Source organism: Triturus cristatus, chromosome 4_2 (genome assembly GCF_964204655.1).
Source record: "Triturus cristatus chromosome 4_2, aTriCri1.1, whole genome shotgun sequence".
In the NCBI taxonomy this organism is placed as follows: Eukaryota; Metazoa; Chordata; class Amphibia; order Caudata; family Salamandridae; genus Triturus; species Triturus cristatus.
In genome coordinates this window covers 192408435-192928674 of record NC_140586.1, presented here as the reverse complement: position 1 = coordinate 192928674, position 520240 = coordinate 192408435, and the positions used below count along the sequence as shown (strand labels likewise).

The 520240-nt window shown below is 47.1% G+C and overlaps 2 protein-coding genes across 2 annotated transcripts in view; both read right to left on the bottom strand.

The window, feature by feature from the left end:
- Positions 1 to 36742: 36742 nt before the first annotated feature.
- Positions 36743 to 305548, bottom strand: SLC25A38 (solute carrier family 25 member 38). Its single transcript, XM_085601115.1, has 7 exons — positions 305384 to 305548; positions 264512 to 264633; positions 196275 to 196356; positions 187830 to 188009; positions 187504 to 187672; positions 132161 to 132324; positions 36743 to 37604 (listed from the first exon to the last, which is right to left on the bottom strand). The coding sequence occupies exons 1-7, from the start codon at positions 305453 to 305455 to the stop codon at positions 37482 to 37484; spliced, it is 912 nt and encodes a 303-aa protein (XP_085457241.1). The 5' UTR covers positions 305456 to 305548; the 3' UTR covers positions 36743 to 37481.
- Positions 305549 to 431917: 126369 nt separating this feature from the next.
- MYH9 (myosin heavy chain 9) overlaps positions 431918 to 520240 on the bottom strand; it is a 318178-nt gene continuing 229855 nt past the window's right edge. Inside the window, exons 33-41 of the mRNA XM_085601113.1 lie at positions 514438 to 514650; positions 513935 to 514096; positions 499318 to 499446; positions 498247 to 498335; positions 486707 to 486830; positions 464153 to 464361; positions 463593 to 463701; positions 462803 to 462975; positions 431918 to 433262 (exon numbers count right to left, since the gene is read on the bottom strand). Of these exons, the coding sequence (XP_085457239.1) occupies positions 433151 to 433262; positions 462803 to 462975; positions 463593 to 463701; positions 464153 to 464361; positions 486707 to 486830; positions 498247 to 498335; positions 499318 to 499446; positions 513935 to 514096; positions 514438 to 514650 (1320 nt within the window). The 3' untranslated portion in view covers positions 431918 to 433150. The remainder of the gene's footprint in view (positions 433263 to 462802; positions 462976 to 463592; positions 463702 to 464152; positions 464362 to 486706; positions 486831 to 498246; positions 498336 to 499317; positions 499447 to 513934; positions 514097 to 514437; positions 514651 to 520240) is intronic.

Here is a 520240-nt window from a genome sequence, read left to right as displayed (position 1 = left end):
ATCCCCAGATAACCTACGGGTAGGTGATTTATAGCACCCTCTCCTGGTTAGTGCTACTTGTAACTCGTTTATAGACCAGCGTTGGGGTTCATCTTTATTTGTTGCCCTTGTAATTTTTCAGATATTTTATCGCTCAAGGCCTCCATCTGTCACTTGAAACCTGCTATCTCCTTGAAGAAATACCGTATTTGTCGGTTGGCGCTAAATCCCTTGACCGTTAGGTATTGGCTGGCTTCCTTATTCAGAGAGCACCTAATTTTCTTTTCTTTCATTCACTGGCTACATTAATCCCCCCAGACCTGAAGGGACACAAGGCCATATCATCGATGGCCTACCTCTTGCGGTTGTTGTCCTAGCACTGATCAGTCCCCTACCAGGGTTTCTCTTTCTTTTTCTGCACTTTACATATTTGTTAATGTTTGGATTTAGGGAGAAGCTCCTTCTATTTTTCATTTATTTATTGCATGTTGATTTATATGTACTTAGTGTTTTTTTCATTTAAAAAAAAAAAAAAAACTCCTGGATATTTGTTTGGTCCTCTTTCTGCACCCTATTCCAATTTTTAGACTTAATCCTCCTAACCTATATTCAATCCCTCTGACCTTTGGCAAACCTTTTATGACACCTGATTTATTTAATTCAGACTCTACCTATCGTGTTTTGTCTGACCCCTGATAGACTTTGAATTGGAGTTTCAGACTGTATCATCTATCTATTGTTGGATTTTCGATAATATCCTCACCTGTACTCTCATATATGTGTGTATGTAAATTGTTTTCCTAATTTTGTTTTCCAATTCTTGTTCATTTTTTTGTATGTCTACAGGTGCGCCTGTCCCACCATCCTTGCCCTCCTTCGCCCTGATGAAGGTGCAGCCCCTGCTGGGGCTTGTACACCGAAACGCGCGTTGGCATACTGTAACCTAAATTTTGGCTATTCTAAACGTGCTCATTGGCGCTTTTTAGCCCTACGGGCTGTTCAAAGTCCATTCATTTGAATATGAATTGTGGAACGACCATTCTAATTTGTACATGTTTTTATTAGTATGTATTAATGTTATGTGTTGTTTGATGTTGCTGTCGGATGCGAGATAGTATGATTGTATGTTTTTTGAAGGAGTATTTGTGGGACTGTTAGTAATCTGATGTATAGGAACTGTATTATTTTGATATTCTCCTTTATTGTTTTTGTTAATCTACTCTGTTAAATTTCAAAAAAAGATTCTAACATCTATACAAACAAAAATGATGAAATAAAAAGACATCTTAAAAATATTTAAATTTACTTATATTTTTCCTTGTGTTTTTCCTTGTCTTGGTTTGCCTATTGGTTGTGGTCTCTAATCACTTGGACCCTTTTTAGAGCCTTATCCATTATCAATTTGTGGCAGGTACTCTTTTTTCCTTTGGTGCGGTTTAAGAGTTGTAAGACGGAGCCAAGAATGTCTTCGTAAGACTATGCCATGACAATATTCGTGCGCCGCCAACAAGGAGGAATCAACTGCGGCACCCATGAACTGACTGGAAACCATGAGGCCTCATTGACTATTTGTAGGAAGTCTTCCCGTTGGTCCCTGGTAAGATCATCCGCAAACTTCTGAATAGAGTCCCAGATCGCTCTATATCTGTCTAAAGGGCAGTTGCACTGGCCGCTTTCATGGTGGTTGCAGTCGTGCTACAGACTTTATGGCCTACAGAGTCCAGCTTCTTGCTCTCCTTATCAGGTGGTACAGAGAAAGGAGGAATAGCTGCACAGTGCTTTTTGGCCACCAATATGACCACTGAGTCCACTGAGCGGAGGAAAAGAGGATCTTGCTTGGGGAGTCTATTTTTTCTGTAGCCTCGATGGAGCAGATTTAGCTGTGGGTGGAGACAAAAACAATTCCATTACTGGCTCTGAGACCTGGCACTAAAGGAAGTAGTGGTCTTGACGCGGACCAGTGGTATATTGTCTCGAATATTACTGAAATAAAAGGCTTAGGAACCAACATCTGTATGTTGAGCTTTGCAGCTCCTCTTACCAGGACCTCCTGGAAGGTGGTGATGTCATCCACCAGAGAAATGTGAGCTGGTGGACAATCTGACAGAGTCGGCGAATATCTTCCTGTAGAAGTAGTATATCGGGACTGATGTCTAGATCTTGTGCGTGATCTGGATCTTGCTCAAGCTACATGACTTCAGTGGCGAGAGCACCTGGAAGATGGGTGTGAAGACGAACGACTGGATCTGTGGAGTCTGTGATGGCGCGAACAATGGCGCGTTCTTAAGAGTGATCTAGGACTTGGGAGAGGAGCTTCCACAGGAGGAGTAATTGCAGCTGGCGAAAGTGGTGCTGAAGGGGGTGGTGGTGGAGGAGGCATAGGAGGTAGAGGAGAATCCGGCAATACTACTTGTGAAGAGGGGGAGTATACCCTCAAGTATTCAGAGTCTAGAGATGAATAGATGCAACTACTTTTCTCCTGTTGTGTCCTCAAAGTTGAGATGCTTTCCGACGCAAACTCAGTCGACGCCGATATGCGTCATGACACCAAACTGCAATTACGCCTCAACGCCGATATGCTCCACAACATCAATAGGTTTGCACACCTTGACGTCGACACTCCTCAACGTCAATCTGACACTTGATGTCGATCTCCGCTTCTTCCTCGACGTCGAACCAGCCCTGGATGGCGAACAAGTCGGTGCAATACCCTGTGTAGGAAGCTTTTTTTCTGCTGCAGTAACCACCCCCCACACTTTTTGCCAGACTAATGATGCACTTTAATTTTATTGTACCACCCTTAGAGGTCCTGTATCTTTACACACACACACATGCATGTTTTAGTGCAGAACAAAGTTAAGAGTCGACATGGCACACATTCCTGTGTGCCATGCCTGCAACCCACTGCCTATGGTATAGGTAAGACACCCCTCTAGCTGGGTGCACTATACCACTGGTACAGGGCTGTGCTTATCACTCCACTTAATGAGCCAGTTCGGAGTGATTATGCCTATCATGATGGCCATACTTTTACCTCCTTGGTAATCATTAGCATACTTACATTTCAGTCACTGTTCCATTTAGTGCCATTCTCTTCTCACTTCTCTAGCCGACGGGGATGTTCCGCTTGAGTCACTAGAGGGTTCAGCCCCATCCATGTTCCATCCGGTACACATTGTCTACACTATGTGACACACAGTTTAGCGCTTACTGACCACCAAACATCACACGGTGCAGTGTGAAACCACCCGTTTGGGTCAGTTTTGCACATGTGTCTTTTTACAAACTCAGGCTCATTATTGCTCAAGCTCTCTTGGGCTCGTCTACACCACTTTGAACCATCTCTCTTCTCCCACTTCTTTACCTTAACGCCACCACCTTTTCCCATTAGGTTGGGTTGGCGTATGTATCTTTGGCTCAGAGCCCAGGACAGATGTGGTTAATTTCCTAACTTTTGTAGATGAGTCTCACATCTTTAAATCACTTATGTGTAAATAATGGTTTGACTACATCTAGCGATTTAACTGTAGTGGTTGTCTGTTGTGCTGTGGCACAACCATGCGATCTTTCTTGTCATAATACAAACAGCAAAACATTATCTCTTTGTTTCACCACATGTTATTATTATACACCGTTGCTTTTTTTACTTTCACACTTATTTATTGTTGCATTCATTCACCGATTGCAGTAGCTATTTGTTGATCCTGATGAAGGCCTTGATACTTTGATAGGTCCCCAGACCGAAACATGTTGGTCGTACCCTAATGCAGCTGTCTCTAATGTCGGCAGTTACATTACTAGCTATCTGTTTTTAATCCTGTCACAAGGTAGCAGAATAAAGCTTGCCATAGCTAACCTTGTAGCCAGTTTTAACCACATTCACTCTAGCACTGCACCTCACTCACAACACACCACGCTCACATAGGCTTAATGAATAACCCTCCTTTCCAATATAAAACATCCCTGAGCTCCTCCCTCGCAGCGCGGGGGTTGTAGCCCGCGTTAAGACTAGGCTCTTGACGCAAGGAGGCACCCTTATGATAAAACATGACACCTATGGTGTGTGAGGCGAACCGTCCTTAAAAGGTATGCCCCTACCGAGCATGGTTGTCATAGTCCACATGCCCCACAGACCTTTGTTTTGGACCCGTGGGCTCTTTTTGTGATAGTGTGCCATGCCTACAACCCACTGCCCTGGCATAGGTCAGCCACCCCTCTAGCTGGGTGTACTATAACAGTGGTGAGGGTACAGGTGCATGAGCCCTGTACCCCTAGAGTGTCTAGAGCAATTCTAAGACATTGTAAGTTCAGTAATGCCATAAGAGTATATGGTGCTTGGAGTTTGTCATTACGAACTTCACAGCACCATAATGGCTTTACTGAAAACTGGGAAGTTTGGTATTAAACTTCACAGCATATTAAACCCACAATGATGCCAGTGTGGAATTTAATGAAAAATGCACTCAGAGGGCATCTTAGAGATGCCCCCTGATAAACGACCAGCCCATGGTTGGTTCCCTGACTGGTACACACCAACCTGCCACCACGAGACATATTTCTGGAACCCTGGGGTGGGAGCCTTCGCTCCCCGAGCCCAGAAACAAAGCCTTTTCTAGGTGGAGGTGGTCGCACCTCCCCCAGGCAAGGAAGAGCCATCAGTGGCTGGGGAGCTTCAAAGGTCTTGCTGCCTTTTTAACACGCCCCCCGGCCTTTCTTGCTATTAGGAGCAGGCCCTCTTCCTGTCTCTCCTCCTTTTTGGTGGGAAGACAGGAGGGAAAAATTAGCACAGCCCAGAAGCTTTGCCCACCTCTGCCAACAACATCGCTCAGGTGGGGGAGGCGAGGGGAAGCCCACTCTTCAGTACCCACCATCTTGCAGATGGGCGGCACTCTCCAATCATAATCAGGGATTGTGCCCACTCCCCCACGTGGAGTCAGCACACCAAGGGTGTAGTCACCCTAACGTAAGTAGCCCATTCGCTACTGACCTCGAGACCTCTAAAACACCCCCTAAGTACAGTATTTAGAGGACAGCCCTAAACCAAGAAGACAGATTTCCGCACCCTACGAAGAAGGAGCACGAAAGAAGACGCCCACCAGAGGAGACTGCAGAGAACTGACTTGGCCCCAGCCCTACCGGCCCGCCTGCAGTTTTCAGAGATGTTGTGCCAAAATGTACCTTGTCCTGCAGCCAGCGACCTCCAGAACTCCTGGGAGGACTGACTGCCTTCAACAAAAACCGGATCTCCTGTGAACAGCAGCTCTGTTCAAAAGAAACTCCCAAGACAGACTCTGAGGACAAAGAAACCCGACGCCTGGAACCACCACTGCACCAGACGCCTACGGCCCGAATCCAGGTGGCCCACCGGTCGCAGCGAGGTCCCCCAGCACTCCAGAGTCCGAGTCCACCATGGGTTGACCCCTTTAGGATTCCCAGACGTTGCCTGCAGCCTCTGCACTGAGAACCCCCCCTCACCCCCCCAACCGCAGGCCTGGTAAGGTGAAATCTGACCTCAACAGACACCCCTGCATTCAGCCGCCCCTGCGCCCTGGAGAAGAGAACCCGAGGTGCACCTACATCCCAGAGCATTCCAAGTTACGTGCCCAGCTGTTGGTTCCTCCCGGAAGTCTTCATGGACCAAGTCTGAAGCCAAAATCTAAAACCGGCAACTCCCATTGAAAACAAGAGGGCATCCGATGCCAAAACAGCACACTGAACCCAGCCGTCCCTGCGCCGGGTGCACCTTGTGTGCTAACGTGGACCCCCTTTGACCTGAGCCTAACACCAGGAGCTTTGCTCCCACAACCTTGTGGCCTGCTCATGAGAAGCCACCAACCGGAGGCCCCCTATCCCACATTGGATAACATTGGGCCTCAGCACTCTACACCTGGCTGCCCTAGTGCCGCTTAGGGTGTTCTGAGATACATCCTCGACCCTGGGGGAAACCTGGTTCTAACCCCAGGATACCAACTCTCACAAACTAGTACTTACCTGCAAACCGATAACTTCATTTCCTCTCATAGAATTGCACTGACTGTTTGGTTTGTATGAAACACTGAAAAACTGCAAATGTACAAAAACTGATTTACTTACCTTTCCCTAGGATATGTCTTGGTGTGATATCTAGGCATATCACACTGAGTAGAATAAGTAACTTAAAAAGTAATCTAAAAAGTAACAAAGTAATCTGTAAAGTAACTGAAAAGTAATTTCGAAACATTGACTTACCTGTACTTCAATCAACTGCATTTGAACCTGCATTCAACTGTAAAACATTGCATAAGATTTTGCAAAGCATTTATGTCACTAACCTGCACCAGGCTTGGCTTGGTTCTAGAAATAAAACAACTTGATAATATTATTGATACAAACAAATTGTTCAGTCTATGAGAGTGTGACATCATTTCTTGCCTGAGTGTGTACAATAAATGCTTAACACTACCCTCTGATACAGCCTTACTGCTCGACCACATTACCACAAATAGAGAGTACGGTATTATCTACTTTTACCTCTGCCTACCTTGGGGGTTTCACTGGACTCTGTGCACACTATACCGCATGTTGGTATAGTATTTACAGAGTCCGCTTCCTACACCCTGTCTCAAAGTTGATCCTCTCAATGTCCAGGAAAAATGCCGTTCTTGGGCTGGAACCCTCTTTTTGGACCGTCGACATCCTTCAGAGGTAGATGGCAGAGCCCAGGTAGAGGACTGACCCTCTCTTCGCTTTGAAGTCCCGCCTACATACTGTGCTTGCTGGCTACGTCTTTTCTCAGTGCCATGGATCCAAATCTTCTCCCTTTCTCTCAGGGTGCGCCTTGAAAACGTCTAGCAGAGCTGACAATTTTCAGGAATATAGCTAATTGGAAGGCAGAAAATGTAGACATTGTGAGGGTCTGATTTGACCTTCTTTCTCCCAGAGGTAGGACACTTTCATATCGATCGAAGAAGTCAGGACAATTAGGAAGATTCAGGCAACTCATGACTTATACGAGAGTTGCGAATTTTGCAGCAACTTCTCTCTCAACTAAATGGGAATATCAATCAGCACAACCAGAGACAAATTGAATTTTGTGCTGAGCGTTTGCCCCATTACGGCAACTACCATTTGAATCTTGAGTTTTGGAGCGCCATTAATTTTCATGGCTGTTTTGTATGGTTCTGGAATATATGCCTATGTTCCTAATTTTTCAGGGTCATTAGTACACATAAGAACTTACGTCCTGAAGATGGTCTTATAGATGCCTTCGCAAAAAAGACCGAAATGTCTACAAACCGGCCAATTTTCTTTGTCGCCATTCTTTCAGCAATGGTTCATTGTATAGCCAATGATGTTTTTCCTGTCATTTAATATGTGAAATGGGTTAGGGCAAAAGTGTTCAAGACAAAAGATCTGTAGGAAAGAATGTCCATCTCAGTCGCTTTTGCTTTTATTGTAATCTGTACCCTTTTATACAACACAGTTTTTTACATAAATTTGAACTTCACTAAGTATATACCCGTGTAGAACAGTTTTTTCAAGCTGAGCTTTGTCCGGTTTTACGTTTGATTCATTGTATAATTAAATAATTCACTTTGACATTTGAGTGCAATAACCCACTACTTGGGGCTTAATGATAATCTACGTTTTGAAATTATTGAAGATTTAGATATTAAAACGAATCCCTTTAAGGCACTATGACCTGACCTTGTCAAAGAAGTCATTTTATTTCACAAAATACCACAATGTTTGGTCAGAAAAAGACAGAAAATGCAAGGGAGAGATGAAAAACGTTGAATGAAGTTGTTGTAAGTAAATTCCACTGGTGAATTTTGAAGAGAAAGAGCCTAAAAAGCTGATCTCAGTGCTCCAAGATCCGGTCACCTGGAGCCATAAAAAAGAATTGAGGCAACTGCCACCTGCTAGGCATAATGGGATCACTGGGTCCTAAAAAGCACAACGCAGTTTAAAATTCACATAATAGCAGGCTATAGGGTTACACTGTTCTGCTAGACTTTATCTTCTACTTTTACAAAAAGGGTTTGCGAAAGAGATTTAAGCGGTTAATACAATATTTGCTGCAAAATTATAAATATATCTGGGTATTTTTGACCCTTTTGTAAGTACAAACTGAAGAATGTCACCATTGTAGCCTGTGTGTATAGGCTGCATAATTTGTTCTTTCGTCTTTCGTAAGTGTTTCTTTTTTTTTATTTTTTTTTTTAGATTTTATTAGTTTTATTGCAAGCAAATCAGAGACAAAATACAGTTAATATGAATATAAAAACATAATCAGGGCATATATCAATGTAATGCATTATCCAGAGGAACATGGAAAAAAATCATATCAATCACCAAGAAAAAGAAACAAAAAAAAGGGAAAAAAAAACACAAAAAAATTCTCTCTTTTCTCCCCTTTCCTTCCTTTCTTCCTCCCCCCTTTTCTCCCTCCCTCCCCCTTAGACAGCCAATTCTGCCTGAATCCAATGCAGTACCGGGGCCAATATTTTTTCACCCTGCAATCTTTTTTTACAACTTGTTGCAGCATAAATAGTATGTTCCAAATTGTACTTCGCCAGAAGACGTGCCCTCCATGTATAAAATAACGGAGGGTCTGGGTTTATCCAATCCTGAGTAATACAGGCACGAAAAAGAGACATGCAAATAAAGATCAACTTTTTCCTGTCAACATCCATATTGTCAGATGAGATCCCTATAAGTACCAATTCTGCAGTTAATATAATATTACTATCAAAGATTTTAGACATAAATGTTTGTATTTCAGTAATTATTAACGAAAGACATGGACAATGAAAAAACATATGACATGCGTCAGCTGCTTCAAATGAGCATCTCTTACAGGCCGTCCCAGATGTAGCACCCCATTTAAAAAGTTTTACCGGAGTATGATATAGATCAAATATAACCATATAGTGCTGGGTGCGTGATCTGCCTGTCAATAGGATAGCATTGGCCATATGAATGGAGTCTTCCACCAACACATTTGTCATACCCAATTTATGTGCCCAGCGGTCCAGTATTAAAGGGATATCATCCTTACAGAATTCAATTAATTGATTATAGAAGAAGCCAATCCTTCTTTTAGTATATAGAGATTCAATCAAAGATATTTTCTTTAGCCCTGAGCACTCATCAGGTGATAGAGTTTTAAAATAACTATGTAACTGAAAATATTTAAAATAATCAGATTTTGGAACATTAAATTTAATTTGAAGATCTTGAAAAGAAATCATATCATGATTATCCCAAAGATCACCTAAATAGTTAATTCCTAAGTTACTCCATTTTTTCATGACATGATCCCTAAAAATAAATGGAAAAATATGCTTAGATATGAGCGGAGTATATATCATAATTTTTGGGATCTCCACATATCTTTTTATAATTCTCCATGCCCGATATGCAGCAGTTATAGTCTTAAATTTAATTTTCTTAAAGTAACTAGGTTCAATATTCTTCAAAAGACAGCCACGAGCTTCGACCCCCCCAAAAAAATCATATATAGAAGGGGAGTGTGCATCATTAAGTGGAGCTTTAGAGCCAATAATTAGAGGATTAATAAATTGAAGTATAGAAGCTAGATAATAAAATAAAAAATGTGGAGTATTCCAGCCTCCTCTGGCCTTTGGGAGAATCAGTTTTTTAAAGGCTCTTCGATGACGTCTATATCCCCATAAAAATCTCCCAGCCATGCTTTCCATTTGTTTGAAAAATTCTATAGGAAACTCCAAAGGTATTGTTCGAAAAAGATATAAAAACCGAGGAAGAATCAACATTTTTAAGACATTGTTTCTGCCATGCAAAGAAAGATGTAAATGATCAATGCGTTCCAGTGTTGTATTTGCTTTTTTAAGGATAGGGGTAAAGTTAAGTTTAGGAATATCAGAAATCGGGGTAGTGATTTTAATTCCAAGATAGGTTGCAATGGGGACTATATTGAGATGTGTAGGTGGGTTCTGACCAACAAATAAGATCTGAGTCTTTGAAGAATTTAGCCTATAACCCGAAAAAGTTCCAAACTCAACTGCTATCTCTTCAACTTTAGGCATTGCGCTTGTAATATCTGTAGTAAGGACCACTACATCGTCAGCATAAGCCAATGCCCTATATGAAATACCTGCTACATCCACTGGTTTTATTGCCCTCTCTTGATTTAACTTATTGAGATAAATATCAATATATATAGAAAACAGTAATGGAGATGATGGGCAACCTTGACGGGTGCCCCGAAAAATACCGAACGGCCTAGAGATGTTAGATCCAAGTTTTACGGATGATGTTGGTGATTGATATAGAGATTTTAATGCATCTATCATTTTTGGCCCAAAGCCTTTCAAAGCCAAAATATCCCAATGATACGGCCAGGCCACCCTGTCGAATGCCTTTTCGGCATCCAACAGGGTGACTCCCAATGGCGTGTTAGTTGCTTGTGCCCAGTCCATCATAGCGATGACTCTTCGGACATGGTCCGCCGTATCCCTATTAGGGATAAACCCATGTTGCCATTGTGACACAATAGATGTTATCACTGTTGACATGCGGGTGGCCAATATTTTAGAGAAAACTTTACTGTCGGCATTTATCAGGGATATTGGTCTGAATGACGCTGGGTTCAGGGGTGGTTTATCCTTTTTAAGAAATGCCATCAAAATAGATTGGTTCCAAGAAGATGGTGGATGCCCCCTCTGAGCTTCCTGAAATGTGGTCAACAAATCTTCCTGTAGGATATTTCTAAAAATCCTAAAAAACTCGAGAGGCAGGCCATCAGGTCCCATAGCTTTTCCCATAGCCAGAGAAAGCAGTGCTGCTTCTATTTCCTCCCATGTAATATCTGCTTCCAAAAACGAGATTTGTTGTTCAGACAACTTTGAGAAATTATTTTCTCCAAGAAAATTTATTAATAAATCTGAAGAATATATCAAGCCATCATCCTTATAAAGATGAGAGTAAAATTGCCGGAATACCTCTAAAATTTTATCCGGATGGCTATGAATCTTACCGGCTTCATCTTGTATAGCACTAATATTATTAGAAATATCCTTCTCTCTGGTTCTCTTAGCTAGAATTTTACCAGCATTCTCTCCCATTTCATAAACTCGAGATCTAAATGTTGCTACCTGTTCCGCAAGTTTATCTGCAAATATTTCCTAGACCTTGGCCTTATATATATCAAGGGTAGTCTTAATTTGTTCAGTATCTTGCTGACTAAGAATGGCTGTCATTAATTTGTTTTCCCATTCTCTTACTAAGTTGATATTTTCATCTATTTTCTCTTTTATATGCCGTTGTTTCTTAATTGAATAGGAGAGTGTTTGACCACGCACACCAGCTTTAAAAGCATCCCACACAATCTGGGGGGATGTACTCCCTCTATTGAAGAGAAAAAACTCTTTAATCCATTTCTTCATTGTGTCGATATAGAGTGGGTCTGCTAGCAGTTTGCGGTCGAATGACCAGGATCTTATTGTTAGATTAGGACTATCCTCCGGAGTTATTTCTATTAATATCGGATTATGATCCGATATTATTCGAGGAAAAATTTCAACTGTAGTATTGCTAATAAGTCTAGAATCTAAAAAGAAATAATCTATTCGTACACATTTCTGATGAGGATTAGAAAAGAAAGTAAATCCAGGTGATAAAGGATTTTTTGCATATCCGACATCCCTTAACCCATACTCCGAGATTAGGCCTTTTAATGCTTTAAATACCCTCTTTTTTGATCCAAAGTATAATGAATTGCCAGATATGTCCATCCCCCCATCAAGATGCATGTTTAGGTCCCCACAAAATATAAGTGACGGGGGCCAATCAGCCAATTCTACACTCAGGTAATTCAGAATCTCAGGATCATCTGAATTTGGAGCATAAACTGAACATATTGTCCACAATTTAGCATCAATTTGTATTTCTATTATCGCCCATCTCCCATACTGATCGACCTTTCTGCGTTTCAAGCAACCTCTCCCATGCTTCATAAGAATTGCCACCCCTTTTGTAGTAGTTCCTTGCTTAGTACAAGCAAGTAATTGCAGCCCCAGATCTTTAAATAGATGTCTGTTACTCCACATAAAATGAGTCTCTTGAAGGCAGATTATGTCTGCCTTCATAGTCTGTATAATCTGATTACATACGCCCCTTTTCTTTCTATTATTAATTCCACAAATATTCCATGAACAAACCCGAAGCTTAGACATCTTTAATAACTATATAGTGTTCCACACTGTTCATCCTAATAAGCCTCTGACAATATACCATTTGATTATCTATGTTCAATATTGAAGGCCTTTTTACATCATCCTCAAACCAAAAAAAACGAAAATCATCACTAAAACAAAAATCAAACCATCACTCATTTTTTCTTTTTTCAGATTTTGCTTGCACCCCCCTGCCCACCTTAGTGACCTCCCCCCTCCGCCCCCCCTTCCCCTACCCCACCCCCTTGAACCCAACCCACTAGAGGCATAGGGACTAACAGTCCCTAAAAACGATGGAGTGAGAAAAAGCATCTAAAGTCTCCCTGCCATCATCTTTCTTAATAAACCTTCTTAATGACTATTATCACCCATTCGATATGGCTCCAAAAATTAGTAATATTAATATTGCCATATTAGTCCATCATTATGGAGCCAATTTTTTTTTTTTTTAACTATGAGCCTATTTTTTATTCTAAGGTTTCAAGAAGAGAAAAAAAAAAGTGTATCAGGTTGTGCCCTTTTCCCCTTTTTTTTCCTTTTCTTCTCTCCTCCTTCCCTCCCCCCTTCTTTCTTCCTCCCTCTCCTTCCCCCTCCTCTCCTTCTTCCCCTTGCTATTCTTTCCTTTTCCAGCTCTCTCCTTTCCCTTTCTCTCTCTTACTCCCCCGTTTTTCATTTTTTTACCCAACTTGATCTTGGGAAAGGATACCAATTATACAACAAATATTCAAATATTCAGTCAATTAAAAAAGAAGCCAGAAGATCTTTGGCGGCAGTTACTGAGGTCAGATAGTAAGATCTCTCCTTAAATATCACCTTAAGCTTAAAGGGATTCAACAAGAAAGCCTGAGCACCTTTATCTTGAAAAGCAGGGATTAGTTGTCGAAACTGCCAACGTTGCTCAACAGTGACATGGCAATAGTCTGGTCGAACGAAAAAATCCACACCCTTTCCCCTTCTTTTCCGGTCAGGCCTGGCCAAGTCATAAAGAGCCTCTCTTGCAAGAAAGTTATTAAGGCAGATCAGAATTGCCCTAGGTTTTGCATTAGAGTCAGACCTGGAGTTTCTCTGAAATGGAAACCTGTGTACCCGTTGAAGTTCAATATTCCATTTCCATTGTACTAACTCAGGGAAAGCTTCAGAAAACATATCAATGACAAATTGCCTTATATTCCCTGCTTCGCTTCCCTCAGGAACCCCTAGGATTCGGAGATTGTTCCGGCGTGATCTATTTTCCAAATCAACCAGTTTCCAGTTTATTTCATCTCTCAATCCAGCCATTGAAGCAATTTGCTTTTGCTGATTTGTCACAGTGTCTTCAATTGCTGATATTCTACCTTCAGCTTCAATCACTCTAGCAGTCATCTCACCACAAGATTTTGCGACCTTCCTAAGATTGTTCTGGAGACGCCGGACAGCACCCTGTGTACGTAGGTTTTCTGCCCTTGTCTCCTCCCGGTGCTGGATCATATGTTGCCAAAGTGTTTCTAGTGTGGTAGCTGGAGTCGTAGAATATTTATCTGCCATCATATTCAAAGAGCTGGTTCCGTCTACCCCATCCACTGCAACTACTGTGGTTTCAACAGTACCATTATCTACTCTGTGTTGGGGAGCGTCATCATCCCCATCCTGAGACTCCTCCTCATCGCTCCCACTCTCATGATCATCCAGACTCAGTGACTCCGGCAATGAGCCCGCACTCCTGCCGCTTAGATCGTCTCTCCATTCCGCTTGAGCCACCTGGGCCATCTGACTTTCTGAATCCAAAGCCACCGACAGGTCGGTCATAGAATAGAAATTACCAGCAGAGTCGACTGATTCAGTATCCTCAACTAGGAATGGGGTCTCAGCAACTTCGGGTACGGGTTCGAGCAACTCAGCACTCTGGTGTGGGAGTACTAGAGAGTGAATGTCGTTATCTCCGGGTACGGCCTTGTCAGTATTATTACCCACTTTCTTATCCAGAACTGTCTCATTTTGTAAAACAGTGTCAACCTTAGAACATGAGCCTTTACTGGTCTTGGTAGTTTTTATGTTTTTTTTTAGAGCAAACATATCAGGGATTTTGGGGGTAGTCTCAGAACTACATCCCCCAGAATCCCCTATTACTTCGTGAGTATTATCATGAATGGATTTGTGCCTGGGTTCTGTCAAATTGAGCTGAGCAACGTTTAAGGCGCTATTAGAGTCAATAGAGTCATTAATTACCTGTACTGGGTTCTGGCTGATTTCAGATGGCAGATTAGTTCCAAGATTTCCGGGGTTTCCAATATCTTCAATACCTCTAACCCTTTCCTGAGGTGCAGTGTCCTGCATTGCTGCGGTCGTCCTCGCATTTCTTCTGCTCCGGAATTTAGAAACAGCCAGATTTTTGGAGGGCATAATATTCTCAATGTTTGTGCTTTGTTTCAAATACTGCACTTTCCCCTGTGCTTTCGGCTGCCGCTGTCGCTGCGGTTGAAAACAGGGAAAGCAAACAACTGCCTGGCCCTCAAGATCGCTGAACTCCACAGCGTTCCTTCCCAGAGAGACACAGTCCAGCTCAGACCGAAGGCCCAACGCTAAACCGCAACACGAAACAGCTGAGTGCCGCCAAGCGTATAGGAGTGACCGGCGGAATAGACACCGAAGATCTGGCCGCATTACAGGTAATAGAACTTTCCCCTCAGCCTCTCTTCAGTCGAAACATCAGACTCCCTCACTCCATCTCAGCCCAGAGTTCTTTCACTGGTAGCGCCCGGGTTAATCACGGGGTTGTCATTCCGCACATCAACCGCTTAGACTGAAGGAGACGCAGATCCCATTGAAATAACTATGCAGTAACTAGGCAGGGAGACCGCGAACGATGCCGTTTCACTCGGACGCCGAGGCGTCCGCCTTCTTGCCTCTGACACTGTTCTGTCAGTGTTTCTACGGACCTTTCTGAAGAAAGGTGAACGTCTCCAGTTAAGAAGATATTCTATAGAAAAGTGCTCCCGTATTCCGGCATGTGGGCAGAACTATTCAAATGCAAACATTCACTTCAATAACTTATCAACATCATTTATTCACAACCAAACTTCGCCAATCAGGCGACAGCACCCTCTAGAACCCTCACCACAGAGGCTTCCTCCCTCAGATTTTCAAGCACTAGTGGGAAAAGAGAATCTTAGAAAATAAGGGGAGCCTCTGTGGGGAGGAGGGTGGGTTGCATGCAAATCTTTTAAAGAGACCAATAGTGGAGAATTACAGTTACAGGTAAGTGACTTATTTTCTTCTCCAGTATTGGTGCTTTAATAGATTCACATGCTTGAATCAGAATAGCTAGCAGTTAAAACACATGCACAACCAATAGTACAATAACTCAATAGTAGATGGTGGGCAATAGAATAAGACCAGGCTCACCTTATTGGAACAGATAGCGCAATACTGCTTGTCCTGTCCCACAGCTGCATCACTCTGTTCAGTGGACTCTAGGCAGTAGTGTTTTGTGAAAGTGTGCCTGTTCCTCCAAGTTGCCATTCAATATGTTTCCTCAACATGTATAACAGCGAAGATAGCAGTGGTAGTAGAGCTCTTACTTTATCAATGGCCTTCCAGCATTACTATGAAAAGGTTGTATAGCTGCTGCGATCCATCGGGCTACACTGGGTTTGGAAATTGGAAAACCCTTACGTTGTTTTCCATATGCGACAAGCAGCTGATCAGGTTTTCAAATTGTTTTGTCCTCTGTAGATAAAACTTGAGGCAAAGTTTAACATCTAAAGTTCATTTAAATGAAAATCCGATGGAACTTTAGGTATAAACTTGGGATTTATTCTAAGAATCACACTGTTATGTTTGAATTGCATGAATGATTCTTTAATAGTATACGTCTGAATGTCACTAAATCTTCTTGCCGGTGTAAGAGCTAGTAAAAGTGCCATTTTCAATTTTAAACAAATTGTGATACTCTTTGTGAATGGGCTCTAAAGGAGCCTTCATCAGGTGTGCAAGTACTGCACTGAGTTGCCAAGATGGACGAGGTTTCTTCATAGGAGGAAAGACTCTGAAAAGGCTTTTAAGGAATTGTTTGATCACTCTACTAGATCACAGAGAAGGTGTTCAAGTTGATCTTCTAAATCTTGAGATTGAGAATTAAAGTGTACTTTAATTGAAGTGTGTACCAAACCCAAATTTGCTAAAAGCAACAGATGGGGTAGAATTTGCTCTAGTGAGGAGAAATGAGGTGAACTCCTGATTTTTGTTTACACCACAAACAGAAATGCTTCTATTTGAACTTGTATGTCCAAATTGTAGTACTAGCGCAGCTTTCGCAAGGATTTTCTCTGCAAACTTGAGGGATATTCAAGTTTGCGAATTCATTGTATTCAGGAGCCAGGCCAACAAGTGCAAGGATGTCGGGTTCGGATGAAGTACTTGGTTGTGGTTCATTGTTAGTAGTGTCGACGTAGGCTTCAAGTGAATGTGATTCTGCTCCGATATGAACAGTAGTTCTGTGAACCAATGTTGTCTGGGCCATTTCGGGGCAATCAAAATAATTCGGCATGGTCCCCTTTTCATTTTGCTTAGAAGGCTTGAGATCAACAGGGTTGGGGGGAAAGCATAAGCAAAGATCACAGACAATCGGATTGAAAATGCATTCGCCCACAACCCCAGTTGTGGATGCCAACTTGCGTAGAGTCAGCATTTTTAGTTTTCCTGCATCGCAAATAGATCTAAGTTTAACCTACCTCAATGATCGAAAATGCGGACAGAACTTCCTGGTTGCGCTCCCATTTGTGACAACTGTTTTTGGTTCTGCTCAATGTATCCGCCAGAACATTGATTGTTCCTGGAACATGTTCTGCTTTGATTTTTTATGGAGTCATAGTGCCCAGTTCCAAATCGCCTGTGCTTCTTGCAACAGAGCTGGTAATTTTGTAACATCTTATTTGTTTATATAATGCATGCTGGTGGTGTTGTCTGTATGAATCAATACTGATGAATCTCATATCCTGTTGGTAATAATGGGGTAACCCTGTGTCCCTCAGAACCTGGGTGTTTATGATATAAACAGCAAGTGGTTCTGTCGGTAATTTATCAATTGTTTGCTTAATGTACATAATACAGTGCCTTTTGAACTTTTCAAAGGTGTGGAACCAATTTTCACGGGTAGAAAGAATTTATTAATCTCTTTGCTTAATGTACAGTGGCCTTTGAACTTTTCAAAGGTTTGGAAACAATGTTCAACTGGTAGAAAGACAATATTTAAATAGTAAGAACATTTTTTAAAGATTTGGCAGGGAACACACCGTAAACGCAAAGAATTTTGTCAAAAATGAAATATTTACTTAAACATTAAATGGCTGCCAAACAAGCCATACAGATACGGCGGAATAACAGTCACCATAGTGCAGAATATGTGACTTATGGTGATAGGTGAAGTACAAAGTGCTATACATATATAACCAACATAAATGTCACAAAGAATAAAGGAACCAACAAATGATTACTTTGCCTGTCCATGTATTGGCGCATGAATTCACAACCCTAATGTTGTATTGTATTTAGGTCAGAGAGACTGCATGGACTAGGGTGATGATCACGTCGACATTTCGACCCTTGTATACGCATAGCTTATTATACGTCAAAGGCGGGTCTTCTTCAGGACTGGGGGGGAAGGGGGTGTTGACAGCCTGTTGAATAATTAGAAATGAAATTAAGGTGTCCCCCTATCATTAAGTGTGTTATATTAGGCAGAAGCAACATGAATGCTTACTGCAATGAATGGGTATCCGGGATCCTATATACGTTATTGATAGAGATCCATTGGTTATGATTAACCTGGTAGCCTACATCCAAGGATTGTGGTCCGGGGAATTAAAATATTCACAATAAGGTCTATTATCCTATTTTAAACAGACACGCAATGCTCATTGATTCAGCCGGAAGTGCAAAATAGTGTTTGAAAGGGACTCACGACTGTGCGGTGACGTCTATGTTGAAAAACGATCGTAGACGTGATCCTGACAATGCCGGTCATTACAATGTGTGCGCAGCAATTCTGTGCGGTAGTTACATGCTATACGAACAATGTAAAGGATTATCTACAATTCTTGTGTCTAACACTGAATAACAATGTAGTACAGGCGGTGTGGTAGTAGGTGCGTATCCATTATGGGCAGCAGATATTTGTTGTACGAACGAGCGATATCTACAATTCTTGTGTCTGACACTGAATAGCATAGTAGTACAAGCGGTGTGGTAGTACGCACATGCATGGTGATCCGGACAATGTAGGTCATTACAGTCTGTGCATGGTAATTATGTGTGACAGTTATTCGTTGTAAGAACGAAGTAGCGATAATCTTGTGTCACATACCTAAAGACATTGCCGTAAAAGCGGTGTTGCAGTGGGCACATGCACGCCTAAAGCCGTGGGCAGTGCTGCACTAGTTGAACTGGGTGTAGCAGCATGTTTAAGCAAAGTAAGATCAACATATACCTGAAATAGTTTAATTTCTTCCACGGGTACTCCACCAGCCGGTTGGAGATGTGGCAGATAATTTCAAACAACGCAGCCGCTGGCGATCGTTGAGCTGTAAATCATAAGGATTGGGTATTAATCTACTTTCCGATATGTGAGGCTTTCCGTTAATTTAGCCAAAGGGGTGTATCGCTACTTACACTGAGGAGGTGCTTCCTCCTGTGTCCGTTTCCTCTTGACAAGTGTCTTCCGTGCTGCAGACTGTCAGTATTTGACAGATCGCAGACATCGGTATGCACGTCAACCCACGTTGCAGCAGCATATTTAGAACAGTGAGTTATAAAACCGTGGAACTTGGTACAGAAATTAAAACACACATGAACTCAGGGCGTGACAGGGACATACATTTGTAGGTTTGTACATAGGTAAAATAACAGCTCTCTTGGTATACCTGGAATATACAATTGTAAATTCAATCCTGTTTTTACATTCTATGGATGCACCAGCCTTTGGGTATATTTGAAATATACAATTGTGAATTCAATCATGTCTTTACAGTCTATGGATGCACATATGTATTCCTGAGCAGTATACCTCTATATGTCGTCATGGCATTAATTCAAACGTGTGGAGTGTCTCACATTTGATTGGGTACATATGTCCTAATCATGAATTGATGTCAGTTGCCTAGTCCACCTCTGAGGTCTTTAGTGTGTGTAGGTCTAATGTTACATAGATGGAATAGATATTTACAGTGAAGCCATCTGTCGGTAAGTTTCCTCTTGTTCGTTGAGGCCCTGGTTCACAGTCAAGTGTATGAATCCATCTACATTCTTTGAAGTTTAAGGCTGAAGGAATGTTGCCTCCCCTTGGGTGCTGAGTAATCTTTTCCAAGACCCTCCATTCTAAGTTATCCTCCAAATAGCTTGCGGTGGAATAGTGCTCCCCCAGTGGAGCTCCCTGCACTCCGCATCTGATTCTGCTGCAATGTTGCAGGATCCTAGTTTTAACTATTTGTGCGGTTTGCCCCACATACACTTTCAAGCATGGGCATCTGATAGCGTAGATAACGTTTTGGCTGTTACAGTTGGTAAATTGTGGTAGTTGGTACGTACAAGTAATCAATGGGGAGGGAAAAAGAAGCTGTGGTCCAGTCGGCTTCCTTATCACTTATGCAAAAAAATAATGCAAAAAAATCAATGGGGAGTGGACCACTTGTCCTGTATATCCAGGGTCTTTTACGTTCTTGGTTCCTTCATAAAAGAACCCTCATAACTATACACAGGTATGGCAGCGGCATGAACTGGGTTACCGCTTATGTGTAATAGTACAGCATCATCATTGGGTCTTTTTTTGTGTGTATGCTGACCTCCACCCGGAGGAAGACCATCTGGTTAGACAGTAGCGTCCAGACATGAAGGTTCAAGAAGTGTGAGAAGGTCCATGTCAAGTGAGTTAAAATCTCTGGATCATTGTATCAAAAGCAATTTTATTCTGGAGATCTTGATCAGAGAAAAGTAAAAGAAAATTCAAGTGCGGAGGAAGACCGAGTTACTGGTCTACCGTACTAAAAAGATAAAAGGTCAAAGGTCGACATGTTTCAGCCTACTGTCGTATTCTATAGGCTTTCATCAGGACCAATGCAAGGAGGGCGCATTGTGGCTCCTTATCTAGTGGGAGTCACCCACTAATGTGATTAGAGAGGTCAGTTCGTTTATCTGTACCTAATTAGAAGAGAGAAAACAGTGGTTTTTCTAGATAGTTCGAGGGAGCAAATAATCATGAAATTCTGTCCCATGAATTAATTTGGAGCTACTACCTTAATTTGAAAAGAAGTGAAGGTTAAAAAGAATTGGACTATTTTGGTGAATATCAAGCGAAAAATTGGGGCGGCTAGGTGAAGAGGAAAGGATTGTGATTGTGGTAGGTCTTGGCGCGTGTGCTTTTAAGTGCAAACGGCTGGTTGTTCGAATAATATTGGTGAAGAAATATATCATTGATTGTTAGTTAAATTTGTGGTTGATTCGTAATGGCGAGTATATCTCAAAAAATCATAATGCTGAACGCACTTTAATTGTTATACCCAATTACTCAAAAATCCTATGCTTCCTGCAATTTTTTCAGATCCAACCATGGCAGAATGGGCTGAGAAAGGGATCCGGAAGGCTGGGGATCTTATACAGAACAATGGCTTCCGTCAGTTTAGGGATATTCAGGCGGAGTTTGGATTAGATCGAAATATTTTTTTTAACTTTTACAGATACGTAGTTTTCTCAGTAAGAAGGCGGGGGGGCTCAAGGGGTTCGCTAAAATTAAAGTTATAGATATTATTAGGAGTAACACGAAGGGGGTTATTGGATTACTGTATGCCGAACTAACGGAACTAAAACTAGACTATCTGGATAAGCATGCAGGGAAATGGTTGGGGCTGAACCAGAGTGGTTCATGGAACCTCTTGAACCAGGCCAGGTGGCTCTTTGCTCAGCTGGGCTGCAAGCGCAGCATTATAAGACAATTTTTTCACTCTACCATACCCCGGCAAGAATATCACAGTTGGGGGGGCGGGGGGGGGGGGGGAATCAGCTGGGATTACATGTCCTCGGTGTGGCTTATTAGCTGCCGACCTGGTACCGATGTGTTTGCATCCTGCCCACACTTGGTAAAATTATTCGAGTCCATCACAAATTTTTTAGATGTATCGTTAGGTCTGACAGCTACACTTACCACTGCTCTGATACTTCTTGGAGTTAGTGAGCAGCAAAACCCGGCTTATCAGTTTCTTTTCGTGGCAATGGCAGTAGTGCGCATCAGTATCGCTTCGGCCTGGTTGGATCCATTACCCCCTTCATTTCAACAGTGGTTTTCACGGTTACTATCACTGTTTATTATAGAAAGAGCTATCTATGAGAGAAAGGGGAAAAGGGCGAGAGTGATGGGGCGGCGCATCTGGGCCCCCTTAGCAAGGTGGAAGGAAGCATAGGGCTTAATATGCTGAAAAGCCGAATGTAAATTTCTCAGTATATCCTCTGCTGATTACTGTCTAAATTTAATTTATGTTATGCTCTCTCAATAAATATTGGGGGATAGAGGGGCTTTGTCATGGTTGTTTTTGGCTTATTTCTTTGTCGTTTTTGATTATTAAGAGTGTTAAGACATCGGCTCTCGCCTCACTATTACTGTATGTTTATGTTTGTGTGCTGATCTTTTTTTAATGTTAAAAAACCGAATAAAAAGATTTTTTAAAAAACAAAAAAAACAATCTTTGCTGTAGGCCATAGTGAACTGTATGTCAGATGAACGGTCGTTTAACCATGTCTTGAATTGAGTCAAGTGTCTTCCGTGCCTGTCCAGATCATCAACACATCATCTATGTATCACTTCCATTGTGTGATGTCATCAAGAAAGGGATTCAATGGAGGGTCTTCAGCGCCAACTGTTTTGGGACGGGCGGCCGCGGATTGCTCTCGCCAAGTTGACGCTCCCTTGGTACGATGGGGGGGTCGCCCTCCCCGATATTAAACGATACTATTGGGCGTCTCAGTTGGCGGCGGTGAACCACGGGATATACGGTCCTGCCTTGAATCCGGCCTTCGAGATGGATACATTTCTGCTCCCGGGTGGGGATTATAATAGGGCGCTGTACTCGGTGACCCCGGACACGCGGTTGACAGGACCCACGCAGGTTGCGTGGGTTACGTGTGTGGCACGCGGCGACTGCTGCAATGGGGTGGAGGGATCGCTTGACTCGGGCGACGCCGTTGTATGCCTCCGGGCGGCTGAGCTGTTTGTGGAGACCGAAAGGCTTTGAGAAATGGGATATGATTGGTATATGTAAGGTGGGTGATCTTTGGGCGAAGGGGTCTTTCAAAACGTTTGAAATGCTTAAAACTGAATATAAATTAAACGATAGAGAGTACTTCCGGTATGCGCAAGTTTACCATGCGCTGTGTTTGGTTTTTCCGGACGTTGCTGCTATCCCCGAGTATTCCCCACTGGAGGATAGAGTGTTGGATGGCTACGTGCCCGACAGCACTATTTCTCTGATTTATAAGAAACTCATTAATGATCGCGCGGACTTGCTGCTCCGTCTGCGGGAGGCATGGACGGGCGATGGCTTGGAACTGGACGATGAGGACTGGGTTTCGGCGGTGGCCTCCCCGAAAGAGGTGGCGATCCCGGCCCGCTTACGATTCGTACAGCTGAAGATCCTTCATAGAGTGTATGTCACGGGGCCCGGTCTGCTGCGTATGGGTTATTCGATGGATGGACTGTGTAAGCGTGGATGTGGCCTGCCAGGTACCTTTCTTCATATCTTATGGGAGTGTTCGGAGGTTGTGCGATTCTGGAATGGTATCCACACCGTAATGGAGGAGGTCACGCACGTCGCTCTGTTGCCAGAGGCTAGGAGGTGTTTGTTGAATGTCTGGGAACCGAATGATTATAATGATTATAATGCGGCACAGACGCAGTGGGTGACTCTGGGGTACATGGTGGCTAAGCGTAACATTGCACAGCTATGGGGCTCCCCGAGGCCGCCCACGATCGAGGTATGGAAGGAGAATATGGACTAGTGTATGTTTAGGGAAAAAACGGTGTATGTGGCGAGAGGCAAGCCAGGGAAATGGACTAAGGTATGGGGTCCATGGAATTTATATCGTGGACGTATCTGCACCCCGCCTCTGCCATTAGAGGTCGATATTGCTTTGTCCCCCTAGCCACGCATTCTGCGGGATGGTGTGAGGTGTGTTCCATGCTTTGTCTTCCCGTTGCCCCCCATTACCGCTTCCAGACAAGAACTGCTTTGGACACTGTACGTTGCTCCCCGTCCTGGGAAGGGCACGCTGCTATTTCGGACTCTCATTGCCTTGAGTGTGTTTTATATTTAATAGAAAATGAAACTGTTTTTTTCCGATTGCTCCTGGCCTATGGCCACAGCCTGTTACATGTGCTCACGAACTGCCGGGAGCTTTGCCTCTGGTTCATTTGAATGTGTGGCGTTGCACTGCGGGCCCTCGGGCTCTATAGCGGCCGGCCCTGGTGGTTGTAGGCCCTTGTCTGTATTTTATCGTGTACCTACGGTTTCTAATAAAAAAAATTAAAAAAAAAAAAAAGAAAGGGATTCAAGTGGTTGTAGATGTTAAGGTCTTCTTAATGGTCCATAAACAATTTCGCTAGACTTGGAGCGAACCCTGCGCCCCTAGCAACGCCCTTGCATTGAAGGTAAAAAGTGTCCTGGAAAATAAAGTAATTCTTTGTCATTGCTAAACGTAGTAATTGCAAGAGGAAGTTTGTTGGGATCCAGGACGGTGCTGGTCATTTATCCAATACACTGCCAATCACCTTGATTGCTTCTTCTTGCGGTATACTAGTGTATAATGCAGAGACGTCAAGCGTAACCATGTACTGTGTCGTTTTATCAAATGGTTGGTTTTCCACCAGCTGGATGGTGTGCATGGTGTCTGAGGAAAAAAAAAATAATAATAATTTTTTACTGTCCAGAAGATCGATTATTTCTGTCATTACAATCTTCTCGTAGGCTATGATTTTCTCACTCATCAGGTATGTAGTCGGAGTGAAGGTAGATGCAGGTCGAAACTCTGTGGCTGCCGATTTTTTAGACCACTGGTTATGTTTTTCAAAGAAGTATTTTAAACGTATCTTACGGAAAAACTGTTGTAATTCCAGTTTGATATTGAATGTGTTTCGAGGGGTAGTAGAAATGAAAGATAGACCTTTCGACAGGATGTCATATTCAGCTGCAGTGAGGGTGTATTCTGAGATATTGATTATGGGGTCCCTTTGTGTCGGTAGTCTGTCCGTGGTAGTTGGTATTACCAACGGTAGGTCTGCCGCCGTGTATGTATCTCGCCGTGGTTCTCCTGTCCTTGAAATCTGACCCTCTAGTTCCCTCGTCGGGTGTTCCTCCCTCTGTTCCATCTCGCTGGTCGTTCCCAATTCGGATCCCTGTTGGTCCATGTAGGATCCCCTAAAAAAGAAGAAGTGGAAGAGGTGGCTCCGTGTAGGTTTTGATATATTGGTCCTTGTGGTAAAGGATGGTCGTAACTGCTCGTGCTCGGTCTTTCTGAGTCACTTTCTGAACCACTTCCGTAGGACGAGGTGGAGAAAGTAGCAAATCTCCGTGGTCCCTGTCTGCTCCGATTGGAGAAGAACCCTTGCGAGTCCTGCTTGTAATAGTCGTCACTGAGGTATGGGTAGGTTAGTTTTTTGTCGTATGCCTTTATGTCCTTTGCCAGTTTGTCGAGTTTTTTGTTTAGCGTTGTGGTGTTAAATTCCAGGATAGTCTTTTCTGCTCACTCAACAGCTTCCTTTGCGTTATGTAGGGCCTTGTCGTCCAAGATTTCTTTCTTTAGGTCGGCTATTTCTTGTGTCAGTTTCTTTACGTATTCAACAGCTGTTTCCACTCCCAACACCATCCAGTGTCGGGAGCAGTTGTTGGCCACGAATCTCATATCCTAGGCAGAAATGACTGTGGACTCAGTGCTATGGCTTCGAGCTCCAGTAAACTCATGTGCATTTTCATTTGGTGTTGATTCCATCTTCCACTGATTCTCAAATCCTGCAGATGAGCACCCCAACCTTCCAGGGACGTGTCAGTGGTGATAAGGATGAGACTATGAGGCAGGAATGTTAACCCTATGGACAGATTTGCAACCTTCATCCACCAGTGGAAAGACGTTTTCATGCTTGAAGTGATTTGCATTACATCGTCAAACGATGCTTGAATTTGAAGCCATTGCTTGTCTAACTCCTCTTGCAAAGGCCACATTTGTAGACAGCAATATGGTACTAGCACAATGAAAGATAACATCATCTCGAGGAGTGACTTTAATAAGCTAACTGAAATGGACTTTCTTTTTAGTAATGTCTGTGCTAAAAGCTGGAATCTTGTTCGCCTTTATTGCGACACAAATGTTTTGTCTTGAACCGCGTCGAAAACCTCTCCCAGGAATGTTATCCTTGTTGAAGGATTGAGAGATGATTTATAGGGGTTGACTGTCAGGTCCAGGTTGTTGAAGACAGGCTCCTGTCTTCTTTGTTGCCTGATGAGACGTCGATGCTTTTATCAACCAATAGTCAATGAATGGGAATACCTGAAAACCTTTTTGTCTCAAATGAGCCGCAACTGGAGCGAAGCATTTCGTGAAAATACTGGGAGAAGATTTCAGTGCAAAAGGGAGAACTGTGAATTGATAATGAGCCCTGACTACCTTTAATCTTAGGAACTTGTGTTGTTTTGGGTGAACAGTGATGTGGAAATAAACATCCTGGAGATCTAAAGTTGTCATACAATCTCTGTGACAGAGAAGAGGCAGGATATCTTGCAGAGTAACCAGGCAAAAGGATAATTTTTTTAGATTTTTTTTAGCTTTTGCAAATCCAAAATAGGTCACCACTCTTCTGTTTTTTTCTGATTAAAAAGAACTAGGAGTAAAACCCTATTCCTTTCTGGGTGCATGATACTCTTTCTATTGTGCCATTGCTGATCACGGTTACAATTTATTGCTGAAGCAGGCATAGATGAGAATGGGATGCTCCTTTTGGAGGGGTATTTGGAGGTTTCTGAATGAATTTCAAGGTGTAACCGTAGGTGATTAGATCCAAAACCCACCTGTCTGTTGTTATCAGTTTCCATTGATTCAGATGATTTGTGATTTGGCCCCAACGCGTTTCCGGGTTACAGAAGGGATAACCGGCACCATCAAGTCATCACTGTTTCCAACCAGGGTCTTTTCCTTAAGAAGGTTGTTTTTCTTCTGGAGTTTGTTTATAACCTGCTGTTGGTGGCTGTCTAAACTGTTGTTGGAGATAAAAGGGTCTATAGTGCTGCTGAAAAAGGCTAATATTGTTTGCTATCTATACGCTTGATATCCTTCCCTGTAGGAATATAGCCATCTTCCTCTTGCTCCTCGAAAAGGCAGCTTTCTCATTTGTAAGGCACCCAAATATTATGCAGTATCAGTGTCTGTTTTAATTGCCTGCAAAGCATTGTCAAAATGTTTGCCAAACAGGGCTTCTTCGTCGTATGGCATGTCTAAAATTTCACTTTGTATTTCTGGTCTGAATTATGTGGCTTTCAGCCACCCTTGCCTCCAAAGAACAGCAGCTTCTGCCAACTGGCGAAAGCCTGTTGATGCGAAGTCCATTTCACAGTGAATAATTTCCAAGGAAGTACTTTCCCCTTCTTGTAGTATTTTCTTCACTTCTCCTCTCACATCTTCAAGCAAGAGATCTATGTATGCGACCACATTTGCCTATTATAGCAGCATAGAATAGCCAAAGAATTGGCAACACGAACAGTCATTGCTGCCATGGAGGGAAAAACATTTTCCTATGTTGTCCAAGCCCCATCTTTCTCAATCCAGTGGAGTGGAAATAGGAGATGAGGGATTCTTGGATCGATGTTGAGCTGCTTGTGTTACTACGGATTTCGGTTTTGGATGGCAATTAAGCATGCCAGCAAACCTTCTGTTGCTTTATATTTTTTTATCTAGCCTAGGCAACACCGCAGAAACTGCAGCTTGGTTCTTCATGATCTTTACACCTTCTTCCCAAATAAAATCTACAAAAGGGATTGTGCATATTTATGTTTTAGCAGGTTACTTAAAGCCATCTTAAAAACAATCCAACTGTTCTATTGTTAGTGCCAGTTGAAACCTCTTCGCTGCTTTTTCCATCAAGTTAGGAAATAAGCCAATATCGTCCAGAGGAGAATCTACCTTCTGTAGAGCTGGCGGAGATGGTGCTGGGATTCGATAGTCATCCCTTTATTAGGTGTTGCTTGTCAGGAATTTCTTCTTTTCTATCCTCGTCCGAATACAGTGCATCATCGCAGGTGGCACTGCAATGTTTAAAGTTGGTATTCTTTTTGGAGTTATAGGCCATTTGTCAAAGTACGCGGAGTGCGCATAGTGGGGGTTTGTATTTGAGGAGACGGTGGTGGTCTTGTTGGCTGTGATGGAGATGCAGTCTTTACAGGTTCTGGAAACCTCTTGTAATAATCTTTAAACATACTTCTTTTCCCTCCGCACCTTACCTCACCCTCTCTTTTCGTCCTTTTCATTCGGGGATTATAATACCATATATAACAAGCAATGCATCATAGCAACATCTGAAATGTTGACATGTTTTATTCATCCAATTATATTATGTCCTACACATGATGTACCCATAGACCTCAAGCTTTACTTTCATTATGAATGGTCATTTCCCCTCTAAGTATCTCTTCCCTTTTTTTCTTTTGTACCACCAAAAACAAAAATCTTTTGAAATCAAAAACCTAGCATCATACTCTGAAGATCATTTGCTAGAGCGATTGGCATTTGAACCATACCCTATTGAAGCTCCTGATGGCCATAGTGTTGGTATTGGTCTACATAAGAAGCAGCTTATTCAATATATTGCTGTGGTCCTGTGGAATATTATTCTTCCTCGTTGTATTCTTCATCATCCTGATATTTAACATTTAATTCAGAAGGGCTATATGCCGCTCTGAAAGGTCCTTTGTGCTCCGACTCTTCCTCATCCAGTAAGTGCAATGGTGGGAGAGGAGACACTCTGCTTGGGGAGCTGTATTCAGGCTTTAGGATGTTTTTTTCTTTGGCAATGGTGTGGACGATGACATCCGTGCCTTAACTCCAATCTTAATGGTAAGCAATGGTTTCTTCGTCAACTGTATGGACGCCGACCATGCATTCGTTGACGGTGCCGTCGTCGACTATGCCTTCGTCGACCATGCCATAAACGGTGCCTTCAGCAACTATGCCATTGTCGACAGTGCTGTTGCAGACAGTGTCTTCACCGCCGATGCAGTCGTTGACAGTGTTCTAGTTGACGATGTCGTAGACTATGTGACCGGAGTCAACAATATCATTGACAGTGCTGTACATGGAAATGTCCACGTTGTCATCGTTGGAGTGGACGCTGTCTTCGGTGTTAATATCGACGACGATGTTGTTGACAACAATTTTATATGTGACCTGCTAGTCTTTTTGATTGATTTTTCCGTTGACGCACTGGGGATGGCTTTTTCAAATGTAATGTCACACTAGCAGGAGTGGCAGGCTCAGATTGTACATTCTCTGAGGAGACTTTCTCCTTTTCATATCAATGACGGTGTTCTCCTGATGCTTTAAGCTCTCCTGACTATTTATCATGGGCCTTTTTTACTGCCTTTTTTGGTGATCCTGACAGTACCGCTTCATGTTAACCCCTTGTATGCCCATGACGAGCTGGACTCGTCATGGCACACAGTTCTTGTGTGCCCATGACGAGTCCAGCTCGTCATGAGGCATTCCCTTGGAAATCCCTCTGGTGCGGGCACCAGAGGGATTCCCTTTCACTAAAAATAGCCTTGGGAGCTGGAGAAGAGCTTCCCCAGCTCCCGAGGCCCCCCCCCCTGCTTTCAGTGTAATGACGATCGGCACGCAAGTCGCGCCGACGTCATTACACTGAAAGTGAAACTGAAATGAGCCAAGAGCCTCATTTCAGTTTCATTTTCTACGTGCTCAGGGGGCTATCTCAGCCGCCTGAGCACGTAGAAAGACGGGAGAGGTATCGTTGGAAAGGGGAGAATCTCCCCTTTCCAATGGTACCCCTCCCCAGTGGATCCCTTCTTGGGGATCGCCACTGGAGGGCGATCCCCAAGCAGGGATCCACCCACTAGACACCAGCGAGGGGGGAGCGGCCCCTTGGGCCAGGGCCTTTGCTCCCCCTATATAAAATTGGCACCATTGAGTCTTTTTGCCCCCCCCCTGGGGGGCAGATGGGGGTAGTAGCCCCCATCTGCCCCCCCGGGGGGCAAAAAGCCCACTAGACACCAGGGAATAAAAAAAAAAAATAGGGGTGGGGGCTGACCAAAACGGGCAGGCCCATGCCCCCACCCGCCATCATTACAGCCTTTCTAACCCCTCTGGGGGGCAGATGGGGCACTGGCCCCTAATCTGCCCCTTCGGGGGGGGCGGAATGCCCACTTGACGCCAGGGATTTTTTTCGCGCAATTTTTTTTAGGGTGATGGATTTTATTTAGGGTGAAAGATGCCCGAAATGGTCACGCCAATATGCCCCCACCCCGCCACCATTACAACCTTTCTGCCTCTCCCCCCCCCCCCCCCCCAGAGGGGCAGATAGCCCACCATCCACCAGGGATTTTTTTTGCGCAATTGTTTTTAGGGTGTGGGCTGCCCGAAACGGGCACGCCAATGCCCCCACCCTCCCCCCCACAAAAATGGCAGTCGTTCTGCCCCCCAGGAGGCAGATGGGAGCTGTAGCCCCCAATCTGGCTTCCCCTGGGGGATGCAGAAAGCCCACTAGAAACCATGGATTTTTTTGTTTTATTAGTGTGGGGGCTCCCCAAAATGGGCATGACAATACCCCCACCCCACCCCCAGAGAAACTCCAGTCTTTCCGCCCCCCGGGAGGGCTGTTGGCAGCAGCGGCCCCTGATCTGCCCCCTAGGGGGGGGGGGGGGGCAGAAAGCCCACTACGCGCCAGCGAGTACGCAGGCTTTTTTTATGTGTGGGGTGGGGGCTGCCCAAAAGGGTCACACCAATGCCCCCAACCCCACAAAAAATAGTCACAGTCTTTCTACCCCTTTAGGGGCATATCGGTATGAAACCCCCTTCCCCGATTCCCCCCCAGGGTGGCAGAAAGCCCACTGGGCTCCGACTTTTTTTAGTCAATGTGCATACCTGTGGATTTTAGGCCCTAGCGCAGTTGACACGTAGGCAAACCTAGCAAACCTGTACATTTTTTAAAACTAGACACCGAGGGGAATCCAGGATGGGTTGACTTGACTGGCTCTCACCAGGTTCTGTTACCCAGAATCCATTGCAAACCTAAAACTGTCCAAAATAACACATTTTCCTCACATTTCTGTGGTGGAAAGTTCTTGAATCTGCATGGGTCCACAAAATTCCACCCACCCCGCATTCCCCAAAGTCTTCTGAGAAAAATGGTACCTCACTTGCGTGGGTAGGCCTAGTGCCCGCGTCAGGCAAGGGCCCAAAACCAGTTGAGGAGACATCGAAATTACCTATCACAAAACAACCTGGTTTTGCAAGGGGGGTCACTTGGGTTTTTGGCCCGGTGCTCGGCAGCCACCTAGGGAAACCTACCAAACCCACACAGTTCTGAAAACTAGACACCCGGGGGATTCCAGGGAGGTATGGCTTGCGTGGATCCCCCAACGTTTCCTTACCCAGAATGCCCTGCAAATCTCAAATTTAGCTGATAAAATCACCTTTTTCACACATTTTTGTGTGGGAAAGTTGTGGCATCACCGGGCTGACACAAATTTCCTACCACCCAGCGTTCCCCCGGGTCTCCCGATAAAAACGCTGCCTCACTCGTGTGGGAGGCCCAAGTACCCGCGACAGGCAAGGGCCCACAACGTAGTGAGGCGACATGAAAATTGCCTATCTCAAAATTATCTGGTTTTGCAAGGGGGTCACTTGGGTTTTTGGCCCGGTGCTCGGCGGCCACCTAGGGAAACCTACCAAACCCACACATTTCTGAAAACTAGACACCCGGGGGATTCCAGGGAGGTATGGCTTGCGTGAATCCCCCAACGTTTCCTTACCCAGAATGCACTGCAAACCTCAAATTTAGCTGACAAAAATCACCTTTTTGACACATTTTTGTGTGGTAAAGTTGTGGCATCACCGGGCTGACACAAATTTCCTACCACCCAGCGTTCCCCCGGGTCTCCCGATAAAAGCGGTGCCTCACTAGTGTGGGAGGCCCAAGACAGGCAAGGGTCCTAAACGTAGTGCGCCTCACTACGTTTTGGACCCTTGCCGGGTCCTTAGGCCTCCCACACGAGTGAGGCACCGTTTTTATTGGGAGACCCAGGGGAACGCTGGGTGGTAGGAAATTTATGTCAGCCCGGTGATGCCACAACTTTCCCACTCAAAAATGTGTGAAAAGGGTGATTTTTTCATTTCAGCTAAATTTGAGGTTTGCAGGGCATTCTGGGTAAGGAAACGTTGGGGGATCCACGCAAGCCATACCTCCCTGGAATCCCCCGGGTGTCTAGTTTTCAGAAATGTGTGGGTTTAGTAGGTTTCCCTAGGTGCCGGCAGAGCTAGGGTTAAAAAACTACAGCTAGGCACTTTGCCAAAAAAGGGTCATTTTTCACTGCGAAATTGAGGTGTGTCCACGTTGCGTTTTGCGCCGTTTCCTGTCGCGGGCACTAGGCCGACCCACACATGTGAGGTACCATTTTTCTCGGAAGACCTTGGGGAACACTGGGTGGGTGGAAATTTGTGGATCCATGCAGATTCCAGAACTTTCCACCACAGAAATATGGGGAAAATGTGTTTTTTTTTGGCAATTATTTAGGTTTGCAAGGGATTCTGGGTAACAGAACCTGGTGGGAGGCAGTCAAGTCACCCCATTCTGGATTCCCCTGGTTGTCTAGTTTTCAAAAATGTATAGGTTTGCTAGGTTTCCCTAGGTGCCGGCAGAGCTATGGTTAAAAAACTACAGCTAGGCACTTTGCCAAAAAAGGGTCATTTTTCGCTACGTAATTGAGGTGTGTCCACGTTAAGTTTTGCGCCGTTTCCTGTCGCGGGCACTAGGCTGACCCACACAAGTGAGGTACCATTTTTCTCGGAAGACTTTGCGGAACGCGGGGTGGGTGGAAATTTGTGGATCCACACAGATTCCAGAACTTTCCACCAGAGAAATGTGGGCAAAATGTGTTTTTTTTGGCAATTTTTTAGGTTTGCAAGGGATTCTGGGTAACAGAACCTGGTGGGAGGCAGTCAAGTCACCCCATCCTGGATTCCCCTGGGTGTCTAGTTTTCAAAAATGTATAGCTTTGCTAGGTTTCCCTAGGTGCCGGCAAAGCTAGGGTTAAAAAAACTACAGCTAGGCACTTTGCTAAAAAAGGGTAATTTTGCATTGGGAAAATGTGGTTTGTTCACGTTGGGGTTTGAGCCATTTCCTGTCGTGGGCACTATGCCTACCCATACAAGTGAGGTACCATTTTTATCGGGAGACTTGGGGTAATTCAGATTTGTAAAGGAACTGTTATTACCTATTGACTTTCGATGCATTTCTGCCTTCCAAATGAAAGACATTGTGTAAAAGAGAAGCCATTCTAAAAAATGACTGATAATTCTCATGCTAGTATGAGTATTCCCAATTTCGGAAATGTGCAAATATCTACTGTACTCTATATTTTGTTCCCATTTCAGAAATACATAGGTGTCTTTCATACCGATTTTTCCATGTACACATTTTTACAGAATAATTACTATATACCCGGTACATAATAAAAAACCATTGCAAGTTGCTGCTCAGTTTTTGGCTCTGGGTTCGTCGGGTTCTTGGTGAACCTACAAGTCCTATATATCCCCACAACCAGTAATGTCCAGCGGATTTAACGGTATATTGCTTTCAAAGAGATGTCATAATTAGAAGTTACAGGTGAAAACGTTGACACAAAAGGCTTTTTTTTCCAACACATTTTCAATTAATCCTATATTTAACTGTTAGTTTCTATAAAGAAACCTTGATGGATCCACACAAATGACCCCTTGCTGAATTCAGAATGTTGTCTACTTCTCCAAAATGTATAGCTTTCCAGGATCCATTATTGCTCCATTACCCATTAACTGGAAGGAGGACGAAAGCACAAAAAATAGCAAAAATAGGCTATGTCCCAGAAAAATGCCCAAACTGTGTAACAAATGTTGGGTTTCTGACAAAAGTCTGGTATTCCCTAAAAGCTGGGAAAATGGTAATTTCAGCCCCACAAACCCTTTTTTGATAACATTTGCAGGGAAAAACCCAGATGCTTTCATTTGCAGCCCGTTTTTCCCATTTTTCCCCCCAAAAACTAAATTTTGCTGTATTTTGGCTCATTTCTGTGACCCCTCCAGGGGAATCCACAAACCCTGAGTACCTTCAGAATATCCATGATGTTGGAAGAAAAGGACGCAAATTTGGCGTGGATACCTTATGTGGTCAAAAGGTTACAGGGGCCTCAGCGCGCACTACCCCAAATAGCCAAAAAATGGCGTGGCACAGGAGGGGGAAAAGGCCTGGCAGCGAAGGGGTTAACTGTCCCTTTTGCAGGACTTTTCTGTTGTTGAAGAATCTTCACTATCCTCTTCAAAAAGAGGTGTCTCTTCAGATCTTTGTTTTTTTAAGCCAAATGAGAAGCCTTGCTTCTCTATCTTTCAATGTCTTAGATGAAAAAGTAAGGCATATTTTGCAGTCCTTTACCTTACACGCAGGATGGAGAAAGTAAATACACTCCCTGTGAGGATCCTCTGAGTGTAGCCTATTCTTTCCAAATGTTGCACTATGACTATGTTCTTATTAAATGATGTGGATATGTTATTGAAGAGAATATTATCTAACCATTATAAGCTACGTGTATCTTTATATACTGCTTTCTAATTGTATCGTGGGACTCCCACTTCGGTCTTTATTGCTGTGTCTGGTAGTCTTCTTTCTAAAATGCTGTCTCGAGTATGATGAATAAGTGCTCATTTAAAGGGCTGTGGAAAGAAGGGATGAATGTAGAAGGGAATTTGCGAAGTCTGTCTCTGTGCAAAGTAGTGTGGCTGAAAATTGCTTCTACGCAGGATACACATCTGGACATTGCTCCAGGAAATAGCCATCTGTCACAGATACTGCAATTCCCAGAAGGAACAAGACGTGTCTGTTTGAGGCTCAATAGCCTGTATGGCTGCATCCACGTGACTGCCACAAAGGCTTTAATAGTTAAAAGGCTAACCCAAATTCAGGTGTTGTACCTTTGCACCAAATGAAATGGCTGGCTAAATTCACAGATTCATCTATAATGACAGCTGAGGCCTTTTCACATTGCTGGAGAATGGCAAAGACCTCTTCCTTCTCAAGATATGGGGCCATGTCTGCCCAAATTTGGAAGTCATGGTCGCCAATAATGGCCAGTGAGCTGTCAGCTTTGATGGATGTCGCTGCCAGTCTGGAGACTCTTTCCAATGCTGCTCATCATATGGCCTTCAATATCCGATGGAGTCAAGGAAGGGGAGGCAGAATCCCGGAGGCACTCTGTCAAACCTGCATAACAATAGAGTTGGCTTTAGGGTGATCATTCAAAAAGGCTGATGTGCTATCAAGCCCCCTGTTTTTTTTTTTCAATTGAGCCTGGGATCTAAAGATGGCATTAAAGCCAGCACTTACATAATGGTGAGTCATTCTTATCACTTGTGACAAATAATAGGAACTGATTTTATAAACTTCCTTAAATCCACCTTGAAATGAATCATAAAGAAACCAATCCATTTCTGTGATAGATACAAGCAGACGATATTTGTCACTATCAACCAATGAATCAAAGTGAGGCATATTGTTCAGTGTAGTCAGCATGACAAGTAGGCAAACTAGTGGCTGCATAATCATCAGATTCATCTGTTCTGTGGCTGTTTTAGAAGTTTTTCTTTTTCCTGTAAGTCATCCTCATCCAAAAAGTCAGTCTCCAACTGCGGAGGAAGGCATAGCTGTAGTTGAGGTTGTGTTGGAGCCAGTATTGCTGGAGCTGGCCAAGACTGAGATGGAACTATAGCAGCTGTCACAATTGGAGGAACCTGTTGCAATAATCCTGCATCATCTAGTGCAGGGCATTAACAAAGCCTTCTAAGACACCAAGCCTTGGTCGCTCTAGGTAGCTATACTCTTCATAGCACTCATCATAATGTCTGCTACAATTTGTTCATGCTGTTCATCATCATCATCATCATCATCTTGACAGTTAACATTAAGTTGTGCAGGTCCAGTGGACTCTAAAATATCCTTCATCCTGGAATTCACCTTCTACACACAGGTCCTTTTTTGTAGACCGTGGTGCTGTCAATAATAGAGGAAGCATTGTCGACGACTAGGCAGATGCATGCTAGGGATCGGAGACAATGGGCAACAACAGTGCTTTGACTGTACAAAAATCCTCAAATTAACAAAAAGTACCCCAGCGAATTTGATTAAAGACAAGTAGCTGACAAACAAAGATAAACATTCATTTGATCCAAGTAGGTTTCAATATATCATTTCATTGGGTATTTTCATATAAAATATTTTAAGGTTTGATTATTGTTATCATACACGACAGCCAACACTTGATTATCATTATTATTAGTGATCCAAATTCACAGATATAATGGACCCAACCCATCCCCAGTGTGGATTAATTATGGTTGATCGATTGCACAAGAGCTGCATCCGTCATCCTGGTGACCGTCAGCAGTTTTTGTTTTGAGGTCACCTTGTTTTTATGATTTGCCTCAAGAGAGGACATAGATGGTCTATATGGTTTTCTGTCAGACTTCTTGAAGTCTTTTGAGGGGGTGTGCATAAAGTAGACAGTGGATTGTCCTCAAATTTAGCAGCTTATCGCCCTATAGCCAACGTTTAAGAGGCTTTCTGCTTTCAGGAATAGTGCTATAAAAATATTCATAATCTGAGGAGCCTAGGTGACTGGTTTTCTTCAACAGTCAATAAAGTAAACAACCTTCCCAGTCTTTCTAAGTCTTTGCAGAAAACATCCAGCAAATCTTGCAATCTTTGAGCTTAGAATGAGGCTAAACGCAATTTATGCAGCCAATGTGTGGGTCATCCACAAACAGCTGTTTCCTCCCACATGAGCCGTATCCCCTGAATAAGGCTTTCTGTGACATGTCAGACACTCACTGAAGAGAAGATCAATTTTCCAATTTCTTACTGGGCAAAGCTCCAGAGGCACAGTTGGAGAATGCCAAAAGAGCTGCAATTCAAGGAATTCTGAAGCAGAAAAAGAGCAGATTGATCTCAGAGCAGAACTCAGAGGGTCTCTCTAGCACACGAAGTATGGTGGACTTTAGGGTGACTGGAGTTTAGTGCACTGTCTCTTCACTGGCTGTTTTTGTTTTTTTTAATAAGGTAATTGTGACACTAAAAAAAGTAGATTTATGCTTTTTTCTTTACAAAATCTTTAGTAAGGCACTTCCAGATCGACTATGGAGAATGATTAATGCATATTATTTATGAAAGATCCAATGCTTAAAAACAAAGAAAACCTTGCATTCAAAGACTTGAAACTCCCATCACCTCATAAATGCACAATAAACATAGCTTTTACTGGGTCACCTGAGATTTAATTTGATGGAGAATACTTTAAAATAACTTATTCAACAAGTTATACCACTTGTTTGCTAGCAGCTGGACCTTTGTTCTGGCAACACCCCATCCTGCTGGGTATCCAAACTCTGATAAAATGAACCAGCGTGCAGCAAGCATCCAAGCTGTGCCAGGGTGGTTGCAGAGGTCTCTCAGAGAACTGATCCATTCCTAATCACACCATTATCTCCTCAAGGTGTGGTGTGAGCATTGAAATGTCTGAATGCAGCACAGTCGATAGGCTACTTTATTACACCCCATATTCCCATGTGTGTCCATCAGCTGCGGTGCCTTCTGCTCTATGCCCTATTTCAGCTGTGGTGCTCTACACCTCATTCATTTTGTGTTTGATTAGCTGTAGGGCTCACTCGTCCTTCATTATTTTTCTGAACCTTCAAGTCCTACTGATATTACCAGCATGGTTTCTAGCAAAGTGCCTGATTCAGTTCCAACCTTCATAAATCCTAAAATGCATCTTTTCTGGAATAGTCCAGACACAATAATAGCATGCCATGTAAACGGTTTCCATTTGGCATGCCGCCGGTTCTTTTTGGATGGCATCAAGCCCTCGGCTCCCCATCACATGCCATTGCATGGGCCCTTACGGCCATGGCAGAAGCAGAACTGAAAAGGGGACAACTAAGGCACTCCCATAGAGCTTCCATTAAGTCCTTGTCATCCATGGGTCAACGATCTCATGACTTCAGCCCCATCTTGAACATCATCTGCTCATACACAGTCCATGCCATAGCTGCCATCAGAGTCCGGCGCAGTGCACGGGGGACACCACCCCGGAAGAAGCCAAGTATCCCAGAATCCTGCCGGAGAGGAAAAATAAGAGAATAATTATGAGAAAAATAACTCCCAGCACTCTACAAAACATTTTACTAAGCGCCTAAGTGTAAAGTTGCCTTCCTCACCAACACAGTGACCGTAGGCATTTTTCAACCATATGACAAAGGAAGCAGCATCCGATAACTCTTCAATAAGGTGATATAAGTGGGAGTGACAACACTTACTCTTTGGTCTGGTTAAAGCACAAGGAGAAACAACACAGAACTCATAACCGAATAATACAGGAAGCAATGACAATCCCTTTTATTTCCAACAAAGTTGTCCTCTCTGGAGTTTCCAACTCCCCCTTTCCTCCAGGTGCAATTCCAACACTTTGTCTGCAGACTTCAGGATGGGAAAAGAAACAGATGTGAGGTCTAACACCAATATTCAGTCTCTGTGAAACTAATAACCTTCACACCAAATGTATCTAATAAACAGAACGGAAATTAATTTTCCTAAAACTGTTAGAAAGGAAAAGTTAGTTAATGTAGTAACTTCTGTACTCATAGGGTCTAAAGCCCGTTACATTTGCGAGAGGTTTTCCTGTTTATGTACAGTAAAGGTGCATAAGCCATAAAGGCTTGATGGAGGAGAATATTTTTCACCTCCCTTTAGAATTTCTCATGGTTCTGTTGGTCTCTCGGCACCACACTAGGTTTGATCTATGCTCACTACTCAAGCAAGTCTAGAGTTTTGCTTCCATTAAACAGGTGACTTGGTCTTCCAAAGGGTATCTCAGGCTGCATGTTGATGTGTGCTGCCTAGGCTGGGATGTTGGGACCTTTTTTGTGAGCGTATGCACATTCCTGCAAATAACCCAGTGCTTCTCAGGGAGGGAACAAGCATTGTAATTGGAATGGCAGTGTTATTCCATCAGTCCCTTTCAGGTCCTAGGCAGAGAGAGGTGCTCTGTTTCGAAAAAATCTATGTACATACATATATGTATTTCCTGAACAGCTGTGGTAACAAGTGCATTGCCGGAGAGCTAGGTGGAGGAATATAGCAGATGTTAACAGTGAATTTACCTATACTAACATTTAAGTCTGGGTTCCTTCATAATTACTTTTGTGTAAACTCCCAGGAAATAAATTTGAGGTGGAAGAGGCCTATTGAAAGTATTTTGACAATCCTTATTGACTACCACCTGACTTGGACAGTGGTAAGACAAATGGCAAGTTGGATCCGAAAAGACTCACAATGCATAAGCCATAATCCTTCCTGAACCCACTGAGGAAGTCACCAGTGTTGAGTACAATAACATATGGATAGCATGGAATAGTAAGCTCCAGAAAAAGAGCCTTAAACTTGAGGCTTAACCACTAGCAGTCTAAGCTGGATGCTTGGACTGCTCAAGCAAAGCAGGCAGTCAAGGGGCAATGGACTAGAGTAGTGAAATCACTACTGAACAACACCCATCTGACAGAACAGCTAACTAGTGAATGCTGTACGAAAATGCTACTAGGAAAATATTTGCACTGTACTCCCTTCGTCCGCATTACCTACTCCTATTTCCCTGCCCCCTCTTCAAGTATTCTTCAGCTTCCTTTGTTCCATATTGGAACCTTTAAACCAATACATTGATTACTTTCTACAGCCATTTGTGATTGCCACCAAATCCTATGTTCGGGATTCAACCCAAATGATCCAGTTCATAGAGGACCATCCATTTGATAAGGAGAAACAACTCTTAGTAACCTTAGACGTGTCCTCCTTGTACACGAGCATTCCACAACAAGAGGCACTGGCTGTAGTACAAGAGGTACTTAACACAAGACCTACTCCCCATAGAATCCCCACGGATTTTTTAATAGCAATGTTGGACATCGCAATGACAAAAAACTACTTTGTGTTTCAAAATCAATACTTTTTCCAATGCAAGGGCGTTGCTATGGGCGCGAGCTATGCGCCGTCCCTGGCAAATCTTTACATGAACCATTTTGAGTGGACCTTTCTGTATGATGAGAATAATCCATATAGAGACAGCATCAATATATGGAAAAGATATATTGATGATGTCTTTATGATCTGGACCGGTTCAATTACGACCCTCAAGTCGTTTTTTGAATGGTTAAATGGAAGATCCAACGATATAAAATTTACAATGAGCGAAAACAGTGAAACTATAAGCTTCCTAGACCTCAATGTGAAAACGACGGAGGGGGTACTCTATACTGGACTGTACAGAAAACCGATTGAGAGAAACGCTCTCCTTAGCTATAACTCCAACCATCCCCGTAGTCTCCGTGATAATCTGCCCTACGGGCAGTTTCTTAGACTGCGCCGTAACTGTACACAGAGAACAGATTACTTTGCTGAAGCAACAGTTTTAACTAAAAGGCTAAGAGACAGAGGTTACCCTAGCACCCTCTTGAAACGGGCTAAAAAGAGAGCCTGGTACTGCCCACGAGAGACTCTATTAGAGACTAAAAAAAGTGAAAGGACGAGTGATAGAATGGTTTGTGTCACCACCTTTAACCCAGACAGCCAATCCATCAAAAAAACAATTGTTAAGTATTGGAATCTGGTAGCTACAGAAATTGGGACTACGGAATTACCACTATTTGCTTTTAAACGTGGCAAGAGTGTAAAAGATACAGTGGTCAGTGCCTACCTTCATGGTCCCCCTAAACCAGACTTACGCTCGCAACTATCATTGCCACCGATCTTGGGCCATAAAAAATGCGGCAACTGTAAAGCTTGTGTTTCATCGATAGAGGGTATGGTATTTGTTTATGGTACAAAGAACTACACGCGACCTACATTTACTAATTGCAACAGTAACAACGTTATCTATGCAATTTATTGCCCATGCGATAAAGTATATGTAGGGCAAACTACACAAAAAATCAAGTGTAGAATCTTGCAACACATGAGCAGGATTAAATGCAGAACACAAGGGGCACCTCTAGTGTACCATTTCCTAAGCCTCAACCATCCACCAGACAGTATGAGATGGACAGTAATTGAGAGGGTGCGGCTGCATCCGAGAGGTGGTAACGTTCATTCCATGCTCAATTATAAGGAGTGTAGATGGATCCACGCTCTGGATTCTGTAAAGACAGGGCTCAACGAAAATGAGGAGACTAACAAACAACTGGGAATGTTATGCTTTAGGTAATTATAAATTGCCACTTTGCCTGTCTGCGATAAGCTTGTTGGATCTTTGACAACAATCCATAGTTTCATGTCATGATCATTGTAATAATTTTCTGTCTTGTTCCCAAGATTCGATGAACATTTTTTAAAATGCACATGTAATGACATCATCTTTATATTATGGTTATTCTATATGAAACACACTGTACACAGCAAGGTCTAAACCATCTTAATGACATGCTGTCTGCGATAAACATGTTAGATCATTGACAATACTCCATAGTTGCATGCCATGACTACTATCTGTTGTCCTGTCACTAAGGTGCGACGAAAAGTTGTGAAAAATGCATATATAATGACATCCTTTTTATATCACGTGTATTCTACATGAAACACACTGTACATAGCAATCATCTTAATGACACCTAATGCTATTATATGTATATACACTATGCTCAAACTGGTCCATACGAATTGTCTGAGGGGAAACCTATGTCTACTACTTTTCGCACTATCTAGAACAACTGCCTTTGATCACATAGCAATGCAAGCTTTTTCCAAAAATTCTAAAAAAATCTGTAATTGTATTGTTGTTTCGATCGATTTATTGTGTTCAAGCATTTAAAATAAGATGTTATTTTGGCTTTTACTGTGATGAACTTACTTACATTGTAATGAAATGCTCGTAAATTATTGTCTGTTAAGATTGGCAAGTTCGAGCATTTGTTTCATTTGCTTAAACACGTCATGTCTTTGCCCGACTTTGTACTGATTAGAATTGCGAGATTGAGCAATTGTATCACCCGCCGAAATACGTCATGCCCGACTTAATTCCTATACATACAAACATCGTAACAAATTCGGCATTTCCTGATCTGATAAACCGGAATAATGGTTTTTTAGAGAGATCATTCGCTAAAAACCCACATTAGTCCTGTTTCTATATCCATGAGCAGCTACTATTTAGCTGCTGCTGCACGCTCTGCACTCGGGCTGGTGGCGTGCTTCAGACGGACTCCCCGAGATTAAGAAAATATACTGAAAACATCAGGTAGGAGAAATCTCCAAGGTGTCTTGCGTGACGCTTGTGGAGCGCGAAGTAGTTATCGTTAAAATGACGACTGATTAGTTTATGTGGCATATAGTAGCTAGAACCTGTAGAAATGTTTTTAGGGTCGATTATACACTGCCTGGTGCTCGTATGCACCGATTGTGTTGATTCATCGCCAGCATAGGAATCTCTCTTCAATAGGATCGCATTGTGTAGTGCTAATGAAGGGAATCAGGGCATACTATGACCTAATAGTTTAGGATTCTTTGAAATATCTACAGACTACACGAGCTTAGTGGTATTTAATGAGGGTTGATTTATGATTCATCGCCAGCATAGGAATCTCTCTCCTTTGTTCCATCAACACACCATCCAGGATACACTTTTGCAGAAACTGTGTCTACGACTGCTGGCAGCTAGTGGATGAATTACACTGGAGTTGCCGTAGACTTTTCATAATTGACTCAGAGACCCAGTTAATGAAATACAGACCGTGTCATGATGTAGCAAAGCTGGGCTTCTTGGGGTGTTGGAACCCTTATAAGCCAGTTGTTCCAATTAGGGATGGAAATAGATTTCCATCTTCCTGAGATGTGACTCCACCACTTCCATGCACTTACCAAAGGCTTCTAGTGCTGACTTGAAGCCAATGAGCAGGACTTTGCATTGGTAAAGAACACGGACCAACAGATACTTCAAAAACTTGCTTTTGAAAGGAAGTAAGCATCTTCGAGATCCATGGCATACATTCAGTATCCCTGATGGAGCATCAACATTCAAAATGTCTTTCTCTTTATATACTTGTTTGTTGTACTGAGGTCTAGAATTGGAAGGTATTCTTGTTATGGTTGTTTTTTTCAAACCAGAAAGTAACACGAGTAAACTCCCTTTCATTTCTGGAATAGGGGTTACTAATTCCACTGCTATTTTGATCATACAGGTGGCAGCTTCTTAACAAAGGAACTCTAGATGGTACAGAGATGTTCTTGTGGGTAGAATAGATTGAGGAGATGACCTGGAAGAGAATAGCCATTCTGTATAACATTTAGTACCCATATGTATGTTATTTCCCTCCATTCTACCAGATGATTGCTAATGCTTCCCCCTACCAGAGTGGTGAATGGAAAAGGGGGAAGAGGAAAGTCACTGCTTGGAGGGTTTCCTATGGTAGCCATGTTTGCTGGTTTTTTCCCCTTTCAACACAAAGGACTTTTGACACTTTTGTTGCTGGCGGCAATGCCATGGCTTGTACCCTATGCTGCTGGTAACGTCTGTGGTAACAACTTCCTTCTGTACTCCTCATGCTTTTCTAGGCCAACACCCTTAAGAGTCCCCAATTTGACTCTCTTGCGCTGCAATTCACCATCCACATGAGCTCCAAATAGTGTGGTTTCAGATAATGGAAGGTTCAAAATGCTTTGCGGAGCCTTTGGCTTTAAACTTATGAAGCGAGCCACGAAGAGTGATGAAAAGAAAGGCCATGATAGAAGCATTGGGTGGTTGGGCCAACAGAATCAGCAGAAGCACTAATAATTTGATTGGACACCATCACCCACTCAAGAAATACATCGGGGAGTCTTGTTCGTCTTCTCAAGGAAGTTTACCTTAAAAATGTTGAACTGTCACCAATGTAGACCTTCTGTATCACCTGAGTGGAGCAGTGACACTAGCTGTTTTCATGACAGTTGCTTACGTTCCACACAATTTCCTGCTAACTGCATACATTTTCTTAACTTCCTTTTCAGAAGGCACTGTAAAAGACGGCAACGTTGGATGGTATTTTATCACTGCCGCCTCTACAATGGAGTCAGGAAGAGAGGGTCCTTTTCGGGAGGTTTGTGCTTGTGCAATTGTGCTGCAGCAAACTTTCCTGATAAAGGAGATAGAAATAGCTCCATTGCAGGCTCTAGAAGCCATGGAAGCAAGGGCAACAATGGTAGTGCAGAAAATCGATGATGCAGGGTTTCAATGATAACCAAAGTCTTTTGGTGATGTAGGAATGTTATGTTTATTAGCTCATCTCACCAAGAATTTGTTGGTTGAAAGTGGTAAAGTAATCTATAAGGGAAACCCTAGCAGGTGAAGAATCTGAAAGAGCTGGAAAGTAACAATGGACTAAAGAAGAAGATGAGGAATGAGAATAGGTGTAATGCAGAGATCTTGATTGCCTTGAAGGTGTAGAGCATCACACAGATCTTTAGAAGGGTGTGGATCTGGAGTGGTGTCTTGATTTGTGACATGCTGATGACGGTATATGCAACTGAGAACTTCTAGGGTGCCCTCTATGATATCTGGACCGGTTTCTTGAAGATCGCAACCCTTTGATTCGTGTTACAGAGGAGTCAATTGAAGGCTGAGGCAAAACAGGTTGCAGGGTCAGTGGAGGTGCCATAGATATGACGGGCAATATAGGTCAAAGAGCCAGCAGTGGCACTTGAAACAGCTGAGCTGCATGAGGAAGGACTGGATATGATACATATTGAAGAGTATGACCTGAGGTAGAGAATAGGGTTACCGCTGAGACTTACGTGAACAGTAAGTAAGCCTTGGAGTAGCCAGAGTCCAACATATGCAGAACCTTTTCTATAAACTGCGTACCCTTTCAGCAGACTGAAGGAATGATCTGCTTGCACAGAATTTGATCAATGTTGAGTGTCTGCTCGACGTCAATGGACTCTTTGATTTCGCCCGCTTGACCACATTGTCAACCTACCCCCTTCTCAAAGTTGAGGCAGCACACCATGGTGAGCAAATTGCGGCTGATACTCCCTACAACATCATGGCTCTCAACATAGATCAGGTGCATCTTTGTATCTTCTTCTTCTGAGACTTTTCCCTGGGTATCCACTGCAGGGTTGCTTGAAAATGACGGAAGGAGCTGAGGTTAAAGGATCACCTCTCTACATTCCGTCAAATCTGTCAGGTGCTGTCTCTTCATGCCTGATTTGATTGTTTTGAAGTTCATGTAGCTTTAACTTCTCTCAGCCCTTCAGAGGCCTCCTAGGCGTCATCTTACAGACTTTACAGGAGTCTGGAAGATGGGAAGGCAAACTATACAGAAAGCATGAGGGTTTGTTTGGCCATTCTTTTTCCCAGATGTGGGACACTTCACGAAAAGGGATGACATTTTGTTAAGGAGAATAAATCCTGAGAAAACGTCCTGGATATTGCGCAAGGATGGCTTTTTAAAGGTTTGGAAAGCTTTCCAATGGGAAAAAGCATGAAACCGGTTGCGCTCAGTGCTCCAGCTGTCAGCAGAATCCAGAAAAATGAATTGTCTCTACTGCAAACTAGAGGTTTTGATGATTATACTGGTGGTATACTATTTCTTTAAAGAGCTGGGCCAGTTTTCTCCCCAGCCTCTCAGGCTTCTGTGCATTATACATTGTTGCTATTGTTTTTCACCCTTGCTTTAACAACAGTTTTTCAAGTCACTAAATTTCGTCTAGTAACAATGTTCCTATGCAAATTGGCTACTTCTTTTTTCCGTCCACCGGGACAGTTATGCAATACATCAACAAACCTACTAGTCCATGCACACAGATAAGGCATAGTTTCCTAATTACAGTACATAACAATATATACAGTTCAAGTATGATTCAGGACAAACCTTCCAGCACTTCCCGAACCTTCCCATGATTACTTATCTAGACCTCACAAGTGGAGTCAAATTTTTATAGCTTTATAGCGATCCACACTCCACCCTTTTGTCCTAGATTGAGTCATTCATTATCCGATATAGGGTTACCCACTGGCTGCTTTATCATATCTGGACATATTCTTGGGTCCTCATTCGCCCTTTCATCCATCTTAACCATTATAACCCGAAACGCTTTGGCCAGGGTCCATTACAACTTATCTTTGGTCCGTTTTGACATATTGGGTCCCCTGTTTTCTAACCAGTGTACTGCTATACAAAGTTTTGCAAAGAGTATGCCTAATGTTGCAAATTTTTATTTCATTCTCCCCGCTTGAGTTTGGGGGGGCACAATACCCAATCGGCAGTAATGTATTGATGTTTGGAGGCGGCATGAATGACTTGTTTAAGTCATGCCCCCTCCTCATCCCAGTATCCTGGTCAGTGTTCTATATGCCCAGCTCATATGAAGGAATGAGGTCTCTTCCTCAGCACATTTTGGACAAGTTGAGGATCTATTAGGATATATTCTAGTGGGCGCCAGATAAATACGATGAAAGAAATTAAAATGTGTCCGCTTAAATGTAGTGTTACTAGCCACATATTGAACCGGAGCATAACTTTTTATCCATTCTGCATCCTTCAAGATAGTCTGTAGTTTTCTGTTGCATGCCTGTCTTGCCTTCAACATCACTGGCAGGCTATCCGCATTCAGTTCCAAAATTAGGGAGGTCTTTAGTACATCCAGGAAATAGCAAAAATGGGCCAGCAGTAAACCCAAATGTCTCTCCAGCCTCCTCAAATGATAAGAACACGTCTCCTGGGTGGAGGTCTCCCATAGTAAGACAACTTCCCTCCCTCCAGGCCAACAGTGACGTTATCTCCCATATATGTTAAATCAGTTGTAGTCATTCAATTGGCAGGTCCCTGCTGAAGGGTGGGCGCTTCAGCGCTCACCTAATCGCTCACTCCTACATCATCGCCACATGTTTTATCACCGTGGGGTATCTGCCAACTGTTTTGTTCCTCACTTCAAGCAAATAGGTAGAATACCCTCTCTAAGGTACCTTAGAAAAGTTGTAGTTCCCACTATGATTAGGCATCACACCACTTAGCTGCATGTGCAGCTGTGAGGCAATGTAGTGGAGCTCTTGGTCTGGTAGACTCAGTCCACAATGCTCCCTATCCATTTTCAGCACCTCCAACTAGACCCTACTCATTTTGCCTGCCCACACCAATGAAACAAAGAGGCTACTGATTTCCCGAAAAGTCTCCCTCTGCACTGCATACATAGCTTTTTGTAGTATATATAGGCAGCGGGGTAGCAGCACCATCTTTGCAACTGCTACTCTATCCATTATCGACAGTGGGAGTGATTTCCCTAATGAAGACCCTAATTTCCTCCAAGACCCTACCAATATTATGTTGGTAGTGCGAAGCATCAGTACCAGTCACCTAGACTACCAAATGTCGGAACGTACTCTAGTCTCAGCACCTGGCAGATCTGTCTGTGTTTTGCCATTGTGCAACATTCCGTCCATCATCTTGTGTGTTTTGTAGATCTGTCTGGAAGCCATCTCCTGAGTACGTACATGGGTATAGCACAGTTTTCTGCTTATTTACATGGAAGCCTGAGATCAGTACAAATGTATCCAATTCCTGTAAAAGGACAGAAAGACTCCCGAGGTTGAGTCAGATACACCAGGGTATCTTCTGCAAACACAAACTATATACTGGGTGTTTCCTACCCTCACTCCCCAGGGTTGCATCCTCAAGCGCAGACATATGGCCAGAAGCTCTATTGCCAAGGCAAACAGCAGTGGAGACAGAGAGAGATACGAGGCAGGGACGCCTCCTATGATCTGACAGCAGTGGTCTTTTAGGCTAAAAGAAGAGCCTCACATGCAGAGCGCCGCTACCAGAGCGCCAAATGCACCTTCATACACTGTGTGGCATACATGCCACACTGTGCAGGAAATGGGGGGCACTACATGTGCCCCCTGCATGCACCCCACAGGCCCAAATCCGGCAGGGGCCCTGCTATGGCCCCCTTTGTTGCCATTCTGCCACCCTGTTCATGGCGGAATCACTGCCATGAAAAAGGCTGTGGAATGACAACTCGGAATATGCTTGGCGGTGCCTGCTTAGTTACTGCCAACATATTCCAGACGGTAAAAGACCGCCGGCCCAGTGGGATCCTTTTATTTCGTCAGTCCGACCCCCACAGTCGTAATACTGTGGGCGCCCTCGCAGTGTGGCAGTGGTCAGACCGCCACCACAGGTTCAGCAGTCCCGTAATAAGGCCCTATATCCAGAAGATTTTTCTTGAGCAGTACCCTTATGCGCTTGTAGGTGGAGTCAGTTGGCGTCTGCGCCAGTAGAGACGTTTGCTTCACCTATATAGGCACCACCTTGGCACGCTGACGTCAGTTACTTTTCAAAACTTTCCATGCCAGAAGCAAGGAGCCATGAAAAGCACTGACACTGGTGTGTCCAAACTAGGGCCCTAAAAGGGATTAGCCCTGACCCTAGAGACTGTCTGCAGAGCGGGGAGGATGGGCGAGTCGGTAGTAAACAATCGGAAGCTAGATAGTCTCTACCAGATAAGGATTTACCGAAGGTAAGAAACTTGTTCATCTGATAGAGATTTCTAGCAGTAGATTCCTTACCTTTGAATAGATACCCAAATAATATCATCCCCGGTGGAGGGTCTGCTGATAAATTTAAACTAGTTAGTCCTGCAGGACCGAATAGGTGAAATGCCCATCCCTGCTGACCTGACTGCCCAGGCAGTATGGCTTGGTAAACGTTGCTGCCTGGCGGTTGTCCAGGACTGGGACTCGGTCTGCTAATGCAGTGATCGCAGCTTTAGTTCTGCTGGAATGAGTCCGTAAGCCTTCAGGAGGCTGCTTCTTGGCCAGTGCGTATTAGATGCTGATGCAGAGAAAACCCATCGACAGGTAAGCTGTTTCTGCACCGCCCAACTTTTCAGCCCAGCAACATACCCCACAAAGAGTTTGTCGTCCACCAGGAATTCACATTTGCTGTCAAGATAGAACTACAGTGCTTTTTTGTAGTCCAGACAGTGAAGTCGCTCCTCTTCCTTAGAGGGATGTGGAGGAACATAGAAAGTGGGCAATTGGCCGACATGAAATGGGGTTACCACTTTCAGCAGGAAAGAGGCCCTACTGTGAAGCACCATTTTGTCTAGATAAACTGAGAAGAATGGAGGCTTGGAAGATCAAGCCTGCAGCTTACTCACCCTCTGGTCTGTTGTAATTGCCACAAGAAAGGCTGTTTTGATGGTGAGCAGTCTGAGGGGACAAATGTGCAAAGGCTCGAAAGGAACGCTCATCAATGAATGTGAGAACCAAGTTAAGGTCCCACTGAGGCATAATAAAAGCGGAAACAAATTTACAAGACCCATTAAAAACCTATTATTAACAATAGGGGACTTGAAAAGAGAGGATTGGTTTGTCAGCCGCAGAAAGATAGCCCTTGATAGTGCCCAGAGCAGCACCCTGCTGGGCAAGTGAAAGTGTATATCAGTACCTCAGAAAGAGGGACTGAAAGGGGATCAGTTTGGATGAACACCATACCATAAACTGTTTCCAATGGCAGGCGTATAACGTCTTGGTGGAGGAATGCCTGGCTGCAAGAACAACTTCACAGACTTCAGGAGGAAGGTCTAAAGCTGTCAAATGTTGCTGATCAATCTCCACATAAGAAGGCAGAGAGCAGACAGGCTCGGGTGGAAGACCCTCCCCTGCTGCTACAATAGAAGATCTTCCTGAAGGGCAGCATGATCGAAGGATTAACACTCCTGTTCAGAAGCTTGGAAAAACAGATTCTCCATGCCCAGGCCGGAGCCACCAGGATGACTTGGGCCCAGTCATTCCTGATCTTTTTAGGAACTCTGGGCAGGACTGGTATGGGCAGAAATGTGTACAGGAGGCCTAAGCTCTACTCAAGACCAAAAGCGTCTCCAAGCGTGAGCCGCCTTGGATACTCCAGCGTGCAAAACTGCTGACATTGCACGTTCTTGGCATGTGCAAACAAATCTAATCAAGGCCCTCCCCACTGCTAAAAGAGATCTTGTTTTCCTCGGGGTGGAGATGCTATCCGTGATCCGTTAGCCATCGACAGCTGAGTTTGTCTGCACTGCCATTCAGGAAACCTACCAGGTGTTGAACCACCAGGGATATGCCCTGTTTTTCCAGCCATGTCCATAGACGTAGGGCCTTTTGACAAAGGGTCCACGACCTCACCCCGCCCTGTTTGTTGCAGTACCACATGGGGGTGGTGTTGTCAATGAACAATTGCATTAGCCTTCCCTTGATGGAGGATAGAAAGGCTTTCAATGCCAGTCAGATCACACGAAGTTCCAGCATGTCGATGTAGAGTCTGGATTCCACCGGAGAGCAGAGTCCTCTGATCTCCACCTCTCCCACATAGCCGCCCCATCCCAGGTGTGATACATTAGTCACTACTGTGAGATCTGGATGAGGAAGGGAAAGGGGTCTGCCTCAAACCCAATTGTGGTTCGTTAGCCACCACTGCAGGTCCTTTGCAGATCTCTCTGGGATCTGGATCATGTCAGAAAGATTCCCCTCAGGCTGCGCCCACTGGAACTTCAGGTCCTACTGCAGAGCTCATATATGCCATCTCGCATGTGTCATCAGCAGAACGCAGAAAGTCATGAGGCCCAGCAGCCACAGAGTAGGCTCACCGAAACGTAGGATAGAGGCTGAAACATTGGTATCATAGCCTGAATATCCTGGACTCACCACTTGGGAGAATAAGCCCGAAACTGCACTGTGTCCAGAACAGCTCTGATGAAAGGGAGTGTCTGAGAGGGTGTAAGGTGTGACTGGCATGTTGATAGTGAATCTCAGTGAATGCAGGATGTTCCCTGTAGCCTGGCGGTGGAAGATAACAGCCTGGCATGAGCCCGCCTTCAGCAGCCAGTTGTCGACATAGGGGAAAGACTGGCACCCCTGACCTGCGCAGATGAGGTGCTACCACCGTTATCACCTAGGTAATCAACTGAGGGGCACTGGTAAGGCCAAAAGGGAGCACGGTGAACTGAAAATGCTTGTGGCCTACCGCAGGTAGCGCCGATGTGCAGGAAGGACGGGGATGTCAACACAGGCATCCTGCAAGTTCAATGTTACCATCCAGTTTCCTGGGACCAGGGCAGACAAGACCTGAGGCAGTATAAGCATCTTGAAAATCTCTTCTTTGAGGAAGTAGTTGATAGCTTTGAGATCTATGATAGGATGAAGACCCTTTTCCTTTTTGGAAACCAGAAAGAAGCGGGAATAGGAACCACAGCCTACTTCTGGCAGCTGAACCCTCTCTATGGCTTCCTTGGCCAAGAGAGTCATGACTTCCTCGCAGAGTAGAGAAAAGTAATGCTCCATCAGCCAGTCGCAAGATGGTGGCAAAGAGGGAGGGGTAGTCTCGAAGGGCAGGGAGTAGCCCCTTCGGACTATCTACAAAACCCACGTGTCCGATGTAACGGACTGCCAGTGGTGGAGGTGCTGGCGGATACTGCCACCAACTGGTCGCCCATGATCTAAAAGGGCAAGATTAGGAAGGTTTGGAGGCTGCAGCTGCAGGGTGGTGGTGGTGGTGGTGGTTTGATAAGAACGCTGGCTACCCGACCCACGAGGCCGGTAGGAACCATTCCCTCATCCACGCAGAGGCTGGGAAGCTTGCGCGGCTCGGTGGCTGGGATAGGGTTCGCGCGGTTGAAAGATCCTTCCATTGCCACAAAAGAGCGAAAGGCAGACTGGGAATGATGTGGAGCAGCCGGGAGGCCCAAGGACTTGGCCGTAGCCCGTGAGTCCATAAATCTCACTAGCGCAGTGTGCCTCGTCTCCGCAGAGATGGGTGCCATAGAAGGGTATGTCCATGAGGGAAGCCTGGACATCCCCAAAAAGCTACACGTTCTCAGCTAGGCGTGGCGTCTGAGGGCCATGGTCGACGAAACCACTCTGTCCAGCAAATCAGTTGTGTTCAATCCACAGCGTATAGTGAACTTCGCTGCGTCCCTCCTGTCTGACTGCTTGGGACAGAATGGTTCCGGCCTCCTCAGGGACCTGTGGCATCATTTGTGCAACCATTTCCTACTGTTTGAGGGAGTAACAATAAGCATGCGGTCTTCACTGACCGCAATGTAAGGCTGGCAGAAGAGAACATTTTCCTCCTAAAGCTGTCCAGCCTCTTGGATTCCCTATCCGGTGGAGCGACTGGGAACGTGCCATGGGAAGTGGAAGCTTAGACCACCAAGCTCTCTGGGGTAGGTTGTTGGGTGAGGAAATTTGGGTCCCCTGGAGCAATCGCCCTATTCACAGGAGCCCCTGTGCTGGGTTTGGACCAGGTCCACAGAAGGACATCGGTGAGGGCTTCGTTTAACAGGAGTAGGGATTCAGAGGAGAAGACTCCCTGTTGCAGCACCTCCGTCAAGATGTTGGTCTTGACTGCCAGAGGGCAACTGAAGGTCGAGGACCTCAGCCGCCCTCCACACTACCACTGCAAATGTAGCTCCCTCCTCTGTAGCCATGGTAGGGGGAAAAGGCATGATGGTAACTGGAGAAATACTGAGTTCACTTGCATCACCCAGTTCCTCATACCAGTCCGTATCCTGATCATAAGGCTGGTAGTCTAAAGGGTCCAGCAACCCCTCCAATTGCACCCCGAGGCACAACCCTTTGGACTATGGTCTCAGGCTCAGGACAAGGCGGTCCTGTCGGCGTGGAAATCTGTGTCGGTCAATGCAACTCTGGCTCAATGTCGGATTGGGGGATCACACTGGGGCTGGTAAACCGAGCATCTGCATCAGGGCTGGTGAAGGTCTGAGTGGCACGACCGGCACCGTTCCGGACCCATGACCGGGTCCATGGGGCCAATTGGAACCGGGGATAGAGCCGCCGCATGGAACCAGATGGAGTCCCCTCCGTTCCCATCAGGCCTGAAGTCAAGCCACTAAAATATGAGGCGCTTGGCCTCATAAAACTCTTAATTTGAGGGGAGGTCGCTCCAACTCCTGGAAAACTAGGGATGCGTTAAGAGTCGGACCAGTCGCATGTTCCGAGCCACTAGGGCGTAAACGACGATGCTCCTTCATCGCATCACCGGCGGACAAGGAATAGTCTAAGCACATTTCGACTTCTGGTGTTTTTTTGTGCTCCTTACCTAAATGCCCTGACGGTTTCGAGTGGGACGAAGAGGACTTTGTAATCCTGGAACGGTCCCAGCACCTTCTTCTCGACAGACTTCTGCAGTCGCATTCTAGGCCGCCAGCAGCTTCAGGGATCTCTCCCTCAAAGCCTTCGGTGCCATGGCCCAGCAATCGGAGCACGACTTGGAGTCATGGTTGTGCTCCAGACACCACAAACAAATGGGGTATGGGTCGGTCACCACAAAGGTGCAGTGACAGGCACCACAGGGTTTGGAACCTGTTTTCCTCGATGACTTCCTCAACACACCAGGAGAAACAAAAACTCTAAAAATGTTTTAAAAAATCCTGTCAAACTGTCAAAGGGGTAGCTATTCTCTCGGATCAGCACTGGCTGGGAGGGAAAGAAAAGAAATTTGGACAGTGAGCTGAGGTGGCGCCTATATAGGTGACGCGGACGTCATTTCTGGAGCGGATGCCACAGAGTGGAGCCGACCAATGCCACCTACTGGCACACAGGGGTACTGCTCACAGAAAATCTTCCAGATACAGTCTGACGCCTGCGGAAATTCAAAGGTAAGGAATCTTCAGCTAGAAGTCTCTATCAGATATGTATTTTAATACCTGTTTTAAATATTTGCTTTCAATTTATATTGCATTCTTTGCATAAATATATATATATTTTTTTAATATTGAAGATTGGTATTTTCTTATCAATTTTGTTTACCTAGGAGACACATTTTCAGTGCACTTTGTAGTATATCATTTACATGTCAGGGCAGTACCTTAGTGCAGCAATTTTTTTTCCTGCTGAGCCAGCATGGCATAGAAGGAGATGAGAATGCACTCAAGTAGTCATGCACTGTTTTTGTTGTTTAATCCGGTTTTGATAATGGTGGAGTTTACTTTCCAAGTGCGGGACATTGATCTGTACTATGAAAGCATGGGAGATCAAATGAGAAACTTAAGATTCTTTTTAAGTACATATATTGTACACGCAGCTGAAAGCGAAAAAATAATGTGTTAATGAAAACTTCAAATGCTCCATGTAGTTCTGTGATTTGAAAGTTTTCCTAAACGCATTCCTTGTTTCCCTTTCTCCAAAGTAATATAAGCCTAAACAGAAATATCAATCATCCTCCTACCTCTCACCTAGCCGCAGATTCCTTACTTTAGAATATTCCCCAAGTGTAAGACTGGATCTGGAAAATCTTGAGCAGTGTGTTCGCCGGTTGGTGGCGTCGATTTACTCCACGTCCGCTTTGTCTGTGCCAGAAGTAACGTGTGCGGTGCCTACATAGGTGCCACCCCAACACCAGTTTCTTTTCATTACATTTTGTGCTGCAGAAGTACAGCCACGTAGGAAGGTCGATGGACCAGATACTAAGGATCTACAGGGACCTTTTAGGCAGAAAAAAGAATGGTTCACCAAAGCAGGGAGGTTAGGAGGGTCGTATGAAATCTACTGCTAGACAAAGTCTGTAGCAGATAAGGTGTTATCGAAGGTAAGTAACCTGTTCATCTGATAGAGACTAGCAACAGATTCTTTACCTTTGAATGGATACTAAAGTAATATCTCCCTAGAGGTGGGAGTGCAAATTGGTTCAGACCATAAAGTCTTTGAGGACCAAATTGGCACAATGCCAGTCACAAAAAACCTGTCAAGGCTGTAGTGTTTTGTAAACGTGTGCAGAGAAGCCAACACAGCAACCTGGCAGATATGCAGGACAGGGACTCTGCAAGCTAAAGTAGTTGTTGTAGCCATGGCTGTGGTGGAATGAACCTGCAAGCCCAAAGGAGGTTGCTTCTTAGCCAGTGTGTAGCAGGTTTTAATGCAGAGCACAATCCATTGGGGAGAGGATGTAGCCTTGTGGCTAGAGCGGTCAACCTCGAAGCTGGGGAACCGGGGTTTAGTCTCGGCAACGACGCTAAAACATCCTGTCATTCTGGGCAAATCACTTAATCTCCCCGTGCCCAACAAAAATTAATGTGTTGTTCTGTAACAAAACTGGTGCTCATGTAAAGCGCTCTGACACCAGATTTCTCGGGTCTAGTTTGCGCTATATAAAACAAAAAAAACAAAAAAAATCTGAAGATGGTCCATTTCTGCACTGTTTTCCATTTTTCGTTCCGGTCAACCCAACAAAGAGTTTTGATAATCCACCCTGTGTTTTCTGGTGTTTCCGATGTAGAACGACTACATTCTTTTTGAGTCCAGGCGGTGGAGTCTCTCCTCCTCCTTAGAAGGGTGAAGCGAAACGAAGAAAGGTGGCAGCATGATGGTTTGGCCAACATGGAAAGATGTCACCACCGTTAGAGGCACGGGTGCGGAGAACCCCGATTGTCTGGGAAGAAGCTGGTGTATGGAGGGTGAATAAAGAGCGTCTGTAGCACACTAACCCTTCTGGGCTGAAGTAACGGCCATCAAGACGACTGTTTTGATTGTCAAAAGACACAGACGGCAGTTATGCATTGACTCGAAAGGCTAATAACACATCATAAATATTAAAACCAAATTAAGGACCCATTAGGGCAAACGAAGGGTTTAAGTGGAAACATGTGATGAAGTCCTTTTAGGAAACGAGTGACTTGAAGAGGGAGGGCTGATCCGGCAACTGCAAAAAAGTCAAAATGGCCAAAGATACCCTTTAACTGTGCCCAAAGCAAAGCCTTGCTGGTCTAACGATTAAAAAAACACAATAATACCTTGCACAAAATTACATAAAGAGGATTAACATGTTTTTTAGTGCAACAAGTCACAAACCTGTTCCAACAGCAGGCTTTGCTGATGAACGCTTGGCTGCCAATATAACTTCACAGACTTACGAGGGGCGAGCAAAACCTCAACTGCCACTGCTCAATTGCCACGCATGAAGGTAAAGCATGCGCACGGTCTAATGTAGAACCCTGGCCCTTCTGCTGCTACTACAGGAGATCCTCCCGAAGGGACAGCCTGCCCTGAGGACCAATACTCATGCTCAGAAGTTTGTGATACCATACTCTCCGTGCTTATTCCGGAGCCAAAAGGATGACTTCGGCCCAGTCTGTCCTTATAGGAATGGTACTGGCGTTAAGACATACAGGAGTCTCGAGCCCCACTCTAAACTCCAACAAGCAGAACTGATAATGTTGCGCATTCTCCCTGTACAAATAGATCTAACCAAGGTTCTCCCCAGTCCCGAAAAAGATCCTGTACCACCTCCGGATGGAGATGACATTCGTGGCCTGTTGGGCACTGACAGCAGACTTGGTCTGCCCTGGAGTTACAGCCATGTCCAGAGACAAAGAGCTTCTTTTTTTTTTAATTTCTTTTTATTTGCAAACCAGTGGCATTTGTTGCATAGTAATCTACAGCTTGGTCCGTTATCTTAACAGTAAAAAGGAATAAACAGCAGCGATCCGGACACAGTCACGAGCATTTCCGCATGAAGGTGACCATGCTTGACTTAGTTTGGAAGTGTCAAACAGTACAGTAATACTTTAAGCATTGGGTTTTGTAGCGTATCCAGGCAAATAGGACAGGGGATAATCATCTTATGGGACCGCCACCCGTTTGTCACGCCCAACAGACTGTCTCTGGTAGGCCAGACCTCTTCTCACAGCTTCACCCCTGAGCTCCTGGGCCTCATCTATATTTCCGCTATATCCACAGTTCCCAGCCACCGCACAAATGGCTCCTCTATGTCTCTGGGACGAGAGCGTGTCGGCATTAGCTCACAGTATTCCGCTAACTGGGTCTTAGAATAAGTCACTTCTCTGACCCATTCCTTAGGTGTCGGAGGGTGTGTGCCCCCCCCCAATGTATTGCCACCTGTCTCCTTGCCATCAGCAATAGGATGGCCGGCAGTTTCCTTACCTTTGGCGGTATGTGGGGGACTATCCCTAGGAGTGCCACTTGAGGCCTGCATGTCAAAGTTAACCCGGTTATGCTTCCTATATATTGTATGACTTGAGCCCAAAAACTTGCTATTGGCCTGCATTGCCACGCTATGTGTATAAATGTTGCTTGTGGTGCTCCGCATTTCCAACAGTGGTCGTCCGGGCGTAGCGTCATACGTCGTAGTTGTATTGGGATCCTGTAGAATCTATGTAGGTATTCAAAATGTATTAGCCAAAGCCGATAGTTTGGGGTTAACTGCTCTAGCTGTCCGCAGCTGAAGGCCCACTGCTCATCCGTGAGGCTACCACTCAAGTCCTCTTCCCATACGGCACAGGCTATCGGTGCTAAGATCGGGTGTTCCCTTTGTGTGATAGTGTATAGTCGTGTGATCAGTCTGCGGCTTGATTAGACAGTGAGAATATTTTCCAATGCCGCAAGTGATGGAGGAGGCACTGGAAACATGTCAAATCTCTGCCTGCAAGTTGCCCGCAGCTGATAGTAGAATAGCATGTCAGCCGCTGAGGGGGCTGTGAGCCCACACATTTGCTGCAATATTAAAAAGGTATCTCCCGGGTACAGGTCTTGACTCGTCTGAATCTTGTGCATCCGAGCTCGCGTCTGCGTGTGTCTCTCTATCAGTGGTGGTAGTAACGGATTATCCACCAGGGTCATAGATGGCGCGTATAGAGCCTCAATGTGGGCTCTTCGGCGTAGTCCCCCCCCCACGCCCACCGCAGCGCCTCCACCGAGTCTACTTCCTTGCATGGATGCTTAAAGGGTTGGTAGATAGCCGTCTTGAGTGGCAAGGGAGCTGCACGGTCCAGCTCAACAGCCACATGGGGCTGGAACGGGGTGGGATGTACCCAGTAGTGGAGATACTGCGCCTGCGCGCAATATGCATATAGGGCAAAGTCCGGTGCCGCCAGTCCGCCCTGTGCCTGTGGGAGTGTAAGTGTTTCCCAAGATACCCTTGGTTGTCTTCCCGCTCAGACCAGTTCGATAATCAAGGATCGAAGTTAGCTGAAAAAATGTGTTGTGAGGGGTATAGGGACATTTACAAATAGATATAGTAATTTGGGCAAGATGACCATTTTGGCCACTGCGATGCGGCCTATCAGGGACAGAGGTAGAGTCTTCCACCGTCGCACTCTGTCTGTTATCCAGTCCATCACTCTGCCATAGTTGTATGTCCAGAGCTCCTGGACGTCATTGCTAATCCACACACCCAGGTATCGTGTCAGTTCAGTCGCCCATTTTATAGGGTAATCTATATCAAATGCCTTAGTGCCAGGCACCAGCGGGAATATTATCGACTTGCTCCAGTTTATGTCTACCCCCCGAAAGCCCCCCCATATCGCACCAGCTCTCTCGTCATGGGAGCGAAATTGTCCTCCGGGTTTACCATATACAAAGCAATAACATCAGCATACATGGACATGTTGAGCCCCCGAGTCGTGAAGCCGATGCTCCGGTCTGTGTGGTGTTGCCTAATCCGAGCCACCAGCGGCTCCGTGGCTATAGCAAGCAATAATGGTGACAAGGGTCAGCCTTGTCATGTGCCTCTTGTGATAGTTATTGGGCGGGAGAGCAGTCCATTAACTCATAAGCGTGCCGTAGGACTGGTATAAAGGAGTCTAATTTGATTTATAAATAAAGGGCTCATGCCTAGTCTGTGCAAGAGCGGGAACAGGAATCCCCACTCTAGAGAATCAAAGGCCTTGGTGGCATCCAGCAATGCTGCCACCTCGGGTACATGGGGAGCGAGGTAATGCATGAGAGCAAATAGTGTTCTCAGATTGTGTGAGGTGGATCTCCTGGGTATAAAGCCCGACTGGTCCGGTTGGACTATCAGGGGCAGTAATGGTTGTAATCGAGTGGCCAATAATGTTGCAAAAATCTTGGCGTCAAGATGGATTAGTGAGAGTGGCCGATAATCACATTGGGTCGGTTCTTTGTCAGGTTTCAGTAGGGTTATTACGATGGCCTCTCGCATGGATTTTTGGTTTTTAACCATATTTTATTTGCATTTAGTTCTCAGTATTACAGACATTGTTTAATGTTGGATAAGTCCATGACATACACAGCGAATGATACGTTAACTTTCATGAATTTGTAAAACAGTCTTCCCAATAAGTAAAACAGGTCCCCCCTCCCCCTCAGGTAGCAATTGAGCAAACAATATATAAAAGGGCAATTTGTTAGTAGCTGTCCATCCGTGTGAAACTCATCGGCCGTGCGAGGTGGTGACCTAGCTCGAGTGTGTTAAGTTTGGTTTCCTCTCAGCTCATTGCCTAAGGCCACGTCATCTGCTCTAGGGGAGCCCATCTCCTCAGCGTCCTCCTGTCCAGAGGCTATTAGTTCATTCACCAAGGTTTCCCATGCTTTGGCCTTTTCCATCTTACCAATCCCCCGGCTAGCTTCCCTAAATAGTAGCCTACTTTCTGCGCTCGCCCACTTTTCTAGTTCTTTTCTCCAGGTGGCGACCTGCGGGCCTCCCGGGGCCTTCCAGTTTCTAGCTATCTCCCTCTTGGCTAGGATGTAAGTGAGGTCCTGAAACTTCCCCGTTACTTTGTTCCTGGCCGTGTGTGGAAACCATCCTAAAAGGAAGTGCTCTGGTGTCTGTGGCAGCTCTTTTTCTATCACGTCGCCTATCTGCCGTACGTCTCCCCAGAAGGTCTGCAGCAGGGATCATCCCCAGAACATGTGGAGTATGTGTGCGTCCCTCTCCCCGCATCTCGGGCAGGCCACTGATTTCTCTCCGAAGTACCTCCTAATGCGGGCCAGCGTGAGATCTGCTCTGTGCAGTACATAATAGTTAATTAATTTGAAGCGTGCGTTCCTGGATGCCTTTGATATACGTTCTAGAATTTTTTCCCAGTACCTCTCTGGTATTTCCTTACCAAGGTCTACTTCCCATTGTAATTTCAGTCGTTCTAATGGCTGCCGTGCACCGTTTTAATTCTGCCTGTGGAGAGCGCTACATATCTACACCCCGCCAGCGCTCACGGCTCCATCCCCCGCCCCTCCAATGTGCCCTTATCTTGCGAGTCAAGGCCCTATGTTTCAGGAAGTGACCCCCAGAGATGTCATATGTTGCCTGCAAGTCTTCGAAGGGTAATAGTGCAGAGTCTCCGTAGAGGTCTCCCATTTTTCGCAGTCCCGCTTCTACTCAGTCCTCCAGCCCTGCCCAGTGCTCCCCCTGTGGAAGATACCACAACATTGTCAGTGGTATGGCAGGAGAATAGGGAACCGCAGCGCCCACTTTCCTCAGGTATCTGGACCAACAGCGCAGTACCAACTTGGTAGCAACTGTGTCTGCTGGCGCGGTGCGGCGGACTCGGAAAAGGATTTTTGCTAGGTTGGCAGTGTCTGGTGCGTCTGGGCAGCGTTCTCTGTCAGGATTGCAGTCTGCCACTAGCCATTGGATCAGCCAGTGTAGTTGGGCAGCTAGATAGCAGCTTTGGCCTCTCGCATGAATGCCGGAAGGGCACCTGTTTTAGCAGCCTCTTGCTAAACCGCCAAAAGTCATGACGCCAGAATGTCAGAGTATCCTTTGTAGAATTTGGCCGTCAGTCCGTCGGCTCCGGGCGCTTTGTCAGCCTTTAGGCCGCCTATTGCCTGCCGGACATCCTCCACTGTGAGGGGGGGAATCCATGTACTCCCGGTGGGCTCTGCCGAACCAGAGCAGTTCTATTGCGTCAAAGTATTCTTGAAGGGCTTCTGCGGGTGAGTCATGTCTTGTGGTGTATAGTTTTTCGAAATAGTCTGTCATAGTGTCAAGTATGTCGGGGGATGTTCGCACTATAGTGTCCACGGGGGTCCGGAGTTCAGTAATGAGTGTGGAACCGAGAGGGTTACGAAGTATATTTGCAAGTGTTCTTCCGGGTCTGTCCCCTTACCCATAATGTTGCGCTTTTGCGTGTTTATGTAAAAATGTGGTTTCTCGTTCGGCTTCGTCTTGATACTCTGTCAACTTGGCTCTTAGGTCCAACATGATCTTCGAGGTGGGCTCTAGGTAATTGAATATGCTACTTACCAGTATGCATCGGTTCTTGGCATGTAGGGCTGCTGACATTCATATCTGTGCATAGATCGCCGCCTAGTTTTGGGTCCGGATGATTGCACATTCTTGTCCTGGAAGAGTCTTCGAAGTATCACGAGATAGGTGGCTCCTCCCCTGGACTACAGTGCGCATGGGCATCCTCTCCATCCTTAGATTGTTTTTCGCCATTGTGGCAGTGACGGAGTAGATACAGTAAGTGATGACCATGCTATACAGTAATTCTGAGTGCTGCAGCCGCTACAGGCGCCGGGGAGGAGGGTGGGCGATATGAATGTCAGCAGCCCTACATGCCAAGAACAGATGCATACTGGTAAGTAGCATATTCAGTTCGAGGCATGTGGGCTGCTGAATTCATATCTGTGCATAGATTATATAGCAGTCCCTCCATTAGCGGCGGCTGCCCGTGCCAGCTGCAGCAGTCTGAAAAAGAGTTTTGAGAACAGCCTGTCCTACAGCTGCCTGCTGTTTTGAGTGTACATCTACACAGTAGTGTTTGGTAAATGTATGTATAGTGGACCATGTGGCTGCTCTACATATTTTATGCAAAGGAATGTTTCCCAGGAAAGCCATGGACGCCCCTAACTTTCGTGTTGAGTGGGCTCGTGGGGGAATCGTTAATGTGCATTTAGCCTTTTGATAGCAAATTTGAATACATTTAACGATCCATCTGGCTATCCCTGCTTTGGAAATGGTGTTGCCCTTATGTTGTGGAGAAAAGGCAATGAAAAGCTGTTTTGTTTTCCTAAAATCCTTTGTCCTGTCTATATAGTACATGAGGGCCCTCTTTACATCTAGTGTATGGAGCATTCTCTCCGCAACATTTTGTGGACTTGGAAAGAAAACAGGCAGTTCAATAGTCTGATTCATGTGGAACTGCGATATCACTTTAGGCATGAATTTGGGGTTGGTACGTAGTACAACTCTTTTTGCGTGAACCTGTATGAATGGCTCTTGAATGGTTAGTGCCTGGAGTTCACTAACTCTTCTTAACGAAGTGATTGCCACTAGGAAAGCTACTTTCCAGGTGAGGAATTGAATCTCACATGAATGGAGAGGTTCAAAAGGGGGACCCATTAATCTGGTGAGGACCACATTGAGGTTCCACACTGGTGCCGGTGGGTGTCTTGGGGGAATTACTCGTTTGAGTCCCTCTAAGAACGCTTTGATGGCAGGCACTCTGAATAAAGAGAGATGCTGCCTGTTTTGAAGATAGGCTGCTATCGCGGTTAAATGGATACGTATGGAGTTGTATGCCAGATTGCATCGGTATAAGTGTAAGAGATAACAGATGATGTTTTGAATGGATGCGTCCAGCGGGTTAATGTCATTGTTGTTGCAGTAAATGACAAACCTTTTCCATTTAGCTGCATAGCAAGCTCTGGTAGTGGGTCTTCTGTCCTCCTTGATGATATCCATACATTCAGGTGGCAGGTTTAGGTAGCCAAACTCTAAGACTTCAGGAGCCAGATTGCCAGGTTCAGCTGTTGCGGATCTGGGTGCTGAATTTCGCCATGGTTCTGCGTTAAAAGTGCGGGTTTGATCCGCAGCCTTTGATGCGGCACCACGGAAAGTTCTAGAAAGGTGGTGTACCATGGTTGGCGTGCCCATTTGGGAGCAACTAGGATGAGTGTCAGTGAGTGCTGTCGCAGTTTGTGTGCCACTAGCGGTATTTTTTTTTTTTTTTTTTTTTTGAAACCGTTTATTACAAATCTCAAGAATATACAAATATGGGCCCACAACCTTCCGGCCGGCCGCTAGGAATGGCAGAAACATATGGCATACGTTCATAGAACACTTGGCGTTACAAAGGAGCATAAGCAGGAGTTATCAACATCATGGGCCACAGCCATAATACCCCACAGTACGGTTTCATTTTATACAAACAACAAGAAAACAACACCCACAAGGCTACCCACAGTCGAAAGTAGCAGCACGTGCTCCCCAATGGGGAACCCCAACTATCAGAGGAGTCCAAGGAGGGGAAGGGAAACAAAGCGAGGACTGGGGGAACCCTGTGCCCGGGGCTAGGGGAAGGAGTCAGCTAAGGGGACGGGGCTGGTGAGGCAGCAGGCAGCAACGGTGGCGCGCAAATACTCCCACAGTAGGCGTTCCAGGGGCCCCACACTTTCACCCATGTCCCAGGCTTACCCCTCGCCACATACACCACCTTTTCTCGAAACATGCACCAGTCCATGTGCTCTTTCCAGGCCGACACCGCCGGGGGGTTTTGGGATCCCCACAGTTGCGCAATATCACGCTTAGCAATCATATATCCCAGAGTCACCCACCACGTTTGCGGAGCCGAGTAGTCAGTTGGTTCCCACACATTCAACAGGCATCTCCTCGCTTCCGGCAGCAGCGCAACACGCGTAACCACTCGCAGGACCTCGTGCACACCGCGCCAGAATCGCTCCACCTTCGGGCATTCCCATAAAATATGCAGGAAGGTCGCCACGGCACCACAACCACGCTTACACAATCCATCCTCAGTATAGCCCATACGCTGAAGCCTTGGCCCCGTCATGTAGACCCGGTGGAGTATCTTGAGCTGGACGAAGCGAAGGCGAGCCGGTATAGCCACCTCCTTCGGAGAGGCCACCGCGGAGATCCAGTCCTCATCGTCCAATTCCAAACCGTCGGCAACCCAAGCCTCGCGAAGGCCAGTCAGCAAGCCCGATCGATCATTAATCAGTTTTTTATAAATAAGGGAGATCGTACTGTCTGGGACGTGGCCATCTAGCACTCTATCCTCCAGGGGGGAAGACTCCGGGATGGAGGCGACGTCTGGGAAGACGGAGCCCAGTGCATGACGGATCTGCAGGTATCGAAAGTATTCACTGCCCTGCAACTGAAACTCCGTCTGCAGCATCTCAAATGTTTTAAATCCTCCCCTCGACCAGAGATCCCCCACTTTACTGATGCCTATCATGTCCCATTTCTCGAAGCCCTTCGAGGTCCAGAGAGAGCCCAACTTCTCAGACGCATACAGCGGTGACGCCCGGGTCAAACGGTCCTTCCACCCCATAGCTGCATTAGCCGCATGCCATACTCTGACCATGACACGCGTAGGTCCCGTCAAGCGAGCGTCGGGCGCGCCAGAGTAGAGAGCTCGATTGTAGTCGCCACTGGGCAGTAGCATCTTGTCCATCTCAAATGCCAGGTTCAAGGCTGGCCCATAGAGGCCATGGTTAATTGCAGCTAGCTGGGAGGCCCAGTAATACCGTTTAATATCCGGGAGGGCAATCCCCCCGTCATACCATGGGAGCGTCAACTTCGCCAGGGCAATGCGCGGCCTCCCGTCCCAGAACAGGCGGCGCTGTAAACTCTCCACCTCACGGAAGTAGCGCGCCGGGACTGGGTCCATAGTGTTCTGGAGAGCGTATAAGAAACGTGGCAACGACATCATCTTAAACAACGCCGCCCGGCCGAGCGGCGAAAGCGGCAGGCGCCGCCAGCGCACGACGTCCTCCTTCAAGCGCTGGAGAGGGGGAATCAAGTTCCGCTCGTAGCGGGCCTCTGGGTCCAGAGTAATGTAGACACCCAGGTATCGAAACCCCTGAGAGGCAATCTGAATCGGACAACCCCGCGGAAGGACAGGAGCCTCCCCAGAGAGCACATACACGCATGATTTAGCCCAGTTGATGACAAGGCCTGAGTTCCGGCCGAATGAACGTAAAACATCAACCAGGACTATGAGTGACTTACGTGGGGAGGCTAGGTACAAAAGGATGTCGTCAGCGTATAGGGACACACGGTCCTCATACTCGGGGGTCCAACGGAGACCACGGATGGAGGGGTGCCACCGCTGCCACTCCGCCAGGGGCTCCAAGGCCAGCGCAAACAGGAGCGGCGACAAGGGGCAGCCCTGTCGCGTGCCCCGGCCCAGCTCGAATGGGGCCGAAACTCTTCCATTCACCACCACCTGCGCCAATGGGCCCGAATACAACAATTTGACCCAACTGATGAAGCCCGGGCCGAATCCAAACTTCGCCAGCATCGCCCAAATGTATGGCCACTCAAGCGTGTCAAACGCCATAGTGGCGTCTAAGGACGCCAAAATGGCCGGCTCCCGCACGAATGGAACACGTGCGAGCACCCCGTGCAAGCGCCGCAGATTAAGGGCCGTGTTGCGATGGGGGATAAAGCCGGACTGGTCTTGGTGGACCAAGTCGCCCACCACGCCGACCAGCCGATTGGCCAGCACCTTGGCGAGAATTTTGGGCTCCGCATTCAAGAGCGAGATAGGCCGATAGGATGTGACCCGGTCCCGAGGCCTCCCCTCCTTGTGGATCACCACGATAGTAGCCAGACGCTGGTCCGGCGGGAGGGAGCCCAGCGAGTGGGCCGCCAGGAACATCGCGCGGAGGTGGGGTGCCAGTACATCTGGTCGCAACTTATATAACTCGATAGGGATCCCATTCGGGCCCATGGCCTTGCCAGAGGCAACCGAACGTATGGCGAGGGCAATTTCGTCGGATGTAGGAGCGGCATCCAGCGACACCCTGTCCTCCTCCGGGAGGGAGGGCAGCGCGATATCCCTAAGCAGGGAATGGGAGTCCTCCTCCACGCAAGGAGAGACCGGAGAATACACCTCGCGGAAATAATCCGCGAAACAGGAGACAATTTCTTCTGGCTCGGTGACACTCACACCATCCGTTCTCTCAATCAGCGGGACCACACGATTCACTCTCTCCTTTTTATCCAACCACGCTATCAGTTTGCCCGCCTTATCACCCACATCATACAGTCGCCCCTGTTGCTCCCTACTGAGGCCCCTGGCCGCCTCCGTAATGAGGGCCCTGTAGGCCGCCTGCTTAAGTTGTAGGACATGCAGTGCAGCATCCGTCACTCCGCCCTCTAAATCACCCTCCGATTCAGCAATTTCGGCCTCCACCCGGGTAACCTCCTCCCGCTCGCGCCTCCGGGCATGGGAAATAAGGGACAGGGCCTCTCCTCTGAGAACTGTCTTGAAGGCTTCCCACAAGGAGATAGCCGAAGGGACGGACCCCACATTCTCATCAAAGTATCGCTGCAAGGATTTAATCACCGCAGCGCGAATGGTGGGGTCGCGCAGGTACCAGGCATTGATGGGAACCACCCTGCCCTCACCCCTCGGAAGGACATCAAAATGGAACAGGAGCGGGGAATGATCTGAGATACCCCGCGCCAGATGGCGCACCTCCCCCACACTCCCAGCATAGGCCGCCGGGACAAGGACATGATCAAGCCGTGAGAGGCTACCATGGGCCCCCGAGTTGAAAGTGTACTGCTGCTGCGTGGGATGTTTTAAGCGCCAGCAGTCCACCAATCCCAGTGTATCCAAGAGGCCAGATAACCACGCCTGGGCCCGGGGGAGGTCCCTAGGGGGGTGACGATCCAGAGTCCCAGAAACCACCGCATTGAAGTCCCCCCCAACCACTAGGAGTCCCCCCGGAAGGCCCAGGAGGAGGCGCCCCAGGTCTGCAAAAGTGGTCGCCTGTAGCCCCGGTGGGACGTATACCGATACAAAGACCACTACTTTGCCTTCCATTCTCCCCACTAAAACAGCATAGCGTCCCCTATCATCATGGCGCACCTCATCAATTTCCAACGGGAGCGAGTTCTTCACCATAATGCCCACACCCCGTGAGCCCGACGTGAAGCCCGAGTGGGCCACCAAACGATAGCCACGCCGATTCATGGCACAAAAAGAGTTTCCAATAAGGTGTGTCTCCTGCAGGAAGACTACATCGGGTGAGATTCGTTTCAAATACTGCAGGACCACACCTCGTTTGATCCTATCCCCCAGTCCATTAACGTTCCAAGACAACAAAGTCAAATCCCTACCCCCCATCACACACAGAAGCCATCAGTCGTCCCCCGGAGAGCACCGTAAAAACAATACAGAAAAGGGTTTGCCTTGTGGTAAAAACGAACAACACCCCACCCCAACTCCCCCACCCCAACAGAACTCCCCCCTCCCTGCACCCCTGCATGAGCCCAAACAGCCCCCCCAAAGTGCAGTGTGCCTGTGGCCCCATAGATGGTGAAACTAACTAGACCCCCAGAGGAGGAGGGAGAACCCCCAAGAGACCCCACACGACCTCCACAGGAGGAGACTTACTCGAACAGGCGAACAGTCAAAAGTGACATCAATTTTGTCCAGAGCGAGGCATAATATTAGTCCCTCAGTCCTGATCCGGCGGGCCCTCTCCCCCCACCGCTCCCCCCCCCACCCCCCCGATCCCCAGGCAAGGTATCGAGCCAGTCCCCGGCTGCTTCGGGACGATCAAAAAAGTGCGTGCGGCCATCCAACTCCACCCGCAGCTTAGCCGGGAAAAGCATAGCGTACTTGAGATTTAGGTCCCGTAGACGACGTTTGACTCCGAGAAAGCTTAGTCTCTGCTTTTGGACCGCTGGGGTGAAGTCAGGATAAAAATTTATATCCATATTGTCGAGTCTGACCGGCCCCTGTAGTCTGGAGGATTGCAGGATAGCGTCTCTGTCCCGAAAGTTGAAAATCCGGGCGATGAGAGGCCTCGGGGGGGGCTCCGGCCTTGGGCCTTCCCCCGGGAACCCTGTGGGCCCGCTCCACCGCGAAGAATTTACTCAGTCCCCGGGGCTGGAGGTGGGTGAGAATCAAGTCCTCCACGAATAGATCCGCCGCCGCCTCCTCACGTCCCTCAGGCACCCCGAGAATACGGACATTGTTCCTCCGGGCCCGACCCTCAGAATCCTCCAGGCGACGATCCATCAGCGCGCTCGCATGGCCAAGCCGGCGCACCTCCTTTTGGAGGGCTGCCACATCCGTCGAGAGGCCCGATGTGGTGTGGGCCAAAGAATCGACCCGGTCATTAGTCTTGGATAGATCGGCCCTTACCAGGCCAACATCCACGAGGACAGAGTCAATTTTCTGCGCCAGTGTATCAAAACGCTGGTCCACCGAGGCCTTCATCTCAGCGATAGCGCCCATCACGTCCCGCAGGGTCAGATCCGCGGGCAGAGCAGGAGTATCAGTCGGGCCCTCAGGGGACCTACGCGGCACCTCGGGAGATCCCTTCTGGAGGGTATAGCGGTCCATGCTGTTAGACTGGTGGACTGCGCCACGTCGGGTCGATTTCACCTTTGCCCGATCTCCATCTTGCTTGGTGGACATGGTTCCAGTCCCACGGCCGTGCCAGGCACGTCGTAAAGGGCGGGCAGGCCGGTTCACGGGATCCGGGGGGGGCTCACCACAGGGCCGCGGGGCAAGTCACAGCCGGCAGGGCACCCCAACGGGGCCACACCACCTCACAGTGCCCCGCGACCCAACCTCGCGAGACAGCAAGGAGGGTGCAAAAGCGAAAGTGAAAGTGCGGGGTACGCGAGCCGCCGCGCCCAGCCCGCCGCTGTTGTTGACTTTGCCTCCGGATCACCCCACAACTCCAATCCGGGGTCCGGCGTGGAGAAGGCCGCAAATCTCAATCGGTGCTACCGCCGGAGTCCGAGGTCCAATTTGGAAGCGGAAAGCGGGTGCCACCTCAGCTCGGACTCACCAACACAGTCCCCTCATCTAGGACAGGATATTGTCAGGATATATGTAGGAGGTCGCGGAGGTCCTCGGGAGCCTCGCACCTACGCGGCCATCTTGGTTGCGCGCTAGGCTCCTCCTCGCCACTAGCGGTATTAATGGCGCTGGGGGAAAAGCGTACGCAAATCTGCTGGACCAGTTCATCCATATCGCATTGCCCTGTGACTGCGGATGTGGGAACCTGGCGGCAAAGCTTTGGCATTTTGCGTTTTCGTTTGTGGCGAATAGGTCTATCTCTGGATAACCCCACTGTTGGAAGTACGGTTGGAGTACTGACGGATGTAGCTCCCACTCGTGCATCTGGTGGCTGTGTCTGCGGAGCAGATCCGCCATCTGGTTGTCCTTGCCCGGGAGGTGTTCCGCCATGAGGAATATGTTCCTCTGAATGGCCCACTTCCACATGCTCTGAGCCAGATGAGACAACTGTGGAGAGTGTGTTCCTCCCTGCTTCGGTATGTAGTACATGGCAGTCATGTTGTCCGTCCTGATCAACACGACTTTGTTGCACAAGTGTACTTTGAATGCCTTCATGGCTAGGAAGATTGCCATCAGTTCCAGAATGTTGATGTGCATCTTCTTTTGCTGTGTTGTCCATAGCCCCTGCACTGTATAATTGAGTACATGAGCTCCCCATCCCTGGAGAGAGGCGTCCGCTGTCAGTATTATTTGCGGAACAGGCTCTTGGAACGGTCGGCCCTTGCAAAGGTTTTGTGGATTCCACCAATGCAGAGAGTTGTATGCCCGACCGCTCACCAACACTAGGTCTTTCAACTGTCCGTGAGCCTGATTCCATTGACGTGCTAAGCACTCCTGAAGCGGGCGCATATGTAGTCTCGCGTGCGGGACTATGAAAATGCAGGAGGCCATCATGCCTATCAACTGCATGAACACTCGCGCAGGAAGGGAGTGTTGAGGTTTGAACTTGGTGATCAGCAGTTGCATGCTGTTGATCCTCACTAAATTTGGCTGAGCTGTGGCTGCCAGAGTGTTTATGGTCGAGCCCAGGTACTGTCGTACGTGGGCGGGTTGAAGATGTGATTTTGGGTAATTTGGTGAGAATCCCAGACTGTGAAGAAGGTGAATGGTGAGGGACATGTGGCTGGCACATTGCTGGGCTGACTTTGCCTGAACAAGCCAGTCGTCCAGGTAAGGGAAGACGTGAATGTGCTGTCTTCGTAGATGTGCAGCCACTGTTGCTAGGCACTTGGTAAAGACCCTGGGTGCCGTCGTTACACCGAAGGGGAGGACTTTGAACTGATAGTGATGCCCTTGAATAGTGATGGGTGTATGGGTATGTGGAAATACGCATCTTTCAAGTCCAGTGTGGCTAGGAAGTCTCCCTGACTGAGTAGCGGTAGAACCTGCTGTAGGGTGAGCATATGGAAATGCTCTGATAGAATGTAGTGGTTGAGGGGTCTCAGGTCTAGTATAGGTCTGAGCGAACCGTCCTTTTTTGGGATTAAGAAGTACAGAGAGTACACCCCTGTCCCCTGTTGGTCGACGGGCACGACCTCTATTGCACCTTTTTGCAGCATACTTAGTACTTCCTGCTGCAATAATGCCAAGTGCTCTACGGACATAGGACGGTGCTTTGGCGGTATGTTTGGTGGAGTGGACGTTAATTCTAGACAGTAACCGTACTGGATAATGTCCCTGACCCACCTGTCTGTGGTGATGGTTTTCCAGACTGACAGGAACTGCTGGAGTCTCCCCCCGACAGGTGTTATGTGGTCGGGGGGCAGGGAGAAGGCGTCACTGTTTGTTTTTGGGGGAGGACCTGGTGTTGCCGTACCCACGTCCTCTGCCTTTGGTGCTGGATCCACGATATCCACCTCTGGTGGTTTTATTATAGTTACTTTGTGTGCCCCCTTTATTGTACTGCTGCTGGGACCCCGGACCTCTAGCTGCTCCTCTATTCCCGGGGCGACGAAAGGAGCCACTACGAAACTGCTGCGACTGCAGAGCCCCCATTGATTTTGCAGTTTGTGTCTTTCTTAATTTTTTCGAGGGTAGTGTCAACTTCAGGGCCAAATAAATAGTCTGGGTTGACCGGTTGATTTAAGATATTGTTCTGAATCTCAGGCTTGAAGCCTGAGATTCTCAACCATGCGTGCCTCCTCAACATGACGCTCGTGTTGATCGCCCTTGCCGCAGTGTCGGCTGCATCCAGTGCGCATTTGATGGACGCATTGGTTAGGAGTTGTCCCTCTCTGATAAGGAGCTCCGCTGCCTCTTTGTATTCATCTGGCAAATGTTGTAGCAGTGATTCTAGTGTGTCGTAGTGGGACCTATCATAACGTGCCAGGAGTGCCTGTGTGTTGGCAATGCGCCAGATGTTTGCTGCTTGCGCTGCTATTCTTTTGCCTGATGTCTCCAGCACTTTGGACTCCTTGTCGGGGGAGGAGCATCACCCGTTGTTTGTGAATGGGCTCGTATGCGAGCATTAGCAACAACCATGGAGTGTAAAGGTAACTGACCCCTAATGTACATAGGGTCTCCGGGTGCAGGCTTGTAATTCTTTTCGATTCTGGGGTTTAGCACCCGTGCCCTGGTTGTTTCTTTAAAAATGTCTTTTGCAGGTTTTAGAACTCCCTTCAACAATGGCAGAGTTTTGACGGTTTTCTCAGAGGAGGCGAAAGTGTCCACTAAGAAGTCTTCTTCTACAGTGTCAGAATGGCGTTCCACTCCATGATTGGCAGCAGCCCGTTCTATGAGGGCATTAAAGGCAGCAGTGTCCTCTGTGGGAGATGTCTTTATATTGTAAAGCTGCGTGTCAGGAGTATCTGGTGCGTTACCCTGGTCGGTGGGGTCATCCCATGCCTGATCTGGGTCTTGCAAGTGATCATCAGGATTGATATCCCCAGGGTAGGTGGTATCATCCCCTATATAGTCCTCTCCTGCGTCTGCCTCTGAATGCGTAGGAGAAAAGGAGTGCGGATCCTGATGGAAGGGTTGAAAGTGTTCATGAAGTACTGGTTCTGAACCTGCTGGCAATTTGTGTTTCAGAGGAATCTTGTAGGAGTCCAAGCCCTTCTCTGGCGTGATTTTCCGCTTGCGGAGCATCAACCTACCAGTGCCGGCGTCGATAAAGTGTGCCTGCGAAGGCTCGATATCGGTTTGTCCAGTGGAGAGGGACTGTGTTTGGCGGACACGTGTCCGGATTTCGAACATTTTCGGCGCCGTGGGTGGCGGCAGTCCAAATGTGATGTGCGCCGGCGCCGAGTGTGATTTTGCGGCCTTGTGCGTTTCGGGACCCGACGTGGAGTGGAGGGTTGCCCGCTCTCTGATGCGTTGCAACGATGCTGAGACCTGTTGCACAGTGAACGCAGATGGCGCCTTGGAACCGATCGGCACCTTGGAGGTAGGCGTCGAAGCGGCATCCGACTTATTTCCAGTCTTTGGGTCGTCGATCCGAAGGGAGGTATCGACGCTCGTCGGAGTCGATGATTTTGCAGGCGCCGCCGTCTTCGACGTCGACGCAGACGGGTCGGCCACCTTGACCTTGGTGGGTTGGGCCGTAATCTTTGGTGCCATAGGCCGAGGCGCCTTGTGGGGACCTAGGGCCTTCTTCTTTGGCTCGACGCCCGGACCCGTTGCGGTGAGCTTGGCACCGAAATCTCTTGTGGCGCGGTCGGTGCCGATGACCTTTGCCGGCGTCCAAGGAGTGGAGGGCTTCGATGCCTTCGAGCCGATCGCGACCAGTTTCACTTTCGGTTTCGATGGAACCGGTGCGACGAACGGTTTCGGTTTCACTGAAGGGAATCCAGTTGTCTTCGATAATAATGGCTCCTGTGAAACGTGCGAGGCCGGGCCTTGAGGCGGGGCCGAAGAACCGTGTGATTGATCTTGGGTAAGGCCCGCAGGCGATCCCTCGACCTGAGCCTTATGGCGACTTAGTCTCTCGGCCTCCGTATCGACGGGTTGGCCTAGCTCTTCGCTGGAGCTATCTTCCTCGGCCCCAAGGGCCTCATTGTAGTCTCCTACCTCTTCGACGACGTCTTCGCCCTCAAAGATCACCTCATCGTCGTCTTCCGATCGGGAGTCGTGTTCGGAAGCGTGGCTGGAGTCTACGTCTTCTACGCTCTCGGCGTCTTCGTCTTCGGTGCTAAAGATGTTGGCCGGGGCAGGCGCCGATTGCTGTGCCTCCAATCTCGCTGCCCGTCGATACCGGAGAGTCTTCTTCGAGCGGAACCGGGCACAGGCCATACATTTCGGTGAGAGACATTTGTTGCATAGCGGATGGACGTCGATGTGTGGGTATTTCGCGTGGCATAAAGGACATCTCCTGAAGGGAGTCCTCGATTCCATCGTCGAGAGAAGTTCGATGTTCGGACCAAAGCGGATCCGAAAACCGTGAAGAAGGTGCTAAAACACTACAGGAACTGGTCGATACCGAACGGGAACAGTACCGACGAGATCTAAAGGCCTTTTGGCCTTAAACTAAAGTTTACGAACTTGAGCTAAGATAAGCACATCCGAACCCAATGGCGGAAAAAAACAATCTAAGGATGGAGAGGATGCCCATGTGCACTGTAGTCCAGGGGAGGGGCCACCTATCTCGTGATACTTCGAAGACTCTTCCAGGAGGACAATGTGCAATCATCCGGACCCAACACTAGGCGGCGATCTATGCACAGATATGAATTCAGCAGCCCACATGCCTCGAACACCGGGATTCCAGCGTCCGTAACTCAGCCTCCAGTCTGCTCAACTATCCCCTAATGTTTCGCAACACTCCTGATTGTCCCGCTATGCAGTGGCCGCGGATCACCACTTTAAATGCATCCCACAGGGTCGCCATTGTGTCCACTGAGCCCGTGTTATGTTCGAAATAGTCAGTGATGTGTATTCTGAGCGTTTCCTTAAATGCCGGGTCCAGGAGGGTGTGTGTAGGAGTTGGCATGTTAATGGCTGTATGTAGGGCAGCGGGACTGTCAGTGTCAACGAAACGGGAGAGTGATCTGACAGCGTGCGGGCCATGTGTTGTGTGTCTTCCACCCATGTGTGCATGTCCCTCGATATTAACCAGAAGTCTAGTCTGGACCACACTTTTTGGTGGTGAGGTACCCAGGTGCCCTCTCGGGCCAAGGGTTGTAGCATACGCCATGAATCTACCAGACCATGGTCTTGTATAATCCCCTTTAGCACTGCAGGACGTCCCCTCTCTGTCCGCCTCAAATGATAAAACAATTTTAAAATCTCCACCCCATATCAGTGCATTTCCCAGTGTCTGTATCTTGTACCATACTAGTTGGAAAAAAGCAGGATCGTCTACATTAGCCCCATAGGTATTCGCAATGATCACTGGCTGATTGTATAATGAACCTTTAAGTATCAAATATCTGCCTTCTGTGTTGCGGAGTGTCGTGTGTGTCTGCCAAGGCACCCTCTTCCTTATCAATATGGCCACCCCTCGTGAGTAGCTTGAGTAGTTAGAGGTATAGACTCCCCCACCCTCCCCATCTATTGTTTGATAGTCTCTTCTTCGCGTTATCGTTCAGATGGGTCTCTTGTAAGAGACATACATCCGTGTTGTGTCTGGCAAGGTATGTCTGGACCAGCCGCACCTTGCGGTGGTCATTAAAGCCGCGAATGTTCCATGTAATGCAATTTAGCTTAGACAGGTATTATCCGTGCACTTGCGTGTTGCTCTTGGCTTGTGCCCTCGCTATAGAGTACTCGCTCACCAGACCTCTCACTATTCCTGGTCTCGTGTGCCTGTTTCGGAAATGCTGCCTTGTGATCCCTCGTTCGCATTGTGCTGCTCCTCTCCTAGTCTAATCGACCTAGCTGCTGTGTGGTGGATTTGCCAACTAAAAACTTGAACTTCCCCGACTCGACCCCCACCCACACCAACCTCCCAATCAGGTTGTGCATCACTCGTAACCCCCCCACAATAGAAGTCAACCTACATAACATGTGCGTAGTGGGAATTATCCCGTGGGGCACGGCTTTGCCGGCATAACTCCCAGGCATCATTTTGACAGGGTGGCCGAGCAGTGTGTTTGCTTAACTAAACAGTTTAGAACAACAATAAACAACCGTGTCAAGGTTTGCAATTTCTCTGCATGCACATCTAATTTCTGCCAGTGCAAACCCCGCTAGATCTCAGTCATTGTCACTCAGTAGATTATTCTGGGAGTCTGCTGTTTCCGTGTTCCTGCGTTGTTGCTGTCAGACCTGTTGTATTGCGTGCTTCAGCGTTGCTGCAGCTTCCGTGAAGATCAGTGGTTTACCCCCCGTTTGTATACGCAGCTTCGCAGGGTATAGCATCGCATACTTTGTGCCAACTTTTTGTCATAGTTTCTTGGCAGGAAGGAATTCACGCTGCGCTGCCTATACCATTTGAGTGAAGTCGGTGTAAAAAGCAACATTGTTCCCTTGATGTTGTAGGTTCCCTTTCTCTCTGGCCAGCCGGAGGATTGTGTCTCTGTCTCTATAATTTAGCAGGCATGCCAGGATTGTTCTTGGTTGGGCGCCAGGAGGTGGCCTCGGCCCCAGCGTACGATACGCTCTCTCCACGAGGAACATCGGCGACACATCCTGCCCAAAGAGATCTCTCAGCAGGTCTTCCACAAATTTTTCCACATTCGTAATATTGGTGGATTCTGGTATTCCCGTCAGGCGGATGTTGTTTCTCCGGGATCTCGCTTCTAAATCTTCATTGCGAGCTTTTATGACTTCTAGTACTTTGTCCATCCGGAGAAGGTGTTCCTGTGTGTCTACCTGCCTGTCGTTCGAATCTGAGATCCTGGTTTCCAGGGTGTCAAGTCTGTCCTCATGATCATTTACATTTTGCGTTACGTTATCCAGTCTCTGTACTAGGGAATCCAATTTTGCGTCTATGGCTCTAAGGCTGAATTTCGCTTCACGGAGCATGCTTTTGATGTCGTCTTCCTGTTCCGGCTCCATCTGTGTTTCTGGCACCACTGTAATCAGCGTTGAGTTGATTCCCTGTAGCCTGGATGAGCGTTTCTCAAAGTTGATTTTCGCTTGTTTATTGTCCGGTTTCTCCATCACCCCTCTCCTGCTGAAGCGTCTGTTCGTGGTCTGGATCTTCACGCATTCGGGCCCCTCCAGTGCTGCTGGCCTCGCTCGTCTCTGCGGTGATCGCGATTATACACGGCTGTTATGGTCTGTGTGTGCAGGGTGCTTTTTTCGCCCACAAGGATAGTCGTCGTCTACACTTGATGGGGCTCCTTTCCACTTTTGTGCCTCTTTGGTGGGAATGAGTTGTCAATATCTGTGTAGCTATTCAGCACCAGGAGCTCCCCTGGCCATGTGGGAGGGTGTGCTTTTGCTGTAGGGCTTGCGTGTGTGGCCTTTTCCCTTCCAGCTGATGTGGGGGTGCTTGGCCAAGCATTTCTCTGCTTTGTCTTGCTTTGCACGTGTGCTAAGGGCTGCGGCTCCGGTAAGGCGTGCGGAGCTCTGACAATCCATGGATGCGTGTGTGGTTGTTTGTGGCGGATCCCCAATTGCTGATTCCCTGTGCGCGGCTTGGTTTCCAGCTACCGGTCTCCCACTTTAAAGTGCACACCCGTCAGTCCGTGCGCTGTCCGCCCCCTCGGTATTACTCAGGCTTCGGTCGTGCCCCGTAAGGTTTCGGGGGGAGGGGTCGGATGGCTATGCAGTCTATGCGCCCGGTGTGTTTTGCTGTGCGGACCGGTTTAGACTGTTTTGACCACTGGGTTTGCCGTTATCAACACCCTGCAGCACGCGCCAAGTCCAGCAGTTATCGGCACATTGTGTTAGGCCCCCTCAGTAGCCTGAAGTGTGGTCACTGCCGCTGTGTGCCGCTTACCGCCCCCAGCTCCCAGAGCGGCCGGGGGCGCGGGCCTCTCCTTTTGAGCCACCGCACTCACTGCCGCCCTCTCTGTGCAGTTTGGAATCGCCCTGGCACGTCTCCCCTCGGGCGGATCTCTTACCGGCTCGTCGCGTTTTTTGCTGCCGCGGGCAGCTCTCCCTGTTCCACCTCCTAGTGTTGTTTGGTGGTGCCCGGGCTTCCCTCACGTCTCGTTTGGTGCCCGGGTGCGGCCAGCTTTTTCCCTCAGGCTTGACTCGCTGGTGCGGCCGTCCTATGCGTTGTCGGCGCCATTTTGTCTTTCGCGGCTCGGAGTCAGCCCGGCTTTATAATGTCTGAATTCTCTCACTAATGGGTCCCGACCAGCAGTCAAGTTATATGCATCGGGGCACCACAACTTCCGCCACCGATAATCTTTTTGGGTGTGTTTGGTTCAGTTAAGCTCCGGATTCCTGTCGGATAATGCGCTCGGCCAGCAGAGCCACTCTAGCAAGCGGCCATCTCGCAGCTCAGCTCGGCCACGCCCCTGCCAGACGAAGAGCTTCTTGACACCTGGTCCACAACCCCATCCCGCTTTGCTTGTTGCAGTACCACATTGCGGCGATGTATTCTGAGCGTTTCCTTAAATGCCGGGTCCAGGAGGGTGTCCAGGAGGGTGTGTGTAGGAGTTGGCATGTTAATGGCTGTATGTAGGGCAGCGGGACTGTCAGTGTCAACGAAACGGGAGAGTGATCTGACAGCGTGCGGGCCATGTGTTGTGTGTCTTCCACCCATGTGTGCATGTCCCTCGATATTAACCAGAAGTCTAGTCTGGACCACACTTTTTGGTGGTGAGGTACCCAGGTGCCCTCTCGGGCCAAGGGTTGTAGCATACGCCATGAATCTACCAGACCATGGTCTTGTATAATCCCCTTTAGCACTGCAGGACGTCCCCTCTCTGTCCGCCTCAAATGATAAAACAATTTTAAAATCTCCACCCCATATCAGTGCATTTCCCAGTGTCTGTATCTTGTACCATACTAGTTGGAAAAAAGCAGGATCGTCTACATTAGCCCCATAGGTATTCGCAATGATCACTGGCTGATTGTATAATGAACCTTTAAGTATCAAATATCTGCCTTCTGTGTTGCGGAGTGTCGTGTGTGTCTGCCAAGGCACCCTCTTCCTTATCAATATGGCCACCCCTCGTGAGTAGCTTGAGTAGTTAGAGGTATAGACTCCCCCACCCTCCCCATCTATTGTTTGATAGTCTCTTCTTCGCGTTATCGTTCAGATGGGTCTCTTGTAAGAGACATACATCCGTGTTGTGTCTGGCAAGGTATGTCTGGACCAGCCGCACCTTGCGGTGGTCATTAAAGCCGCGAATGTTCCATGTAATGCAATTTAGCTTAGACAGGTATTATCCGTGCACTTGCGTGTTGCTCTTGGCTTGTGCCCTCGCTATAGAGTACTCGCTCACCAGACCTCTCACTATTCCTGGTCTCGTGTGCCTGTTTCGGAAATGCTGCCTTGTGATCCCTCGTTCGCATTGTGCTGCTCCTCTCCTAGTCTAATCGACCTAGCTGCTGTGTGGTGGATTTGCCAACTAAAAACTTGAACTTCCCCGACTCGACCCCCACCCACACCAACCTCCCAATCAGGTTGTGCATCACTCGTAACCCCCCCACAATAGAAGTCAACCTACATAACATGTGCGTAGTGGGAATTATCCCGTGGGGCACGGCTTTGCCGGCATAACTCCCAGGCATCATTTTGACAGGGTGGCCGAGCAGTGTGTTTGCTTAACTAAACAGTTTAGAACAACAATAAACAACCGTGTCAAGGTTTGCAATTTCTCTGCATGCACATCTAATTTCTGCCAGTGCAAACCCCGCTAGATCTCAGTCATTGTCACTCAGTAGATTATTCTGGGAGTCTGCTGTTTCCGTGTTCCTGCGTTGTTGCTGTCAGACCTGTTGTATTGCGTGCTTCAGCGTTGCTGCAGCTTCCGTGAAGATCAGTGGTTTACCCCCCGTTTGTATACGCAGCTTCGCAGGGTATAGCATCGCATACTTTGTGCCAACTTTTTGTCATAGTTTCTTGGCAGGAAGGAATTCACGCTGCGCTGCCTATACCATTTGAGTGAAGTCGGTGTAAAAAGCAACATTGTTCCCTTGATGTTGTAGGTTCCCTTTCTCTCTGGCCAGCCGGAGGATTGTGTCTCTGTCTCTATAATTTAGCAGGCATGCCAGGATTGTTCTTGGTTGGGCGCCAGGAGGTGGCCTCGGCCCCAGCGTACGATACGCTCTCTCCACGAGGAACATCGGCGACACATCCTGCCCAAAGAGATCTCTCAGCAGGTCTTCCACAAATTTTTCCACATTCGTAATATTGGTGGATTCTGGTATTCCCGTCAGGCGGATGTTGTTTCTCCGGGATCTCGCTTCTAAATCTTCATTGCGAGCTTTTATGACTTCTAGTACTTTGTCCATCCGGAGAAGGTGTTCCTGTGTGTCTACCTGCCTGTCGTTCGAATCTGAGATCCTGGTTTCCAGGGTGTCAAGTCTGTCCTCATGATCATTTACATTTTGCGTTACGTTATCCAGTCTCTGTACTAGGGAATCCAATTTTGCGTCTATGGCTCTAAGGCTGAATTTCGCTTCACGGAGCATGCTTTTGATGTCGTCTTCCTGTTCCGGCTCCATCTGTGTTTCTGGCACCACTGTAATCAGCGTTGAGTTGATTCCCTGTAGCCTGGATGAGCGTTTCTCAAAGTTGATTTTCGCTTGTTTATTGTCCGGTTTCTCCATCACCCCTCTCCTGCTGAAGCGTCTGTTCGTGGTCTGGATCTTCACGCATTCGGGCCCCTCCAGTGCTGCTGGCCTCGCTCGTCTCTGCGGTGATCGCGATTATACACGGCTGTTATGGTCTGTGTGTGCAGGGTGCTTTTTTCGCCCACAAGGATAGTCGTCGTCTACACTTGATGGGGCTCCTTTCCACTTTTGTGCCTCTTTGGTGGGAATGAGTTGTCAATATCTGTGTAGCTATTCAGCACCAGGAGCTCCCCTGGCCATGTGGGAGGGTGTGCTTTTGCTGTAGGGCTTGCGTGTGTGGCCTTTTCCCTTCCAGCTGATGTGGGGGTGCTTGGCCAAGCATTTCTCTGCTTTGTCTTGCTTTGCACGTGTGCTAAGGGCTGCGGCTCCGGTAAGGCGTGCGGAGCTCTGACAATCCATGGATGCGTGTGTGGTTGTTTGTGGCGGATCCCCAATTGCTGATTCCCTGTGCGCGGCTTGGTTTCCAGCTACCGGTCTCCCACTTTAAAGTGCACACCCGTCAGTCCGTGCGCTGTCCGCCCCCTCGGTATTACTCAGGCTTCGGTCGTGCCCCGTAAGGTTTCGGGGGGAGGGGTCGGATGGCTATGCAGTCTATGCGCCCGGTGTGTTTTGCTGTGCGGACCGGTTTAGACTGTTTTGACCACTGGGTTTGCCGTTATCAACACCCTGCAGCACGCGCCAAGTCCAGCAGTTATCGGCACATTGTGTTAGGCCCCCTCAGTAGCCTGAAGTGTGGTCACTGCCGCTGTGTGCCGCTTACCGCCCCCAGCTCCCAGAGCGGCCGGGGGCGCGGGCCTCTCCTTTTGAGCCACCGCACTCACTGCCGCCCTCTCTGTGCAGTTTGGAATCGCCCTGGCACGTCTCCCCTCGGGCGGATCTCTTACCGGCTCGTCGCGTTTTTTGCTGCCGCGGGCAGCTCTCCCTGTTCCACCTCCTAGTGTTGTTTGGTGGTGCCCGGGCTTCCCTCACGTCTCGTTTGGTGCCCGGGTGCGGCCAGCTTTTTCCCTCAGGCTTGACTCGCTGGTGCGGCCGTCCTATGCGTTGTCGGCGCCATTTTGTCTTTCGCGGCTCGGAGTCAGCCCGGCTTTATAATGTCTGAATTCTCTCACTAATGGGTCCCGACCAGCAGTCAAGTTATATGCATCGGGGCACCACAACTTCCGCCACCGATAATCTTTTTGGGTGTGTTTGGTTCAGTTAAGCTCCGGATTCCTGTCGGATAATGCGCTCGGCCAGCAGAGCCACTCTAGCAAGCGGCCATCTCGCAGCTCAGCTCGGCCACGCCCCTGCCAGACGAAGAGCTTCTTGACACCTGGTCCACAACCCCATCCCGCTTTGCTTGTTGCAGTACCACATTGCGGCGATGTTGTTCATGAACACTTAAACAAGACTCCACTTGATGGAAGCTAGGAAGGCTTTCAATTCAATACCAGGAGTATCGCTCAACTCCAAAAAGTTGATGTGGAGCTGGTACTCTGCAGGAGACTAGAATCTTCTGATCTCCATCTCTCCTAGATGGCCCCCAACCCAGAAGGGATGCATCTGTCACCTATGTTAGGTCTGGGTGGGAAAGGGAGAGGGATCTGCTGCTGACCCAATCGCGGTTCATCAGCCATCACCACAGGTCTTTTTCAGTTCCCTCAGATATCAAGACCAGGTCGAACCGATTCCTCCTATTCTGTGCCCACTGGAATTTGAGGCCCCAAAGCAAAGCCTGCATATGCTAATAGGCATGCTTTACCAGCAGGAGGCCATGGGACCCAGCAGCTTCAGAGTCAGTCTCACCAAAATCCAAAATAGAGGCTGCAATATCGGAATCATAGCCTGAATATCCTGGACTCACCGCTCCGGAGTGTAGGCTAAGAACTGCACTGTGTCCAGAATGGCTCTGATGAAAGGGAGCACCTGAGAGGGAGTCAGGTATGACGCGGCACCTTTATAGTGAAACCCAGTAAATGCAGGCAGTCCGCTGTAGTCTGGAGGTGGGCGACGACTGCCTGGGATGAACCCAATTTGAACAGCCAGTCTTCAAGGTAGGGGAAAACTTGGCAGATAGGCTGCAACCACCGCCATCACCTTCATGAACACTCAAGGTATCTATTTAACCCAAAGCATTGAAGACTTCCTCCCGAAGAACACTTATAACATACTAAATCAATTTGGAGAGGACATAAAATGTTGGTGTACCTTGCCTCTATCTCTTCTTGGATGAGCGGCAATGTTCAAAATGATAATCTTGCTGAAATCCACTTTTGTCCTCCAAAACACGCCATACTGGGTCCTAGCATCTATATTTACAAAAACTGAAGCGAATGGGCAGAGAGGTGAGATTGCTCCTAAGAGGGAGAGGATGTGGTCCGTCGGCTTAAACTGCCGACTTTTGTGCAGGAAACCAGGGTTCGAGCCTTGAGGTCGCGTCCACATCCTGTGATTCTGGGCAAATCACTTAATCTCCCCGTGCCTGAATGTGTAATGTAAATACGGTGCTCATGTAAAGCGCTCCAATACCTTCGGGTCGAGTTCGTGCTATATAAATATGCAAAAAAAAAAAAAAAAAAAGAGGTGGATATCCACTGCAAGTTCAGCTTGCAAAGTTAATCAGGGGAGTCTAAGCTAGGGGAATTGCCTTATCCGAGATTCAGAAATATTATTGGGCCTTTTGATGGTGGCAATAAATGAATGGGCATTCCTATGATTGAATGCACCCTACCTTAGAATAGATAGGCATGCAATGGAGCCGAGAGACTACCTGGCAACTCCTTATACTCTAAAAAGAAAACAAGCACTCTCAAAGGCAATAGGTCTCGCTGATATAAGAGCTATTGGCTTTGCTAACATGTTTTAGCCATGTTGTACAGCAGAGTGTTCCACTGTTCAGCATAGCTAAAAGCTAGTGGCATAGAGGAGTGTGGGATGGAGTTGAGTGGAGTCTCGCAGAGTGGAGAAAATTGGCAAAGTGGAGTGTTATAGAGTGGAGTGACATACAGTGTTGTGGAGTGGCGTACAGTGAAATGGAGGGTTATGGAGTGGTGCAGAGTGGGGAAGAGTGTTGTGCAGTAGGGTAAAGTGTCACAGAGTAGGGTGGAGTGTCATACTGAGGAGTGAGTAAAGTGTTGTGAAGCAGAATTTTGTGTCGTAGAGTGGAGTGTCATGAAGTAGAGTGGAGTGTCATGAAGTAGAGTGGTGTAGAGCAGAGTGGAGACGGGAGGAGCAGAGTGGTGTACAATGGCATACAGTGCTGTAGAATGGAGTAGAGTTGTAGACTGGAATGGTATTGTGTCATACATTGGGATTGCATAGAGTAGAGTGGAGTACAGTTGAGTAGTGTGTCAGAGTAGAGTGGAGTGGTGTAGAGTCACTGCTTAACTTGAGCAAGTGGTTTATAGTGCTCGGCACCGGCACTTACTTGTCAAAACCGGTGCTTGTGATAGTCTGCCACAAGGTGGCGATGTCTGGCTAGTTTAGAGACTACCACAACAACAGAGATTTATTAATTCAATATACATTAAAATGACTATTACTTGCCACCCAAGCCATTCCTATAGCTTTGGGAGCCTGGAATAGTCCAAATTGTCACACTTGTAGGAGTGTGACGGTTAGTAGTTGTGTTGTTACTTTCATTAGCAGCATGGCAGGGGCATTGTGTGGTACAAGCTGCAGTGGCCTCCTGACGAACAAGTTACTTACCTTCTGTAACAATATATCTGTAAGAAACATAGGTTAGTTATAGATTCCTTACCTTAGAATTACAGCGGTACCCCTGCGTGTCGGAAGATGGCGTTGGTCGACTCCGCGTCCGTCATGGGCACCGGGATGACGTCACGGTAGCTACATAGACGCCACCCTTGCGCGCGGACGTCAGTTCTGTACACAACTTTCCACACCAGAAGCACAGAGCCATGCAAGACACTGACCACTGGTGCACAAAACTAGGGCCCTGAAAGGATGTTCTTAACCCTAGAAGTCAGTTCACGTAACAGGGAGGATGGGTGGGGCGGTAAGGAATCTATAACTAACCTATGTTTCTAACAGATATATCGTTACCTAAGGTAATTAACTTTTTCATCTGAAAGAAACAGTTAGTTATAGATTCCTTACCTTAGAATAGATACCCCAGCAATGCCAACCCCGGAGGTGGGTCTGCGAACCAAGTTCACATCAGAAAGTCCTGGAGAACAGAATGGTCAAAGAAACCGTCTCTCTGGAATTGGCTGTCCAGGCAGTAGTGTTTCGTAAACATGTGCAGCGATGCCCACGTAGCTGCCCGTCATTTAGGGTGACTCCTCGTCCCAAAGCAGTAGTAGCTGCTGTCGCCATGGTGGAATGGCCGCGCAGGCCCACTGGAAGCTCCTTCTTAGCCACAAAATAGCAGGCTTTAATGCACAGAACGACCCATCTGGAGATGGTCCGTTTGTGCACAGCCCGACCTTTCTTAGCGCCCACATAACCAACAAAGAGCTGGTCGTCCACCCGGAATTGTTTGGGGCGATCAAAGTAGAAAGAAAGTGCACGTTTTGGATCCAGACGGTGGAGCCTCTCTTCCTCTTTCGAAGGATGCAGAGGTGGAAAGAAGGTGGGCAAAGTGGTGGTTTGGCCAATGTGGAAAGAAGTAACCACCTTGGGAAGAGAGGAAGGTCTAGTTCTTAGGACGACCTTGTCCGGATGGACAGGCAGAAAGGGAGGTTTAGAAGACAGGGCTTGAAGCTCACTCACGTGCGTGCAGAGGTGATGGCCACCAGAAAGGCAGTTTTCAAAGTGAGAAGTCTGAGAGGACAGTTATGCAGAGGCTCAAATGGAGTGCACATAAGGTATGTCAGAACCAAGTTCAAGTCCCACTGGGGCATTACGGAGGGAACAGGAGGAAAAAGATGAGTAATGCCCTTAAGAAATCTATTTACAACAGGGGACTTGAAAAGAGAAGGCTGATCAGATTGCCTGAGAAAGGCTAAAATGGCCAAGAGGTAGCCCTTAAGAGTGCCCAGAGCAGAGTCCTGCTGGTCCAAAGAAAAGAGGATCAGGAGAACCTCAGAAAGAGGGGCAGAAAGGGGATCCGCAGCCTTTGCTGTGCATCATGCCACAGATTTATTCCATCGGCAGGCGTATACCATCTTAGTGGAGGGACACCTGGCTGCCAAGATTACATCACAGACTTCGGGAGGCAGGTTAAATGACGTCAACTGCCGCCGCTCAATCTCCACACAAGGAGGTGGAGGCTGGACTGGTTCGGGTGGAGGACCGTCCCCTGCTGCTGTGACAGAAGATCCTCCCAAAGAGGCAGTCAGATCGGAGGATCGATGGCCATGTTGAGCAGCTCGGGATACCAGACTCTTCATGCCCAATCCGGAGCCACAAGAATGACCTGGGGCTAGCCGCGCTTGATCTTCTTCAGCACTCTGGGCAGAAGTGGTATAGGCGGAAAGGCAGAAAGAAGACCGCAACTCCACTCGCGACGAAAAGCGTCACCTAGCGAGTGCCACCTTGGAAATTCCAATGCACAGAATTGCTGATATTGCGCGTTCTCATCGACGGCGAATAGATCTAACCAAGGCTCTCCCCACTGCTGAAAGAGACCTTGCACCACCTCCTTGTGAAGACACCATTCGTGATCCTTCATGCACCTGCGGCTGAGTTCGTCCACCCGGGCGTTCATTGAACCTGCCAGGTGTTGAACCACCAGAGATATGCCCTGATGTTCCAGCCATGTCCAGAGGCGGAGGGCCTCTTGACATAGGGTCCACAACCCCATCCCGCCCTGTTTGTTGCAGTACTACATGGCGGTGGTGTTGTCCGTGAACACCTGCACTACTCTTCCCCGGGCAGAGGGAAGGAATGCTTTGAGTGCAAGACGGATCGCCCGGGGCTCCAGAAGTTTGATGTGGAGCTCGGACTCCGCCGGAGGCCAGAGGCCTCTGATCTCTTCCATGTGGCCGCACCATTCCAGAAGGGATGAGTGTCACCACTGTGTTCTGGTTGGGGAAGGAAAAGGGATCTGCCGTTGACCCAATCCTGGTTTGTGAGCCACCACGGCAATTGTCGTGCAGTGCCCTCCGAGATCTGGACGCAATCGGACAGATTCCCCTGATGCTGCGCCCACTGGCACTTCAGGTCCCACTGCAGAGCCCGCATATGCCACCTGGCATGATCGACCAGCAGGATGCAGGAGGCCATGAGGCCCAGCTGCCTCAGGGTCATAATGACTGAAACCCTGGATAGGGGCTGAAAGATCGGAATCATAGCCCGAATATCCCGGACTCGCTATTCGGGACGATAAACCCAAAACTGCGTCGAGTCCAGAACCGCCCCGATGAAGAGGAGCTTTTGAGAGGGGGTAAGGTGTGACTGCGGCACGTTGATGGAGAACCCCAGCGAATGCAGGAGGTTGGCCGTAGTTTGGAGGTGGGAGACGACAGCCTGGGGCGAGCCACCTTCAACAGCCAGTCATCGAGACAGGAGAAGACTGGAACCCCTGATCTGCGCAGATGAGCTGCGACCACCGCCATCACTTTCATGAACACCCGAGGGGCGCTGGTAAGGCCAAAGGGGAGCACGGTAAACTTGAACCGCAGGTAACACTGGTGGGCCAGCAGGACAGGGATGTGAAAATAAGCGTCCTGCAAGTCCAACGCTACCATCCAGTCTCCAGGGTCGAGGGCAGACAAGACCTGAGCGAGCATCAACATCTTGAACTTATACTTCCAGAGGAAGCGGTTGACGTTCCTGAGATCCAAGATAGGACACAGGCCTTTGTCCTTCTTGGGTACCAGAAAGTAGTGGGAATAGCAACCACAACCTACTTCTGGGGCAGGAACACACTCGATGGCACCCTTGGCCAAGAGTTGCAAAACTTCCTGTTGGAGTAGGGCCAGGTGACCCTCCGACATGCGATGGTACTGAGGGGACATGGAGGGAGGGGTAGTCTCGAAGGGGAGGGAGTAGCCCCTTCAGACTATTTGCAAAACCCTCCTGTCCAACGTGATGGTGCGCCAGTAGGGGAAGTGATGGCGGAGCCTGCCGCCCACTGGCGTTTGGTGGCCCTGAAAGGTCGGACTAGGAAGGTTTGGAGGCTGTTGCAAAGGGCGCTGTGGTGGACTGGCCCGCCGGCTGGCCCCAAGAACCACACAGGTGGTTCCCGCGTTACCGGCCGCGCTGGGGCTTAACAGCTTGCGCCGGCCTGTGGCTCTGGGCGGGACATAGTGGAGCACCCCTTCCGTAGCCACGGGGCGAAAGGCAGACTGCGCAGGGCAGGTGGTGGAGAGGCCCAAGGACATGGCCGTAGCCCGAGAGTCCTTAAAGCGCTCTAGTGCGCTGTCTACCTTGTCACCGAAAAGGCGACGGCCATCAAAGGGCATGTCCATAAGGATGGATTCCCCTGAAACACCAGACAAACGCAACCAGGCGTAGTGTTGAAGGGCTACTGACGTTGAAATCGTCCTGCCAAGTGAGTGTCGGTATCCAGCCCACAGCGGATGGTAAACTTCGCTGCTTCGCTCCCCTCGGCAACTGCACGGGAGAGTATGGTCCGGGCCTCCTTCAGGCACTGAGGCAGCACTTGCACCACCGTATCCCACACAGAGTGGGAGTAACGGCCCAACAGACATGTGGTGTTTACCGACCGCAGCCCCAAGCTGGCGGAAGAAAATATTTTCTTCCGAAGGTGGTCCAGCTTTTTGGATTCCCTTTCCGGTGGGAAGGCGCCTTTAGAGGTGGAAGCTTGAACCGCCAAGCTCTCAGGGGTGGGGTGTTGTGAGAGGAAAGTGGGGTCGCCTGGGGCCGGGCGGTGGCGTCGGGCAATCATCCTGTCCACAGGAGCCCATAGTGTTAGTCCTGGAGCAGGTGCCCAAAAGGATGTCCGTGAGTGCGTCATTAAATGGAAGCAGGGGCTCCGAAGAGCACATTGCCGGCTGAAGCACCTCTGTTAGGAGGTTAGTCTTGACTGCCACCATAGGTAGCTCGAGAGGGAAAGAGCCTCGGCTGCCCTAAGCAACACCAATGCGTATGACACTCCCTCCTCCGTAGCCACAGTTGCAGACAACATGCTTAGGTCTAGGGAGGTATCCAGACCACTGGCATCCCCCAGGTCCTCTCTCCAGTCCGGATCGTGCTCCATCTGGTCTGTCAAAAGGTCACCAGACCCCTCCCAGTCTTCCTCACCCTCCTCTGGCTGCCAATCTGGCTGAAAATGGCAAGGGTGGAACACAGGGTCAAAAGTACCCATGGGCACCGGATCCAGCATTGGCTGACGCCGGTCTGGCTCCGTGTCCACGTCGGTGCGGAAGCCGGGGTCGACGCCAGCTGGGGGCCCAGCCAGCGTTGGCTGCAGACGTGGTGCCAGTGGAGTAGGCGCCGGTGGAGGTGTAACGAGGTTGACTGGCGCCGAGCTGGATCCAAGGTGGCCCTGTGGTGCCGAAGCCACCGGCATCGAAGGCCCAGGGCCCCCAGCTGAGTCCGCAGGGTCGGAAGGCACGCCGGCAGAGTCGGGCTGCCCAAAGATGGCGTGCATTGCTTCGTAGAATTGACGAAGCTGGGCAGGGGTAGCTCCCGGTCCTGGGAAGGGAGGGAAGGCCGGAGTCGACCCTGAAGGCTGCACACACGGACCACCACCCGCACCCTGCGCTGTGTCAGCCAACGGACGAGGGGAAGTCGAAGAGCAACGATGCTTCTTTGACTTTTTCTTGTGCTTCGACCTACCTGACCCAGAGGGCGAAGACTTGGAAGAGGAGAGATGACTCCATGATCAGTCCCTCGACCTTCCACGCGACTGGGACCTTGTGCGATGCAGAGCCGACTGCCGGGCCTCTAGGAGCTTTCGGGTCCGCTCCCCCAAATACTTCGGGCCATAGTTCGACAGTCGGAGCACGACTTGGGGACATGGTCGCGCTCCAGGCAGAAGAGGCACACACGGTGCAGATCCGTCACCGACATCAGTCAGGTACAGGAACCGCAGGCCTTGAAACCGGGCATCCCTCGTGCACCAGGAGTCGGTTGAAGACTCAAAAACGAAGTCGACAAAAGTTGCAAAAAACTCAGTCAAAAAGTGACTTGGGGTACCGCTCTCTCCGGATCTGCGCTTGCTGGTGCAGAAAAAGAAAGAACGGACGTAAGTGCGCGAGGGTGGCATCTATGTAGCTACCGCGACGTCATCCCGGCGACCACGACGCCGGACGCAGAGTTGCAGACGCCACCTTCCGACGCGCAAGGGTACTGCTGACGAAAAACTTTACAGATCCAGTCTGACGCCTGGGGGAAATTCTAAGGTAAGGAAAAAATAACTAACTGTTTCTTTCAGATACTTATTGTTTTTACAAACTAGCACTGCGTACAATGGAGTAAAGTGGCATGGAGCGGCGAAGAGGTTGTTGAGAAGAGGGGAGTAGAGTATTGTAGAATAGAAATCGTAGAGTGGCGCAGAGTGGAGAGGAGTGTTATGCAATGTTGTAGAGCGGAGTGGCGTAAATTGGGGTGTCATGGAGTGTTGTGAAATAGAGTGGAGTATTGTGGAGTAAAGTGGAGTGTTGTAGAGTAAAATGGAGAAGAGTGGATTGTGTGTAGAGAAGTTGGCTGGTGTGAAGCAGTGAAGAGTGGGGGGGCATACAGTGGAGTGGAGTGTTGTAGAGTGGAATGGCAAAGAGTGGTACACTGGGGTCGCACAGAGTAGAATGAGTGGTGTGTAGCGGAGTATAGTGGAATAGTGTGTCAGAGTAGAGGGGAGTAGTGTGTCATGGAGTGGTGTAGAGTGGAGTAAAGTGACATGGAGAGGCGTACAGTGTCATGGAGTGGTATAGGGTGGAGTATAGTGTAGTGGGGCGGTAAAGAGTACAGTGGCGTGGAGTGTCGTAGAGTGAGGTGGAGTGGTGGGTAGCAGAGTGTCATGGAGCAGAGCAGGGAGGCGTGGAGTAGAGTGGCGTAGAGGGAAGTGCCATGGAGTGTCATAAAGTGGACTGTCGAAGAGTGCTGTGGCATTGAGAAGAGTAGATTGTCGTAGAGTGGAGTGGAGTGGTGTGAATCAGGATAGAGTAGAATGTTGTAGAGTGGAGTGTCGTAGAGTAGAACAGGATGGAGTAGAGTGGAGTACAGTAGGGCAGAGTGGCATAGAGTGGCACAGAGTGGCGTAGAATGTAGTGGAGCGGCATAGAATGTTGTGGAGTGTTGCAGAATTGTACAGTGGAGGGTAGTACACTGGAGAGGAATAAGGTGTCAGAGGGGAACAGAGTGTCAGAGTGCTGGGCGTAGAGTGTCGTATTGTGGAGTTAAGTGTTGTGTCATAAGAGGGGTGTAGCGAGGGGTAAAGTGTTGTAGAGTGGTGTAGCACAGAGTGAAGTAAACTGGAGTGGAGTGTAGTAGAGTGGAGTGTGGTGGAGTGGCAGAGTGTTGTAGAGTGGATTGCAATACAGTGGAGTGTCACAGAAGGAGTGCCATTGAGTGGAGTACAGTGGCCTAAAGTTGAGTGGCAAAGAGGGGCAGAGTAGTGTAGAGTGTCGCAGAGTGGCGTTGAGTACAGTGTCAGAGTGGAGAGAGGTGGAATGGAGGGGTGTGGAGGGGCATACAGTAGAGAGGTGTAGAGTGGAGGGGTTTAGAGTGGAGTAAAGTGTATTAGAGAGAAGCAGACTGGAGTGACGTAGAGTGCAGTAAAGTGGATAGAGTGGATGGCGCAGTGTGGAGTGTAGTAGAGTGGAGTGGTGCAGAGTGGAATGTCACAGAGAAGTAGAGTGGCCTAGAATGAACTAGCATAGAGTGTCGTAAAGTAGTGTCATAGAGAAGGGTAGAGTGTCAGTGTCGTAGAGTGGAAGGGGATGGAGTGGAGTGTCGGAGAGTGGAGTGTCACACAGTCGAGTAGAGTAGCCTAGGGCAGCGTGGAGTGGGAAAGAGTGGAGTAGTGTTGTAAAGTGAAATGGCATAGAGTAGCGGTGTAGAATGGAGTGGTATAGAATGGCAAAGAGTAGAATGGCGTAGGGTAAAGTAGGGTGGGGTAAAGTAGAGTAGCATAGGGTAAAGTACAGTGGCGTGGAGTAGACTGTCAGAGTTGCATAAAGTGGAGGAGGAGTAAAGTGGCATGGTGTGGTAGTGGAATGCCATTACAGAGAACACATTTTCAATTGAAATGACCATCACATTTGCACAGACATACAGTTTTAATGATAAAACGATACAGTGCACAAATGATAATGTATGGAAATGGCATCACCTAATGTATTGATTTGTTTTGATCGTATTCAAATATTTGTTTTCAGCACAATTCAGAATCACAAAAAATGTGCTTCATTTGTGCTTTTCCATTTCTTTCATATTCTGAAATACTTGCACAGTTCATTTACAGACAAATTTTGTTGTGTGGTAGAGAAAAGCCTTTAATAATAAATTAAAATAAATTTGTGGTGCGCACAGTACCCAAAGGTGTCACAGCGTTCGCAAAACTCAGAAACTGCGACAGAGACAGGTGAGCAAATGAAAAAGACCAGAAAATCCTACACAGAATCAAAGTGAAAAAGCCACCCCTTTCACACGCCCAGATTGTCAGATAAAGCCTCTCACTTTGAAGTCAGAGAAAGAAAAGTAAACACCAAGTTCCTTAGGAAGGCACAGCTTGACATTTGTCCTCTGTCTTTGACTGCACAGCAAATGTGATAAGATAAGAACAAAATGTAAAGGACTGTTTACAGCAAGCGAGGATTCGTGGAAGAATACAGTAAATAGGTCATGCACCGTGGGAAGAACAAAGTCATGGTGGACAGTATAAAACATTTAAAGCCAGCAAACAGAAAGCAAGCAAACTTGCATTACAAACCACAAAGCCAATAGTAAGCAATGGGCAGAATGTATTCTTGGGTCAGCTTCAACCTAAAAAGGAGCTACCTGAAAACACAGCATCATAGTTTAGAACATGGATAATAGCCACTAGACACTTAGGATGGGCAGGGGTGCCAACAAAAGGCGCACCTTTAAGGGATACTGACATACTGAGGGAGATGAGCACTTAGAAAATGTTTAAAAATGGGATGCGTTAGGAATAAGTAAACTAGGAGAGGTTTGAAGGGGCGATGGATCACCCTGAAGAGCTGAGTAAAGAATATGAACTGAGACACAGAAAGAAATTACTCACCTTTAACTCAAGTTCTCCAACACGGATTTATTTAATATATTCACATGTTTGAATCATTCCCGGTCATCAGGCTGGAAATCCCCAGGATATTAATACAGCAGTAAACAGTGTAAAAATATATAGTATGCAATGCAAAAGCGCTCTAGGTCTGAAACATAGTATCTTTAGTAGCACATCCACCTCATTTGAAAGAACCCAAACTTCAGCTAATGGTGTGGAAGCTTAAGCTCTCCCACTCCCCCTAGATGGCACCACAGTCCAAATTTCAAAGCACAAGTGTGAGAATAAAATACGAAGAACCTCTGACAGGGGAGGAGGGAGGGTTGAATGTAAATATATAAAATATGTCAATGTTGGAGAACTGGAGTTACAGGTAAGTAACTAACTTCTTTTCCAATATAGGATCTTTCATATAGTCACATGCGTGAATCAGAATAGCAAGGAGTACACATTTTAAAATACAACAAAGCGGGAAGCAGGCTCACCTTTAATGAAACTGATTACTCAGAACTGCTTGTCCCACTGCTAAGTCAGCTTCTGCATCCATATCTAGGCAGTAGTGCTTCGTGAACATATGCCTGCCACTTCAGGTGGCTCATGGAAGATGTCCTTCAAGGAGATCCAAGCACAAAGTACTGTAGTTGAAGCCATGCTCCTGGTGGAATGTGCCCTCACTTTTCCATGGAGAGGACGCTTGGCTTTTGCATGACAGAAAGAGATGCAGGCTGAGAGACAACAAGCTAGTCCCTGTTTGGACAGGGCTCAAATATTTTGTGATTGATACAAACAGCTGATCTGATGTACGCATGTCCTTTTTCTTGTCTATATAGAATCTGAGACATCTATGTAAGTCCAAATAATGGCTTTTATTACAATGGCCATGGGTCAGACAGCATACCGCCATCATTTCGGGCGGGTGACCGCACAACAATGAGTCAGCAGTCCCACCTTCCCAATTAGGATAGGACAGTGGAGCAGGTGGTCATAAAATGCTTTTTAGGTCTCAGCCTGACGTAAGCAGCGCATGCGCTGCTTTCGTCATACGAGGCTTCTTGGAATCGATACGATTCCAGAAGCCTCATCCCAGCTCTGCTTTCAGTTGTGATTCGTGCGCGTTGTTTGGCATCACAAATTATGCCAAAGGCAGTGCAAGGATTACACTGAAGGCATGTGACTCGCTGCTTGTTGCCACCCTGTCTCCTTTTATCCACGGGATTGGATCACTTTACTGGCGGCGGGAGACAGTGTCTCTTAATTAGCCGCTACGCACTTTTTTGTTAGCATTCGCCTTTGGCAAAGGCAGCTGCTTGTTTATTTTTGCATCGCGCTTTCATTTAAAGTGAAAGCGCGATGCTATTATAAACACGCGTCTGCCTTTGCCAAAGGCAAGAGCTTGTTTATTCTGGCATTGCATCGCGGCTTAACTTATTTCAAATATGGCATTGCATCGCATTTCAATCAGCAGCAGTCTTTTTCCTCGTTTAATTGTGCCCTGATTCTGAGCATGCTTTTTGAGATGAGCACAATTACGCTTTATTTTACCAAAAACTAGTCAGCTTTTTTTTTCTGATGGCTTTCATTGTCTTCAGTCTGCCAGATCCGCCCTTGTTTTTTGTCGTGTTTATAAGATGACGCGCCTTAAGGCATGCAGGCAGGAGTACGGTAAATGAATACGGCGTGTTATTTCTTGTTTATTAGGCTTACAGCTGCTTTGTCCTGGACAAGTCAGCAGACCGGCCCGGGACTACAGTACAGAGAATTCCATAGCATTAAAAAAAGAGAACGGCTAATTTGTAACCCTAAGAGTACCCGCGTTTGGGATAATGTATACATGAATGCATTCACAAATATGTTTGTGAGGCACATAACGCTTCTACACGAAACGGGGGGTGTGGGTGTGCGCGTGTGCGTTCGTTTCAATTAGCCGGAAATGCAAATGAGTGCAGTGCATATATGGCTATCGCGTTAAACTGCAGCCTTCTCTTCATTAGGTTGCAGCCTGTACATATATTATATTTTTCTAAAAAGAACGATAAAGAACAAAGTAAAGAAAATCTTGAATCAACCTGTGATTTCCGACTGATTCGTGACAAATGATGAAAGCCAACTTCACTGGCTTGGATTAACATTGAGTGTGCCTCGGCAAGTGTGATATACATTTGTGGACTCCAGAGGGGACTTTGTCTCCTGTGGCGGTTGTTTTGTCTTCCAAAGGCAGAGGAGGACGTTTTGCCTGAAGAGCACCTAAATACATGAAGTGATTGTAAATTATTCTTTCAGACACACAAAATAGTGGATGTGCATGTCAAATCTGGCAGCTTCTGCCTGGGTTTCTTTGTGCAATAGTTAATTTAAATAGGGTAGTAGGCCGCACAGATCATTCCCCAAAACGCTGAGGAGTAACTACAAGTTTCATGTGACTTTACTCTTTCCATGAATTAAAATTGCTCCAGTACTGTGCAGTTATGAGTAGAACCCAACGGAATTAGAAATTATAGTGTGGGGCTAATTTTTTTCACCATAAAACCAGACAGAATCTCCTATTCTGTGCTTTTTGACCCCATACACTTACCACCTGCTTTGAGCAGATGGTAAATTAATGCAGGGGGTGGATGAGGGGTGAAGAGGAGGCATGGGGGAGCGAGGGAAGGGTACATTTTTTTAGCAGGGTGATGCATGCATTCATTTCGTTCCGCCTGGCTTGTAATCAAGCCCTATGTAGTATTTCTATAATAAGGACGGACGAGAAGCCATATGGACCCCAGGTACCCGTGAGCGGAAGCTAAAACCAGAACTGCTGCCCACTTCCTGTTAAACCTTTCTTATGAATGCGCGTGTTTTATCTGAGTACAACCACAGCTTTGGGCACTGCTCCGGTATTTGATACAAAAGCAGTGCACACGAAGAATCGGCATTTATTTTGCTCATCTATAACGAGGAGTATCCAGAATTGAATGCATTGCTCATTTCGGGTCCTAGATGTGAGCATTAGCTCAGAATCTATTTCCAGTCCTGGTGAAAAATGTGAGTGGTTTGCATGGGAATTACGCTATATGAACTCCTAGGACACTTGAGGGGCGGGAGATAAGGCTGAAATTGCAGGGCCATTGAAGAGGGCTCAATAAAAAGTAGATAAATCTTTATTTTCAGCGTGCCCTCTGACCTCGCAGTAGATGACATTTCCAAAGGTGCAAGCCTGTGTCTGTCTCCGTCCCAGATTCATTATCAGTTGCTGAGGCAACTGTCATCGCTCTGACAAACGACATTCCTCTACAGCTGCCACCCAAACAAGCACTGAAAATGCAATAGGTCTCGCCTTTAAGTTAAAGCCATTTACTTCGCTAATGGTATTGTAGAGCTAAGCAAATGGCTTTAACTTAATAAAAGGCAAGACTTATTGCATTTTCAATGCTTGTTTTCATCTGCAGCTTGTGCTGCGGCCCAGGAAAATGGCAGCAGTAGAAAAAGGCACTTTGTGCACATCCATAGACTGCGTGCCAGGCACCATGTCGTGCCTGGCACACAGTGCATGGATGTGTGAGGTGCACTACATGTGTCACCAGGCAACTTAGCAGTGGTCCACATGGAACGGGGGCCCTGCTTAAGTCCCCCAAAGTCAGTTAACGTCTTCCTGCTCATGGCGGTGGAACTGCCATGAACAGGCAGTCGATAAGGAATGTTCTAATCCCTATGGCGGTTTAGGAACCCGAGCGCCGGCCTGACGAGATCTTTGATCTTGTCACAGGTGGCGGTCCTACCCCCCCCCCCCCCCACCAACCGCTGTGGTCTGACCGGATGCATTGTAATGCAGCGGTCTCACCGGAAGGCAAGCAGACCACCATCATAATAAGGGCTGCTGCTGAAGATTGGTTTGGAAACAAAGATCTAAGAACTACAGGTTGATTTAGGTGAACTCCAGTTGAAACCTTTGGAATTTAGGGTTGGTACTAAGAATTATCCTGTAATTCACGAACCAGATAAGACTCCCTGATGGTGAATGCTTGAATATATCCTACTCTTCTGACAGATGCTAGAGCTAGGAAAAGTGCTGCTTTCCAAGAAACACATTTTATGTCTTCCTTATGTAGAGGCTTAAAAGGAAGTAACTTCAGCTGAATGAGGATTGTATTAAGTTTCCATGGAGCCGCAGGATGTATTAGAGGTGGAAATGCTCTGAAGAGCCCTTTTGTAACTGTTTAATGATCCTTTGGGATGAGATAGTAGATATTGATGAATCAATTCTTCTAAATCTCATGATTGCAGCAAGATGGGTACTGACTGAAGAATATATGAGTCCACTCTTAGCAAAATTTAACACACATGGGAGGATCTGAATATGTTTTATTTGAAGTGGATGATGACAATTCTTCCTGCACCAGACATAGAAATTGTTCCATTTAGTGCTGTAAGTCTTCTTAGCTGCTGGACCTCGAGCCTGCGCCAGAATATGTTTACATTCTCGCGGCAGATCTTAAATGGCCAAATTATAGGTAGGCAGGCACCATGATGTCAAATTAAGCGACTTGGTATTGTGGTGGACAATCCTTCCATGATGTCTGTAAAGTATCCTGGGATGCACCTTCAGAGGAACAGCTGGACGTGTTGATAACTGCAGTAGCTCGCTGTACTAATACTGGCAAGGCCACAACAGCGCAATAAGGATCAGAGTGCAATGGTCTAGTTTCACCTTCTTCAACAGCCTCGGGAACAAGGGAAAAGGAGGAAAGGCATAGGCAAATATCTTAGATCGACTGATCGAAAGAGCATTGCCCATCATACCTGAGTGCCAGAACCTGCTTGTGAAGAAAAAGCATTTCCTGTTTGTTCGGAGTGGCAAACAGATCAATTGTGTGGTGACCCTATTGTTTGAAAATGTAATCTACCTGCTTCTATTTTAGTTCCCATTCATGCCAATCCTAAATTTGCTGACTGGGTACATCTGCTTGAAATGACTGTTTATTTAGAAACTTGTTCAGAGGTCTCAGATTCAGTATTGGTCTCCATTGACCTTTTTGATTTGAAACTTGGAATAAAATTATTTGCAATTTGGGGACAATTTCTAAGGTTCCTTGGAAAAGAAGCATTAGAATTTTCATTTGAAGCTCCTTCAAATGAAGATGATGTTCCTTTCTTAGTGGACAAACTGGCGGTTTCTGAACAACGTATGGCCTGATTGGACAATTTGTATCACCCATTTGTCTGATGTTTTGTTCTTCCATGCAGAAGCAAAAAGAGCAATTCTCCCCCCACCCCGCCCATGTCTGAGAACCAGATGGAAAAGGAGGTGCAAGCTAGGAATGAAGCTCTTTTCTGACTGCCATTGTTTTGTGCTTATGAAGAACCTCTCTTCCTTCCTGAAGACCTCCCGTCAGACTGTCTTTGGTTTTGATTGAAGGAGTATCCAGACTGTCTAGGAGGATAAAATTAATGTCCCTGACCACCATATTGATTGAATCCTTCTGTGATCTTCTTGAACCACGAAAATTAAACATCCCAAATCTACGATACTGCAAAATTCCTAATGCCTTTTAAGTGTCAGTGTTAGTTTTAAGACCTTGCAAAACTTTATCTACATTCTTGCCAAAAGAGTGAGGCCATCCACAGGCATATCCAGAATCTTGGATTGGACGTCTGTAGGGAAGGGAAGGGTGTAGACTTTAACCAGCCTGGTCTTCTTAGTACAGTACATCCTGCCAGGTGACGAAAACCTGCGTTCGAGACATCCATTGCTGTGTCAATATTGAAGGAAGAGCTTCCTTTAGGATCGTTCTTGTCGCTTCCCTCTTATCTTCAGGAATGAGATTCAGTAAAGGAGTGATTTCATGTCACATCTAGGAATTATAACCACCTAGAATTGCCAGGGCATGCTATCTTTTTTGATAAACAATTTTATTGTTTTTACAAAGAACAAAACACCAGCAATGTGACACTGGATAGCACCAATAGTGACACGAAACACTCAACAGAGCAAAAACATCGCGTTTAGGCCCCACCCTGCAACATTGAAGACAAACATGTATAGAGGCTACACCACGGCACCCAGCCATTTTCCCCACACCCTCCGGTATTTCTTAGGACACCCCCGTGCCTCGTACATGGGTTTTTCTTGTGCCGCGCACCAATCCACCCCCTTACGCCATTTCTCAGCACCTGGTGGCGTGGGAAGCTTCCAGGAGGCGGCTATGTCCCGCTTGGCCACAACCATGGCTGTGTTGCAAACATTTTTCTCATTTCTGGACCCGTCTAGTCCATCTGTGATCCCGAGAAGGGAGTGACGTGGGTCGTGAGGAACCTCCCACCCCAGGACCTCGGTCAGTTCACTTTCAATCTCACCCCAGAACTGAGCTAGTTGGGGACACGCCCACACCATGTGGAAGAACTCGGCAGGATCTTGACACACGAGGCGGATAGGGAGAAGCCAGCTCGATGTAGGCGCTTCGGGGTTAAGTAGGCTGTATATAAATAGTATAATTGGATCAAGTGGACTTTAGCGGAAGTGGTGAATATCTTGGGTGACATGAGGGCATCACGCCAGTCCTCCTCTTCCAACGGGCCTACCCACTCCTCCCATTGGTCCCTGAGTCGGTCTAGTGAGGTCGGGTGTTATTGACCAGTGCCCGGTAAATGTGGGAAATACCCCCCTTCCCTAAGTCGCCTAGCATTATCTGTGCTTCGGGGGGACTGTATGCAGGGATCCTGGTATTGTCCGGTATGTGTATGTGGAGGGCGTGTCTCAGTTGTAGATATTTATAAAACTGTGATGGGTGCAGGGAATACCTGGACCGAAGGTCTTTAAAGGAGCGCATGTGGCCGCTTGCCCACACATCACCGAGCTGAGAGATCCCTATAAGATCCCAGGGTCTAAACCCCTGTAACCCACTGACCTCCCTAAGCCATGTACCATGCCATAAAGGCGTGTGTTGGGTGAGTCTGTGTGTCCACTGAGTTTGTCTTAGAGCAGCACACCAGGCTAAGAGGGCAGAGCGCGTGACTAGAGGCTAGGTGGATGGGATGGATTCCCCGTACATTAGGGCTTGGATTTTGGACAGGCCGAGCCCACTTAGTTCAAGCCTATAGGCCGGGTCGGACCAGCCCCCGTTGAACCAGTCATGTAGAATCAATAGACGAGTCACCAAGTAGTATAGGTATAAATGTGTCATCCCCATGCCCCCATCGAATGATGGAATCCGACAAGTGTTTAACGCCAGCCAGGCTCTCCCTCCCCCCCAGAGGAATTTAGTAGCCATAGTGTCTAGCTCCCGAAACCATGCCCATGGGAAGCAGAAGGGGGTGTTTTGGAGGGTGTACAGAAACCTAGGCAGAATCATCATTTTAAACAATGCGACCCTCCCCAAGGGGTTCAAGGGTAGTGTCTGCCATCTGTGGAGATCCGCCTTAGCTTTTTTCATGAGCGGGGTGACATTAGGGAACCAACCCAGTTCTGGGAGGAGAGCAACCCAGATCCCAAGATATTTAAAAGACTGGCGCCGAAGCGGTATCGTGGATTGCCAGTCATAGCATTCTCTGGAGAGATGGAGTGGGACCAGGACTGACTTAGCAGAATTCAACCGGAGGCTTGCCCGAACTAACGCAGGATCTGGAGACAACGGGGACCTGATTGGGCGGGATCGGTTATAAAGAGCAGGACATCGTCCGCATATAATAAATCTTGTCCACTTCAGAGTTGGGCCATTCCCATCCTCGAACGAGATACTCCAACAGAATCAAGCTCGCTAGGGGCTCCATCGCCAAGGCGAAGAGAAGGAGCGAGAGGGGGCATCCCTGTCTCGTACCCCTTTGAATGGGGAAGGCGCCAGAGAGAACCCCATTGACCAAGATGTGCACTTGAGGCCGGGCGTACAGAACCCCAACCAGCTGACGGAAGCGAGGGCCGAAACCCATCGCTGCTAACACATCATCCAGGTACGTCCAGTCCACGGAGACGAACGCCTTCTCAAAATCGATGAGAAGGAGCGACAAGTAAGGAGAAAGCACCTGGCGGTGAGCCAGGGCCAGGTGCAGCCGCCGGAGGCAGTGTCTGGTGCCTCGCTGGGGCATGAACCCACACTGGACCTGATGAACCAACATGGTAAGGTAGGGCTTCAACCGCTGGGCAAGGATTGCGGCATACAATTTAACGTCGTCCAGCTGGAACATCGATTTCTCTTTCCCTGACCCGTGTGAGGTGTTCTGAATGCCTGGAACCCACGGGGCCCTCTACCGCGTATTCCGTGAAGACTGCAGCTGTGACCTGGATCTCAGTAGCCTGGGGCATGTAACGGCACTAAGATCAGCCTGGCTAGGCTGGAGAATGCTTATTTAGAGGGAGTCAGCAGTGTTCTATTCTGCACCAGAGCCCAGTTTGACTGTAATTGCGGCACTGGGAGTGACACTACTTCATAAACCGGCATAGTCTACGGCTGTCGCCACGGCCGACGACTGCCTCAATAATCGAAGGCCCGAGTAGCTGGAAGAGGGCACGCAAAGCAAACAAGCAGTATATCCCTGACGCCGCAGTGCTCCATTATTGACCAATTCTTCGCGACTCAAGGCCCCACCTACTCCAAATCAGCAGCGCGGCGGGAAAACCGACAGGCCGCGCGTGGAGTGTGATCCCGCGGCAGGCGGCGGCGATTACCGGCAGGAGCAGCATTCATCGGGCAGAGATGGGGGGCAGGGGCCCATGCACGAACTCACACGTCAAACTGGACAAATACGCCTATAATAAAGACCCTCCTGCGCTACCTGAGCGCAAGGACATCTCTCGTAAAGACTCTGACCAGGAGGGGGCGACGAAAGTGACGCTGGAAGATATCATGTCGGCCCTCACTAGTGTACAATCGACGGTGGGCACCATTTCCACTGATGTCTCCTTGAGGGCGATTTCCAGAAGAGGACTGCCAGGGTCACTGAGGTGGAACAAATGACAAAATCTCTATCGCAAGACACCGCCGCACTGCTCAGTAGGGTCAACCATCTAGAATCAGAAAATAGACTTATGGCAGAGAAGCTGGATGACCAGGAGGGGCGCTCTTGACGAAACGACTTACGAATCACAGGTATTCCCGAAAGCGAAGGGAGTCCGGCCATGGATCTCTATGTTGAGGAGCTCATAAAAACTAGACTTCAACCCAGAGAGCTTTCAAAAATTTTCTCTGTGGAGAGAGCACATAGAGTGCCAGAGGGTAGGCCCAAGCCTGGAGCTCCCTCCAGACCGGTCTTGGCCCGTATTTTCAATTAGCGCGATAGAGAAGTTATACTACAAACAGCGAGGGTGGCCCCACCACAGCGTGTCCAGAACTCGGTGGTATCCTTCTTTCCAGACTATACGGCGGCAGTGTCGAAGCGTCGCAGGAGCTTCCTTGAAGTGAAGAAAGAACTCAGGCGCAGAGAGCTACCATACTCCATGCTGTTTCCGGCAAAGCTGCGCGTGGTGGCGGATGGAAAAACCTGGTTCTTCGAATCACCAGAGGAAGCCCACGACTGGCTTGAGGGATGGCGACAAATGGAAGGATCCCGGTGGACGGAGAAACGACAGCGACAGCGCAGAGAAACCGACGACTCTGCGGAACACAGACCGGGACAAGAGGAGGACGGTGCACAACAGACTGACAATGAAGACCGAAGAACGGCGACATCTTACGATCAACATATGCCAGGCTAAAGAGATGTATACACGGCTTGGCTGAAAGTGAGAGGGGAATCGCGTTTGTGGCCGAAGTACACATAATGGGATCCTCCCGCTCGGAGGTGGTAGGCCAAGAACCGGAGTAGCAGGCCTGACCAATGAAACGCAGCACACCCTGGCTACCAGACTGTTTCTGAGGAGGGGATAGACTGCGGTTCTCCACGGACTTCTCTCCCCCCCCACACGCAAGTACTGTTGATGGGGTTGAAGCACTCTGCTATGTTGGGGTGGCGGATAGTTGGGGATCCGTCTGGCAGGGAGGCAGGGAGGGGGGTGGTTGAGGGGGGTAGTTTTACGTTCTTGGTTTTTTATGGTTTCTATTACATTTTATGGGTTACCCAAACCGTGATGACTGAACAGACACGGGTACATTGAATAGGAAATTGTCTCCGCCCTATATTGGGGGTACTGTTTGAGCCATACATGACTCCTGTGGACTGTTTACCTTGGGGGTCACCGAAAACAACACCATGACGACCGTACATTTGCAACTCACTCTTTAACATGGGATGGTTGGGGGTTAGGGAGGAGGGTGGGAGGGAGGAGCTGGTGGAGTCGGTATTCTCCGTGTGGTAGGGAGGTAGGGTTTGGGAAGGAGGGGGTGGATTTGTTCTTTCGGTTATGTTTGTATTTTGCAATAGTTCCTAGTGAGGCTTTCAGGCATGAAGCATTCTTCCACATTACCCAGCAGAGACAGTGCATATGTGACTCCTTAACTTCTCGTACGCCTAGCATCAGGTATGGCAGCACAAAATCGAACTATCCCTGATCCCGAAACGTACCCCACAACCCAGGTGACACCCCTGTCCATGATTACCTGGAATGTACATGGTCTGGGCGACAAAATAAAGAGGGGCTTGGTTCTACAGTATTTAAAGCGGTGCGCTCCAGCGGTGGCCCTGCTGCAGGAAACGCACCTTACTGGCACCACATGCAAGGCAATGGACAGATGGGGGTTATTCTCCTCTGGCTCCAGGGGCGTGGGTATCTTAGTAAAAAAAACATTCCCCACTGATAGTGCATCACACAAAAACGGACGATCACGGCCGCTTTGCGGCCATAATAGGTCAATGGGAGGGGTGGTCTATAAATATAGTATCCGTTTACATTCCCCCTGCACTGCATGCGGTAACACTCCCAGCTCTCAGTGAGTTCTTAATTGATCTTCCAGAAGGGGAACTATTGATTGGAGGGGACCTTAATGCAACTATAGATGGCACCTTGGACCGCGTCCCTGGCGTATCCCGCCTTGGGGGTTTTCTGGAGGCACTTGGACTTACTGATGTGTGGAGGTGGCACCACCCCACGACACAGCAATTTACCTTTCATTCGGGGGTACACAACAGCTTATCCAGGATAGACTACTTCCTAGCTTCAGCGGATTGCTTGACAAACATTGACAGCATAGAGATAAGACCTAGAGGTATCTCTGACCACTCCCCGGTGCTATTGACGTACACATACCATCATAGGATTAGGCGACGTACTTACCCCATTTATCCTGGCTACTTACAGGTCCCAAAGATCAAGAAGGCCGTCATCACGGCGACGAAACACTACTTTCAGGAGAATGTTATGTCAGTTGACTCTCCGACTACCCTGTGGGAGGCATACAAGACTGTCCTCAGAGGACAGGCCATTGTCGCTATTGCAGGGCACAAATGGGAGAAGCAGCAGGAATTGCATGACATAGAGCTAGAATTACAGGACGCTGAGGCTCAACACTAACACCCCAACGCCGGCTACATCCCAGAAATTGCGTCTTAAGCAGCAACAGCACAGGAAATATCTTGAAGACATGACCAGGTCGCGTCTAACGGCCACACAACACAAGATATATGAAACCGGTGATAAAGCCGGAAAACTTCTGGCATGGCTAGACAAAAGGGAACAGGGTAATAAATGGATAGCGAGGATTCGGACGAGGGAGGGGCGAGCCACAACGTATCCACACACAATAGTACACACACTGGCGCACCATTTTCAGCAGGTATATGCGTCGTCCTCCGAGATGACATCGGAGGTGGCGCTGTCTCACATAAAAGATATCGACATGCCTAGGCTCACCCCGGAAGCAGCTCTCACACTTGAGGCGGACCTCACAGTAGAGCAGTTGCAAGTGGCGATTGGGTCATTACAATCAGGCAAAGCGGTGGGACCTAACGGCATACCTGTTGAACTTTATAAAAAGGCGGTGGGGACTATTGCCCCGCACCTGCTACACAAGTATACCGACTGCTTACAGATAGGCGAGTTACCACTAGATCAGCGAACGGCCACTATAGTGGCGATACCCAACCTGGGGAAACCTGCTGAAGAATGCACCTTGTATCGCCCGATATCGTTGATCAATGCGGAGGCTAAAATCCTTGCAAAGCTATTGTCAATTAGACTGACACCGCACCTGGTGACCCTGATACACCCGGATCAGTCCGGATTTATGCCAGGCAGAAATACGGCGCTAAACTTGAGACGCCTGCACGGAGTGATGGCCCGTATCCCATATCTCCAGGAACCGGCAGTCATTCTCTCCCTGGACGCCAGAATGGCGTTTGATATGGTTGAATGGCCATTCTTATTCGCGGTCCTTAATCACTTGGGCTTCGGCCCTAAATTCTGTGCATGGGTTTGTCTTTTATACACTAAACCAGTGGAGCATGTTACGGCTAATGGGCACATCACCTAACGACTTTCCTCTAGCACGGGGCACACGCCAAGGCTGTCCCCTGTCTCCGCTTCTTTTTGCCCTGGTGCTGAAGCCATTGGCGGCATGGATCAGGTGGGAGCCAATGATGGGCGGAAGGGTGGGAGGACCGTATCTCCCTGTATGCGGAAGACATTTTATTATATATGGCCTCTCCCAGGCGCTCCTTACTGGTCCTCCTAAATATATGCGATGTTTTCGGACGGGCGTCGGGATACACCATTAACTGGTCCAAATCTATCTTATATGTACTACACGGCCCCCCACCGCAGCTTTCCAAAGATTGTCCGCTCCAGATCACGGTCGACACATTTAAATATTTAGGTATCTATATCACAGCCGACTCGGATGACTTCTTCAAAACAAACCTATTGCCCCCGCTAGAGCATCTAAGAAGGGATACAACACATTGGGGGATGTTGCCGCTGACTCTCTTAGGAAAGGCAGCGCTTTTTAAAATTATGGCTCTTCCTCGATTTCTATATGTGCTGGAGAATGCCCCGCTTCCGGTACCTTCAAGCTACTTTAAAGCAATTGCAGCCCAGGTTTCCAACCTACTGTGGGGAAGCAAACCGGCACGCATAGCGCAGGCCAAGTTGGTTCGAGGATGGTACGATGGGGGGATAGCGCTCCCGAATATACAATTATATTATTGGGCGGTGTAATTAAAGGTGGTTAACCAGTGGATACATGCCCCTCAAGCAGACCCTGCATTTAAGGCAGACAGATTTGTATTGGGAACAGGAAGCATGCTGTCTGCCCTTTATAATAAGAAGCAAACCCGTACATTAATAGGGCCCACAAAACATACAGTTACCATATGGCATGCGGCACAGGTGAAACTGGGCTGGCAAGGGATTATAACCCAACTCACTCCTCTTTGGGACACGAAACAGCTGGGACGACTCAGGAATAGTAAGGGCTTTGATCAATGGGATGCCATTGGCATATCCACGGTAGGGGACATGTGGCGTAAGGGGGAAGTAATTATATTTGAGCGCCTCCGGCAACAGTATGAGTTAGCACCCTCTGAAATCTTTCGGTACACGCAGATAAAATATGCACTGACAGCGGCCTACCGCCAGATACTGAGGTTCCGGAAGCTTCACCTCTTGAGGACAGGTTACTGACAGACTGCATGCATAAGCGGGCTACGTCATTCACTTATCGGAAGTTAGTTAACAACCTGCCAGACCCCACGACGCCACTTAGGGAACAATGGTCTCGCGATGTAGGTGACCTTGATGATACAGCATGGCAGGAGGTATTGGCCTCACCGAGGGAGGTGGGTATACCCTCGAGACTTAAATTGGTACAGCTCAAAATTTTGCACCGAGCCTACTACACCAGACTCACCATGTATAAGATAGGTAAAACATCGCACCCGTACTGCCTTAGGCGCTGTGGGGAGGAGGGTACTTTTTACCATACCATGTGGCAATGCCCGAAGATTATGGACTATTGGGCAAAAGTGATGATTACGATTTCGCAAACAGAGGAAGTGTTGTTGATACCAGAACCCAAGAGATGTTTGTTAAATGTATGGGAATCAAATGACCTTACACATTCGGCACAAGACTGGGTTAAACTGGGGATAATGGTGGCTAAACGCAACATAGCGCAAAAATGGGGGGCAGCGGAAGTACCATCACTCGCCACATGGTGTAAGGACATGGACGCGGCCATGGTAGCAGAGAGAACAGTGTTTACTAATCGCGGCTGTCCCCGAAAATGGAGCAAGATCTGGGGAGCATGGAATAAATTCAGGGGAACTATCTTTGAACCACTGCGAGAACAGGCAGATGAGAGTCTGGATGGGGAACACTAGGGTGGGAGGAGTATATGCATGAGGAATTCTGGGTATGAATATGACGTATTGTTTCTCAGCGTTGTAATGTATAGGGGATGTGTTTTGCTGATTTTCAATGTGTGTGTATACCATCTGGAAGATCTATGCCTTGTTGATAGTAAGTATAATAAAAAGATTTAAAAAAAAAAAAAAATTGCATCTATGCGTGCCTGGGTGTGGTGTGCGGCAGAGGTGTGCGTGAACTGTCTAACATGTGGGTGCCAGATTCGCCATGCCTCGCAAAGGCCCAGGGATTCAGCACACTTTGTTAGCTGTTGCGCTTGCGCCAGTCTGGAAGTGGCAGGAGGACCTGTCGTGTCGAGAAGCAGGGTGGAGACCGCGTTAAAGTCGCCCCCAATAACAGTGGACCCCAGGGGGAGGGTGGGCAGCAGAGCAGTGAATTGTTTCAGAGTCGTGGCGAGCATCGAACTGGGTGAGTACAAGGACAGAAGGTTAAGGGGAGTACCCCCCAGTATACCGCAGATAATCCCGAACGTGCCCTGCGGGTCATGAACAACTTGTGTAAGTACAAAGGGCAGGGTGTGCTTCAATATTATGGCCACGCAACAAGAACCTTGAGCGAAGCCCGAGTGCCAAACCACATCATAACCGTAATGCGCTAGGAAGGGTCAGTGATGGACGGCTGTCGGAGATGGTGTGTCTGTCATGGGGGCTGGAAATCGTTTCGGTGGCTCGTCGGGCCCTGGAGAGCAGACGGTAAGTGCGGGCCTGGAGCAGGTGCAAAGGCGTGTCAGTGGGACGGACCATGGATAGTGGACCCATATAGGGGTAGGTCCGACTGTCGTGTGGGTGCTGGTGCGGCAAACAGATAATAAACGCTAACAAAACATGGGACAACGGTCCCATCTCCCCAACCTCTCTCCCACCCTACACTTCGAGAACGGAAGCATCTGTGGCCCTAACACCACCAATGGGTGAACAACCAAACTAGAATGCTTGGGAATGGGGAAGCGTGGAGGACCCCTCCTCATGTCTGGATGGCAGAGCGGATGACGGAGGGGTCCGGAGCACACCAAATGTGCGACCGCCATCTTGACGCTCGTAGCCACGCCCCCCAGGGCATGCTGTCTTAATTGAGGTTGCTGCCATAGACAAAATTCTTCGGCTCAGATTTCTATCCTTATCTGAAGGACCGGAGGATGGCATTAATATTTTCTTGGTTCAATTCTGAGTTGCTGAATAAATGACTGAAACCAGTTTTGTATGACCATTGAGACAATCCGAAGCCTTATACGTTTTCTCTAGATGCGGCATCACCGCTGGAACTGTAGTCGGTGTGTTCATTAATAGTATTCCTCCTGATGAGACAATCAAGAATGGGTATGGTTTTAACACATTTGCGGAGTTGCTCTTTAAAGTTCTAAAGAAAAGATGGTTGATCTACAAACATCATAGGTAGGTTGAATTTCTTGGCAGCTCCTTCTATTAATCAATTAAATTTAAAGATATGGTGTGTAGAATCCTGTGGATTCAGTCACTTACCATTTGCACTAGGAACAATGAATTCCCCTCTGCTATCATCTTGTCCTCCATCTTCATGTGGACGTTCACGCTCCTCCCCATCCATATCGGAATATACCAAACCATTAGAGTTAACATCATTCATGTCTGCTCTGTGAACAGATCTGGAAGATGGTTCCCTTGGCGGTGGAGGAGGAGGTAGTAGCAACGGTTACCAAGGTGGTGAAACCAGCAAAGGAGCAGATGGAGGGTGTGGCAGAATGGGTGTAGCAAGTAATACCATTTTAGGATTATCGGCTGATTGCTGTGCTAATAACTTAGTGAAAGTACCCATCATCTGCTGCAACTATGATTAACAAAAAGGCCGTTAACAGTTGAACTATAGCTGGTTCCCCATAATATCTTGGCGGTTTCTCTCTTATCAGTTTGAGACTTATAATCTTGCTGATGATCACATTTGTTGTAGGACTCAACATCCTTCATTTCTTCTTCAAAATCTGGGACATACCTTACATACAATTTAGTTTGGCTGTAAGCAGTCATTGAAGCATAATCACTAGGCTCCCCTTCTTGGTCTGATTGCATTATTGGAGCTGGAGGTAAGCTTGACACCTTTAATGGTGAAAAAACATCTCTCAAATTCACTGCTGACAGAGTAGTCGTCGACAGTATCCCCATCAATGGTGATTTCACCAGACACAGTATGACAGATGTCGTTGCCGGAATAGTTGTCGTCGTCAGACAAAAGGGTCGCTGTCAGCAGTATGTCATCGTCGACAGTCTCGTAATCGACGATGGTGGAGAAGTCGTCGTCAATGATGTCTTTGAAGCTAAGTCTTTTGAAGATTTCTTCTTCTTCACTACTGGTTGATCACCTCAATAGTGTCCAGAGGTATGCTTATCCTGTGAATTTCCAGAAGAGGTGGCTGCAAGCGCTGTACCAAATAGATCATACTCAGGAAACTGTTCAAGTCTCCTCTTGTGCGCTGTTTTCATGGAAGTTCTTGGAGAGAGACTTTTCAGGTAATCCTGCCCTTAAGAGGGGGCCTCTCCTTTAGAAGGAGGAAAATTCTCTTTGACCATAAGGAATAATGCCAACTTTCTTTCTCTGTCCTTAAGAGTTTCAGTTGAAAAAGTCTCACAAATATCGCACTCTGAAACTTTATGAGGTGGATAAAGGCAATAAATACACTGAGGCTGCGGATTATCTATGCACATCTCCTTGTTATCACATGATGTACAAGGTTTAAATAGACACTTCTTTTCTCTGTGATCCATGGTGATAGTTGGTGACAGTTTGCTGTCAGGACAAAGGGTCTCCCTGGTCCAGAAAATAGTAATCTTCTCTAAAAACAACACAGAATACCTCAGTGCTGAAAATAGTGCTAGTTCAAACCCAGGGCAGATCAAAATAGTAAAAATTTCATCTTCACTAAAAGGTCAGAGCAGAGGTCTGCCAGGGGACTCCTTCACACACGTGCAGTAGAAATCTGAGCTATGGTGGCCTCTAGGGGGAGTAGGAGAGTTTAAGCTTCTACCTCATTGGCTGAAGTTGGGGTTCTTTCAAATGAGGTGGATGTGCTACTAAATATACTATGTTGTTTCAGGCCAATGCCCCTTTTGGATTGTATACTGTATACTGAATAATTTAGCACTGTTTCCTTCTATATTAATGTACTGGGAATTCCTACCCTGAGAACAGGAAATTATTTAAGCATGTGAATATATAAAAGATCCTATGTTGGAGAACATATGGATACACACAACTTCGACACACTCAGGCGTTCACGTTACAGGTGGGACTCACCTGGAGATAGGAACATTAGAAGACAGGATGCTGCTGGAACCACTGTCCCAAAAAGGGATATCATATATATATAAATCATAAATAACTCCCCACACAAACTTAAAAAGACTGAACCAAAACTGGCAGAGGGATGTAAGAATAGTACACAATAAAGAATGGGAAAAGACAATCAGCTCATCAAGTGAGGTATCCATAATATTGGGATTCAGATTAGTGCAGCTGAGAATATTTAATTGAGCACATCCATAAGAAACGTGGTTACTGGTTGAGGGAGTTTGAACCTTTTTCAAGTAGCAACTACAACCCTTGTCAGAGTAAAGCACAAGCAAACCCCAGATTAACCTGTGCTCAACCATCTGTTAGCTTGGCACAGAGCAGGCAGGTTTAACTTTGACGCAATATATAAAGTATTTAATGCAGCACTTCACACAGTTATAAAGTGAAAACACAACACAAGAAAAATCCCACATCAATTTAGGAAAATAGAGCAAAATGTAATAAATAAATAAAGACCAAAGCAAGAAAAATTCAATCAGTAGAACTGGAGATATGCAATTTTAAAGATCTAAGTGAAAACAGCACCAAAAAGCGAAGCGTGACACTTGAGGCTATCTGGTGGCACGAGAACGGAATAAAGGCACAAGTTCAGGGTGACCCCGATGGAGCCTGTGTCGGGTACAGGGACCAGGTTAGTCCCGCTAAAAAGTTACCTCCTCAGACCTGAGCAAACAGTCCCATTCAAGACGAAAGGGGGGGGGGGGAGGGGGGAGTAAGGAGCAGGGAAGCGTTGCTGACCGTCATCATAGTAGCTCAAAGAGCAAGCCATTTTTCGCAGATGGTCGTCACTGCAGCGTGAAGATCCTGTTGTCGGCGAGGGCGGTCGGGCCAAAACTTGACATTGGCGCTCCCCACGAGCGGTCGAGGCTGTAGCATGAATGGTCGGGTTGACTGAACTTCTAATTGCCGGGCAGTGTGAGTAACAAGGTTTTGGTGTCAAGCTTCAATTTAGCTCCACTGAAGCCACAACAAGGCTCCTGGACTAGAGGGGCACCACTTAGGGGTCATGGTCCAGCTACAGATGGATCTGGGTGCTGGTTCAGGTGGTTTGGAGCCTGTTATGTCTCTAAGGCTCTGAACAGGAGGCCAGCAGACTAGCCCTTGGGGGTCACTCTGGGAGTTCTGGGTTCAAGTGTAGGTCCAATCCCTCCGATTCAGGCCTGTGGGCAGCAGGGTAGCAAGTCTAGCAAGGTAGTAGTTCAGCAGGGCAGCAGTCCAGCAGAGTGGCAGTCCTTTCAACAGCACAGCAGTCCTTCTTCGTGGCAGTCTCTCCACAGCTTAATAAGTGTACTGAAGAGTTGAAGTCTAAGGCCCACCATTTATACCTGGTACCGCCTTAGAACAAGCATTGGCAATAGGTCTCGCTTTTGGGACCTTTTAAGTATTTAGTTATGCAGTACAATATCCTAGGTGCAACATCTACTGTTAGTTTACATGCCACTGATAAACAGCACTGAAGGGGGAGACAGAGGAGATGGCTAGGGGAGGGGGTGAGACAGTAGGAGATGAGTGAGGCAGGAGTAGATGGCTGGGGGAGTGAGACAGGAGGAGATTGCTGGATGGTGAGACAGGAGGAGATGGCTGGAAGGTGAGACAGGAGGAGATGGCTGGAGGGTGAGACAGGAGGAGATGGCTGGGGGTGAGACAGGAGTAGATGTCTTTGGGGTGCGACAGGAGGCAATACTTTGGGAGTGGGTGTGACAGGCGGAGATGGCTTGGGTTAGTGAGACAGGAGAAATGGCTTGGGAGGGAGAGGAGGAGATGGCTTGGGAGCGGGTAGGAGGAGATGGCTTGGGAGCGGGTAGGAGGAGATGACTGGGGGAGAGGAGGCAACTTGGGGGAGCAGGGCACTATGTCTAGAAATGTGCGAGGCAACATATATCTAGAGTGTTAAGAAAAGTAGGCACCAGGTAGTTTGATAAAGGGAAGGACAGCGATAAAGGGATAGCTTGAGGTTGGGCATACCCGAGCAACCTGGGAAGAGGACATATTTAGGCCAAGAAATGATGTCTTATGGGACACAAGAGGAATAGATTTTGGAACGGGACTGATAGGGGAAAAAATAGGGAGATGTTGGAATACAAAGTAAAGTGATAAATTGGCTGAGGGGATGGGCTTCTGGGGACTGAAAGATTGGGACAGATTGTGAAGAGGATGGTAACAAGTGCAGGGAAAGTAGAGGTTTTGAGTGTTTGTGGGAGCACAGGATGTATTGCTCCTTTTGAGGGGGTAGATTTCAGTAAAGGGACATAAGGAGGTCTCCGATACAATGACATGAGAGCCATTTGAAAGGTCAATGTTCAAAACTGAATCGACACGATGATTCAATGAATGCATCCCTCTTTCCCCATCAACCCTTCATGCCTCTGACTGCTCGGCACCTCGTCAGCCACTGCTTCTGTACCCCAGTTGGCTCCTTCTGTACCCCAGCTGGCTTGACCTCAGTGCTGCAGCGTTACCCATGCATTGCGGAATTTCCAGGCTCGGTGCATTTCCCTCACAGTGTGATGAGATGCAACCACCATTTTTAATGTGGGCAGGACTAGGCACTGACAATAATCAAGTGCCAGGGGAAGCATCACCCTACTCATTTCCTTTTCCTGGATCAGGTTCTTTTCACGCCATTTAATGGAGCGACCTACAGTGTAAATGGTTGCAATAAGTGATTAATTGCAAACATTCTTGGGTTTGCTTTAGACATAGACGTAGCATAACCAATGAAAAGAGACAAACACCCTGGCATGAAAAAGACATGTCTCAAATAAGAGACAGAATAGAAATACTATAGTTTTATCCTTTGGTTAGAAGAAAGACGAGTCAAAAACACACAGCAAACTTGAGGGAGGGCGCACATTTAACCAAGATGTGGTTGCAAAAGCGTGTTTTGCCCATTAAGCAAAAGTGCACACGATATAAGTGGAGCATAAAAAATAGTATACATAGAGCAAAGCTCAGTTTAACAATTAACTATTGATTACAAAAACATGTGATCACAGTAAAAATACAAATAATACACAGTTAATACAATGGGATACTATAATTCAGCACATTTTGTTAATAACTAAAAAAAACAAGCTGCAGGAGGTGTTGTTAGGGGAAAGCACGGAAAGATTACGTGAACTGGAAGGAAGCGGCGCCTTGTTGAGAGCGTGCCTGCACCAGAGAGACCAGGCCATAGCAGTCATATCTTCCGTGTCGATTCCTGAGAGCAGGGCTAGCTGATGTACTGCCATGTGTTTTGCTGAAACAATGCCTTGCCACCCGATGGAAAGCAAGGACACCATGGCGGTGACATGTCTGATTAAGGTGCTTAACTGTTCCATTTGAATGTGCAGTTAAGAAACAAGCATTGTTCACGCGACCCAGCCGGGAGTTGTGTCGCGCGTAAAAAAAAAAAAAAAAACACAACGCGAGTGGTGACGCCAGTGGTGCGGGCATGCACACGTGACGTGAAAAAGTGCTGTGCACGTCACTCGCGCCTGTGCGCATTCTAGCAAGCTGGTGGCCACTTTGAGAGCACTTCTAAAAGCCTCTACTAAATGTCTCTCCGAGCAGCGCATGCACGCTGACTCAGTGAGACCTAAAAATGCTACAGCCGGCCACAGCTTGCAGTGCATGTGCGCGAGTGGTGCGCACGCAGCAGTAATCACGCCATATGGCGCCTCTGCTCAAGCGTGCACATGCACTGCAAGCTGTAGCATTTTTTGAAGCCCTCACTTAAAGTCTCGGCCAGAGCAGCGCAAGCACTGGGGTATGTAGCCCTTTGTCTGGAGGAAGGACACAGCCTATTTAAGTGTAAGTAGGGCTGTACCGGACTCCGCCTTCCCATTGTGCCAGTGATGGCCCATCCAGGCACACCTAAGCGCTCTATTGTGCATGGCTGTCTAGGAGGAATACACAAAGCTCAACTGTCAGCTATACCTAGTCACGTGACCCAGAGACATGCGCTAAAGGGTTATGGCAGGATAATACCAACTTTCTAAAAGTAGCATTTTCAAAATTGTAACCAAAAATCTGACTTCACCATAAAAGAGGATTTTTTCATTACAGTTCCAAAGACACCAACCATGAACTGTTTACCTGTTCTCGATTTGAAGTTACAGCTTATTAAGTGTAACAAGGTAAATCTGGTATTATTCTATGGGAGAAGAGAGGCCTTGTAGTAATGAAAAATGAAGTTTAGAGTTTTTCACTACTATGACATGTCAAACTTAAAAGTACATGTCCAACTTTTTAAATATATGTCACCCTACCCTGTGGGCTGTTTAGGGTCTACCCCAGGGCTGACATATGTATTAAAAAGGAAGGTTTTGGCCTGGGAAGAGGTTTATCTTGCCAGGTCGAAATGGCAGTGTTATAACCATCATTCTTGGCGTGGGTTACCGCCTCACTTTTTGCCTTCAACCCTCCTGTTTGCTGACTTAATTTTTTGCTGGCTTTAGGACGCTGCACACTTTACCACTGCTAGCAAGAGATAAAGTTATTGCGCGCTCTCCTTTGAGCCTGGTACAATTTGCTTATACCCAATTGGCAATGTACTCTAAATCCTCGGTAAAGTGACACTAACTGTGCTCAGGGCCTGTAAATTAATTGCTACTAGCCAACCTGCAACATGGTCACAAACTCCCGGACGCCAGTGTTAAAACAAGTATTAAAAGTCCATCTCATCTGCATGTTTGTACTAATAATGTTTCAATGCTTAAACAACTAGTTATGTTATGCTACTGTACTGTCTTTATTGTTACTGCTTAGTGTGCTTTAAGACTCATGTCCATAAGGAGCTTCACTATGTGACTCATTTGTTTGTGCTGACTCTGATGTTGTTTCCCTTTGGCAGCAGGTGTCAGTTCTGGAACATGCTTGCATTATCTGTTCGTACTGACTGATGACTTCATTATTGTTTCCCTTTGGCAGCAGGTGTAAGTTCTGGAACATGCTTGAGGGAACTACCTTCTGAGATAGCATCTCTATTTAAAGAGGTTGTGTCCTTTCAGCTGCGCTTGCTATTCATGTTTGGTTTTGAAAGGAGCTACTACATCGAGAAGCTGCCACATTCAAGAGTTTTTTTCGATTTCATAGAGCGGTTCTGTCATCCTACAGTTCAAGGCTGCAAGTTTTTCATAACACCACACTCTCTAACAACGTGCTTTCAGTCCCCACTCACTTTCTTCAGACGTTCGGATGAGGTACCACCTTCTGGCGCTCAAGCACAAATTCTTACTGTGAATTAAGAAAGAACAGCACTCAGGTAAGGTGGCACGTTCAGGTCTGCACAAGTGGTTGTTGAAAGGAGATCAACCAACCATAGCACGAGAGACATTAGGAACTAACTGCTAGATCGCCCTTCGTAGTAAATTGTCTTTTAATACATAGACTTGTTCTGGGAACTCGCAATAAACCCTGAAAAGCTTTTGATTCAGGAATATCAAGAAGTTTGTGTTATTTAACATAAGGAACTGTAATTCTGGACTTTGCTCTCTTAGTGGAAACAACTAGCATTTTCTTGTGTGACATGTAATAACAATTCTCTATTAAAGAAGAGTTAGTGCTGCCAGAAGGAGGGCATCTTGAAAGTAATGCTTCCAAGGAACTGGGCCTGACAAGCACGGATTGTGCCACACACTTAAGTAGCACATTAAACATGTGTCAATCCTACCATTACAGCCTGTGTGAGCAGTTATTATCTGCCATTCCAACCTGGCAAAATAAACTGTTTGCCAGGCGTAAAGCTTCCTTTTTAATACATATACGACACTCCTAGGGTAGGCTCTGGACAGCCCAGAGGGCAGTGTGATGTGTATATTAAAACGTTGGCCATGTACTCTTAAGTTGTATATGTCCTGATAGTGAAAAACTGCATGCCTACCTCTCCCACAGGATAATATTGGAGTTACTTTATTACATGTAATAAGCTGAAATTTCCAAACAGGAACAAGTGACCAGTTCATGTTTTGTGCCTTTGGAACAGCAATGAACAATTTTAACTTCTGCTGAAGTCGGATTTTAAATTATACAATTCTGAAAAATCCCACTTTTAGTGAGTTGGCATTTTCCTGCCTTAGCCATTTGGTGCCTGCAGCATGTCTCCCGGTCACATGCCTGGGTGTAGATGATGGTTGGGCTTTGTACATTTCTCCTACACAGCTGCACACAATGGGGAGCTTATATGTACCTGGATAGGCTATCACTAGCAGGGTGGGAGGGAGGTGCTGGGTCCATCCCTACTTTTACTTGACTAGATTGTCTCCTGTCTTCACACAATGAGCTGCATACTGTAGTTAGTCTGAAGGCAGGGCAACTGTGCACGTCAAAGGCATGCCTCTAGAAGATTCTATCCACTTCAAAGGCACAACTGTATATATATATATATATATATATATATATTCACTGAAAAAACCATAGGTTTCACACACGTTATAGTTAGGAATTAGCATTTAAAAAACCTTGCAAATTCACTGAAAAAACCATAGGTTTCACACATGTTATAGTTAGCTGTACATTTTACTGATAAAAAACCAATGAAATTCCCCCGTTATAGTTACTGTAGGCAACTATAACTCACGCGACCGTAATCCTCTGCTGATGCTAATACTGTATTTAGACACTTATTTGCCCATGTCTTCTTCCATTAAATTTTAGCTATACATATATTACAAATATTTTTTTTTCATAAAGACACATGTCATCAGCAGAGGATTACGGTCGCGTGAGTTATAGTTGCCTACAGTAACTATAACGGGGGAATTTCATTGGTTTTTTATCAGTAAAATGTACAGCTAACTATAACATGTGTGAAACCTATGGTTTTTTCAGTGAATTTGCAAGGTTTTTTAAATGCTAATTCCTAACTATAACGTGTGTGAAACCTATGGTTTTTTCAGTGAATTTGTACGTTTTTTTAAATGCTAACTTACTTTACGCCATTCGTGGCGTGCGCGCCCAGTTAACGCAGTTCGTTCCGTGCGCGCAGGGTGCGCTTCGCGCACCGTGCGCGCACAGTTAGCACGCGGTGCGCCTCGCGCACCGCGCGGCCACTTTACACAGTTAGTGCCATGCACGCACGGTGGTCACGCGGTGCACTGTGCGCACCGCGTGCCCACATTATGCGGGATGGGTCATGTACGCACGACGCGCTTCGCGCACTGTGCGCACATGGGGGACATATTATGCGCATCGTTGTGAAATGTTTTGTTTATTATTTTCATTTGTTTGATATGCCATGCACAAATGGTGCCCTTAGGGCACCATTTGCACTTGGGGTGGGGAGAGTGTGGATAATTTTTTTTTTTTAAACCAATTTTTACCGTACGCGTACGGTAAGCGTAATCGGCGATTTTTCGAAAAAAAAGAAATAAATTTTTTGGCCTTGGGGGTTGTTTGGGGGCCCGTATATCACTGCTGGGTGAATATTATCTCAATAAACTGCCCCTTTACACATTTTTGGGCTTCATTTATGCTGCCCCACTCAGAGTGCGAGAGAGAAAATGGCAGCCGCCGCTTCCTGGTTTCGGCCGAATCGAATGTTTACTAAGATCTAAGAGCCAATCAGAATCGCGCTCGCGCACGTCACCGTACGCGTACGGTAAGCGCACTGTAAGCGCACCGTAAGCTGGCTCAGATATATATATTGATTTAAAGGCTATTTTCTCAGAATCTACTGAACAGATTTACACCAAACCTACAAAAGGCACTTCCTTGACCTGAGGACTACCTCTCTGCCAAATTTCAAGTAATTCTGTTCAGCCGTTCGGGCTGTAGCTGTGTCTAAAGGTCCTATGGAAAAATGCATGGGAAAAACACGTTTTGGGACCCCCCTTTTATCTCAGCCCCCGCTTGACGAATCCCCCCGAGACTTTCAGGGTAGGAGCGGAGCGTAGCGCCCCACCTATTTTGAAAAATTCGCGAGGATTCGTCGACCGGCGCAAAAGTTATTCAAAATAGAATGTTGCGGATTTCCTATGGAAACGTGGTCCTAACTATTACTACCTACTGGCGACCGCCAGTAGGTAATATATATATATATATATTCACTGAAAAAACCATAGGTTTCACACACGTTATAGTTAGGAATTAGCATTTAAAAAACCTTGCAAATTCACTGAAAAAACCATAGGTTTCAGACATGTTATAGTTAGCGGAAATTTTACTGATAAAAAACCAATGAAATTCCCCCGTTATAGTTAGTGCAGGCAACTATAACTCACGCGACCGCAATCCTCTGCTGATGCTAATACTGTATTTAGACACTTATTTGCCCATGTCTTCTTCCATACATTTTTAGCTATACATATACTACAAATATTTTTTTTTCATAAAGACACATATGTCATCAGCAGAAGATTGCGGTCGCGTGAGTTATAGTTGCCTGCACTAACTATAACGGGGGAATTTCATTGGTTTTTTATCAGTAAAATTTCCGCTAACTATAACATGTCTGAAACCTATGGTTTTTTCAGTGAATTTGCAAGGTTTTTTAAATGCTAATTCCTAACTATAACGTGTGTGAAACCTATGGTTTTTTCAGTGAATTTGTACGGTTTTTTAAATGCTAAGTTACTTTACGCCATTCGTGGCGTGCACGCCCACTTAACGCAGTTCGTTCCGTGCGCGCACGGTGCGCTTCGCGCACCGCGCGCCCACTTTACGCAGTTAGTGCCGTACACGCAAGGTGGGCACGCAGTGCGCTACGCGCACCGCGTGCCCACGTTACGCACTGTGCGCACATGGAGGACATATTATGCGCTTCCTTGTGATAGGTAATCTGTTAAATTTAATTTGTAAGTGATGACAATAATATGCCATGCACAGAGAGTGTTTTTTTTTTTTTTATTAAAATTTTTAGCGTAAGCGCACCGTACGCGTACGGTAAGCGTAATCGGCGAAATTTTCAAAAAATAAAAATTTACCGTTTTTGGCCTTGGGGGATCTTTGAGGACTCAACTAACATGGCTATGTGCATGGGCGCTGTCTAAACAGCCCCTTTATATGTTTTTTGCCTTTGTTTACAGCCCCCCCCTCAGAGTGCGAGAGAGAAAATGGCGGCCGCCGCTTCCTGGTTTCGACCGATTCGAATGTTTACTTAGATGTAACAGCCAATCAGAATCGCGCTCGCGCACGCCACCGTACGCGTACGGTAAGCTTACGGTAAGCGTACCGTAAGCTGGCTCAGATATATATATTGATTTAAAGGCTATTTTCTCAGAATCTACTGAACAGATTTACACCAAACCTACAAAAGGCACTTCCTTGACCTGAGGACTACCTCTCTGCCAAATTTCTAGTAATTCTGTTCAGCCGTTCGGGCTGTAGCCCTGTCTAAAGGTCCTATGGAAAAATGCATGGGAAAAACGCGTTTTGGGACCCCCCTTTTATCTCAGCCCCCGCTTGACGAATCCCCCCGAGACTTTCAGGGTAGGAGCGGAGCGTAGCGCCCCACCTATTTTGAGAAGTTCGCGAGGATTCGTCGACCGGCGCCAAAGTTATTCAAAATAGAATGTTGCGGATTTCCTATGGAAACAGGGTCCTAACTATAACTACCTACTGGCGACCGCCAGTAGGTAATATATTCACTGAAAACACCACAGGTTTCAAGAACGTTATAGTTAGTTGGACATTTCACTCGTACGAAACCCCGCAATGCACTGCTGATGACGTCACATATTACATCATTCATGACATGGTCAGTGACATCACTGATGACATCTCAAATCACATCCCCGATGACATCATCCACGTGATAATCTGATACACCTCCTCACACCCTAATATAACCTTTGATACGCCCACTGATACAGACTACTATTTTTGAAACCATAGACACACCAATACCAGTTACTACATTCCCACTCACTGAATCCTAGGTCTACACACACATCCACTCATTCACTCATACATGCAATCACTCTTCAACACAGCACTATCATTTGCACTCATACACCTATACAGACACTCACACACTGTCACACATCCATAGACTTACACACTAGGCCTCGGCGAAAATTTCGTTCCGTTCGCGGAAATTGCGATAATTTGACATTTTCGCATTCCGCGGAGAGCGCGAAAATGTCAAAATTTCCCCATTCTGCAGCTTGGCGATAATTTGTTTCTTGCTCGCGCTGTAAAATAATACATTCTCGCGCGCGCGATTGCCTTACCTGAATCCCTGCGTTCGCCGACAGGTTTTCTTGATCCGGTCGCGTTCTCCATGAGATGTTGTATTGTTTTTAGACATTTGCGCTGTCTCGCGACAGTTCGCGCCCGCAGTGATGTCATGAGTCGCACGATCACGTCTTCATTCTTGCGATCATGCACCTCGAGACAACTGATAACAAGATGGCCGCGCCTGCGAGCAACCACATGGGTAAGTTGGCGAGCCGCAACCATGCAGAAAATCTCGCGAACATGCAGGAAAAAACCTTCCGCATCTTCGAGAAATTTTCGCGTGTTTGCGATAATTTTTAACATTTTCGCGATAATTTGCGAAAGTGGATTTCGCAAATTCCGCCCACCCCTATTACACACACACCTAGTCAGTCATGCAAAGAATCAATCACACTCCCATTTACTCACCTATACAGTTATACACACCTCACTTATTCATACAGATACTAACACATACTTACTCTCTTATACAATCACTGATACAAGCATACACTCATGCATACAGCCACTCTCACAATCACTCGCTCTCACATATAGTCGTTTATATATTCCAACACTCACATATACTGCCTTCTACATATGTAGCTACTCACACATGTACCACTGAGACATCCATTCACTCACCAACACACCCCCGTACACACACTCACCCATCCATACAGTTCATCACAGATGTACTCTTGGACCCATACACCCAGTGAATCACTCATGCACACATCTATGCAGAGAGTCACACACACCCCACCCACCAACACAGACACTCAGGCACCCATACAGATACTCAGACAACCAAACAATAACCCATATAGACACTCATCTAGCTACTCACCAACCCATGCAGCCACTTACACACCAACTGACAGACTGGTACAGACATTCACACAGTTTAGTCACTAACTCATGCATTCAGTAAGACATGTTTAAACACTGACTTATAAAGACAGTCACACACCTACTAAATCATCCATTCACACACTCATACACCCACTCATTCTTCAATACACCATGGCAAATATATATATATAAAACATATTTAAACTTCACAGAAACACACAGTCACTGGATGATGACATCAGTGATGTCATTTGAGATGTCATCAGTGATGTCAAGATTGATGTCACTGACCATGTCATGAATGATGTAATATGTGACGTCATCAGCAGTGCATTGCACGGGCACACGTTATAGTTAGCTGAACTAACAAAAACGGCTGAATTTCTCTGGTTTTCTTTGAGTGAAATGTCCAACTAGCCTACATATGTGTATATATATATATTCACTGAAAAAACCATAGGTTTCACACATGTTATAGTTAGCGGAAATTTTACTGATAAAAAACCAATGAAATTCCCCCGTTATAGTTAGTGCAGGAAACTATAACTCACGCGACCGCAATCCTCTGCTGATGCTAATACTGTATTTAGACACTTATTTGCCCATGTTTTCTTCCATAAATTTCTAGCTATACATATATTACAAATATTTTGTTTTCATAAAGACACATATGTCATCAGCAGAAGATTGCGGTCGCGTGAGTTATAGTTTCCTGCACTAACTATAACGGGGGAATTTCATTGGTTTTTTATCAGTAAAATTTCCGCTAACTATAACATGTGTGAAACCTATGGTTTTTTCAGTGAATTTGCAAGGTTTTTTAAATGCTAATTCCTAACTATAACGTGTGTGAAACCTATGGTTTTTTCAGTGAATTTGTACGTTTTTTTAAATGCTAAGTTACTTTACGCCATTTGTGGCGTGCGCGCCCACTTAACGCAGTTCGTTCCGTGGGCGCACGGTGCGCTTCACGCACCGTGCGCGCACAGTGAGCAGATGGGCCATGTACGCATGATGCGCTTCGCGCACCGTGCGCACATGGAGGACATATTATGCGCTTCCTTGTGATAGGTAATCTGTTGAAATTTTTTGGGGAAATGCTGTGCTCTTATATGCCATGCACAAATGGTGGCCTTCGGCCACCATTTGCACACGGGGTGGAGAGAGTGGGGTTTTTTTTTTATCATTTTTTACCGTATCGTACGGTAAGCGTACGGTAAGCGTAATCGGCGAAATTTTCGAAAAATAAAAAATTACCGTTTTTTGCCTTGGGGGATCTTTGAAGACTCAACTAACATGGTTATGTGCATGGGCGCTGTCTAAACAGCCCCTTTATATGTTTTTGGCATTTGTTTATTAGCTCCCCCTCAGAGTGCGAGAGAGAAAATGGCGGCCGCCGCTTCCTGGTTTCGACCGATTCGAATGTTTACTAAGATCTAAGGGCCAATCAGAATCGCGCTCGCGCACGCCACCGTACGCGTACGGTAAGCGCACCGTAAGCGCACCGTAAGCTGGCTCAGATATATATATTGATTTAAAGGCTATTTTCTCAGAATCTACTGAACAGATTTACACCAAACCTACAAAAGGCACTTCCTTGACCTGAGGACTACCTCTCTGCCAAATTTCAAGTAATTCTGTTCAGCCGTTCGGGCTGTAGCTGTGTCTAAAGGTCCTATGGAAAAATGCATGGGAAAAACGCGTTTTGGGACCCCCCTTTTATCTCAGCCCCCGCTTGACGAATCCCCCCCGAGACTTTCAGGGTAGGAGCGGAGCGTAGCGCCCCACCTATTTTGAAAAATTCGCAAGGATTCGTCGACCGGCGCCAAAGTTATTCAAAATAGAATGTTGCGGATTTCCTATGGAAACGTGGTCCTAACTATAACTACCTACTGGCGACCGCCAGTAGGTAATATATATATATATATATATTCACTGAAAAAACCATAGGTTTCACACATGTTATAGTGAGCTGGACATTTTACTGATAAAAAACCTATGAAATTCCCCCGTTATAGTTAGTGCAGGCAACTATAACTCACGCGACCGCAATCCTCTGCTGATGCTAATACTGTATTTAGACACTTATTTGCCCATGTCTTCTTCCATTAAATTTTAGCTATACATATATTACAAATATTTTTTTTTCATAAAGACACATATGTCATCAGCAGAGGATTGCGGTCGCGTGAGTTATAGTTGCCTGCACTAACTATAACGGGGGAATTTCATAGGTTTTTTATCAGTAAAATGTCCAGCTAACTATAACATGTGTGAAACCTATGGTTTTTTCAGTGAATTTGCAAGGTTTTTTAAATGCTAATTCCTAACTATAACGTGTGTGAAACCTATGGTTTTTTTCAGTGAATTTGTACGGTTTTTTAAATGCTAAGTTACTTTACGCCATTCGTGGCGTGCGCGCCCACTTAACGCAGTTCGTTCCGTGCGCGCACGGTGCGCTTCGTGCACCGCGCGCGCCCACTTTACGCAGTTCGTGCCGTGCACGCACGGTGGGCACGCGGTTCACTACGCGCACCGCGTGCCCACGTTACGCTGGATGGGCCATGTACACACGATGCGCTTCGCGCACCGTGCGCACATGGAGGGCATATTACGCGCTTCGTTGTGCAAGGTAAACTTTTACATTTTAATTGCTTACATATGCCATGCACAAATGGTAACTTCGGCCACCATTTGCACACGGGGTGGGGAGAGTATTGTTAATTTTTTTTTTTTAAATATTTTTTACCGTACGCGTACGGTAAGCGTAATCGCCAATTTTTTGAAAAAATAAATATTGACTTTTTGGCCTTGGGGGTTCTTTGGGGACACCTTCATCAAGGCTAGGTGGTTAGGAGCAGTCTAAACAGCTCGTTTATATGTTTTTTCCCTTTGTTTTTCCTCCCCCCCTCAGAGTGCGAGAGAGAAAATGGCGGCCGCCGCTTCCTGGTTTCGACCGATTCGAATGTTTACTAAGATCTAACAGCCAATCAGAATCGCGCTAGCGCACGTCACCGTACGCATACGGTAAGCTTACCGTAAGCGCACGGTAAGCGCACCGTAAGCTGCCACAGATATATATATTGATTTAAATGCTATTTTCTCAGGAACTACTGAACAGATTTACACCAGACCTACAAAAGGCACTTCCTTGACCTGAGGACTACCTCTCTGCCAAATTTCAAGTAACTCTGTTCAGCTGTTCGGGCTGTAGCTGTGTCTAAAGGTCCTATGGAAAAATGCATGGGAAAAACGCGTTTTGGGACCCCCCTTTTTTCTCAGCCCCCGCTTGACGAATCCCCCCGAGACTTTTAGGGTAGGAGCGGAGCATAGCGCCCCACCTATTTTGAAAATTTCGCGAGGATTCGTCGACCGGCGCCAAAGTTATTCCAAATAGAATGTTGCAGATTTCCTATGGAAACAGGGTCCTAACTATAACTACCTACTGGCGACCGCCAGTAGGTAATATATATATATATATATATATATCCGAAGACACCACCATTTCAGTACACTTCTTGACCTGTGGAAACTCTACCAGGAAGAAGGACTGCCTCTGCTGATGAAAGGACTGCCACTCTGCTGGACTGCTGCTCTGAAGGAACTACTACCCTGCTGTGCTGACCTTCTGTCCTCTTGCCTGGATAAGGAGGACAGGAACTGCATCTCTTGAACCAAGAACCCAGAGGGACTCCAAGGGCTAGTTGGTTGGCCTTCTGATCTGAAGACTCGGGGAAATAACAGGCTTTCCACAACTTTGCACCTAGACTCTGTCATTCGTGAGTGTACCCTGCCAAGTGGTGCCACCCCAGTCCTGGCCCTTGAAAATTGGTATAAAGTGCTTGCCAGACTCAGTGAATCCAGCAGAACCAACTTATCTCCTCTCCTGTGCGGCGCATCCCTGATCAAAACTGATGTAACGCTTCTGCTGTGTGGACTGGACCCATCGTAAAGACCCGTATCACAACCGCAACCCTCACTCTCCTTCAGAACCGCCGCAGTGCAATGGATCCTTGGAACAGGCCTTTTCATCTCTCTACAGCAGCCTCGACAACAGACTCTGCATCGCAGCTCCTTGGAACAGATGCATCAATTCACCTGCGCAGCGCATCTTCGACACGTATCCTCGCAACACTCTGAAAACCAGGATTTACGGTACTCTGTTCAGTGGGCCTAACTGGGTCCCTGTAACCATCCCACACTCCATCGGGGTTTGTCTGAGCTTGTGACTTTGTCCTTGTCCAGCACGAACAGATATCCACAGTTGGCACTTGGGCTTTTGGGTGCTATTCTCACTGAAAATTGCTTATCTCTCGTACTAGTGATTGGATTTTGTCATTTTGGTCTTGTTTTATTTATTAATGAAAGTTCTATTTTTCATACTGGTGTGGGATCCTTTTTGTGTGGTGTTTTCACTTTATTACTGTTTTAAGTGTTGCACAAATACTTAATACATTGCCTCCAAGTTAAACCTGACTGCTCTGTGCCAAGCAACCAGAGGGTTGAGCACGGGTTGATTTAGGGTTGGCTTGTCCCTTACCCTGACCAGGATTGTGGCTGCTTCTTGACCAGGGCTCACACCCTAGTCAACCAACAACCCAATTTCTTACATGGGTGTACACCACCATCCCATATCTGAAACCAATTTGAATTTTAAATTCTCCTTTATTGGCCTTTTTGCTTTTTCCTTTTCTCCCTGACTGTGGTGTTTGACACACCTACAAGAATGGAGTTCGAGATGGCCAATATGGATACCTATACTGTGGCCTAGGTCAGTAGTTCTGCAAGGAGAGCACCACCAAGCCAAGAGCACCAACCTGAAAGGTGAAGTTCCAAAAGGCAATGAGGACCTGTATGGAAGCTCACCAGTCAATGGTTGAAGCCATAGGAAAGGATGATGGGATAGAAGGTCCTGGAAAAGACCTTCCTGTGGTGCCAACTGCAGTTGAGGGGAATTACTTGACCCCTGAAGTGGAGTCCCCTGCCAGAGAAGGAAGCAGTATGCCTTCCACAGCCGGCCCCCACAGAAGCTAGCAGAAAGGAGACAGGAGAGAGACATCAAGCTGCAGACGGCCCACTTGAGAATGGAAGAGAAGAAACCGGCCATGGAGGAAAGGAAACTGGCCATGGGGGAGAGAATCACTCTGGAGCAGTTGGCTCATGAGAGGAGCATTAAAGAGCTGGATATCAAGGCTAGACCAACAGAGTCCAGCAGTGATGGTGGCAGCACGTCTACAGTGCCCTTTGGAGACAGGAGGGCCCACATCCCCAGGGGTCTGGTGCCTGACTTTGTTGTGAGGGACCACATGGATAAATGGTTTGAAGCACGAGGAAATTCTGCAAATTAGCCTGCCTTACAGCCCCTACCAAATGTTTTTAATATAGCAGACCGTTCTGCGGTCTCTCACCGGCAAACTACTTTTAAAATATGTCATCTGAATGTGAGATCGTTGGTCTGCCATTATTTAGATGTCTTTACTCTACTTACAAATGAAAGACCAGATATATTTTTCTTAACGGAAACTTGGCTACATGACAACGCCGCGGCGGCGATAAATCTTGCCTTACCTACGGATTATACTATGTACACCTTACATCGTAATTCGAGAGGTGGCGGGATTGCGGCCGTGGTTAAGACATGTTATCCTTGCTCATGGAATGCCATAGGTATAGCGGGTTGCGAAAGCGCCCACTTCGCAATCTCGATGACCCCTCAATTTACCTTTTCTGGTCTGGTTATCTACAGACCCCCCCGGTCCTGATGATGCCTTTCGAACTGCTCTTCCAGAGGTGGTCTCCTCTCTAGCCCTTAGATCAGCAAATTTTAGTATAATAGGTGATCTTAATCTCCACATGGATGTTCCTCAATCCTCTGTGGTGAGTAGTTTTCTTGCAGATCTTGAGGCGCTACGATTATATCAGCAAATTAATTGTCAGACCCACGTAGGGGGTCACATGCTGGACCCCTTTCTGACGAATCTGGATAATGTGAAAGTACTGCCGCCTAAACCTATGGTTTGGACAGACCACTACCTGGTCGAAATTCGGATCACTCCGAATATCTCCCCTTTTAAAAGTACTACACCCGCCGTTTTTAAACGTCCTTGGAGGAATATGAATCTGGAAGATTTCCACCAGCTTCTGTTACAACATCCTCCGGAACACCCTACAGATGTCGCCTCTGGGTATGACCACTTTTGCGAGTGGTTGACCCAAGCATTAGACACCTTAATACCAGCGGGTTGGAGTAAGATCCGGCCGGGCCATTCAAGCCCATGGTATGATGACTCCCTTAGGCTCCTTAAGGTCGCCTGTAAAAGGGCAGAAAGAGCTTGGCGCAAGGCATACGATCCTATCCTTAAACAGGAATATCAGGCCAGCATTAAACTGTATCACCGAGCTATCTGTAAAGCACGAGCCTCTTTTTATTCCCTAGAATTTAAGAACAGTGCTAACCCAACTAAACTAATCTTTAAGGTTTTTAAAGATTTGACCAATATGAAAACCGCAGTGATGGGGAATGGCTCTCTGGCCCACTGTGAAGAGTTAGCATCTTTTTTTGTGGAGAAAGTGGACGCGATCTACAGATCTTTTCCCTCTCCTATCACATCTAATAACAATGTAGGATTTATGCATGTCATTCCCAGTCCATTGTTAGTGCTTCCCGGGCCATCTCAGGAAGAGTTTGAATCCTTAGTTGTGAAAGTTAAATCGGGTTCTCCGGCGGACCCTATGAGACCTGCACAATTTAGGGAATCTGCCGAGATCTGTTTCCCGCTTCTTCATAATCTCATCAGGTTATCTTTTACATCTGGGACGGTACCCATAAAATGGAAGCAAGCCATGGTTATGCCGATGTTAAAAAAGTCTACTTTAGATCCAACAAAACCAGAACATTATCGGCCCATTTCTCTGCTTCCATGGATTTCTAAGATTGCTGAGGCTCATGCCAATAATATTTTATCTGGTCACCTTCTAAATACAGGCATTCTTCATCCCTCCCGGATGGCTTTCGAGCAGGCCATAGCACGGAGACAGCTCTGTTGGCTATGGTTGAGCACCTGCGGAGGATGCTAGACTCTGGACAGACGGCGGCACTGATCCTTTTGGATCTTAGTGCCGCCTTCGATACTGTCTCCCACCCGATTTTGCTTCAACGGTTAAGAGAAGCCGGAGTGGAGGGTACAGCTCTAGAATGGTTTCGCTCATTTTTGGCTGAGCGCACTTTTAAAGTGTTCACACCTCCCTATGCGTCTACTCCCCGCCACATCTCCCAAGGAGTTCCGCAGGGTTTGGCACTTAGCCCGACCCTATTCAACTTGTATGTGCAACCACTGACGGTGGTCGCCAATAAATGGGGCCTAACTATGGTGTCCTACGCTGATGACACCCAGTTAGCGGTTGCACTAAACGGGAATACTGCGTTGGATGCCTCCAATTTTCAGAGGGCCCTTAAGGAGGTGGCAAGCTGGATGACGGACAACCGTCTCCAACTTAATGCTACTAAAACTGAAGTTTTAGTCTTGGGCAAAGAGGCTCATCTTTGGGGAGACGGATGGTGGCCATCAGAGCTTGGCCAAGCCCCTATCCCGGTGACACAGGTAAAGAACCTCGGGGTCTGGCTTGATGCCAATCTATCATTTACCCCTCATACAAAAAAGGTCGCTGGTACCTGTTTTGGTGCCCTTCAAAGTCTTAGGCCCATCTTCAAATTTTTCGATGCCTCCACTAGGCAACTTATAGTCCAAGCAATGATTCTTTCCAGATTGGATTACGCAAGTGCACTTCTATTGGGCACCAACCAAGCAGAGCTTACACGCCTTCAGCGTGTGCAAAATGCGGCTGCCAGAATGTTGGTCGGTTTGCCCAAGTTCTGTTCAGTTAGGCGTTCCATTTTGGACCTTCATTGGCTGCCCGTTCGGCAGAGGATAAAGTTCAAAGCATTGTGCCTGGTTTTTAAAATTTTGAAGTTTGCTTCTCCTCCTATTTTAGCTCAGACCATCTCTTATTACACCCCTGCTAGAGCATTACGATCAACGGGTCAATTTCTGGCTAATGTCCCTCGTTTCAAAAAAGCTAGAGTGGGCAGCCGCTCATTTGGTGTTCTGGCAGTAAGCCTCTGGAACACACTGCCTGTTAGTATTCGCTCTATTCCTGAGTTGTTGCCTTTCAGAAAGGCTGTGAAAACATTTTTGTTTCCTTCGGCTTAATGGTCGCGGCTGGTTACCACGTGTCTGCTGTTATGTTACCCGATCTTCTATAGCGCCGGGACGCCACTTGGCTGTGGCATCTGTGCGCTTTATAAATACAAATAACATAACATAACAAATGCATAGGATCCCTGAGGTCAAATCAGGCGCTAGTCTTTGGGAACATATACCTAGCGAGAGGAGGGATGTCCTGTTGGCCCTAGAGAAGGGGGACAGGATGAGGCATACCCCAATGCAAGAAACCTTTGTCAAACAATATGGCCTCACCCCAGAGAAGAACAGGTAGAAGTTTAGGGACAGTCAGAAACTGCCCAACAGTCATGAGTGGATTGTGAGGACTCCTTATTACAAGGCACTGGATGGTTGGGTGAAGGGAAGTGAAGTAAAGGAGTATCAAAGGCTGTACAATTTGATTGCAAGAGAGCATATGTCCAGTCTTTGTTTCCCAGATCAGCCAGCGCCTTACTGAAAGTAAGGTCACCGACCCCAGGGAGCTTGTTAAAGAGGCAGGCCGTTGGATCAGCACCAGGGTCCACAAGAAGGTATCTGTGGGGATCACCACAGGGGTGGGCAGGGTCCCCACCAGAAGATGGAGGGGGAGACAAACATAAAAACAGGGAGTGTTCTAAAGCACCCTAACCTAGCTCTAAGGTTCAGGACTCCCAATCCCACATGAGCAGCAGAAGAAGAAATGGTTCTCTGACAGCAAGTCATCAGAGAAAGCACTCCCTAAGTGTTGTGATTGTCAACAGTTTGGGCACTACAACAGGGGATGCCAAGGGTCCCACGCAAGCACAGCCCCCCACTGGTAGGCAGTTACCGGGGTTGGTTAGGGTAGCGCTTGGAGAAGAGATTGCCCCAGATAATGTTGAGAAGAATGCAGATGTTATCCTAGATTTCCTGGGTGACAGAGAGATGGTGCAGAGAACTGACATGCCTAGTAATACTAAGAAATACAGGCCATGGGTCACCATCAATTGGCAGAGGATGGAGGCTCTGAGAGTCACTAGAACCAGCATGACAACTGTCAGATATCATCTGGTGACCTCAGAGCAGGAAGTCCCTAATGCATTTCCGCCAAATTGTTGCAGCCAACAACTACGAGTCACTAACCAGTGGCTCTGGTTCCTTTGGGGGAGGGGGGGGTTCCTTGAGGGTAGCTGTGAGCCCATCCATGCCTCTGGATTGTCTGCTTGGCAGTGACCTAGAGCAAACCATCTGGAAGGAGGTGGAGCTCAAGTCGCATTTGGAGATGATAGAGGTTCCTGTGTGGGACTGCCTGACCACATGGTTCATGGCCACCCGAGAGGGTAGTCATCAAGAGGACATGAAGCCTGGAAGAGGCCCAAGTAGCAGGCAACACCTGTGGTGATCCCATAATATACTAGGAGAATGGTTTCCTGTATAGTGAGCCTAAGGCTCCTGAACCTGGTGCAACACGTGTGCTGGAGGTCCCCCAGTGTTACATGGTCTTCCTACTTGAGCTGGCTCATGACATACCAGTGGCAGGTCATCTAGGGGAGACAAGACCTCTGAAAGGCTTGTCACCCACTTTCACTGATCTCGGATGAGAAAGGCCTCGGATGCGTTTTGCAGGTCATGCCCTACCTGCCATGCCAGTGGCAAGTTAAGAGGGAAGCACAAGGCTCCTCTGCAGCCAGTCTTGGCGTTGGCACATCCTTTGAACTTGCACATTGACACTGTTGGGTCTCTGGACTTCAAGACAGTCCTTGGCAACAGATTAACCCTGGTCTTGGCGGACAATGCCAGCCGGTACCCAGAGGCTATACCAGAGATCAGTGACAACACCCACTGTGGCCAACCAAACCATCCATCAATCAGGGGTTTATAAAGTGCACTGCTCACCCATTAGGGTCTCAAGGTAATAGGGAGGGGGGTGGAGATTGTGCAGCTCCGATGGGGTCATCTGAAGAGCCAGGTCTTGAGGTCTTTCCTAAACTGGAGCAGAGTGGGGCTTTGCGTTCCCCAAGGAGGTGGTATCTGACCGTAGTACCAACTTCATGTCGGCATACATGAAATCCACTGGAAGGAGTGCCGGGTTACCTACAAGTTCTCCTTACCACCCACAAACAAACAGGCTTGTTGAAAGGTTCAATAAAACCATAAAAGGTATGATCATGACCTGGTCACAGCCCCTGAGGCAGAAGTGGAACATCCTCCTGCCATGCCTTTTGCTGGCATACAGGGAGGTACCACAGAAGGGGGTTGGCTTCAGCACCTTTGAGCTTCTGTATGGGTGCCCTGTGAGAGAACCTTTCAGTCTGGAAGAGGAGAGCTGGAAGCAAGCTCCCAGGAAGGCCCTTCAGGATGTGGTCAGCTACATGCTGGCATCTGTACCCAAATGAAGCGCTTCTGTAAGAAACACAAAGACACTCTAGAAGCCAGCCAGGAGGTCCTGAAATGGTGGTATGACCAGAAGGCCACTCTGATCAAGTTTCAGCCTTGCCAAAAAGTGTGGGTGATGGAGCCTGTGGAACTGAGGACTCTGCAAGACTGATGGTCGGCGCCCCATGAGGTGAAAGAGTGCAAGAGTGAGGTCACCTACTTGGTGGACCTCAAGACTCTCAGGAACCCTCTAAGGGTTGGGAACGTCAGTTGCCTCAAACCCCACTACTAGAGGTCTGAAGTAACTGTTTCTGTTTACAGATGATGGGTTGGAAGAGGAGAGTGGATGTCTCCCCAACCTCCTTTCTTCCAAGGAAAAGGATGGGTCAATTGAGGGTGTCAGCCTCACCCCTACTCTGACACTAAAACAACACAGACTGTCACCAATTGTTGGGGCAGCTCACCTACTCTTCTCCCTTACTCCAGGACTGACTACATGGTGCACCCATGATATTGACACTGGGGAATGCATGCCTGTGAAGACTAAAATCTGCAGTTTGTCTGATAAGGGGAAAGCAAGCATTGAGGAGGAGGGGGTCTTCAAGATGCTGCAGTTAAGGGTTATTGAGCCCTCAAACAGCTCTTAGTCCAGCCCAGTGGTATTGGTCCCCAAAGCTGCTCCTCCAGGTAATACTGCAGAATTTAAATTCTGTGTGGAGTACCAATGGCTCAATACTGTCACCAAGTCTGACACACACACCATCACCCTCATAGATCGGTTAGGAGCTGCCAAGTTCCTCAGCACGATTAAATTCTGGGTACTGGCAAATTACCTTAACCAAGGGTTGTGAAGAGAGATATGGGTTCTCTACCCCCCCCAAGGGGCACTTCCAGTTCCAGGTGATGCCCCTTGGGTTTAAGAATGCCCCTGCCACCATCCAAATGTTGGTCATCCAGGTCCTAGCAGGGCTGGAGAACTTCAGTGCCACCCATGTGGTTGACATTGCGGTCACTAGTTCTAGCTGGGAGGACCACCAGTGCCACCTCAGAGAAGTGCTGCAGACATGAATATCAAGGCAAGTAAGTGCCAGCTGAGTGAAGAGAACTCCCAAGGGGATGGGCAGTTCTCCCCACTTTCAGAGGAGGGGGGGGGGCGTGTTGGACCTGGCATCCTTGGTGTGGTTTACCCCCAAACTTTTGCATTCAACCATCCTGTTTGCTTACTTTGCTTTTTGCTGCCTTTAGGATTCTGTGCACTTTCCCACTGTTGATCAGTACTAATGTGATTGTGCGCTCTTCTTACAACATGGTAGAATTGGCTTATATCCAGTTGGCATATTTAATTTAATTATAAGTCTCTAGCAACCTTGTACCTCCTGTGCCCAGAGCCTGTAAATTAAATGCTACTAGTGGCCCTACAGCACTGATCGAGACACCCACTTAAGTAGCCCTTCAAACAGGTCTCCGGCCTGCCACTGCAGCCTGTGAGTGCAGTGTTTAACCTGGCTGTAAGAAATTGGGTTGTTGGTTGATTGGGGTGTGAAGCCCTGGTCAAACAGCAACCATAAACCTGGTCAGGGTGAGGCACAAGCCAACCCTAAATTAACCTGTGCACAATTATTTCAGTAACATGTTTTTCAGGTGGTTGTGAGTTTTCTACTTCTGACTCTGGAAGCAACCCCATGTGAATAATGTGCCACAGCTGAAGGTTGTTGCTTAAATTCATTAACTTACTGGACTGGTTTTCCCTTTAACTTCAGTAGGTAGGAGAAACACAGAGAACACAAGCTAAAAAAGCTTTTAAAAATGGCTGAGAGGGTGATTTACTGTTCAGCAAAATAGGATGTTATGGTTATCTCACCTCGTTTAAGTGTGGGGGCCAAGAGGTGCCTAACAGCAAAACCCCACAAGGTTTTATTTTTGGGCTTTGGACAGCGAGGTGGCAACTTCACCACAGTAAGAATGATAACCTGGAAGAAGGATGATGCAGTGGCAAGCTATTGTTTAAAAAAGATAATTTGTCAGCACTTCCAAAATTAATTCATTATTTATCATGCCTGTGTCGGGTAGGTAATCCAGAATGCTAGATTTCTAAGTAAGTTAAAGGAATTCGGGAGCAGGTGCATGTTTGCCCTTCTTGTCAGAAGCCAAGATACAAAGAACTGAACGGAACAACAAAAGAGCAATACAAACAAGAACAAAGGAAATACAAATTCTAAACAAAATTACCTTAAATATCAATGCAATGGCTTGGCCTGACCAGCGGTAGTGTTCAGGAGATAGCTGCATATGTGTCTTGATGACATCAGCAGGCTGTGTCACCACAGATGCCAGTACACCTGCCAGGATTCCGCATCCAAAATTCACAAGGGGTGCAAATGCTGGATCTTGCTCTGCAGCACAGAAAAACACCAAGATCACTTCACAAACCACATAGTGCATTTCATAATTACCATGGAACCACTTACAATGTGACTCTGCAGCCAGATGAAAAAATCCCACTTTTCACATCAATCACCACCATACTACTAAAAATGTCCACATCACACCTCAGAATTAATTCAGAACACAATTCACCACCATGATGCTAACAATGCTAACAATGCCAACACCTCATTATTGAATTAATTCAGAAAGCTATTAATTGCCATACTGCCGTGCAACACAAAACCTTGCAGACAAAATCCAGACGACGATTCACCACCCAACAGCCATAAATTGTTAAGACATCAATGAGACAACTTTTCACCGCCACAATTCCTAAAGATACCAGAATCTCATTACTGTCAACAGACAACTATTCACCACAAATTATTACAATGGTAATAAATGGGATATGGTTGCACATAGGCCCTAAACTAAACCCTAAACATATATAGGAACACTGTATACTAGTAATACCAATTAGTTAAATGGTGCTCTACCATCAGTGCATCTTGGTACCCAAAGATGTAGCTGGAACGGCTATACAGTCATTCCTTATGCATGGACAGTTTAATGGGAACACTGATACAATGTTTGTGTTATGTAGTCCAAGGCACGTTTTAACAAGAAATATATCAACATGTGGTTTGTCCTCCCAACTTTGTTAAGGCTGTAAAAAACATATGTATTTATTTAACAATCATAGCCATACATTATTTAAGCATGTGAGACTGACAAAGATCACTGCAGTTAGAACAAGCATTTGCAATGCAATAGGTCTCGCATTTGCGCGAATTTCAGCTATTGACATTGTAAATGACGTCTTTTATTTATGTGTTGAGAAAACCTGCATGCGGAGCACCGCTTGCAGGTTTTCTAAACAAAAATAAAAGGCATTATCATTTACAATTCCAATACTTTAAACTCTCACAAATGCAAGACTTATGTGGCACTCGCGCTTCAGCTATACAGATCGGAAGTTAAAGAGCGACTACCACGATTGTCAGGTGCAAGTATTGTGGAAAGTGGCATCTTTAAAGTTTTGTTTTCTTTTTATGTTCCGTATGTGTTATTTCAGCACATCGCAAGAAAACTACAATAGTAAAACCTGATATCAGTTGTACTGGACTTTTGGCAGCAGTCTCCTTTAACTATCGACATTTCTCCTGTAACTTCCGCGCTTTTGACAGCTGGATGGATAGGCTGTATGCAGGGAGAGCACGTGTGCTGTAGGAGAGGGTGCCCATGGAAATAATCAGAGACTGGAAATGGAATTGCCTACCAGAACAGTCAGTCACTGAGTAATAGTCATCATCTCTGGACTTGTACCGGTGGAGCACGCCCAACTACAGAATGCGGCGGGAACGTTTAGCAGCTAAACACAGTGCAACACGTGCTCTCGCACAGAAGCGATTTCTCCCAATCCCAAGTCTCGGTCCTGACCCGACCGCCAATAAAATGTTAACCATGCTTCCCAGCCAATCCTCAACATGGTGAGCTTTCTTTATCCAATAAACAGCTGATAAAAAATCCTATAGCAAATTGTATGAGAAGTGTTCCCTCCCTCCACACACGGAAAACCTTAGGTTAGTGCATATTTATGATCGCTAGTTGAATGTTATATTTTCCGAGTGATTGAGTGGGATTTTCACTTGGGACACAGCTCTAGTACTGTGAGATTTCAAGAGTACAGAAATAGAATTTGTATTTTCTACTTCTTTACTTTGACATCACGGACAACGGGAGTGAGGGTGGGGGGATGGGGGGATGGGTAAACAAGGCAGGACAACAGGAGGGAGGGGGGTAAAGAAGGCACCAAAGCACATCGTGCCTGCAGTAAGCGGAACTGAATAAAGAAAATAGTGCTCACAGTCTAACTAAAACGTACTGTGTAACAACCGAAGTAAAGGGGCCAGTCGCCATGGGAGGTAAAGAGGAGGCGGTACTAAGGAGGGACTAACAAGCCTATTTACGAATCAGCACCCAGCATTTAGCACAGACAATGATAAGTCAATGGCAAATATGGCGGGGCTTCTTTTCGCTTCTCCACCACAAGTCTCGCAGCGCATGAGCGCTAGCTTTAGGCTCGACCTAAAAATATATAGTAGAATACCACAATTTGAAGTGATGTATATAACTCTCAAGAACCTTAAGTCTCACAAAAAAAGAGTTGCATGAACAAACACAGGAAACATAGGGAGTGCTATCCAGAAACGTTGTGAACAGGACAGTGTGATAATGAGCAGAATCTCAAACAGCAAAACTTTTATCTATTTGTTTGGTATGGCCTCAGTAACTGTATGAAAGAAATAAAGATCTATAGTAAGATTTTATCCTAAGTTATAGTTACGGAAACCTTATTTATTCTTTCTATAGAAACTAAACTTAAATAATAAAAACATTAGAAAATCGAAAGTTATACCTTTAATTTATTATTACGCACAACCTTTAAAATACGATAACTTTGTTTATTTTTTGTATACAAACCAGACAAACTACACAAAGATTAGGAATTCTTAAGTTTTATGTACACCGTAAATTTAAAATTTACGCAACATCTTTAAATAAATATAACACACACCTCCCTACACAGAGCACTGAACTCGGTAGGCACTGTACATTAACTATAACTCGTACCTTCTATATGCACTGCTTATACCTTTTGATAATACATCACTTATACCACGGGTACTATAGTACGGCCTGCGGGACGCCAGCGGCCCGGAAAGCCTTTCTTGGCGGCCCGCGAACCTTGCAGACATCATACCGGTGTTTTTTTGTTGTTTTTTTACAGTGTCAGCAAACACAGACGCTGCTCTGTGGGGGCCGGGCGATTCAAGTGATAGTCCGAGTGGAGCTGCAGGGGCGCTGAGAAGAGGTGAAATACAACAAAGCCTCGTTATCATGCAAATGGTCTCCTAAACACCTGTGAAGTACTCGGGTGGGGCTGTGAGTGCGCCCGCGAAGGGAAGCTGCCTCAGCTGCCACACATGGGTGGGTGGGGGGGGGGGGGGGGGGGGGAAGTGACAAAGAATGACAGAGGACAGCAGGGTGTGAGAGTCAGGTGAGGTGACAGAGAGCAGTAGGGAGAGACAGAAACAGACTAACTGATAGAGACAGAAACAGATAGAGGCAGAGACAGATAGAGACAGAGTCAGATAGAGGCAGAGTCAGGGGCAGACAGAGCTAGATAGAGACAGGGACAGACTGACAGAGGCAGAGACGGATAGAGGTAGAGAGAGACAAAGAAAGAGGCAGGGACATATAGAGGCAGAGACAGAAAGAGGCAGAAACACAGATAGAAACAGACAGATAGAGGCAGAGACAGGGACGGGGCAGACAGAGACAGAAAGGGAGACAGAGGGAGGGAGACAGACAGAGACGGGGCACACAGAGCTAGATAGGGACAGGGACAGACAGACAGACAGAGACGGAAAGGGAGACAGAGGCAGAGAGACAGATGGAAAGGGAGACAGAGAAGGAGACAGAGATGGAAAGGGAGACCGAGAGGGAGAGAGGGAGGGAGACGGAGTGGGAGGGAGACAGGGAGTGGGAGGGACACAGAGAGAAAGGGAGACAGAGAGAAGGAGACAGAGAGAGGGAGACAGAGGAAGGGAGGCAGGCAGAGGGAGGGAGGGAGGCAGGCAGAGGGAGGGAGTCAGGGGGAGAGGGAGGGAGAGGGAGACAGATGGAGGGAGAGGGAGAGAGGGAGAGGGAGAGAGAGGGAGAGGGAGAGGGAGAGACAGGGAGAGACAGGGAGAGAGACAGGGAGAGAGAGGGAGAGGGAGAGAGAGGGAGAGAGAGGGAGAGAGAGGGAGAGGGAGAGAGAGGGAGAGGGAGAGAGAGGGAGAGACAGAGAGGGAGAGGGGGAGAGAGGGAGAGACAGAGAGAGGGAGGGAGAGACAGAGACAGAGAGACAGAGAGGGAGAGACAGAGACAGAGACAGAGACAGAGACAGAGACAGAGACAGAGACAGAGACAGAGACAGAGACAGAGACAGAGACAGAGACAGAGACAGAGAGAGAGAGAGAGAGAGAGAGAGAGAGAGAGAGAGAGGTATAGATGTATGCCGGGTCAGGTGGCTCAGTGGACGGAGGCGTCCGCTGCAGGGGCATGTGTTCCACCTCATTGTTACTGTTTTTTTTGTTGCTCTAGCCCCACCCCCTCACCCAATGACCCCAGGGTGCGGCCCTCAGCCACAAACCACACTGTAAATTTGGCCCCCGAGAGAAAGTTTGAGAGTACCCATGACTTAGACCATCTGATATCATAGCATTTACAACAACACTTATGAATTCGCAAATCGCATAATTTGTGAGAACACAGTGCATGGAAGAGTGGTGAGGTATAGTTAATATAGTGTGGCTAATGAGTTTTGCTCAGACGTCTGCAGCCAGTGCAATCACCTCATGCCTCTTTAATTCACCACTAGACATGCCCAGCTTCTTTATCTTACTCTTGTAGGTGTTTTCCATCCTGGCATTTTCCTTATCGTCTTGTTTTCCCCGCTTTCTCATCTTCCTTCTTTCCCTCTTTTGACTATTTAATTTCTTGTTCTGGATCAGTCTTGTGTGGAAAAATAGTTGATGGCACCCAAAAGTGAGTACCTGTGGGCCCCACCTGCAACCACAGGCTGAGATTAAGCACTGATTGAGTTAACAAATGTATACCAAAACTTTTTAAAAAAAAGGACAACTGCTTCGGAGACTTTATATAAGCAGCTATACCCGCTAAATCCACCTTTATCGATGAAACGACCAAGTTTTCAACTGTTTTCTAAAAAGGATTTAATTGAACCGCCGTTTTTTATTATTGACTCATTACCTACCTTCACAGCTAGCCGCCACAAAACCCTAAAACTCACTGTATCACTACCCATATCTAGAGCTTACATTTAATAGAATTATCTTCTATTTGGGGAGGGGATCTCCTCCTTTTACATTTAATCCTATCTTTCCCTTACCTCTATTTATCCGTAAGCCCTAAAATAACCCATATCTCCCTTTACTGCTACTCACCACTAAATCTTAAATTTAATAAACGTATTTTCTTTTGGGGGAATCTTCCCCAAATTCCTCCTTTTTTACGTTACTCCTAACCTTCCTTTGTCACCATCAACCCCTAAATCCTAAACTTACCCTTGCCCTCCTTTACCACTACCCACCCCTAAAATTACTCCTACATTCCTTTACCACTACCCACCCCTAAGCCCCTAAAAATTACCCTTGCCTCCTAATACTACCCTGATCCATAAGATTACCTTCTATATATATATATATATATATTCACTTTAAAAACCATAGGTTTCACACATGTTGTAGTTAGCTGGACATTTCCCTCGTAAAAAACCAATGAAATTCCCCCGTTATAGTTAGTGCAGGCAACTATAACTCACGCGACCGCAATCCTCTGCTGATGACGTCAGATATTACATCACTGTATTTAGACACCTATTTACCCATGTCTTCTTCCATTAATCTTTAGTTATACATATATTACAAATATTTATTTTTCAGAAAGACAAATGTAATCAGTGATGTAATATCTGACGTCATCAGCAGAGGATTGCGGTCGTGTGAGTTATAGTTGCCTGCACTAACTATAACGGGGGAATTTCATTGGTTTTTTACGAGGGAAATGTCCAGCTAACTATAACATGTGTGAAACCAATGGTTTTTTAAGTGAATTTGCGAGGTTTTTTATATGCTAATTCCTAACTATAACGTGTGTGAAACCTATGGTTTTTTAAGTGAATTTGTACGGTTTTTTAAATGCTAAGTTATGTATTTATAATTTTTTTTTTTTTCAGGTTTTTCACCGTGCACGCGCGGTGCACTTCGCGCACCGTGCGTGCGCTGTAGGCACTCGGTGCGCTTTGCGCACCGAGCGCCCACGAAGCGTTGTGCGTGCACCCCCGCGCTTTTTCATCAAACAAATAAATGTTTTTTTCACCCTTGGGGGTCCTTCAGTGACCCCCTGACATAGGCTAGGGGGTCAGGACCTGTCCACACTGCCCCCTTTTCACGTTCTCCACCTTTGTTTTTCACTGCCTCAGACTGTGAGAGACAAAATGGCGGCCGCCACTTCCTGATTTCGACCGATTCGAATGTTTACTGACATCTAACAACCAATCAGAATTGCGCTCGCGCACGGCAGGGTGCGCGCACAGTGTGCGCACGGTGCACGCGTATAGATATTGATATGGTTTTAAATGCTATTTTCTCAGGAAATACTGAACAGATTTACACGAGACCTTCAAAAGGCACTTCCTTGACCTTATGGCCAGGGCCGGACTGGGAACTGAAAGCAGCCCTGGCAAATTTTTCCAGAGCAGCCCCCATCCGGCGCGCAGCGAGCGAGCACGGCCACTACTAGGAGGGTTTGGGGGGTTCTCCCCCCAAGAAAATTTTGGAAAAAGACAGACCACAATGGTGCATTTTACAGCACATTTTTCATTACAAATTTAAGTGTATTAACTTTTAAAGCACAGTAAATAGTATATGATGACCTTAAAGAGCACCTGGTTATCCAGTCATTATGACTACAATTAAGGCAGGTCAGGTGCCTCAGTGCCTGCCTGGTGACGAGGGGGGTGGTGGTAGACAGTGGGTGTGGCGCCGAAAGTGTACGCGGGCCGCAGCCTGCACGCACAGTGCAGTAGCTGGGTGGACTGGTATGGTAACTTGGGTTGAATTTAGTAGTGCGTGTGTGAGGCACATGCACTACTACATTCAATCCAACTACTGCACCGCAGCACCTCTGTCTGTCTGTGTGGGTAAAAAGCACCACTGCCGTTCGTGAGTGAGAGGTCACCTCACCAATGGCAGTGGTGCTTTTTCTCCACAGAGCAGAGGCAGGAGTGTACATTGCACTGTGCATAGTTGCCAAGGTTTCAGATTGCCATGTGTGACATTTTCAGAAATTCAGTGTAATTATGTGTGATATTCAATGACTATGAGTGACACTTTCTCGTGAGCATAAATCAAGCAATGAAGACAAGGGAAACATATAAATATCTGAAATTGCACCTATTTGAGCAACCAGAAACTCCAAGATCTTAAACTGTTGAACTAGTGCTGCTGGGAAATTCCATCTGTAACTGGCTCTGCGCGAGACTGCGATTGCACAAAACAACCCACCCACTGCTCTAGTGGTCTCAAAAGGAAAGAATATAAAAAAAATGGTAATGGTCTGAAAATACAGACAATTAGAGCTTGTATTATAGCGGCTATAGTTAGTGGAGCGCTGTAAAGCTATGCAGGCCAATGGTTTGTCAAGTTTCCAGGATTTCACTTCTGAAATGGACTGAAAAGCGCCCAGATGCATTTTAACTTCCAGTACAGTGCTATAAAAAGTTCGCAAATAACTACAGTCAATAAAAGTGTATCATAATCGTTAGGTGAAATATTCATTCTAAATAAACCATTAATGTGAGGCAGGGCAGTACAAGAAGTTCAGACAAAAAGCTAAAAGCAACTGGTGGCGCTGTGGTTTGAGTTTACGCGCTTACGCCAGACCCCTTTCTCATAGCTGCCAAGGTTTCATATTGCTTATGTGTGAAATTTTCTTAAAATCAGTGTAATTATGAGTGACATTTCAATGACTATGAGTGACACTTTATCGCGAGCGAAATCAAGCAATGAAGATGAGGGAAACATATAAATATCAGATATTACACCCATTTGAGCAACAAGAAACTCTAAGAAGATGTTAAAACTGCTGCATAGCACCAGAAATGGAAGAGCACTAACCAGAGGCAGACTGCATGACTGCGGTTCGCAATAACAGAGGGCAGACAGGCACTGCAGCAGCTCAGAAGATGATCTCATTGATCTGATCATTCATAGCCACACACTAACCTAAAAGATGAATTTATCGCATAGTAGCCACATTTTCAGATTGCTTATGTGTGAGATTTCCCTGGTTTAGTGTACTTGTGAGTGACATTCTACTGCCTAATGTGTGGCAAAATCAGTGGCACTTTCTCCCCAGTAGAAATAAGCAACGAAGTCCATATTGAGAGTTAAATATCACAAATTACTCACCTTTTGGGCAATGAGGAGCACTTACCAGACAATATTGTCCATTTTAACACCTTTGACAGCCAATCAGAAGTAGCCTGACCCGCTCAGTGCATCCTAACTCCATTGACAGGATCAGAAACAGCCATGGCCAGCCCAGTGTGTTGGAACCCTGAACACTTCCTGCAGAATTACCACTGCTCAATGCACTCTAACCCCCTTACCTCCATCAGAGCCATCCCAGCCAGCTGAATTTCATTCTAGCTCATTCATATCCACCAGAACTAGTGTGACCCTGCCCAGTGCATTCTAAACCGTTTAACCCTCAACACAACCATCCTGGCCCTGCCCAGTCCCATCTAGTAGCCTTTTCCCAGTATGATTTAGTCAGCCCTGCCCGGTGCATGCAAACACCAAATCTATGCAACCCAGTCAGTTTAAGCAAATCTGGCCCCAGATACAGCAACCAGAACCAGACTATAGAGTTGGTACCTGGCTGTTTTTAAATCTGGCGGATTACACTTTTAATGTCTCAGCACACAAATCACCAAAAGTTGGCATGTTTGCCCTCTTATCAGTGCACATTTAAAACAGCAAACATACAAGTAAAAGCACTTTAAAATGTGTGGAGGACCTGCTTTGATGGTCTGTGACTAATAAAGTAATAAAAGGCAGATAGTCAGTGTTACAAAGGAATACGGACTATTTGTATAGAGTCCTGTTTATCATGTCTAGGCTTTTGGAGAATCTTCCAACATTAGAAAGTGCCGTTATTATTCCCTGGGTAAGGTGGCAGCCGTACTGGTCTGTCCCTCGTTACCATATCCCATTCACAGCACAACTCACCAGTGACAAGTGCCCCTCATTGCCTAACTGCCAGGATGAGCGTCAGCGTTTCCTCATTGGGCCGGGCTAGGGGCGACCGGACGGTGTTCTTCTGTGCTGAATATTTTTTATTTTTTTTTCAGGCTTAATGCATTTTTATTTTGAAGTTATTGCTGTGTTTGTATTTTGCTCCCACTGTCTGATTCTCACCACCCTCCACCCGCTGTGTGTTTTTGCTCAGTGCACGGGAGTTTGTGAATGCAGTGATCAGAGAACAGGCTTAATGCATTTTTATTTTTGAAGTTATTTCTTTGAGACCCAATCTTACCTGCCTTCAGCTGCTTGAATGGATCCCTCAGAGCATAGCACTTATCCTCTCTCATCCCGATAACTACTGTCCTCAAGAAGAGCCCTGCCCCTCGAGCCTCTGGCAGGATGTGGGACTTTGGGTTCGTGCTGCTGAAAACTAGTCAGTTGACCTGTCCGATTTTGGAAAATTCAGTGCTTTACCATGATTCACATGAGTGCCAAAGCACTAGTTAGCCTCTTCCAGCACGTTGAGATCACTGTGCGAGTGAGTCCAGGCTGCCTTACTTTAGAGCCTACAGGGATCGGTCCGTTGCTGCTAAAACAAGGCTGCCCTGCCACCCACCCCCTCAGACCTCACACTGTGTGTGAGACCTGGAAGTGACCCGAATGTCGGTAGAGAGCACGCGCAGTACTCCAACAGCGACGCTCTAATGCACCTCCTCGAATGTATGATTTCTGGCTGAGTTTTTGTCATATGGATCAGTAAAATACTAATTCCCCAGGACGCAAACACCTAAGCAGGCGGGGTATAGTGCTGCCGCCTGCAAATGTCTTTTATTTGTTTTATTGAAATGTTTTCGTCTTACATTAGGAACATTTCAGTGTGACTATTTTGAGGCGCCCCAGACATGTCAGAAGGTCGCTGCTGTCTATAACTTTTGTTTAATCCCGGCCCTGCCCGGCCCACAGTGCCAATGCCATGATGAATCTGATGATTGCAAATGCAATTTTCAAAAATACAAACAACATTAGTGACTCACCTACGGGCGGCGGGCAGCAGACAGTCGGCAGCATGGAGGGGCAGGCAGGTGCTAGAAATAATTTAAATTATGGGGTGCCTGTGCCTCCTCACTCAGTCTCTGGCTTAGTTGTTCTGGAATGCTCCTGCTCCTCTCGGCCTGGCCTCACGTCACGGGTCACGCGCACTTTTTAGTGCGCGAACTCCAATGCGTACGTCACCACCACCGGCCGCCCCTCCCTAAGGTGGGTGAACTGAGACCCTGCAGACAGACGCGGCGGCAGAGACATGTGCGCGCTGCGCGCGACTCACCCCCTATTAAATGGTGCACAGACATGATCCCAATGCATTATTATACAGATGGTAATGGTTGAGAAAGATTCAGAGATTGTGCTTTTTTTTTGCCTATGCGCGGAGCGAGTGAACTTCTCAGATGTATTTTATCTGACTAACGCCTGACCAAAAATCGCCCCCAGCAACAAAACCGGCCCCCTGCCAAAAAAACGGCCCCCACCCCTGGCAGCCTACCGGGGGATTGCCCGGTGCCCGGCCTTGCCAGTCCGGGCCTGCTTATGGCTACCTCTCTGCCAAATTTCACGTAATTCTGTTCAGCCGTTCGGGCTGTACCTTCGACTAAAGGTCCTATGGAAAAATGCATGGGGAAAACGCGTTTTGGGACCCACCTTTTTTCTCGGCCCCCGCTTGACTAATCACCCAGCGACTTTCAGGGTAGGAGCGGAGCGGAGCGCCCCACCTATTTTGAAAAATTCGAGAGGATTCGTCAACCGGCGCCAAAGTTATTCAAAATAGAATTTTCAGATTTCCTATGGAAACACGGTCCTAACTATAACTATCTACTGGCGACTGCCAGTAGATTATATATATATATATATATATATATATATATATACACACAAAAGTCATGGAACAAACTGGAGCACTCCTCTGTATTTATTTATATTTTACAACTTGTAGACACGTTTTGGCATTCCTTGCCTTTTTCCATGCACATGATTCATTTTGCCCATATTTAAAACATTTTCATGGTGAGGGACAACGGACTTGTACATTAATAATTTCATGAATCTTTCATATCCGCCATAACTGAATGATCAGTATTGCATTGTCTTAGTATGTTGGCTTCATATTAATGATATCCTCAAATTATCACTTTAGTAGTGAGCATACAAGTCACCATTCTTTGTCGTACCAGTTAACTCACCCCATGTGTGTGATAAAATGAAGGCAATTCCTCGCCCTGCCGTACTCCTTCCTCCACAATGTGTAGCCACAGGTAATGGTTTCATAACCAAAGTCCTTACATTCTTGTAATACCGAACTAGTTTCGATGGATACCATATTCCAGGGGGTAGGAGGCGGTTCTGGCAGTGCACATCACTTTACCACCAATTTGCCACACTGCTGCGAGTGCTTCCAGCGTGACTGTGGCAGTCACAAATATATTCTCACTAAAGTACCCACATGGACAAGTTGGAGCACTCCACGGTAATTCATGCTTTTCATTTATTTATATTTTAAAATTTGCAGGCGCATTTTGGCATTACTTGCCTTTTTCAATGCACATGATTCATTTCGCCCGTATTTAAAAATTTTCATGGTGAGGGACGACGGACTTACATATCATTAAACTTATGAATCTTTCATGTCCACCATTACTGAATGATTAGTATTGCATTGTCTCTTAGTATGTTGGCTTCATATTAATGATATCCTCAAACTATTACTATAGTAGTGAGCATACAAGCTACCGTTCTTTGTCGTACCAGTTCAATATCCTCATGTGGGCGATAAAATGAAGACAATTCCTCGCCCCGTCGTACTCCAGCCTCCACGATGTGTAGCCACAGGTAACGGTTTTGTAACCAAATTCCCCTGGAATGCGATATCCATCGATACTAGTTAAGCGTTACAAGAATGTAAGGCCTTCAGTAACAGGTGCAAGATATACCTTAATAGAGGAATTCAGGAGCCATGCTGTCAAGCTCAGTGAGGAAAGGTTGGGGTGAAAAATCTGCCCTCCAAGCTTGTAGAGGAGATCCTGTCAGCATGGCAACTTATTGTGTGGTCTTTCTGATAAGTGGAGGAGATCTGGGTAGCACCACTGGAGAGGCCATTCCGGTGCGGAGGATCATTCTGGTCCTAGCTCGGTACAGTTTGCTGATGACTGCCGGAATCATCAGGTTTGGGGGGGAAACACGTAAAGATATCTCCCGGACCAGTTTATCAAAAGGGCATTCCCCATTGTTCCTGGTCAGTAGAACCTGGATACGAAGTCTGGGCATTTTTTGTTGTTTTTGTCTGCAAACAGGTCGATTTGCAAATGACGCCCCCCTTGAAAAACATCATGCACAACGTTGTCATGCAGAATCCAGTTGTGTGTTTTGGTGAAATTGCAACCGAGAGAGTCCGTCTGAGTATTCTGGACTCCTGGCAGATGAATGACTGAAATTGTCAAATTCCTTGTTATTAGCCACTTTCAGATGGCCTGCGCATCCAGAGAGACAGGGGGCAAGAACAAGTGCCCCTTTGCTTGATTAGATAGTGCATTCTGGTCGTGTTGTCCGTTTAGATCAGTAGAGAGCTGGTCTGAAGGATGGACAGAAGGACTTGAGGGCTAGATGGACCACCCGCAGCTCGAGCATGTTGATGTGATACTGCTGCTCCTTGTCCAACCACAGGCCCTTTGTTTCTAGAGAGCCCTTGTGAGCACCCCAACCCTGGAAGGAAGTATCTGTGATAAGAATTTATGTAAGAGGGTCCTGGTGAAAGGGGACCCCCACCAGTAGATTTTGATGCAGAGACCACCATGGAAGTGATTGTCTCGCCACTTGTGAGAGAGTCAGTTTGTCCTCCCAATTGGCTGAGAACTGACTCCAATGGTCCTCCAAATTCTGTTGCAAAGGTCTCATGTGACGCCTGGCATGGTGGACAGTGAAAATACATGAGGCCATTGATTCCAGAAGAGACGCCATCTGTCTGGCAGATGGATGTGGAGGAGATTGGAACACTTCTGAGTGACTGAGGATAGTCTCTCCTTTGAAGCACAGACTCTTTGTGTCCAGAGTTGCACCCGGGTAGTGTAGCTTTTGGGTTGGTGTTTGCATCGATTTCTAGAAATTTATCTGGATACCTAGATATTGAAGGGTCTCAATGCAGGTCTGATAATGTTTTTCAGTTTATCTGGGGAGGAGCTTTTTACACGCCATTCATCTAAGTATGGGTAGACTAACATCCTCCTCCTTCTTAAGGATGCTGCTACTACGGCTATGCATTTGGATAATGTGCGGGACGCTGATTTCATGCCGAACTGTAGTACCTTGTACAGGTAGTGTTTAGATAACACTTGGATTCACAGAAATTTCCAGTGTTTTGTGGTAATTGGGATGTGGAAGTATGCATCCTCATGATCAATGGAACACATCCAGTTCCACTGTTTGAGTTGGGGGTAGATCTGGCGAAGGGCAAGCATCCTGAATGTTCCTTTGCGTATGAACTTGTTTAGCAGTCGTAAGTCCAGAATTGGTCTGAATTCTCTGTTTGAGCTTTTTTCCTTACCAGGAAATAGCGTATATTTTTAGCCCCCCTTTGGGAGCGTGGGCCCTCCTCTATAGCATCCTTTTGAAGCAGACTGGTGACTTCGCTCTGTAAGAGGGCTCGCTGGTGACATGAGGTTTCTGAAGGTGGGACAGCAGGAGGAGGAGAATTGAACCATAGTGAGTAACCATTTTGGCACAATATTCAAGACCCAGTTGTCGCTAGTGATGGCTCACCACTCATCCAGGTGACTGGTGATATTCCCCCCCCCCCCCCCCACCCCACCGGAGTGGGTAACCGAGACGGGGAAGCAAATGCTCATTGTTTGGCTAGCGTTTTTGAGGGTGCCAGTTGACAAATAGCTCCTCTTCCCCAAGCTGGTCTGCGGGGATAATAATGAGACTGGGCTTGTTGGTGGAGTTGCTGCTGTGGGGCCCAGTGAGGGGCTTGAACCCTCTTGTTCATAGGGTCGTCTACCATAGGGCCTGTATCTAGAACGGAAGTCCTTCTACTTTTTGAGACCCACAGCTTTGAGCGTATCAAGCTCTGTATTCATTTTGGCCATTTTGTTGTCTATGTGAGAGCCAAAGAGAGAATTTCCAGTGAACGTAAAGTTAAGAATCTGCTGCTTTGCCTCTGGATTAGGCCTGTAAGGCAAAGCCATGATGATCGTCTGGTGCAGATTCCATGAGAATACCCATGTGCAGCCAAGTTGGATGCGTTCGCAGCTGCACTAATGACTTGGGTGGAGACAAGGCCCCCTACCTGTAGGATCTCGTTGAAGTTCTGACTGTCTTCCTTAGGTAATTTGTCTGTAAACCTAGACAGAGTTCCAGAGAGACCTGTCATATCTCCCAGGCAAGGCAGATGCGCAAGCTACCTTCATAAAAGAAGTGTATGTACCACACATTTTTTCCCAATCTGTCTTTATTCGGGGTACCGATGAGGAGGCAGCGACAGAGTGCGTCTTTCTGGTGGCGGCTATAATTACATATTCTGGTGGTGGGTCAGTTCTCAAGAATAACTGGTCCTGCTCTGGAGCCTTATATTTCTTAAGGATCAGCGTTGGAGGGAGGCTGGAGTGAGATACAGGGCCTTCGCTGGCTCGAGCAGTCCTGGGGCCAGAGGGATCAGTGGTCTTGATGCTGCCCTTTGGTGTAAACTCTCAAAAATTATGGATGACAATGTTGTGGGTGCCAGGATATCAATGTACAACTTATCAGCACCCCTAACCAAACACGAGATTGGATGTTGTTGGGTCATCCATCAAGGAGACTCTTGTCGGTGGAGTGGCCGTTAATGTGGGCAAGTAGTCCCTCACTGAGGACCTAGATGTGGTAGACCAGGTGAGGGAACTTTGTCTACGATGTCGTGCTAGGGAGTGGAGCGAACCCGAGATCTTGAGGGGGATCTGGTCCCTGTTGTCCTTGACTTACTCCCAAGGGGCATCCTGGATCTCCTTGGGGATCTAGTCGCAGGGATACGAAGTCCCATAGGAGACATTAAACGAGATAGAAGGAAGGTGGTGTAGCTGGCCTTGGTGATGGGGACCGCGGTGTAGCCATAGATGGAGTGCATGTTCTTGAATATTCCCGGTTCTGTTGCATAGGCTTTTTTTTTTGGAGGCTTTCCAGCCATCGTGGAGAGAAGTTGAGTGGGGTCTCCGGTTGGGTTGGTAAAACCTGGATTTTCGAAGGAAATGATCCGTCCTGGTGTCAAAGGTACAGCCTTTACTGGCGAGTGTGACCTTCAGCGTTTGCCAGAAGTCTCAATCTCGACGGAGTGTGCCGCGTCAATATCGAAGGTGTAGTGCACATCAGAGAATGCCTTAATACGGTCCCTCCCTTTTGAATGCGGCTTCGCTGTCGAGCGGTGTGCTGACGCAGAAGGAGGCCGGAGTGGCGATGTATGCCTCGACGTAGAGTGGCTATTTTAATTTGAAGTCGACAAGGACCTGGGTAGTGATGACACTAAGTGCTGCTTTGGATTCGATGAAGGCTTTGCCTGTGACACATGCTTCGCCGTCAGGTGACTATGTTTAGACGTAAAAGGAGGTCTTGTAGGAGATGTGTGCCTCGACGTCCAGTGACGCTTCAACGTCCACAGAGGTTTTACCGGCGATGAGTGCCTTGATGTCGAGCGACAGCACTGGGAAGGCACTTTCGACATCAATCCAGATGCCGGCAGTGAACAGACAGGGATCTGGCCCGATTTTGACATCCTACCACTGAACATGGATCTGAATTACCATTTGTTCACCTTTCTGGAGATCTTCCCCTAGGAGCTGTCATAGGGTGAGAGGAGGGCTCTTTTGAGGTAGATGGGGACCCTCCAAGGCCTCTTGAAGACCATGTGTTTCCTCTCTCCAGCAGCCCATGCAGGCATGTCTTTTCTCTGTCCCTCAGAGTTCTTCTGGACAGCTTCTGGCAAGGATGACACTTTTCAAGAAGATGTGTCTAAGGGAGACAGACTATACAGGCTGAATGAGGGTCAGTCTGCGCCTCCTATTTGCCACAAGAAGGGCACTTCACAAACAGTGAGGGCATAGTTTGACAGGAAAAAATACATTTTCCTGTCAGAAAGTAAGTATTTTACCCTCTGTAATGGAAAAACATAGAATTAGATCAAAAACAGGAGTTTTTTAAGAGAATTTTTTGACAAAAGCCAAAAAATAGGAGAGCTCAGTGTCCCAGGATTCTAGCAGTAAAACCGGAAAAAATAACTAACCTGTCACCTTTAGGGCATGATGGCTTACAGGAGGTCCCGACGACCTCAAAGGCACAATGCCATTAACTACTGGTTATGCTTTAAATGCAGCCTATTGGCGAACAGTGCCTGTTTTCCCTTGCAGTTTTCTTTTCAATAAAGGCTGTGTTTGCACTTTATGCTCCCTTTTTCCGATTTACAGAAATACTTTAAACTGGTGAGAGGTTTACTAAATGAAAACAATCCAAGTGGGGCATTTTTAGCCCTTACTATAGGCTGCATACATATATGTACATTTATTAATGATGTTATACATACATATCCACACACAAACACACACATATATATATATATGCACACACATATACATACACACATATATACATACACATCCACACATATACATACATATATATGCATACACACACACATATATATATACATATTACCTACTGGCGGTCGCTAGTAGGTAGTTATAGTTAGGACCTATTATCCATAGGAAATCCGCAACATTCTATTTGGAATAACTTTGGCGCCGGTTGACGAATCTTCGTGAAAGTTTCAAAACTGGTGGGGTGCTCCGGTCCGCTCCTATCCTGAAAGTCTTGTGGTGATTCGTCAAGCATAGGAACCTTTAATCGCAGCTACAGCCCGTATATATATATATATGGCCGTCAAATATCAAAAATGAAGAGATGTGCCCCTTGCTTGGAGATGCACACAATGAAGCAAGTCGGATGCCGTCATTTATGATGGCAATCCGCTTCATTAGCCCGTGAACAAGAGGCAATGGTGCTTCGAAACGCGAAGGGCTCCTGTTAAAGACTTTTGGAATTCCGGTTGCTGAGTAATAAAGGACTCTGTCATAAATGACGGCATCCGACTTGCTTCATTGTGTGCGTCTCCAAGCAAGGGGCACATCTCTTCATTTTTGATATTTGACGGCCAGTCCTGGTCGTGGAGACTGCACCGCTGTACAATGATTACAGGCCGCAGCGAGGTACTGGAACCTCGAATGTGCGGAATGACAAGTTAAAACAGCCTTACCTGAAACGGATTCCTTTACCAAACCCACTGGAGGGTAGAAAGCATGTATTAATTATAGCGGACACCGGGACCCACCAAAGGGAAAAACATACGAGGAACATCAAGTTCCAGCATGCCTTGCCCATAGCACTGGAGCAGCCCATGAAGGGGCGGGAACTTGGATATAAATCAGCTGGCTTGGCGTCCCCGTAATCCTGATGGCAATCCGCTTCATTAGCCCGTGAACAAGAGGCAATGGTGCTTCGAAACGCGTAGGGCTCCTGTTAAAGACTTTTGGAATTCCGGTTGCTAAATAATAAAGGACTCTGTCATAAATGACAGCATCCGACTTGCTTCATTGTGTGCGTCTCCAAGCAAGGGGCACATCTCTTCATTTTTGAGAGAGATATATATATATATATATATATATTTTTTTTTTCACTGAAAAAAATAGGTTTCAGGTACGTTATAGTTAGAAATTAGCATTTAAAAAACCTTTGAAATTCACCGAAAAAACAATAGGTTTCAGGGACTTTATAGTTCGAAATTAGCATTTAAAAAACCTTTGAATTCACTGAAAAAAACATAGGTTTCAGGGACGTTCTAGTTCGAAATTAGCATTTAAAAAACCTTAGAAATATACAGAGACAGGGACGTTTAAGGGACATTACAGTTAGTTGGACATTTACTCATAAAACCAGAGAAATTCAGCCGTTATAGTTATTTGAGCTAACTAGCTCGCGCCCCCGCAATGCATGCTGATGACGTCACATATTACATCACTCATGACATGGTCAGTGACATCAATGATGAAATCTCAAATGTCATCACTGATGACATCATTCAGTGCCTGTGTGTTTCTGTAAATATGTTTTATATATATAATGCCAAGGTATATTAAAGAATGAGTGGGTGTATGAGTGTCTGTATGGATGATTTAGTAGGTGCGTGACTGACTGTATAAGTGAGTGATTAAACGTGTCTTACTGAATGCATGGGTTAGTAACTAAATTGTGTGAATGTCTATCAGTCTGTCAGTTGGTGTGTAAGCGGCTGCATGGGTTAGTGAGTAGCTACATGACTGTCTATATGGGTTATTAATGGTTTTCTGTGTATCTGTATGGGAGCCTGAGTGTCTGCGTGGGTAGGGGGTGTGCGACTCCGTGCATAGATTTGTGAGTGGGATATTCACTGGGTGTATGGGTTCAACAGTGCCTCTGTGAAGGGCTGTATGGGTGGGCAAGTGTGTGTACAGGTGTGTTGGTGAATGAATGGATATCTCAGTGGTACATGTGTGAGTAACTACATATGTGAAAGGCAGTATATGTGAGTGTTGGACTAAATAAATGACTATGTGAGAGTGAGTGATTGCGAGAGTGTCTGTATGGATGAGTGTGTGCTTGTGTTAGTGATTGTATAAGAGAGTAAGTATGTGTTAGTATCTGTATGAATAAATCAGGTGGTGTTTGTATAACTGTGTCGGCGGGTAAATCAGCGTGTGATTGATTCTTTGCATGACTGACTGTGTGAGAGTAACTATGGGTGAGTGGCGGTGTGTAAGTGTCTGTATAGGTGTATTAGTACATATGATAGTGCTGTATTGATGAGTGACTGCATGTATGAGTGACGGTATGGCTGAATAAGTTTGTGTGTGTAGTCCTATGAATCAGTGAGTGGGTATGTAGTAACGGGTATTGGTGTATCTATGGTTTCGAGAATGGCAGTCTGTATTTTAGAATGAATGTATCAAAGGTTATATTAGGGTGTGAGGAGGTGCATCAGATTATCACGTAGATGATGTCATCAGTGATATCACTGACCATGTCATGAGTGATGTAATATGTGACATCATCAGCACTGCATTGCAGGGGCACGAGTTATAGTTAGCTCAACTAACTAGAACGGCTGAATTTCTCTGATTTTGTACGAGTAAATGTCCAACTAACTATAAAGTCCCTGAAACCTGTGGGGTTTTTCAGCGAATTTCTAGGGTTTTTAAAATGCTATTTTCTAACTATAACGTCCTTGAAACCTATCCTTTTGTCAGGAAATTTCAAAGGTTTTTTTAAATGCTAATTTCTAACTATAAAGTCCCTGGAACCTATGTTTATTTCAGTGACGTTCAAAGGCTTTGTTAAATGTTAATTTCTAACTATAACATCCCTGAAACCTATGTTTTTTTCAGTGAATTTTAAAGGTTTTTTAAATGCTAAACCCCAACTATAACGTCCCTGAAACCAGTGTTTTTTTCAGTGAATTTCTAAGTTTTTTTTTTCTGTTTTTCTTTAAATTTCTTTATTGGGAATTTTATTTTTCATGGTACATAGTTGCACATCATTAGCAATACATGAGGACAGTTGTATACAGGCAGTTGAGTGGCAGCATTAATTCATGGAACAACCATCCCATCATATATGTAACGTCACGTTTAAGAAACAACAAAACGACATAGAAAGTACACTTCAGATGGACTAGTACGGGTAATGATAGGTTGCCTGGTGCCTGCATATGTGGGTTTCCACGAGGTGTGGGGTTGTTCTTCAGTCCCCCGCTCTATCCCCGTAACCCCTCCTTTTATATTGCCCATGAGTGTGTTCCCAATACGGATACGCCAACTACGTGGGTGTTGGGGGGAAAACGTGGAACAGAGAACTGAGGGGGGAAGTGGGAGGAAGGGGCGGTCGGGGGAACCTACGGACTGTATCATAGTGGTTGCTTATTTTGTGGTGGATTCTGGTTTGCCCGTGGAGGAGCTGTGGTGTCGGGGGAGAGGAGCTGTGGGGGGGGGGTTGCGTCTTCCCTCGTGGGGCCCTAGCACACAGTCCGCCCTTCACATCACTTGGCCGTTACGTGTTTGTGTTTGTTTGTGCCAAGGGGGGCAGAGGTGGAGTCTGGGATTGGGATTGTGCGGCCGTGGGTAAGTCCTCTGGTGCTGTCTCTTGAGCCAATCGGAACAGGAGGTGTGCCCATTCCATGGAGATGGGATGTTTACGTATCCCTTTCACCTCCTCATCTCTTAGTGTTTCTTCCTCTGCTGCCCCCCACTTACGGCGCCTATCCAGGCTGCTTCCAGGGGTCCTGCCGGGGCCCTCCAATGCATGGCTATTCCACGCTTCGCTAAAAGCATAGCCAGGGATGCAAACCTGCACTGCACCTTTTCCGCCTGCGGAAGACACCTAGGGCGCTCGCCTCCCACGTAGAAATGTTCATTAGGTTAACTGTCGCCCTTAGGGTCTGATATGCCCTATCCCAATACTGTTGGATTGTGGGACAGTCCCAGAACATGTGTTTAAAATTCGCCTCTGGTGCTTGGCATCTGGGGCATGCAAAATGTGTTTCAGGGTAAAATCGGTGGAGCCGGTGAGGTGTTAAGTATGCACGATGTAAAATATTGAATTGGAGGTTTTTGAAGCGTGCGTTCCTAGACACCTTTTTTGGGTATTCAAGTGCCTTTTCCCAGTCTTTGTCATGGAGCACCTGTCTTATCTTGTCCTCCCATTTCTGGTGCAGGGCTTGTAGAGGGGTCGTGATCAATTACCGGATTGCTTTGTAGTGCCAAGTGACTAAGTGCATCCCCGCTCCCATACAGAGAATTGTGTGCAGCACCAGGTGTTTCATTGGTTCGCCCTCAGTGAGATCCCAGCAGTGTCTGGCGCTATCTACTAAACGTCCATGTACCAGGAATTGTCCCAGGGGGAGATCATAGCCTTCCCTCATTTGGGCATATGTTTTCAGCTGCCCATCCTCAAACAGGGACTCGACCTCTGTCACCTCATGCTCAGTCCATATCCTGAGGGCGTTGGAGGTGAAATATTTTTCCCATTGTGGGAATCCTACCAATGGAAGCAGTGGGGAATAGAGGGGCTTGCCCCTTGACATACGGTGTATGCGCATCATGCATTTGCGGGCTATCGATATCTGCAGGGGGTGTGTACGCGTAGGCTTGGTACCCGGCATCAGTAGTCTCCTGAGGGCCAGGAGAGGTATCCGGCCAATGTTGGAGAATGTCTCTTCTATGTGGCGCTCTGCCGTCCAATGGGACAGCCACTGATGCTGGGCTGCTAGGAAATAAGCTTCAAAGGAGGGGGCTCCCAGACCCCCTTGCGTTATGGGTAAGTAAAGGGTTTGTAAGGCTACCCTGTTTCTACCCTCCCCCATATCAATGCTGTAAGTAGTGTGTCTTGTTCTTGAAAGAAGGAGCGAGGCAGTATCACTGGGAGATTAGTAAAAGAGTAGAGCAGTCTGGGTACCATAACCATCTTCGCTAGGGCTACACGCCCTATGGGGGGCCAAGGGCAGGGTCTTCCAGAAGGCGACCACCTAACGTAGCCCGACCAATGTCTTGCAGTGATTTCCCTCATAGAGGCGCTCTGAGTAATTATAGTCGTACTCCTAGGTATCGGGGTGCCGCAACATTCCAACCGAGTGTCTGGGGCCCAATCGTTATCTCCAAGGAAGCTAGGTGGGGGCTCAGCGGAAAGATCGTCGATTTTTTCCAATTGACTTTGAGTCCATAGACCTCTGCGAAGTCTCGTAATATTGTCCATATCGGTGTAAGGTCGCTCATTATGTCCCGCACGTAAATCAGGAGATCGGCGTACAGCGATACGCTATGTGTCGTGTCTGTGATTGAAATGCCCCAGGTCTCGCCCCCCTGATGCCGACGAATAGCCAGGGGCTCCACTGCCAAGGCGAAGAGGAGGGGAGACAAGGGGCATCCCTACCTAGTCCCCCGCTACACCGGGAACGGAGTTGAAATGTACTTCCCCCATCCTCACCCTAGTCGTGAGGCCCTTATAGAGGAGTTGTGTGTATGCCATCAGGGTCGGGCCGACGTGCACTTTACGTAGGACAGCGAATAGGTACGGCCATAGTAGTGTATCGAAGGCCTTTTCGAGGTCTAGAATTAGGCATGCAGCTCAAGGGAAGTGATCTTACACTCTATGCTGGATATGGAAGTGTCTACGTATATTCTGTGAGACGCTACGCCTGGGTAGAAAGCCTCTCTGGTTAGGGTGAATCAATTGTGGGAGGACTTGGATGTACCGATCCGCTAACATTTCCCCCAAGATTTTACAATCTGCATTGAGTAGGGTTACAGGCCTTTATGAGGATGGGAGAGTGGGATCCCTATGTGGTTTGAGGAATGTTACCAGGGTAGATTCCCGGAGTGATCCAGGAAGTTCACCTCTTTGCAATGCGTCCTTGTACATGGACACGAGTCGCGGGGTCAGCTGGGCTGAGAAGGTGGCATAGTATTCGAGGGGAAAGCCATCCACACCCGGCGCCTTATGTCGTGCCAGTGCCCTGATTGCGTGGTTTACGTCCGGGGATTTATTCTTTGTCTCCAACGCCTTCCCATCTGCCGACGGGATGCCGGGTAGAGGCAATAAATGGAAGAACTGGGACAACGCTAGTCGTGATGACTGTGGCGGAGCCAGATAGATTCCCGTGTAATAGTCGCGGAAAATGTGCAGTATATCTACTCGTGACTCCTTGCGGGTACCCGTCGCGTCCATCAATTCTGTGAATGGTTGCATGTCCATGTTCTGTTTCGTGAGCCAGGTGAGGAGCGTTCCCACCCCGTTTCCCTCCCGATGTATCCGGGCGGCATACGCTCTGAATTTGTATTTGCGAAGGTCTCTCAGTCTCCGCATAGGATGTTTTAGCTATCGCCACTTACTCCGGGTTAGCTTCCCCTTTATCCCCACTTTTTGTTAGGTCCACCAATTTTGTTTCCTCAGTTTGCAGGGATTGCTCTAGTGTTTTTCGCACTCCTACTACTTGTTGGATACAGTGTCCCCTATCCTCGACCTTAAACGTGTCCCATTCTATTGACCTAGATGAGGCTGTGCCTGTATTTAGTGTGAAGTATTCATGGATGTGGTTGCCGTGTGTGTGGCAGAATACCTGATCAGTGAGGCACTCCCGGGGTAATTTCCACGTGGGTACCGGGGTGGGGCGGTCTCCATCTGAGGGTAACTGTATGTGCGTCATGGTCTGACAATACTCTGCCCAGGTAGTCAGTGTGCTGTATTTGAGGGAGCAGTGTTGTGGAGCAAAGAAATCTATCTAGTCTCACCCTGAGATTGTGCGGGGCGGAATAAAAGGAGTACACCTTAATGTGTGGTTTCTTTTCTCGCCAGGCATCCACTAGTGTCCAATGGGTAACCCAGTTTCTGAATAGCTCTGTCTGTTTCAATGCGGGGGACTGTGCCGGAGGGGGATGAGATCTATCCAAGTTGATGTCCAGGGTACAGTTATAGTCCCCTCCCAATAGCCACGGCATTGACGTGTATTGTGCTAACACTCCAGTAAGGCGGACCCAATATTGATCCTGCTCCACATTGGGGGCATAGATGCTTCCGACCAGTATTTCCTTACCCTCGAGGAGTCCCGCTAAAAGGGAGTACCAACCTTCTTTGTCAGTCACTCTGGACTGTTCCCTGAAGGGGACCCCAGGTCATATCCAAATCAGGGCACCCCTGGCGAATGCTGAGTAGGTTGTGGCGCAAATAATACTTGGCCATTTTTTACGTAGGCGATCCACCTCTGTCGCCGTCAGGTGCGTCTCCTGTAGGAGAGTTATCTGTGCTTGCTGCCTCTTAATGTAGGCGTATATTGTGTATCGTTTGCTCGCTGTGTGCATGCCCCCTAACATTTAATGTCATGATTTTCAGGTCCGTGTTAGGGATCTTGGCCGCCATAGTGCCTAGCGTCGGGGTGGTGTTTCTCTTGGCTTAGTGTCCTCTTCGTCTCTCGTGCCCCCCTGCCGCCAAAATGCCTGCCACTCTTATCTGAACCATGTTTCTCTGTGCCGTGTGTGAGCTCCCCTGGGGGTATTGGGGGGATGTGAAATGGGGGGTGGGGGGTAAGGTGAACCAACGAGAAAGTCAACTTATAGGACCTATCGCTCGAGGCGATGCGTTCAAACTGCACATTATGTGCAAACTTTAGTTTGTTTTGTGGGGGAGGTGGTCGTCCGCCTCCGCCAGCCGTTGTCACTACAGCTACCCGCTCGTTGACTGTGCTTTGGTGGTGCCCAACCGTGTCTATACTAGCCACCGCCGTCTATTGCAGTTCAATGCTGTATACAATCATCAGGCGCAGCAGGTTCGGGACCAGTTGCTGAAGCGCTCCTTCTGTGTCGAGCAGTACCTACTCGTTTAGGAGGTGCGAAGGTCCCGAAGGACACCTCCCATAATGTTAGTCATTCTGGGTCAGCACCATCAGATCAGAGTGTCTGCCATTTGGGGGGTCACTATCGGTGGTGTCACAGCCATCTCTGGGAGTTTTCGCGTCGCTGCCTTCCTTCTCTGAACTGGATATGTGCGGGCCTCGCTCACCATCTGAGTTGTCCTCCGGGAGCCCCATCGCTGCGGCCGCTTGTAGCGCTTTTCGGCGTTCCGCTATAATTTGTTCAAGGTCAGGAGAGTGCTTGTTAAAGGAGTTCAAATGTCAGCTGAGCTGTGTGAGCGTGACTTTTTTCTGCTGTCGTTGCTGATGGCTGGTAGGGCTGCGTCTTTCTGGGATTGTCCAAGTGTGACAGATGCTGCTCGACCCAGCTGCTGGCTTCTGCAGGGTCTGAGAAAAAGTGTCTTTCAGTCTTGAGACAGGCTGGGAAGCGCATACTGGACATTTTTTTGGCGCAGGATGCGTTTGACTGCTAAGAAGGTGGACCTTTGTTGTTGAACTGCCCGTGAGTAATCTGGGAATAACATGACCTGTTTGTCCTCCACTCTGAGTGTTCCCTGCCGTCGTGCGGCTCGAAGAATAACGTCCCTATCCTGGTAATGAAGCAATTTGAGGAGAAATGGACGAGGCGACGACCCCGGCGGTGGTTTGCGGGCTGGTACCCGGTGTGCCCTTTCTATGGAGAAGAATGGTGTCAGGTCCCCAGCTGGTGTTAACATCGCGATCCATGTTGTGATGTAGCTGAGAAGGTTAGTCCCTTCCACTCCCTCCCGCAGATTAAGGATGCAAATGTTGCTTCTGCGGGACCGTCCTTCTAAATCATCCGTTTTATTTTCTAGGAACTTCACACGCGATTGCAGATCTTTCAAGATGTCTTGGTGTTGTTGCATTTGCGGTTCCAGAGTGTGTAGCGTTTTCTCTCCTTGCTTAACTTTATCTGCCAGTTTCCAATGGTCGTCCCGGAGCAGGTTAAGGTCTGTGGCCAGTTCTCCAAACTTGTGCTCCATGGTGACTCTCGAGTGTTCAATTGCCGCTGGGACTTAGTCTAATTTATTCGACATGGACTCAGAGTTTGAGGATTCCTCTACCAGTTGTGTAGCAATAGGTGTCGGGGAGGTTGTTCCTGGGGGCCTCGGGGTCTGTGAAGCACCCGTTGCACGCGTGCGTCCCATGGAGGTCGTGTCCTTCGCCGACAATCACCGGTAGGTGCTCGTGCCGCTCTACTTACGTTGTGGAGGTCCAGTGGATTGCGGTCAGTTGAGGCCTAAGTGTCTCTGTGTGGTGTCCCCCGCTCTGGTTATCTCTCCTCGCAGTTGCCCGGTCGCCGGTGGGCGGTGCCCGCTGACCTTCCCAAGATGCACCTTGTGCAAGCTGGTGGGAACTATGCCGGGGGAGTAGCGCCTCGAGAGATGGTAGTTAGAAGTGTCTTCTGGGGTCAGTGGCAGCCACAGATCCCGCTGCCTGTTGGCGGGTGTGTAGGGACGCTCGGTGTGCGAAGTTCGTTGCACTTTAGTTTAGGTTCTGGGTCTGCAGCAGAGGTGGGGGCCCAATGTGGTGTTAGTGGTGCCTCGGGGTCCCATGCACGGCAGCGGTTGGCCTCATGCTCCCGCCGTCACCCAGCTCAAGATCGTGCCCCACTAGGCGTCAAAGGGGCCGCGGGCGACTCCTGGGGGCATCCCTGCGCTGTGCTCCTCCGGTCTTCTCCTTGGGTGGTCCGCGTGCTGTCTTCGCCCTGTGCCAGCCCCGGGTGGTTCCACTGCCGAGACCGGAGGACCCCCGTCCCCACTGTACAGGCCTCCGATGCGCCTCCAAGTTCCGCTTCACCCCGCAGGCCCCGGGTCCCGGCCCCCAGCAGAGTTGGAAGGCCACTGCGTCAAGGTGCTGTTGCCGGTGGTGCGGGCAATTAGCCGGTTGCCGCCACTATTGAGTGGACCCCTGGGGACTCGCCATGTACGCCTGCTCGCCCAGGCTGTATTTCAATTGCATCTCCCCCCGCGCACCTCAAGGCGCGGTGCCGTGCCGGCGGAGGGTATCTTGTGTGGGCACTTTTATGGGGGAGTCGCGGGTGATTCTCCGGTTCCCGCCACTATTGGGAGGGCCCCTGGGGCCTCTCCGTGTAGGCCTGCTCACCCAGGCTGTATCTCAATTGTGCCCCCCTACGCACCTCGAGGCCCGGTGCCGTGCCGGGGGAGGGTATCTTGCGTGGGCACTCTGTGGAAGTGTCGACGTGTGCCCCGGCCTGGTGTTCCCCTCGGTGGAGCCCCCTCGCATGGGATCGGTGGTGTGCGGGGGGAACAGCCATTACATTGCGGGTTTTACCACGCGTTGCTATTACATCGTATGCGTTACAACGCATGCGATGTTACAACGCGTGGTAAAACCACGCATACCATTACATCGCATGCGCTTTTACAACGCATGCGATGTAATGTGGCGGCGGCTATCCAAGTCGTTGTGAAGAAACTCAGGCTGTTTCCTCACAACCACGTGAAGCAAGAAGGAAGGAGGAAGCAGGATCCAACGGCGACGCTGGAGAGGAGAGAGGTAAGGGTGTTTGCGCTTGGGATGGGGGTTAATTTTGGGGGTTTAGGGTAGTGTAAAAGTAGTGTTCTGTGTGTTTTTAACGTTTTAGTGTTTTTTTGTAGTGTAATGTAGTGTATTAGGGTTTAGGGTAGTGATTTAGGGTTTAAGGTAGTGTAATGTTTGTGTAGTGTAGTGTTGTAGGGTTTAGGGTAGTGTAGTGTTTTAGGGTAGTGTAGTATATTAGGGTTTAGGGTAATGTTGTAGAGTTTGTGTAGTGTAGTGGTTTAGGATAGTGTGGTAAAGTTTGAGTAGTGAAGTGCGTTAGGGATTAGGGTAGTGCTGTGGTGTGCGTGTGTTGTGTTTTAGGGTAGTGTCAGGGGGTCGTGTAGGTTAGTGTAATGTACTTGTAGGGAGAGGACTGGGGGGCGGGGGAGGGTTGTGTAGGGGTAGGGTAGTCACTTACCTTGCAAACTAACCACGAATATAGCTTTACCACGCATGCCTTTGCGTTGTAATGGCATGCGTGGTAAAGGCATATTCGTGGTAATAGTTTGTGATGTCATTGACATCGTGTAGTAATACCCGCGTTGTAATGATATGCGTGGTATTACTATGCGATGTAATGACAAACATCCGGTGTGCGGGGGCCCCCAGCGGCCGCAGCAGCGCTCTCACCTGTTCCCTTCTCTTGTGTTGCACCACTCGGGCTGCTTAACCTCGACTGCCGATCACCATGGGGTCCAGAAGTCGGCAATCGGCGGGCTCTGCCTCCGGGTCCAGTCAGGACACGGGAGCGCTCAAAGTCAACAGGGGGCCGCCATTTTACAGTCGCAGCTGCGACCCCTCCGGAGCCCCCGGCGTCGTCAGGGGCATCACCTCGGCTGCCCCTCCAGGCTCATCGGGTGCTTCTCAAGGGCGCTGTGACTGCGGGGGCATTTGCGGTGGGTTGCGATCGGGTTAGGGCATATATTAAGTATTATGTTGCGTGCTGCTGAGCGAAGCGCTAGGGAAGTGCTGCCGCCATCTTGGTCGGCTTGGCCATGCCCCCCCCCCTTTCTAAGGTTTTTTTAAATGCTAATTTCTAACTATGCCTACATAGGCAGGACATGGGCAGAAAGAGGAAGAAAGGTGCAGAAAGAAGCAAGAGAAATTCAGAAAGAGGCAACAGAAGTCCAGAAAGAGGAAGAAAGGTGCATAAAGACGCAAGATATGTGCAAAAAGAACCAACAGAGGTGCAGAAAGAGGCCTACTTTGACTGTTCCTTACAACAGACTCATACAAAGTACCCTAATCACTAATCCTTCTCCGGAGAGGTCTTAAACCTCACTTTTCTCTTGAAGGTTCACTGTTATTCGACTGCTCAGAATGTTAGGCCTACCAAATAAAAAACAGCAATCCTAAGCATATCACTGTAATAAGTCTGACCAAGTTTGTGACGGTATGCATGCGTGTCTATGCTTTTACCTAGTGACATGTTAAATGAAAATAAACATACAAACACTTGAATACCTGTGTTTCTAACAGCATACTCTGTAAACTTGTGTAAAAAAAGATGTATGCATTTCTTTCTTCTCACAATACGGAGCACATGGGTATTCAGTAGTATATTTGAGGGGCTCTATAACACATATATACATAAGACATGTCTGCCTGTGCAACCGAATGATAAAGCAGAACTGAGAAAATGTGACCACCTAGTGGAGAAGTTACCCGCTTTATAAGCTACCATCTTCAGATGCATAACACATGTAAGAGAATACATACACATGAAGACATATACCTGTCACAAGAGCACGCAGACTTTTACACTTGACAGCTTGCACTACCCATTTGAGTACAGAAAGAGGTGAGAGAAGTTCCGAAAGAAGCAAGAGAGCTGCAGAAACAGGCAAAAGAGAAGAAGGAAGAGGGGTGTAGACAGAGGCAAGAGAGGTGCGGGAAGAGGGGTGCAGACAGAGGCAAGAGGGGTGCAGAGATTTACAAGAGAGGTGAGAAAGAAGCAAGAGCAGTGCAGAAAGAACCAACAGAGGTGCAGAAGGAGGCAAGAGAAGTGCAGAAAGAAGCAACAGAGGTGCAGAAAGAGGCAAGAGATGTACAGTAAGAGGGAACAGGGGTTCAGAAAGAGGCAACAGGTGCAGAAAGAGGGAAGAAGGGTGCAGAAAGAGGGAAGCAGGGTGCAGAAAAGGGCAACAGAGGGGCAGAAAGGGGCAACAGAGGTGCAGAAAGGCAAGAGGGGTGCAGAAAGAGGCAAGAGGGGTGCAGAAAGAGGCAAGAGGGGTGCAGAAAGAGGCAAGAGGGGTGCAGAAAGAAGAAACAGAGGTGCAGAAGGAGGCAAGAGTAGTGCAGAAAGAGGCAAGAGTTGCAGAAACAGGCAAAAGCGGTGCAGAAAGAAGCAAGAGCAGTGCAGAAAGAACCAACAGAGGTGCGGGAGGAAGCAAGAGGGGTACAGAAAGAGGCAAAAGAAGTGCAGAAACAAGCAAAAGATGTGCGGAAAGAGGCAAGAATGATGCAGAAAGAGGCAAGAGAGGTGCAGAAAGAGGCAAGAGGGGTGTAGAAATGTGCAAGAGAGTAGCAGACAGATGCAAGAGAAGTGCAGAAAGAACCAACAGAGGTGCAGGAGGAGGCAAGAGGGGTACAGAAAGAGGCAAAAGAAGTGCGGAAAGAGGCAAGAAAGGTGCGGAAAGAGGCAAGAAAGGTGCGGAAAGAGGCAAGAGAGGTGCAGAAAGAACCAACAGAGGTTCAGAAAGAGGCAAGAGGGGTGCAGAAATGTGCTAGAGAGTAGCAGACAGATGCAAGAGCAGTCCAGAAAGAACCAACATAGGTGCAGAAGGAGGCAAGAGTACTGCAGAAAGAGGCAAGAGAGTTGCAGAAACAGGCAAGAGAGGTGCAGAAAAGGGGAACAGGGTTGCAGAAAGAGGCAAGAGAGGTGCAGAAAGAAGAAGGGTGTAGAAAGAAGGAAGAAGGGTGCAGAGAGGGGCAAGAGGGTGCAGAAAGAAGCAACAGACGTGCAGAAAGAAGCAAGAGAAGTGCAGAAAGAACCAACAGATGTGCAGAAAGAGGCAAGAGGTGTGCAGAAAGAGGCAAGAGGGGTGCAGAAAGAGGCAAGAGGGGTGCAAGAGGGGTGCAGAAAGAGGCAAGAGGGGTGCTGAAAGGGAGAAGAGAACTGCATAAAGAGGTAAGAGTGTTGCAGAAACAGGCAAGAGAGGTGCAGAAAAATTGAACAGGGGTGCAGGAAGAGGCAAGAGATGCAGAAAGAGGGAAGAATGGTACAGAAAAAGGCAAGAGGGGTGCAGAAAGAAGCAACAGATGTTCAGAAAGAAGCAGGAAAGAGGCAAGAAAGGTGCACAAAGAAGAAAGAGGTGTAGAAAGAAGCAACAGCGGTGCAGAAAGAGGCAAGCGGGGTTCAGAAAGAGGCAAGAGAAGTGCAGAAGGAAGCAAAAGATGGGCAGAAAAAGGCAAGAAAAGTGCAGAAAGAGACAAGAAAAGTGCATAAAGAGGCAAGAGAGGTGCAGAAAGAACCAACACAGGTGCAGAACGAGGCAAGAGGGATGCAGAAAGAGGCAAGAGGGGTGCAGACATTTGCAAGAGAGGTGCAGAAAGAAGCAAGTGCAGTGCAGAAAGAACCAACAGAGGTGCAGAAGGAGGCAAGAGAAGTGCAGAAAGAAGCAACCAATGTGCAGAAAGAGGCAAGAGAACTCTAGAAAGATGCAAGAGGTGCAGAAAGAGGCAATAGAGGTTTAGAAAGAGAAGAAGGGTGCGGAAAGAGGCAAGAGGGGTGTAGAAAGAAGCAAGAGAAGTGCAGAAAGACGCAACAGAGGAGCAAAAAAGGCCAGACAAGTGCAGAAAATGGCAAGAGAGGTGCAGAAATGTGTAAGAGAGTAGCAGACAGATGCAAGAGCAATGCAGAAAGAACCAACAGAAGGGCAGAAAGAGGCAAGAGAAGTGCAGAGAAATCCAAATGAGGTGCAGAAAGAGGCAAGAGGGGTGCAGAAAGAGGCAAGAGGGGTGCAGAAAGAGGAAAGAGTGGTCCAGAAAGAGGCAAGAGAAGTGCATAAGGAAGCAAGAGATGTGCAGAAGCAGGAAAGAGAACTGCAGAAAGAGGCAAGAGAGTTGCAGAAACAAGCGAGAGAGGTGCAGAAAAGGGGAACAGGGGTGCAGAAAGAGGGAAGAAGGGTGCAGAAAAAAGCAACAGACATGCAGAAAAAAGCAAGAGAAGTGCACAAAGAAGCAACAGAGGTGCAGAAAGAGGCAAGAGGTGTGCAGAAAGAGGCAAGAGAAGTGAAGAAAAATGCAAATGAGGTGCTGAAAGGAGGCAAGAGAAGTGCAGAAAGAAGCAACAGAGGTGTAGAAAAAGGGAAGAAGGGTGCAGAGAGAAGCAAGAGGTGCAGAAAGAGGCAAGATGGATGCAGAAAGAAGCAACAGAAGTACAGAAAGAGGCAACAGAGGTGCAGAAAGAGGCAACAGGGGTGCCGAAAGAGGCAAGAGGGGTGCCGAAAGAAGAAACAGAGGTGCAGAAGGAGGCAAGAGTATTGCAGAAAGAGGCAAGAGTAGTGCAGAAAGAGGCACGAGTAGTGCAGAAAGAGGCAAAAGAGGTGCAGAAAGAAGCAAGAGCAGTGCAGAAAAGAACCAACAGAGGCGCAGAAGGGGGCAAGAGGGGTGCAGAATGGGGCAAGAGAAGTGCAGAAGGAAGCAACAGAGGGGCAGAAAAAGGCAAGAAAAGTGCAGAAAGAGGCAGGAGAGTTACAGAAACAGGCAAAAGAGGTGCAGAAAGAGGGAACAGGTGTGCAGGCAGAGGCAAGAGAGGTGCAGAAGGAACCAACAGAGGTGCAGAAAGAGGCAAGAGGGGTGTAGGAATGTGCAAGAGAGTAGCAGACAGATGCAAGATCAGTGCAGAAAGATCCAACAGAGGAGCAGAAAGAGGGAAGAGAAGTGCAGAAAAATGCAAACGAGGTGCAGAAAGAGGCAAGAGGGGTACAGAAAGAAGCAAGAGCAGTGCAGAAAGAACCAACAGAGGTGCAGAAACAGACAAGAGGGGTGCAGAAGGAGGGAAGAGAAGTGCATAAAGAAGCAACAGGGGTGCAGAAGGAGGCAAGAGAACTGCAGACAGAGGCACAATAGTTGCAGAAACAGGCAAGAGAGGTGCAGAAAAGGGGAACAGGGGTGCAGAAAGAGGCAAGAGAGGTGCAGAAAGAGGCAAGAGAAGTGTAGAAAAATGCAAACTAGGTGCAGAAAGAGGCTAGAGGGGTACAGAAAGAGGCAAGAGAGGTCCAGAAAGAAGCAAGAGTAGTGGAGAAAGAACCAGCAGAGGTGCAGAAACAGACAAGAGGGGTGCAGAAAGAAGGAAGTGAAGTGCATAAAGAAGCAACAGAGATGCAGAAGGAGGCAAGAGAACTGCAGATAGAGGCAAGAGAGTTGCAGTAACAGGCAAGAGAGGTGCAGACAAGGGGAACAGGGGTGCAGAAAGAGGGAAGAAGGGTGCAGAAAGAGGCAAGAGGGGTGCAGAAAGAAGCAACAGATGTGCAGAAAGAAGCAGGAGAAGTGCAGACAGAACCAACAGAGGTGCAGAAAGAGGCAACACGAGGTGTGCAGAAAGAGGCAAGACGTGAAGAAAAATGCAAAAGGGTGCAGAAAGAGGCAAGAGGGGTGCAGAAAGAAGCAACAGGCGTGCAGAAAGAAGCAAGAGAAGTGCAGAGAGAACCAACAGGGGTGCAGATAGAGGCAACAAGAGGTGTGCAGTAACAGGCAAGAGAGGTGCAGACAAGGGGAACAGGAGTGCAGAAAGAGGCAAGAGAGTTGCAGAAACAGGCAGGAGATGTGCAGAAAGAGGGAACAGGAGTGCACAACGAGGCAAGAGAGGTGCAGAAACAGGCAAGAGGGATGCAGAAACAGGCAAGGGACGTGCAGAAAGAGGCAAGAGAAGTGCAGAAAGAACCAACAGAGGTGCAGAAGGAGGCAAGAGAAGTGCAGAAAGAAGCAACCAATGTGCAGAAAGAGGCAACAGAACTCTAGAAAGATGCAAGAGGTGCAGAAAGAGGCAATAGAGGTGTAGAAAGAGAAGAAGGGTGCGGAAAGAGGCAAGAGGGGTGTAGAAAGAAGCAAGAGAAGTGCAGAAAGACGCAACAGAGGAGCAAAAAAGGCCAGACAAGTGCAGAAAATGGCAAGAGAGGTGCAGAAATGTGTAAGAGAGTAGCAGACAGATGCAAGAGCAATGCAGAAAGAACCAACAGAAGGGCAGAAAGAGGCAAGAGAAGTGCAGAGAAATCCAATTGAGGTGCAGAAAGAGGCAAGAGGGGTGCAGAAAGAGGCAAGAGGGGTGCAGAAAGAGGCAAGAGAGGTGCAGAAAGAGGAAAGAGTGGTCCAGAAAGAGGCAAGAGAAGTGCATAAGGAAGCAAGAGATGTGCAGAAGCAGGAAAGAGAACTGCAGAAAGAGGCAAGAGAGTTGCAGAAACAAGCGAGAGAGGTGCAGAAAAGGGGAACAGGGGTGCAGAAAGAGGGAAGAAGGGTGCAGAAAAAAGCAACAGACATGCAGAAAAAAGCAAGAGAAGTGCACAAAGAAGCAACAGAGGTGCAGAAAGAGGCAAGAGGTGTGCAGAAAGAGGCAAGAGAAGTGAAGAAAAATGCAAATGAGGTGCTGAAAGGAGGCAAGAGAAGTGCAGAAAGAAGCAACAGAGGTGTAGAAAAAGGGAAGAAGGGTGCAGAGAGAAGCAAGAGGTGCAGAAAGAGGCAAGATGGATGCAGAAAGAAGCAACAGAAGTACAGAAAGAGGCAACAGAGGTGCCGAAAGAGGCAAGAGGGGTGCCGAAAGAAGAAACAGAGGTGCAGAAGGAGGCAAGAGTATTGCAGAAAGAGGCAAGAGTAGTGCAGAAAGAGGCACGAGTAGTGCAGAAAGAGGCGCAGAAAGAAGCAAGAGCAGTGCAGAAAAGAACCAACAGAGGCGCATAAGGGGGCAAGAGGGGTGCAGAATGGGGCAAGAGAAGTGCAGAAGGAAGCAACAGAGGGGCAGAAAAAGGCAAGAAAAGTGCAGAAAGAGGCAGGAGAGTTACAGAAACAGGCAAAAGAGGTGCAGAAAGAGGGAACAGGTGTGCAGGCAGAGGCAAGAGAGGTGCAGAAGGAACCAACAGAGGTGCAGAAAGAGGCAAGAGGGGTGTAGGAATGTGCAAGAGAGTAGCAGACAGATGCAAGATCAGTGCAGAAAGATCCAACAGAGGAGCAGAAAGAGGGAAGAGAAGTGCAGAAAAATGCAAACGAGGTGCAGAAAGAGGCAAGAGGGGTACAGAAAGAAGCAAGAGCAGTGCAGAAAGAACCAACAGAGGTGCAGAAACAGACAAGAGGGGTGCAGAAGGAGGGAAGAGAAGTGCATAAAGAAGCAACAGGGGTGCAGAAGGAGGCAAGAGAACTGCAGACAGAGGCACAATAGTTGCAGAAACAGGCAAGAGAGGTGCAGAAAAGGGGAACAGGGGTGCAGAAAGAGGCAAGAGAGGTGCAGAAAGAGGCAAGAGAAGTGTAGAAAAATGCAAACTAGGCGCAGAAAGAGGCTAGAGGGGTCCAGAAAGAAGCAAGAGTAGTGGAGAAAGAACCAGCAGAGGTGCAGAAACAGACAAGAGGGGTGCAGAAAGAAGGAAGTGAAGTGCATAAAGAAGCAACAGAGATGCAGAAGGAGGCAAGAGAACTGCAGATAGAGGCAAGAGAGTTGCAGTAACAGGCAAGAGAGGTGCAGACAAGGGGAACAGGGGTGCAGAAAGAGGGAAGAAGGGTGCAGAAAGAGGCAAGAAGGGTGCAGAAAGAGGCAAGAGGGGTGCAGAAAGAAGCAACAGATGTGCAGAAAGAAGCAGGAGAAGTGCAGACAGAACCAACAGAGGTGCAGAAAGAGGCAACACGAGGTGTGCAGAAAGAGGCAAGACGTGAAGAAAAATGCAAAAGGGTGCAGAAAGAGGCAAGAGGGGTGCAGAAAGAAGCAACAGACGTGCAGAAAGAAGCAAGAGAAGTGCAGAGAGAACCAACAGGGGTGCAGATAGAGGCAACAAGAGGTGTGCAGTAACAGGCAAGAGAGGTGCAGACAAGGGGAACAGGAGTGCAGAAAGAGGCAAGAGAGTTGCAGAAACAGGCAGGAGATGTGCAGAAAGAGGGAACAGGAGTGCACAACGAGGCAAGAGAGGTGCAGAAACAGGCAAGAGGGATGCAGAAACAGGCAAGGGAGGTGCAGAAAGAGGCAAGAGAAGTGCAGAAAGAGGCAAGAGAAGTGCAGAAAGAGGCAAGAGAAGTGCAGAAAGAGGCAAGAGAAGTGCAGAAAGAGGCAAGAGAAGTGCAGAAAGAGGCAAGAGGTGCAGAAAGAGGCAAGAGGTGCAGAAAGAGGCAAGAGGTGCAGAAAGAGGCAAGAGGTGCAGAAAGAGGCAAGAGGTGCAGAAAGCGGGAAGGGTGCAGAAAGAGGGAAGGGTGCAGAAGGAGGCAACAGAAGTGCAGAAAGAAGCAACAGGGGTGCAGAAGGAGGCAAGAGAAGTGCATAAAGAGGCAACAGAGTTGCAGAAACAGGCAAGAGGGGTGCAGAAACAGAAAAGAGGTGCAGAAACAGAAAAGAGGTGCAGAAACAGAAAAGAGGTGCAGAAAGGGGGAAGAAGGGTGCAGAAAGCAAGTGAGGTCCAGAAAGAGGCAAGAGAGTTGCAAAGAGGCAAGAGAGGTGCAGAAACAGGCAAGAGAAGTGTAGAAAGTGGCAAGAAAGGTGCAGAAGGAATGCAAGAGAACTGAAGAAAGAGGCAAGAGAGTTGCAGAAAGAGGCAAGAGAGTTGCAGAAAGAGGCAAGAGAGTTGCAGAAAGAGGCAAGAGAGTTGCAGAAAGAGGCAAGTGAAGCGCAGAAGGAGGCAAGAGAACTGCAGAAAGAGGCAAGATAGTTGCAGAAACAGGCAAGAGGGGTGCAGAAAGAGATAAAAGGTGGGTAGACTGAGGCAAGAGAGGTGCAGAAAGAGGACATAGGGGTGCAGAAAGAGGCAAGAGGGGTGCAGAAAGAGGCAAGAGGGGTGCAGAAAGAAGCAACAGAGGTGCAGAAAGAAGCAAGAGAAGTGCAGAAAGAAGCAACAGAGGTCCAGAAAGAGGCAAGAGGGGTGCAGAAAGAGGCAATGAAGTGCAGAAAGAAACAACAGAGGTGCAGAAAGAGGCAAGAGAAGTGTAGAAAGAGGCAAGAGAAGTGTAGAAAGAGGCAAGAGAGGTACAGAAACAGGCAAAAGGGGTGCAGAAAGAGGCAAGAGGGGTGCAGAAAGAGGCAAGAGGGGTGCAGAAAGAGGCAAGAGGGGTGCAGAAAGAGGCAAGAGGGGTGCAGAAAGAAGCAAGAGGGGTGCAGAAAGAAGCAAGAGGGGTGCAGAAAGAAGCAAGAGGGGTACAGAAAGAAGGAAGTGAAGTGCATAAGAAGCAACAGAGGTGCAGAAGGAGGCAAGAGAACTGCAGATAGAGGCAAGAGAGTTGCAGTAACAGGCAAGAGAGGTGCAGACAAGGGGAACAGGAGTGCAGAAAGAGGCAAGAGAGTTGCAGAAACAGGCAGGAGATGTGCAGAAAGAGGGAACAGGAGTGCACAACGAGGCAAGAGAGGTGCAGAAACAGGCAAGAGGGATGCAGAAACAGGCAAGGGAGGTGCAGAAAGAGGCAAGAGAAGTGCAGAAAGAGGCAAGAGAAGTGCAGAAAGAGGCAAGAGAAGTGCAGAAAGAGGCAAGAGGTGCAGAAAGAGGCAAGAGGTGCAGAAAGAGGCAAGAGGTGCAGAAAGAGGCAAGAGGTGCAGAAAGAGGCAAGAGGTGCAGAAAGAGGCAAGAGGTGCAGAAAGCGGGAAGGGTGCAAAAAGAGGGAAGGGTGCAGAAGGAGGCAACAGAAGTGCAGAAAGAAGCAACAGGGGTGCAGAAGGAGGCAAGAGAAGTGCATAAAGAGGCAACAGAGTTGCAGAAACAGGCAAGAGGGGTGCAGAAAGAGGGAACAGGGGTGCACAAAGAGGCAAGAGAGGTGCAGAAACAGGCAAGAGAGGTGCAGAAACAGGCAAGAGAGGTGCAGAAACAGGCAAGAGAGGTGCAGAAACAGAAAAAAGAGGTGCAGAAACAGAAAAAAGAGGTGCAGAAACAGAAAAGAGGTGCAGAAACAGAAAAGAGGTGCAGAAACAGAAAAGAGGTGCAGAAAGGGGGAAGAAGGGTGCAGAAAGCAAGTGAGGTCCAGAAAGAGGCAAGAGAGTTGCAAAGAGGCAAGAGAGGTGCAGAAACAGGCAAGAGAAGTGTAGAAAGTGGCAAGAAAGGTGCAGAAGGAATGCAAGAGAACTGAAGAAAGAGGCAAGAGAGTTGCAGAAAGAGGCAAGAGAGTTGCAGAAAGAGGCAAGAGAGTTGCAGAAAGAGGCAAGTGAAGCGCAGAAGGAGGCAAGAGAACTGCAGAAAGAGGCAAGATAGTTGCAGAAACAGGCAAGAGGGGTGCAGAAAGAGATAAAAGGTGGGTAGACTGAGGCAAGAGAGGTGCAGAAAGAGGACATAGGGGTGCAGAAAGAGGCAAGAGGGGTGCAGAAAGAGGCAAGAGGGGTGCAGAAAGAAGCAACAGAGGTGCAGAAAGAAGCAAGAGAAGTGCAGAAAGAAGCAACAGAGGTCCAGAAAGAGGCAAGAGGGGTGCAGAAAGAGGCAATGAAGTGCAGAAAGAAACAACAGAGGTGCAGAAAGAGGCAAGAGAAGTGTAGAAAGAGGCAAGAGAAGTGTAGAAAGAGGCAAGAGAGGTACAGAAACAGGCAAAAGGGGTGCAGAAAGAGGCAAGAGGGGTGCAGAAAGAGGCAAGAGGGGTGCAGAAAGAGGCAAGAGGGGTGCAGAAAGAAGCAAGAGGGGTGCAGAAAGAAGCAAGAGGGGTGCAGAAAGAAGCAAGAGGGGTGCAGAAAGAAGCAAGAGGGGTACAGAAAGAAGGAAGTGAAGTGCATAAGAAGCAACAGAGGTGCAGAAGGAGGCAAGAGAACTGCAGATAGAGGCAAGAGAGTTGCAGTAACAGGCAAGAGAGGTGCAGACAAGGGGAACAGGAGTGCAGAAAGAGGCAAGAGAGTTGCAGAAACAGGCAGGAGATGTGCAGAAAGAGGGAACAGGAGTGCACAACGAGGCAAGAGAGGTGCAGAAACAGGCAAGAGGGATGCAGAAACAGGCAAGGGAGGTGCAGAAAGAGGCAAGAGAAGTGCAGAAAGAGGCAAGAGAAGTGCAGAAAGAGGCAAGAGAAGTGCAGAAAGAGGCAAGAGGTGCAGAAAGAGGCAAGAGGTGCAGAAAGAGGCAAGAGGTGCAGAAAGAGGCAAGAGGTGCAGAAAGAGGCAAGAGGTGCAGAAAGCGGGAAGGGTGCAGAAAGAGGGAAGGGTGCAGAAAGAGGGAAGGGTGCAGAAGGAGGCAACAGAAGTGCAGAAAGAAGCAACAGGGGTGCAGAAGGAGGCAAGAGAAGTGCATAAAGAGGCAACAGAGTTGCAGAAACAGGCAAGAGGGGTGCAGAAAGAGGGAACAGGGGTGCACAAAGAGGCAAGAGAGGTGCAGAAACAGGCAAGAGAGGTGCAGAAACAGGCAAGAGAGGTGCAGAAACAGGCAAGAGAGGTGCAGAAACAGAAAAAAGAGGTGCAGAAACAGAAAAAAGAGGTGCAGAAACAGAAAAGAGGTGCAGAAACAGAAAAGAGGTGCAGAAACAGAAAAGAGGTGCAGAAAGGGGGAAGAAGGGTGCAGAAAGCAAGTGAGGTCCAGAAAGAGGCAAGAGAGTTGCAAAGAGGCAAGAGAGGTGCAGAAACAGGCAAGAGAAGTGTAGAAAGTGGCAAGAAAGGTGCAGAAGGAATGCAAGAGAACTGAAGAAAGAGGCAAGAGAGTTGCAGAAAGAGGCAAGAGAGTTGCAGAAAGAGGCAAGAGAGTTGCAGAAAGAGGCAAGAGAGTTGCAGAAAGAGGCAAGTGAAGCGCAGAAGGAGGCAAGAGAACTGCAGAAAGAGGCAAGATAGTTGCAGAAACAGGCAAGAGGGGTGCAGAAAGAGATAAAAGGTGGGTAGACTGAGGCAAGAGAGGTGCAGAAAGAGGACATAGGGGTGCAGAAAGAGGCAAGAGGGGTGCAGAAAGAAGCAAGAGGGGTGCAGAAAGAAGCAACAGAGGTGCAGAAAGAAGCAAGAGAAGTGCAGAAAGAAGCAACAGAGGTCCAGAAAGAGGCAAGAGGGGTGCAGAAAGAGGCAATGAAGTGCAGAAAGAAACAACAGAGGTGCAGAAAGAGGCAAGAGAAGTGTAGAAAGAGGCAAGAGAAGTGTAGAAAGAGGCAAGAGAAGTGTAGAAAGAGGCAAGAGAGGTACAGAAACAGGCAAAAGGGGTGCAGAAAGAGGCAAGAGGGGTGCAGAAAGAGGGAAGAGGGGTGCAGAAAGAGGCAAGAGGGGTGCAGAAAGAAGCAAGAGGGGTGCAGAAAGAAGCAAGAGGGGTGCAGAAAGAAGCAAGAGGGGTGCAGAAAGAAGCAAGAGGGGTGCAGAAAGAAGCAAGAGGGGTACAGAAAGAAGGAAGTGAAGTGCATAAGAAGCAACAGAGGTGCAGAAGGAGGCAAGAGAACTGCAGATAGAGGCAAGAGAGTTGCAGTAACAGGCAAGAGAGGTGCAGAAAAGGGGAACAGTGGTGCAGAACGAGGCAAGAGAGGTGCAGAAAGAGGGAAGAAGGGTGCAGAAAGAGGCAAGAGGGGTGCAGAAAGAGGCAAGAGAAGTGCAGAAAGAAGCAAGAGAAGTGCAGAGCGAACCAACAGAGGTGCAGAAAGAGGCAACAAGAGGTGTGCAGAAAGAGGCAAGAGGGTTTCAGAAATTTGCAAGAGAGGTGCAGAAAAAAGCAAGAGCAGTGCAGAAAGATTTAAAGTTGCGGAAGGAGGCAAGAGAAGTGCAGAAAGAAGCAACAGAGGTGCAGAAAGAGGCAAGAGAACTCTAGAAAGATGCAAGAGTTGCAGAAACGGGCAGGAGATGTGCAGAAAGAAGGAACGGGGGTGCACAAAGAGGCAAGAGAGGTGCAGAAACAGAAAAGAAAGGTGCAGAAAAAGGCATGAGGGATACAGAAATGTGCATTAGAGGGGCAGAAAGAAGCAAGAGCAGTGTAGAAAGAAGCAAGAGAAGTGCAGAAAGAAGCAAGAGAAGTGCAGAAAGAGGCAAGAGGGGTACACAAAGAGGCAGGAGGGGGCAGAAAAAAGGAAGAGACGTGCAGAAAGAATCAACAGAGGCACAGAAAGAGGCAAGAGTGGTGCAGAAAGAGGGAAGAGAGGTGCAGAAAGAGGGAAGAGAGTTACACAAAGAGGGAAGAGGGGTGCAGAAAGCAAGTGAGGTCCAGAAAGAGGCAAGAGAGGTGCAAAGAGGCAACAGAGGTGCAGAAACAGGCAAGATGAGTGTAGAAAGCGGCAAGAAAGGTGCAGAAGGAATGCAAGAGAACTGAAGAAAGGCAAGAGAGTTGCAGAAAGAGGCAAGTGAAGTGCAGAAGGAGGCAAGTGAAGTGCAGAAGGAGGCAAGTGAAGTGCAGAAGGAGGCAAGAGAACTGCAGAAAGAGGCAAGAGAACTGCAGAAAGAGGCAAGATAGTTGCAGAAACAGGCAAGAGAGGTGCAGAAAGAGGACATGGGGTGCAGAAAGAAGCAACAAAGGTGCAGAAAGAAGCAAGAGAAGTGCAGAAAGAAGCAACAGAGGTCCAGAAAGAGGCAAGAGGGGTGCAGAAAGAGGCAATGAAGTGCAGAAAGAAACAACAGAGGTGCAGAAAGAGGCAAGAGAAGTGTACAAAGAGGCAAGAGGGGTGCAGAAAGAGGCAAGAGGGGTGTAGAAAGAAGCAAGAGAAGTGCAGAAAGAAGCAACAGAGGTGCAGAAAGAGGCAAGAGAACTCTACAAAGACGCAAGAGAGTTGCAGAAACAGGCAGGAGATGTGCAGAAAGAGAAAAGAGAGGTGCAGAAACCGAAAAGAGAGGTGTAGAAACAGAAAAGAGGCGCAGAAACAGAAAAGAGGTGCAGAAACAGAAAAGAGGTGCAGAAAGAGGCAATAGAAGTGCAGAAAGGGGAAAGAAGGGTGCAGAAAGAGGCAAGAAGGGTGCAGAAAGAGGCAAGAGGGGTGCAGAAAGAAGCAACAGAAGTGCAGAAAGAAGCAAGAGGGGTGCAGAAAGAGGCAAGAGAAGTGTAGAAAGGCAAGAGAGGTGCAGAAACAGGCAAAAGGGGTGCAGAAAGAGATAACAGGTGGGTTGACTGAGGCAAGAGGGGTGCAGAAAGAGGCAAGAGGGGTGCAGAAAGAGGCAAGAGGGGTGCAGAAAGAGGCAAGAGGGGTGCAGAAAGAGGCAAGAGGGGTGCAGAAAGAGGCAAGAGGGGTGCAGAAAGAGGCAAGAGGGGTGCAGAAAGAGGCAAGAGGGGTGCAGAAAGAAGCAACAGAGGTCCAGAAAGAGGCAAGAGGGGTGCAGAAAGAGGCAATGAAGTGCAGAAAGAAGCAACAGAGTTGCAGAAAGAGGCAAGAGAAGTGCGGAAAGAGGCAAGAGGTGCAGCAACAGGCAGGAGAGGTGCAGAAAGAGGGAACAGGGGTGCAGAAAGAGGCAAGAGGGGTACAGGAAGAAGTAAGTGAGGTGCAGAAAGAGGCAACAGAGGATTGCTAAGTTCTCATAGCAGGCCACGTTCCCTTTGCCCACCACTCTGCAAACGTGCCTCCTGGCGTGCTCTTGGATGGGGATTGAAGTCCCCTTCACTTGTGGGGGTCCTTAGGGGCCAACTAGCCTACCTGATACCTCCAGTGAGCTCCATACAGTGGGATTCCTGAGAGGTGGTCCATGGCCACGCCCCCTTTCTCCACCACTCTGCTAACACGCCTCCTGGCACGCTCTGGGGTGGGTGATGAAGTCTCCTTGCTTCTTGAGGGTCCCTGGGGACCAACTAGCCCTCCTGTTACCCCAATAAGCCCCACCCAAGTGGATTGCTGAGAGGTACTCAGAGGCCATGCCCCCTTTTTACACCACTCTGCAAACGCGCCTCCTGGCATGCTCTGGGTTGGGGATGAAGTCCCCTTGCCTCCTGAGGGTCCCCGGGGGCCAACTATCCCACCAGGTACCTCCAGTAAGCCCCACACTGCTGGATTGCTGAGAGTGGTCCGAGGCCACGCCTCCTTCTTACACCACTCTGCAAACGCGCCTCCTGGCGCACTGCTGCTCAGGGGATGAAGTCCACTTTACTCCCGAGGTCCTCAGCAGAACCAGCGCATCGACCAGGTTCCGGGAGTAAAATGGGTACATTGCATCAGAACCAGGTATTTGCTTCCAGAGATTGACGCATCAAACAGCGCATCGCCGCTGCTGCAGCTTGCGAAGATCAGAGCATCCCCTCTACTGTGTGGCGAAATCCGACGCATTGCTCATTGCCTCTTTACTCCAGTACCTGTCTTCGCTACTGACGCTTTGTCTTCACTGCGCTGAGAAGATCGAAGCATCTCCTTGTTTGCAACCAGGAAAGGTATTTTGTTCACCGTGGCCTGAATGGGTCCTGTAGCTTGCAGGCGCTCCATCGCGGTCGGCCTGAAGTTTGACTTTGCCCCGGTCCAGCGCGACCTGAAGTAACCTTTTTAGCACTACTTGCTTCTAAGCACTTTACTGCATTTATTCCTTTAAAATTGAATCTCTCAACTTCCATACATTTGGAGTTTTGTCATTTTGGTCTTGTTTTGTCTATAATATAATAAACTATTTTTATAAACCTCTGTGGAGTCTTTTTGTGGTATATTCATTGTGTTACTGTGTGTGTTGAACAAATACTTCACACATTGCCTCTTTAGATAAGCCTGACTGCTCAGTGCCAAGATAGCCGAGGGTGTGCACAAGTTATCTTTTAGTGTGTATCTAGCTTACCCTGAAAAAAGCGGTGGTTCCTTCTTCGCTTGGGTGCATACCACAGCCAACCAGGAATCTCATTTAGAACATCCCCGTTCAGCTTATGACAGCAGCCGCTCTTCCAGCTAGCAACAGATGAGACAGAGCTCCTCAGTGCCCAGAGGTATTGCCCTGGTCTGGCCCGAAGATAATGAGATGACCAGCTGAGTGTCATCAGCAAAAGGAGACTAGGGTAATGCAAAAAGATTGCACAAGGTAGGCTAGAGGGCAGACATGGATTTTGTGACTCTGATTTTGGAAGGTATAGCAAGTATAGAAATATTACGCCTTCCTGAACAGCAATGGACTCATGACCACTGTTATGACACCAGATGCAAAATCATTTCTATTTTAATGCATGCCAGGGTCTTGTGGAAGGCCATTTTGATTATTTCAGTACATTCATACAGTCACTAGAGGGTAGATGTCCATATTGTCTGATTTCAGGAGCCATGCAGCCAAATGCAATGACCAAGGACTCAGGTGCTGGATTTGGTCCTGAAGTCTGGTCAAAAGATCAAGTCTGCATGACAATTATTTGTGGTGCAACAGAGACGGTTGAAGATGGTCAGGATTAAGTGCCCCTGGATGAAGTGTCTCCAATATTTCAGGCACTAATGGTTGGGAAGTCTCCAATGCAATGTGTGATTTTGCTGATCCTCTTGTCCGAACATTCTGGAATGTTAAAATGACATCTGTTGGGATACTCTAGTAGGAGAAAGAGAAGTTGGAGTTTAAGAGGAGTCTGATGAACATTTATAAGGAAATTGAGACAGAGCAAAAGTGAGAGCTCTTTTTTAAGGTGAGAAGCTAATTCAAAGGAGATGTAGAAGTAGGAGAGGAGGGTGTCCACTTTCTCAAACGAGACATAGACATTGCCTTCGAGATCTTTTTCACTGAAGAAAGATACAGAGTCTCTAGAGGTATTTGAAATGGATCTTCAAATGGGTTTATTGGTCTTATTGTGCAATGGGGCCGGGGTTGGATCTGCTACCCTTCAAGAGAACTAGTGGTTTCTTCTCGCCTCCTCTTACTAGAAGAGGAGTGTGTCAGAGAAATGTGTCCAAATTGAATTGAAGGAGAACAAGACCATCCTGATGATGATGACAATTTAATGTTTGATCTTTTTTACATCAATGGAGAATGCAGCAGCATTGCTTCATGTCTCCCCGATGAGGACTATGTCTGCAGTGATCTAGGTCTCTTCAATGTCAACTGTGGTAGTGTTGCTGTTGATCTTTGCTCAGTGGTAGCAATCTCGTCAACGTCGATCTGACATGAGAAGTAGCTGTTGATGGTAAAGAAGAACACTTAGGGTCTGAATTATATCTTGGAAGACGGGTTATTCCGTCACAATGGTGGTGGATATCCCGTCCGCTGAATTATAAATCCCATTATATCGTATCGGATATATATTTTGGCAGATGGGATATCGGTCACTGTTGTTACGGAGTAACCCTTCCGCCAAGATCAGCCCTTTAGTCATTAATCTTGAATATATTTCAACATCTAGGATTTAGAATGTCTTGGGTGCCTGCGATAAGTCACCAGCGAGCCATCCTTTGACGGTAAACAGGTAGGGTTGAGCTGTTCAACAGCATAGGTCTCGACATCAATGCATCAATGTCCTGTATCTGCAATTTGATATTTTTTTTTTTTAGATATCCCTCCGTGGGAGTCTTTCTCAGTTGGAGGCAGGTTGAGAGGCCCATCTTCAAGCGTCTTCTTCTTTCTTCGTCCGCCTTCCTGTCTTGCATCAAGACTCGAAGTCTGGTGCTTTCCTGGTTTCAAGTGTTTTTAGACACTTGCATCCAATTGTCACACTGACAGAATGAGAGTGCACATAGACATTGTGGGCATCTGATGCCGCTTCTTCCTTCCACATGAAGGACACTTGGTATAGAGATCGACTTCTGACTAAAAATAATAGAGAGGGTCCGGTAAAAAAACTGTCCACCGAACAGCAGACGTAAAAAGACACTGAGGGAAACTGTTAAAAATAATTACCTGACAGAAAATGGATATAGATTTAGGAGGTATAATGTAAGTCTATCAGGCTGCATTGTCACCTTCATAACTACAATGTTTAAAGAGGTCTTACATGACAGATGAACAACTTAGTATAGCGTAGACATTCTGTGGCAACATTATGGAAATTAGGGAGAAAAATTACATCTCTGGAAGAGTTCCATTGTCTATGATTAAACAAACTAATGGATAAAACCATTCTACAATGTAAGCCATGGAAGAATGGCTATGCAGAAAGGTGTTTTGGGGTCCGCGCAGGCAAAGGGTAATTATTCAAGCATTTATGTCTCTCAATAAAGATCCTTCAATGGAGCATCAATTTGTGGCCAAGAGGAAGAAAGGCAGGAAGGGGAAAAGTTAGTGTACCCAATAAGTATCAGAGTGGTCCATATGGTGCAGGTGGGCCTGAACTCCTCTCAGTATCATCCAGTTGTAAGCATGCTCAGACCAATGAACTTGTGTAGGAGAGTGGCATCGACTGCATAGTTGCCCCCAAATTTTTCGCTGATGTTTTGACTGTTTTATGACTCTAGCCAGGCTGTGGCCCTGCTATACAGGACCCCAGCCTATCTGCTTCCTCTGTTAAACGATGTGAGTACCCTAGGTACAACCCAATTGGATGCTGAGGATGCCCTGACAGTCCCTTGTAGATGGTACCCTAGGTACCCAGGGCATGGGTCCCCCAGTAGGCCTAGCAGGGCTGCAGCACTTATTGTGCCACCCTGGGACAGCCATACAAACTGACACCACCAGACCACTACTGTAGTCTGGGTAAGGTGGTGCTAGCACCCCTTACAGGGATATAGGTACCCTATATCCCACCCCATTACAACACATATACTCTCATTGGTCACCCATATGGCAGGCCTTGGTAATCCTACAAGGCAGGGTGCTGAGGTATGTGTGAGGGGGGACCCCTACGTGAGTAGGGCCTCTCTGCAACCTTCGTAAAATCATTGCTGGGTTGTTTGTAGTGTAGCCATACCATATACTCTTAACCGCATTATAAGTCTATCGCGATAACGCGATAACTTGAGAATGGCTACACAGAACCATATCGTGTTTGGTGTCAAACATGTAGGAATCCTACCCCCAGTCCAGCCATGGGCATGAGGGTACGATTCCCCCCTGCTAGAGGGGCGATATGGGAAAAGCGGTAGAATTTAGACACCAATTTAAAAGTGCACAAGCAGTACAAAATGGCTACTACCCGCCACCTACACGACCCTGGCTGGCTGTTGCTGGGAAAAATCCCAGCCTCGCCAGCTGGACAATAGGGCTCCTGTGGCAGGGAGGTGCTAGCATCTCCCCAGACAGGATAATGTGGATTGGAACAGGGTGGGTGCACCAAATGTCCTTTCAGAGTTGCACGTAGGCAGCTAAAGCGCCTGCATTCTGCATACACCGCTTGGAACTGGTTCAGGGGCATCCTGCCCCTTGCCCAGGCGGGAAACACACAAAGGGGAGAGGGTGTAGCCACCCATTCCCGCCTCACCACTCATTGGTGGACACTACTCTGGATACTCCCCTAATCTGGGGGATAAAGGTGAATAACGTGGCCCCAGAGCCTCAGATTAATCTTGAACTTTACAGTCTTGACCTTCGACTTGCTGCTGCCCAGCTGACGGAGGAAATCTCCCTTGGGATAAAGGAGTTATCCCCCTGCTTGGCAGGCACCTGAAACACTGCAAGTGACCCGGTTGGAACCTCGCTGCTCCTACGGACTTCGACGACTTCCAGCACCCTTGAGGTGGGTTTCCTAAGCATCCCAGCGGCCAGTGAGTGTGCTCAGCGAACCTGAGTACCGTGGACCGCGTGGGTGCCGAGATTCCCAATACCCCAGGACACCGGCCACCTCTTGCGTAGCACACGACCCTGACCAGTGGGGAAGTTGTGCTTTGGCCCATTATTGAGCCAACCACCAAGCAGCATTTGTGCCAAAGACCAGCGCCCTAGCCCCCTCCGGTGGCCCGTGGGCTCCCTTTTACGCACTCCATTTTGCTGCCTTCCGCGGTCCCTTGTCTCTCGACTTGTGGGCCCTAGCGGAGGACAATCTCGACAACTAAGAGTTCCCCTGGTTGCTCCAGGCCTGCTCTACAGTCTCTCCAAAGGAGACCTCTCACAGACCTCGTGGGTCTGCACCAGTAGCTGATTTGTTCATCTTGCGTGGGTTGCGGTTGCCAAGGCTTAGTGGATCCAATCCGGACACTAACACCGCAGCGACCCTCATCCGACGTGGGACAGTCGCCCTCTAGAAGCTGGCCTTCCTTGAAGCCTCCCGGAGCCCGTGGCTGCAGATCCAAGCTACACCTCTTTCCACTTGAAGCACCCGACATTGAACGGCTCTTTGCTTTGAGCTCCCTGGTCACTGTGCCGTGACCCAGACTCTGTCCCCTCTGCTTTCAGGTTCTTCTCTACAACTTCAATCTTCACGGCATCAGACGCTTTTGGCTAGCAGCACTTTTGAAAATTTTCCCATTGAAAATCAGCCCGCGACCCGACATCGAAAACAACCTATGCACCCGGCTTCCCTGGGGCAGGTAACAGTGGTACCTCGGTACTCTCGTGGTAGTGGGCTCCTCAAAAGCTTAAGTCTAAAGTTTTAACTTTGTACTCCTGCTAGAAGTGACTTTAATCTGTGGAAATAAAACCGCGACATTCTCCATAGGCTTTAATAGAGATCCCGATAGCAGCTATTTCCACTGCACGTGCCTCCCGTGGGTCCCCTTCCTCATAACCTGGGGTGGATTCTTAAGGGGCCAGCGATCCTAAATGCCCTAGGCATGGTCTGTAGAATTGTCGTGGTTCTTATACCACTTTTTTGATATATGGTTTGGTCCCCCCCGGGGCCCTGTGATTCCTGTGCTATTTATTGTGTTTATAAATGCTTGTTTGAATTGTAACTTTGCCACTAGCCTCATAAAGAGACTGTGGGATTCTGTCTAGAATAAATACATATATTTTATATATATACCTGTGTGGGCTACTCTTTCATTTGGTTATTCAAGAGGTTTTCTATGGTAAAACAATAAGCTTAACACTCCTTCAAGACTTAGCCTGAAGGCTGCTCTCCACAGCTACCACTAGGATAGCTTTCTTTAAAGGTTGTCTTAAACCTATCATCAATAAAAGTCGAATTGGACTGGTGCAAGGTGTCCCCTATAACTGGGAGACAGCATATGCCAGGCCAACTTCTCACAACGTGCATATACTAAATTACGATTGTAGGTAGCTAGTCACCTAAGATGAGGTGCAATATAATAAATGTCAATGTCTCTTTAAAAACTATGGTAGCTTATATAAATGAACTACCAAAAAAGGAAGAATGATGACATTTTATTAGGGTTAATTCGGCGTTGTAATGTGCTGTAAGTGTTCTTAAAATTCAACACTAGACTGGTCTTAGAAAGTGACCTGTTGGGGATGGGAAGTGTCCTTCGAAGAACTTTGATACCAAAAATCTAATCTTCTGATTACTGACTATAGTTAGATGTATTATGAAAGATTGAAAGAGTTTTTAATTTATTTATTTTGTTTTTCATTTGTATTCAGTCCCAACAATAGGGGGGAAAGAACATGCACCTATAAACAAAAATACAGTAGCCGGAGTACACACAAGATCTACATGGAGTCAGTGAAACAGATGCAGCATGCATATGAAAAGTTACCATAGCCGAGTACATCATTCTCTTCCCAGTCAACAGTTTTAGAAGACCCTTGTCAGGATCTCATTGCTTACAAATAGTTGGGGAGAGTAAGGTCCTCAACACAGGTGTATTTACTCTTGTGGGTGGGAGCCTGTCTGCAAATCGTACTGAGTGTTGTCCTGGACAGCTGAGTGGCGGGTGCGCCCACCATCAGAGTCGTGATGTTCTAACCCGCTCCGTCAAGGGCAAATGCCTGTGTGTGGGAGCGACCAAACTATGTAACAGATCAGCTCACACTTTAGTCATCCTCCATCTTTTCATCTGTGTGCACTGCTCTCATTCCCTGTTCCTTCACCAACGTCATTTCCTGCACGTCTTTCAACCATGCGTGCAATGAGGGTCTCATGAAAGATTGTCAGGGTTAACCCCGTATTGCAGTGTACTGGTTGTTTGGACTGACTCTGGGTCAAACTGTGCCAAATCAATCACTATAGCCTATTATGGGGGAACAATTAACCTATTATCGATAGTACGTATAATGTAATTGCAAGGCAAAGTAACAGACTGAATAGGAATGTGTAGTTCCAGTCAAACCAAATGAATTGAATAAGGATGCCGCAAGTATTTATTATTTAAGTGGTTTGATAAAGAATGCAGGTATGTTGCCTCATGATTAAGTTGACAAGAGGGGCCTGGGTAGCATAGTACACAGATTCAGGTGTATTTTATATGTGATTAGTTTAAAGTTGCCTAGACTATAGACTAGTTTCCCTTTTGGGGTAGTTTAGGCATCCATGGTGGAGGGAAAGGAAAGGAAAACTGGAAGCGAGTACACATCTGAGCATCAACCACATATTGCGGCAGTGGAATTCGAATGAGTGAAGACGATGAAATAGCGTGGTTTCCCCAGAAATGGATGAATAGGAAGTACAGATCGAATCCTATGAGCAGGCACCAGCTTGGAATGGTGTTTGGCACAACTATGTGGATGGACAAGTGTGATGTTAACAATATTGACAGATGAATTAAGAGTAATGAAATGTTATCAATACTGTGATACTAATTGGTATGAAAAGTGCATGTAATAAAGTGTTACGCTGGACAAGATATGAGAGGTAAGATATAGTCCATATGTGATTATATCTCCTTACTTGGAGTAGGCAAAAGAGGACATGGAGCATACCATGTTTCAATTTGAATGAAGGCAGCCAATATACTGAGTCGTATTCTAAAAGACAAAATAAGAATGATAGGGAGTATAGTTTCTGCCATCTATTAGAATAAGAATGTGATCTGGTAGTGATATTTTTTTTTAATTCATGAAAATATTCTGAAGGAGGAATCGGTTAGGAGACTGTATTACAGGCATAAATAGACCAGCAAGTAGAAATTGTGGTAGACAGTTCTCAATATATTGCCTCCTGTACAAAATAATGACCAAAATAATTGTATTTCAGTAGTTTTTTCAATATCATTATCAATGCAAATTGTTAAATATGTAAATTAAGCACTGTTGTATCACTTAAAAACTTCTCTAAGACAAAACAATAAATGATGAAGATTATAAAAATGGCTAGTTATGTTTGATTCATTTATAAGGATCAAACAGTAACATTTAGTCCGTAAGAAAATGGTTGAGTTCTTTGTCCTGATTATTATCCATCTCCACTAACCTCAATTTAATATTCCATTTTGTTTCGCTCTTGTATATCTATAACAATCTATCACCACTTTGGAATGTGATTTACCCACAGTTACTCAATGAAAACCGATTTTGATCTGCTACACATTTCCATGTGTATCACTGTAGCGCTTAACTAAAGGGTAAGTTACATATAACCTTAATGTCTTCCTGTATACGTTCCTTAAGGGGGAAGTAGAATACTACCCACATAGATCTTTTTGCACTGACACACCAATATGTACATCACATACTTTTTGTTGCAATTAATCAAGTCACTGATCTTGTTTTGGTATTTTTTAGTGCATTTGAACTCATTAATTTTGTCTAGAGCAAATCTAAAGATATTGCAATTACTACATTTACAAAAGTAATATGGTGATTATTTAGCCAAGCATGGAATTGTAATTATTGTTATTGGGGTTTAGAAATCTGTATGACAGATTCGGCCGTGGATTGTTTTTCCTCTTTAGTGGATTAAACGTGGCTGGTCTGTCCAAAATTTGTTTATGGTAGGATCTATTCTTAGTACATACTAGTGTTTGTGTAAGGTTCGGAAAACATTCAAGCAGTATTTAATACATGGTGTGATAATGAGTATACGATTCTCCTGTTCCCTTCTGTATGTATGGTTGGAAAGAAGTGAAGTTTTTTCTGTCTTGATTTTAATTTGAGAACTTTCTAAAACTATTCTGGGGTAACTTCTTGCTAAGAAGAATTGCTTTGCTATTTTAAATTCTTGTGGGTATATTCGATCCTCACTATAATTCCTTCTGATTCGTGTTATTTCCACTAATGGGATGGATACAATTTGTGATTTGGGAAGTGAGCTCTGTCTGCATGAAGGATAGCTTTGCATGGAAAATAGCGTATAGTCAAGAAATTCAATAGAGCGATCGCTGTAGCCTGTGGTAAAAGTAATACAATGTATTCATTCTTATTACACCTCTGATAGACTTCTATTGTCTATAATATGCCGAAAGGTGCTCCAGGGTCCGTTCAGGCAGCGATGAATTATTCAAGCATTTATAACTTCAATGAAAATTCCTAAAATACAGAACCAGGACGACAGATACATAACCTGTGTTGGAAACCGGGCAACCGGGTTAGCAGTCACCAGGTTCCCAGCACAGTGGTAGCTTGGCTCGAGCGGTTGGGGGTCAGGCACCGTGTTAAGCGTACGTCGCACCCTCACAATAACCTTGCGTTCATCCGTTCCAAAAACGACACTACACCGTAAAAATTATGGAAGTCAAGTTGAAAATGTATATGTCTTTATCTTATTTTCTCTTAGTTGCAGGCTTCACATCATAAATACAATACAATAGGATTTTCCTTCAAAAGAGCAGGTCAAATAAACAATGCTACTTCGGAATTTCAACAAATAGGTTCAGGTCATCATTAAGCAAAGAATAAATAGATGGGCAATAAATACAGACGGCAAATAAATACTGTCAGACAATAAATACAGTGCAAGAATAAATTAGTGGAAGACAATAAATAAAGCACCCTCAATAAATAAGGTAAAACAATCAATGACAATTACAGATCAGATCATTTTCATGAGGTCACTTGGTCTTACTTTGCCCATACACAGCTTATGGTCATTTGGATGGCATGGGGGTGTCCCACCTAGATTGGTCAAGGCTGGGGCCTTTACTGAGATCAGCCCGAAAGGTGCTACCTCTGCTTCCTGATCCAGCAAGGAAGCTGTTGATACGTGGCCTGATTCTATCGAGGCTCGATTATGGGAATGCGCTGTTTCTCGGTGCTCCTGAAGCGACCTTCAAAACCCTCCAACAGGTGCAAAACGCAGCTGCGAGAGTCCTTATGGATGTTCCCAGAAGGCAGTCTGCTGCTCCGGCCCTCAAAGCGCTTCACTGGCTCCCCGTGAAGGAGCGGGTGAAATTTAAAGCGCTATGTACAGCCCACAAAATTTTACATGGCAAAGGCCCCCCCATCCTTGCTAACATGGCCCGTCCTTACAAACCCCCACGTCTGCTGCGCTCGGACCAAAAACACCTTTTGCAGTTAGCGAGAGTAAGAAGAGCTCGTTCTGGGGGCAGGCGTTTCTCTGTGCAAGTGGCCTCTCTTTGGAACTCTCTGCCCCTCAAGATTCGCTCAGAGCCCAAGATCCTACCATTCAGGAAACTTCTTAAGACCCACTTGTTTCCATAGTAGTGATTAGCTGAGTCTCTCCTTCGGGTCTGTTGCGCCGGGATGCCCCCGGGTAAGCTGAGCGCATTATAAATTTCATATTAAGCTGAGGCAGAACAAGGTTAACCTAAAGATCTGGCCCTCCAAACTACACAGCCCTTTATGGAGGTCACTGTACCAGTCTCAGTTCACCCCTGGCACTCCCAGGCTGGTCCTAACACCCCTCTAACCCCTACGATGGTCTTTAGGGCTCCACGGGGCCTCAGACGCCCCCTCTACCACTTACTGTCCCTTCTTCGACGATCGGCTCCGCTCGGCGCCGTGTCGACGTCGTGAGGCGGCTCTGGCTCGATGTCGCTGGGCGGCCTCGACTCGATGTCGCTGGGCGGTCTCGACTCGATGTCGCTGGGCGGTCTCGACTCGATGTCGCTGGGCGGTCTCGACTCGATGTCGCTGGGCGGTCTCGACTCGATGTCGCTGGGCGGTCTCAACGTCGCCCTCCGGCGTCGCAGGGACACGGCCTCCCCGCTTCCGGGTGTCTTCGGAGTGCGATCTCCACTCCCGACCTCCGGCGCGCTTCACCTCAGTTTCCGGCGACTCCGATGGGCGGACTTCACTCCCCCGTCGACGCCTCACCTCGACCTCAGGTGACTCCTTACTCGACCTCCGGCGCCTCTCCACGACCTCCGTCGGCGCCCTCACTCGACCTCCGGTGCCTCTCCACGACCTCCGTCGGCGCCCTCACTCGACCTCTGACGGCTCCGGGTACGACGTCTGCTTTCTGTCAGCGCCGCTTCTCTACCTCAGGCCCCAGGTCTCCAGGCTTCTCGACGTCGGGACTCCCGGAGGACACCACTGAACAGGTCAGGAACTTGCTGTTCTTCCTCTTTAAGGGCTGTTCCAAATGTTCAGATCCTTAAGATGGTTCTTCTGGTCTTGGTCCCACACAGGGCTGTAGGCTGGGCTTGGTCAGTAGGGACTAGCATCAAGGGTGGGTTTCTGGACCCCACTCCAAGCACTGGTTTCCACCCCTGCTGCCTTACTCCGACCTCCTATCTCTGTCCTCTCTCCTCTCCAGTCAGATGCCAACTGCCACTCTGAGATGGCCTCCCAACATTCTAAACTGTCTCCCACTATCACAGGATTCTAGAATGTTCCAGGAGGTTCTAGAAACCTCCAGTGAGTTCTGGTTATGTCACAGGTGACAATGTGTGGCCACCATTTTGTGTCTCAGGCCCTCAGACAGAAGTTCCAGGGGTAGGGAAAATGGCTCCCTGACCGTGCATCAACACTATAAAGTCTGGTGGTTCCCAAAAAGGAAAAAATTATAACAGGGTTTGAGGCAGAAGTGGGACAAAATAAATAATGATGAGGAGGGACCACCCAAAGGGCTGACAGGTCTAACAACCTGGTATTTTTAATTCTGATATCTAGCCAGTACAATCAACAAGAGTACAGGCTACCCCCTCCGACCTCCTTAGCTTCAGCATTTTGGAACATCAGAATTGCTGTCAAGTTTAACTCCTACCTTATTAGAGCTATACATATTTCTATTGGTGAGTAAATGTTTTTCCTGAATACAACACTAGGTCTTTATAACTTTTCATGTAGTTACCAAGCATTTACCAAACAAAACTACCAAAAATAATAGTTACTCATGCACCCAAATTATTGGTATACGCATAAAGGTGCTGGTGTTTTGGATTGTACTCATCACAACTATGTCCTGTTCATATTGCTTCTGGATTTTCACTTCCTATGTTCTGTCTTGCACTTCTTTTTTAAATGAAATTTAGGGTTCTTAGAGTTAAATACATCACTTCCTAAATTATTGGTGCCCCAATACATCTTTTTCAATCTGATACGATCTTTGTCAATCTCATATGCTTAATTAATGTAGGACTATGATGTGGATTATGGCATTGTAACATCAGTCATTTAAAACATAAGGCAATATAATTTCTGTTAAAACGCCTTTTGGACTACATAAAAACAAGCCAAATATTCACCAAGACACTGTCACAAAATTCCACTCTCACTACTGAAAGCAGACAATTATTCATCATTGAGGTTCGCCAGAATCCCCACATTGAGACCAATCAGAATTGTTGTTTTCCCCTCTGTTGCGAATGCCAGTATTCTACTACTCGCACCAGAGAATTGTTTTACCATTGTGCCCGTCTGTAATAGTCGGCCAAACTGACACACAACTGTGTTCTTATAAATACAATTATCCGTACCAGTGGTACGCACTCATAAATGTCAGCAGGTACAGCTCTGACTAGTGCCTGACCAAAGGCGCACTGTGACTTCTTTTCTATGCTATTATCAGATGACGGCCCAAAACATCTTATGAAAATTGACTTCTTAAAATGTTGAGTCCTGCTAAATTTTTCCTATAATTCTCCTTAATGTTTTGGCACTGTAAGCTTTTTCCTCATATTACCTTATAAATAGAGGACATTGTTCTGACACTTCACTGCTGCCTTATTTCTATGTCACCAACTTTATAAAAAAAATACTTAATTTGATATTTGTTTGCCATTCATGCTTCTTTTTTTCTCTGCCTTTCTTTATGGGACTTCTACTCCCCTCCGCCCACAAACAAGCAGTGTTGTGTAATTCTTTGGAAAAAGTTTCAGTGCCAGTAAATACCCTTTTTGTCACCAAACAGGCTGACAAAAATGTTGTTAGATTGTGTTGCTTTGTCTACTTTGCTCTCTACCGGTTACTGTCCATCACAACCAGCACCAAGTCAAATCTTCTCCTAAGCTCTAAATTGTGACAATGCAAGGATCCTCAAAAAGACGCCAGAACTGGCTGTGTGCAATTATGTGGGTCTTACTAGTACCATGTCAACCCTTATCTGCTTGCAACATTGCATTTTGCCCACCTTCTGGCAGAATTCGTTTGGTCTGAGTGTAGAACATCAAATAGATCCCTGAGAAAGGGGCGTCACGAAGAAGTGTGGCGGTTAGGCCACTGAAGAGCCCACGGGTTCCTTCAGTCCGATAGATGTTGTGCAGTGCCCCAAATACACTTCTGTAGCTGAACTTCCCACTCTAAAAACGGAAAACATAGAATAAGGAATATGATTCAAATGGTGACATTCCCATTTACAACTGAGATAGTCATCAAACGGCACAGTATATACCAGATATCTGAAACGAAACTAATAAAATGCGCTTCCAACAGGAAACTAACATTTTATCACCTCACCTCATAACGAGTCTTCACCACGGTAATGGGCAGTAAGCAGATGCCTGCAATGGCACGAGAGGTAGTACCAAGCAGAATGGATTCCATGGCTGTTGGGTCCTGGCCAAGCAGGAAGTGTTGCTTCATTGAGTACAAAGTGCTGAAGTAAAGTCCCACACCAGGGATGCACCGGATGAAGGACTTGAAAAAAGGGATGCGGGAGGTCAGGGGAGGAGGAGAGTTAGGGAAACAAACCCAGAACAACATGTTATAGTTCAGTGGACAACTGCAGGCCTTCATACAATCAGAAGAGTTCAACTGTGGCAGTCACGTTTCAGTGATAAATTCTGTGTGGCATTATGAGGCACAATTTTTGAAATCTGTATTAAGGCAATAATCAAGTGGGTTGTAAGCAAGAATACCTAGTACACAAATAACCACCTACTAGAACATGCATGTAGCTCTTCATCCAAATAATACATCTACAAATTCTCTGCAGAATATACCTATGGATTCTCTGAGCTGGTTCCTCTTGAAACGTGAAAGCCCATCTCTTGACATTATGGAGTTGGGGTGCCTGGTGGAATTCTCTGACATTTGGAAGTGTTTTCCCTTCTACCAAAGATGGAGACATGTACTTATAGATAAGTACATTTTCTTCATCAACACTCTATCTTTCATAAAATCACATGCTTGAATAACAATAACCATAAAAGCACAGGTATAATAAGCAAAAGCAAAAAGAGGTAACAAGGCTCTGCAGAACTACTATCAGGACCACAGGGCAGTAATGCGTTGTGAAAGTGCATGCCCATGAGCGGCTTGTTGCCTTGCATGTCAACAATTAGACAGTTAAGAGTGCAGGTATCTCCACCAGGCTAGAACAAGACTCTGAGGACTGTCTGAGGGATTGTTCTAAAGAAGAGTCCTTCTTTCATATCCCATGGGAATACCCCAATCAGCAGTATTGGGAAGGAAGCAGTAAATGCATGAATGACTAGAGTAACGCTGTCCCACATTGAATGTTCAGCAAAACAATGCATACTTAACATCTGGGTGGAAGAAAATATTTCAAAGTACAGGACGATATAGATGGTCCTTGGGTGGGGAGTGGCAACAAGAACTCGGGCTAGGGAGCAGCTGGTCCTAGCTGCCTGGATAGAAGTTATGGACTGGCGCATGTTGCCGGAATGTCTGATTTATGAAGGCAGAGGTTGCTCTCAGAAATGGAAGATCTGGAAGCATGGTAATCATACAGAGGGCTGCTTTAGACAAGTGAGTATTCAGTATATATCTGATAAACAAGGTGAAGGGAGGGGCAGTGTAGAAAGGTGAGGAACTGGATAAATGGAAATGTACAGCTCATTATAGGCTCTGATGGGTCTACTGTCCTTGTTTCGCTATGTCACTGATTATGTGGGGTCTTGTTACTTGTTAAAAACAATTAAAACAATTTTTTTTAAAGAATGAAAGGGCACATTCAGCCAAGATGTAGATGGTGATCATTTCTCTGTGGTGTCTCAGGTGACTTGGAAATTGATTAGTGTGACTGAGCTGGATGGTACCCAAAACCAAGCAGTCTGATGTAATTTGGCACAAGGCTTGAGAAAAATGTTCACAATTCCTACCACCCCTCTATTGGCGGGAAACAGCCTTTACAACAAAGGTTTTATCATGCAAAGACTTTACCAAGACACCTTGACCACGCAATACCAATGCAATGCCATTACCAGTCATGCTTTTACAAAACGTGATATATCAACTCCACACTCCCTTATTGTCCAAAGGAAGTTGAGCACACACAGGTTTCCCAGAGAAGCTGCTCTTTATTTTTGGCCATTGGCATGACGAGTTTCGTCTTTAATGACTTCCTCAGATGCCACCAAACAAACAATCCTTTCTCCAGCCCACATTTTAAAGCTAGATGCCCCTCTGCGATTGGCTGAGGCACCGCCGACAGATTTGCAAGGGGGATGTCCCGAACTCAGCAAACCAAGCCCGTAGGGAGCAGGCACCTAAACGTAAGTACTGTCCCAAGTGGGCGGTGTCTGCTCCTTCCCCATGCCTGCCTGGATCTTGCTGTGGGTGGCGAGCGGCTCTTCGGGACCCTCACCCGACCGCTTGAATCCCATTTTCAGCCCGCAGGCACCACTTAAGTAGAAGCCCCCAGATAAGTCACAGTCCAAAAGCAATGTTGACCAGGCAATTATACAGGGATGCGGTGGTACAAAGTTTCCCTAAACGTTTTTAGAGTTCCAAACATTGCCACACACACCGCCGAACTGCTTTAGGGATGGGTACTCAAAGATGCTCGTGGTCGCACCCAAACATCAACCTAACACTCCCTTATTGTCCAAAGGAAGTAGAGCACACAAGTTTCCCAAAGAAGCTGCTCATTATTTTTGGCCATTGGCATGACGTGTTTTGTCTTAATGACTTCCTCAGATGCCGCCAAACAAACAATAATATCTCCAGCCCACATTTTAAAGCTAGATGCCCCTCTGCGATTGGCTGAGGCACTGCCGACAGATTTGCAAGGTGGATGTCCGGAACTCGGCAAACCATATATATATGTGTGTCTCTGTGTGTGTGTGTTTAATTTACCTTCTATACACTTACCTTGTTACCTTGTGTTGTAAAGGCACGCATAGTAAAGGCATATTCTTGGTAAAGGCATGTGGTGGTAAAGGCATAATCAAAAAGGCATGCGTTCTTCATCGTACACCCCTATTGGCATGGGTGAGAGGTGGACAGGCAACCAGATAGGTTAGGGAAATAGATCATGGTTTGAGGACTAGCTGGAAAAATAGAAGGAGCCTCAACCTGTTCGCTAAGAACGCCCTTCTTTCTGTAGCTCTGTACAATACTAGTAAAATGTGAATGAAGTCTAGAAATTGGGTCAAAAATTGCCATTTGCGATGCACATATGATGGTTTCCTGTTGGGCGGGAATCTTTGCTTATGATGCATGATGACAAGTGACTGTCGCATTGTTACCTTTAATAGCTTATAGGGCTTCACCAACATGTTTGCCGAAGAGCTGCTGTCCATCAAAAGGCACACTAAGAAATTTATAGCAGCAGCCTCCAAATGGAAGGATGTGCTTCTCAGACGAAGACAATGGCATAAAATTGCTTCTGTTGACATATGCCTGAAACTGTTGTTGCAAACGTTTAATGAACCATCAATTGAAGCAGAGGAGCCTATTTCTCCCGTGTAGAGCAAAGCCCAAGCCTGTACTGCGTAATCAGAAGGCCATTTATCCAGAGAGTAGGAAATGTCATGGCTGTCATAGCATGCTATAATAATGCCACTCGCACTGGAAATCTTCATAGCCATTGATAAGAACTCTCCTATCCTCTTGCACTTAGTATCAAGGTGAGTACCAGTACTACCTTAGGGTAGCAACTCAAATTATCTATTCTGTTTTGACCTAATAAAGTAAAATGTGGATTGGGGAATGCATAGACTTGTTCTTCTTCTCAAGCCTGATGACTGAGGTATTTCTTGTTGCTGTTTCCTCATACAGACAAGACCTTCTTACTACAGATAATCAAGCACGTATAGCTTTGATGGGCCGTAGAGATTTGTCCTTAAATTAAAGAGGAATGAAGATATTGACTATGACGATCATCAGTTTTAATTTTGAGATGCCCCATTGATATGCAAAAACAGGTTAAGTCAGAAGGCAAGCCTCTTGGATCAGGATCTGGATGACCATCCATCACAGTTGTCATACTCAGGAGCTGCATCAGCATTATGGACACTATCATAATCACCATCACTCTTGTTTTTGTCAACATGATTTTGATATGTACTACCCCAATCAGTGTCTTAATTGATGGCGGTGCTTTCTCTTCTTCAGAGGTGAGGAATATATGTTTTGCTTGAGTCTCAGCTTATGGCAATTCCACATGTTTATGTTGTGGTGCACTGTAATGAGAAAGTGACTGTGGCACCAACGGCAAAGACTGCCGTGGTGCTGGACTGTTTGGCAGAGATCTAGTAGGTTGTGAAACCTGCTGGGGCAGCAAGGGGTATGGTGCTATGAGCTGCATATAGCAATCTGCTGCAGGCAGGCAGTTGCAGAAGATCTGCATGATATATTTCAGACAGTCTAAGTTGTCAGTTGGAATTTGGATATGAGAAACCAGCAGAAATCCAACTTGATCGTTGTGGTGTAATGACCACTCAGAGTATTAAATGAAGCAGGATTTAGAACAAGAACAAGCACACTTGACCAGGTCCTTGGGCTCCTGTATATAGCATGGACGTACACTAAACTGAGCGGAGTGAGGGGGGGTGGTCACCTACATTTAGCATTTATCCATCTAAAAGCTGCTTTTGACCTTGTCCCAAGGGGGTCAATCGAGGACCTCCTTGGGAAGCCAAGGTGTACCAGACGAGCTTTTGGTGCAGATAGTTAAACTGCATCAAGGTAATTACACCAGGATTCGATGGGGCCCGGAGGCGAACTTACAGATGCTTTACCTATTAAAAGGGGAGTATGACAGGGATGCATGTTGGCACCGACTATTTTCTTTATATGTTACCAATGTTGTGCAACATCTGCATCAGGGCAAACTTGACTCCCCAAAACTAGGCGTGCTATTTGCAGATGATACCATTCTGCTATCACAGACTGCAAATGAGCTGCAAAGTCTATTGGACAGCTTTAGCAATTACTGCAATATAAAGGGCCTTGAAATCAACTCTAGCAAATCAAAGAATAGTCCTTCAGAAAATGTATCACTATTGATAATAAATATCTGGAATGCGCAACCAACTTTAGTTATCTTGGCATCACAATAGACGCAAAATTGCCACAGAAACTGCAAATCCAGAAATCCAAAGTTATTTGGGGGCAGAATTCAATGGCCATTATAAAAAATTCAAGGCAGCAATGCCAGCACTGGAAGTTTATAAATATAGGACTCAATCAGAAGCTTTTTATGGGTGGAATTGGGAGAGGGGGCAACCTTGGTACACTTACCGTAGACAAAAATAAATTTGTAAGTACGTTGCTTCATTTGCAAAACAAAGTACACCAATGATACCCGTGTACTTCTAGCTTAGTGTTAGAAGAATAGAACATCAACTGTATTGAGACCACTACTACTTTGGGTTCATTTATGGGTCACGCAGGAACTTATTTACTATAAAGAAGGACTAAAAGAACGTTTGGATCTTAATGGCTATGTCACTTCCCTTGGTTTCGTCATTTCAAGCCCTGGTTGAACAAATTCGGGCTGAGCAGATTTAGGGATGCTCTTAATTTATTAACAGTTAATTCTAAGATGTTCTTGAAACAAACCTATTAGGAATATGTTCTAAACATGAACTTTCGGTTTGGTATCCTACAGATTAAATCGCATATGACTAGATGGACACCTGGAACTACCGCTGAGGGGAGGCTTATTGCCCATTATGCACTTTAAATGCTGAGGAAAATCTTGCACGTTATTCTCTTGTCGAGCTTACGTCTTCTCGATAAGGAAGTGGATTAAACCTATGTGTCATAACATGGGGACTAGAAAATACACGAAGCCCTAAGAATGTTACCTTCAGATACATCTCTGAACTGTTTCAGTATTTTAGAACATTTTTAAACTTGTTGTTTCACTTTTGGGTTACGCTTGGGAATTGGCATGAGATTGTCTGTCTGGCTCGCCATCTGATGCGCCAACTAAATTACATGTACCTTCACGAGGCATTATCCTCAGTAGGTAGATCGATTTGTACACTGCATGCCAACGAATATGCATTGACTCAAAGCTGCCGCTTGATGTTACCTTTTGTTTTTCCTCTTCTGTTCCCTCCAGGTCAGTTCATATACTGATTGTCTAAAGGTATACGATATACCATTTATAGCTGGGGTAAGGTACAGCATTACAGAACAACTGTACTTCTGCCTGGCCTACCCTTGAGTAGTCTAGCTTTCACATTTTCATGGTCCTGAAGAATTGCAATGATCACTTCTGACACTATTGGCAAAAAACATGTTGACCTACACTTGATTTTAGAGCCAGCGTGGACCATTATATCCACCTTTGGCCACCACCTATTTTTATCGTACCAGAGTGATCCACACAATAAAAATTAATCGTTTGGATTAACTCTAGTTATTTTTAGATTCAGCACTCACCAGTCTACTAACAGCACCTTCACAGCACCTCACACTTCACATCAGCATCATCAAAAGAACTCTGGCAAAGAGCCCTCCTGCGGGACCCATTGGGCATTGCAGCGTAGGCCCAACGAGGAGCTGCCTGATGATGAAGCATGACACCTCTTGGGATGTGAAGCATGACACCTCTTAGGACAGTGATACTCAAAGTACGGCCCGGGGGCCACATGCGGCCCTCCTGACCTTTGCATGCGGCCCCTGGGCGGCAGCAGCAGCACTGGGCTGCTGTTTTCTCAACTCAGCACTAACATGGAAAAAAATGTTAAAAATACAGCAAGAACTTATTTAAAGGTTAATAGCAGTTAGGGAAAGGAATTAGCTAGGCCCTTAACTTTAGGAAAACCTTCATTTTTAAAGATAGCTACCAGATATACATGCTTTGCTTCCCCTACACCTACTTTACACCCCTGGCTGGCCTCAGCGTGGCCTTCAGTCACACCATACACCAAACTTTGCAGCCCCCGGGAAAATGTTTGTGAGTACCAATGCCTTAAGATGTGTGAGGGCCCTTGCTACTGATGGATCAGATCCTCTGACTTGATATATCAGGCACTTCCGACCTCTCCTTTTCTTTAGGAACTGCATACCTCTGAATGTACCTGTACAACTGGGGGCAAGTAGGCAGTACCTCCTTTTGTATACTTAACTGTTTCAATACTATAACATGGCCAGAATCCCCAGTAGTAGTCTCGAAGTAGGTGGGTGACTTAGGCGGGCAGCATAGGAGGGAGATGATTGGCAGGTCTCATTGAAGAGGAGTGTGGTCTTGCTTGGTAAATGAGACATGGTACAGTACTAGGTGCACTCTAATTTGAGTGGGAGTGACTGCAACAATTGGGGTTGATGATAGTGGCCTGTGGTTTGCTTCTGTTCCAGTCCCCAGTGTCTGGATAAGCGTAGGGGGGTAGCAACCGTGATGAGTGGTGTAAGTAACTGGATCAGATGCATTTCTGAACGGTAGGTGTATTGGGCACTAGGCACGTACAATGGGCTTTATTCCTTAAATATGACTTTTATTAAGGGACAATTTGTTGCTTAAAAGTAGAGCTAAATATACAGAGCATTTGTCTCACACCAACAGTACATTTGTCATCCCTAAATCATGCTCTATTTATATTGACTTCTTTAGCTCTTCAAGCCAGGTAGTGTAAATGTTAAAATTGACATGCTGTGCTCTGTCTGCCTGCCTTGCTTACCTTACTTCAATGCCACAGAGCTGCCAACTCATTATTCATCACACAAATCTACCTTCAACCAGTCACTCATGATTCCAGTGAAAGATAACTGGCCCTTTGCAGCACATGGCAGAAACACTGGTAAAAAGAACACTGGGTACTGGGGGTACATCGCTAGATATAATACTGTTCAAAACCCAGAAAGGATTAGAGTATCCTTTTCAAAGCTAGATAATGAATCTACTCTCATATCTACAGCAAGAACCGCTCAATCCTTTCATATATTTGCTTTAGGCTCAGCTGAAGAACCACCACATAAGAGCTAGCAGCAGCTTATACAGCAGCTCATTCACAAGCACAATTCCCCACCAACACATAGGCAAGAAAGTCGGCAGCCGTGCAGCAAGTGGTTCGATGAGACCGCAAGCCACACATGGTTCAAGAGATGACATGGGCCAAGCGGATAGTCAGAAGATCACATCCTCACTGCAATATACCCCGTACACACAGCCCAAACACATATCAACCACATACAGGATTAGGAACAGGTCTAAAGAATAGCCCCCGCTCCCATCCACTTGTGAAATGCTACATTTACTCCCAACTAAGGTTACTCAATGGGCCGCGTCATGTCCACAGGAATCCTCCAGACAGCCCCGCCCAGTGATGAATACATAACTAGTGACAAGCTCAGCATGAAAGGGCTAAAACACCATGTAATTTGCGAATGCATCATATAGAAATTACATACTACATCACATAAGTCACAGATGCAGTTTAGCTCAAGAGGCAATACCAAAAAAAGAGGGGGAGAGCAACTAAAAGAAAATAAATCCTAAAAGGAGTAGCAAAGAATAAATATGGCACCAATTATATGGAGCACACAGGGGACTAGAAAGCAATGTGAAAGTGCAGGCAGAGCGATGTAGACAGTCTGGGGAGAGACGTTACAGGTAATGGATAAATAAACTGATAACAGTGGACACAAAAACAACCCAGTGCTGGCACCTGTCCTCTTGCAGGTTCATTTGTAAACTGATGTACAAACACATTTTCAAGCCACAGAAATTGTGAAGTAACAAGAAGCCAACACAGCTTTACTTACAGGTGAGGCTCCCTTCCAGAGTCCCAAAAAGCTCTCCGTACGAACCACTTTGAGAAACAAGGCCACCATCCCAAGCTTGCTGCTGTAGAGAAACAGGGAAAAGGCAGACAGTGACACAGTTACAATTACTAACTGGAGTAGTAGCATTACCAGTAAGCAGACAATAAGCAGAATGCAAAAAAAACACCCTACCCATGTCCAATCAGTGCACCACACATAGGAGCAGGCACCTTCTAATTGAGGAGAAACAAGGATGACTGCAATTCAAATGTAATTCTATGATGTCAACTGTTCTAATAAGAACAAACATTCCAAGGATCTCTGATGGGACAGAGCTCTCAGTGGCGGCGCCTGATGTCAGAGGTGATAACGTTAGGCACCTTCCACTGACCACTAGATCAGTTGTAATTCAGCATTAAGTATGATTTTATCATGTCAGTTGCTATTGACCTGCTATGAGGATGAAGGAATAAACTTTGCACGTTGAATATAATCTTGGTTTAAGAAATACTAGATTGCACAGGAAACCGAAGAAATCCTGAACCAGAAGGAGTACCAAAATCAGAGTTTAGTGCTGCTCAGTGGCTCAAAGCTGATTCTAACCGTGTGGATGCATCCACAAGAATGAATTGCCCTGAGGCAGCTTACCACAGCGTATAAAAGGAAGGCACATGCCTCACTTTTAAAGAGCAATGCAAGAGTACCTTTCAGTCCTTAGTAAAATAAGGGAGCTCTTGGTTTGCCATCGAGCGGTTATCTCAGATTTGCCACATTACGTGGGATATTATGACAATCACTTTAGTTCTTTACTTGGCTTGGTGCAAGCCTGCTTTTAGTGGAGCTCACATGCATTGCTTGAATGTTTGAGCCAGCGGAGTCACTTGTTTCAGGATTCACTTGGTTCAATTCCTGAAAAGATTTCCAAATGTGTTCTGCGGTTTGCAGCTTTGAATACTGCAGTTCCCTGTCTTTCGTGGATATTTTCAGAGAGGAGGAAACCAGCTAAATCAGCATGGAGCATATTAAGCCATATTATTCCAGCCTGCTAACCAGAAGCAGAGATGGCTTTCAAAATTAAAAGACTAAACGTAGAGTGCAAATGGTGCTTAGAGCACGCTTTGAACAAAGGTTGTACTTAGAAGGAAGGCCTATTTGGACTCTTTAAGGGTATGAGGTCACTTAGTTTCCCTCTAAATGAAAAGTTACTTACCTGTACACTTTTTCACAGTTTTGCTTTTTACAATACAAGCAATTTTTGGAAACATGAAAAATTCTGATAGGTTTTCTGCAGGTTATATAGTGTCAATATTGATAAATTATTTCTTTAAAAATGAACAAAATACACCACTTAAATAAAAAGCACTACACAAACGAGGATATGAAAATGGAAGCGAAAAACAGGGCAGGGTAGATTGATAGATCGAAGCTTTCCATGTTGCAAAACTGACACTGCTCCTCTAAGGAAGCTCACTCCAACAGTATCCCGCCAAATTCTGTCAGTGACAGTTAGGTTAGTTCTTTTTAAGGGAGTTAAGGATCCTGGGAAACTAGACTGTTAGAGCGATAACTGTTCTTTCTCATTCAGGGGTTCTTCATTAATAGTCATAAACACTTAATAGAATATAAAGCCTGTCCCTGATAATGGCTGAAAGGAACACAGGGGAAGTAATGGTTCATAAATGTATGGTGCACCCACTTTACAAAGTTTGGAACATTTCAAAGCAATGCTGTAGTAGTGAATAATTGGACTAAAGTGTAACAGGGAATGATAGAGTGTCAGTAACCCAAAATATAGCAAAAGACAATCAATCTAGACTGTTTTGGCATGGGTACAGGGTCAGTAATTAAATGAGCAGATTGCCTAATTTCCTTAGCTCTATTTATTTAAACCTTATGAAATCTGTGAACATCCAAAATATGGGACGATCTCTTTGCTGGAGAAGAAGGACTTAGGAAGGTGAAAGGTACCGAAATAGCTTTATCACCATGAATATCTCACATCACATTTAGAAAACAACTTTGGTGAGTTCTCATAACAATTTTGTTCTTATACAAACTTGTGTAATATTCATGGAAGCATAGAGCCTGCATATTGCTAACTAAGCACAGAACCAAGCAGAGGATGTAGGGGCGTACCACTTTTTCCTGACATTTGGTCCAGTTAATCTAAATGCACAAGTTGCTGAACCACTTCCATTTGAAGACAGAGGCAGATCCATCTAAAAAGCGCATAGCCTTTTTAAGATTGTCTATGCAGTGCCCTGGAAGGCTCAAGCGTCTAGATTGGATGACTTTAGGACCCATATGTAAGAAAGTGGCTCTGTATAAACTGCACCAATTTAGGGTTCAGAGTGCACAGAGTCCACAGTCCCCAGAGGTTTGGCAGAGGCTAAAGTTAGATATAACCTTACTCTCTAAAGTGGTAGCTTGGTCGAGCAGTAAGGCAGTTCCAGAGGACAAAGTGTAAAGCATTTGTGGTACACAGTCAGCAAATGGTCTCACACACTCAAGAACTGAACTCTAGGCCAATTGTTTTGAATATATAAAAATATATAGTTGTTTTTTTTAGAACCACAAGTAGGTATCAAAATACTTTCTCAGAATGAGATGCTTAAGTTAAATACTTTCAATAAGCAATAGACTTTTAAATGCAATAGTTACAGTTGTTGCAATAGGCAACACAAGTTAAACACAATTATAACATTGAGCTCAATGGGAAGTTTTAAGTAAATGCAATTTCAATTACTTTGCGTAGGAATTTCTTACTCAGGGTTGGATCGTGGATTCGACCCTGGTGCATTTCCTGTAAACAGTTGAAAGAAATCGTTTTTGTTATACAGGCGATTTTTACGGAATATTTGTAGGTTTCAAAAATTGACACTTAGAAGAATGTCTGGCAAAAACCATGCAATGTTATCCTATGGCGGAAAATGGAGTGATCGGTAAGTACAGTTGTAATTACTTTTCAGGGTCAGTGCTGGGCACCAAGATCCAGCACTGGGATCTCTCCTGATAACAGGTGAGTAATTTCGTTTTCGTTGTTCGGCTGATTTTTTGTGAATATTTTAAAGATTCAAAATTCGACACACAAGAATTTCCAAGTGAAACCAGTCAATGTTACCCTTGGGAGAAAATGTAGGTTATCGGCTTTCAGGTAAGTACTCGACTGGCAGAGTTATGGTTCGGGCATAGACTCAGGGGTCTCCCAGGGTCAGGTAGGTACAGTTGGTACACCCTCAGCGGCACAGGGGCAGCCAGGTGCAGACAGAGTTAGGCCCAATGTTAGCCTATGGCGGGCAGGGGGCCCTTGGTTGGAGGCTGCTAGCAGGCAGGCCACGCAGTTGTGGGAGCTGGGCTCCTGGTCAATCACACAGGGCAAGTGGGGAAGTAAGATAGGCTAGATGTTGCACTTCCAGGGGCACTCGGACGGCTGGGTGCAAGGTGCTTTTGAGCCGTCAGGCGCTCAATGTATTTCAATGGAGAAGCTGCAAGATGAACAAAGGCTGCAAGCTCGGGGACCGAGATTATTCAGGTGCGACCACTACTTCGAGAGGTAAGTTGGGAAGCTGTAGGTTAGGTAGGCACCCAGGAGCTGGGCACAGGGGGCCGCAGGGCACAGGGGGCCGCAGGGCACCGGGTGCAGGGGTGTCTTTTCGCGTCGGGAAATCTTACCCTCTGCTGGTCGCGGTTGGAGGGGTCCCTGGTTCTGAGGCTGCAGGCGTTGTCAGGAGCGTCGAGGAGGGTTCTTGGGTGCTGGATTCTTGGTCATAGTCGCTGGGGGGGACGTCCTTGGGGTCTTTGTTCACTCAGGCACAGGCCGGGCTCGGCGGGTGCAGAGTGTGCTGGATTCGCAGTTCCTGGCTGGCACCAGGGGTTGTTGCTTGTTTTTGAGCAGGACCACTGCTCGTGGGAGTCCCAGTCTTGGTAGATGAGCAAGGCAGTCAGGTCCTCCGGGGTTTTCGAAGTTGCTGACAACTGGGGACGCCGGGTTTTAGCAAGAGCAGGTTCGAGGGTCCACAGGCCTGTAGGGCTGGGGCCACGTCAGTTGGTGTCGTCCTCTTGTTAGCAGCTGCACGGCAGGTCTTCTTTCTTGTTTTGGATTCGGGATCTGAGAAAGGAAGGTTCAGGGTGCCCCTAAATACTAAATTTAGGGGTGCTACAGGTAGGGAAAGGTCAGGGACCAATGGGTCCCTTCCCTGGGGTGGGTACACCCCCTATCCTGCCACTGTCCAGTGGGAGGGGGGCAGGAGCCTAGTCCTGATTGGGTAGGGCTCCCCATCATCAAGATGGCGAAAGGACAGAGTTGTGCTTCACCTCGCCTCCTCCACCTGAGGGGTGGGGTTGGCAGAGGCTGGCACACCCCCTTTCCTCCCTTGGGTTTTCCCGCAAGTCTTCCCGCCAGAGTGGGGGGTCAGAACCGGTGGGGACCAGTTGCTGAGTACAGCAAGTGGTCTGGGGAGGCTCACAAAGGCGGCATGCCTTTGAAGCTTCCCCTGCCCTTCCTGGGGAGGAGGCTTGGCACCTCGCCCCAGGATGTGCATTGTTGCAGGCCCACGAGAGCAGATGGCTCTCTACCCAGGGGACCAGCAAACTGTCTGCTGGGTGTCAGCCTATGCAGCCTCTCAGTCAGGACACGGGTTGTTGGTTAGTTTCAAGGGGCAACTCTAAGTTGCCCTCTGTCGTGCACCTGTACCCTCACCACTGGCATAGGGCATCCAGCTAGAGGGGTGAATGATGTATGCCAGGGCAGTGGTTTGTGGGCATGGCACACAGGGATGTGTGCCATGTTGTCTCTGTTTTGTTCTGCAACCAGACACTCAGCCTGCAAAGGCAGTGTGTGTGTGCCAGGGTACAGGGCCTCTAAGGGTGGCACAATTGGTGCTGCAGCCCTTAGGAGCCTTCTCTGGTCACAGTGCCCTAGGTACATGGGGTACCATTTACCAGGGACCTACCTGTGGCCAGAGCGGTCAATTGGGTATTGTTTTGGGGAAAGGACACAGGCCCTGGGGTCCTGTTTGACAGGGCCCCAGAGCACATCAAGTCAAAGAGCATCAGTAGTCTGGCAACAACAAAAAACAGGCATTGGCACAGCCAATAGGTCTCTTCTTTGGGACCTTATAAGTGTTTAGCCATGCAACATTTGATGTTGTTGCACCAAGGATATTGTACTGGATAACTAAACACTTATAAGGTCCCAAAGGGGAGCCCTATTGGCTATGCCAATGCTTGTTTTTTTTCTAAAGGACAAGCAGTGCTATAGGGCTCCCGCTGCCACTTAGTCCACTGCATCCCACGTAGACGCTGCAGCGATCTTTGAATGGTTTTAAAGCCAATTCAAAAGCGGTCGCCAGTGTATGTGAATCCCTATCTCAACTGTGAGACTGTTCTCCTGCTTCCCAATTCTATTAAATACAAATTATGTAAAAAGAACATCCCTTTCTGAGCTGCACGGCTCCTCCTGCCCACATTTCACGCGCAGATTTGAAATACTGATGGTTTGGGCTTCCCGGAATTCAACTGGTGGAGAGGTGGAGAAGTGGAGAGAGAGGTAGAGAGAGGTATAGAGGTAGAGAGAGTGAGGTAGAGAGAGAGGTAGAGAGAGAGAGGTAGAGAGGTAGAGGTAGGTAGAGAGGTAGGTAGAGAGGGAGGGGGAGAGAGAGGGGGAGAGAGAGGGATGGGGAGAGAGAGGGATAGAGAGATAGAGGGACAGGTAGAAAGAGAGGTAGAGAGGGGAAGAGAGGGGGAAGAGAGGGGGAAGAGAGGGGGAAGAGAGGGGGAAGAGAGGGGGAAGAGAGGGGGAAGAGAGGGGGAAGAGAGGGGGAAGAGAGGGGAAGAGGGGGGAAGAGGGGGGAAGAGAGAGAGAGAGAGAGAGAGGTAGAGAGGGTGAGGTAGAGAGAGGGGTATACAGGTAAACAAGCAGTAGAATATCTCCAAAAATCCACTGCCCGCGTAATGTTACTGTCTTATAAATGCAACTGTAAAATCCTTACTATCGTTGTAATACGATGCCATGTTTATTTTTTCAAAGGCTGATTAAGAGATTTGTTTTACAAATGAAATACCATGTTCTGGTAGTAAAGAATTGTGAGATTAAATAATCAGGTTAAGCAACTCCACAATGTTTAATAAAGTTTGATAGCTTACTGCCTAAGACTACACTGGTTGTTAAAGGTCCTGAACCAGAGTGATGGGGGGGGTGGTAGCTAGAGGGTCTTTAACAACCGCTATAGCCCGAGGCTGAAGGTCTAGTCCATCCACTGTAGGTAAAATGTTATATATTAAAAAGGGAGAAAAAGAAAGGCAACCTTGGAATGTCTGAGCAGAAGGTCTATACCAGTCACTATTGGCCCCGAGTAACTCCACTGTCTTCAGCTCTTAGCATTCCAATATTCTGATGTTTATTTTCTAATATGTCACCATCTATCAGAACATGACTGTTGGCATCGCCTGCAGTCAAAGACCCACCTCGCTCTGTCATAATCCTTTAAAAAAAAATCTTGCTATCGAAGTGTTCTCAGTAAACAATATAAATTAGCAGGATGAAGGGAAAAAATATCAAAGCACGATTTAAATGTAGAAATTGAAAAATCGGACACAAGACGCCTAGTTCTTGAGTAAAACTGTGTTAATGCTATAGTTTTATATAATGGAGTGGTGTGTGCAGTAATCTTCCAATACACAGATTTTGCAGAATGAAAAAGAGAGCCGCGGTTTCCTGCTCTGAAGAGGCGGCAGGAAACTAGATTTTAAATCCGCCTGAAAATGCGTGTGGACAGTTCTGTCATTTTAAACCCAGCTCCTTTAGGTTTTCATTTTAGGACCTACAATGTGATGTGAAAACATTCCATATGACGCTGATTAACCCGGACATCAGAGTTTTTCCAGGGTATAATATTGGCTTTAATAACTGGCGTGCACGTCATTCTTTAGGTTGTATGACATCTAGAGCACATCATCACAGCCTCTGTTTCACAACAATTCGACGCTGCAGAGGATGCAAGAAAAACAAGCATTTACAATGCAATAGGTCTCGAATTTACGCAAGTTGGAGCTATTGACATTGCAAATGATGATGCCTTTTATTTTTGTTTTCGTTTTTTAAACATAAATAAAAGGCATTGTCATTTACAATGCCAATAGCTTAAACTCGCATAAATGCGCGACCTATTGCATTGCAAATGCTTGTATTAGGATACTTCAGTTGTATATAATGTTTTCTAGGTCATATATAAAGTGACAAATGGTTATAACACTTTTAATTATTACTTATAAATTTTAAACATGCTGCGCAACATTCACAATGCTCTGCAACACATATTAAAAACGTTAACAAAGCCAATAGCTCTCTCTAAACACGAGACCTATTGGCTGTGCCAGTGCTTGTTTATTATTATTTCCAGTGCACGGAGTGTCTTTTGTTTTATTTATTGGTTCTTCCATTTATATGCCGCTACTCCAGCTGGTGGTGTCAAATGTCACAAGTAAAAATACAGTGAGAGCTGCCATACAGCCTGCCCTGTGTGTGTATATTTAGTCGCCCAAAATGGCATGTGTTTGATCAGACACTGCACCAGTGGCTAGTGTGAGGCAGCTTGTGGCCTACTTTCCCGCGTAATTTGACATCTTATTTTCCCCTGAAAGGCCACGTTTCGTGTGCCGCTGTGGGAGAGGAAGGCCCGTTTGACAGCACAAAGGAAATCCGCCTTGGGTGAGTGTTTTGTGCGCGCGTGTGAGTTTGTGTCAAACTGTGCATGCGTGTTTGCATCTGTGCGTGTTTGTGCGCGTGACTGTGCGTGTGCCTCTGTGTTTGCGCTAAGGGTATATACATGTTTTTAGGTGTATGCGTGCATGTGTGTTTGTGTGCTGAGCGTATGTGTGTATGCCTGGCTGTGCTTGTGCCTGTGTCTTCATGTGCTTGGTTGTCATCAGTTCCTTCTTATGCACCTTTTCCTGTAACCTCTCTACGTTATTGATGTTCGAGACAGCGGGTCAGCTAATAACCTCATGCAAAGACATAGAACTACGAAGATAACCCGGGGGTGTGGCTGTGACGTCATGGGATTCTAACCACCGGGTTGAAAACGGGAGCTTGACCACCCGCAGCGCCACTCTGATGCAGTGCGAGTTCAGCTGCTTGCAGAATCCGTGCATTTTAAGAGGCTGCTGGGCGGTGCTGTACGAGGGCCACCATCCTTTCCCGAGGACCAAGCAGAGAGGGGATTCCGGCTCTGGAACAAAGGCTTGGTGCATCGAAGCCGCCTCCTCAGGGATAGGAAGCGCTAGATACAAATACAATTTCTTGCAAGCGCCTACTTAGATAAGATGTCTTCTAGCAGCTCTCTGGAGCAATATTCAAATGGGAAGGGGTGTTGGCATTATTAACTAAGCATATTTACTTGGGGGGTGTGGCGTAACAGTCAGAGTTGCTGACTTCGGCACGGCGTCTGCTCAACATCCTGCTAAATATCCAGTGTCACACACACTCACTACAGACACTTGAATATTCACTGTGAGCAGGCACTCACAACGGGCTCTTTGATGGTCTTTATGTGATTTCACATTCATTAAGTATTTGCAGATGTTCACCTTGTCAATAGACACTCACTGCATGCCCTTGTATGTTGAGTGTGAACAAACACTCGTATGTGCTCCTAGACGATCTGCGTGAACACAGTCACTACAGACTCGTGGGTGTGCAGGGTGTGAGTTCACGTTCCGGCTCAGGAGGCTCTCGGGTGATAGTGTGACCTCATGCTAGTGGAAACACAGATTTTTAATGTATGAGCGCAAACTCTGAGGACAATGGGATGTTAATGCGTGTAAACACACTCTTTACAACAGTAAATATATTAGTGTTTGTGCACCCAACAATGACTCCGGGGGGATGTATGTATGCAGTGCTCACCCACAGAGGATTTGGGGATGTTTTGTGTAAGAGCACGCACACATGACCGCCAAAGAGAAGTTCAGGTGTGAAAGCCATGATTCAGGGCAATGGGAGGACGCACACATGAAGGGCATTGGGCCGCTGACTGTGTTAGTACACACTCTCCGTGGTAGTTGTGAACTCTCGACTCCTAAATTACACCAGTGGTGGCAGGCGGGGAGGCTTCCGGTACCAGGAAGCGCGGAGACTCCGCAGTCGGGCTGCAGGGGCTGGAATTGGTGTCCGAGCTGTAGCCGTCGCTACACCCGCAGTACGCTTCCCAGAGCGGGGGCGTGGCCCTCCGCAGCACACGCTCAGCTGCAGCACGGCGCTCCTCTTCACTCCTCCAAGAAGGCAGCTGTTGTTCAACATAGCGGTGTCGGTTTGTGGCGGTTTGGTGGCGGGCGTCTACCGCGGGCACGGAGCAGATCGCCATGACGTATTTGCTCGTGCTTTTCTCTGCCGAGCCACTTGGACGGCCTCACCTCGCCTGTTAATGGGTTTCTTGTCTTTATGGGGCCATGTGTTTGGCCCCATAAAGATAAGAAACCTTTTGCGACGAACGCAAGCAGGCCAGGCCGTCCAAATGGGACGGCTCAGAAAGCCAAGCAAATACGTCACCAACACCTCTTTTCCAATGGCTGGCCACCGTTTAGCATAAACGGTGACGCCAGCCAATAGAAAAGAGGGGCGGGCTTAAAGCCCCTTACAGAAATACCCACACCTCATTAAATCTCGCCAGCGAGACTACGCATGCGCGCAGCCTACGCAGCCGAGACCTAAAAACCAAAAGGAAACCTCCAGAGAGAGAAAGGGAAAGCGTGAGAAAGAGAGAAGGGGGGGGGGGGGGGGAGAGCGAGAGAGAGAAAGAGAGCAGGAGAGACAGATAGAAAGCGAGAGGAGAGAGAGAGAGCGGGATTGGGGATTACCAAACAAAAAGAGGCATTTCCTCACAGAAATATAAAGGGCTGTAAACGTGCTACGGCACAATCATAATATTCTGGAGGCACCACTCACCTCTGGAACCTACTAACCATTCAGACTATTGGGAAATCCGCCATTACCGAAAGTAGCATGAACACACCTCATTAGAGCGAGCCTCTATGCACAAACTTCTCTCACTCTATTGCGATAAACACCGCCCACTGCATGCGAAGCAGAGTTAGCCTCGGCTGCACATTTGTTTACATACCTTCCTGCTGCAGACGCCCGCCAATCACGTCTGATGGGCCCGCAGAATGCTGCACAGACACACAACCACAGCAGACGTGAAACACCTGCAGCACTATTTGCATACACGACCGTGAGCAAGAAAAGGGCTATGACTAAGTGGCTCAATTTTGTGGAACAGAAATGTGTTAAAGTGGCACTGCTGTTGTATCATGCCATCTGAGTTTTTGCTTCAGATCACTGAAGCGAAAAAAAATCTAGTCCTCCCCAGTTAGAAAGTGCATGCCAAATCTGGAAAGAATCTGCGAGTTAAGCGTGTACTGCTGAAACGTTGCAGTGATCTTCAGATTGCCTCCTCCTTTCATCCTTTTCAACACAGATTATAACATGAGTACCACTTTCAGCAGAGTCCAGCTTGCGTTAATTTTCAAGTAGCACAATAATTCAGATTTTGTCTTTGTATTCTGGTTCTTACTGCCCGGAAAATATGATTGTGTAAACAGGACTACAAGTAGCTGAAAGCAAGGAGAGCTCTGAAACTGTATATTATTCTGCGTGTGCCTCAATTCGTGGGCGGACTTCGTCAATAACAGAACTCTTATGTGCCCCAAATCCATACATAAGTGCTTCACCCAACCAAGTTTTTTGCTTTGCATTCTGGTACATGTAGTTCTGATTGTAGAAATGGATAAAAGAGTCTGTAGATACTCAAACATGGACTTGGCAAACGTCCGTACTATGCAATAAAGGGTACAACAGTGCAGACTTGGCTGTGCTGTCAGGATGAGGAATGCAAAATTGAAAACGACAGGCTGCATATGCCCGACTTCTAATCAATTATAAGAAACTGAAGTGAAAAGGCTAGCAAGGCTGTGAGCTACAGCCATTCCAGGAGTCCACGCAAAACACTAGCTTTACAAATGGTTCCCTTTTAGATTGTCTGATTGTAAGCTTAATATATCCCTTGTGTACATGTAAAAAGCTGTCTTTAATTCAGTCTTTGGTGCCTTGGTGTTGGAGTTTCGTTATGATTCAAAGAACCAGTTTCCGGGAGGGAAGCTCAGGGAATTAAACGCTCGCGGTTGACACAAGTTCAAATCTAAACAAAACTGACTCAGTCCGTCATCTTTCCAAGGGCGGTGAAATAGTATCTTTGGTAAATTGACAGTGCCAAGGAATGGCAGAGATTAAACATGAAACCTCTTCATGGCAGGATTAAATAGGATAGTGATGAAAATACACATTTTGTTCCTTGGCTTGGCGAATCACCAGCCACATGTAACGAGCCTAAAACTAATCGACATCTTTGTCTGTTTGACTACAACGACCGGTGTATATTAAAGTAAACTACAGGTCCCACCATGACCCCACAGGGCAGGGGTACTCATAGTACGGCCAGCGGCCCGGCAAGCCCTTCTTGGCGGCCCGCGGACCTTTCAGACATCGTACCGGTGTTTGGTTTTATTCCTAACAGTGTCAGCAAACACAGACTCTGCTCTGTGGGGGCCCGGGGATTCAAGCGATACTCGGAGTGGAGCTGCTGGTGCACTAAGAGGTGAAATACAACAAAGCCTCCTTATCACGCAAATGGCCTCTTAAAGACCTGTGAAGTACTCGGGTGGGGCTGTGTGTGGGAAGCTGCCTCAGCTGCCACACAAGCGGAGGGGGGGAGAGCGGGGGGGGAGGGGGGGGGAAGAGGTGACAAAGAATGACAAGAGAACAGCAGGGTGTGAGAGTCGGGTAAGGGGACAGAGGGCGGTAGAGAGAGATAGAGACAGATAGGGATAGAGACTAACAGAGACAGGGACAGACAGAGACAGATAGGGATAGAGACTAACAGAGACAGGGACAGACAGATAGGCAGAGACAGGGACAGACAGATAGAGGCAGAGACAGACAGAGAGGCAAAGAGACAGACGGAGAGGGAGGGCGGCAGAGAGAGAGAGGGAGGGCGACGGAGAGAGAGGGAGGGCGACGGAGAGAGAGGGAGGGAGACGGAGGGAGGGAGACGGAGAGAGAGAGGGAGGGAGACGGAGAGAGAGAGGGAGACGAGAGAGAGAGGGAGACGAGAGAGAGAGGGAGACGGGGAGAGAGAGGGAGACGGGGAGAGAGAGGGAGACGGGGAGAGAGAGAGGGAGACGGGGAGAGAGAGGGAGACGGGGAGAGAGAGGGAGACGGGGAGAGAGAGGGAGACGGGGAGAGAGAGGGAGACGGGGAGAGAGAGGGAGGGAGACGGGGAGGGAGGGAGGGAGATGGGGAGGGAGGGAGAGAGACGGGGAGGGAGGGAGAGAGAGAGTGAGAGAGACAGAGAGGGAGAGAGACAGAGAGGGAGAGAGACAGAGAGGGAGAGAGAGAGAGGGAGAGAGAGAGAGGGAGAGAGAGAGAGAGGGAGAGAGAGAGAGAGAGAGAGAGAGGGAGACAGAGAGAGGGAGACAGAGAGAGGGAGACAGAGAGAGGGAGACAGAGAGAGGGAGACAGAGAGAGGGAGACAGAGAGAGGGAGACAGAGAGAGAGAGAGACGGATAGAGGGAGAGAGACGGATAGAGGGAGAGAGACGGATAGAGGGAGAGAGGGAGGGAGACGGAGGAGGGAGGGAGATGGAGGAGGGAGGGAGACTGAGGGAGACGGAGGGAGAGGGAGGGAGGGAGACGGAGGAGGGAGGGAGGGAGAGAGATGTGTATGCCGGGTCCGGTGGCTCAGTGGACGAAGGCGTCCGCTGCAGGGACCTGTGTTCCACCTCATGGTCACAGGTTTTTTTTGTTGCTCTAGCCACGCCTCCTCCCCCAATGACCCCGCCCCCAAGGTGCGGCCCTCGGCCAAAAACCACACTGTAAATTTGGCCCCAAAGAGAAAGTTTGTGAGTAACCCTGCCCCAGGGCGTCTTCCTCCTTTTCCTGATATTGTTTGTCCAGGCAACTGAACCGGACTGGGAATGGCCAGGCAAACTGCACGCGCTATTGTGGCAACACAGCTATTCGCACAATAAACACCTGTTAATATTGCACAGCAAACTGAGGGCCTGCAGATTTATTTTTATACAAACGTGGTGCACTTACAATCGTTCAGAGATATTTGCTTACCCGTGCCAGCCGGGGTTAGAGATTCCCAGTCGATGTTTATTAGCAAATACAGATTTAATTACTTCAAAACGTCTGGCTTTGTGAGATATCCCAAACGCTCTGTGTTGCTGTGTTTTACATGGAAATACAAAGTGCGGATAATCACTGAAAGAGAGCGGGGGGAGAGAGAGCGAGAGAGAGAAAACGAGAGCGGGAGAGACAAATTCAAAGCTAGGAGAGACAGACAGACAGATAGAAAGCGAGGAGAGAGCGAGAGAGAGAGAGCGGGAGAGAGAGAGCGAGAGAGAGAGAGCGAGAGAGAGAGAGCAAGAGAGAGAGAGCGCGCGCCCGGGAGTGGTGCGTGCGCGCTGGGGAGAGCTCTTTTTCAAAGCACATACTCGTGCTTGTGGCTGTAGGAGAGTAGGATCTGCTTCACATGGGTACCCCCACTTTTTGCTGGTGTTTCACTGTTTTTCGACCTTAGTCTGGCTGTGGCCCTGCTAATCTGGACCACAGCCTAGCTGCTTCCTCTCTAAAATGGTTCCAATGTACATTAGGTACATATCTAATTGGATTCTGGAGTGCCTTATAAGCCCCTAGTATATGGTATACTATGTACCTAGGGCATAGGTACCTCAGAGGCCTACCAGGGGCTGAGGCATGTATTATGCCACCCCTGGGAAGCACTCCAAAATGGCACCACAGGTCTGCTACTGCACCCCTTACTGTGGTATAGGCTACCTATATCACTACCATTACATACACATATAAAACCTATAAGTCACTCCTATGGCAGGCCTTAACAATCCTGAAGGCAGAGTGCTTGGTTTTTATGTGAGAGGGTGCCCCTGTATGAGCAGAGCCCCTCTGCAGTGTTCGGAATACCTCCTCTGATGCTGTTTGTTGTGCAGCCTGACCATATACTCTTAAGTGCATTATAACCTTGCGGTAAATGCTAACTTTGGGATGGCTGCACGGAAACATGTCGTGTTTGGTGTCAAACGCTTTGGAATAATACCCCCCCGCCAGTTCTGGTAGCGGGGGTAGCATTCCACCCTTCTAGAGGGAGAGACATGTTCACACTGGTCTAACCCGGTAGGACTTTCTAGAGCCTTGGCATCACAAAATTGATGCCTCTGCCACAGACACGGGTCTGGCCTCATAGGTTTCCTGTCCCAGGGAGGTGTAACCACCTCCCCAAACAGGCAAATGTGTATTGGGGCTGGGCGGGAGCGCCCTCTGGTGCTTTGAAGTCCTGCACTGGGGGCACACTTGGTGTCCCTGTGCATAGTCCAGTTCAAACCGGTTGCAGGGGCTACCTGCCCCTGCTCTGGCACGAAACTGGACAAAGGAAATGGGTGTAACCACCCCGCTTTCCAAACCCTCCCATAGGTTGGTCCCTAGAGGATGTCCAACCCCCAAACTTAGTATAAGTATGGGAACCCAGTCCTTGCGACTTTAGATTACCCTGGACGAAACTCTGCAACATATATCCTGGATCTTCGACATTCTACTTTGACTAGAAGACTGAAGAAATCTCCCTTGGGGTCAAGGAGTGACTCCCCTGCTTGGCAGGCACCAAAGAAGCAAATGACCGGTTTGCATCGCTGAAGCTCCCGCCAGATGCTGAAGTCTTTGCATCACCAGAGGTGGATTTCCAGACTTCCCCGAGGCTACCCTGAGTCCACAGCAAAGCTGCGGCCCGTGACTATCGTGGGTGACGTAGAACCGTGACCCCTGGACACCGTGAACTTTTGAAGCAATACTATCTTCTGGGACTTCATCGAAGTTGTGCTTTGGTCTCAGAGTAGCCCCAGCCTTGAGCACCTCCTGCACCGAAGATTGTTGGCCTCCACTCCACAAGTGACCCATGGGCCAGTTTCAAGGGCGACCGCTCGAGGCTCCTCCGCGATCGCTAGCCTGTTGGCTAGTAGGACCCCACGAAGACAACTCCTCTTCTATTTGGGCTTTCCTGGTTGCTCCAGACGTGCCCTGACCTACCCTCGCTGGGTGAGTCCCCCAGACCTTGCTGGTCTGCACCGCAGTCCTTTCCCTGATTTCCAGTGACTTGCCGTTGCCAAGGCTTGTTGGGTCCAATCTGGTCGCCGACACCGCTGCACTCGACAGACTTCGTGGGACAGCTCGAATCCAGCTCCTGGTCGTCATCGGCAGCTCCTGGTCCTCATGGCTGAAGAGTCAAGACACCCATCAACTCACCTGAAGCTCCCGACATCTGTGGGCATTGGTCCATCCTGCCCTCGGTCACTGGCTAGTGACCCAGACTCTGTCCCCTCTGCTTTCAGGTTTCTTCCATCCTAGGACACTTCGCCTCTTCACGGCAGCAGCAGTTCTTCGCCAGCTTCCATTGTAATCGAAGACGCCGCCCGACGACATAAGACACCTATGCACACGGCTCCGTGGGTGACGTAACTCGAGTACTCCAGTGCTCCCGTGGGTGCTAGCCCTAGAACTTCTTAAGTCCAAAAAGGTTTGGTCCTGACTCGATTCTAAGTGTCTCTAATCTTTAAATTTCCAACCGCGACATTGCCCATAGAAGCTAACGGGAACCCGCGGTTGTGTTTTGTTTACACACTGCACACAGTCCCGTGGGTCCCCTGTGTCACTACCCTGGGTGGCTCCTTGGGGTCCCAGCGATTCTACAGGCTCTAGGCCTTGTATCTAGTTCAGTCGTGGGTCTTATACCACTTTTTTGGTATATGGTTTGGTACGCCCCTAGGGCCCAAACGTGTATTTGTGCTATTACTGTTGATTGCTAACTTGCAAATTAAGTACTTCGAACTCCAGTCTCATATAGAGACTAGAGGGGTGTGTGTTATCTTAAATACATATATTTTAAATATATACCTGGTGTGGTTGCCCTTTCATTTGATCATTCAAGAGATTATAGACGGGTAAAACAAGCTGCTTTACATTCCTTCAAGACTTAGCCTGAAGGCTGCTCTCCATAGCTATCACTAGGATAGCTTTCAATAAAGGTTGTCTTTCACCAATCACCATAAGGGGTTGTTTGGACTGATACAAGGTGCCCACTAGAACTTGTGGACACAATATATCAGGCCACCTTCTCACAGTGGCGTGCCGCTGCGCACTCCCGCAAGGCATATGCCGCCACAAGCACGAGTATGTGCTTGGAAAAACAGCTGCACGACGGCTAAAGGTCTCCTATGCAATGCATGCGCAGTGCGTAGGCGAGACCTAAAAAGGAGGGGGGGGGGGAGAATTACTGCAACAGAAACCCACTTTCTCACACCATGCAGCCAAAGGCGGGGGTATAAAATCTACACTCCTTGTCACTAACCTAGCTAAGGAGATCTGAACTGCTCTCCTCCTAGGACTCACCATGCAGAGACAGGGAGGGCTCATGCTGGCCACGGTAGATCACAATGATAGCTTGATCCTGCCTTGGTGAGGAGAGGCAGGAAGGCACAAAGTGCGGCAGCGCAATATGCAGTTCAGAGGGACTGGCGATTTTGGATGCCTGGCAGGTGGAAGGTAGGAGTATAATTAGGACTTAAGGGTGGCGTACGATCAAATTCAAGATTCGGATCATTGCTATACTAACTTAAAAGGGATTTTCCAACTTAAAAGGGCTAACAGGAAGGGAAAGCGAGGGTCGTTTTTGATGAAAACTGGCAGACAGAGCATAAATCTGCACTTGAAACCTTTAGTCGGTGTCTTGCAACACGGAGTATTGGTGAGTTTATTGCTTGCCGAAGAGTTTGTCACCCGGCCTTTCACTTCACTTGCATCTTATTTTTTTCTCTTGCCCTCCCTTGTGCTCCCCTTCCCTGCTATTAATCCTAAGATACTTGGTGATATTATAGTTGTTTCCTTCTTCATTCTTTTACATTAGGAGAATCAAAGTGTGCTATAGCCCAAGCATACCTCTTCCAGTCTCCTCTTGGGCAGCTGTCTTTAACCTGGACAGGGGTTAATCTTTACTTGATATTTCTCTAACGCTTCCTGCCATTATGTTTTGTATATCTAGGAACAGTGTCCGAACAGGACAGAAAATAGGCCAGGGCACCAAAATAAATGTGGTCCCCATTAGTGAATTTAGAAAGCTAAAAAAAGTGGCCCATGCTGCATCCAAGGAACAATGAGAAACCATCGAAAGGCACAAGTGACTGTTCCATTCCAGGTTATCAAAAATACATCTCCCCTAGTCATGGGTTGCCAGTGTCTGCTAGCTAGCAAAGAACTGGCATTTCATGTTGATCCTCATCGCAAAAAGGTTGAGTCTGTGCTTTTTTTATCCTGGTGTTTTTTATAGTGAAAACTTGACCCGAAGGTATCCAGTAACAGAGCGCTTTACATGAGCACCAGTTGCGTTACATAAGGACACATTATTTTGTGTTAGGCATGAGGAGATTAAGTGATTTGACCAGAATCACAGAATGTGGAGTGTCGTTGCAGAGTCTGAAACCCGGTTCCCCACGTTTGAGGTCGAACGCCCTTCCTGTTAGGCCACATCCTCTCTCCTCTGTGCTTATTACATAGATGAAATATTCTGCATAAGGCTTGTTAGTTTAGCTGTCAATTATTTATTTATTTAGCTGCCAATTGTGACATTCTCCTTCAAAACTGCTGATTGTATGCACTCATTTGTTGACCTGGTAGACATTAATGCCATGTTGAAATGCTCAAGTCTTAAGTGATGCAGTTCTTCCGACTGAGCTAGTAAATATGTTCGCCCTGCTTGTTTAAATAAACTATGGATGTGGTGTTGTCTGTGCAAATGAGAACTGAGGACTGTTGAGTTCTGCGGAAGAACAAGGGAAGGCTACTGTGTATGATCTGAGCTCTAGCTCATTTATATGCACTGTGTGTCTACTTTTGCCCTTAGCCCCATTGTGCAAAGTTCCTGAAGCTGTGCTCGCCAGCCATCAACAGAGGTGTCCGTGGCTCTCATAAAATTAAAGGGCTGCAGCATGAAGGGAAGACCTGCAGCAATGTTCCGGTCAGTCCACAGCCAAAACGATGACTACACGCATGCCTTCATATTTACTTTGTCTATGGTGGATTCCTGAGAGTGTAACCATGGTAGGTCTAACGCTTATTTTCTAGGTCTTATTTGTACGTGGCACTTGGGAATGTAAGGGACACATGAGGGTATCATTGCCAGCAGAGACGTCTGGAGGGTGATCTATTGTTTTCCATGTGTACTGGAAGAAACCGGATGTGTTTTAAAAACGAAAGATTTACTCCCCTGAAGAGAAAGCCTTCCCTTCCTTGGTGTTTGAATGGTGCCTAGGAACTGCACCCAGTTTAGCCTGAGAGACTGAGTTGGGTAAAGGGTTAGTCTCAATTTAAGGAAAAACTGCAGGCACGTGTTGGTTGTAACTTATGCCTCAGAAGGTCATTTCCCTTTTAGCAGCTTATCAGCTAGGTATAGGAAAACTTTATGTGTCGGAGGAATAAAGATCTGAAGCCTAGAACTTGAAACTGGGATGGCACCTGAACACTTGGAAACGGAGGAACTTCAAAGCTTGAGGATATGTCAGGATATAGAAGTATGAGTCATGCCAATTTAGCAATGTATTTGTTCCACCACCTGTAGGAGCAACAGCATTGCTAGAAGGATGACTAACCGGAATGATGAACAAGTTACTTACTTTGGGTAATGCCTTTTCAGGTAGAGACAATATAACTGCAGACTCTTTACCGTGTGAATTTACCCCAGACTGGACCTGGAAATATTGATATCAATTCCATTGTTCGTCAACAGGTGGTGTTGTGTGACTCCACGTCGGGTCAGTCGGTTCCGGATGTGCTGTCGGGAACAGTACAATACTGTCACATCTGAACGCTGATCTCAGTTTTTTCTGATTTCAGCCTGCAATATCAGACGCAGAGCCAATGAAATCAGAAGTGCAGTGTGCAGATTTTTCGATCCTATTATTGGACTTATGAGTCTACTTCACAGAACGGGGAGGAGGGTGGGTCGGTGACGAATCTGCAATTAGATAGAGTCTCTACCGGAAAAGGTGTTACTGAAGGTAAGTAACTAGTTCTTCTGACAGACTTCGAAATGCAGATTCCTCACCTTTTCAACAGATACCAAAGCAGTACCTCCATAGGGTGTGGGTCTGTGGAATTATTCTGACCAGGAAATCTTGCAGGACAAATCCGACGAAGTGGCCATCCCACCAGACCTGGCTGTCTCGGCAGTTGTGCTTTGTGAATGTGTGGAGAGACGCACTGGTTTGTGGTCTGTCAAATGTCAAAGACTGGCACACACCACTCCAAAGCAGTGGTAGCAGCCTTTGCACTGGCGGAGAGATCACACAACCCTTCTGGGGGCTACTTCCTAGCTCGTCCTTAGTAGCTCTTTATGCTTAGGACAATCTATACTGAGATGGTCCTCTTCTGTACCGCTTTTCCCTTTTTTGCTCCCGAGAAGCCTATATTCTCTTGCTCGATTGAAGGAAAACTAAGAGCCCTATTAGGGTCATGTGGGCCAGCCCCTTTAAAAAAGGCATCACAATCCGATCCAGTAACTGTAAGAAGGCCGGAAGGACCGACAAATGACCGCTGTCGATGCCAAGTGGCAACAGCAAGGCCTTTGTGGCCAACTGAAAAACAAAATAGGAGGACTTCGGACAAGCTGGCCTGCAAGGGTTAAACATGACTGGGGAAATACCATGCAACACACTTCTCCCAGTGCCCTTAATAGACAGACTTAGTAGAAGGGGGCTAGGCTGCAAGAATGACACCAACTACTTCAAGAAGGAAGAACAAAAGCCTACAACTGTTGCCGCACAGTCTCCAATCATGGAGGTCTAGACTGTGCAGGTTCGGCACAGGACCCAGCTGTGCTGTTGCAACAGAAGGTTCTCCCGAAGCAGCAGCCAGGTTTGAAGACAAATGCTCATGGCCAGAAGTTCTGGGTACCACACTCTCCTTGCCCAATCCAGAGCTACTTGGATGACTTGCGCCCAAGTCTTTTCTAATCTTTTTCAGCACTCTGGGCAAGAAAGGGAATGGCGTAAAGGCACACAGGTGTTCCGATCCCAAATGCAGACAGGAGTCTCCCAGGGAGGACTGTCCTTGGAACTCCAAATCGCAAAATTTGGACACTGCGTGTTCTCTGTGGAGATGAACAGATCGAGCCAGGGTTCAACCCATTGCTGGAAGATATCCTGTGCCAGCTCCAAGTGTAACTACCATTCAAGATACACTAGACACTGGCAGCTGAGTTTGTTCGCCCTGTCATTATAAGATCCATCCTGCCAGGTGTTGGGCGGTCAGGGACATGTCTGATCATTAAGCCACTTCTAGAGTTGCAGAGCCTTCTGGCACAGGACCCATATGGGTCTACTCTGCCTTATTTGTTGTAGTACCACATGGTGGTCATGTGTCTGTGAGAACCTACCCTGTTCCTCTCTTTATGGTAGGGAGGAACGTCTTTAAGGCCAAATGAATCAGTCACACGTCTTTAAGGCCAAATGAATCAGTCACAACTCCAACAACTTGATGTTGAGCTGGGCTTCTGCCGGAGACTAGAGTCTATGATCCCCACCTCTCCCAGGTGACCCCCACCCCAACTCAGCAATAATGCATTTGTCACAACCGTTAGTTCAGAGTGGGGTAAGGAAAGGGGTCTGCCTCTGATCCGATTGTGGTTTAACAACCACCACTGTAGATCCTTCGACACCTGGATGAAGCCTGACAGGTTGCCTTGGTGCTGAGCCCACTTAAACTTCAAATCTCACTGCAGAGCTCAGTGCCATGTAGTGTGGTACACAAGCAGGATGCATGAGGCCAAGACACATGGAAGCCACAAAGCTGCTTTCACTGAGTCAAAGGTCAATGGTTGAAACATCTGAATTGTAGCCCAAATGTCCTGGATTAGTTGAGGCGTTTTATAGCTCTAAAAACACTGTATTAAGGATGCCTCCAATAAAAGGGAGCCGCTTTGTAGGAGTCAGGTGCAACTTCGACACATTGATGAAAAAAACCTAATGATAGTAACGGATTGACCGTCATCTTGGGGTGGTTGACGACTGAGGTGAGACCGCATTCAGTAGCCAGTTGTTGAGGTATTGGAAAACTGGTATTCCCAACCTTTGCAGATGGGTTGCGACCACTACCATCACCTCTGAAAACACCCATCGTGCACTGGTCATATCAAAGGGTAGCACGTAGAACTGCAAGTTCTTCAGACCTCTCCAGAACCACAGGTAACAAATGCAGGACAAGGATGTGAAATGATGCACCCTGCAAGTTGAAGGCCGTCACCCAGTCTCCTGATTCCAGGGCAGATAGGACTTGGGCCAGGGTGAACATTTTGAACTTGTCTTTCTGGAGCAATAACTTCATAGAGCAACGATCTAGGAAGGGGTAAAGGCCTCCGCCTTTTTTCAGTAACCTCTCTATTGCTACCTTGGCCTAAAGAACTTAAAATACTTTGTGAAGTATAGACAAGTGGTCCTCTGGGTGGTGTTGTAGTGTGGGTGGCATGTCTGGTGGAGAGGATAGCATAGGTATGAATTAGCTGTGCGCTACCACCTGGAGCACCCCTAGGTCTGACATGATGCTCCACCATCCGTGAAAGTGAAAGGTGACCCTACCAGGTGACCGTGTACCACCAAGGGTAAATTAAAGCAGGGATGCAGCAGCGGCTGTGGGGGAAGGGTTGTGGCCTGGGTCTTGTGGGCCTGAACATTGTAAGTCGACACCCTAGCCTCTCCCCCTGATTGCTGAGGCACAAATTCATGCTGCCTCTGCAGATATTTCCCGCCGAAGACTCACAAGAAGCGTTGTTGTTGGGGGTACTGCCAAATTGGCGGAGCTAAATCCAGAGGTGCGAAAGGGACTGTGCTCTACTTAAATTTCTCGATGGCCGTGTCATCCTTTGCCCCAATAATGTTAGAGTCATCGAACCGCATGTCCATTAGGTATTGCTGGACATGCGGACAGAAGCTTGTGGGGCTAATTCAGGCGTGGCGCATAAGCACTATGCTGGTTCCGACTGCCATATCCAGGCAGTAGGTTGTGTCAAGGCAAGAGCAAATTGTGTATTTCACAACACCTTAGCCATCCAGGATCAGACGTTGTAGGGTATGTCTGACGTCCTTAGGGACAGCTGGCAACCCATCCACCACTCTGTCCTACATGTGTGTGTCAATACCTTCCAAGAGACACAAGGTGTGCCAATACCTCCCAAGAGACACAAGTTGTCGATTGATTGCAAGGCAAGACTAGTACTGGAAAAAAGCAAAACAAATCCATCCGTTTGAATTCCCTGTTGGGTGAAGTAGTAGGAAAACAATTGGGGTTCAGGCAGCTGGATGATGCCTGTAAGGTAAAGCTCCCTGCGGTAGGATACTGAAACAAGAAACTGTGATCCCCAGAAGCTGGCATATTCAGTCTTGCCACTTGCCTGTTGATTGATGGGTAAGGTCCTGGTTTAGCTCAGGCATTCACAAGCATACCGGATAGGGCTTCATTAAAGGATTGAGGTTCTTGGATGGTCATGCAGGGTAAAGAAGCTCTGTCAAAACATTGGTTCTGACCTCCTGCATAGATGGGGATAGGTTCAATGCTCTTGCTGCCTCCTAATATCAGTTGCAAAGGAGGCAGATTCTTCCGTGGTAATAGGATTAGGTGATAAGAGGCCCGGGGAGGTGTCCAGCATACTCACATTCATCAAATCATTAAAAAATGACCCCCTTCTCATAAAAAACATTACCATAATCATTGTTATCTGGGTCAAACTCGTAGAACAGAGTTGGGATGGCATGGTGCTGCAGTGTCAGAATCCGATAGAAGCATCAGATTTGAAACGGATGTCTGAATCAACATCAGGGCTCACATCTGTGGAGTTGGTATTAGAGCCAAAGGCAGAGTCAGACCTTACGATTAAATGGTAGCTGGCGGTGCCATGCTCAGAGGTGAGGATGACCTCTTGTGGTTATCGAGTGGTGCGCTCAGCATCGGGGATGGATCCGCCAACAGACTTCAACGGGCTTCAGGCCTTGAATTCGTGGGGCTCAAACAAACTCCAGAGGGATTTGGGAAGGTACCTAAGCTGGAAGCTGTGGCCTCTTTCATGCACTGAATTTCATCCTCTGTGCCTGCCCACTGAGCAGGAAGGAAATCGAACAACAGTGGTTCAGGAGCAGCTATAAGGGCCTCTATGTTCCCAAGGTGTCGCACAACTCCAACTGGCAGAATGTTGGTGATCCGTGCTTCGACGTCTTGTGTGGTTTGTGTGAACATCTGTACTCACCTGAGCTCCTGCACCTTGAGGTAGAGTAGTCTTGAGATCAATCCCAGGAGCGAGTGCGCATCCAAGCCTTTGACAATGACAGACCGCTTTCTCGACTTATTTTAGGGCTCAGCAATGGCAAACTTGGCCTTAGGATCTCGGATTGCTTTTCAGTTAATCTTAGAGCAACATGAAAGCAACTTGGAGCCGTGATAGGGTCCAATACCCCATAGGCAGACGTTGTGGTTGTCTGTCACCGACACTGGTCGTTGATAGTCCCGACACAGCTTGAAACCTGTTTTTTAGGGCCCATATCTGCACACTGGGAGAGAATATGGTGTGTAAAAAAAAGATTCTTGAGGGAAAGGTCTGTCAAAAAGGCAGTACTGCTAGCTCTGGATTGGCATTGAAAGGTTCAGAAAGACGAACAGACATTAGCATGCGGAGGTGGTCTTATAGTGGCCCTGACATCATATCCAGAACCAATAGATCCGACACGGACCCATATGATGTCGCATGCCAATACCCAAGGGAAATGCTATTCAAGTTTTAGGATCCAGTCTGGCACCTGGGGTAAATTCAAAGGGCGAGGGATCTGCAGTTAGATGTCTCTATCAGAATGTTTGTTGATGTTCTTGTGTTAACAAAATAGAGTTAGGATTGGTGACTCATTCTATGGATTCATGGTGTAGATTAGTGCTCTTAGCACTATGCGAGCTTTAAAGAGTTGGAATAGCAAATATTGGGTTCTCTTATGTATCCCCTTGCGGAAGACAAATGAAGGTAAATGAAATTCAAGATGAATGCTGAAAACCAGAACAAGACCATTCATAATGCTCTGTAGTCGAACTTTGTCCACACTCAAAATTGAATCTGCCTTTTACCGATGCAAGGCATAAACAAGTCTGTAGCGAGCAAATGTATGTATGGGTGAGCTTCTTATGGGCTTCTCCTCCTTGGCCTCCAGTGTTGCAGCTGGAAAACAATGTCGTTCCAAGAAAGACGAGAAAACAAAACGTAGCGCTTCACTGTCAAACTCTGTAAAGTGGCGCTAATGTTTAAGGCAACGGCCGGGTCAGAATAGTGTGCCTTAAGGGGGTTGTCGGAAATGGTTGTAAAGGAGAAGCTGTGTTAAAGGACGCTCAAAGTACGTCAAGAAAAACAAGCATTGGCATAGCCAATAGGTCTCGCCTTTGGGACCTTATAAGTGTTTAGCCATGCAACAGTTGATGTTGTTGCACGAAGGCTATTGCGCTGGATATCTAAGCACTTATAAGGTCCCAAAGGCGAGACCTATTGGCTATGCCAATGCTTGTTGATATGGTAATCAGGACTGGCAACGCTGGCAGTCTGTGGGCTGCTGGCTAGTGGCTGGTTTCAGAGCAGGGGGGACTCTAATAACTGACATGCCCCCATGCCCACATTCCTCCCACTTTAGCTGTGGAATCATGAGCGGTGGGCTGACCATTTTTGCCGGGGCTAATTTCCAGGTCATCCCCTCATATTTGCCGAATTATCAGCTATAAAAAATGTGAAATGCTAAATCCAGGATTTTAAGCATAAGAAATAAAAGAATAAACTGCCATGTGATTTCATATGTGGGCAGTACCAGATTTTGGTCAAATACAGCAAGTTTGGCATCTGCAAGTCTTAGGCTCTTTATTTGCCTGACCCTCTTAGTATGAAGAGGAGCATAACAAAATCTAACACATTTTAGCCTCCACCTGCTAACAAGATATCAAGCTGCAGTCTCCAGAGTTGTGTGTCTGGTGAATTTATATCTGTAGTATTTTGTGAAATCGAATATTCATAAATGTGGTCGATGCCCAGATAATTCCTCATTACATCAGTCAGAATTTTTTTTATTTGTCACTGGTTTGTGATCCGAGTTAAATGTTTCACATACCCTAGGCAGCAATTATCCTAAGACATCGAAAGCTATCACTGAATTTACAAAAAGCAACAACAGTGTCTTGTTTGAGAAGTTGGGGAAGTAACTTTAGGAAGAAATAGACTTTTATCCATGGCCATCAGAAGAGTTATGTTCACTTATAAGAGCAGGCCATCCTACTCCTGGGCATTACTTTGTTGTAATTTTCTAACTGGTGCAGAAAGCATGCAGACATTTTAAATACGGGCAATGAAAAATAGATTTTTTAAAGCCATATCTATTTAGACAATGTTGGCCAAGTAGCTAACACTGTAGTGCAAATACACCTTGTGATCCGGACCAGGCGCATAGGTAGCATAATTAAAAATGGCTCTCCATAGGCATGTTCAGCCTTCAGGTATATATCCCGAGCATAGAAGGCCTTTTTAATCTACTTTCCATCATTCTCCGTCCCTTCTTCTCTCTGCCTCCTTCTAAATGAGGTGACTGACAATGTCCTTCCTTTTACTGTTCATATATTCATTTTAAAGATAGCTAGTTTTAGGACACCGTGTTTTGCGGTTGCACAATACATTATTCTTATATTTGATGAACCATAGACCAAATACGAGCACTACTTTTTCTGCTGCTTCCCAGCACTGATCATTGGAGATAAAAATAGAACAAAATAGCACACAGTTTCAAATATTTAATATATTGCTAAATATAAAAACTGCGCAATTCAGCTGAGACCAAACAAAAACAGCGCCACCTGGCTAGTGTGTGTAATCAGGCTCTGGACTCTACTGGGTGTTAACTGGCCAAAGTCACGGTTGCCAAAATGGCCTCTGAAAAGTAAATCAGATGTAAATACAGATCTTCAAGCAAATAGGTTGGTCCAGCTTTGGAATTTTGACAATCTACAGAGTGTGACTTACATGTCTCTTTTTAGGAGCCTGAATAGTGGCGCTATCTGCCTAGTCTCATCGATGTGTGTTTCTGTTTGCACGCGCCTGCCATCCTCCCAGTGCTGCCACGATAAGACAGGTGGCGAATGACGTTGTGTGTTTGTATTCAAGGTGTTGTCGTTAGAGTAACCAGTCTGTCCTTACTAATGATGTTTGGAATTACCAGTGGGTATGCTGTGACGCCTTTGCTAGTCAATATGCCACGCTCAGCGGCACGCTATACCAGTTAAACGATTTGCATAACACCACCTCTCTCAGAAGTTGTACGGGGCGGGCAAGTGGGGCGTTTGGGAGGGGGGGGGATGGGGGGGGAGGGGATCACAAATCATCTTCAGAAATTACCAGGGTGAAGAAAAGCCAGGTTGGGCCTTCCTATGACACATCTATGTGTTTGAATGCAACTGAGACTGTTTTTTGCAGTTTAAAAATGGCAGGATCTCGGCCCGCAGGTATTGGAGCACTTTGCATGAGCACCAGTTACATTACACAATAACAGATTCATATTTTGTAGGCACGGGGAGATTAAGTGATTTGCCCAGAATAACAGGACGCCGACTCGAGACCCTGTTCCCCAATTCCTAAAAGTCGGAGCTCTGGTTGTTACGCCACATCATCTTTCCATGATGCATGGTTGCTGGCTGGTGCTTCCACAGAATGGAATGGGACACACACAAGCTTCTCTCAAAATTAAACAATGTTCTTGCATAACAAGAAATGGGTACATCATTTTGTCACTTTTAAAAGTGAACTAACATTCTACAACATTGCTGTATTCGCTAACAAAAATAGCGCAAATACATTTTTCTCAATTTTTCGGACCAAAGATTGTTTTTGACATTGATGTATTTCTTAAACGAGCGATACATAGGCAGAAAACGTTTTGTTTTCCTATTCAACAATTAATTTATCAATTACCTCGAATTCGCCATTATGAAGAAACCTTTTCATAACGTGGACCGAAGAAAATTTGTTTCTGCGCGTGTTACCTGAAAATAATAGCCTTTTTATGTAGTGATTCTTACCACACTGCTGTAAATTCTCTGCGATGGAAAAACAGGTTTAGGTATTATCCAATTTAATGGTCCTCATTTTACCGATTTAGGAGGTAGGGAAGCCTGGATTGCCCTGACTGGATTCAAATTAATTACCAGCAAAGTACTAGCTGACAGCATTGAGCATTTAATTCACTGAGGCGTCATGGCGGGAAAAGTATTTCCCCTTTCACCACAGAGGGTACCAGAGGGCTTTAGGTCAGAGTCCTTAGGAAGTGCCATGCACTTCATGATTTCAAGGATGTAGTTATCAACAGTGATGGGTCTGTGGCCTGTGGTAATTGCTCATCATATTTTGAAAAGTCAGAAAACATGAGACTGCAGTGGGAATGGCCTGTTCCCTTCCTCTGGGAGGCAGCAACCTCCGGCAGACTTTAGATTTGCACGGTTTGCATTGTATAGTGGGAGACTGGGGACAGACGGCAGCCGTTTGCATTCACGCGAAGGAGGAGAGAACGGGCCTCTTGAGAAACAAGCATTGGCCGCGCGGCCGTGAAATTAACGCCGCGCGGCCATGAATGAGAAAGTGAGCCACACGGGTAACATGGAAGGGGGGGCGGTGAGTGCTAAAGCAACACAGGGAAAGGCTGGCATATGGTGAGCACTTTCGTGGCTGCTTTGATGTTCTCAGTGGCCCCGCAGCTCTCTGAGAACATCAAAGCGGCTGCAAAAGTGATCAGCAGGCTGACAAATGGTGTGCGCGCCCGGCGCACATGCACTGTATTTGGAGGCCTGAAAAACACTAGTTTTCACTTCCAAATCCCCAGTTTACTAAAGCTCTCGCCAGAGCAGCGCTAAAGCGCTGGCTCAGGCGAGACCTAAAAAGTACCAACATACTGGAAAAAGCAAACACTTGTAGGGAATGCTGCACTTCCCCGCCTGGGGGAAACAATGTAGCTCCAAGAAAGACGAGAAAATAAAAGTAGCGCTTCACTGGCAAACTGTAAAGTGGTGCTAATGTGTAACACAACTCCTAGTATTAGTGTGCCTTGAGGGGAGTGTCAGAAATGGTTTTCAAGTATATAAGAAGTGGAGTGAACGTATGCATGAAGTACTTCAAGTTTCACAGCGAACTTATTAAAATCTATACCAGCAAATCTGAGCACAGTGAAGTGGGATCACCGAACGCAGTGACAAATGCAGTGCAAAGAAAACCAAGAAGGACGGCAGCACTTATGGGAGGGGGTGCGTCTGTGCATAGCTGCCAAGCATTCAGACTGTTATGCGTGACATTTTCATAATTTCAGTGTAATTATGAGTGACATTTCAACCACTATGAGTGACACTTTCCCACAAGCAATATCAAGCAGTAAAGACGAGGGAAACATATAAATATCTGAAATTACACCTATTTGAGCAACAAGAAACTAAGAAAATCTTAAAACTGCTGCAAATCACCAGAAATGGAAGGGCACTAACCTATTTTTTTCGTAAACTGATTGCAGTTTTGGGAATAAGCAGTGCATCATTGGTACAGTCAAGTTCTTTCAATAGGCATATTTAACCCCTCCTCAGTGAAAAATAAGCATTTGCAATGCAATATGTCTCGCATTTAGGCGAGTTTGAGCCTATTGACATTGCAAATAACAATGCCTCTTATTTTTGTTTTCGTTTTTTAAACTTAAATAAAAAAGGCATTGTCATTTACAATGCCAATAGCTTAAACTCGCGTAAATGCGAGACCTATAGCATTGCAAATGCTGGTTTTTTGAGAGATTACAAAAAATGATTGGCTGGATTACGACTGAAGAATGTTTTGTTAGCACAATTGGAATCTCGTGAATACAGTTTTGTCCAGAGCCGTGAAGGCTCTACCAGAGATGGACGGCTACTCAGATGAGAACACGATTTCCAGTCGTGCTAAAAAAAACAACAACAAAAAGTCAGAAGCAGCTTCTTCTACAAACCCGGTGCACATTGAGCAAGCACCACCAGGCAGGACGCTGCTTAGTACCAGCGAGTTTTACCACTGAAAAATCACATGCCATCTTTGAATACCATTAGGAACTAAAAAAAGAACACACTCCGGCCTTGAAATTCTATCCTATGAAAACGGGCAGCCTGCGGAACAAGCGCGGCCGCTAAAGTGAGCGGACCGCGCTCCAAATTAATTAAATAAACAAGTGCAGTGGCAGACAATCACTCAGTGCAGAAAGACCACCACACACATCAGTGACCGGCAACAACCACCCAGTGAGCAGCAAGGCCTGTGTATGAAATATGAAACCCAAGTAGAGAAGCATTGAGGGCTTTGTGAACACAAGTTGTGTGTGTGAAGGAGAGATCGTGTAGCAGGGTATGGAGTGCGGGACCGAAGGAGTGAGTGCCTGGGAGGAATGCAAGTAAGCATAGGTCCTGCAGCCCCACTCACAAGAGGCCCTTACCTGACCGGAGGCGCCTTCTCGTGCACAGTGCCGGTGAACCAGCAGCAACCCCCCTTCCAACAGTCAAATGAGCAGAACAGCTCCTTCAGCCCCATTGATCCTTGTATTGATCCTCTTGGTGTCCCGTACCAGGGCAAGTTTAGTGGGCGTGCTTGTCCTCTCCTTGAGCAGTATGTAAGGTGGTCCGCACGGCCCATGTAAGTAAGTTAAGAAAGAGGCATCCTTCCGGACGTGACGGCAGTTCACGTACGGCCGAGGAAGCCAGCTAACCTGCACCTATGTCTGTCACTCATTAAACACGCGCGGCGTGCCCGAGCGCTGGTTGCGGCCCCAATTTGCTCCTTGTCGGACTTCGGATTGGAGTACGACATTACAACCCTGGGTCGAAGTTGGACTAATGTAGACACAAATAACAAGCACGGTGTCCCTGAAGCGGGCACCACGCTCGGTATTACATTTTTGAAAATAATAAAATAAATATTCGGTTCCATTACAGATAAGCTGGCGTATTTTAGGGAGCCAGACAGTTATTTTTTTACAGTTGTAGAGCTGAAGCGACGGGCATGCTGACCCCTCATTAAGAACAAAGCGACCGCGCTGCAAATTTAATCCCTGCGCGATCAATGACAACATCCGGCCGCTCGTGTTTAATGATTGCAGTAAAGAGACGCTGATACGGAATGAAAAGCACACAGGCTTTCTTCATAGAGAGCCCGCCCGAGGCGCATTCTAAACAAGCTGTCGGCATTGTGACAAAAATATAGTGCGTGCTGACTAATGAAGGAGACTGTGTAACGCTGCAAGTAAAACATCCAGTTCGGGTGGGACGTCCGAGAAGAAAACAGGGCGGTAACAAAAAAGCCTCATTCTGATTTACGAGCCAGCGTTTAGCATAAACAATGACGCCAGCCAATCAAAATGATGGGCGGGGCTTCAAGTCCACTTCTAAAATAACCCGATTACAAGAAGCCTCGCAGAGCGAGCAGTTCATGAGCTCTGCAACGTAGATCTGAGAGACCCAATTCCTGGAGTAGCTGTAATTTAATAATACCTTCTCTCTAATAAAGTCACAATACTACATTGCTTCACCTAGGTGGGATAAAATAAAAAAAAATGCAGCTGCTGATGTCCTTGAGAAGTGTCCCTGTGAATCTATCTGTCACACTCACTGGCTCAACCCACTGCATACACTCAATTGCTGTACAGTAGCAAAGACAGTCTGTACCCAGTCACAACCATGGTGAGGAACCCCAAGAGCTATCAATGCATAACTGGTTACAGTGGCACTGCTCGGCAAATGTGAGAGGAGTGTCTGCCTTAACCACCACCTGATCAGCCTCTCCCGAACTCATGGCACGTGTTCATGAAGCATTCTAGTGTTGCCAGGCCATAGCAACAATTACTGGGGGCCCAGGCTGAGGGAGGCAGATAGATATCCTGTGTATTTTCGTGATGGCCCAGAGTGCGTTTCAAGTTCAACAGCATGGTATGTCTGTTTATCTGTGAGCCGTGTGTAAACCAAAGTATGCAATATTATATATTGATTCAGTCGAGCACACATATTTTAAAGTTCTACCACTTATTTCATTGTAATTTGTACAACACTGTGTTCGACAATGAGCAGAATGGCTTAGAAACGTGAAGCTTTTTTAAACACATGCCCACGAACAGCAACGTCGTACATAGGGAAGTGAGAAAATATGAAATTGTAAAACATGCTATCTCACCGGGGAAGCGAACAGCTACTTCATAACAGCCGGAAAGCGCACCACAGTTAACACACCGACCTTTGCAAACGTGGCTCTACGTCAACGAATTCTTCTGTCATGATTTACAAACTGTTCGTTTTTAGGTCAAGCCTAGCAGCAGCACGCATGCCCTGCTCGCTCTGCGAGGCATGCAGTAGTCGAGTATGCTAAGTAAGCCTTGCCCACTCTCCGCCCATACTTTTCATTGGCTGGTATCATTGTCCTTGGTAAACTCTGGCTTCCGATTCATTATTAGGCTTGTTAGTCCCTCCTTGCTACCGCCTTGTCACCATTGGTTACCACCCATAAGGACTGGACCTTTTACTTGGCACATTACACGGACTTCTTTATCTAGTGAGTGAGCACTATTGTTGTTGTGATTGTCACTGATGGGGACAAAGGCGGCTGTTTTTGGGGGTATTTGCATAATGAGCACGGCACACGCTTTAGGGACACCGCAATAATTTTAAATATCAATTTTATATAAGTTTAATGTTGAGCGCGGCGTCCCCTTTTGGGACACAATGCTCTGTTTAATTAGATTTTTTTTTTTACTTTCAGATTGAGCGCGGTGCCCCCTTCAGGGACAACGCTCTGTTCCTTTTTTTCTTTTTTTTTTAAACTTTGGAACTGAGCGCGGCGTCTGCTTTAAGGACACCACGCTCTGTTTATTTATTTTTTAAACTGAGCGCGGTGCCACTTCAAGGACACCGCCCTAGGTTTCTTTAGTTTTTTTTTAACTTTAACACTGAGCGCGGCACCTGCTTCAAGGACACCGTGATCGGTGTTAAAGTTAAAAAAAATAAATAAAAAAAAAAAAATGAGCGTCGTGTCCTTGAAGCGGCGCCGCGCTCAGTTTTAAACCTAAAGAAGCATTTGCAATGCATTAGGTCTCGCATTTACGCAAGTTGAAGCTATAGGCATTGTCATTTACAATGCCCATAGCTTAAACTTGCGTGAATGCGAGACCTATTGCATTGAAAATGCTGGTTTCTTCTGCCTACAAGTTGAAACAGCGTGACTCCACCTATGACAACCGGCCCTCTCACTCCGGCCTCCTGATTGCAGTGCATGATGCAGCAGTGCAGTCTCCCTCACCCAGTGGCCTTGAGACGGCCGCCTGCTCAGAAATAATTCACGGCAGGCGGCGAGGCCAATAACTTAGCTCCTGGCCCACAGGTGTGTGCTGCCAGCCAGCGCCCGAGCACCATGATGCCCCAGCCGAGCCCGCAAACTGGAGTGAGGCTGAGCAAGCAGCTGGGCCAGCACACAGCAGAGTCCTCACAACATTTAATAACTCCAGTCCCCACCCAAGACGCAATATCACATCCTCCATTGGTGCTACGGCCAGTCAGACTTTGTAGCTCAGACCCGCAGCACCGCAGAAATCATAGATACATTATACGAGCAGAGGCTGCCACTGTGTGGCTGAGCCTGTTTAGCTACCGGGAGCGCCTCAAACCTGCGGGAGGAGCCCGCAGAAGCACTTGCGAGCGCTTTCAGCTGCTACACAAAGTTGTTTGCAGCACTTTTTGTGACAGCTGAGACTACTGCATTATGCGTGACAATGCATTTCAGCGCGGTGATGCGGAGCACCACACTGAAACGCGTTAGTCTAACACCTGATGCGTGGTACTTGGCGTGACTGTTTGTGAGCGAGAAGGCAGCAGACTATTAAAAGCTAGACCAGCTAATCTGAGCGCAGCATGTGGGAACACCTGAACCAACGTAATCAAAGAGAATGCAGTGACGAAAGCAGTGCAAAGAAATCCAGGAAGGACATCAGCAATAATGGGAGAGAGGGGATGCGTCTGTGAGCAAGGAGGCACAGGACTAGTAAAAGCTAGACCTGCTAATATGAGCGCAGTGAAGTGGGAACACCAGAACCAACGTAATCAGAGAATGCACGGACAAAAGCAGTGCAAAGAAAACCAGGAAGGACAGCAGCAATAGCGGGAAGGAGCGGGTGCATCTGAGAGCAAGAAGGCAACAGATGGCCAACCAAAAGAAACAATCGGTGATGTCCCGTGGGAAGGAACCAAGCACCCAAAGGCAGGATAGATAGACACTACTGATAAACGACAGTAAAGGAATTTCCAAAAGGCAGGCCAACCAACCAGCCAGAACTTCTGGGCAGAGCTTAAAGCCCATATTCTGAATACGTCTCAAAGAGACAGCGCAATCGCTGCCTAGGTGAGACCTAAAAATTGCTACAAAGAAAGCGAAAAGAGGACCCATTGATATGTATCAGAATCACAACAGTGACTGAAAATAAAGTTTGAGCACAATAGTGCGAACGACAGCGCCACGTGATGCTTAGGGCCAGTGGAATTATGCAACAGAGGGGGCAAATTATGCACTAGGGTTGAGTAAATTATGAGCAAGAAAAGGCAAATTATTCATCATAATTAAGTGTGGTCGGTAGACTCCGTTCCGCCAGTGGAATTTGCAGAGTTTTTTCGACTCTGCACTTTGCTTCGAGAGCGGATTTGGCAAAAAGAAACTCAGTCGACCTCCGTCGGAGCGGAGTTTACCGGTATGAAGCTCTGCTTGGGGCTGCCGCTCAATGCTTAATTAGCCTGCCCTTGATCTGGCCAGTATCCCTGTTAAACTGAGCCGTCTCAGCATACAGCGCAGGCAAGAAGGTGAAGGTGCGCGCTGAAGGGTAAACGGTCTTATCCGAGTCGATTTGGATTTAAAGGGCCAAGACGTGCCACTGCAGCCACTGCTGATGCAGCCACTGCTGAATCCGGTAGGAGCGCTCACAAGGAGTGTGTTGTGCGCTTGCGGTGGCCATACTGGCTGGAGGAAGTGGGGTCCTATAACTGTAGCAGCCATTCCTCTGTATGAACATGTTAGGTGCATTTTGTTTTACAGAGCGTGCACGGTGGGTACAACAATGGCAACTGATGTGTGCGTGCTCTCTATTAATAAAAGAATTCAAAATATTAAAAAGAAAAATGCAGCCTGAAAGTTGATGAGTGGTTGTGTGACAAAGAAAGCTCATTAAACGCGTTCCATATGTCTGCTCTGATCTGGTGCAGCATGACATTGAATCGATGTGAGACGAGGCGGCCAGGGGAATTAGCTGGGTTAGTCTTTCTTCTATTTCTTTCACAGTGACTGTTTTTTTTTGCTGCCTTTGTTCCTGACTGGTACTGTCCATCTGTGTTCAACTTTTGTCTGAAGTCCAACAACCCCCACAGTCAGTCTGTGCTAATGCCACCAACCACAGAGCCAAGCGCCACTGCTGCCGGTGGTGCTGAAAGGTGCCACCACACCAGAAGAGACAGACCTGCTATGCCAGAAGTCGCGGGCTGCAGCCAGAGCTTGGCAAAGAGCAGGACTTGGGAAACGTGGAAGTACTACTGTACTCTGTAGGCCATCGCCCGGAGCCTGCTTGACCTCAACAAGTATCCAACAGCACTCGAGTACTCTGCCTGTCGCCCCGAGCCAACTGCCACCAGAGAAAGAGGACCGAAGCAGCCCTGCTCCCAGCCCCTTGCCCTAGGCACCCGCCATAGCAGGGATAGTATACCTCCACTTCCCCTCCCATACCCGCAGGGCAGATTAGCACCAACAAAAGGCACTGCTGCGGAAAGGTCTATGGCAAGTTCTCGGCTCTCGCACATGAAGGTGTACTACTGACTGAGTGCACACAGGTAGAAAGGAGTACTTGGGCAGCCCGTGCGAGTCATGACCAAATGTCACTGTTTATGTGAGCCCGTTCTTAAATCATGCCTCATTAATTTTATTCTGAAGAAAAAAACACATCTTCGATTTTCGATCCTAGGGGACCTACGTTGCACCCTTAATGGTTAGGGCCAATGTTCTAAAGACAACCCCCTACCGGGGAAATACTGCTCACACGTATGTTCACTGTATTTGTAAGTGTGCAGTGCCCTCTAATGACGAAATGTATTAATGCGAGGTTCTTCTTTGTAGATGCATGTTGCATTCAATGTTATAGAGCAGCACATTCAAATTTCTTAACTCCACCCTCCCACGGAACTCTGCGGAATTGGCGGAGTTTTTGGTAACTCCGCGGAATTCCACAGAGTGAAACTCCACAAGCTCCACCCAGGCTTAATCATAACGCGGCACATTTTGTGATAGTGTTAATAAGGGTACAAATGACAAAACAACAAGATAATACTGTCTGAGCACTGGTTGCACCTCATTAGTACCAGTTTACACGCAAATGCAGCAATAAAAAACAGATAAGTGACCAGTCAAACTTGGCAAAGAGGCTTTCACAGCGCATCAACACATGTTGCTGTGTTTTTAGTAACTTTTGAACAGCTTGAGCTAAGAATTTTTTTTTTTTGGTAAAATCTGCAGATTATGCGGCATATGCTGAATTATGTGGCAAATGAAGCAAATCGATAATTATGCAAAAAACAGTTGCAGCACACTCGCATAATTCCAGTGACCCTGCTTATATGTACAATTAAAACATATTTAGCAAACAAAATAAGAACTTGTACCATTTCAACTCATATTTTACAACTATTAATGTATAGCATTGCCTTCTGGGTCAGACCACTGCAGGCCCAATGATGTAATGTTGAAGTTTTATCCATAGCGACATGAGTTGAAGAGCCCCATGAGGACAAGAAGGCCACCTCTGTCAGAGTACGTTTTGGAAGGTGTAGACAATAGCGATCCATACTAGTCTGAAAACCAGGACTGATTACACTCAAATTTGCTTTACTGCAACTGGAGATGTAGACAGGACAAACATCCGAGGACACAGTATGTCAATGTCAGGAGTGTATTATTTAAAAAAAAATGAATCTGATATCATTTCAGAATGTGTTCTGCTTGTGTAGAAATCCATGCAGGCTGCCATATGTAAGTGAACAGTCACACAGAGATAAAAAATACATTGGCTGGTATGCGGTCAGAGATGTCGGAGTAAAGACTTCCGAACAAGCATCACATATCCTGTGGCCAGACAATGATACTAGTGTAGATATCAAGATAGTCCTCTGAATGGACGCAACCTACTCATTAGTGAGTAATCTGTACATGCTAGCGAACCCGTCATGAATTACATACAGTGTGTCGAACAGGAAATAGGTTTTCCTCTACTCACAATTAGACATCACAAATCCAAGTGCTATTATAGTTGGCCTTACTGACTAACGGATTGCTGCCTATAAAGCCATTAGGAGGCCTGACCGACCAACTTAATGCCCTGGTTTTGTATGTACACTGTTCTATGCATTGGTACTCAGTTGCCCTGAGTAATATAGAACCGTTTTAAGGAGGAGCAGTCCCATTAAACAGTAGAGAGCTACCAGTTCACTCCCTCCTTCTCAAAAACACCAAAAGTGCCACTGACCACAAAAGTCAATCTACCCAATATTTTGTAACAGCCAGGCACCACCAGAGGTGAAGTGTTACTCCATTTATATATTCAATGCACCACGTAAATTTAGAGAGTCCAAAACGCAAAATTATAGCCCAACAAAATATGTTATACTCATTCTAAATTGAATAAATCAGGAATCGAGGGAAAAAGGTCTATTTGTCCCTCTACGTGCGTAAATATGGAAGCCAATCTTGCATTCAACAATGCGTCCAGAACTGCGTAAATATGGAATTAAACTCGCCATGGCACACGTTTAAGGCCCAAGATGTCTGACGTGTCCATCGACATTTCATTCATAGAAAATAAAAGACAAATTGTTTGATTCAAAAGTCAACATGTTGAATGCAGTATCAGTAGCCCGCCAGTTAAGTATGATAAATAGTGTAGTCTATCAGCCCTTGCTGTTATCATGATTTAATAATTACTGATTAAGATATGTGGTAAAAAGAGTATTGAAAAGTAAAAAAAAATTGGTGTTATTGCTGGCAGAGTTGTGATTGGCTTGAGGGAGCCTGGCTGCCTGCTTCTGCTTCCTATTCCTCAAGAGCAGGGAAGACGCGGGACCAGCCAGCAGGAAGGCAAGTTTAATAATATATATTTTTAAATTAAATAAACTCTCCCCCCTTGCGCAAACCCCTCCACCCATGAGATATATATATATATATATATATATATATATATATATATATATATATAAAAATATGGTGAAGCTTGTCAGCTCTAGTTACAGAGAGTAGGTAAATAATGCTCCGACTGAGAAAGATTATTCTCATAAAAGCAAAACAGGGCGTCTACCCATCGCACAGTTGACAATCAGAACCGATGCCAAGCTAGACAAATGTACATATAGAAAGAAGTGCTGACACAATTACACATGTGCAGAATTTAGTAATCTATAGCACCATGGCTTGAACAATATGCAGTTTGACTAAAAAATTACCACTTTTCTTAACCCCTTCAGTGCCACGCCCTTTCCCCCTCCTGTGCCGGGCGTTGCAATAGTGGGTGGGGTTCATGACGAGATAGTCTCATCATGGGCACAGCGCAACCGTGCTCCATGACGAGACTATCTCGTCATGGGCACTGAAGAGGTTAAGTCAGAAGTCAACTATCTTAGAATATATATATATATAGTCCATGTCCTGTCATTAATTACCATACTTTCTAAAGATATGGGCACGTTTCTTAATTCACACATCATTAAGTCCATCCACAGTTGGAAGAAATAATTCAATCTATCTATACTCTCGGTTAGACAGAAGTAGGTTAGTGCTGCCACCTTGGCTTTTTGTAGGTTCACAGCCCACTTTTTCCCCAAAGTTTTGACTATTAGGTACTGGTGTACTGACTAATACACTGGGCCCACCCGACCAGGCCTCAGTGCATGAGCGCGGACCCTTAAAAGTGTATGTTTAATTTGGCTTATACCCAATCGGCGTTGGTTAACGTACTTATAACTCCCTAGTATATGTACCAGGGGTACCCAGGGCCAGCAACTTATGGTGTCCCACATGGACTGCAGCACTTATTGTGTTATCACAATTGTGACAAAGTAAAGCATGCCTCCTAGCTTGCCACTGCAGACTGACAGAGCAAGTTTAAACTGCTAACTCGACTTTGACATTTAAAGTAATGGCAAAGCCCAAACCTACCTTTCAATATACATAAGCCAACACTAAGGCAGGCTTACTAAACCCCAAGGCAGGGTTCTGAATATTGATAACTAGGACATGTGATTTTTCATCTCTTCACAGTAAAAACCCTGCATTGTCTCTTTTACTTTTAGCAGCCCCATTGACAAGTTGCCTCAGGAATACCCAGTCACTAGATCAGCATCCAGCATCCCTTGCATCAGGACCACTCCATTATAGTATTATGGCGGTTCGCCCATAGGGCTTGAAACTTAACAGCAGAGTTATTTGGCTGTAAGGTAACTGTCCTACCAAGCCTCATTGGCCCCGGTGAACTGTTCCCTGCCAGAGTTAGTCACCCACAGCGGGCCGGAGTAGTAGTTTACAACTCTATAAACGTTTTCCAAAGTGAACCAACTGCAGTAGTTGCCAATTCTTGTTTGCACTTTCAATGAAAAGCAGTGATTTACTATTTGGCTAATAATATGAATCCCTGGAATTCTCTGGTGGATTTTTGTGGTTTTGAGGTGTCATTTTAAAGATAACGATACAACCTACTTTGGGGCGCCAAGCAAGATGGCCGCACTTGCGTGAGGCTCTTGCTGTTCGGGGTCAGATCCGGCTTTTATCCTACATGCTTAGGGGCAGTGATGTGCAAAAATCACACTAAGAGGCATCGGAACATACTGGCAACCGATATTTACTGAAATTGCGGCGGAGTCTGACCGGGTTCCAGTCGAGGACGCTGGAGATCCTGTCCGAGTCCGAGTACAAAATGGCGACGGCAGACTGAGGCTGGGAAGCGGCTTGGCGCGCTGCGTGAGAGCTGTGCACGGTCGCTGGCTGCCGATCGAATCCTTGGAGTGCGGGCAGAAAGGTGGTGCCTGGAGTTTGCCCGGAGATCCCCGTCGCTTTGAGGGCTGCAGCGCTGCTGCTGTGGTGTGGAGGCCGTACGGAGTAGTGGAGGAGTGAGAGGCTGTGACGGAGCCGTGTCCGCGGCCCAAGGGCTGACGCCGCGCTTGAGCCGGTGAGTGAGTGCCATCCCCTGCGGCCGGCCGCCGCTCCCAGTGACTGAAGCGGAAGGCGGCAGAGTCGCGGACTCCGTGCACCGCGGCTTTGGGACCCAGGGAGTGAGCTGCATCCCGAGCGGCCCGCTCTGCAGGTGGCCCTCGCGCTGAAGCGCTGAGTGTTTGAACTGTATCGGAGGAGAAGCGGGCGATTAGTGCTGCGGCGAGGTGTAGAGTGCCGCACGAAGCTCCTTATGCCCTGGATCCCATTGCCTGAAATTTGGGATTGGGGGTGCATGCGAAGCTGAATAGGAGTTGGCAGCATTGTTCCAGCTGGCTATCTCTACTGATCGCCGGCGCGACGGATGGCTTGGTGGGCTTTGCCCTGCTACTTACACCTGGGTGGCCGATTTTGTCTCTGGAGGTGTCATATTATATGGTGTTGTCCCACTGCGTGGACGGCTGGCGGATTCTGAGGCTATTTTGGCGTCTGTGAGGTTGAGGCGCTATACAGCTACCTGAAGGGCGAACCAGAGGGACCAGTAGTGGAGGAGAGGCATGGCGGACTACCTCCTCCTTTAACCTCCTGGGGAGAACCCCGCCTGCGATTGCAGCCACTGTTGGGGTGCGCTGCCCCCTCCCAGCCACCATGGGAAAGTCAGATGTGCGACAGTCGAAGCTGCCTTTTGAGGCAATTAAAGGCATCCGTTCTCAAACGGATCCTGCGGACGACTCCATGGACACGCCGGCGCCGCAGAGCTGAAGGAGCTACTACTGGCCTTGCAAACTAGCCTTGCTTCCATTGAATCTAAGATGGACTCCATGAATGCCCGTTTGGAGGGGGTTACGCACAGAGTTGATAAGCACGAGGATCGTCTGACGGAAGCAGAAAGACAGATCTCGGATGTGGAGGATACCTCCACCGCAACCTCATCGAAAATGCTTGAAATGAAGAAAGTCCTAAAAGTAATAGCGGCCAAGAATGAGGACTTGGAATCACGTTCGACGGAACAATCTCCGAATTGTGGGTGTGCCAGAGTCCACGGCTACGGGCAGGATGGAGGAATATGTGGAACACCTTCTCATAGCGTTGTTCGGTAGGGAAGCCTTCTCTCCGGTGTTGGTGGTGGAGCGGGCCCATCGCTCGCTGGCGCCCCGCCCGGTCCCTGGAGCACCGCCTCGTCCGATAATCGCGAGGGTGCTCAACTACCGGGATCGGGACACAGCTTTGAGTCTTTCGAGGGAGCGGGGCCAGCTCCGATATGAGGGCATGAGCATTTCGCTATATCCCGATTTCACCATGGCCGTGCAAGTACTGAGAAGGAAATTCCTCCCGGTCAAGAGGCGGCTGCAGCAACTCAATATTCCATATGCGATGCTCTTCCCTGCCCGACTCAAAGTGACATATCAGAATAAGCATAATTTTTTCAACTCTCCACAGCTGGCGCAGGATTTCCTCAAGACCTTGCCGAGGACTGGGACGGGACACTCCTCTCCGCCCCCCCGGGTGGCGGAAAGTGGAGGTACCTCTGATGTGGAGTGAACGGTGACTGTCGAACCCGACGATCGGCGTGGTCCCAGTCTTATGATACTTCAATAAGTCTCGCGCTCATAAGATCGGACTGTGGACACCGGTGGGAGTCGGAGGCGGGGTCGGGGTCATGACTAGGGAGCCCCCGCATTGGGGGGGGGGGGGGGGGTCGCTGGTGGCCCCATCCCCCCGTGGGGAATCGCTTATATTCTCAGTGATGAGGAATTCCGGGGGAAGTATGAGAGGGCGAAGTGCTTCGCGCTCCTGGCCCAGCTGATGGCATGGCTACTCTGTGTGACTATATCGCAGGGATGGAGGACTTTATTGATAGTTTCGGATGCAACTGACAGTGGACCAAGTAGAGTATTCGTCAGACCACCCGAACACCCTCGCCCGGGCGAGGTAGCTCCTGGTTGCCCTCTGGACTCCACCCCATAGGTGAACCCTTACCAGGACAGTTGATCATTGGTTGGGGCTGTTAATGGTTGAGCCATATTCCTACGTTAGGATCATGGCCTTACCGGGGATGAAGGGGTCGAAAATCACGGCAGGTTTGGGCTGCTGATGTGGGAGGGGGGAGGGAGGGGGATGTTAGTTCACTTGAGTTATAAAAGACCAAATGCTAAGCCACGGGCCCATGGTGCGCCGAGCACCTTTATGCACAGATACCGATACCGAGGGGTTTCTGTCCCTTTCTCACTAATGAGATACCTGGGGGATCACCATGACTGACAGCACTAGTCCCCTCGCTTACCGTTTCCTCACTTGGAATGTACGAGGACTAAGGGAGCCCCGTAAGCGCAGACACATACTCTCCTTTTTAGACCAGCATGGGGTACACTGCGTGATGTTGCAGGAAACGCATCTCAGTCCTACCGCTCCCCCCTCCTTTGCCGTGCGCTGGGCCAGTCATACCCGTTTCTCCTCCTATTCATCATATGCCAGAGGAACATGCATTCTCATAAGGAAGGCCCTCCCCTATACTCCAATTGGATCTATTACGGACAAACAGGGGCGTTGCGCTATTTTGTGGGGTAGGTTGGCAAATCATTCCTTTACTTTTGTTTCTTGTCACGGGCCGAATACTTATGACCGAGTTTTTCCGGGTACTCTGGGGCAAGATCTTAGAGATAGGATCCACACATCTACTCTGGGGGGGAGGGGGTGTGGGGGGGATTATAATGTTACAGTTAACCCTGAGATGGATAGATCACACCCGCATCATTACTCTCATGCGCAGTCCACCCTCAAGTCTATTATGCATGATTACGAATTGGTGGATGCCTGGCGACATATGCATCCATTGGGGAGGGAAGGCACCTGTTATACTACAGCCCGGGCCTCATGTTCCAGAATTGATGCATGGCTTATAACCAAGGGTCTTGCCTCTTGGGTCACACACATCTCACCCAGACATATTCGGACCATTCTCCGGTGCTTGTCACCCTCAGCCCTCCGCATGTGGAGTCTCCTTATTCGTCTTGGAGACTCAATCCGCTCTCCTTGCTGGACCCTGTATTTCAGCGAGAGCTCGAGCAGGAGATCAGAGTATTTTTCTCGTAATGTTGACTGTCTCGCAGTACTCCACAGTCTGGGATGCCTTTAAATCCACCATACAAGGCCTGTGCGTAGCAAAGAGTGGGGGCATCTTAAGGGACATACGCTCCACCCTGTGCAAGTTGGAGGCGGATCTCAAGAGTCTTGAGGCTGCTCTGCAATCTCATACTACACCGGAAATACAGGCTCAACTAAGGAGTGTCCTCAGCGACTATCAGGAGACGGTTGAGCGGGAGTGTAGATTTCGAGAAAAATATTTTAAGGCTCGCCAGTACGGTGAAGGGGATAGGCAAGGGAAAGTCCTAGCGGCTCTAATTCGTCCTCCGTTGTTTTCTAACATAGTCCTCGAGGTGGTGGATGAAGATGGGCAGACACACAAGTCCTCGCCAGAGATAGCGGAGACATTTCGCAGGTTCTATAAAGACTTGTACAGAACTCGCAGAGTGCCCAGTTGACTTCACTTCCTTCTTTGACGATACCGCGATTTCTTGGTTGGGGGATGGTCAGAGGGAGTTCCTCTTGCGTCATCACGAGGATAAAGAAATAATAGAGGCCATAATGCAACTGCGATCCGGAAAGGCGCCGAATTTTACAAAATGTTTAATCCATTACTCATCCCGATCCTGAGGCATGCATATGAGGAGACACGCGAGACCGGGATATTACCGCCTACTATGAGAGAGGCGCGTATCATTTCTCTTTTGAAACCGGGTAAATCACCTCAATACTGTGACTCGTATAGGCCTATGTCTCTCAAACATAGATGCCAAAATTTTAGCTAAGTTAATTGCTAATCGAATCAGTCCACTTATGTCGGCCCTGGTCCTTCCTGACCAGTCAGGATTTGTGCCCACAAGGGGGACGTCCCATAACCTAAGAACGTTGTTCGCCTTGCTACAGGACATTGACCCTGATGTCAATGCGGCTGCTATATTTGACGCCACTAAGGCGTTTGATTACCTGGAGAGGGATTATCTGGCCTTTGTGTTGCAGCGGATGGGGTTTGCCGCCCCGTTTCTGGCTTGGGTGAATTTATTATACTCGGGGGTGCGAGCGAGAGTTCTGGCGAACGGTATTCTGTCACTTCTCTTTACGATCACGCGGGGCACCTGTCAGGGGTGCCCACTACCACCTCTTCTGTTTGCCTTGGCCATCGAACCACTCGCGGCTAAGGTCCGGCAACACTTTCGGGAATATGCATTGATATACACAGAGAGACAGATTTTAATTTCTTTATATGCAGATGATCTTACCTTATATCTGCGAGACCCTGCCGTTAGCCTCAACCCCATTCTCCGTCTGCTGATTCGATTTGGACATCTTTCTGGTATAAATATGAATTGGGGAAAGTCACAGATCTTCCCCCTCACAGACTCCACCCCAGAGTTTAGACCCGATTACCCCTTGGGGTGGTGCGCGGACACCCTCACTTATCTTGGGATTCATATTTCCCGCTGTCGGGAGGAGTTGATGTGCGCTAATTATGGACGTACGCTGGACTCCATCACGGACAAGGTCACCAGACGGATAGCGATGCCTCTCTCCATGGCGGCTAGGATCTCCCTGACTAAAATGGTGGTGTTGCCTAAACTTCTGTATCTCTTCACTAACATTCCCCATGCCCCTAGTCGTTCTTTTTTTTAAAAGCATCAGGGCTCAGTTGATCGCTTAATTTGGGGTGGGAAGCAGCCCAGGCTCGCCTGGGATGTTCTCACTCGCCCTTATGACTCTGGGGGATTCGAGGTCCCAGATATACAGCTATACTTTATATGCGCTCAGGCTCACTTTGCAGCTTATTGGATGCACCCTCCTCCATACATGCCCCACCTCGCCATCGAAGATGGTTACATGCGGCCCACACCCTGCACTGCTTATCTAAGTACTCCTGCTGTCCCCCGGCATAGGGCTGTGACCACAGTTCAATGCACAACTAGTGCCTGGCGGGACTTGGCCGGTAAATTGCAATGTCCTGTACTCTACTCGCCTCTGGCACCGCTGCTGGGGAGGCACGACCTACCAGTGACGTTAGAAGGGGGTGTAGTCGAATGCTGCGCAAATGGTCTCTCCTCACTTGGGGCCAATTGTATAAAAATGGGAACTTCATCACCAATGAGGAGTTCTTTGGGGAGGTTTACCCCACGCCATTAGAACTATTCTATTATGTGTGACTCAGGCAGGACATGCGCTCTGCGACGCCGTGTTTCCCATTGGAGCCTACTGTTATGCTTCCTCTACATATTCTGTTACAACAACCTTCCCCGGACCGGGTGGTATCGCGATTGTACCGTACAACACAGGGGGAGTGGGAACGGGATCCGGCACCGGCTAAGGGTAAATGGGAGGCGGAATTAGGAGGGTCCATCACGAGTGAACAATAGGCTTTTTGTTGCCGGCAGATTGGTACCCTCACCGCCAACAGTAGGCTGCGACTTATACATTATAAGTATATCCATAGATTGTATTACACGCCGGCCCGGCTTCATCGCCTGCACTTGCGGGACACTGACTGCTGTGAGAGATGCAGAGCCGAGGGGGCGGACTTTGGACACTTGGCTTGGAGCTGTCAGCCGATCAGGGCATATTGGGGGGGAAGTTTTACATGCACTGGATGAAATGACGGGAATACATGTGCCTGATGACCCTCTTACGGCCCTTCTCGGTTATACTGAGAGAATCCCTGCTAAGGTTCGGAGGTACGTCTCCTTTGCTCTCCTTATGGCGAAGAGACGAATAGCTAGTAAATGGGGACGAGGTCGAGCTCCTAAATTCAAGGACTGGCTGTCCGATTTGATTTATTGCCAGGAGCAGTTACACACTTATGCTGACCTGATGTCACCTACCACTCGCCCATGTGATATTTGGGATCCTCTACATACATATTTGTTAGCTCACACCACACCAGCGGATACGACTCTCGATCAGACTTAATGGAGGGGATGTGGCCGGGGGCTGCGGAGGGGTAGGTGGGGACTGGGAATGTCCGGGAGACTGGGCCGTACTGACTACCTTCCCCGTGTTTGGGGGACTGTGCTAGGCACAGATGAGGATATAGGACTTGGGTTGGAATACGATCCTTGGATGGGGAAGATGTGCAATTTTGGTGTGCTCGGTACTGTTGGCTTTATTAACATGGCGTACGGTGTTTTGATGGAGTTGTATCTTGTTTGTGGCCTCTATTGCTAACTGCCACTAATGCCTACCCACTTGACGCGGCCGGCCCCCTGGGGTTGTAGGCGACTTGCTGTGATCACTTCCCCGCTGTCATTCGTTAAGACTAATGGTTGTCACAATGCAGGCCCGCTGGGATGTAGGCATACTGCTGTGTTAACTATTGTGCGATGTCAATAAAGGCCTAAAAAAAAAAAAACAATACAACCTACTGTTATAAATTGGTGTTGTATTTTTTAGACTCTTATTTTTATTTGCCTGTGTGGGCGCATCCTAATGCTTTACGCATGTTTCTTTGATAGAGCCTGACTACTCAGAGCCATAACTGGCCAGGATTGAGCTAGGGCTTTTCAAGCGAATCTGACTGGACTAGTACAGGTAGGGAGTTTATTACATGGTAAGGCTTCACAACCACATCATTTAATTAACTGCTTTTCTCACACTTCGTCCTTTTCGTGACTTCCCACCAGTGGCGGCACAGGGGGAGGGTCGCGCATGGTGCAAATATAAAAAAAAAAAAAAAGTACCTTGCCGTCGTCCCGGTTCGGCGGCTCTGCTTCCGCTCTACTCGGGCACATTAAGGAACAGGTAGCAGGCCCCACTGACCAATCACAATGCTGCAATGCAGCATTGGGATTGGTTTTGAGCATCCTGGTTTGACGCTCAACCAGGGAATGGGGGCCTGTGCATGTTCTCCATGCAGAATGTAATGCTTCTGTGCACATTTTGAGTTGTGAGCCAGAGTTTACCAATCAGTGTCCACCTGAGGCCTCCTGGTACAGAACCCATGTCCCCATGCCCTCCTGATTGTTGCAATGCCACAAAGTAGACGTGTTGTCCATAAGAATCCACATTCATCCCCCATGATGCTCAGGAGTAAAGGCCTTCATTGCCAAGCAAATCTCCCACAACTCAAATAAGTTGAGTCCTCTGATCTCCACCTCTCTGATGACCTCCCCAAGCCGGCAACTATGCAACCATCACAATTGTTAGCTAGGCCGACCATTGTCTATTCTATATTCTGTTTGATGCACTTGCACTGGTCCCACAAATCAATCTGAGGAAAACCACTTAATTTTAAGCCTCCAATTTCAAAAGCCTTCACATTCCTAAACTTATGTCAGAAACTCCTGAAATGTTTTAGCATACAAGGACTTCCACTTGACTACTTGTCAGTAGAGATTCTTCGCCAAGATTATTGCACAAGATTCTGCCACAGACTTTGTCACCTACTGTCAGCACACTATGCAGATGCTACATCTCACCTGAAGCCAATAAAGCAGAGCCCCGGAGGAAGACCACTACTGCAGCCTGTTTACTATTTGCAGGGAACATAGTCTTCACGCCTTTGCTTATAAAGACAGCCTTTGCTGTCAACAAGGTATGCAGTGCCTCTCTTCTGCCTAAGAAACTCTGGACTGCAAGTTGCTAAGACCTTCGGTGCTCTCTTAGTGCAGCACATAGAAGCAGTTTGTTATGTCCTAGATGACAGTTTGACTATGTTAGAAATTTTCATTTTATTCTCATTATTTACAACGTGCCTACTTGCTGTTTTTATACCAATCTGTGTAGTTGTTTAAGACGTACTGAAAAACAGGTTGTTTGTATTACTTAAGTGTTCATTCTTCTTAGTACAGTGTGCGTGCGTGTGTGATATTTTGAACAACAAAATTGGTTTGTTACTGTTACCACAGTGTCCCTGATCCCTTCTTAGGGTAGGTAGCAAACCAAAAGCAATAACTATTTCAATAACACATTGAGCAGTGTTCTGCGGGGCTACAATTACCCGTCTTTCACATTCAACGTTTGTGCACTGAACCAAGTTCACAAGTGTCACCCTTGGGTGGGAATGCAAACCATGTAGAATTACAACAAAGCCACAGTTTACACAACATGAGGACCTCACTAAAAGGTAGTAAAGGCTCTTGTTTAGTCTGAGCTGGGTTAGGGAGGACATTTGTTTGCACTTCATGCATGGCAAGATTTAGGTCTAGGACCCCCACTGCCTTCCTGATCACTGTGGCGAAGGAGGCAGAGTCTTCAGTAGCCATAGCCAGGTTTCGGAGAATAACAGTGTCTGGTGAGGTATCCATACCACTGAAAACCTGAAGGCATACAAATATGTCCTCTCCATCACCAAAATCTCCTTCATAGTCACTATTATCCTCATCATAGTGGTGACATGTTTCTGGGATGGACTGGGGCTTACGAGTCCTATAATACTATAGGATCCGTATCCGGCATCGGTGATGTTGGTACCGGACTCAAGGCTCGGAACACTGGCGTTGGCTGCAGCGCTGTGGTCGGCATTGGACATTGTGCCAGGGCAGCAGCTGGTAGCGCAGTGCTTGACGAAGGGGCGGACATCAGAGAGTGATCGAGTGTGTCACTGTCCGCACCAGGTAAAGATCTGCCAATGGGGTCCCGACTAGTAGCCACCTTGTAGCCCGAAGGCGATACAGGGGGATCAGCGGGCATCAAATCCTCCACAGCTTATCTCAGCTGAAGGAGCTCGTCCACAGTAGCAGTCCGCTGGAGGTGGCGGTGGAGCTGGAGCAGGAACAGTGATTGACTCCGCTTCGCTGCCTGAAGGTACCCAGGGCATTGTACAACTTCAAATGATGCGAGTGGCGGATCGATGGAAACCAATGCTTCAACTAGTTATGCTTTTTATGGGATTTGTTCAACTTAACTAAAGTCTGCCACTTCTATTCGGAACGTTCATGAGAGAGGCTTCAGGAACCTTGACGGGGACAAATTGTTCCCGTGGATGGCTAATTTGAATATGTGGTCACAGATGGCTTTGCGAGTCATCTTCACACAGCAAGGGAGCAAGTTGTGTGAGGTGCTGAGGCACCAGAGGCAGACATTGCGCATGACTGTCACCAACATCTGTTGGTGACAGTTATGGCATGGCTTATAAACTGTCATTGTAGGACCAATATCTGTACACTGTAACAAGAGAAGAAAAAAAAGTTCCTGAGGGGAAAAAAGTCAGTCAGAGACAGCACTGCCAGCTGCAGATCGGCATTGGAAGACATAGAAAAAAGCAACCGATGTCAGTGCATGGAGATGACACATGTATGCGGGCCCTGACCACATCCGGGCACGAAGGATCAGATTGAGAGTGGCACAGCGCCACCTTCCGACACACGAGGAAATTGAAAAAAAGTTTCAAGATCCAGTCTGGTGCCTGGGGGTTAAATTCCCAAGTTAGGGAATCTACAGTTAGTATTCTGTCAGAAATACTGTTGCAATGCATTTTGGGGTGTAGTTTTTGCAGCACGGGCAAATATTGGCCATGCCCATGCATGCTCATCTTTATTCAAATTTTACTCATAGACACGGAAAGTCTGACTGCCATGGTTTCTTTGATCCCTAATTTATTACATTTACAGAGAGTATCTGGAGTATCTTTAGTGAGGCTATAAGTACTGTTTTGGAAACAGTAGGTTGACATTGTGCACTGTATGTAAACTCGAGATGCGCATCTACCCTTGCAGTACCTGGCTTTGTATTTCTGTTATAAAATATTCCCTCTTTTAGTCAATGAACATTTTGGTGGTTTTGAGAAGGCAGGAGTAAACCTGCAACTCGCTACTTAAATGGGACTGCTCCTCCTTGAAAGACTCATTTGTATTGTTCAGTGCAACTAAGCAGTAATGTATAGAACAGTGTACACAAGGTAAAAGTAACCAAGGCATTTGCTGAGTCAGTGCCCTTGTAAGTTTTATACCTCAAACCGTCCCACAGAATAACATCTACATAAAATACTAGGACTCATTCATAAAGGGTTTGCTAGCATAAGAGGATTCCTCACTAAGTAAGAAGCATCCATTCAGAAGACCATCATGTTATCTATTCTGGTCTCTGTCTAGCTATAGGACGGATATATGTGCATAGGATATGTGATGCTTATTCTTAAGTCTTTACTCTAACATATCTCATCACATACCAGCCAATACCTTTAAATCACTGTGTGAGTATTGGCATAGGAACGTGAGCCTGTATTGATTGGAGACTAGCAGAACACAACATTAAAACTACAGTTAGATGTGTTTTTGAAAGGGTGCACTCCTGATCTTTTTATATTGTATTCAAACATTTTATCATGGCCACATGCCCAGTTGGTTGTAGAAAGGCATTAATTGTAATCCTGGGTCACTACAGCTGACACCTCTAACAAGTACTCAGAAAGATGGCTGTTTAGTCTGACATAGGTCCCTGGGGTCTAAAGGTCAACATTACAACATGGGGCCTGCAGTGGACTGTGAAATAAGAGCATTAAATAATTCAATATTTCCACAATATGAGTTTAAATCGTTACATGATCCTCTGTTCTTTCCTTAATCTATTTTAATAGTACATATTATAAGCACCACAGAGCACTGCGTGTTCTGCACTTTTTTGCACACACTTTAAATTCTGTAATAATTAAGACGGTAATACAAAGAGCTGAAATTACAATATCAATGGGTTATCTGTTCAAGTTTCGGAACAATTTTTGAAGGACTGACAGACAATTGTTCAGGATTGATTTAAGTGAAATCTAATAATACACAGCCTCTGGGAGAGTCTAGAGAACCACTGTTCCAGATTGTTTCCTTTAACCCATGTTTCTATTTAGGTACATGGGTTGGGTTTTACTAATGAAGCTGCTCTGAAGCAGCAATTCATGCTGTAACAAGACATGAACTAAAACGGTTACCTGTGGCCTTTAATTTTAAGCCACAGATCACCGGAAGCTAGAGGAGATCCCAATCATTGGTGGCAGTAAGAGGATTCAAGTTCAGCCTGCCACAATGCATCAACGCCACAATCTTGTGACCAATCCAAGCAGTCCCCTGTGATCGAGTGTGCCCATAGTTTACTATTTTAGTTCAATAAACGTCAGGTGCTGTCAAATTTTTTGACATATCAGGCGCTGAAAACATTCTAGTCTTGGCAGCGAGGCCCTAACACTATGCACTAAAATGTTATCATAGAGGACTCCTGGACTGTGGACATGACAGGGTTATTAGCAGAAACTCGCGCAGCATTTGTATCAGCCACACCCGAATCTCTTACCTTACAATCATTAGCTCCTGCTTATCTTTGCTAAGCTATTGGTGGAATCAGATTACGCCAACATTTCCTAGAGGCTTCTGGTGTGGTATGGCAGTTCACCCCAAAGACTGCATGTCTTCAATTTCCTTTTTTACAAGGCACCACCACTGTTGTCCCTTTAGTTCGCAGGTTGTAACTCCAGAGACACACTCAAAGAGGTCCCAAAGGTGCAATTATAGGATGCAGGTCCCAGTTTTTTCGTGTTTCTCTTTGGTTTGTCAACAATGTAGCCCTCAACGTTTCCCCCTAATTCTTCTAGACTCCCGTAGGGACGAATATGGCCGCTTCGCAGCACTTACCTGCCAATGGGAGGGGAAGGTGTACAATCTAGTGACCGTCTACATCCCCCCGACACTACACCAGGTCTCCTTTAGGGCACTGGGTGAATTCCTGTTGGCACTCCCGCAGGGGGAGCTCATTATGGGTGGGGACTTCAACGCAACCATGGATCCTACACTTGACAGGTCGTCACACAGGGCACACGGTGGGGACACCTCCATTCTTACAGAATTCACCGCCGCGCTGGGCCTGGTAGACACTTGGAGAGAGTATAGGCCCAGTGAGAGACAATACACCTTTCTTTCTGGCGCACACCATACCCTTTCACGCATAGACTACATCTTCACTTCACCTGCCGGGTTCACTGGGGTGACCGAGGTGTCGCTCCTCCCCAGGGGCATCTCGGATCACTCGCCGGTGGTCATCACGTTTGCGACCAACGACCCGTGTAAACGCACTATGTTTCCGGTCCATCCCGGATATCTCAAAATCCCTAAAATCAATAAGGCCCTTAAAACTGCGACCAAGCACTATTTCGCCGAAAATGCCGACTCCGTCAGGAGCTCAGCAACCCTCTGGGAAGCCTTTAAAACTGTCCTCCGTGGACAGGCCATCTCCGTCATCTCGGATCACAAGAAAACCCAGCGGCAGGCGGTGCTAGAGCTGGAGCGGTCGGTAAACGAGGCGGAAACGTCCCATACACTACAAGGGGACGAGGATTCGGCGCATACACTACGCATGGCGCAGCAGGAGTATAGGTCCCATCTGTGGGAGACAGCGCGTGCTCGGCAGGTAGCGACCCAACACACAATCTATGAACTTGGGGACAAGGCGGGCAAACTGCTTGCATGGCTTGAGAGGGGGGACCGGGCGTCGCGGTGGGTGGCTCGGATCCGGCTCGACGAGGGGGAATTTACTTCGGACCCTCAGCGCATAGCGGGGGCGTTCGCGGCCCACTACCAATCCGTCTATACACCTGAGGCTTCCTCTACCGTGGCAGACAATGAGCTATTCCTTCGGGACATCGCAATGCCACGACTGACTTCCTCGGAAACAGAGGCCCTTGAGACGGATCTGACGGATGATGAGATAACGCTGGCAATTCTGTCCCTTCGCACAGGGAAGGCGCTGGGGCCCAACGGACTCCCGATCGAATATTATAAGCAAAACTCCTCTCTAGTGGTCCCGCACCTGCGGGCCATGTATAGGGATTGTCTATCTAAGGGGTCCCTCCCCCTGGATCAGAGGATGGCTACAATAGTGGCGATCCCGAAACCCAACAAACCGGCGCACGAGTGCTCCTCTTATCGCCCGATCTCGCTGCTCAACGCCGAGGCTAAGATTCTGGCGAAATTACTGGCAACACGACTACAGCCCTACCTCTCAACCCTAATCCACCATGACCAGTCAGGCTTTATGCCACACCGGAACACCGCTCTAAACATACGGCGTCTCCAGGGCATTCTTGCTTGCCGCTCCTCGATAGAGGAAGATGCGGCCATACTCTCATTAGATGCCCGGATGGCGTTTGACAGGGTGGAGTGGCCTTTCCTGTTCGCCGTTCTCCGTCACATGGGGCTCGGCCCCAAGATCTGCGCGTGGATTCGGCTTCTGTACACCCAGCCGCTTGCACAGGTGGTGGTAAACGGCCGTGTCTCTGACCCCTTCCCTCTGGGCCGGGGGACAAGGCAGGGCTGCCCCCTTTCCCTGCTCCTCTTTGCCATGGCTCTCGAGCCCTTGGCGGCATGGGTGCGGCAGGATCCGGTGATCCGTGGCCTCAAATGGAGGCCGGACTGGGAGGATCGGATCTCCCTTTATGCAGACGATATTCTGCTTTATCTGGCCTCGCCGGCGCGCTCTATCGCCTGTCTCCTCGACATATGTGAGTCGTACGGGCGGCGGTCGGGATACGAAATCAACTGGGAGAAATCCATCCTATATATGCTCCGAGGCTCCCCGCCTCGGCCCCCGAGGGGATGCAATATTCTCGTGGCCCGGGAAGGATTCAAATATCTAGGGGTATATGTCACTGCAGATCGGGATAAATTTGTGGCCGAAAACCTAATGAGGCCCCTCCAACGGCTTCGTACCGATGTCAAACACTGGCGCGCCTTGCCCCTGACTTTGCTTGGAAGGGCCTCGCTCTTTAAGATGCTCGCCCTCCCTAGATTCCTCTATGCGCTACAGAATACCCCCTTCCCGGTGGCGCCCTCTTACTTCACGGCTGTTAATGCTGAGATCACCCGTCTCCTTTGGGAAGACAGGGCACCTCGGATTGCTCTCCACAAGCTTACCAGTGGGTGGTACGACGGGGGTATAGCCCTCCCAGATATCAAAACCTACTACTGGGCCTCGCACCTCATGATCATAAATCAGTGGCTCCATGTATCGAGAGACGACCCTGCTTACCGTATGGATAGACAACTGCTTGCCCCTGGGGGGGTGATGGGAGCCCTTTATAACCCTAAGGGAGGTCGTGTCCAGGCAGGGCCCGCTGCCCACACCCTCCAGATATGGTTTGCGGCACAGCGTGCGATGGGATGGGCGGGTAGGATTACCCAGGCAACGCCACTATGGGACGCTAAACAGCTTGGGATACTGCGTACCACCAAGGGATTCCATCAGTGGGATCTTATTGGCATTTCTAGAGTAGGGGACCTCTGGCGGCGGGGAGAGGTGATCAATTTTTCCCAACTGCAGGCAGAGTACGATTTGGCCAACACCGAACATTTCCGCTATTTGCAAATCCAGCATGCACTTCGAACGGCGATTTCACCCGGGACTCGGCTCCCTGAGTCATCGCCCTTGGAGGACCGGCTCCTCGCTGAACATCTGATTCAAAAAGCGACGTCCCTAACATACCGGAAAATAATAAATAATCGCCCTAACCCCTTTTTGGTCCTTAAGGGGAAATGGGAGGCAGAACTTGGGGACTTCGATGATACGGAGTGGCAGGCCGCGCTATCGTCCCCCAGGGAAGTGGGCATATCGTCCAAATTAAGGCTTGTCCAGCTTAAAATTCTGCACCGCACGTACTATACCCGTACACTTCTATTCAAATTACAACGGACGGAGTCCCCACTGTGCCTCAGGAACTGTGGCCACGAAGGAACCTTCCTCCACACCCTATGGGACTGCCCTATCATAGCGCTTTATTGGAAGGGGGTGTTCCGTACTCTTTCCCAAGTAACCAAAATCCCCACGCTGCCCGAACCTCGGCTCTGCCTCCTCAATGTCTGGGAGCAGACGGACCACGTAAGAGTGGCCCAGCTTTGGGTGACATTGGGGCTCATGCTCGCAAAACGTAACATAGCCCAGCGATGGGGACAGGCACCTACCCTGGCACAGTGGATCCGAGACATGGACCTTGTAATGGTGACGGAAAAAGCGGTATATGTACATAGAGGATGCCCAAAGAAATGGTCCCAGGTGTGGGGTGGCTGGAATGTATATAGAGGGAACATCTGTGAGCCCCCACCCGATACAGCAGAATCTGACCTCAGCGACCATGACTAGTTGCCCTGTCCCGCACAACGGTTGGGGATGGAGACTATTGTGTTGTACCCTTTGCTGGCCTATTTATCTTTGTAATACTTGTGCTGAACTGCTAAGATGCATTCTAATCTGCTTTGTCCTAAGCCCTACACTGAGAGAGTGGTTTTTACTTTCTGTTTTGTTGAATAACCTAATAAAAAGATTTTAAAAAAAACAAACAATGTAGCCCTCAAAGTGCAAGTTCCAAAACACTCCTAACAAAGGGACCAGTGGACAGAAACGTCCCTCTGTCAAAGTTCCCTGGATGGTGAGAATCCACTTGGTTTGGTTTTCAGGGCCCACTTTCACACTAGTTTCTCAATTCCTTTAAAATGGAACCTAGCAAGAATCCATGCAGATTTGGTCATCACAGCCTGCAAGATGGGCAGGGACCTACATCAGCATCCTTATAACTCACTGTCCCTTATCCATGTAAAAATATTCCTGCAAGTTGACTTCTGAAATGGGATCAAAATCCCCCACCACAGCATGCAATGACCCATGTTCTCTCTTACATTTATGCATGGTGCTGCTAGGGGCCTAGATAACGTGTTGCTTGTTTCAGAGCTGACTCAACGGTTCTTAAATGTGGAAGCGTTTCTGCAAGGGTCCTCTATTTGATGGTTGGGTGGTGTGAAAACCACTGAATTGTATTATTTAATTTATATAGTGCTTCAAATCCCTACGTGGGGCACATTTTTGAATCGGTAGCCATGTGCAATGTAAGGTGATCGTGGTTGGCATAGGGGTTTATTTCTAGCAAGCTTATGTGGGAAGCATTTTGGTGTTTTACATGAGTGAACAGAGGTGCTCTTATCTTCTTTTGGTGCGCAGAGCCAATCAGTATGATGGTGGAGGAGGTGTGAGAGACAGCTGTGCAAATAAGGTACTTACCTGTAATTCTAGTTTTCCTAGAAGGGAAGTTTGATTAAATTGATAAGCACAGAATTGTCCCATCCACATAAGGGATCCCGCAGCATGTTTTACAAAATACATAAAAACACTTATTTTTTGAAAAGCCAATTCTTAAAAGGAAATAAGGAATGATTGCCAGCCTATAACTGGCTATATTGGTCAATTTTCAGTTATTTTCTTCAAAAAGGACGTTTCTTTTAAAAAACCAAACACTCACTATTTTGAGAAAGTGGAAGTAAACTCTTTCACAAACCTCTTTTTGAAATAAGAAAAGAAAGGCAATGTGGCTAAACAGTCTGCAGCCTGAAAAGCTGTAAAACAGTCACCGTTTCTTTAACTAAAGGCACACAACCAATATCCCGCCCTACCATCACAGTGGTAATGAGGCGGTTATTCTTTACAGGAATAAAGGATAATGGAGAAATGTAAATAATTAGTTTGTCTCTTCTCCAGGAAAGGGGATGGTTGTTTAAGACTATAATGAAAATCCCCCAGGACGAGAACGTGGCTTACAAGTAACTAATCCAATGCCTCCAGAGGATCTTTAGTCATAGTCAAAAACACAGAGTACAGTAACAAGCCCAACCCAATAATATGGCAGATAAAGAGGTAAAGCGACGAAAAAACTCCACTAACCAAAAGGAGTCAGTAAAGAAGCTTGCTCTTCCTAGGCATTATTTGCTCTAGAATTACAATAAAGAGAATATTGTCTTGCGCAGGAAAGAACGGACCTCCAAGTGACTGCTTTACATTTCTCAGAAACTGACATGATTCTTAGTAATGCAGAGGTGGACTCAGAGCCTCGTCTGGTAGATTCAATTAGCATTTCTTTCACAACATAAAATACAGGAGACAACCCACCTAGAAATAGATTGCTTCAAAAGTAGCTAAATTCATATGAGCAGGGGCACAATTAAAGATGAAATGACGGTCTAATGTCCTTAGTTGTATAGAGATATACAACTTCACATTTTTTAACAACCAGAATGTAAAGCTTTCTGCTGGAGAGGAGGGTTCCGAAAATGCTGAAAGGGAAATAGTTTGAGTGACATGGAAGACAAGCGATTTTAGGGAAAAAACTAGGATGAGTTCTACTCGTAACTTAATCCTTGTGGAAAATCGTATGTGTTTTTTTACACCATAAAACCCAGATATCACGAACCATACGGGCATAAGAGATGGGTACTAAACACACTGCTTTGCAAGAAATATGCTCAATGGCAGCTTTTTGAGTTGTTTTAAAAGGAGGACACATACATTTTTAAAGCAGTGCATTAAGTGTCCAAGAAGAAGGCTTCTTTATTGAGGGAAGATTTTGATTTTTGTTTTTAAATCTGTTTTATTGTGATCATAAAACTGTACACACACACGATATATGCAGTGTTTTTAATCAACCATATGGACAGGTAACACTCTGGCGGATCCAGGAAGGATGCTTCTGGCGAGGCAAGGAAGGCCATGGTGCTATGGCCCAACACCACATACTTATGCATTTGAGATATATCACAGGATACAGTGCCTGCCATGGGTTGTTAGCTCCGGTAACAGAGGATGATTTGCCATACAAGTATATGTCCGCCAGTGTCCCTGAGAACATATTAACGAACGAGAACAAGGGGAAAGAGGGATGGAAAGGGGAGGGGAAAGAGGGATGGAAAGGGAATGGGGGGGGCTCTGGAGTGTCATTACTTAGGGCAAGGTTGTAACCAATAGACGTCAAGGGTGTGCAAGCAGGGACTAAGAGAGATACGACTAGTGTAATGGTGGGAAGGGCGGCTAGATAAAGGATCTCTCTCCGAAAGCCACATATGAAGCTTCTCTCTGGGGGTGCATCTCCTCGTGGTAGTAGAGCGTCTTTAAAGAGCTGCAATGCACGCAAGTGCGGGGGAGGGAACGGCAGTGCTTTATTTCGGATAAATGTTGTTTTAGGGGTTGTCATACTCGTGTGCAGTGAGCGTCAGTCTGTGTGATGCGACTAGCTAAGGATTCCATTGCCATAGTGTGTCATAGGAGAGTGAGCCACAACAACGCTGGCGGGGTGTAAGGCTTCTTCCAATGCAGAGCCATAACCTGTTTGGCTGCCCCGAACATGTGTAAGATTGGGCGCCAATCATGCCTTTGAGAACTTGGGGTTGAATCCCTAAAATGGTTACCTGCGATGTGTTCGGGATGGGGAAACCAACCGTGTCTTTGATGTGGCTCAGCACCTCCTTCCAGAAAAGGGAACACTAGGCAAGACCACCAGATTGAATGTAAGGCCTATATCAGTCACAGCGCCAACACATGGGTGAAGAGGTAGGGAACATCTTTTGAAGTCGGGCTGGTGTATAATACCAGCAAGTCATCACTTTATAAGCTGTCTCTCTTCTGTACGTCTTATGGATATCCCGCAATAGCTGCTCCTATTGCTCTGGGGGGGGGATATCATCCGAGGCATCATAAAGTCATTGCCGTTGATAAGGTGAAAGGGGTAAGCTTGTTGGAGTGGTGCAAGACTTGGTATGTACGTGAGATCAGCCCTCACGAGCCGTCCAAGTCACGTACCAATGTCTCGGAGGTGGTAAGCTGGTGGGTGGCCCCATGTAATCCAGTGGGTGTGTGCAGCCAATGTCGAAGCTGATAGTACTGCAATCTTGCTGTGGCAGGAAGGTGGACATTTTGCCTACACTGGTCAAAAGACTTAAAGGTGTCCCCCTTGAAAAGATTGCTAATCATGCAGCACTCCCCTGCCACCCAAGCTGGAAAAGAGTTGGGTTGCAAGGCCAGAGGAAAGCTGGGGTTTCGGCCAATGGAGCATTGGGGGAGGGGGAAGGAGGTGGACTCCTACTTTGAGCCAGTCTATCCCATATATCCAGGACAGTTCTCGTGGGGGTAGCGTAGGCACTACGTGGACGCGAGCGCCTTGGCAACCAGGCCAAGTTCCACAGAGGCCAGTATACCACCGCTTTATTAATGTGAAACTAATGTTTCTCGCGGACTACCCACTGCGGGATGTAGCGCAAATGGGCCGCCTAATAGTAGACAAGAAATTTAGGACAGGCGAGGCGCCCCCCCCCCCCAATCCTTTGGCAGCATTAGAAATTTATTAGAAAATCGTGGTTTGCCCTTGCCCCAAATGAAGGAATTTACTTCCCTCTGGAGGTTAACAATATCTGCTTGGGGGATAGGCGTGGGGAGGGTTTGGAAGAAGAGGAGCACCTTCGGCAGTATAGACATTTTTTTACAGCGTTGAGTCATGATATCAGGAGCGATTTCCAGCATCTAAGTCCTACCGAACTGAACGCCGGCATTCCGGCCAATTGGCTTGAGACCACGAGGACAGCGAGGGTGTCACTTCGAGGCCCAGATATCAGATCGAGGGGGCAGCCCATTTAAACGGGGTGAGGGAGGATAAGGAATATGCTAATTACCAGTATGCATCTGTTCTTGGCAGGTAGAGCTGCAGATCTATACACTGTGCATAGCTCGCCATCTGGTGTTGGACCCGGATGTTTGCAGTTTGTTTTTCCTCTTGGAAAGTCTTTGGAAGTCACGAGTTCGGTGACTCCTCCCTTGGTTCGTATTGCGCATGGGCTTCGGCTCCATCCTCAGATTGTTTTCGCCAGCAGGGAAAGATGGAGCGTAGTGGAAACAGTAAAGAAACCCATGTGTGTTGTATCTAAATAAGATAAGACTGGAACGGATACAGGTAGCCGGGGAGGCGGGTGGGCGTGTATAGATCTGCAGCTCTACATGCCAAGAACAGATGCATACTGGTAAGTAGCATATTCCGTTCGAGGCATATGAGCTGCAGATTATACACTGTGCATAGATTATATAGCAGTACCCAACCCTAGCGGCGACCACCGGCATCCGTTGCAGTTGTTTGGAACATTGTTTATAGTACAGCCTGGCCCACACTAGCTTGTTGCTTGGTTTGCACATCTACACAGTAATGTTTTGTGAAAGTGTGCGGTGTTGACCATGTGGCTGCTTTACATATGTCATCTAGTGGTATATTTCCTAGAAAAGCCATAGAAGCCCCTATCTTTCTTGTAGAGTGGGCTTTGGGGGGAACCGATAGCGTTCGCTTTGCTTTGTGGTAGCAAATCTGTATGCATTTTACAATCCACCTAGCTATCCCTGATTTAGAAATAGGGTTGCCTTTATGTGGTGGAGAGAAGGAGACAAATAGCTGTTTGGTTTTCCTGAAAGGTTGTGTACGTTGGATGTAGTAAAGTAGAGCTCTTTTAACATCCAGTGTGTGTAACGCGCTTTCTGCAACGGTTTGAGGTTGTGAGAAAAAGACTGGTAATTCTACCGACTGGTTTAAATGGAATGGAGAAATGACCTTGGGTAGAAATTTTGGGTTGGTGCGGAGTACAACCTTGTTCTGATGCATTTGGAGAAAAGGTTCCTGTATAGTGAGTGCTTGTATTTCACTAACCCGTCTAAGGGAAGTGATGGCCACTAGAAATGCTGTTTTCCATGTGAGAAATTGCAGCTCACATTTATGTAATGGTTCGAAAGGGGGTCCCATTAACCGTCTGAGAACGATATTCAAATTCCAGACAGGTGAGGGTGGTACTCTGGATGGAATTACTCTTTTGAGGCCTTCCATGAAGGCTTTGATGGCAGGCACTCTGAAAAGCGATAGGTGTTGCCTGTTCTGCAAGTAAGCAGCAATGGCAGCTAAGTGTAACCTGATGGAAGTATATGCTAGGTTACACCTTTGTAGGTGGAGTAAATAACTATGATGTGCTGTATGGACACATTTAAAGGATTGTGTTGTTGTGGCAGTAAACAACAAATCTTTTCCACATTGCCGCATAGCATGCCCTAGTAGTAGGGCGTCTAGCTTCCCTGATAATATTCATGCAATCAGGGGCGAGGTTAAGGTATCCGAATTCTAGGACCTCAGGAGCCAGATCGCAAGGTTGAGCTGAGCTGGGTCCGGGTGCCTGATCTCTCCATGGTTCTGGGTTAGGAGGCATGGTGAGAGGTGTAGCTTTTGGTGTGGTACTACTGAGAGTTCCAGCAGTGTGGTGTACCACGGTTGTCTGGCCCATGTTGGAGCTACTAAGATCAGTGTTAGGGAATGCTGTTGTAGCTTTCGCACTACTAATGGAATTAGTGGGAGAGGTGGAAAAGCGTATGCAAGTTTGACCAGTTCATCCATATCGCATTGCATTTGGACAATGGGTGTGGATATCTGGCGGCGAAGCTTGGGCATTTTTTGTTTTCGTGCTTGGCGAATAGGTCTATGTGTGGATGCCCCCACTTCTGAAAGAACGGGTGAAGAACTTGTGGGTGAAGTTCCCACTTGTGGATCTGCTGCGTTTGTCTGCTGAGCAGATCTGCCACGGTGTTTTGGACTCCTGGGACGTGTTGGGCCAGGAGAAAGATTTTTTGTGGAATTGCCCATCTCCATATGCTCTGAGCTAACAGAGAGCTGTGGAGAGTGTGTGCCCCCTTGCTTTTGAATGTAGTACATGGCAGTCATGCTGTCTGTGCGAATGAGGACTGCCTTGCCTGAAATCTGCGTCTGGAAGGATTTTAGGGCAAGGAAGATTGCAAGTAACTCCAGATGATTGATGTGGAGTAACTTCTGTTGTGGCGTCCATGTGCCCTGTGCTGTGAGATGTAACAGATGAGCTCCCCAGCCGGAGAGCGATGCGTCTGCTGTTAGGATTATTTGTGGGACCGGGTCCAGGAACGGTCGACCTCTGGAAAGGTTTGTGGTGTTCCACCACTGCAGAGAGCGATGAGTGCGACCGTCTACCAACACCAGATCTGCCAGTTGTCCCTGGGCCTGGTTCCACTGGCGCGCTAAGCACTCCTGGAGTGGACGCATTTGGAGTCTTGCATGGGGCACTATGAAGATGCAAGAGGCCATCATCCCTATCAGTTGCATAAACACTCTTGCTGGGAGAGAGTGTTGAGATATGAATTTTTGACGCAGAGCCTGTATCTTTGCTATCCTGGCAGGATTGGGATGGGCTATGGCTTTTGAGGTGTCTATGGTGGCACCGAGGTATTGTTTTGTGTGTGATGGTACGAGGTGGGATTTTTGATGGTTCACCGTGAAACCTAGCTGATGGAGTAGTTGGACTGTAGCGGCGGTGTGTTGCACACATTGATCGTAGGACGTGGCTTTTATTAGCCAGTCGTCCAGATAGGGGAAGACATGAATGCGTTGTCTTCTGAGGTGTGCGGTCACTACTGCTAGGCACTTGGTGAAAACCCTTGGTGCTGTAGTTACCCCGAACGGGAGCACCTTGAACTGGTAATGTTGCCCGTCCACCACAAATCTGAGGTACTTTCTGTGAGACTGGTGTACTGGGATATGAAAGTATGCGTCTTTCAAGTCCAGAGTGGTGAGAAAATCGTTCTGGGAAAGAAGTGGGAGAACTTGTTGAAGGGTTACCATGTGAAAATGGTCCGAATGTATGCAAGTGTTTAGAGGTCTGAGATCTAGGATAGGTCGTAGATGTCTCGTCTGTCTTTGGAATCAGAAAGTACAGGGAGTAGACCCCTAAATTTTGCTGATTTATGGGGACCTGCTCTATGGCTCCTTTTTGCAGGAGGGAGATCACCTCCTGTTTTAGTAGTGCAGTATGTTCTTGAGACATAGGGCGGTGCCTGGGTGGAATGTTTGGGGGGGCAATGTTAGTTCTAAGCAATACCCTGACTGAATATTTTGTGTCACCCATCTGTCTGAGGTGATTGTCTCCCAGACGTGAAGGAAATGTTGTATTCTGCCCCCGACCGGAGTGGAATGGTCTAGAGGGAGTGGGGGAAAGTCATTGGGTATTAGGTGTGGCAGAGCGGGCGGTATTTGTCTTGCCTCTGCCCTTGTTATTATTTTCTCTGTATCCGCCTTTTTGATAACCCTTTGTGAAGGTAGATTGAGGAGGGGATTTGTAGGACGTGGATGCAGTATCCGAGGAGTAGCCTCTGCCCGTGCCTCGAAAGGAAGAGCGGCGAAAGGAGCGCCTAGGAGTTTGTGACTGTAGGGTTCCCATGGATTTCGCCGTGTCAGTATCTTTTTTTCATCTTTGAGGGCTTCGTCAACTTTTGGGCCAAATAGATGATCTTGGTTGAATGGGTGATTTAATATAGAGGCTTGTACCTCAGGTTTAAAACCTGAAACTCTGAGCCAGGCATGGCGACGTAGAAGGACACCGGTGTTTATGGCCCTGGAGGCTGTATCTGCTGCATCTAGGGCACAGCGAATAGAGGTATTAGTTATTAGTTTTCCCTCTTGGATCAATTCATTGGCCCTGTTCTTATATTTTTCAGGGAGATGGTGCATGATGGTCTCTAACTCATCGTAATGTGCCCTGTCGTATCTGGCCAATAGCGCTTGCGTGTTGGCGATACGCCATATGTTGGCAGCTTGTGACGCAGTGCGCTTCTCTGACGCGTCTAGGAGCTTGGACTCTTTGTCAGGTGGTGGTGCTTCGCCTGACGCCTGAGAATTGGAGCGTTTCCTAGCTGTAGATACCACTAGGGAATCCAAAGGTGCAGGGCCTTTAATATATGAAGGGTCTGTGGGGGCGGCTTTGTATTTCTTCTCTATACGGGGGTTTAGAACCCTGGCCCTGACTGGGTCTTTAAAGACCTCCGGTGCATGGTTAACCACCCCTTTTAACATAGGTAGGATGGCAGTAGACCTATGTGCGTCGTCAAAGGTGTCTAGGAGAAAATCCTCCTCTACTGGGTCAGTGTGTAACTCCACCCCGTGGTAGTGTGCCGCCCTTTGTAATAAGTGGTGAAAACCCAAGGAATCTTCAGGTGGGGATGGCCTAGATGGGTAAAGGTCATCCTGTGGGACATCTGGGATGTCCGGATTATTATAGTCGTCCCATGGGTCTGGAGATCCAGTAGGGGTGGGATCCTGTGGCACATCTGCTGGATCGTAAAATGGGTCTCCCAAGTCGTCTGGGACAGGAGACAAGGTTGGGGAACGATGAGGCGGGGGTAGAGGTGGGGAGGGTGGAGGAGGTGGAGGAGGAGGGGAAGGCACTCTGAAAGGAGAGGTAGCAGTGTCTTTCCTCTTTGGAGGTGGAGGTGGAGCTGGTTTGTCCAAGTGTCTCTTTTTTGTAGACAATGTCAAATGTCCAGTTTTTGGATCCTTTGTGAGAGTCTTTTGGAGAGGATCCGGTGTAGAAAGTCCTTGGGACACTGGTTGCTCTGCCGGCGCCAAAGTTTTCGGGGCCGACGGCTTTTTAGGCTTGTCCAAGCCGTGCTTCTTTGGGACCTCCGATTTTTTGGTCGGCGCCGAAGAAGGCTTCGGCACGGGAGTGTCGGTGCCGAGGGCCTTGTGATGTTTGGTCGGCACCGGCAGGGCAGGTTTCGACACCGAAGGCTTTGGTACTGGGTACGGTGTGGAGATGGAGGCCGATCTTTTCTTCGGTGCCGAAGGGTGTTTTTCGGCACCGATAGTAGGCTGGCTCGAGCCCGAGCTGCCGGAAGGCTTAATAGGCTTCTTTACCGGGCCCAATGGAGGGGTGTGAGAAGCAGTATCCTTGGTCTTACCTAGGCCCGAAGGCGAAGGTGTGACCGAAGCCTTTGTGGGTATCGGCGTGGGTGTGGGAGGGGGGTATTGTACTCACGACCCTCTGCGCCGGGGTGATGTCCTCCACATCGGAGTCGTCGGCCTTGGAAGCACGACGAGGTCTTCGTCCTCTTCCTCGATGTTCTGCTGTCCCGGAGCTTCGACGTCGTCCCCGAAGATGTCGACTGGAGCGGAGGTCGAGGAGTGCGCCATGTTGCGTCTAGCCCGGCGATCTCGAATAGTCTTTTTAGAGCGAAAAGACTTGCAGGCGGGACAGTCTCGAGCCTCGTGTTGAGGGGAGAGGCAGAGGTTGCACACCTCGTGGAGATCGGTGTGGGGAAACTTGGACCCACATCGAGGGCACTTCTTGAAAGGAGTTCTTTCCATCAGCCGAGACCGGAGCCGGAATAGGCCCGAAGGCCGCCGACGACGACCGGAATCGAAGAAGTGCCGAAGAGAAGGTGATGAAGATGATTTATTATCTGAAGGATCTCGATGAGCGAGGATTTTGCGTCGATCGTTGAACTGGAAATTTCGGAACCGGAGCGCGAAGTATTACATCCGAGCCCGATGGCGGAAAAAAACAATCTGAGGATGGAGCCGAAGCCCATGCGCAATACGAACCAAGGGAGGAGTCACCGAACTCGTGACTTCCAAAGACTTTCCAAGAGGAAAAACAAACTGCAAACATCCGGGTCCAACACCAGATGGCGAGCTATGCACAGTGTATAATCTGCAGCTCATATGCCTCGAACCTAGAATTTCTTGCAGAGGAAGTGTTAGGTTAAACACCTGCAATTTTGCTATATTAATTTTGAGGCCCAAGACACGCTCAAACCTGTAAAGGAGGGAAATTAGTGCTGGGAGGGAGTCTCTGGGACTGGACAAAGTAAGCAGTAGGTTATCTGCAAATAAAGCGACCTTGTATTCCTCCCCACCAAAGGGAATACCTCGGATTGTGGTAGATTGACGGATGGCTATGGCAAGGGGTTCTAATGTAAGGGCAAACAGTAAAGAGGATAGCGGGCATCCCTGCCGGGTGCCCCCGCGAGTATGTACTGGGGGGGCAAAGAGTCAGTTGATCCTAATTTGCGCCAAGGGGAAAATGTAAGACGCCATAATCTAGGAGACCATGACCGGCCCAAGCCCAATCTTCTGCAGAACCTCTCTTAGAAAGGCCCAATCCACCCTGTTGAACGCTTTCTCATCGTCAAGAGAGAGGAGGCATGCTGGGATGTATCGCCGCTGAACCTTTTCCACCAGGTGGGCTAAACGTTGGATGTTGTCCTCCCTTTGGCGGTGGCATATGAATCCCACTTGGTCGGGCCCTATCAAGCTAGGAAGGTATGGCTCTAGTCGGTTTGCTAGGAGTTTACAATATTGCGACGACGTGAAGACAATGTGTGCACGCTTGGCGGCCGTGCAGCAAACTTTAACTTTGGAGCCACGACAGGCCCTGCAACACGCTTCTCCAGTGATGCGACTGCGACCCCTGCGGCGGCGACACGCTTCTCCGGCAATGCGACGGCGACATGCTTCTTCTCTTTGAGTCGCGCTTCCGGCTCCCAGCGACACGCAGGCTTCTGCTGACAGAATTCCCAACAAGGAAATTCAGAGGGGAGCTGGTGGTGAAGACTTTTGTCCCTGAGACTTCAGCAGGAGGCAAGTACAAGTTCAAGCCCTTGGAGTAATATTCTGCAAGATGATGAAAGTTCTTTGAAAGTTCCTTCTCCTCTCCTTGGCACTGAAGACACCACTGTAGGCTAACACAGCACACCGGCAGGGGGGCAGTCCAACTCCTATAGCTTCCTTGGTTCTTCTACTTGGCAGAGGTTAGTCTTATTGTTCCAGAAGTGATCTAAAGTCTTGGGGTCTGGGTCTCCATATTTATACTACTAAATCCTTTGTCCTCTGAAGGCAGAGGGGCCTGTACCTAGTCCAAACCAGTTCTGTGCAGTCCTGGAGCACTTTGTTTACAGGACTCCTTCTTTCCTTTGACAGTGTGGGCCAGGGTCATCAGACGCACCACAGGAGGTGGAGCCAGCATTGTGGAAGGCAGGCACAGCCCTATTCAGACCAAGGTACTACGCCTCGCACCACTCTACATGCAGATAGGTCTAGTCAGCCCTGTGCTGACTCACCCCGTCTCCTGGAATCCCCCAGCCCCTGTCACTCACAAAGCCAGACAAAAAATACACAAGCTAGCAGAGGCAGGCTAGAAGGTTAGGTAAGAAAATACCTACTTTCTAAAAGTGGTATTTTCAAACACAGAATGTTAAAACCAACTTTACTAAAAGATCTATTTTATCATTTTGAGTTCAGGCATACTAAACTCTAATTTCGACCATGTTCCCTGGGTCAGTTAGGATTATAAGGTGTTATAATCAAACTGCCCATTCTGGCCACACCAGGGCATGTCCTACCTTATACTTACAATGCACCCTGCACTTGGGCCTACCTTAGGGGTGTCTGATATGATGAAAAGGGAAGGTTTAGGGACTGGCAAGTGGGTGCACTTACCAAGTCGACATGGCAGTACTAGACTGCACACAGGCTCTGCAATGGCAGGCCTAAGACACACTTTACAGGCTGCTTCTGTGGGTGGCACAACCAGTGCTGCAAGCCCACCCGCAGGATTTGATTTACAGGCACCGGGCACACATGGTGCACTGTTCTAGGGTTTGACAAGTAAATCAAATAACCCAATCATGGAGTCACTAATCAATACATTTATTTACAATAGAGAGCATATGCACTTTAGCACTGATCAGCAGTGGTAAAGTGCCCAGAGTCCTAAAACAGCCAACAAAAGGTCAGAAAAAATAAGGAGGCAGGCAAAACGTTTCAGGGATGACCATGCAAAAAGGGCCAAGATATATATATATATATATATATATATATATATATATATATATATATATATCTAAATAAATATAAATCGCTTGAGCAATTGGGGCCACACTCCATTGGAAGATTTAATTGACGGCGTGCCTCAGGCCGTGGAGGGGCGACGCACCACCCGAAGGAAACATATTGGGACCGCTCAAGGAGGATTTCCTAAGTGAATTTGGGCACTGGAGGTGTCATGAAATTAAACAGACAGTCTCCTCCAGAGGCTCAATACGGACTGCATAAACGGTCCTGGATTAAACATGAGCAGGTAACCCACTGGAGGGCGCAATTGGTGCATAAATTAAAACAACACTGCCCAGCATGCAACAGAAATGGTTACAATCGGCGCACCGGAGGCCAACTAAAGATATTTAAATGAGCATGCAGGGGCGGCGGGTTACGCACGATAATCTACCTGCTCACGATGGCCTCTGAAGAAGATGGGAGAATCCATTGAAACGCGTCAGGCCAAAGGACACTAATACGGGAGGGGAAGCTGCCTGTTTTAGTAAATAAAGATGTCTCTTACCTCCAATGGAGTGCGGCCTCAATTGCTAGAGCGATTTTTGGAAGATATCTCTCCACACACACATGGGGGTGTAGTGGTATACACCCCTAAATAGATCCAACATATATATGCATATATGTGTATTTCTGCACATATATTGTGTAAAGTAACTACATATATCAACATGAATCTATATGTACATGTACAATTAAGTTTATGTAGATATATGTAAGATCTGTTACGTCAAATGTATTGTAACATACTACAATGAAATAAAAAAACACTGTAAAGGTCAACGAGTTTTATTGCATGTTTGGTAAAGGTAAGCATTGTAAAAATGGATATTCAAGTAGACCTTTTCCAAGGGGGATGTGTACAATGTGTTTTTAATGTACTTGTGGTAAGATTAAGACATCTACTTGTAAACACCTAGTGATGTATTTGTTTTAATTCAACAAATTCAATAAAATACATTGAAAGAAAATGAATCTGCTTGTAACAATCAGACATTTAACCATATGAGCAAGTGGCATGAGCATAGGACACTCATATCCCAAATGTGCCAAAAGGTGACGTAGCATGAAATATGTGTAAAAGAAATACATCAGTCACTAAGTCATTCGCTGACACTGGTGGACATTAGACACTTTCCCCCATCTGACGTTTATACTTTTCTCCCCACTGCCACCTCAAACCCAATTTCACTGCAAACTGTTCTTTCCCCACTTCCTCTGTTTCCATACTCCCAGATATCTCAACCATGTTCAAGCAAGCGCACCTACCCATTCACAGGAGGCCTTAGGGTCTGCAGGCGTGTCTTCACCAGGTCCAGCGGTTGAAAAAGAAGAGTGGAGCAGGTGCCGCTAAACGACCCACAGACAAAGGACTTTAGCACTGGATGCATCTAGTAAAAAAGAGAAGAACACAGGGTTATAATTAGATGTCATGGTGTAAGGAATAAGTTAATGACATAAGTACTGAAATTAACCATGTCTTGCTGGTTAATAGATTTTCAAGCAAGGCTCAAAAAATGTGGGAGACTGCTGGTCACTAAGTGGCTCTTATTTTAAATAGTCTAGTTTTTATTTTGTGTTTTGTATTCATGTTCTGACACTTTGAATCATGTCTGATTAGCCTTTTATTGTGTATGGTTTTAATAGAAAATCCAACATTAAATAACTACAAACCAAAATTAAATATGTTAAGGTAAAACAAATGTGACCCCTAATTGTTTTATATGATTGATAAACTTACATATGAATCTTATAAAGAAATTTTAAAATGTACAGTTAATAAGTGTCACGACCCCCTCTTACGCCCTCCGTAGCGGGCCTGGCGATCAGGGCTCATGTGACGCTACCCCCTGTGGTGCCTTATGGCATGCTAGAATTCCATTCCCAAGTTTGCCCAATCCCCCTGCTTTGACTACGACTAAGGACCCCAAAATTTTATATGCATAGACCAACAACTTTTCTTGTGGTTTTTCAGAGGACGCATTATTGGTCCTCGTCATGATAAAGTGTTCAAAACACATTATGGTGACGAGGACCAATAATGCATCCCGACACTCGTAAGGCTCTAGGAAAATATATATGCCGAAAAGAGCTCTGCATCTCATATGAGCAAATGTAAAGCCAAGGATGGGACTAATTGCCTGAGGGGAAGAAACCCAGGGGAATCGAACTACCCTATATTTTAAGAAGTGAATTGTGTCAACAAAGCCTAAGAAAAACCACAAGAAAAGTTGTATTATGCATATAACTGTTTGGTGACCAAAGTGTACTATAAAGAACATTGGAGTGTTAAAAACTGTAGGAAAGTAGGATCTGCTTCTTATGGGTACACCCACTTTTTGCTTGATGTAACACTGTTTTCGACTAGTCTGACTGGGATCCTGCTAATAGGACCACAATCTCTCTGCTTTCTCCCTTAGGTACACTCCAGATTGGATACTGGGGTACCCTTATCAGTCTCTAGTATATGGTACACATGTACCCAGGGCATAGGCACTCCAGAGGCCTCCCATGGGCTGAAGCATGTATTATGCCACCTTTGATAGGCCATGCAATTGCAGCCTGTGTAAGTTGGTGCATGCACCACTTACTTAAGGTATAGGTTTACTATATATTAGGGTCACTGCACTAAAAACCTATAAGTCACCCCTATAGCAGGCTTTGACAATCCTAAAGGCAGGGTGCTTGGTTCTAAGTGAGAGGATGCCACTGCATGAGCAGGACACCCCTGCAGCCTACGGTGTCCATTTTCCCGGGTTGTCAGTGAAGTAGCCATATACGTCATATAGAGGGGCAATACGTGGCCGCGTGATGACCAACCCTAAAACAGCTGAAACAAACCCTATCGTGTTTGGTGTCAAACATGTTGGAATCATATCCCATACCGGTAACCGGTGTGGAAGGTATGATTTTACCCCTCAGAAGCGAGCTTCGTGGGGTCCCCGGTGCCAGCCTTCTAACTCCATACAGTACAAAATTGTTACTGCCGACCAGAGACACATTTCTGCCCTCCTGCTGCTGAGCCAAGCTCGAGCAGGGGAAGGGGAAGGCAGAACAATAGGCATCCTGTCAAAGGGAGGTGTGACCACCTTCCAGACAGGTGTTGGTTTATTAGGGCTGGGTGGGTACACTTGCCAGCGACTGAAAGTCTGCATGAGGGGCACATTTGGTGTCCCTGTGCATAGTCCAGTTCAAACCAGTCCTGGGAGCCACTGGCTCCCGCTCTGACGTGAAACTGGACAAAGGAGTAACCTCCCCCCTGTCCAGACCTTCCCCTGGGAGGGTCCCCTGAATCTTTCCAACCCTCCCCCGTGGGTACTTAAGGGCTTACCTGGCTGTAGGACCTTAGATTTGTCGTGGACAAGATTCTAACCTGAAACCACTGCACTGCAACGTTGTGGGCACTATGGACTTTGATGGACTTTGTTTGGGCCTTACTCCGTCTCCCTCTCAGTCTGGTGCATCGTCTGTGCCTGTGCACCATACAGGATCCGTGCAGGTCCTGTGGAGAATCAAAGACAACTGAAGATAATCTCCATTGGAGTGAAGGAGTCACTCCCCTGTATTTCGCAGGCACCGCAACACTGCTGACCAGTCTGCTGATCCCGAGCTCCAATGTACTCCGAAAGGCTCAGCAACACAGGAGATGTGGGTTTCTATGTCCCTCGAGGCCCGAGCTGCCCTCTCACCAAGTGTGAGGTCAAAATACTTCGTGGGGGTGGCAATACCTGAACCCATGTGCACTGTGTACTTTTGCAAGTGCATGTGCTTGTTGGCAATTCCTTAACAAGTGCATTGGGCTCCAAGTAGCCCCAACCTCTGGCAACTTTCTGCACAAAGATCTTCACCCACCTCACACCAAGTGCTCCGTGGTTTGCTGTTTTGTGAAGCTGCTCGAGGTTTTCTTGCGAATCCTGTGCCTCCGACATGTGGGTCCATTTGACGGTTAACTTTGCTTTTCTTGGGCTCCCCTGGTTGCTCCAGGCTTGCCCTGACTCCCCTGTGTGTGGTGAGTCTCCTGGACTTTGCTGGTTCGACCCGTACACTTTTTTTACCTTTTGCGTGGGTTGCAGTCGTAAAGGCTTGTTGGTGCTTCCGCCGAACTCCGACCCATCAGCACTCGACATCCTTCGTGGGACAGCTAGCATCTGGCTACTGGTCATCCTCGACATCGCCTGGTCCCCGCAGCTGCAGAGTCAAGGTCACCATCAACTATTCTGAAGAACCAGACATCGGTGGGCATTCATCTACCGAGCCCCTAGTCACTCCCAAGTGACCCAGACTCTGTCCCCTCTGCTTTCAGGTACTCTTCGACAAGAATTCACATTTGGATTCCAACGGACATTCTTCTCCCTTCCAGGGGCGGCTCTTCTTCGAAGTCCTCCATTGGGTTTGACAGCAGTTTCAGACGCCACTTCACACCTATGCACCCCGCTTCCCTGGGTTAGGTAACTTGGGTACTTACGTATCCACGGGTGGGGTGGCTCTCCAACCTTCGGTCTTCCACTGGGTTTCTTTGTAGTCCATTGGGAAGGGTCCTTAATCTCTAAAACTCCAACCGTGACTTCCACATAGAGTTGTACGGAGCACGCGGTTGTGTTCCCACACTGTACCCGTCCTCCTTGGGGTCCCCATCTTCTCACCTTGGGTGGTTTCTTGGGGTCCAAGCGACTCTACATCCTCTCGACATAGCCCTGACTCAGTCGTGGTTCTAATACCACTTTCGTAGTATATGGTTTGGTCCCCCCCTCGGGCCCCCTGTGTATTAGTGCTATTTACTGTCATTTCTTTGCTGAAGTATTATGTGCTTTGTGTCAGTCTTCATGTAAGAGACACTAACATACTAGATAGTGTTATATAATAAATAATTTTTTTATAACTATGTGGTTCTCTTTTCATTTAACCTACACTATAATATTGCATTCTGGTAAAACAAGCTGATTTACACTCCTTCAAGACTTAGCCTGAAGGCTGCTCTCCACAGCTACCACTTGGATAGCTTTCTAAGGTTGTGTGAGACCTCTTAAATTACCATAAGGGTTGTCTGGACTGGTGAACAGTGCCCACTTTAATTAGTGGACAGCATATACCAGGCCAGCCTCTCACAACAACACTATTATGTATTATTGTGTTTATTAAAATTGTTGGAGAAATCTATCTATCCTGAAGGTGGCTCTAAATATGGGGATTCCACCATAACGCGTTGATGCAATTTTTAACACTGAATCTGATAGGCATTGAGGGATACAGCAGATAGCAACGATTTATAGATACTCTGTACTATAAACAATGACCAGAACAGATTAGTGGGTCAAAAACATACACAATTGTCTACTGTATTCTCCCTGTCCTTGTCTGTGTATGTATTCAAGCAATTAATTGTTTTTCTATTAACAACTGTTGGTTTTGATGAAAACTAGATCTTTCCACTACTGTGAAAGGGAATGATATGTTGAACTTTTATCTGTATTGTTATGATTTTGTTTTTTCAATATTTTTCAATATTCTATTATAATTCAACTATTGCTCAGTATACACATGGTATTTGGTTTTTTTTTTACAAATAAAGTATAGATCTTTTTTTATAAGTGTGGGTTTCTACCTTGATGTTTCCAGGAGAGTACAAGGAATGACAAGTGAGACTGTGAGAAGTCTGAACTGTGTGCAATACTTATTAAAAGATACACAAAGGCAGTTCTTACTTGACTGTTTCTGAAAGAGACTAAGTATATTACTGAAGTTATTGCAAAACCATCGTTTGAGAGGCCTGTAGTCTAGTGTTTGTAAATGCCTCTTCTAATTGTTTCCAGTGCATTGCATCTTCGTAATCTCAGAGGACCTAGTCCTGCGCACATCTTCCTAGCAGACTCAGAGGGTCTCCAGTTAATGCTGTGACCGGAACCAGTACCGCAAGTCTCTTTTCTTATTTTGTCCCAACTCCCCTTTCACCCAAGGGCCGCCCTTTGTTTAGGGAGAAGCTATTCTTTGAATGGGCCCGGCCCTGCAGTGATAGGAGGTCCAGCATCAGTTCCAATATAGTCTCTGCGGTTGGAACTGGGCGAGTGCATGTCAAGTTTAAAATAAGCACAATTCCATAAAAAAGTTTAAATAAAACAATTCAATATTTAAAAAATGTAGGCTGTCAGTATATTTGAAGATTTACTTTAATTGGAAGGGGAGTACGCCTTCTTCCGGCAAAAAATATCAATCTCGCAAACCATCTGAAGCAAATAGGGACAGGCAAGGACACCTCTCTAATGGATAGAGAGCACAGATTGGAAGAAGCTGTGTGGGAGTAAACTAGAAAGTACTTGGATCCACTTTGAATGCCCCTGGCTTCACATAACACAAGATGAAGGATGAGGACAGCTTCCCTAAACAATGAATGTTTATTGCCTGCATTTTTGTGGCTGGAGACAGACACTCAAGTGAGAATGATGGGACTATCTTTGACTGGGGCTACCTTTAAAAAATGTATGAGAACAATTGTTAGCAAGGGGCTGCTTAATTCTTCCTGAGCACTGACATTTGGTCGATGGTAGGGGTGAGGAATGAGGCTACAGTTTTTGTTGTGGCAGGTGAGGACATTTCTATGTGAGGCCTGCCCTTTTGTCTATACCGGATTACTGCTTAAGATATGCTGGTGACAGCCAGGCACAGAAGCATCATAATTCACTTTACCTATGATGTTGGTGCTCCATTCTGGATACATCCCTAGTGCTACATGTTGTGGAAACAAATCACCCCACACATCAGAGTCTGTACAGCAGCCTGAGAAGAACACTTGAACAAAGAACAATTCCTCCAACCGGTTATGAAGTTTGAGACAGTGGATTCATAGCCCTTGTGCTGGAAACAAAAGTCTTCCGCAAGACACTGGAGAGGGTGCTATCCTATCTAATATTGATCTCCTGGCAAGTTACTAGAAAGTTGCTGTAGATTTTTTAATTTTACCTCAGTGAACACGACAATCATTTGCACTCTAATGGTCTCCCTCATTACATGTATTGTAACCCGCACCCCTTGGCTCAGAGATCAAAACCCCTCTTTTACAGAGAATAGCTACTGCCTCTTCTACCCAGGTTGTGGTAGACTGAGTGGTGGGAGCATTATCTATGACCAAGGGTACCTATACCATTGAGAGGGGTTGCTTTGTAGCCCTTTCCTGGTAAAGGCGATGCGTTCTAACTTATGTGGATTATTTTGGCCTCTATCATGTCTCGGATATGTGTGTTTAGACTGTTTTCACTGGGTGAGGATGGATTGGAAAACTACTGAATTTAATGTAACCCAACCCGTTATCTGCTTTTCTGGACACTGCAAGGCGCTGCACCCCTCTTCAGACCTTGCTAAAGCTTTCTGGGTTAGGATGATACTCTCTCTAATGTATGTTTAGCTCAGATTTTCCCTCTGCTTGGTGATGGTCACTCTCCTGTAGCCAAGGCCTTCGCTCCTCGAAATAATTAAAATTCTGCCTTGGCCATAGCACACACTAGGACTAAGAGAAAGGGGCGGAGGGCAACAGGCGCTCCCCCTGCAGTGATAATGCAATGAATAATTCAGGGATGTGGAATTTCTATAGCCCGACGCCCGGGACATATTGTTGTGTGTATTTTGTCCTTGGGACAAGTAGGCCCAACCCCTTACAGCACAAACCCTTTGGCTGCCAGTTTACATTACCACATTATGGATCAGGGAAAGGAGTTGCTTGCAGTTAAGGTAATATTGGTATCCATGTGTTAATGCTGTTCAAACGTGTATTTATGGTTAATTAATGCAAAGACTTATTATTGTGAGGGCTCTAAGTAAATGTTGTAAGATCACTTGCACTTCCGACAGTGGTTCCAATATACAAATGTGTACACACTTTTTCAATGCTTAGCAATGTGAAGCTATGTATAATGCTCCCAGAATGCTCTCAAATTAGATGCAAATATTTGCAGAAGCTTCAAAGCAAGACTGATGATTCTTTGCTGTCAAAATAAAATGTTCACAAAATTTTTTTTAAACATTTTGCTAAACTACTGTAACATTTTAGGTACCATTTCTTTGCAGAATCATTTAGTAAAATATGTTGATGTATGCTAGTATTTCCCCCAAAAATATATAATGGTGAATCAGGGTAACCAATTTTAATAAGATTATGAGAAACAAAAATAAACAAGCATTGGTAAAGCCAGTAGGTCTGAAATTGTTGGTCAGCCATTTGGTTTTGTCAACGCATGCCTTGTTTTGGTATAGTTTTTGTAAAACCTTATTGGTGTGGGAGCTGCCAGCCCTCACAATTATAAAAACATTGGCAAAAGCAAAAACAAATTGGTCTCAAAAAGCACACATTGCCACAGTGGTTCCTGGAAGTGAACAAAATTAATGTGTGTCAATATGCTCCTTGTGAAAGAACAGAATGCTGTCACTTACAGTGAAGCTAGCCGATAGAGCGAGAGAGACAGAATTAAATAAAGTCTCAAATTTGCACCCATGTCCCTGCATTAAGTGCAGATATACTGCTTCCATGAATTCACAAGAAACAGTACTCCAAGAAAAATATTTGTGTACTACATTTTAGCATGAGTAAATATGTAGGTGTATATTTGCTCATGCAAAAATCTGAGTGTTTGCATGTTCACTTTCCCTCCAACCTCTTTTTTCCCAACCCTGGAAGACGTTTTCTGTCTGCCATTGTCAAGAGCACATTTTCAACCTTTCTCAGAGTGGGAAAAGATTAGAGAAGAGTTGGTGAAAACCCCTACATTACAGTGATACTCAAAGTACGGCCCGGGGGCCACATGCGGCCCTCGTGACCTTTGCATGCGGCCCCTGGGCAGGAGCAGCACTGACATGCTGTTTACTTAACTCAACACTAACCTGGAGAATTTTTTATAAAATATACAGCTAGCTCTTATTTAAAGGTTAATTGCAGTTAGGGAAAGGAAGTAGCTAGGCCCTTAACTTTAGGAAAACCTTTATTTTTAAAGATGCACTGGATATACATGCTTTGCTTCCCATACACCCACTTTACACCCTCCGCTGGCATCAGTGCGGCCCTTGGTCACACCATAGACCAAACATTGTGGCCCCCGGGAAAATGTTTGTGAGTACCCATGCCTTACAACATGCAAGTTAGTAGGTTTGTACGGACTCAAAAGGGCATTCTGAAACTGATGATTACCAGTATGTAGAGCTGCGGAAAAGTCGAAAGATAAGGAATTTCTAGTATTCAAACCCTACTATCGAAGGAACCCTGGCATAATCAGAGAGGCTATTTCAGAGTTCTTATATAATGAGATGGCTGCTATAATTTGCTGTTGTATTACATGGCACAACCAGGACAAGTGGATTTTGTTACAGGAAAAGGGACAAGTAGATATTTTATTAAAATTCCACACCCCTGTTGTCATGGTTCTGAAGAAAAGCCTTGGGGTAATGGCTTGGCACAGACATGTGTTTCTCCTTCCCCCACTTTTACTAATACCAGCTATAGGATTGAATAAATATTTAGTTCCCATTCAGCCAGGTATTTATTAACCCACTAATAGACCCTCCCACTCTTATACCATCATTTACATCTTACAAAGTGCTCTCACATATTTGTCATTTGCAGCATGCCCATCCCGCAGCGGGCGGGAAGAACCCGATGATGAAGCATGCCACCATGGGACATCTTGGTGTGTGAGGGTTATTTTAAGAAAACTTACTGTTTTCCTAACAACTATAAAGGTCACTGAGAAGATAGCCAATTCTAACGCAGTGGAAATCTTCTTGGTTGTTGGAAAAGGAGGCCGAGTCCTCTGTAACCTGACCACTTTCTACCAGTGTTTGCTTCGTAATAATTAAAGTAAACAAAGGCAGGGGAGCGCTAGCTGGCGCTCGAGCAAGATGGCTGCACTGCCGTGAAGCTCCAGCAGCTCGGCGTACTTATCTGTCAAAATCCTGCCCTAGAAACTCACAAGTTATATAAGAAGTTGAAATGAGAAGACCCTGAGCACTACCACCGGCTGCGATGATCTTTGGCAGCAAGAAACGGGGCAGGAAAGCTCCTGTGGCATCGATTGTTTACGGACGTGGCAGCGTGGTCTACGTGCAGCCAGTCGTGATTGCTGGAAAGAACGTCACGCAAGGCCAAGGCGTACGCGGCCAGAGAAGACCCGGTGACGCATGTTTTGGAGATCGGAAAGTAACTCCGCCGCAACAGGAAAACGCCCTTAGCTGAAGAAAGGAGAAATAGCGATCCCCGCGCCTCACACTCTTCACAGCTTCGAATCGGAGCAGAGGTCGTGCCGCATAATACAAGTAAGATGCGAGCGAGGCGGTTGGGGCATGGATATTGCATGAAGAGGTGCTGACACTGAGAACAGGACACCCCAAGTAAATAAGCAACAGGAACCGCAGCAAAGGAAGCAGTTCCAGTCACAGGGACAGAGCGTGGTGGTCATCAAGAGTGTTGCGGTGTGCTGCGGACCCGTGAGTGAGCGCTACCGCGTGAAGCTAGGCGGCACCAAAATTCATATATAAAATAGCGGCCAATATCGATAGGAGACATATGCACAGAGGACGGAGCTGCTAGGGCAAAATATAAGCAAGGGTATAGTCAAAAGAAATCGGGGGATCACTGTACGAATATACCAGAAAAAAACCCACAGGATAAATTGAAGAATACACAAAACAAACATATCGTGCAGAAAATCTTCTAAACTTGAAAACGGTTGCTGCAGGATACAGAAAGTGTGAACGATACACTTAAACTGGACTCTGAAGCACTTAAAGAGCAAGTGTCCTACGGAAATCCAGTGATAAACTAGAATAAAAAGGGAAACATAAAATAGGTCTCGCCATGGACGCTAAGTAAACAGTAAAAAGCACCAAACACAAATGCTCTAAATCAGGCTTTGTTTGCTCAGCAGCTGCAACAGAATTGAATACTAGGACACAAACTTAGTACACTGTGCAGAGAACAGACGTCCTGTTACGAGGCCATGGTAAAACAGATGGAAAGCAGGCGAAAAAAGCTTCGAACCCAAAAAGGGGACACGCTCACAACACGACGAAGGTAAGCGCACAGATATGGCTCATTCCCAGGAACCAGTGCAGACCCAGGAAGACGAGTTAAAAACGCTTCTGCTTTACATGAAATAGAGCCTCAAGTCTATAGAGACTAAGAAGGACTTAATAACAACCTGCATATATTCCATAGTACTTAAAAATTGAAAAACACGAGGCATGCATCACAGAGGCGGAGCGACGGATCTCGGATGCAGAAGATAACTCAGCTGGGGTCCAGAAACAAATGGCGCAGATGGATAAAGTGCTAAAGGTGATTGCTGCAAAGAATGAAGATTTGGAGTTACGATCTAGATGCAATATACGCGTCATAGGAATACCAGAAAGCGCGAACACAGGCCGGATGGAAGAATTCATCGAGCGCATGCTATGCACAGTGTTCGGAGCAGACTCATTCTCCCTAGATATGGTGGTAGGGCGGGCGCATCGCTCGTTGGGCCACAGACCACCCCCGGGAACGCCGCCATGCCCAATTATTGAAAGGTTACTTAATTACTGGGATAGAGACGCAGCATTGAGATTAGCCAGAGAGAAAAACAAATCACAGCTTCGATGGACATGATTTCACAATATACCCAGATTTTAATCTTCTATGCAAGGAGCCCGTAGGAAATTCATCCCGAAGAAACGGAAGCTAAGAGGCAAAACAGACTATGCTTTAGTGTAACCAGCGCGCCTCAGAGTCAAGGAAAGCAGTACTTCTTCGTTGATGTGCAACAAGTGGAGGATTTTTAAAAACGTAATGCACGCAAGAGCTCACACCAGCAGCAGGCAGACTCACCCACAAGAGCAACAAAACCTACATCAGAATGAAATGTACTGGTGGCGAAAGATTATACCGGCAGATACCATCATACAACGACTAAACGCTGACTACTGCTGAATCGTCTTCCTGATACAACATACTAGTCCGGGCTGATTACATGGTGGAAAATACGGGAACATGACACTGCTGGACAGAGACACTATAACCACGAAAGGATCCATTAAGCAGATATGTGACTTATTGGGACATGTCAACAAATCTGAACTGAACACCCCCTACCCCCCATATCCTGCTGCATAGATACTGTACCAGCCGGAGGGGAATGGAGAACTCGGTTATACCTTGGCGTCGGAATTCCCCCACGATTAGAGAAGGCTTTCGAGTTTAATGGTTTGGGGTGTTCGGGAGGGGGTGGGAATAGTGGTTCCGGCAATGTTGGGATGCCGTTGGGGGAGGAATGGGGAATGAACGTAGAAGTTGGTACACAACATTGCACACAACAGATATTCCCACATGCACCTACAATTACAGACAAAAATGGCGTTAGAACCTTCAGTTCAATATCCCTTATAAAATTCCTATGACAAAATAATAAGATGTGTTGCAGGGATTCTGCTCATGCACAGAACTATGCGCAGGAAACCAGGACCTCAGTGAATTGTGGTGTACCAAAAAACTCACCTCAGTACCCAGAACCCCTATCCAACTAGCATCAGTGTCTCATTCGTTCTCCGTATCATCTTGAAGCTACCAATGATTAGACAACCCAGAACAAGCGACTTAAGAGTACTCTCAGGAATGGTGGGAATTAGAAACACCTTTTTATCATTCTCATATCAGTCCACAACAAGAGTAATTAGAGACACAATATAGTTTAAAATGTTTATTTTTTAACTACGTGCCCCAAGATGCAGTACTTTGGCTAACATAAGCAGACAAATGATTAAAAATAAAACCATCAGCATTGTTACAATACCATATAAAATGTAGGCAGAAATCATGTTATAAATGATAGTGTATTATAGTCACCCTCTCTTCATAAGAAAGCTAGTATTATTAAACTAATAGAAGGTCTCTAGGTTTGAATGGGGAACCCCATACCGTAAAGATCAGCTTAAGTGAATCACATCACACGATCAGCTCTGCTCTCTGTCTGGAAAAGGTAGTCTCCAAAGTGTCTGAATCATGCATGCAAAATGCAATATTAAAGGCACTCGTGTTTCAGATATTTGCAGCTGTGTGCATGTTACGGCTAGAGCGTGGGCCGATCAACATGAATTCAAAAGCATACATTGTTATTTGGCCCCGACTGCTTCTGCACACAGTGTTCAGAACAAAGTCGCGGTGCACGTCTAGGGATGTGAACAGACCGTTCTCATGTGAAGAAAAGGCAAGCAAGTAGTTTTTCTTATAACAGCTACCTGCAGTGTCGTGTGCAAAAGCAGCAGAAGTGGCAAGATGGCGTCTTAATTCTAAGACGCTTATGCTAACATAGCAATGTGTGTACCCAGAGGTGTGGAATTTAATAAAATATCTACTTGTCCATGGGGCAGGTTGCTTCATAAATCTACTTGTCCTGTAACAAAATACACTTGTCCCTTTTGTGCCATGTAATGCAGCGATAAATTATGGCAGCAATCTCATTATATAAAAGCTCTGAAATAGCTTCTCAGATTATGCCAGGGATCCTACCATAGAGAGTTTGAATACTAACAATTGCCTTATGTTGTCACGTTTCCGCAGATCTACATACTGAGGCTGAAGGTAATGGTAAGCAATAGTTCTAGGGTTTGAATGCCCTTTTGAGTCTGTGCAAACCTACTAACTTGCATGTTTTAAGGGTTTTCACCAACTCTCCTCTAATCTTTTCCCATACTGAGAAAGGTTGGAAATTTACTCCTGACAATGGCACACATAAAACTTCTTGCAGGGTTGAGAAAAAAGTGGTTGAGTTAAAGTAAACTTGCAAACACTGAGATTTTCGCATGACCAAATCTACACCTCCATATTGCTCATGCTAGAATGCAGCTCACAAATATTTTCTAGGAGTACTATTTCTTGGCCTACTTCTGTAAAGTCTTGTGAATTCAGGAAAGCCGTATGTCTGCACTTAATGCAAGGACATGGAGGCACTTTTGAGACTTTATTTAATAATTGGTCCCATAATTAGGTCTGGTGTTAACCATGACATTTTGTGTTTATTAAATTCTGTCTATTTGCTAGCTTTACTGTGAGTGACAGCAGTCTGTTCTCTCACAAGGAGCATATCGATAAAGTCGTTTTGTTCAATGCCAGGAACAACTGTGGCAATGTGTGCTTTTTGAGATCAAAAACCATTTTTGCTTTTGCCAATGTTTATTATATTGGTGAGGGCCAGGCAGCTCCCACACAAATAAGGATTTACAAAAACCATGCCAAAACAAGTCACGCATTGACAAAAACCAAAAAGCTGACCAACAATTTCAGACCTACTGGCTTTACCAATGCTGGTTAATTTTGATATTTCCCATAATCTTATTAAAACTGGTTATATTGATTTTCCATTATGAATATTTTTGGGAAATACTAGCATACATCAACACATTTTAATAAATGTGCGGCAAAAAAATGGTATCTAAAGGTTTACAGTATTTCAGTGAAATGTTTTTGCATTTTTTTGTGAACATTTTATTCTAAAAGCAAAGAATCCTCAATCTTGCTTTCAAGCTTCTGCAAATATTTGCATCTAATCAGAGAGCATTCTGGGAGCATTATACATAGCCTCATATTGCTAAACATTGAAAACGTGTGTATACATTTTCATACTGGAATCACTGTCTGTGCAGTCTGAGCTTACAGCAGTTACGTAGAGAGCTCACCCAAATAATAAAGGCTTTGCATTAATGAACCATAAATACAAGTTTGAACAGCATTAATACATGGACACAAATATTACCTTAACTGCAAGCAATTTCTTTCCGTCATCCATAATGAGGTCATGTAAACTGGCAGCCAAAGGGTTTGTGCTGTAGGGGGTCGGGCCTACTTGTCACAAGGACAAAATACACATGAAAACTTGTTGCCCTTGACCCCAAACAATATGTCCCGGGCGTCAGGCTATAGGAATTCCACATCCCTGGTGTACCTGGAGCTCCATCTCCACTACACCCTCCCTTGATCGGACCACGACCAAAATAGGGATGCAAGTTAAGAATGCAGAGTTCAAGTTCAACAGAGACAGAACCAAGTTCATGTATTGTCCCAGCATATAATTGCTAGTGAAAGTTCGAAAAACACGTTAGAAAAAAGAAAAAAATATATAACATCTCGCAAAGATGTGGAGTTTAAAAAATGGAAAATAAACTCAAACGCATTGTGGCATGACTACTGGAAGATGGACAACCTCCAAATTAATCCAACGTGTTAACACAATAAGTAGCAACAGCTTCCAAAAGGAAGTCATTATAATGTTCTGTAAAAGATTCCGCCATTCAGTCTAACAAAGTAAATGAACATACATGTTCTTCGAAAACTGGAGCCTCTAGCACAATCAGAGGACAACTTGCGTGTTCTTCAAGATAACTTCCTGCCAAGAAGTCATACTCTGCCGTATAGATATCCCAATTCCCTAGGACTCCATGTGCCGCTCCACAGGCCATAATGCCGATACCAGAACAGTCCAACTCATGAGCCACTAAGGGACTCATCAGTCGATCATAATCCGGGGCAGGAGACACAGAGTTCGACAGGCACAAATCCAGAGCCCATTCGAAAAGACAATCTAGGCAGTGAAAAACAGGTTGCACGCAAGTAAAGTAGGAAAACCGGAAGGACAATCCCTAGGCCACGCTTAAAGTGGCCAGTGATAATGTTCCATAATATTCAAGCATCCGGTTACGAAGTTGGAGCAGCCGGGGCCGGCTGTCTTGAGATACAAATTGTGCAGCCATTGCGCAGCAAGCAGACCAACAGGGGCACACCAGCCGTGAGGGCGAGAATCAACGGGAGCCCGCCGAAGATGCTGGAAAAAATAGAATGAAAAAATGCCAGTATCACACCAAAGATTGTCTGGAAGGAGGTCACGAGGCCGGAGCCCACAACTTTGAAAAAATGCGCTAAGCCAGTTGTTGACGAGGCATTGAATATAGTATGAATCAGAGCACCGAAATGAAGGGGGAGATCAGTATTTAAAAGCGCATGCACCTCAGTGCGGGTGTTAGCGACATGAAGGACGAATGTTTCACAGGAGGAAGTCAGTGAGACTTCTTTTTGAGACAATAGATCCCTAATTCTGCTCATCTTGTTGAACTCTGCTTTCAAGGTTGGGATGGAAGGCCAGGTAGATACATCCAGTCTCCCTTGCGGGGGCGGGAAAAGGACATTTTTATAGCATACTACGCGTTGTGAGACAGTTACAATGTACGGGATTCCTATTAGCATCCCGCAGCATGCTTCATTATTTAAAAGCAAATAACTACCAGTAGCTAATAATGTAAAAGTGGGCGAAATCGCTGGCACAGGATTTCCCTTTAGAACGCAAGCTAAATTCGGTGCCTGAACGTTGCATGCGCCATGCAATTGGATATGCCTACAGACTACTGAGTGATCAGGTGTGGAAGTGCATTTCTCTCCTTTCAAATAAACTTCTTTACCCTCTCTCATGCAATCTGTATGTAAATGGGAGTGACCAAACGTCATGCAGGAAAGCAGTACCCAATGGTTCATATCTGCCTAGAGCATAATGTTTCATACATGAACTGAACTTAAACAATGGAAACGGCAAGGTGATCAAACCGTGGACAAGCCACACAGCTGAGTTCGATTCAGCCACAGAGAAAGGTAAAGGTTCCAACTTTTCAATATGCAGAAATGAGTATGTTGCATCTTTCATGGACATGAATTGTTGTTTCGCAGTCAGATTAAACGGCAGGAATAAAGATGATGTATTCATGTAGTCCCAGGGAACTTTCCCTGCTTTCAATGTTTGCAATGTCCATGCAAACTGCATTATAGAACGAAATTGATTTTGACCATGGTTTCAAACAGACATATCATCCTGTACAATATCCACAACAGATGAAACAATATTGTCTAATGTGTAAATTCTGGAAGACAGGGTGTTAATGCTATTATCGATCACAGCTAGCACTTTTTCCAAATTTGCTTGATCAATAGCCCTTAATCTGGAAGCAGCTTCAATTTGAGACAATTTGCAAACTTCGTTATAAATAGCATACACCCATCTTTTGGATCTGCCACCCACAGGACCCTTAACAAAATCATTCAACTCTATTCTGTCATTTAATTTCGATAAATGAAGTTTAACAGATGCTAAGGTGGAATGTTGCAGCCAATTCTGACATCATGTCCCGACAGAATAGATAGTAACAGAATGTGAAAATTCAAATCGGGGGTCCACCCTGACCTGTGTATATCCAGGGTATATACCCAGAAAACGATGTTGACAGGAATCTGACCTCTTCTGCTATATTAACCATCTTTCAGGATCTAATTCGGAAATGTTGATGGATGTATTAGTAATATATGACTAACGCATCAAGGGACAGATCTGTGTGATTATTCCATTGTGGATAAGCACCCAGCTCAGGAATAGAGGGGGAATTAATCTTTTTAGAGGTAGCCAATCCAAAGCAGGTGGTTTGAAAAATGGTAGAATTCAAAAACAACATGTGGTGTGAGATAAGGCAAGCACGATGCAGAGCCTCTGTTCCTTGTACCTGCCATGTTTTAGAACCCCAAAGTGATTTAAGATCAATGGTATGTTTCCACAGCTCATAGCCCCCTATAGCAAATTCGTCCATAAAGGATTTGGAATATAATAATTTAGTGTGGGTCAGTCTAACCTTAGAAGCTGGCTCCGCAGCCAATTTAAAATAAAATGCCCCTGGGGCAGATATACTGAAATCAGTAAAATATGTAAATTTTTTCACTAAAGTTTTAGAGCTGCCTTCAATGGGCGCAGGGCAATGCTCCCATTGTGTGTAATTGACAAAATTTTGAAATGTATTTGCTTTATGTAGGAAATGATTGCCATAGTGTTGATAGCAAAACAACTCCTCATAGTTAGCCGTGTCTAAATACAAATCTTCTGCATCAAAAGCAGCATAATATTTCAAATCAGAAAAACGTGCCTCTATGGCCTGGTCGTCTCAATTACCAGAGCGGATGTTTTGTTTCACAACATTCCCCATAGAAACACGAAGTACATTGGGGACATTAATCACCTCTGTAGGACCATGAATTTGAAATTTAACAGCATCCCACACAATCCCATCCAACACAGGCCAGGCAGTAATATTCACAAAAGTCTGGTCCCTTTTCATGATGTGCGATGAGGAGTGGGGGGCCAAAGTTCCATCAATTAATCTAATTGTCGACCTTTCGGTGAGATAGTGTCCATTCACAAGACAAAAAAATACCACAAATCCAATGGACATAAACAAAAAGATACTTATGAGCAGCAGCCAAATGTAAGTCCAGGGGGGGAATTAAAAAATGCCTTTTAAACCAAGCAGCAAAAATCGAAATTTTCGACCGGGGATTGGAAGTCAGAGTTAGTGCCAAATGAAAAACGTGGCTGGTCAACTGCAGTTGATTGTAAACCAGGCAACGACACATCTGTGGGATAAGTATACTCAGTATCTTCAGGTGGACCACCAGCCAGTGGTGGCAAGAAAGGATTAGTAACTGTATGCATCTCGATGGCAATGTCAGGCCTGGTGGTAGATGTCGGAGCCAAAACAGAATTTCTCAACATCGCTGGACAAGAGACCACTGGAGTCATACTAAGAAGAATCGGCCACTCACTGTAATTTGACATTGTCAATGGAGATGTACCTGTTATCCTTGCAACCAGGAAGTGGAGGTAAAATGACTGTTCTTGTACCCTGCACGCCAAGCACTGGTAATGGAGCACGATAAGAGGGGCCGAACTCCTTGGTCTCCACCTTCTCACGGACCAGATCACCAACTCGAGGTAGCCAGCCGACTACCGGAATCTGAAGCGCAGCATCAGTCGTGGAGGGCAAGTGTTCCTTTGCAAGACCATCTCTGGTCTCTTGTAGAGTCTGTAATACAGCACAGTGATCATCTACGTCAAAGGGTGCGGCCGTCGTCGCCATGTGTAGACCATCAAGGTCCGGAACAAACATCTTTATGCCAAAGAGCATTTAGTATGGGGTCCGCCCACCCAGAGACCTTCTAGGGAGATTATTAAGTGCACGTTGAACGTTATACACATGGGCTAACCAGTTCCTGCCAGTGCCTAAAACCCTAGCTGTCAGGGATTGCTTTAAGTCACGTTCATTCGCTCCACAACACTATTGCCCTCAGGCCGGTATGGAGACGAAAATTTCTCATGGCTTCTTTGTACGCCTTAGAGGCGAACGCAGGACCTTGGTCAGAGTGAAGGGTACCACATGTGAAAATTCCCACAAAGACACGCAAATCCCCGATGACAGTTCGAGCATCAGCAGTCCGTTGTGACCATACCCAAAGAAACCGTGTGCATGAATCCACTTCAACTAAGATTTACTTATACGCAGTATCAGAGTAAAAAGGACCGCAGTGATCTAAATAAACACACCCAAGTGGTTTATTAGATATGTACAATTGTGTTTGTGGTGGGCGTGCAGCAGTCGAAGGTTTAATCTGCTGGCAGATGTCACAATTAAGAACATAAGCACAAGTCTGTTTATACAATCCGCGCCACCAGTAACGTTGTTGTAAGAGAGTAACAGTCGCTGAAACGCCGGCATGCGCAGAAGCCATCCATGCCTTTGTGAGCCGCTGTTATCAAGGAAAGTCTGCAGTCCGCGTTGGGAAACAATCTGTCACCAACGTCGTTAATTCTCACATAAGGATCTTTATCAGAACTTAAATAATTAGTATTTAGAAGGGAAACCTCTCGGGTAATTACTTCCCTTCTCGGTTGCAGCAATAGCTGCCAAGATGTCATCATGAATCTTACTTTTGGATCTTGTAACTGCTGCTACTAAATATGTTGCCACTGCTGTTTTCGCTGCCTCGTCAGCTAAGCTGTCACCGACAGCAACTCGCTGGTGCCCAAGAGTATGAATTACACTCATGAGAGGCAGATTCTGTTTAAGTTCTGCTACTCGAACCCAAAGCATTTTATGCGTAATTGTGCTACCCTTGGAATCACGATATTCATTTTGAGACCAAAAGAATAAATTGTCGTTAAAAGACTGAACACAGTAAAAGGAGTCACTCACTATAAGAGTTGTAACTCGAGGATCAGCAAACTCCAGTGCGAGCACCAGAGCACGTAGATCTGCCAACTGGGCGGTACAATCACCCAATAACTGCGTATGCACGACATCAGACTTGAATTCACCATTCACGAAAGTACCAGCCACAATTGCGCAGGACGCTGAATATGCATGCTTTGATCCCATCGCCGGTTGCCGTCAGTATAAATGGCACAATGGTAATCCTCAAGCGGGCGCAAAGACAGAGGAGCTGGATGAACGAATTCATACTGCAAATACTCCCGAGTCTGTAATGAGGCATCAAAGATGTAAGAGACATCCGGCGATGTCAAGAAAGTGGCCCATTGGGGATGCAAAGCTTTAGAATTAGGTACACTGGCTTTCGTTACTGCCTCTAGAGCAGGATACGGTGTGACAACCAACATGCGTTTCCCTTGCGACAGCGCTCTTTCTTTCAGAATCACCATCTGCACTGCAGTCAAAACTTTCTCGACAGTGGAAAAACGCATTTCAGCCGAAGCGTACAAGTGTGATTTGTAAGCAATGGGGAATGTGTCGCCCTCATTGAACGTTAAGTACGTGAAACCCACTGCTCCAGGCACAATTCTTATTACCAAGTTAGTGTGGTTATCACGTGTAAGTAAATACTTTGAAGCAAGAAGATCAGCCTGCAAAGATTGCAAGATAGCTGAATGCTCTGGCAGCCAGCTCGATTTGGAAAAAGCAGGTTGTACCAAGGCATATAGCGGCTTGATACGATGGGCATAATCGGGAATGTAAGCACGCCCGAAATTTAGAAAACCCAGCAAAGATTGTAGTTTTTTCAGTGTTGTCGGAGCACGCAAACATGCGCACTTCTCCAGGAAGTGAGGGGCTAATCCTCGGCCTTCGTTGTAGAGTTCATAGCCCAAAAACAACACTGTATACTCTGCAATGTGTGACTTTGCAAAGTTGAATTTGTAACCGAAGTCCGCAAACATGACAATGATGCGGTCAACGCGACACAGATGCGGACATAATTAGTCTGTGAGATAGATATCATCAACATACGAGTACGCATCAGGGTCAATGCTCTCTAACAGAGAGACTACGCGTGCGGCAAAGACGCCTGGACTGTTTTTATAGCCCATGGCTAATCTTTTAAACTGTTTGTTTACCGCCTGAAGTAAAGGCTGTCCATTGACTACTAATAGAGGACAGGTTATGGCTATAAAAGTCATTGGATAGGTCAAGTGTGGTGTTAAACCTCTATCTCACAAAACTATCAACGAGGGCAGAACTGTGGGTATTCTGTACAGCACAAGCCAGACAATGAGAGTTCAAATGTCGGTAATCCAAAACCAGGCGGTACAACCCATCAGGTTTAGTTACAGTGAATAGAGGATTATTCATGGGTGACACATATGTCTCAATAACACCTTGATATTCCAATTGTTCAAGGATTTCTGCGACGTGAGATCTAGCTTCGCGGTGCATGGGATATTGGGGTAGTAGCTGGGGCATAGACCGTAAAGGAATCTCGTGGCTTGGTGACAATTTATCCCACCTAACCAGAGTACGGTACAACGCCGATGCAAGCACCTGAGCCCACTCTTCTGCAAAGTTCTGAGCCTGATCCTTTGGTACAGTGTGCGCAAAGGATGGGAGGATTACCTCCTCCCCTGTAGGAGCGGCCAAAACGAAAGCTGGGGGCCAGGCCACCTCTGCCAATAGATTGTCATATGTAGAGGTCAGATTCTCCCAAAAAATCCCTCTTATGGTACGTTTGATGTCACCTTCTATTAAAAGGACTATGTCATATAGTCTGTCAGGGGGAGCCACTCTAGTATCCGCAGTTTCTACAGTAATGAACGTGTCAGTTGCTGTCGCCTCCAGATATGGACGCAGTGCTTGCCACACTACTGTAACCTCCGCTGCCCTGTCGAGCAGCGTTAGTGCCCATGTCAGGTTCCGAAGCTGCATTCTCACTATCTGTGGCATACCTCGCTGTTAGTGCAGCAACTTTCTTCTTCTGAAACGGGGGACACTGACGTGCAAACTCGTCCTGTTTGCCTTTACCGTCAGGCTGACGGTTTGCTCACATCCTTGTTGGGCACCCCGACCTTTGCCACGTTCTCCTCCACCGGACTGTGAGACCGATGTTTCCTGTGAAGAACGAGGAGAACGTTGTTCAGTAACCTGAAATCTATCAGGAGACCTAATCCTAGTGCGATCGCGCAAGTCATATGTCGCTCACCAGTCGGCAGTACAGGCAACGCTGGACGACACCCCCGTTTCTGTTGCTGCTTACCTTGTGTTTTAGCTCTCCAATTTTGTTTAGGAAAAGCTTGACGATCGTCTTTGAAAGACGAACCCATCTTAGTTTGCTGTTGCACAACTGTGGTCTGATCAGAAGGCTTAACCCCTAAACTGCTCCGGTCTATTGTCCTATATGCTTCTGCAATAATTTTGGGCAACTCTCTGGGTTTATCGACGTCGTCTACGAGGGCTAGACCATTCGCCACTTGAAAGTGGACCGCATCACCCTTGAGGTTACCAAGGATGAGAGTGGCGACCACGAACACACCGACGAGGCTCATTCCCAACTCGACCGCCGTCTCCGGACCGTGTTGATCTTGAACACGTTTGATCACGGAGGGCAGTACGGCCATAGACGGGGTGCCGAAACACTTCGAGTAGACCGCTGCAGAAACCTTACCCCAGTTCTCACAATCAGCCACTTCTGGGACTAAGTCTTTCTGCAAACTGATGGTGAGTATCCTGTGCTTCTCCACAGGAGTAGAGTTCGGAAATACTGCTTCCAGCTGGTCAAATTTTTCAGGAAGCCAATAAGGCAAATCATCCTTATTCTGGGGGCGCTTGCCCATTACCGAATTAACCATGACGGAACTAATAACAATCCCGGCCGGGCCAGCAAGTTGCCCCGCAAAAACAGGTGCCCCAGCCTGCAAATTGCGTGAAACATATTGTACCAAAGCCCAATGAACAGTAATCAGGGCTGTATGGAGTTGACGTAACTCATCCACCGTGGCACGTAAATAACGAGGATGAGGCGTAAATCCGGCCAACACCGGCCAAGTGGCCCCTGGAATGGACAAAGGGTCCATTCGAACCAGTGTAACCTTGTGGGGAAGGGCACCATTAAACCAAATACGATGCTGCCAAGCTGAAACCGGAATCTCCTGCGTCCTATATGGAGTATAATCCACTGGGACTGCCGTAGGAGTGTAAGAGTTAAACGTATTATCGTCCGCACTCACCGCCAGCAAGGTAACCCAAGAGTAAAACAATTCATAGGGATATGATGCATCGGCACTCACTACAAATATAATAGACATCCCGTCGTCAGGTACCCCGCAGTGCGTCAAATGACGCCGGAGAGGTGCGCGGCTATGTGCTGCAATAGCGACATCAGCCATAAGGACACAGAGAAGAAAAACAATCTATATAAACAGTAGCACAAACAAGCATTTACAATGCAATGGTCTCGGCAATATTATAGGTAGAGCTATTGGTATTGCTCATTATTTTTTTATCATTTTTGTATCCCTAAATAAATGGCATTGCCATTTCTATTGGCATTAGCTTTTTTTTGCATATGTGATACCTATTGCATTAGCAGAGAGAGAGAGTGAGGTAGTGAGATAGAGAGAGAGAGTGAGGTATTGAAATAGAGAGTGAGGTAGTGAGAGAGAGTGAGGTAGATAGAGAGTGAGGTAGTGAGATAGAGAGAGTGAGGTAGATGGAGAGTGAGGTAGTGAGGGAGAGGGATGTTGTGAGGTAGTGATATATAAGCATAGAGTGATGTTGTGATGTAGTGAGATAGAGCGAGGTAGTGAAAGAGTTAAAGTGATAATACAATTTCTTACAGTAGACGATTACGGCTAAAGGGGCATAGACACGTCTGCCCACCATGAAGTAATGGTACACAAACTGTGGCGCATACTAAGAATGGATAAAAAATTAATATGCTTTAAAAAGAGAAGAAAATATTTAGAAACTATTGAACCCAGTACTGAAACACTACGCAAAAACCACAGGACCTAACATGTCCCAGATCCTTAAAAGCCCAGCAAAAAGTGCTTATTGGAGATACGAAAAAACAAAGTTGCATAGAAAAGTAGACAAGACATCTTCCACCGCTGCTAAATGTTTTACACTTTACCAGGTACTGACACTGCTCTCGTTCTGGTAAATCACTATGGTTTTGGTTTGCTTGCAGATTATCTGCCAGGGCGCCTTCTGCTCCCCTCAGGTTACCGGTGTGCTACTTTAAGATAAAATAGTATTCTGTCAGTTTTGCCCCTCCACAGCCTCTGTTGGTGCTGTCCTTTATTTTTTAGTGGCGACGCTACCTTCGCTATACCAGCCTCCTATTACTTTTTTTTTGTTGCAATTCCCTAACAGTTTTAGAAAGCATTACTTGCTCAGGCCACGTGTACATATTGGTTACCCAAAGTAGCTGGCACTGCTCTACAATTTACTTTTATTACTACTTCAAATAGTGTTTAAAGGCAACTTAATAGAGGAGTGTCTACTTTGGGTGGGCGGTCGAACGTCACAAACCCCATCTTTTGAGTGAGGGCACCTACTTGCCGGGGTCAACAAACAGAACAAGAGCATCTCCATGGCCCACACACGTGTGTGAACGGGGGAAGGTGGTGTCGGGGCCCTCCGGTTGAAGTTACATGTGCCGCCTCAGGGTACGCTGGGTCAGTGTGTTCTATTCTAATGCTGCATGATGTGCACTGGAGTGGTACGGGCCTGCAGCAACGCTGGGCGATACTGCAAAGCTGTACAACGTGCGGTGCGTTATGATGCTATTATTGCTGAGAGGGATGCTCTCACTGGCCATGCCATCCCCTCCGCCGTCGCCCCCGCCCCGCCGCACTTCTGCTCCTATCACTGCTGCTGTCAGTGCGGCGCAGCGGCCGCTTGCTGCTCCCATTCATCCTCCCCCACATACCTCCGACGCGGTACATGTTGGCCGCCATGTCTGCCGGGCTCCAGGAGTAGGAGGGGTCGCGGGAGGGACTGTGTGTGGGGAGGGGGTGAAGGGTGCCGCGTCCCGGTTGCCTCGGGTACAGACAGGCCCACCGCCTCTTTCTCTTTTCCTTTCTCTTTGTACTTTACCAAACCCTTTAGGGCTGTCACCGAACATGACGTCTTCGGTGCTTCGGCTATCTCCGGAAAAGTGCATCGAGAGACGGAAGGTACGGAGGCCTATTGCCGGCTGTCATCCAATGAGCATCAGCGTTCCGCCGGCTGTTGCAGTACCACCGAGCTAGCGACCGGGTCAACCAAAACAAAGGCACGCGGGGCTTCACACTAATGAAGTTACGTTCGCCAAAATGTTAGAAGTGGACGAGACAATAAATTAAGAGGGCTCAGCTCTGGTTCTATGATCCCGTACAGGAGCCGAGCTTGTGTAAATATTTGGCATGTAAATAGTGGAACAAACAAACATCAACATTGGAAAAAAAGCATATTTAACACTCAAGAGCGTTTCTCCTCAGTCCATCACATTGTATCTTTGTATTTAGTGTTATTTACTAAAAGTGATACTTTTAAAACGGAAACATGGTGCCCTTGCCGTGTTGACAATGGTGTTAGTGAACTGAGGATCAAGTAAGTCAGTTGTCATGTGTAACCTACGTGTGGTTCCGAGCGTGTTTGTAACAGCCAACACGGGAGCCAAGAGCAGGGGGGAGAGGACGCCATGAACACCGCCGCCTTTCTCCGAGGCGAAGCAGAAATGCCTCGGAGAAAGGCAGCGGCGGTTTCGGATTCGGGGGCGTGTTTTTCTTTTCTCTCCCCTCTTGCCATTGGCTGGAGGAGATAATTAGAAAAGTTGCAAAAAACACGCCCCCGAATCCGAAAAGGACGGGGCCTGTTCGGAGAGACAAACCTCTTCTCCAATGGCTGGCCAGGATTCAAGAGGCCGGCCAGGATTCAAGAGGCCAGCCAGGGGAGAAGAGGGGCGGGTTCAAGCCCCTCTTCTCCAAGTCATTAAATCTCGCGAGCGAGACTGCGCAAGCGCAGCCTTCGCTAGCCGAGACCTAAAAAGGGTAAAAAATAAAAACCCTTTTTAATTGACAAGCTTGTTTGAACCTATATAGTAACTATTAGGTAGTTTAAAACCATCACTCCCGTTATCCGGAAACAAGAGTGAGGGCGTTGTGGACTTAATATAGGCACCACTAAGGCGTCTCAAATAAGAAAAGCAAACGTTAGGAGCGCCATGTTGCAGGGATTCTGCTCATGCACAGAACTATGCGCAGGAAACCAGGACCTCAGTGAATTGTGGTGTACCAAAAAACTCCTCAGTACCCAGAACCCCTATCCGACTAGCATCAGTGTCTCATTCGTTCTCTGTATCATCTCGAAGCTACCAATGATTAGACAACCCAGAACAAGCGACTTAGAGTACTCTCAGGAATGGTGGGAATTAGAAACACCTTTTTATTATTATTCTCATATCAGTCCACAACAAGAGTAATCAGAGACACAATATAGTTTAAAATGTTTATTTTTAACTACGTGCCCTAAGATGCAGTACTTTGGCTAACATAAGCAGACAAATTATGAAAAATAAAACAACCAGCATTGTTTCAATACCATATAAAATGAAGGGAGAAATCATGTTATAAATGATAGTGTATTATAGTCACCCTCCTTTCATAAGAAAGCTAGTATTATTAAACCAATAGAAGGTCTCTAGGTTTGAATGGGGAACCCTATACCGTAAAGATCAGCTTAGGTGAATCACATCACAGGATCAGCTCTGCTCTGCGTCTTGAAAAGGTAGTCTCCAAAGCAGGCGCGCAACACCCATTGGACTCAAAGGGCTTCAGCCCCCCCCCCCCCCCCCCCGTCGTGTGTGGCAGCCCGGGATGAGCACACATACAGCCGCACCCGAGCACTTCACAGGTCTTTAAAAGACCATTTGCATGTTAATGCGGCCTTGCTGTTTCACCCCTTCTAAAAGCCCCTGCAGCCCCCCACAAAATATTTTCTTAGCCCCCCCCCCCCCCGAAATTTGGCTCTAGTTGCACCTCTGCTCCAAACTGTCTGAATCATGCATGCAAAATGCAATATTAAAGGCACTCGAGTTTCAGATATTTGCAGCTGTGTGCGTGTTATGGCTAGAGCGTGGGCCGATCAACATGAATTCAAAAGCATACATTGTTATTTGGCCCGGACTGCTTCTGCACACAGTGTTCAGGCCAAGGTCGCGGTGCACGTCTAGGGATGTGAACAACAGACCGTTCCCATGTGAAGAAAAAGCAAGCAAGTTGTTTGTCTTATAACAGCTACCTGCAGTGTTGTGTGCAAAAGCAGCAAAAGTGGCAAGATGGCGTTTTAATTCTTAGACGCTTATGCTAACATAGCAATGTGTGTACCTGGAGCTCCGTCTCCACTACAGATGCAGGAAATACAGCTGATAACATGAAATATCAAATGTCTGGGTGAGCCACATAAACGCAGGCAGATCGATATTAACCTATTTAGACCGCCATTAATATTCACATAGCAATGCTACAACAGACACATCTAGACCCCCGTGGGATAATATTCTAGGGGGACAGCAATTCTGATCAAAACGAATACCCCGTTTATCCCATTGGGAATGGCTCAGGACCAGCTAGGATGATACTCTCTGATGTGGGGAAAGCTGTGTTCTGAATCAGTTGCATTCGTAGGTTGCTACGGGCCAAATGTGGACAGCCCGGAGTTCTACGCTACACTTTGGGGAAAGATATGTAAAATGGGCTCTAAGCATTTGATCTGGGGGAGAGACTTTAACACAACATTGAATCCTCAATGCGACAGGTCACCCCACCTCACCATTATTCCAAAACACATAAAAGGCGGCAGAGCCTACTTACTGTAACGACCTTATTGATACATGGAGACACCTACATCCAGGAAGAAGGGAAGGGACACATTCGAAATTCCACTCTTCCTGGTCCAGGGATGTGGAATTCCTATAGCCCGACGCCCGGGACATATTGTTTGGGGTCAAAGGCAACAAGTTTTCATGTGTATTTTTGTCCTTGGGACAAGTAGGCCCGACCCCCTACAGCACAACCCCTTTGGCTGTTTACATTACCTCATTATGGATGAGGGAAAGAGATTGCTTGTAGTTAAGGTAATATTTGTGTCCATGTATTGATGCTGTTCAAACTTGTATTTATGCTGTTCAAACTTGTATTTATGGTTCATTAATGCAAAGCCTTTATTATTAGGGTGAGCGCTCTACGTAACTGCTGTAAGCTCAGACTGCACAGATAGTGGTTCCAGTATGAAAATGTATACACAGGTTTTCAATGTTTAGCAATATGAGGCTATGTATAATGCTCCCAGAATGCTCTCTGATTAGATGCAAATATTTGCAGAAGCTTGAAAGCAAGATTGAGAATTCTTTGCTTTTAAAATAAAATGTTCACAAAAAAATGCAAAAACATTTCACTGAACTACTGTTAAACCTTTAGATACCATTTCTTTGCCGCACATTTATTAAAATGTGTTGATGTATGCTAGTATTTCCCAAAAATATTCATAATGGAAAATCAATACAACCCGTTTTAATAAGATTATGGGAAATATCAAAATAAACTAGCATTGGTAAAGCCAGTAGGTCTGAAATTGTTGGTCAGCTTTTTGGTTTTTGTCAATGCGTGACTTGGTTTTGGCATGGTTTTTGTAAATCCTTATTTGTGTGGGAGCTGCCTGGCCCTCACCAATAGAATAAACATTGGTAAAAGCAAAAATGGTTTTTGATCTCAAAAAGCACACATTGCCACAGTTGTTCCTGGCACTGAACAAAACGACTTTGTCGATATGCTCCTTGTGAAAGAACAGACTGCTGTCACTCACAGTAAAGCTAGCAAATAGACAATTTAATAAACACAAAATGTCATGGTTAACACCAGACCTAATTATGGGACCAATTATAAAATAAAGTCTCAAAAGTGCCTCCATGTCCTTGCATTAAGTGCAGACATACGGCTTTCCTGAATTCACAAGACTTTACAGAAATAGGCCAAGAAATATTACTCCTGGAAAATATTTGTGAGCTGCATTCTAGCATGAGCAATATGGAGGTGTACATTTGCTCATGCGAAAATCTCAGTGTTTGCAAGTTTACTTTCACTCAACCACTTTTTTCTCAACCCTGCAAGAAGTTTTATGTATGCCATTGTCAGGAGTAAATTTCCAACCTTTCTCAGTATGGGAAAAGATTAGAGGAGAGTTGGTGAAAACCCTTAAAACATGCAAGTTAGTAGGTTTGCACAGACTCAAAAGGGCATTCAAACCCTAGAACTATTGCTTACCATTACCTTCAGCCTCAGTATGTAGATCTGCGGAAACGTGACAACATAAGGCAATTGCTAGTATTCAAACTCTCTATGGTAGGAGCCCTGGCATAATCAGAGAGGCTATTTCAGAGCTTTTATAGAATGAGATTGCTGCCATAATTTGTCGCCGCATTACATGGCACAAAAGGGACAAGTGAATTTTGTTACAGGACAAGTAGATTAATGAAGGAAGCAACCTGCACCATGGACCAGTAGATATTTTATTAAATTCCACACCCCTGCTGGTCCACGCTAGACTATTGGGTGGCCTCTAAAGGAGTAGGACCCTGGGTCACTAGGGTAGCTAATTTAGCAAGAGTCTACTCCAATTACTCACCGGTACAAGTGACACTTGCCCCACTGAACTTTACCGCACCATATAGGAATTGTAGACTCATGCTGCGTATACTACTAGATACAGTATTCCACACAGAGCTTGGTCAAGATATTTCTGACTTCTTCCAGCGAAACACAGACACAGTGCCAAACATAGCCACGGTATGGGAGGCCTTCAAGGTCACTGTCAGAGGATTTTGCATTGCTAAAGGGTTTGGAGTCCCTCGAGACATTAGTAAAACACTACATAAGCTCGAGACAGACCTGAAGAAAATGGAACAAGATTTGAATAGTAGGGTAAATGGCATCCTTCAAAAGGAACCTAGGGAAAAACAGAGTACAAGGAAACAGCAGATAGGGAGAGCCTTTTTAAGGGGAAGATACTTTAGGACCCGATAATATGGAGAGGGTGAACAGCCCGGAAAAGCGCTAGCAGAAGACATTCGGAGACCTCCCTTCTTCAACTACATATTTAACATTACAGATCATGAAGGCAACACCCATAGAGATAGTACTGTTACACTCCAAGTGTTTACGACAAACTGCTCCACATTATACACTAATAAAAGACAAGGGCAGATAGATTTAGCTGCATATCTAGATGACGTGGCCCTGGGTTGGTTGGGTACCGAACAATGAGAGTTCTTAGCAGCGCTGATGGAAGAAGATTAAATACGCACTGCAATAATGCAGATGAAATCTGGTAAGGCACCAGGACCAGATGGCTTCCTAATTGATTTCTATAAAACTTATATAGACTAACTTACACCTATATTAAAAAAACGTGTATGAAGAGGCATACGAAATTGGGGGTTCTGACTCAGACTATGAGAGAGGCGATAATAACTTTGCTGTTAAAAACGGGGAAACAAGCAGACCAATGTGATTCATATAAACCGCTATCCCTTATCAATAATGATGCAAAAATCCTAGCCAAAGTACTGGCTAACAGGCTAACTTTATTAATGGAGAAGTTGGTATTGCCAGATAAGGCAGGCTTTATGCATGGGAGGGCGACATCTCATAACCTTCGCACCCTGTTTTCTATTATGCAAGACATTGATCCAGAGTTAGCAGCGAGGCCATTTTACTCGACGCTACAAAAGCGATTGACTCGGTGGAGTGGGATTACATATTTGGGATACGGCAACGAATGGGAATGCCAATAGGTTTTCTTTCATGGATAAGGCCGCTATATAGCTCCCCAACAGCCAGAATATTGCTTAACGGGCAGAGCTCGCCATCATTTTCAATTACTAGGGGGCAAGACAGGGCTGCCCGCTGTCTCCCCTATTATTTGCCCTGGCTATTGAGCCTCTGGCATCCAAACTAAGACAACAACACTGTGATAGGGCTTTACGCTATCCAATGAGGCAAGTACTAATTTCCCTTTACGCAAACGATGTCACTCTAATCATCAGAGAGCCACAACAAAACCTGAATCCATTACTAAGAGTTCATTGTCATTGGGGAAATCTCAAGCATACATATCAACTGGGTAAAATCTCAAATGTATCCATTTACAGCTGCTACAGCACCATTCCCGATGGACTACCCGATAGCGTGGTTGACCGTACAGAGCTAATGAGGCTGAATTATGGTACGGCACTAACCTCAATAGCAACTTGGCTAACGCGTTGGATATCTGCCTTTATCACTAGCGGGGAGAACATCCCTTCTTAAAATGATAATTCTCCCTAAGTTATTATATTTATTTATGAATATACCATATTACCCTGGTAAACACTTCTTCGCAGCATTAAAGACGGAGCGGATACGCCTGACATGGGGAGGTAAGCAACCGAGATTAAAATGGGATACACTCACCAAAACGTACGCACAAGGAGGCTTTGCAGTCTCCAAATTGGAGCTTTATCATATATGTGCCCAGGCCCATTACGCGACATACTGGTTTAATCCACCTGCATAAATACCACATATAGCAGTGGAACAGGGATACACCGATCCGATCCCCCTTGCGGGGGCCATAATCCCCACTCCCAAGCATCGGGAAACAGACCCCACAACTGTGGCGTGCACTGTTGGTGCATGGATGCGCATTGCCAAGCGGTTTAAAGCCCCGATGATATATTCTCCTTTACTACTGCTCCTTTATCACCCACATATGCAAGAGTTACAGGAAACAGGCTTAAACAGATGCTAGGATAGATAACCATAAAAAATTGGGGTGATTTATACATAGAGAGAAATTTCCACACGATGGAACAATTTTTTAACACTGGGTACCCCAAGCCCATGGATGTATTCCTCTATGCAACACTGTGGCAGAGTATTAGAGCGAATACCCCATCCTTCCCCCTAGAACCACCGGTTTTATCCCAGTTACATATGCTACTGCAATTAGAGGCACCTAAGCATATGGTCTCCTTATTATATCATTATATTCCAACAACCCATGCGACAAATCAATGCACCGCGCAAGTACAATAGGAAAAAGAACTAGGATTTAAACTGACAGATAAACAGTGGGAATACTTATGTGCACAAACTGGGCAGATACCCGCAAATAGCCACCAACGCATCATTAATTTTACATTTCCGCATCGCATGTATTACACGCCAGCCAAAATGCAAAAATTCCAAATCAGAGATAATGACCGATGCGACAGATGTGGGATCGCAGGGGCAGACTTCTTGCACCTATCCTGGGAATGTAATAGTATAAACCAATACTGGAAACAAGTTTTCACAGCGCCAACACAGATGACAACACTAATACCTGCAGCCCCTATATTGGCTCTTCTGGGCTACACTGAACAGATAGCGGTGGGATACAGGAAATATGTAGCACTAGGGCTGCTGTTAGCTAAACACAAGATGGTCTGCAAATGGGGACGGGGAAGAGTCCCTAAATTTAAGGACTGGCTCCGAGATCTGATATTCTGGCAGGAGCAAACATTGACGTTCGCAGAACTGCTCCCACCAACATCACGCCCCAAAGATCTATGGGACCCATTGAAAACTTATTATCTCACCTGCTAGAGGTTAAGTAAAGTCTAACATGGGGATAGATGGATCTCATTATAAAAACAAGCATTACAAATGCAATAGGTCTCGCCTTTCATTAAGTTAAAGCCAATTGCTCTGCTATACAATACCATTAGCAAAGCAAATAGCTTTAACTTAATCAAAGACAAGACCTATTGCATTTTCAATGCTTTTTTAGGTCTCGCCTTGCTATCGCATAAGCGATCGCAAAGCGAGACTATTGTAAGCGGGTTTTAAAAGTGCTCCCAAAAAGCGAATTGCATAGCTAGCACGCGCACAATCACGCGCATCGTGCCGCCATGCAATCCGCTTTTTGGGAGCACTTCAAAGGGTCGGCTCCCCCGCCTGGAATGCGCTCCCCCGCCCCCAAGCACGCGCGAGCCACGCTCCGCCGGGCTTGTTTTGTATAATCTCGGCACTCTTATCTGGGTTCACGAGTGACGAGACATCAGAGTGTTCATTGTAGTTTTTCCTGCGTTCCCTGTTCAGGGATGTTCGGTTCGCAACGAGAGCATCATTTTAGCTTTTATGTGGGTGCTCAGTGGATGTAGATTTCTGAGGTCTCAGTCGAGCTGTGACATTCCCAATGGTTTCAGTTTAGTTATGACTGACATTCATTCTACTGTAAAATACATGACAGTTTATCATCTTAAAAAACACAACCAATTACGTCCATTGTCAGATTCCTGCTCTCCTAAGTGAGTACACTGAAGAACGGCTCAGAGTAGACAAATGCACGTGCGAAGATCCACATCCAATCAGCACCTTGGAATTCTGTGTGCGCAATATGATTGGCTGACGTACCGGGAGTGTTCCAATCCTATATCACCTTACACGTTAGTTGTTCCTCCCAGTGCCAGGCGAGTTTGAGAAAACGTTCAGCGGCTGTATTGGTTCCTTTGGAACTAGGAGTGCTACATTGCGGGAAATGACATCCGTTAAAAAATAATCTTAGACCGGATGACGGAATTCGGACATTTGCTTGGGTTCGTAGACTGTTCATGTAAGTATCGGACAGGTGGTCACCTTAACCACAATTTACATTTTCATTTACTGCGTTACGGCCACTACTGGATGAACAGGTTTCTTCAGGCACCCAGATAATTGATGTGTGAGAATTTCTGTGTAGCGTAAGAGAACTAGAGGTTTGTTGTACATAGGGTGAAGTGAAATAAAACATCATTACACTTAGATAGTGTGTATCATTTCTTCTAAAGCTATAATCGCGTTTTATACAGCACTTTTATCCACAGTCTTAACCATAGAATATTTTGCATGCAATGTTCATCTGACATTCACTAAAGCTAATTTCGTTGTCATTGGAAAGATGATTGGGTGAATTGACCATGTCGGCAGGGGGACGCTTGCACATCTGGAACAATTTCCAATAACGTTGGAAGGGCGTTTGAATTAGTTGTGACGTCAGTACATGTGATATTCGTTTGCATTGCCTTTTCTAATCCGCCCAGTTACTTTTTATAATGAATGTCATGGCCTGAGTCAAGTCACGATGTTTGAATACCACAAAGACATTGGTTGTGCTAGTTCTGTGTAGGGAGTAAGTTGGAAATGCTTTGAAACGAGGATTTTTTTATTGCAAGGAGAAAGTGTGGTTTGTTAAAAAGAAGAAGTTTTAATTGAGAAGAGAGCACAATTAATTCCATATATTGGGATATAGCATAATCTGGTGTCCATATTATTTTTCGGCCCACTACGCGGTAAGTTTGATCACCCCCAAAAATATTCTGATTTTGAATAGAGACGTTTTGGCGTCTCCCAGTGAAACCAATTTGAGGTTAATAATGGCGGGAGACAAAGCCCAGGTTTACATCAGTGTAACTGTCTAGTTGATAGTTTCAGGGAATAATTTATCCCTTTTATTGACTACTTTTTTTCAGTTGTTTGAAAACGAAATATTGTTACATTGAAATTGTTATTTAATTTTATAGTTTTGCCAAAAAGCTTCTGGGCTGTGGCTTTTACTGCAGTCATGTGTCATTGTTGATTGTTTTAGATGTGCCACTATCTCTCTTTTTTTGACTCTCTTTATTGATTTTTAAACCAAGTTGAAAGCGACCACTTTTCCGCACAAAAAGAGAAAAAAACAACTTGAAGCATGGAAAAAAACAACAAGATCAGTTGACTGGGGTACCGGCCCAGACCCTGCAGAAATCATATGCACAAACCTCCTTATGCGGGCCCTCACCCTGTGATATCACGGGTATTCCGTTGTGTCTTCTGTCTCTAGGCTGTGCTAGGCCTTAAACCTCTCCCTCCCCTCATGGAACATCTTCCTCACCGTGTTTACAAGCTCATTCTCTTACTTTTTGTGGCAGGCACGTGCCTCACATACATTTTTCATAGCACATGCTCCAATCTATGTTGGATTTCCATGGTCTTTGCGTGGGGACTTTCTAATCCGCCACAGCTGAATCACACCCCTTTTTGCCACCGTCAGGTTAGTGTTACAAAGGAGTAGGGAGTATCGATCGAGACTGCTCCCCTCGCGTCCCTCATATCCCTGGGACAATCAGCTGGGGTCAACTCCATTGCACAGCCTAAGGCCGTGGATATATTCCTACCCATTGTCCCCAAGTACCTCCTGCTTTTTGGGGCACTCCATATAGTATACAGTAGCATGGGTGCAACTAGAGCCAAATTTGAAGTGCTCCCAAAAAGCGGATTGCATGGCTAGCACGCGCATCGTGCCGCCAAGCAATCCGTTTGGCAGCGCACTTCAAAGGGTCCGCCCCCCCCCCCCCCCGCCTGGAATGCGCTCCCCCGCCCCGGGCGCGCGCGCCACGCTCCGCCGGGCTTGTGTTGTTGTACTTTCACTTTAGATCGTATTTTTCTTTTTTGGAGTGGAGGCAACACACTCTTTTTCTATCATAAACTTCAAACGAAAGAGTTGTATCGCCAGATGACCCCTCGTTGCCCCTACAGAGGCACGTGCCTACGGGTTGATACTGACCCGTGCTTTAGGGACTCTGCTTCGAGGCGCCACTTTGCACGACTCCAGCTGCTGTATAAACGGAAGCATATGTTAAACGCTGAGCACGCCCGCTCCATTCATAATTCAAAAAGTGTTTGTCCAGTAAAACACTTTTTCTGATTAAATCAATTCGCCCTTTCTCTGGCAGGCAATTTCATTACCAACTAAAGTTTATGGAGGCTATAATGTGTTTATCCATAATTGTGGCGTTATGAAAAGTTTAGATTAAAGCTTGAATTTAAGAGATGGGGAATCCTAATGGTGCCGTTCCATCTAATGCCCATTACTCAGTGTAAGCAGATTAACCTAACTATATATATATATATATACACAACCTAGCCGTATGTACACAACCTAGCCGTATACGTACACAAGCTAGCCGTATACATACACAAGCTAGCCGTATACATACACAAGCTAGCCGTATACATACACAAGCTAGCCGTATACATACACAAGCTAGCCGTATACATACACAAGCTAGCCGTATACATACACAAGCTAGCCGTATACATACACAAGCTAGCCGTATACATACACAAGCTAGCCGTATACATACACAAGCTAGCCGTATACATACACAAGCTAGCCGTATACATACACAAGCTAGCCGTATACATACACAAGCTAGCCGTATACATACACAAGCTAGCCGTATACATACACAAGCTAGCCGTATACATACACAAGCTAGCCGTATACATACACAAGCTAGCCGTATACATACACAAGCTAGCCGTATACATACACAAGCTAGCCGTATACATACACAAGCTAGCCGTATACATACACAAGCTAGCCGTATACATACACAAGCTAGCCATATGTACACAAGCTAGCCATATGTACACAAGCTAGCCGTATACATACGCAACCTAACCGCATGTACACAACCTCGCCGTATGTACATAACTTAACCGTATACGTACAAAACCTAACCGCATACATACAGCTACCCTTAAAGGTACATATACACTACCCATGCCCTACTGTGTATTTTACACCCCACATCTTAAGCAGGGGTGATGGGTAAACTCCAGATTATTGCAACGGGGCTGCTTCACGAATGTCTCTCTCCAAGACGTAAAGCGCTACAACACATCACGAACTGCATTGTGCGCTATACAAGTGAATACACAGGACCTCCGGGCACACACACGACACAAGGAGGCGTGGGTTGCAGAAGTGTTGTGAAAGCCCCGTGTGCAATAAATGACTGGTGATGCGGTTTGTGTTGTGGGCAGTGGACGCTGGAAGGCATTCAGAGCGCACGGCACAGCCCTGGCACAGTGGGCACAGGCGCAGGCAGCTGGCATGGGGCTACGCTGATGTCAGCACTACCATGCTCCTTACTGTCGGTAGTCCTATTTTCAGTAGAGTTTTCGGTCCCTGAAGTAGCAGATGGTGCTGAGGGGCTGTTGACACACTGCAATCACTCCTCGTGCCAGGATCACTTGTTCACCCTCATCAGAAAACGGTCAGAGATGGGCATCTGGCAACCCTCGCAAATGGCTGGATGCTGGCAGTCGGACCCTGGGAGACAGCAAACTGGACGAGATGAGAAGCAGGCACACATGGGCATCCTGCGCTGGCGGCTCAACCCATGCCCACCCGCCCCAGGCCCACCACTGACGCCCCTGCCCAGCCTACAGCCAGTGTGCCACACATAGAACCAGAATCACGGCTGCTCCGGCGATGTACATTGTGTGATCCTGGGCACATCACGCCTCAACTTACATTCCGTCCTCTCATCTATCAAACTAGGGAACCCTTGGAAACAGCAGGACACAGGCATTAACTCTGTGAAAATATCGAAGCTCTATTTGAGGAGCGTTATTCAAATGTGAAACGGTGGTAAATGCATGGAGAACAACAGTATTGTGAGCAAGAACCCCCCGCTAAATGAAATGAGGGGCGAGTCCAGTGACCGCATAGGCCACTATGGAACTCTAATCCCAGCATCCCGTTTTAGGTGCATAGCGTGATCCTTGGCAGACAGAACCTTAGCCCTATGATCTAGTTGTTTAAAATGCTAAAAGCAGAAGCAAAAGGCTTAGAAATGGGTCCAATCCCAAAATTAAGCACTTTATAAAAATACGCAATGCTCATATCTATTGTTGAATGAAAGTGTAAAAAGTCTTGGCCGCACTTTCTATTTAACTAACAGTTCCTAATACTCTAGTCTGTGGCACCTTAAAACGTTAAAATGCACGTTCTGCGCATAAGAGTTATGTTTTTTTTTTTTTTTTAAATTATATGGGTTCCTGTGGTAAAATTGCCGAATGCAGACCTTAACGATTCTGTTTGTAATCTCGGATTCACCGCTAGTTATAAATGTGTGATCCTAAGCAAGTTTACGTGTACCATTTCCCTCTATGAGACGATCACCCGGAAAGGTGCAGCCCTGAACACAAAACACACCCTAAACCAGCATTCATAACAGTTCACGGGTCATGGGAAGAGAAGGAATCCTGAAATTCCTCCCTTGAACGCGACCCCAGCAGGCTATGATGAGGAAAGACGCGAATACTGCAGAGGACGATATGTACAAGCGCGACCACCTGCCCTTCTCTCACAAGCACCGCTCACACCACCGAGGCAGCCGCGCCTGCAGGAAACCCCCAGAAAGTACCGACATTTTAATAACAAACATTGGCATAGCCAATAGGTCTCGCCTTTGGGACCTTATAAGTATTTAGTTATGCAGCACAATATCCTTGGTGCAACATCAACTGTTGCATGGGTAAACACTTATATCAAGTCCCAAAAGCGAGACCTATTGGCTATGCACTTATGTAGAATTACCATTACGAGTGTTTTTTTATTTATAATGCTGATAAATGCAGTAACTATGCACAGACTGCACAAAGGTTTAAACCCCAATCGAGTTGAAATCTTGCAAATACAGCAAGGCATAGACGAGTTGGCAGGTGTGAGATGTGAAACAGAACAGTACACTTTGCTCTGCGCTGGTATTTTTTTATTTATATAATTTGTACTACGTTCCCTTTGGTTACAGTGAGTTACCAAGGGTGGATTCTTTCTGAAACAGAGTAGGAACTACATGTCATATAATTCATTGCAATCTACACGGGGTTATTAATTAAAAATCGGACTGCAGGGTTGTTAAATACTTTGTTCAAAAATAGTATTTGTTTCCTTTTTGCCCTCAACTTCATATATGTTAGTATTCCTCTCCAAGCACACTTATAAAGAGTTTGCTCTTTTCTCCTTATAAACCTTCCGTTTTCCTTCTACCTGAATGGAATTCTCTTTTCACTGCTCCTATGGGACAGAACAGCAACCTCAAGGAGATAGCAATCTTAAGTGCCAGGCCACATGTCTTTTATTATGCTGCCACAGTCTAAACAATTGGAACTTTTGACACCACGCCAGACTTCTTGGGGCAGGGAGGAACTGATAACAGTCAACAGTTGTACACTGGCTCAGTTACTGCTCACACATTAAGCCACGGGTCACGACAAAGGAACATGCAGCTTTGTTATACCCTACATCCTTATATCCCAACTTATAAGTGTGCTGCCGCAGTCTCTAACAGAAGTACATTTAAGAAACAATTGCAACATTTCACACCACGCCACACTGCTTGGCACATATTCCTTTCTTTTTTGAAGCACAAGGTGTGAATACATTTAAAACAGACTGAACTGATAGAATAGCCTAAAGGCAGCATTACGTTTTTAGCCAATTACAACGCAGCTTTCTAAAACAAGCATTTGCAAAGCAATATGTATCGCATTTGCGAGAGTTTAAGCTTTTAGCGTTGTAAATGGCAATGCTTTTATTTATGTTTTAAATACCAAAACATAAATAAGAGGCATTGTCATTTACAATGCCAAGAGCTCAAACTTGCGTAAGTGCGAGACCTATTGCATTGCAAATGCTTGTTGTTTTTTTTTTGCAACTTCAGCAATCCAGGCGTTACTGTCTCTGAGGTGTCTGTCAAGATATCTTGCCAATCAATAAAATCTTTATTTTGGTTACAAAAACTATAATAGATGCAGTACAACAAACAAATCATCTAAAATATACTCAAATGAATATGAGCAAGCACTGGACACAAAAAACCAGTCATCAATTTTAAAATGTCATTCTTTCATTATTGCTTTGATCCGATACTTCTAGCCTAACACACAAAAGAAGCAGACTGCTAAACCAACTTCAGTTGAATGCAAATGGTGTAAAAAAATAAGAGCTGGTCTGCAGGGTCTCAAAAAGGCATTATTCAGCATGGGTCAAATTATTCATTGTGAAATGGCGTGGTCCTGCTGGGAGATTTCGCACCACCGCATTGAAACAAAGAGTGCCACACTACCAGAGTTTGGACCTCTCGGCGCTACAATTTATGTTTAGGGCATGGGCTGCCGCCGCTGACAGACCGGTCACATTCGGTTCGTTTTGGCTTTGAGAATTATGACGGGTAAAAGTGGATGGTTTGGGCGACGCTGAAAGACTGCAAATTCATACAAGTTCGTAAAGAACATAGCAAAGCCTACTGAAGGGTGAACAATATTGAAAATAAAAATCCACTGGAGGACGATAAAATGTAGCAAATGAAAATTATGCCATCAAAGTAAAATAAAATAGAAGTTGCCACCAGGACCATCATGCCCTATGTGAGCAAGGGCTGACTGGAAGAAGAACGGGATTTCAACAAGCATGGTTAGGAGCGGGGGGGGGGGGGGAGGGAGGGAAAGCAAAAACGCACCATGCACACGTTGTGATGAAACGCCGCGACCCGTACGCGTGCACATCTCCTGTCCATACGCATGCACATCTTTTGTCCGTCCATACACGTGCACATGGAATTCGTATTGATTCCAAAAGGCCCTTGCATGGCGAGAGCAGCGAATGCGCGCTGCTAAAGCCAGACGAGACCTAAAAAACAAGGCATAAACTGTGGAATTTGAAAGATAATGCCTACCTCGAAATGGAAGATATGTAAAGATATACAATAATGTAAGTGGACACCCAGATAGGTGGTTAAATATTGGTGAATAGTTGAGATGAGGGGAAAAACTGTTATATATCTGACGCCATATGATGTATAAACCTAAATATGTAACCACGCATGTGACATACAATGAAACCATAATGCGGTTTGTAAAAAAAGAGATATATGTGAGATATACGGGACATGCGTACCATTAATGTAATAATGTTGAATATATGCAAACTATCAACAAAAAGAGGTTTTAAAAAAAAGTAAACAAAGGCAGAAAAGTAACGTTAGAAATGAATACATACAATTTTGTTTAAAGCCCCATTTAGTATCATGGTTGTGCCTTTCCATGCTCCTGAAACGGCAACAAACGGCCGGTATTTTTCTCTTGGAAAGGTGGCAACCCTAGTATATAGTGAGGAAACTGGTGTGTTTTCATCATTAGTGGATGATAGAGGACACAGGTCAAACTCACATATAGCACGTAAAGAGTTAACATCGCAGTGGGCTAGTCTTTGACTATTATCCTTAAATTAAGTGTAAAATTCAAACAACAGGATGTCATTGATTCTAGGCCACACTTGAACAGTCAAGGAAAGCTCCAGGACACATGTTAAATTACGCGGGTAAAGAGTTACCAAAACATTTATACTGTACATACACAACCAATTCTAGAAAGCACCTAGAAGAGCGATGTGGGGAAGTACATGTGACGTACCCATTTCCACGCATTGAAGCCGAAAAAAATAGCATCAAACTACCATAGGAAGTTGTGAATCGTCCGTCTGTATCAGGAGAGTTAGTGCGTATGACTGCCCTAAGTCTACCAATGTTTTGAGATGGCGTACATTTTGATTAAAAAATGCAATGTTACCACCATTTTAACATATCGATCTGAAAACGGAATATATATCATACCAGTTAACAGCACCCAATTGATACATGTTTTATTTATAGCTGCCTAATTTTCTGAGGCAGCTGTTTTGAACGACGACGAAATACTTCGAACATCCCGCTGCAACAGAGAACACTAATAACACTCAAAGGTAGCGATAAAGTTGGAAACAAATCTTTCACATAAAAAATTCTGAAAGGTAGGTTTGCAGTAAACATTTAAAAACTCGCTCAGTGATGTAAACTAGTTTTACGAAAAATAGGTACTTTCAACTAAATTTTCCTGTACTACAAGTGAAACGAATGAATCTAAACAGTGTTTGGTGTAGCAAACGATCCACTTAAAAAAATAACAACTGTACAATAAACCCATTCAACTTAACCTTACCAAAGCAAGAATGCAAAAATGAAATAAAGGCATAATAAAGTTTTTTGTCAAACTAAAAAAATTTAAGGAGAAAAAAAAAAGAATAGTTCCGGTTGGGAAAATGTTAAAAAGGGAAGCGGGCTAGCGCCCTTCTCATGGTCACCTGCGCGGGGTCAATACTGGGACTCATCGAAGCTTCCGGGGCAGAGACGTCGTTGCTGCTCAGGCGCGTCATGGCGGGAAGAGGCTCGAGCACTGCGGGCCGCGTACGGGAAACAAGCTTAGGTTCCAGTCGCAAGAAGCCGAAGACCAGCCCACGAGCTGTCAGAAAAGGGCGGTTCATGAGCTCAAACCACACAACGACAGCGATGGGCTAAAAACGGGCTTCGCGCTGCTTCCGCTTGCTTACTGCTGAACCTCTATTTTGCAATTAGATCTGCCTGCAATACAGTACAGCGAATGCCTTGAAACTAGAAGTTAGATTGTAACATTTCATAGCTTTTCCACTGAAAGTTTTCACTTAGAGTCTTAGACGGAGGCGAGGATCATGCATGATTTCATTTTCCTGGCTTAGTATGCAAATACAATTAACGAAGCCATAATCCTTTAAATCTAAACGCTTTAAATAGTAAACGTAACTATTTTTGCCATTATTCATAGTGTCATTACAGCCCACCAATCACCACCTATATACAGCCCTGTCAAATGCCACGCATCAGGGGTTAATTTAACGCATTTCAGTCTTTGTCCACATCACTGTGCTGAAATGCAAAATCTCACAACTTAAGTTTCTCGGTCTTTGCCTTGTTGCTCGAGGCACTCTCTGTTCGCTGGTATTACAGCGAGCGCAACAAGACGGCCTGCAGTGAAGATCCTCAGCAGGGCCCGCTCTAGGCATGGGCAGTGTGGTCCCCTACCCTGGGCCTCACGCTCAGCTGAGAAACAGGGGGCCCGCTTGACTGTGAAAGGCCTCACTTTCACAGTTAAAGCAGAATACAGTTTACAGGCAACGGCAGATGCAGTGACCGCACTCCACTGCTGTGTTCCCTTTGTATTTGATTCAACAAATCCGGCTGGGTGTGCACAAGCTACTCCAGCACCTGCCGTTGTTGGGTATCAGCTGCGAAGCAGAGGATGGATGAGCTCAAGATATGGAGTGGTGCACCTCCCGTTAAGTAAAAATAGTTTTTCAATAAGTCATATAGTCTTGGTTAGGCAGTGGCGGCTGGTGACATTTGAAAGTGGTGTGGCGTAAAAGTTAGGGAGGAAAGTTTCACAGAAAGCGCGCAAGGTGCGAAAGCCCGACCATCATAAGGAGGGTTCGAGGGTGCTCCCCCTGGAGAATTTTGAAAAAATAGTGAGCAAATAGTGCATTTTAAAGCAAATTTGAGAAAGCAAGGTTTATGAAGCACAGTGATAGTGAGGACTTTAACTATTTAAACATGTTGCACTTAACTATGCCACTAGTATATATATATTATTTTACATTGGCTTTATAAGAACCCGTCTGACATTTTCTTCATGCAATTTGGTTAGGACATCAGTAAAGACATGTAATATGTTAATGATGACTTGGGGTGGGGGCGTCATGTTCATATTTTTAAAAGCACCTGATGCCCCCTACATAAGAAGCAGTTTTCCAGCATCAATAAAAATGACAACTCCGGTGATTAATGTTCTTCCTGGAGAGACCGGAGCTTTGTCTAGAGAGATTCGACTCATCATAGCACAGAGGGTTTATATGCCTGCTGCAAAGAACGTGTCCCATTCACATCACAAAGTGCATAAAATATAAATAAATCAATGGGTTACCGCTTTTGTCAGAGATCCTTTTGTTATTTTCAGTTTATAAGTTAAAATCCTAATAGTGAGGTATTAACTGCCACCAAAGAGCTTCATGCAAACAGCAAGGAAAATATTAGAGCTATTTATTTTTTGCCCACTCTTTCATTGTCCTAATATTGCAAAAGGGGTTCATTTGGGTAGAAATCAATTCTTATTATTAAAGAAAACCCCTAATAATGGTGTTACAGTTTAAATTCTGAATTTGTGCTTTTCCAATCCAATCACTCTTAAACCATACTGCCTACCACTACTGCTAAAGCCGGCTCATCTTTTTCATGGCCAGGATTGGCCGAATTAAGAATCCTTGAATGAATGGACCACTTGGGATAAAGTCATGAACTGGAAAGTATTACAGAGTATAAAGCCACCTCCTACAAGGCATCCGAACAGGTAATTTAGTAGAGTTAGATGGCCTTGGGCAGGGATCAACCAGAGATCTCCAACTCCAAGTCAATAGATTACATGTAAATGCTGTTTTTCTGGACAACCTGCTTGTGCGGCTGGTGCTTCCACGGGGCAAGGAAAGTCTCAGGCAAGGGAGCCACGTAGCCATAGCACCGAATTAGTGCAAAAGGCACAAAACATTGTCTGCGCATGGTCAGCGCTCCATTAAGTAAAATGCTAATTTGCCTGGAGTGCAGCGAACATTTGCGCCGCTCATATCTGCATCATAGTTTATCTTTTAAAATATGTGCTTCCCTTTTGCCCAAACACAGATCTTTTGTAGCAGATCTAAAACTGTTGCGTGTTTCAGAAATTACGATTAGTTTTTTCGGTGCACCCGAGTCTACGTTCTAGCTGCTCAGTATTCACTTTGAGCCCCATAAACCAGAAAGCCACCCCCATCCGTTTCTTATCAAAGTAAACAAGGTATTGCAGCCACATCCGGCCCGAAACCCTCATCCTCTTTAGAGGTGCTTGCTAAAATGAAATAAAACGGCATAAGACGTGAAATCATGGGAGATTATTATTATTTTTTTTTTTTGGGTGTTAGTTGCAAAGCATCCAAGGCATTGAAAGTGCAAAAAAAAGGTTGTTGATAAGAGCCTGACATATAGGCAAATCGTATGAAAGAAGCAGGTTTTGTGATATTATTGGAAAGGGGTGAGCCAACCTATTATCACTCATTAAATTTATTCAAATGGAATTAAAATTAAACCCATAATGCTACTCGGCTAATCAAACGAGAAGTACCTAAAATCCTACCTAATTGAGCAGGTCCGGGTCCGCGCCGCCTCGGGTCCGTTCTGGCGCCTACACTCACTGGAACAGCCCGCCATCACTGCTGGCCACACCCCTCTCAGCCAATCCTGGTGCTGGAGCAGCACCAGGATTGGCTTAGAGCAGGCTTACGCTCCGCCCGCCTACCCATTAGGAGACCGAGGGTTGAGCCTTGGCTCAACCCTCGCTCTCCTAATGGGCATGCGCCAGCCTTTGGAAACACTAGTGCGCATGACTGGGCACGGTGCAAAAATCGCCCTCCGTCCTCACTCATGCGCACTTGTGTGCTGCTGCCTGTTGCCCCAGACAATGCCTGCCTGTCAGTCAACATGACGCCAGACCGCCCACCCCCTTCAGACTCTGAAGGGGATGGGCAGTCCAACGTCATACTGACTGACAGTTCTCCCTCAGGCAGCGTGAGACGCCGAGGAAGCTGCGGGGCGCGGGGGCAACGCCCAAACGCCCCCAATGGACGCACCGCCACTGTGGTTAGGGTGTCTTAATGGATTTTTTATTTTCATGAGAATCCAAATACAGAAAATTGCCAGCCAACGAGTTTCTTTCATACGCAATGAACTTCTTCAGGGCATAAAGTGATGTCTGGTCCTAGGAAAGAATGAACATGTGCAGTATGGCTGCGTGGGCCTCCTTGATAAGGGCCAGCATATGGTGAATCCGGTGTGATGAAAAGTGCAGCTGTCAGCTCCGTCAAGTAGGGACTCCAGATCACTCTCCTGAGGGAGCACATTCCCCTGCTAGACCTTAGAAGGCCCAGTTATACCTTAAAAGCCCTTGCGTCTTTGCATCAGCAGGTGGACCCCCGCAAGTGTAGGTTAACCTTGAAAGCCTGTCCACCAAAATCCATACTGAAGTTCACCTCCAGGCTTGCGGGCAGGCCTATGAAGCAGCAAACCTTAGAGCAACAGTGACTGTCACTGAGGTCACAGGGCCCTTGAGCAGGTAGGCTCTAGGGCGGTGCGACTGATCCAGCGGTAATTACCTGGTAATTTCCCTATTCAAGACCACATCACCTATGGTTTACCGCTGTAAAGGGCGGAAAATTATGGATCTTTTGACGACCGTGTTTCACCAAACAGAAGATTTGACATATATATAAAAATTAAATGCAAACAATATTAGAGGCAATAGAGAGTGGTGAGTTATTTTAAAGGGTTTTATTTAAGTCAAAAGATAAGGTCCTCTGACTCTTTATTCATTAGTCAAATATCAATCAGGTTACAGAATTGAAAAATAGGAAAAATAGCATTAATACAGAACATATTACAGTCTGCATATTAGCATCACATATAAGAAGGGAAATGTGGCGCAAATTGTCAGTCAAAACTCTTAAAGAGTCTCTAAGAAAAAGAGTAAGTCTTACAAGATTAATCAATAATTAATAATGGCAAAAATATCCCATAAAGAGAAATAAATGCAGTTTTGCACCTAAAATCTAAATCTGCTCTGATCCTTTCAGCTCTTTCCCTCGGCCTCTGCTTCGCTGTGCTAGTCTGTGTCTCTGTCTCAAGCTGCACCATAGCCCCCACATAATGCAGACCCTCCCTGTCTGTGTCCAGCACAGAAACTGGCCCTGGCTCTCAGAAAAATGAAAAAAGAAGAGAGGCAAAAAGCAAGGCAAAAAAGGCACTCCTCCCACTTGTAAGCCATATTTCAAGTAAAAGTTCACGTGCTCAGTCCTCATATCTGGTCCAATCAGAACTTCAAGACCTATAATCTCCCCATGGGCTGACTGGATACGTCATTAATCAGGCTTGTTCCTGTTCAAATTTCAAGTCATGTGATTTATGAAAAAAAAGTGTGTTCTTCTCTCCACGTTTAAGCAAGCTACAAAAATATGCAACATTTTGAAGGTCGGAGGAAGCGGTAAGCAGGATTTTTTATCAGGGCCCTTTCATTGAAAGTTGCTAGGGAAAGAGGAGCACATTCCAAAGTAATGTTTCAGTTTAGTCCACTAAAGCAAACTAAAATCACGTGGTTTTCTACACTGTGAAACACAATTCAGCACATTACTACTCTTGCAAAAATACATGATGCCATTTTAAAAGTACAAATACATTTTCTAAATTAATGTGCATTCTATAGTGAGATTACATATGGATTAATCACATATACGCATGGCTGTTCAACTAATTGAGCATGTTTTCACATAAAAGCACCTCCAAACTGAAGCCCTATGTTTTCAACTTGCTTTTCCACAATCTGCGTGCCATTATAAAACTCATGTCTGCAGCTTTTTGTCATATAATAATGCATACATTTTATAGGTGAAATCTAAGCTCCATCACGACCAGTGAGATCACTCAGAGTGCTGACTTCGGGTGGGGGCGTCATGTTCGCAATTATATTATGTTTTTAAAAGCACTTACTAACAACCTTCCTGGACTCGATCAATTTTCGAAAACAATAAAAATGTCATGATAAATCAGGTGATTATTGTTCCTACTAGAGAGTGATGGAGTTTTGTCAACTACATGCTTTGAGGATTATTGTGCCTGCTGCAAAGAACATGTAGCATGCCGATCACAAAATGCACATAATGTAAATAGGTCCGTGGGTTACAGTGAGATCCTTTTGGTACTTGCAGTTTATAAGTCAAAATCCTAACATAGAACAGTGAGCTATTACCCATCCATCATCTTAGAGCTGCATGCAAACTGCAAGGTATAATGTATTATGATTTTCCCCAGTCTTTGTTTATCCTAATGTTGCACAAAAAAGGGTTAATTTGGATAGAAATCAATTATGGTTATTAAAGAGAACCCCCAACCATGGTATTACACTCTAAATTCAGAGTTTGTGTTTCTCCAGACCAATCACTATTAAACTATACTGCCTACTAGTAGGATTGTCACGTGACTCCTACACCTTGTAGTCCTTTGTCTTATGTGATATTTCCTATACAGTGATTTACACACGTATGGTTGATTGTCTGTGTAATGTGTGTGATATAAAGTGCTCTGCCACCCTCCACTGGTATCAGTGGCGCTCTAAATTAAATGCATCTGACCTAGAATGTGATTTTGGAGACTTGAGGGACACTGTTAAAGGGTGGTTGTGAGGGAATCCATGGCAGAGGGAGTCATTGGGGGGGTACTAATAAACATTGTCGCACAGGGATCCACCAGTACTAAAGCCGGCCACTACAATTTCTACAGTTCAAACACCAAATCAAAAACGTTGATTTGAAAACCCCCATGGATCTGCAGCATACTTTCAAGTCAATGTATGATTTAGTAGTGGTCTCGGTTGTTCCAAGTCTTTTTTTATGTACAATCTTTGTTTGCAATGGTGTCTTGTATTTTTGTATCATATGTGTTGTGTTTTTGCACTTAACATAATTCTGGTGAGTAAAGAGCCAACAGACAAAACGATTGCCCTACGAGTCTTAGCATGTGCGTGTGGGATACCGGTGGGAGGATTATATTAAAACAAATGACTAAGTATTAATGTCATCCTAATGTGGCACAATAATAGCACAGAAAGATAACTGAGCCTTTTAAAATTTGCTATTACATCCATAGTGTGAGGGGTTTTCTCTACTTTAATTTTATATTTTGAATGATCCCGCCCCCAGTTACCTCAATAGAATGTCTCCCCTTTGAGACAGAATTGGAATTTTTTATCATGCGCCTATCTGGAAACAATCAGTTAACATGGAGTAAAAAATATCCATCTTTGTGAGACCTGCACCTAGCTTTTCCGTCCAATGTGACACATGTAATCTATTTAATACAGTTTTATAATGTTTTGACTTATTTCATTTGTATATTTATCTTTTTGTCCATGTTACCGTTATCCACATAAGGTCTCTTCAGTGAGGCCAAATAAGATCAAAAGTCCTGCAATGTCACTTCTTATGATGTTACATGCAAATTAGAGGGGCCTCGCATCTTCCCTGTCGCCCAGGGCCCCAGAAGTTCTAGGACCGGCCGTGGCTGAGGTGTCAGCCTATAACTCTGTACTTGCCAATAGGGCTACTATCCTTTCCACAGTAAAAACCATTTAGGGTTTTTCCTGTTGGAACATGTAAAAGTACATGCTCCACTTTCTAAAATACAGCACCCTGCCTTAGGGCTTGTTAGGCTTACCTTAGGGGTGAGTTGCAAATATTAAAAAGGGAGGCTTGTGCTTTGCCATTACCTTAACAGGCAAAGTTAAGTTAGCAGTTAAAAACTGGCCTTGCAGCCTGCAATGGAAGACTGGGAGCAATATTTAACCTTGTCCCACTCAGAGTGGCACACCAAGTGCTGCAGTCCCTGAGGGATACTAACTTACAGCCCCTGGGCACCCCTGGTACTACATACTAGGGACTTACAGCTAAGTTAGGCTATGCCAATTGGTGACAAGCAAATTAAACTGGCACCATTTTAATGGTCAGAACATATGCATTGAGCTCTGTTTAGCAGGGTTAAGGGCATTTCAGAGCCATTACACCAGCATCTAATTGTCAAAATGGGGGCATAAAAAAGGGACAGAGGGGTAATCCTGCAAACAAGCCAGTTTCCTTACAGCCAGCAGTTGGGCCATACTTGATCTGAGATTTTCTATTTGATTGCTAGAAGCTGGTTCTCACCACAGATTGAACGATGTGCGAATGCTTTCAAGGTCACAGGTAACTAGTATATTCCACTTAAGGTCAGTGGCGTAACAAAAGTTTAAGGGCCCCCCCTGCAATATACACAGAGGGGCCCCTGCTCCGGATTTAATCCGGAGCACTCAGGTCTGAGTACTGTGCTGCTGGGGGGGGGGGCCCCCTGCAGAGCAGGGGCCCCCTCGCACCACGGGGGCCTGCGTTACGCCCCTGCTTAAGGTAGGGGCAAGATGATCCAGTCTGCCATAACTGCAGTACATGTTATTGCCTCTAGACTAGTCCTCACTTTAACAAATGAAGATGGGCAAATTCTAGGACTTAAAAAGCTAAGCAGTTTAGGTTGTCAGGTGCCAGATCTAACCCTTCAGTATTGTTAGGAAGTGCAGAAAAGAGAAGATGTTAAGATCCACATCCAATTTTGAAATATGTGAATTTAAGTGGGAGTCCCTGGCTGTTATGCCTATTGAGGCACTAGCAGAATGATTACCATGTGCAGGTTTCTGCATTTTTTGACTTAATGGTAGAAGAGTGTTTTCTTTTTTAAGGTTGGTTTGGCGTTAGTCTATGCAAATATTCCTGTACCAATCTAGAGGTTGCATTTCCCTTTGATCTTAGGTGTCTGTATCTGGACGTAAAGATGTGTCATTTTTCATATGTTGTCAACAGATCTATGAATGGAGTCAATCAAAGAGCAAAAAATTGCTGTTATGCACTCATAAATCCCATTCATGAGAAATACCTTGCGTGAGGAATGAAAATAAGTTACTTACCTGTAACTGTAGTTCTCCAGGATTGGAATCTTTCATAGATTCACATGCTTGAATCATTCCCAGTCGTTGTGATGGGAGCCCCCGATACAACATAATAGCAACGCAAAGTTAAACTAGGAAAGGCCCTACGCCCCATAGTATTGTAAGATATCAGCCATGTTTAAAAAGAGACCAAATATAGGTCACAACCAATCAGGTTGCCCTGCTCTCTAGAACACTCCTGAGAGACGCTCCAGCCCTTCAGATTTTCAAAGTACGAGTGTAGGAGATACACCCATGAAAGCAAAAAAGAAGGTGAGCTTCCCAGAGGTGGAGGGTGGGTCGCATGTGAATCTATGAAAGATTCCAATACTGGAGAACTACAGTTACAGGTAAGTAACTTACTTTTCTAACTCCAGTAGTGGAGCTTTCACAGATTCACATGCTTGAAACAGATTAAATAGCAGTTAAAATCACATTGTTTCGATTAACTTTTCATTTGCATCGCTGTTCTTAGATTGTCTTCTTTTTTGTGTTTTTTTTGTTTTGTTGCATGAACTCATAGATATAGCATGTTCAAACCAGATATAAAGGTACAGATCTATACATATGTAATATAAATTCCACCCAAACTGTGAGGGAAACAGACCAAGTGATGTCTGGGTGATGAAGTCTGTACCCCCACTGCCACCCGCGGCCTCTTCACATACTAACCACTCTAAATATCAGGAAGCATCAACCATAAGTGTTACTTTTGCTACACCCCGTATATCCCCCTTTGATTACAAGTTGTCAGCTTGATCCAATGTTCTTGTTCAGTCTCCGTTTCCGTATTTCATCCATAAATTCCTTCACCTTTATTTCTGATGTGAAGACTGTCACCTTGCTATAATATAGCATTTTCAGGCGGGGTGGGTTTAGTAAGTAGGCTTCGGTGCCTAGTGATTGACAAGGTTGAATCAGTTGCCTTAGACGCCATCGCCTTTCCATGGTTACATGGCAGAAATCGGGCTGTGTAAAGAAAGATTGTCACTTATAAGAATGCTTGGAGTTGGGCGGGCCTTAGAAAACACTGCTTCATGAAGTAGAAAATTCCTGAAGTAGACTATATTGGCATCATGGTTCCTCCGACCCACCAGAGAGAGGCTGACTGGGCTTTTTGATTGTAAATGGGTAGTGGTGCATCTGCTGAATTTCCGTGTCCCAGTTCCACTGTTGGAGCTCCAGAAAAGCCCCCTTCATCAGCTTCAGTACATAGGCTTTAATATCACCCCCTTCTTCAATGCCAAAAATTTTCAGATTATTGCGCCGTAGCCGATTTTTATACTCAAGTTTCCATTGTATATCCGTTATTTGTGATCCTTGAGCCTCTGTCTGGTTTTGGCTTCTAGCCATATCGTTCTCCAAGCCAGCCGTTCATTCTTCAACTGCGGTTAATCTTTTGATTTCTGCACAGGCTTTCGCCACCTTTCTGACAGACACTTGGAGTTTCTTTGTTGCCAGGCAGGTTTTTCTACCATCCTGCCGTGTCTCTTCTTGATGCTGTTTAATTGATTCGTATATCAATTTCAAAGTTGGTTCCTCGGGCCATGACCGCCTTGTCCACCTTTAGCCACCATGTTAGTCTACTCATATGATTTTTGCGTGGCCGAATAATCCCATTTAAGGGCAGCAGTTGCTTGTTTCTTCAGACCGTCCTTAGCCTGTCCTTGTGGGACGACACCTTAGTTCACCTGAGGTTTTTCCTCAACAAAGAATCATGCCGGGAGCGTCATACTGGCTACTGGGGTTAGAGCTGGAAGACCACAAGACGCTACCTCCCCCCCTCAGATTCGGCAGCACTTATGCCGGAGCCAACAGTCAAAGGAAAAAATCCAAAGAGTCCTCTAAGCTTCTGGGACCAAGAGCCACCTCTATTAGAGCCTTTATTTCCAGATTTACCCCTACAAAGGGTGAAGGAGCTAGTAACACCTACTTACTATTTCTATGATCGGTAGCCCACCCCACTTCCTCTTTTGGGGTAATACTCCGCTCCTGCCAAATCTGTGGGACTACATAATTCTGAGCATCCAAGAGTGTCTCCTCAGGGGAATCATGCCTCAAATACTAGGCCCCAGGGTCATCCTCTTCGAGATTAACAGGGACATTGAACATCAGATCCTCAGCCGTACTTGAAGGGTCTGCGGGCTGTTAGTCGCCTCCCTCCTCCTCCCAACTCATCAGTGGAGGTCGACTGAAGTCCACCAGCCACTGCAGCCATGGAGGGAAAAAATTATATTATCACCTGTTGGGGTGGATCCAGTTTTGGCCCCAGTGCCTCTTTCTCTCCACTTGCAGCATTCTTGCAGGGAACGGCCTCGGAGCCCTTCCTTCCTTTCAAGGTGACCTTACTTCCCCCCGGTGGGCTTCAGCTTTGTCCCCTTCCGCGCTGAGATTGAATGGAACCCGCAGCAGTCAGTCCCATCTGCACGGCCTTGGTTTGTGCAAGCCGGCTTAGGTGGTATCCTCACTAGTGAAGATCCAGGCCGAGAGCCGCCCGCACACATGCCCAGGAAACAAGCAGTAGTGAGAAGCGAGAGCCTCGAACGGCCAGCCAATGAGGCTCCCAACACCGTCAGAGCCACCTGCACACCAGAGAACGCTCGAATGGCAGAGCCAGCAAGACCGGTCCCGGACTCAAGTTAGCTGTTCTGCACTGCACGTTTTCTGCCGATATACCCATCAGGCTTCGTCACAGTGAATAAAGGATTATTCATTAATGACACACATTTCAATTACACCTTGATATTCCAATTGTTCAAGGATAGCCGCGACGTGAGGTCTTGCTTCGCGACGCATGGGATATTGGGGTTGTGGCTGGGGCGTGGACCGCAACGGAATCTCATGGCTGGGGGACAATTTATCCCAGCCTACCTGATTACGATATAAAGCAGGTGCAAGCACCAGAGCCCACTCCTCGGCGAACTTCTTAGCTTGGTCCTTTGGCATTGTGTGCGCAAAGGACGGGAGGATCATCTCCTCCCCTCTAGGAGCATCTAAAATGAAAGCCGGGGGCCAATCTGCCTCTGCCAATAGAATATCATACGAAGAGGTTAGATTATCCCAAAAAATCCCTTGAATCGTGCGTTGTATGTCACCTTCAATTAAGAGGACTATATTATACAGTCTGTCAGGGGGAGCCACTCTAGTGTCAGCAGTTTCTACAGTTATGAACGTATCAGTTGCTGTCGCCACCAGATATGGACGCAGTGCTTGTCGCACTACTGTAACTTCCGCCGCGCTGTCGAGCACCGTTGGTGCCCATGTCAGGTTCTGAAGCTGCGTCCGCACTATCTGTGGCATACCTCGCTGTTAGCGCAGCAACTTTCTTCTTCTGAAACGGGGGTCGTTGACGTGCAGACTCGTCTTGCTTGCCTTTGCCGTCAGTCTGACGGGGTTGCTCACGACTTTGGGCACCCGGTCCTTTCCCACGGTCTCCGCCACCGGATTGTGAAGCCGTTGTTCCCTGTGAAGAACGAGGAGAACGTTGTTCAGAAACCTGGAACCTATCAGGTGACTTAATACTAGATCGATCGCGCAGATCATATGTGCGTTCACTAGACGACTGTACGGGTGAGGCAGGATGAGACCCCTGTTTCTGTTGCTGCTTCCACTGTTTCTTTGCTCGCCAATTTTGTTTAGGAAAATTAGGGCGTTCGTCTTTACTAGACTAGCTCACCTTAGTTTGCTGTACTATATCAGGAATTATCACAGTTGGTTTAACACCTAAGGCACTGCGGCTTGTGGTCCTATAGGCTTCCGCAATTATTTTAGCAAACTCCTTAGGCCTGTCGAGTTTGTCCACGCGGTCCAGCTTATTAGCTACTTGGAACTCCATGGCATCGCCTTTGAGGTTGCCCATTACCATGGAAGCAACCACATCGAACACCCCGACAATCCTCATTCCCAATTCAACAGCAGCCTCCGCTCCGTGATTCTCTTGAACACGGTTAATGACGGAGGGTAGTACAGACAGACGGAGTGCCGAAGCACTTCGAGTAGGTTGCGGCAAAGACCTTGCCCCAATTTGCACAATTGGCCATATCTGGGACCAAGTCTTTCGGCAAACTAATGGTGAGAATCCTCTGTTTCTCCACAGGAGAGGTATGCGGAAAAACCGCCTCCAGTTGGTCAAATGTCTCATCAAAGCCAATAATGTAAATCATCCTTATTTTGGGGGCGCTTGCCCATTACCGAATTAACCATAACAGGACTAATAATCACCGCGTGGTGGTCCGTAGGTTGGCCCGCAACAGCAGGTGCCCCCACCTGCACGTTGCGTGACACGTACAGCACTAAAGCCCTATGAACTGTAATCAGGGCTGTGTGTAGTACCCGCAACTCAGCCACCGTGAGATAGCGGGGATGAGGCGTAAATCCGGCTAGCACCGGCCATGTGGCCCCTGCAATAGACAACGGGCCCATTCTAGCCGGTGCAACCGCATGGGGAACGGCGCCATTAAACCAAATGGTATGCTGCCCCAAAAACAACACTATATGCCTGTAAGACCCACGTGTGGTCATGTTTGAGGCTTTTACTTAAAGGAGAAAATACTCCCACGCCTAAAGTTAAATTGAACTCATACATAAAAATAACAAAAAATGAAAAATAAAATGTTATACAGCACCCAGTTGGTCTGTTTAAATTGCAAAATTCCTACAGAGGTTTTGAAGAGAAAAAGGAAAAATGAATAAAGATACAAGACCCATCGGTCCTTGTATCCTATCAAAAATCGTTTACAAATGTGAATTAGTAAAAATGGTGCCAAAGAATAAGTAACATACGTGAGCGCTCCCTGTGCAAAATAGTGACATATAATATACAAGAGACTAACAAACATATAGTGACAGACAACACACAATTGTATATAGTATGAGCATTACATACATGTTTAGAGACCACGAATGGGCCTCATGAGTCCAGCAGGGAACGAGGGACGCCTGTAGTCAAATTCTGAGCGCAGTGTAAGGAAAGAGTTCAAGGAGATTAAATGGCGCCCCAAAAATTGAAAAACGCTCGCATATGTGTTGTGAGCGTGAGTACTGACACACTTACTTCATCAAGGCTACTCCCTTGCTGAAAAACCTGACCTGATCTCCCGGAGACTCTAAAGATACCAGAGAATCGCAAATTGAGAATGTCTTCCCATTCATTGCTATGGGCCTCCAGGCCCATAGGAATGATTGGGGAGGTATGCCTTAATTGCGAATTGCAATTTTCAATTCGCAATTAAGGAATATGTTGGATTCGCAAAATTATTTGCAAATCCTACATACATAGCGTTTTGCGATTCTCAAATAGCGATTAGCAAAAAAAAAAAAAACGCTATTTGAGAATTGCAAAAATTTATTTTCATATATATGGCCCTTAGTTCTGAAAACGTGCTCTTCACTTATCTGATGGAAACAAGACAGGCATAAGTTGCATATTGCTGTTCATACGAATTTGCAAACTTATGGTGACACCTGGCATGAATTAGGTGTTCTTTATTACAAAAAAACCAAAAGTGCAGCAGAGAAGCCAAACAAAAACCTGCACATTCAATGATTCAATTATGAGTAGGGGGAAAAAAAAATGTAAAAAAATAAATAAAAAATAAAAATCGATGGCCTCGAGATGTTTATTGGCGACTCCAGTCTTTAGTGTCCATGCAAAACAAACCTTTGGGCGACAAACTCTTGACAGCACCATTTAGATGCACTATTGCCCTCCATTTGTATGTGGTTTCTGCCTTTTATATATATATTTTTTTGTTCTTGTATACAATTTGTTTGATTTGACATTTGCGAGAATGTGGTGTATGAATGGTAAGATTGGTGGAAGTATATGTTTATGTCTTTGCCTTTTGATGTTTGTTCTATTGTTTAGAGCTCTATTGTGTGGGGAGGGAGACAACCTGTTAACCCTATTATTCTCATGATTTCAGGCATATTTGTCCTATATGTTTTTATTGTATATATTTTTTTGTGCATATTGCCTCCTTTTCGCTCCGTGATTTTCTATTTGAAATTCAAAAAATGTATCAATATTATTTCTAAATAAAAACCTTTTGTACTGTATCCTTGTTTGTTTGCTATTTGACCATGTATTTGGTTTTCTCCTGAACAAAGTGATTTGCTCATTTTTATCCATTGGAGACGTTATTACGCTCCATCAGTATCCTGTGGCAGGTGACACCTTCCTCCCTTGCCATTGAGGGTGGACTATTCTTTAGTGTCTACTTCGCCACCAACTTGATTGTCTCAAGAAACTACTCAGCAGCTTACCGACATGCTTCTAAACCCACTTGCAAAACATATTCTGGAGAGGATTATGTACTGAGCACTGAAAGATAACTCATGAGTTCTTTGAAGAACACTCTGGCTCCACCTACAGTCAACGCCCAAAACAATATTCTTAAAATTCTGGACCCAACTGTAGTGAAGACTGCTATTTATATACGTACAATGCTAAGTTAGCAGAACCGTGTTAGATGTTAGAAAGCCATCTTGACACTTTTGCTGCTTTTGCACACGACACTGTAGTTACATGTTATTAATTGAGAAATGCTTGCTCGCCTTTGCTTCACATGAGAACTGTCTGTTGTTCACATCCCTAACAGTGAGCAGCGACCTTGGTCTGAACATTGTGTAAAGAAACAGTCTGGGTCGCTAGACGGTGCATGTTGGGTTCAGGTTGATCTGCCCACTATTTAGCCATAACATGCATGCAGCTGCAAATACCTGAAAGTCGAGTGTTTTTAATATTGCAGGCTGCATGCTTTAGACACATTCGGAAAGAAGAGCTTTCCCAGGAGCAGAGTCTAGCTGATCCTGTGATGTGATTCCACTAAGCTGATCTTGACGGTATGGGGTTCCCCATTCAAGCCTAGAGACCTTTTATTAGTCTAATAATAATAATATTAGTTTACTAGCGAAAGGAAGGTGGCGGTCATCCACGGTCATTTTATTATGATTACTCCTTTCATTTTCTATGGTATTGTAACTGTGCTGATGGTTTTGATCTTAATAATTTGTCTGCTTATGTTAGCCAAAGTACTGCATCTTAGGACACGAGGTTTCTAAAATAAACTCTTTAAACTTTACCGTGTCAGTTTATTCTGTTGTGGACTGATATGAGAATAATTACGAACAGGTATTTCTGATTCCCACCATTCCTGAGAATACACTAAGTCGCTTGTTCTGGGTTGTCTATACATTGGGACCGCAGAGACAAAACTCTGTTACGAATGGGACACTGATGCTGGTCGGATAAGGGGTTCTGGGGTGAGTTTTTGGTACACCACAATTCACTGAGGTCCTGGTTTCCTGTGCATAGTTCTGTGCATAAGCAGATTCCCTGCAACATGGCGCACCTAACGTTTGGTCGATTGATTTGAAACGCCTTAGTAGTGCTTATATTAGTCCGCGACACCCTCACTCTTGTTTCCGGTTAACGGGAGTGACGGGTTTAACCTACCTGTGTTTCGACTAATAGGTTCTTTCAAGCTTGATCATTAAAAAGGTTATTTTTACTGAACCCCAGTGCTACTGTTGATATCGTTGATACTCTTTAGTGTGTCCTTATGGCGGTTGATATAGCTGCACATAGTCGTGCACGTCTGCACAGTCATTTGACGACGCATGGGGTGCCGGATGATGGGATGGCTGTTATTTTTGTGGTGAGCGCTGATGCGTCCTACCCATATGAGTTGTTTTACTCTTGGGTGACTTTTCCGGCGGTGGATGCAGACGATGATACGTTTCATTCCTATACTCCCACACAGCTACCTGCGATCTATTAGCCGTATAGGACACAAGAAATTCCTATTTCTGCCTGGCAGCATACCATTTGGTTTAATGGCGCCCTTCCCCATGCGGTTGCACCGGCTAGAATGGGCCCGTTGTCTATTGCAGGGGCCACATTGCCGGTGCTAGCCCGATTTACGCCTCATCCCTGCTATCTCACGGTGGCTGAGTTGCAGGTACTACACACAGCCCTGATTACAGTTCATAGGGCTTTAGTGCAGTACGTGTCATGCAACGTGCAGGTGGGGCACCTGCTGTTGCGGGACAGCCAACGGACCACCACGCGGTGGTGATTAGTCCTGTTATGGTTAATTCGGTAATGGGCAAGCGCCCCCAAAATAAGGATGATTTACCTTATTGGCTTGCTGAGAAATTTGACCAACTGGAGGCGTTTTTTTCTGCATACCTCTCCTGTGGAGAAACACAGGATTCTCACCAGTAGTTTGCCGAAAGACTTGGTCCTAGATATAGCCGATTGTGCAAAGTGGGGCAAGGTCTTTGCCGCGACCTACTCGAAGTGCTTCGGCACTCCGTCTATGTCTGTACTACCCTCCGTCATTAAACGTGTTCAAGAGAATCACGGAGCGGAGGCTGCTGTTGAATTGGGAATAAGGCTTGTCGGGGTGTTCGATGTGGTTGCTTCCATGGTAATGGGCCACCTCAAAGGCGATGCCATGCAGTTCCAAGTAGCTAATAATCTGGACCGCGTGGACGAACTCGACAGGCCTAAGGAGTTCGCTAAAAAAATTGCGGAAGCCTATAGGACCATAGGCCGCAGTGTCTTAGGTGTTAAACCAACTGTGATAGTTCCTGATATAGTACAGCAAACTAAGGTGAGCCCGTCTAGTAAAGACGAACGCCCTAATTTTCCTAAACAAAATTGGCGAGCAAAGAAACAGGGGAAGCAGCAACAGAAACAGGGGTCTCGTCCTGCCTCACCCGTACAGTCTAGTGAACGCACATGATCTGCGCGATCGATCTAGTATTAAGTCACCTGATAGGTTTCAGGTTTCTGAACGTTCTCCTCGTTCTTCACAGGAAACATCGGCTTCACAATCCGGTGGCGGAGACCGTGGGAAAGGACGGGGTGCCCAAAGTCGTGAGCAACCCCGTCAGACTGACGGCAAAGGCAAGCAGGACGAGTCTGCACATCAACGACCCCCGTTTCAGAAGAAGAAAGTTGCTGCGCTAACAGCGAGGAATGCCACAGATAGTGCGGACGCAGCTTCAGAACCTGACATGGGCACTAACGCTGCTCGACAACGCGGCGGAAGTTACAGTAGTGCGACAAGCACTGCGTCCATATCTGGTGGCAACAGCAACTGATACGTTCATAACTGTAGAAACTGCTGACACTAGAGTGGCTCCCCCTGACAGACTGTATAATATAGTCCTCTTAATTGAAGGTGACATACAACGCACGATTCAAGGGATTTTTTGGGATAATCTAACCTCTTCGTATGATATTCTATTGGCAGAGGCAGATTGGCCCCAGGCTTTCATGTTAGATGCTCCTAGAGTGGAGGAGATGATCCTCCAGTCCTTTGCGCACACAGTGCCAAAGGACCAAGCTAAGAAGTTCGCCGAGGAGTGGGCTCTGGTGCTTGCACCTGCTTTGTATCGTAATCAGGTAGGCTGGTATAAATTGTCCCCCAGCCATGAGATTCCGTTGCGGTCCACGCCCCAGCCACAACCCCAATATCCCATGCGTCGCGAAGCAAGACCTCACGTCGCGGCTATCCTTGAACAATTGGAATATCAAGGTGTAATTGAAACGTGTGTCACCAATGAATAATCCTTTATTCACTGTGACAAAGCCTGATGTGTCGTATCGCCTGGTTTTGGATTACCGGCATTTAAACTCTCATTGCCGGACATGCGCAGTACAGAATACCCACAGTTCGGCTCTCGTCGATAGTCTCGTGAGAAAACAGTTTAAAACCACACTCGACATTTCCAACAGCTTTTATAGCCACAACCTGTCCTCTTAGTAGTGAATGGACAGCATTTACCTCGGGCGGCAAACAAACATTTCAAAAGATTACAGATGGGCTATAAAAACAGCCCTGGTGTTTTTACCGCTCGTGTAGTCTGTTAGGGAGCATAGACCCTGATGCGTACTCGTATGTGGATGATATTTATCTCACAGATGACGAGTTGTGGCCGCATCTGTGTTGCGTTGATCGCATTATTGTTTTGTTTGCAGACTTCGGTTACAAATTCAACTTTGCGAAGTCTCACATTGCGGAATATACAGTTGTTTTTGGGATACGAACTCAAAAATGAAGGTCGAGGATTGGCTCCGCACTTCCTAGAGAAATGCGCATGCCTACGTGCTCCTACGACACTGAAGAAATTACAATCTTTGCTGGGCTTTCTGAATTTCTGAATGTACATTCCTGATTATGCCCAGCGTATCAAGTCGCTTTATGCCTTGGTACAACCTACTTTTTCCAAATCATGCTGGCTGCCGAAGCATTCAGCTATATTGCAATCTTTGCAAGCTGACCTTCTTGCTTCAAAATACTTACTGACGCGTGATAACCACACGAACCTGGTCATAAGAATTGTGCCAGGCGCAGTGGGTTTCACATACTTAACGTTCAATGAGGGCGACACCGTCCCCATTGCCTACAAATCACACCTGTACACTTCGGCTGAACTGCGATTTTCCGCTGTCGAGAAAGTTCTGACGGCAGTGCAGATGGCGATTTTGAAAGAACTAGCGCTATCGCAAGGAAAACACATGTTGGCGGTAACACCATATTCTGCCCTTGAGGCGGTGACGCAAGCAAGTGTACCAAATCTAAAGCTTTGCATCCACGGTGGATACAATGGGCCGCTTCCTTGACATCGCCCGAAGTCACATATCTTTGACGCGGCTCTACAGACTCAGGAGTTCTTACAGTATGAATTCGTTCATCCAGCTCCTCTGTCCTTGCGCCCGCTCGAGGATTACCATTGTGTCATTTCCACTGACGGTTCTGCGCAACCGAATACTGGATCGAAGCATGCCTATTCAGCGGCCTGCGCAATTGTGGCCGGTACTTTCGTGAATGGTGAATTCCAATCTGATGTCGTGCATACGCAGTCATTGGGTGATTGTACCGCACAGTTGGCGGAGCTTCATGCTCTGGTGCTTGCACTGGAGTTTGCTGATCCTCGAGTCACTACACTTATAGTGAGTGACTCGTTCTATTGTGTTCAGTCTTACAACAACAATCTACATTTTTGGTCTGAAAATGATTACCGTGACTCCAAAGGTAGCACAATTAAGCATAAAACGCTTTGGGTTCGAGTGGCAGAACTTAAAGAACATCTGCCTCTCGTGAATGTTATTCACACTCTTGGTCACCAACGAGTTGGTGTCCATGCTGTTGGCAACAGCCCAGCTGACGAGGCAGCAAAAACAGCAGTGGCGACATACTTAGTAGCAGCAGTTACAAGATCACAAAGTAAGATCGATGATGACATCTAGGCAGCTATTGCTGCTACAGAGAAGGGAACAAAATATCCTAGAGGTTTCCCTTCTCGTTACCATTATCGCTTAAGTCCTGATAACTTTCAGTTAGTGAGGATTAACGACGGTGACAGATTGATTCCCAATGCGGACTGCAGACCATCTTTGATATTAGCGGCTCACGAGGGCATGGCGTCTGCTCATGCCGGCGTTGCAGCTACTGTATCTGTTACAACGTTACTGGTGGTGCGGTTTATATAAAAAAGCTCGCGCTTATGTTTTTAATTGTGACATTTGCCAGCAGATAAAACCTTCAACTGCAGCAGGCCCACCACAGACTCAGTTGTACATATCTAATAAACCACTGGGGTGCGTTTATTTAGATCATTGCGGTCCATTCACCTCTGATACTGCGTACAAATACATCTTGGTTGCAGTGGATTCGTGCACACGTTTTCTGTGGGTGTGGCCACAAAGGAGTGCTGATGCCCATACTGTCAAGGATTTGCGTGTCTTTGTTGGAAGTTTTGCATGTGGTACCTTTCATTCTGATCAGGGCCCTGCGTTCGCCTCTAAGGCGTACAAAGAAGCCATGAGAAATTTGGGGGTCAAAGTCAAATTTTCGTCTCCATACCGACCTGAGGGTAATAGTGTGGTGGAGCGAATGAACCGTGACTTAAAGCAATCTTTGACAGCCAGGGTTTTAGGTACTGGCCGGAACTGGCTAGCCCACTTGTATGACGTACAACGTGCACTTAATAATCTCCTTAGAAGGTCTTTGGGTGGGCGGACCCCATACATGATGCTCTTTGGCATACGAATGTTTGTCCCGGACCTTGATGGTCTAGACATGGCAGCGTCGGCCGCACCCTTTGACGTAGATGATCACTGTGCTGTATTGCAGAATCAACAAGAAGCCAGGGACAGTCTAGCGAAGGAACACGTACCCTCCACATCGGATGCTGCGCTTCAGATTCAGGTAGTCGGCTGGCTACCTCGAGTTGGTGATCTGGTCCGTGAGAAGGTGGAGCACAAGAAGGAGTTTGGCCCCTCTTATCGTGCACCAGTTTCGGTGCTTGGAGTACAGGGTACACGTACAGTCATTTTACCTCCACTTCCTGGTCGCAAGGATAACAGGTACATCTCTATTGACAATGTCAAGCTACAGCAAGTGGCCGATTCTTCTTAGTATGACTCCAGCGGTTTCTTGCCCTGCGATGCTGAGAAATTGTTGTAGCCCCAGCTTCTAACACCTTGCCTGATGTTGCCGTCGAGATGCATACAGTTACTGGTCCTTTATTGCCACCGACATCTGGTGGTCTACTTGAAGATATTGAGTATGCTTATCCTGTGGATGTCCCGTTGCCTGTTTTACAATCCACCACAGTTACCCAGTCTCGCTACTCCTTTGACACTAATTGAATGACTTCCATTGCCCCATCAAAAGTTTCGATTTTTGTTGCCTGGTTCAAAAGACATTTTTTAATTCGCCCTTGGAGTTACATTTGGCTGGTGCTCATATGTATTTTTTTGTTTATGTCCATTGGCTTTGTGGTAGTGTTTTTTAGACTTATAAATGGACACTACCTGAAAGAAAGATCTACAATTAGACTAATTGATGGAACTTTGGCCCCCCACTCATCACATATTATGAAAAGGGACCAGACTTTTGTGAACATTACTGCCTGGCCTGTACTGGATGGGATCGCTTGGGATGCTGTTAAATTTCAAATTCATGGTCCCACTGAAGTAATCAATGTGACAAATGTATTTCGTGTTTCTATGGGTGATGTAGTTAAGCAAAACATCCACTTGGATGATTAGGATGTACAAGCAATAGAAGCACAGTTTTCTGATTTGAAATATGCTGCATTTGATGCTGAGGATTTGTATTTAGATACTGCTAATTATGATGAGCAATTCTGCTATCAACATTATGGCACGCATTTCCTACACAAAGCAAATACGTTTAGAAATTTTGTAAATTATACGCAATGGGAACACTGTCCAGCCCCTAGACTGGGCAGCTCCGCCACGTTAGTGGACAAATTCACATTTTTCTGATTTCAGTGTGTCGGATCCGCCTTCCTTTTATTTTAAGGTTGCGGCTGAGTCTGCTTCTAAGGTTAGACTGACACACACCAAATTGTTGTATTCCAAGTCCTTTATGGACGAGTTGGCAATTGGAGGCTATGATCTGTGGAAAGCTACTATCTATCTTAAATCTGTTTGGGGTTCTAAACCGTGGCAGGTACAGGGAACAGAAGCTTTGCATAGTGCCTGCCTCATCCCGAACCACATGTTATTTTTGAATTCGTCAATTTTTCAGACCACCTGTTTTGGATTGGCTACTTCTAAAAATTAAATTCTCCCTCCACTCCGGGTCTGGGTGCTTATCCTAATTGGGATAATCATACGGATCGGTCCCTTGCTACGTTGCAGTCATACATTTCCAACACATCCTTCAATGTTTCTGAATTGAATCCGGAAGGGTGGGTAATATGGCAAACGAGCTCATATTCCGGTCAACATCGGTTTCTGGATTTGGCACCGGGTATACACAAGTTCGTGTAGACCCCCGTTTTGAAGCTTCTCACACAGTAACTACCTACTCAGTAGGGAAGTTATGCCAATCTTGGCTGCAACATTCCACCTTAGCATCTGTTAAACTTCATTTATCACAATTGAACGACAAAATAGATTTGAAGGACTGTTAAGGGTCCTGCGGTTGGCAGGTCCAAAAGATGGGTATATGCTGTTTACAACGAAGTTTGGAAGCTATCACAGATTGAAGCAGCATCTAGATTACGAGCTATTGATCAAGCCAATATGGAGAAAGTATTGGCTGTAATAGATAATAGCATTAACACTTTGTCTTCTAGAATTTATACCTTAGATAATATTGTTTCATCTGCGGTAGACATTGTGCAGGATGATTTGTCTGTTTTGTATCATGGTCAAAATCAATTGCGTTCCATTATGCAGTTTGCATGGACGTTGCAAACGTTAAAGGCTGGGAAAGTCCCTTGGGATTACATGAATACTTCATCTTTGTTCCCCCCTTTTAATTTAACTGCGAAACAGTTCATGTCCATGAAAGATGCAACATACTCATTGCTGCACATTGAAAAGTTAGAACCTTTACCTTTCTCTGTTGCCGAATTAAACTCCGCTGTGTGGCGTATCCACGGGTTGATCACATTACCATTCCCCCTGTTTAAGTTCAGTTCGTGCATGAAACATTATGCCCTTGGCAGATATGAAAATCTGGGTACTGCCTTCCTGTACGAAGTTTGGTCACTCCCATTCACGTACAGATGTGTGAGGGACGGAAAAGATGTTTACTTAAAAGGTAAGGAGTGCACTTCCACTCCAGATCATTCTGTAGTGTGTAGGCACATTCAATTGCATGGTGCATGTAATGTGCACGCTCCTAATTTAGCTTGCGTCCTGAAAGGGATCCCGGTGCCAGTTATAACACCGTCCTTTACGCTGCTTGCTAACGGTAGTTATTTGCTGTTACATAATGGAGCTTGCTGTGGGATGTTAGTGGGAATTCCCTACATAGTGACTGTATCATAGAGAGTAGTCTGCTGTAATAACGTCCTTTTCCCACCCACGCATGGACGGCTCGATGTATCCATCTGGCCTTCCATTCCAACCTTGAAAGCAGAGTTCAACAAGATGAGCAGAATAAGGGCTCTATTGTCTCAAAAAGAAGTCGCGTTGACTTCATCACGGGAAACATTTATCCTTCACGTAGCAAACCCACGCACAGAGGTGCAAGCGCTTTTGAATACTGATCTCCCACTTCATTTTGGGGCCCTGATTCAGACTATCTTTAATGCCTCGTCAACAAGTGGCCTGGCACATTTTTTCAAAATTGTGGGCTTCGGCCTCATGTCCTCCTTTCAAACTATTTTTGGTGTGATCCCGGCATTTTTTCATTCTATTTTTTCCAGCGTCTTCGGAGGTCTCCCTTTGATTCTCGCCCTCGTAGCTGGGGTGCTTTTGTTGATCTGCGTACTACGCTATGGATGCACAACTTGCGTCACACGACAGCATGTAACCGGATGCTTGAATACTATGGAACTTTACCACTGGCAACTCCAAGCATAGCCTATGGATTGTCCTTCCGGTTACCCTACTTTAATTGCGTGCAGCCTGTCTTTCATTGCCTAGAGTGTCCGTTCCAATGGGCTCTGGATTTGTGCTTGTCGAACTCGGTGTCTCCTGCCCCGAATTATGATCAGCTAATGAGCCCCTTAGTGGCTCATGAGTTGGACTGTTCTGCAGTCAGTATTATGGCCTGTGGAGCAGCACATGGAGTCCTAGGGAATTGGGACATCGGGAAGGCTGCAGTTGAATTCTCAGCGAGAATTTATGTAGAAGAACACACCAGTTGTCCTCTGATGGTGCTAGAGGCTCCGGTTGTCGAGGAACATGTGTGTTCCTTCCCCTTGCTGAATTGGATGGCAGATAATTTTGCAGAACGTCCCAATGATTTCCTCTTGGAAGCTGTTGCAACTTATTGTGCTTATACCTTGATGGATTAACTTGGAGGTCATCCAGAATTCCTGTGGAATGCCTTTTTTTTTTTCTTTCTTCCCCCTTCATTTAGTTGAACTTCCCATCGATGATATTTTATTTTCCCCTTTAAATGGTTTTTTTCTCCCTTTTTTCCTTCCAACTTTTCACTTACCTTATATGGACTCACAATTTATGCCCTTGGTTCCGTAATATCGAACTTGAACTCTGCGTTCTTGTAATTGCGCCCCTACTGGTTAGTGGTCCGATCAAGGGGGGGGTGTAGTGAAGACTGCTATTTATATACGTACAATGCTAAGTTAGCACAACCGCGTTAGATGTTAGAAAGCCATCTTGACAGTTTTGCACACAACACTGTAGTTACATGTTATTAATTGAGAAATGCTTGCTCGCCTTTGCTTCACATGAGAACTGTCTGTTGTTCACATCCCTAACAGTGAGCAGCGACCTTGGTCTGATTGTGTAAAGAAACAGTCTGGGTCGCTAGACGGTGCATGTTGTTGGGTTCAGGTTGATCGGCACACTATTTAGCCATAACATGCATGCAGCTGCAAATACCTGAAAGTCGAGTGTTTTTAATATTGCAGGCTGCATGCTTTAGACACATTCGGAAAGAAGAGCTTTCCCAGGAGCAGAGTCTAGCTGATCCTGTGATGTGATTCCACTAAGCTGATCTTGACGGTATGGGGTTCCCCATTCAAGCCTAGAGACCTTTTATTAGTCTAATAATAATAATATTAGTTTACTAGCGAAAGGAAGGTGGCGGTCATCCACGGTCATTTTATTATGATTACTCCTTTTGTTTTCTATGGTATTGTAACTGTGCTGATGGTTTTGATCTTAATAATTTGTCTGCTTATGTTAGCCAAAGTACTGCATCTTAGGACACGAGGTTTCTAAAATAAACTCTTTAAACTTTACAGTGTCTGTTTATTCTGTTGTGGACTGATGAGAATAATTACGAACAGGTATTTCTGATTCCCACCATTCCTGAGAATACACTAAGTCGCTTGTTCTGGGTTGTCTATACATTGGGACCGCCGAGACAAAACTCGGCTAACGAATGGGACACTGATGCTGTTCGGATAAGGGGTTCTGAGGTGAGTTTTTGGTACACCACAATTCACTGAGGTCCTGGTTTCCTGTGCATAGTTCTGTGCATAATCAGAATCCCTGCAACACAACCAACTGACAGAAGAAATTAGTTACTTACCTGTAACTGTAGTTCAGTATTGGAAACTTTCATATATTCACATGCTTGAATACTTGCCAGGCGTCGAGATGCGAGTTCCCCGGTATATTTATAAAGCAATGTAACAATAGGTATAGACTAGAAAAGCCATAGGCCTCTTTAGTTTAACAACCTATCAATCATTTTAAAGAAAAGGCCAAACTAAGTTTGGACAACCCTCTAGAACACCCCTGTCAGAAGCTCCAGTTTCTCAGATTTTTGAGCACGAGTGCAATATATCATCACTGAAGGAAAGAGACATGTGAGCTTCCCAGGGGAGGCAAGTGCGTCGCATGTGAATCTAAAAGTTTCCAGTACTGAACTACAGTAACAGGTAAGTAACTAATTTTACTCCAGTATTGGAACTTTCATCGCTTCACATGCTTGAATCGGAGTAAAGAGCAATAAAAGAGCACACCTTACATAGGTTCCCAAAAAAAAGCAAATAGTTGTATAGAACAAACAACAAAACAGTAAAATGCACATCACTGTATAATGGGAAACCCAGTTTGCAGTGTTCGACATACACAGGTATTGAAAATGTGTAACTAACAAATGGATGGAGGAAAGGCAGGGTAGCTCACTTTCATTGGAACAGGTGTCGAAGCACTGCTTGGCCCACTGCCGCATCATTGTGAACTGCAGCATCCATGTTCAGTAAATGTGTGTCTGTTCTTCCATGTTGCTGCACGGCAAATACCCGGAAGAGAGACCAGCGGTCAAAGCAGCAGAAGTGGAAATTGATAGAGTAGAAAAGGCACAGGCTCTTGCAGTTAAGGGTCTGCCCACTTGCTGGTGACAAACCTGAATGGTGCCGGAAATCCACCTAGAAATGCCTTTGAGAGCGGAAGCCCCTTTCTAGGCACACTGAAGGCCACAAAGAGCAGAGTTGTTTTGTCAAAGTCTTTAGTCCTGGCCAACTAAAACCTAAGACATCGCCTGACATATAATGTATAAAGCGTTTTCTGCCGATGTAGTAGGATTTGGGGGGGGGGGGGTGGGGGGGGAGGTCTAGAGAATGACTGGTTCATTAAGGTGAAAGTCTGCAGGTATCTTGGGAATTAATTTAGGGTTTGTTCAGAGAAATGCCCTCTTGTATCTGAACTGGAGAAAGGGGTCTTGAATGGTAAACGCCTGGATTTCACCAACTCTTCTGGTTGATGTGATGGCGAGAAGGAAAGCCAATTACCAGGAAAGAAACTTGATATCTGCCTTATGGATTGGCTCAAAGGGAGGTTTCATTAGTTGAGACAGAACAGTTTTTAGCTGCCATTGTGGAGTTTAAGGCCTAATTTGAGGAAATTGCTGGAATAGGCCTTTAAGAAACTGTTTAACTGGTTGAGTGCTCATGACGAGCTCAGCTCGTCATGAGTCACAGGGGAGCTGAGCTCGTCATAACGGCCGCGGCCCGCCCACGCGTGATTAATTCCCTGCCTGTGCGGGAGAATTAACAAGTGGGTGGGGTCGTGACGAGCTCAGCTCGTCATGAGCACAGCCCCACTGAGTCGCCCCCACCCCCCCGCACCGCAGGGAAGGGGTTAATTATCAGGCAGACCACAGAGACTGGGATGCAGAAGAATGCCTGAAAAGTGAAATGGCCGTTAGATGGACTTTGACGGACGAATGAGACAAGCCTGACTGCCAAGTGTAGAAGATATGGAAGAATTTCTACCGGAGATGAGAAAACCAGATGTACTATACCTTTGCTACACCAGATGCAGAACCTCTTCCATTTTAGACAATAAGTCTTATTGGTGCTGTCAGCATGGAGCCTAGCTAGGATATCTCTGCAATCAGATGGCATATTTAGATGTTGGATACTCCGGAGGCATACTGATAAATGGAGCGACCGGAGGTCCCGATGGAGAACTTGGCACTAGTGCATTGTCGTGAGAGTTGGTAACGGCTTGACCTGCATGTGCTGGTCCTTTTTTTATTTTTATTGTCAAAAAGAAGAGATATTATAATCATGCATTTCGAAATAATACATATAACATTATATGGGAGAAAAAGGCAAAAAGCAGAATACAGTAGACTGTCTTTAAATTAAATCATGGAGCAGTAATCATAAATAAGCTAAATAGTAGGCTCTAATATAAAATCAAGATCCTTATCAAAACCATGATCTATGATCCAAATTCTTGGTTGGCTGAATTACCTTATTAAACAGTCATTTCATTTACATAATTTCTTTGTTTTAAACATGATAAATGACTTAGTTTTCCTAATCTAAGACCCCCATACAGATCTGTATTTTAGGAGAGCCCGAGCTCCCCTATTCTTAGCCAGAGCTCTCTCTCTTTCCCCAATTTCTCTGAGAGCTGACCACCATTCCATCTCTGTAGGAGGTTTGGTAGAGATCCATGCTCTAGCTATTACTAATCGTGCAGTAACAATCATAGACAATAAGGGTCCAGTCTGTCGAACACTTTCTTCCTTACAACCTAGCATCCGTTCTGTAGTTGACAATCTTATATCCATAGCAAATCTGTTTGATATTGTCGCCGAGATGTTATCCCAAAACCCCTTCAACAAGGGGCAAAGCACAAACATGTGCACGATATCTGCCGCGTGTTGTCCACATTTAGGGCAATTCTGACGCGAGCCTTGCTGGGGAGCACAGCTTAAATTCCCTATTGCAGACCATTGAGCAATTTTTTCAGGTGTATAATAGAGACAACACAATGTCCGAAATTGCTGAAGCTGAAGATTAGTGGAGTGTACAGATCGGGAGATATAGTCCAAAGCCAGCGTTATCCTATCACTTGTAATAGCCTCCCCAAATTCTCACTCCATCTAAGTGCCAGTTTCTCACATCCATCTGCCCTATTCTCACAGAGCATTTGATATGCCCTGCTAATAGTTGCATGTAGATACTGGCCATAAATAAGTTCCCACATACTAGCCTCCTTAACCAACCGTATTCCTAATCTCCTAACCAAATGATCTTTAATTTGTAGACACTTAAAGAAAAAGGTTTTGGGATATTAAATGTTACAGAAAGATTATCAAATGTCTTTAGACCATTGCAATCAAACAGTTGTCCCAGCGATTGTACCCCATGTTTAGCCCATTGAAGGGCAATACTATCTTGATAAATGCCAGGAAACATTGGATTACCCCATATAGGAAATCTACTATGGATTACAGGAAGAGAGTCTGGATTCAATATTTTTCCATATATAGACCAAGTCCTGTATCGTCTTAAACTTAACGCGCTTGAAATAATTAGGATCGTTAATACAATCGAGAAATAATTTGTTTTCGGCCCCTAAAATCAACCAATGCCAATACTCCACCAGTTCGGGATGTAAAAGACTCCGTAGACTGTCTACAAAAGCTGAGAGATAAGATTTAAGATCAGGTAGATCTAGCCCTCCTTGATTATAAGGAAATTTCATTAATGCTATAGCCCTTCTTGCCTTCCGGTATCCCCAAATAAAACTACTAAAAATTCCATCTAATTTTTTAAAGGCATTCGGAATACGTAATGGAATCGACCTAAACAAATAAAGAAGTTTAGGGAGAATATTCATTTTAATAACATTACATCTATCCAAGATGCTCAGAGGTAGCTTATGCCATGCTTTTAATTGTTTTTCAACTTTACTTAGTAAAAAAACATAATTCAGCGAGTGTATTAACTTATTAGAGGAAATTTGAACCCATAAATAAGACGCCTTGAATCAGATCATGCGATTAAAAATTAAGCAAAACTTGAGTTTTGCTGCGGTTCAACTTATAGCCAGAGAATTGACCAAACTTTTTTGCCTCCATAGTGATTTGTTCTATAGTCTCCTTGGGTTTTGTAGTAAACAGCTATGTCGTCGGCATATGCAGTCAGTTTAAGGAGACGGTGCTCAATGTTCAGCGGGAAGATTGCTTTATTAGCCAATAGTGTTCGAATAAATGGCTCAATATAGAGACAAATAGAAGAGGTGAGAGAGGGCAACCCTGCCTCGTACCAAGCCTTATAGGGAAAGGATTAGTGTTGATATTAAAATAAAGCAATTTAGCTTTCGGATCCTTATACATAGCAGTTATTAATTTTAGAAAATTTTCTTTAACCCCACATGCCAAAAGTGTCGCCCAAAGATAGTCCCAGGCCACCCGGTCAAATGCTTTTTCCGCATCCAATAAAATAATGCCAAGTTCGATTTTTAGCTTCTCAGCAGCATCAAAGGCAGCTATTGTTATATTAACATGGGCAGTTGTATCTCTCCCAGAAATAAACCCATGTTGCTGAGGAGAAACCAAATTTGTCATCATTGGAGCTAACCGGGTGGCCAATATCTTGGCAAACACCTTTGCGTCTGTATTAATCAAAGAGATTGGGCGATATGAGGCTCGATTTTCAGGATCTTTGCCTTTTTTTAAAGAAAAAGACGATATTAGCAATATTCCAAGAGGCAGGTACTTGACCCAAGCTAGCAATTTGAGATACGACGTTGCACGGTGCAGGAGCTAAGATTTTTAAAACGTTTGTAGAACTCCGCTGGAAGAGCATCATCTCCTGCAGCTTTGCCTAATGTAAGCCCTTCTATTGCATTCAGAACCTTTTCTTCTGTAACCTCTTGTTCTAAGGAGGTTGCATCTTCCTCCGTCAGAAACGGGAGGTTGCTCTGATACAAGTAATTCATCATATCAGACTGATCAGCCAGTTCCTGGCCTATTTCTAGAGAGTATAATTGTTGATAGAAAATAGAGAATTGATTAACTATCTCCACGGGATCCTTAAAAAGACCACCTTCCCCTTTTATAGCCTTGATCTTAGTCTTTTGTTGGTTATCCCTAATTCGATAGGCCAGAACTTTCCCAATCCTGTCCCCATACTCTTATTGTAATGTCTTATGTCTCATATAGCAGGCCGCTGCTTTTTCCATTAGAAAGCTATTGACAATAGCCTTCTGCTCCAAGAGAAGTCGATACAGGTGGTCTTGCTCTGCCATTTGATAGTAAACTGCATCAGCATGTTCTAATGTAAATGTTAAATGTTGTAGACTTGTAAAGCGCTCAGCTACCCCAGCAACGAGGCGTCCCGGCGCTGTAGACCGCTGGGGAACCCGTCCTATCCCTATGAGATGGTCCCTTTTTGGGTATCTCCAAGGTGAAACCAGGCATCCCTGGCGTCTGTGGGGGGCCGTTGTAGAGATGAGGCAAGCTTAATGCCCAGAGTTGCCGAGTGTGTTCCTGGTTAGAGTAGGTACCGAGGCGAGAATTATCGAGTCCGTTTTGACCCTGGTCCACAACCCTGCCGCGTCGGGAATTGAACCCTGGTCCCTGGCCGATTCTCAGCTTACGGGTCCGCCGCCTCTAACCAGTGAGCCACACCTCTCCACTTCGGCCCCAATAAGCTTTTGAAAAGCATCCTTAATTTGACCGCTCAATTGTCTATTCTGCTGATATATAAACTGCTGAATAGCTCCCCTAATATAAGCTTTCATCACATCCCATACAATCAAAAATGAAGAAGAACCAATGTTATCTATGAAAAAGTCAGATTTGTTTCCCAATACAAATCCCAAACTCTTCATTCGTTGCCAGATGCCTAGGAAACGTAAAGGTTCGAGCAGTTTTAGTAGGATGTTTTGCATAAAAGAAAACAATTATGGGATTATGATCAGAGGTCATTTTGGGACATATCTTATCTGCGAGTGGCAATAAGGTTTCTGAAACCCAGGCAATATCTATTCTTGAATATTGACGATGTGGTGCTGAATAATACGTATAGCCTGGTTTATTTGAGTATAGAGTACACCACGCATCCTTTAAAGAATACAATCTAGCCAGTTCCAAGATGGAAGCTCACCTTCGCCATTCTTGAAACTAGCGGTTGGCTGGTAGAGTCTATCCCATAAGAGATAACACAATTAAAGTCACCCATCAATATCAATTTCCCTTGCCAGGCAGCTAACTCTAGACACAGATTCTCAAATATAGTAGGATCATCAGTATTCGGGCCATATAAAACATATAAAACAAAAAACATAGCAAACACCATTAATTTCTATTGATCTTCTTTGATCTTCTAAAACTTTACGAACCTGACAAGGCAGTGATTTTGACACTAGAATAGCCGTTCCTCTAATCGATATACTTTGAGAAGTACATACGACTATCTCTAGCCCAAAATGTTCCAAAAGTCGGCGATCTTTATAGGCTAAGTGTGTTTCCGTCAAGACTGCTACGTGGGGCTTGTATGTCGTAAACTCTTCCCGAACTAATTGCCTTTTAGACCTTGCATTCAAGCCAGCAACATTCCAAGCTAGGCATCTAATTAATGCCATATCTATTTAATAGAAAACGCTGAGCCAAAAACAAAAAGAGAAAAAAAAAAAAAATTTACTAGCACTCTCCAATATCTATATCAAAATAATCAATAATAACACTCTTCTTTGACTTTTCTCCCCTTTTTTTTTTTTAACACCCACCCACCACTCAAACACACTACTCTGTCTTCTTCAAGACCATACTTTCTATTTCCCACAGAAGGAATCAGCCCCCCTGAACAGCTCCGTTGGTATGGCAGCTATCATCTCCACTAGCCCAGGCCCAGCCCTTAACAACCCCCCTTAGCCCAAAAGAGAGGAAAAAAAAAAAAAAAAGGAGACACGGAATTTTACCTCCCTCCTTTTTTCCTATCTTTCCCCTTTCCCCCCCCCCCCCCCCTTCTTCCAGTTTCCTTTTTTCCCTGGTTTCACTTTCCCCCCGTTGTTAACGCTGTTAACCCGTTTTCAGAAAGAAAAAGAGAGCTCAAAACAAATGAGAAAAGGATTCAACATAGATGCCATCTTAAAAAGCATCTTGAAAAGCAAGAACTTACAGGGAACACAGAGGTAGAAGTCTCAAATCCTAAATCATTAATCTGAAACTAGAATTTCAAGAATAGGGAGTAAGGAATAGGGAATAGGAGTAGTCCCCCGGATCTCAAAGCCCTTATTTACCACCGGTACAGTATGTAGTTTGTCACTTTGCCAATGCCTTCTTAGCTTCTATATCTGACAGAAAAAAAAAGACTTTCCGTCTTTAACAACTTTCAGCTTAGCCGGTTCTTGCAGAAACACCTGGGCATCGACAGCCTTAAGTGGGTCAATTAATTGGCGCAGTTTCCATCTCCTTTCCATAGTTGCTTGACTGAAGTCAGACCTAAAGAAAATTGACAGAGAATCCACGTCGATCAGGGCATTAGGGCGCGCCTTAAAAGATAGCGCTTGTCTCAGCAAAAAAATTCCAAAAAAGATCAGAATGGGGCGAGGGTATCGAGTATTGGTTCTTTGCATAGAAAAAGGAAATCGTGAGCTCTCTGCACTGGACAATCCCAATCCCAATCTGATGGTTCAGGGAAGGCCTTCTGAAGGAGTTGAACAACGAAGCCTCGAGGGTCCGATCCCTCCTTTCCCTCAGGTATCCCAAACAGCCTTAGATTATTGCGCCTTTGCCTATTTTTCAAATCTTCGATCTTAGCCAAGCAAATATGGATTTGTTGTTCATGTGTCTGAGCGACCTGTGCCACAATTGTAACTGTCTCCTCCACCTTAGCAACTCTGCCTTGTAATTCCTTCACATCTTTGGCAACATTAGCTACTGTGTTTGTAACCTCAAGTGATAGCTTAATATTTAAATAATCCGCCCTAACTTGTGCGTAGTGTGCCTGTGCCTCCCCACGCTGCTCTTGTAAAGATTGTAAAATTATAGCTAAAGAGGGCTCTTCCCCTGTGGTCAGATTGCTGTCATCAGCTGCTATCGCTTCTGTACTTGCCATTATCAATGGCTGAGGGTTGCTGACGCGGGCCTCCTGAGCCGAGGGGGCTTGATCATTACTGTCTATGCTACCACTTTCAGGACTAAAATTTGCAATAGTTTGAGGTCTAGTTAAGCAAGTAGCAGACAGACGTGAAATCATAGCACGAACGTCCCCCTTGGCTTGTACCCATTTCCTTAACGGGCTACTTTCTAAACCATGGGAGGAGCCAGCACTTATACGCCAAGTCCTATCCTGTAGATCGCTAGATTTCCTATGTTTATTAATAGTTTTAGTGATTTTGACCTTTTTCTTTCGGCTAAATATATTATGAATTTTGTCTGACGCTATTTGTGGGTCATCTAATGGCATGTGTTCCTCTTCTGGGGAAGCTATTAACTGCTGTTGGATGTTAGTTACTTGCTGAGGTAATACCGAGACTAAGGTTAAAGCTGAGGCTGAAGCTAATCCATTACTGCTCCGGTTTCTAGGTTGTTTGCTCAGAGCAATTAGATAATTTAGCGCTTATAGCTTTACTGCCTTTAATAAGCAAATCTGCTTGGTTGAGCTCCGGGCTGAATACTTCGTTAGATTGTGCCAGCCCGCAGGATATCACCGTCACCTTCGCAATTACTTTGAGTATTATTAGCCCAACTACTAGCGAGAAAATCACAAATAGATTGCTTCTCCTCATAATTCACTATGCCAGTTTGTAAGTCAGAGCATCCTTCACGTTGAAGCAGGGACGTTTTCTCTCCTCTCCTGCTATCTATCAAAGGTGCGCTGTTTCCTGTGTCTATTTCATTTTCACTGGCAGTACTAGCATTGGAGCTATCAAGTAGCTCAGCAAGGGCGATAGTATCCGTCGTAGTAGCGCGTAGCCCCCCTTCTTCCAACAGCAGCGCTGTCTTACCTGCTCCCATGCATCGAACTGTTGTCTTACTGGTCTTAGAAAGTATGGCTTTACCCCTGATTGACGTCTTCGTCAGGTAGAGCAGATGTTTGGGCCCCTACAAGCAGAGCAGCCCGCGCACCTTTCGTTGCGTTCCTCGGTGGCGCCATATTCAGACGCGACCAGCCGATCGCAGATACCAAGAAGCAGGAGCCGTTGCCGCTGCTGTAGGAGCGTAGGTGGCACGAGATCAGTTTTCTTACAGCCTGCTTTTTCTTGGAGAATGAGGAGGGTGCCGGAAGGAAGATGGCGGACTAGAGCCACCGCATCTCTCAGCTCACGGGTCTAACTCCCAAATGACTACCATATGCGCTCGCATCTTTTCATCTATATTTCACGGACAAATTGATTTGATGCGGCGCCGGTAATATTTCTGCTAAATACGGACCCCCCCGGAGTACTCACGTTTGTTCTCCTCTGCTCTCCTGTTCCGACTGGCTTTTCGCAGATTCACCAGCTGATCTTCGGCTGGACCCCGGCATTCTCATGCTCATCCTGAGTGGAAGGGTCTTGCATGTGCTGGTCCTGAGAGACGAGAAGCAACTCCGTGAACCAGAGCTGGCGTGTCCAGGATGGTGAGATGAGAATTATCTTTCAAGCTTCCGCCTTCATTTTCCTGAGCACTTTGGGAAGCAGGGGAATTGGCGGAAAGGCTTAGGCAAAGACGCCGGACCATGCAATCGAAAAGGCACTGTCCCATGATCCTGGATGGGGATGGCAGCTTGCATAAAAGGCATTTTTGGTTCTGGTGAGTTGCAAAGAGATCCAACTGTGGCCTGCCCCAGCGGAGAAAGATGCTGTCTAGAGTTGGTAGAGCTGCTTCCCAAGAAGGTGCTCAGCTGAAAGATGCACCTAGTTTGAAATGGACCATTCCCATATCTTTTGAGCTTCCTGGGAAAGCATATGGGATCTTGTGCCCCCCATGTTTATGTAGTGCATAGACTGTTGTCTAAACAAATTAGTACTGCTGAATTCTGGATTCTTGGGAGAAATGCCTGCAAGGCAAGATGGCTTGCCTTTAACTCGAACAGGTTGATGTGGGATTGACGGTGTGGCAACAATTATTTGTTAACTTGAAGATCCTGGAGGTAGCGCACCCCTCCCCCCACCGTCCAGGGAAGCAGCTGACGTGTTTACTGGAGGAGCAGTCAATGGATAAAACAGGAGCATCTGTCTGCATCTTTTTATCCACTAAGACAGGGAGTTGACTATGCGTGGGTAAATCTGGATTAGATCTTCGACGGAGCCTGTTCGCTGTATCCACTACTTGTCCAGTTCCTCTCGGAGAGGTTGCATTTTTAACCAACAAAAGGTAACCAGAGGGATGCATGATGACATTCCTAAAAGGGATTTGTAGTGTTGAAACGAAAGATTTTTGTTTTGATGAGTTTGGCCAATATTAGCTGCTTCTGTTGATGCAGAGTGGGATACGTCTTTGAGGATGCTGTGTCTAGTACTGCCCCCAAAAACATTGTCTGATGGGAACAGGTTAAATTTTTCCTTGTTGAGGGTGAGACCTAGCATTTGAAACGGGTACGTGCAGGCTGTGGTGGAAGCTTGTGCAGCTGTCACTGTAAGTGCCTTGATGAGCCGGTCTTCCAAATAAGGAAAGACTTGATGGCGATGTAGTCTGAGGTATTCTGCCACCAGAGCAAGGCACTTCATACAAATGTGGGGTGCTGATTGGAAACGAAAGAAGCACTTTGGTTTGATAATGGCCCCCTACTGTAAACCTGAGATTTTCGGTGGTTTGGGTGTATGGGAAGGTGGAAATGCGCATCTTTGAGAGCTACGGTTGTCAAAATCTCCTCGGTTCAAGAATTGAAGACCCTCTCTTGTAGCGTGATCATACCTGAAGGTTTGTTTTCTCAGAAACTTGAGCTATCCGAGGTCCAGGATCAGATGCCACTGCATTGACTTTGCGTATTGAAAAGAAACCACAATAAAAGCCTCTTTCTTGTTTAGAAAGTGGGACTCTTTCGATTACTCCCTTCTGCAACATTGTTATGATTTCCAACTTAAGACCAAGATGTTTGTGAAGGGATAGCTGTGGGGGTTTGGGTCTTTGGAGAAATTCTAAAGTAGGTCCAAATTGGATGAGGTCGAAGACCAATTGGTCGGTGGTTATATCCTGCCATTGTCAAAGGTAGTTGGAAACTCTGCAGCCAAGGCATACTGGGAGAAAAGAACGGAGTAGCCAGAGCCTGTAATTCAGCATGGTTGACGATTGGAATCATTGCCTGCTCATCCGGATTTTCCTCAAGGCTGAGATCTTGCATACGATAATTGAGGTGGTTGTCTTTGTTGGTATTGGGCATAAGGTTAGTTGGAGGTAGAATAAAAGGGATATTCTTTATTGCTGATAACCTGCTCTAATAATGTTCCACTTGGGCCCCGAAAAGGTGTGTTTTTAAAGCTGCAATGTCTAATATTTAAATCAAAATCCTAGACCTCCCCTACGATAGGCAAGCTTGTAGATGAGGCCCTTCAAGTCATCAAAAGATACTAATAAAGCTAGGTCCTCCTAGCTTTATCAATATCTTTTGATGGCTTGAAGGGCCTCATCTACATGCTTCCCCAAGAGGGCTTGCCCATCGTAGGAGAGGTCTAGGATTTTGCTTTGAACCTTGGGACAGAACGAGGTAGCCTTTAGCAATCCTTAATGTCTGAGGACCGCTGCACCAGCCAACTGTCTAAATCACATAATAGCAATGTCCATAGCACAATCTATTATTTCGCTAGAAGTGCATTTTCCTTCATGGAGAACCTTCCTAGCTTCCGCTTTGACGTGTTCAGGCAGCTGTTCATTATATGGATCCATATCAGACTACATTTGTCGGTTGTACCTTACTAAAATCGCTGGCGAGTTAGCTGCTTAGACTAAGTGCAGACATGGAAAAGGAAAAAAAAATAAGTTTGCTTATGTTGTCTAGGCATCTTCCATCTTTATCTGGGGAGCTGAAAGCAGTGCTGATGGATTTGGGAAGTCTTTGGGGTGCTTGGGCAACAGAATCTGTAATAGGATGACCAGTGAGACATGCTGGGGCCTCTTCAGGTGCTTTATATTTTTTGTCTAGCAGTGGTAGATCTTTCCCCACAGACGCTGGTGTCTGCATAACCTCAATATCTTCTTCCCAGAAAATTGGAATGGCTGACTGCTTTCTAAAGGGTTCTTTAAAGTCATTAAAAAAGACAAGTCTGCCTGTTTCGCTGGCATGAGGAGGTCTTAGCCACCCTCTCAAGGAGGTTGAGGAAACTGTAGGAAGCTGGCTCTGTATATACTATACCAAAGTGAGGTATAGTGTGCACATAGTCCAGTGGAACCCCAAAGGTAGGTAGAGGCAAAGTAGATAGAACCTTACTCTCTATTTGTGGTAGTGTGGTCTGTACGAAACTGGCTCTATAAATACTACACCAAAATGAGGTATAGTGTGTATCGAGTCCAGGTGACCCCAGAGGTAGCCAGAGGTTAAAGTTAGATAGAACCTTACTCTATTTTGGTAGAGTGGTCGAGCAGTAAGGCAGTATCAGAGGACAATGTTAAGCATTTGATGTATACAGTCAGCAAATGATTTCACACACTCAAGAACTGAAGTCTAGGCCAATTGTTTTTATATAAAAAATACACAGTTTTATTTTTAGAACCAAGCAAGCCTTGCACACGTAAGCATTAAATACTTTACACTAATAAGTTGCTAAATGTAGAACAGTTTGAAAATACAATAGAACGTGTACTTTGTTTGATTTACAGGGGATGCAGTAGGTTGCAACACTTAGCAAATACAGTACATTGAAATGAATAGGCTTTTACCGTAAATTACAGGTAAGTTACTTTTTACTTTACTTTTCTAACTCAGTGCTGGATACCTAGATTCAGCACTGGGACAGTCATTCGTGCGATTTTTAAAGAATGTTTTTAGATTTCAAAACTCCACACAAACTTTTTGGAAGAAAGTTGTCAATGTTATCCTATGGAGGAAAAACATGTTATCGGTTCACAGGTAAGTTATCGACTGTGGGAGTTAAGGTTCTGAGGTTAGACTCAGGGGTCCTCCAGGGTCAGTGATGCACTCTGGTTGCACCCTCAGCAGGACTAGGGCGGCCGGGTGCAGAGTGTTGAGGCCCAATGTTATCCAATGAGGGATAGAGGGCCTCCAGTTGGTGGCTGCTGGCAAGCAGGCCACTGGGTTGTGGGAGCAAAGCTCCTAGGGTTTACGTCAGGGAAAATGGGTAAACAAGGTAGCACAAAAGGTGCACCCTCAGGAGCACTGGGGCAGTTGGGTGCAGGGTGCTGTTTGAGGTCAGGTGCCCTGTTCTCAATGGAGAACCTCCGGTTTGCAAAAGCATTGCAGGCAGGGAGACTAAGGACTTCTGGGTGCGACCACACTTCGAGAGGTAAGTTGGGAAGTTAAGAGTTGGTTAGGCGCCGTCGGTTTGGGCACACAAGGACATGGGGCGTAGGGTGCAGGGGGTGCCTTTTGGGCTCGGATCTTACCAGCTCCGGGTCGCTGTCAGGGGGGCCTTTTGGATTTAGGCTGCAGGCGTCAGCTGGAGGCTTGAGGCAGGTCAGGGGTCACCAGATCTTGGGTCAGGATCGCCAGGGTGACCTTGTGGTGTTTTTCCACTGGAGCTCTGGCCGGATTAGACGGGTGCAGAGTGGGCTGGATTAGCAGTCTCCGGCTGCTGCCAGAGGTTGCAGTTTGCTTCTCCTGTCAACACCGGATTTGTTCAGTCTTTGGAAGTGAAGGCAGGCAGGTCCTCTGGGGTTTTTGAGGTTGCTGGCTGCAGGACACACAGATTTCACAGGAGCAAGTTCGAGGGGGAGACCGGCCGGTAATGCTGGGGCCAAGTCAGTGGGCGTCTTCCTCATTAGCTGGCTGCATGGCTGTTCGGTCCTTTTCTTGTTGTTTCTGGATCTGCGGAAGCAAGGTTCAGGGTGCCCCCTAAATACTAGATTTAGGGGCTTTACAGGTAGGTAAAGGGCAGGGACCAATGGGTCCCTTCCCTGGGGTGGGTACACCCCCTATCGTGCCACTCTCCAGTGGGAGGGGGGCAGGAGCCTGTCCCTGGTTGGCTAGGTCCCCCCATCCTCAAGATGGCAGGGACTCTGTTGTGCTTTACCTCGCCTCCCCCACCTGAGGGGTGGAGTTGGCAGAGGTGGGCACACCTCTTTCCCTAACTTGTTTTTCCCACCGGTTCTCCCGCTCAAAGTGGGGGGTAGAACCAGTGGGGACCAGTTGATAAAAGCAGCAAATGGTCTGGAGAGGCTCACAAAGGCAGCATGCCTTTGAAGCTTCCCCTTTGTAAACCCTGCCCATCCTGGGGGAGGAGGTTTGGCACCTCGTCCCAGGATGTGCATCCCGACCCAGGGGTCCAGAAACCGGTCTGTGGTGGCAGCCTAAGCAGCCACTTAGTCGGGTCACTCGAAGTTGGTTGAGTTTCAGGGGGCCTCTCTAAGATGCCCTCTGTTATGCATTTTACATTAAATCCCACACTAGCATCAGTGTGGGTTTAATGTGCTGAGAAGTTTGAAACCAAACTTCCCAGTCTTAACTGTAGCCATTATGGTGGTGTGGAGTTTGTAATGACAAACTGCGAGCACCATATACTCTTAATGGCAGTACTGCACTTATGATGCCTACGAATGGACTTGCAAAAACAACAGTTGGACAGAATGGAGAATAAGGTCATACATTCAGCCCAGTACAGAGATCTGGGCCTAAATCCATCATTTTTTTGCTCACCATGCCATTCCAGTTTGAACCCAGCCATATGCAAATCAGTCTTCACCCTGTGCCCAATGGGAACAGTCTAGCCCTAACTGCCAAGCCAGGTCCTCCCTGGACTGGAAACAAGCATCCTAGGACCAGTTTCGGGGTTTCACCCCTCTTTGGCGAGGATAGCTTGATTTCAGTGGCATAGAGAGCACGGGACCCACGTCTGGACATACCCGTTCCACTCAGGGTGACAAATGCAAAAACAACAGTTGCTGAACAGAATGCAGAACAATGCGTGTCTTTTGTTTCAGAATGGACTTGGGCACTGTAGGGGTACAGGGCTCATGCACCGGTACCCTCACTACTGGTATAGTGCACCCTGCCAGAGGGGTGACTGATCTATGCCAGGGCAGTGGTTTGTGGGCATGGCACAGAGATGTGTGCCATGTCGACTTTTCACTTTGCTCTGCACCAAGACACGCAACCTCGAAAGGCATGCGTTTTTCAAGGTACAGTACCTTTAAAGGCTGCAGCACTTATTGTGCCACCCTTAGAGGCCTTCTCTGGTCACAGTGCCGTGGGGACCTGTAGTACCATTTACCAGGGGCTGACATGTGGCCAGAGATGCCAATTGGGTTTAGGCATCAATGCAACTTTAGGGAAGGAACATAGGCCTTGGGTACCCGATTAGCACGAGCCCAGGGCACTCTGTCAAAGAACAATAGCAATTCAGCAAAAAGTGGGGGCATACCATGCAAGAAAGAGAGCACTCACATGGTCGGGCAGTAAGGCATTATCAGAGGACAGTGTTAAGCATTTGTTGTACAGTCAGCAAATTAATTCACACACTCAAAGACTGAACTTCAGGGGGGGCACTAGGTGGTGCACGAGCAGAATGGCCGACCTAACGTGAGGCACCCACAGCCTGGTGCCGAAATCCTGTACAAGATCCTGCCCGGATGGCCACATGAGCAAACAAACGGTTGATTTAAGATGTCCAAGTGACTAGGAACAAGCAGTGAAAGTCTGCTGAAAATCCGTTCTGGAATGGTGCTGTAATCGGCAGTTGCTGACTTTTCCGCTGTGAGGCCCTCAGCTGTCTGGAACTGAGGCGAGGCACGGACCGCTACTCAAGAGCCGCAGTCCCCATGTGGCGTGCAGGCCCGCGTACTGCCACTGAAGTGAACACCGAGGTGCAGTGAGTGCTCTATTGCTGCATCGTATAGGGAAGATATTTGAGGAGCGGGGAGACAGCTGCCTTATCCCCTAGAGGCAGCCACGTAACTAAGCTACTGAGAAGTGGCGCCATAGCAGAACAATAACACTGAACGGGTGGTGGATCAGCCATTAGCGGTGAAGCCCTCAACACAAGACCCCCGTCACTGATCGTATATATCACAACATAAGCGGGCTGACCCCACGCAGTGACCAACGAGGCGCGGCAAGCGCTGCACTACCGCAATGCTGCATGTCGCATAGGGAGGATACCCGAGGCGTGGAGAGGCAGATATCTTATCCCCTAGAGGCGGTCGCATAACTAAGCTCCCGAGAAGAGGCGCCATAACAGAAAAGCAGCACCTCGCGGATGTCGGAACGGCCATTTGCGGTGAAGCCCTCAATGCAAGACCTGGGAATCTGATTGGACATCTTACAATGTAAGTGGGCTATCCTCATGAGCAACCAGCCCAAAGCTGAACCCCGCAAAAAGGTGACACGCGACGAAAGCTTGCAGAGCATACCGCTGAGGGTAACTTATACTATCAGAGTTCTAGAGTCAGCTCTTACAAGGCGAGACCCTGAAGATATTTAGAACGCAAAGGTGTGAGAAAGCCTCCTACAATTTAAAACATGACTTCATCCATTGACAAAAACTGCATATGGGCGCCAGCGGATCTCTGTGGGCGGTGTCGGGAACCGTAATTGCAGCATTAAGGCGACTAATAAATGCATCTGTGTTCAGGGAATCGCCATAACAGCTATTGAACGGCTCTGGTAACGGCTGGTACAGAGGGGCAGACGATCAGCAACATACCTCAAGGTGCCTAGCGCCTAAAGCCCCCCCATCTCGGAGACCGGTGACATATACAAGCTGACTTCAATAATGGGGAAACCAGATGCGAAACAGCCAACTCAATTTTGATGCTAAAAAAAAGCGCCTGTCTGCAGCAACCAGAAGTGGAAAGTGGAGCTGAAATGACAAATCAAGAACCCATTCCTCCCCAAGGAGAGGACATGAAAGCAATCTTGCTGGAGGTTAGACAGGGCCTAGCAACAATCGCCAACAAAATTGATGCCATGACCACACGCATGGACACTATTGTACACAAACTAGATGGCCACGAAGAGCGTATAAAAGAGACTAAACGTCGCATATCAGATGCTAAAGATGCGACTGCTCACATACAAAGCTCAGTAACGAAAATGGATAAGTTACTGAAAATTGCTGCAAAGAATGAGGACATCGAAGCGAGAAGTCGCAGGAACAACATTTGAGTCCTAGGCATACCAGAAAATACAAACACGGGCAAAATGGAGGACTATATAGAGAAATACAACTGGCAGTTGTGGGGGTGGAATCTCTCTCCCCTCACTTCGTAGTCGAGCAGGCTTAACTCTTAGGCCCGAGACCTCCACCTGGAAGCACGCCTCGTCCCATTATCGCACGTCTCCTTAATTACAGGGACCGAGATGTTGCCCTCAGAGTGGCAAGGGAGAAGAAACAACTGCACTTTGAGGGAGTACCGTTCACCATATATCCTGACTTCACGGCAACCGTGCAAGAGGAGAGGCGTAAATTCCTTCCCGTAAAGGAGAAGCTACGACAAGTCCAAATCAATTACGCCCTGCTGTATCCAGCCCACCTTCGGGTCACATATCAAAGAAAACAGACTTTTTATACGAAACCCCAACAAGCCGAAGAGTTTCTGAAACACCTTAAGTGACAGAAAGCTGCCACAAATGCTCCAGAGGACTCGTCGAGACCAGCCTCACCAAACCCGGACTGACTGTCTACACGAGAAGAGGCCATAACGTCGTCATATGGGGACCAGAGTCGCTCTAATGATGGGAAGTAACAATTACAAACATACTCTGAACAAGTTATTGCGAGACATCTGAACTCTTTTGCAAGAACAGCCATGAGACTGGTAACAGGACAAATGTAACCAGGCAACCTCATACCCTGACGGGGGTCGACACATCCATCACGGAAGGGCGAGGAGTACCTGTGCACCACCCAGTAGGGTTTCCCCCACGGGAGACCCCCTTGCAAATCTCTACACTTTGAATAACTTGATTAGTAGTGTATTGTCTGTTATTGTGCTTCAAGTTTGTGGGAAAAGAGAGGGGGGAGGGACAGGAATTTCTGGCATGATTGGGATGCTTCAGTGGGAGGGGGAGGTTGGGGGGCTTGTTAAAATTCTTGTTGCATGTACTATACAGCACAACAGACAAAATATTGAGCACATTCTTGTTCTCATTGTAATAAACACAGGCATGCCATATAAGCGATACGAAACACATGGGGAGTACAATTTACTCACTGAACACACAACATCTGCGGATAATATCATAGAATGTCCGGGGGTTGGGCGACCCGCGAAAGCATGGACAGATCCTAGCATACCTGAACCGTCACAAGATAAACGTAGCTATGCTCCAGGAAACTCACATCAATCCGCAACAGCCCACCACATTTGCCAGCAAATGGGCAGACCATAAGATATTTTCTTCATATTCCTCATACGTGAGATGCACTGGATTCCCATAAAAAAAGTGGACACCTTTCACACCTGTGGGTACGATTATAGACACACAGGGGAGATGCACAATTGCGTGGGGACGATTGGGCGTGGATTCGGTCACATTAGTATGTTGCTATGGCCCTAACACTGATACCCCTAACTTCTTTACTAACCTCTGGGGAAAGATTATGAGCATAGGCTCCACCCATTATCTGGGGCGGGGATTTTAATTTTGCCCTTAATCCGGCATCAGACAGATCCAATACAGCACCACATCATTACACTAAAGCTCAGGGAACCCTGCAGGGGATTTTGGAGGAAGGGGGCCTAATCGATGCTTGGCGCCATACCCACCCTACTACTCGAGAAGGTACACACTATACAACACAGGCTGCAACATGGTCTCGGATAGATTGTCCACTCTCGCGGGACCTAGTGTGGAAATATGGATTTTTATGGTCAGTTATGTCCCCTATCTTGGACCCCAACGGTTTCATGTATAAATCACAAGTACATGTATGTTTCCTCCAGTTCCAGTTATGAAGACGCAAACACATGTGCGTCCACCGCCAACATGTCCTCTTTCAGATCCACCCTGAATGGGTCGGATATTCCATTCCTAAGTATGAAAGGCCACCGGCTTTGTATGGTTCATTTATCCCATTTTACAGTCCAGGCGAGTAGGCCCTGATTCTGCCATTAAGCCTTTCCCTGCTTTCTGCCTCTGAAAGCTCCAGTTTGAGCTCGCATCTGTATCCATGAACTTTGTCCTACTCCCTGCGCGGCTAACGGTGCCTGACTCGACCTGTCTGCTTGCCAAAAACTGTATTTCACCTTCAAGATTATCTGCTCTGCTCCGCTCCCCACCCAATGCATTCCTGTCTAGTAGTTTAAGTAAACATTCTTCCAGCTACCGAGCAAAAGGCCCGGCTTCTCTGTCTTTATGCAAGTAATTCATAGCACTGTTACTATGGAAGATTTCTGCCCTCGCATCTAGTGTAGACACTTAGACGCTTGTACACGCACTAACAGTCAGTATAGTCAGTATAGAATAAGATTCTATCCTAAGAGACCTCTCTTTTTGGATAACACAGTTCTTTAAACATAGGATGTAAGATATGATTTAGGATTAGGTTGACATAACCCCAGACTTCTGTCTCCACATGTAGAGCTAAATGTCAAGTCCCCTTCACCCCCTAGTTGCACGTCAATCACACGTCATGCTGCTGCGCGCGCATCTCTGCCAAAGTATTTCTGCTGACATTGCGAAATTCTTTCATGGTGCCACCTACTAGTGACATCATACTTAATGACGTTCTTTAGTTACGCCTAGTTACACCCACTTTAGTTACGCATGTATGTTTTTATCTTTGTTATCAACTGTTACGCCTCCTGCATCTGTTTCACTGTAATGCCTATTGTATAAAAATGATTACTTGTCAATAAAGTATGTTCCTTCACTTCCTGAACCTTCGTGGTGATGGAATATGGAGACCATCAATTCGAATTGATTTTGGAATAAAGCCCGTTCCGAACCTCTAATACCACGGATTCTGCCTCTTATTTTACTGAGCTATTATTATAGATTTTCTGCATCAAATTAAGTTCCGGTAATTAAATTATGGACCTAGGACCATCCAAAAGACGTCACATCTGGCTAGGACCTTCTCAGATCATTCACCTGTGAAACGCACAAAAGTTACTTACCTGTAAACTGTGGTTCTCCAGTACAGGTATCTTTCATAGATTCACATGCTTGAATCATTCCCCGTCGGAGTGGGAGTCCCACGGTACATAAAAATAGCAATAAATATGCATAACAGTCATATCATGGGTAAATTAGAACTTGGAAGTAAAATAGCTAGAAGTTAATAGGATTAAAAGTCATTATATATAGTCCAAACTACAGCCAATCAGGCGACAGCACCCTCCAGAATGTTCTCCCCAGAGGCTCAGGCTCTCAGATTTTCCAGCACAAGTGTGATATAAGAGTAAGTAAAAGAATCTAGAGAGCCTCTGAGGGGAGGTGGGTGGGTCGCATGTGAATCCATGACAGATACCAATACTGGAGAACCACAGTTTACAGGTAAGTAACTTTTGTTTTTCTCCAGTATTGGGGTATCTTTCATAGATTCACATGCTTGAAACAGAGTAGAAAGCAGTAATTCCATAATGATGCTTGTGAGATCAAAGAAATATATATATACATAGATATATACACGTATATATACATATCTATATCTACAAATACATATCACACCAGATAAAATACACATGTATATCTGCATCAACATAGATATATATATATATAATCACAAAAGATAAGTATATAAGAATGCATCAAAGAGAAGGAGGGAAGAACAGAGGCTCACCTTATTTAAAAAGATCACGGAGAACCGCTTGTCCCACAGACGTGTCTGCATTGCTGGCAGCTTCGACACAGTAGTGCTTGGTAAAGGTGTGCCTGCTGGATCATGTTGCAGCTCTGCAAATTTGATGAAGAGGCACACCAGCAAAGAGCAGTAGAAGAAGAGATTGCTCTACTAGAATGTGCTCTCGGAGTTGCCTGCAGCGGTCTACCCGCTTGCTGAATACAGAAAGAATGCAGCAGAGATCCAATGAGCTATGGTCTGTTTGGTTATTGGGTGCCTGTAAGAAAGTGGCTCTGTATATACTGCACCAAAGTAAGGTTCAGTGTGCACAGAGTCCACAGTCCCCAGAGGTTTGGCAGAGGCTAAAGTTAGATATGACCTTACTCTCTAAAGTGGAAGCTTGGTGGAGCAGTAAGGCAGCATCAGCGGACAGTGTAAAGCACTTGTTGTAAACACTCAATCAGCAAATGGTCTCACACTCAATAACTGAACTCTAGGCCAATTGTTTTGTATATAAAAATATATAGCTGTTTTATTTTAGAAACACAAGTAGGTATCAAAATACTTTCTCAGAATGAGATGCTATAGTTAAATACTTTCAATAAGCAAAAGACTTTTAAATGCAATAGTTACAGTTGTTGCAATAGGCAACACAAGTTAAACACAATTATAACATTGATCTCAAAAGGGAATTTTAAAGTAAACACTATCAATTACTTTGCATAGGTTTTTCTTACTCAGGGCTGGATCCTGGATTCAGGCCTGGTGCATCTCCTGTAAACAGTTGAAAGAAATCGTTTTTGTTACACAGGCGAGTTTTAAGGAATATTTGTAGGTTTCAAAAATGGACACTTAGAAGAATTTCTGGCAAAATCCAGGCAATGTTATCCTATGGAGGAAAGTTTGGTTATCGGAAAATCACAGTTGTAATTGCTTTGTAGGGTCAGTGCTGGGCACAAAGATCCAGCACTGGGATCTCTCCTGATAACAGGTGAGTCATTATGTTTTTGTTGATCGGGTGATTTTTAGTGAATATTTCAAAGTTTCAAAACTCAACACTTAGAAGAATTTCCAAGTGAAAACCGGTCAATGTTACCCTATGGAGAAAACGCAAGTTATCGGCTTTCAGGTAAGTACTCGACTGGCAGAGTTAAGGTTCTGGGCATAGACTCAGGGGTCTCCCAGGGTCAGGTAGGTACAGTTGTTACACCCTCAGCAGCACAGGGGCAGCCGGATGCAGAGAGAGTAGGCCCAATGTTAGCCTATGGCGGGCAGGGGGCCTTTGGTTGGTGGCTGCTAGAAGGCAGGCCACGCGGCTGTGGGAGCTGGGCTCCTGGTCACTTACACAGGGCAAGTGGGGAAGTAGGATAGGACAGATGCTGCACTTCCTCGGGAGGCTGGGTGCAGGGTGCTTATGAGCCGTCGGGCGCTCAATGTATTTCAATAGGAAAGCTTCAAGACGAACAAAGGCTGCAAGCTCAGGGACTGAGATTCTTCAGGTGCGACCACCACTTCGAGAGGTAAGTTGGGAAGCTGTAGGCTAGGTAGGCACCCAGGAGCTGGGCACAGGGGGCCGCAGGGTGCCGGGGTGTCTTTTGGCATTGGGAAATCTTACCCTCTGCTGGTCGCGATTGGGGGGTCCCCGGAGTTGAGGCTGCAGGCGTCGTCAGGAGCGTCGAGAAGGGTTCTTGGGTGTTGGATTCTTGGTCACAGTCGCCGGGGGTACGTCCACGTGGTCTTTGTTCACTTAGGCACAGGCTGGGCTCGGCGGGTGCAGTGTGCTGGATTCGCGGTTCCTAGTTTGGCACCAGGGGTTACTTGTTTGAGCAGAACCACTGCTCGGGGGAGTCCCAGTCTTTTAGAGGAGCAAGGCAGTCAGGTCCTCTAGGGTTTTTGAGGTTGCTGAGCACTGGAGACGCCGGGGTTTAGCAGGAGCAGGTTCGAGGGTTGACAGGCCTGTAGGGCTGGGGCCAAGTCAGTTGGTGTCGTCCTCTTGTTAACAGCTGCACGGCAGGTCTTCTTTCTTCTTGTTCTTCTTGTTTCGGAAACTGGATCTGAGGAAGGAAGGTTCAGGGTGCCCCCAAATACTTAAATTAGGGGCGTTACAGGTAGGTGAAGGTCAGGGACCAATGGGTCCCTTCCCTGGGGTGGGTACACCCCCTATCCTGCCACTCTCCAGTGGGAGGGGGGCAGGAGCCTAGTCCTGATGGGTAGGGCTCCCCATTATCAAGATGGCGAGAGCCCAGAGTTGCTTCACCTTGCCTCCCCCACCTGAGGGGTGGGGTTTGTCAGAGGCTGGCACACCCCCTTTCCTCACTTGGGTTTTCCCGCCGATCTTCCCGCCAGAGTGGGGGTCAGGACCGGTGGTGGCCAGTTGCTGAGTACAGCAAGTGGCCTGGAGAAGCTCAAAGGAGGCATGCCTTTGAAGCTTCCAGTGCCCATCCTGGGGGAGGAGGCCCAGCACCTCACCCAGGATGTGCATTGTTGTAGACCCACGAGAGCGAATAGCTCTCTACCCAGGGTTCCAGCAACATGTCTGCTGGGTGGCAGCCTATGCTGCCTCAGTCAGGACACAGGTTGTTGGTTAGTTTCAGGGGGCAACTCTAAGTTGCCCTCTGTCGTGCACTTTACATTAAATCCCACAATGGCATCAGTGTGGGTTTAATGTGCTGAGAAGTTTGATACCAAACTTCTGAGTCTTCAGTGCAGCCATCATGGTGCTGTGGAGTTTGTGATGACGATTTCCCAGCACCATATGCTCTTAATGGCAGCACTGCACTTACAATGCCAAGGAATGGACCTGGGTACTGTAGGGGTACAGGGCTCATGCACCAGGACCCACACCACTAGCATAGGGCACCCAGCTAGAGGGGGTGACTGAGGTATGCCAGGGCAGTGTGTTTGTGGGCATGGCACACAGGGATGTGTGCCATGTTGACTGTTTTGTACCAAGTCACTCAGCCTGCAAAGGCAGAGAGAGTGAGTGAGTGTGTGTGTGTGTGTGTGTACACACAGGGCCTCTAAGGGTGGCACAATAAGTGGTGCAGCCCTTAGGGGCCTTCTCTGGTCACAGGGTCCTCGATACCTAGGGTACCATTTACCAGGGGCTGACATGTGGCCAGAGATGCCAATTGGGTTTAGGCTTCAATGCAGTTTTTAGAGAAGGAACAAAGGCCCTGGGCACCCGATTGGCAGGCGCCCAGGGCTCCGTCAAAGTACATCAGCAATTCAGCAAAAATTGGGGGCATACCATGCAAGAAAGATGGCACTTTGTCACAGTGCCCTTTGCGCATTTTTCCATATGCAATGAAAAGCTGATCAGATTTCATATGGAGTATGTCCTTTGCAAGGAAAATTTTAGACACCTTTCCGCAGGTGATTGAGGATCAGGAAAGAAAGTCTTTAAAATAACCGGTTCATTGAGGTGAAAATCAGAAGGTACTTTAGGCACAAAAATGGTTAGTGCGGACTCCCTCAGCAGGTCGACAGTGTCAAATCACGAGTGGGAGCTCCATCAACCAACGTTGGATGGTATATTTCAGAAGTGGGGTCGACCCAATCTGGACTTGTTCGCGACCAGTCTGTACCGCAAATGCCCATTCTACGCAAGTTGGCTTCCCCAACGAGACTCGTGGGGGAATGTATTATTGATGAATTGGTCGCAGATCTATACCTACGCCAGGATGTTGGATATTCCCGGAACATGGACTGCTGACAGTTATTTGGTGTCGGATCGCCCAATCACAAATTTGCTGGGCTTGCTGGGACAGCAAAATGGAACTTGTCCCTCCCCTTTTGTTTAGGTAGTGCATACTTGTTGTGTTGTCCGTCCAGATCAACACTGATGCTCCTAGAATGAAGGTGCGAAAAGATTATGGCCAGGAAGATCGCTAGCAACTCTAAAAGGTTGATATGCCAAGTCTTTTGTTGAGCATCCCATTTGCCATGGACTGTGGGAGGCGTCCGTGGTGATGACGAAACTTGGAGCTTCCACTAGGAACGAGAGGCCTGCTGCCACGTTCCTTTTGGGAGTCCACCAGAGTAATGCCTTCCGCATCTGAGGAGTGATGCGGATAGATCATTGAAGGACCCTGAGACCTGTAGCCATTGGTTGTTGAGCTCCTCCTGCAGGAGTCTCATTTTGAGACAGTTGGGGACCAAGGGAATGCAGGGTGAGAGCATCCCTAGAAGCGACGAACTGTCGGACAGAAACGCACTCTATTAGTTGAGCAAGCTTGCACAGCTCTTGTTGGGTCTTCCAGTTGAGACAAAGGTTTGTGTCCGTAGAGTGTCTATGGTGGCTCCTAAGAATGTTCTTGTTTGTGATGGGATGAGTTGAGACTTGTCCAGATTGATGGAGACCCAGAGACTGGAAGAGTGACAGACATTTCTGAGTATGTACGTTTGCGACTGCGAAGGAATTCGCATTGATAAGGCAGTCTAAATAAGGAAAAATTTGGATTCCTTCTAACCGAAGGTGTGCAGCCACCGGTGCCAAAACTTTGGTCAAGACACGGGGCACGGAACGTAGTCCGAAGGGAAGAACTTTGAACTGGAAGTCCCTGCCAGCCACTCGGAATCTCAAGAACTTTGGGTCTGGGTAAAATCGGTACATGAAAGTAAGTGTCTTGGAGGTCGAGGGTGGTCATGTAATCCCCCGCAGAGAGGAGTTGAAGGACTTCTTGTAAAGTCAACATCCGGAAGGATTGTTTTTTGAGATATTTGTTGAGGGAACGCAGATCCAAGATGGGGCGCCATTCACCAGATTTCTTTTCTTTTTTATTAGAAAAAATCTGGAATAGAAACCGGTGCCTCTTTGTAATTTCGGAACCACTTTGATCGCTCCCTTTATCATCAAATTGATTTGAGAGAAAAGCTCTGAGATGAGCTGGAGGTGTGCCCTTTGGAGGAGAATGTGGAGGAAGTTTGATAAACTCGAGAACATGGCACCTGGTCTCAATGTCCAAGACCCATTTGTCTGTCATTATAGCAGACCAGGTTGAGTAAAAACGGGAGATCCTTCCTTCAACTTTTGTAGGATTGAGTGGTAGAGCAGGTGGCAGTTGTCACTGCTTCTTAGACCTATACCATCCGCGATAAGATGACTTATTCCTGTTTTGTGCATAAGATACAGTTGGTTGCTGCCTGAAGGATTGTGGTCGTTGTGAGGAGTAACGTTGGTTACGCTGATAACGACTGGTATTGCCTTGACTGATTATAGCCTCCTCGACAGGAGAAAGATCCACGACCTCTAGCACCACGAAAAGGCGATTTTCGAAACTGAAGAGTACAGAGAGATCTCGCTGTCTCTGTATCCTTTTTAATGGCTTGTAGGGCTTCATAAACATGCTGACCAAAAAGACTCACCGTCAAAAGGCATGTCGATTATTTTCGTCTTAACTTCCTGATGAAATGATGTGGATTTCAACCAGCCCTGTCGCCTCAGGACAGCCGCACGCGCCAGTTGCCGAAAACCAGTAGACGCAAATTCCACAGCAGAATCGATAATCTCAGCCAAGATTCGTTCTCCCTCTTGAAGGATTTTTAGCGCTTCCGCCTTGGAGGGCTCAGGTAACATCTCGATGTAAGAGATGTCGGACCACATCTCCATCATAGGGACCCAAGATGGCCAGTGAGTTAGCTGCACAAACAGTAGTGGCCGCCATAGTCGAAACCTTTTTTTCAATTGCGTCCAGACGTCTCCCATCCCGATCCGGGGGAGCAGACAATGGAGAGGAGGGATTCCGAGCTCGGCGTTGCGCTGCTGGGGCAATAACGGAATCTGCCTTAGGCTGGCCTATCAGGCATGCTTGGGAGTTATCTGGTGCCTTATATTTCTTTTCAAGGCGAGGCAGGACCGCCAGAAAGGAGGCAGGAGTTTGCATGACTTTCAGTCCTTCCTGCCAAATAAAGTCAATAGGAATACTTCGCACTTGTTTTCTCGGCTGGTCTTTAAAATCATAAAGGAAACAATCATCCTTTGTTTCCATGGGAAGCAGAAATCGTTGTGCTGCTCTTTCCATTGGAACATGAAAACCTCCGATGTCAACTGGAGGCGAGTCAACAGGAGCAGGTGTCGAAGGAGACGGCGTTTGTGCTTGATAGTCATCCCATTCTGTAAGGAGTGATCTGTCATCCAATTCTCCTCTGTCATCATCCGTGGTGTGGTCTTCCTGATGAGACAGACTGTACCGGAGAAACTGGTCTGGGCCACCTCAACACTGTTGAAGATTGAGGAACGGGTGTAGGTGGTACAGAAGAAGCAGATTTAGATGGAGGAAATCGGCAGTAATTGTCAGAGCATGTACTGTAGATGGTTTAGAAGTTAGAGGCAATTGTGCCGTAGGGTTTGACTCTGGAGCTGGACGAGCACTGTCCGGATAATACTCCTGTTTTTGATCTATGTCTTGGTATTTAATGAAGAGCTCTGAAGAGCTCTGAAGGGCTCCTGGCAGTACAAAATCCGTCATCTTCCTCAGATTTATCATCTGCTCCATAATCCTGTAACTGCTCAGGGAATGCAGGAGGCACTCTACTGGGTGATGTGTGAACTGGAGAGAGGACCTCTAAGGAAGATCCGCGCCTTTGAAGCAAGGAAGGTGCCGTTGTCATCAATAGTGAGGGCGGCACCGCAGATGTCCTTGAGGATGCCGTGGCCGTAGACAACGACCAAACTTGAAGATCAGTGCAGGAAGATAGGAGTGTCGACGAAGGAGCCGACGAAGTGGGCTTAGACGAAGCAACCATGGACGAGGCCACCGTCAACAAGGCCACCGTCGACGAGGCCATCGCCGTCGACTAGGTTCTCTTATTCTTAGTCGATGGAGGGGCGTCGACGATAGACTTCAATTTCTTAGTCGACAAGAGGGCAGTGACTGACATGGTTGGTCTCACGGAGACGGAAACCAGCGTCGATGGCGAGGAAGCAGACAACAGTATCATCTGAGGCTTCGTCGACGAGAAATTGGCAGTAGACTTAGTCGTCGCAGTGACTGCAGGCTTCGTCGACGAAGACAGTCATCGAGCTCGTCGACGACAGAACCCGTTTCTGAGGTACATCTGTCAGAAATCGGTTTAGAAGCCTGAGACTTCACAGTCTTTCTCTGGGCCGTAGAGGGCAAAGTTGGTCCCTTAGTAGGTGGAGGAGCCTTTTTGGAAGTGGAAGGCAACTCAGCACTCTTAGAGGTGTGCTGTTTTTTCAACACCTTAGCCCCAGGAGATGTCAAATCCGTGTCGCCAGTCCTCTTCCTAGAGGAAGCAGACCTGACAGATGAAACTTCCAACTTCAGATAAAGGGTTGTCTTGATCCTTGATCTTCTGTAGCCACAGAAGTAGACGTCCCTCTCTGTCCCTTAGAGGTTTTTGAGGGAAAGTTCTGCAGATTTTGCAGTCTCTCACCTGGTGATCTGGATCTAAGGAGTAAATGCATTTCTTGTGGGGGACATCAGAAAACAACCAGAGCTTCCCAAAAGACTCACAAGGTCTAAAGAGATTTCTTACAAGACATCATGAATGAAGAAATTCTGAAGTAAACCTGAGAAGTACTGAGCAGAGCTCAGGGAGACTCCCTTCACACGACGTGCGGTAGAAAATCTGAGAGCCTGAGCCTCTGGGGAGAACATTCTGGAGGGTGCGGTCGCCTGATTGGCTGCAGTTTGGACTATGTATAATGACTTGGACGAGTCATGAAAGTGGAAGATTTTTTCTTATTAACTTCTAGCTATTTTACTTCCTGGTTCTAATTTACCCATGATATGATTGTTATGCATATTTATTGCTATTTTTATGTACCACTCCAACGACGGGGAATGATTCAAGCATGTGAATCTATGAAAGATACCCATACTGGAGAATCACAATTACACCACCAGGATATGACTTGCCTAGATGCAGTTGGAGCCTGCTGTCTACGGCATTATTAGATACCTCATTTCATAGCGAATTAGGTAAGGAAATCCAGGATTTCTTTCAAAGAAACAAGGGATCTGTGGACAATGTGGAAACAATTTGGGAGGCATTTAAGGTCACGATTAGAGGGTTTTGCATTTCCAAGAGCTTTGGGGTACTCAGATATACAGAGCACATTGAGGAAACTGAAGAAAGAACTTAGAACGCTGGAGACAAATGGCCACAGGGGAGGTGGGACGGACACAAACTGACTTGAGAGAGAAACTGTGGGTGTCTGAAGATACTGCAGCACGAGAGACAACATTCAGGGGGAAACACTGGGTGTCCCATAAATATGGAGAAGGTGAAAGACCAGGGAAAGCATTAGCGGAGGCGATAAATAAACCTCGATTCTCCATCTATGGATTAGAAATTACAGGGCCTGGGGAGGTGGTACACCGAGATACAGCTGACATATTAGAAACATTCACCACACATTACTCCACGCTATATACCTCACAGCGGCGAGATAATTTTGAGCTAGACAGCTTCCTAGTGGATGTAGCGCTTGGATGGTTAGGAGATAGAGGGAGTTTTTATGGGCCCACTATGAACTCCACGAACTGCCTGAGGCGATAATGCAGCTGAAGTCAGGCAAGGCACCTGGACTAAACGGCCTTCCCACTGAATTTTATAAAACATATATAGACATTATGGCCCCCATACTAAAAGAGCTGTATGAAGAATTCATGGAAAGTGGCACGCTTCCCCCATCGATGAGGCACTGATCACGTCTCTACTGAAGCCTGGTAAATCTCCAATCTCCTGCGATTCATATAGACCTCTATCACTCAAACTGACACAAATATTAGCGAAGGTCATAGCAAATCGCTTAATCCTTTTAATGGACAAACTTGTACTCCCTGACCAGTCAGGCTTCATCCCTGGTAGAGCCACAAACTGACTAAGTTAATTTCTCCAATGTGCTGCACCGTTCAACTACTCGTAGTTGAACGGTGCGGAAGGTGGTCAGATCTTCTCTTCAGGCGGTGACAAGTAGTGAGTGCACTCTTATCAAGGAGGTAGCACATCAAGCATATCGAGCAGCACATTGGAGAAATTAACTGTTGAGTTTGTACTTACTTTTCACTTGAAGATACAACAGCGCATACAAAAAATATTTTGGATGGTGTGATCGCACATATGATGTTTTGGCTTTGGACCTCGCGTTTATGAACTATAGGACTGGAAACATTATCAACTACCGTATTGTATTTATTGCCTTGAAAAAGTCTTTTGTAAGACGAAACACGTGTCGGCTGGTCCGTGTATTTGGAACTTACAATCCTGCATCAATAAAGAAACGATGAAAAACAGCTAATATCCAAGGGGTCCTGGATTTATCATTAGACAGCTTAATTATATGAAGGAATTGACCCTATCTTTCTTTGCAACAGGACAGGCATATGTGACCTGAACAAGAACTGACAACTTATATTAGTTGGGTACTTAACCCGTATATTGTGTGGGAGTGCCATTTAAGTCTTCTAAATTTGCAAAAATACATGCCACAGGTGGCGGCTGAACATTGGCTAGCGGACCCGATCCCTCTGGATGGGATGATACACGCACCCCCCGCACACGAGACATAGCACCCACTACCACCACGGGCACGGTAGATGCATGGCATCGCATAATAGGTCTCCTAGAAACTCCCATGTTGTACTCATCACTGCTGCCCCTGACACATCATCCCCATATGCCCTTACTTTAAGAGAACGTCTTTCGCAAAGTATGTGAGCGCACAAAAGTTACTAAATGGGGGAATCTCTTCTATAATGGCACGTTTCGCTCCTCTGACCAACTCTTCCATGAGACACAGCCCACTCCCCTAGATCTCTTTTTATATGTACGGCTACGACAGGGCATGCGCTCCATTAATCCGGAATTCCCTCAGGAGCCCGCAAACTTTGCACTGTTACACCAGATGCTGGGCGCCACGGCACCGAGACACCTGGTATCTACACTCTATCATAATATTCGCATACAATAACCAGAAATCTCTAATGCATCTCGTACGCACTGGAATACAGACCTGGGGAACGAAGTAACAGACGAACAGTGAGAATACTGCTGCCTGCAGACTGCACATATCTCTGCTAGCAGCAGACTTTGCGTTATAAACTAAGTTCTTACAGTGCTTATACTATACCCCTTCCAAGAGGTTTAGGTTTAAGTTGAGGGAAACAGATCGCTGTGAGAGATTTAATAGCGCAGGAGCTGGGTTCCTACACTTGGCCTGGGAACGCCCGCGGATACAAGAATACTGGGTACAGGTCTTTGAAGCCCTAGAGAAGATGACTACGATCTCGCTGGAGTGCACCCCTAGTGGCGATCTTGGGTTACACCGAAAAGGTCCCCAAGCTATAGCGCCGATACATAACTATGTTGTTGCTGTTAGCGAAACGTAAAGTAGCCTGTAGGTGGGGTAGAGGGCGTGCTCCAAAATTCAAGGAATAGATGGACGACCTAATATACTGCCAGGAACAGCTTACTGTTTATGCTGAAAAGCTCCCACGTGCTTCAAGACCCAAGGACATGTGTGGCCCTCTCCGGGGCTATCTCTTAGAGCGAGTTGCGGAGACTATGTCTGACACACACTCTGATAAGGAGTCTTGATACTGACAATGTCCCAAATCCCTCATCTTACAAAATAAATCCAGCAATAATGCGATGTGAAGGGCTCCGAAATATCGACATAATGCTATACGATGTCTCTTGTGAATGCCATTATCCTCCTCTCATATATGCAAAGTGGATGCTATGTGTGCTTCGTTGCAATTGATATAATCGTAAAAATTAAATGTAATGCCTCAAGTACTATGTGACTGTATAGGGAAGGAAATGATTTGACATAAGATATTGCAATGTTAATAACTCAAACCTTACCCCGGAACTCGCAATAGGTACGAGACAAGAAAGTTGAATATGTACTCCTTGCTCATGTCTGTAACCATAAATCTTGAAGACTAATGTACGAGGTTTCTGAAGAAAATCAATAAATAAATGTTTTTTTTTTTAAAAAGACAACTTCAGACCAATTGTTTTTGTATAAAAATATTCTTTGTTATTTTATTTTCTAGAACCAAGCAAGCCTGGTACAGGTAAGCAATAAATACTTTACAGTAGTAATGCAGTTTGTAAACAGTTTGGATTGCAATAGTAAATGTACTTTGATTTGACTTACAGTATTGTTTCAGAGAAATGCAATGATTTGTAATGACAGTACATAGACTGGATTTTCAGTAAAGGAAGAGTTACTTACCTTCGGTAACGATATATCTGGTAGAGACACAGTCTAGCCGCAGATTCCTCAACTTAGAATATCTCCCCAGGCGTCAGACTGGATCCAGAAAATCTTTTTTCTCCAGCAATACCTCTGCACGCCAGGAGGTGGCGTCGCCCGGCTCCGTCCCGATGTCATCCACGGAAGTAACGTCAATGGAGCCATAAAGGCCCCTCCCGGCGTGCTGACGTCAGTTTTCTACAGCAAACTTTTCCGCGCCACAACGCGGAGCCATGCAAAAAACTACAATAGCATAGGAACAGTGTGTGTTTTAAAAAAATTTAAAAAAGCAAAATCGTCGAAACAACGATAAGAAACATGAAAATTAGAGTCACATCATTTGGAATGAGAAACCATAGGAAGTTGAAAAAGCACCCAGTACTCGGAGGGAGTGAAGGGAGCTCAGAGCACGTGCTGCAAGCAAGGGCCCAACAAATTGCCAAGTCGTGCCCCACCTCGAGGGGGTAACTGCTGCGGCACAAAAGATACGACAAGATAGGCACAGACTGACAACACAGGAGGGAAATTAAAAGAACCACAATATCGAAGCAACATGTTGCAAGACAAGTGACTAAAAGTGAACTACCACCAGAAAGTTCACTACACACCCTCCAGAGATTGATTGACTGTAGCACCAAAGAGAACCCAACCCAACAGACTGCAATAGAAAGGAGGCGGCACAGGTGTGGGCAGTGGGAGGGAATAAAAAAAAAATAACTCCACGTGTGAAGAAAACAGGTGGAGCAACATGAGAAGGCAGTGAAAAGTATAGGCCTTAACCACCTAAAAACGTGGATGGAGTGGAGAGCAAAAGGGATTAAAAGCTGAACGCCCCCTGCACCAAAAGAAGGTGCGAGAACACACCACCAACCAAACACTAGAACGGAGGGGAGGCCGAAAGGCCCCACGCAGGAGAACACACCCTACCCCAGAGTGAGGTGCGAGAGCACACCTCCGGAAGACCAAGGGCACCAGAAAGGGGGGGTGGGGCTAGGTGGAAAAACCATATGAAAAGCAGAGTGGGAAGGATGGGCGGGCAGGCGTTAAGGAATCTGCGGCTAGACCGTCTCTACAAGATATATCATTACCGAAGGTAAGTAACTTTTCCATCTGATAGAGACATCTAGCCGCAGATTCCTTATCTTGGTATAGATACCAAAGCCATACCCCATAGGAGGAGGGTCTGCAAAAACACCACCAAGTTCCTGGAGAAGCTGACAAACATGGTGGGAATCGCAATGCCAGGGCAACTGACATTAGACCCAGGAAACTCCGTAAGGGACATGACCAAGGGATGGCAAAGACACCAAAATCAGACGAGGGACGGTGTGAGACCTCTCGCGCCCAGACACAGGTGAAAGGAAATACCGAACTAGAAAGATCAGTGCCACGTAAGAAACAATGCAATGACTCCTTCAAAGAAGGATCCCAGCACCAGTCCCTATGATCCATGAGGAACGAAGCCCCAAAGGGGCAAATCAACATGACAATGGTAGAGCATACCGCCTGAACATACAGCACAGTGGGTGCCAAAATTAAATAGGGGACAGTTCGACGACTGTCTGGCCAAGAACAGGAGGCCCGTGTGTGTGTGTGTAAGAAAAAAACACACAAATGTGAACCCCCTAGGACATGCGACAACAGTGGCCGGGCCAAATCCAGAGTCTAGTGCCAACAGAGACCGAAGAGCCACCATTGAGCAAAAGCTGAGTAGGTAGGCATGCCACCAAACGTGCCAAAAGGTACCACTGTGAGGGGATTACCTGCAAAGCCAGGAACACAGAGGACTCTATCCCGAAGGAGAGTGAGTAAGAAGGCCTGATACTAGGGCAAAAAGAACATAGTATGCGAGCACCCCTGTGGCGTGTAGAACCTACGACATATACACAAAGATAGGAATGTTGCCACCCATACGTGAAGTGACAAAACCCTAAACAAGGGAGTCGCTCAATCGGTACGCCTGGCATACCAGGGACAGACAGTTCTCCGAGGGGGAAAGAGACCTGGTGTCCCATGAGGCAGGCGGAAACAGACCACGATACTGCCAGTAAAGGATTGAGAAAAGGCACAGACAGAAGCCTGTCGCCAAAAAGCATACAGCGCCATGGACCGACACCATCTACCAAAAAGGAGAATGTTGAGAATACATGCACAGCAACGCTACCTAAAGAAGCAACTGTGCCAGAATAGGAGTAGGAGCTCACACCCAGAAAAACAGCTGGTGGGGAGCCCATCACCAGTGCTATGAATGCGAGTAAGAACCCACACCCCGAGAAACCGCTGGGGTGGAGCACAGATCCGGTGGCAGAAAGTCATAGACAAGAGCCACTCCTTGAAGAACTAAGTAGGAACGGACAAACCGGACCCCCTGTCCTGCAAGTAGCAAGGGACCGGAGACCCTGCTAGGGAAGTGGGGTAGGAGGCAACACAGCTGAGACAGTCGGAGGGAACTGCCTTTGCCTTCGGCAAGAACCCAGACAGTGCTTGAGCCACAAGAAAAGACGTAGAGCACAACCTGTATGCACCAATACGGCAAGTATTCACAGAATACAGAAGACAGTTCTGGAACAAAGTAACCTGCCCCCCATGGGGCATGTCCACCTGTAGACAAGCCAGGCGGACACAGCGATGCTGCAAGAACACACCAGGAAGAAGAGGCGTGACAAAACCCCAACGAAACAGCAGGGGAGGACGCCCCTACGGAGGCGGGGATGTATTACGGACCAACCGTAGACAACCAAATGTAACCCCTGGAGAGAAACCAACCCCATGGATCTCACCAGAGGAGTCATCCTACAACAGTAGGAAGAGTCATCTTGCGGCAAAAGTTCCTGCATAAGGAAGAGTAGCAATATAACAGCCTTGAAAACAAGGAGAGTGGGCTCTATACACCAAAGGGATGGAGCTCCCAATAACCATAAAGTTAAAAAAAGGTCTTCCTTTGGTCAAGACCTATATTGTACCATTCATGCCTCACAGATACCCCACCAACCAGCACATGTAAATCTTCTCTCAGAAGGTATTGAAGCACTTATAAAAAACAAATTATGCAAAATACATGTATATTTTAATGAATAAAAACCTGTCACATCATACAATTTATATCATAGCCAAAATGTTAAAAACACTTTAAAAACACATACATTTAATGACAGTTCTCAATAAATACTATTTTCGTAAAGGAGAGAAAACGTAGACAAACGGTTATATACGCGTTAATTTGGATCCATTATATACAGCAGAGGGCACGGGTCTTGATTCCCTGTCACTGTTTGACTGCTGAATTGTCCAAATTTAACAACAAAGTTGGGCATCTAACTTTGTTGTTAAATGTGGACAATTGGCCAGATGCCAATTGGGTTAGGTTTGGGGGGGGGGGAAGAACACAGGCCCTGGGAGCCCGATTGGCAGGAACCCAGGGCAAATCAAGTGAAAGTGCATCAGTAGTCTGGCAAAAAGTGTTGGGGGGGGGAGGGGTTACTGCAACAGAAACCCACTTTCCTACAGAAACCTACTATGTCTTCCATGGGGTGGTTGGGGAATCCGGCGGAGGGGTTGGTGATTATGGGAGCCGTAATAGGTCCCATTCTGCTGCGGTCACAGACTTCACCTTCCTCCCTCTCATCTGAAGGCAAAGGATCTTGGATAGTGAATGTTGGTGTGTGCGCGCGCCATTGGTGGAGACCCTAGTAGCGGTCTTGTAGGCAAAGATGGTGCAGGCTGCTTGGTTGGTGATTTTCAGAAGAGGAAACAATGGTGCTGTAGCAGGTGCAGAAGAAGGGAAACTCATGCAGTAGTCTGTTATAATGCACTGTAAATCTGAAACTAAGGACCACTGTAAAGCAGCCATTTCCTCTTGGTACTGATACTGGTGATAACGTTTGAGGACCAAAGTAACATTGGTCATAGTATTCCTCCTACTCACCCTCTGGCTGACACTTAACATGTAGCTCCGAGGGGCTGTGCGCCACCCTGAAAATACCATCCCCTTCAGAAGCTTCCTCATCTAGAAGATGAGTTTGTAACAGAGGGGTGATTTTACTTGGTGAAGTATGGGATGGAGTTGAGATTTGCGTTCTGTTTTTTGCTTCGTAGACTATGCTGTCGACGTCAAAATAGACATTGTTGCCACATCCTTAGTCGACTCTAACCCAGTGAAGGGGTTGCAACCTCCATCAACAGCAGGGACTTCATCAACAGATGACTTCATTGACAGCAGTGTCTTCATAAAAGGCGGAGATCTAGTAGACAATGGGATCTTCGTTGGTGATGGAACATTTAGAGATGGAGATCTAGTCGACGATGGGGTCTTTAGTGATGGCAGAGCTCTCGACACCTGTGTTACTGCTAAAGATTGAGTTATCTTCACAGACTGAATAGGGTTGTGGCTCGTAGACGAGAGACTGGTTGTCAACAGACGAGGTGGTTACAAAGTGTAGACAAGGACAGGCCAGCTGTAGATGTCTGACGGAGCTGGTTCCCTCGTCGGCAGAGATACGCATAGTAGACTGCTGATGACTTTCTTGAAGGAATCCTTGATTTGAGGTGTAAATGGCTCAGATATTGTTATACAGAGGATTTCTTGAGGTGAAGATGTAGATAAGACCCTTTACCTTCATGTTTGCTCAGAGAATGAGCGACTCAACCACACTTACAGTGTGCGGTATAGGTTTACTCTGCTCATGTGGTAAGGTGGATAGTGTCCCTATTGGGTCGTAATCACTTAACGGTTCGGTTCTCCAAGTGAGTAACCAAACTCCACCAGGAGGGAGACTGCCAGAGTGGCTCGCAGTCGTGGAGCTTGACTAGTTTTTAAGAACATCTCCTATCCTGTATGAATAAGATTTATTAGGTCAGGATAGGAACATGATTAAAAGTAAAAGCTGTGCGTAAGTGGATTGGTGATTGGTCCACTGCACTTAGTGAGGGGGTCGACATGGTTCGGCCTAATGATTGCTATTATGAGTCATGTGGCCTTCTTCAGGACCGTGGAGTCAGAGGTGGTTTTCAAATTACCTTTGTTTCAGAATGAGTACATTTACTTACCCTCCATCGTAAGTGAGCACAATGACTCACAGCTTATGTTGTCATAGGTGCAGTCTTCACATATGAGTTGACAAGGAATAGGCCCACAATTGCATAATGTATGGATATTTACACAAATATTCCTAATTTTTAGATTGGGCACAGAAGCGCGAGCAGGTAAGTCAGGGGGTACTATTTACATGAGCATGCATGTTTTCTTGAACATTAGGTCACTGTTCTGGGTGTGAAAGTCTATTCCTACTACATTAATGGTTGTTAAATGTAGGTAATTCTCACTAGTTGTAATATTGCGGGTTAAATTCGCAGAAAAGGACTTTCATGACAGATGTAAATATTGATATTTCACAGGATACTAGGTCTCTAGCAAAATGCAGAGACATTGGACATAGTAGTATTCTGTTTATGTCTTAATGTCTGCAATAGTGTGCTTGTTAAAAGGCTACCCTCCTGTTGTGAAAAGGATATACATTATTCCATTAAGTATGGTTTATGGCGTACAACAGTTGGTAAATTCTGCATGTGTTTTTGAAATATTCAGAAAAGCATATTTTAGCCCAACTACGTGTGCCCCAAATATTCACTTTCCAAATACCCTCATGTTAATCAAGTTACCTTATAAAGGAGGCTTCAGTCCTCCTAGGACGCAAGAAAAAATCTGCTATTCCTATGGAGAGTTTTTATAAAAGAGAAACCTTCAATTACTGCTGGAGTTTCTAGAGGGGGTTGTTAGAAAGGTTAAATTCTACAAGGGTGAGTAGCCATAGTTCTTGCCTTTGTTAAGGGCATCCTCGTTAGGTGGTGCTGTGGTTTCCTCTTATCCAGAACAGTAAATGGGAGTGGGGCAAGGGGTGCTTGAATAGCCAGAAGTTGACCTTTATTGAAAACCATTAAGTCTAGTATGAGAATGAGCTGTTGTGCGTCCTCTGTCACTTTGCAGTACCCTCCAAAAGCGGTGGATAACCAGTATGCGCGTTGCAGTGGTTTGAAAAAGTGTTTTCAGCACTGCTTGTCCTACACATTGGCTTGTTGACGTGCTAATACATACACACAATATTGTTTGGTAAATGTGTGTGGTGTAGACCATGTAGCTGCTTTACAAATGTTCACTATAGGGATGCTACCCAAGGCGGCCATAGATGCTCCTATTTTATAAGTAGAATGTGCTCTAGGAAGTATAGATAAAGTTCTTTTGACTTTAATGTAGCATGTTTGGATGCATTTAACACGCTGTACACTCTTTCCCTCCTGAGGCGGTAGCCGGGAGTTCTCCTGACTATTGTTTGCATTTAGCAGCATTTTTAACTGTGGACCGGGGATACTCTTTGGTCCTGTGATTCTTTTTGTTTTTTATACCACACTTGCAGTTCGGCGTGCACTTGGTGCGTTGGAACTCCTTAGCGCTCTATCAGCGCCTCGAATCCACCCCTACCCCCTCCCTCCAGCTCCAGCCCCGCTCTCGGCTGAGTATCGACGCCGAGAGCGCTGGGCGTCGAGTTTGGCGGCCATCTTGGATCGGGCTGGGTGTGTGAGAACTACGGCAGCGCTATAAATGGCGCCAGGTGTCAGGAGCGAGTAATCTCTGACGCTGTACACTCTTTCCCTCCTGAGGCGGAAGCCGGGAGTTCTCCTGACTATTCTTTGCATTTAGCAGCATTTTTAACTGTGGACCGGGGATACTCTTTGGTCCTGTGATTCTTTTTGTTTTTTATACCACACTTGCAGTTCGGCGTGCACTTGGTGCGTTGGAACTCCTTAGCGCTCTATCAGCGCCTCGAATCCACCCCTACCCCCTCCCTCCAGCTCCAGCCCCGCTCTCGGCTGAGTATCGACGCCGAGAGCGCTGGGCGTCGAGTTTGGCGGCCATCTTGGATCGGGCTGGGTGTGTGAGAACTACGGCAGCGCTATATAAACGGACAAGGATGGTTCCGCGCAGCGGACGCGATCAGCGGACGCGCCGGACCTGCGCCGGAGTCGTGCCAGAGTCCTGCCCGTCTGCGCCCGTCTGCGCCCGTCTGCGCACGACCGGGCCCAGGGATCAGGGACTCTGGCACACGCTCCTGCTATACCTCAACGGACCTCCTAGGGCTGAACTCCGAAAGGTATACCCTACCCTCTAGCGTAGGTGTTACACTCAAGGAGCTTAACATCCTGCTCAGCTCTAGTTGTAAGGACCAAAGCCTTCTTTCCCCTGTGAAACTGGCCACCCTTAATACTAGGTCTCTGCAGAAACATCATTTAGAGATCTTTACCATGCTACAGGATGAGACCATTGATATCCTGACACTCACCGAAACATGGCTGAGCGACGCCTCCTCCCCGGATATCATCGCCGCCCTTCCCAGTGGGTATGATATGGTCTGGCACAATCGACCAGAAGGAACTCGGGGCGGTGGGGTAGCAACAATCTTCAAAAGGCAATTTATGGTAACAAAGATCCTAGCCGAGACCACGAATACTGTTGATCTATTAGGTGTCAAAATCAACATGAGCAATTCCTGCCTCATTATCCTTACAGTATATTGTCCACCCCAAAGCACGTCTGGGTTCAACGACCTCTTTCATCCTATCATATCAGATCTTTGTACACGCTACAAGAACATCCTGGTAACTGGCGATTTTAACATCCACTGGGATAAAAGTAATCAAGACCCGTCAGTCCAGAAGTTACAGACCATCATGACCACCCTTGGACTAACACAACTTGTGGAAGCTCCAACCCATATAAAAGGCCACATTCTAGATCTTATTTGGTCCTCGACCCCAACAGCGGTCATTACCAGCATCTCACCTTGTCTCTGGTCAGACCACTACCTTATCTCATACGATCTACGGCAAGACATCCGCCAGGCTAAACGACCGCTAAAAACCAAAAAAGTGCGCCAATGGAAAAAGGTGAATGTGGAGACTCTAACCAGTACCATGCCTAAGTACATACAGAATTCCATACCTCTTGCTGACAGTACTGATCTAGACTCCAAGCACAACCTGATAACAACCATCCTTAGGCAATCTATTGATGAGTTAGCCCCCGAAAAGACACAAAAAATAAAGGGTATAGAGAAAGGAGCCCCCTGGTTCACTGAAGGCCTACGCGAACAAAAAAGAAAGCTCCGCCTCCTCGAAAGATGCTGGAGGAAATCTAAAAGGGCTACCGACAGGGAAATATATCGATCGTCGTTTCAAGCATATAAAAAACTCATTACATCAGCCAAAAAGGAGTATTATGAGGTGCGCATTAATAACGCAACAAACATACAGAAAGAGACCTTTCAAATACTGAAAGAGTTAAGCAAGAAAGAAGACAGGGTAGACATCACGATCGATTGCGACACCTTCCAAGGATATTTCCTTGGAAAGGTAGCGACTATCTTGTCCGACATCAAGATGAACAACTCAGTCCCCTATATCGAACAACCGCCCCTCCCAGACCCTCCCACCTCAACTTTTACCAGTTTCCCCCACATCGACTCTGGTACCCTGAGGAAACTCGCAGCATCTACCAAATCCGGTTCCCCCGCCGACCCCTGCCCGCCTGACGTTTATCGGATGGCAATACCGCTTCTAGAAGACCAGATCCTAGATCTGCTAAACATCTCATTAGCCACTGGATCTTTACCAGCTACCTTCAAAGAGGCACGTGTCAGACCTCTGATAAAAAAGCCTGGAGCCGACCCAACCAGCCTGAAGAACTATAGGCCAATTTCCCAGCTGCCATTCCTGTCAAAAGTACTGGAACAGCATGTACTTAAGTCCCTGTCAGCCCTCCTGGAATCTCACCATCTTCTCCAGGAGCGGCAAGCTGGTTTCCGTGCCCACCATAGCACGGAACTAGTAATGCTGTCGGTACTGGATGAGCTAAGGGGCATGGCTGACAGTAAAAGGCCAAGCGCGCTGATACTATTAGATCTTTCAGCAGCGTTTGATACTGTCAGCCATGCACTGCTCTTGGACAGGCTGGCTGGGTTTGGGATAGGAGGGCAGGCTCTTAAATGGCTCACAGCCTTCTTAACAAGAAGAACACAGAAGATCCAGTTGGCAGACCAGGTCTCAGAGGTGGGCATGTTAGTCTGTGGGGTTCCACAGGGGTCAGCACTTTCGCCACTTTTATTTAACCTCTATTTGCAACCATTGATAGAGTCATTGGCGAACATGAAGTGTAAAGTATTTAACTACGCCGACGACACTCAGCTATTGCTGAGCGTCGAAAATACACCTTCGGCGCAATCAGTGGCCCAAGACATCCTACGCTTTACAGTGAACTGGATGTCATCTAACCTGCTGAAGATTAATCCGGACAAAACGGAGGTCCTTGTCATTTCGACCTCTGTTTCCCCCTGGAGCGACTTGTTCTGGCCACAAGAACTAGGCCCTACCCCAAAGCCACGCCCCAATGTTAAGAGTCTGGGGATGAAAATCGATCAAGAACTTTCAATGGCCAATCAAGTCTCCGCTGTAGTCAGCTGCTGCACTAACCTGCTCAGGCAATTACGTAAACTCGCCCCCCTGCTCTCGAGGAACACGCTGCAAACCATTGTCTCAGCCACAATAGTGTCTCGAATAGACTATGGTAACGCGTTGTATCTCGGCCTTCCGAAGAATTCCATCAACCGTCTTCAGGTTATTCTAAACGATGCAGCACGCCTGATCTTTGGAGTGTCGAGGAGGACCCATGCTTCCCCCCTGCTCCATCGTCTACATTGGCTGCCCGCGGTACAGAGAGTGGAGTTTAAAAGCATGTGTATCTGCCACAAAGCAATCCACGGACAGGCGCCAGCCTATATAAAAGAAAGGCTTGAACTTTACGAACCAAAACGTATCCTGCGTTCATCTGGATCTTTTTTACTGTCTCAACCCCGTTTCAAGCTTACAACCAAAGGAGGCAGATCTTTCTCAGTGCAGGCCCCTATCGGTTGGAACAAACTACCAGAGGTGCTTCGTAGAGAGCCTAATCTTCTCCGCTTTCGGAAGTCTTTGAAGACTCTACTCTTCAAAGACGCTTTCCCGCTTCTATAGGCGACGGCTGTCCTGAGACCTATACACCTTCCTCCATCTTTGTTTCTGTACTTGGTCAGTAGCGCTTTGAGACCTGTCGGTGAGTTGGCGCGATATAAAACCCAGTTACAATTACAATTACAATTACAATTTAGAAATGCCAGATTTTAGGTTTTGCTTTATGAGTGGGAGCAAAAGCAACAGTTTTGTTTTTCAAAAATACTTTGTCAAATCAATGTAATGCACAAGTTACTTGTGTAATGATATATCTGTAAGAGAAATTAGTTAGTGATAGATTCCTTACCTTAGAATATCCCCAGGCGTCAGACTGGATCCGGAAAGTTTGTCAGCAGTACCCCTGCATATCAGGAGACGTCGTACGGCTCCGCCTACGTCACTGGCGTCGTAGCCACCAAGATGACATCGGAGCTACTTAGATACGCCCACGCGCGCTGATTTCAGTTCTGTACACAACTTTTCCGCGCCAGAAGCGCAGAGCCATGCCAGAGACCGACTACTGGTGCAAGAGAACTAGGGCCCTGAAAGGGATGAGCTGAACCCTAGAGAACAGTTCGCAGAACAGGGAGGATGGGCGGGCGGTAAGGGATCTATCACTGTCTCCTACAGATATATTGTACACAAGTAACTTGTGCATCTGAAAGAGACACGTTAGTGATAGATTCCTTCCCTTAGAATACATACCCAAGCAATACCAACCCCGGTGATGGGTCTGTGAAGTGAGATTACACCAGAAAGTCTAGGAGAACTGAATGGCCAAAGAAGCAGTCTCTCCAGACCGGAATATCAAGGAAATAGTGCTTAGGGAAAGTATGCAACGAGGCCCAAGTGGCCGCCTGACAGATGTCTTGCAAGGTCTCCCAAAGCTGTAGTAACTGCTGTTGCCCTGGTAGAATGGGCATGCAGCCCAATCGGAAGTTCCTTTTTAGTAAGAGAGTAACAGGCTTTAATGCACAAGACAACCCATCGGGAGATGGTCCTCTTGTGCACAGCCCTGCCTTTCTTGGCACCCACGTAGCCAACAAAGAGCTGGTCATCCACCCGGAACTGTTGTGTGCGGTTGAGAGAGAACGAGAGCGCACGTCCAGACGGTGGAGCCTCATCTTCTCTGGAAGGGTGCGGAGGCGGAAAGAAAGTGGGCAGAGTTACAGTTTGCCTGAGATGAAAGGCAGAGACCACTTTCGGTAGAAAGGAGGGACGTAGTCAAAGTACAACCTTGTCCGGATGAATCGCCAGGAAAGGAGGTTTGCAGGAAAGAGCCTGGAGCTCACTCACCTGCCGAGCGGAAGTGATGGCCACCAGGAAGACCGTTTTCAAAGTCAATAATCGCAAAAGACAGTTATGAAGAGGCTTAAATGGAGCGCACATCAGATATGTGAGAACCAGGTCCAAGTCCAATTGAGGCATCACAAAAGGAACAGGAGGGCGAAGGAAAGTAATGCCTTTGAGAAATCTATTAACCGGGGACTTGAAAACAGAGGGCTGGTCAGGCAGCCTAAGAAAGGCTGAAAGAGGAGAGGTAGCCCTTGATAGTGCCCAAACAAGAGCCCTGCTGGGCCAAAGAAAGGGGGAATAGGACCTCAGAAAGAGGGGCAGCAAGAGGATCAACAGATTTCGCTGTGCACCATGCCACACATTTTTTCCACCGCCAGGCGTATACCGGTTTAGTGGAGGGACGTCTGGCTGCCAGAATCACATTACAAACCTTCAGGAGGCAAGTCAAATGGAATCAGCTGTCGCCCCTAAATCTTCACGCAAGGAGGTGGAGGCTGGATTGGTTCAGGTGGAGGACCGTCCCCTGTTGCTGTGACAGGAGATCCTCCGAAAGATGCAGCCGGATCGGGGGATCCACACTCATACTGAGTAGCTCGGGATACCAAACTCTTCAAGCCCAGTCTGGTGCCACAAGAATGACTTGGGCCCGGTCGTGCATGATCATCTTCAGCACTCTGGGCAGAAATGGTATAGGCGGAAAGCGTCTCCTAGCGAGTGCCACCTTGGAAACTCCATTGCGCGTTCTCTTCGGGGCAAATAGATCTAACCAAGGTTCTCCCCACTGCTGAAAAAGACCTTGCACCACCTCAGAATGAAGACGCCATCCATGATCCAACATGCACCGTTGGCTGAGTTCGTCCGTCCTGGAGTTCAGTGAACCTGCCAGGTGTTAAACCACCAAGGAAATGCCTTGACATTCCAGCCACGTCCAGAGATGTAGAGTCTCCTGACATGGGGTCCATGACCCCACCCCGCCCAGTTTGTTGCAGTACCACATGGCGGTGGTGGTGTCTGAACACCTGCACTACTCTCCCCTTGACAGAGGGAGGAAATGCTTTGAGTGCAAGTAGGATCGCCCTGAGCTCCAAAAGGTTGATATGGAGCTTGGACTCCGCCGGAGACCAGAGGCCACTGATCTCCGCCTCTCCCATGTGGCCACCCCATCCCAGGAGGGATGCGTCAGTCACTACTGTGTGCTCCGGTTGAGGAAGGGAGAGGGATCTGCCGCTGACCCAACACTGGTTCATGAGCCACCACTGCAAGTCCTGTGCAGTGCCCTCCAAGATCTGGACGTAGTCGGACAGGTTCCCCCGATGCTGCTTCCACTGGAACTTTAGGTCCCACTGCAGAGCCCGCATATGCCATCAGGCATGATCGATCAGTTGGATGCAGGAGGCCATGAGGCCCAGCAGCCTCAGTGTCTTCCTGACCGAAACACAGGACCAGGGCTGAAAGATCGGAATCATAGCCTGAATGTCCCGGACTCGCTGTTCGGGAAGATAAACCCGAAACTGCGCCGTATCCAGAACTGCCCCCATAAAGAGGAGCTTCTGAGAGGGAATCAGGTGAGACTTCGGCACGTTGATGGAAAACCCCCGCAAATGCAGGTGGTCGGCCATAGTCTGGAGGTGGGAGACGACTGCCTGTGGCGAGCCCACTTTCAACAGCCAGTCGTCGGGATAGGGGGAAGACCGAAACCCCTGATCTGCGCAGATGAGCTGCGACCACAGCTATCACTTTCGTGAACATCTGAGGGGCGCTGGTAAGGCCGAAAGGGAGCACGGTGAACTGAAAGTGCTCGTGGCCCACCGTGAACCATAGGCAACGCCGGTGGGCTGGCAGGAAGGGAATATGAAAATAAGCATCCTGCAAGTCCAACGCTACCAGCCAGTCTTGCGGGTCTAGAGCAGACAAGACCTGAGCTAGCGTGAGCATGTTGAACTTCTCCTTCCAGAGGAAGTGACTGATGTTCCGGAGGCCTAAGATAGGGCGTAGACCTTTGTCCTTCTTTAGAACCAGCAAGTAGTGGGAGTAATAACCACAACCTACTTCTGGCGTCGGAACGCGCTCGATGGGCCCCTTGGCCAAGAGGGCCGTAACTTCCTGCTGGAGAAGTACCAAGTGTTCCCCCGACATGCGGTGGCACTGAGGTGGCATGGCTGGAGTGGTAGATTCGATGGGGAGGGAGTAGCCCCTGCAGACTATTTGCAGAACCCACCTGTCCGAGGTTATGGAGTGCCAGTGGGGAAGGTGATGGCGAATCCTGCCACCCACTGGCGTCAGGTGGGCCTGAAACACCGGAGTAGGAAGGTTTAGAGGCAGCAGGAGAGGTGGTGGACTGTCACCGGGATCCACCACGGTGGGTCCCACCTCCGCAGCTGCGCTGAGAATGTGGCTGCGCAGACTTGCGGGTCTGAAAAGAACGCGCCTGGGAGCTCCGACCTGGACCACCAAAGGACCGAAAAGCGGACCCCGAGAGAGTACGCGTGGTGGCGAGACCCAAGGACTGGGCCGTAGCCCGCGAGTCAAAGCATTCCAGGGTGCTATCCGTCTTATCACCAAAGAGGCGTGTACAGTCAAAGGGCATGTCCAGCAGGGTGTTCTGGACATCCCCAGAGAAGCCAGTAGTGCGGGGTAGAGCGCCAGTTGTGGAAAGTGCCCTACCGAGAGAATTGGCCGTGTCAAGCGTACAACGAATAGTACATTTCGTAGCATCTCTCCCTTCGGTAATGGCCTGGGAGAGAATCGCCCGTGCTTTCACAGGGCACTGAGGTAGCACCTGTGCCACAGTGTCCCACGCAGAATAGGAATAGCGGCCTAGCAGGCAGCAGTATTCACCGCCCGCAACCCAGAGCTGGCAGATGAGCAAATCTTTTTCCCCCAATTGCTCCCGTTTCCTAGATTCCTTGTCCGGAGGAGCAGAAGGGAACGCACTCGGCGAGGCAGAAGCCTGGAGAACCAGACTCTCCGGTGTCGGGTGTTGTGTGAGAAAACTGGGGTCGCCCAGCGCTGGGCGATGGCGACGCGCCACACCCCTGTCTACAGGGACTCCTGTGTTAGGTTTAATCCAGGTGCCTAATAGGATATCAGTCAGCGCTTCACTGAAGGGCAGTAACGGCTCCACAGAGGACGACTGCGGCTGCAGGACCTCACTCAGGAGATTGGTCCTGATAGGCAAAGAAGGGAGCTCGAGGTTAAGAGCCTCTGCTGCCCGACGTAAAACCACCGAAAAAGTCCCAACCTCCTCCGTGGCCATGGAAGAAGGGGACAGAGTGCTAGGGTGTGTAAAAAAAATCCAAATCCACTGGACCCTCCACATCACCTTCCCCCTCAGGCTCATCCTCACATTGAGCTGCAAGAGGGTCCTCCGACCTCTCCCAGTATTCCCCTTTGTCCACCGGTTGCGGAAGGGGCCGGTAAGGACGAGGTGCCCTGGGAAAAGGGATAAACTCCCCTCCAAGAAATGGAATGGGAGGGTAAAATTCCAGTCCCGGGTCGGCGCCGTCCGGCGTCAGCGGTGGTGCCGCACCCAGCGCCCGATCCAGGGCTAGCGCCCGGGCCGAGGCCAGAGCCAGCGGTGCTGCAGGGTATGGTGCAGGCATAGCGGAGCCCAGAGGCGGAGGCACAGGTGCAAACCCTTCCGACAGAGCCACGGGGCCCGAAGGCGCTCCGGAGGGACTCGGCAGGGCAAACAAATTGCGCAAGGCCGACAAAGGCCTGCACCTCGTCCGAAGTCACGTGCGGCCCTGGAAAGGGAGGGTAGGCCGCAGGCAATGACGGGGGATCCAACGGAGCCGCAGGAGAGTTACCGCCTGCCCCCTCCACCGCATCCCGCGACCGGTGAGGGGGGTAGAAGAGCGACGACACTTCGACTTTTATGGTGCAGACTTACCTGTCCCCGATTGCGACGCCGATGGCTCCGCGACCGGTCCCTTGACCTCCCACGGGATCGGGACCTTAATCAGCACAGAACCGATTGTCAGACCTCCAACAACTTTCGGGAACGCTCCTGCAAAGCTATCAGCTCCATGGCCCGGCAATCGGGGCACGCCTCGGGGTCATGGGCGTGACCCAAGCAGAAGAGACACGTCATGAGGGTCCGACACCGACCTGTTGCGACGGCATGCCCTACAGGGCTTAAACCTGGGCATCTCTATTGCACCAGGAGTCAAGTACACGACAAAAGAAGTTGTCAGAAACCAAGTTAAACTTTTAACTAGGGGAACCGCTCTCTCGGATCTGCACGGAAGAAAGAACTGACGTCAGCGCACGTGGGCGCGTCTAAGTAGCTCCGACGACATCTCGGCAGCTACGACGCCAGGGACGTACGCACAGCTGTAACACGACACCTACCGATGCGCTGGGCTACTGCTGCCGAAAACTTTCCGGATCCAGTCTAACGCCCGAGGATATTCCAAGGTAAGGAATCTATCACTAACGTGTCTTTCAGATATAATAATGCTCTTAACATCTAATGTGTGTAGTGCCCTTTCTGCTACTGGATCAGGTTGAGGTAATAAGACAGGTAATTCAACTGATTGGTTAATATGAAAAGCAGAAACTACTTTTGGAAGGAACTTTGGGTTAGTCCAAAGAGCCACTCAATGAAGCTGGAAGAATGGTTCTTCCAAAGTTGATGCTTGGAGCTCACCGACACGTCTTAGTGAAGTGATAGCAATCAAGAAAGCAATTTTCCAAGAAAGGAATTTTAGCGGACAATTACACAATGGTTCAAAAGGTGGACCCATAAGTCTTGCTAGAACATTTAGGATCCACGCAGGTGGCACTCTTGGTGGTATTTCCCTTTTAATATCTTCCATAAAGGCTTTAATCACTGGTAGTTTCAATGAAGACACGAGTTGTCTGTTTTGAAGATATGCTGCTACTGCTGCAAGGTATAAACATATGGATGTATAGGCAAGGCCTGCATGTTTTAGATGAAATAGATAACATTATCTGTTATATTGAATAATCTAATTGCTCAATGGTTTGATTATTACATATATACAATAAACCTTTTACATTTTGCTGCATAGCATGCTCTAGTAGTAGGCTTTCTTGCTTCAAGAATGGTCATACAATCTGTTGGTAAATTTAAATATCCAAACTCCAGGACTTCAGGAGTCAATTCACTAGGTTGAGCTCCTTGGGGTTTGGATGTCGGATTTTTCCATGGTTCTGAGTCAGACGGTCTGAGGTGAGATGAAGCTTCTGATGTGTACCTACTGAAAGTTCTAGAAGTGTGGTGAACCATGGTTGATGAACACATGTGGGAGCTACTAGAATGAGGGTGAGAGGTTTGTCCGAGCTTCCGAACCAGAGGAGGGGGAGGAGGAAAAGCATAAGCAAGTATTCCAAACCAATTCATCCATAGAGTATTGACTTTGGATAAAGGGTGTGGGAAGCTGGAGGTGAAGTGTGGGCATTTTTAGTTCTCTGCTGTTGCAAAAGATAGATTTGTGGAAACCCCCATTTGTGGAAGTATGGGATGAGAACTTGTGGGTGGAGTTCCTACTCAAGGATTTCTTGCAGCATCCTGCTGAGGTCAGCAAATTGGTTGTCCGTCCCTGGTAGTAGTTCTAACACTTGAATTTTGTGAGGTATTGCCCAATGCCAAATTGTCGTGGAGGCGTGTTAACTGAGGGTGTCTCTCTACCCCCCGCTTTTATATGTGGTACATAGCGGTCATTGTCTATCCGGACTAAGACAAATATCCTTGTCAGATGAGGTAGAAACGCTTTGAGAGCTAGTTGAACTAGAAGCTCCAGATAGTTGATGTGGAGATTTCTGTGTTTGATGTCCCAGAGGCCCTGAACTGTTAGATGTTGAATATGGGCACACCATCCTGTAAGAGATGTATCCACCGTGAGCACAACTTGTGGATTAGGGTCAACAAAAGGCAGTCCTTTTGATAGGTTTTGGGGGTTCCACCACTGCAAAGAGCGATGGGTACTGCTGTTCAACACTAGATCTTTTAGTTGACCATGTGCTTGATTCCATTGTTGTTCTAAGCATTCCTGTAGAGGACACGTTTAATCTTGCATGAGGTACTATGGCAATGCATGATGCCATCATCCCCATCAGTTGCATGAAAGTTCTTACTGTTCGATATTGGCTGCTTTGTAGCAGTGTTTGTATATTACGATTTCTGGCTGCATTGGGATTAGCTAAACCTATTTGAGTGTATAGGATAATGCCTGGTATGGTTGCAACTGTTTAGTAGAAGATGGGATTTTTGCACACAGATTGTGTATCCCAATTGGTGAAGGAGATTTATTGTAATTTAAGTGTTGTAAACACTTAAAATGAGTGTTGGCTTTGATGAGCCAATCATCTAGATATGGGAAGACACATTTGTTGTCTTAGATGAGCGGCTACTACGGCTAGACATTTGGTAAATTCTCTGGGCGCTGTAGTTACTCCAAATGGGAGCATTATAAACCGATAAGGCTTTCCTGCTACCACACATCTGAGGTATGTTTGTGATGTGCTGTGCGAATAAGGATGTGAAAGTACACAACCATTAAGTCTAGTGCCAACAGTTGTTTAGTTGTAAGAGGGGAAGCACGTGTTGAAGTGTGACCATATGGAAGTGCTCCGATAGTATGTATAAATTTAGGGGTCTGAGACCGAATATTGGTCTTAGTGACCCATTCTTTTTGGTGTTTAAAAGTGAAGAAACCCCTAATCCTTGGTGTTGTATTTGAACTGATTCTATAGCTTATTTTGTTAGAGTTTGTACTTCTTGTTTGAGCAGTTGTTGGTGCTCTAAAGAGTTTGTGAATGCAAGGTGGAAAATGCAGGGTTGCTTGTGAGCTTCAGACAATAACCATGTTGGATAATGCCCAACACCCATTTGTCTGATGTTATTGATTGCCAAATGGGAAGAAACTGGTGCAGTCTTCTCCCGACAGGTGTATGACGATCGAGAGGAATTGTTACTAACTCACTGTTTATTGGGAGATGGAGTGGTACATGTTGGTGTACTTTTACATATTCCTTTAAAAAATTGCTTCCCCTATAACCTTCCCTGTAGAACCCTCAAGGGGGAGGAATGAGTCGGATTCTTGTAGGAGGAAGTGTTCGCATCTGGGGAAGTACTTTGAGCCTCCCCTTTTAAAGGAACAAAGGGAATTCTATTAGAGGCTAACTGTAGTCCCCACGGATTCTGTATCTTTCATGTTTGTGATTCATCCAAATAAATGTTCATCAAATGGGGCATATAGTAGTTTGTTGTACCTCTGGTTAAAAACAAGTAACCATGCATGTTATCCGAGGAGAACACCAGTGTTGACTCCTCTAGCTGCAGTATCCTCAGCATCCAACGTCCACCTAATAGAGGAATTAGAAATAGGTTTTCCCTCTTGTACCAATTCTTGCCCTCTTTTCCTGTGTTCTTCTGGGAGGTATTGGATTAACTCCTCCATTTCGTCTCAGTGGGCCCTATCATACCTAGCTAAAAGACCTTAAGTATTGACTGTACGCCAGTGGTTGGCGGATTGTGCCGCTACTCTTTTGCTGGAGGCATCTATTAATTTGGACTCTTTGTCCGGAGGTGGTGCATTTCCAGTGGTTTGGGAGTTTGCTCTTTCACACGCATTGGACACAACTAATGAATCCAAGGGAAGCTGCCCATTAATTAAAATTGAGTCAGATGGTGGGGGTTTATATTTTCTATCCACCCGAGGCGTTCTAATATGTGCCCTAACTCTGGACCCTTAAAAATATCAGCATGCCTCATCCATACCTTTCAACCTAGGCAATGATTGTATTGTCCTATGTGTGGTTCCTAGTGTTTTAGAAAATAAATCCTCCCAAAATTCCCTATGTAAAGCAATTCTATGATCTGTTGCTGCTCTAGAAATTAACTCCTGGTATGAAGTGTCACCAGCAGGGGAAGGCTTAGCAGGATATAGATCTGTGTCAGTCTGTAGGAGGATCTAAATTGTAATTATCCAATGGATCTGGTGGCTGTCCATAATGGTCATCTTCATCCCCTGTATCAGGATCTGTTTATGGAAAGCCTTGTGGTGTGATGTCTACGGGGTCTTCTGGTGGTACCCTAGGTAATAGTGAAGGTGACTGGGTATGAGAAATGGGATGAATAGAGCTAGCAGCTATATACTTTTTCTTTAAGAGGGATTCTAAAATCAGTGTATCTTTCTCTTGGATGATGGGATCACTGGTGTTACTATAATATGTCCAGTGTCTAGATTTATGTGCAGTTTTTTCTGTTTTGGATCCAGCTTTCGTTACAGTTTCTAAAATTGTTTCTGGAGGCTTTGGAAGAACATCTTTTTGTTTCGGTGCCAGAATTTTTGGTGCCGAGCTAGACCTGGCCTTTTTATCTTTCGGAGCCAAATCTTTCGGTGTTGAAATAGCTCTGCCCGGGCCGGAAGGCTTGATGTGTGCTTTCGGTGCGGAGCCAGATGGTGGGGCGTTAGAAGCAGTATCTCAGTGCCTACCATGGCCCAGAAGCCTTTTGATTTATGGAAGCAGGTTTTGTGGGTAAAGGAGCTTTGGTAGTCATGGCACCTTGACCTGCTGGAATGTCTTGGGATTCCAATTACATCTCCAGCTCAGAATCGGAATCTTGGATGGAAAGGCCTCTTCTGCTGCAGACGCTTCCATTTCTTCTTGTTCGATGTCTTCTCCAAAGATAGAGTTTTTGTTGTTTTCTCGCTGCATTTGCTTCAGTCAAGCCAGATGTCAGAGTTTATTCGAACAGAATAAGAGACAGGCGTCACAGTTTTGTAACTTATGTTCCAGAGATAAACACAAGATAAAAACTTTGTGAAGGTAGGTGCGTGGATACTTGGAGGGCAGAATTTAAACTGAGTGTTCCATCAGCAAATGTATTCAATGTTAATGTTTTGAGTGGAAGTCAAGAACAGGCTAGGCCTGAAGACCACGGTTGGAGGTTTGCCGATCCAACTGATATTTTACTGATTTGACACACGGAGGATGGGAAACTCATTCGAAACTGAGTTGCGAATCGAAGGGATCACGAAAAACAGTTTCGACCCTGGACCATTTAAACAATTTGTACTGATGCATTGCCGGCTAACTACGAGGAGTGCTTCATGGTGGGGCCGATTTAGTCTCCACAGCGATCTTCACGTGAATAGCGCCGGACTCTAAAGGAGATGGGTGAGGAATATGAAGAGCGTCTTACCTTCTCCTGGGGTGCAGCGTGGCAAAACTTAAGCGATTTGGACAATCGGTGATAATGTGCTTGCTGATTAAGAGGAGCGCTTCAGTGCAGGGCTGTTTGTCTCCATGGTGATCTTTGTCTGCGGAGCCTGACATCAAGATGGCACCGGTTTGTCATATTTCGGCACTTACGATCTGTAATGTAGCCATCTGAAAATGATGCAAGGCAGAGATCGATTTAACCCTTTTCTGTCACTCCAAGCTGGGGGGCACTTCACCAACATTATAAGTTCTCCATTTGTTCATCCTGCAATGTGCTGGTGATCTCCTCAACCTTCAACCATTATCTATGCAATAAGACCGGGTTCTTGGGAGGACCGGGGAATGCAGGAGTGGTTATTGGCGGTGGATTGAGAGGTTTTGTCACCAGAGTGCTTGGATTGCATGCACTAGAGATCCGATGCTGTGCCAGCCGAGGTGCAGCTAGTGACGTGGACATTCCAGTGAAAATTGATCGCTACGCCGTCTCAAACAGTAGGGGTGTGAGGAATTGCATAAATTGCTACCACGAGTTTGGAGTCACCCGAGTCTCCTCACCTCACTGCCACTCGGAGTGCAACCTAATGACGCTGAGGAGACCCGACCTGTACTAAGTCGGTAATCCCTGTTTCAGCCACAGCGTTCTGATCGTTGGTTATGTTAGCGGGATCACCCTCTTGCAAGTAAGCTCATATTGGTATAAAGTGTGGTTTTTGTTTATCATCCAATTGTCACGTCGCTGCCTGACTCTAATATGGCAGCCGCCAGCAGGAACCAAGCTTTGAAAGTCTGGAGGACACCAATACAACCACTCGCGTAGGGCCACAGCAACTATAAAAAGAGGACAATGCCTAGCGCCTGTATTGATCACTTGAAGTAACCTCTTAGGAGAACAGATTTGATCCTACTATGCCTATACTACAAGCCTGGTGTGGCACGTCTAATGAAAAAAATACCACTAACAAAACGGCAGTCATCCCAGATTCATGAGATAGATGAGACTCGAACTTACTAAAGGGGCACAGGGCGCCTTGATAGGGAACATTACTACATCAACCTATTTACCCAGCCCCAGCCCAGTCACTTTCCAAGAATACTTCAAAGCGAACCAACATTATTTCAGCCGCTAACCCTCCCACTGAATCAACTGGCTAGGTCGTAACTATAGCCCTACAGCCCCCTGGTAAAAGCACCAACCTCTCAGCCATGCTGCCCCAATCCAAAGGAATCCCAGGTCATGGCTTCTGGCGCCTGATCCCAAAATGGCACCATTACTTTCCTCCCACCGGTTGAACCCCCGTGCAGTAAACTAGAATCTAACCATTAGATTCCCGACCCATCAGGATAATGCAACAGCCCCTGTAAGTGAAACTGCTTCACGCCCGAGCCGCCTCAATACCCAGGAGTCTGATCTCAGGGCTTGGCGCCTGACCCCCAATATGGCTGCACTAACCTCCACCTTCATTACTGCCATGCAAAGTCTGTATCTGCCCTTTGCCTGACTCTCGATACCTCGCCATTCAACGGCCTCCTAGGAGTCACCCTCAGCTTTATACCCCGGAGAGTCAACGACCAGCCATAGAACAATTAGCTTGAATCTCTAATACTCACACCTTACCCTCAAAGGACGGCCCAGGAAACGCTAACCCACACTTCGTTACAGGGTGCCTACCCCCCCGTCCCACCTAGTCACTATGCCATCCGCCACGTCAGCCTACCCCAACCCGTCTCTGCAAACCACTTAAAACCGCACAGCCCAAACTCCTACTTGATCAGTTTCCCCCTAACCTTTCACCCAAAGCGAAAAAAAACTTTAAACAAAAATTGATCAGACAATACCCTGAATCCCTATTCGCGGACATCACTGCGCATCCAGAGAACAAGTAAAAATGGATCTCATCTTCCACACTGAAAGACCCGAAATATGGAACTCCATCCTCAGATCGCAACTCATTATCTCCAAAATGACTAACCCTTCCCATAGCTGCAAACTGACATTCTCAGGCCCCAACCGCACTAGGTGAAATGGGAACACCACTGCGACCATCTACTCCAATAGCACCGTTCTGATACAAGCCAACAATGACAATCTAGAATCCTTTGTCGCCCTCTTCCCATCCCTCTGGATCTCCCCCTCCCACGCACTGCTCCCCTGCCCGCCTATCCTCCTCTCCCCGAAGAACCCGACCCGCCAACAGAACTCACCCATCATTCCGGTGCACCCTAGTAATAACACCTACCTCCCGCCGTGAGACACCACCCCCAAAACTACCAGAAAGAACAAGACCCCTCTACCCCCCCTCCCCCCTCTGACAACCACCCTCACCCGTCCCCACTCCCTCCAAACCCACTTTGAAGCACAAGTTACTTGTGTAACGATTTATCTGTAAGGGACATTAATTAGTGATGGATTCCTTACCATAGAATATCCCCAGGCGTCGGACTGGATCCGGAAAGTTTATCAGCAGTACCTCGGCGCGTCGGTAGGCTTCGTAGCGCGGCTCCGCGTACGTCGCTGGCGTAGTCGCCGAGTTGACGTCGTCTGTGCTACTTAAACATGCCCAAGCGCGCTGACGTCAGTTCTGTACACGACTTTACGCGCCAGGAATGCAGAGCCATGCCAGAGACCGACTACTGGTGCATTAAAACTAGGGCCCTGAAAGGGATGACCTCAACCCTAGAGATCAGTTCGCAGAACGGGGAGGATGGGCGGGCGGTAAGGAATCTATCACTAACTAATGTCTCTTACAGATGTATCGTTACACAAGTAACTAACTTGTGCATCTGAAAGAGACACGTTAGTGATAGATTCCTTACCTTAGAATACATACCAAATCAATACCAACCCCGGTGGTGGGTCTGGGAAGTGAAATTACACCAAAAAGTCACAGAACTTAATGGCCAAAGAAGCCGTTTCTCCAGACTGGACTGTCAAGGCAATAACGCGTAGTGAAAGTGTGCAGCGAGGCCCACGTGGTCGCCTGACATGTGTTGCAGTGGGACACTGCGTCCCAATGCTGTAGTAGCTGTCGCCCTGGTCGAATGGGCGCGCAACTCTACCGGAGGTTCTTTTTTAGCAAAAGAGTAATAGGCTTGAATACACAAGATAACCTAGCGTGAGATAGTTTGTGTACAGCCCGGCTTTTCTAGGTGCCCACATAGCCAACAAAGAGCTGGTCATCCACCCGGAACTGGTGTGTGCGGTTGAGGTAGAATGAAAGCGCATGTTTGGGTGCAGACGGTGGAGCCTCTCCCCCTCTCTGGAAGGGTGCGGAAAGAAAGTGGCAGAGTGACAGTTTGCCCCAGATGAAAGGCAGTGACTACTTGTGGTAGAAAGGAGGAACGTGGTCGAAGCACAACCTTGTCCGGATAAACTGCCAAGAAAGGAGGTTTATAGGCAAGATCCTGGAACGGACTCACACGCCTAGCGGAGGTGATAGCCACCAGGAAGACAGTTTGTAAAATTATGACGAGGCTCAAAGGGAGCGCACATGAAGTACGTGAGAACCAAGTTCAAGTCCCACTAAAACTGCTGCTACTGTTCGAAGAGCCAGGTCTTGAGGAGTCTTCGGTCTGCCGTAGGTGGATGGGGAGGGTGTTCCACGTCTTGGCGGCGAGGTGGGAGAATGATCTGCTGGCGGTCACTCTTTGGATGTGGGGGATGGTGGCGAGGGCATGTTCTGCGGAGCTGGCAGGCGGGGGAGTAGAGGCTGAGTCGTCTGTTGAGGCACGCTGGTCCGGTGTCGTGGAGTGCCTTGTGTGCGTGGGTGAGGAGCTTGAAGGTTTTACTCTTGTTGATGGGGAGCCAGTGCAGGTCTTTCAGGTGGGGTGTGATGTGGCTGCGGCGGGGGATGTCCAGGATCAGGCGAGCAGAGGCGTTTTGGATGCGTTGGAGTCATTTCAGGAGTTTGGCAGTCTGCTGCTGACTAGGGCCTGGGTGACTGTCCTAGTTTCGGTGGGGATCCACTTGAAGATCCTGCGAAGCATGCGGAGGGTGTTGAAGTAGGAGGAGGAGACAGCGTTGACTTGCTTTGTCATGGAGTGTGGAGTCGAGGATGACCCCCTAGGTTTCGTGCATGGTTGGTGGGTGTAGGGGGTGCTCCTAGTGCAGTCGGCCACCAGGAGTCGTCCCCGACCGAGGGGGTGGAGCAGAGGATGAGGACCTCGGTCATGTCAGAGTTCAGCTTCAGTCGGCTGTTTCTCATCCAGTCTGCGACGGCCTTCATTCCTTCGTGGAGGTTGGTTTTGGCGGTCCTTGGTGAGCGAAAGGATCAGATGGGTGTCGTCGGCGTAGGAGAGGTTTAGGTCGTGTAGTCTGGCGACATGGGCGAGTGGTGCCATGTAGACGTTGAATAACGTTGGGCTGAGAGAGGAGCCTTGGGGTACGCCGCAGATATCAGTGGCTTTGGAGCGGAAGGGGGGGTAGGTGGATGCTCTGGGTTCTTCGAGAGGAAGGAGGTGGTCCAGTCCAGGGCCTTCTCTTGGATTTCGGCGTCGTGGAGATGTGCTCTTAGTGTGCGGTGGCAGACTGTCTAAGGCGGCTGACCTGTCCAGGAGGATCAGGGCCGCGGTTTCTCCATTGTCGAGCATGATCCTGATGTTGTCGGTGGCGGCAATGAGGGCAGTTTCGGTGCTATAGTTGCTGCGGAACCCTGACTGGGATGGGTCCAGGATGTTCTCTTCAAAGAAGCTGGTCAGTTTGTTGACAGCCTTTTCGATGACCTTCGCTGGGAATGGGAGCAGGGAGATGGGTCGGAAGTTCTTGAGGTCCTTTTGGTCCGCATTGGGTTTCTTTAGTAAGGCGTTGAACTCTGCGTGCTTCCAGCTCTCCGGGAAAGTCGCGGTCTCAAAGGATCCCACCCCGCCTTGCTTATCGCAGTACCACACTTCGGTGGTTTTATCTGTGAACACTTTCACTACTCTCCACTGGACAGAGGGAAGGAATGCTTTCAGTGCAAGGAGGATCTCCCTGAGCTCCAAAAGATTGACATGGAGCTCAGATTCCGCCGGAGACCAGATGCCTCTGATCTTCGCCTCTCCCATGTGGCCATCTCTCCCAGGAGGGACGCACCCGTCACCACTGAATGCTCCAGTTGGGGGAAGGGAGAGGGATCTGCCACTGACCCATTGCTGGTCCGTAAGCCACCATTGCAAGTCTTATGCACTGCTGTTCAAGATCTGGACGTAGTCGGACAGGTTTCCCTGATGCTGCGTCCACTGGAACTGCAGGTCCCACTGCAGAGCCCATATATGCAATCTGGCATGATTGATCAGCAGGAGGCTATGAGGCCCAGTAGTCTGTCTTCCTGACCAAAACCCAGGACAAGGGCTGAAAGATCGGAATCATAGCTCGAAGGTCCCGGGCTCACTCTTCGGGAGAATAAACCCGAAATTGCGCCGTGTCCAGAACCTCTCAGATGAAGGAGCTTTTGAGAGGGGATCAGATGAGGCTTTGGCACGTTAATATAAAACCCCAGCAATTGCAGGAGGTCGTACATTGAATGGAGGTGGGAGACGACTGCCTGGGGTGAGCCCACCTTTAACAGTCAGGTGTCGAGATAGGGGGAAGACAAACGCCTGCTCTGCGCAGATGAGCTGCGACCACCACCATTATTTTTGTTAACACCCGAGGGGCCGCACGGTGAACTGAAAGTGCTCGTGGCCCACTATGAACCGCAGGTAACGCTGGTAGGGCGGCAGGATGGGGTTATGAAAATAAGCATCCTGCAAGTCGAATTGTACAACCTAGTCCTGCGGGTGTATGGCAGACAAGACCAGAGCCAGCGTGAGCATTTTGAACTTCTCCTGCCCGAGGAAGCGAGTGACGTTTTGGAGGTTTAAGGTAGGACGTAGGCAGTCATCCTCCTTTGGAATTAAGTAGTGAGTGTAACAACCACAACCTACTTCTGACATTGGAACGTGCTCAACCTCGTTCTGGAGAAGTGTCAAAAGATCTCCTGACTTGCGGTGGTGCTGAGTGTCGGAGGGGAGACAGTAGTCCCTTCGGACCATTTGCAATACCCACCTGTTCAAACTGATTGCACGCCAGTGGGGGAGGTGATGGCGAATTCTGCCGTCCGCTGGCGTGCGGTGGGTCTTAAATACTGGACTGCAACAGCAGAGTATGAAGGTCTTAAGGACTGATCTGCCCGCTAGCCCCGGGACCCATTGGTGCGGGTCCCCTGTTTGCGGCTGCGCTGCTGTATGCAAATTGCTCTGCCTCTGGAGGAGGTGGAGTCAAAACCACAATGGATGGTGAACCTTGCGCATCATTGCTCGACAATTGCTTGGGAGAGCACCTTGCAAGCCTCTGCTAGACACTGAGGCAGTGGTGCCGAATCCGGAGCCAGTTGCGGCGGCGAGGCCGGCGCCAACTGCATCTCAGGGCATCTTGCCGGCGTAACCCGGCCCAAAGGCAGCGGCACAGGGGCAGAGACACCCAAGGGGTCCACGGGGCCCAAAGGCACGGAGGGGCCCGATGGGGCAAATAAATGGCCCTTGGCCAACAGGAAGACCTGTATTTCTTCAGGAGTCGCGTACAGCCTCGGAAAAGGCGGGTAGGCCGCAGGCAACAACGGAGGCTCCACCGGAGCCGCGGGGAGTGACCACCCGCCCCTCCACTGTCCCATGACCGGTGAGGGGTAGACGAAGAGCGACGTCACTTCGACTTTATGGCGAATGACTTACCTGTCCCCGATTCCGACAAACGGTGGAGATGGCCTCGCGACCTGTCTCCCGACCTTTCTTAGGAGCTGTATCTCTAGCGTCACGGAGCAAAATGCCGGGCCTCCAACAACTTTCGGGAACGCTCCCGCAAAGCCTTCGGCGCCAGGGCCCAACAATCGGGGCACGCCTCGGGTTTGACGTGCCCAAGCAGAAGAGACACACGTTGTGGGTCCGCTACCGATATGTTCCGACAGGAGTTAAACCCAGGCATCTCTACTGCACCAGAAGTTGAGAACGACAAAACAAGAGAAACATGTCTCAGAACAAAGTTAAAATATTAACTAGGACTACCCTTCTCTCTCGGATCTGCGCCTGCTGGCGTGGAAAAGGAAAGAACTGATGTCAGCGCGTGTGGGCACGTCCAAGTAGCTCAGACGACATCTCGGCGACTATAATGCCAGCGATGTACGCGGAGCCACACGACTACGACGCCTACCGACGCGCAGGGTTACGCTGACGAAATGTTGGATGCCTGGGGATATTGTAAGGTAAGGAATCTATCACCAACATGTCTTTCAGATCAACTTCATCACACAGTATGTAACTACCAACCCCCTCGACAAACCCACATGCAATTTAACACAGACGCCCCAACATAGTACCCGCCTCCCTGAAACCTCGGCCCGCTGCGAGACACCACCCCCAACACTACCAGAGAGAACAAGACCCCTCTACCACCCCTCCAGCAACCTCCCTCTCCCGACCCCTGCCCTCCAACCCTCCCAACCCACTTCGAACGACCTCAACACAGTACGTGACTCCCAACCCCCTCCCAGACCATCATGCAATTTAACACCGACGCCCCAATATGGCTCCCACCTTCCCTAAGCCAGCCCCACCTAGACCCCACACGGACAGCTCACTCACAAAAGGGCAACTTAACGTTAAACACCCCCCAGGTCCAACTTACCCACCCAGAACACCCACACCGACAGACTGGGCAGCGGCTCACCCGGTTTGAAAACCAGATAACCATAATCTAGGGTCTTAGTGAAATACCAACCTCGCCACACCCCTAAAGCCCCACCGTTTCCCCTCCTTCCCCACTCTCAGCAGAGGCCCTCCCAAGGCTCCCCTCCCGAAAGGGATCTCTATCCCCCTCTTATCAGACAGACCAAAAAGAACTAGAGATGAAATGTCAGTGAAGCTACAGCTGTCGCTTCCTCATACGACAAACCCATTACTGCCACCCTCCAATCCAAAATAAAGGTGATCACCGGACTGGGAAGAGAACAGGCCCCTGCGAAATCCCCTAGACCCCCAGCCACACGCACTATCATCCCCACGGTCTCCCGTACGAAAAAACCCACAGCAGACGTCCCCCACAAACTGCATGTTCAAACTGCAGATCAGCCACCAAACATGCCACAGAGCTAGCGGAATCCATCCTCACCCACGACATAGCATTCATCACTGAGACATGGCTAAATAACTCATTTCCACTCATGGACACCCTTGTCCCCCCTGGCTTTGTAATCACCAACAAAGATAGAAAAGATCAGAGGTGGCGGTATAGCAATCATCCACAAAAACAATATTTCCGTGACGGAAATAGACTCCTTCAACTACAACACCTTTGACTGCCTAACCGCCAACATCAACACTAACAAAACTTACCTGCCACCTTATTTACCACACCCCAGGCAACACCACCACATTCACTGAACACCTCCCCGACCTGATTGCGCACTGCTCTCGCCGAGACATGAACAACCTTATTCTGGGCGACCTGAATATACACTGGAATGAAGAAAACAACTTGCTAATCCAGAACCTGAAGGAGCTGCTTCACAGCAACAACCTTACCCAACACTGCTCAGAGGAAACCCACAACAAAGGAGCAATTCTAGACACCATTATCACCCAGCACGACACAATCACGATAGACCACACCCTGCCCGTGGACTGGTCCGACCACCACTTAATCCTTTTCCACCTCACTCAGCAGATGACACTTCTACTCCCCTCCATAGACCCTGTGAAATGGACCAGAAACTTCACTCAGATTAACATGCTGGACCTAGAGGGAAGGGTTAACTCTCTCCTCACTGCCTCCACGGATCATCTATCCACAACAGAACTCACCTCCCATTACAACACAAACATGTCATCCATTATAGATCAAGTAGCCCCCTTGAAACTAAAAAAAAACAGAAACATCCCATCCAGAGCTTGGTTCAACACAGACATTAACGAAAGACGACAACTAAGAGCTACAGAAAGACTATGGAGGAGCAACCCCTCCACAAGCCTACTTGAACAACTCAAAGCAGCCCGAAGGAAATACAAAAAACACATCAGCAGCGAAAAATCCACCTTCTGCGCCGCCCTGGACAACACAAAAAACAGGCCCAACAAACTGTTCAAAATCATCAGGCAACAAACCTCCAAGCACCCGGAATCCCCCCAACAGGCCTCCAAGGACCTGTGTGAAAACTTTGCCATCTTCTTCGAAGAAAAAAATCACCAAGATTGAGCTCTCACTGGACATCAACAAACCAGTCTGCAAAAGCCTGCCCCCAATGACAGTAGATAGCACACTCAAAGACCCCACAAAAACCTGGAAGTCTTTCAACCCCATCCCGGAAACGGATCCTCAAACTGATTTCCACTGCCAAACCAGTCTCTCACGTCCAACCCAATACCCACCCAACTGACCAAAAAACTGAAACGCTCCACAGGCCCGTTCTGGTGCAACATCATAAACAGCTACCTGAAAACCGGCATCATACCAGAATGCCGCCAAGTCACGCCACTACTAAAAAAAAAAAAACTAGGCCTTTACTCCAAGGAACTGAATAACTTCGGACCCATCTCCAATCTCCCCCTCCTATCCAAAATCCTGGAAAAATGCTTCCCCCAACAACTGACTCAGCACATGGATAGCATCAACCTTCTTGACCCCCACCAATCGGGTTTCAGAATAGGCTATAGCACAGAGACCGTGATGATCCTTATCACAGATGACATCCACAAATCCCTCGATACCAATCAATGTTGCCTCCTCATTTTCCTAGACCTGTTGGCAGCCTTTGACATGTTTGATCACCAACTTCTCATCAAGGCTTTGCAAGAAAGGGTAGGTGCTGAGGTGGTCCTACGCTGGTTCTCCTTCTTACACAGCCACAAAGGATTAAAAAAATAAAACTAAAAAAAAAAAAAAAAACTTTACCTCCGACCTACACCACATCAATAGGGGCGTCCCCCAGGGTTCAGTGCGCTCACCACGCTACTCAAAAATGCTAACATCCCTTTCCTCCTCTATGCAGATGACACCCAGATCTATCTAGAAACCTTCTCCATAGATGACATTCACAGACTAAATGTCACTCTAAAAGAAATCCAACACTGGCTGTCACTTAACCACCTAAAACAACCAAGATAAAACTGAAATCCTCATCTCCAACAAAGAGAACCCCCACATTTCAGAATGGCTAAAAGCTCTGGATGCTCTAAACTGCAATCACACTCTGACCCACTCGGCAAAATCATTAGGAATCACTCTAGACTCAAAACTCGACATGACCAAACACAGCAAGAACTCCGTAAAGAGTGCCTTTGTCAACCTGAAGCTACTAAACAAAATAAAACCCTTCATCCCAACCAACGACCTCAAACAAGCCCCCTAATCACTGGTGCTATCCAGACTATGGGATTGCCACCCTCGCTGGTACAACAAAATCTCATCTAGCTCCCCTCAAAACTACTCAAGGCAGCAGCTAGAATGGTCACGGCAATCAGGAAATACGACCACATTTCACCAGCACTCAGAATTAAAAGGGCTCAGAACTGCCTGTCTCACACACAAAGCCCTGCACACAGGTAAACCACAGTATTTGGCCGCTAAACTCAAGAGGGCTGGTCAGACAGGGAACCTCAGGACCTCCAGCACCCTACTTCTCATCCCTATGAAAACACGCAAACAAAACTGCAGCATGGTCCTTCACAGGAAACGCGCCCAAAATCTGGAAATCCACCCCAGTCGGTATCAGGACTATCTCGTCCTTCACAAAATTAAAAAAACACCTAAAAGTCCTTTTCCTCAAACGCTCTCTCCCGAATGGATATCCACCATCTAAATACAAATTACTGCTCGCTCGTCTCTCCCAGACATTGGAGCTCTAAGACTTACCTCCTCCCGTGCAATTTGACCCCCAACTGCTCCTCCCCTCCCCCCTAAGTGGTTCAACCCCAAGAAAACTTGCACTCTACGAGGTTCTCAGCACTCACGTACTACCTCAATACTGCTCAGCACACTCAAACTCATGAACCTATATATAGAATACTGCTTTATTGTATGAATCTTGCTCAAAAACTGTTGGAAAGCGTTCCGATACCCTCCGGTCTGGCTAGCACTATATAAAACTCAATTAAATAAATAAAAATAAAAGCACAGCAAACCACATCCGAACCAGATGACAAAGAAAACAATCCAACATTGAGTCTATGCCCATGCACACTATCACCGAAAGGAGGAGTCACCTTAACTTGTGACTGGAAAAGGCTTCAAAGAAAAACTTGCAAACATCCGGACCCAACACTTGATGGCAGGAGTATGCAAAGCATGTGTAGCTACAGCACACGTGTCTTGAACACACATTCATATACGTACGAGTTCCTTACCTCCGGTAACGATGTATCTGGTAGAGACGTTGTCTAGCCGCAGATTCGTTAACATGGAATATCCCCAGGTGTCAGACGGGATCCGGAAAACATTTTGCAGCAGCACCTCTGCGCGCCGGGGGACGGCGCCACATGACCCCGTCCTGACGTAGTCCACGTACGTGATGTCAGCGAGGTCATAAGTCCCTCCCGGCGCGCTGACGTCAGTTTTCTTTGGAGAAACTTTTCCGCGACAACGCGGAGCCACCAACAAAAAAACCCTGAAAGTATGGGAACAGTGTGTGAGGGATGAAAATCCGTGAATAAAGGAGGATGGTGCAAGACACCATCGGAAAAGTCCAAATTAGACACTGCCTACATAAAAAAGAAAAAGAGGTGAGAAAGAACCCCACAAGCTAAGCGAAGACCCTTCCCAAGTGCAAAAAGGGAAGAATATCTCCGACAGACAGACAATTACCATGTAGAGTAACAGACAAATAGACTGTCAGTACCATGTAGAACTGTGTCGTCTAGCAAGAACGGAGCACAGATCGAACAGACCTCCGCAGGAAGGTATAAAAAGACTGGCACAGCCTCTATAGTATGGAGGTCTGAAACCGAGGTCAACAGAACCCCAAAAAAGAAGACTGTAGAGGACACCAGAACCCTGAGCCAATAGAGAAGGCGGGAGGAAGGGCAGCAAGAGAAAAGAAGAAAATTCTGAATCTCCTGGTGAAGGTTAATCAAAAGGCATCATTTTACAGGTAAGAAACCCCTGAGAGGGAGTCAGCTGTATTATGGTAATAGAAACCCCTGACAGGGAGTCAGCTGTATTATGGCAAATCTCAAAGGGATGCAACAATGTGAGCACCAGTGAGAGAAAAACCAATGGAAACTGAAAAAGGCCAACGAAGAACCCCACTTGGCAAGGTCCGCCCAGAACGGGGAGGCTGGGTGGACGTTAAGGAATCTGCAGCTAGACAACGTTTCTACCAGATACAACATTACCGAAGGTAAGTTACTCGTACATCTGATACACATCTAGCCGCAGATTCATTAACTTAGAATAGATACCACAGCCATACCCCAAAGGGGAGGTGGGTCTGCGACAGAACAGAAAGCGCCATGCATTTGAGCCGGCAACAGAGTGACAGGCAATGGGGAAGGCTGTGGCGGAACAGCCAGACAGCAACCAAATAGCTCGGAGGAGCAAAAGATAACGGGATGCAAGACATCCCAAAAATGCCAGAATGGAGCTACACCATATCTGTATAAGCATGAGGTAGAAACGGCACCAGCCATATACCAGAACCAAAGAGGAAGGACCACTCAGTGTAATGGCGCACTATGTGAACACCGACCAAAGGTTGAGAAGAAACATGAAGAGATGCAACCAGAGCCTACCAGGCTAGCCCACGGAAGGAAGGCCGGAGAGGCTACAGCCAAGAACTAAAGGTCAAGAGGTAGAAATCAGCAATGTTTGTAGTATTGCAGGCGGAGACAAGAAAAACGCCAAGTGCACACCCAGTCCCAAAAAGGGGAAGTAGTTTTACCTGTAACTCCAGCTCTTGTAGGGGTATTTCCGTGATAGTCAATCATGCGAATAGTCCCGCCCATGTGCGTGGACCCTGGAGCACTTCATTAGATACATCTTCTTAAGTTGTCATCTTCTGCCTTTCTTCAGGAAGGCCTGTATGGACACTTGAGATAAAAAGACAATAATGCAGCCTAAGAAACTAGGCTACACTGGTCATTACTTCATCTTGAAGTGAAAAGGATAGCCAGTTTAACTTTAAGTTTAGAAATGTACTGAGTTTCATACATAGAAAACTCCTTCACAAGACTCCTTTTTCATGATAGAGATGAAAGGAATGGATAGAGAAGCCCCCATAGGCTGCCATTGTGTCTGCAAATGGGTACCGTGCCTTTAAGAGTCTCCAGAGACCCCCGGTATTCCATGAGGCACAGCCAGAGGCATTTACTTTGTTTTCAAGGCGTAAATAAGCAGAGCCTGCTGAGTCTTGGGGACATCTGTATCTGCCACCGGGGAGGAGGGCGGGTTGCTTATGACCATCAGGGAAATACCCCTACAAGAGAACTGGAGTTACAGGTAAGAAACTACTCCTCTTGTAGGGGATTTCGCAGTGTAGTCCTAATCATGCAAATAGACTAGCAAGCCCATCCCCAAAACAACTTGCCAGCGGTGGCAGAACAGAGGACAACCGCACTATTGTGCAAATAGATTTCAAAGTGAAGCCTGTCCAACCTGAGCATCTGCCCTAGCATCAGTATCAAGGCAGTAGTGCTTTGTAAATGTGTGGACTGACTTCCAAGTGGCAGCCTTACAGATTTCTGAAATAGGTACATTATGAATTGGGCTCCCGGTTTTATGGTATTTATTTTGCCATTTCCGTCTGTATTTATCCATATTTATTTTTGGGGTATTTTTTCTGTATTTATCCACATTTATTTTTGCTACAAGCAAAAGACGCTACAGCTAGTATTTTTCCACATTTATTTAAATTGACAATGCACACATCTACCATAATTGGAAACGTGGTGGAATCTCAATTGTATTTGTTTTATCTTTTTTGAAAATTCAAAAATAAAATAATAATCATATATTAACATAATTCTTGGAAATGGATTGGCTCTGAAAGTCCGCTAGGGCTGGGATGGAACCAGTGACATAGGAAGAAAGCCCCCGCAGAACAATCAGAGCAACGCTCAGTTCTCACCCCTTTAAACACGAGCAGATCGGAATATTTCACTTGAGTAAAAAAGCATAGGTTGGTACATTACGGCGTGGATCCGTACAGACTAGTTCCTTTGAGAACAGTGTATGGGGCAATAAACCAATGTGGGGTGCCATCTGCAGTGATGCCCAGTCTGAATCGAGGGACAGACACTGGTCTGGAATTTCCCACCCACGCAGATGTTCGTCTGTCTCTCGAAAGATATGGATGTTTCTCGTCAGTGTCTTGGCTCAGACTGCTTCATCTCGGCTGCATGTCCTCCCCCCGGCCACATGCCAGAGCCACAGATGTGCAAAAGGGGAAGACGATAGCATGCTGGACCACAAATTCACCAACAAGTGCTAGACGTCCCCGCCGAGCTGTTTATTTCCCCAGGACTCCCACCTGCGACGCTGGACGTTTTTCAAGCAGGTGGGGCGGAGGGCAAAAACGGATGTATCTTTTGGGCCCACTCCCCCGGACAGTTATCCTATGTGAATTATGGCAACAAACGCATGACCGAGCACTACTGTCCATGCCTTCAGGTTGTCATGGTACACAAATGTGGATTCACGTGGAGCACAACTTGCCTCCCTCTATACGCAATTGTTACCTCTGGCAGAGGAACGTTAACACTGATTACAAGGTGACATCTCTCACTTGAGTTTGAAGCACATACCTCGATTGTCTTTCACGAGTCAAAAGTAATAGATGCAATTTCAGGTTTCTGTTAGAATTACTACATTTAATGCCAGCAGCAGCACGATTCTGACAGTTGCAGTCGCGTGTTGTATTTAAATAGATATTTCAGAAAACCAATAAAGAAAAGGAACTAATATTTAAAAAGGTGTTATCATCAAATTATGAACCATCTTTGGTTTCTGAGCTGAACAAATCCATTCATTCGTTCATACACTGCGTCGGCACAGGAAGTTCTGCAAACTGGATCCGTGGGGAGAGCAGGGGGTGTGTGGCTTCACACACAGACAGTGTTTGAGCTGCCAGCCACACCGAGTACTTCACAGGTCTTTAAAAAGACCATTCACTTGTTAACGAGGCTTTGTTGTTTTTTTCACCCCTTCTTAGAGCCCCTGCATCTCCACTGTCCTCAAACTTTCCTTCACAGCACGCTCCGGGATGATTCTGTTAAAGACAGGCATCGCAGCATTGCGCGCATTCCCTGTGTCTGGCATCACACGTGATGTCTTGTGCACTGAAGCCCGGCAAAATTTGCTAGTATTTTGCCGTTACTAAATATAAATACAGACCAAGGAAATACAGTTTTCCGTCTGTATTTATATGTATAAATCCGTAAAAACGGAAAACCGGGAGCCCCAATTATGAAGTAATGCCGCAGTAGCTGCTTTACCTCTAGTAGAGTGAGCCCTAAGCTTACTAATCAAAGGTTTGTTTGCTTTTTGATAACACAGCTGAATGAACAAGTTACTTACCTTCGGTAACGATGTATCTGTAAGAAACATTAGTTAGATTCCTCACCTTTGAATATCCCCAGGCGTCAGACTGGATCCGGAAGATTTTTGTAGCAATACCCCTTGCGCGTCGCTAGGCGTAGTCTGCGGCTCCGTGTCAGTCGTTGGCGTCGTGCGCCGGAATGACGTCTGAGTACTTAGACGCCGCCCTCGCGCACTGACGTCAGTTCTTGTACATATCTTTCTGCGCCAGGAATGCAGAGCCATGCAAGAGACCGACACTGGTGCCAAAAAATCTAGGGCCCTGAAAAGGATATCCTTAACCCTAGATGTCAGTTCGCAGAACGGGGAGGATGGGTGGGTCGGTGAGGAATCTAATGTCTTACAGATACATCGTTACCGAAGGTAAGTAACTTGTTCATCTGAAAGAAACACGTTAGTTAGATTCCTCACCTTAGAATAGATACCCAAGCAATACCAACCCCCGTGGTGGGTCTGCGAACCAAGATCACACCAGAAAGTCCTGGAGGACAGAACGGCCAAAGAAGCCATCCCTTCGGACTTGGTTGTCTAGGCAATAGTGCCTGGCAAACGTGTGCAGCGAAGCCCATGTCGCCGCCTGACAGATGTCCTGCAAAGGGACTCCCCGTCCCAAAGCAGCAGTAGCCGCTGTGGCCCGAGTAGAATGGGCTCACAGTCCAACAGGAGGGACCTTTTTTGCCAAGGAATAACAGGTTTTTATACACAAAATGACCCACCGGGAGATGGTCCGTTTGTGCACAGCTTTCCGCTTCTTAGCACCCACGTAGCTAACGAAAAGCTGGTCGTCCACCCAGAACTGTTTTGTGCGGTCCAAATAGAAGGAGAGCGCACGTTTTGGGTCCAGACGGTGGAGCCGCTCTTCCTCTTTGGAAGGATGCGGAAAGAAGGTGGGCAAGGTGACATATTGCCCAAGATGAAAGGGGGTCACCACTTTTGTTAGAAAGGAAGGACGAGGCCGAAGGACAACCTTGTCCGGATGAACAGAGAGAAAAGGAGGCTTGGACGATAGAGCCTGGAGCTCACTCACCCGTCTAGCCGAGGTGGTGGCTACCAGGAAAGCAGTCTTAAGAGTCAGAAGACGAAGAGGACAATTGTGAAGAGGCTCAAAGGGAGCACACATCAGAAACGTTGGGACAAGATTCAAGTCCCACTGAGGCATTACGAAAGGGACAGGAGGGAACGTGTGAGTAATGCCTTTACGAAAGCGTGACACTACAGGGGACTTTAAAAGAGAGGGCTGATCAGGAAGCCGTAAGAAGGCAGAAATGGCAGCAAGACAACCTTTCAAGGTGCCCAGGGAAGAGCCCTGCTGGGCCAAAGAAAGAAGAAAGAGGAGAACCTCAGAAAGAGGGGCGGAAAGGGGATCCACAACCTTTGCTGTGTACCATGCCACAAATTTGTTCCACCGGCAGGCGTATACAGTCTTTGTGGAGGGACGCCTGGCTGCCAGAATGATATCACAGACTTCAGGAGGCAAGTCAAATGGCATCAACTGCTGCCGCTCAATCTCCACGCATGGAGGTGGAGGCTGGACAGGTTCGGGTGGAGGACCGTCCCCTGCTGCTGCGACAGAAGATCCTCCCGAACGGGCAGACGTATCGGTCAACATACTGAGTAGCTCGGGATACCAGGACCTTCGTGCCCAATCCGGAGCCACCAAGATGACTTGGGCCCGGTCGCACCTGATCATCTTCAGCACTCTGGGCAGAAGTGGTATAGGCGGAAAGGCGTACAACAGACCGCAACTCCACTCGCGACGAAAAGCGTCGCCGAGCGAGTGCCGCCTTGGAAATTCCAACGCGCAGAACTGCTGACATTGCGCGTTCTCGTCGGTGGCGAATACATCTAACCAAGGCTCTCCCCACTGCTGAAAGAGACCTTGCGCCACCTCTGAGTTCAGACGCCATTCGTGATCCATCATGCACCGGCGGCTGAGTTTGTCTACTCTGGCGTTCAGAGAGCCCGCCAGATGCTGAACCACCAGGGTGATGCCCTGGTGTTCCAGCCATGTCCAGAGGCGCAGAGCCTCCTGACAAAGGGTCCACGACCCCACCCCGCCCTGTTTGTTGCAATACCACATGGCGGTGGTGTTGTCCGTGAACACCTGCACGACACTTCCTCGGACAGAGGGAAGGAAGGCTTTCAGTGCAAGTCGGATCGCTCTCCGCTCCAACAAGTTGACATGGAGGCGAGACTCCGCCGGAGACCAGAGGCCTCTGATCTCCGCCTCTCCCATATGGCCACCCCATCCCAGGAGGGACGCATCAGTCACTACGACATGCTCCGGTAGGGGTAGGGAGAGGCTCTTGCCCGTGACCCAATCGCGGTCCGTGAGCCACCACTGCAACTGTTGTGCAGTGCCCTCCGAGATCAAGACATGGTCAGACAGGTTGCCATGATGCTGGGCCCACTGAAACTTCAGGTCCCACTGCAGAGCCCGCATGCACCGCCTGGCGTGAAGCACTAGTAGGATGCAGGAGGCCATCAGCCCCAGAAGCCGCAACACTAGCCTGACCAAAACCCAGGATAGAGGCCGAAAGATGGGAATCAGGGCCTGTATATCCCGGACCCGCTGTTCCGGCGGATGAACCCGGAACTGCGCCGAATCGAGAACCGCTCCGATGAAGAGGAGCTTCTGAGAGGGGCTCAGGTGTGACTTCGGCACGTTGATGGAAAACCCCAGCAAATGCAGGAGATCCGCCGTAGTCTGGAGGTGGGAGACGACTGCCTGGGGCGAGCCCGCCTTCAACAACCAGTCGTCGAGATAGGGGAAGACTGGAACCCCTAATCAGCGCAGATGAGCTGCGACCACCGCCATGTCTTTCGTGAACACCCGAGGGGCACTGGTAAGGCCGAAGGGGAGCACGGTGAACTGAAAGTGCTCCTGACCCACCGTGAACCGCAGGTAACGCCGGTGGGCCGGCAGGACGGGGATGTGGAAATATGCGTCCTGCAAGTCCAACGCTACCATCCAGTCTCCAGGGTCTAGGGTAGCTAGAACCTGAGCCAAAGTCAACATTTTGAACCGTTCCTTCCGGAGGAAGGCATTGACGTTCCTGAGGTCCAAGATAGGGCGTAGGCCCCCTTTGCCCTTCTTGGGAACCAGAAAGTAGTGGGAACAACAACCACGACCTACTTCTGGGCTCGGAACGCGCTAGACGGCCTCTTTGGCCAAGAGGGCCGAAACTTCCACTTGCAGAAGATTCAAATGATCCTCAGATACGGTGGTGCTGCGGTGGCATGGCTGGAGGGGTCGTCTCGAAGGGGAGGGAGTAGCCCCTTCAGACGATTTGCAGCACCCACCTGTCCGAAGTAATGGTACGCCAGTGGAGCAGGTGATGGCGAACCCGGCCTCCCACTGGCGAGGAATGGGCCTGAAAGCTCGGACTAGGAAGGTTTTGAGGCGGATGCTGCCGGGGTGGATGTGGACTGACCACGTTGTCCTCCAGTACCGCCTCGGCGGAAACAACGTCCGCGACCGCGTGCAGGCTGGTTCTGCAGCCGGTGGCTAGGCGGACGTGAGGAGGTGCCCCTTCCTTGGCCACGAAAGGAGCGAAAAGCGGAAGTTTGTGGCCGCGGGGCCGAGAGGCCCAAGGACTTGGCCGTAGCCCGGGAGTCCTTGAAGCGAGCTAGCGCACTGTCCGCCTTCTCACCAAAAAGGCGAGAGCCATCAAAAGGCATGTCCATGAGAGTGCTCTGGACATCCCCTGAAAAGGACGTGGACCGCAGCCAGGCGTGACTTCGAAGTGCCACCGTGGTAGAAATCGCCCTACCCAGCGAGTCCGTAGTGTCGAGTCCACATCGGATTGCATGGTGCGCTGCATCTCTCCCATCGGCCAGAGCTGAGGAAAGCCGTGCCCGGGCCTCCTCTGGGCACAGGGGCAGCACGTTCTCCACCGTATCCCACAGAGTGGGAATAACGGTCCAAGAGACAGGCGGTGTTCAAAGACCGCAGGCCCAACTGAGCGAGGAGAACAGCTTCTTACCGAACTGTTCCAGTCTCTTGGAATCCCGGTCCGGAGGAGCGGACGGGAAGGAGGATTGGGAGGTAGAGGCCTGGATAACCAGACTCTCGGGGTGGGGTGTTGGGACAGAAAACTGGGGTCGCCCGGAGCAGGGCGGTGGCGCCTGGCAACGTTCCTATCCACAGGAGGGACTGTGGAGGGCTTGGACCAGGTGCCCTGCAGAACGTCAATGAGGGCCTCATTGAATTGCAGCAGAGGCTCAGTGGAGCATGCGGCAGACTGAAGCACCTCAGTGAGGATGTTAGTCCTCACAGCCACGGCAGGCAGCTCCATCCCAAGGGCCGCGGCCGCCTTGCGCAGCACCACAGAAAAAGCTGCACCCTCCTCCGAAGCCACAGTCGGAGGAGAGATGAATCCAGTGTCCGGTGAGGTATCCAAACCACTGGCCTCCCCCAGTTCATCTGCCCAGTCCTGTGAAAATTGGCCCTGAAGGGCCAAAGGGTCCATGGACCCCTCCCAGTCGCCCCCGTCATCCGACTCATGGTAAACAGGAGGAATGATCGGACCCGGTCGATAGACAAAATGTGTGTCTAGCGGCGTCGGATGCGGCGTCGCACCGGCGTCGGGACTGTACGGGGGATCGACGTCGACCGGAGTCGGCGGTGGCACCGGTGTCGACGCCGGCGGCGTGACGAGGTCGACCGGCGTCGACAGGACCCAGGCACGGGCCCCTCGGGGACCTGCGGCGTCGGAGCCTCCAACTTAGCCGCCGGCACGCAAGGTCGCCCAGTCGAGTCCGCGGGGCCCGAAGGCGTGCCAGCGGGCGTCGACGGCAGGGCCAGGCTCCTCATGGCCGAGAGGAAGGCACTGATCTCCGCCGGCGTCGCGTCAGTCCTAGGGACCGGCGGGTATGGGGATGTGTGCGGCGTGTGCGGCGTGTGCGGCTCCGGCGGAGCCGCGGGGTGAAACCACCCTGACCCACGGCCGAGTCGCGCGACCGGCGAGGGGAGTCCGAAGAGCGGTGTCGCCTCTTGGACTTCTTGGAGCGCTTTGACTTCCCCGCTTACCCGAAGACTTCGAGCCAGACGAGCGACGATGTTGAGTGCGGCTCCGCGACCGATCCTTGGACCTCCTCCTGGACCGGGATCAAGAAGGGGCGCGGAGCCGAAGCTCGAGAAGCTTACGGGACTGCTCCCGCCTAGCTTTCGAGGTCAGGGCCATACAATCTGAGCACGACTCCGTGTCGTGGTCGAGGCCCAAACAACAATACAGGCACCAGCGGTGATGATCGGTCACCGACATTAGTCGGTGACAGTCGTCGCAGGCCTTGAAACCAGGCATCCTACCGGCACCAGAGTCGAGAAAGTGACCAAAAAGAGTCAAAAAAGTTAGTCAAAAAATGACTAAAGGGGTAGCTCTCCCGGATCGGCGCTTACTGGCGCAGAAAAAACAAGAACGGACGTCAGCGCGCGAGGGCGGCGTCCAAGTACTCAGACGACGTCATTCCGGCGCACAACGCCAACGGAGCCGCAGACGACGCCTAGCGACGCGCAAGGGGTATTGCTACAAAAATCTTCCGGATCCAGTCTGATGCCTGGGGATATTCTAAGGTGAGGAATCTAACGTGTTGTTTCTTTCAGATACATGAAACAATCCACCTAGAAATGGATTGCTTTAGAGGTAGCTAGACCAGTTCGAACTGAGCCATAGTTTACAAATAGCTGGCCTGTTCTACACAGATCCTTAGTCTTGTCTAAAGAACAAGTTACTAACCTTCGGTAACGATGTATCTGTAAGAAACATTAGTTAGTTAGATTCCTCACCTTAGAATATCCCCAGGCGTCAGACTGGATCCGGAAGATTTTTCGTCAGCAATACCCCTTGCGCGTCGCTAGGCGTCGTCTGCGGCTCCGCGTCCGTCGTCGGCGTCGTGCGCCGGGATGACGTCGGAGTACTTAGACGCCGCCCTCGCGCGCTGACGTCAGTTCTTGTACATAGCCTTCCGCGCCAGGAACGCAGAGCCATGCAAAGACAGACACTGGTGCCAAAAATAAAATCTAGGGGCCTGAAAGGACAACCTTAACCCTAGATGTCAGTTCGCAGAACGGGGAGGATGGGTGGGTCGGTGAGGAATCTAACTAACTAATGTTTCTTACAGATACATCGTTACCGAAGGTTAGTAACTTGTTCATCTGAAAGAAACACGTTAGTTAGATTCCTCACCTTAGAATAGATACCCAAGCAATACCATCCCCGGTGGTGGGTCTGCGAACCAAGATCACACCAGAAAGTCCTGGAGGACAGAACGGCCAAAGAAGCCATCCCTCCGGACTTGGCTGTCAAGGCAATAATGCCTGGCAAACGTGTGTAGCGAAGCCCACGTCGCCGCCTGACAGATGTCCTGCAAAGGGACTCCCCGTCCCAAGGCAGTAGTAGCCGCCGTGGCCCGAGTAGAATGGGCGCGCAGCCCAACAGGAGGGTCCTTTTTAGCCAAGGAATAGCAGATTTTGATACACAAAACGACCCACCGAGAGATGGTTCGTTTGTGCACAGCTTTCCCCTTCTTAGCGCCCACGTACCCAACAAAAAGCTGGTCGTCCACCCGGAACTGTTTTGTGCGGTCCAGATAAAAGGAGAGCGCACGTTTTGGGTCCAGACGGTGGAGCCTCTCTTCCTCTTTGGAAGGATGCGGAGGCGGAAAGAAGGTGGGCAAGGTGACAGACTGCCCAAGGTGAAATGGAGTCACCACTTTAGGAAGAAAGGAGGGACGAGGCCGAAGGACAACCTTGTCCGGATGAACAGATAGAAAAGGAGGCTTTGAAGATAAAGCCTGGAGCTCACTCACCCGTCTAGCCGAGGTGATGGCAACCAGAAAAGCAGTCTTTAGAGTTAGAAGACGAAGAGGGCAATTGTGAAGAGGCTCGAAGGGAGCGCACATCAGGAATGTCAAAACCAGATTCAAGTCCCACTGAGGCATTACAAAAGGGACAGGAGGGAACGTGTGTGTAATGCCTTTGAGAAAGCGTGACACTACAGGGGACTTGAAAAGAGAAGGCTGATCAGGAAGCCGCAAGAAGGCGGAGAGGGCAGCAAGATAACCTTTCAGGGTGCCCAGGGCAGAGCCCTGCCGGGCCAGAGAAAGAAGGAAGAGGAGAACCTCAGAAAGAGGGGCGGAAAGGGGATCCACAGCCTTTGCTGTGCACCATGCCACAAATTTGTTCCACCGGCAGGCGTATACCGACTTTGTGGAGGGACGCCTGGCTGCCAGAATGATATCACAGACTTCAGGAGGCAAGTCAAATGGCATCAACTGCCGCCGCTCAATCTCCACGCATGGAGGTGGAGGCTGGACAGGTTCGGGTGGAGGACCGTCCCCTGCTGCTGCGACAGAAGATCCTCCCGAAGGGGCAGACGTATCGGGGGATCGGTCAACAGACTGAGTAGCTCGGGATACCAGTATCTTCGTGCCCAATCCGGAGCCACCAAGATGACTTGGGCCCGGTCGCGCCTGATCTTCTTCAGCACTCTGGGCAGAAGTGGTATAGGCGGAAAGGCGTACAACAGACCGCAACTCCACTCGTGACGAAAAGCGTCGCCGAGCGAGTGCCGCCTTGGAAATTCCAACGCGCAGAACTGCTGACATTGCGCGTTCTCTTCGGTGGCGAATAGATCTAACCAAGGCTCTCCCCACTGCTGAAAGAGGCCTTGCACCACTTCGGAGTGCAGACGCCATTCGTGATCCATCATGCACCGGCGGCTGAGTTCGTCTGCTCTGGCGTTCAGAGAGCCCGCCAGATGTTGAACCACCAGGGTGACGCCCTGGTGTTCCAGCCATGTCCAGAGGCGCAGAGCCTCCTGACAAAGGGTCCACGACCCCACCCCGCCCTGTTTGTTGCAGTACCACATGGCGGTGGTGTTGTCCGTGAACACCTGCACGACACTTCCCCTGACAGAGGGAAGGAAGGCTTTCAGTGCAAGCCGGATCGCTCTCAACTCCAACAGGTTGATGTGGAGACGAGACTCCGCCGGAGACCAGAGGCCTCTGATCTCCGCCTCTCCCATATGGCCACCCCATCCCAGGAGGGACGCATCCGTCACTACGACATGCTCCGGTTGGGGAAGGGAGAGGCTCTTGCCCTTGACCCACTCGCGGTCCGTGAGCCACCACTGCAACTGCTGTGCAGTACCCTCCGAGATCAAGACATGGTCGGACAGGTTGCCGTGATGCTGGGCCCACTGAAACTTCAGGTCCCACTGCAGAGCCCGCATGCGCCGCCTGGCGTGATGCACTAGTAGGATGCAGGAGGCCATCAGCCCCAGAAGCCGCAACACTAGCCTGACCGAAACCCGGGATAGAGGCCGAAAGATGGGAATCAGGGCCTGTATATCCCGGACCCGCTGTTCCGGAGGATGGACCCGGAACTGCGCCGAATCGAGAACCGCTCCGATGAAGAGGAGCTTCTGAGAGGGACTCAAGTGTGACTTCGGCACGTTGATGGAAAACCCCAGCAAATGCAGGAGATCCGCCGTAGTCTGGAGGTGGGAGACGACTGCCTGGGGCGAGCCCGCCTTCAACAACCAGTCGTCGAGATAGGGGAAGACTGGGACCCCTGATCTGCGCAGATGAGCTGCGACCACCGCCATCACTTTCGTGAACACCCGAGGGGCACTGGTGAGGCCGAAGGGGAGCACGGTAAACTGAAAGTGCTCTTGGCCCACCGTGAACCGCAGGTAACGCCGGTGGGCCGGCAGGACGGGGATATGGAAATATGCGTCCTGCAAGTCCAACGCTACCATCCAGTCTCCAGGGTCTAGGGCAGCTAAAACCTGAGCCAACGTTAGCATCTTGAACCTTTCCTTTCGGAGGAAGGCATTGACGTTCCGGAGGTCCAAGATAGGGCGCAGGCCCCCCTTGCCCTTCTTGGGAACCAGAAAGTAGTGGGAATAACAACCACGACCTACTTCTGGACTCGGAACGCGCTCGACGGCCCCCTTGGCCAAGAGAGCCGAAACTTCCTCGCGGAGAAGATCCAAATGATCCCCCGAGATACGGTGGTGCTGCGGTGGCATGGCTGGAGGGGTCGTCTCGAAGGGGAGGGAGTAGCCCCTTCGGACGATTTGCAGCACCCACCTGTCCGATGTTATGGACCGCCAGTGGAGCAGGTGATGGCGAACTCTGCCGCCCACTGGCGTGGTATGGGCCTGAAAGCTCGGACTAGGAAGGCTTTGAGGCGGATGCTGCCGGGGTGGATGTGGGCTGACCACGTCGTCCTCCATTTCCGCCACGGCGGAAGCCACGTCCGCGACCGCGCGCAGGTTGGTTCTGCGGCTGGTGGCTTTGCGGACGTGAGGAGGCGCCCCTTCCTTGGCCACGAAAGGGGCGAAAAGCGGAGGTGTGCGCCCGCGGAGCCGAGAGGCCCAAGGACTTGGCCGTAGCCCGGGAGTCCTTAAAACGGTTCAGCGCACTGTCCGCCTTCTCACCAAACAGGCGAGTGCCATCAAAGGGCATGTCCATGAGGGTGTTCTGGACATCCCAGGAAAATGACGTGGACCGCATCCAGGCGTGGCGGCGGAGCGCCACCGTGGTGGAAATCGCCCGACCTAGCGAGTCCGTGGTGTCAAGCCCACATCTTATGGCGTGCCGTGCTGCATCCCTCCCATCGGCCAAAGCCTGGGTAAGACGCGTCCGGACCTCCTCCGGACACAGGGGCAGCACGTCCTCCACCGTATCCCACAGGGAATGGGAATAACGGTCCAAGAGACAGGCGGTATTTAAGGACCGCAGGCCCAAACTAAGGGACGAGAACAGTTTCTTGCCAAACTGCTCGAGTCTCTTGGAATCCCGGTCCGGCGGAGCGGTCGGGAAGGAGGACTGGGAAGTAGAGGCCTGGATAACCAGACTCTCGGGGGTGGGGTGTTGGGACAGGAAACTGGGGTCGCCCGGAGCAGGGCGGTGGCGCCTGGCAACGTTCCTATCCACAGGAGGAACTGTGGAGGGCTTGGACCAGGTGCCCTGCAGAACGTCAGTGAGGGCCTCGTTGAACGGCAGCAGAGGCTCAGTGGAGCTTGCTGAGGTTTGAAGCACCTCAGTGAGGATGTTGGTCCTCACAGCCACGGCAGGCAACTCGAGCCCAAGGGCCTCAGCCGCCTTGCGCAGCACCACAGAAAATGCTGCACCCTCCTCCGAAGCCACGGTCGGAGGAGAAGTGAATCCAGCGTCTGGCGAGGTGTCCAGTCCGCTGGCCTCCCCCAGTTCATCTGCCCAGTCCTGAGAAAGCTGTGACTGAACAGCCAGAGGGTCCTCGAACCCCTCCCAGTCGCCCCCTTCTTCCGATTCCTGATAAACAGGAGGAATGATCGGAACCGGACTGTAGAGATGGTAGGTCTCAAGCGGCGTCGGATGCGGCGTCGGCGGACGCCGTGCCGGCGTCGGGTCCGGATGAGGGCTAAACCGGGGCGTCGGCGTCACAGGCGTCGGCGTCGGTGGCGCCGGTGACGGCGTCGGTGGTTCAGGTGTCGGCGCCGGTGGAGGAGTGACAAGGTCAACCGGCGTCGACTGGGGCCCAGGCAAGGGCCCCGCGGGGACCTGCGGCGTCGAGACCGGAGTCGTCGACGGCGCCGGGGCCGGAGCCGCCGGCACGCGAGGTCGCCCAGTCGAGTCCGCGGGGCCCGAAGGCGCGCCAGCGGGCGTCGACGGCGGGGCCAGGCTCCTCATGGCCGAGAGGAAGGCACTGATCTCCGCCGGCGCCGCGTCAGCCCCAGGGACCGGAAGGTATGGGGGCGGACGCGGCACCTGCGGCTCCGCCGGAGCCGCGGGGGTGGAACCACTTGGACCCTCGGCCGAGTCGCGCGACCGGCGAGGGGAGTCCGAAGAGCGATGTCGCCGCTTGGACTTCTTAGAGTGTCTGGACTTACCCGACGACTTGGAGCCCGACGAGCGATGGTGGCGTCGGCTAGGGCTCCGCGAGCGATCCTTGGACCTCCTCCTGGACCGGGATCGCGCACGACGCGGAGCCGAGTGGCGAAGCTCCAGAAGCTTGCGGGACCGCTCCCGCCTAGCCTTCGAAGTCAGGGCCTGACAGTCGTTGCACGACTCTGCGTCGTGGTCGAGGCCTAAGCAGTAGAGGCACCGGCGGTGGTGATCGGTCACCGACATCAGTCGATGACAATCTTCACAAGCCTTGAACCCAGGCATCCTACCGGCACCAGATGTCGACAGACAAGGATCAAAAATGATCAAAAAGATTTAGTCAAAAAAGACTAAAAGGGGTAGCTCTCCCGGATCTGCGCTTACTGGCGCGGAAAAAAGAAGAACTGACGTCAGCGCGCGAGGGCGGCGTCTAAGTACTCCGACGACGTCATCCCGGCGCACGACGCCGGACGCGGAGCCGCAGACGACGCCTAGCGACGCGCAAGGGGTATTGCTGACGAAAAATCTTCCGGATCCAGTCTGACGCCTGGGGATATTCTAAGGTGAGGAATCTAACTAACGTGTTTCTTTCAGATTAGAATTTTAAGAGACTTCACGTCAAGAGAATGCAGTGACCTCCCCGCAAAAAAAATGTAGGTAATGTAATAATCTGGTTTACATGACACAACTTTAGGAAGGAACTTAGGTTTTGCCCTCATAACTACCTTAGAGGAATGAAAGACTGTATAAGGTTCTTTACGTCATAAAGCCTGAAGTTCACTAACCCTGCGGGCAGACGCAACGGCCACAAGGAAAGCAGTCTTCCAGGACAGATGCTGAAGAGAAGCCTTATGAATGGGTTCAAACGGTTCCTTCATCAGTCGTGAAAGGACTACATTCAACTCCCAGGGAGGCGAAGGACGCCTGATGGGAGGAAACACTTTCTTCTATCCTTCAAGAAAATCTGATGACTGGGATTTTCGAAAAGGAAGTTTGTGAAGGACATTTCCTGTACGCAGTCAAAGCTGCCAGATGAACTTTGATCGAATGGAACGGCCAGATTGCACCAAGTGCAACAAGTAAGGAAGGAGAACATTCTTCTTACAGGAGGTATGATTGAAGTCTTTCGAAGCACACCAGATGCAACATCTCTTCCATTTATACGCATAGGACGTACGTGTAGATGGTCTCTTGGCCTCTTTCAGTATCTCCATACAGTCCTGAGGGAGATTCAAATGTCCGTACTGTACTAGCTCAGGAGCCATGCTGCCAAATTAGACGAGAGGTTGGGGTGGACCATCCGTCCGCCGAACTTAGACAGAAGGTCCGGCCTGCACGGCAGCTGGAGATGTGGCAGGAGAGACTGGTGAAGTAGGTCTGAACTACTGTCGGGGCCACTCTGGAGCAAGGAGGATCATCTTGGCCCGTGACTGGGAGAGCTTGAGCAGCACGGTCGGAATCAGGGGAATTGGCGGAAAAGCGTAGAGAAAGCCGCCTGACCAATTGATCCATAGGGTATTCCCCAGAGTCCCTGGTTGGTAAAACCTGGAGGCGAAGTCGCGGCATTTGCTGTTTTCTGCGGTAGCGAACAGATCGACTTCTGGATTACCCCATGTTTTGAAAAGGTCTTGCACTACTTCGTCGTTTAAGACCCATTCGTGGTTTTTGTGAATGAGTCTGCTGAGTGTGTCTGCCTGAACATTCTGAACACCTGGAAGGTGAGTTGCTGTGATGGTCAGGTTCCTGGCTAACAGCCAGTGCCAGATGTTCTGGGCTTCCCGAGACAGCACTCGAGATCTGGAGCCCCCTGCTTGTTGAGGAAGAACAAAAGTTACTTACCTGTAAACTGTGGTTCTCCAGTATTAGTATCTTTCATAGATTCACAGGCTTGAATCATTTCCAGGAGTGAGTCCCACGGTACATAAGAAATATCAATAAATATGCATAACATAGCCATATAAGTAAATTAGAACCAGGAAGTAAAATAGCTAGAAGTTGATAGGAAAAAAACTTCCACTTTCATGACTTGTTCAAGTCATCATATATAGTCCAAACTACAGCCAATCAGGCGACAGCACACAGAACGTTCTCCCCAGAGACTCAGGCTCTCCAGCACAAGTGTGATATAAGAGTAAAAGAGCTTAGAGAGCCTCTGAGGGGAGGTGGGTGGGTCGCGTGTGAATCTATGAAAGATACCAATACTGGAGAACCACAGTTTACAGGTAAATAACTCTTGTTCTTCTCCAGTATTGGGGTATCTTTCATAGATTCATATGCTTGAATCAGAGTAGAAAGCAGTAATTCCATAATGCTTGTAAGAGCAAAGAAATTATATAACACATCTATATCTATAAATACATATCACACCAGATACACATGTATATCTGCAGCAACATATATAAAAAAATCACAAACGATATGTATATAAGAATGCATCAAAGAGGAGGGAAGAACAGAGGCTCACCTTATTTTAAGAGATTACAGAGAACTGCTTGTCCCACAGACGTGTCTGCATTGCTGGCAGCTTCGAGACAGTAGTGCTTGGTAAAGGTGTGCCTGCTGGACCATGTTGCAGCTCTGCAGATTTGATGAAGAGGCACTCCAGCAAAGAGCAGTAGAAGAGCTTGCTCTACTAGAATGTGCTCTCGAAGTTGCCTGCAGCTGTCTACCCGCTTGCTGATGACAGACCATAGCTCGTTGGATCTCTGCTGCAATCTTTGTTTGGTTATTGGGTGCCGTTTGTGCATTTTTCCATATTTTGTCGACTTTTTTTTTGAAAATTCTTTTTATTGGCATTTGCATAAACATTACATACAGAGGCACATTTGGAGTTACTATTGGTGCATAACTACACAAGGCAGGAGCGCCAAGCCACAGCCCAGGTGGGCCCCCGAGCTCGTGGACCCGTGGGGTTGCGTGATGCTACTCTTTGTAAGCTGCAGACAGACGTCCGGGGTCTGCGTCTGGGCATGCCCCACCAATGCGCATGGCGGTCACTGCGCCGCATAAGAGCCATGTAGTGTGCCTATTCCCCTGTGAGGTGTATCATCAAGCTATGGGGTTGCAGCCATGAGTTAACCTTCAACCAACTGGGGACATAGAAACAGGGGGGGGGGGGGGGGGGAGAGACGGGAGTTGCACTATGCCGCGGAGAGTGAGCAACAGTAGTCTTGTGCCTGAGCGCTGGACCATCGCGTGGGATGATGTCGGAGTTTTCGCAGGCGCGGGGATTGGGGGGGAGAGAATAGTCAGATGAGGGCGGGGGTGCCGGTTACCGCCTATATGGAAGTGTGATAGCGGGACAGATGTTATCTATGACCGCGACCCACCGGGCGCCCGGTCTTCCCGCGTGTCTCCCTGGGTGGGCTCCTGGCTCGCGGCTGGGGGAATCGATCGCTTGTGGGCCAGCCACAGCTGTTTCGTGCGCAAAGGAATGCATTAACATGGCCCATGACAGGGAGATCGAGTGTTTGCGTATCCCTTGGGCTTCCTCCGTTCTGAGTAATGTTTCCTCCGCCTTACCCCATTTTTTGACTGCGCCTACCCATGCCGCTAGGGGGGGGCCCCTCCGGTGTCTTCCAGTGCATGGTGATGCACCGTTTGGCTAGGAGAAGCACTAGGGAGGCGTAACGTCTTTCCACCTTCTTGTGTTTGTGCCGCCTGTGTATACCCAGGGCGCTCGCCTCCCATGTGTACAGGTCTTGCAACCCCGTGACCGTGCGGAGAGCAGTATGAATCGCGTGTCAATAACTATGCAGTGTCGGGCAGTCCCAGAACATGTGTATAAACGAGGCAGCGGGTTCCAGGCATCTGGGGCAAGCAAACGAACTGTCAGGGAAGTATTTCTTTAATTTTTCGGGAGTGAGGTACGCCCTGTGCAGGATGTGCAGTTGTATATTCTTTTGTGCATTTTTCCATATGCAATGAAAAGCCGATAAGATTTTCGTATTGAGGATGTCCTTTGCAAGTAAAATTAGACATCTTTTGACATCAAGGGTATGTAAAGCCCTTTCCACAGCCGATTGATGATCAGGAAAGTAAGTCTTTAAAATAACTGGTTAATTGAGGTGAAAATCAGAAGGCACTTTAGCCACAAAAATGGGGTTAGTGCAGAGCACTACCGAGTCCTTGGTGAATTGAAGGAAAGGCGGTTTAATAGTGATGGCTTGAAGGTCACTGACCTGCCTGGCTGATGTGAGAGCCAACAGCAGAGATATCTTCCACAACAAACTTCAAATCAGCTCTAGGAATAGGTCGAAAGGGGTGTCGCATGAGTTGTGACAGAACAATGTTAAGAGCCGGGGTGGAGGCGGATGGGTGGAAACCTGCAAAAAAAAAAATCAAGAAATGTTGAATGATCCGAGAGGAGTAAAGAGAATGTGTACCATCTTGTCGGAATCGAGATAGCCGCTAAGAATACTTGAAGAGTAGAATGGGAAAGGTCTGACTTTGCCAAATGTAAAAAGAAAGGCAATAGTTGTTCCGGTTTTGCATGTACTGGGTGAATGTTGCCGGCCTGAAAGCAGAAGCAAAAACGCTTCCATTGGAGCATGTAGGTTTTTAATTGTAGAGGGCGCTCTAGCATTAGCTAAGACCTCCCTACACTCTGAAGGAATGTCTAAGTGGGCAAACAAGGTGTTCATGCGCCGGGCAGCTAAGCGCAGGGATGCAGGATCCGGATGGCAGATCTGCCTGTTGTGGATGGATAGGAGATTCGGTATTGGTTGCAACTGAATGTGATGGCATTTGGATAGGAGTTTGGTAAACCAGAACTGGCGAGGCCACCTGGGAGCTATTAGGAGTAGGCGACGAGACTCCATTTTTCGGAGAACCCTGGGAACCAACAGTATCACTGGGAAAGGATAGGCATAGATCTGCGACCAATGCATCAAAAACACATTCCCGCACAAGTCTCGTTGGGGAAGCCAACTTGCGTAGAATGGGCATTTGCGGTTCAGACTGGTCGCGAACAAGTCCAGATCGGGTCAACCCCACTTCTGAAATATACGATCCAACGTTGGTTGATGGAGCTCCCACTTGTGATTTGACACTGTCGACCTGCTGAGTCCGCCCGCCAGGATGTTGGATACTCCCTGAACATGGACTGCTGACAGTTATTTGGTGTCGGATCACCCAATCCCAAGTTTGCTGGGACAGCAGAATGGATCTTGTCCCTTCCTGTTTTAGGTACTGCATACTTGTGTTGTCTGTCCGGATCAACACTGATTCTCCTAGAACGATGGTGCGAAAAGATTTTAGGGTCAGGAAGATCGCTAGCAACTCCAGAAGGTTGATATGCCAAGTCCTTTGTTGAGCATCCCATTTGCCATTGACTGTTAATCCTTGAAGGTGCGCTCCCCACCCTTCGAGGGAGGGGTCTGTGGTGATGACGAAACTTTGAGCTTCCACTGGGAATGAGAGGCCTGCTACCAGGTTCCTTTTGGGAGTCCACCAGAGCAATGTCTTCCATCTGAGGAGTGATGCGGATGAGATTGAAGGACACCGAGACCTGTAGCCATTGGTTGTTGACCTCCTCTTGCAGTTGGGGACCAAGGTAATGCAGGAGGAGAGCATCCCTAGAAGCGACTTGAACTGTTGGACTGAAACTCACTCTTGATCATATTAGTTGAGCAAGCTTGCACAGCTTTTGTTGTCTTTCGGTTGAGACAAAGGCTTGTGTCCGTAGAGTGTCTATGGTGACTCCTAAGAATGTTCTTGTTTGTGATGGGATGAGTTGAGACTTGTCCAGATCGATGGAGAGACCCAGAGACTGGAAGAATGACAGAGATTTGAGTATGGACGTTTGCGACTGCAAAGGAATTCGCCTCGATAAGGCAGTCATCTAAACAAGGAAAAATTTGGATTCCTTCCAACCGAAGATGTGCAGCCACCAGTGCAAAAACGTTGGTGAAAGCACGGGGCGCGGAACGTAGTCCAAAAGGAAGGACTTTGAACTGGAAATCCCTGCCAGCCACTCTGAATCTCAAGAACTTTGTGCCTGGATAAAATCGGTACACGAAAGTAAGAGTCTTGGATGTAGAGGGTGGTCATGTAATCCCCCGCAGAGTGGAGATGGACTAATTGTAAAGTAAACATCTGGAAGGATTGTTTGAGATAATTGTTGAGGGAACGAAGATCCAAGATGGGGCGATATACTCCCGATTTCTTTATTAAAAAAAATCTGTAATAGAAACCGGTGCCTTTTTGTAATTTCAGAACCACTTTAATCGCTCCCTTTTTCATCATCAAATTGATTTGAGAGAAAAGCTCCGAGATGAGCTGGAGGTGTACCCTTTGGAGGAGAATGTGGAGGAAGTTTGATAAACTCAAGAACATGGCACCTGGTCACAATGTCCAAGACCCATTTGTCTGTCATTCTAGCAGACCAGGTTGAGTAAAAACGGGAGATCCTTCCTTCAACTTTCGTAGGATAGAGTGGTAGAGCAGGTGGCAGTTGTCACTGCTTCGACGTATTCCATCCGCGATAAGAGGACTTCTTCCTGTTTTGTGCATAAGACGTAGTTGGTTGCTGCATGAAGGATTGTTGTTGTGAGTAGTAACGTTGGTTACCCGGATAGGTTTTCTAAACTGAAGAGTACAGAGAGATCTCGCTGTCCCGGTATCCTTTTTAATGGCTTGTAGGGCTTCATCAACATGGTGACCAAAAAGAGACTCATCGTCAAAAGGCATGTCGATTATTTTCGTCTGAACTTGACAAAATGATGTGGATTTCAAACAGCCCTGTCGGCTCAGGACAGCCGCACCTGCCAGTTGCTGAAAACCTGTAGAGACAACATCCACAGCAGAAGATCATCTCAGCCGAGATTAGTTCTCCCTCTTGAAGGATTTTTAGCGCTTCCGCCTTGGAGGGCTCAGGTAACATCTTGATGTAAGAAGAGATGTCGGACCAAATCTGTCTATCACAGCGACCCAAGATGGCCATTGAGTTAGCTGCACGAACAGTAGTGGCCGCCATGGTCGAAGCTTTTTTCCCAATTGCGTCCAGACGTCTCCCATCACGATCCGGGGGAGCAGACAATGGAGAGGAGGGATTCCATGCTCGGCATTGTGCTGCTTGGGCAATAACGGAATCTGCCTTAGGCTGGCCTATCAGGCATGCTGGTGAGTTATCCGGTGCCATATTTCTTTTCAAGGTGAGGCAGGACTGCCGGAATGGAGGCGGGAGTTTGCATGACTTTCAGTCCTTCCTGCCAAATAAAGTCAATAATAGGAATACTTCGCACTTGTTTCCTCGGCTGGTCTTTAAAATCGTAAAGGAAACAATCAGCCTTTGTTTCCATGGGAAGAAGAAAATCGGTGCTGCTCTTTCCATTAGAACATGAAAACCTCTGATGTCAACTGGAGGAGAGTCAACAGGAGCAGGTGTCGAAGGAGACTACATTTGTACTCTATAGTCATCCCATTCTGTGAGGAGTGATCAGTCATTCAATTCTCCTTCTGTCATCCGTGGTGTGGGCTTCCTGATGAGACATCGAAGGTACCGGAGAAACTGGTCTGGGCCACCTCAACACTGTTGAAGATTGAGGAACGGGTGTAGGTGGTACAGAAGAAGCAGATTCATATGGAGGAAAATCGGTGGTAATAGTCATCGACATGTACTGTAGATTGTTTAGAAGTGATGGAGGCAATTGTCCCATAGGGTTTGACTCGAGCTAGAGGAGCAATGTCCAGATAATACTCCTTGATCTACGTCTTGGTATTTAATAAGAGTTCCTGGCAGCACGAAATCCGTCATCTTCCTCAGATTCATCCTCATCTGCTTGGGCAACGCAAGAGGCACTCTACTGGGTGATATGTGAACTGGAAAGAGGACCTCTAAGGAAGATCCGCGCCTTTGAAGAAAGGAAGGCACCGTCGTCGGCAGTGGAAATAGTGAAGGCGGCACCACAGATGTCTTTGAGGATGCCGTGGCTGTAGATGACCAAACTTGAAGATCAGTGCAGGAAGATAGCAGCGTCGACGAGGTGGGCATAGACTAAGCAACTGTCGACGAGGTTCTTATTCTCTGTCGACGGAGGGGCGTAGACGATAGACTTCAATTTCTTCGTCGACGAGAGGGCAGTGATTGACATGGTTGGTCTCACAGAGACGGAAACCAGCGTCGACTGCGAGGAAGCAGACAGTATCATTTGAGGCTTTGGAGACAAGAAGGTGGCAGTAGATGTTGCAGCGACGGCAAGCTTAGTCGACGAATAAGTCGTCGTCAAGCTAGTCGACGACAGAACCATTGTGAGGTAAATCTGTCAGAAATAGGTTTAGAAGCCTGACACATCCGTCTCTCGGGGGCGTAGAGGGCAACGTTTTTCCCTTAGTAGGTGGAGGAGCCTTTTTGGAAGTGGAAGGCAACTCGGCACTCTTAGAGGTGTGCTGTTTTTTCAACACCTTAGCCCCAGGAGAGGTCAAATCAGTGTCACTAGTCCTCTTCCTAGAGGAAGCAGACCTGACAGATGATACACTTCCAATTTCAGATAAAGGGTGGTCTTGATCCTTGCTCTTCTGTAGCCACAGAAGTAGACGTCCCGCTCTGTCCCTTAGAGGTTTTTGAGGGAAAGTTCTGCAGATTTTGCAGTCTCACCTGTTGATCTGGATATAAGCAGTAAATGCACTTCTTGTGGGGGGGACTTCAGAAAACAACCGGCGCTTCCCACAAGACACACAAGGTCTAAAGAGATTTCTTAGAAGACATCATGAATGAAGAAATTCTGAAGAAAACCTGAGAAGTACTGAGCAGAGCTCAAGGAGACTCCCTTCACACGACGTGTGGTAGAAAATCTGAGCCGAAGCCTCTGGGGAGAACATTCTGGAGGGTGCGGTCGGCTGACTGGCTCTAGTTTGGACTATATCTAATGACTGATGAGTCATGAAAGATTTTTTCCTATTAACTTCTAGCTATTTTACTTCCTGGTTCTAATTTACCCGATATGGCTGTGTTATGCATATTTATTTCAATTTTTATGTACCGTGGGACTCCCACTCCAACGACGGGGAATGACTAAAGCATGTGAATCTATGAAATATACCCCAATACTGGAGAACATGGTCATATTGTCCGTCTGAACAAGCAGGGAGCTGGAGTGAAAATACGTCTGGAATGCTTTCAGCACCAAATGGACTGCTCGAAGTTCCAGGAAGTTGATGTGGTACTTGGTTTCTTTCAGAGTCCATGCGGACTGTATCTGTAGGTGGTCGAAATACGCACCCCATCCGTGGAGAGAAACATCCATTAATATTGTGTGAGGGTATCTCCTTGTGGAAGGGAGTCCCCCGGAGGAAACTGCGTGGAGACCACCACCATCGGATGGACTGAGGAGCCTGTTGCAACAGTTGAATCCTGTCTTGCCAGTCCACCCCACCCCACCCCAGGTCTGGTCTGGTCCCACTGATCCTCCAGACATTCCTGCAGGGGTCTCATATGGAGGCGTGCATTCGGAGTGAGGAAGATGCATGACTCCATCGAACCCAGGAGAGATGATACTTTCCTCACCGTTGGTGCGGGCATGATCATCAGAGCGTGAGCCTTCCAAAGGATCGATAAGAGTCTCTCCTTCGAAAGACACACGCTTGCTGTGCGTGTCGATAGCTCCGAGGTACTGAAGACACTGAACAGGAGTTGAGACTTTGTGAGGTTGATGTGAAGTCCCAAACTAAGTAAGAGATTGGAAGTCAGATTGAAATGCAGTTGCGCTTGCTGAAACATAGCTGCCTTGATCAACCAATTGTCCAGATATGTATAGACTAATATTTTGTTCCTCCTCAGATGCACAGCCACCACTGCCATGCATTTGGAAAAAGTCTGAGGTGCTGACTTCAGGCCGATGGGCAGCACTGAGTATTGATAATGGTTGTTGCCCACTGTGAAATGCAGGAACGTGAGGTTTCCTCGCTATGGGCACATGAAAGTACACGTCCTGCTGATCTATTGCACATAGCCAGTGTCCCTGATGAAGTTGAGGGTAGATCTGATGCAAGGACATCTGAAATTTCTCTTCGAACCCATTTGTTGGCTTGTCGCAAGTAGAGAATAGGTCTGAACTCGTTCTTGTAGACTAGAAAGAACCATGAATACAGCTCTATTCCTTTCTGATTTAGAGGGACAGGTTCTACCGCCCTTCTCTAGAAGGGTGTTGGCGTCCTTCTGCAACTCGCACATGTATCTTGATCGAGTTGGAGGGATTGATGGAGGAGGGCTTATAAAACTTACAGTATCCACTGCGAATATTCTGCACCCAATTGTCAGTTATTTTCTGCCAATCTGCCAGATCTTTAATACTCTCCTTCAACATCTCCATTTCGGTCTTCATGCGGGCCATCTCGTCGTCCACGTGGGAACCAAAGAGCGTTGTGCCAGAGAACGGGAGATTGGAGATTCGCTGCTGCACCTCAGGCTTCAGTGATGTTAGACAAAGCAAAGCATGATGTAGAGCGATACCATGGCAATACCTGTGGGCTGCCAGAAGTGAAGTATCTGCTGCAGCACTGATTACTTGGTTAGAGACCATCAGGACCTCATTCACCATCTCCTCGAAGTCTTCCCTCTTGTCCCTGGGTATGCGATTCACAAATTGCTGAAGGGACTCCCACAATGATCTATGTTAACGGCCCAGCAAGGCCATAGAGCTCGCCGCCTTCATGGAAGTTGCCGCGGTGTTACAAGTCTTTCTGCCCACTGAATCCAGCTTACGGCTCTTTATCCGGTGGCACCGTGGAAGTTGGAGCCGTAGCATGCTGTTTCCGTGCAGCCACCACGATCACAGAATCCGGAGTGGGGTCCAGCCAGAGGAAGGCAGGATCCGAATCAGGCGGACGATACTTCTGCAACCTAGAGGGTGCAGGCTTTATAGAAGATGCAGTTAGGAACAGTTCCATAGCTGGTTCCTCCAGACCCGGCACCAACAGACGCAATGTCTGTCTCTTCTGCAGGGTCTCAAATAAAAGACGTCGGCTGCACTGGGGTAGACCGGGAAATGCGGAGTCTTGTAGCCCCTCTGACCAGAACCTCCTGGAAGGTAGAAATGTCAACCAGTGACACCCTTTGCGGGGGAGAGTCCGGGAGAGTCCGAGAGAGTAGGAGTGTACCTCCCTGTACTCATGGAAGACGTATCCCTTGTATGCTGGGACCGAGACCTCTCAATGGCGACAACGTGATCTTGTGGAAGACCGGTGACGTTTGTGACCGATGTCTCGAACAAGACTGTTCTTGGCAGTCGAGATTCCACAGGGTGTGTGGGTTGAGGAGCCACGGGTCCAGGTTGAGGCGGAGGCGGTGGTGATGGAGGAACTGCTGGTGGAAGCAGAGGAGTAGCTGGAGGTGGAGGACCTGGTGGCTGTGGTATTCCTGGTGGGACGACCGGTGGAAGCGGAGCAGGAGACCTAGTTGGTGAGTTGGTACGTGAATACTCCGAAGTAGGAGACAAGACCAACCTTTTACGAGCGGGCCGAAAGGAAGGTACCCTGGATGCTCCATCAGTCCCCCTCGACGTCGATCCACTGCTAAACTTCGAGCGTCGTAGTCTGGAACGCGAAGTCCCTGACGACGATAGGTTCACCACTGAGCGTGGGCCGGAACGGGGCCTCGACGTCTAACACTGGTATTGACATAGACCTTCTCCTTGATGCTCTCCTCGACGTATACTTTCTTGTAGAAGATTGCCTCCTCAACGTCGATCTTCACATCAACGGTGATCGGCAGCGACTGTCGCTTGTGAGACCAAGATCGACGCCAATGATGTAGACAGCGATGTCTGTTGTGTCAACGTCGAACGCGGGGAACCCCTCGACAGCAATAGACATTCTTCCTAGACGTTGATCGTCTAGGTCGCTTCGACCCAGAGCCCTGGGTCGACGGAGAGCATATCGCAGTCATACCTGCTCGACGTAGTAGTCGCCCTCAACGTCGACCGGGAATGGTATTGTTTTTCTGCCGTTTTATCACTGGGGAGCCCCCCCAGAGGTCGAAGCATGGGACTTTGTACAGGACTTGCCCTCTCCTTTCCCAGAGGCTGAAGCTGCTTTGTCTCCTCTGCTCCATGCCTTGGAGCCGAATCTTCTCCCCGTCACACAGGGTGCACCTGGAGAAGGATTTGCAAGTGGCAAAAGTGTCAGTAACATGGGAGCGAGGCAAACACAGGATACAAACCCTGTGGGAATCACTTTGCCTTCTTCCTACCACATTCAGGGTACTTGTCAAATAGATATGGCATTTTGACAAGAAAACAGCAGAAATACTGCCAAAAAACGACAGCAGTAGTTAGTTAAAGGCAAAAGACATTAAGTGAAACATTAAGTGAAACTGCTAAAGTCAAGAAATAATCACCAATTTTTATGAAATACCAAAAAGGTAGAGCTCAATGCTCCAGGGTCCTGCTAGCAGGAGCCGGAAAAAAGAACTGAAAGTAAACGCCTCTGGCTGTGCCTCATGGGATACCGGGGGTCTCTGGAGACTCTTAAAGGCACGGTACCCATTTGCAGACACATAATGGCAGCCTATGGGGGCTTGTCTATCTATTCCTTTCATCTCTATCATGAAAAAGGAGTTTTGTGAAGCAGAGTTTATGTGTAAAACTCAGTACATTTCTAAACTTAAAGTTAAACTGGCTATCTTTTTCACTTCAAGATGAAGTAATGGCCAGTGTAGCCTAGATTCTTAGGCTGCATTATTTTCTTTTTATCTCTTAAGTGTCCATACAGGCCTTCCTGAAGAAAGGCAGAAGATGACAACCTAAGAAGATATATCTAATGAAGTGCTCCGGGGTCCACGCGCATGGGTGGGACTATTCGCATGATTATGACTATCACGGAAATACCCCTACAAGAGAACAGGGGCGAACAGTAACCATCTTAAGCACGCTGATGCAGGCCACCACAGAACATGCAGAGTAAATATCCACAGAGACCATAAAGTGGAGTAGCTAAAATAAGCCTACAGCTGCTCGACCAGGCAGCAGCAAGACCAAGGTGAGAACCAAAACACGAAATACTGATATGCAGGGTGTAGACCTAGGACGACTGACATTAGAAGAGCCCTCCCGTATGCTCAGCTGATAAAATATAGGGTGAACTTAAAGGAGGCACAACCGAAGGTGCAGCAGAGGCACCAAAGTACTAAGGCGTAGAAACTGAGGAATAGTCACAGAATTTGACATCACCCTACGACTGGAAGGAAAGTAACCCTTGTCCAGAAGACAGAATCATTCAGTAACTGAACATTAAGGGAGCAGTGTAAAACCAGGGAACCACCCCAGTAAGTGGAATGCAAAAAGGGCCTTATCGGGAATGCTGCATGCCTCACTGAAAAGCTTTCTGAAACATGGACTTTGGACCAGACCTTGCAGCCTCGAAGAGAGGTGAAGAGCACCCATGGAATTTGTATATATACACATAATTACACATACATATATATCTATAAAAAACGGGTAAACTAGCCACGACTATGCAAGATGGTTGTAGAGGAACACACCTGGTGCAGTAATGGCAGACGGAAGCGGCCTTTAAGGCGTGAACACCCTGAAAACCTTCGAAGGAGGAGAATGAAGTAAACAAGCAAGATGACCCATGACGTATAGAAGATGACGCCAAGGCACAACATTGAGCACCGTACAGCAGCAGATAAGGGCACCAGAGGACACCTAGAGGCCAAGGGAACTCTGAGGCCCAGTTGACAAACACAGCTATATAATAGCAAACAAGTACCCCACACGGAGTATGCACACCCCAACAACGGGGAACACGTTTATTAGGAGAAGCCCCAATCAGAGGAACAATCTGTGGAACACTGCCACAGTAGGTTAACTGCCAGTTTAAAATGCATAATGCATCCAAAGGATGCTAAATGAAAGGGTAATCACCCCCGACCATGCGAAAGGAAGACCTGAGGCTTACTATCAGCCTAGAACACAACACATCAAAAGGATCAAAATGAAAATGTACCACTCCGGAACAAAAACCTGAGGAACACAGGCCGGGAGGTGGGTGGTGGGGTGCGAATGCCCGCAAGGAGGCGCTGAACAGCCGAGTCGGCGTGTATACCAAACAATAAAACCCCAAAGGGTAAATCATGTCTCTCCCGGTTATTTTCCGGGAAGACCCTATCCCGTAACCAAGCATGGCTCCGCATGGCGACTTATCCAGCAATAGCCTGGCCTAAGGAATCAGCAGTTTCCAAGGCAGAGCGGATCATAAACTCAGCAAGGTCACGGGCATCCCGGAGAAGATGAAGTAGGTCAACACGAGCGCCTTCAGTGCTGGTGGAGAGCAACAACTCTGGAGAGTCCCACAGGGCAGAGGTAGCCTGAGCCAGGACACTATTTAGTGACCGTAGTGCAGCACTAGTGGAGGCAAAGATGTTCCAACCCCATGACTCAAGCCATCTGGACTCCCAGGAAGGAGGAAGCAAGAGCCGGGGCACAGAAAGGGAAGGCAGTTGGCAAAAACCCCTGCATGTCGGGATGCACAAATAAGCAGACCGGATCATGTGGAGCAGGACAGTAGCGGTGCAAGACCGAACGAGCCACCGGGTCACTGGAAGCCGGCCGAACCCAGGTACCCAAAAAGTACATCATAAAGAGAAGTTTCAAAGGGCAGAAACTGCTCCACATTCCCTGACCCACAGTGAAGGACAAAGTAAAGGGTCCACAGACAAGGGCACCGAAGGGGGTGGCATGTTCAAAATCCAAGTGGCCAAGGAGACCACTATGAGAAAAGCCGCACCAGCCTCGGTAGCCCTCCGGGCAGGGGACAGTAGCTCATCAGTAGGTGAGAGCTGTAAGCTAACCCTCCCCAGACAGTGCGGGTGCGACCAATGCCCAACTAAGGGGGAGCCCCATTGACGAATGGGGTTCCTATTGAGGCTCTTGAGACGAAGAGCCTGCCGGGTGCTCTTGAGGAGGTGGGGATCCTGCTGAATCCACATATTCTAAGGGAGGCACAGGCAAGAATACATCCGGCGTTGCCGGGCGGGAGGTAGACGCCAAACTCTCTCCAGACGCTTCGAGAAGAGTCAACAACCCAGCGTCAAAACCACTTTAGTAGGCGCAGATCGAGCTTTGTCCGGCACAGACAACTCCATCCGGTGTCAAGTCTGCTCAGTCTGGCGCCAAATCCACGATAAGCTCCCCTTCCGAAGGAGCCAGGGATGCAAGCCTCCGGCACCGACTCAGCCTCAACCAGAACCGGCTCTTAAGAAAGAAGCGGAGGCAGAGCCAGGGAGGAGAGTCTACGGCGCCAACCCTGGCTCCGGACAGGCAGCCGCCTGTCCAGAAGGCCAAGGCGTGCACAAAGCGAGGCTTTGAGCACCAGCAACCACCTGTGACGCCACAGGGAGCCCCACAGGACTATACGGCGCGGCAGGGGTGCAATGGGTCATAGAGGGGGACCCAGCCGGCCAGCACCCTGACGCCATATGGATCGCAGAGGGGTATCCAGCTGGGCCGTGCCCGGATACCACCTCTGATGTCCCTGGAGGGCAAGGGCTCAAGTATGTGGACGTCAGGACGGGGTCGTGTGGCGACATCCCCCGGCGCGCAGACGTGCCGCTGCAAAAACATTCCTGGATCCAGTCTGACGCATGGGGTTATTCTAAATTAAGGAATCTGCGGCTATATGTCTATCAGAGATAGATTAGCATATTCCACATATATCTTACCATTATGCATCTGTTCTTGGCATGTAGAGCTGTAGAGCTGTAGATCTACACACTTGTGCATAGATCACCATCTGGTGGTGGGCCCGGATGTTTGCAGTTTTTCCTCTTGGAAAGTCTTTGGAAGTCACGAGGTCGGCGACTCATCCTTTGGATCGTATTGCGCATGAGCTTCGGCTCCATCCTCAGATTGTTTTTCGCCAACAGGGAAAGATGGAGCGTAGTAATAACAGGAAAGATGCCCATGTGTGTTGTATCTAAGATAAACTGGAACAGATAAAGGTAGCCAGGTGGGTGGGCGTGTGTAGATCTGCAGCTCTACATGCCAAGAACAGATGCATACTGGTTAGTAGCATATTCCGTTCGAGGCATAGGAGCTGCAGATTACACACTTGTGCATAGATTATATAGCAGTACCCACCCTTAGCGGCGACCACCCGTATCTGTTGCCGTGGTTTGAAATAATGTTTGGAGTACAGCCTGGCCCACACTAGCTTGTTTCTTAGTTTGCACATCTACACAATAGTGTAGAGTGAAAGTGAACGGTGTTGATATCTGCAGAGCAGCTACATGGTCATCAAATGGGAGGTTCCCTAAAAATGCCATTGAAGCCCCTATTTTGCGTGTAGAGTGGGCTTCAGGGGGAACGGATAGCGTTCGTTTTGCTTAGTGGTAGCAAATCTGAATGCATTTGACAAGCCACCTAGCTATTCCCGACTAGGAGATGGGGTTGCCCTTGTGTGGTGGAGAAAGAGAGACCAACAGCTGTTTGGTCTTGCGGAAAGGTTGTGTTCTCTGTATGTAGTAGAGTACGGTTCTTTTGACATCTAGTGTGTGAAGAGCTCTTTCTGCAACACTTATGGTGCATTTGCAGAAAAGGTTCTTGAATGGTAAGTACTTGTATCTCACTGACCCTTCTGAAGGAAGTGATGGCTATAAGAAAAGCCGTTTTCCATGTTAGGAATTGGAGTTCACATTTGTGCAGAGGTTCGAAGGGAGGCCCCATTAGTCTGGTGAGAACGATGTTTAGGTTCCACACAGGTGAAGGTGGCAGTCTGGGTGGAATTATTTTTAAGGCCTTCCATGAAGGCTTTAATGGCAGGTACTCTAAAAAGTGATAGATGTTGCCTGTTTTGCAGATAAGCTGCTATGGCTGTGAGGTGCAGTCTAATAGACGTATAGGCTAGATTGCATCTTTGCAGGTGTGGTAAATAGCTTAAGATGTGTTGAATGGACACATCTAGGAGATTGATGGTATTGTGACAGACAACAAAACGTTTCCACTTGGCAGCGTAGCACGCTCTAGTGGTGGGTCGCCTAGCTTCTTTGATGACGTTCATACAGTCAGGGGGAAGATTGAGGTAACCGAATTCTAGGATTCCAGGAGCCAGATCGCTAGGTTGAGCCGAGCTGGGTCCAGGTGTCTAATCTCTCCATGTTCTGGGTTAAGGGGTGTGGAGAGAGGTAACTTTTGGTGCGGTACTACAGATAATTCCAGCAGTGTGGTGTACCACGGTTGTCTGGCCCAAGTTGGAGCTACTAGTATGAAAGTGAGGGAGTGTTGTAGTTTGCGCACCACTAATGGAATGAGTGGGAGAGGCGGAAAAGCATACGCAAATTTGACTGACCAGTTCATCCATATCGCATTGCCTTTGGACAATGGGTGTGGATATCTGGCGGCGAAGCTTGGGCATTTGGCGTTTGTGGGTGGCGATGAGGTCTATCTGTGGATGCCCCCAGTTGAAAGTACGGGTGAAGAACTTGGGGATAGAGTAACCACTCGTGGATCAATTGTGTGTCTGTCTGCTGAGTAGATCTGCTATAGTGCTTTGGACTCCTGGGGCAGGTTGGGCCAGTAGAAAGATTTTCTGGGGTATGCCCAATCTCCATATGCTCTGTGCTAGCTGAGAGCTGTGGAGAGTGTGCCGCCTTGTTTTTGTATGTAGTACATGGCTGTCATGTTGTCTGTGCGGACTAGGACTGCCGTGCCTGAAATCTGTGTTTGGAAGGATTTCAGGGCTAAGAATATCGCTAGTAACTCCAGATGGTTGATGTGGAGTAACTTTTGTTGAGGTGTCCATCTGCCCTGCATGGTGTGATGTAACAGGTAAGCTCCCCAGTGGGAGAGCGATGCGCCCGTTGTCAGCATTATCTGAGGAACCGGGTCCAGGAACGGTCGCCCTTTGGAAAGGTTTTTGGTGGTCCACCACTGCAGAGATCGATGGGTACGACCGTCTACCAACACCAGATCTGTTAAATGATCTTGGGCCTGGTTCCATTGGCGCGCTAAGCACTCTTGGAGAGGACGCATCTGGAGTCTTGCGTGAGGTACTATGAATATGCAAGAGGCCATCATCCAGATTAGTTACATAAACACTCGAGCTGGAAGGGAGTGATGTGCTGTAAATCTTGCGCGTAGCGCCTGAATGCTTGTGATCCTGGCCAGACTGGGGTAAGCTAGCGCTTTTGAGGTGTCTATTGTGCCACAGAGGTATTGTTTTACGTGGGACGGTTGCAGATGGGACTTTGCGTGGTTTACGGTGAAGCCCAGTTGGCTAAGTAGCTGGATAGTGGCATGCGTGTGTTGTACACACTGGTTGTATGAACTGGCTTTTATTATCCAGTCGTCTAGGTATGGGAAGACATGGATGTGTTGTCTCCTGAGGTGTGCTGCCATGACTGCTAGGCACTTGGTGAATACCCGTGGTGCTGTTGTGACTCCGAATGGGAGTACTTTGAATTGGTAGTGTTGGTTGTCCACTACGTATCTGATGAACTTCCTATGAGCGTGAACTTCCTATGAGCGTGGTGTACAGGAATGTGGAAATAAGCGTCTTTTAGGTCTAAAGTTGTCAGGAAGTCGTTTTGGGAGAGATGGGGGAAGTACCTGCTGAAGTGTTACCATGTGAAAATGGTCCGAGTGTATGTGTGTTTAGGGGCCGGAGGTCTAGGATGGGCCGTAGCGTCTCGTCCCTTTTTGGTATGAGAAAATATAGGGAGCAAACCCCCAGATTTCGTTGGTTGGTGGGAACGTGTTCTATCGCCCCTTTCTGTAGGAGGGAGATTACCTCCTGCTTTAGTAATGCTAGATGTTCCTGTGACATTGGGCGTTGTCTACCCCCAAACATTCCACCCAGACATTAGTTCTAGGCAGTAGCCTGACCGAATTATTTGTATCACCCATTTGTCCGAGGTGATGGTAGCCCAGACATGAAGGATATTTTGGAGTCTGCAACCAACTGGAGTGGAATGGTCGGGGGGGGGGGGGGGGGGGGGGGGGGGGGGGGGAAGTCATTGGGTAGGTGTGGAGGCAGAGCGGGCGGTATTTGTTTTGCCTCTGCCTTTTATTATTGTTGCCCCTGTAGCCGCCTCTTTGGTAACGCCTTGTGAAGGTGGATTGGGTAGGAGCTGTGTATGACGTGGAAGCGGTATCAGAGTAGCCTCTGGATGTGCTCCAAAAGGAGGTACGGCGAAAGGAGGTACGGCGAAAGGAACGCCTGGGAGGGTGCGATTGTAAGGCTCCCATAGATTTCGCCGTGTCGGTGTCTTTTTTCATTATTTCTAGGGCCTCATCCACTTTGACCAGGAACATCTGTTTGGCCCAAAAGGGATGGTTGAGGATGGAGGCCTGTACCTCCGGTTTAAAACCGGAGATCCTTAGCCAGGCATGGCGACGGAGGAGGACGCTAGTATTGATGGCCCTGGAGGCGGTGTCTGCTGCATCTAGGGCACAACGGATGGTGGTATTAGTGATGGTTTTGCCCTCCTGAATTAACTAGTTTGCCCTGTTTTTGTATTTGTCAGGAAGGTGTTGCATTATGGCTTCTAGCTCGTCATGATGGGACCTGTCATATCTAGCCAGTAACGCTTGTGTATTGGCGATACGCCATATGTTGGCAGCCTGTGATGCAGTGCGTTTACCGGATGCGTCCAAGAGTTTTGACTCTGTCAGGTGGTGGTGGTGGTGCTTCGCCCGACGCCTGGGAGTTGGTCCTCTTTCGTGCTGTGGACACTACCAGGGAATCTAGTGGGGCTGGCCCTCTGATGTAGAAGGGATCTGTAGGGGCAGCTTTATATTTCCTCGATGCGCCGGTTAATGACCCTGGCTCTGACTGGGTCTTTAAAGACCTCTGGCGCAGGTTTTAGAACCCCTTTGAGCATGGGCAGTATGGAGGTGGCCCAATGCGTGGTATCGAAAGCATCGAGGAGGAAATCCTCCTCCACGGGGTCGGTATGGAGATCTACCCCGCGATAGTGTGCAGCCCTCTGGAGTAAATGGTTGAACCCCAATGAGTCTTCTGGTGGGGATGGTCTCAAAGGATAGAGATCTTGTGGGACGTTAGGGATGTCGGGGATGTTATAGTCGTCCCATGGGTCTGGGGAGCCTGTGGGAGTGGGGTCCCCTGTGGGTGACTCCTGGGGTGCGTCCCCTATGTCATCATATATGTTATCATGAACATCATCCGGAGGGTGTGTTGGGGAATGATGAGGAGGTGGAGAGGGAGAAGGTGGAGGGGGGGGGGGGGGGGGGGGGGGGGGACGGTGGAAGGGGTGGACGAGGTGGGGAAGGTATTCTGAAAGGTGAGGTAGAAGAGTCCTTCCTTTTTGGAGGGGGTGCTCGGGCAGGTTTTTCCAGCTGTCTTTTTGATGCGGAGCATCAAATGTCCGGTTTTGGGATCCTTGGTCAATGTCTTTTGCATGGGATCTGGTGTAAAGAGTTCCTCCGAAGGCGGGTTATCCATCGGCGCCAAAGGCATCGGGCCGTTGGTTTTTTTGAGTTTAGTGTCCTGTTTAGAAGTATGCGGCTTGGAAAGGGCTGGGTTTGGTCGGTGCTGAGATTGGATTAGACTTCGAAATCTCGGTGCCGATGGCCTTGTGTGCTTTCGTCGGTTCCGAAGATTGAGTCTGTACAGAGGAGATGAACTGGTTTTCGGCACAGAGTGTTTCGGTATGGGGGTTGGTGACGAAGGAGGCCATTTTCTTTTTCGGTGTCTGTGCGTAGGAATGTTTTTGGCACAGGCTGTGGGCTGGCTCGAGCCTGAGCCGCCTGAAGGCTTAATAGGCTTCTTTACTGGTCCCGAAGGTGCGATGTGGGAAGCAGTGTCTTTGGTCTTACCTAGGCCCGGAGGCGAAGGCGTGACCGAAGCCTTTTTGGGTGCCGGCGAGTGGGGGGGATTGGGGGGGGGGGGGGGGGGCGGCAAATTAGTACACGTCCCTCTGTTGGAGTGATGTCCTCCACATCTGAATCATCTGCTTCGGAAGCGCTGACGAGGCCCTCGGTGTGGTCTTCTGGAGCGTCGACGCCCTCTCCAAAGAAGTCATCTGGAATCGCCGTCAGCGAGTGTGCCATGGTTCTTCTTTCCCTTCGGTCTCGAATAGTTTTCTTGGACCGGAAGGACTTGCACGCTGGACAATCGAGCCTTGTTTAGGGGAAAGGCATAGATTGCATACTTCGTTGAGATCGGTGTGGGGGAATTTGGACCCACATCGAGGGCACTTCTTGAAGTGAGTCCTTTCCATGAGCCAGGACCGGAACTTGGGTAGGCCCGAAGGCCGGCGTCGAAGACTGGAAACGAAGGTTTTGATTGATGAGAGCCGCACAGAGTGTGGAGATCGCAATCGAAACAATACCGCGAATTGGGGTGATGATTGCGCGTCGATTGAACTGGAAACCTGTTCGGAACCGGAGCGCGAAGATCACATCCGAGCCAGATGGCGGAAATAAAACAATCTGAGGATGGAGCCGAAGCCCATGTGCAATACGATCCAAAGAAGGCGTCACCGACCTCGTGACTTCCAAAGACTTTCAAAGAGGAAAAACAACTGCAAACATCCGGGCCCAACACCAGATGGCGATCTATGCACAAGTGTGTAATCTGCAGCTCTTATGCCTCGAACATATACATATATACACACACATGTATACATACACATCTATATCAAACATTTATTCTTTTACATCAGTCTAGGGCATATGTAGGAGAAGTGACAAGAGGTCAGAGGAGATTCCTTAGCAAGTCGTGTGGTAGAAGTCCCACAGGAGTGTTCTAGAGGGTAGTCCATTCTGATTGTTCTAAGCTGAAAGTGGTTGCTTTATAGTTTAATAACCCATATTAATCATTTTAATGGCCTTTCCTTGTCTATACCTATCATTACATTGCTTTACAAACATGCCGTGGAGTCCCATTTTGACGGCAGGGAATGATTCAAGCATGTGAATCTATTAAAGTTCCAATACTGGAGTAATGACATTATGGGGTTCTGAAATTGTTAATGCTACAAATGTATCAAAACTTGCTTTATCTGGCCCTGGTTGGGTATGTGCATTTGGTTAGCCAAAGAGTGTTGAAATATGCAAGTGGAATGATTTAGATTAACTGACTAAACATACACTGGCTCACTTCGAGGAGCGGCATCACAGTGGAAAGGTTAGTCAGGCACTCATTCAAGCAGACGGAACTGGGCACAGTTTTGCATTAGACTGCTGTGTTCCAATAGATGAGATTTTATAAGCAGAGAAGTTTAAATTGCTTCCAGAGACCCCAATAGCAAGCTCCTCTTTACTCAAACTTTTATTTAATAGCACCTAGAATGAGACAATACAGGTCACTATTTCCTACCATAGCATCCCCCCCCCACCCATATCGACCATAGATTTTCCAGGCCAATCACTTATATTTTCAAAAACACTAGCCATGCTCCGTATTAGAGCGGTGTCCTGACATTCACGTTTAAGCGTTGTAGCGCACGCTTGACAGCTACTTTTGTGGAAAGTAGACACGACTCAACCCAGCTGTTTGCCATCCAAACTATTCCAGCCTTCAATTTTAAACGGATACAAAATGAACACACCAGCATTGTGAAACCTTTATTTGCAATGTTGCATTTCTGACAGCCTAGTAGTGGTAACATTGCTGCAGTTTAAGGCACTTCATAGAGGGTAGTACACAAGGGAAATATCAGTGGAGCTCACGGCTGGCCAGGGGAGGGAGGGGAATGAACAGCAGAGCTTTACAGATTTTCACCCTTGTGCTTAAGTCCATGTATAGCATACACAACTTTACAATTCCAACATACAAATATATATCTAGTAGCCAGTGTGCGATGCAAGAAACCTGCCCTCCGGCAGTCATCCCAGAGAAAGGCAGTGACGTAGAAGTGCTGTTCGCAGTTTATTTTATTCGAAGAGCCGTACCTAGCTCTGTGAAATATGGCTATGTGTGTACAAGGTGCAGTAAGTATTATTCACTCTCCAGTTATAAATTTCTTCACAGGCCTAGATATTCCTAAGACAGAATACATGACAGTTGAAATAAATGACACTGATAATGTAAAAAAAAAATCTGGCTAAGTTCAATGTGATATATATATATTTATAGTTTTTATTAAATAGATTTTGGTCCCGATACAAATCTGATTGCTAGATCTGTTTGGTCTTCTCTCCCCTGCTGGCCAACTATCAACAGATCCACTACAAAAAATATCAATACTTTGGATCAAGGAAATTGTGGCCTACTCGACCCTTTCAAATCCAGAAAGACAGATGGACACTACAATGTGGCTAAACAAGACCCATCATCCCCTGATCGCAAGTTGTCAGGGCAAGAGCAGTGTCAAGTAAGCAACACAAGTTTGCACTTGCTTGTTCTGAGTAAGAGCAGAGGATTCTACATCTCCATATAAGGCAGTAATAGAAGCAGATTCATGATTGCCAAAAGCTGGTCTTGAGGTATAGCTTCCTACTCTATATATATATCTCAATAGGAAAACACTTTCCTCATCAAAACAGCTCGATTCAGTATCAGGTGGCGGTTCTAGGAAAGTGCATACGTATCTGGCGACATGGACGGGTGGAGGATTATCTCCCATTCAGAGGACCAGGGGCAAGGAAAAGCTGTGCCAAAGGGTTGAACCTACTTTGGATAAGAGAATTAAAGCACAAAGTGACAGCAGATAAGCAAATGGGTAAGAATCCCCAATTCGCATCATTTCAGACTCTGACAATGGCACAGGGTAAGGAGAAGGCATCATGGTTGCTTGAAATCCAGTAGCGGAGTCTGCTATTTGGCAAAATTAGAGAAATGGCTTTCAGTCTGCTTTTGCATCTCCAGCGTCTGCTCTGTCCAAGTCGTCGTCTGAGCCATCCTCCACACCTTTCCGGCCAGCACGTCGAGGGATGAAAGGCACATCACCACCACGCCTATAGTGAAAGATGGAAAAGAAATGTAATAAAAAGGTGCACCTTGAAGATACAAGAGCAGACAGCTTAGACATCTTACTGAGTGCTAGCCCTTTAAGTTGCAAAGAAAAAAATATACAAGTGCTGCTGTCAAAAGCAGTTGGACAGTGGCACACCGTGTATGTCCTAGCTTTAAACCTACAGCATGTAACAAAATGGTTACTTACCAGTAGGAGAGGTTTTTCTGCTTAAAGAGTTATCTGGTTTCAGATGCTGTGCATTATTGCTCCATCCAGTGGAACCATAATTCTCCTCCGCAGCTTTTTTCTTCTCTTTTGAGCTATAACTAGTACCATTTATTGGTAAATCCCTTCCTCTTGTGATGTCCGATGTATATCCTAGAAGCTCCTGTGCATGGTCGCCATCTTCAGAATCTTTTCTCCCCAAAACCACTTATTTATATAGTTTCCTGCTTTCCTGTTGAAGTCTCTTTTCCTTTATCTTAAAACGCCTCATTTTTAGGGGGCGAAGAGCTACTCCTTCAGTTAAGTAATTTGGTTTTGTAGAGTGAATATTTTCATTAATCACATGCTGTGCATTGCTTTTGTAGCAGTATCTTTCTCTTGGGAGGTTGGGTTGAAGCAATTCTGTGCTAGCTATCAGGTGCTTCAATACCTTCTGTTCCATCTACGAGTCGCTAGTCACTCAAGTGTTCACGCAATAGTTTCAATAATTGCATCGAAGCACACACTTGTGAATCAATAACTTCCTTGATAAGGTGGTGGAATATTCATTTGATAGATAAATATGGAATAAATGGAGAGATCACATTGATCTATCATAGTGTGGACAGTCGGATCTTAAAAGCAGCCTGCTTGTAAGATCCAATTGTCCACACAATATATATGGAAAAATAAATGGCGAGATCACATTGAACCAACAAACTGCTATGCCACCTTATCAAGGAAGTTATTGATTCACAAGCGTGTGCTTTGGTGCGATTACTGAAACTTGTCCCTGACTTAACACATTACGGAAGAACACATCCTGGGTGGCTCGATTCTGTCGCCAAGTGAGCACCACGATTGGACTACCTCGTTTTCCTTCGTTAGCCTTTGTATATGTTACATTAGTACACCGATTCTCATTTAACGAACTGGACACTTGATTAATGTGCAGATAATTGGCATAGCAACCACGATTGTGTATTGTCCACAATACAGTGTTGGGTATCCATGTAACTACCATACATACGTCATTAAGGGAAACGTTCTATCAATAGCGAAGTATTGGCTTTTTTCTTCTTGGAGTGGGTTCTTAGGCTCTTCTCTAGAACCATTCTTACTTTTTGGGACCTTGTCAGATTGGCTGTACTATCCACAGTACAATGGTCCCCTTGGACATGTGTAAGCCTCAGTTTGATTATACGAAGCAAGCAAATAACTCTTTTCTGAGCAGTTGTGTTTCCTGCATGTAGTAAATGACTGCCTTGAGTACATTTAAGGTGTGCAACCCTCAGGTTGATCTCAGCTTCTGGAAGAAACCTGGCAGCTGAATACCCTGATTAAAGTGGAAGTGAGAGATAACCTTAGGGAGGAACTGTGGATTAGTTCTCATAACAACTGCCCTTGTATATCTGCAAGTAGTATTACTGTGGAGAGGGCTTGCAGCTCACCGACCATGCATAGTGATGTGAAAGCTACCAAGAAAGCATCAAAGTTCTGCCTTATGCATAGGTTTAAAAGGTTCCTTTATTAGCGATTTCAGCACCATGTTAAAGTTCCATATAGGTGATGGTGCCATAAGTTTCTCCTTCCAGTAATCTCTATTATAGGGAAGAAACGTCTCCCTATACGTCTTAGCGTCTTACTATATCTGCCAAGTGAACTGGAGTGATGTGTAGGTGAGGTTGTCATCTAGAAGGTAAGAGCTGCTAATGAACGTGTTCTACTGACTTCATCCCTGTTGCACCAGTAAACATACTAGTTGCACTTTGCAGTATAGCATGTGTGTGCTTGTTCTTCTAGTTCCCTCAGGATCTCTATTATTCTCCATTGGCAACCCAGAATCCTGAAGTCTAAGTCTTCAGAAGCCTAGCGCCAGGTTGAGAGTGGCTGACTCTGGATTGTCAGTAGGTCTTGTAAAGACTAGAGACCTCCACTAGCTCCGAGAGCCACATCTGTCTCGCCCACTGGGGTGCTATTAAGATCAGTATCAGCAATAGCTTGCGCTTCTCACGAATGGTATAAATAAAAGGTATCAGCGAGATGCATATCTAAATTTCCCCAGCCTACTTTGCTTTTTCTTGTGTTGCAAATAGGTTTGTTTGGTGTGCCCCATTTGCAGAACACCCTTCCCAACACTTGCTGTTTTAGTTCCCCATTCGTGTGAGGCATTTCTTTACCTGCTTAGCCTGTCTGCCACTACTTTTTGTACCTCTGGCATATGTATTGCCATTATGCTTATGTTTTTATAGTATTTATCTCCAGGTGCCCATGGCCTGTTTGGACAGCACATATGATTGTTCCTCCCACTTTGCTGAGGTAAAACACTGTAGTTGTGTGGTCTGTCTGGACTTTAACGGTCTTACATTTATAGGGACATGAGAGCCTTTCATTGCCAAGAAGACTGTCCAACTCACTTATGTGCATTACAATCCCCATCAGGTTCCAGAGACCCCATAATGTACAAGCTTCACATGTGCAGTACACCCAGAATGTGATGCATCAGTGGTAGTCACAATTAATTTGAGGGGTCTGCCTGTGGGAAGGTTTCCTGTGTTCCATCACTGCATCTCCATTTTCAACGTAACTCCTCCCTAGATCCTCCCAACTCATGGTGGCCTGGGACCATTTGCTCCGTAACCATTCCTAGATCAGACATGTGTAATCTGGTGCGTGCAAAGCCATCATGCCCATCTGTTTCATGACTGTCAGTCTCACTTCTGGTAGAGGTGTTTGCATTCTCAATGCCTGATCTAGGTCTAATCCGAAGAACTTCTTGCGAGTCATGCATATGAGCAGGTAGGTGACCTTGAAGTGTACAGTGGCCATGTTGTACCCCCTTCAAAAGTGGTTATGACCTCTTGCTGAGTTGTCCTTTTGTACCACAGCATCTTTGTAGATCTGTTTAGCTGTCTGAGGCCTAATATAGGTAATTAAGGACTGATCTGATTTTATGATTAGGAAGTACCGAGGAAAACCCCTGGTTGAGATCTTTTGGGGACTTTTTATACGGTTTACTGATGTTTTTACTTCTTGCTAAAGGTCAGATAATCCTCCTTAATGTAACTTTGCTCTTGGTGGTATTGTTGGTGTTTTGAGCAACGCATTACCTGCGCTGTACAAGATTCAGTATGGACTTGTCTGAGGGGGTCTGGCTTCCATTCGTGTAGGAATCTCCTTATGCTCTTACTGATTTGTTGGGGCGTAGGTTGAGGAAGTCACATCGCTGCAGACCATGCCCTTTGTGGTGTCCACTTGCCCTTGCTCAGCCAAAAACAGCTGTTGTGTAGAAGGGTGCTGCCATTGTATGGCACAGTCCCTCGAGTGCTGCCTGGCTGAGTGTAGGAGACTAGGGAGCGTTTGGCTTGGAAACAAACCCACCCAACGATCTGCTCGGTGCGGTTATGCTCTTAAAAGCCCACTGAAAGTACAAGGCTCAAATTACTTTTGTAACTTAATTTTCATGTTTTAGCTCCGGCAGTCTTATTTCAAAGCTAAAGCAGTGGTCTCCTGGAAAGTCTAAGTTAAGCCAGATGTGAAGTCCTGAATCAAATATTCCTGAATCAAATATGCCTGAGCCAGAATACCTTCTGAACAATGCCCCTGTGCACAGATCTCTGCTCGCAGTGTCTGCTGTGCCCAGGGCCGATTTGAGGCATAGGTTTGAAATCAATCCCTCCAGAATGGTCTTTGCTCTCCTATAGTTTGGGGGAATTGCTGCATTCAATCCTCAAGACAATGGGATGTGTGGGCTAGAAGTGATTGACAGTACATGCCTGAATATGTAAAGGGTCCTCTGGTAGTGCTTTAAATGTTTGTCTATGGAGAAAGTTAGCAATCACATGTATAGGGTTTTAAAAAGCCTACTTACAACATTTGCCATTGTTTTAATAGGGAGAAACTGCATTACATTAGTCGTTTTATGTGCCTGTATGAGAAAGTGTTTCTACCCCTCCTCTACATGCAGGTCGACCTTCGAGTGCTGCGGCCCTGGAGAGGACCACAAAATATGTAGACCTACTCTCAGATGGGGAGGTCGTTCAGAGTAAGCTCCAAAGTCAAGTCATTCTATATATCCATGTAGGAAGGTGGCAATAGAAAGTGGACCAAAAAGAGGTACACTGTGTAAAGAGTCCAAGCAAACCCCAAGGAATTAGATTCACAAATACACCCCAAATGCTCTTTTGTGGTAGTGTGGGCGAGCCGTTTGGTATTTCAGAAGGTAGTGCTGAGCATTTATTGCACACAGGCTGTAAGACTCAAACAGCACCAATTCATAAAAAGAACACAATTTTAAATAAATGAATTAAGATACCAAGATTGGTATCTGGTACATACTTAGAGTTATGAATTTTTACAGTTGTCAAAAGTTAAGTGCAACTTTTAGGAGCGGTAATTCTATCCAATGGGGGAAAAACATGTACTGCATATGGGCACTTAACTGATGGGACTAAACTTCTGGACTTAAGGAGAGTATGGGGGCAAGGTCCAAGGATGCATCAACCGGTCACCTCAGGCAGCACTGGGCCGGCCGGTCATGTGCAGAGGTGCTTTCCAGCATTGGGTGCCCAATGTTATCCTATGGCGGAAACATGTACCGCATTCAGGCACTTCACAGCAATTTACAGGACTAATCTCCTGGACTTAAGGTGAGTATGGGGCAAGGTCTAAGAAAACACCAACAGGTCACCTCTGGGGCGTCTGGGTGGAGAGAGGTTACGGCAGCAGGTGTCCCATTCACTTTAATGGGGGGGGGGGGGGGGGGGGGGACAGTCTGGTTGTAAAGAGGCTGCAAGCTGGGACTGGGTGACCAGTCAGGCTGAACCAACAAGGTGGATCAGGTTGCACGATCTCAGGGATGTGGGGAACACATTTGGACCGATTATCCTCCGGCCAGGGTAGCCAGGTGCAGAGGTGTTCTAAAGCGTTTGGTTTTCGTCACTGGAAACACTAGCAGTAGAGGGGGCCTGCACAAAGAAGCTGTAGGCAGTGTAGGGGTCCACAGTGGACAAACCCAAGGTGGGCGTGGTCTCTGGAGAGTCAGGAGACCACGCTGGCATCTTTGGCCCACTTCAACTGGGTCTAGGAGGCACGGGTACTTTCCAGTGTCTGGTTTGCTGAAGTCCAGGGTCACCCGGATCTTTTGGAGTGCCTGCAGGGAAGCAGCTCCGCTACTTAATGGGAGTACCTGGGTCTTTGAAGTCAGGTAGTCCTCCCAGGATTTTGATGGCATAGCAGCTGTAGGACAAGACTACTCAATCTGGTAGGAACAGCAGACAGGTTGGCAGTGACGGCCCAAAGTCAGTTGCTTCTCCAGTCCTTGCTTCTCGCAGCTCTTCGTTGTCCTTGGTCGGCAGGAATCTGATTTCCTGGTGCCATGGGCCCCCTCAAATACTAGATTTAGGGGAGTGTAGCTTAGTAGCAAATAGGCTACTTACCCCTGGGCTCACTACACCCCCATGTGACCACTTCCTGTGGGATGAGTAACCCTGCCCCAAAGAACTTAATCCTGCCATCATTAAGATGGCAGACTTACATTTCATATCCACATCAGGTAGCCCATTGTAGGGGTGGAACTAGCCGGAGGGTGGAAAAGCCTCTGACTACTAATTTTCCTGCCTGTCGTGGCGCCAAATGGCACTGGCACCCCTTCACCTCAGAGAGAAGCCAGATTCATATACCAAAGGCGTTGGACTATTTGAAGGTCCCTGCCTGGTAATGGTAATTTACTAGCCTTCCTGGAAGAGGTGTAAAACCTCACTCCAGAGCAGGCATTGTTCCTGACCTCCTGAGAGCGTGGACTCACCACTGGGGGTCAGAAACTAGTCTGTGGTGGTAGGGTGAACTGGGCCAGTCAGCCAGCACACTAGAGGACTGTAGGTTTCAGGTGTACCTCTAAGGTACCCTTTGGGTAAAAAAAAAATAATAATCCATCACTAGAATCAGTGTGGACTGAATAGAAGATTTGATACCAAACATGTTTCAGTGAAGCCATTATGTAGCTGGGGAACTCGTTTTGACTAGGGCCCAGTATATACCCAAGATGGCTTCCCTGCTCACTTCTATTGCCTAGTAATAAAACTAGGATCAAGACTGAATTGCCAATGGCTGGGTTTAAACCGGAATGGCTTCAAATAAACAATGGATTTAGGCCCAGATCTCTGTACTGAGGTGAATGTATGACATTGTTCAGAATTCTGTCGATCAATTGCTCTTTTTGCATTTGTCCCCCGAGTGGGACGGGTATGCCCAGATGTGGGTCCTCGTGCTCTCCATGCCACTGGAGTCAAGCTATCAAGGCTGATGGGGTTGAACCCTGAAACCGGTCCTAGGATGCTCGTTTCCAGGCCAGGGAGGACCTGGTCTGGCAGTTCGGGCTGGACTGTTCCCATTGGCTTTGAGGAGCCAATAGTGACAAAGGCATCTAACGCTGAATAGTACTAAATCGAGTGGACAGTGCAGACTGTCAAATCTGTTTGGGAGGGACTGGTCAGTCAGGGTATGGGAAGCTTTGGGCAGTTTCACAGCACAGGGCTAAGGGTCTTTTTCAAGGTCAATCCCTGAAAGGAAGATCCGTAGTATGCAGTTGGTGTGACTCCTATCGAGGCTAGGGATGCTGTGATCACTCCTCTGTGTTGGTCTTTAATGTTGTGAGAAGTTGGCCTGGCATATGCTGTCTCCTAGTTATAGGGACACCTTGCACCAGTCCAATTCGACTCTTATTGATGATAGGTTTAAGACAACCTTTAGAGAAAGCTATCCTAGTGGTAGCTGTGGAGAGCAGCCTTCAGCTAAGTCTTGGAGTGTTAAGCTTATTGTTTTACCATAATAACCTCTTGAATAACCAAATGAAAGAGTAGCCCACACAGGTATATATATTTAAAATACATGTTTTTATTCTAGACAGAATCCCACAGCCTCTTTGTGAAGCTGTGGCAAAGTTACAATATCCAACAAGCATTGATAGACACAATAAATAGCACTATTAACATTGAGCCCCGGGGGGGACCAAACCATATACTAAACAAGCATTTGCAATGCAATAGGTCTCGCAATTACGCAAGTTTGAGCTATTGGCACTGTAAATGACAATGCCTCTTATTTATCTTTTTGTTTGTAAAACATAAATAAAACGCATTGTCAATTACAATGCCAATAGCTCAAACTCCCGTAAATGCGAGACCTATTGCATTGCAAATGCTTGTTACTTCCCTTTTACCAAGGGGGCGGAGGTGTCATTCCCAGTCTCTTGCTGGGCCGGCCCATTAATGTACACAGATTGAACAGGGGGCCTGAGCAGAAGTAGCCTCACTCGTATTCAGGCGTGGTTCACCATTGTGAAGTAATTCGTGCACTAAAAGTCCTGGCAACATTGGCATTTTTTATCTCAGTGAATTTAAGAAAACATGCCTCTTTTAGAGAACCCCTTCCCTTCATGTTCTCAATACTTAAAACACTGAAGCAGTGTTTTTTCGAAAAGGCGCAATCCGCAAATGTGGGCCACATTTTCTAGGGTGCCAGGTCCTATTTTTGATTCCAATCCAACCCTGTGCAAACCTATGGCATGTCTGTCAGTGTGAGGCTCGAGCCTGGTCCCCAAGTAAGAAGGAAGAGTTATCCTCTTCATCAGCAGATGCGGCCAGAGCTGCTAAGGGAGGCTGGGAGATGGACCCAGTCCTGCTATGGGAGGCTGGGAGCTCTATAACTTGGCAGCTCCGGCTCTGGGGGCGGCGGGAGAGCTGAGCTGTGAGTGCAGCAGGGAGGGGGAGGAAGGGGCGGGAGCGCGGTTGGAGCAGGGCTGGCTCAGGCTGCAGGCGCTGGTGTTGTCGTGCTGCCGGCGGTGTCTGCGGCTAAAAGGACCGCTTCCTGGGGCTTCTGTAGGCGTCGGGTGCTGTGAGGGGCTTTCGCGGCGCCTTCAGGCAGCACCACCAGGCCAGAATTCAGAGCAGGCAAAGCCTTGACAATCGCTTCCCGACTGACGCCACGGGATCTCCCTGGCTGGGGACTGAGGACCCGCCGTGCGAGACATGCCGGGTGTACCCGTGGGGGGAGGACACGAGAGCACCGGAGGCAGCCGACAGCTGGGAGGAGTCGCGGCCGGTAGGTGCGTGGCTGCTGCGCTCGGCGCTCCTCTACTGGGGCCCAGGGGGCTGCATTGTTAATGTTTATATACTCGCGACGCCGCTTTCCTTGGCTGTGAGTACGGGTCAGCTGTGTGTGTGTGGGGGGGGGGGGGGGGCGTGAGTCAGTGATGGTTTATTATTTCATAGAACAACAACAGCAGCGTTGTACGCCCCTGAAGATGGAGGAAACAGATGGTGCATCTCCTGCACGCATGAGCTCATACACACAGAGAAGTCCACGGAAATGCACTCTGACAATCCAAAGTCCAGGGGCCCATAAGACACACGAGCACAAGCCGATAACAAGTTTAAAGTAAACAAGCGCGCACTGAAGCTGACGGAGTGGGAGGGGGAGTGGGGGCGGGCACGCAGGCTGCCAAATGGTGCGATGAATCACGGCTAAAGTGAAAGCAAACAAGTGGTTGCAGGACTCCAAATGGTGCGCGCGCCCGGACGGGTCACATGCACTGTAGTTGGAGGCCTGCAAAGCCACTGTTTGCACTTCCAAAACGCGCTTACTATAAGTCTCGCCAGAGCCAGCGCTAAAGCGCTGGTCAGGCGAGACCTAAAAAGTGGTATAAGAACCACGACAATTCTACAGGCAATGCCTAGGGCATTCAGGATCGCTGGCCCCTTAAGAATCCACCCCAGGTTATGAGGAAGGGGACCCACGGGAGGCGCGTGCAGTGCAAGTAGCTGCTATCGGGATCTCTATTACAGCCTATGGAGAATGTCGCGGTTGGAAATAACAGTTTAAAAATACTTCTAGCAGGAGTACAAAGTTAAAACTTCAGACTTAAGCTTTTGAAGAGCCCACTACCACGAGAGTACCGAGGTACCACTGTTACCTGCTCCAGGGAAGCCGGGTGCATAGGTCGTTTCTGCTGTCGGGTCGCGGGCTGATTTTCAATGGGAAAAAAGCGTCGATGCCATGAAGATCAAAGATGTGAAGATTGTAGAGAAGAACCTGAAAGCAGAGGGGACAGAGTCTGGGTCACGGCAAAGTGACCAGGAGGCTCAAAGCAAAGAGCCCTTCGATGTCGGGTGCTTCAGGTGGAAAGTGGTGTAGCTTGGATCTGCAGCCACGGGCTTCGGGAGGCTTCAAGGAAGGCCAGCTTCAGGAGGGCGACTGTCCCACGTCGGATGAGGGTCGCTGCGGTGTTAGTGTCCGGATTGAATTCACTGAGCCTTGGCAACCGCAACCCACGAAGAATAAACAAATCTGCTACAGCGCAGACCCACGAGGTCTGGGAGAGGTCTCCTTCGAGGAGACTGTAGAGCAGGCCTTGAGCAACCAGGGGAACTCTTGATTGTAAAGATAGACCTCCGCTAGGGCCCACAAGTCGAGAGACAAAGGACCGCGGGAGGCGGCAATTTGGAATACGTAAAAGGGCACCCACGGGCCACCGGAGGGGGCTAGGGCGCTGGTCTTTGGCACAATTGCTGTAGAGTGGTTGGCTCGTAAACGGGCCAAAGCACAACTTCCCCACTGGTCAGGGTCGTGTGCTACGCAAGAGGTGGCCGGTGTCCTGGGGTATTGGGGATCTCGGCACCCACGCGGTCCACGGTGCCCAAACTCGTTGAGCACACTCACTGGCCTCTGGGATGCGCTGGAAACCCACCTCAAGGTTTCTGGAAGTCGAAGTTCGTGAGAGCATCAAAGTTCCAACCGGGTCACTAGCCGTGTTTCAGGTGCCTGCCAAGCAGGGGGGATAACTCCTTTATACCAAGGGAGATTTCTTCCATCAGCTGGGCAGCAGCAAGTCGAAGGTCAAGACTGTAAAGTTAAAGATTAATCTGAGGCTCTGGGGCCACGTTATTCACCTTTATCCCCAAGATTAGGGGAGTGTCCAGAGTAGCGTCCACCAATGGTAGGTGAGGCGGGAAAGGGTGGCTACACCCTCTCCCCTTTGTGTGTTTCCCGCCTGGGTGAGGGGCAGAATGCCCCTGAACCGGTTCCAAGCGGTGTAGGCAGAATGAGGCTTCTGCAGCTGCCTACGTGCAACTCTGAAAGGACTTTTGGTGCATCCACCCTGTTCCAATCCACATTATCCTGTCTGGGGAGATGCTAGCACCTCCCTGCCACAGGAGCCCTATTGTCCAGCTGGCGAGGCTGGGGTTTTCCCCAGCAACAGCCAGCCAGGGTCGTGTAGGTGGCGGGTAGTAGCCATTTTGTACTGCTTGTGCACTTTTAAATTGGGGTCTAAATTCTGCCACTTTTCCCATATCGCTCCTCTAGCAGGGGGAATCGTACCCTCATGCCCAGGGCTGGACTGGGGGTATGATTCCTACACGTTTGACACCAAACACAATATGGTTCTGTGTAGTCACTCAAGTTATCACGCTATCGCGATAGACTCATAATGCGGTTAAGAGTATATGGTATGGCTACACTACAAACAACCCAGCAATGATTTTACGAAGGTTGCAGAGAGGCCCTACTCATGTAGGGGTCCCCCCTCACACATACCTCAGCACCCTGCCTTGTAGGGTTACCAAGGCCTGCTATATGGGTGACCTATGAGAGTATATGTGTTGTAATGGGGTAGGATATAGGGTACCTATATCCCTGTAAGGGGTGCTAGCACCACCTTACCCAGACTACAGTAGTGGTCTGGTGGTGTCAGTTTGTATGGCTGTCCCAGGGTGGCACAAGTGCTGCAGCCCTGGTAGGCCTGCTGAGGGACCCATGCCCTGGGTACCATCTACAAGGGACTGTCAGGGCATCCTCAGCATCCAATTGGGTTGTACCTAAGGTACTTCACATTAGTTTTAGGGAGAAAGCAGATAGGCTGGGGTCCTGGATAGCAGGATCCCAGCCAGACTAGTCAAAAATCACTCAAATACCAGGCAAAAAGTTGGGGGCAACCATTAGTCAGATTCCACCTTCCTACAAATGTGAAACCCACAAGGTAGTCTGTTTTGCATGTAGGTTTCAATTGGACTTTAACCTTCAAAAGTACTAGGGTTTCCAAGTCATCCTGTGCTCTGGGCACCCCCCAATGTTTTGCTGTCTGGTGCAAACTGACCCTGGGCTCTGCCTAACCAGGCCCGGTGCAATGCTGAAGAGACATTGCATACAGTGCAAACACCTACATACACTAGGATACACTATCGGTCAGGGACCCCATATGATAAGCATTACTCCCCTATACTGCCCTAGTACACAATAGGGCGGGGGGTAAAACTACCTTTGAGACCCTAGCATATAATAGGCCATGGCAGTTTAAAGACCAGCAGCTTTTTTGCACTTGAATGTGAGCACTGCTGAAGCCTGAGGTCAGTTTAAAAGCAGCCCTGTGTTGCAGGAATGTTTTTACAACGCAAACTGTGTCCACAAACTAGACTTAATTTATAAGTGTCCCAAACACTAAACTACAAGTTTGGGCATATTTGGTACCCCTAGGGTCTGCCCATAGTGTCCCAGCGGTGGGGGTCAGGTATTTATAAGGAGCGTCTTATAAAAAATGTTATGCCCTGATTGAGTGAAATTGCTCATTTCACTCCCCGCATGGCAGTGAAGTGCTTCTCAAAATCCACTTTTGTGGTAGGAACACTGGAGTGAGGATCTGCAATAGGTTTTCATATTCAGAACCCCTAAAGTTTCACCTAGATGTTCCAGGGGTGGGGGTCCTGTAGATATAGGAAGGGCAATTATAAAATGTTTAAGCCCAGGTGGAGAAATTGCCCAGTTCATATTCCCCCATTGCAGATCCCCAGACACATAGGTTAACATAGCAAGATGTTCTGGATTAAGAAATAAAGGGAGGTCATAAAAATATAATTCAAGGACTCCGTAGAACGGTATTGATAAATCCAACATGGCATTGTTGAATTGATCCCAACATGTATTGACAAGCTATAAAAATGTATTCTGAAGCCAAAATCCAGCCTTCTAGTGCTCTGTCCTGATTGGCCAAAGATAACAGGATTAGCTAGGCTGCTTTGAAGAGGTGATAAATGGCCCCAGGGGTTTGGGAGCTCTTCTGGGAGGAGGTGGTGCTGGGCATAGGAATGCCAGAGCCAGGGGGAGGGGTTGTTAATGTTCTTCAATAGAAGGAGGCCATTTTCATTTACACCCCTACTCTTTGAACCCAGCCAGATGGAATGATTAAGGAAATCATGAGCAGATGCAAGGGGGAGAGACTATGGTGATTAACCATCCTGGAGATAAATGTAGCCAGCTCTTCTCCCTTTGCTGAAAATTCTGACATATTAAACCAGGAGAAATAGTGCTTTCTGGGAGACCATTGTGCCACACTTTGGCAGAAGTGGTCATGCTCTGGAGTGTTGCCCTGCACCTCCTTAGACAAGTGTCCTCCTGCTTAACCCCAGAGAACATTGAAGTATCTGAGAGGAGCACTGCCGCTCAGATCTGCTACTTGAAACTTAAGGAAGAAGGGTCCATGCTGGAGGCTTGATTTGCACAACCCGGGCCCTACACTGGCTGCGCCTGCTGAATTATCTGGAACTACAGCACTTTGGATGTACCTTGCTTCAAGAGGAATAAAGAGTGGACGCCAAGATGGAAACTTGATTTGCACCATCAGGCCCTGCATTCTGACCAACTGCGCCTGCTGCATTATCAGGAACTACAGCCCTCTGGATGTACCTGGTTTCAAGAGGAATAAAGAGTGGGATCCCTGCAAGATACAGGTTAACAGAGTTCACCTGCATCAACTCCATCAAACGTCCCCTGCCTGGAGTGTATCCAGTGGACTTAAGGGTGTTCAGATGCATTTTGGGAATTGTGGTCCTAACGTTTCAAGGACCATCTTGGAGATTCCAGACCCTTGGATTGGGTTTTGGACACTTTGGACCCGCAAGAGTAACTTCAGGAAAAAGTTCCTCACTAAACGGGACTGCTGGAGGAGGCTGCATTACATCTGGTGAGAAATCCTCCAGAAACGTTTAAGTGCGAAGGTAAAATCTTGACCAGGGATCCATAGCGGTCGACCGCAAACTTTACCACGGTCAGAGGCAACCAAACGTCCAAAAGTGGCACTATTTGTTTCTAAGCACTAGAAAGTGTTTGGTTGCCTACAGTGGATTTTTTTCGTTTTGGTGTCATTTTAAAGATGAAAATATTTCCCGTTTGTATAAATTCGTGTTGAATTGTTGTTGTGTGTTGGGACTTAGTTACTGAATTGGTGTTTTTAAATGCTTTACATAAGTTTCTGAAGTTATGGCTGCCTGCTCACAGCCAAGCGACCAAGGGTTGAGCATAGTAAATTTGTAAGACCTATGCTGAGCCCTATATTGTGTTACTGGATCGAGATTTGTGTTTTTATATTGGATGAATTATGAGTCTTTTATCCTACTGAACATTTTTAGTGAACTTTTTTCATGTATTTTAATTGTTTTATTCTGATGTACTGTATTTAAGATGTGAATGAATATATATATATATATATATATATATATATATATATATATATATATATATACACACACACACACATACACATACATTTCTCCACATGAAGGTGCTCACACACTAGTGCCACACTGTGAATTTGTCCATTTTATTGCAGGACAAAGCAAACCACTTCATGGATACAGCTAATATAATCGCCAATTGCGCCGTACACGTCTCGGGCTTTCACCAGCCCTTGGTCTCTGGCTTGGCTTACAGGAGAGAGGCAGCAGAAGTGACCTCGCACTTGGACTTAAGTCCTGCCCCAGTGGGCGTATTCGCCGTGTGCATTATGGTATATGGTTCTTAAATCCGCATTAGGTGCCGCAATCTTTTCTCCTTAATTGTCACAATAAGTTACCACAGTGGGTTGCTGCAAACTCACTAAGTTGCTGTCCTGTATCTTTTGTGTCCTTACAAATCGGCACGCTGTTCCAACCATGTAGGACAGTGGCTCTGTATATATGGTTCCCAAATAGGTACAGTGGGCACAGAGTCCAGTCTCCAGAGGTTTGGCAGAGGCCAAGTTAGATACAACCTTACTCTCTAAAGTGGTAGCTTGGTCGAGCAGTAAGGCAGTATCAGAGGACAGTGTAAAGCATTTGTTGTACACTCAGTCAGCAAATGGTCTCCCACACAATAACTGATCTCTAGGCCAATGGTTTTGTATACAAATATATGGTTGTTTTATTTTAGAACCAACAATAGATTTCAAAATGTACTTCTCTGAATGATAGGCTTTAGTTAAATACTTTCAATATGCAGTAAGCTTTTGAATGCAATAGACAGTTGTTGCAATAGGCAACACAATTTCAAACACAATAATACATTAAGCTCAATGGGAATTTCTAATTAAATGCAATTAGTTAATTTGAGGATTACTTTTCTAACCACAGGACTGGATTCAGTCCCGGGACATTTCCAGTAAAAGTGTTTGTTACAGTAATGATTAAGCAATATTTTGGTATTTTAAAAGTTGACAAACTTTCTCACAGAATTACCAAGGTTATCCTATGGGAGGAATTTCACTTAGCAGGTAAATGGGGTTATTGTTACTTTTGTCAAACTGTGTTGGATCCTGGATCCAGCACTGGGGCACCACCTGTAAACATTTGAAAGAACGTGGATTGGTTATACAGGCGATTTTTAACGAATATTTGTAAGTTTGTAAAAATCAGGCAATGTTATCTTATGGAAGGAAATTCAAGTTGCAGGTAAAGTAGGTTCTTGTTACTTTTGTAATCCAGTGCTGACTCCTAGGTTCAGCCCTGGGATATCCATCTAAAACAGGTAAGTAATTACGTTTTCACAGTTGGTGCGATTTTTAAAGAATTTGTAGTTTGCAAAAATCGACACTTAAAAGAAATTTCACAGAAAAACAGTCAATGGTTTCCTATGGAAGAAAATTGGGTTAGCGGTAAGTATGGTTGTAATTACTTTTCAGGATCAGTGCTGGGCACCAAGATCCAGCACTGGGCTCTCTCCTGATAGTGAGTATTTGTTACTCGGTTGAGTTTAGGTGAATATTTTAAAGTTTAGAAACTCCATACTTAGAAGAATTTCCAAGTGAAACCAGTCAATGTTACCCAAAAGCCGATAACTTTTCTTCCATTGGGTAAGTACTCGACTGGCAGAGTTAAGGTTCTGGGCATAGACTCAGGGGTCTCCCAGGGTCAGGACAGTTGTTACACCCTCAGCAGCACAGGGGCAGCCGGGTGCAGAGTGAGTAAGGCCCAATGTTATCCTACGAGAGGCAGGGGGCCCTTGATTGGTGGTTGGTGGCTGCTGGCTAGCAGGCCACGTGGCTGTGGAGTTGGGCTCCTGGTCACTTGCTCAGGGCAAAATGGGAAAGTAGAGGAGATTGCACTGCCAGGGGCACTCGTGCAGCTGGGTGCAGGGTGCTTTTGAGCCTTTGGGCGCTCAATGGATTGCAACGGAGAAGCTCAAAAACAAACAAAGGCTGCAAGCTCGGGGACGAAGATTCTTCAGGTGTGACCACCACTTCGAGAGGTAAGTTGGGTAGTTGGAGGATAGGTAGGCACCCAGGAGTTGGGCACAGGGGGCCGCAGGGTGCCGGGCGCAGGTGTGCCTTTTGGTGTTGGAAAATCTTACCCTCGGCTAGTCGAGGTTGGAGGGGTCCCTGGTTCTGAGGCTGCAGGTGTAGTCAGGAGTGTCGCGGTGGGTCCTTGGGTGCTGGATTCGGGGTCACAGTTGCGGGGGGAAGTCCCTCGGGGTCTTTGTTCACTCCAGCACAGGCCAGGCTTGGCGGATGCAGTGTGCAGGGTTCGCGGTTCCTGGCTGATGCCAGGGGTCGGTTACTTGCTTTGACCAGTACCACTGCTTGTGGGAGTCCCAGTTGCTTAGAGTCACAAGGTAGCCAGGTCCTCCAGGGTTTGTGAGGTTGCTGGCCACTGGAGATGCCGGATTTTAGCAGGAGCAGGTTCGAGGGTCGACAGGCTGGTAGGGCTGGGGCCAAAGCAGTTGGTGTCTTCCTCTTGTGGGCAGGTCTTCTTGATCTTCTTTGCGGTTTCGGAATCTGATGAAAGGAAGTTTCAGGGTGCCCCTAAATACTAAATTTAGGGGCGTTACAGGTAGGTAAAGAGCAGGGACCACTAGGTCCCTGCCCTGGGGTGGGTACACCCCCTATCCTTCCACTCTCCTGTGGGATGGGGGCAGTGGCCTAGTCCCGATTGGGCAGGGCTCCCCATTTTCAAGATGGCGAAAGCCCGGAGATGTGCTTCACCTCGCCTCCCCCCCACCTGAGGGGTGGGGTTGGCTGAGGCTAGCAAACCCCCCCTGTCCTTCCTTGGGGTTTCCGGCCAGTCTTCCCGCCAGAGTGAAGGTTTGGAACCGGTAGGGGCCAGTTACTGAGTACAGCAAGTGGCCTGGAGAACCTCACAAAGGCAGCATGCCTTGGAAGCTTCCCCTACCCATCCTGGGGGAGGAGACCTTGCACCTCGCCCAGGATGTGCATTGTTACAGGCCCAGGAGAGAGGATGGTTCTATACCCAGGGGTCCAGCAACATCTGTGTGGCAGCCTAGGCAGCCCCTCGGACAAGATGTGGATTGTAGGTTAGGTTCAGGGCGCATCTCCAAGATGCCCTCTGTCGTGCATTGTACATTAAATCCTGCACTGGCATCAGTGCGGGTTTAATGGGCTGAGGAGTTTGATACCAAACTTCAGTCTTCAATGGAGCCATCATGGTGCTGTGGAGTTCCGGGTTACAATCTCGCAAGCACCATATACTCTTAAATGGCAGCACTGCACTTAGTGCCCAGGAATGGACCTGGGTACTGTAGGGGCACAGGGCTCATGCACCTGTACCCACACCACTGGCATAGGGCACCCAGCTAGAGGGGTGGCTGATGTATGCCAGGTGTGTGTTGTGGGCATGGCACACAGGGAGGTGTGCCATGTTGACTCTTGTTCTGTACCCAGACACTCAGCCTGCAAGGGCAGTGTGTGTGTCAGGGTACAGGGCCTCTAAGGGTGGCACAATAAGTGCTGCAGCCCTAAGTGGCCTTCCCTGGTCAAAAGGCCCTGGGTATCTAGTGTACCATTTACCAGGGGAGGACATGTGGCCAGGGTTTGTCAATTTGGGTTTAGGTTTCAGCACAGTTTTTAGGGAAGGAACATAGGCCCTGGGTACCAGATTGGCAGGAGCCCAGGGCACACTCAGTAGAATAACATTCAGCAATTCAGCAAAAAGTGGGGGCATACCATGCAAGAAAGATGGCACTTTCACACACCGCACCTTTACTTTCACAGGTGCTGGATCCATTCAGTCAATGGCGGGGCACCCTCACGACCAGAGCAGGCTGCTATACTCTGCTGCCTCTCTCCTGTAAGCAAAGCCAGAGACCAAGGGCTGGTGAAAGCCCGAAACGCATATGGCAATATTTTAGCTGTAACCACAAAGCTGTTTGTCTTGTAGTACTGCAATAAAATGGACACATTCACACTGTGGCACTCAAGTGTGTGAGCACCTTCATTTGGAATATCGAATAGTTTACCTGTCGGTGTAGTTTTGCAGCTTGAAGATCTTTCTGGATTCACTATGCTGTGCATTATTCCGCGATCTTGTGATTGGGTCCGGATTCGTAGTCTCTTTTTTGTAGCCCAGGTGGGCGGCGACGACCCACCATTTGGTGCACCTCCCGTGACGTCGCCGTGCTTCCTGCGGAAGTCCCACCTTTGGGGCGCCATCTTCGGGTTTTTTTTTCCCCTTCCTTTTTTTTTTTTTTAAACCCTAGGCGATTGATTAATCCTTCTTGTCCATTTTTCGTGTACGTTTTCATTTCTTTTGATCTTTTCCATTTTACCCCCTCTTCCTCCAGCCTCATCTTCCTGGCGGAGGTGGGTGGGTTCGCTAGTGAATCCAGAAAGATCTTCAAGCTGCAAAACTACACCGACAGGTAAGAAACTTTTCGTTTTGCAGCGTGAATCTTTCTGGATTCACTATGCTGTGCATAGACTTTGTAGCGGTTTTCCTATTTTTGTGGTGGCTGGGTGGAAGATGATCGCTGGTCGTTGAAAATGTGTTGTAGCACCTTCTGTCCGACCTGTGCTTCCTTCTTCATTTGAATGTCTACGCAGTAGTGCTTTGTGAACGTGTGCACAGATGCCCAAGTTGCTGCGAGACAAATGTCTTGGATGGGCGTGTTTGCCAGGAAGGCAACTGTGGCCCCCTTCTTCCTTGTGGAGTGAGCTTGGGGCCCCTCCGTTAGCTCCTGTCCAGCCTGTTTGTGACAGAACTGAATAGTGAGGGCAATCCACCTAGCGATGGTGCCCTTGGTCACTGGTCTACCCATGAAGCTAGTAGCAAAGGACACAAACAGCTGCTTCGACTTCCTGAGTTCCTTGGTTCTTTCAATGTAGTGCATCACCGCTCTTCTGGCATAGAGGGTGTGCAGGGCCTTTTCTGCGTTTGTAGTCGGGTTTTGGAAGAAACTCGGTATCTGGATACTCTGATTCATGTGGAACGCCGACACTACCTTGGGCATGAAGTGTGGGTCCGTCCTCAGGACTACCCTGTCTTTGTGAATTTGAATGTAGGGCTCCTGTAGCGTTAGTGCTTGAAGCTCGCTCACCCTGCGTAGTGAGGTTATGGCCACTAGAAAGGCAGTTTTCATCGTCAACATTTGTAGAGTGGCCTTGTGAATGGGTTCAAACGGCGCCTTCATGAGCTCCGTCAGAACCACGTTTAAATTCCATGCCGGTGGCGGCAACCTTTTCGGGGGTGCCATTCTTTTGGCTCCCTCCATGAATCTCTTCACCACCTGCGAGGTGAAGAAACTTCCACCCTTCTCACCTCTGGTGTAGGCAACGATCGCTGCTAGGTGTACCCTTAGGGAGCACGAGCAGAGGTTACTCTTTAGAAGGTGTGTGAGGTACCTCAGCACAGTTGAGTCTCTTGTCATTCTGTTTTGCAGGCCCTTTTTCCTGCACCACACCGTGAATCTCTTCCACTTTGCGCTGTAGCACTTTCGTGTAGTTGGTTTCCTTGCCTCCCGTAGCACTCGCATAGTGCTCTGAGGTAACCTTAGGTGTGCGAACTCTAGGTCTTCAGGAGCCATGCTGCTAGGTTGAGTGTCTCTGGCTCTGGGTGCAGGACCTCCCCGTTTTGCATTGAGAGCAGGTCTTTTCTCCTCTCGAACCTGTACGGATTGCCTTGCGCCATTTCTTGAATCTGTGAGAACCATGTCTGCCTCGCCCACTGTGGAGCCACCAGGATCAGAGTCATGTTGCTGGTTCTGCACTTGTCGAGCACTCTGTGCAACAGGGGTATCGGTGGAAAGGCGTAGGCAAATGTCCTCCACCAGCTTATCCATAGGGCATTTCCCTTGGATTGCTGATCTGGTTGCCTGGACGCGAAGCTTTGGCATTTTGCATTGTGGCGTGTTGCAAATAGGTCTATTGTGGGAGTCCCCCATCTGTGGAAGATTTTCTCCGTTTCCTGGCCATTGAGCTCCCACTCGTGCGATGCTGAGGTCTGTCTGCTCAGCCAGTCTGCCTCCACATTGTCCTTCCCTGGTAGGTGAATTGCCAGTAGATCTATCTTGAGAGGTATGGCCCATCTCCAAATCTCCTGAGCTAGGGATGAGAGGGGAAACGGCTGTGTCCCCCCTTGTTTGTTGATGTAGAACATCGCCGTGGTGTTGTCTGTCTGTACCAACACCCTCTGGCCGAACAGGTGTCTCTGGAATGCCTTCAGGGCTAACAGTATCGTTTTCAACTCGAGGTAGTTGATGTGGCGGACCGCGTCTGCTGGAGCCCATAGACCCCTCACTCTGAGGTTGTCCATGTGCGCTCCCCATCCCTTCTGCGATGCGTCCGTGGTAATGGTCATTGTTGGGCTTGGTGGTGTCAGGCTTCTCCCTGTTGTTATGTTGTCTCTGTTCCACCAAGTTATCTCCTCCTGCACTGCGTGCGTAACAACCACTAGATCCTCCCAACTTCCGTTTGCTTGTGACCATTGCTGTTGCAGCCATTCCTGGAATGGTCTCATGTGCAGGCGTACATTCGGCACCAGCTGGATACAGGACGCCATCATCCCCATCATCTTGCTCACCGCCCTCACTGTCAGAACTCGCCCCTTCTGGTAGAGCTGCGTCTCCTTCAGTAGAGCATCTGTCCTCCTGGCGCTGGGCACCACTGTACTGTTGAGGGAGTTGATCTTTGCCCCCAGGAAAATCTTTACCTGTTCCGGTTCCAGCGATGATTTTCCCCAGTGGATGGAAAATCCCAGATTTGTGAGGGTGTCTGTTACGCGTTTTGCGTGCCTCTCGCACTTCTCGCGTGAGTTTGCCTTGACCAGCCAGTCGTCCAAGTAGGGGTATACGTGTATTCCCTGCTTTCGTAGGTGTGCCGCTACCGCCGACAGGCATTTTGTAAAGACCCTTGGCGCTGATTTTAATCCGAAGGCCAGGGTTGTGAACTGGTAGTGTTCCTGTTCGATGTTGAATCTTAGAAGGCCCTTGTGCCTTCTGTTTATTGGGATGTGAAGGTAGGCATCCTTGAGGTCCACGGTGACCATGAAGTCCCCTTCTCTTATCTGTGGCAGTACCTCCTGCAGTGAAGTCATTTTGAACCTTTGCGTTCTGATGAACTTGTTTAGGTAACGGAGGTCCAGTATGGGTCTGAGGTCTCCGTCTACCTTCGGAACCACGAAGTAGTTTGAGTAGACCCCTTTGTTGCGTTCCCTGAACGGCACTGTCTCTATGGCTCCCTTTTGTAGGAGTTTCCGCGTTTCCTCTGAGTATTGCCAGTTCTTGGGCCGATCTCGGTCTTCCCTTCGGCTTCCTGTTTGGAGGTCTTTTCTCCAAGTCTACGCAGTATCCGTACTGCACAATGTTCCGTATCCACTTGTCTGTGGTTATACGCCGCCACTCCTGAAGGTAGAACCTCAGCCTTCCGCCTACTGGTGACGTATGCTCGTAGGCTCTTGAATCTTCTCTTCCCCCTGATGACACTTTTTTGCGCCTCACCCTTGGGGACCTTACGAGGGTAGGCGTCTTCTTGCGTGCTGAGTCACTTCGAGGAGGGCTGATCGCCCCCTCTCCTCCTTTGGCCACGTCCGTTCCCTCTCCCGCGAAAGGACTGGCCCCGAGGTTGATATTGCCAGCTTTGCTTCTGCTGACTTTGTCCGTGACCTTCGCCCTGCTTGTTGGAACGCCTGGTGCGACGTCCCCTGTTGGCTTCCACCCCTACCGTAGGGTCTCCGAGGGATTTCCTAGTCTCATTCCCCTCAGCTGTAGGGCCCCCATGGACCTCGCTGTCTCGTTTTCCTTCTTGAGCTGGGTGAGCTTTTCGTCCACCGTTGCTCCGAACAGTGTCTCTCCGTTGAAGGGGGTGCCAAGGATGTTGTTCTGCACTTCCGGTTTGAATCCAGAGATTCTTAGCCATGCATGCCTCCTCTCTGTGACCCCTATGGCCATGAGTCTTGCTGAAGTCTCTGCCCCATCCAACGCCGTCTTTATACAGGAGTTGGCGATGTTCTTGCCTTCATCCACCAGGTGAGAGGCTCTCTGGCGGTATTCTTCGGGGAGGTGCTTTACTAGCTCCCCCATCTCATCCCAGTGTTGGTATTGGTGTCTATTGAGGAGTGCATTCGAATTCACCATGCGCCAGTGCATTGCGGCGTTCCTCTCGACCTGCCTGTGAGGTCGATCCTCCTGCTCGCTTTATCCGGAGGTGGGCCCGACGTTGCTGGAACGTTGGCCCTTCTCCTGGCCGTGGAGGCTATGATGGAGTCTGCGGTGACGCTACCCTTGATGTAAGGTGGGTCCAGGGAGGAGTGCTTATATTTCTTCTCTGTCCTGGGCGTGATCGACCGGCAGGTGGCAGGCTCCTTGAAGGCTTCTCTCCCCTGGTTCATCACGCTTTGTAGCATGGGGAGGAACTGACTCCTAGTCTGGATGGGGAGCAGTGTTTCGACGAGAAAATCGGCTTTCGGCCTCTCCTCGTCGAGTTTGACGCCGAAGGCCATTGCTGCGCTCTTCACCACCATATTGTACACCCCGATGTCGTCGGGTGGCGAAGGCCTAGAGGGGTACGTGTCCACGGCCTCCTCCGGGTTTTCGGTGTCGAGATCGTGCCATTCGACGTCGTTGCTGGTAGATGCCGCCGATTCGAAGAACGACTGTTGGTCTTCTTCCTCAGCTTCTTCCTCATAATAGGGCTCCTCTTCCTCGAGATCCCTTGTCAGCCCTTCGGCGTCGAACTCGTCTTCGACCTCGACGACGTCCGCCGATGAAACCGTTGGAATCTTGAATTCCTTCATCCTGGCGTCGAACTCCTTCTTCCTTTGAAGGATGTTCTCCATTTCGGCCTCGAGCCGCCTCTTCTTTTTCTCCATTTCGGAGATGCTTTCGGCGTCGACCGCGGGCCTTTTCGATGAAACTTGCGTCGACGTCGAACGTTCTTTCTGCGTCGATCGGCCCGTTTCATGGGATGATTTCGACGACCCTTGCCTTTCGGCGTCTTTCTGCACCAGGGAGTCCTTTTGTAAGGATCCGCTGGGCCTTTTGTCCGAAGTTCCCCCTTTGGACGTCGAAGTTTTCGGCGCCGGGGCTCCCTTCGTGGACCTTGACTCAGTTTTCCTCGAGTCACCCTCGTGTTTGAGGTGTTTTTTGATTTGCGCTCGACGATTCTCTTACCTAGTCTTCTTTTTTCTTGTCGGTCTCTACGACCGTGAAGTTTTCGGCTGTCTCGGCGACGTTGTCCTCGTCGTCCGTGTCGAGGCCCAGCTCGTAGAGTGTCGGGGGTTTCCCTTTGCCATCCATGTTGGCGTTGGCTCTTCTCTGCCTCTCTCTCACCCTGAGTGTCTTCGGCGCGAAGGCTGAGCAGGCGTTGCAGTTGATACTCTGGTGATCCACCGGTAGGCAGAGGTTGCAGACCGGATGCTGGTCTTTCTGCGCAAACTTGTGGTGGCAGTTTGGGCAGAACTTGAATGGCGTCTTGTCCATTTCGCTCAGGGTCTCTGAGCGTGCATTCTCCAAGGCTGTCGAAGAAAAAAGGTTCGCTGGTCCTCTTTCTTCGCGCTCCTGATGAAATCTGTTCTATTCCTGATGTCTTCTCTTGATTCTATCGATGAAACTCGCTTTTCTTCCTTCTTCCTCCGAGTGAATTTCTGGAGCTTCCCGATGACGATCCAGACCCAACGGCGGAAAAAAGAATCTGAAGATGGCGCCCCAAAGGTGGGACTTCCGCAGGAAGCACGACGACGTCACGGGAGGTGCACCAAATGGTGGACGTCGACGCCCACCTGGGCTACAAAAAAAACAAAAAAAAAAAAACAAAGAAAAGACTACGAATCCGGACCCAACCACAAGATCCCGGAATAATGCACAGCATAGTGAATCCAGAAAGATTCACGCTGCAAAACTTGCTGCTGCAAGAGGATCCTTTTTTTTTTTTTAACTGAATGTTATCCATAACCACCACCTTCCCAAAACGAGAAAATCGACAACGAGTTACTTACCTTCGGTAACAATGTATCTGGTAGAGACGTTGTCTAGCCGCATATTCCTTAACTTAGAATATCCCCAGGCGTCAGACTGGATCCAGATTTCTTTTTTGCAGCAGCAACTCTGCGCGCTGGGACGGCGCCACATGACCACGTGCGTGACGTCAGTGAGGTCATGTAAGTCCCTCCCGGCGCACTGAGTTTTCTTCGGAGAACTTTTTCCGCGGCACAACGCAGAGCCACCAATATAAAAAGAAAAAACTTGTGAAAGTATGGGAACAGTGTGCGAGGGATGAAAATCCATAACTAAAGGAGGATGGTGCAAGACACCATTGAAAAAACAGAATCAGACACTGCGTACATATAAGCTGTGAGAAAGAACCCCGCAAGTAATGCGAAGACCCTTTCCAAGTGCAACAAGGGAAGAATATCTCAGATAGAAATAGTCTGTCATTACCATGTAACACAACAGACAAATATACAGTCATTACCATGTAAAACTGCGTCGCCTAGCAAGAACGGAGCACAGAAAACAGTCCACCACAGGAAGGTATGAAAAATGAATACTGGCACTACCCTTCTAGTAATGGAGGTCTGAAACAGGTGAACAGATCCCAAGGAATGACTGTAGAGGAGACCAGAACCCGGAGCCAATCGAGAAGGAGGGAGGGAAGGAATGTAGCAGGAGAAGAAGAAAAGAAAAAGATTAATCTCCTGTTGAAGGTTAAGAAATATGCATGTTAAGTGTAAGAAAACCCCCGAGAGGGAGTCAGTTGTATTATGGCAACTCTCAAGGGACGCAACAGTGTGAGCACCCGTTAGAGAAAACAAATTACAACTAAAGAATGCCAGCGGAGAACCCCATTTGGCAAGTTGTTCGCAGAACGGGGAGGCTGGGTGGGCGTTCAGGAATCTGTGGCTAGACAAAGTCTCTACCAGATACATAGTTACCGAAGGGAAGTAATTTACATCTGATAGAGACATCTAGCTGCAGATTCCATAACTTAGAATAGATACCACAGCCATACCCCAAGGGAAGGGGGTGGGGGGTCCTGCAACAGAACAGAAGTGCCAAGAACTTGAGCGGTCAACAGAGTCATGGACAACGGGGAAGGCTGTGGTGGAACAGCCAGACCGCAACCCAAACAGCTCGGAAGAGCAAAAGATAACGGAATGCAAGACATCCCAAAAGTGCCAGAATGGTGCTACACCATACCAGTATAAGCATGAGATAGAAACGGCACCAGCCATATACCAGAACAAAAGAAAGAGGGAGAAGGACCTCTCAGTGTAATGGCGCACTATGTGAAAATCGACCAAAGGTCGAGAAGTAACATGAAGAGATGCAACTAGAGCATACAAGGCTAGCCCGCGGAAGGAAGGCTGGAGAGGCTACAGCCAAGAATTAAAAGGTCAAGAAGTAGAAATCAGCAATGTCTATAAAATTGCAGGCTGAGACAAAAAGCCCGACAAGAGCACACCCAGCCCCAAAAAGGGGAAAAAACAGGTGCGAACAGTAACAATGTGAAGTACGCTGATGCGGCCCACCACAGAAACATGCACAGAGCAAACAGCCACAGAGATCAGAAGGTGGTGTAGCAAAAATAAGCACAAGCCTGCTCGACCAGGCAGCTGGAAGACCAAGGTGAGAACCATCACACGAAATACAGATCGCAGGGCGTAGACATAGGACGACTGACATTAGAAGTGTTGTCCTGCATGCCCAGCTGATCTCAAATAGATATCAAATAGGGTGAACTGAAAGAAGGAGGCACTTCCGAAGGAAGGAGCAGCAAAGTCACCAAAGTACTAAGGCGTAGAAATACAGAAGTGCAGACCACACCCTCAGAGTGGAAGGAAAGTAACCCCCGTCCAGAAAAGAGATTGTCCAGGAACTGGAAACAACTCCAGTAAGTGGAACGCAAAAAGGGACTTTTTCTGCCATTAATGTACCGGATGTGTTCCTCTACAACCATGTTGCATGGTCGTGCCTAGTTGTTCCAGACTGAATCTGCCGTCAAGCGTGATGAACACCCTGAAAATCTCCCAAGGAGAAGGAAGCAAATAGGCAGGAGGATCTATAATGTACAGATGACGCCAAGGCGCAACAGTGTACTGCGCTCAATAGGCAGATTAGAGTACCAGAGGACGCATAGAGACCAAGGAATCTTAGGTCCAGTTGACCTGAGCTATATAATAGCAAATAAGTACCCCACACGGAGTATGCACACCCCAACGGGGAACACCCATCGGGACAAGCCAGTCCAAGGAAAAATCTGTGGGACACTGCCACAGTCCGGTAACTGCCAGTTTAAAACAGATAATGCATCCAAAGGATGTTAATGAAAGGGAAATGACCCCTGACCATGCGAAAGGCAAACCGGAGGCTTACCACCCGCCGAAAAAACAACGCATCAAAAGGATGCTAAACAAAAAAGGTACCACTCCAGAACAAACGCCTGAGAAACAGGCCTAAAGAAAGGGCGCAAGCCCGCAAGGAGACACTGAACAGCAGAGTAGGCGTGTGCATTAAACAATAAAACCCCAAAGGGCAAATCAACAAGCCTCTCCCGGATATTTTTCTGAATGACGCTATCCCATAACCAAGCATGGTGCCGCAAGGCGACTGAACCAGCCATAGCCTGGCCTAAGGAATCTACATTATCCAAGGCGGGGCAGATCGTAAACTCAGCAAGGTCATGGCCGTTGCGGAGAAAGTGAAGGTCAACACAAGCGCCTTTAGTGCTGGTGGAGAGCAAAGACTCTGCAGAATCCCACAGGGCAAAAGTAGCCCGAGCCAGGACACACCGTATTTAGTGACCGTAGTGCAGCACTAGTGGAGGTAAAGATGTTCCGACCCAATGAGACCATGATACAAGCCATTTGGACTATCAGGAGGGAGGAATCATCAGCCAGGGAAGGCAGTTTGCAAAACAAACCCGTGCACGTCGGGTTGCACAAATCAGCAGACCGGATAATGTGGAGCAGGACGGCGGCGGTGCAAGACCGAACGAGCCACAAGATAACCAGAAGCTGGCCGAACCCGGGTACCCAAAAGGGCATCATAAAGAGGCTTCAAAAGGGCAGCAGCGGCTCCACATTCCCTGACCCACGGTGAAGGACATCAAGTTAAGGGTCCACAGACAGAGGCGCCGAAGGGGGTTGCATGTTCAGAATCCAAGTGGCCAAAGAGACCACTCGCAGAAAAGCTGCAGCAGCCTCGGTAGCCCTCCGAGAAGGGGACAGTAGCTCATCATTAGGTGAGGGCTGTAGGCTAACCCTCCCAAGACCGTGAGGGTGCGATCAATGCTCAATTGAGGGAAGCCCCATGGAGGAATGGGGGGTCCTGACGAGGCTCTTGGATGGGCAAGGAGTCTGCCGGGTGTGGATCCTCCTGAGGAGGCGGGAATCCATATTCAAAGGGAGGCACAGGCAAGAATACCACCGGCGTCGGCAGGGGTGAGCCAGACGCCAAACTTTCTTCAGACGCTTCCAGAGAAGACTCAGCCTGGCGTCAATGCCGCACCAACACAACTTCAGTCGGTGCCAATCGAGCCAAGTCTGGCGCAGACTACTCTATCCAACGCCGAGTGGGCTCTGTCCGGCACCAAATACACGACAAGCTCCCCTTCCGAAGGTGGCGGCACTGGATCCAGGGAGGCAAGCCTCCGGCGCCGCACCGGCACTGAACCAGCGCTGACTCAGCTTGAACTACAAAAGGCCCTGACTCCGGAGAAAGAAGCGGAGGTAGAGCCGGGGAGGAGAGACTACGGCACCGGACCGGCATCAACCCCGGACTGGCAGCCACCTGCCTGGAAGCCTGAGGCATGCACAAAGCAAGGCTTTGAGCAACAGCAACCGCCTGCAACGCCACAGGGAGCCCTGCGGGACTATGTGGTGTGGCAGGGGTGCAATGGGTTGTAGAGGGGTACCCAGGCGGGCCGCACCCCAACGCCATATGGATCGTAGAGGGGGACCCAGCAGGGCCGTGCCCTGACGATACTACATCTTCGATGTCCCCGGAGGGATCGGGCTCATTTGACGCCGGGGCGAACCCACCGGCGAGTCTGTCGGGGACACCACAAGTAGCAGAGGTCCAGATGACGCCCCAGGGACGGGAGAGGACCCAAGGGAGTCCTGCAAAGCCGTGGCATAGGTCTCCATTTGGGCCAGAGTTGCCCCCGCACAGGTCAGATATCGGGGGTAGACTGTCAGGGCGCAGGACCAGAATGTTCTGGGAACCAGTGCCCCTGAGAGGAAAGGGAGGTAGAGGACCTCGGCGACATGCGTCGCGACTTAAGTGGTGAACGGCCCCGGACCCACCCCAGAGGCCGATCGACAGCGGAACTGCGTTGAAGAGGCTGGGAGACGAGACGACTCCAACCGGACAGCCTTGCTGAAAGAAGCTTCATCCGGCGCTCCCGCTGGGACTTCGGTTTGAGGTGTTTGCAGGCGTCGCAGTCCGTGGAGGCGTGGTGCTCACGGAGACACCACATACAAATAAGATGCTGGTCCGTTGGACATTTGCCACGAAGTACAGGATTTAAAGCCTGAGGGCATTCCCCACTGTTCCAGACGCGAATCGTCGATAAAGGGCTTGAAAACAGGCCAGAGGAACCGCTCACTCTTGATCAGTGTAGTACGCGGAAAAGAAAGAAACTGATGTCAGCGCGCCGGGAGGGACTTATATGACCTCGCTAACTTCATGCATGTGGACGTCAGGGCAGGGTCGTGTGGTGTTGTCCCCCGGCGCACAGAGGTGCTGCTGCTGCAAAAAATTCCGGATCCAGTCTGACACCTGGGGATATTCTAAGTTAAAGAATCTGCGGCTAGATGTATATCAGATATACCTTTTAATTAGGCCTGGGCGGTAAATTCCGTTCGCGGAATTTGCGTAATTTCGCGTTCCGCGGAGAACGCGAAATTGCTCAAAAGTCTGCTTCCCACGATTGTGAAATTTTTGCTTGTTCGCGTTCTCAAAATGCGTGTTTGCAAGATATTTCTCCCCGAGCACGCAAACCGCAATTGTGAACAGGAAAAAAGCATTGCGAACAAGCAATTGCGTGTGTTCGCGGAATTTCTGCGTGTTCGGCGATTTACCGTTTCGCGGAGATTTGCGTAACGCAATTACGCAAATTCCGCCCACCCCTACTTTTAATGACTGGATGGCTAGTAAGTAATGGTTAATTTCGATTTGATGCCATGATAGGTTTTGCTTCGTTTTGTTTCCGGCATCGGATGCAAAGGTAATGGAGCAGACAACACAGAGAATAAAGGTGGTGAAATTTGTCTTTTAGGGGGTGCCACGAGTCACCATGAAACCAAGGATACTTGGAAGAAAAAAATGTGTAATGTTCTGGGTGAACACTAGATGGCAGGAATGGGCAAATTGTGGTCGACAGACCGCTACAAATGAGCTGCATACCTTTAGTTATCGTCCACAGAAACCAGTCCAGCACAAGATTTTAGAAATGTGCATCCATGGATGAAGGGACTAGCTAGCCCCAGGTTGAGATTGTGTGTTGGGGGAGGGGGTGGGTATATCTATATATCTAGATCTATATCTATCTCAGAGTTTAGCAATTCAAACAGACGTTGCATTATAACCTGCACATGCAAGCTACTCATTTGCACGGTTCTGAGCTTTGCCAACAGTAGCCTGGTGAGCATGACTCAAGAGCCCAGCAAGTCCCTGGAAGGTTTAGCTCATTGGGCTTGTATAGTAGGATAGTAGCCCCGGGCTCCCCAACCGATTACTTACACTGATGATAGACAGTGATGCTACAGCAACCGCTGGCACCCCAGCCTGTGCATGCAGCTCTCAGCTCACCTTAACTTGCTTTTGAGCGCGCTGACTTCCCGGTTCATGGAGTCTGCCGTTTCGGTGGCGTCCTCCAGCTCTCGCTGCAGTTTCCTGCGCATGGCGTTGGCTCGCTGGGCCTCCTCCTCGGCTTCCTCCACCTGCCGCTTCAACTGCTTCATGCGGGTGTTGCTCTTGTCAGCCTGCAGAACGACAAAGCACCACAAGTTCATGACGCTTCACTGGTAGCTTCACGCTTAAAGAAGGCGGGTGGACTTTCCTGCCTTTGGTATTGTAAAAGGTAATATGGTGTTATATATTCATATAGGTTCAGTCGAATCTGCGTTTACCTCTGGGGCAGTCAGTGCTGGAGCGTGCGCGCAGTTACCCTGCTTGCTGTTCCTCATCTACCCTGGAATGTCCCATGAATGGTAGGCTTTTGTGGTCTGCTCACGGCCTACTTTGCATGGCTGCAGCACAAGCAGAGCACAAACACCTTCCCTTGCACCGGGGCACTTGATGGCTTGCTGATGGGCAGAGAGTACGCAGGTACCGTCTGCTCAGGTCTGCCCTGGCGGTTTAAAACAGTTCTGGCATTAAACGCAGAGACGTCACACGTTTGACAGTAAACGCACAGACGCCACATGTTTAGGAATTACTGGGCAGACAATGTCCAGAGCCCTGTGCTCAGACTTCGATCCCTGCTTCAGTTTTGGTGACAACTGCCTCCATAGCTACTCCCTTACTGGTGGGATGGCCAGGAATGAAAGCAGGGTCAAGGGCAGCTCGCCTCCACGAATGCGCCAACCGCTGCACCTACCTGGTCCTTGTATTGCTCCGCATTGCGACGCTCGTCCTCCACTTGCAGAAGGATCTCCTTCAGCTTCTTCTCCGCTCGGCGGACCTGCTTGCCGGCATTTTGGCGCTCTCTGCATACAGAAGAGGGAAGGAAAATAAATCTTAAGCCGCAATCGCTTGATAAAACCACAAAACAAACACTCGGTAGAACTACATTACCATGCCCAAAGAGACATGGTCACACCCACTGCTTAGATTGTACACAAAAACTAGGACGCCCAGCTCCAGAAATCCAACCAGAGCAAGTACATTACACAATCCAAACGAAATTCGAATTTTGAGCATTTCACTTCTCCAGGACTCTGACACTTGCCCATGCTCCCACATCTAAATTTTCCACCCAGGCTCTAGTCTATATTGGCTTGAGTCCCTTCACTGTTCATGGTTTGGAGTGAACTCATTTCGCCATCACAAATAATCCCTCCAATCCAAGCCTGTGTTTGAGCCACACTGGCGAGTTCAGCAGGGTTTCCAAGAGCCTGGCAAGTGGCACCGTGCCATGAGGTACAAGCAGGCACTCACTTGGTCTCAGTGTCCAGCTGCTCTTCGAGCTGCGCTATCTTTGCCTCCAGTGCAGTGATGGAAGCCTTGAACTTTGACTTCACAGCCCCCTCCATCTCCTGGAGCTTGGCCTTCAACTCCTTGTTTTGGCGCTCCATTTGCTGCCGCGCATTCTCATTCTTCTGGGCATTGCTGCGCTCTGCATTCAAATCAGTATTGAGCTGGTCAATCTGAGGGGGTAAACAAAGAAAAAAGGTACTTGTAATCCCATTTCCATCATGAAGTTCCACTCGCTCACTAAATTCACTAACACCTACTCCTCTCTGCTGATGTGCATGATCAATGACATTAAATACACCAGACCGTCATGCTCAAAATGCCATTTTGGAAACCGCCCCAAAAAAAAAAAAAAAAAAAAAAGAAATTACCAAATTGCCTCCAGTAACAGTTCTGCAGCATGAAGCTCAAGAGTTTCACAGACTGTTTATAAATCTACTGATTAGGTCTGGAAAATCTAGACTTCTGTACAGTTTCCCCACTTTCGGTGGGCGACAACATAGGCTGAGCCCAAATATGTCAACCTTAAGCCCACTTTTTTCATCCACAAAAAAAAATACTCCAATGAACCAGCATGTCGTCAGTAGAACAGAAATCTAACTGTCAAAAAAGGGGGGAAAAAGCAACTATGGCTACACCTAAATCAACCTAAACAGGAGAAAGGCAAAACCTATTTAATTAACCTCACACACCCTAGTAGTGTCATGCTTCATCATCGGGTCACCACGACGCCTACAGGTCAGGGTGGGCTTAACCACAGTGTTGGGAGCTCTTATGATAAATGAAGATCAGGGGGATTAAAGATTAAAAAACCTCAGACCCCTGGTTCCCCTTTATTCTTGGGTCTGTCTGGGTTATTAAAAAATCTTAAGTCGGGTCAATAGGAGTGTTATGGTCCTAAGACCCTAGTGCCAACATGTTTCAGTCCTGGGTTGGCCGTATAGGTCCTGACTTTCTTCAGGGCAAAGGTTACCCCCCCTGAGAATACAGAGATTGAGTCCCTATCCTGTCAGTAGATCGAAGGCAGAGTAGCTGCTCTTCGTGTGTATGTAACAGATAATTAATCTGTTGTGTGATCCTCCATCTGTGAACACGAACAAAGACAGACAATTAAATAAATTTGTATTACAGTATTTGTTATGCTTGTTCCCATTTTAGGTGCGTGGTAGAGACCAAACATAATAAATGCCATGATTATGTGCAAATCCATGTCGTCAGTCTCATCCCCTTTTGTGCCATTCACATCTTTATCTGTAACACACGAATTCTATGTGACATTGTGTGGTGGAGATTTTATTTGCATACTAACACTGTGCTAGTAAGTGTACATTCCAAAGTGTCAACACCACGTGCCAGTCTCTACAAACAGCTGAACGCTGCTGTCATTCCAAGTGTGAAAATCAAATATATTAAAAAGGCACTCTATACAAGCGTAAAGGTTCACAAAGCGACTTCACACATTTATATCCATCCATTCATGTGCCTACCCTTGTCAGGGAGGCAAAACGCTTCACATAGGAACGGTAGGCTTATTTAGGTGGTCCTGTGGCAGTCATCGTAATGGGGAGGATCGGGGGAAAGAAATGAGAATATGCAGAAACCTCAGTTATAGGGACTTCTAGGGAAGCGGATCCTTTGATTCGTCATACTCCGTTAATACTGAGTGTGCCGGTTAGCAGCACATTGTACTTCCTTGGATTCAAGTCCCACCCAGCCCCTCAAACCTACTTGGTCCTGGTCCTCTGCTTGTGCATAGAGCCGCTGGGGATCAGTGTTTAAATATTAGGAGGTAGCGTGGGAAGAACTACTAAATCGGAAATGTAACGCCCCCATTTCGAATGCGGAAAGGACGTCACGGCGTCGTAGCGTAATTAACGTGAGGCGCTAGTACTACTCATGGGAGTTGTAGTTTAAGGGAAATTGTAGTTCTATGGCTCGATTGATGTCAATAAATTATACTTTTCAAAGAATTTACTAAATTCATTCACTTGAATAAACCAACGAACCACAGAAATTTAACCTCGCTTGATTAATTTCTCCACCGGAGTGCAATTCGAGTGACACGTTCTTGGCTAGAACGTGCTTTTGTGAGTATATTACATCCATCTTAAAATCAGACCCAATAAACCTCACTATGGAATTCTAATTAAAATAATGGATTTATATTCAGGTTGGATAATATAAATGGAATCAAAGCCAATTAGTAGTTCTAATCTTTACAATTAAGTTTTGAAACAGATTTGTATATCCAGATACGGACTAATATGGAAAGGCAGATGTCCAGTTATTCTCATTTGTTCAGTTGGCTCCAGATGGATGGAGTCCTTCAAACCAACCTCTTAAGTCTTTAAACGATGCACCCAGCGTTCTCTTTCTAGGAGTTTCCTTTGCAAGTTGCCAGTGTCTTTCACTTTCTCTATAACTGTCCAACTTATATCGGTCTATGTTGTTTCTCTCTGTAGTGTGCTGTGAGTTTAGTAGCAGTCACTGCGCATCTAATCGTGCTTCTATGTTCTCTGATCCGAACCTTAACCTTCCGGCTTGTCATGCCTATGTAGGCCAAGTCACATGGGCACTTAGTGAGGTAGACTACTGAATCAGAATTACAATTCGTGTATGACCTGTTCCCATGGTGAGTGTAGACCTAAATCGAGGCTTTTTGTATGTTCTGTGAATTGGCAGACTACACATGTTCCACAAGGATAAGGTCCACTGACGGATTGTTCCAAAGTGTCAATTGATAGCATATCTTTCAAGCATATCTTTCAAGCTTTTATTTCTTCTAAATAAAAACATGGGTTTTTCATAGGAGAGTTTTAGATTAGAGTATAGGCCATTTCTTGTTAATTATTTTCTTCATATCATTAGATGAAGTCGTACGTGGTGACATATCTGATCTGGTTGTGTCTTCTCATGAGTTTCAAGTAGGGCTTCTCTAGGGGTATTAAGTGCTCTTTGCTTTTTCTATAATACTCACAGGGTACTTTTTTGTTTTAGTTTCCCTGTGAGAATTAGAGCCTCTTTTTTGAAATCTTAGAGATAAGAACAATTTCTCCATATTCTTAGAAATTGTCCTACCGGAAGATTTTGTTTTTTTTTCGGAGAGTCCGTGGGTGTGCACTGTCAAACCTTAAGTCTATTTCTGTCAGTAGGTTGTGTATAGAGAGCTGACCAGGGTGCCATCAGCTGCTGTTAGATTGATGTCCAAAAAAAGACAGTTCATATTGAGGAAATATGAATTTTTATGGTCAATTGTGTCCCCTATCTAGACCCCAACGGCTCCATGTACATGCTACAAGTACATGTATGTTCCCTCCACTTCAAGCTATGAAGACGCAAATACAATTGTGTACGTTAATATGTACTCTTTCATATCTGCCATGAATGGGCCAGATATTCCGTTCCTAAGTATGCCTTGCCACCATCTTTATATGGTATACTTTTCACGTTTTCCAGCTCTGGCAAGGTAGGACCTGAATTCTGCCATCGAGCTTTTCCTGCTTCTATCTCTGAATGCTCCAGCCTGGACCGGCATCTGTATCCATGAACTTTGTCTTACTTCCTGCGCGGTTAACGGTGCTTAGCCCGGCCTGTTGCCTGCCAAAACTGTATTCAGCCTTCAAGTTATCTGTTCCGCTCCTCAAGAAATGCATTCCTGTCTAGTAGCTTAGGTAAACATCCCTCTAGCTGCAGAGCAAAGGGCCCGGCCTTACTGTCTCCGTGCAAGTAATTCATGACTCTCGTTACCATAGTAGGCCCATGCCACCTCACATCTCATGTAGACACTTAAGACGCTTGTACACGCACTAGCAGTCAGTATAGAATAGGATCTGTCCGAGAAGACCTTTCCTTCCAGATAATATAGTTCTTTAAACATAAGACATTAGATATGATTTAGGACTAGGTTGTCCTGACACCCCAGACTTCTGTCTCCTCATGTAGGGCTAAATGTCAAGTTCCCTTCACCCTCTAGTTACACGTCAATCACACGTCATGCGGCTGCGCGCGCATCTCTGCCATGTATTTTTGCTGACTTTGCAGGATTCTCTTATGGATCCACCCATTTGTGTCACCATCATAATGACGTTTTTAGTATACGCCTCTAAGCACGCCTTTTCTATTACGTATGTGTATTCTTATCAGTTGTTACGCCTCCTGTATCTGTCTTTACTGTAATGCATTACTATATATACTTTAACCTGTCAATAATGTATTGCTGATCCCTTCCTGAACCTTCGTGGTGACGGAACTAGATTGCCTGGTTCGAACCATCATTCCTTTGTAAGGAATAAATTCCCTATTATACCCTCGAATACCACGGATTCTGCCTCTTATTTTTACTGAGTTATTCGTATTGTATTTTACCGCATAAATTAAGTCTAGGTAATTAAAATTTACCACATAATTGGCGCCCGAATAGGGACACCTCACACCCCACGCGCCGGAGGTGCGTTGCAGACCCGGTCTCCTGCCACAGCCGGACGGACAATTACGCGTACCCGCAGGATTTCCTGTATCTCCCTCAGGCCAACGGGGGCGACTGAGGCTGCGATCAACACCCAGACGAGGCGGTGAGGAGTGCGGAGAATCCCGACCAGAGCCTAGCTGAGAGAGCAAGATCCGAGGTATACAGAGGCCCACCAGATTCCGAAGTTCCGAAGTATCTAAGTCACGAGTCGAGTCCAGTCTGGTCTAGTCCAATCCAGTCCAGACTCCGAGGCCTTCCGTTCCGTGCTTCCCGGTGAGTACCGTTGCTGAGGACGCATCTAGACGTGCACATTAGTTTGTGCCGGTCAAGACGGGTCTGGGTACACAGACCTGGTCTGCACTGTTTTAGCAGTGTATCTGTACTGTTTAGCAGTATATACAGTATATTTAGTATTATGCAGTTAACTAGTTTTATTCTAATTATTATTGTTCGTTCTAAAATATTTTGATATGTTTTAAATGTCGTGGTGTGAGTGATTGTTCGATCTTCATTATTGTGTTTATTGTAATTATTGTGTTCAAAACCGAGTAAGAATTAAGTAACAAGGTTCAAGATGCCGTTATTTTCAAAATTAAGACAGATAAAAACTAGAAAAGGGATACTCGAGGAAGCTTTTCCTATCCCACCTAGGGACACTCCAGGGTACTTTATGTACCATAAACATGGCCTAGATGCCGTATTATATCTTGATCTATGGGTGGACTACACCAAGGATTTGGCAGAAAGTCAGAGATGGCCCGCTGCTGGAACATGGGATGCAGATTGCATCATGAGAATAGAAGAAGCGTTATGGAAAGAGAAAGCCAGACAGTCACAGAAAGATGCCATTGAACTATGGCGTAAAGAATCGCATAGGCGCACAGAGAAAGCGCTCAGAAAGGAAGAGAAAAGTAGGGAAGATTCAGAAAAGGCCCGAGAAAACATATTAATTGGCGAAGGTATCCGAGCAAAAACAGAACAAGTAGACAGACAACGAAACACTCTTATGAATGGTATGTATCCTCTTCTGGCCGAGGGTTTGCCTAAAGCCACTTTGGAGATACAAGAAGATCTGCCACCTCCGTTACTCCCGATTAAAGTACATCCCAAGACCGCAAAAGACATTTTCCTTTCTTCCTATTTAGACGATGCAGCCCCCGAATATGCTAATGGTGTGCAGCCACGCACACCACCCGTTAACGACACTCAACCCCAAAACCAGCTGCACTCACCTCTGCAGCAACAAACTCCTACTCAAGTTCTAACAATTCCATCTGTTTCCACAGTCCTTCCTGCACCCACACTCTCTACCCTGCACCCAACAAATCCTTTTGGACTTGGCACCTCAGGGGGTGCGACAGGAGGTTTTTCCACGCCACCGCCAACAACTAGATTAACTTATAGAGATTTAGCATATCGACGTACACCCCAAAGAATATCAGACAATATATTAAACGAGCCTCTTTCCGATTGTAGATATGATCCAGTGCCAGGAAAACACGACAGAATGTTGCTGTCTTCAGTACGTTTGCGACGAGCTGCAAACTATTTAATGACGTTACCAGGAATGGTTGAACATCTAGACAAAATATACCGCTTTATCCAATCAGGGCAAGGTCCTGAAAGTATTGTCGAAGCCATGGAATACCAGAAAGTAGACATACAAAAATTACTGTTACGTTTTTTTATAAACTGTTTGATCAGAAATAGAGATAGGCCTGAGGTAGATTCGGAGGAAATGCAAGCACTTACCAGATGGGGTCAGAATATAACAGACGGGAGACATGATAAACAGAAGTGTATAGAAGCCATGTGCCGAAGGATCAGAAAAGAAGTAGAACGAATACATGAAAACAGAGTAGAAGCAGATAAAACTGAATCAGAGGAAGGAGGAGGAACAGTCAGAAATGAACACAGGACAATTTGAATTACCAGCTAGACAAACGATAGCTTATGTAGGAAAAGGAAGATCCTTTAATAAAACAATACATCCGATACGTCCAGAATGTAACAGGATTTTTCAAACAGTTATTACAAATCCAAGGACCCCTGAACACTTATTCCAGGCTACCGATAAATTACTTCGAGAACGAAGGGGGTATCATGTGCTCGATTCTATGGATGAACAAGAATTAGCCAGGTCAGCAGTACAATGGGCTGACAGCTCTGAAAAATATAGTGATGATGCGCTAGCACACACGTTTCTGAATCTCGCCCCAGACGAACAGCGTTTAGCTAGTATATACATGATACAATATCTCCTTATATTATATAAAGGCCAACACTCCGATCCTGGTCCCCTACCTGATATATTGATAGAACTACTCATGAATAAATGGAGAGGTTTAGGTACCAATCTAATTAAAGTAATTCTAGAATACAGACATAGATATAGTGCCTTTTTGTGCCCAGAACATGATCCAGCTCCTTCCATGGAGAGAAACCCGTATTACATAGACAGACAGAATCCCTTACGCGAAGTACACCCAGTCAGGAATGATGACAATACGTTTAGACGCGTGTTTGTGTACACGCCCATAACCAAAATAGAACTATTGGAAATGAAAAAATTAGTGCCCAGCCATGACAAAGATCCAGCAGGTTTCCACCGTGAACTAAAGGACATGTTACTCATGGGTGATTATACCTATCCTGACATTATGAAAATATTGAAAGTATTATTGCCTGCTGGTATTTATGAGAAACTCAAGGAAAAAGAATGGGAGGTGGGAGACCAAAAGATTGATTGGACCGCATTAGAAACTGAAGAAAATAACAGAACTGCAGGCGTAGGGCTTGGAGACAAAACTAAAGCATTGCCGGGATTATTAGTGCAGGTATTGCCACGTTTATTAACTACGAAAAAGGAAGATTGGGGAGCAATCTCAGCTTGCAAACAGAAACCTGAGGAAGACACCAGTGATTTTTATTCCCGATTTGAAAAATGTTTTGGTATTAATAGCGGCCTGAAAGCAAATAGTGAGTCATATCCACATCTTTTTGTAACAAAACTAGTCGAGAATTCTCTGCCGCAGGTTAAAAACAGAGTATTGAAAGTCGAGAGCACTTGGCAAGCTAACACTCCTTCACAAATGTTACAGTATCACCAGAATAGAATTAGAGAAGAACAAGAACACGAAACAAGGCGTATGAAAGACACGAAAATGAAAATGCTTGTCGCTCAGTCAGTTCCAGCTGACGGTCATAAAAAGGGTGCGACACAGTCCAGTAATTCAGCGGTTCCCGTTAAAGGGACATGCAACTATTGTAAACAGCCAGGTCATTATATAAACGATTGTGCAGTTCTGAAACATAATATCTCTACGGGTAAAACCAAGGAGAGACCACGTCCGCCTAGACAGGATCAGATCCAACAACAAGCACCTCAGAATGTACAGCCTATGCAAGCTGCACAACAGACCATAGCGGTACCACAGCCTATTGCCGCAACACAAAATACGACACAACAGATGTACCAGTATGCACAAAATGACTATCCAGAGTATCAGCGATACACATGAAATAGCCTAGAGAGGGAAGTTGGCTTACCCCTTATTGAGGTTCCTATAGATCAAGAGGGTCCTTATGTACAGAGTCAAGTATTAGGGAAAGACAGAAAGTTTCTACTTGATACAGGGGCAAGCAGAACTATAAGTCACGATGAAGTTCCAGGGGCACCCCTCTCAGGCTCACAAAATATTTCCCTTGGTTTTTCAGGAAAGCCCACTATTAACGAAGTATTGCAACCACTTGCATTTACAGTTGGTCCATTAACACGGACTACAGATCTATTGCTTACGAAATCATGTCCAGAAAACTTGTTGGGTATAAAAACATTGAAAGCTCTAGGAGCTATAATATGTTGTTCTCCGGACGGAGTACGACTATTTTTGCGTGACTTTAAAGGTCACTACGTGTCTAGAGACATGGATCACCGGTTACAGAATCTACCTGCACACTTATGGGCGCAAGGCCCCACTGATGTAGGTTGTATGCACATTACACCATATCGAGTCACACTCAAAGCAGGAGTGGTATTACCACGAATGCGACAATACAAATTACCTCCAGATGCTGTAGTGGCTTTACTGCAAATCATTGACAAGCTCATTGCACAAGGAGTGGTTGTAGAAACAGACTCCAATGTATGTAATTCTCCGATTATTCCGATTCTTAAACGAACTGATCCAAAAGCACCCCCAGTATATCGATTAGTTATTGATCTGCGAGAATTGAATAAATGCATTGTACCACAATATCCCGTGGTCCCGGATATTTCTTCATTACTGACAGCTATTGATTCAGAGGCAACGTTCTTTACTGTAATTGATCTCAAGAACTCCTTCTTCAGCGTCCCAATCGATCCGGAAAGCCAATATTTGTTCGGATTCAGTTTAAATGGACGAAGTTTTAAATTCACACGCGCACCTCAAGGATTTACAGAAAGTCCTAGCATCTACAGTCAAGCACTGAAAAGACAACTTGACAGTATCCACATGCCTGTTAACACTGCACTGCTTCAGTATGTCGATCTGCTGATCACCGCCCGAAGCGAACCCGAATGTGAAGAAGCATCACTGACGGTTTTACATTTCTTAGCCGACAAGGGGCACAAGGTGTCCCGTTCAAAGCTGCAATTTTGTGCCCAGCAAGTTGTGTACCTAGGGCACTTGCTGTCCAAATGGGGGAGACAGCTCACACCTGATCGTATCCAGTTAATTGTAAACATGCCACCACCCAAGACACAAAAGGAGGTACGGGCCTTCATAGGCCTCACTTCGTACTGCAGGCAGTGGATTCCCCAATATGCATTTTTAGCTAAACCACTCATTCAGTTGACAACCCAGGAGGCAGCGACATCGACTGTCCTCCCTTGGACTCCAAAACATACAAAAGCATTTGAAGACTTAAAGAAAGCCTTATGCCAAGCACCTGTTTTAGCGACGCCATGTTACAGTAAGCCTTTAACACTCTTTGTTACAGAACGTGAAGGTACTGCCTTGTCAGTACTCACTCAGGAACAAGCAGGATCACACAAGCCATGTGCTTACTTTTCTAGCACATTAGATCCCGTAGCTCAAGCTCTTCCTGCGTGTCTGAAATCAGTTGCAGCGACAGCTCTAGCGATTAGACAAAGCGATTCCATAGTATTAGGACATCAATTGACAGTACAAGTACCACACGCAGTAGAGGTTCTCTTGAACCGGACACAAACAACACTTGACTATAGCACGACTGACAGGTTACGAACTCACATTGTTCCAGCCACACATAGAAATCAGACGTTGTAGTACATTAAATCCTGCCACACTTTTGCCATTAAGTGGAACAGACCCATTGGCACATGATTGTATTGAAGTCATCACTATTACGACGAAACCCAGACAAGACTTGACAGACGTTCCATTACCAGATCCAGACCTGACACTTTATGTAGATGGTTCATGTATGAGAACAAGTACAGGAAAGTTAGTGGCCGCCTATGCAGTCACGACAGACACCGAAGTCATTGAAACAAATTGTATCGACACATTATCAGCTCAAGCAGCAGAGCGTATTGCTCGGACACAAGCCTGTATTCAAGCCAAGAATAGAAAAGTTAACATATACACAGATTCACGTTATGCTTTCGGAGTCGTACACGACTTCGGAGTCCTTTGGCGAGAGAGAGGTTATTTGACTTCTCACGGTGCCAACATTCAACACGGTCCCCTCATTCAAGCTCTGTTAGATGCAATACATCTACCTATTTCAATATCTATCATGAAGTGTAAAGCTCATACAAAAGTCACCGATATTATTTCCCAGGGTAACGACCTAGCAGACCGAACAGCTAAGCAAACAGCACAGAATCAGACTCGTGCAACTGACTTGACAAAGACAATAGTTCCGACGCCGACACACTGCATGACAGTTAAGGATCCCGCTCTTGATGCAATTGACATACAGACACATGCTACACCAGAGGAAATAAAGAAATGGACTGAATTAGGAGGGATCCAAACCGATCAGGGATGGATGACGAAGGGAAAATCTATATGGTTTCTCCCCGACTCAATGGTTCAAGTTATCATTAACACAATACATAGTCCAGCACATCTAGGAGAAAAAGCTATGTTAGACAGTATTCAACACATTTGGTTCAACAAACACTTACGAGCTGCAGCCAAACAGAAAGTCCGAACTTGTATGATTTGTTGTCAGTTCAACCCAGGTAAAGGCGTACCTGTAGAGCAGGGTGGATTTCAACCTCCTGATAATCCTTTTGAAGTCCTCCAGATGGATTATATCCAGATGGAACGATGTCGAGGATTCAAATAGGTCCTCGTAGTTGTATGCGCTCTTTCCCGTTGGACAGAGGCGTATCCCGTTTCAGATTACACTGCCCCGACTACTGCCAAACAATTAGTTCGTGAATTCTTCCCACGGTATGGTTTGCCCCGTATCGTGTACTCAGATAATGGCCAGCCGTTCTCATCCGAGCTAATGAAACACATTTCACTCTTGTTAGGCTATCAATGGAAATTCCACTGTGTCCGACATCCCGAGGCAGCAGGTCTCGTGGAACGTCATAATCAGACCCTGAAAATACGACTCTCTAAAATATGTAGAGAGAAAGGCGTCGACTGGATAGTAGCCTTACCGGTTGCACTATTTTACATGAGAATGGTAGCACATTCTCGCACAGGGCTATCCCCGTACGAGGTAGTCTTCGGTAGGCCACCAAATATGTGGGGGACGCCTATACCTCGTAAAATAACTGATGTTGATTGTAATATGCTGACAGATTACCTTGCTTCCTTGATGTCTGCACTACAATCTTGCCGTTCACAGGTAGCTGCAGCCTTTCCCGACAACACCGAGGTAAAGCCCCATGAAGTGGTTCCTGGAGATCTAGTTCTCGTGAGAAACTTCGACAGGAGGAGCCCGCTAGAGCCTCGTTGGCAACAACCAAAGCTCGTTCTCCTAACGACGAGGACAGCAGTGAAGGTCGAAGGTCGCAAGGGTTGGTTACACTCGAGTCATATCAAGAAATTTCATGGACTACCATCCGAACGGAACTCAGCCCTGCCCCCTTCCAGAGACTGATTCAAAACTCCCCTTGGTTGAACCGACCAAATCTCAAAACTATAAACTAAAACTAAAACTAAGGTCTAGCAAGTCAGACAATTCGATTGTTTAAGTCCTCTTCAAGGTGAATCGGTTGAATTAAGTCTTTGACATGTATCCTCTAGACCGAATGAGAGAGAAAAATAGACCGAAACAGCTCAAGAAACATGCATACTGTAAATCACTTCATAGTCACTGTATAGTGACATTGTTAATTATGTTTTTTCTAAGTCTTTTTATTATTGCTGCAAGTATACTGTTACATATGTACTATCCTATTTTCAAGCGTGCTTACAATGTTACTGCCGAACATTCTTTTAGTGAACTACCTCCACATGAGTTGTCCTATAGATTTGCGCTGCGCAACAACACATTCATTAGTATGTTACACCATTTCCATCAAACTAGCAATGCTACAAATTGTTGGATATGTGGCCGACTCCCTATCAGAAATACAAAGGAGTTCTGCCTCTCTTTCCATATCCGTTCACACACAATGGTTCCTGTGGAGCATGGTTTAGTTTGATTAACTCTTTAGATTCAAACACTGTAGTTTACCAGAGCAACTGGGTATGGGGAAACCTGAACTTAGTTTTGCTTAAAGCCTGTCATCCTAACAAGGAGGGACTTCCCAAAAGAACAGGAACTGACCTAGAAAATGAAGTATATGGATTAGGTAATTTTACACTTAACCTCATGATTCTAAATGTTGAATCTGAAGCTACACTAGTCTTGCCTGCTATGTCAGTATTACCAGTCAAAGGTGAATTCTGTGTAAGAAAGAATGGTTCAGTACACCTGGGTCATAGTAAATGTACTACTGTGATCAAATTCAGTGATAAAGGCAAGTCTACATTTAGAGCTTCCCGTCACTCCTATTTCATCTGTGGTCACACCGCATATATACGCCTACCCCTAGATTGGGATGGTACCTGTTACATTGCATTCCTTTTGCCACCTGTTTTCCTAGCCCCTCCTGATTATCATAGAAATACCAATCTAGTACACCATAGACCGAGAGATATCCCGATTGTTGACTACACAGAAACAGCATGGGAACAATATACAGACTTCAATAAAGGTCTCTTTCCTTACATAGGTGTTGTCTCAAACAGTAAACTGATACGTAGATTAACTAGAACCCTTGAAGCAGTAGTGAATGAAACTACCTCTGCCCTAGGCAACTTAACAGAGGAGCAGTCTGCGATGCGGATTGTTGTTCTCCAAAATCGTCTTGTCCTTGACGTCATCCTAGCAGATAGGGGCGGAGCTTGTAGGGTCATCGGATCAAGTGGCTGTGTTTTCATCCCAGAAAACGCGCCATCCGTATATAAAGCCATAACTCGTCTTCACAAGATTGCAAACCAGATACATCAGAATGCAGGCACCTGGACATGGTCCAGTTGGTTCTGGAGTGTATTGTCAGCCTGGGGATGGAAAGTCCTATCCTTCCTAGGTATTGGCCTTCTCATAGTATTCAGTTGCTGCCTATGTCTACAATGTGGACCAGCGATTTGCGGCCTGTGTGCCACATCGTGTATTCCACGTTCAAGTTTTCATTCAAGATCCCGGAAGAAGAAAGAAGAGCAAATGATGTTACATGAACAGATTGATGGATTCCTGAAGATCGATATTTCATGAGGGTCCGTAGGGGACAAGGAGGGAATGAGGAATTATGAATTTTTATGGTCAATTGTGTCCCCTATCTAGACCCCAACGGCTCCATGTACATGCTACAAGTACATGTATGTTCCCTCCACTTCAAGCTATGAAGACGCAAATACAATTGTGTCCAACGTTAATATGTACTCTTTCATATCTGCCATGAATGGGCCAGATATTCCGTTCCTAAGTATGCCTTGCCACCATCTTTATATGGTATACTTTTCACGTTTTCCAGCTCTGGCAAGGTAGGCCCTGAATTCTGCCATCGAGCTTTTCCTGCTTCTATCTCTGAATGCTCCAGCCTGGACCAGCATCTGTATCCATGAACTTTGTCTTACTTCCTGCGCGGTTAACGGTGCTTAGCCCGGCCTGTTGCCTGCCAAAACTGTATTCAGCCTTCAAGTTATCTGTTCCGCTCCTCAAGAAATGCATTCCTGTCTAGTAGCTTAGGTAAACATCCCTCTAGCTGCAGAGCAAAGGGCCCGGCCTTACTGTCTCCGTGCAAGTAATTCATGACTCTCGTTACCATAGTAGGCCCATGCCCCCTCACATCTCATGTAGACACTTAAGACGCTTGTACACGCACTAGCAGTCAGTATAGAATAGGATCTGTCCGAGAAGACCTTTCCTTCCAGATAATATAGTTCTTTAAACATAAGACATTAGATATGATTTAGGACTAGGTTGTCCTGACACTCCAGACTTCTGTCTCCTCATGTAGGGCTAAATGTCAAGTTCCCTTCACCCTCTAGTTACACGTCAATCACACGTCATGCGGCTGCGCGCGCATCTCTGCCATGTATTTTTGCTGACTTTGCAGGATTCTCTTATGGATCCACCCATTTGTGTCACCATCATAATGACGTTTTTAGTATACGCCTCTAAGCACGCCTATTGTAACGCCTTTTCTATTACGTATGTGTATTCTTATCAGTTGTTACGCCTCCTGTATCTGTCTTTACTGTAATGCATTACTATATATACTTTAACCTGTCAATAATGTATTGCTGATCCCTTCCTGAACCTTCGTGGTGACAGAACTCGATTGCCTGGTTCGAACCATCATTCCTTTGTAAGGAATAAATTCCCTATTATACCCTCGAATACCACGGATTCTGCCTCTTATTTTTACTGAGTTATTCGTATTGTATTTTACCGCATAAATTAAGTCTAGGTAATTAAAATTTACCACAATATTCATGGTAAAGCGCAGATGTGGATTCAAACTGTTGATCCAATCTGAATTGATGAAAACTGACTATCGCCTTATCAAATTAGAAGGACATCAGATGAAGTCACCAAAAGTTTGGAACTCAAACAAATCCCAACAAAGACAACACATCGGAGATAAACCACCTACACTGGAAAGGTTTTCATGGATATTCATTGGCGGGGCAGAGTACTTCAATGTGGTTGGAGAATGAATGATGGAGGTGTGGTCTCAGATTACTAGATGCCATTTTGTAGTATTCTACACAAGTTATCATTGGAATCTCCCCCTTAAGAATGAACATCCAGTGAGTAGGTTCCACCTTCCGAGAGAACACAAGTATGAAGACTGCCAAGTCTATTCGCTGCTCAAACCAAAGAATTTAACAGATGAGGACAAGTTTGTTGGCGCACCCAGTGGTCCCGATTTGGCAGGGCTCTCAAAATTAGAAATCCAGAAAAGAAATGTTCAGTCAATAGAGGAAAATGGGTTACTCTGAGGACCACAGCGAGAGAAGCAGCTTAGGACCAACCCCAGGCACACTCAGACCTGTGAGGACATGGAAGACCTTGTGTCCCACCGACAGGAGAACCAGTAAAGCACACCGGACTTGGCCGATGCAGCCAGCATGCAATGCGCCACAAGCACTATACTGCAAACACCTGCATGGTCAAGTATTTCCAGTTACAATCCAGAGCACTGGGAGGATTTAAGCACATGAATCTATGAAATTGAATGTGTATGACCGCAATATTTAAGTTAACATGCAGAAACAACGCATTTAACTTGAAATTTACACAAAATTTGTAATTTTCTGTTACAATTGGTTGCATTGCTGTTAAGTTCGAGGTCCTAACTATAACCAGCAAATGTAATGAATATGCTACTTACCAGTATGCATCTGTTCTTGGCATGTAGGGCTGCTGACATTCATATCTGTGCATAGATCGCCGCCTAGTGTTGGGTCCGGATGATTGCACATTGTTGTCCTGGAAGAGTCTTCGAAGTATCACGAGATAGGTGGCTCCTCCCCTGGACTACAGTGCGCATGGGCATCATCAGATTGTTTTTCGCCATTGTGGCAGTGATGGAGTAGATGCAGTAAGTGATGACCATGCTATACAGTAATTGAGTGCTGCAGCCGCTACAGGCGTCGGGGAGGAGGGTGGGCGATATGAATGTCAGCAGCCCTACATGCCAAGAACAGATGCATACTGGTAAGTAGCATATTCAGTTCGAGGCATGTGGGCTGCTGAATTCATATCTGTGCATAGATTATATAGCAGTCCCTCCATTAGCGGCGGCTGCCCGTGCCAGCTGCAGCAGTCTGAAAAAGAGTTTTGCGAACAGCCTGTCCTACAGCTGCCTGCTGTTTTGAGTGTACATCTACACAGGTGTTTGGTAAATGTATGTATAGTGGACCATGTGGCTGCTCTACATATTTCCTGTAAAGGAATGTTTCCTAGGAAAGCCATGGACGCCCCTAACTTTCGTGTTGAGTGGGCTCTTGGGGGAATCGTTAATGTGCATTTAGCTTTTTGATAGCAAATTTGAATACATTTAACAATCCATCTGGCTATCCCTGCTTTGGAAATGGCGTTGCCCTTGTGTTGTGGAGAAAAGGCAACGAAAAGTTGTTTTGTTTTCCAAAAGTCCTTAGTTCTGTCTATATAGTACATGAGGGCCCTCTTTACATCTAGTGTATGGAGCATTCTCTCTGCGACATTTTGTGGACTTGGAAAGAAAACCGGCAGTTCAATAGTTTGATTCATGTGGAACTGCGATATCACTTTGGGCATGAATTTGGGGTTGGTACGTAGTACAACTTTTTGCGTGAACCTGTATGAATGGCTCTTGAATGGTTAGTGCCTGGAGTTCACTAACTCTTCTTAATGAAGTGATTGCCACTAGGAAAGCTACTTTCCAGGTGAGGAATTGAATCTCACATGAATGGAGAGGTTCAAAGGGTGGACCCATTAGTCTGGTGAGGACCACATTGAGGTTCCACACCGGTGCCGGTGGGTGTCTTGGGGGAATTACTTGTTTGAGTCCTTCCAAGAAGGCTTTGATGGCAGGCACTCTGAATAAAGAGAGGTGCTGCCTGTTTTGAAGATAGGCTGCTATTGCGGTTAAATGGATACGTATTGAGTTGTATGCCAGATTGCATCGGTATAAGTGTAAGAGATAACAGATGATGTTTTGAATGGATGCATCCAGCGGGTTAATGTCATTGTTGTTGCAGTAAATGACAAACCTCTTCCATTTAGCCGCATAGCAAGCTCTGGTAGTGGGTCTCCTGGCCTCCTTGATGATATTCATACATTCAGGTGGCAGGTTGAGGTAGCCAAACTATGACTTCAGGAGCCAGATTGCCAGGTTCAGCTGTTGTGGATCTGGGTGCTTAATTTCGCCATGGTTCTGCGTTAAAAGTGCGGGTTTGATCCGCAGCACCACGGAAAGTTCTAGAAAGGTGGTGTACCATGGTTGGCGTGCCCATGTGGGAGCAACTAGGATGAGTGTCAGTGAGTGTTGTCGCAGTTTGCATGCCACTAGCGGTATTAATGGCGCTGGGGGGAAAAGCGTACGCAAATCTGCCGGACCAGTTCATCCATATCACATTGCCCTGTGACTGCGGATGTGGGAACCTGGCGGCATAGCATTGGCATTTTGCGTTTGTTTGTGGCGAATAGGTCCATCTCTGGATGACCCCACTGTTGGAAGTACGGTTGGAGTACTGACTGATGTAGCTCCCACTCGTGCATCTGGTGGCTGTGTCTGCTGAGCAGATCCGCCATCTGGTTGTCCTTGCCGGGGAGGTGTTCCGCCATGAGGAAGATGTTCCTCTGAATGGCCCACTTCCACATGCTCGGAGCCAGATGAGAACTGTGGAGAGTGTTCCTCCCTGCTTCTGTATGTAGTACATGGCAGTCCTGTTGTCCGTCCGGGTCAACACGACCTTGTTGCACAAGTGTACTTTGAATGCCTTCATGGCTAGGAAGATTGCCATCAGTTCCAGAACGTTGATGTGCATCTTCTTTTGCTGTGTCGTCCATAGGCCCTGCACTGTGTAAGTGAGTACATGTGCCCCAACCCTGGAGAGAGGCGTCCGCTATCAGTATTATTTGTGGAACAGGCTCTTTGAACGGTCGGCCCTTGCAAAGGTTTTGTGGATTCCACCAATGCAGAGAGTTGTATGCCCGACCGCTCACCAACACTAGGTCTTTCAACTGTCCGTGAGCCTGATTCCATTGACATGCCAAGCACTCCTGAAGCGGGCGCATATGTAGTCTCGCGTGCGGGACTATGAAAATGCAGGAGGCGATCATGCCTATCAACTGCATGAACACTCGCGCAGGAAGGGAGTGTTGAGGTTTGAACTTTGTGATCAGCAGTTGCATGCTGTTGATCCTCACTAAATTTGGCTGAGCTGTGGCTGCCAGAGTGTTTATGGTCGCGCCCAAGGTACTGTCGTACGTGTGCGGGTTGGAGATGTGATCTTGGGTAATTTAGTGAGAATCCCAGACTGTGAAGAAGGTGAATGGTGAGGGACATGTGGCTGGCACATTGCTGGGCAGACTTTGCCTGAACAAGCCAGTCGTCCAGGTAAGGGAAGACGTGAATGTGTTTTCTCCGTAGATGTGCAGCCACTGTTGCTAGGCACTTGGTAAAGACCCTGGGTGCCATTGTTACTCCGAAGGGGAGAACTTTGAACTGATAGTGATTCCCCTGAATAGTGAACCTGAGATATTTTCTGTGTGATGGGTGTATGGGTATGTGGAAATACGCATCTTTCAAGTCCAGTGTGGCTAGGAAGTCTCCTTGACTGAGTAGCGGTAGAACCTGTTGTAGGGTGAGCATATGGAAATGCTCTGAGAGAATGTAGTGGTTGAGGGGTCTCAGGTCTAGTATAGGTCTGAGCGAACCATCCTTTTTTGGGATTAAGAAGTACAGAGAGTACACCCCTGTCGGTTGACGGGCACGACTTCTATTGCACCTTTTTGCAGCATACTTCGTACTTCCTGCTGCAATAATGCCAAGTGCTCTACGGACATAGGACGGTGCTTTGGCGGTATGTTGGGTGGAGTGGATGTTAATTCGAGACAGTAACCGTGCTGGATAATGTCCCTGACCCACCTGTCTGTGGTGCTGGTTTTCCAGACTGACAGGAACTGCTGGAGTCTCCCCGACAGGTGTTATGTGGTCGGGGGGCAGGGAGAAGGCGTCACTGTTTGTTTTTGGGGGAGGACCTGGTGTTGCCGTACCCACGTCCTCTGCCTTTGGTGCTGGATCCACGATATCCACCTCTGGTGGTTTTATCATAGTTACTTTGTGTGCCCCCTTTATTGTACTGCTGCTGGGACCCCTGGCCTCTAGCTGCTCCTCTATTCCCGGGGCGACGAAAGGAGCCACTACGAAACTGCTGCGACTGCAGAGCCCCCATTGATTTTGCAGTTTGTGTCTCTTAATTTTTTCGAGGGTAGTGTCAACTTCAGGGCCAAATAAATAGTCTGGGTTGACCGGTTGATTTAAGATATTGTTCTGAATCTCAGGCTTGAAGCCAGAGATTCTCAACCATGCGTGCCTCCTCAACATGACGCTTGTGTTGATCGCCCTCGCTGCAGTGTCGGCTGCATCCAGTGCGCATTTGATGGACGCATTGGTAAGGAGTTGTCCCTCTCTGATAAGGAGCTCCGCTGCCTCTTTATATTCATCTGGCAAATGTTGTAGCAGTGATTCTAGTGTGTCGTAGTGGGACCTATCATAACCGGACAGGAGTGCCTGTGTGTTGGCAATGCGCCAGATGTTTGCCGCTTGCGCTGCTATCCGTTTGCCTGATGTCTCCAGCACTTTGGACTCCTTGTCTGGGGGAGGAGCATCACCCGTTGTTTGTGTGGGCTCTTTTGCGAGCATTAGCAACAACCATGGAGTCTAAAGGTAACTGACCCCTAATGTACATAGGGTCTCCAGGTGCAGGCTTGTATTTCTTTTTGATTCTGGGGTTCAGCACCCGTGCCCTGGTTGTTTCTTTAAAAATGTCTTTTGCAGGTTTTAGAACTCCCTTTAACATTGGCAGAGTTTTAACAGTTTTTCGAGGAGGCGAAAGTGTCCACTAAGAAGTCTTCTTCTACAGTGTCAGAATGGAGTTTCACTTCATGATTGGCAGCAGCCCGTTCTATGAGGGCATTAAAGGCAGCAGTGTCCTCTGTGGGAGATGTCTTTATATTGTAAATCTGCGTGTCAGGAGTATCTGGTGCGTTACCCTGGTCGGTGGGGTCATCCCATGCCTGATCTGGGTTTTGCAAGTGATCATCAGGATCGATATCCCCAGGGTAGGTGGTATCATCCCCTACATAGTCCTCTCCTGCGTCTGTATCTGAATGAGTAGGAGAAAAGGACGGTGGATCCTGATGGAAGGGTTGAAAGTATTCATGAAGCACTGGTTCTGATCCTGCCGGCAATTTGTGTTTCAGAGGAATTTTGTATGAGTCCAAGCCCCTCTCTTGCGTGATTTTCCACTTGCGGAGCATCAACCTACCAGTGTTGGCGTCAATAAAGTGTGCCTGTGAAGGCTCGATATCGGTTTGTCCAGTGGATGGGGACTGTGTTTGGCGGACACGTGTCCGAATTTCGAACATTTTCGGCGCCGTGGGTGGCGGCAATCCAAATGTGATGTTCGCTGGCGCAGAGTGATTTTGCGGCCTTGTGCGTTTCAGGACCCAACGTAGAGTGGAGGGTTGCCCGGTCTCTGATGCGTTGCAACGATGCTGAGACCTGTTGCACGGTGAACGCCGATGGCGCCTTGGAACCGATCGGCACCTTGGAGGTAGGCGTCGAAACGGCATCCGACTTTTTTGCGGTCTTTGGGTCGTCGATCCGAAGGGAGGTATCGACGCTTATCGAGTCGATGACTTGGCAGGCGCCGCTGTCTTCGACGCAGACGGGTCGGCAACCTTGACCTTGGTGGTTTGGGCCGTAATCTTCGGTGCCAGAGGCCGAGGCGCCGCGTGGGGACCGAGGGCCTTCTTCGGCTCGACGCGCGGACCCGTTGCGGTAAACTCGGCACCGAAATCTTTTTGAGCAGTCGGAGCCGATGACCTTTGCCGGCGTTGGAGTGGAGGGCTTCGAGGCCGTCGAGCCGATCGCAACCAGTTTCACTTTCGGTTTCGATGGAACCGGTGCGATGGACGGTTTCGGTTTCGCTGAAGGGAATCCAGTCTTCGATAATAATGGCTCCTGTGAAATGTTCGAGGCTGGGCCCGGAGGCGGGGCCGAAGAACCCTGTGATCGATCTTGGGTAAGGCCCGCAGGCGATCCCTCGACCTGAGCCTTATGACGACTTAGTGTCTCGGCCTCCGTATCGACGGGTTGGCCTAGCTCTTCGCTGGAGCTATCTTCCTTGGCCCCAAGGGCCTCATCGTAGTCTCCTACCTCTTCGACGAAGTCTTCGCCCTCAAAGATCACCTCATCGTCGTCTTCCGATCGGGAGTCGTGTTCGGAAGCGTGGCTGGAGTCTACGTCTTCTACGCTCTTGGCGTCTTCGTCCTCGGTGCTAAAGAGGTTGGCCGGGGCAGGTGCCAATTGCTGCGCCTCCAATCTCGCTGCCCGTTGATTCCGGAGAGTTTTCTTCGAGCGGAACCGGGCGCAGGCCATACATTGCGACTAATCGTGATCCGGTGAGAGACATTTGTTGCATACCGGGTGGACGTAGATATGTGGGTATTTCGCGTGGCATAAAGGACATCTTTTGAAGGGAGTCCTCGATTCCATCGTCGATCGAAGTTCGGACCAAGCGGATCCGAAAAGCTTGAAGAAGGTGCTAAAGCACTAAAGAAACTTGGTCGATACCGAACGGGAACAGTACCGACGAGAACTAAAGGCCTTTTGGCCTTAAACTAAATTTTCCTAACTTGAGCTAAGATAAGCACATCCGAACCCAATGGCGGAAAAAAACAATCTAAGGATGGAGAGGATGCCCATGCGCACTGTAGTCCAGGGGAGGAGCCACCTATCTCGTGATACTTCGAAGACTCTTCCAGGACAACAATGTGCAATCATCCGGACCCAACACTAGGCGGGCGATCTATGCACAGATATGAATTCAGCAGCCCACATGCCTTGAACCTGTTTTAATTCATAACCATTACATTATTAACTGTTTACGTGACTCGTGCTTGTTTAAATTAACACTAGAAGTTATAATCAAACTCACTATAACCTTTGTTTTTTCCCCTTCAGTTAAAATATGCATTAAACCCTCCTATTGCTTTAGGGGGCTGAGGGATGGTTGCTTATTTACTGGCATTACTTGCAACTGGCCAATTCCATTTTAAATTCACTTTCCAAATTTATTAAACTGCAAACCACTATTTTTTTAAACTGTTAAGGGGGAAAAGCCATCTAGGTCCTGCACTAAAAGTCCAACAGCAGGCATCTCCGCCTCAGTTATGTAAAGCCCAAGCCCATGCCTTTTCAATGCATTATTGCCTAAAAAAGGAGCCTGAACTGAAGACTAAGGAGGCCTGTGTGTCAGCAAAACGTAGTTGGTATGAACCGTTTATTTGCACTCTTGTTTCACTGCAACTTGCAATGGGGTCACGGGGGAACTTGCTGTTCCAGTCAAGGTCAAGTTATAGCTTGTGAGATACTTCCCCACTAAGTCAGGAAACGTGAGAGATATTCAGGTAAAATGACAGCCTTATGAAAGTGTCCAAATTTAGCTCTACTCCCTGCAATAGCACACACTGGCTTAAAGGAACAGTCGAGTTTATATTAAAGCTGCAGTACTTTCGCCTGCTCAATTTCACTCAACAAATAGGCTGCCGGTATAAAGTGGACACTGCTGTAGCACTCAAAGCCCAGATGTGCTTTACAAGTCGACACAGGCAAGCCAAAGTCCCCATAGCAGAGGGTGCTTATAGACCTGCTCACATGCCCAGTGCAGGGGCTGCTCCCAGGCAATCTAACATGCAACGATGGAGGGCTTCATCTGACAAGTCCACATGCCCAGAAAAGGGCATCCCATATACACATGTGGCTGGATCCTGCCTGAAGAAATTCCACATACCTGAAGGGTGGCCTTCCTCAGTCGATCATTCACCAACTCAGTGTTGCCTTGCTCCTCTTCCAACTCCTCCTCCAGTTGAGCAATCCGGGCATCAAGACGCCTTTTCTCTTCCAATGCAAGCGCTCTGAAAAGAGACTTAATAGTTGTGAGAAGGCCAGATGGAAATGCATAATCATCTTAGGTGTGGAGCACCTGGGACTAAAGCAGCCCTTTCTTGTGAATGCCAGCTGAAAGGAGCAGCTTATTAAACTCCGAAACCCAGTATCCAAGTCGGTTCTACGGACAGCTTAACGTTTCCCTCTTTGTGGGTGTAGGAAGCTGGCTCTGTATATACTATACCAAAATGAGGTGTAGTGTGCAGAGAGTCCAGTGGAATCCCAAAGATAGGCAGAGGTAAAAGATAGCACCTCACTCCATTTGTGGTAGTGTGGGCAAGCAGGAAGGCTTTATCAGAGGGCAATGTTGAGCATTAATTGTACACTCAGGCAGCAAATGATTTCACCCACTCAGACATACTCCGGCCAATTTGTATAAAAAATATGACATTTCTAGAACCAAGCCAAGTGCAGGTAAGTAAAATAAATGCTTTGCAAAATCTTATGCAATGTTTATAATTGAATGCAGGTTCAAATGCAGTCGATTGAATTACAGGAAAGACTGTTTCAAAGTTACTTTTCAAATTACTATGTACATTACTTTAGATTACTTTTGCTAATCAGTGCGATATGCCTAGATTTCACACTGAGACATCTCCGAGACAGAAGGTAAGTAATTCACTTTTAGTACATAAACAGTTTTTCAATGTCCCATACAAACCAACTCCACATTTACAATAATTTAGGAAAAGCAGTCAATGTATTCCTATGGAGAAAAGTGAAGTTGGTGGTTTGCAGGCAAGTACAAGTTTGTGGGAGTTGGTATTCTGAGGTTAGAGTCAGGGTTCCCACAGGGACAAGAATGCACTCTCAAAGCACCCTCAGAGACACAAGGGCGGCCGGGTGCAGAGGCCCAATGTTATCCAATAGGGGATGGGGCCTCCAGTTGGTGGCTGCTCACAAGCAGGTCACAAGGTTGTGGGAGCTAAGCTCCTTGTGTTAGGCTCAGGGCAAAGGGGGATCAGAGTTAGAACCCAAAGTACACCAGCTGCGGCAGCAGGGTGCTGTTTTGGCGTGCAGTGCCCCGTTTTCAATGGGGATTCTGCAGCTGCAATAAAGACTGCAGGCTCGGGGACAAAGATCTTCTGCAAGTGACCACCGGTTGGAGATTTAAGTTGGGCTACCTGGGGATGCTGGGACAGTGTTGGGCCACCCAAGGCCGTGGGATGTCAGGTACAGGGGTGTCTTTAGGAGTCAGATTTTCTTACTGGTTGGGGGGGATCCTCCAGAAAGAGGTGCAGGGTTTGCTTGGAGATTCGAGGCAGGTCTGAGATCACTAGATCTCAGGTCAGGACCACCGGGGTGACCTCCTCGTGGTGTTGTGCCACTCTAACTCAGGCTGTGGTTGTCGGGTGCAGATTTGTGTATTCCGCTGGAGCCAGCGTCTATGGGTGAGCAAATCCGGTGCTCACAGGTCAAACGTTTGACTTGGAAGGAAGGGCAGGTCCCCAGGGTTCTTGAGGGTGCTGGCTGCTGGATACACGGGGATTTGGCTGGTGCAGGTTTGAGGTGGGGGATAGGCCGGTAGGGCTGGGGCCCAAGTCAGTGGGCTCCCTCCTAGTTCAGCACTGCTTCTCTGGTCTTTGTCAATTCTTGTCTGAGGAGGCAAGGTTCAGGGTTGCCCCAAAATACTAGTTTTAGGGGAGTTACATGTGGGTAAAGGTTGGGCCCAATGGGTCCCTTCCTTGGGGTGGGTCCACACCCTATTATGCCACCCTCCAGTGGGAGGGCCCATATGCCTCTTTGGTTGGCTGGGCCCTCCCATCTGCCAGATGGCAGAGACCGAGTTGTGCTTCACCTCGCCTCCCCCACCTCCCTTCCTCACTTGGTTTTCCTGCCAATTCTCCCGCCCAAAGTGGAGGTCAGAACTGGTGGAGGCCAGTTGCTGGAAGCAGCAAAGGACTGGGGAAGCTCACAAAGGCGGCAAACCTTTGAAGCTACCCTTTCGTCGACCCTGCCCATCCTGGGGGAGGAGGCTTGGCACCTCGTCCCAGGATGTGTATTGTTTCAGACCCCCGAGAACAGCAGGCTCTCGACCCAAGGGTCCAGAAACCGGTCTGGTGGTGGCAGCTGGTGAGCAGCCACTCAGCCTGGACACTAGCGTTAGGGCGTTTTTCAGGGGCATCTCCAATATGCCCTCTGAGTGCATTTTCCATTAAATCCCACACTGGTATCAGTGTGGGTTTAATGTGCTGAGAAGTTTGAAACCCAACTTTCCAGTTTTCAGTAAAGCCATTATGGGGCACTGGAATTCGTAATGACAAACTCCCAGTACCAGATACTCTTAAAGGCATAACTGCACACAGTGTCTAATTAGTTTAGACACTGTACAGGCACAGGGCTCGTGCACCTGTACCCTCACCACTGGTAAAGTGCACCCAGCTGCCATGCCTACAACCACATGCCAGGGCAGTGGGTTGTAGGCATGGCACACAGGGATGTGTAAAAAGAATAAACCAAATAGCTTGAATTAACAGTGTGCACTACTTATAGGGATTTTCTCAAACTTTACACAATTTCAACCAAGAATTACACAATGTAACACTGTTTATACACACTGTAGGTAGGAAAAATTTAACAAAAACTTTCATTGTGTTTCAGAACCAACTTGTTCACAGAAGGTACATTATAATCCAATTAAAACAATAATTCTGGTGCAGTTCATACATAATGCAAAAAAACAAATGTACAAATTGTTCATATGAATTCCAATTAATAGCACAATGCCCTATGCTTTTCGGGACCCTTTGTCCCTTCTTCAGGAGCCACTGTAACAAAGATAAATTATTGATGTTGCATTGAAAGAAACCTACTCAACTGCTACCTAATTCAACGACACCCCATGTTAGAAGAGTCAAAACATTCCAAAAACAAATACTAACATGCATGCCGACCATGCAAGTCAAGAGAAAATAGTCACAGACTAAGAACTCCAGCTCATGTAGTGCGACCTTCCATGGAGCCCCAGACTCAATACCGATGCCATAACAATGAACCACGAAAGTGAAAAATACCACTATTCTAAGAAACTAGAACACCTGTGACGTATAGGAAAGTGCTACCGCCAAGTGAGCATGCTGTCAATATTCTTAACATGTGTGTGAACGATCGTGTACTTACTGCCAAGCATAGGCAGCGTGGTATTGTATGAAAGAGCTCAGAGGCTGTATTATCCTAAAAAGATTGATATAAATTAAAACTGGCTCAAAACGAAACAGTGAAGTGCGCTTAACATGTAAAGGTAACAATACCTGAAATTTAACCGTGACGCTTGACAAAGATCTGCAAAATATACACGAGTACACTTGCATAAATAGCTGCATGATCTCCAGCACTGACATTAACCACAAAGAAACGGAATGCAGGCTAAACGGCACTAGGGCGACAACTTCATCGTAAACAAACGAAAATCCAAGTTTTAGAAAGAAGCTGACATTGTCCTACGCACCAAGTAAGAAGGTAAACACCAGACTAGGGGTGCATAAAATTGGCAGAAACAGGTTGGCATCTGCTGTGGGGATATAGGGGCCTTTACATCCCCCTGCTTATCCCAATTTTTGTGTTTTAATCCTTCCAGGGGTCAACAGGAATAAAATTGAGTGCTGACCTCTAGGGAGTTTTAACTATGTATCTGCACCTTTTGGTCCCTTCTCTGAGGGGAACAGATTTCTCCTTCAAGTTTTGTTTACGTTTGTTACGTTGTGTTTTGTGTTCCTTCAAATTTTCTCTACCCTCACCACGGTTCTTCACAAAAAATGTTGCGCTCCACCCTGAGTGTTGGGCTGCACCTGGATGCATGATGCAGCCCTATGATGAAGCATGACACAGCAAAGTGTGTGAGGGCAGTATTAAGACATTCACTGTCTTCCCTGGACTAGTTTGTTGCCCCAGGGTAAAAAATATATTATATATATTGACAGCATGCTCACTTGGCGGGAACACTTTCCTATCAGTCACTGGTGTTCTAGTTTTAGAATAGTGGTATTTTTCACTTTCGTGGTTCATTATTGTTGTGGCATCGGTATCGAGTCTGGGACTTCACGGAAGGTCGCACTACATGAGCTGGAGTTCTTAGTCTGGGACTATTGTTTTCTCTTGACTTGCATGGTCGGCATGCATGGTTGCGTGCATGTTAGTATTTGTTTTTGGAATGTTTTGACTCTAACAGGGGGTGTCATTAAATTAGGTAGCAGTTGAGTAGGTTTCTTTCAATGCATCAATAATTTGTTATCTTTGTTACAGTGTACCCTGAAGGGACGAATGGTCCCGAAATGCATAGGGCATTGTGCTATTAAGTGGAATTCATATGAAGAAAGCTATTTGTACATGTATGTTATTTGCATGTATGAACTGCACCAGATTGATTTAATTGGATTATAATTATGTATCTTCTGAAAACGAGTTGGTTCTGAAACAATGACTTTTATATACTTCGTGACTATAGTGTGGTGTATAAACAGTTACATTATGTAATTCTAGGTTGAAATTGTGTAAAGTTTGAGAAAAGCCTTATAAGTAATGCACACTGTTAATTCAATTATTTTGCTGGATTCTTTATACCCATGTTTACATGTGGGACAGGCAGCCCACAGATACCATGTAGCACACACTAGCATCACAGTTGGTCAACTCTTTGCAATTACAATTTACTTTATCTTGACCTTAACATTTATGGTGTGCAGCACTTGCATCATTCTGATTCAGTTCCCAGTATAACTGCCTACCCACAAGGACTGCACCCTTTATTTTCAAGCATTGCTTCTTTTGAAAGCATAGCAATTACTGAAAATGAGATCTGAAACAAAAGCCTACACCACTGAACAAGCTTCAGAAATGTATGCATTAATTAAAGCTACCAAATCTTTTGACACCTGTGAAGGATCCATAACTCAACAAATAAAGCATCTAGAATTCATTTCTCAATGGGAACTAAAAGGCTCCATTGATTCAATATCAAACACAAAAGAATTCCTCATAGCCTGCGATTAGCCATCAAACCCATGCTCTTCCGTTTCCAGTTCAATAAACCATTTATGGATAAATGGTATGCAGTGCTCAATAAGTGTTCTCTAGACTTATTAATGCACCTATACCCTCGCCAATGGTATAGGGCACCGTGCTAGAGTGGTGACAGGTCCATGCCAGGGCAATTGGTTGTAGGAATGGCACAGGGACGTGTGCCATGTAGACTTCACTTTGTTCTGGGGAGAGAATATCGAATAGTTTACCTGTGTGTAGTTTTGCAGCTTGAAGATCTTTCTGGATTCACTATGCTGTGCATTATTCCGCGGTCTGGTGGTTGGGTCTGGAATCGTAGTCTGTCTTTTATTTTTTGTAGCCCAGGTGGGCGTCGACATCCCTCCATTTGGTGTACTTCTCGTGACGTGGGCATGCTTCATGCGGCAGTCCCACCTTGGGGTGCCATCTTCGGGTTCTTTTTTCCCCTTTTTTTTTGATCCTAGGTGTTCTTTAGTATTTTCCTTTTTCAATGTATCCACTTTCAGTATTCTTTTGTTCTTTTACTCTGTCCTTCCACCTTCCTCTCCTGCCTCATCTTTCTGGCAGAGGTGGGTGGGTTAGCTAGTGAATCCAGAAAGATCTTCAAGCTGCAAAACTACACAGACCGGTAAGAAACTATTCGTTTTGCAGCGTGAATCTTTCTGGATTCACTATGCTGTGCATAGACTTTGTAGCGGTTTGTCATCTTTGTGGCGGCTGGGTGGAAGATGAGCGTTGGTCGTTGAATATATGTTGAAGCACCCTTTGCCCTACTTGTGCTTCCTTGTTCATTTGTATATCCACGCAGTAGTGCTTAGGGAACGAACGCACTGAAGCCCATGTTGCCGCCAGACATAGGTCTTGAATGGGTGTGCTTGCCAGAAAGGCAATCGTTGCTCCCTTCTTTCTTGTGGAGAGGGCCCATGCCCCCTCCGTTAGCTCTTGCCCTGCCTGTTTGTGGCAGAATTGCATCGTTAGTGCGATCCATCGCGCGATGGTGCTTTGTTACTGTCTACCCAGGAAGCTGGTTGCGAAGGACACAAAACTGCTTGGTTTTCCTGTGCTCTTTTGTACTCTCAATGTAGTGCATCACTGCTCTTCTAGCATCTAGAGTGTGTAGTGCCCTCTCTGCGCTTGTAACTGGGTTTTGAAATAAACTAGGTATTTGAATAGTTTGGTTCATATGGAATGCTGACACGACCTTAGGCATGAAGTGTGGGTGTACTCATTACGACTCGGTCCTTGTGTATTTGGATGTAGGGCTCTTGCAGCATTAACGCTTGCAGTTCGCTCACTCTGCGCAGCGAGGTTATTGCTACCAGAAAGGCTGTTTTCATTGTCAGCATTTGTAGTGAGGCCTTGTGGATGGGCTCAAAGGGCGCCTTCATAAGTTCCGTCTATGTTGAGGTTCCATGCCGGCGGCGGAATCCTCTTTGGTGGCGCTATCCTTTTTGCCCCTACCAGGAATCTCTTTACTACTCGTGACGTAAAGAAACTTTCTCCTGTCTCACCTCGTGTGTAGGCCACAATCGCCGCTAGGTGGACTCTTCGCGAAGACGAACTTAGCTTGGCTTTTAGTAGATGCGTGAGGTATTTAAGCACCGTTGATTCCCTTGTCAACTTATTCTGCAGTTTATTTTTTCTGCACCACAGTGTGAACCTCTTGCATTTTTCCCCATAGCATTTCCGTGTGTTCGGTCTCCTTGCTTCCCGGAGCACTTGCATAGTGCTTTGGGGTAGCTTAAGGTGTGTGAACTCTGTCTTCAGGAGCCATGCCGCTAGACAGAGGCTCTCTGGCTCTGGGTGTAGAACTTCTCCGTTCTGCATGGAGTGTAAGTCTTTTCTTTGTGTGAACTTGTGTGGTGGCCCCTGTGCCATTTCCACTATTTGTGAGTACCATGTCTGTCTTGCCCACAGTGTTGCCACTAGGATCAGCGTCATGTTGCTGGTCCTGCACTTGAGTTGTGTATCAGTGGTATCGGTGGAAAAGTGTAGGCAAATGTTCTTGACCAACTTATCCATAAGGCATTCCCCTGGGATAGTTTTCCTGGTTGTCTGGATGCGAAGTTGTGGCATTTTGCATTCAGGTGTGTTGCAAACAGGTCTATTGTCGGCGTGCCCCACCTCTTGAATAGTTTCTGCGTTTCCTGCCCATTGAGTTCCCACTCGTGGGATGCTGAAGTCTGCCTGCTGAGCCAGTCTGCTTATACATTGTCCTTCCCCGGTAGGTGTATGGCCAGCCGGTCTATTTTGAGCGTGATGGCCCATCTCCAAATTTCCTGTGCCAGGTTGGACAGGGGGAACGATTGTGTCCCCCTCCCTGCTTGTTTATGTAAAACATAGTTGTAGTATTGTCCGTTTGTATCAACACCCTTTGGTTGTACAGTTTTTTCTGGAAGGCCTTCAGTGCTAGCAGTACTGTCTTTGATTCCAGATAGTTGATGTGTCTGACCGCATCTGTTGGAGTCCATAGACCCCTCACTCTGAGCTTGTTCATATGTGCTCCCCATCCTATCTGGGATGCGTCTGTGGTGATGGTCACTGTTGGGCTTGGTGGTGTTAAGGGCTTCCCTATTGTTATGTTCTCCCTGTTCCAGCATGCTATCTCTTCTTGCACTGCGTGTGTTACAACCACTAGATCCTCCCAACTTCCGTTTGCTTGTGACCATTGCTGTTGCAGCCATTCCTGAAATGGTCTCATGTGTAGGCGTACATTGGGAACTAGGTGAATGCATGACGCCATCATCCCCATGATCTTGCTCGCTGTTCACTGTCAGAGCTCGCCCCTTCTGGTAGAGACGCGTCTCCTTCAGCAGGGCTAGTGTCCTCTCGCTGGGCATCACCGTTTTCTTTACGGTGTTGATCTACGCCCCCAGGAAGATCTTCACTTGTTCTGGTTCCATTGATGATCACCCCCAGTGTATTGAGAACCCCAGCTTTGTTAGTGTCCTTGCGACACGCTGTGCGTGTTCCTCGCATTTTTCGCGTGAACTTGCCTTTATTAGCCAGTCGTCGAGGTAAGGATACACGTGAATTCCTTCCCTCCGCAGGTACGCTGCTACTGCTGCAAGGCATTTGGTGAAAACCCTTGGTGCGGACTTTAGACCGAATGCGAAGGTTGTTTTGCGTCCTTACGTACTTGTTTAGGAATCGTAGATCCAGGATGGGTCTTAGTGTTTCGTCCACCTTTGGTACCAGGAAGTAGTTTGAGTACACTCCCTTGTTCCTTTCTTTGAAAGATACTGGTTCTATGGCCTTTTGGAGTAGCTGTAGTGCTTCCTCTACGAGTTGTGCTAGCTCTTGTCCTGAGTGTTCCCTTCTCTTTGGTTTTTTGTTTGGGGGTCTCCTTTCCAACTCTATGCAGTATCCATTGGTCTGTTATTTTTCTCCATTCTTGGAGGAAAAATCTGAGTCTGCCGCCCACCGGTGTTGCATGCTCGTAGGCGTTTGGTTCGTGTAACCCTCTTTTGTTGGTTCCTTTGTGCTCTACCCTTGGAGGGATGTTGTGGGTGAGCACCCTCCTCCGTGCGAAGTCACTTTGAGGCGGGTTAGTCTCCCCCTCTTCTTTGGCCTCGTCCGTTCCCCCTACTGCAAAAGGACTGGCCCCGAGGCTGGTACTGCCAGTTGTGTTTCTGCTGCCCCTGTTGTCCGTGACCCTCGCCTTGCTGGAATGTTTGATGCGACGTTCCCGGCTGGTTCCCTCCCCTTCCGTAAGGTCTCTGTCGGGGTACCTCTTATCCCTCTGAACAGCAGGGCCCCCATGGACCTCCCGTCTCGTTCTCTTTTTTGAGTTGGGCGAGTTTCTCATCGACTTGTGCCCCGAACAGCGTTTCTCCGTTGAAAGGGGTGTTCAGGATGTTGTTCTGTACCTCTTGCTTGAATCCTGAAATTCTGAGCCAGGCCCATCTCCTTTCAGTGATTCCTATTGCCAGTCTGCTTGAGGTCTCTGCCCCAACACTAAGGCATGAATGTGCTATATTCTTCCCCTCTTCCACTAGATGCGTAGCTCTTTGTTGGTATTGCTCGGGGAGATGTTTGATTAGGTCCCCCATTTCGTCCCAATGTTGGTACTGGTGCCTGTTCAGTAGTGCATTGGAGTTTGCCATGCGCCAGTGCATTGCCGCGTTTCTATTTTTCTGCCAGTGAGGTCCATCATTCTGCTCTCCTTGTCAGGAGGTGGTCCAGAGGTTGCCGGAACATTGGCCCTTTTTCTGGCTGTAGATGCGATAATGGAGTCTGCTGTGACAGATCCCTTGATGTATGGAGGGTCCTGGGCGGAGTGTTTATATTTCTCTGTTCTGGGTGTGATGGATCTGCATGTTGCAGGGTCCTTGAACACCTCCTTCCCCTGGTTCATGACAATCTGAAGCATCGGGAGGAACTGGCTCCTAGTTTGGATGGGGAGCAGTGTCTCGAGTAAAAGTCCGCTTTCGGTTTTTCCTCCTCTAGTTTCACGCCAAAAGCTGTAGCCGCGCTCTTTACAACCATGTTGTAAGCCCCAATATCATAGGGCGGCGAAGGCCTCTAAGGATAAGTCTCCACGGGCTCTTCTGGATTTTCGGCATCGAGGTCCTGCCATTCCAGGTCTTACGTCGTTGACTGCGCCGAGCCGTAGTTCAATTGCTGTTCCTCCTCCTCTTCTTCTTCTTCTTCTCCCTCATAGTAGAGATCATCTTCCTCTTCTTCGGGAGTTTGACTGCTCTTCGGCATTGAACTCGTCCTGCTCTTCGATCTCGACGATAAACGTCAGTGGTTTCGTCGGGATTGTGACTCTTCATCTTCTCGTCGAACTTCTCCATCTGTGCCTCGAACCTTCTCTTTTTCTTCTCCATGTCGGAGGCATGTTCGGCATCGAGCGCTGGCCTTTGACCGAGCTTGCGTCGACGCAACCTTGTCCTTCGTCGAACTCCCAACCTCGTGGGCCTGTTTCGAACTTTGTTTTTCGGCGGCCTTCGGCACCTGGGAGTCCTTCTCGAAGGATCCGCTGGGCCTTTCGTCTTTGGATCCACTCGCGGTCGTCAATTTTTGGCGCCGGTGTTCCCTTCGAGGACAGACTCTGGTTTGAGAGTCAGTCTGTTTTTCGGGGCCCTTTCGGAATTTGTGCTAGACGTCTCTCCTACCTTGACAACGTCTTCTTATCGGTCTCTGCAACCGTGAAGTAATCCAGTCCCTCAGCGACGTTGTCTTCATAGTCGGTGGAGAGGCCCAGGTCGTACAGAGACGGGGCCTTACCCTTGCCTTCCATGTTGTAGTTGGCTCTCCTCTGCCTCTCTCTCACCCTGAGTGTCTTCGGTGTGAAGGCGGAGCAGGCGTTGCAGTCTTTGCTCTCGTGGTCGACTGGCAGGCAAAGGTTGCAGACCGGATGTTGGTCCTTCTGCGCGTATTTGTGGTGGCAGTTACGGTAGAATTTAAAAGGTGTTTTGTCCATTCCTGCGCTTAGTGTCCCTGAGTGCGCATTCTCCATTGGACGTCGAAGATCGAGGCTTTCCTCCTTCTTAGTCGTCCCGGCTCGATGTTCTTCCAGTCTGTAGTCTTTTAATTTTCCTTCGATGAAACTCGTGCTCTTCTTTCTTCGTTAAAAAACTCTGGAGCTTCTCGGTGACGATCCAGACCCAACGGCGGAAAAAAGAATCTGAAGATGGCGCCCCAAAGTGGGACTTCCGCAGGAAGCATGCCGACGTCACGAGAAGTACACCAAATGGTGGGACGTAAACACCTGGGCTACAAAAAAAAAAAGAAGACAAAAGAAAGACTACGATTCCGGACCCAACCACCAGACCGCGGAATAATGCACAGCATAGTGAATCCAGAAAGATTCAAGCTGCAAAAATATATCTCCTCTAAGGGTGGCACATTAAGTGCTGCAGCCCTTAAAGGCCTTACCTGGCCAAATTGCCCTTGGTACCTATGGTACCATGTACAAGGGACTGACTTGTGGCCAAAGAGTGCCAATTGGGTTTTGTTTTTAATGCAGTTTAGGGAAAGAACATAGGCCCTGGGTACCTGTTAGGCAGGAACCCAGGGCACACTCAGTCAAAGTACATCAGCAGTTTAGCAAAAAGTGAAGGCAGCCTTCAAAAAGAGGGCACTTTTACAGTGGGTATAGCTGCCAATAGAATATTCTTCAGATAAGACTCTGTAAGGGGATCTTCCCAATGCAAGAAAACAGTAAACACTGCACAAGATTACATCGCTAGGGTACATCCACCGCCCTAACCATTCGAAAGAACCGGTGTAACGTTGAAAGCTAATGTAACGTGCTATTGATAGCAATGTACATAATCACTCAGTTGAAAATGTATCTCCTTAAATTCGTTAGTCGATTCTCCCGAGTAAACAACCGTCCTAGATTCCCAGTGCATCTGCAGGGTGAAGCAGTGTACCTACCCTTTGCCACTGCTGCTGTTGATCTCATCTGCCAGCTCATCACGCTCCTGCTGAGCCTGACGCTTTGCGCGCTCTGCCGCTGCCAGCTCCTGCAATTACAGAAAACATTTGCATCAGTCCACAGGGCCTTAAACTAAAGCCCAGAGACGCAGGGTGGCCACCTAGCATCACCGACATTTACTAAAAGTAAATGTTTACCCCATAACTCGTGAAACCTCAGGCAAAGATGGAGTGAAGTCTGTATCCAAGAAGTCAGTCTAGCCCTGGAATAAACATGCAAGTACAGCCTAAGTTCTTAGGCCCCTCTATGGGATTAAACAGTCATAGCTTTCTAAATTGGCTATATGCAATGGCTGATGCAAGTGGCATGTAGAGCCTGCATTATTTAGTGATGAAGGAATTCAACAATTTAAGGTTAGTCGCTTACTCTCCCAAAAGTTCCAGCTTTCACTTTGTCTGGTGGTACCTAGAGCTCAACCTTCTCGGTGTTTCTACTTGAATCCTCTCAAATCAACTTGAAGTCAACCAATGATAATTACTTTGCCATGGAAAATACTCTGAGAACCTTGAATTTTAAAGTAAAAGCACAAACTTCTGAACCAGAAGAGATTACAATAAGTATTTTGCAATCTATGCCAATTTCCACTCACTAAAAACTTTCCCATTGTCCGGTCCAAAAAACTTGGAAATCTAGTTAACAGTTCAGTTTACAGCAGGTCCTGTTATGAACATCCTCTTCAAAACAGGAGATCCAGCGATATACCACCATATTTTGAAAAGTAATCAATTAACCCCTTCAACTGAAGTCATTCAGATGCAGACTGACTTGCAGCAGAGCATCCCTATACCTTACTTCTGGGTACGTGGAGAAGCATCCTATTAGTTCACTCAGATGTTTTACTCTTACAACTATTGGCCCTTTGCTACACAACAGTAACATGCCTGCCACCAGGGTGACTACGGATACCAAATTACTCACATGTACAGTGCTCTTTAGCATGCTTCTGTGCCATACCGTTTTAGCCAAGGCAAGTACACCCTTCAAACTCCTGGGCCCTCAAATGCTCTTACCTCCTGCATGTGGATCATCTCCGCTTCCATGCTCTTGAACTTCTTCTCATTCTCCTTGGCCTGACTCAAGATCTCTTCCCTGGATGCACGAGTGTCCTCCAGCTCACGCTGATAATCTTTCATCTGGGCCTGGGTGCGAAGAGAGGCAGTGTAATTAGGCAGTGTAATTAAACAGTCCATTCACCCAGAAATTCTAGGCTGTTGCACACTCCAAGCACTTATACCAGCCCTCTCGCCCCAAAAAGCTTCAACATGGACAGTGAAATCTTGTGCTGATGCACACAGCACAAACAGTTATGCCCTCTTGCACTCTGAAGAGTTTGTGGTAGACTTCAATAAACCAGCTATCACTGAAGTAAGCAGGAACCAAAGCAGCAAGAGGGATTGTCGTCAAAAAGGAATCTGAACAAAAACAAACCTTCACAGAGAAGGCCACTAAAGAAAAGTAAAGTACTTACAAGGAAAACTAGCTAAGGCAGCTACTATGAAAAAAGGTGGAAGTGTTTATTTTAAAATTGGTTTTAAAAGGACAAAGTAAAAGTTAAAAAAAGAATGGAAGATTTATCTTAAATTTACACCCTTCCTTTCCTTATCTTCTCCGATCTAGTGTTGGTTTGCAACAGAAGGAATATGCTACTTACCAGTATGCATCTGTTCTTGGCATGTAGAGCTGCAGAGTTGTACACTTAGCATAGGTCGCCATCTGGTGTTGGGCCCGGATGTTTGCAGTTTGTTTTCTTCTTGGACAGTCTTTGGAAGTCACGAGTTTGGTGACTCCTCCTTCGGTCCGTACTGCGCATGGGCTTCGGCTCCATCCTCAGATTGTTTTTCGCCAACAGGGAAATGATGGAGCGTAGTAATAACAGTGAGAAACCCATGTGTTGTATCTAAATAAGATGTACTGGAACGGATACAGGTAGCCGGGGAGGCGGGTGGGCGTGTACAACTCTGCAGCTCTACATGCCAAGAACAGATGCATACTGGTAAGTAGCATATTCCGTTCGAGGCATATGAGCTGCAGATTGTACACTTAGCATAGATTATATAGCAGTACCCAACCTTAGCGGCGACCACCGGTATCCGTTGCAGCTGTTTGAAAGAGTGTCTTTAGTACAGCCTGGCCCACCCTAGCTTGCTGCTTGGAATGCACATCTACACAATAGTGTTTTGTGAAGGTGTGCGGTGTAGACCATGTGGCTGCTTTGCAGATGTCATCTAAGGGTATATTCCCTAGAAAAGCCATAGAAGCCCCTAACTTTCTTGTAGAGTGGGCTTTCGGAGGAACAGATCATGTTCTCTTTGCCTTTTGATAGCAAATTTGTATGCATTTTACAATCCACCTAGCTATCCCTGATTTTGAAATGGGGTTGCCTTTATGTGGTGGAGAGAAGGAAACGAACAATTGTTTAGTCTTCCTGAAGGGTTGCGTTCTTTGTATGTAGTATAGTAACGCCCTTTTTACATCAAGTGTGTGTAAGGCCCTTTCTGCAACAGATTGGGGTTGCGAGAAGAAGACAGGTAATTCCACTGATTGATTGAGGTGGAAGGGGGAAATGACTTTGGGCAGAAACTTCGGATTTGTGCGAAGTATGACCTTGCTGTGATGCATTTGTATGTAGGGTTCCTGTATGGTGAACGCTTGTATTTCACCAACCCTTCTAAGGGAAGTGATAGCTACAAGGAAAGCTGTTTTCCAGGTGAGAAACTGTAGCTCACATTTGTGCATTGGTTCGAAGGGCGGACCCATTAGTCGTGTAAGAACTAAATTTAGATTCCATACAGGGGAAGGTGGTGCCCTGGGAGGAATTACTCGTTTAAGGCCTTCCATGAAGGCTTTAATAGCGGGTACTCTGAAGAGTGATAAATGCTGCCTGTTTTGTAGATAAGCAGCGATCGCTGCTAGGTGTAGGCGTATGGATGAATATGCCAGGTTACACCTGTGAAGATGGAGTAGATAGCATATGATGTGCTGTATGGATGCATCTAGAGGGTTGATTGTATTGTTACGGCAGTAAATTACAAATCTTTTCCACTTTGCGGCATAGCATGCTCTAGTGGTAGGACGTCTGGCTTCCATGATGATGTTCATACAATCAGGGGGAAGGTTAAGGTATCCGAATTCTAGGATTTCAGGAGCCAGATCGCCAGGTTGAGCTGAGCTGGGTCCGGGTGCCTGATTTCTCCATGGTTCTGGGTTAGGAGGCATGGGGATAGATGCAGTTTTTGATGTGGTACCACTGACAGTTGTAGTAGCGTGGTGTACCACGGCTGCCTGGCCCACGTCGGAGCTACCAGAATGAGTGTGAGTGAGTGCTGTTGTAGCTTCCTGACCACTAATGGAATTAGTGGGAGAGGTGGAAAGGCGTATGCAAATCTGCCTGACCAGTTCATCCATATCGCATTGCCCTTGGACAATGGGTGTGGGTATCTGGCGGCGAAGCTTGGGCATTTTTTGTTTTCGTGGGTGGCGAAGAGGTCTATCTGAGGATGCCCCCACTGTTGGAAGAATGGGTGAAGAACTTGTGGATGCAGTTCCCATTCGTGTATTTGTTGCGTTTGTCTGCTGAGCAGATCTGCCATGGTGTTTTGTACGCCTGGAACGTGCTGTGCCAGGAGAAAGATGTTTTGAGGAATTGCCCATCTCCATATGCTCTGGGCTAAGCGGGAGAGCTGGGGAGAGTGTGTCCCCCCCTGTTTTTGGATATAATACATTGCAGTCATATTGTCTGTGCGAATGAGGACTGCTTTGCCCGAAATCTGTTTTTGGAAAGATTTTAGGGCTAGAAAGATCGCCAAGAGCTCCAGATGGTTGATGTGGAGCGATTTTTGCTGTGGCGTCCATAGACCTTGCATGGTGAGGTGTAGAAGGTGCGCTCCCCAGCCGGAGAGCGATGCGTCCGCTGTTAGAATCACTTGAGGAACCGGGTCCAGGAACGGCCGCCCTTTGGAAAGGTTTGTGGTGTTCCACCACTGCAGAGAGTGAGGTGTGCGGCCGTCCACCAACACCAGATCCGTCAGCTGACCCTGGGCCTGGTTCCACTGTTGTGCTAGGCACTCTTGAAGTGGACGCATGTGGAGTCTTGCATGGGGCACTATGAAAATGCAAGACGCCATCATTCCTATGAGCTTCATAAACACTCTTGCTGGAAGAGAGTGCTGAGGAAGGAATGTTTTGCGTAAGGCTTGAATGCTTGTGATTCTGGCTGAGTTTGGATAGGCAATACCCTTGGAGGTGTCTATAGTGGCCCCGAGGTATTGCTTTGTGTGAGATGGTATGAGGTGGGACTTTTGGTAGTTCACCGTGAAGCCTAGCTGGTGGAGCAGTTGGATGGTGCTGTTTGTATGCTGCACACATTGGTCGTAGGACGCGGCTTTTATTAGCCAGTCGTCTAGGTAAGGGAAGACGTGAATATGTTGACGTCTGAGGTGTGCTGCTACTACTGCTAGGCATTTGGTAAACACCCGTGGTGCGGTGGTGACCCCGAAGGGGAGAACCGTGAATTGGTAATGTTGCCCGTCCACCACGAACCTGAGGTATTTCCTGTGAGAGGGGTGTATTGGAATGTGAAAGTATGCGTCTTTCAGATCCAAGGTTGTGAGAAAGTCTCCCTGGGAGAGGAGTGGGAGGACTTGTTGTAGAGTGACCATGTGAAAATGGTCTGAGTGTATGTAGGCATTTAGAGGCCGGAGGTCCAGAATGGGTCTGAGGGTCTCGTCTCTCTTTGGTATTAAGAAATATAGAGAGTAGACCCCTAGATTTCGTTGGTTGACGGGGACCTGCTCTATAGCATGTTTTTGCAGGAGTGAAAGTACCTCTTGTTTGAGCAGTGTGGAATGTTCTTGAGACATTGGACGGTGCCTTGGTGGGATATTGGGTGGGGTAGATGTTAGCTCTAGACAGTACCTTGACCGAATAATTTGGGTCACCCATTTGTCCGATGTTATGGACTCCCATACGTGGATAAAGTTTTGTAGTCTGCCCCCGACCGGAGTGGAATGGTCTGGGGGGAGCGGAGGGGAGTCATTGTGCGGGGGGGGGGGGGGGGTGGCAGAACGGGTGTTGGTTTTGCCCCTGCCCCTATTGTTGTTACCCCTGTAACCACCTCTCTGATTGCCCTTTGAAAAGGTATTTTGAGGAGGGGACTTGTAGGAGGAAGAGGCGTTATCGGTGGAGGAGCCTCTACCTGTGCCACGAAAGGACGAGCGTCGAAAGGAACGTTGAGGCTTGTGTTTGGAGTGCCCCCATAGACTTTGCTGTGTGTGTCTTTCTTCATCTTTTCGAGCGCTTCGTCTACCTTTGGCCCAAAGAGTGTTTCCTGGTCAAAGGGGTGATCGAGTATGGATGCCTGGACTTCTGGTTTGAACCCTGAGATCCTGAGCCAGGCGTGGCGGCGAAGCAGGACACTGGTATTTATGGCCCTAGAAGCAGGGTCGGCTGCATCGAGGGCACACTTAATGGAGGTGTTTGTGATTAGTTTACCCTCCTGTATAAGGTCATGAGCCTTGTGCTTGTATTTTTCTGGAAGGTGCTGCATAAGAGCCTCTAGTTCGTCATAGTGTGCTCTATCATATCGCGCAAGCAGTGCTTGTGTGTTTGCAATGCGCCACATGTTTGCAGCTTGGGAGGCGGTACGTTTACCAGACGCGTCCAGAAGTTTAGATTCTTTATCTGGCGGTGGGGCATCTCCTGAGGATTGGGAGTTAGCCCGCTTTCTAGCTGTGGAGACAACTAGGGAATCTAGGGGAGCAGGGCCCTTGATGTAAGCAGGGTCTGTGGGTGCCGCCTTGTACTTCTTCTCTATTCTAGGGTTCAGTACTCTGGCTCTGACAGGGTCTTTGAACACCTCTGTAGCGTGCTTGGTGACACCCTTAAGCATGGGTAAAATGGAAGTAGATTTGTCTTGTATATCAAATGTATCCAGTAGGAAGTCTTCTTCTACTGGTTCACTGTGCATGTCCACCCCATGGTAGTGTGCTGCTCTCTGCACTAAATGATGAAACCCTAAGGAGTCCTCTGGAGGAGACGGCCTTGATGGGTATAGGTCGTCCTGAGGTACATTGGGTATATCAGGGTTATTGTAATCCTCCCATGGATCTGGGGTCCCTGGTGGAGTGGGATCCATTGGGGGGTCCGCCGGGTAATTGTCCGGATCCCCATCATCTGGATCTGGGGATGGGGCCGGATCATAGTGAGGTAAAGGTGGCGGAGACCTGTGAGGTGGAGGCGGTGGAGGAGGTGTGGGTAGGGGAGGCGGTGGTGGGGAGGGCACTCTGAGGGGAGAAGTAGCAGAGTCCTTCCTTTTGGGTGGAGGAGGAGGAGCCGGAGCATCAAGGCGTCTTTTCTTGGTAGTTAAAGTCAAAAGCCCAGTCTTTGGATCTTTGGATAAAGTCTTTTGTAAAGGGTCTGGTGTAAACAGAGCCAACGGTGTCGAGTCGTCTGTCGGCACCAGTGATTTCGGAACCGGGGGTTTCGATGGTCTGTGTGCGCCATGCTTTTTTGGGGTCTCCGGGTGTTTCGGCGTCGAATGATGTTTCGGCGCCGGAGCGTCGGTGCCGACAGATTTGTGTTTGTGTTTGGTCGGCACCGAGTGTCCAGGCTTCGGCACCGGTGGTTTCGGAGTCGAGCTGGATTTTGCAGTCTTCGGTGCCGGATGCTGTTTTTCGGCACCGGGTGTCGGCTGGCTCGATCCCGAGCTGCCATGAGACTTTGGGTGCTTCGACACCGGGCCCGAAGGTGGGGTGATCGAAGTTTTGGTTTTGCCCAGGCCGGCAGGCGAGGGAGTAACCTGAGTCTCTTTGGTTTTCGGCGCGGGGGTGGGAGGGGGCATAGTACTCACGGCCCGCTGCGCTGGTGTAACGTCCTCCACGTCGGAGTCGTCGGCCTCGGAAGCGCTGACGACGTCTTCCTCCTGCTCGGTGTGTGTTTGCCCCGAAGCTTCGGCGTCGTCTCCGAAGATGTCCGGTGGAGCTGCAGAGGATGAGTGCGCCATGGTGCGTCGAGCTCTTCGATCTCGGATGGTCTTCTTCGATCGAAAAGACTTGCAGGCGGGGCAGTCTCTAGCCTCGTGTTCCGGAGAGAGGCAAAGGTTACACACCTGATGGAGGTCGGTGTGGGGAAATTTAGACCCACATTTTGGGCACTTTTTGAACGGAGTCCTTTCCATCGGCCGGGACCGGAGTCGCGGAGGGCCCGAAGGCCGGTGTCGATGTACGGGATGGAGAAAAGTGCCGCTTCGAGAGATGAAGATGATGAAGGAACTCGAAGAATCGAGGATTTTCCGTCGAGGCTGGAACCGTAGAAGTTCGAAGCCGGAGCACGAAGTATCACATCCGAGCCCGATGGCGGAAAAAAACAATCTGAGGATGGAGCCGAAGCCCATGCGCAGTACGGACCGAAGGAGGAGTCACCAAACTCGTGACTTCCAAAGACTGTCCAAGAAGAAAACAAACTGCAAACATCCGGGCCCAACACCAGATGGCGACCTATGCTAAGTGTACAATCTGCAGCTCATATGCCTCGAACAAGTGAGTTCCTCTGTAAGCGTTCATAGTGTGTAGTGCTGTAGATTCACATGCTCTGCTTACTCCTGCCACCTAGTGTTGAGCTCAGACAGTTTCAAGTTCTTTTTCTAAGAAGTTTCAAGTCATGAGATCTATGGGCACTTATGCCTGCATTGTGCAAGGACAGCAACTTTATTTTAGATTGTTTTTAGTCCAGTGGGTTACATGTGCATTGCTAATTCTAGGAGAGAAAAAAACTGCAGCCAGAGCCACAAGTCCAAAAAGGAGGGTGGGCACCTGTGAATATACAACACTAGAGGCTACAAACAGATGTTACACATTAACATGGTAGCATGCGTTACTGTAGATACACATGCTCTGTAGACACTGTAAAGCAGCCCTTCCATTTAAATGGCAGCCAGCGTGTGGATGGAACAGATGTTTGAAAAAAGGGTCCAGAGGAGTGTCTAGCAGGAAAACCAACACAGTAGTGTTTGGTAACGGGTGTGCCGTTGACCAAGTAGCTGCTTTACAAATAACAGCTAATGGGATATTTCCATGCAAAGCCATGGGAGAACTTGCATGGCTTTGAGTTAGTAGGTTTGGTTACACCCAACTAGCCATCTTGCAAATTCTGCTTTTCAAATGGGCTGACCTTCTGGGGGTTGCTAAAAGATACAAACAGTTCTGCCTTACAAAAGCACGTTCTATTAATGTAGTACAGGAGAGCCCTTTGGACAGTGTGGAGGACTCTCCCTGGCACAGACAATGGAGTGTAAAACAGACCTAACATTCTATAGTCTGGTCGAGATGAGCAGGAGAAATAACCTTGGGCAGAAACTTAGGATTGTCCCATAATATTGCTCTATAGATTCAGACCTGGATGTAGGGTTCCAGTACGGTGAGTGCTTGTAGCTCACTAATGCGCCGGAGAGAGGTTATTTACAACCAAGAATGAAAATTTCCATGAGGGGCAGGAACGCAACGACTCAAAAGGGGGAATCCATGAGTCTAGTGAGGGCTATATTCATGTTCCTTTGAGGGGCTGGTGGCAACCATGGGGGATTGACCATGAAAGCCTGGATAACAGTTATACTGAATAAGGAAGAGTGGTCTGTTCTGCATACAAGCGAATAGAGCAGCTAAATGAAGTCTATTGGAATGGCATGCGTGTGGTGCCTGGAGGGAATTCAAGAGATGGGCAGAAACAGGCTTCATAAGAAGTTCTGACCAAAGTAATGGTGTTCAGCTTCGGTTGTTGAGTAAAAATGGAAAGGTTCTCTTGTTCTGGGACTAGATCTGTGCCTTTCCTTTGGTCCTGCTACTGCGCTGCAACATTTTATTCAGTCCAAAATATCTAGTTTCTTTTCAAGGAACAGTTTGTTTTCAAGCAGCAATCCTCTGAAGCAGATGAAAAAAAAAAATCTAAAGTGGAGTTTATACCCTGCTGTTTTGTTGGTTAAGGTGGTTACAAGTCACTTAATGTGCACTCAAACAAAATACTATAGCCAATTGCTACAGTAATAAAATTGCCCAACCTGTAATTCACAACACATGCTGCAAGTGCGATATGAACAATTGTTACTTACCTGTAAACAGGTGGTTCTCCAGTATTGGTGTCTTTCATAGATTCACATGCTTGAATATTCCCCGTCGGAGTGGGAGTCCCACGGTAAATATAGCAATATATACAGTGATTATATATATATATATATATATATATATATATATATATACCTATACATACGTAATCATATAAAAACAGATATAAGCATATAATAACCTCAAGAATGTCCCTATATGAAATTTCCATAGAGATACATGGAAAGAGAAAAAAGACATTCGCAGTCTATCTCTGTCATTATGTTAGTCCGAACTCCGGCCAATCAGGCGCCAGCTCCTCTCTAGAACCTTCTCCTCAGAGCTCCTCACCTCAGATTTTCGTAGCACCATAGTGACTCAGAGTGTATGAGGAGAAGAGAGCCTCTGAAGGGAGGAGGGAGGGTCGCATGTGAATCTATGAAAGACACCAATACTGGAGAACCACCTGTTTACAGGTAAGTAACAATTGTTCTTCTCCAGTATTGGGGTGTCTTTCATAGATTCACATGCTTGAATATAGAATAGCTAGCAGTAACAATAACATTGTTTCCATGATCACAGAGCTTCGAAATTTTAATGACAATCAATCTTCTTATGCATATGACCGTACCGAATAACTAACAGTATAAATGCATCATTATGTCAATTATAAATGGAAACAATATGGAGGAGGGAAGGAAGAGGCTCATCTTATTTAAAAAGATTGCGAAGCACTGCCTGCCCAACTGCAGCATCCTCCTCGTTTAAAGTTGTCAAGCAATAGTGTCTTGTAAACGTGTGTCTGCTCGACCACGTAGCTGCTCTGCAGCTCTGATGCAAAGGCACTTCAGCAAATAAAGCAGTTGAGGAAGACATTGCTCTGGTGGAGTGAGCCCTCACTGGTGACTTGCCTTTTGATGGCAGAAGACGATGGCAGCTGAAAACTTAACGTGCAATAGTTGGTTTCGTCACTGGACGACCCTTGTGAAAGCGTCCATAAGCTATGATTAGTTGATCAGTCCTTCGTAAAGCAGCCCTTCTGCTGATGTAGAATGTTAAACATAGTTTCACATCCAGGGAATGTAATCTCTGCTCCGCAGGAGTTTGCGGATAGCAAAGAAAGTTCTTAAAATCACTGGTTCGTTAATATGACAGTCTGAAGGCACCTTCAGCAAGAAAATTGGATTTGTACGCAATACTACAGAATCTGTTTTGAACTGTAGGAAAAAAAAAGGTGGATTTATTCTAAATGCATGAATGTCACGGACGCGACGTGAAGACGTTGGTGCCCGAAGAAAAGCCACCTTCCATGTTAGATACTACAACTCGACCTTGTGAATCGGTTCGTACGGTGGTCTCATTAGTTGAGCCAATACGATGTTCAGATGCCACAATGGAGGAGGGCGTCTAACAGGAGGAAATTTGCAAATAACCCCTAGACGAATTGATGGATAATCCTTGAAGAACAAAGGGAAGTTGAACCATCCTGACGGAAACGGAAAATTGCCGCCAGAAAAAACCCCTAAAGGTTGCATGAGAGAACCCGGAGTTAGCTAAATGCAAGAAAAACGGTAACAATTGTTCTGGTGTGGAGTGAAAACGGGTGCACCCCATTAGATGCACACCAGTGGAGAACCCTTTTCCACTTTAATTTGTACGTTTTCACCGTAGAAGGAGCCCTCGCCTGAGCTAAAATGTCTCTACAGTCCTGTGGAATATCCAAATGGGCAAATTCACAGTGCTCAGGTTCCAAGCTGATAAGCTCAGTGAGGAGGGATTCGGATGACAAATTTTCCCCTTGTCCATCGTGAGTAGATCTGCACGAGGATGTAGAATGATTGGTTCACATTGAGACAGTAGGAGTAGTTCTGAGAACCATGCCTGCCGAGGTCAACGGGGGGCTATAGAAGTAGATGGCAAGGTTGCCTCCGCATCTTCCACAGAAACTCGAGGTACGAGAGGGATTGGGGGAAGAAAAAACGTAGTCAAACAGATCGTACCAGTCCATCAAAAAGGCATTGCCCAGAGATCTTTTGTGGGGATGCCAGCTTGCGTAATCTCGCTTTTCCGGTTCTCTAGTGTGGCAAAGAGATCCAGCTGTGGGCGACCCCATCGTTGAAATATCCTCTCTAGAGTTGGTTGATGCAACTCCCCTTCGTGGGTCGATGAGGAGGACCTGGTCAGGGAATCCGCCAGGATATTGGATACCCCCGGTCGATTAACTGCTGCATATCGTGATGCGATGGTTGACAGACCACTCCAAAATCGACTGAGCTAGTCGAGACAGTTTCGGAGATTTTATCCTGCCCTGCTTGTTTATATAGTGCATGCAGGTTGTATAGTCTGTCTGTATCAGGACTGATTCTCCTTGGATTAAAGGATGAAAAGCTTTGAGAGCCAGCAATATATAGCCATGAGATCCAACCTGTAGAAGCGCCAGGTTTTTTTGACATATTGACCATTTTCCCTTTATTGATAAATCCTCCAAATGAGCACCCCATCCTTCCAGAGAGGCGTCTGTTATTGTCATGTCTGGTACCATTGTCATAAAAAAAAAATGCCTTCCGTTAGATTGAACGGTTGCGTCCACCACCTTTGCGCCAACTTCATCCGATCTGTGACGTTTACAACATCGTTTAAAGAACGTGTAACCTGGCGTTCTTGGACCTCCAGTACTCCTAGGATGGGGCGGGTCTGTAATTTGTAAAGAGGGATCAATGCAATGCATGATGACGCCATTTTCAGAAAGGACTTCAATATTCTTACAGAAACGGGTCTTATTGATCTGATAAGGGTTACCAGTCAGAGAATTTATTTTTTTTTTTTTTTTTTTTTAAGACGGTCTTGGGAGAGAAGTGCCCTTGCTGACACTGTCTAAAGTTGCTCCCAGAAAATCTGTGCGATAAGGCTGTAGATGGGACTTTGTGGTATTTATGGAGAGCCCTAAGGCGCGAAAACACCTCCTGTCAAAGATGTGTGTGTTGTAGAAGTTGAACTTTCGATTGTGATTTTAGGAGATAGTCGTCCTGAAATGGAAAGATCTGAACACCCTGGAACGTAGGACGCTACTACAGGGGCTAGCACCCTTGTAAACACTCGAGGGGCCGAGCGTAGTCCGAATGGTAAACTTTGAACTGGAAAAAACACCTCGACCCACTCGAAAACGAAGAAATTTCCGATGTTGTCGTAGTATGGAGATATGTAAATATGCATCTTGGAGGTCGATTGTTTCCATGAAATCTCCTTGTGAAAATAATCGCAAGATCTCTACATGCGTTCGCCTACGAAAAGAATGTTTCTTTAGATACCTGCTGAGAGCCCTCAGATCTAGAATGGGCTTCCATTCCCCCTTCCTTTTGGTGATAAGGAAGAATCGGGAATAAATCCTTTCCCTCTTTTGAGGTCTTGGTACTACTCCTATGGCTCCCTTGTGTTATAGAAATTGAACTTGTTGTAACAGTTCTTCGATATGAGCCTGTGGCAGTCCGGTAGGTGGTGTGGGTGGAGGGAATTCGATGAACTCCAAAGTGTGACCTCTTTCTATAATTTCCAAAACCCAACGGTTCCTTGTATGGAGGACCATTGAAAATAGTACCGATAGATTCGATCCCCAATTTTCTGGGACTGATGGAAGTCATGTCTCTTAGGAGTGTAACCCTTGTAAGAGGATTTTCCTCTGTAAGTCTTGGAAGACTGCTGTCGAGAAGTTTGCTGTTGGTTAGAGGAATATCGGTTTGAACCCTGGTTATAAGGTCGATATTGATTGATTCCTCTTCGAAAATTAGAGGAGGTGCCGCGTCCGCGTGCACCCTGAAAGGGTTGTTTTCAAAATTGCAATGTGCCCAGAGAGCGAGCAGTATCTATCTTTCTTTATCGATTGGAGAGCTTCATCCACCTGATTTCCGAATAAACCTCTTTTTCGTCATATGCCATGGTCTTTGACGGTTCCGGCAGTTGCTCAACTAGTGTTGACATATCCGCCCCTTGACGGTCCTAACGACCCAGGTTGGCCAAAGCATTAGCTGCTCTCACCATGGTGGAAGCCATCGAAGAGAATTTTCACCCTATGGCATCCAAACGACATCAAGCACGATCAGGTGGTGCAGTGATCGTAGATGCAGGGTTTCTAGCCCGGCGTTGCGCTGCCTGTGTGACTACAGAATCTGGCTTCGCTTGACCAGTGAGGCACGCTGGTGCTCCTAATGGTGATTTGTACTTTTCCTCCAATCTAGGCACCCGTGCTGGAAGACTATGAGGCCTCCATAATCTTTTTGCCTTCCTCCCTAATAAATTCGATTATAGGGATTGTATGTGTTTGTTTAACAGGCTGATCTTTGAAATCGTACAGGAAATAATCCTTCGTTAATTTGAACGTTAGTGCTGTCCTATCCCTTAACTGGTGGAACTTGCATATCAACAGGTGGTGAGTCACCAGGTAGCACCGGAGAGGGAGATGGTGTTTGGGCATGATAGTTATCCCAATCCACCATACCATCATAATCATCATCAGCATCGCCACCATCATCGAGAATCTCACCATCCTCCCTGTCCTGAGGAATTTCTTCTTCTTCTTCAGTATCATGAGGAGGTACTGTCCGAGTTGAAGAATGTCTCAGCGGTACTGTAGGTATTACCACAGAAAGTATTGGAGCCGGTACCGGTTCCGATATAGTTGTTGGCACCACTGGAGTAAGCGGAACCACAGACACTTGTGGTGATAAAGGAAAAACCGCCGATTATAGTTGTCACAACCGATTCAGCTAAACTTTCTTCTGAATCTTGATCTGAGTCAGTGGTAAAACAATGGTGAAGGAAGGCGGGAATCCTCCACCGATATAACCTCACCCGACATATCTTGTCAAGTACTCGGTGGTAATGGTAATAAAGGAACAGCAGCAAAGGACGAAGTAGTCGCTGTATAGGTCGAAGAGATTTGGATTTTTTAATGCTCTGCAGAAGTCGTCTTTTTTTTTTTTTTTTGAAACCCTTATTTTCACCGATGAGACTGCAGTCGACGGGCTCTGAGGCATAGAAGGCTATTGAAGAGATCTTCGTCGACGGAGCCACCGTCGACGGAGCCACCGTCGACGGAGCCACCGTCGACGGAGCCACCGTCGACGGAGCCACCGTCGACGGAGCCATCGTAGACGATGAAGCCATCCTTGAGAAAACTGGAAAGTTGAAAACCTCACTAGCCTGAGAACTATGTCTCGTGGGCGACACAGCAGTATTCAAAGAAGAAGAAGTGGCAGATGTCATAGTCAGAGACATTTTCTTCTTTTTAAGGAAAGGAGTAACTCCTGTACACTACTGTGTTTTGAGGCTGTGTGGGAACGGCCAGAAGTAAAGTTATCTACCTCAGAAAATTACTTCATCTTTATCCTTAAGTCTCTGGAGCCACAACCAGAGACGGCCTTCCCTGTCTTTCAGAGATTTTTGTAGAAAAAAATTCTACAGAATTTACATTCACCCACTTCATGGTAGGGTAAAGACAGTAAATACACTTACTGTGTGGATCTTCTGAGAATAACGTAGCTTTCCACAAAAGAACAAGGTCTAAACAAAGACTTATACTTGAAGTCATCCTGAAGAGAAAAAACTGAGCAGAGCTCAGGGAGACTCCCTTTCACACGACGTGCGGTAGAAAATCTGAGGTGAGGAGCTCTGAGGAGAAGGTTCTAGAGAGGAGCTGGCGCCTGATTGGCCGGAGTTCGGACTAACAATGACAGAGACTGCGAATGTCTTTTTTCTCTTTCCATGTATCTCTATGGAAATTTCATATAGGGACATTCTTGAGGTTATTATATGCTTATATCTCTGTTTTTATATGATTACGTATGTATAGGTATATATATATATATATATATATATATATATATATATATATATATATATATATATATATATATATATATATATATATATTTATTTATTTATTATCACTGTATATATTGCTATATTATTTACCGTGGGACTCCCACTCTGACGACGGGGAATATTCAAGCATGTGAATCTATGAAAGACACCCCAATACTGGAGAATCTACATTTAGGATTCGGGGTAAAAATCAGGGTAAGTTTACCCTAAAGGGGAGGGTAAATACTCTGTAAAGCTATTCATTAGTATACGGAGAGACAGCCGGAGAGAAACACTGAATCATTGTGGGCACGTGAATGAGGAGCAAACAAGAGAAAGTATGCTGGTGTAATAGTACCACCCTCCCACAAACAGACGCTGGATAAACAGCTATGTGCAATTTGCACTTTACTTTGTGTCCAACTAAAGGATTTAGACAGTGGGTGGTAGGCGCCAATTTCCCCAACCGAGTGCTTCTGCTAAGGGATTGGAAGATCATGAACACATGTGCATGAAAAGCATTAGTTCAATTTTTGACACATACAAAGATCTCCACTATTATCCCACTAGGATTGTCCTCATCCTCCTACCCTCTCAGATGGAGATGTGAGATTGGACAGGAAGTTGCCTCGGGGAGGTGGGTGGGGGGTGAGAGGGAGGTAGTTGTAAGATAACCTACCTGGAGTTTACGTAGCTGCTTGATGGCCTCCTCTCGGCTCTTGTTAGCAGAGTCAATCTGTCCTTCGAGGTCTTTGAGATCCAACTCCAGCTTCTTGCGTGCAGCAACAGCAATAGACCGCTGCTTCCGCTCATCCTCCAGCTCTGTTTCCATCTCTTTTACCTGAAAAAAAAAAAAAAAAAAGCACATGAGTGGAGGGCCATTAGATATGGTAGAGGGATATGGGAGAGCCCCCTGCATCCGAATATTTGCATCAGGAGACATCAAATGTCCATGCAGAAGAAACCGATCTTGTGCGTCAATGCAAAGGTATAGGGTGCATTATAGAATCGAGAATCCATCTCACCACTATTGTTTTTGATCCACTTTTGCTGTGCTGTTGCCCCCTGCTGGACTCCTTTCATCAACAGTTACTGCCACATTTATTACCAGGTTTTCCAGCTCTAGCAGAGTCTGCTAGGGTTTCTCCCTTTGTTCTAGTTTGATACAATGCCCTCTCTTACCTGTCGCACAAGCTGTTTCTTCTTGTCCTCACTCTGCTCATCTCGTCCTTGGAGGTCACGCTCAAACTGAGCCTTCATAGCCTGGAGGTTAACCTCGAGCCGAAGCTTGGCATCCTCTGTGGCTTGCAACTCATCTTCCAGCTCCTCCAGTTGGGTCTTCATTTCCTCCACCTGTTGCTCCAGGGCCCGCTTGGACTTCTCCATCTCATGGACCTGCCAAAGGAGAAGGGGAGAAAATTAGTAACCGGGTCAAGAAGGCCAGACAGTTGAGGCGCAGGACATGGCTGGAGATAGTGGAGGTTCATGGGTACAACTGCATAGGCAGGAAAAAAAAAAAGGAAGACAAGACTAATTGTCAGTAAGTATGAAGGCGAAACAAGACAGTGAGGTGAATTTGATAAACTTTACATTCTGTACCACAGAGCAATTTGAAGTAATTCACTACAAAGTGAAAAGTAAAGCCTCAAATGTGAGAAAGTGCCATCTTTCTTGCATGGTATGCCCCCACTTTTTGCTGAATTGCTGAATGTACTTTAACTGAGTGTTCCCTGGACTCCTGCCAATCAGGTGCCCAGGGCCTATGTTCCTTCCCTAAAACACAAAACCCAAATTGGCAAACCCTGGCCACATGTCAGCCCCTGGTAAATGGTACCCTAGGTACCCAGGGCCTTGAGACCAGGGAAGGCCTCTAAGGGCTGCAGCACTTATTGTGCCACCCTTAGAGGCCCTGTACCCTTACACACACACTTCCCTTGCAGGCTGGGTGTCTGGGTGCAAAACAAAGAGTCGACATGGCACATGTGAGAAAGTCGCTCTGTATATACTGTTCCCAAATAGGTACAGGGTGTATAGAGTCCACAGTCCCCAGAGGCTTGGCAGAGGCTAAAGTTAGATATAACCTTACTCTCTGAAGTGGTAGCTTGGTCGAGCAGTAAGTCAGTATCAGAGGACAGTGTAAAGCATTTGTTGTACACAGTCAGCAAATGGTCTCACACACTCAATAACTGAACTCTAGGCCAATGGTTTATATATAAATAAATATGCTAGTTTTATTTTAGAGCCAACAATTGGATTTAAAATATACTTTCTCAGAATGAGATGCTTTATATAAATACTTTTGCAATATGCTACAAGTGGTTGCAGTAGGCAACACTATTTTAAACAATAATGCATCGAGTTCAATGGAAGTTTCAGGTTATTTGCCACAGATTACTTTTAGGATTACTTTTGGAATTCCAGGACTGGATCCTAGATTCGGTCGTGGGTCAGTACTTGGTTCAAGTGATAAAAGTCGACTTAATTACTGTGATGATTTTTAGACACTATTTTGCCATTTTAAAAGTTGACACTTAAAAAATTTCATAGAAAACAGTCAGATTCCCCATGGCAGAAAATTCAAGTTACAGGTATAGTATGTTCTCGTTACTTTAGTAATCCAGTACTGGGTGCCTAGACTCAGTACTGGGACCTTTATCCAAAACAGGTAAGTAATTAGGTTTTCAGATATTATACGATTTTTAAAGAATATTTAAAGATTGCAGAAATTGACACTTAGAAGAAATTTCACAGAAAACAGTCAATGATTTCCTATGGGAGAAAATTGGGTTACTGGTAAGTACAGTTGTAAGTAGTTTTCAGAGTCAGTGCTGGGCACCAAGATCCAGCACTGGGAGCTCACCTACGAGCAGGTGAGTATTTGTTTGTTACTCGGCTGATTTTTGGTGAATATTTTTAGTTTTGAAAAGTCCACACTTAGAAGAAATTTCAGGAAAAAGCCAGTCTGTTACCCTATGAAGAAAATTGAGTTATCGGTTTAAAGGTAAGTACTCGATTGGCAGAGTTAAGGCTCTAGGCATTAACTCAGGGGTCCCCCAAGGTCAGGTAGGTACAGTTGGTTCACTCCCAGCGGCACTAGGGCGGCCGGGTGCAGAGAGAGTTAGGCCCAATGTTATCCTATGAGGGATGGGGGCCTTGGTTGGTGGCTGACTAGCAGGCCACGCGGCTGTGGAAGCTGGGCTCCTGGTCACTTACTCAGGGCAAGTAGATAGGTGTAGAGGTTGCACTGCCAGGGCCACTCGGGCGACTGGGTGCAGGGTGCTTTTGAGCCTTCGGGCGCTCAATTGATTTCAATGGGAAAGCTCCGGTTTAGAAAAAGACTGCAAGCTCGGGGACGAGGATTCTTCAGGTGCCACCACCACTTCGAGAGGTAAGTTGGGTAATTGGAGGATAGGTAGGTACCCCGGGATTGGGCACAGGGGGCCGCAGGGCACCGGGGGCAGGGGTGACTTTTGTGTCGGGAAATCTTACCCTCTGTTGATCACGGTTGGGGAGGGCACCTTGTTCTGAGGCTGCAGGCTTCTTCAGGAGTGTCAGAAGGTCCTTGGGTGCCGGACTGGGGGTCACAGTCGCCGTGGGGTCGTCCGTGGTCTTTGTTCACTCCGGCACAGGCCAGGCTTGGCTGGTGCAGAGTGTTCTGGGTTTGTGGTTCCGGGCTGCTGCCAGGGATTGGAAGTAGATTGAGTAGAGCCTCTACTCATGGGAGTCCCAGGGGTTTAGAGTCAAAAGGTAGCCAGGTCCTCCGGGGTTTGTGAGGTTGCTGGCCACAAGAGATGCCGGGTTGGAGCAGGAGCAGGTTCGAGGGTCGACAGGCCGGTAGGGCTGGGGCCAAAGCAGTTTGTGTCTTCCTCTTCTTAGCAGCTGCAGGGCAGGTCTTCTTCCTTCTAGCTCTTCTTCGGATTTTGGAATCTGGAGAAGGAAGGCTCCGGGTGCCCTTAAATACTAGATTTAGGAGGGTTACAGGTAGGTGAAGGGCAGGGACCAATGGGTCCCTGTCCTGGGGTGGGTACACCCCCTATCCTGCCTCTCCTGTGGGAGGGGGGCAGTAGCCTAGTCCTGATAGGGTAGGGCTTCCCATCTTCAAGATGGCGAGAGCCCAGAGATGCGCTTCACCTCGCCTCCTCCACCTGAGTGGGGTTGGCAGGCTGGCACATCGCCTGTCCCTCTTTGGGGTTTCCGGCCCAGCTTCCCGCCAGAGTGGGGGGTTGCAGTGGCCTGGGGAAGCTCACAGAGGCGGCATGCTTGTGAAGCTTCCCCCTGCCCATCCTAGGGGAGAAGATTTAGCACCTCGCCCAGGATGTGCATTGTTGCAGGCCCAGGAGAGCTGGGGCTCTCCTACCCAGGGGTCCAGCAACAGGTCTGCTGTGTGGCAGCCTCAGAACAGACGTGGATTGTAGGTTAGGTTTTAGGGGGCATCTCTAGGATGCCCTCTGGGGTGCTTGGTACATTAAATCCCACATTAGCATCAGTGTGGGTTTAATGTCCTGAGAAGTTGGATACCAAACTTCTCAGTCTTCAGTGGTGCCATTACGGTGCTGTGGAGTTAATGTTTGACGAGCTCTCAGCACCATGTACTCTTAAATGGCAGCACTGCACACAGTGCCCAGGAATGGACCTGGGTACTGTAGGGGCACAGGGCTCGTGCGCCCACACCATTGGCATAGGGCAGCCAGCTAGAGGGGTGGCTGATATATGCCATGGCAGTGTAGGTGATTGGCATGGCACACAGGGATGTGCGCCATGTCGACTGTTTTGTCTTGCACCCAGACACCCTGCCTGGAAGGGCAGTGTGTGTGTAAGGGTACAGGGCCTCTAAGGGTGGCACAATGAGTGCTGCAGCCCTTAGAGGCCTTCCCTGGTCACAAGGCCCTGGGTACCTAGGGTACCATTTACCAGGGGCGGACATGTGGCCAGGATTTGCCAATTTGGCTTTTAGAGAAGTAACATAGGCCCTGGGCACCTAATTGGCATGAGCCCAGGGCACACTCAGTCAAAGTACATTCAGCAAAAAGTGGGGGCATACCATGCACGAAAGATTGCACTCAATTATTTTGTGGTTGTGCAAATTCCCCCTTGAATACACTTACCCCTTTAGGGCCCTTTGATTTACGCTGTCAAAACCTTATATCAACCCTGGGTAGCTGTCGCACTGAGCAGCAAGGATAACAGAGGAACAAGTGTAAAGCATTTAACCAGCACCAAAACAATTGAAGAAATCGACAAAACCCTCCAGAAATAAGACACCAATTTATAAAAATGGACTATTTTCATAAAAAATTAGACACTAGAACGAAAAAAATCCACTGGAGGACTATAGAGATCATTTGCAAGTAATGAAAAACTAGACCGTTTACACCACTGTAAACAAGCCTTGGCAAATTCAAAACTTTGATTTTTTTTTTAACTTACCAAAGTGCACTTCAGTCTGTTAGAAGTACTTTGAGCGACCAACTGGTTTCCTGACCAAGGAGGTAGTCAGGGAACCAGCAAGGTCCTTGGAAACAGTTACCTCCACAGAAGCAGTTCCAAGCATTTCATCCACATTGCAATGGATTCCTATGTGGTGGTGCTGATGCAAGAGATGAAGTATGCTGTGGAGGCAGCGTGGTCAACAAGTTCTTCCTGCAGGTACTCCTCGGTCCACGAAGATAAGGGGCTCCTGGCTGCAGGGTCGAATTTCCACAAAGTCATCTCCTGTTTGGCGGAAGTCCAGTCACCACTGGGTCAGCTGGCACATTGCAGTCTCTTGGCTCGACTGGGCTCTGTAGATCGCTTTTCCTGGAGAAGGAGGGCAGGCACAGTCTCGCTCTTCACTGGTCACCAGGTGCAGCAGGTTTAGTCTTCAATGGTGCAGCAAGACCATTCTTTTTGCAAGTCGATCGATGTCTGGGTGCTAGGGTGCCCACTTAATGCTTGGAAAGTGCCCTCAGGGCAGGATGCAGTTGGTATCCAATGGGCTACCAGGTTCGCGACCACTTCCTCTGGAGTCTGGCAGGGCCGCACTGATGCCAGTGGGGAGTGTAAAGTGGGAGTAGGGGAAGTAAAGCATGTATATCTAGTAGCCGTCTTAAAAAATGAAAGTGTTATAAAAGCTAAAGGCAGAGTTACTTACTTTCCCCAACTGCAATTAACCTTCAAATAAGTGTTTGCTGTATATTTAAGAAAATTCCATGTTCGTGCGGAGTCAAGTAAACAGCAGCCAATGCTGCTGCTACACAGGGGGCGACATGGAAAGGACAGGAGGGCCGCATGTGGCCCCCGGGCCGTACTTGGAGTATCACTGTTCTAAAAAAACAGCCTTCGATTAGGAATCAGAGCAGGCTTCTCCACATTCAACAGACTCACATTAAGGAAGAGGCTAACAGGAAGGCTGTAGCGAAGAGACCGTACAAAGTGCAACAAGGCGGGATTATACATTCCACCCACACAAGAGAACAGACACGTGGCATAATTTGTATTGCATAAGCAATTAAAAGACTTTTAAAAGCAGGAATGCTTGTATGATGATTACAAAGTATTTCTATCCTGACTGACAGCAAACAAATAACTAGAAAACTAAAACTGGTAAGCCAATACTAATGTGTGCCTTGGGAGTGTTGGTCAAGCCATAATTGTAGAACTTTAAAAATAAAAAGATAACACTTAAGCATGTGCTTTATATCAATCAAAAAAGTTGCCAATGTAACAAATTTGGATCATTTAATAATGCAATAGAATTGTTTAATTGGAGAAATGGTAGAGGGAAGAATGAGAACAGCGCACAACTGGTAGAGAAAATGTATGCGCTTGATTGTTTGCTAACAAACGAGGTCTCCTCAATTCCAAAGTAGTGCAGGGAGTTTAGACTGCTTGACTGAAGAAATACTGCTTTAGAGTTTGAGATTTTAAGTTGTAGCGTCCTTGCTACATAATCTTTTGTCCTCCAGATACGGTTAAGAATCGGGAGGAACACTGGAGTACCAAGGTG

Excerpts from the sequence above, each read along its gene's own strand:
- SLC25A38 (XM_085601115.1), bottom strand. The coding sequence starts at position 305,455 with ATGACGCGCCTGAGCAGCAACGACGTCTCTGCCCCGGAAGCTTCGATG. Across the intron at positions 187,673-187,829 it reads TGGTGAAGACTCGTTATGAG|AGTGGGAAGTTCAGCTACAG; the intron begins GTGAGGTGATAA and ends TTCCGTTTTTAG. Across the intron at positions 37,605-132,160 it reads CCATTGCATTGATATTTAAG|GATTCTGGGATACTTGGCTT; the intron begins GTAATTTTGTTT and ends CCTCTCCGGCAG.